The sequence below is a fragment of the Vidua chalybeata genome, chromosome 5 (assembly GCF_026979565.1).
Source record: "Vidua chalybeata isolate OUT-0048 chromosome 5, bVidCha1 merged haplotype, whole genome shotgun sequence".
NCBI lineage: Eukaryota > Metazoa > Chordata > Aves > Passeriformes > Viduidae > Vidua > Vidua chalybeata.
Window position 1 is genome coordinate 65,790,003 of NC_071534.1, and position 458,999 is coordinate 66,249,001.

The 458,999-nt window shown below is 43.3% G+C and overlaps 8 protein-coding genes and 3 long non-coding RNA genes across 25 annotated transcripts; 5 read left to right on the top strand and 6 right to left on the bottom strand.

Annotated features, from left to right (window-relative positions):
• Positions 1 to 1,862: 1,862 nt before the first annotated feature.
• PRPF18 (pre-mRNA processing factor 18) lies at positions 1,863 to 18,212 on the bottom strand. 2 transcript variants are annotated; one of them, XM_053942983.1, is made up of 11 exons: positions 18,117 to 18,212; positions 16,569 to 16,646; positions 16,414 to 16,440; positions 13,574 to 13,678; positions 12,213 to 12,326; positions 10,304 to 10,450; positions 8,540 to 8,608; positions 7,652 to 7,792; positions 7,114 to 7,185; positions 4,792 to 4,947; positions 1,863 to 2,488 (listed from the first exon to the last, which is right to left on the bottom strand). In XM_053942983.1, exons 1-11 carry the CDS (start codon positions 18,180 to 18,182, stop codon positions 2,408 to 2,410), a joined length of 1,056 nt encoding a protein of 351 aa, XP_053798958.1. In that variant the 5' UTR covers positions 18,183 to 18,212; the 3' UTR covers positions 1,863 to 2,407. The 2 variants fall into 2 exon arrangements, with proteins under 2 accessions (XP_053798958.1, XP_053798959.1); XM_053942984.1 differs by lacking the exon at positions 16,414 to 16,440.
• An 11,790-nt stretch (positions 18,213 to 30,002) lies between these two features.
• On the top strand, positions 30,003 to 76,773 carry BEND7 (BEN domain containing 7). Of its 3 annotated transcripts, XM_053943872.1 has the most exons (9): positions 30,003 to 30,301; positions 34,028 to 34,111; positions 43,091 to 43,390; positions 49,087 to 49,209; positions 51,655 to 51,920; positions 56,825 to 57,050; positions 61,882 to 62,001; positions 70,072 to 70,122; positions 74,841 to 76,773. In XM_053943872.1, exons 1-9 carry the CDS (start codon positions 30,241 to 30,243, stop codon positions 74,900 to 74,902), a joined length of 1,293 nt encoding a protein of 430 aa, XP_053799847.1. In that variant the 5' UTR covers positions 30,003 to 30,240; the 3' UTR covers positions 74,903 to 76,773. The 3 variants fall into 3 exon arrangements, with proteins under 3 accessions (XP_053799847.1, XP_053799849.1, XP_053799848.1); XM_053943874.1 differs by lacking the exon at positions 43,091 to 43,390; XM_053943873.1 differs by lacking the exons at positions 61,882 to 62,001; positions 70,072 to 70,122; positions 74,841 to 76,773 and adding an exon at positions 57,310 to 59,381.
• A 20,028-nt stretch (positions 76,774 to 96,801) lies between these two features.
• Positions 96,802 to 122,403, top strand: SEPHS1 (selenophosphate synthetase 1). 4 transcript variants are annotated; one of them, XM_053943869.1, is made up of 9 exons: positions 97,906 to 97,989; positions 101,074 to 101,335; positions 104,443 to 104,546; positions 109,043 to 109,150; positions 110,032 to 110,186; positions 111,000 to 111,090; positions 114,647 to 114,746; positions 116,296 to 116,508; positions 121,067 to 122,403. In XM_053943869.1, exons 2-9 carry the CDS (start codon positions 101,143 to 101,145, stop codon positions 121,279 to 121,281), a joined length of 1,179 nt encoding a protein of 392 aa, XP_053799844.1. In that variant the 5' UTR covers positions 97,906 to 97,989; positions 101,074 to 101,142; the 3' UTR covers positions 121,282 to 122,403. The 4 variants fall into 4 exon arrangements, with proteins under 4 accessions (XP_053799842.1, XP_053799844.1, XP_053799843.1 ...); XM_053943868.1 differs by lacking the exon at positions 97,906 to 97,989 and adding an exon at positions 98,340 to 98,778; XM_053943867.1 differs by lacking the exon at positions 101,074 to 101,335 and having other exon boundaries at positions 96,802 to 97,989.
• On the bottom strand, positions 99,214 to 105,789 carry LOC128788673 (uncharacterized). Of its 2 annotated transcripts, none has more exons than XR_008431160.1 (4): positions 105,676 to 105,789; positions 104,138 to 104,174; positions 101,901 to 102,022; positions 99,214 to 99,367 (listed from the first exon to the last, which is right to left on the bottom strand). It is a non-coding gene; the product is annotated as an uncharacterized LOC128788673 (long non-coding RNA). The 2 variants fall into 2 exon arrangements; XR_008431159.1 differs by lacking the exon at positions 99,214 to 99,367 and adding an exon at positions 101,248 to 101,501.
• A 3,254-nt stretch (positions 122,404 to 125,657) lies between the features above and the next one.
• On the bottom strand, positions 125,658 to 128,049 carry LOC128788674 (uncharacterized). Its single transcript, XR_008431161.1, has 2 exons — positions 127,967 to 128,049; positions 125,658 to 127,669 (listed from the first exon to the last, which is right to left on the bottom strand). It is a non-coding gene; the product is annotated as an uncharacterized LOC128788674 (long non-coding RNA).
• On the top strand, positions 127,774 to 137,019 carry PHYH (phytanoyl-CoA 2-hydroxylase). Its single transcript, XM_053943875.1, has 9 exons — positions 127,774 to 128,152; positions 130,350 to 130,405; positions 130,526 to 130,636; positions 130,728 to 130,893; positions 131,487 to 131,568; positions 132,528 to 132,709; positions 133,469 to 133,618; positions 134,642 to 134,773; positions 136,000 to 137,019. Exons 1-9 carry the CDS (start codon positions 128,054 to 128,056, stop codon positions 136,051 to 136,053), a joined length of 1,032 nt encoding a protein of 343 aa, XP_053799850.1. The 5' UTR covers positions 127,774 to 128,053; the 3' UTR covers positions 136,054 to 137,019.
• A 3,728-nt stretch (positions 137,020 to 140,747) lies between these two features.
• LOC128787966 (uncharacterized) lies at positions 140,748 to 141,200 on the top strand. The gene is made up of 2 exons (XR_008430915.1): positions 140,748 to 140,851; positions 141,108 to 141,200. It is a non-coding gene; the product is annotated as an uncharacterized LOC128787966 (long non-coding RNA).
• MCM10 (minichromosome maintenance 10 replication initiation factor) lies at positions 141,016 to 157,908 on the bottom strand. Of its 2 annotated transcripts, none has more exons than XM_053942581.1 (20): positions 157,641 to 157,908; positions 156,856 to 156,906; positions 155,743 to 156,063; positions 154,846 to 154,950; positions 154,129 to 154,263; positions 153,777 to 153,951; positions 152,891 to 153,056; positions 152,205 to 152,372; positions 150,741 to 150,857; positions 149,526 to 149,725; positions 148,498 to 148,598; positions 147,389 to 147,490; positions 147,173 to 147,290; positions 146,614 to 146,842; positions 145,623 to 145,782; positions 144,838 to 144,956; positions 143,857 to 143,970; positions 142,966 to 143,111; positions 142,712 to 142,754; positions 141,016 to 142,330 (listed from the first exon to the last, which is right to left on the bottom strand). In XM_053942581.1, the coding sequence occupies exons 2-20, from the start codon at positions 156,860 to 156,862 to the stop codon at positions 142,247 to 142,249; spliced, it is 2,610 nt and encodes an 869-aa protein (XP_053798556.1). In that variant the 5' UTR covers positions 156,863 to 156,906; positions 157,641 to 157,908; the 3' UTR covers positions 141,016 to 142,246. The 2 variants fall into 2 exon arrangements, with proteins under 2 accessions (XP_053798556.1, XP_053798557.1); XM_053942582.1 differs by having other exon boundaries at positions 157,637 to 157,908.
• A 1,904-nt stretch (positions 157,909 to 159,812) lies between these two features.
• On the bottom strand, positions 159,813 to 176,376 carry OPTN (optineurin). Of its 3 annotated transcripts, none has more exons than XM_053942585.1 (14): positions 176,223 to 176,376; positions 175,381 to 175,557; positions 173,534 to 173,736; positions 171,223 to 171,378; positions 170,066 to 170,142; positions 167,865 to 167,996; positions 166,686 to 166,767; positions 165,301 to 165,416; positions 164,484 to 164,633; positions 163,405 to 163,498; positions 162,579 to 162,737; positions 161,755 to 161,885; positions 160,955 to 161,034; positions 159,813 to 160,794 (listed from the first exon to the last, which is right to left on the bottom strand). In XM_053942585.1, the coding sequence occupies exons 1-14, from the start codon at positions 176,353 to 176,355 to the stop codon at positions 160,673 to 160,675; spliced, it is 1,812 nt and encodes a 603-aa protein (XP_053798560.1). In that variant the 5' UTR covers positions 176,356 to 176,376; the 3' UTR covers positions 159,813 to 160,672. The 3 variants fall into 3 exon arrangements, with proteins under 3 accessions (XP_053798560.1, XP_053798559.1, XP_053798561.1); XM_053942584.1 differs by having other exon boundaries at positions 167,865 to 167,999; XM_053942586.1 differs by lacking the exon at positions 176,223 to 176,376 and adding an exon at positions 175,994 to 176,091 and having other exon boundaries at positions 167,865 to 167,999.
• Positions 176,377 to 203,968: 27,592 nt separating this feature from the next.
• CCDC3 (coiled-coil domain containing 3) lies at positions 203,969 to 248,277 on the top strand. 3 transcript variants are annotated; one of them, XM_053943949.1, is made up of 4 exons: positions 203,969 to 204,656; positions 205,637 to 205,811; positions 235,994 to 236,276; positions 248,191 to 248,277. In XM_053943949.1, exons 1-3 carry the CDS (start codon positions 204,238 to 204,240, stop codon positions 236,267 to 236,269), a joined length of 870 nt encoding a protein of 289 aa, XP_053799924.1. In that variant the 5' UTR covers positions 203,969 to 204,237; the 3' UTR covers positions 236,270 to 236,276; positions 248,191 to 248,277. The 3 variants fall into 3 exon arrangements, with proteins under 3 accessions (XP_053799924.1, XP_053799923.1, XP_053799922.1); XM_053943948.1 differs by lacking the exon at positions 248,191 to 248,277 and adding an exon at positions 238,878 to 239,094; XM_053943947.1 differs by lacking the exon at positions 248,191 to 248,277 and having other exon boundaries at positions 235,994 to 238,115.
• A 1,675-nt stretch (positions 248,278 to 249,952) lies between these two features.
• CAMK1D (calcium/calmodulin dependent protein kinase ID) lies at positions 249,953 to 457,844 on the bottom strand. 3 transcript variants are annotated; one of them, XM_053942987.1, is made up of 11 exons: positions 457,504 to 457,844; positions 369,743 to 369,874; positions 333,442 to 333,516; positions 293,307 to 293,445; positions 289,039 to 289,165; positions 280,909 to 280,984; positions 272,383 to 272,495; positions 270,604 to 270,682; positions 261,683 to 261,770; positions 261,031 to 261,169; positions 249,953 to 253,877 (listed from the first exon to the last, which is right to left on the bottom strand). In XM_053942987.1, coding segments are annotated over exons 1-11 (1,062 nt in total). In that variant the 5' UTR covers positions 457,596 to 457,844; the 3' UTR covers positions 249,953 to 253,875. The 3 variants fall into 3 exon arrangements, with proteins under 3 accessions (XP_053798962.1, XP_053798961.1, XP_053798960.1); XM_053942986.1 differs by having other exon boundaries at positions 249,953 to 253,903; XM_053942985.1 differs by having other exon boundaries at positions 249,953 to 257,681.
• Positions 457,845 to 458,999: the final 1,155 nt, after the last annotated feature.

Sequence of the window (458,999 nt, forward strand, 5' to 3'; positions counted from 1 at the left end):
AAAGGGTCAGGGACTGCAACAAATGACCAGGGGCACTGAAGTCCCAAAACCACTCCAGACACCGCTATGGCGAACTCATGACTTCATCCTAAGGCTTACAAGTCTTAGGATTCAGCAGAGTTATTTCCGCCTAATGCAAGAATTATCAGAAATAAACATCTGGAAAAGCCTAGAGGGGAAAGTAAATTGCTAAACTGAAACATACCCTCCCCACAAAAAAAAAACCCCAAACTGTCAAGCAGTGTAGCAGTGTGACAGCTGCACCACACCCACTCCTCCCTAAACTAGACTGAGGGTTGGGATTTTTTTGGCTAAGAGGCATTATTAACTATTTGATCACGGTCTGGTAGCTGCAATTTGGGGCCATCCAGCTGCAAAGAGCCTCCAACCGATGATGAAAAGCAGCTGCCGTAACAGTGTCCCCCCCGGCCCCTGTCCCCCAAGGACCAGAGCTGGCTCTCACATGCTGGACAGCTGGAAATTCCTACACTGATACGCCGTGAGAAAGTAGCTCCCAGCTCCTCAGTTCCCCATGCAGCACCATTCCAAGGATTGCAAGGGGATAAATTCTTCCGTCATGGGATTCATTCAAGCAAGGCGGCTGTATTTCAGGGACTGTCAGCAAGGAGGCACATTGCTTAAACTGCATTCCTTAAAACCTGATCAGACTAAGACATTCCAACCTCAAATTCACATCCCTACAGGAGGTGCATCCCCACTCAAACCAGCACTCAGGGTACCATTAAAATTCTCCTCAGTAATTAGCTCTAAGGCAGGAAGGAAAAGTCCATCTAGCACTATTACAGATCCCCTAAGGAATCCACTTCCCGCTAAAGCAGACGATACAATGCTCCTTAAACCATCTCCTGGCTACTCACTTGCTGCAGTTTCCAGGGAAATTACAGCTCTTCTGAACAAGGGACAATATTGTCCCTCAATTATTTACAGAGTTCAAAACCAAGGTCAAGATAAAGATTTAGAAACAGTTCAGGAAACCATCTGGGTGGGGAGAGGGATAAAGTTGCAATGTTACAAATGTTTCCGCTGTAATAACGCCCCCAAAGAGTATCTGTACAGAGCACTTCAAAGAAAATCACCAGAAAGCACTGTTAATGAAACTCTTCCATGCTCTTGACATCTGCCCAGCTGCTCCCCACAAATCCCCATCTCCTCCCCAAAGAGACAGTGAGGTCTCATCAGCCTCATTTTACTACTTCTCAACTCTAAGCTCTTGACATTTTCTCTGGGGTCAAACACTCCAGACTGAAAATCTCCTGGGTCCAAAGAAGCACTGCAGAATCTAAAAGTGTCTCCAGAAGAACCTGAATTTCTCCAAGATACTCCTCCCAGCTCACATGCCTCAGTATCTCTCAGTGTGCCACAGGACACTGTGAACACCCAAGGGAGACAGGTCACTCCTTGAGAAGAAGGCTCCAGTTCCTGCTCCAAGCTGCCAGTCGAGGGGAGCACCCAGACAAACCCATTCAATGGAATAGTGACACATTTCTTCAGGAAGTGATTCTGCTCAAAACTAATGAAGTTTCAACATTTCACTGTTTATGCAGAATTAGGTATCGTTCCCCTGAGTTTCCTCACCATTCCCAGTCAGGATACACAATGGTAAAGATTTGTGGCTGCTAGAAATACTGTTCATGGTCATGGGAGGTCCTAATTTTCTCTGCAATGCCCAGCAGATTGAAAATTTTCTCCAGATGTATAAAGATGGAATTTGAAAGCCTCAAGAGCTGTAAGATTACTTCCCCCCAAGCCCAGAAGGTTTATATTAAAAATGTCGTTACCAAAGAAAAAAAAAAAAAGCCTAATCAGATGCATTCGAGATCAAAAACTCTTTGCACTGAGGCTGAGAAATATAGAAACCTTTTTTTTATTCCTGATAAATACCACATGAAAGATTAACCAATAAAGTCTTTATATTTACAGAAATAACCAAGATTCAGATTCAACTGCTTCCCTCTAATCATCTCCTCACATCAGTCTCCAATGCAAAAGCAGCCAAAAAAGTTCCACATGCTCCTTGCAGGGCTGAGACTCACCTAAAGCTCTAAAATATGGGAAACACTTCAATCTGCACAGTTCCCTGAATAACAAACTGAAATAAAAGCAGTTGTCATGTGAATTATCCCTTGGTCATTGTCTTGGTCTTAAACTCTTCAAAACCCATTCCCTCTGCTGTACACTGGATGTGTTCAGCAAAAAGCACAGATTTCAAAATAAACCTAAATAAATGGGGCTTGGAAAAAGGAAGCTGTAAAAAAACCTCCTTTCTGCTTTTTTTGCAAAGCCCACCCAAAGTTCTTCTTGATGTTCAGGCTCAAAGTCTGCCTCTTCCATCCTCTCTGGGTGTTGGAGACCGAAATGTGAATCCCACCCTGGCCCCCGCAGAACCTCACAGCGCGTTGTACTCCACACATTTGGATGGGTCTGTTGGGAAGTGCTTCTGGCAAATGGTCATGAGTCTCTTCAGCCCCTAGGAATTAACAAAACAAGGACAATTCTGTAATAAGGCTGCAGCTGTTGAACAAGCTTAATACAGTATTCTTAAGCTTAACAAGAAAAATTAAAAAGAAAAGGCTGCTATTCTGAGGTTGGGATTTTTATTTTGGTAGTTATTCTGTTTTAAAGTTTGAGGTTCTCTTCAATATTAGAGGAGTTTGTGGTATAATCAAAAAGGCTACAGCTTCAATCCCACCTGGTAAGATTCACAGTGAAGGATCACAGCAATTCTTTAATCCCTCTTTATCACCAAGGGAGCAAATGATACCATAATTAAAGATATTTTCAAGAAAGCTGAATATTAAAATTCATTCTAAAGAGCAAAAAGCAATTTCAAAACAAGCTGCAGAGCCAAGGCAAGAACCAAACACTTCTCAGGAGAACTGTGGACAGGACATCACAGAGGGAAACTGAAGCAATCAAGGAGAAAGACAGAATGTGGACTTTTCAGTTCTTTCAAGCCATCAATTGCAAAAAAACAACATGACAGGAACCCTGTGATTATTTTCTTTCAAGACATGCAGAAAAGTCTAACAAAGAAGAAAGCCAACTGCAGTGGTGGAAGTGTAATTTAGCAGTGACACTGTACTCCAAGATGGCAGAGTCATGTCCCTGTCATGAGACTCTCCTCATGGAAGGCAGCTCCTCACTCAGGGAAAAATGATTCAACAGGATGATGCTTTGGCCTTCCTAATGCAGGCAAGCACGGAAAGTCTGTCCCAGCACCATGACTCCTTGTTTGGGATGCTCTCCAGAGTGCTGTAATCAGGAACATGTTTGCTTCATGCAGCTGCTGGGAGCACAGGTAATAAATATCCCATGCTCCAGTTTCAGCCAACTTGTCAAACAAGAGCCAAATATCTAAAACCAACATGGAGAACATACATGTTTAAAGCCAACTTTGTCTTGGTGCTGCAGTGAGTTGAGTAAATTAGAAGCAGAGATATGAAATTTCCAGTGGGAAGATGAACTCAAGGATTTCTTTGGCCAACAAATGTAGCCCCAAAAGCAGAAAAGGGACAAACAGGGGAATTCATACACAACTTCCACAAGGTATATCATGCTAAGAGAGACCAAGCAACACTCCAGAGTAGAGATCCTTCTGCTCCAGGAGTGCAAATGGACAGAGAAAGCCAATTACTGAGCAGCCTGGTCTGGAAGGTTCCCCTGCCAGAGGAGTTGATAGTCTTTTAAGGTCTCTTTCAATCCAAACTATTCTGTGATTCTATGAATTATTCACCATTATGACATGTGGATTAACACAGACCACAACAACATTATTTAGTTTAAAACTATTTCATCTATTAAATACTTCCAAGCATAACTAAAGCCTTTCTCTGAAGATGCATAATCCACATGCCAATTTTTTACCTTACAAAATAATTGGTCAAATTTAATTTTTTGTCTCTGTAAGTGTCTGGAGGCCCCTGTGACTTCACAATTATATTTTTTCAGGTTATGCTATTAAAAACTAGAGTTGAAGAGAAACCAAAGGTTATACTCGCAGCCCAAATACAGAGAGACTCAGAGCAGAAGAGGAAGTCGCATTTTGCAAGCAATTTCCTTGCAGACATCTGCAGAAGCTGAAAAGCAACAGGAGTCCTGCTGCTGAAGAAGGAAGACATTTATAAACCTCGCCTGCCAGGAACTCTGAGCTCCATGATGCTGCTCAGAAGACTTCAGAGTTAACCCAGAAGGTTTTTTATCTCAATGAACTGCAACTGGCAAGAGCCAAACACATTTAACAATACCAAGAGAGAAGGCTTTTTTCCTCAGACCTGTCCACCCACTGTGTTGAAAGGACAGAGTAGAAAAACAGCACTGCTACTATTTCCACAACCAGAAGTCCACATGAGTATGAAGATGCCCAGGAGGAACTAAGCCTGGAATTTTGAGCCCAGATTCCTGACTTTATTAATGAATGCATTTATCTAGTTGCAGAAATAGTCAGAAGGACTGAATTTTACAGTATGAAATTCTGTGCATGTTTAAAGCACAAGTTAAGCAGTGAGAGGCCTCAGGAGAATCAGCCTGTCTTCAGAGCTGCTTTGGTGTTCATGCAGGATCACAGCAGTTCAGAAAAACCATTAGACTGTTCCTGGCCCAGCATTGAAAAGCCTTCAGGTCCAGGATGAGCTACTCTTAATTGGATGTTATGCTTGACATAAACTAAACCTGTCCATTTCTGGGGCACTTCTACCACATCACCTGACACCGATATTTCTCAAAGATCCCCCTACACAAGCAGACCTGTTGGCTTTGCAAAGCTGACATTACCTGTATGTACTTCCTCTGAGTTTCATCGTTGAGCACGTGGGCCACGTGCTTGGAGAAAATCTTCTCGCGCCCCGTCCGCGCGTGGATGCCGACCATGGTGACGCCGATGGGCCAGGGAGCGTTCCCAATGGCCATCTGCAGATAGGCATCGTTGGCCTGGAGAGGGAAGGGCATCACTGAGCACCTCGGGAACTGCACCACACAGAGCATTTTTGCACTGCCAGGTGCAGTTAAAGCCCCACTCCAGTGTCTCTGATCTGGTGTCACTGCATGGTATTAACCAACTGCACAACACACCTTCCCACATGGAACTCCAAGAGAAGCAAGGACTATGGACTTTCCCTTATGAAAAAAAAAAGAACTGGATAAGGCAGTCTGGTTACCTTGACCAAAACTAAGGTTTACTGGGATTATTTTCAACTCAACCATCTCTGGTTAAATAAGGCTACATTTGTAACCATGCTTAAGGCCAGAGCAGTAGCAGCAGTAAATCAATCAGGAATTTCCTCATCAAAAGCGCAGATCCTGTTTTAAAGTTGTAACAGACAACATTCCTGGGGAAAAACAGGGATTAAACTCGATGGGAAAATTAATAGAAAGACAGGCAGAAAGGAAGAGAAGTATAGAGCTTAAAAAAGCCCAAGATAACAACTGAGAAGCAGCAAGTGACAGATACAATTACAGAAAAAACCTGAAGGACGTGGAACAGGACATTCCTTCTCTATTAGAGAGCAGCTACAAAACTCACTGATAAAGAGTTCATTTATCACCTCCTATTCAGAAACTGGACAATAAGAAGCAGCAGTCATGACCAGTGGGTGCAGATTCTTTCCAGCTAGCACTGAACAAACTGGGAGGTGAATAATGAACAAGGCAGGGGTAGCAGACAGACCTAAAAGCAAACCTAAAGAGAGGACAGAGCTTAGTCATCACCTGCATGAGGCAGAATCTTAACAGTCTTAGTCAAATACCTACTTGCTGACTTAAATATACTTTTGTGATGAAATAGTATGTGAACATACAATTAAAGACCCTTGCAGAAGTGTCACAACAGCGTTAATTAAGGCTGAGTGGACAACTTGCATTCTGGCATTTGCCTGCTGTCAACACATTGATTTCAAAATTAAAATCTTCCAAGCTTTTCAACTAACAAAGCAGCAAGAATTTGTGGCCGACAGTATTCACTAGGGTGCACAAAGCAAGCAGCAGGCAAAAAGAGACAGAAGAGTAGGTAAAAAGAGGCAAGTCTCTTAGAAAGTAAAATTGAAAAGGGTGCAAGTATCTGTAAAGGCATTAGCCTAATGTAAAAAAACAAAAACAAAACAACAAAACATCCGAATGTGTATTCAAGTAATCCAAAATCTCTGTGAAGCTTACTTAAAGGCAAGCACCTTCAGGAGAGAGAGGCACTGCTGAATAACCCAGAGATACACCACATTCCTGCATGCTCATTAGTTTGAGAAGGTATTAGAAAGGGAATTTCCACATAATGATGACAACCAAGAGAAAAAAATTCTTCAAAATAAAATCCCACTATCCTACATCCCACTGTTCAGTTCTGCTTCCAAATGATTTGGATTAAATTTGCCTTAGGCCATACAAAGTTTTTTTCAGTATCAAAAGCAGGTTTGCTTGCTTACTTGACAAATTATGCCAAATCCTCACAAGAATAGTAAGAAATACTAGAAATTTGAAGGCAAAAGACAACTCAGGTTCCTCTGCATATACAAGCTGCTTCAGCAAATGCTATTGGTATTTCAATTTCACTTCTGAAGGCAGCTACAAATAAAACCTAATACTGCCTTTGATCTTGTGTCCCAAAGTACTTCTGCCTCCTGCAGTGAGCAGACTTCATCCAAAAAAATCTTCTCATTAACTTACCTCAACCTTACCAGGCTACTTAATGTGAGTGTAGACAAAGAAAGGGACAGTGCCTCATATTCAATAACTCAGTTTGCCTCAATTAATTCCTAATTAATTAATCGTCAACACCCTATTACTATTCAATACCTTCATTTAACCTTAGAACATCAGGTTTCCCCTTGAGGAATGCCTCTGCAACTTATAGGCATCTCTAAGAAAAATTTTCATCATGTTTACAAAGCTGTGCAGTTTCATGAACCTCAAAATATCTTCTGTCAGGCTGGGGAACAAACACTACTTAGAGCCTAACATTCACAGCCATTTTTCATTTTGTTGGGATAGATGTTGTATTTCCAGCTATGCATCTTCAAAATGAAAAAAAATATGGGGATGCTGAAGTAATAAACTCAATCTTTTACAACCAGACAGCGTGAACATGACGGAAAAGCACAAACGTACCTTCACGTATTCTCTCTGCAACATAAATTTAATAATATCTGTTATTGATTCTTTGATGTCTGCGGGAAGTGTCTACAGGAGTGAGGGGAAAGAAAAAAAAAAAAAAAGACATTTACTTCAGAACAGCAGCTCAGGAAAATCATCTTACTCAGCATTTATGCAAAGTTTAGCAACTACTCTTGCTTGAGGAGTTTCACAAAGGAAAACATGTTAAATATTCAGATGAAGGATCTGAAGAGCAGAGGTTAAGCGGTTACACCTGGTAGCTGATGGCAAAGTGCAAAATGCAATCCCAATTTTCTGTCATGTTTGCAACCCAGGGAGCAGGTGCTGCTTCAAACAGCTGGAAAAGCAGTGGGTGGGCAGATTTCCCTGACTGAGACGAAGTCAGAACTGGGTGTCAGGAGCTCTAGATACAGAAACTGTCACCAATTCATTTATCCCCTCTCCTTCAGTGAGGCTAACACTGCCCTGGAAAGGGCCCTGATGCTGGTTACTTGGAAAGCAAAGGCTGAAGTGGCACTTAGAGGTGATTTACCCGCTTGCGGAGCTTCCTGAAGAGCGGCCGCAGGTAGGACTCGGTCTGTTTCTGAGTGGCGCTGTTCAGCTTCCCCTGCACGCCCCGCTTCACGTAGTCCTCTCTGGCATTCAACTCCTTGGCCCAAACTCCCAGGAGGAACTGCAGGGAGCAAGCACATCTGTGTCATGGTGCCATCTAGTGACTTCCCGGCACATCAGACAGAACAGAGGGCTAAGCAAGCAAGGAGAAGTGAGTTTTTTGGAGAAATCTGATTTAAGAAGGTAAAACCTTTTTCAGAAGGATAGGCAAGGAGGGACATGAACAACTCTCTTATCTTAAATGTACACACACAAATTAAAGCTTCAACTCTTGCTGTGCCTTTGATTACCACAACAGTTACACAGGCAGTGGCTGACTGGGCTGAGAGGCAACACAGGTTTCTTGCCAGGAAACAAGGAAACAATTTCCTGCCATCCACTTGAACCTGTGCACTTCCTTTAAAACTCTCTCATTTCACTAACAGTATTAGGTGACATTCCAATTCAGCGTGCACTGCTCCAAGGAAACTCCTCCAAAGGTTTTGATGCCACAGTACCACACAGAGGCAACTCAAACAACTGCCTCAAATATCACACAAAAATCAAAACCGTATTTATTTTGTCTGGAAAAGCAGGACCAGATTTTGAAAAATGCTGCTCTCCCAAGAGCTCTTTCCCAGATCTGGCACAAGTCACTGTTGTGACTAACAAAGGCTGTGGAGTGCCAAGCATTTCAAAAAACCCACATCTTGAACATAACATGTGAGATTCTCCTCAGAAGTGGCTAAAACCTACCCTTCTATTCTTGAAATGTATCTACATGGCAGTAATAATATGACAAAAATACAGAATAATTAGAGTTTGTTACCTTCAAGAACTTTGTTATGATGTCCATATCATAGTGATCATCACCCCGTCCCAAGGATTCTCCCAAAGCCTGGTGGGGGGAAAAAAGGGCCATTATTTCTACTTTCTCTAGTCTGCCAGCACCACCACAGCAGAGCATGATTCACTGCACCACAAACTGCAATAAATTCCACAAGAAATCCCAAACACTGGTCAAGAAACAGCTACAAATGCTACTGAAATTCATTAATCTATCACAAACATTTACATCACAACGGCAATATGATTATTTCTGAAAAGTCAGTGCAACAGTAATTCTTCAGTCATTAACTATTAAATTATTGGCATAATTAGCAGCTGTCTGACAGCACTGTATTAAGGGGATCTGTGGGTGCACAGCATTTTTTGAGATCCCTAAAGCCATCAATTTACCTAAATATTTTGTTATGCTATTTCTATTCTCTGATGTACTGGGGCTTTTTATCATTTAATTGCAACTGTGAATTTGAGGGAACAATTTTTTTTTAAAAAAACCCAAAACTAAGCAACAAACCACTCAAAAAGCCCAGCTGTATGCTTCAATACTCCACCATCCTGCCAAAACCTCAAAACTCTAAATACTAACAGCAAGTTTTATAAACATTTTCCAGTAGGTATAGATCGATTTATAATCAATTTCCATTGCCCTCATGTTTCCAAAGTGAATTTTATTTTAAAACATCTCCTAGATTTGGAGTCAAATTCAATGTAAGCCTTTATGCTCAAGGCAATGCAGCTAAAGTAATATAAAATTAAGACATGGTATTTACAAACTTTTTCAAAAAAGATTGCTTGCATGGCTCAAACTAAGCCTGCCCTACTACCACAGAAAGGGGTTATTTTGGGAGCTAACAGATCAATAAAATGCAGCTCCAATACAAGTGCTGCTATCCACTCTGGTACTGCAGTTATTTTAAACCAGAACCCCTGGCAGCATAACAAAAAACCCAGACTATTTCTTAATAATAATGTATTCACTTCAGCTTTCAGTTATAAATCGTATTATTTCTTAAACATGCTTTTGGAAGGATGTTATGAAGATTAACTCCTGCAAAGAGTTTTGAAGATTAAGGGTAAAAGTCTTCAGCTCAAGTTAATGTGCTTTTCAAAATATTATCCTGAAATACCAGGTGCTGGATGCATTTCCTAGCACTGACTCTCCACTCACTCACAGGAACACCACAGGATTCTTTCAGAACAGAGCAGCCATTTGCACTCAAGGTTCTGGGACACATTATCTCTGCACTTATATTTCTTGTGGTCTGCCTACTTCTGATGCTCACTTCCTTTTGTCCTAGAAGTTTTCATATCAAACGTTCTTTCTGTGTGTCTATTTTTCAGAGTCCTTCTTCCTTGTATAGGGAAAATTAATCGGTACTGACCTTATTACCCTCTCAAATATTCATTGGAAAGGCTTTGGCATTTATGACCAGGTAATGTATTGGAATTAAATTCTCTACTTCTGAAATCTTGGAGAATGAATCTTTACTGTATCACTGTCTTTGCAGGCAACACCTGTCCCCTTTGGGATGAAGTGTTGTAAACAAAGACCACTTGAGTTTCCCCTTGTCTCTTGTAGGCACCTACAGTGCAACTCCAGGCTTGGAAACCTAAATTTTCTCCTTAAGAATACTTCAAAATGTCTAAGTCAGCTGTTGAAAAGAAGACAACTTTGTCTAAACAATCCTGAAGCTTTCTCACAGCAACATGCTATATCTAAAATCTTTAACCATGACCTATCCCGTACTTCTAGCTCTTCAATAGTAGTGTTCTCCTCATGGACTTTCAGGTCATTCTGGGAGTCATCATCTCCTGCTTCTTGGCCACCCACAATTTCATTCAGATACTGCTGATCAATCTTATCCAAAGCAGCCTTCAGGTCATTTCTCAGGCCCTAGAAAACAGGGGGAAAAAAGACTGGTTTATAAAAAACCCTCAAGTAAATAAAAGTACTGTCAGTACTGTCACTGTGAGCATCTAACTTCTGTTTAAGGTGCAAATTCTGTAAAAACACACATAAGGGTTTAGTGTTGTTTGAATTTAGCTGAACTCCAACAACAGTTTCTGCTTCAGCACTTAACAAAATGCAGGTGCATGAACTTCTGAAACACTCATACCTATGAAAAATACTTTTTACAGTATCTTCACCAAAAAAAAAGCCTGGAGTAAGGAACCAGCCTCTAGGACCTTCTTCAAGTCATTTTCTCCAAGCAATGAACTGAACCACCGCAAAACAAATGAAAACCAGACCATAATCATCATCAGCTCTACAAGTCTTCACATCTGCCCTGAAAAAAGCTGTAAATAAGTCTCACTCATTCAGTGCCAGACATAAAACAATAACATTGTTTCCTTTTATTACAAATTACTTAAACATAGCAGAATGTTTTATTATAGACTCACTGCTTAAAACCTTCAACTTTAGAAGAGGTGACTAAAAAAACCAAAATCAGTTTAAAACCATATATATAAAGTTATAAGGTTATTTCAAATAGAATACAAAATTTGCCTTAACCACAGCTGAAGGATTTGCCTTCTCATCTTGAGACATAAAATATACAGCTCTATAAAGGATTATGACATTTCTTACCCTCAGATAAATTCAGCCATTCCACAGGGAATGGATATGCAGGGTTACTTCCCCTCTTCCATCATCATACTCAGCTATCTGGAGCATTTCTATTAATCATTTAGTTACTCTAAAATGTCTGAACCACAAGGCTGACTGACTAAGCAACATGCAGAATTGCCCTGGACAGCAACAGGAGTGACTGAAACATGTAACAAAAATCCAGCACAACCCTATTTATGGGCTCTCTATTTCCTAATCCTGCTCCTGTGATCAATGTTGCTGGAGGGGAAGCTTTCATTAGTAGAGCTTCTATTTCTAGATCTTCATGTTTGTTCAAAATGTTTATCTTCATTTTGAAGACTTGGAGAGGAAAAAGCTTCCCTTTTATGGGCAGCCCCAGGAAAGACATTTAAAACAATTCAGTTTGCCACAAATTAGGGAAGAAAAAGCAAATTGTCACTCTGTTAGTGTGGTTGTAAATTTGGTTAACAGTGAATGTAAAACAAACCCCAACTGTATCTCCTCACTTAACTGATCATTCCTTAAGACAAAATGAATAAATTAATTAGATCTTCAGGTCAGCTTTTGAGTTCATGGCTACTTTAAAGGGAAGGGGGAAAAATGATACTTCCATAACAAGTTATAGCTCTGGAAGCCAGGGATTTGAAAAATCATTTTTATCCCAGACAGTATGCAGTTCTGCTCTTAGTTACCTGTACCTTCTCGGGGGTGACATAATCACAATACAGGATTATTGTAACAGTAAATGACTGTTCTCTGCTCATTAAAAAAGCAGAGGCAGGACAAGCTGGGGTATTAATAGGCCCCTTTTGCAAGTGACAAGGGCCTGGTAGGTTTCTAGGGCAGAACTCTGTAAGCTAATTGTAATTGTGCACAAAACTCTGATATTTAACATAGTTTCTCAGCAAAAAAAGAAAAAAAAATTAAACAAAAGCCCATATTCTCTTTGCTATTACTCCCTCCTCCTGAAAATTAACAGTTACTGAAAACTATTTTCAGTAACTTTTCTAGGGTTACTTATTCATTACCCCACTATAAATAAGTAACTAAGAGCCAGGCTTACCTTGTTCACTTCAGGTGCAAGAATTTCTATCTTCCTCAGACGTTGAAATGCATCATAATCTGTCTCTCCAAACAGCCTGATGGGCTCACCCCTCTCTCGTAACCTCCTGATAACCTGAAAAGAATCAAAGCACTCCCTGACGCATAAAGGAAGCAAAATAAAATCCAGAATGACAGATTTATTTACTTTGCTTAGAATAACAAGCTGAGCTGGACTGGAGAGGAAATGGCAATATTTTAAGCAGTAGAAAAATGTTCCAGACACTTTACAATCTAAATATAAAATTCCCACGGTATTTCAGTGAAAGGTCATTCCAAATATTACCAATCCAAATTTTGCATAAAATCCCAGGCTGTTTGATACAGCCAAACGTCTTCCTCCTCTGACTTGTTCAAACAAATACACAAAAATCATCCCTCTGGCAGAGCTTAAAGACCATTTTCAAAATCACAAAGGAACTTGACAATAATCTCACTCACCTATTTGTCTTGGCAATAAAAATATGAACTGGGCTGCAGGTTGTCCCAGCACAGCTACAAGATGATCTGCTGAAAATCCCCACCATTAAGCATTTGGGAAATATGAAGTCCCAAAATCTAATGGGATAGTTACTTTAAAAGTAGATATAACAGACATGAAAAAGCCTCCCTTAACTTGATTCAAACCTCAAACCAAACACAAAACCAACAGCCCCCATTACAAGTCCTGTAAAAACCTGATTATCCTGACAAATTAAGGGGAGGTGTGACATGCTTGGATGACCTCAGCTGTGAATTTCAGTATTTCCAAGATTAGAGTGCATTCTGTACTTCTGAACTTCCTGCTTCTGCTTCAGGGTGTGGATCTGTTTGTGAACTTAAATCCACATAGGCATATTTATCCTTAGAAAAAGCAAAGAACATCCCAGCTGCTCTAGCTTTAGGACTGTTTCCTCTAGAGGCTAACATGACCTTCCAAAACTTGGTTCCTAAATTTGTGCTCAGACCAACAAGTTACAAAGAAAAGAAGCTCAGGGAAAAATAAATCTTGGAAAAAGTCAGCATGCCATCTTCAGTGCTATCCAAGAATAATGCTGATATTCAGGGTATCTCTCTAAAAGAGCTGTAAAATGTTATAAAATATCTGTGTAAATCTCTGTAACAGAGAGGTTTTACACATCTCTACCTCCCTATGCATTCAATTGCACAGCAGAGCCCTGATAAGCAAAGATGATCATTAACTGCTGACTGCAAAAATGGAAGATTATTATTAAATAGAACTGCCATAAAAAGTACAGTTCACTGGATGAAACAGCCCTAACAAGAAATTCCAGGTGTCTTTGCTGTAAACTCAAGGAGTCAGTTTATGGTTTCTGACTTTACCTCCTGTCTGGAAAGAGTCATTGGCAACTTTTCCTCTGCCAGTTCGAGTTCCAGCACTGGATTTGATGTAGCCAGTGGTTTCTCCTCCTCTTCCTGCTGCTGTACCTACATTCAACAGACAAAGTTACTCGTGTGCAATGGAAACAAGCCCACATATTGATGAGAAAGGATGGCAAGATACAGAACTCTGGAACACAGACTTTAATATGACAATATAAACCTTTAGTTTCATAGTTTTATGGTCCATAATTGCATCTCACAAGAAAATAAAAGTTCTTGATAGTATCAGTAATTAACTAACACTTCTGCAGGTTGCAGGAAGCACTCTCTCCAGCAAACATAAAGGAAAATTGCTGAAGTTTGGCTGTCACTTTAGCAGGCAGATGCCAGCACTGGTTTCAAAAATAGCAAATCCACCCTCTGCCTGTTGATTCCTGTCCCTGTTCCACCCGTCCTACTCATGCAAGACCATTTGCATCAATGTGTGATGAACCAGAAAGGGGAAATTATTCAAACAGAAAATACTCTGACAAACACAAATACTGGTACTGTTCCCAGCCTGCTTCACTTCCTCATCCAGCTCCCCAGGACCAGCACATGCACAGAGAGAAGGAAAGGAAGGAAAACCCCAGAGCAGGGTGAGAGTGGAACTGCTTCTTTCAGGGTCAGCTACAGTGTTTATTACCTGCAGCTTCAGCAAGCTGAGCACAGTTAGCAGTGATACACAGTTTCTGTTGGGTTTTGAGAGGTAATGCACCTCTCAAACCTTGTTTTAGGTATTGCACCTCACTTCTCTAACAACCTTGCCAGTTTCTTACAGGGAAAAAAAAAAAAAACAAACAAAAAAAGACACAACTCCTCATAGGAACAGGGTATCTTTAACAACTCGTCTTAGTCTAAAAGAAGGTCCCTGAATCAAAGAGAGCATCCTTTCTTAATTATTCAGTATTTTAATAATGCAAAACAACTCTTTGATCAAAGTAACTTTGAGACAGCAACCATGTAACTACAGCTCCCTGTATAAGCTCAAATTCAACACTTCTGACAGCAAGAGCAGATTGCTGGTGGTAATATTCCTATAAGAAGGAAACCTCTTCAGTGCTCATTCGTATCTTGTTTATTCTTAATTTATTTCCTTTCTGTACTTGCTAAAAGGGAAACATCCAATGAATGCTAGAGCAGCCTGCAGCATTCCCTGTGCATGGGCAGCTTGTATTTGGGTTGATCAATCTGAGGAAGGTACTGGACAAATTTTTTTTTTTTTTTAATTTTTAATAGGCTTTTTATTCTTTCAAGACACAGTGCCAGCCTTGCTCAGGTGTCAGTGTGACTCCATGTGGCTGGCAGGATTCACCCCTGGGGCTTCAGCTACAAGATTCAGCAATTTCAGATGCACAAATCTACATTCAATGCTGTAATAGCAAACACAGAAAAAAATCAATCCTACAAGTACAGATGTTTGGAATGAACAATTAAATCAAGGTTTAACACATAAAGGGAGGGGGAAAATAAAATTTCCATCAATGCAGGGAAGGTGGAATTGACAGGGGACAGAAAATATGGAAGCATGGTGTAAATTTTTTTTTAAATATATTCCCAGAGCAGAAGGATACATACAAATTTTAACTTACAAACATTCTTGAAATCACAAAGAGATAGCAGAACTGGAAGAAAATATTTTATCCATTCTGTCAGCTGGACTCCAAGTTATAAGCAGTATCTTTACCCTTGTTACTTTTGTTTCAGTGCTTTCTTCAAGCAAGTGAAATTATTCCAACTTATTAAGTCTAAGCAAAGCAAAAAAGCACCTGCATTTAAAAGGAAATCAGTCTGTGTTCCATGTCTCATTATCAGAGTAAAGAACCAATGCAGAAATCTGGGAGGCTCTAAAAAGATACTAAATTTAACAAAAGTAACTTATTTTAAAACCATTGTCAGGGTTGCATTTCACACCTGTGCAGCAGCACAGGTAACTCCACTTCAACCACATGAGGTTCTGAAGAATTCAAGCTAATGCTCAAAAGGCATCAGGCAGCCATTTGCACTTGGAAGAGCAGCTGGATTCACAGAGCTTTCCCATGACTTTATGCTGCACGTTCCGAGAATGATTTTGGCACTGATGTTCAAATACGCACAAACAGATCAAGGTTTCAGAATAAGTCACTAACTGGGTAAAGGTCACTTGAAAACAAAGCTCCTATTTGTGCCCTCTAACAGCAAACAAGATTATGAAACTGTCTTCCCCAGGGAATGCATCCCCCCTCCCAGACACCCCATCAGGCAGGCAGGCAGGCACACACACACTTGTAAAAGACAACAACATTCTTTCCATTTCAGTAAACTCTTGCCCTGACATCATTACAGGGCAGATAAAGCCTTCCAGATCACCCATTTGTTGCAAAATGCACCCGAGGTTACCAATTGTTTCTAATATTTTGCCAGCAAGAACATAAATGCTGTTGTTGCACAGCTTCAGTGCTGGGTGTTTAATGGCCAAAACCCAAATACCAATTTAGGAGAGTTGGCAGATCTTTTTAATGCACACCCACACGATACTGATTTCTTTTGGACATTTTGACAATGAAGATCAGATAAAATTATCCAAATGTATCCATTTTTCTCAGTAAGGGGAGGAAGGTGGCTATATCAGATCCAGTGTTCATGCCTAACAGCACAATTTAATAAGAAAGGAAGACAAGCTTTGATCCCGAGCCACTTCATGCTTTCCACAAATAAAAACAAACAAAAAAGAAACAAAAGCCAAACCATAACACAAACTTAAGTAGCTGTATGTCATGCATATCTTTTCCTGCATTGAAAATGGTTTTGGAAAGTCATACCTCTCCAGGTGGCTTCTCATTTACAGGCTAATGTATAACATTAACAGATTGAACAAAGAACAACAATTATCATTAACAACATTGATATTGTTGATAAAAAAAAAATGCAGACTTCAAAATAAACACACCAAGTCCTGGAAGAACAATTTACATACCTTGTAGCCACATCTCTGGAAGTAGGCCTCCTCCTCCTTTTTGGCTAACTCACTGCGTTTGAAATACTTCTTGTTTCCCTAAAAGAGAGGAGAGCTGTTACCAGTTCACAGTTTTGCATGGTTAAGCAAAAATGACTCAAAGTTTCTTACTTGGCTTGGTGAATTCAGCTACATCCTTTCCCAGAGATGCCTAGTTGGAAGCACCTCTGCAATCAGCAATATAGAGTTACTTTGCAGGATATATGTATAAGCAGAATTAAAAGTACAACGTGCTTGCCAGCACTTCAGAAAACCCAAGTCTTTTGTCATGTAAGGCCTTGGTGGTCTCTGGTGTAAAGCTTCACTTCAGACGTGCACAACCAGGCCCAGGCTGTTTAGATAAACCATACTAAACACATTGTTTGACATCAAATCAAGGGGGTGGGACAGATCACCTTTATACACAGTATTTTATAAGCTTGCTTGGAGGAGCTTTGTAAAAAAAGCGCCTGAAAAGACATTCCAGACACACAACAGCTGGAAAATGTGGCCACCCCAAAGCATTTTCCTTGATTAGTACAAACTACAACTTCTTCCTTCATGCTTTGCCTGACGTACAACAGCCTCTGACTGCAGCTCCCTCCTTTCAGACTCTGATGCCAAAACTCAAAAGACACCCCTGAAAGGGGCTCTGCTGTACTGTGGGGTTTTGAGGCACACACACACTGCTCACACCCTGCCCGGGTATGGGGTTTTTAAACACACACACACCGCTCACACCCTGCCCGGGTATGGGGTTTTTAAACACACACACTGCTCACACCCTGCCCGGGTATAGGGTTTTTAAACACACACACTGCTCACACCCTGCCCGGGTATGGGGTTTTGAGGCACAGACACTGCTCACACCCTGCCCGGGTATGGGGTTTTTAAACACACACACACTGCTCACACCCTGCCCGGGTATGGGGTTTTTAAACACACACACACTGCTCACACCCTGCCCGGGTATAGGGTTTTTAAACACACACACACTGCTCACACCCTGCCCGGGTATGGGGTTTTTAAACACACACACCGCTCACACCCTGCCCGGGTATGGGGTTTTTAAACACACACACCGCTCACACCCTGCCCGGGTATGGGGTTTTTAAACACACACACACTGCTCACATCCTGCCCGGGTATGGGGTTTTTAAACACACACACACCGCTCATACCCTGCCCGGGTATGGAGAGAACGCGGCTGTGGCGAGGAAACAAACCACACTCTGCTCACCAAAGTTCGCACTGACTTTTCTCATCTCTCGGTGCTCGAAATAAACTAAACCAGTCCCAAAAGCCCATGGAGCACAGCGAGGCTGAAGCCAGGCTGCATCCGCGCCCCCAGACTCCTCCTGGCTCCAGCCCGATCCCATCCTGGCTCATCCCGGCTTTGGAAAACCCGGCCCTGGGCCGCTCTGCGCCCCCTTCCCCGGCCCAACCCGGGCCGATCCCGCCTCACCCCCGCCGCCCTCCCCCGGGCCCACACCCCGGGCAGCTCCTGGTGTCCATGCCGGCCGCTCTCACCCCCAGCAGCTCCTTCTCCTCCAGCTGCTGGCGCTTCCTGCTGATCTCCCGCTTCAGGATGTCCATGGCGGCCTCGGGAAGTACCGCAGGAAAACAACGCCGTCACTTCCGGGGAGGCCGCGCCGCCGCGCGGCGCCCCCTGGTGGCTGGGAGGAGCGGCGGGGCTGGGGGCGCGTCAGTGCCTTCTCCCGAGTGACAAGTGACAGAGATGGCCCCGAGTTGTGCCGGGAGACGCTTAGATTGGACAGTAGGGAAAATTGCTTCAGTATCTATGTAATCTCATACTGTTGTTGGAAGCAGATTATTTAAAGTGATACACAGACAGTATAATGACAGTAATTATGAGACAGAGCCAAAATATAGCTGCTTTGTATCAAGGAATGTAGCAAAAGAGGTGGAATATGATTTTTACAGGGGTCTTTCCCTGTTTTAGTACAGCTGGTTTTACAAAAGGGTGCTTGACAGGTTCTTTAAAGAGAGTCTGCGTGCAATTTATTCAGCTGTCTTCTCTGTTTAGCTTGAAAAATCTTTGGGGAAAAGTCTCTCTGACTGTGTTTGTACAGTGCTTCATGCGATGGGCCTTGGTTGCAGATGACAGCTAATATCAGATAAATCATGGCCTCAGGAAAAAAATTCTTCTCCAAAAGGGCTATCAAGCACTGGGACAGGCTGTCCAGGGAATTGGTGAAGTCACCATCCCGGGAGATATTGAAAAGATGTGTAGATGTGGGACGTGGAGATGTGATTATTGGTGGACTTAGCAGGGTTAATTATTAGATTTGATGCTTTTAGAGGTCTTTTCCAAGCTAAATGATTTCATGAGCCTGGTTACTGCCCAGCCACACAGGGTGCAAATGCCATGTAGGAAGGTGGGATGCCTGTGATATCTGGTATCTGCTTCCTTCAGGCCTTGAGTTCTGAGGCAGCTGGTAGGGACTGAGCTCCTTAGTGTGCACATCCCAGAGCTAAATGCTTTTGTCATCAGCCACTCAGCATTTGTGACACAGGTACTATCATCAAGAAATCTCTTGTTTTCCTTATTTACCTGATTTTCTCCAGCTATTTCCACCTTGTGGCTTGTAAAGTCCAAAGGGTCCAGAAAATGCTTTGAAGAATGAGTAAGAACTCCTCTCAGATTTTTTTTCACCTTTAGGTCCTCACAGATTTCTTCCTTGTCTTTTCCCATTGTAAGCTCCATTGCTTCAGTAGCTGTTTTGGAGTCGTAACCACAACTGGCTTTTCACCCACTTTAGATAACCTGAGCCATGTGTCAAGACTCTTCCTTGTAGAAAATGGCACAGTGGTTTACAGGGGTTGTTTAACCCCAGGCTGGAGGGTTTTGGATTTAGAACACTGCTTTACCTCAGGCTTGAATGCAATTGCTTTGCAATGAGGAAACAGGAACAGCACTCCTACGCTTCTCATAGCTCTCTAAAAGGAAATTATATCACATCTGATGGTGATAGCATCCAAGAATGTCTCTGTATGAGTCCTGGGGGAATGTGCCCACATTTGGGTAAGGACATAAGTAGGGAGGCTGTAGGAATACTCTGTAGTGGACTTTATGGTAAACAAATCCAGATGCTTGTATCAGAGTGCCAGCTGTCCCCTCAATTTACTCTAGAGAACACACAACCTTAGACCTTGCTTCATTTCCTGCTCCAGTCTGACACTGGCCTGGTTTTGGCAGGGATACAGGTAATTTTCTTCCTAGTACCTAGTGCAGTTCTGTGGTTTGGATCAGGTATGAGAATAACTGATAACACACTGATGCTTTCGGTTTTTGCTAACCAGAGTTTATACTAAGTCAGGGACTTTTCAGCTTCTCATATCCTGCCAGCAATGAGACTGGGGGACACAAGGCAGCCAGGACAGCTGACCCCAGCTGACCAGAAGGATATTCCATACTGTATGGCATCACATTCAGTATATAAACTGGGGGGAAAGTTGGCTGGGGGCTGCTGCTCAGGAACTGGCTGGGCATCACTCAGCAGGTGGTGAGCAATTGCATTGTGCATCACTTGTTTTGAATATTATGTTGTTGTTATCATTGTTGTTATTGTTATTATTGTTTTCTTCCTTTGCTGTCCCATTGAACTTTCTTTCAATCCAGAAGTCTTCTCACTTTCACTCTTCTGATTCTCTCCCACATCCCTCTGTGGCCGGGGAAGAGTGAGAGAGAGCCTCTGCACCATCTGGGATTAAACCATTATAGACATTATATCTCAGTTAGAGACAATACAAAAGGAAGGAGGAAAGCAAACTCACGCACAGTATTTGTGAGAAAGATGCAGTTACTGTCAGGTGACTCTTAGACTAAAGATCCCCCAGTTTTTTGGGGGTTTTTTTTTTTTTTTTTGTTTGTTTTTTTTTTTTTTTAATAAATAAATAAGATGTCAGGGAGGGGTAAAAGGGACAAGGAAGCAGCTGATTAGTTTATGTTGGTGAAACAACTTTGGCAAGGTTGGAAAGTAATGCTGTACCTCGAAAAGTTGCCTAAAAGTTCACTACCAATGACTTAACTTTCCACAATTGCTCTTTTTCCAGTACTTCTGGTTCTGTGCTCTCTTGCCTCCAAATCAAAGCATCCTGTAATGTAAATCCCCTCTGTGAGCAAGACATTGTCTTGTCCTATGGACAAGAAGTGGCAGTCTACAGAGTACTACATCTCCCAAAAGAGTTACTGTATGCATGCAAATATGTAGATATGTTGGTTCTGGTTTTTTGAGGACATTCACCAATATCTCCCCAAAAAAAGGAAGGAGAGAAAAAAAATCTTTGGTGCCATCCATCCATTTGAGATTTCTCTTTTTGAAGGGATTATAAAACCTTCTAATCTATAAGAAGAGGTGATATCTTTTTTCTTTCACTGGCACCTCATGGAGAGATCCACTCTTGCTTCCTGTCTGATCTCCAGGATGCCAAATCTGTTTGACTCCTCTTTGCCTTGAGGTCAGGGCAGCATTTTCTGAGGGATATGGATTGTGGGGATGGCTGGGTCAGGTCCTGACTGGACACAGTTCAAAGCTCCTCTGTTCCTCAGAACATCGTCCTGAGGCAGTATCTGTGCTGGCAATTCCCTATGGTCCCTGCTTGCTTCATCATGGATCTCTCATCCTCTGACTGTCTCCATTCACACGTGCTCCTTGGCTCTAGGATGGGTATCTGGAGCTCCACTTGCTGGACAAACTCATGGTGCTCATGAAAGCTCAGAGTGTGATCTCTCATCCTTGGATCACATAGTGGAAACTGTTCCTCCACACTGCAAAAAGATTTCTCCAAGTCACCACCGTTCTGAGGAGCCCTGAGAGTGTGGAAACTGTTTAACTGTGTTGTAAAAGCAGACAATTCCTTCCCTGTGCCAGTCCCTCATCCGTGCATGTCATCCTTAGATGACATCACTGTATAAGATATTTTGAACACAGTGAAATGTGTGCTTTTCCAGCTGTATTTCAAATTATCAGTTTATTATATATGGCATCACTCTACTCATTAGAGTCAATTAGATCATTGCTATAAATCCAAAGCTTGACTATTTGTTTTCTACTGCTCCTGTTTTGCTTTTCAGGGCAGTCCTGCTGGTTTGGTACCACTGTGGCTGGATATTTCTGTCTCTCATGTGATTAATAAATATTATATTTGCTGTCAGGGCTGTAGTCAGGCCTTTAAGCTCTCCCAAAACCATTTGCAGAGTCTTGAGAGCTCCCAGCAATTGACTTTGGGTCTGGAAGCAATAGTGTTACCCACATTTTCCCTAGATCCAGGTTTCTGCGGACCTCTGGAACAATCCCACAGAGTTAATCACAAAGCTACTTTGGAGTAATTTCCTTCATAACATTAAATATGAAATCAAGACTGGAAAGGGAAATCTAGAAGTTATTCAAAATCTTGGAATATTCGTAAGAGTCTTGTAAGCAATAGAAATAGAAGTTTAAAACATACATGAGGTGTTTCATTCCAATTTTTAGCTGGTTAAGTGATTGCTCAGCTTTATCTGCTGCAAGCCAACTGTCAACCTACAGACAGATTATTGAAGGCAGCTCAAATAACCCAGTTTCACTCAAATAACCCAGATGTCATCTATTTGCCAAAGTGGTAAAATGGATCAGAATAATTTTGACTGCTCTCAGTGGTTGTATTCAGTTTACATTTAGTTGTTTTCAGGTCATATCTTTATGGGCATCTAGTTTCACTTATCTATTTGATATTAGAACAGGGGAAACTCCCAGTTCAGCCAGCATATGCTTTCACTCTTACACAGGAGGCAGAACTGATGCCTGGCAGCTGACCAAGATTGCAGAACTCATTTCAAGTAGCAAAGGCACAGATTATTCTTGGAAACCCTTTTTAGTTTAAGTGCATGGTTCCTTTTATTCATCTTCAAAACACTATACCAAAAAAGACATTGGATAAAATTGTCTTTACACCATGACTAAATATGTCCACTTCTGGCAAAGGGAGCTCTACACTCAGTCTGTCTTTTCTTTTTTTATTAAAGTAATCCTTAACTTTTCGAGAGGGATTAACCCACCCAATTCTCCATTCTCTGTCCCCACATCTACTTTGCTTACAGGTACCTCCAGCTTGTCACATCTACAGGCACCTCCAGGTGTTCTATCAGACACGTTAGTACTGCTGCTAAGGATTGCAAACTGCACTTCCCTACAACCCTGACATTGGGGATGGGCCCACCCCCTCCATTTAGTCAATTTAAGCCATCTGGGCTTTCACTTTCTTATTTACCTTTCCAAACAGCACACAATCTCCAGGAGGTCACAGTCAGAGAAACACTCAGCTAGAGAGAAAGCTGAGGAAGAAATTGGAGGTAATGCTCCACCACAGGTGTCCAAATCCTACTGCAAAGACAAGGAAAGCTCACTGGGGAGGAAATGGCAGAAAAAAGGTTCCCACATTTCTAACAAACATAAGTCTTCCCAAGTGTATAGTATTTGTGTATCATGAAGGCAGCATTTGAGTTTGGTCTGTTTTGCTTTTTAAAGTATCACTTGATTAGTTCTCATGGTAAGTCAACCCCTGCAACTCCTGTCTGTCAGGACACATCTCTGGAATGCACTGTTAAAATAGTTAGGAAAGTAGTGACATCCATATGGATGTTACTGGTTAGTAAGGCTAGTGTGGCTTTTAGAAACCCACTTGAAATAACTGTTTGGCTGCTAATTATTCTCTGATTTTGACAAGGGAATATTTATGAGCATTGTTTAGTTGTTTATAGGATGCATGAGTATCCCAGCAGCTTTATTATCTGTAAAACTGACATGGTGTAAAAAACTCATTGCTGCTTCTAAAAAGCTTTGCATTTAAGAACAGCTAATTATTGCCAAACTGGCTGATATGTGAGATATCTGATGAAAATTCTATTGTTTCAGGAACAGTATTCGTAGCTCAGCTAATGGCATTGTGTCATCAGAGTCCCTAATGAATCGGTCCCAAGATGTCACTAGGGAGACTGCGCTTTTTTGACAGCAGTGGCCATTTATGGCTGTTAAAGAATCCAAAACATCTTGGAGGAAAATGGTCATGCTGCCTTTTTCTGTTGCTTTGGTGTTGGTTTTTTGCTGTTGTTGGTATTTTTGTAGCTGTTCTTTCTTCTAGCACTCCAGCAGTGCAGGGCAAATGATGTGAAGCATTGAACATCCTTACTCCCAGCATCAGTCTTCACTACACATACCCAAACAAAGTCTTTCCAGGAAAGGTGCAGTTCTAGGACTAAGCCCTGCAAATGCAGACTGTGTTGTCAAACTGCATGCACTGCATTTTAGATCCATACAATTGTCTCTTTCTTCAACCTTCCCCAAAGCAGTATCTACACTTAACGTCCCTTGGGGTTGAGACATTTTAGCTGTATTAACAGACACCACCCAAACATCAAATTGGATGGTATAAAAGCACATAAAACCATCTATTTTTCTTCCTCTTTAATGCGTATTAGAAGATAAATGGTTGAGCATAAAGTATTGTACTTCAGAGTTCATTAGCTTCTATTCAACACAGGCAAGAAATCTCTCAAAGTTATTACTAAATGATTATAGTTCTGTATTGTCAGTTTGATCCCTGCAGGATGTGTCCATCTCAGAGAAAATGCCCATGCAGGTGCACTGGCTGCCTCAGCAGAGAGGTCAGGGATTGAATGGGTGATGGAGTCTTCAGTATCTACACATTTCTGAAGGTAAATCCGGGGGGGGTCACATTAATGAAAATGCTGCTGTATGTATCTTACTGCTGAATAAAAGCACCTTTTTCAGATGTTGTCAGTCTCCAGCCTGACAGAGATTTAAAATTCACATAATCTCTCTTTAAAAAGTGCATGTGTGAGTAGATTTTGAACTCCATTGTACCTTGCAATGAAATTTTATTTTTTAGAACTGAAAAGCAGGCAGGTGGTTATGAATGTGTCTGAGGCTATTTCACCAGCCTGAAATACAAGTACTGTTGGAAAACATTTAGGAAAATAGAACATCTTAGTAGGAGATGCAGCAACTTTTCATGAATTTATTTCTGTTTGCATCAGTATTCTGAGCTACAGGAATTATTAGTAGAGAAACTCTCATTGGGAGAGGGGATTGATGGCGTCGAGGCAGCAGCCCTGTGAGTTGACAGGGATGCTAATATAGCCACGGCAGAAGTTTAGAGAGCAGATCAGAGCAGCTGGGTGGGCTGATAGAGAGGATCAGGGCAGCCCAGAGGAGCAGTAAGAGGATCCAAATAAGTGGATTAGTAGCATACCAAAGCACACATTACTTTTAGTTTTCAAACTCCCATTGATTTTACTGCAAGTGCATTTACTAATGTGTGGCAGGAGAAAAAGAAGAGGATCAAGGCAGAATCGAGACATGGAGAGCAAGTCCCTGTGGCAAGCTGGAAATGGGAGAAGCTGGGCTGGGGAGCACAGCACAACATTCCCACCTCAGGCTCAGTCAGGACTTAGAGGCGCATGACTGCTGCCTGGGCTTTACCCCACAGCCTCAAGGAGCTGCCTAATGGTGTTAAATGCTTTTGTTCCTGCAGCTGATGCTGCATTCGTTTTCCATCCGTAGCTCCAGCGATTGCATCACTGCACTCTTACATCTGTCTTCAGCTGCTGTGGCTGAAGCAAACTGAATCAAAAATGGAGGAATGATTAGCAGCATGATCCTCTTGGAACTCTCCCTAGCAGGGGGCTCACTGGGCTGCTGGACCCTGAGCTGAGCTTGCTGCAATTTGTGCCTGCAGCATTCATCAGAACTGGGACTGCTGACTGCTGTGCTTGGGCTGGCATTATTGACATTGACTTTGGGATGACCCAAAGCTCAAACATGCCCTTTCTGAGGACACCAGCCTGGTTTACATTTCATCTCTTAGGCAGAGGTGGTAGTGATGCAAACACACATCCAGACTAAAATTTCTAAGCACTATTTATATAGCAGAAGAGTTCAAATTTCTAGGCAAAATAACAAGCCCTACATTGTCCTCAGCTCCCTTGAAGCACTTGGGTTGTAAGGCCAAAATTAGTTCAGCCCATGGTTTCTCCATGTTCCAGAGAAGCGGAAAATGTCCATGTATATGGACAGATTTCTTTTACTCTTCCACATCCTCTTTCATAAAAAAGAGCATTGTTGAGACCTTTTCTTCTTCATCCTTCAACCAAACTGTTGCTTAGACACCTTGGTCTCCTCTCCATTCCCAGAATTCAAATCCAAACACTAGTTTGTCCTAGGGATAACTTAATATCCAATTATCCCACAAGTATTGGATCAGAGTGGATGACCATCAAGCGTTGACTCTGAGAATGCAGTGCCCTTGCAGTCTTAGTCCAAGCTGTACATAAATTCACAGAGGGGGGGAAAAGTCCAACCTTACAGTCAAAAGGGGGTTTGCATTCTGATATGGAAATATTCAGAAAGTTTGTGACTGCACACACAAAGAACACTTTGTACGTAGATTCAGTCATATTCTTTATTGTTGAAACCGTTCTGGAATGTTTTGGTCTTCCTGAGCTGGCAAACATGAAAACATTGGTCTGTCCTGTAATTTTTTTTCTTAAAAATTTATATGAGAAAGATTAACAAGCAGCAGGATGGACAAGAAGGCATTTCAAAACTGTGTTCCAAAACAAAAAGAGAGTAAGGACAGAGACATGAAATGTCAAGTACTGTGACAAATGGTCAGGAAAAACTTACGGAGGATTGGAAAACACGTTAAACTGCACTCCTGACTTTAGAATTCTTCAGGACATCCAGACACCTTCCTCTCTAATGACCCAGTCCTTGGATATGCCAGCCTGAGAGCCTGCTGAAAGGGAAGGTTTGTAGTGAGACAGCACAGCACAACGTGGCCTATTGTCAGCTTGGGGGCTAAGTACTGCCCACATATGTCATATGACCTTAAAACCACCACTGGAAACACTACTATAGTTTATAAAATCCTCAGTGCCATTCATTACACATAACTAACCAAAATAGCTCATCTATTAACCTGTCACCTGCGCAGCTCCTGGTCTCCAATTTACCTCTTCACCCTTCTCCTGCTTCCTAATACCACACAGAACCTCGTCAGGCTCCGAGATGAGTGGTAATCATGGTGCTATTAATATGACAGTCAGCAGCCTCTTCCCACTTCACATGGCCTCACATGAATTCCTTGACATTAGACTTTAAGCCTCAGATCGAATCACTGAGTTTATGAGACTTTCTCCACTATAATTTTTCCAACTGAAAAGCTGAAGTGGTTCAGCTTAGTACACTTATTTAATTCTCCTCAGCTCTAGGACTCTTTAGTCATCTTCGTCCTATACCATCCTACTTCTGAATAATAAAATATTATCATGAACTGGGCACACCTGGAAACAAAAAGTCTGGGATATCATGTGTGAAGAGCACTGCTGCTGTTAATACTGAAATATTACTAGATTAATTATATTTAATCAGTTAGCTCATGATCTGAAATGAAAAAGAAAAATATTTTTACACACCAAAAAATTGTTGGAAAAATTACTATCAGAATGGGGAGGGGATATTTTGAAAGTAACTTGAAGCATAATAAAATGTTAACTAAGAAATAATCAGGGATCATCATACTGACTCGGGACATGTTGCAAGACAAAGCCCTTATTTAGTTGACTAATTTCATGGCATTTTGAAAAACACGTTACTCACTTAATGGTTTGAGGAAATACTTTGAAACAGTTCATTAATAGATACAAAATGCTCAATTTTTTCATATTTTCACCAGAAAAGACCTATGGGTTCTTAATATGTAATAGCAGCATGATACTGAGACAGAAACGGAAATAAAAGATGAAATTAAAAGCCGTCTGCTCCCCAGAGCCAGCGTGCACTTTATCCTAAGTCACTTGGCTGCCACAGCAATGCAGCCAGTGACTATCTAGGGTGACACAAGGCAGCCATTCTAATGGGATAAAGAGGACTTTCATCTCTACATTTCTCCAGCTGGAATAATGCAATGGTGGCCTGTGACAAATGAGCAGATGATCCCAGTCCAGTATTAGGATGCCCACCCCAAAATGCCCAAGGACAGACTCACAGATCCCTGTACATGGGAGCCTTTGAGTTTGTGTAGTTTTTTCTAAGTCCCAGCTGAGAAGCACCAGCAGTGTAGGACAAAGCTGCTTCCAGCTACTGGATCCTCCTATGTGTTGTATGGATAACTACAAGACTTTGACCTAAAGTCACCTTGTCCTAGTTTCTAATTCACTTTTATGCAGATGAGATGGCAGGACTGGGGCTGCGGTATCCACACTGGCTCATACTTTCAGAAATGAAAGCTGCAAGATTTATTCATCTGAGTGACCACAATTAGGCTAGCTTGCAGGATCAAGTTTATTCTGCATGAAAAGGATGGATCTCTCTAACTCACATAAAGGAAAATGAGAAATATCAGTGGAAAAGGGGATGTGCCAACTCTTGGAAAACATTACTAGAAACTGCATTGCCCAGACTGAAATGTCATTTAAAACCACAAGTGTCCCTTTAAGCAAAATATCTGCACAGGAAAGGAAGAACTAAAACCAGTAAGAGAGCAGCTGATAAAGTAGTGCCATCACATTTTCATAAATTATACCCCAAAATGTTTCACAAAATTGAGTAACAGAGGAAAACAGAAAAGATTTTTGTAGCACATTCCTTTGGCAAATGCAGGATAAAGCTCATCATGTGAGCTGAACTGTAAATGAGGGCCTTATGCTTTATAAAAATTCTCCTATTGTCCCAGGAAGGATGAGAGTCAAACATAACAGTTTCAGCATGTAAGTCCTGTAAATAAAGTTAGTTAGCAGACAGGAATCAGCAGACTGTTTGGGGAGGGAAAAAAAATAAAAAAGGAGAAAATACTCTTTTTGTAGGAAAAATTTAAACACACTGCTGCTGCATTTCAGACCCAACTTCATTGCACTGTACCAGAGATTAATTGGACCCACAAAATCCAGCAAACAGCACATGACATCCATCTACCTTTGCTGCTTCAGCATCCTCCCAAAAATATATAATGTAGGATTTTAAATAGTACGTTAGCCCAGTTTCCTTTCATAAAGTCTTACAGAGAAGTTTAGGAAAATTCCAAAAGTAGCATATTGATTGCCTCTGGGATTTTCCACTTAGCAATTTAATAGAAAATTACACCCCTACCCAATCTGTGAGGTTTCCATAACCTCCCTCGTGAATTTAATTTTCCAGCATATAATAAATTTTACCATTAGGCATATTTTCTGATATTGCTTCACCATTAAGGTTATTTCCCAATTTTTCTTTTCAGAACCAGGTATACCCTCTGTGTGGTGTCTGGATGGTACCTTGCACGGAAGAATTCAGGTCTGACTATGTCCATGCACACAGTTAGGATACAAATCACTACTGTTAGTATTCAATTTGCTTCCCTCCTGCTCATTTCATGTCATTATTCCGAGTGATAGGGTCGGTCAATATTACTGGAGCTAACGGGATTCTCCTGGGTACTCTGAGGAGACCAAGGCAAGATCTGCATTTGCATCTGTTCAAGTGGGCGTATGCAAGTATCACATAGTCTTCTTGTCACAACACAGTCTGACTACATGTAAAACACAGCATGATGATCGGAGCTGTGTTTGCAGTTATCAGTAGTCAAAACTGTAAACGCCTGGGTTCTTTCTCTACAGGCAACAGGCAAAAGCACTCTCGGCTGTAAAAAAAACACTGCACCCCTCAGTGAATTTCGCACAGTGAGCGAACTGGAAGTGTGGCTGAAGGCGTCAAGTGGTGAATAAATCAAAGCACTAATTTCAGCTGTGTTTGGGCCAGCCGTATGGCTGCAGTGACCTCACGGTGACCGTCGGGAGGTTTGCCAGACGCCCTAAATCTCGCTCCTCTGGAGAGCCGAGACTCTCTTCCTCTTGCTAAGGCGATCCCGGTTTGGCAGAGCTCAGCCCAGCTGGCGGCTCGGCGCTCTTCTCCAGGCCTCGGTCCATGACACCAGCGGACACATCGCTGCGATAATCCCTGTAAAACACGGCAACAAACAGGTGTTGCCATCAGTTCCTGAGGTTTACCCACTTCCGCACGCCAACTTCAACCCCCTCCCGCCGGCCCTGGCCCGGTCCTGCTAAACACGAGGAGTTCCCCCCGCTCAGCCCCTGAGGGGAGCCGCGGGCAGCACCGCGGTGCCGAGCGGGCAGCGCCGGTGCCCGTGTGTGAGGCGCGCGGCGGGAGGGGGACACAAAATGGCGCTGCCCCTCAGCCCCTCGCCCTCAACCCGCGGCGGGGCCGAGTGGCGGCGGGCCGGCCCCGGGGTGGCGGCGGCTCCCGGCCGGCGGAACCGCCGCCTTCCTTCCCCCAGCAGGTGGCACCGGGGTCCCGGCGCCGGCGGCGAAGCCATTGCGGGCCGCCCTTCGCCGCCGGGCCGCGGCCGCGCAGCCGGCGGGGGGGAAGGCGGCGGCATCGCCCCCGCGGGGCTCCCCCCGCCGCACCCCGCTTTTCCTCAAAGTTCGGGGCGGGAGCGGGGGGGAGACCGGAGCCAACTTGTCCCGGATCCCTTTATTCGCCGCCGGAGCCGCCGTCTCTCCCAACCCCCGCGTGTATTGCTGATCGGAGGGACGGAGCTCGGTCCTGTGTCCGCCCCGCTCCTTCCTGCCCACACCATGGAGTTCGCCCAGAGGAAGAGGAGCAGGAAATCCCAAAGCTTTAAACTGGTCAACGAAGGTAAGGCGGGGGCGGCCGGGCTTTGTTCGGTGGCCGGGGGCAGCCCCGACTTTTGCCCCGGGGGGAGCGGGGCGTTATGAAACGCCGGCGCCCCCGGGCCGCCGCTCCCTCCCGGCTCTGTTATTGAACTCCGCAATCCTCTGCCTGAACTCCCCGGAACCATTGCACGCCTATTTTTTTTTTTTTTTTTAATTTTATTTCTTTCACCCCCTTCCCGTTTCCTCTTTTTTTTTTTTTTTTTATTATTTTTTTGCATATGTGTTACGTGTTGTTGCAAAACCACCACCACCTCAGGTGGACGTGTTATTTTTTTTGAAGCAGAGAACCTTGCACAAAATAAAGTTGGATCGTGTTTCGTGGTGAATCCTGCTTGGGCGGGGGGGAGAAAAGGTAAAAACGGGAAGCGAGCAAAAAATAATGACACTTGAGCAGCGACAGACCTCCTTAGTATTCAACTCTTGTGGATTTATTGTATTTGGGGTGGTTTTTTCCTCTCCTCGGCTGTGTTCATCCGTGTATTTCAAGAAAAGCTGAATCGAGATCGCTTTATTAAAAATCCACGCAGGTAATTAATTGTACGTGGGCAGGGGAGAGCCGCTGGCGTGTAACTTGTTCACTCGGGGTGTGTTTGCTTTTGGAAAAGAGGATATTTTAAAAGAGATCGTGAGGCGAGAAATATTTGAATTCATGTCGGACAAGAAGCACAGCTCTGTGTTTCAGTCTTCTTGTTGTTGTTTTCTTTAATTAAAGGGGGGGAAAGATACAGCCGCTGGTAGGCATTTTCACAGGTGGACTTTCCAGCCCTAGGGATTTATTTAGGTTGGGTATTTATCCCTTCTCCGGCCGATGAGATGTTTTTGCCTTGATGGATTTGATTCGAGATCGTTTCTCCTTTTGTGTTCCCAAGTATTGGACGGGAATATCTCCATGAAACGCTGTGTGTGTCCTGCATGCCAAGTTCAAGGCAGGTGACTGCTTGGGTGTAATGTCACACTGGTGAAAAGGGGGACACACACACGAGTGTCAAGACTTGCTGTCTGAGGAGCACTCTGCAAAATTATGTTTGAAGCGAAGAAATTCAAAGATGGAAATAAACTCACTTGGTGGGAATAGTAAATAACGACTGCTGTATCGTGGTAGGGGGGTCTGGGGCATCACACATGGTCCCTGTTAAAGCTAGAGGGGCAGGGACTTGCCAGACGTGTCTGAAATGCATTGGAGGTCTGTATCCATTAGCAAACTTACCAAGGGTGTAATTTTACAGAGAACAGGTTTGGTTTGTGAGGTTTTGGTACTGAACATGCTCCCAACTTGGAGGCAGAGTTAGTGCGTGACTGCGCTGGAGCATGGAGGTGGTGAAAGAAAAATGTGGAAAAACAAAACTGAAATTTTGCTTTTTACTTTTCATCCTAATGGGCCTGTAAAATGAGTATTTGCCAGAAATAGGTGACTATTTTGCCAATCTCAGTTGCCACTTCTTACAGGTTTAGATATGCCTCAGTGTATGAGACAATCTATTTAACCTTATTTTAATAGGTAAATCCAGTTATGATGGTACATTATTAATAATATTTTATGTGTGGTCTCTTTTTGGATGTAGAAAGTCAAATACAAAGCTACACTAAAAGCATATGCTAGAGAGAAAATTATGTCTTTTTACTTTGAGAATGGAGGAGATAAAAATCAGGTTTTGTATGTGAGTCTGCACTCTCATATTCTTTTCTATCACAGTTGACTAGAAAGATAATTATGTATAAATAGTTGTCTCTTGTAATTGGCCTTTGCCTCTTGCAGGAGTTATTCTGTAATGTCACAGTTTAGTGTTTACTGTTGTGAAATTGATACAGTTTTCCAGTGCCTGGACTGTGACATCCAAGGCACAAAAAGGAAACCAAAAAGAAAAGGCTGTGCTGTACGAATTGGTTGGTAAGACACCGTCTGCTATTGATGTGTGCCCCTACAATGCTTATTCTGTCCCAAAAATAACTTTGAGCACCTTATCACAATGATCAATAATGATCAAATCAAAAGAAAATCAATTCCTGTGCTAAAACGCAACCACCTCTGGGTGACTCTAAGGCAGCAGCTGCAGACCAGAAGAATATTGTGACCAGCTGGATATACAGGGAAGTGCTGGAGAAGAAACTGTGTGTAATCTGTATATCTAAAGACCATGAGTCCGTACTAGTTTCCACATACTTGTTTCCACAGATCTTGAATGTCCTTGAGAGAACGAAGGTGCAGAGTGTGGCAGGTGGACCCTGACTGGCTGGCCATCAGGTGCCCACCAAGCCATTTCATCACACCCTCTGCTCAACAGGACAGCTAGTGATCATGGAAGGGAGCATAAATCCTGCCATTTAGTCTCATAGAAGAAGCTTTTACTTCCTCAATGTCATATCTCGAACTTCACCTTTACCCATTTCATTGGCTGGGCGTGCTCGGGAATCCTTTGTGTAGCACCTCATCGCTGACCTCTTCAGTTCTGTGGTGTGGTTGTTTTCCCCACATTTTCTTTCCAGGCCCTTCTCATTCTATAGAATTGCTGTGTTAGGCTCGATTTTAGTTTACATACTGGGTTGTTCCTCCTCTTGTGCCTTTCCTGACAGTTGTGCTGTACAAATAAACAGCACGTAACAAAAAAGTGACTTCCAGGAGACTTTTCCAATTCTGTGGCTGTTTGGTCAGAGGTGCAGGTGTGCTGCTTGTGGAAGGAGCTGCTTATGCCACCCTCCACTTGTGTTACACCTTTTAAGTGAATCCCCCTAAAGTCCCTTTCATGAGTTAATCTCTGCCTCGCTTTTTGTGAGGCAAGTAAACATAAAACCAGTTTAAGGAGGGAGTAGCTGAGAGCATTGGGAACTGGGAGGGCACAGAAGGAGTGAGGTGGGGAGGTGGCTCTTTCAAGACACTGAATATATTGTTCAGTCTTGAGTGATTTGCCGAAGGACAGAGTGTGTGCCAGTATCAGAGTCAGAAATAGCATCCAGAAGAGCTGCCTTTAGATACTCTTTTTTTTTTACTTAGACTTACTATTTCTCTCTGTGTAAACAAAGTTCTGGTTTTAGTGAACACCTGCCTGGCATTACAACAGAGACCTTCACAGCAAAATATTCTTTTATTTAAAATAGAAACTCAGTGGTGATTTTTTTTTTAATATCTTGTAACATCTCTGTATATGATATGCCAATGCTAATTCTTCAGGTCATCACAGGCATTAATTTCTATAGGTGAATATCCTAAGGTGTCAATGATCCTCCTTTCTTCAGAATTGGGAGGCCAGTGACATCAGTATGGGTCAAGCCAGCTGAGCAATGCAGCCCTGATGTACATTGCTGATTCCTTACTGAGGTGAAGTTTGAAAGTTTGCCTTGGTCTCTGGGAAGGTAAAGTTTTCATTATAAATCTGCTTTCCTTCTGTAAAGCAAGAAGCCAGATAATTGGCATCTGGTGGGATAATTTGCTGTGAAAATGAACATAGTAATTTAGGGCAGGCATAGCTGTTCCCTAAAATCTGTAAAATATTTGAGCCGAGTCTCTCCAGTGTGAGTAAAGGTTTTTTAGGAGGTGCTGATACAGAGCACATTTTTTGTGGTTAATTTGATGTACATAAAATAAACTGCAGATATATTGATAAATTGTGTAGTAAAACTGTAGCAATGTGTTCAGTGTTCATTTTTTCCAGATCACTTGAATTCTAATTTTTTTTATCGTTTTTCATTCCAGATTACCATCATGAGATATATAAGATCTCTGACTACAGCAATGATGTTAATGGGGAGACCAAAGAAACACAACCAGTTTTTTTAGGTATGTGCTTGTGTTGATTAATTTTCGAGCAACATTGCGTGGCCATTTGCAATTAGGGAGGAAAAAATCTCTGTGCAAGCACAGAAAGCGCCTGCCATTGTTTAATATGACGTTCTTTTCAAGACCCTTTTATTCTATGAATTGCCAATATATCCTTTATTAACACTGCTAAAAGTTGTAATTTCAGACATAAATGTTTATTAGTGTCTACACACAGTGCTAATTATCACTCACTCAGAGAGCCAGATGCTGACTCTGCAGTTTTGCAGCTCTGTGCTCACCCCATTTACATTGCATATTCCCTGGCATGCTTCACTGGCAATAGTTTGTGTAATTGGGGTATTACATCTTTGACATCTGGATAACAGAAATTCAATTTCCAGGAAGCTGCTATTTGTTTGGCTTTGCTTCTGCCTTGGGTGGGATAGAGGATTAATGTACTGTCTTAATGTAATGTCCTTTCACCTCTGGAGCTTGCCTGCTAATCCTGGCATGGCAAAATTAAATTAAATCAACAGTTAAAAATGTGTAAAGAAAATACAGAAGTAATATAGAGTCTGCAGCATGATATGTATTACAGCATATCAGTGACTGGCTATCAGTGAACCTTTACCTCTCTTGTGTGCTTTTTATCCTGTATAACTCCTCAGCTGCAGAGTGCTTCTTCCTTTCCTGCTTCTATCCCCTTCCAGTTGCATCCAGGACCTCACCTGATAAAACCCCTCTTGGCAAAGATTTGGCAGACTAAATTCAAAGAAGGAGGGGCCAGTTTTTTGAGCTGTATAAAGCAAGCTTCTGAACACTCTGTTTGGGCTTTGGAGGAAGCAGATGCATTTGCAGCAAGAAATTTGGGGTTGTCTACTCTCCTTTTCAGCACCAGGAGCCTAACTTTTGTGGGGTGATTTAAGGTTTCTGTAGGCTGTGTGTGTTGCCCCCTGGAGCCAGCAAGTAGCATTGAAATGTGGGAATTGGCACCTGAAGTTACTCTGCATGCAAAATACCTTTGTATCCTAAATTCTTAGTGCCACATCCTCTTCTAGAGGTCAGCAGCAAATGGGAGAGAATAGGAGGATGTGTTAAAATGGAGGTGGGACCTGCCTTAAATTCCCTTCTCAGCTTTTCACCATTTGAGCAAGTCTTTCTTCCCTACACCCATTTCCAGGAAGAAGCAAAGGCCATTGCTGTGCTTTGTGTTTGGATATCATGTTCTGTAAGCACTTTTGGTGAAGTCTGATAAACCTGATGGAGTGAGCTCCACCAGAGGTTTACTTGAAATGCTTTTTTGTCCAACTCTAAGTCATGAAAAGCTTTGGCAAGAATTAGGCAACAGCCAGGGTGCTCTAAGAACATGCAGAAGTCTGTGCTTTGACATTTGTGCTGTGAGTCAGACTAACTGATCTTGATTTTGGCTTGGTTGTGTTGCCCTTAGATTTGTTTGGGTTTTTCTTTTTTAGTAAGTCCAGCTTTTCATTGTGACTGAAAGTGTTCTGGCATTTAAGTGCCTCAAGTTCACCTATTTCAAGAGTCAGTCAGAATTTAACCTTTAAGAATGTGAATCCTATCAAGGATCTTCCTTATCAGGTACAGTCAGGGTGCAATCGCTGCTTCACTTGATTTCACTGCTTTATGCCAAAATTTATCTTTGAAGGATGTTTATTCCAACCTGGTGATTTAGAGTCAAGTTTGTTCTCCAGTTTAAGTGATCCATGAGATCAGCAGTTGTAAACCTCAGTGTGATGCAGCCTTTAGAATGGAATGGATGCTATGATACAGCATTGAAACTATTACCTTTGGGGAAGTTAAAATGTTAGTGACAGTCTATAAATGAGTGAAGCTTTATGACAAATGGGATGTGGAAATGCCTTTGTTGCACAGCTGAGCATGTTTAACCCAAAACTCCTGTTGAGAACAGGGGAGCTGCTAGGGTAAATGACTAAATCAGAAGAATCCACTTTGTTTAACATGCAGATAAATTAAGGATGAGATGTCAAGAAAGACCTGATGAACCTAAATGGTGTTTTTTGCACCGGCATAGATGGGCACAATACAGCTTTGTGTAAATGTAGGCTGAAAATTGGAGAAAGCTTCAGTGCAATTAAAGGAATCTGGTACTGGATATGACCTCTGATGGCTGGAGTGGTGTAGAGTCCAACTGCTATCTGAATAGAGCTTGGGAAGTTTTCTCATGTAGTGCAGTGTTGGGAGTGGGGATGTGGTGGCTTGTCCTCTCCCCCAGTCCTTTGTTCTGATAAGATGATGAACAAGAAGTCACATCTTTCTAGATGAAGGACATGCTAACCACAGTCTTTACAAGATTCCAAGGGAATGTGGAATATCACGGCTATATTTTGTGGATGAGGACTGGCATGTCTTTTGTTTTGAAGGAAAGGGCTTAGTTATCTGGTACCAGGACAGACTGCTCAGTCTGAGGAGAAGGCAGCCCAGAGTGAAATGCTTAAACCTCAAACATGGGTGAAATTTAAAACAGACCTGACTTACGTTTTTCCAGTGAAGTCACAGGGCTGCTACCCCAGACTTGGTATTACAAGCCCTTGAAGGGACTATGTACACCTGTGTCCTGTGGACAGTGATGATTAAACTTACACTGTTTATTAAAAAAAAATCTTCTGCAGACACCATATTGGTTTTTTTCAGTCTTAATATTTTTATTACCAACACAAAAAAGTGGAAAAGCAGTATACTTCCAGACTGAGTGTTTTTACAATGCTTTCAACTTGAAATTCAGGTTCTATGTTTGAAAGGTTAATGCAGAAAACTAATTATATTATCCTGGTAATCAAATGTGTGATGAGACATTTGTCTGTGTAATTAACAGTGAAGAACTTTTATAGTTTCATAAAATTGCATGCTATGCACAGTGTGCTTGGAGCATTTGTTTTGAAGAGATGTCCAAAACAGAGATGTTTATGACTGATATAAAGTGGAACTGAAATGTACTGTAATGCAGGTGTCTGTGCATTTTACAGCATTTCGCATTGTTGAAATGGAAGGCAGCAGATTAATAACTTCGCTGTGTCATGGTAAAAATAAATAATGTGTTCTTGGAGCAGGGGAGCAATGCATAAGTTACTCACTAATTTCAAGAATTTATTCTGTCCCAGAAATTATATCCTTTGCAATTTTTCACAGAGAAAAAGTTGACTTAACAAGTAACTTCACAGACTTGTGCTACTATTAATAAGATTATATCCCAAGTCTGGTTGTTGCAGTAGTGGCTTCTGTAATTAAGACTGCATAAAAGTTTATTTTATGTATCTGTGTTCTCTAATGATCTAACTTTGTAAAGTATTTCCCTTTGGGGCTAAAGCATGGTCTTAGCCTGGGATATTTCCAAGAACTGGTGGAAGTTGTTGCGTATCTATTATTACTTTTTTAATTATATGACCCCATTAGTATATACTTTTATTGAACAGTTGCTCACTTGTCCTTTCCCGAGTGATTTAGCTGGCACAGCGTGGCATGAAAGTGTGTAACTTGGGCTTCTGTGGCTTCTCCTGTTGGGTATTTTGAAACTCTTTCACCAGGCTCTTCCAAAGACTTACTTTGTTTGTGGTGGGAGTGGTCGCTGGGCCACCTGGTATAACCCAGTTTCCAGGGAAATAACCCCAAAAGCCTGAATGGTCTCAGGGTCTGATGCTGGGTTTGATTCTGCAAATTTCTTTGCTTACATTAGTGTTTGTGGGCTTAATAACTTTGTTTGTCTCATGATAGGCAGGGTTATCAAACCGTGTGTTTCTGTGCTTGCTTTGTGAGTAAGAGGTCTGATTTGAGGGTGATCTAGTTTTCCTGCATATCTAATTCTGGTTCTTTGTGTGGTGACATGAACATAGGAAAGTGCTTTGAGGTGATGTTTTAGAGCATTGCTAAGATGCCTCAACTTAGACAGCTTCGGTGTCCCCACATGTTAGTTTAGCAGAGTCAAATTCTCCAGCTCATAACCCGTGTTGCTTGTGTGACCCTCTGACACTGTTCATGACCACTGCCCCCCCCGCTGACTTGGGGTTTTTAATTTGCCGAGGATGTTGTTGCCTGTGTTCTTTCTTCAGTGTAGAATCTTAGATGCTGGCAAAGACCTGGGATCACTTTTTTGGGAAATGTGTGCTTACCTCATCAGTTTATTTGCACAGATGCCCGATTGCAATTATGCACAGAGAAATCACAGTAAGATTCCACGTGATTGAGGAGACCTTTGCTCTGATAAGGAATCATGCACAAGGATCCTCTATTTTCCCCATGCTGACCTCTGCAACTTTCTGTTTCAGGACAACTTGTGGTTCAAGAGTACAAAAAATACCTTGATTTTTTTGAAAATTATTATTTGATGTGGGTATAGTTCTTGCTGAGAAGGGATGCTGAGCTTCCTTTCAGAATAACTGTCTCTGAAGGAAATACCTGAACACTGTGTGGCATTCCAAAAGGTGTTTTGGTGAGTTCAGCCTGGTTGAGCAGTGGAGACATGTGCCCTGTGTGCACATGCTTCCTGATTCCTTGAGCTGCTCTGAATCAGCCCTTTACAGTCTTCAAACGCAGCAGGCGAGTTTTGCTGGCCCCCTTCCAGAGAGGGCAGCATTCAAATGGCATCTAATAAATTGCAGTTTAATATGCTTAATTATATAACCTTTTGCACTTATTTATTATTTTTTGTTGAGCTTTCACACCATATGCTTCAACTTCCACTTTTTCTCACCTCTGAAACATTGTTTCCATACAAACCAGGCTCATGTTGTCAGCTCACATGTGCTTGTCTGGCTCTCTGTCACTGCCATTCCTACGCTTGCAGCAGCTCCACCAATTTCAGCCTAGTTGGACACAAAGGTGAAAATCTGAGATTAAAGTAACTTCAGTAAGCAGCTTGATCCAGGAAAAATCACTATTTGTATGTTCAAGAAAGGAAAAAAATCCATAGGCATTTCATCTGTCCAAAAAACATAAAACCAAACTATAATTAATAGAAAAATTGTATTTTCAAAGTCAACTAATGAATATTTCCCAAAATATATGAGAAACAAAATGTTAAAAATAAAGGAAGTAATTGCAAAATACTGGACAAAGAGAACATGATGGTTATTTTGTGAGTCAAAGGAAGGAAATAATCAGATACAGACATTTATCCAACTTTAAATCTGTTCACCTATTTATACGCTTTAAAGCACATTAATACAGACATGGTTGCCACTTCTGTGATACTGGGATAAAACTAATGCTTGAACATATAAAACATACAATTTTATAATTGTTTGCAGTGCTATGATAGTATTTGATAAACTGTTCAGGAAAAGTATAATGAGGTGTTTTGTAGGCAATGTGATATATGGAGTTTACTAAACCTAGTAGTGAAAAGATGGACAGGCATATAGGAGCGAAGAGTGTAATAAATGAATTATCATTAATATGTTGTTAACTGGAGTTGTTTACAGGCCTGTTGCTTCAGACAGCTGCACACTTAGCACATGGATGCTACTGCATCCTGGAACACTTTTCTGGTTCACATTTGTTCCTTTGTAATTTTAAACATTCTTGCAGCTTTCAAAGCAGGGAGTTTTTATGTCCTATACACTTTTCGTCAGGAAATAGATTGAAATGAATTTTGAGGAAATTACTTTTTTATGTTGTGTAGCATTTATTAAAGGGCTTTGTTTTGCCCTTTTTGTTGTTGTTGTTTTATAAGATTATGGTCAGGTCACGTAGGAAAAATATAGGTTATTTGTAAGGACCATCGTGGAAACAACTATAACAGTAGTTATTAAAAATTGTTACTATGTTTTTGTTATGACAGTTGACATCTCTATATACAAGTTCCTAAATAGGGCTCTAACTTGCCACTAATTTGAGTGGCATTTTGTAAGTGTCTTAGTGTTTTGCAAGCAATTTCAATGGTTTCAGATAAAACTCAGGGATTTGCATGGGGTATCCAAATGGCAAATCCTGTCAGCAGCCTTTGGAGGCATCCCCATCTCCTTGGAAATGGTGAGGAGCTCTGGTATGTGTACAGAGGCTGAAGCATGCACCACTCTTCTCAGGCCTTAGCATCTATCTTAGAAAGCTTTGCACAGATAGATAATGCAGATTTCTATGTAATAAACTATTTTTCCAGTGCTTTATTATTCTATTTAGCATTTAAAAGAAGGCTGGCTCTTCCATAGGACATACTAATTTGAGTTGTTGTGTTTTCTCTGTGCCCCATCTACTTTTTTTAAATTTTTAAATTACATGGTTATTATCTGTGAAAATTATCAGCATTAGAATAACTGATAACAAAACGCTGTCCTTGGGCTCTAGAGCTAATAGCCAAATGAGATAACCAGAGAGCAAGAAGTTAAATCTGTTACTGGTGTTGAACCCATCTGCAGATTTGGATGGTATAACATCATCTGCTCTCCACTCCTGTGGGGAGGATGCTGCTGTTGCTGGTCAGCTGCAAACTAAAAGCTGGAAAAAGGCATGATTGGGAGAGGAGAGTTGTAAACTTACACTAAAGACTAAGTCAGGCTTATAGCTTGTAGGATTTTAATGCACTTTCTTGCACATGGCAAGTCATATTTTAAAAACAAAAGAAAAAACAAACAGAAAAATCGCTGAAAAGAATCTGAAAACCCAAACCCCAACAAACAAGCTTACAAAGGATGAATCTCCCTGTAAGGATCTACCTAATCAAAAAGATAAGTTTATGTAGGGTGCAAGTTCAGGATTTATTGTGACATAAATGTAGTGGTCTTTTCTGTCTGGAGTTAAGTATGCTCATGTCACTGTATAGGAAGACATCTATATAAAGGAACAAGGGAACAGAATCAAGTCTGAATAAGCTCAATTAACATTAATATTTTATGTAATTGGGTAACGGAAATTTAATCTTTCTAACAACATGTCACCTGACCAGACATGTAGCACAGTCCCTGCACCCAGCAGGAGGAGGTGGGTGGGAAGCTGGTTTGATACTCACATACATTTTGCCATTGAATACAGATCCAAATTGCCAACTCAAAAATCCCAGGGTAATGTTAAATGGCACGACAGAAAGGGATTGCTCCAGGCTGTGGTGTGGTGGAACATTTGGAGCTGGGACAGGGGCAGGTACAGCCATGTACAGAAGAAAGGCAGTGTGCAGTGTACGGGTGTGAGTAGCTCAGTAATTGGAGTCCAGTGCTACTCTGCAGCCTTTCAAGGTTGGGAACTGCAAATAGTCAAGCCCTGGTTGGGTTGGGGCCAAAAAGTGTCATTTTAAAGGAATTGGTGCTGTTACTGTTAATGAAATCACACCTGCACACATAATCTGCAGGCAAACCAACAAAATAAATAAATACAGTGCAGAAATTCCTTGCAGAGGGTTTTTCTCACCACGTTAGCTGGAGTGGAAATGGTGCTGGAGTGTTGCTATACAGGGTTGGCAAATATTTTTCTAAGTTTGGACTCAAAGCTTCCTTGCAAGCTGCCCACTCTCCTCACTGGATCAGGGTGGGCTGGAGCCAGCTGGCACCAGCCCAGGGAACCAGTGCACCAGGTCAAGCAGGAGATGCTGGGATCCAGGAGAGGTTGGAGCACGCTGTTCAACTCCTCTCCCCTTCTGTTTATTCTCCTCCTAGAACAAAACCTCCCTCTTTTGGGTGTTCAGTACACCAGGCTTGCAGCAGTCCCGGCCATATTGAGCTAGGCCTGTGTTGGGGAGGGATTTTGCTGCTCTTTTAGCTGTCTGGTTTAGCTTCGACCTAAACATGCACCTAAGTTTAGGTAACTGAATGGTGCTATTGAGTTGATAAAATTGTTCACATGCCTGGAATTTAGCACACTTTCAAGTACCTTGTTGAACCAGAGACGGCACACCTTGCATCTTGGATTTTTGGAGAGTAGTTTTTTTTTTTTCCTCTAAAGTTTCCTTTGTACAGTTGCTTTGCCAAAAATAGGTTTATTTTGGGAAGCAGAAATATAACTTGAGTAGAGGATACCAGGCATTATTGTATTAAGTATTCTGTAAAGGAAGGTTGATTCATCAGTTTCTAGATCTTACTTACAACATTTGCTTAGGATATTTGATTTTTCTATTACCAGTAAGAAAACCAGAAGCTTCTTTCTTCAGAAATGGCAATGAACACTTCCTTATTACTCATTAAATGTAATGTATGCTTTAACAAGCAGAACAACTACTATCTGCCCAAAACACATCTATTCATTGTGCAATCAGCAGTTTCATACGTAAAATTAATACTTAAATGGTGCCAGGAGTATTAAGTATGTAACTTTTATTATTTAAATGCCCTGAATTTATTTGGAACGGTCGCATTTTTCTTGTATATACGTTCATTTTCTTTTTAGAATCTATATTTTTAAGGCATCCAGAAATTCAGCTATCTGCAGTTACACACATATTAGCTACTGTTTAATTTATTCCTGTATAATCCAGTATTACTAAATTCTGTGAAATAAGGAACTGATTCTGTTCATTAAAATCAGTAGATGCAGTGCAGTTCTGTATATGTGTGGTGCTTTCTGTGGGTGTTTTTTTTTGTTTTGTTTTTGTTTTTGTTTTTTTTTGGTAGGATCTGTCCTTCAGCATACAGCAAACTGATACATAAAGGGTCTGATCCTTTGGGTTTTACTCAGGGAAAAAAATCCACTGATGTCAATGCCTGAATAGGATCAGTCTCTTAAAAGGACAGTTTATTTGAAACTGCTGCAGCTATTATTATTTCCTTCTGGCAAAAGATAATCTTACTCATCAAAGCCTTAGAAACAACATCAAGAAAGCCAAGTTCAGCAGGTCTTTCAGGCACGAGAGCTGTCAGCCATGGCTGTATGAAGGCATAGCCCGGTACATCCCAACAACCACTCAACCATCCCTTTTCTTTCTTGTTGTTATTTATTTATTTATTTGCTCCAACCCTTATTGGCATCTAAAACCACTAATTGCTACCCATTACTGTTTTTGCTAATTTACAGTGATAACTGTGGCTCTGTTTTCATTAGGAGATGAAAGCCGGGAAATTAAAAAACAAATTACAGGGATGAGAAGATTACTGAATGACAGCACTGGAAGAATCTATCAACGAGTTGGCAAAGAAGGAGAAAAACTGAAGGAGGAGCCCCAAGATTTAGACTTAGCCTGGGCCCAGCGCCTGAATCCCCCTGCGGAGTCCCAGGCGAGCCTTCATCCGTCACAGAGCGGTGCATGGAATGAGTTATCACCCCAAGCCAGCCATTTTTCAGGGCAATATGGAACTCGATCCAAAACATTCCAAAATCAGGCTCGAACTGTGGCATCCAATGGTATGACCTGTTAGACACTGAGAATGGTGCCTTTTTTCCCCCTCTCCTTGTTCTCTACTAAATATCTACCTTTACTGTGATGATATATTGTAGCACTGCACTGAAAGCAGTTATAGTTCAGAGTCTACAAAATGAGCACATAGTTATCACTTCAAAAAGGTGTGAAAGTGGGCACTATACATTCTGCTACTATCTGTCTTAGCTTTTAAAATGGTGATAGGATAGAATTACTCGATGCCTTTACAAGCATAATTTCTATACAGTACTTACTGAAACAGCTTTTGTCATTGTTATTAAAGTCCTGGCTAATTAAATGTCAACCTCTACCACTCCTCTTTGCTGTGAGTAATGTAGCACTGTTGTGACACCACTTGTGGAGCAGGATTCTGCCTTTCATAAGGGGATGGCATTAGCCTTGTAACAGGCTACTGAACTGCAGGTACAAAATTCCATCACAGCCTTAGGCTTTTATTCCAATGAGACTATTGGAGAAAAGAGATGATGGAGTCTACCTATGAACAGCATGTACTAGAGTGTGGCCAATCCAGTACTGGCAGAGAATTCTGCCCTGAAGTAGATGGCAGTGTGCCTTTAAAATGCCTTTTTCTAATTAAGTCCCAGAGAGAGGAAGTTTTGCTGCCAGATTAAAAAACTTTGCTGTCAAAACCCACCATAACAATCTTCTAAATATGTAAGGACCCAAAATTCATCACACATCTCCTTCTTTGTCCTTAGAGGCCCTGGGCACTGGCAGGGACAGTTCTCTGCATGCACAGAAGTGCCCAAGCCTGCATAGATTAGGTGCCTTGTTCCCAAATCCAGAAAGTAGGTGGAGCAGCACCTCTATCCCTTCAGGGGACTGATTCAGCATGTGAGCTAAAACGTGTTGACAGGATTTGGCCCTGTATGCAAGAAAATGTCAGCTTTGATTTTTTGTATGTGGAGGAAGGATTCAGTGAACTTATGATCACTTACAGGTTTGAAGTGGTCTTTGGGACATGGAAGGGTCAGGTTGTGCAGCCTCCTGGGCTGGACAGGAGAAATGTCCAGGCTCCCAGCACTCGGGGGAGCACCCCAGGAGGCACCTCCCTTTGCAGCTGTCCTGCTGCTGAAAGGAATGCAATCTTTTGGGTTATTACATAAAGGAGGGTGTGGGCCCTCTCCTCTGGCCGCCTTTGAAAAGACAATCTGCATAGCAGTTTGGTTTGAGGTGTCTGCCTCTGATGGGATGTTGTGGTCCTTACTGCTGCTTGGCCTCCAAAGCCTGCTCTCTAGGGAAGAAAAGCTTTTGACACATTTCTGAGCAGCAAGTAAGCCCTGAAACTGCTCCTCACCCAGTACACAGCTATTCTGGGCACTTTAACAGCCTGATTCCCCCCCATCCCCTGCATTGGGAGCCTGAGCATCAAACTCAGTATTTTAGATGTTATTCAGAGGATGGAGAAAGTTCTTGGAAGCTGGGTGTAGAAATGCTGAACAGTACTTCAAGGGAGATATTACTCCTTGGTTCTTACCACGGTGTTTAAGTTACCAGAACAAAACTGCCAGACATAATGTGGGCTGTCAGGCTTAGGTCATCACTGGGGAGATGTTCAGGCATCTGTAGTAGGTGATCTGAGTCCAGAAAGAGTATCTATCCACTGTGGATAGATACTCTATGAAAAATGAAGATTTATGTTGTAGGCTATCTGAATTGCTCAAAGTTGAATCAAGTCCATCTCAGTGGTGCACTTATCTACTCACAGGGTAAGGTGGTTCAAGGAGAGGCTGGAATAAATGTGTAATAGGTGCTGGTATAGAAAACATTAATGAGAAAGCTGTTGACAATGATGACTGGAGAGAGTACCTAGAACAGAAGATAGACAGAGTAAGAGAAATAAAGTAGGTATTTTAAAAGGCCTTCAAAGGATACTCCTTGGGCAGTACAAGAGCTTGGCTGAAGTTACACCCGAGATGGACAACAGGTCACGAGTTTTTCACACTTTTATAAGTTTTGGTCCATTTGCATATTGGGGTTAATTGTCCAATCACAGCTTCAGGTAATGAAGTCACATTCTCCTAGTTTTGCTCCCCCCAGTTTGCTTTTGTTCATATTTTTTGGGGCCTGGAGCTGCGGGGACTGGAAAATGATTGTTTTGTCTTCCTAAACTGTGAAGAGAACTTTCTAGCACTCTATATGTTATATCCTAATGCAGTACAGAATCTGAAAAATGTGACAGCTAAAACTTAAGGCATCAACAAAAATGAAAGAGGAACAGGGCAAGCCTAGACATTGCTGCAAAAGAGGGAAGAGTAGGAATATACTTGAAAACCAAAGGTATTTATTCCAAACCAGACTTAAGGTGGTGGTTCCACAAGTCAGGGTGTTAGGTAGACATCTGTGACCCACTGTTTTTAGTGGAAGCTACCTGGGACTACAAACAGCAAGCACCATGTCTGACCTATTACAGACAGTAAACTCACACTTGAGTTTCATTTCTTGTGTTCTGTACCAAATCCAGCAGTGATGCAGCAGCTGAATTGCATTTGGGTTGTATCAAGATAATTTTCACTGGGTAGTTCTTGCATGCTTTTGCAGTATAAACTGCAATGTTAGATACAGTGAGTGAATTCCCTCTCAGCAGATCCAGCTGGAAGAAAACACTGTCCTAGGCGACGTACTGCTCGCACGGGGGAAGCAGCTCATGTACTTGTGTCATCTCCTTCTCTCAGTCACATAGGCAGGTATCAAATTTGCCTGCTGGCTAGCTTCCAAAAGAGAGGGAGATGGCTCTTTAAAGACTCCTTCATAAGAATAAAAAGTCTGATATCCTTTTAAAATTAAAAATTGATTTATAACAATTGAAAAGGGTTGCTTTTGTCCTCTAAAAATGATAAAGATAGTGCTTAGAACAATGACTGAAAACACTCTACTAGATATTTCTTACAACACAATAACTGATCAGCGGAGGGAGGATAGAAAGAAAATAAAAAACCCTCATGAATATGTAAGGACTCAGTAGAACCCTGCTTTGATTTAAAATATTGGTGGTCTCTTTTCCCATTCCCAGTACCTATAGTAGATTTACATGGGTAATTTCTATCAACGCTAATGGGGATTATAAAGTAAATCCCCTATGCCTCAATGGGAAAATAGACCCTGTGGTTTTCCATCAGGAGCCTGTGTGCCTGTGTGTTTTCATTGGAAACATGTTACATTGCAACAGGAAAGATGCCCAGGTATTTACTGATGCAATTTGTTCAAGTTTTCACGTGCAAGTCACCATGATGTAGAGCCTTTGTTAAGAAGGAAACAAAAGCCACCAACCCTGTTTCCCCCCAGAGTCTTTCAGATATCATTTCCGAAGGAAACGCTTCCAGAAGCCCTCTAGAATAATGAATTCTGATCAAGAGAAAGGACAGGCTTCGTCCCAAGGATCTTTTAGTCTAAAACAACTGAGAAAGGACTGAGGGAAGGATGGTCTTCCTTTGTAGTAGTCTGTTAATAAAACTTTTCTAATTTCTGGGGCTCCCATTTCTGGGGTACCTCCTTGTCTTACTGAAAGGTACAAGTTATGCTGGTGCTATTAAATTATAAGTCATCTTGAAATTCATCTACTTAAAAGTCTACTTAAAACAGGTAGGTGAAGGGTATTGGTGGAGCCAAGTTGAGGGATTCTGATTAATCTGCTGCAAAGCCAAAGATAACATTCTTTTTTTCCCCTCTGTACCTGTAACAATGGGCTAAACACTTTTTGGACCATTGAAAAGGTAAAATCCCATCCATGCCCCAAGGAACTTCCAATGAATAGATTGTGTACAAAGGAAGGGTGAGATCAAACTAGGCAGAGTCCTGCTGAGTCAGAAACCTTTTGGTTTCATTTTGAGATTCTCAGCCTGTTTTCCAAATAACTTTTTATTATAAAAATCGTTTTATTTGCAGCTGAAACCTTTGAGAGATGAAGCCAGTGGTGCTTTTGCATTTGCTAGATTTTCAGGGATTTTTTTAACTATTCAATTTCTCTTAATACAGTTTTAACAGATTTTATCCATGTATGATATTTTAAAATACCAAAATTTGTAATTGCAGTAGTGTGGAGTATCTAAATATCTGAGGAAAAGAGGAGCGTGACACCCAGAAGATGTCAGCTGTCTCTAAGTGATGCATTTGTTTAGCTTTACAAGTAGCTCACCTTTGGAGTGTGACCATGAGTTTGCTCAAGTCTGATAGATGTTGCTTCATGTCTGAAGGGCTGAATGGAAGGAGGCAGACAACAAGTGCCTGGTGGTGGCCAGATTTTCAGGTATTTCAAATGAGGATTAAAGTCAGGGGATCTGTGTGGGTCTGCCATCAGGGATCTCTGATGAAAGAACACAACTCAAACCTAAAAAGGTATTAATAACCTGGCTTGGCTTCAGAGGAAAGCAGAAGTAATAATGAAAAATGTGAAGATTTATAAGTGGAGATTAAATGAATTGCTTATGTTCACTTTAGCTAGGTAATTATTAAAGGGCACCTGGTAAGTGTCAGGCTATGGAAGAAAAAGGGAAATAGACTGGCTGAAGTCCACATGTGACACTAAGTGAGGTTATTTTGTTAGGTGCATTTGTACCTATCTTCATGAAATGGTCATCCCTCCTCCTGCGGTCTTGAGCAGTAAAATAGCCATCAATTTAAATGACTGTGAGGACATTTGGAAAGGAAGGGAGGTGCATCCCATCTAGCCTCAGCTTCAACCAGATACTGTTAGGTGTTTTGTTGGATTTTGAAATTTTTATTTGCAGCATTAAAACTAGGGATACAGCTGTCTTAAGCTAAAGTGCAGGATACGATTATCCTGCAAAGTTTGAAATCCCTCAGTTGTTACAGCCTGTTCTAATTCAGAACAAAAAATGCAAAATTTCTGGAAAGTAAAGCAGTAATAAAAGCACTACTGAGGGCTAGAACTAGAACTGTGTAAGTTCAGTTAAACACTAATAAGAATTACTAGGGAAAAGGAATCTCTTGAACTACTATATTAATTTGCAAAGGGAAACTCTGGAAAGCCCATCTTGTAGGTCACAGTGGTGGGAAAACATCATAGAAAACAATCCTACCCTAGCAAACAGAAGAGGAGATTTGAAAGCTTTCATTGCTGGTGGTTCTCTTCTGTCCTGTTGTTGTTTTGTTTTGTTTTTTTTTTTTCTCCAAGTAGGATATTTTATTTTCATTCTCTCTTCACATGGTAAAGAATCACCTGTAACATTCAAGCAGTTTAAAAATTCCTAGGCCCTCATTTTATGTACAGTACAAACCTTTATTGCACAGACTGTCTTCATTCTTTGTAAAACTGTTCCAGGAGATGGGCTTTTTTGTGTGTGTGTGATAAAATAAGTATATTTGTAATGAGGTTTGGTGCTTTTGTTATTCAAGATGAACCAGCCTGACAATAGAAAGCCCTGCTGTGAGGAGTGCATTATATTCACACTCTGAGCAGTCTTCTTCAGCCCATGTAACTTTGCATCCCAACTGAACATAATTGCTCATATTAGTAATTGAGTAAAATCCAGTGGTCCCTTCCTCTTAAAAAGAATCATGTTGAAAAATACTTCTTTTCATGCTTTTGATCTGATTTTACAATCTGATACATTGATCATAGTTTCAAACACCTGCCAAATGTTGTCTGGGTGATTTTGTGTGGCTTACATCTCACCCATTTAATTCCACTCTCTTTCAGGAGAAATTCCAATGGTGAATTCATCAGTTGGACCAAACTGCTGTACATGCAATTGCCAGTCAACCCTGCAGGCGATTCTTCAAGAGCTCAAGACCATGCGAAAATTGATGCAGCTGCAAGCAGGTACAGTGACCAGTCCCATTTGTGCATACCTGTGGCAAGCATTGAGTTGAGGATGGCCCAGCTTGTTGCAGGGCTGTTGGATGAGATGGTCTTTGGAGACCCTTCCAAACCCAAACAGTTCTATGATTCTGTGATCTTCCTGTTAGGGAATGGTCTAGGAGATTAAAGTCTGTGTGGGCACTCAGGAAATCCTGGATTGTTTCCTGCTCTCCTGACATATTGGTCAAAGTCAAATTCTCACTGGTTTCTTGGAAATGCAGCTTCTACTTTTCAGATCCTTACCTGAGACATGGGATTTTATCTTGTAGCCTTTTAAGGCTAAATTGAAAATAAAATTAATGTGATCATATACGTAATGAGAGCTGAGTGGGCAGGTCAGTATGCCCACTTTGTTTTCACAGTGTATTGATTCAGGGGTGCCAAATGCTACTTCACCTGTGTTTTGCTTAAAAGTTCACTAATCTTAGGAGTTAAGAAAAATAAAATTTGAAGGTAGCTGAAAGTTACCAAATAGTTCTTCATTCAAACCTTTTTTAGCTCTGTGGTAGTCTCAGCTGAGCTAGCTGCTGCATGTCATGGCCTCCACCCTTCCTCTGGCTGTGAAGTACCAGCTTTCAGTGTGTCTACCAGCAATAATTTGTTCACTGGGGAAAATTACTGAGTCTAGTTTTCGCCTAGGTTGGGAGCTGAAACAGAACAGTGCAGAGCCAGAGCAGTAGTTGAGCCAGCAAGATAATGAGAACGTGGTAGGTAGAGTTAAGTCATCATAGGCTGATGTGAAGCTGCAGGCTCTGTGCTACCTAAAAATTAGTGTTAATACTAATGAGGAGATAGAGATGTTGGAGATTTTGTCAGTTGACCTGCCCATCCAGCATGAGTGATGGGGACTGGAGCCATGGAGGCTTCTCTTGTGGAGAGACTGGATAAGACCTCTGTAAGAAAAGGGAGTGTAGAGTAATTAACTGAAATATGGGTGGAGTGAAGGGCTGACTAAACTCCTTGTCTCCACGGTGTATAATGTTTGAGTGAGTGATGGGAACGATCAGACAGGTTTTGTAATATCAGTTGACACACATAAAAATGCTTTTCTAGAAGTCATCAGTTTACAAAGAAGAACACAAAAGCCCAATTTTACAATTTTTGCTGGTATGTGGCATTTTTTTATGCAGTCACATGAATTTCATTGAAATCACAGGCGTGATTGAAAAATGGCTTGTGAGTGAGAGTTAAAAAACTGGGGTCTATGCCAAAAGAGCTCCTCAGTGGCAGAACATTTCTTATTTATTATGTATCTACAGAGTATGTACCTTTGTTAATTCGTGAATCTTGATTCACTTGGAATACTTCATATTTTATGAAATTATGGGTTTGCAGAGAAAAAAAATAATTTGGCATTTTTGTTGCTAAAAGGAAAAAAAAAACTAAAATTGAAACCTGTAAGTGAAAGTGTAATAACTTATTTTAGTATTCAAACACCCTACTGTCTTAATTATAAATTACACATCACAGTCTTGTAAATCCTTGCCAGAAATGAAATATTCCAGAAATATTTTAATAAACAATTGTCTGAGGTTTGTTTTCTTCCTGAAGCTTTGTAGATGAGGACTTTTTGTAGCTTGCTCATATCTTGAATATCTTGAATGAGTTTGATCTGCATGTAGAGCACTTCTGGCTTTTTCTTTGTTTGTTTTGACCTTGATCTTAGTGATTTATCCACACACATAATGGTACCTTGATAGCATTCTTTTGGAGGGCTTGTTCGTATTCGTACAGGTTCAGGATTGGTGCCTTAATTTATAAAAATTATTGCAAATACTGGAAAATGCAAAATATTGATAAATGTAAAATATGGTTTCTTATATTTCTTAGGTAATACATGTCAGCTTTTGTGTATGAGCAAAACAAACTGATGGAACTTTGGTTTACTTTTTTTCCCTCAGAAATTAAACTATTGATAAGTATTCTCACTCATTCTTGACATAATGGTACTTGAAATGTTCTTGCTGAGCTAATTAACTTGGAGACCACAGTCATAAAAATAACTGTAACTGCATTAGCCCTTGTATTATCTTACTTTATCAGGAAGAGATCCTCAAAGAGTGAAATTCTCAGTCATTCAGAGGGCACACAAATTAATCATCACTTAAGTGCTTCGTGTCACCAGCCATCCAGTGGTCACTAGGAAAAAGAACTGTGTATTCCTGATTTCCTTAAAATACTGTTCATCAGTATGGCTTGAAAAGCCTCACCGCAGAGCTCACTGTCATTATCCCTATTGTACAGATTGGAAAATTATGCAAAAGTGATAAAACTTACTTGTTTCCAATGCACCAGCAGCCCTTATCTGGAAAATAAGTTCAGTGAGTCAGTAGTTTAATGGTGCATCTGTGTGGATATTCATGGGCTTTTGTCTGTAAAATTAATGCATTAATTTCTTTAATTCAGTTGGGACTCAAAACAGACAGCAGCCTCCTGTTCCTCTGATTTGTGCACAGAAGTCAACAATATCAAGAAAGAGAAATAAAAAGAGAAAACTGCCCCTCAAAGTTATTGAAGCAGTTTCCACGAATAAGAAACCCAGCTCTCCAGAGAATGAGAAGAGGCTGACAGTAAACTCGGAACAATCGAGTCTGCAAGCAATTGAACCCCCCCTGAAGCCAGAGACCCCTGTTTCAGGGTTTGGAATTATCCTTGAATCAGCTTCATCAGACGTAAGTTAGAATTTTAATGTACAGGATTGCAAGATTTTGAAATACTGACTCGTTCAGGAGAATCAGTACTCAAGTCACATTGATGCATCTTCCCACTTTCTGTTAGAATGAACAAGCAAATCTTGGGTAGGAGTGAATGGAGATGTTAGAGTTAGATGTGTGGAGTGCTCATTATGGGGTTTTGGGTCTTTTTTTTCAACTTTCACAGGCATGAAGTTTTCCCTTGAGTTCAAGGCTCCTGTTTTTTGAGCTTTCAATGGAAACTTGTTCTTCATCTCTCCCAATGCTAAGAGCCATGGTTGAGATAAGGAGCCATGAAAAGTGTAAGGTGTGTAAAGCATTCACAGCCCCATCATTGCTGATGAGCCCATGTAGTTCACATATGGGTCTTTATCCTGCCAAGGAGTATTTATGTGCTTCCCTGCTTTTCTGGTCCCACTGACTTTGGGGGAACTCCTCATCTCTAGAAAAATTCTTTGCTGAATTGGGTCATTTGGCCTTGATTGCTCTGTGTGCTGTAGTAGGGCCTCAGTCAACTCAGTTAGTGTGACTAAAAAGACCAAAATTTGCCACTCTAAGAATATGCACTTTTCCCATAGAAAATTACAGTAAGCATGTTTTCTTGATTCATGTACACACTGATAGAAACTCCATGTATCTGGTGGATGATTGGCTTTGTTTAATGACCAAACTGATGTCATCCGAACCAGTTCGCTGACGAGTAAACTGTTCATTAATTCCTCTAATATATTTTTAATTCTGAGCAGGCTCTTTCCAATTTCCTAAGTACTGTGAGTTAGAAATACATAATTAAATTCCGTATCAATAAGCGTAAATGAAAACAATGCAGCAGATAATATTCTATCCTTCTGGAAGAGGGAGCTAATAATAAAAAAGAGCAGTCAGGATAATTCAGTTACAGAGATGCAAGCCACACCACTAATTAGGTTGCACTCTCATGCCACTGAGTCAGTGTAGTGATACAGAGTAACTAGTTTGATGCTTTTTTCAGGGAGTTTCCTTTTGTAGTATGGAGCTTAATAATGTTTGAGGTAAAGGTTTGGGGAGGACTGGTAATTTATCTCCAGTATGCAGTTTGTGCTTATAATTTTTCTTTGCTTGTGGCACTCTTGTCAGCTTGAAACACAGTTTTGAAAACAGTTTTGTGCTTGCAATGGAATTTAATTTGGCTTTATGAATGTGCTTCATCACTGGACACAATTCTTTGTAGTTGCTAGTTTGATCTAAGGAAAAAAAGAGAAAACGTTTGGCTCATAAATCAGGTCTTCATCTGTCCTTCCATGCTTGAGCCCTTGCTTGCCACAACAGTTGTTTGACTAAATTTATGGAGCCAGAACCCCTTGGCAAAAACCTTGATTTTGTTTTGTCTTTGGAAAGAAAACATTTTAGTTCTGAAAACAGATATATTTAATGAAAAAATAAAATGTGACCTTAAATATTTTGAGAAGGCTTAAGAAAGTCACTTCTTTAAGAAAAAATGGCAGCATTATCTTTTTCTACTTTTTTATAAGCATCTCTGGTGTCGTCACAACCAGCATGTCTGTGTGCCTGAAAAAACCTGAAAGACATTTTACAAAGCACCATAAATGAATGTTCCCTTGAGAATATTCCACAGGTTGTCTGTAGTGTGTGCTGTGTCATACATCACCACTGCTGCCACTGCTATTTTGCCAACATTTGTTGAACTTTAAGAAGAATCCAAGTTTAATGGGTATAAAATCAGGGCTGCCAAAACCAGTGCAATTTGTCCAGACCTGCTGAGATGAAATACTACTACTTACAGAGGTGGAAAATGTCTTGTTGAGACAAACCCTCAATCTGGACCATGGATCAGAGAATCTGCTTTTTATATGCAATGATCTGATTACAACTCTTAGTTGAAATTGTGATTGTTTTACAGTTGTAATATTTCATTTATAACCTAATCATTTTTAATCTACATATTATAACCTACTAAAATATCTAGGATTAAATCTTATTCACTGTCTGTTAATTTTAGCACAGCAAAAGCCTTTAGCATTCAGGTCTTCTTTATTTTGTTGTTCTTCTTTATTTTGTGGTTCACAAACAGTTTACCCTCCAGTTCCTTTTGCCATGATCATTATCTATTAGTAAGTGCTTTTTCTTTGAAAAATCACATTCAGAGTGATCATGAAGTTCAAATGGTTACTGATTGTCTTTGATGGAAAAATAGCTAACTACTAAAGGAAAGCAAGAATAAATCATAGTTTTGCCTCCAGATTATTTAACTGATAAACAAATTGAGCCCTATAGTAAGAATAAAACAACCAAAGCTGAAATAATACTGATTCATCCACACTGGTACAATGGTAAGGTTTGAAATGTATTTTACAGCTGTATTGTAGGGTGGTTGGTGCACCTGCCAAAGCGTAATGCAGGTGTTCTAAGATAAGATCAAGAAAGAGGGAAACCACGAGGAGAGGAGAGAGAGCGGAGAGGCTCACTTGATTTTTCAGTACAAATAGAGAAGGTATCAGCAGGGCCTCAAGATCCTTCTGGCTTTTTGGGTTTTAAGTAGGAGGTGTCAGAAGAGGTACCACAGGAATAACTGGCTTTTGGTGAGGGTACCAGCAATAGTCTGGCCAGCAGGACCAAGGCAATGACTGTTCCTCCGCTCTCAGCACTACTGAGGCCTCACCTCAAATCCTGGTGTCAGTTTTGGGCTCCTCACAACAGAGACGCTGAGGGTCTGGAGCATGACCAGAGAAGGGCAATGGAGCTGGGATATTTATCCTGGAGAAGAGGACACTCAGGGGGGACCTTATCACTCTCTGCAAGTCCCTGAGAGGAGAGTGTAGCCAGCTGGGTGTCCGTCTCTTCTCCCAACTACAAGTGATGTGACAAGAGGAAATGGCCTGAAATTGCACCACAGAAGGTTTATTTTGGATATTGGGAAAAATTTCTTCCCCAAAATGGTTGTCAAGCACTGGAACAGGCTGTCTGGGGAAGTGGTAGCAGTCACCATCCCTGGAGGTATTTAAAAGATATGTAAATGTGGCACTTTGGGACATGGTTTAGTGGTGGGTTAATGGCTGGACTTAATCATCTTTAAGGCTTTATCCAACCTAAACTTTTCTATGGTTCTATAATTTCTCTGCCCTGGGTGTCTGGATCATTGAGGTCATCTTAGATGGCTATCACAAGACCAAAGAAACAGAATAGTGCAGGTATCCTTCATCACCCTGTCAGCTGCATTCTGGTTTTTGATTTACATGAAGTAGAATTTTTCCCAAGTTGTGAACTTGGCCCGCATTTATTTACTCTTGAAAATCTTTTCTGTCACCAGAAGTTTAGAAGTAACATATTAAAAACCCACCTACACTGGAATATTGTCAAATGTCAATAACTGACTGTTTTGCTGGATCCAGCATTTTCAAAGTTCTTGAGGTAAAAAACCAAATTTTCATCCAGAATAAGCTGAGGAACTACATGCTTCTTGCTATAATTTTGCTATAATTGCTACATGCTATAATTTTTTGTTGTTGTTGTTATCTGTATATTTTAAGATTCTTCATCCTGGCTTCCCAAAGCATTGTAATCTTCAGTTTTGTCACACAGTACACATCCATATCCCATGACAGTACATGCTTTGGAAATATTCTACTCGCTGCAACACTCTTCATACTGATGTTTAGAAATCCATGGGAAAAGAGTTACACAGCCAAATTGTTCTGAGACTGGCAGCCATTTCTTCTGTCTAGACTCAAGATGTTCACAGGTGATATGATGGGAGATGGCATTTGCTCTTGCTCTGTAAACTTCTCTGAAAATGCATCACCATTGCTGAATATATTTCATGTAGGGGAAAAAAAGGGCAGGTTCTTAGGAGCAAGGCTTATTCCTCACATTATGATCACTGATTCATTTACCTCCTTGCCAGCTTCTAAACAGTATTTTCAAAATTTTAGTTTATTCCCAATGTGTTTTCTAGATATGTAATTATTCCGTGAAGAAGTCTTACCATAAGCATTGTATGGTACTCACAGAAGAAAATTCTGCGAATGCTGTTCATGTAATTTCTGATATGTACAGACAGGGGCAGCAAAAAGACTCTTGGTAAGGGGACTTCCTCAAAGGCCTTTGTCTATTTTGGTCCTCAGTGTACTTGAGAGAAGACTCTTGTGAAATACATCATGATTTGCTTTTCTCTTCTTCCCCTCCATTTCACCTTGGCAATCACTTAAATCCCTGTGATTCACTGTTGAGGATTTTTGTACTGAAATAAACTGTCTGTCTAACATCATCCTCTTCTAAACATGCATTTTGGGACTATGAAAAGGAGGGACAAATGGATGCTCAGCAAGTGCTGGCTCCAGGGGCAACCTTGAACTCATCATCTGCTTATACTCATGTGGGCCATATATTTGCTGGAAGCCCTCTTGGGAAGCCACATGGATTGGGCCAGTATCCCTGCATTTGTGCTTCTTGGAAGTGCCTGGCTGCCCCACAGCACACTCATTCACAGCATTTGGCAGTGAAACAAGTCCATTATATGGTTAGATAAATGTTCAAAAAGCATCACTTTGGAGCACTGTTCTGCGATGATCCTGTGCTTTGTCATTATTACCCAACATTGAAAGGTATCTCCTGTCTTTTTGTTAGCTGTATGCCTAGAAATTATGTCAGTAGTTGTTAACTTTTACAGACGTTAGACAAGGAGTGTGATTGTTTGATTTGCCTTTTAAGGTGCTTATTCACTGATGGGGTTTGAATTCAATGAATTAGGCTGCTGTGGTCCTGAATAGCTGGGAAAAAATTCATGGTTTGATGAAGTGATTGTAAAGTCTCACCAGATGCATGATTGAAGTAAAATAATGTCTTTGAATGCTCGTTTAATTAAAACATTTGTATTCTTTTGGTAGCCAGAAGTGCAACTTGCAGAAGGCTTTGATGTCTTCATGCCAAAATCACAGCTGGACTCTATACTATCAAACTACACTCGCTCAGGAAGTCTGCTCTTTAGGAAGCTGGTCTGTGCATTTTTTGATGACAAAACTTTGGCTAACTCTTTACCAAATGGCAAAAGAAAAAGAGGTCTCAATGACAACCGGAAAGGACTAGACCAAAATATTGTGGGTGCAATAAAAGGTATGTTTTCTGCTTTCTTTCCTATGTGTAATTAGAACATATTCTCAGCTAAGGAGAGTGTAAGGGGATTAGAATTTCTGACGTGTGTTAGGTCTATTAAAATATGCAGTCTTATTTTTATTCCCTTTCATTCACTTGTTAAAAATAGCTTCTACAGGGACAGCTTGTGTTAATTTTAAGCCAGTGATCCTGGTTTCTGAAGTCAGGCTCTAAGGCTGGAAACTCGATGTTCGTGTAAGATAATTATTTTTTTCCCCAGATATCAGAGATGCAAAGAAATCTTGAAAACATAATGACAGTGTAACTGATACACTTCAATCAAGATTCTGAGTCTTGCACTGTATTTGGCTGTGTCTGCTCTGTAAATTTTTCAGCAGTTGGTGACTGGATTTGGGAGAGATGGAGGAAGATAATACTGGCATAAGATGAGTTTGATGCTCATAAGTACAGTGGTCCTTCTCTTGGGGGAGCAAATTTCTTGGTGTGAGCACCTTTTGCTGGTTGATTTTTCCTAGCAGTCACTGCTATCTAGCTTCCAGAAGAACATACGTACTTTCAAACTCTCTGATGACAACATATAAAGAGCTGGTATTATTAGGCCAGAGTTTCTGAACTGGGTTCTATTTTGAAATCTGATAGTGTAGGGACAATACCCACTTTACCAAAAGACAGGCCAAAAATAAGCTCTAAGAGAGGAGCTTATTTTAGAGATTGTGACTTTTCTCAGGTACAGATTGCTAACTTAGGGGACACAGGGAAATAAGAAGAGGTTCTGTGAGTCCATTGGCAGCAAAAGGAAGCAGGAGAATCTTCTGCAACCACCTCTGTGCCTGCTTTTGGACCCCTCTCCCCATGAAAGAAAGGCATTGACAAACTGGCTTGAGTCCAGTGGAGGGACCACCAAGACTTACGACTTCACCACTTCCCTGCTTCAGTGTCAAATGAGGGGAGGCTGAGAGAACTGGAGAGAAGATGATTCAGGAGAAACCTTACTGCTATTCAGAACTACTAAATGGGCTGGTGTGGAGAAGTGGAGTCAGACTCTTCTCAGAGGCACAAGAGGCACTGAACACGTGGAAAATTGCAATTTGATAAGGAGAAGCATTTTCAACATAAGGGTGGTTAAGCAGTGCAGCAGGGGCTCAGAGAGGGCTGCAGGACCTCCATCCCTGGAAATACTCAAAATGTGACTGGTCACAGGCCAGAGCATTACGATCTAGTTGGCCATGCTTTGAGCAGCAGGCTGGGCATGGAGACTTTCAGAGGACCCTCTCAGCTGTGCAGTTCTGCAGCAAAGTGTATGCTGTGCCTATGTCATAGTCCTAGTATATCTTACAGAGCAGCTGACAGACTTTCTTACAGTTACACTTGTATTTAGGTTTAAATCACAAACACTGTTTTGTACCTTCTTTTCTTGAGCTGAGTAATCTTCAAAAATCTGTCTGAATTCTCTCTATCTGTATCTCATTGTTCCTTAAAAGCTTTAATAAATAAGTTAAATGAAAGAAAGAGGAGTTCAAAATTACTTCAAAAAAACCCACTCTAATTTGAACAGCACTTGATAAAATAAATGTTTTACAGTAAATGCAACAGGACTACTAAATTAGCAGCTGGTATGCACTGCAGAGAGCAATGTTTCTCAGTAGCTAAGATTGTACTAGTGGAGCAAATTCTGAGGCTTGGCTTAACCTCTTCCCTTGAGTTTAAGAGAAAAAAGGAGGGACTTGTAGTTCCAACAGAAAAATTTAATCTGTGATGGTACTACTAGGTACCACTGCCATAACAGTGATCTTTATTGGCATTTACAGTATTGCCCAAATGCTAGTGCCTGATCCCTGATAGGGAAGCCTGTCCCTAGAAGCTGTGATGGAATAAGATGCCAAGGTCTGACGTCCTGTGGATCTTCACTCAGTCTGGCTCCAATAGCACCCTTCTTCCCTCCAAGGAGCTGGGCTATCAGACACTGTGGTTTCATTTATTCCAAGAAATAACTGAGCCAGTATGAAATCTCTGCAAGAACAACATCATGTTGTTTGCATTATTATCATTAGGACATTCTTCTACCACGTGCCCAGATATCCTTTAGTGGCACTTTTAGTGCTTTTCCATGACAGAGATACAAAAGGCTACATTAATGACAAAAATGGGTAGAGAATTTAAAGGAAGGACTGTTTGCTTGAAAATTACTCTTCCTGTCTGAAAACATTTTCACTGCTGTCCTTATAAGTAATTTAATGCTTCTGCAACAGAATTATTAGCCAGGGAGCAATTCTCTCTTTTGACTTTGGATATTCATTCAGTGGCACTTGTTGTATCAGTTGTAGTGTTTCTCCTGGGCAATCAGCTTCTCTTGTGAGTTTTTCATTCAGAACTGGGAATAAATAAATAAATAAATAAAGCTAGTCAGAAGCAGTTATTTTTCCTTTGTGTTGTTGACTAGAAATTCAGCCAGTGAAATCCTTCCCTGCAGAAATCAATGAGCTGTGTTCAGATATAAGTGTGATGTGTCCCTCAGGGATCCATAGTGGGACCAGTGAGATTTAATATTTTCATCAATGACACAGGCACTGGTTTCTAGGGCACCCTCAGCAAGTTTGCAGCTGACACCAGGCTGAGTGGTGTGGTTGATTGACAGGAGGAAAGGGATGCCATCCAGGACCTTGGCAGGCTGAAGGAGTGGGTCCATGTGAACCTCCTGATGTTTAAGAAGACCAATGCAAGGTTTTCCATCTGTGTCAGGGCAATCCCCAGTATCAGTATAGACTGGTGGATGAAGGGATTGAGAGCAACCCTGCAGAGAAAGACTTGGGGGTACTGATACACAAAAAATTCACAAGAACTGTGGGCATGATTCTGTGCCTCTGCTCCACTGTGCTGAGACCCCACCTGCAGTGCTGCATCCAGCTCTGAGGTCCCCAGCGCAGGAAAGACATGGACCTGTGGGAGCAATTCCAGAGGAGACCACTAGGATGGTCAGAGGGCTGGAGCATCTCTGCTATGGAGACAGGCTGAGAGATTTGAGGTGGTTCAGCCTGAAGAAGACAAAGCTCTAGCAGACCTTATTGTGCCCTTTTAATATATAAAAGGGGCTTGTAAGAAAGATGAGGATGGATATTTTACCAGACCCTGTAGTGACAGGAGAAAGGGGCAGTAGCTTTAAACTGAAAGAAGACATTAGGAATTGTTGGACATTAGGAAACCTTTTTTTTTTTGATGATGATGCTGATGAAACTATAGGAACAGTTTGCCTAGAGAAGCTGTGGATGCTCCATCCCTGAAAGTGTTTAAGATCAGCTTGGATAGGGCATTGAGCAATCTGATGAAGATGTCCCTACTTATGGCAGTGGGGTTGGACTAGATGGTCCTTAAAGTCCCCTTTAAATTATATACCAGTCTATATTTCTATGACAGAGGATCTGTTAATACCATACAGCTTGGGTGGACTTGAAAGGGCAGGTCCCAATTCTCCTGCCTCCTTGCTGTTGCATTCCCATTCCTTTTTGTCCACATTGTTATTTCTCTACCCACACATTGAGCAGTTGCCTGTTTTAAGTAAGTAGGAGTCACAAGTCATTGATCAGGTGCCCATTGTATCAGATACCACATGGATTCAGAAGGGAAAGGTTATTTCTACCTTCACAAAGATGATGTTTGTTGCAAATCAAACATTGTGAATGTGTAGGGATGTATTGGCTTCTGTGGGCAGCCCTCAGAGTTAGTCTGATGTCCTTGTAGATCAGACTGCACAGCAGAGTGTTGCTGATGCCTGCCTTGCCATGGTTTTGTGAAGCTGTTTGCATGGAAGGAGTTTGGAGGGGAGGATTACTTTTGGTTCTCTTATACTTAGCAGGTAGTGCTGCTTCAAAAGCGTGTGTATAAAAATACTGAAATTGTCTTTTTTTTGTTGCACGTTTCCCAATCCCATTTGTGTGATACTTATTCTCAAGGATTACAAATCCCTTGAGCTGGGACCAGCTTTCTCTCTTTGTTTGCCAGTCATAGTTGGACACTGGGCTCCGAGACCTCTGACCAAGTTTACAATAGCAATACTAACAGCAAGAATATTTTTTCTATTTCTGCACTTGTTTATTTTTTGCATACCTCTCAGTTGCATGATGAAAATCAATTGCATCAGTTTCACTCAATTTATAATTCTGTATTTTTTGTATAACACTGTTAGATTTGTTGTAAATATGGATTTAAAGATAACGTTGACTCTCTCTGTACCTTTTTTACAAAACACAAAATTGGACCTGTAGGATTTTTTTTCTCTGTAATAGTGCCCTTTTTTTTTTTTTTTTTTTTTTTAGTAGCTTTATAAAAATTCTATTCCATCTGGTTTGGTAGTATAAAAACTGTGGAGATTTCCACAGTGGTAGGACTTTACTCCTTCATGATTTTGCCTGCAGCCTTAGGAACCTGACCAAGGGGCCACCAAATGACCTGATCTTCAGCTCTCTCTCTGTACCATATGGAAGGCAGCATTAACAAGTGCCTGCCACACCTGAGACTCAGTTCTAAGTACACTGTTATTTTTCTGTGATCATTTTGTGTGAAATTCATGAAGACATCAAGTGTAGAACATTTCTCTGGACAGGCTTTTATACATAGTAATGATGCCATTCCTATGACATTTATGCAGCCAAGTCACTTCTGAATGGTGAACTTGTGAAACACTGTGTTGGGCTTTATTCTCACAATCCTACATTTGGCCATTAAAATTCTGTTTGATGATTGGATAATTTCATATATTTTGATTAACACCCTCTCCCATGTCCTTTTCTCCATTTTTGGTGGCACATTTCAAAAAAGTGGTATCTTTTTATTTCAGTCTTTACAGAAAAATACTGCACTGCTAACCATGTGGATAAACTTCCTGGTCCTAGGGACTGGGTGCAGATTCTTCAGGATCAAATTAAACTTGCGAGAAGACGATTAAAAAGAGGCTCAGGTATGTATAAAAATATGAGGAACAACATGTGAGTGTAAGATTAAAAGCTTAGAGCCTTTGTATCCACAGAAGTATTTTTCCTGTTGACTGTAAAGTTGAACTTGTTCATTCTATGAAAATTAGAACTCTAACACTTTAGCAGGTTGCTGTGGGTTTGGAATGGTAGCAGGTTTAGGAGCTGTCTCTACAGACAAGTTAAGTTTGAATGTTACTCAAATGTTGCTCCTTTCCTTTAGCATCCAAACTCTTCTTCCCAGAAAGTAGCTGATCCATCCAGGGTTGCAGGTAGAATTTTTTAAATTCTGTGTTATTTAGTCTGACAAGCCACTGACTGTACCATTAAGACATAACCCAACTGACCTTTCCCTCTAAACTGTATGTGTCTGGAAGAATAGATGAGTCTTCTCACATTCCTTGTGAAAGAATCAGAAAAAAGCCCCAAAACAAAAAAAGAAAACCCGGCCACCCACCCTGGTTGTGCCAGCAAGGCTCTGCAATACGTGGGAAGCAGCTTGCCAGCAGTAACAGGTAATCTAGGCAGGGTTTTGCAGCAAAGCTGCTCAGCTTGCGCTGGGATAACCTGGATGCTTGGGACCAGCCTGCAGCGAGCTCAGTGCTGAGCTTTCACCCTGACAGTGCGTGGCTCCTGAGCCCTCAGCTCCAGCCATGAGCGTGCAGCCTGGAAATCCCCAGCAGGGTTCTTGGGAAAGCAATGCTACTGATTAAGAGACATGTAATTGCCTTATAAACCATAACTAGTCTCCTTCTCATCTTCATCCCTCCAGTCCTACGATGGGCTTTCTCCATACGAGGCTTCACTTCCCTTTCTCAGCCTGCAGTTTGCTCAGGGTTGTATTTCTTGCCTGTCTCTCCCTGGGTATATCTGACACTGTTGTCTGAGGCACTTCACTTGTGCCACCTCCTTAAACACAGTCCTTTACTGTTACTGTATTTAGCTGCCTGCCTTTTCCCCTCTTCCCTTCTGCCCATCACCACAATTAAGTGCCTGTTAGCATCCATGGGATGGGAAACCCAATGGCTCCACAGGGGATGCTCACCCTGTGGTCCCTGGTGGTGAGCGAGACCGCAGGAAATGTCCTCTCCATCTCCCTGTCTCACAGGGCCAACCTTTTCTGTCCAAAGCTGCATCTCTGAAACACACACTTAGGCTGGCATCTGAAATCATTCTCCACAACGTTATTAATGCCAGGAGGGAAATGCATAAGATGGAGGAAAATGAGAAACACCCAGAGACAGAAATAACGCAGGGGAGGACAAAAGTTCAGATTATTCGGTAGCATAAGCTTCCCAGGGTAGAGAAACAAACCAGCACTGGCCTTAAAAAGGGTTTCTTGTGTGTTGGGGGAGGGAGGACAGAGGGATACAAGTTAATCTTGTTAAAGGCAGTGTCAGATTACTGGTTGTACAACAGGATTGCTTTCTGCCCCTTCCTTCTGCTTTTTGGCCTCCCCAGGACAGGAGGGTGGAAGTGGGATGTCAGGCTACAGTAAGGTGAAGGGTGCAGTGCAGGATGTGGGGATCAGAGGGTCCTTGGGTTGTCTGCAGATGATCCCTCAGGAAAGAGGATTGACCTAATTTTGTTTTGATTTTTATTTTCTTTCATCCTTTTTTATTTGCTTTTCTTCTTGCCTCTGCAGGATATTAATTAAAATGACAATGACATTCAGCTTCTGCTTTTCAAATGGGGCCACCTCTATCTCTGGTCCTTGCTCAGGATGGGAGAATCTGAGCTGAGGATATTGTATGTAAGCTAGAAAGACTGTGAAGGAAAATAAGTGAAGCTGAGTAGTGTGCCAGAATCAGATAGGCTCCCCTGTCTGTGCTGCAGAGGGAAGGTAACTTGTTCACCTGTATGTGGATGCATAGTGAGCAGCAGTGTAACTAGCAGCCTCTCAAGTTTATTTGTTGAAAAAAACCCTGCACAATACCTAGATTGATAGAAAAGCTCTTTTTTGTGCTGTTTACTGCCCAGTCCCTGAAGTGCCCCAGTTTCTCTCTTATGTGGCCACAGGCAGACATGCTGTTTTTAGTGTGTCAGGAGTGACTGAACACACCACTGTGTGTTGCAAGGCCACTTGCAACTTTTCAGCCACTGGTGGCTGTAGCTAACCCAACTGACCTTGCATTGAAGCAAAGAAGTTTCTCAGGCCTTTGTGACAGCAAAACAGTAGATGGGAGCAGAGAGGCAGGAGCAGGCAGCTGGTTGCAGTAACATCCTCATGTTGTTGAAATAAGATTTTTTGGTACTTTTATGATAGAATTGTGAGCTTCTGATATGAGGAATTTAGAGCTGACCAGGCAACAGATCCATCTACTCCCATATTCTGTGTCCAGCACTGGCTGTTAGCTGATGCCTGTGGAGCCCTGTAGGACCGAGGGAAGAATGTTATGATGTTTGGTAGGATAGTCTCTCAGCCCTCAGCAGCTTTATCCTAATACAGAACTAGTGATGTTGGAATTATGCACAATTTCTCTATTTATTGTGAAACCATACCAAAAATGTGTGTAATTTACAGAGACCAAAACAGGAGGGGAGGGCAAACATGGAGGGAAAAGCTCTTCCAGGACTTCATGTTGTAAACCTTGGCTTTTAAGTATTTTAAAGCTATGGCACTTGCAGCCACTGAGATGTGGGATTCATCACTCTCCTGGCTGAGCTCTTGAGCTCTTCCAGTCTGCCTGTGGCTAGTGGAGCAGAAGCTGAGCAAGTGTCCTGTGTCCATACTCCCAGGGCATTCTCTTTTGAGTTCTCCACTTGCTCACTGAAACTTGCCAGCTGATCTTGTGGGGATAGGCTAAGGTGCCCAAAGAACAAATCTGAGCCACCATTAATCTAACTTTACCCAGGATTTTCTGAACCAATGTGTCTCCCTGGTGCTTGATCTCATTATTTATCTACATCAGTTCCTGGTTTGTCATAATGCACAGGCTTTATATAGAGATGATCCATTTATTTCAGAGATCACAAGACAACTTTTTAGTCAACACTGTGTTGGGCTAAATTTTAACAGCAGAAGTGTTTAAGAGAGAAGGGACAGGCTTTTCATCCTGCTTGCTTTCCCCCAAGCCATTCAGTACATCCTCTGATGAGTTTTTCATTTCAAACCAGACAGTAAGACGCTGCATTCATGAGCAGCCCTCTCCACTTTATCCTGTGAAACATTATTTCGGTCTGAAAACATAAATCCTGCTCTTTCAATTACAGTAATAATTTCAGAGAATTCTATCAAACGACTGGGGTGGATCTGCTTTTTGTAGCCCCTTCTATAGGGTGTACTCCCATGAGTGTTTCCAAATTAAATGAAATTATGATCACTAGATCATTGATGCTGCCCAGCTTCAACCTTATTTACCATATTTGGCTCATCTCCTGGAATTAGGGACTGAAAAAGCTCCTTATTTCAAAAGCTAATTAAAAAAAACACTTAAAAATTCTGCTTTCTAGAAAATAGTTCCTCCATGTAGATTTTGAAAGGTTGTTATCTTAAGCCAAATGAAAATTCATTTACATTCTGAATCAATGACAATATTTTTCATAGCTGGGAATATTCTATTTTTTAAATTTATTTATCTTGCTTCAGCTTTTTCTTAGTTCTTTTAGTTTATTGCCTGAGATCTGAGACTTGCGTAGGGTTTTTTATTTGTTAGATCTGAGAATAAAGCTGCCGCTGCCATTAAATTTTTATTGGCCCTGTTCAGTCTTTTCAAAATTTCACAAGTTAGCTGTCACAAAGGGGAGAAGAGACTCTGAGGTTAATGTTACAAACAGATGTTATAATTAAAATTAAAGAGTATGATAATATTCTTCAGCCTTGACTACTGGTCCCATGTCATGCCAACAGCAGAGCATAGTGAAGCACAGCTTCATGATGCCAGGTCTGTCTTCTTCCAGAAGAGAAGCTGAACCGTTTTGGTGGACGGGATGGGGTGCAGAGTTGCCCTGGAAGGAAAGAAGTCAAAGGAAGTGCGTGTGCATGAATTTCCTCTCTTAAAGCAGCATGAATTACAATGCAAATTGCCTCATAATTTACAGTGCTGGGCTTGCCCCAGCGTGGTCCCTTCACCCTGCAAAAGAGAACACGAGCAGGTGTCTGGCGGCCTTGCCAGTGGCAGCACAGAGGGAGACAGTCAGCCATTATCACAGAGATCTTAAAACGGGTAAAATCAGAGGGAGCTGACTGGCTGTTCCTGTCACCTCTGTGCAGGCACCGCATTCGAGCCTTTTGATTACTAAACTCTCCATCCATAAAAAAGCAGCAGGTCAGGGTTCACACATCTCCCACAGTAAGTTCTTCCTCCCTTTTTATGTTTTGAAGAGCCCGTGAGCTGTTATTCCATAGCGGCTGTCCATGGGAAAGCTGATGCTGTGGGGGTAATATGTAATAACAATAATATGTAAATTACCACATTGTGGGATTCCTGGGGCTGTCCAGGGGCTGGATGATCCTTGTGGGTCCCTTCCAACTCAGGATATGATGTGATTTTGTTCTAACACTGCCACAGTACGTGGGCTAGGAGCTGTTCATGCCAAGTGATTACCTGGAACCTTTGGATTGCCTGACTCCTTAAAGGAAAATAAAGCAATTTTGGAAAACATGCTGAAAATGTTCAGGCAAGATTCATTTAAATAAATAGTGTGCCATGACGCTTCATCCTTGAATTGGTGTTTAAAATTAATATTACTTTGTTGCAGTGTAAAATAGTGGGGAAGAAGGAAAAAATTTGGTTGGTTTTTTATTTTCCTGGAAATTTGCTTTATTTATTATCTTTTTCCTGGGAATATGCTGTTTCTCCCATGTCCTTGTTCAAACTGCTGCTTCCATTGTTTTGCATGAGGTTTTTTCTTCTTTCCATTTTTCTTCAGCCTTCTGATTCCCTGGTTTCTGTTTTTGACACAAAATCTACATGCTGCAAGAGATTGGGTTGATTTTTGCTTAACAATACATACAGGGCCAGGAAGGATGCAGGATGAAGTCCAGCATGTGGTACAGTGGGTATAAACCCACTGTACCAGTATTTTAGATAAAAAACAGTATTTTAGATAAAAAACAGCAATATTAAAATAGTAACTGCTATATTCAACTTCCCAGCCGTGAGCACGTGTGTACCTCTTTCCAAGAAAGCAGCAAGCGTACACTTAACAGACAGACACATACCTCAGAAGCTACACAATTTGGGGGGAATCTAAGGAAATGACCAGCATTATTTTGCAAGAGCTGCTGCACCCTATGTAAGGAAAGGACAGAGAAGAAGCTCTGAGTTCCCACAGTAGGCTCTCTTCCTGCTTGCCTTGTCTTGAAAGCTGGCTCAAGACAGTGAGGTTTGGCTGGCAGTCTGTGGGTGTGGTTGTCGAAGGCAAACCTTCCTTTCTTCTTGGAATGACATGTAAGAGACTGGTGGTTTATATCCATGTTAGGAGGTCGAGATGTTTGCCATTCCCCTGTGTTGTACTTCACCTGGAGCTGCAGTTACACATCCAGTTTCATAAAACAAATCCTGGCAGCTGCTGAGAAGAGTGAGTAGCTCTCTGAGCATCTGCTGCACTCCCACTCCCTTTCTGGCCCTGGCATAGGCATTCCTGTGGCCATGTTGTCAATTTTTAACTGGATCTGATCTTGGTGACTGTATAAACATTTATGCTGGCATGAGGAATGAGGCTGGAACAATTGGTGGAGAGCTGAACCACATTTATCAGTCTTCTGCCAGATAAAATGGCCAGGTAACTTCTGGTTCTGCACACTCAAGTCCTTACCTTCTGAAAGTTCCTTGTTTCCATTTGTTTCTTTCTGTATTATTGGCTTCCTCTGGTGTAAGCAGAGCAATTAGGCAGAAAGGTCATCACATCTCTGCAGCTACTTCACAAATTGCTGCAGAGATTTCTAAAGAAGCTGTCGCTACAGTGGGCAGCCCATTGGCACCACCCCTGATATTCATAGAGGGAAGGCTCTCCAGTCCATTGCCAGCACTCAGATCCGGCTTCCCCCATTTTCATAGCTTGGCTCCCTTCTACCCAAGGGGCCAGATGCAGCTTTGTCCCTTGTATGCTGAGTTGCTGTGCCACAGAATCACCTGGGGCAGGTAGTTCTTCACAGCATTGCTAGAAGTTGGCCTCAGACTGACATGATTTTTAAAGCCATGTATATACCATTGGCTGAGTTTTGGCTTCTCATTGCACCATGCTATCTTCTCCCTTGCACATCCAGTCCTTCTATCACTGAGCGTCTGGTCTAGATTCAAACCTGCCTAGGTGATCCCTTCCCACTTAGTGAGCCACCTGTCCCTTCCAAAATTCAAGGTTTTCACAGTGAGCTGTACCAGGCACTGAATTTGTTCCTGCTCAGGGTGCCACCATCTCAGAGAAAGCAGAAAAAGGTATCAATTCCAGGCACCGAGTCGCTTGCAAGTCTGTGCCATTAACTTATCAGGGCTCTGCATTTAAACCTTTTGTGGGAGGAAAGCTGCCTGATACTAGGGGTTTAGTTTGTTTATGTTTCCTTTGGTTCAGTTAATTTTGCAGAACTGAGAGCATATAGCTAAAAACTAACCTGACATGCAGGCATGTGGGAGAGACAGCAGTCTCTTTGACCAGGGATGGAGAGACAAAGGTTGATGGATTACATTAGAAAACTAATGTAGATTAGGAGCTGGATTAGACATTATCATCATGAAGGCAATAACTGAACATCCTCGTATGCAGAGCCGTGATAAAAAATGACCAGGGTAGTTGGCTTAGTCTCAAGTGGGAGGTGAACTGAGTTGCTTAGTTTATCTGCAGCCTTGGTTTTAATCCCTGTGGATATAGTGCAGTGAATGGATGTGAGCAGATACATATCCACCACACAGACCTTGTACAACGTAGTTCGTAGGACAAGGGGTGATCATTTTAAATGACAACATGGTTGATTTAGATTAGATAGAAGGAAGAATTTTTTACAATGAGGGTGCTGAAACACTGGCACAAGCTGCTCAGAGAGATGCTGGATGCCACATCCCTGGAATTATTCAAGGTCAGGGCTCTGAGCAACGTGATCTAGTTGAAGCTGTCTCCCTGCTAATTTCAGGAGGGTTGGACTGGGTGACCTTTAAGGTGCCTTCCAACCCAAACTATTCTGTGATTCAGTGATAATGGGCTTGTCCGGTATGACCACACCTCATTTGCAGAAGTGCCCTCAAAGATCTCATTGTGCTTCAAAGGCCTTAAATATCATGCTGCAGTGCCAAAAGACAAAGGTAATAGGACTTTGAATAGGGCTTGTTTAGGTTAGGCGAGGATTTCCTGTTACACACCTTTGATTTACTCAGGGTTCACATGCATGTCCCAGGTACTACAGCCTAACAAGTCCCTGCACATCTGATGAGTGAGGCGAGCTATGTCTGTGCATTCCCTTGGCCTCTGGCAAACACAAAATGAACAAATTAGGCTTTTAGCCTCCCTTCACCGTGGGCCAAATTAAGTCAAATGCCTCTTGCATAAGCTGTGGTTTGAAAGCACGTGTGTATATACACGTTAATTTTTCAAGCGTGGTCACGTGCTTTTTTAATTACACCGGGCACCCACCTGCATCTTTGAAGACACTTTGCCGTAGTAAATCTGTCCCCTGCAAAATGAGCTTGCCTGTGGTCATGGGAAGTTTGGGTGCAGAAATGGGAGTGTTCCTTTCCCTGCAGGCATCGGATGACTGTCGGTGGGTGGAGTTCTAGCCTGAAAGGCTCTTCCTCTGAGGATCGCTGGGGACTTCTCTTGTGACTTTATCAAGTGATCACAACTCCTCTTATCATACAGATATCCTGAAACCTTAAAAATTACAAGTGTTACTCCCTCCCATTGCTGGCACAATTGCTTCTTAACACCCAACTCCCTCTTCCAAGTTTGCATTTTTATTATATGACCTTTTCCTCCAAGCAGTGAGTTTTTAACAGAGTACTTGCAAATTTGCAGCTGAGGAAAGTAGATAGAAAATGCAAAATCACTTCACAGTCTGTAGCTTTTTAATCGCATTCCCATATTCAGTAAAAGTAATGAGATTTCTTGTTTATATTTGTAATCAGCAGAGGCAACTGACTGTGATGAGAAGCCGGACATTTCTCTACTACAAACAGGTAAAATGCATTAAAATTTTTATCAGTCTTCCATGTGTTTTTGTTTATTTACGGCACAGAAGCACTTTTCAATAATCCTGACTTGCCATGTACAGCTGGGTAATTGCATACAGGACTCTGCTATCTAAAGTTTTGAATGGTCTGTGTTAAAAAACAAATGCATCAGAATCTTACAATTTTCCCCTCAATTTCATATTCATAAAACCTCAAGGTCCATGGGAGCAGCTAAGCTAATAAGGCCTGTAAGTTACACTTCTTATGCCAGATAGGGACTTGTGCTCATTCCTGATATTTCTGGGAGTATTTTTTATCTCTTAACAGAGTTATTGGTAGGGACAAACACAATCACTTGTAGTGTCACATCTGTTGAGTTGTTGGAGGTATTAGCCATAATATCTTGGACTCACAGAAGGATTGCAGACATATTTACATGCTAGTTAAGTGTTAGTTTACTTATTCTTGAAGTGCAGCCACCCTGCCTTAAAAGCCTGACAATTGCTATGCAGCAGCTTGGCTGTGCAGCTGTGTAAACTGGGAAATAACATTTTTCCACACTGTTGAATTTGGTGTTGACTGAGACTGAAATTTGAAGCACCCTCACATTAAGAGTTGGTCCATCAGTAGGTGCCAGAACGGTAGGAGCTGAGCTGCCATCCTCTGAAAATCCAGAGGAGCCAGAGTCTAGGGAGATGGTCATTTCCCTGCATTTTAGAGTCTGTAATGTCACTGAGATGCTGCTTCTTATCCCCAAAGGAGAGAGGATCTTGGGCAGACAAATAACGTCATTGATTATAGTGCAGTTTTGTGTTATTTCATTTAACAACAAAGGGTGGTTGGAGATCAGCAGTGCCATTGCTGGAACAGCAGGACAGGGCTGGTACTGGGTTTCTGAGCACATCACACAGTACCTGACAGCTGTGGGGAGGACGGGAAACTACTGACCATCACAGCATCTGTCTCCTGTGCCAGGACTCCCTAATCTCTCTTGCGTAAGGGCTGGAGAAGGAGCTTTCACACCCCGCTGCTGTGTGCTGGAGCAGCAGCTGCCAGCCGTGGAGCGCTGTCGAGCACGTGCAGTTACTAAGGAATAGGACCAGCGGAGCAGTTGGGAGGACAAGCAGCTATAGTCTGGTTCTGGCATGGACCCAGGGGGGGCTGGGAGCACGCGCTGCCTGGGAGCCGCCGTCCTGCTTTCCTGGCCAGCCGCTGAATAATATGTCAGGGTACGGCTGTGATGAAAGGTGCAGGAAGCTCTGCATTGAAAGGTCCCTTCCAAGCAACATCCTGTTGGTTTCTTTTATGAGGGAGGGAAGCGATTCGGCTTCAAGAGGACCCTAATAAAGGTTGTTAACGTGATGTAGCGTTATCTTCTCATTGCTCCGGTAATCACATTAAGGAGCAGAATTAACAGTTTGCTGTACGTTTCTTGGAGCAGTTTCTGTAGTCGCTGCTCGGGTTGTACGTCAGGGATGGAGATGAACATGGTGAGATGGTTGTGGTAGAGAAGGCGACTCCCTTTCCACTCCACTGCAGATCATCCTGGTGGTCTGCTTGCTTGTACACCTTTGAGCATCCATGCATGCAGCTTTTGAGCTGAAATGCTTGTGTGTGATGTGTACTGTTCCACACTACCTGTGGAAGGATGCCTAAATAAGCCATGCTGCAGTTTATATTAGGGGGGAGATGATGCTCACAGGCTGTGAGCCAAGAATTTGACTCACACCCATTATTATATGTGTGCCAGTGCCTCTTTATAGGACAGATCTGTGTAATATCATACTGTTGTTGGAAGCAGATTATTTAAAGTGATACACAGACAGTATAATGACAGTAATTATGAGACAGAGCCAAAATATAGCTGCTTTGTATCAAGGAATGTAGCAAAAGAGGTGGAATATGATTTTTACAGGGGTCTTTCCCTGTTTTAGTACAGCTGGTTTTACAAAAGGGTGCTTGACAGGTTCTTTAAAGAGAGTCTGCGTGTAATTTATTCAGCTGTCTTCTCTGTTTAGCTTGAAAAATCTTTGGGGAAAAGTCTCTCTGACTGTGTTTGTACAGTGCCTCATGCGATGGGCCTTGGTTGCAGATGACAGCTAATATCAGATAAATCATGGCCTCAGGTATTAGGAAAAATTTCTTCCCCAAAAGTGTTGTCAAGCACTGGGACAGGCTGTCCAGGGAATCGGTGGAGTCACGGTCCTGGGAGGTATTTAAAAGATGTGCAGATGTGGCACTTGGGGATATGGTTGTTGGTGGTTAGTAGTGCAGGATCTTAAGTATGTTTTCCAACCTAAATGATCCTGTAACTCTGTGATCAGTGGCTAACCTGGTGCTTTGGTGTAATAAAACCAGAGTGAATTGGGTTGGTTGAGGGATCTTGCAGGACACTGGATAGGGAGAAAAGATGGGGTATAGGAGCTATCCATGAACAGTTGCTCTCTTGATCCTCAATAAGTGAACAAATTGTGAAACAGAAGCACCCAGGGAGAATTATTTGAATCAGTGATAAGTGTTGGTGTCAAAAAACAAGGGAAAACTCAGATCCCTTAAATCTGCCTTTCCAGTTCTGTCCTGCCTGTGACATCAATCACATTTATGAACAAGATCTGGGTATATGTGGACTAGCGATGCCAAAATGCCTCAGTCTGTATGATTTTGGATTATAGCCTCTGGCTGACACTTCATTTGGGACGCCTCAGTCAGAGGTGTGGTTGCTCTCAGCTATCTCCATCATTGGTGGGAAGAGAGCTGCTTCCAGAGGGAAGGCCAGGTCAGCTGCAGTTGTGTTTGGAGGTGTCTCTCTTTTGGAGCCAGCAGGACCAGGCTCCGATTGCAGTTATTTGGTGCCAGTGCCCACAGCCAGGTCTGAACCAGCTCTCTCTGTGCCCACAAACTGGCAAAGTCCTGGGATTTGAGGAGAGCAGGGGATGCTATGTTTTCAGAAACCTCTTTTGGAACTCAAAAGCCTGGTAAAAAATAATGAAGGTGGTATATCCTCATAAAGCTAAGGAAGACATTTTTCCCAATTATATTTTAGCACTCCTGAGTAGAAATGATGCTCCTGTGTTAAAATCACCCTCTATACTAAGAGGGCCTTGGCTTTAAAGGCTGTTGATTGAAGGGTGTTTAAAGTAAATTGGAAGAACTGTGGCAGTTAAACTTGTTGGGAACTTTGGTTCATTGACACATAAATCTCAAGAAAATACTAGAAGAATAGTCCCTAACAAATGTTATCAAAGCCCAGGTCTCAGAGAATTCCAGCTTTTGCACCTAACCAAAGCTGCAGGCTGTGTCCGGACCTGAGCTGAGACAGATCAGACAGCTCTGGGGGTAATTATCGTGGGCTCGGTGGAAAGGCTGATTAGTTTCTTGGTGATACAGGATACCTGGAGGGTGTGAGATAGATCTTTATCAGGATGAGGATGTGGCACTTTTTAGAGTCTTTCTGTGTAAGCTGGTATTGTGAAAAGGCTCATCTTATTTCAGTGTACAATTTACGAAAAGCATTGGGATTTTGTGGTTTCAAAGAAAAACAAAAGGAAGGCATAACCCATAAATTCGGCATGTGAGAACAAATGTAAGCCAGCTGCAACACCCTTTTCTTGAATCTTCATTTTATAAATTGGATTGGAAAGATGTAGGCAGGTTTAGGACCATGAGGTAGCACTCCTTACCCCTGCTTTGGACCACAGCCATGCTGAGAGTTTGTGTAGTTTCTCCACACTGGGGTTAATTTCAAGATGAGAAAGAATTTTGATATCCCTAACGGAAGCTGAAACACTAACATCCCCAGTCCTCAGGTCTAGGGGTGATACAGCTTTGTGAAAAGATGAGAGCAATCTCTTGGTAAAGAAACGGATGATAAGAAAACAGCAACAATCCAATTCTATATAGGTTGTCTCCTTTTCTCTTGAAATACAATATCAAGAAAATGAAACTTGGGAAAAAAAAAAGAAAAAAAAAAGTAAAACCTTTTCCAAAACCTTAAATATAAATCCTTTATTGTAATATAAATCTTTATCCTTTCAATGCATGATTGTATGAGTCTTCCCTTTTCATTGGGATGTATTTGCCTCTCAGGCTGATTGATGTCTGTCTTCTCTTTGCCCTGTGTTCTTAGCGCTCTCATCGTAATTCTTCTGTCCATCTTCCCATTGTTCTGTTTAGAAAAAGCACATTCTTAAAGCACTTTTAAAAAGATGGAATATAATCATACAGTGCACCTTTTATAGGTGTGTGTGTATATATATATTTTTTTTTTCTCCTATATGCATTTAGACTGCTGTGGAGTGGTGGGGTTTTTTACCAAATAAGATCCCAAAGTATGTACTCAAGGTTTAAAATTCATGGGGTGCTTTTTTCACTTCTTCAGAACCTAAACTTCAAAGGGGTGAGCATAGCAGTGCAGTTTGTGCTGAAGACTAATGGAGCGCTTTACATCTGAATTGGGCTGCACTGTATGTTGTGTGAAAAACTTGGCTGGCAAATTTTGTATTCAAAAAAATCTATTTAATTTGCTTTTCTGTAGCCAATTGAGCTCTACTCTAAATGGAATTCAGCCTGTGTGCACACCAGCAGTTCAGCCCCATCACTAATTAAAATTAAAACTCAAATACATTATTTCCATAATTCTAAAATATTTTTTTTGTTTCAAATTACTGATACCTTAAATTCTTACATTTTTTTAACTGATTCCTTCAAACTCTTTCTCCCTTCAGGTAACCTTTTCGACACCACAACAGACCATCTGATAGATGCAAACCCAGATTTTTCAATTTGAATTTCGCATCCTGCATCAGTGTTCTTAGCGGATAAAACATTCTCTCCTTTGAGTAATGTTCCTGCAAGCTCAGCACGAGAACTTCAGTGTACTACAAGACATGGGCATCCATACAGTTTTTCTTACAAGTCTATGTTTTTTCCATGCATTTTCCATGTAACCTCAAGTAATGAAACCACCAGATTGCTTCATTGTTCTTCATCTTAATTAAGATGATTTCCCTCCGCATCCCATGCATTACTGAATTAGTGGGGTATCCACTCTGAGGTCATTCTCTTGCCTATGTTTCTCCTTCATGATTGTATTTTTCCACGTGTTTGTATGCTTGCCAGCAGTGTCTCATCCTAAACCACAAAGTTGTGACTCTTCCTGTCCCCAAGGACCAGGGTGGCCTCTCTCTCCACCGTGAACCCTGGGGGTTTAATGAGCATCTGACTTGGTGAAGCTCTTTGCTTCTGCAGACCCATTTTTCCATTCCTGGCTGCTGTGGTACCAATGACCAGTCGCACACAGCTCTGATTAAAAAGTCCTTATTTGGTTTAGGAGGAAATAAAGTAGGGTTTCTCCCAGCAGTGCCCACGTTCCTAGTTATAGCAAGGAGAGGCTATTCCTCAAACAATTTCCCATACGTGGTCCTAGTGGGATGGCTCTTGAGCATCTTCATAGTGCAGATTGCTGGAGGTGGTCGTTTTCCCCTCACTGTTGCCCCCAGCTTGCTCAATCACCTCAATTTCAAAATGTATTAATTTTGTGTTTTCTAAGAAGAGGGTCTGCTCACTGTGATTTTTCAGCCACTGTCTGTGGCAACAATACTCACCTATTTAAAAGTACAAGTCACCTCTCAACTGGCACTGTATTGATATCTCAGCAGTTAAGACAAGTGAATCGATCAAGAAATTGCACTACCCTCTTAGACACTGAAAGGGTCAGGTCAGGGCTAAGGTAAAACCGTGTGCGGCCCTCCCTGTGAACCTTCATTTCTGCACCTTTCATCAGCACTAAATTCACTTTAAAAATGTCACAAAGAAATCTGGAAGGTCTTACCTGCAACACCTATTGATCACCAGGCAGTTTGAGCACGTTTCCTGCAATTCGAGGGAGAGCTTGCTAGAGCCTTTGACATTGTGTTTCCATTCCCTGTGTGTATCTTATCTTAGGTACTTTTTTTATTTTTTGGAAACTATTTGGCCTTTGAGTGTCTCAACAGAAGTGCTATTACAGAGTGGGATGGTTTTCAAAATGTTCAACCTCTTTTTTTAACAATCCTAATGCCTGTTTCTCAGGTGTCACAGAATACCCACAAATAACACTGAAGCCAACGTGAACACTTTGTTCTCTTGGCACCTGAGAAACCAGGCTCCCAGCTGTTCCCTGCCCACCTTCCATGGACTTTTAAGAATGACCATGTTCTCTCTGAAACTGTGGAATAGATTGAATGTGCACTGCAAACCTTAAATTTTGAGTCTTTCCTTCCTTCTTGGCTTGGAGTTGCCTGCATTGGGCAGGGGGCACAGGTCCATTGTGTTGTAACCCTTCAGCAATGAAATCAGCGTTTTGTAAATTTGGAAGATTGCATTTGTGTTTACTTACTGTGACTACTGTTCAGACTTTCTTCAGAAATCTTTTTATAGGGTTTATTAGAGAGAAGAAAAAAAAATCATTCCATATTTAGGTAAAAATGTCTCAATCTTCTGTATATATGTTTTATTAATATGTAAATATTTAGATATTTTTAAATTACTATGTTCTTAATAAAGCGACAAGGGACTAGTTGTGAAATGGTGTATAACATTGTGTCGTGTTACCAATCTCTGGGAAATCCTCTTTGTCAGTTCAGAAAAGAAAACCTACAATAAATAACTTTAATTGCATGTGTGTTCCTGTGTTCTATGCTGGATTCCCATATTTTAGAAGAATTACTTTGCCACCAGTGGACTACAGATAGGAAAACCCTGGAAGTTACCACCAGGATACTGTTTTTCCAGATGGCTCAGCCAGAAACCACACTGGCCTTGCCAATCACACCAACATCTATATCCAATCGTGTAATAACTCTTGAATATTATGAACTGATATGCTTGAAGTCTAATTTTAATTGAATTAGGTGCCTTTATAATCTGCTCTTAAAAGGTTAAGCTCTGCTTCTATGGAAACAACACACAGGAAGGACAAACCAATACTCATAGGTTGGAGTAGCTGCAAAGATATATGCTTGGTAATTCATTATCACACCCTCATCAAATGTTTAGCCTTAGAAAATACTTCCTGCAAAAACATGTTCCTGGTAATCTTCCATCAATTCCAAGGAGCCAGCGAAGTGAAGTGAAGCAGCAGCTCACCACACCTTTTTGGCTTTATACAAGGAGCACTATGGAGATTCTGCTGGTAGACAGTCCCAGTGAGAGCTTCCTTCACATTTCAGTGGCTGCCCAGATCGGCTGAAGCCTGGTGCACATCCTGCGTCCGTGTGGCGTGGCAGGAGCCAGTGCAGGCCCTCCCCTCTGGGGGGTGCTGAAGGAGCATCTCGGTCACAGATCACAGAATGGTTTAGGTTAGAAGGGACCTTGAGAGCTCCAACCCCTGCCATGGGCAGGAGCATCTTGCACAAGATGAGGCTGGCAAAAGCCCTGTCTTGAACACTTCCAGGGATGGAGCATCCACAGCTTCTCTGGGCAACCTGTTACAGAGCCTCATTGTAAACCAATCTCATTGGAAAATTATTTTTCTTAATAGCTAATGTAAATCTAACCCTCTTTTAGTTTAAAACTGCTGTCTCTTGTCCTGTCCCTACAGGCTCTAGTAGGCAGTCTCCCAGCCCTCTCTTTCTTACAAGCCCCCTTTAAGTACTGAAACACCACTCTAAGGTTTCTTTTTCTCTGGGCTGAGCCCCCCAGCTCTGTTGCCCTTCTCTGGACATGCTCCAGCACCTCAATGCCTTTGTTGTAGTGGGGAACTCAAAAGTGTCCCCAGGATTCAAGGTGTAGCCTTACCAGTGCCAAGTTCAGGGGGGACAATCACTGTCTTGGTCCTGCTGATACAGGCAAGAATGTTAAAGCGTGGCTTTGTTTGGCTTGTGTTTTAAAAAACAGGGATCCAGTTAATACACTGTTCCTTGCAAAATTTCAGTGGAGCACCTTAAATTGAGTTTAAGGTACAATTATGAGCAAGAAATGTTCCTGTGTGCTGCAATCTGCACAGCACTAATCTCATCTGTGCTGCAGAGCCAGCAGCATGTGCTGCTGCCAGGCTGCAGGTTCACCTGTTGGAACAGCTTTGGCATGGAGCAAGTGACTGCCAGCACCCACACCTGAGCTCCAGCCACGCTCCTGCTTCCTTGCTGGCCCAGTTGGCCCAGTGTGTCCCTCTATCCTGTGTACAGGACACTGGAGATTAATACTTTGGGTGAAAAAAATCCTTCTGAAGCTGAAGAGGAAAAAGGATATCCTCCTGGTAACATGAAAGGAAACTGAAGCCTGGGCTTTATAAAAAATGCATTAATTGCGAGACAAGAAGAAAGTCATCTCAAGTGCCTGTGACATGTTGGTTTAGAAACGGCTGGCTGAGCCTTTCGGGGGAAGCACACTCTGTCACATCAGAGTGGTTTGAGGATGGGTGGTCCTGATGCAGCCACCCCTCCTCTAGAGAAACCTTCTCCCCAAAAAGCCTACCCTCTGCTGAGGCCTTGCTGGGAAGTGCATTTCTCCTTCACTGGGCAAGGGAGGGGGCACAGCCCTAGGAAGAAACCCATGGGGCCACATCCTCCTAGAGAAACAGATGTTGCCAGCATTTTGAAAGGCTTTTCAAAAATAACCTCCTTGTGCATGTTCTCCCCCAAACCTAAAGCAGCAAAATGCCTTGTAGGAGGTGCTGAGATATCTCTTCTCCCTCCACTGGCTCTCCCACTGCTTAAGCATCCCCACAGCTGGGCTGGGGTAAGCACCTTCACTTCTTCCTGCCATGCTGTCATCACAGAGAGGCACAACAGGAGTTTGTACAAGTAGGTCAGGCATGATTTCTCATCTGCCGACTGCTAATAAAAGCCACCGATGTGAAACCTATAACATTATGTATATAAATAATTTAGCTCCGGTGTGTAAACATCAATTCTGGGTTTTAAAAATGTCTAAATAATTCCATCAGCTTTTTCTACCCCCTCCATGCATATGTTGTTACACCCAGCTGATAACAAGGGCAGTAACTTCATGTTAAAAGTGTTCACAACACCACTGCTGCCCCTGAAGCTACCTACAAGCATGGGGTGAAGAGCTTCATTCACCTCTGCCCAGCAAGAGCCATCACAGGTGAGAGTACCATGGTGGCCCATGGCTCCTGCTGGAGCCTGGCCACAAGGCCAACTTGGAGTGGCAGCCATCTCCATGGGCAGAGATGTCCCCTGGCTGTGTCCATCACCAGCACTCCCAGGAGAAATGTCATTTTCAGGTGATGCCTGGAGAGGTCGGGGTGGATGGAAAAGGCCAACCCTCATAGTTCTGCCATCCACTGACCCTCAGGTGGCCTGGAGGATCTTTCCTGCCCCAGGATGGTTCGGCAAATCATATGCGCACTCCAGCAAAGGAAATCAGTCCAGGAGACTTTAAAAAACCTCACTGGTAGCGATGCTTCCACACCACAGGAGCCCTGCTCTACTTTTGCCCCATGCCCAGCACTGCCCTGGAGACATCAGGTGAAAGGAGTGTCAGCTAGAGAAGGATGAGGGGAGCATTTGTGTGTCAGGACAGTGTGAGCTCATGCCAGCTCCCCAACGAGTCACCGGGAAGTTAGAGGGGATAGATCTGGACTGGAACCAGCATGTGGCTACTGCCATTACCACAGCTTAGAGAAAGCAAAGATTAATGTAATCATTTAATCCCGAGAGATTTCAGGATTCGCCGACTGTATCTCATGTCTCCATTTATCATGGCACAGGGGATGTCTGTAAACTGCTCTCTCTTAGCTGGACCTCTGCTCCCTCCTGATTTCCCTTTTCTGAGTTCCTGCATAGGCCCTCAGTGCCCAGCTCTCCCCACTGCCACATCCCTGCCTCCTGACACAGCTCTGGTAGGCCCTGCCTCACTTTTTAGCTGGTAAGAATGGTGACATCATCCACCCTTTGTTTTCTTCACTTTTTCCTTGTGATGGCTCCGTCCTCAAAATTGACAGACCTCCACATCTCTGGTCTGATGCTGGCAGCACCAGTGGGGTATCCATTTCTTGCATCTCAATCTGCCCTTCATGTACTGCCCTGATGCTGTAAGGAGAGCCAAGACTGGGCTGGACACTCTGCAGGGAATGGGGTTTGCCTCAGGGTTAGAAGTAACCTTTGCCTGCATAAAATTTGCCCAACCACCATGGTCTGGCTGGACAATAGAACAGCATCAGTGACACCCGATGACTTGCTGTGGATTTGTCCTTTCCGTCCCTCTGGTCCAGGGTACCACGTGTGATCTGACACCACATAGTCCCACCCTGCTTGAGGGTCCTGCTGCCTTCACTCCTTCCCCCAGGGCTAAAACACAAACAGAGGTTCCTGAGCAGCCCATGGCCACCCTGCACACCCAGATGCTGCTGCCAGCCCCCAAGGAATGGCAGTGGATGTGCTGCATCCCACAGAGATGGAGTGCTGCTCCAAGACCTCCACTTCCTAGATCATCTGCTCATCAGGGCATCATGTTCCCAGCTTCATCACCTGGACAGCACAGAGTGCCAAACCCCAGTGCATGAACATAGATTTTACATTTAACATTCATTACAAATGGGCTCCCACATGGCTTCTTTGCTGCCTTTCACTGAGCATGATGCATCATCTCTCACCTCTCATTTAAAGTCCCTTTGGGGAGGCCTTGGAGCCGTGGAGATTCCTGCCTCATGCAGGCCCCCAGCACCCATCCCAGTGGGATGGTGTCCCTGGGGATTGTCCTGACCCAGATGCCAGACCTTGCACTCAGCCTGTTGAACCTCATGAGGTTCACACGGATCCACTCCTCGAGCCTGTGCAAGTCCCTCTGGAAGGCATCCCTCCCCTCCAGCACATCAGCAGCACCACTCAGCCTGGTGTCATCTGCAAACCTGCTGAGCGTGCTCTAGAAACCACTGTCTGTGTTGCTAATGACAATATTAAACAATTTTGGTACAAGCCCTTAAGGAACACCACTCCTGACCAGTTTCCATGTGGACGTGAAATGTTTGACCGAATTCTTTGGACATAATCATCCAGCTTATCCACCTAACAGCCCCTCCATCAAATTTATACCTCTCCATCTGGAGGCCAAAGTGATGGGGAATGACCATATCAAAAGCCTTACAGAATCCTGAACCCCATTGCTGTGGCTTGTAGGTTATTCAGGATCTAACACCATCTGAAGAGTAATCAGGTGCCAGCCTGTCTCACGCAGATTTTGCCCTATGATGGAGTCAGAGACACTCCCATCCACTGAAACACCTCCGTGCTGGATCAGGGGTGCTGTGGGGCTGAGACCTCTTCTCCTGACCTGGCAAATCAGGTGTTGCAGATGCACACAGGATGCTGGCACAGCAACAGCCCCGGGGAGCCTCTGACCCAGCAAAACCCCACCTTGGCACGCAGAGCCAGAGCTTAGAGGCTCCGTGTTGGGGCGTGCAAACCCTCTCTGCTTCATGCTGCAAGTTTTGGTCCTTGAAACCGTGAGGCAGAACACTGCTGGGCCGACCTTGAGCAGCTCTCCCATGTTCTCCACCCTCCTCCGAGGGGGGGAGGTGAACCCACCCACCCCACGCACGAACCACTTTGCTTTGGTCGGCCACAGACCCCTCTGCAAGTGCCAAGGTTAATGCACAGCAGTGCTGCCCTCCCAGAGAGGGTTCGATGCCAAACCCCAGATCTCTTCCTCCAGAAACAAATTGCTCTTCAACTATTGCCATCTTGTGGCGTCTGTGACCCGTTACTTGTTCCTTTTATCTTCTAATGGTGTTAGTGAGAATCAGCAGTGTACACAGGCAATTTTAAAATGAAATGTAAATGAATCAGAAATGCCTACGGAGGAGTCATTAGCATAAATCCAATCAAAGGGCTTTGTTTAACTTGTTAAAAATGACTAAATATTTAGTGAGTGTGGGTGGGTGAGGTGATTCTTGCTCACACTTGGGAAGTTTTAGAAGCAAAACTAATGCTGATATCCTAAATGGCTGAACTTATAAGCAATTTTCTACCCTAAACTGTGCCTCCCTAGTCTACAACTCACTGGAATATTGTCCCCTGTTCAAGGTCACCTCTAAAATATTATCACAGAATATGCTGAGTTGGAAGGGACCCACAAGGATTATCAGGTCCAGCTCCTGGCCTTGCACAGGACACCCCAAGAGTCACACCCTGTGCCTGAGAGCATTGTCCAAACACTTCCTGACAATGAACTCCATCAGGCTCAGTGCTGTGACCACTGCCCTGGGGAGCCTGTTCCAGTGCCCAACCACCACCTGGGTGAAAAACCTTTTTCTATTATCCAGCCTATCCTCCTCTTACACAGCTTCAGGCCATTCCCTCCAGTGCTGTCACTGGGCACCACAGGGAAGAGTTCAATGCCTGCCCCTCCTCTTCCCCTTTGAGGATGTTGAAGAGCACAATGAGGTCTCCCCTCAGTCTCAGTTTTCTCCAGGCTGAACAAACCAAGTGATCTCAGCCCTTACACATACAGCTTCCCCCTCCAGACCCTTCACCATCCTCCTGGCCTTCCCTTGCACACTCTCTAATAGTTTAACATCTTTCTCATATTGTGCGCAAAACTGCACACAGTATTTGCTTCTAGGAGTGGCTGACTCACTCAATGAGATATCTGGACTCTGCAGGCATCTCCTGAGAGTGGGAATTCCTTTGGAGCAAACCCTGCCCATCACTGTCATGCCAATGGTCCCACCCAGGTGGGAAGCTGAGGGAGCAATGCAAGATGGCACCACCAGCAGTGCAGGACCACCATGACCACCTGTGTTGTGCACCACAAAGATCATCTTGGGGATGGTAGACTCGATAGAAGGGAAATATTTTTTACAATTAAAGTGATGAAACATTACAAGAGGCTGCCCAGAGAGGTGGTACATGCCCCATTCCTGGAAACATGCACGGTCAGGTTTGTTGGGGCTCTGAACAACCTGATTTAGGTGAAGATGTCCCTGTTCATGGTAGGGGGTTTGGAACCAGGTGACTTCTAAAGGCACCTTACAACCCAAACCATTCTGTGATTCTATGAATAAGAGACATTCCAGTGCCTATAGATTTTATCCAAACTAGCAGGAATGGAAAGGGTCCATTTCTCTGGCCCCAATGTTACCTGCTGAGTGTCAGAAAGTGCACATGAAGCTGGTGTTTGGTGGCAGTTTCAGTGGCACCAGCAGACCAGCCCCAGCTCCCTGTGTTCCTCTGCTGAAATCCACCCATCCTGCCTCCACTCCTCCTCCTCACGCTCCCACATTCACAGCAGCTTGTGCAGAGCCACCCTGATCAAACTAACCCTAAAGTAAAGTAAAATGGAGAAACTCCAGTTTTTTGAGTACACATCGGTTACATTCTAGCTATATGGATAGTGCTAAGGATACTGGTCATAGCGAGATGTAGCTCTGCAGCTTGGATTAAATCAAGAACTGAGTTAAAAACAGCGCTCAGACTTGGCTCTGCTGTGACTCCTTGGGCTCCACAGGGATCACTCAAACTGGGAGCAGACGGGGCTTGGGGCAATGCTTTGCATTTGGGAAGAGCAGCTATTTCCTGCTGCTTTGCTCTCTGGAATGGACTTGCATCGGGCGGGTGTTAATTGCCTTTCTGGAAATCAAAGCAGCCGGCACTGGGGCTGTCTGCTGGTCTTCGCTTCCCCCGGGCGCTGCCCATCAGCCAGCTTTGCCTTCCCGTCTGCACAGGGAAATACCTCACCCGGAGGGATGTCTCTCCCCAGGGATTCCCAGGCCGCTCCGAGCATTTGCCCCTCTCCACAGCCTTATCCCGCCGTCCAAGCGTGACGTCCTGCAAAGGCAGATGCTGCTGTGGAGTTTACTTAATGCCAATGCTGGGCACAAATCCTGGGAAAACACACTCAAATCTCGCTGCAGGGAGGGGAGGAGGAGCAGTGGGATGCAGGGAATGGGAAAGAAATGGAGAAATGGGAAGGCTTAATGTGTGATTGTTCCCCCCCTATGTGATTTTGTGGGTTTTACTTTTAAATGCTGTGGGAAAGCCGTGTAGGAGAATGAGGAGCACCACATTTCAGCACTTCCCACTAATTCCAGGTGCATCTGCTGAGTGCAGGGCTGCATTTGGGGGTACAGAGATACGGGGAGCCCTGACACCCTCCTCCATACACCCCCACATCCCAGCCAGTCCCACCAGAGGGGTCTCACCTCCTGGCAGCTCCAAAGATCCATCACTCCATTGAAACAGCCTTTGTATGTCTTGGTGCATGTAAATCAGGGACTTTCCAGGAGTTTCTTGGGGGAGCCACTGCCTGTGGGCTCAGCAATCCTCACTGCTCCTGCTAGCTTGGACTGGGAGCAGGAGAGATGTTTCAGTGCTTCCTCTGCTGTGAGACTGTTATGGCAACACACTCACATCCAACCCCTCAAGGAGATCAAACCACCCAGCCCCTGCTTAGGAGCTTGGGTTTGGTTTATTTTTGCTTTTCCAACGGGGAAAACACACCATTGCACTGTGGTTATCCCTGAGGAGATGAGAGGTGGTATTGTGCACACCTGGTCTCTTCCAGGGCACCTCACCTGCAGCTCTGAGAGTGCTTTGCTGATGTTACACCAGTTTCCCATATAAACCACTTTCCCCCATTTGCTCAAGTTTTAAGTGCCTGGCTGGCACAATTCTGGGTGGGATTCAGCTCTGTTTCGACAGACAGCAGTTCAGGTGCTTTTAGGGGATCCTAATTACACACTCATCTAATGGATACTGCTGGGGCAGAAGAAAGAGGAGGGACAGGGGCAGACTTGGAGGGCTGGCTGCATGTCACCCTAGGGAGGTAAAAGGGAAGCTGGGAGCAGCAGCATCCTTCACTCCCACAGCCCTGGTTTCCAGCAGGCAGAGCCAGCAGGTTTGCTGAGGTCATTTTGCTCTTTGCAATAGCCACCTGTTTTCCAGGGGAGCTGCTTGTTTCCCTGCTTGTGCATCCAATCAGCCTTAGTTCAACATCAAGAAGGGCCTGGCATCTCAAAAAGCTGTGGATGCCCCATCCCTGGAAGTGTTCAAGGCCATGTTGGCCTTGAGCAACCCAATATATCAAAAGCTGTTCCTGTCCATGGCAGGGGGTTTGGACTAGATGAACCTTAAAGGTCCCTTCCAACACAAACCAGTCTGTGATTCTAAAATTCTGTGGTTTAAACAGCACATTTGCCCTGTGCTGTGCTTTGGCAGCAGGACATTTCCTCTATGGATCCATCTAAATTCCCACCCATCAGCACTAACTCCTCCAGCTACCGCACAGGGCTGGCAGCAGAGGAAAGCAGGAAAATCCTGGATGGAGAATAAGATAGAAGATTCCTTGCCAGAGAAATTATCTGAAGCAGGTGGTTCCAGCTCAGAAGAGCTCAATTTATATTCCCAAATGACATGCTGGGAGCTGCTCACAGCTCCATCAACAAGCACAGCACAGGCAGGCAGATGTTTTGGCGAGTGCCAGCAGCTGGAATAGGATTGCTGGCTCAGCTCGGCTGCACCCATCGCTCCAGACAGTAATTTGGAAGTCAGTGTTCAAGGCTCTTCCCAAGAGAGCCTGTATCAGGTGGCTGCAGCTCTGGCTGGCAGAATCACACAGCTCGTTCTGAAACAAAGAGAGGTAGCAGAGTGCAGAGCTGAGCAGGAGACACTCCTGGATTATTTATAGGCTCCAGCCTTGGGAAAACCCTGGCACAGAAAAGCACTGGCTGTGCTTGGGACCAAAGGCCATGGTGATGATGATGGGGTTGTGCCCCTGCCATCCACACTGCAGGAGCAGCTCTGCCCAGGGCACATCCCTGCCAAAGGAAGTGGGAAATGTTTGGGGATGCCCAGGCTCAGTGTGGTGGGATGTGGCTTAGGCACACCAAGCCCTGCAAAGGGAGAAGTACACAAGGAGCATTCTAGTGGGCAGTGCAAGGCACGAGGCTTGTCCCCAGTGCAGATGTTGTCAGCACAGGTGAACTTCCAGGTCTGGAGGGGAGAGGAGGTGGTTCCCACACAGGCTGGGCAGTGGCACTGAGAGGAGTGTGGCAGAGGCTGCTGCTTCACCAAGCGTCGTGTGATTGTTTTATTTTCCATGTGGTGGCCAGTAACAAAGAGCAGCTGTGCCATGCCTGCTGCCCCAGACTGGCAGAACAAAGGGGCTCCATGAAATGTTTCCCCCACATGTGACACCATGAGGATGTGACAGGCCAAGAGAGCAAAGGCAGGGTGGGAATACCAAATCCAATGCAGTTTTGTAGAGATGTGTGTAAATCCAAGAGGGGTTCAGCAGAAGCCACCCCTAATGCTGCAAGAGGCCATGGGAGAGCACACAGGCACATCTCAGACACAAAATAACACCTACCCAAACTGCCTACAAGGCTTCCCAGAGCCAGGCATGCTTCCACCTGAGGTACAACTCAGCCTGCCTACCCTGGGGAGAGCCCTCACCACCCCAGCCCAGGGCTGGTGGCTGCTTGTACAAGCCATGCAGGGGCCTGGGCAAAAAACCAAATAACTGGGAAGTGGACTTTCCCTTGCAGCTTTTGGGGTGGCCAAGTGCAGGAGCAAAGTATGAAATGCTGCAAAAGGGATGAGGAAGAGACAGATGTTGTCTGGGAGGGAACCTCTTCATAGAAAGGGTTAGAGCAGCTTTATAGCACAGTGATGTTTAACTGCTGGTGCAAAAGCAGCCAGAAGACCTTCACTGGGCACACAGCAAGGGAAAAAGCACCATGACCCCAGCAGCAGCTGTGTACACACCACCCTCCCCATCCCACATCAGCAACTGATGGAAAATGGAGTCCAGGCAAGTCTAGTCAGACCCCATTGATCACTGATAGGCAACATCACCCTGTGTGACTACTACATGGTGGAGACTGGTATGGGACTGCTGCTGGAGCATCATCCAGGAGCAGAACCCCAGGAGCCCTGCCATGGGTGCTCCCCTCCATGGAGGATGCTCACCTGGGTGCAGGGGATAAATACAGCTTGCAAAAACACAGAGGAAACTGCACTTTCTTGAACTGCTGTAAACCACAATGGGAATTGTGGGATGTGCCCCTGGGGAAGGCAGTGTGGGGATGCCATGGGAAACTGCATTTGTTTAGGGCAAGGCATTTCCCCAGAGTTCTTTGCTTCCCCGTGGAGATGAGCACATGTCTATCACCTGTCAGTTCATGTTTGTCATCTCCCCAAGTTCTGGAAAGTTCCCCGTTCTCGTTATTCCCATTGGTTTTCTCTGTAAACCACTCCTTCCCTTCTCCCTCATTGGCTCAGTTTATGTCACCCCATCCCTGCTCCTCCCCTGCACCCTTTTCCCATTGGGCAATTTGTACCCTAGCCACTCCTCCCCCTCCCCAGTTAAATACCCTGGCCCCTCCTTCCCCAGTTGCTCTTGTAGCTTTCTTCCCCTGTGTGTGGCTGTCTCCCTGCTCCTGCTCCTGCCTCCCTTGTCCTTCGATCTACCCTTAATAAACCCACGTGGATTCCAGCAGAGCAAGAGTCCTCCTGTCTTTTAGTGGAGCTGTATTAATCTATCTGGGCACCTGTTGATCAGCCAGCAGTGGGTCACCCTGCAGGACCTGGTCCAGCCCGCAACTGGCGCCCGAACAGGCTGGACACTGGTTCAACATGATCTAAGATACATAGCCAAAGCCTTGTTTACCCCAACTGAACTATTATTATGGGAAGTTCGCTGGAAAAAACTATTAAAACCACTTTTGGAAAAATATTCTTTGAGCGAGGTGTTCGGGGAGGGCACCGAAGGCCTTGAGGCCCTCGCCGGAGAGGGGGAATTTAGCCAGCCAGAGGATCAAATTTTATTACCGAACAATCTACTAGATGAGATCCGAGACACAGGAAAAGCCGCGCTTTTGAAAATTCCTGATGGAACAGCCCCTCTTCAAAACTTTTCCTCTGTTATACAAGGCATGGAAGAGACATTTATCAAATGTATTGATTGCTTAAGAGAAGCCATCGAGAGGCAAATAGATAATGTGGAAGCTCGTGATGAGCTTCTCTGTACAATGGTGATGACTAACGCAAATACAGAAACTAAGGAAGTCCTAAGAGCACTGCCGCAAGACCCAGAGCCCGCCATCTCCCAGATGGTCGAGGTGTGCTCAAAGGCTTCCTCAATGGAACACACAGTGGCATTGGCTGTCAGCAAAGGGGTGGGGGAAGCCATGGTAAATCTCAGCAATGTTTGTTGTTTCAACTGCGGCCAATTAGGACATATGCAGGCTAACTGCCCCCACTGGCCACTAGAACATCTTTTCCAACCTCATGTTCCACCTCCGAGACCTCCATACAGGGACTTTTGGCAGCAGCAGCAGTACCGTCCGGGAAAGGCTGGCAGAGCACAATGCGGGGCTGCGCTATGACACCAAATGGCCAACCGCAGCGCCCCAGCCTGCCCACCATCCAGGAAAACCACTGCCCAGATGATACATTTCTGTGGACCGCAGCCATGAGGATGGGCTCAGGCTCTTCCGCAGAACTCGCCAATTAAACCAGGACAACCACCGAGTCCTCTGCAGAGCCGTCCACCTCCTGCTGCCAGACAAGGACTTGGTGCGTGTCCCTGCGGGATACCTGCACCCACCCCACCATGATCAGCCCACAACCGTCCTCCTCCTCGGGGACAGTCACCACACACCTGACAAGCCAACCATCATCCCCGAGGTGGTTTGTGTGGACCCAGGTAACAAAATAACTGTGTCAGTCATTTGCCATAACCTCCCATTTACCCTCTGTAAATGGGCCCCTTTTGCCTTGCTATACGTCCTGGAGGGGCAGGACCTCTGCAACAAAGACGAGGACTGACATGTATTCTTCACCCAAAACGTGTGCAAAGAAAGACCGCTGATAACTTCTACTGTTTCTTTTCAGGGAAAGTCAGTCACCATGGACTTGATGGCAGACACCGGAGCCGATGTCACCATCCTCTCTTGAGGAAAGTGGCCACGTGACTGGGAGTAGGTGCTCCCTTGCGGCACAATCTCCGGCATGGGAGGAGCTGTCAATTCCCTCCGCAGTAAACATCTGGTAAGCATGGAGAGACCGGAGGGGCAAATCGCTACAGTCAGGCCTTTCGTCGTTTCATCTAATATTATGCTACTTGGCAGGGATGTTCTGTCCCAGTGGGGAGCCCGTCTGGACATCCCTGACCCTAAGTGGGATTTTTAGTGTGGGCCACTGGAGAGCACACCACCCCACCTCTCAATTGGAAGACAGACACACCAGTGTGGGTGGACCAGTGGCCCCTTCCGGTGGAAAAATTAAGGGCACTCAATGAACTAGTAGAGGAGCAGGTGCGCCTGGGGCATTTAACACTTTCCACCAGCCCCTGGAACACACCTGTTTTTGTCATTAAAAAACCCAGCAGAGACAGGTGGCGCCTGCTCCAGGACCTGTGTAGGGTCAACAAGGTCATTGAAGAGATAAGCCCCCTTCAGTCAGGCCTCCCCTCTCCCTCCATGCTTCCCCAGGATTGGCAGCTCGCAGTTCTAGACATCAAAGACTGCTTCTTTAACATCCCACTATATCCTGGAGATGCTCCCAGGTTCGTCTTTTCGGTACCATCCATCAACAGAGGTGAACCTTATAAAAGGTACCAATGGACCACTTTGCCGCAGGGAATGAAGAACTCTCCGGTGCTCTGCCAGACCTTTGTATCACAAGTCCTTTCATCAGTTAGGAGAATTTTCCCTGAAGTGGTAATCTTGCATTACATGGATGACATTCTCATTTGTGCTGCCATCAAGACTTATTTAGATGCAGCACTTTCAAAAACTATACAAGCCATCGAGTCGGCTGGATTTCAAATAGTGCAGGACAAAATTCAATTATCATCCCCATGGAAATATTTGGGCTTCCTCATCACGGAAAGGACCACTGTGCAGACTCTTACCATCAAAGAAGTCCCACAGATGCTGCAGGACGTTCAACAAATTTTCAGGACCATCACCTGGATCTGACCTCTGCTGGGGCTCACCACGGAGGAGCTGGAGCCCCTCTTCAACCTTCTGCGAGGAGACAGCGACCTGGCTTCTCCACGCGAACTAACATCCGCAGCCCGGGAGCCCTGGAGAGAGTCGCGCAGGCCCTGAAGTCCCGTCAAGCTCACCATGTGGTCCGGTCCCTCCTGTTGAACTTCTGCATTCTGGGTAAGTGCTCAAATTTCCATGGACTTTTATTCCAATGAGACAGTACACTAAAAGACCCACTCCTTATTATTATGAGCCACACAAAACTGTGACAACACCCACAGAATTGATGGCCAGACTCATCATAAAAGCCCGCCACTGCCTCCAAACACTTGCAGAGTGTGACCTGGCGTGCATTTTTTTACCTTTAAATTTGGAACAATTGGACTCAATATTACAAACTAATGAAAAATTACAGATTGCATTAGACAGCTATCCCAGTCAGATTTCAATCCATTACCCAAAACATAAACTTTTTCAAAGACACTTTTTATTTGGCCCCAAAAACATTTAAAAGTAAAACTCCTTTAAAAAATGCTCTCACAGTGTTCACTGATGGGTCAGGCAAGTCCCACAAGTCAGTGGAACGACCTGGACACTCAGAAGTGGGAGTCTGATGTCCAGCTAGTTGAGGGTTCCCCCCAGATCGCAGAGCTTGCTGTGGATGTGAGAGTCTTCAAAAAATTCCAGCAACCTTTCAATCTGGTAACAGATTCGGCGTATGTCGCCGGGATAGCAGAGCGGGCAGAACATGCCCTACTCAAAGAAATTCAAAACAAAAAATTGTATGACTTGCTCTCAGAATTAAGTTGGCTGATCTCCCACAGAGAGCAACCCTATCATATTTTGCATGTCCAGTCTCACACTGACCTGCCAGGTGCCATCACTGAGGGCAACCAGAGAGCGGACCTTTTAGCAATGACAATACAGAGTTCACCAGACAAACCCACTCTACCTGATATTTTCCAGTAGGCATGGCTAAGCCATGCCTTTTATCATCAGAATGCACCAGCACTTTCACGACAATTCAAAATATCTAAGGAACAGGCCAGAGCCATCCTTTCCACTGTCCAAATTGCCAGTCCTTCGCCCTCCCATCCGTAGCAACGGGAGTCAGCCCCCGAGGATTGGGGGCTCTGGAACTTTGGCAAACAGATATAACTCACTATGCCTCTTTTGGGCGACTGAAATATATACATGTATCCATTGACACATTCTCAGGAGCAGTGTTTGCCTCCCTGCACACTGGGGAAAAGGCAAAAGACATCATTAAACACTTTTATATGGTGTTTGCCAATCTCGGCGTGCCAACGTCAATTAAAACTGACAATGGCCCAGGATTCATGTCAAAGCACTTTAAAGATTTCTTACAGCAATGGGGGATTGCCCACACCACCAGCATTCCACATAATCCTACTGGACAATCAGTAGTTGAAAGAACTCATAAGGAAATTAAGAAATTGCTAGAGCAGCAGCATGATTCGGCCCTGTCGATAACCCCCACCGAAAGACTGTGTAAAGCACTTTATGTCTTTAATTTCATTAACTGCTCTGACAGGGAGCCGAATCCCCCCATCCTGTGACATTTCCATAATAACACTAGTGTACTTTTAAAAGAGAGGCCCCTGGTTCTTATTAAGGACCCTGAATCTAAGATCATCAAAGGCCCGTACCCACTGATAACCTGGGGAAGAGGGTATGGGTGTGTTTCCATCGAGCAGGGCCCCAAGTGGATTCCTGGAAAGCATATCAAGCCCTACCTGGATGCCACGCCCAAAGAAGATACTCCACTGGAATGCTCTCCTGAAACATCTCAAACAACTCAGCTGGACAGCGCAGTCACTTGGAGACGACGAAAGAAAAGGGACTCCTCACCTAACATGGTCTCCCGCATCCTAATTACCCGAAGATACTTCCTCATGCCAGATAATACAAACCCCGTTATACTTTCCCCGGCTACCCCACCTCCTTTTCCCTCTTACCTCTTCCCTTGACCCTCTACCCTTTCTCCCTAACAACCTTACCTTTTATTCATTTATTTTGTTTCATTATAGTTAACAAAGGAGGAGAGAGCAGGGAAGGGAACAAAATGAATACTTAAGTTAACAAATGTTTCTTTTGATGTTATGCAGAGTAGCTCAAACGAGCAATGACTACCCTGATTACATCAGCCCAGGCAGCACCACTTAAGGCACCCCAGAGCACCCAGATGGCTGCCACCACAGTCTTCATCCTACTGTGGCTCCAGACAGCCGAAGGATGGCTTGTCCCACAGCCAAAAGAAAATGTTTGGATAACGCTGGCAAAGTCCCTCAAACAAGACAATTTTTGTATGGACATGGGCAGTGTGGAAGTTCCCCTCTCTATATGTCTGGTGGGAGTCCCCTGTCACCAAGGGACTATCTCTACGCAGGTAAGAAGCCCAGCCCTGTGGACTCCTGGGACGAAGTGACGAGGATTTTGCCACATGTGCCACAGGAGCCCCAGGAATTAGATTTACTGGGCTCCTCGAGGGTGAAATATTGTATCAAATTCAGCTACAAGCCCTCCCTCAAAGATTGGCAGCAAGGCTTCACAAGAAAAATTGTAACACCATATAACAAAAATTAAACAATTGATTGCAAATACACCAGTGACCCATTGTGCGAGTCCTCTCCGTACCCCAGAGAGCTCCCCAGTGGAGTGTTTCTTAATTGCGGTGACAGGGTGTGGGCTGGGATCCCCTCTAAGATCGAAGGGGGTCCAGCTTACTACTCTTAACACCAAACAAGACCCAAATTCTCAATTGGAAAAGAGACAGACAATTGACCCACAAGAAGAGATCTTACACACAATTCAACCCTAACTGTGATTCCAAAAATTTATGATTGGAACAAGTCGAAGAGGGTCGCTGCATCCATTTTCTTACCATGGTACGCAGCAGCCAAGGCCCTCGGTGAGCTTTCTCACCTTGGGTGTTGGCTTAGTAAGCAGATCAATGCCACATCCGCTGCCTTGTCAGACCTTTTGGCAGATGAAGAAACCACCAGACATGCCACCTTACAGAACAAAGCTGACATTGATTTTTTGTTGCTTGCCCATGGCCATAGCTGTGAGGATTTCAAGGGACTGTGCTGCTTTAACCTTTCCTCAAAAAGTACCTCCATACAAGCTAACATCAAGCGGATCCAAACACAAGTAGAAGACCTCAAGACCGAAAGCCAGGCTGTGGATGTAATGAACAAGATACTTACGCACTGGGGTGTCCCTGGGTGGGTGGCCTCCATTCTGAAAGGACTGCTATGGATTTTACTCATTATTTTCATAATTTCTATTGCCCTGGCTTTCTTTAAAAAGACTCTTGCAAAGATTGTGGGGATGTTTATTTAATAAATAGAAAAGGGGGAGATGTGGGATGTGGCCCTGGGGAAGGCATTGTGGGGACGCCATGGGAAACTGCGTTTGTTTAGGCCAAGGCATTTCCCCAGAGTTCTCTGCTTCCCCATGGAGATGAGCACATGTCTATCACCTGTCAGTTCATGTTCGTCATCTCCCCAAGTCCTGGAAAGTTCCCCGTTCTCCTTACTCCCACTGGTTCTCTCTATAAACCTCTCCTTCCCTTCTCCCTCCGGGGCAGCCCGCAGGAAATGTTTAAAAGAAGCTGCCAGGCAGGTATGATTTACTTGGCTTTTGATAAAATCTCGCATCAGAGACTATTAAAGCACCACATCAAAGGTTAAAGGGGCAAAGTCCCCATTTGGCAACAGAAGACAAAGACAGAGAACATCTGCTCCTTGAAGCAAAAATGAGCAAACACCGAGGCACAGCAGAGGTCAATACTGGCATCATTACTATTTAATACCACCTGTATATTAATGAGAGGCAGGAAAAAGACAAAAAACAAGGCAAAGAAAGCCAACAATGGTCCAAACTTACTTTACTTTGTCAAAACAGAGGGAGGTAGGGAAAAAGGCATGCTGTGAGATGTGCTTTACATGAGAAATTAAATTATCACACTAAAGTTTGCCAGTGGAAGTCGTTTTAGCACATTAAACACTATATTCAGCCCAAGTGGGGCTGAACCAGCTGGTCCCATTTTACCAGCCACTTCATTGTGAATTCTGAAATGAGGGAAAAAAAAAAAAAAAAAGACAAACACTTTCGCTGTCATTTCTTACCCTGGTTTTAATCAGCCAGTATTTCCTCATGGTCTTGTGATGCCACAGTTTCTTGGTTACAAACATCGCAGGAGACGGATGCATTGTTTTATTTTAAAAAAAAAAGTTTCTGCTGACATTTAAGAAACACAACAGGGAGAGTTCAAACTCCGATCATTTTGTAAACACCAAAGATGCAGGACCAAGTCAGAAGCCTACATGGATCAGAAATATTGCTTAGATTTAACCCGGATGTGTACACAACAAAGCACCTTGGCCAAAGAAATCTGAGCTGCAAATAATCCACACTCCAAGCTATCCATGGAAAAAAGACTGATGAAATGCAGGCCCTGCACCTGTAAAGGCTACAGATATCTGTCACATCCTCAAGTCAGCACAGAAGGCAGCTGGCTTTGATGAGTGATCAGGTGCAGCACAAAGGGCTTTACCATCTTTTCTTTCTCCTTTTTGCCCTTCCTAAAGTGTGTGAAGCAGTCCCTTCTCATGGCATTGGAACAAATTGCTCCAATCTTGGAGTTTCTACTGGAGGTTTTGGACACATGTGACAAAAAAGCCTTTGGGAGGGAGTGAGGAAAGGAAATTTGATTAATTTTCAAGTCTAGAAAACCACAATTGGACTCCAGAAAAATGTTCCTTGAAGCTGGTGGTTCCAGCAGTGTGGGCCCTCCCCAGGACTGCTGGATCCATCACTACTCTTTCAGGGTTTTGTTTATGATCCTGCACGAAAAGGACATTCTCCTGTGTGCTCAGGATTCCCTTCCTGATCCCACACTTCCTACAGCAGCTGTTCCAAGCGTGGAGCCCCTGGAGAAGCACAGGGCATGTGAGTGCTGGGTGCAGCAGCATACCTGAAGTTGCAGTGGAGAGGTGGCTTGCTGCTCCTTTTGGCTTGGCCTTCTTGGCAAAGCCACTTTTCTACCCCTTGCCTGCCCACACAAAGCCTCACCCCAGCACAGGCAGCAGGGCCTGGTGCATATGTCCACTGGGACATGTGCAGGTCCACCCAAGGATGCTCCATCATTGTCTGTGCCAAGAAATTGCTTTTAATTAATCAGGGCTTCAATTATGAGCAGTTCTCATCTCTATACCCTGGTCCTGGTTAGCTTCAGCTCTGCAGAGTCACATCTGTGCCAGTATTAATGAGCATGAATTTCCAAGTATTCATGTTTTCTTTCAGCCATGTTACTACCTGGAAATCTCAATTTATTTTATTTTCCCCTCTGTTAAGGAAATGTCTAGTCCTCACAGATGTGGGGAAAAAAAAAAAAAAAAAAAGATAAAAATATGATCCAATTCCCTCTTCCCTCCAAAAATATCAGAAAGGAAAATCATGTAAGTCAGGGCTCAAAATCAGCAACGTTTTCTCACGGTTTTCCTTATGCTTCATGTTTGGTTTTTTTTTTTTTTTTTTAATGAGGTGCTGGTTGTAGAAGCGATAGCTAAATGCTGGAGAAATGTTAGATCAGAACATCTGACTTTCAGTTCTCAAGATACAAGGGTTTTTTCAGATTGAAATCATCTCTCAAGGAACACACAGATGTGATATGAGGCCAGTGCTCAGTAAAATCAGATCGATGGTAATCAGAAGATTCCGAGATCTTCTGCCTCCTCTCTGTCTGGGAGGAGGGAGAGGCACTAAAAGGTTCAAATTCCAGGTCAGGACTGCAGATGCCACGTCCTCAATTCATCTCTGCTGTCAAAACCATCAGCCAAATGCCCCACAGCTGCTCACAGAGAGACAGCTTCTGTGTATCCAGCTTGAAATGCTTTCAGAGAGCAACATGGAAGAGCCTGAAAATCAATTAATTATACAAATATTAGTGACTTCCTAAATGTGCTCAGTGCTGGGAACTCCCATGCACCTCTGGTCCCCCGCACTGCAGTCCTGGGGCACTACATTCTCTGGGAGATAAAAAGAGTAATTAAAATCAAGCAAGAAAAGCAACATTTCAAAATTTTACCTTTCTGCTTGTTTTTACACAGGACTTTTTCAAAGCCAGTTGCACGAAAAGCAATCTTTGAATTAACAGGCAATTACTTAATTAGGTACTTAGCTGCAAATTACATGAAGCAAAGTGCCTGTTTTATCTATTTGGAAATGTAAACTGGGCCCTGTGCTATCCCTAACACAGAAATTCCCTCCTTTCTAGAGAAAACTTGTCTTGCACATAAAGCAAGAGACTCATCTGAATTCTGACTTCAATTGTTTGGGAAAAAGGTCTTTGGAAACACTTTCAGGGAGAAAAATTAACTGAGAAGACACTGGAAATCAGACATGTTAAAGACATGTTTGATTACAGTAATTTGTATATTAAATGCATAAGAAAAAATGGGATGCTTTGCAAATCAGTGATGGAAAAGGGTTGAGTTGAGCAAGTTGTCTGTGACAATCCTGGCTGTTGGGTACTAAAACACAGCCCAGCTTCCTACAGTTGTGCTGACCCCATCACCACCTGCCGCAAAACAGGATTACATTTTTCCTGAAGCATACTCAAAAACACATTCTGGGGCAAAAAATGTCACCAGCTGACACACCCAGCCACGTTGCAGTGCTCCTGCTGTGGTACCTGCAGCCTTCCATGGGCCACACACTGATCAAAATGACACCTGAGGAAATGACACCTCTATCTCCCTGGGGCCACAGTCTTAGCTCTGCACTCAGAAAAATTTAATGTTGGCCAAATTTTGCCCATTGTCAGGTCCATTTGATCCTCTCACTTTCCTTCTTGCCCAACATTTCAGTGTGACATGGATCAAATGTGACTTTTTGTCCAGTTTCTGGGCAAAATTCAGCATTGGTGGAGGATCTGGCTCTGTAGGTGCCAGGTCTCCTCAGCTCTGGTTAAATTTCCCACCCAAATTGTTCCCAATCTCAAAGTTTTCATATTGAAGGAGAAGGTGTCAGAGCAAGGAATTCTACAGGCAGACTCATGCTTCTCAGGGGAAACATCAGCGTGTGTGGGGAAGAATTTCTTCACAGAAAGGATGGTTAGACATTAGAACAGGTTCCCGAGGTGGTGGAGTCACCATCCCTGGAGGTGTTTAAGGAAAGCCTGGAAGTGGCACTCAGTGCCATGGTCTGGTTGACAAGGTGGTGTTTGGTCACAGGTTGGACTCGATCTCAGAGGTCTTTTCCAATCGATTTCTAATCGATCCTGGGATTAGGGGAAATGGCCTTAAACAGAGACAGGGGAGAGTCAGATTGGATTTCAAAGAAGCATTTTTTTCCCTGTTGGGTTGCCCAGGCAGGTGGTGGAGTCACGGTCCCCGGAGTTCAGTTTAAGAGGCGCTGGGTCGGGCGCTGGTTGATGAGGTTTGGTGTCTAAGGGGTTACAGCGGCAGTGCGGGCTTGGACTTCGTGATCTTGATGGTCTCTTCCAACCTCGATGATTCCGGGACTGCATGAAGGCACCAGACCCCACACGCACACCCGGGCTGCCCACACGTGCCGAGCTGAGGGGCGGGGGCGCGCAGGGGGGGCGGTGTCGCGACATGTCGCGCTGCAACGGCGCGCGCCCCCGCGCGGGAACGCGCGTGGGATGCGGTGTGAGGGGGAGCGGGAGGGGGCGGGAAGCGCCGAGCGGGGAGGCGGGAGGGAAAGGGAGGGAAAAGCAGGGAAAGGGAGGAAAAGGGGGGGGTTTAACCCCCCCGTGCCCGGCGGCGGCGGCGGCATTTTCTATTCAGGCGGCGCTGAGGGAGCCCGTCGCGCCCGGTGCATTGTGGGACCGCGCTGGGAGTCCCGTTCGCGGGAGGAGGCGGAGGGCGAGGAGGCGGCGAGAGCCGGTGAGAGGGAGACCTGAGGAGGGAGGAGGAGGAGGAGGGGGGGTGCAAGGCGGGGAGATTTAAAGGGGAATTCGCCTCCGCCGTTCCCGCCGGGCCGGGCGCGGGGGGTGGCGCGGCGCGGCCGGGGCGCGGGGTGCCCGCCTGGCCCGGGCCCCGCCGCCCTCCCTCGGCCCGGCCCCGGGGGAAGGGCGGAGGAAGGAGCGGGGATGGGGGGGCAGCGCCTCACCGCGATGCGGCCGCTTTAAAAAAATTTGGACGCCGGCAGCGGACGGGTTAAATTTTTCACCCGCCGACATTTTTTTTTTTTTCCCTTTTCCCTCCTTCCCCCCCCCCCCCACCGCCGTGCTTCCCCCCCTCCCCATCACGGAGTGTCGGCGTGGGGGGGGGGCTGCTCCCAACATCCCACCGGCCGTCCCCGCCAGCGAGGGGTGAACCCCGCCCCGGTGTGACACCGTACCTGCACGTGGGGACACGGGGGACACCGGGGTCGGACACCCGCGGGCTCCGTCCCCGCCGCACCTCGGGAAGGGGCCGCTGCCACCGCCGCTCCCCGCGCAGCTTCTTCCTCCTCGTCCTCTTCCCCCGCCGCCTCTCCGGCTGCACAAAGAGCGGCAGCGAAGGCCCCAGGTTTGCCTCTAAAGGCAGCGGCTGGAAATTTAAGGTGTCCCGGAGCCATGTCTGCCCGCAGCGCTCCCCGCCGCATTCCCCGGATCGATGGTGGTTGCAGCGCCTCGCCTCGTGTGTCTCGGGCGGTCGGGCTGGCGGTGGGTGCGCTGGGGTTTGTTTGGGGTATGTAGCCGGCTCCAGTTCTCCCTCCCTCCTCCCCTTTTTGCTCCTGTGCTCTTCTCTCTCTGCTGTTTAGGAAGGCAAGGGTTAAATTTTAGCTTTTAATATTTATTATGCCGCTCTTTTAAAGTAAGAAACGTCTGGGCTAGGAGGTGTTGTCTGCTGCTGGGGAGGGATGCTTGTCGCTCACATCGCTATGCTGCATCGGCTGCCAGAATCGCAGAATGGTCGAGTTGCAAGGGACTCACAAGAGCCGTCAGTCCAGCTGCTGGCTCTGCACAGGACAGCCCCAAGAATCACACCTTGTGCATGAGAGTTGTCCAAACTCTTCGTGAGGCTCTGCTAGGCTCGGTGCTGTGACCACCGAAGTCACCAAAACCTGGTCCTGCGGGAGTCTGCCAATTACACAGTTGCACGCAGCGTTAAGCAGATCTTTATTAGAAAGTTACCGTATTCTTGCACTGGGGATGTTTTCCATTAAATGAAATCATCTTGTTTGTTTCACGAGTTGTTTTCAAGCCGGGGAACTGTGTCCTTACAGTCCTCAAGGCTGCAAAAAGTTCCTGGTAGGCTGTGGCCTCTGCATCCATCCCTGTGTAAATAGGCAGGGGGTGCTAAGATTATTTCACTTATTGGTCATATGAAGGAAGATGTTTCTCGTGTGGGGCAAGCTGCTTTTTACAATTTTCTGGAATTAATTAGAATGAAGTGTTAAAAAAGAATGAAGAAAAAAACGCCCCCCTCTTTGAAAAGCTTTTGTCTCCTATTTCTGTTGACAGGTTGTTTTCCAGACACTTTTTTTTTTTTTTTTTTTTTTTTTTTGCAAGTGCTTAGTGTCTTGCATTGGGAGACAACAGCTAGGAACTGAATTCATTGCTCATCCAAGACACGTTCTTGTAACTAGAGTCTGGATTTCTGCCCGAGCTAGGCTTTGGAAGATTTGTTTTAAATAAGTGCCACACCTCCTGGAGAAGGAGGGAAAACACAGTGAAGGGGAGTTGGGCTCCACATCAAAAGTTCTCAGGGAACTTAAAACTTCAATTCCTACAAATTACTGTCAATAAATTGACTTAAAGGTTTATGGAACAGATGTGCTTGTTAATAAGTGCTGTGTAGGGCAGATACAGTGCAGTCTGTAGGTTTACTTCTTTCCTTCATTTAGCAAAGTTGAACTTGGCAAATACCAGTCACTTGAATTCTTCTTTTCAGATTAGCCTCATTAGGGCATGACCATCAGTATCAGCTTTTGTCAGTGATGACACTCAACTCTGTTCTTGTTGCTGTTACATAGGATCCTCGCTTTCTAAGAAACTACTGCTAGACAGGTTGCTTTTAGTAATTCCTCAAAACTTGTTCTCGGAGAAAGATGAATTGTATTTTATCACAGCCGTTCCTGTTTAGAAGTCAGTGTCTCGGTTAGGCCTCTTATTAGTTTTGGAGTGTGGTGGATGTGAGTCAGAGTGGAAAAACGTTCTAAAATTAGACATGCATTGTTAAGAATTTTATTAAATGAATTGCATCAGTGTCTTTTTACATTACTATTTTAATGGACAATTCTCTGATTTTCCATGTCATTAGTTGACTAAAAAAGAGGCCAGAAACTTAATTTCTCAGCATTTTTTTGTCTGCAAGCATGGTAAAAGGTAAACTGGCATGCTTGTAGGTGAACCACTCTACTTAAATACGGCCTCTTTGTTCTTCTGCTACCTGTACCAACAGGACACCAGGACTGTGTTTTCTCCCAAAGAGAACAGGTGTATTATGAGGCTTCAGCTTCTTACTTTGGGATTGATGTCGAGCTATTATTTGAAAAGTATATTATTTTTGAGATTAATATGTTAATGGCTAAAATTATGACCCCACACTGAGCTGAGTACAAACAGATGTCTCTGCTGAGCATGCTGCAGGATCAGGGCCCAGGTTGCTTTTTGGCCTCTGTGCTCTGGGAACTATTATTTCTTTCATTGCCTCTGTGTTAAATGAGGTCGGTAAGTGTGTTAGATTCTTTTTTTAATGAAAACCTTACGTAGCATATCTGGAAAATAACTTAATTCTCTGATTCACCTGGCATAGTTATAGTTTTAAATGTCAGAAGGTAGCATAAGGAATCAACCCTTTGTAGTCATAGGGAAATGAGTTGCGTGAGATGTGCACACCTGTCTTAACAGGTGAACAACCACAATGAGCACTTTCTTCTTCTTTTAACTTGCACCATGTGGAAAACATGTTGTCTTGCAGGTCATAGGAATTTCCAATGTTCCCTTTTTTTTTTAATTGTTATTTTTATTTTTTAATAAGACTGATCAGCAGAGAAACTGATCCCGTTGCTCTGGGGTGGGAGAGGCCGGCAGTCTGTGGGAGAGAACCATGTCTGTTCGGGAGTCCTTTAACCCAGAAAGTTACGAACTGGACAAGAGCTTCCGTCTGACCCGATTCACTGAACTGAAGGGCACAGGCTGCAAAGTGCCGCAGGATGTCTTACAGAAACTGCTTGAATCTCTACAAGAAAACCATTTTCAGGAAGACGAACAGTTCTTGGGGGCAGTTATGCCCAGGTTGGGTAAGTAGTTGCTGCTCTGGACATTGGTGGTCCTTCTGCTCGGTTTACTTAGTGACACAATCACATTTGTGGTTTGTTTAACTGGTTTGAAAATTGTGTGTTGCATAATGCATGCACAGCATCCAGAAAGCTGAAGAATGAATCTCATGCTGTCATTTGTTGGCATCTGGGATAAAAGAATATTATCTTAATTATTTAGCATCCTGCAGTGCACTCAACTACAAAGGCAAAACACTCAGGAATGGCCATTGTGATGGGCACATACTTAGGTGTTAGTCTGCTCCTCCCTTTCCCCCCAGTAGATGCTGTGCAAACTGAAGTCCTGTCAGTTAATTTCTAGACTTTTATGTTCATGCATTGCATTTGGAATTTGATGCAATGGATGAATCAATTTGGATGACTCCCAGATGAATTTCCCCTCTCCCTCCCTTCCCCTCTGTTCCTGGATCACAGAAAGTGAGCAAGAGAACTTCCTTGCTTCAGCTGACTGGGAGCGAATTATTTCACAATTGTCATTATTCCTTTGAGTCCTTTCGTTGTTCCCCACTCTAACTCTTTTGCTCACCTGTAGAAGCTGCCTGGGAAAGGCTGCCTTTCCAAGACCTCTGTGTTCTTGCCAGCTTCACTTTCTCTTTGATATTTGCACAATGATGCAAGCAATAAGGGAAAACAACCTGCACAAGCCACCTACATGGGGAACAGGGCAAACGTAGGTATTTTGATACCAGCTACTGTACCTAATATTGATATAGATATATTAATGTAGATAATGTGTTTAATGACACTTTTAATTGTTTGTCTATTTACTCAGCCCTACATATTTAATCTCTTTGCAGTGCAGAATGTTTTTTTTCCCCCTCAATTTAGGAATATCAATGGAGCATTTATTCTGAAGTTATTTAATTATCAGTTTAGTGTTCAATAACCTTATTTACCATTATATAAACATTACTAATTGTCTATTAGCAGGCTAACAGGTTGCAACCCATTATTCTGGTAGAGATTGAATATAATCAGAGATTAGTAAGGCACCCATGCTCTTGTTTAAACAGTGGGGATCTTTGTATGAAGTATCTAAGCAGCAATTGTGTGTGAAGCTGGGGTGGCACTATAATTTAATATTCCCTGATGGAGGACACTTCCATCTTTTTTCATCCCCAATTTGCTATTTATATGTATTTTTCTAAATTAAGTGAGCTGTTTACAGAAGCATTTCAGTTTGGCAATTTTCTAATATCAGCAATAGTTCCGTTTAGATTTCTTTTCTCTTACAAACTTTGAGACTCTAAACAATAATGGAATTGCTAGTAGACTTTTCTTCTACAGCTATATGAAAAGGTATAAAAGTAGATTTATGCCATCAGTGTGTAGGTGTGACACTATGTAGCAGAAAATCTGTTAGTAATCAAAGGTGAAGAGTTCAGATCTCTTTTAAAATATGCTTTTGTGATGAGTATCACTTTAGCAAATGTGTCTTTGGATAGTTTGGTGTGAGAATTGCCTTTGATGTCTTGTACTTAAAAGGTATAGATAGGTAACTTTGCCACCTATGCATAGGCATCATGCTTTTGAAATGCAGTCAGAAGGGAATTTGCCAGCAGCAGGCTCAAGCTCTCCCCTTTTTAGTTCTGCAAGGGGTGTTACCCAGAACAAACTTAAATATGACTGTGAGTAAGAAACTGCAAATCTGATGTTTATTCTCAGAGCTGTTGCGAATCTGAAATCGGTTACAGTTCTGAACAGATTCTCTTGTTATTCAGAGCTGTTTTTGGTGGAACATTAACACAGTCTCAGAAGAACCATCATCGTAGCCCTTTGGTCTATCTGTCAAACAGAGCTGGTTTTGCAGCATTATGGCATGAACAAGTGAACTGAGGGCAAAACAGCTCCTGCACCTGGGCCACTTCTCTGTAACTGCTTAAGTGCCCTTCCCTGGAGGCACTGGACATGGGGCATAGTGGCTTGGGAGCTTCTGTGGAGCTTGAGCAACCCTAATGACTGCTCGAGAGCTTGTTAGTATGTGTGCTCTTCCAAGGCAAGATCTCCTTCCTCTCTAGGCAGGGGAGGCAACATGCTCTCCACCTATATACTGACTGCCTGGCAGACCTCTGTCCCCTCAGTAAGACTCTCATGACACCAACTTGCTCCATCCCTATACAGGACACTGCCAGACACTGCTTTGTAGCTCTTGCTAGAGTAGTGTGTTTCATTAATACATGGTGAAAAGTTCCTGTGTGACATCTGCTCCCTAAAAATGGGCTATTTTGAAGACTGTTGCCCTGTCGGGCATGCAGAGTAATTCCAGGTAGCTTGCTGCCAGCCCAGGAAGGAGGTAAGCTTCGTGCCATTGCTGCAAGGCACAAGGCTATCCGCAGGGGAATATGGCTCAGCCAGCATGTTGTGATTTGTCACCTGCCCCTTTGGTGTGGGCTCTTCCGTTGCAGCAAATGCTGGAAGGTTCTAATATCACATGTTTTGTTTGAAATATCCACTGCCAGGGAAAAGGTTGTGGTGTTCAGAGTTGTGGTTTTCTCCAAGGAGTTCTGTATCTATCAGGTGGTCTGCAACCTTCCAGCCTTGCAAGGGGAGGCTAAAGCGGTTGCTAAAGCTCCAAGTGGGTGAACCATCTTTCACCAAGGGCCTGGGCTGTGACTTGTGGAGTTCTTGTTCCTTCTGAAGTGAGGGACTGTCCTTTATGAGATGCTGTGTCCCTTCACAACTGTCACCGTGTTTGACAGGAAAACCTATTTGCTTTTGACAATATCAGTGTACTTAGTTCCTCTTAACTTTAAATGTACTTACATAAAAGCACAGATGTTCTTGATGTGCTGTTATGCTGCTGCAAAAGAATAAAAAACATTGTAGTTTAGTTCTTGCCTTCAGCCATTTGCACTTATGTTCAGTTCCAACCAGGAGTTTTCTTTCTTTGCTTGTTTTTTCCTCTTACTTGTGCTATGTGCTTTTTTTGGCAAAGGAATTTGCCTTGTCTGTTTAGGCAATATTAGGAATTGTATTTCACAGACATGTTTTATAAACTCTTTTGTTAAGAGCAACAGATAATTCAGGGCACAGTTACCCACCTCACTCATGGATTTCTGTCTTTGCAGGAATTGGGATGGACACTTGTGTTATTCCATTAAGACATGGAGGTTTGTCATTAGTCCAGACGACAGATTATATTTATCCTATTGTGGATGACCCTTATATGATGGTAAGTTGGCTAAACTTGGTTCTTGGGTCTGTTTCTGATTTGGGCTTCTCACCAACCTAATGGCAGTTCTGACATTTTCTTCTAGATGTGCAGTGCTAATTGTGCGATTAATTACATTCAGAGTCTTTCCTAAATAGACATGAAGAAGGAAAGGCATAATTTTGTCCTGGAATCCCCCATGTTGGCCAGGAATGCTGCAGTGCTGCTTTCTATGTAGGTGAAAGTTGGGGGAACTGCCACTTTTAATTCAGATTTCCCTTCATCTCTTTTTCTGTGGGATTTGGTTTGAAGAGCCCCAAAGGGGGAAAAAGAGCAGCCTATGAAGTAGCAGAGACTGAACTCCACTTACGTGCAGAACCACATTGTAATTGGCCTTTTTTGAGGTATTGAAATAACCAGGTAGCCCGTTAGAACTGGAAATACCTAATGTCAGTAGTTGGCAATAGCACCTGGAAATTTCAGAGTGCCATGTGAACACCAGCTTTCCTGTGGTGCTGCCTCTACTTGAACACGGATACATTGAAATGAGTGGTTGGAAGGTGTGCGCACTTTGGCCTTGGTTCATTCTGTGCTCCTGTCACATTTAGTCTGTCTCAGCAGAGATTCCTGCATCTGTGGCAGTGATCAGTATTGACTTGAACAGATCCTGGGAAACAAATGAGCTTTAAAAAAACACTTTAATAAAGCTATAAGGAAATGTTAAATGAAAGACGCTAGAATTGATGTTTTCTGTGGTTTGGATGTGACTCATTGCTTTTCTTGTTGGTGTGATTGAATGTTTTATGTGCTGCTGTCAGTTGGTTTGCTCTGTGAGACCTCTCTGGTAGCTTTTGGACACAGTTTGAGATTGAGGCCATCTTTTTTTTTTTTTAGCATGCTTGACCACGTGTTGTGCACATATGTAAGCCTAGCTCCTGGAATTTCTTTTCCAGGAGAGCTCTCTTTTTGCAAACTGAGCAGCCAAAAATCTCCGGCTGACCTCCGGAGTATGGAGTTGTTGAGCTCTCCTGAGAAATTTGATTCAAGTGGGTTGCTTTAATATCATGTGGGAATTTGTCAGGGACCAGAGGAGAAAAAATGTTTTGGAGATCTGTGTTCAAGTTCATCATCTGAGAAATTCTTTTCTCACCTTGTAACAAAAACTTGAGGGACAGTGTTGAAGGCTGTGGTGAAGGGGGAGGGTTGCTTTGTTTGGAGATACAAATGCCACAGGAGTAGATAGATGGGCCTGTGCCCAGATGAGGTTTAGGTCAGTGTGGTAGGAGTGGAATGTAAATTTGGCCTTAGTCCAGCTTCAGTGGTTGCATCATAGTTACAGTCTGTGCTGTGATCCACATGCACCAGCAGCCGTAACCTTGGTGCTGTCTAGCTCTCAAGTCCTTCACTTTTCATTCTTGAGGGCATTTATTTTAATCTGGTGGCTGGCCACTTCCTAATCTGTTTACATATGTGTATTTCTTCCTAAGAGCTAACTGAGGATGGGGATTCTGTCTCAAGCCTTCTTGCTGATACCACTAATGATGATCCAGCAGGATATTGCTCCTCTGCTCAGACCTCTCTCTTGAGGGCAGGAGGACCCCAAGGGACAGGATAGATTACCTCTTACTTGAGTGGACCTACATTGGTTAGAGGACAGTCAAATGGAGTTTGCCATGGGGCTTATGGATGGTTGTTACAAGCAGAAGAATTGTGAGATGGGAATTTTGAGTCGATGTCCAGGCTGTATAAAGGGGTGTGCTCTGGCCTCCTCTGCTTGAGACACACTACTGCTACCCTGCTTCTCCAACGGCTTTTTCCCTGGTTTAAGTCCAGCTGTCCCCTGACCCATGCCTATTACTGTGGTACCAGTATCACTCACCTGCAGTGCACACTCTTCTTGCCCTTCCCCTCAGTCTCCTTACCCAGGCACCTCTAGTCTGGTTTTGAGTGGGTGTTCCCTGATCTAGTCTCTTCCTTTCTCTGTGCACAGGGTTTACCTGCAGCTCCTTATCTGATCTCTCTTCCTAATTGGAGGAGAGGAAGTGAAGAGGGAAAGCCAAAAGTGCTAAAAGGGAACTCTAAGCTGGGTGCTGTGACAGAAGGGATTAGGAAACAGCTGAGGAAGGCAAAACTGCTTGTGGACTCAGCTGAACTTCCTATTTCTGATTCAGAAAACAGCTTTCACTCTGGTACTGCTTATTTTAAAACTAAGTTCTGCAGTTATATGCAAAATCATTCTTCCTTCTTTTCCTCTTTCTCCTTTACTTTCACTTCGTCCTTGAACATTCAGTCCATGTGCAAAATTATCCCTAGGATGTACAGGTGTATCCCTGTAAAATCTGTACCAAGCATAGGATTTATTTAGCTTAAATGGCTTATTAGAAAATTTACAAGCAATCAAAAAAAAGGTTTCATAATAAGTATCAATCCACTGGGACTAGTACTGGATACTGGCCTCTGTTGTAGCACTGCGGAGATACATGTTTGAGTACAGGAGCAGGGAACTGGCCGGTTTGAGAGAGTAGATCTTTCCCCTTCCATCCAGAAACATTTTTGTTGCTGTTTTAAGAACCTTCATGCAAGAATGGAGATGTCTGATTCATCCTTTGCCCTTACAAATAGTTCTTAGTATTACACACAGATCTTTGTGTTTCAGGGCACTGTGCAAGCAGGCAGGTGACCTGCAGGACCTGGCCAGGCTGACCCCCTGTCTGTGACCCTGTTGGGTTTGCTGGTGTTCACAAAAGCCTTGTGTTGTTCTCTCTGCTCCTTCAGACTTGGGAATTGCAATTCCCTGAATTTGTTTCCATAGTGGTTTTGGCAGTTGGCAAAAGCATTATTAGACTGACCTCTGACTATCAGAGTTGTAGTCCTTAAGGTTTTAAAAACTTATCTGTCATTCCTAACAGGGCACAAAACAGCAGTTTGCTTGGTAAATACTGAAGATAACAGAGAATGGCTTGATAGTTCCACAAAAGGGAAATGGCAGGCATATAGAAATTTAATAGCCACTATCCATCAAATAGTGCAGTACACAAGTCTTTTCTCAATAGTTTAAAATTTAAATTATTAAAATATATTCCAGTTCCAAATATCAAGGATTCCCCTGATGCCACTGAAAACTCTTGAATTCATGAAAAACTGTATTATATTTATTTGTGATTTGTAGCTGTTGTTTCATGTCATCAGTTAGTGAAGTAACTGCCTGAAAATATTACCTTTTTTGCAAATTGTATCAAATAAGTATGTTCTTGCTTTTACCATGGTGGTGTGTTGCCTTTGAACATAATGAAAAGCACAGACTTAAAATCATAAAGCCAGGTGGTGGTTACAGTTCTGCAGCTGTAAACCTAAAACAACTTTCATAGAATGCATGGAGTCTTCCAGAGTAACACAACAGAATTTGTGCTATACTTTAAAATATCTTGCTGTCCCTTAGGACACACACTGTATAAGGAAGTTCTGCATCTTCTTCAGGAAACTTGATGTTTTACCTGTGCTGGGTGCACACCTCAGAAACCCTGACTCAGATCCATTAATTTAGTAAAATTAGAGTAACTAACCTCATGCAATGTGAGTGATGGCTTCTCAGTCCTGTCAGCTTCCTGACTTCTTAGAGGAATCTTTAACAGACAGACAGTTTTGTCTCTTGTACAAGTTTTTGTAAGTGGAGATACATGCACACACAACAGTCAGTGAAGTTGTTGGTGCTGTAGCAAAATTTGGCCTGATCTTGTCACCTGGAACGTGACAGATGAACACATCTCTCTCACTATGTGAGTGATGGGGGTACACAGCTTCCCCCAGTGATGGCAAATCCAGTTCCTGGGAGGCCTGAGCTCCTTTATTCCCTGCACATGCTGTCATCCCCAGAGCAGAGGAAGCAGCCCAGTGTGGGTGTGTGCTGGCAGCACAGCTGTATCCTCCGGGAAGAGGAGTTCTATCCTAGAAACTGAGGATTGCAGACATGGCCTCCAGAGTAATGAAGGGAACAAACATCTTTCTCATCAAGGGCCTGTCTCCTGCATATTCTGATGCAGAAGTTCAGCAATATGTGCTTTTTGGATTAACTGCCTAGCAGTTGTGAATTCCATGCCATGGCCATCTCCATCTCCTTCAGGATGTACAGTTTTGTGCTGGAATAAGTTAATAAGAATATACCATGTTAAGAAAACAGCCTGTTATCAAGGGTAGACTGTTGATCTTAACTTCAGCCTCTCAGATTGGGCATCCAGTCTGAACTGTGGGATTCCTATGGAGTCAGTGGGAGAGTGTGCTGGCCAAGACAGCTGGGATGAATTCTCTCCATGCCTGTAAAAGGAAGGATACCTGCACTTCTAGGTGGGCACATAGCACATAATGGATCATACCACATCTCTAGCTGGGTTTCTTAATGCTGTGGAGTAAGAAGCTGTGTCAGAGTGCAGACTCACACTGGAAGCTTTGCTTGTGGAAAGTGTTCAAACATTCACCAAAAGTGCTGCAGATTTTTTTTCTTGTCTCTCTCTGTTTTTCAGGGACGAATAGCGTGTGCCAATGTCCTAAGTGACCTTTATGCCATGGGGGTCACAGAATGCGACAACATGTTGATGCTCCTTGGGATCAGCAATAAAATGACAGATAGGGTAAGACTTTTGACACTTTTTCGTGAAGGAATAATCAAACAGCTAAATGTACTCAGAATGTATTTACCTTTAGAGTATTTTCTCTTCAAAGTTTGAAGCTGTTTAAAGAAGAGATGGTCTTATTGAATGGCTTCGTTCATAGGATCTTGCCTCATAAACATTCTGAGGTCATATGCTAAAAGTTCAGTTTTCTGTGGCATTGTAATCTGCTGCCTTCATCCCACCAAAATGGGGTGTCTCCTTCTATCAAAGGCCAGCATTTGATTGCCAATTCATCTATCAGTCTGGATAGATGATTCTGGGTTGGTTTTGCTTTTTGCTTTTTTTTTTTTTTTTTGGGTTTTTTTTGGGTTTTTTTTTTTTTTTGTTTTTTTTTGTTTGTTTTTTTTGTTTTTGGTTTTTTTTGTTTGTTTTTTTGGTTTTTTTTTGTGGAAGAGATCAGTATGTTTGTTTTGCTGTAGTAAAAAAGGGATGTTTATTCTTAGAGGGATGTAAGTTGAAACTTTGATGGTTAATGGAGCCCAAATGCCATCTTGGTTAAATGTTGCCTTTTAGCGCTGCTCTGCTGTAGCTGTACCAGATTACAGCAGCAGGATAGTTGTTCTGAGTTTCCAGAGCTCTGATTACTCTTATATGACCTTTTGAACAATGTTTCTTCAGTGTAAGAGTGTCTTTGCACCTCTTCTTCACAGAGCTGTAAAACTGTAACTCTACGGGATAACATGGAGTTTTCAGGAGGCTAGACTCTTCCTAAGGGTTGCTTTTCTGTTATGAGCTATTTGCCACGAGGGCTTTTGGTTGGAGTGGTTAAAGCCTTGGACCACTCTTGCAATGACTAGCACTGCTGTGTATGGAACTCTGACTTCTGTTTTGATCTCTAGGAAAGAGACAAAGTGATGCCTCTAATTATCCAGGGTTTCAAAGATGCAGCAGAAGAGGCAGGAACATCTGTTACTGGTGGCCAAACAGTGTTAAATCCCTGGATTGTTTTAGGAGGAGTGGCCACAACAGTCTGTCAGCCTAATGAATTTATAATGTAAGTTAAATCACTAAACAATCAAAGGCACTGGTCTGAGGGATACAGTAAAAATCCTTTAAGCACTGTGTTGTGATCTTGTGGTATGTCTCCTGATGAATAAAGCAGTACCTTCTGCTTGCATTTGTCCTTAGCACTCAACAAGATGCCACATCTCTTTGTACATATTTGCTTTTTTATAAACAGGATGTCCTTTTACTTCTCCCCATCCCCCAGTCCTTTTTGATCCTGTTCTCCTTTTGATAGGAGAATTAAATGTCTAATCTTTAAAGATAGTGGAGACAGTTTTGAACATAAATTTCTGCCACACTTATACATACATTTCTAAACCATGTCCCACTTATCCTGTTAATGGCTGTAGAGAACTACAGAACTGCTGTCTTTAGAGCATTCTGTCCATTTAACAGTAGCTGATTTTGAATGTCCTACTGTGGCATGTTACTCTATAGAAATGAACTTGTGCATGATCCTAATGCTGGATACCTTATGCCCTGGGTAGAAAAGGTAAATTTTTTCCCTTATCCTCTCTGTCTTCTCAAAAATTTTGAAAGATGAGTTGTAATTTGGTGTGTGTCTGACTGCAAGCATTGTTTTTTCCAAGAAATAAGGATTAGCACTTTTTAAACAAGTTTGCAGCATTTTCCTCAATAATATTGCATGGCAATGAATCCCAAAGGGTAATTCTGCAATTAGTCAGTTCTTTAACTGTGCAGTAAGATGTGTGGGTCTGTGAAAATGTAATTATCAGCACTTATTCCTAATAATGTGTTTGAATCTTGCTGTGTAGTTAATATATGAATTCTTTATTTCCAGGCCAGACAATGCAGTGCCAGGAGACGTGCTTGTATTAACTAAACCCTTGGGAACACAAGTGGCTGTAGCTGTCCACCAGTGGCTAGATATTGTAAGTACACTGCAAAAAAAAAGAAATAGGGAAGAGGTGTAAAGATGACCTTCCTCATTCCCTCAACATGACAAAGTTCAGCTCAGATGGGAGTCATCTGTCACCTCTCTTCTCCTTCTTCCTTGATATGCTCCAGCCTTCCCTACTTGTGTGCAATATTCCTTTGGAATCAAGGCAGTTTACAATTTTGTGCTTAGTGAGCCCATCTTAATTGCACCTAATTCTTAGTTATTTCTCAGGCATTGCTGTAATAACCAAAATTGTTTACTAACAGAACAACAGACTATCACCCTGGGCAACATTATGCCCTATTCCACCTGCCAAAGTAATTGGCAACACTTACTGATGGCAATTAGGCCAAGAATGCTCTCTCTGTGTTCTTGGGCTTTCTGCTTGTGTACGTGGAAGTTTATCTGCGTTTCACATGTATTGCCCTGTGCATTCAATAAGAATATTTCTAGCAGCATTATGCATGTAGACATACTTCCATCTGTTACTTCAGGCAAAAATGTAACTACTGAACTGAAAAGTAACTGCAAAATTGGCATCTGCTTATGTTGTCTGGCTCCCAGTACGTGACTTCCGAATTATAACTGCTCAGTTTACACTCTAAAAAGATGCATCTTTTCTACTTCTGGGACTCCTGAGCCAAAAGACTGGCAGAGGAGTGAGCTGGAATCTACTTTGGTTTGGCTGTTGGCCACTGCATTGTCAGATGAATTCTGATTAACACAGCTAGTGTTAGCAAAGTGGGAGAGAACTAGCTTAAGCCTTCATTGGAGTCTGAAGTATGAGCAACAAGGGAAAAATATTTTTCTCCTCCTTCATAGGGTCTGGCTTAGCAACTTTGACCTCTTCAGAATACCGTGTTTTCCACAGATATAAGGATCAGGGCCTCAGACAATCTTGATATGAAAATGAAGTGAAACAAAATCTGTTGTGGACAGGCTTAGAAAGAAACTTTAACAAAAAGGAGGCAGGTTGATTTTAAAAAGTAAGCCTGCTTATTACAAAACGAACAACTGGAAGCAAAAACCTCCGGCTAGTCCGAAGACTGTTTCAACAACTTAGTAATTGTAACCTATGGGTGTTTCCAGGGAAACTGGCTCGAGGAAAGAGCCGGGTGTCAGACACCCCAGGCCTTTCAAAGTCTCTCTCTCTCTCCTGATTGGGGCGCTCAGGATCCGTGCTGTGACAGGTCTGTTTCTCTGTTGCTGATTGCCTTATAAGTTGGTGCAGTCTTGGCCAATCATTTTGGAATTCTCATCTCCCACTGGTTGGTCTCTCTTCCAATCTTGATTTAAGTTGTGGTTGTGTTCTATGATGTAATACTTCTGAAAGTTTCTCTGCCCTTTTACAAAGATTGGCACCCCATCTCCTCCCTGGTTCCACTCACCCTTTATACACGAACAACAGGACTGGATTTTAATGTGTTACTTGTATTAACAACATTTCACTTTATAACAACATTTAACCATTGTTAACTACATTCCCAAAAGTTTAAATTTTATTTTTGTTAATAACAGAACGCAATTCCATAGTATGTTTTCTGGCCATAATCTCACTTCTTAACGTATCTTCTTGTTGTTCTGACAAGCAGACTTGCAAATTAACGCTATTCTGAATTTCCATATATTTCAAATACTACGAATTTCCTCAACTGTCAAACAGAAAAACTTTCTGGTCTGAAAAATGCGAATGGCCAGGAAATCAATACTGCTATTATTATGTGTAAACAGAATACATTTTTGATTGTGGTAGGAAAATTTCTGAGTAGCTATGCTACCTTTTCTTTAGCTTTGTTTTGTGAAGGCGCAGGGAAAGTGAAACTAGAATTAATTACCCATCACAAATCCACCTGTAAATCAAATTTTGATGGGGAATTGGACTAAGTATTAAAAAGTGTGTGGGAGAAGGTATAGTGTAGCAAGTTTATGCATAGGCAAGAAAGGAAAACTGGATTGCAGAGATATGCATACTTAAAGGCATGAAAGGGGATGTGATGTGCCCCTTCAGAGAAGAGAGGGTTTTCTTACTCTTTGCTGTTGTCTACAGACCCTTTCTATTTGGAAATCCAATCTTGCTTTATAACCTGCTTGGAAATTTTTACAAATTTTTCCACCTTAATTCCCTGTTGACTAACCCCAGTATCTTGATTGCTGTAGTGGAGAGGAATTTTCCTCCAATTCATATCTTACCTGTGTCTGTGGCTCTTCTACCCTCAGCCTTGAGTTCTGCTTCCACATTGCCATCATCTGACCCGTTTCTGTCCTGTGATCAGCCTCAGAGCTGTTTTTGAAACCTAAGGCAGAAGGACTGCTCAGATTTTTTTCAGTCATTCCCAGAGTAAGAATAATCACTATTCTGTCATCTCTGTAGCAGCCACATCTTAGTTTTTGACTTGGTCTCTCATTTGTGTAAAAAAAAAAAATGCTTTTCTTTAATTGGTAGATCCAGTTCAACCTAATATCAGAAACTCTGTTACCACTGCCATCGTTCCTTGCTCTTTAAAAATTTATTTATTTAGGCTGACCAGTCTTTCCCCCTTTTGCCATTTCTGGATTCTCTCTTACACCCCTTGAAGTCAGCACTCATTTGTTAAGACAAGATCCTTCCCAGTGTAGCATCACCTACCATTTCTTAGTAGCTCCTGCACCTTTTGTTAAGTAAGATGTTTGTTCTATACATTTACTCTATGGAATAGCAGTGTAGGTATTGTGGCTTCAAAAATCCTACTAGTGTTTTCCGACTTTCAGTTCTCTGTAATTTTATTTTCACTGCAAAAAAAAAAAAAAGTTAAATCAGTTTGTAGTGTGGCTTTTAAAAGTAAAATAGTTGCATTGTTTCATTCTGGATCTGGAATCACTTCAGCTTTGAATGAAACAATTACCCTTTATAAAGGTACTGTTTCCTAAATTGTTGTGAAACCCTTCTGGGATGAAAAGCATTTATGGGAATATGATGAAGAGATGAGACCATACCAGACGCTGGAGAATGGGTGGAAGGTGCTGGTATTAAATTGTAAAGGGGGCTTATGAAACTGCCTTAATCCTAAACGAGAGTGATTATATCCTGCCTTGGCATACTACATTCCTCTGACTAGGACTGGTGGATATCAGTGGTCTTTCCTGATCAAAGTGCCCAGGAATGAAATCAGGAGCAATCTCTTAAAAACCCAAGAAGCCAGAAATTACAATTCTCAACATCCCACAACAAAGTTGTGTTTTTTTTTTTTTTTTTTTAATTTGGCCTTGAAGGAGTTCAATCCAGAGAGTTGCCTTGAAGGAGTTCTTTCCCTAGGGTAGTTTATTCCACTCCACTCAGCTGCTGAAAGTAGGATTTGAGGTACTTAGTGCCTAATAGATCTTTAAATGAACTTTGCTAGAGTACAGCAGACTAAGGCACACACCTCTGACTGGAACACTTTGCCCCTATCATTAACTATTAAGAAAAAGTACATTTTGTATTAAAGGTTTGGGTTTTTTTAAGTGGTCAGGGTGTGCTTTAAAATGTACAGCTGAAAATCTAAAAGAAACATTTTTATTTCATCCATTAGCCTGAAAAATGGAATAAAATCAAACTCGTGGTAACGCAGGAAGATGTAGAACTAGCATATCAGGAGGCAATGATGAATATGGCACGGCTGAACAGGACAGGTAAGAAGAGATGTGTGTGTTGGAGGGGAGGGGTTGTAAATATTTCCAATTCCATATCAGTTTCATTTCACTGCCTTGGGGAATTGTGACACAGCCACTTTGTTCCTTTCATTCTGCCCCATCTCTCTGCTGTTCAGTGTTAGTGAAACTAGCAAATTAAAAGCAAACGCCCTCTTGTAATTATACAGCAAAAACACAAAGCTGCTGGATATGATTATGACTCTTGTGAGTGCTGCGAGTAACATCCCAGTGAGTTAAAGGATGTTTTAAAGTGAAAAATATTGGATTCGTTCCTTATTTTCTTACATAGAGAAGGCCTGGCTGTGATTGTGATAAGATTAAAATAATTTGAAATAGAATACAAAAAGGAAAAGCTCTAAACTTATGTAAGCTTCAATTTAAATTTTGATTTTAAAAAAATTACTTTGTTCAAATTCGGTCTTGTACTATTCTTTACGTTGTGTGAAGTATGTATGTTATCTATTTTGGAAGTATGTATGGAATATCTTTTTTTTCTGTTTGTCTTTTTCCTATTCCTGTACTGTTTGTTTTTTTTTTTTTTCTTTGAATTTTGGTAGAGGAAAGGTTCTGCTGCTTTTACCCTAGAAGTTTTAATCCAGTATTTCCCTTCTTTGCTCAAAGTATCTTTCGGCAGAGTGGACAATTGAGTTGTTTCCTTACTTAGTTCTCAGTTGAAAGAACAGGAATAGTTAAATATCTCTTTTCCCGTTTATTCAGTTTTCATTTCTTATGTCATCCCCCTGGTTTTTCATTCTTTGTCACAGCCTTCCAGGAAAGATAAATGGCCAGCATTGTCTTATGGAAAAGAGCTCGGTCCTGCTCCTGTATTGGGAAGCACCCAAAGAAAGTCAAAGTGTTCTTGGTTTTGTTTTTCTCCTCTCTTGTCAGACACATTTAACAACACTTAAATATTCTTAACTGGTGCTATTGTCCTGCGTGCAGGGGTGCTCTTTCCCCACCCTGGAGCTGCAAATGTGCAGGAATTTCATGAATGTATAGGTGGGGGGGGGGCTGGAGCCCTTCCCCCACAGCCGCAGGCTTTGTTCTTCAGCTCTTAAACTTTGAGTGCCCACATCTCAAGTTCTGATGTCAACATTGCAGGGCGGCAGGGGAAGAGGTGTGAGAAGACTGAGCTGTGTCTGGTCCCTGCCCTTAGTGGAGCAAAGATGGGCTCAGAACCTCCCTGGCCCTCAGCTTTGGGAAGCTTGGATCTGAAGCAAACCCCTGTTTCTTAGACTGCCAATATAAATGAGTAGTGCGTGTCTAATAGACCATGCTCATAAAGGCAACTTCCATTTCGGATTTTCAGCATGTTTTAATATCTTACTTAAAAAAATCAATTTGTAGTTATTACATGCACTATTGGTGAATTCCATTCTCTTCTAGCACGATTTTATTTATTTAACCTAACCTGGTTTGTAGTAAAGGTATGCAACTTCATTCGGACTGTGCACAATATTGTTAAGGCACTTTCCTGATAATTCAATATTTTCTCATTTGGTTTCTTTCCCCCCCCTCTCTCTTGTAGCTGCTGGACTCATGCACACTTTCAATGCACATGCAGCTACAGACATCACAGGATTCGGGATCCTGGGGCACGCACAGAACCTTGCCAAGCAGCAGCGGAACGAGGTGTCCTTTGTTATCCACAACCTGCCCGTCCTGGCTAAGATGGCTGCTGTCAGTAAGGCCTGTGGCAACATGTTCGGCCTCATGCACGGGACTTGTCCAGAGACTTCAGGTAGGTGACAGCTGTGCCACCCTCTTCCTTCCCTACACCTGCACCTCAGAATTCCATTTCAAATGCACAAACAAAATTAGTGCTGTGTGTTCAGAGTCACAGTTGGTTTGGCACCTGGCCAAGCTAATGAGCAGCAGCCACACAGCTGTTCACGACTGACTCCTTCAGCTGGGCTTCCAAACCACCATCCTGTCCTGAATGTCTTTTGCTACCCTTCAACCCTCCAGTTAGAAGTTAGTGATGATTCTAAATTCTTTTGAAACCTGCTTTTCTCTGTTAACTCTGGAACAGTGGATATCTGGAAATTCCACCACATCTGGCACAGTTTTCTCAAAAGCAAAGCCACTGGCAGTAGTTTTGGCTGACAAAGGGTGCTGTTTGGTTTGTTACTATAAAATTTAGTATTGGGTAGGCCAGTGTTGGCAATTGAGGCCTTCTCTGTCCACAGTATACAGACATCCAAGAATACAGCTTACAGATTTTCTCCTTTACTTTTATGAAATCTGACTTTAGGGATTGTGACAAGCAGAAAAAAAAAATATTGCTTTCTGACCCATTTATTACTTGAGTTCAATAAAACTGCCACTTGCAGTGACAGTTACAACAGACTGCACTGAAAACCTGGCTGTGGACAAAAACACTTAGAGTCATCAGGTGATGAGAACTTCTGATGGTTTTTAAGTTGCCTTATTAAGAGTAGGCTCTTCTCTGATGAGCATGATCACTGTCATCTGCTGGATGTCTTTCTGCTTAACTTTCATCTTGAATCTTCTGTTTAATTTTATTTTTTCTAATTTAGTCGGACTCTTCTTTCTCTTTGGGAAATGGAGAGATGTAACAACGAATCTTTTTCTCTTATTTCATTTCCCTGCCATCTTCTGGCTCTCCAGAAGTATTATCCACGTTCTCTGCAGTTCACAACAGAGGGGGCCCCTTGAAGCAAAACAGTCTGAAGATCTGGAAAAAAACATCACAGTGAGAGCAATAAACTTTTCCCCTAGTGAATACATAACTTACCCTGATCTGCTGAGTTGTTCCTTGGCCCTCTGTGCTTGAGCAGACACTCTGTCCTACAGAGACTGTGTGGCTCAGATGATGTGTAACAGGATACGGGATGTGAACCCTTTCTAAATCCGCAGTCAGTCAGAAGGGAGGAGAAATATCTGGTGGCAGCTTGGCAAACTGTGTCAATAAGGTTGGTACTACCAGTCAGATTCTTAAAACCCAGAAGCCCACATAGCTGGAGTGCCAGTAGCATTTATTATTTGGAAAAAACCCAAAAAAACAGAATGATACAGAGCTGGAACTGCAGGGTGCCCTTCCAGGTGAGTAGCTGTAGTAGAGGTTTGGATAGCAGTTGGTGTGGGAATGGTTTAGCTGCAAACCGAGTTCTTACGTCTTCAGAGCTGCCTGTCCTGCACCTTGGGGATACCAATTCTCTGTTCACTGCAGGAATGTAAAACAGTGCAGATGGATGCATTGCTAGGAAGTGGGAAATGCTTGACTTCAGAATCTCTTCTGGGAGTGAGAGCAAGAGGTCTTTTTGAAATGCTGAGCAGCTTACATTGTGCAGAGATGGATGATGATGGGAAAAACAGCGAGACAGATCTGGTTGGTGGTGAACTGCAGGTGCCTCAAAGCACATCTGTCTGGTTTGATCACAGTGCTGTGTTTCTCGCATTAGAGGTGGCCACAGGGATTTGTCACAGGGCAGTGACAAAAGATCTGTCTGCCAGATCCCCAGAAGATCAGTAGCTACATGGATACACTGGCCAGGAAGCTGAATAACCACCCATAGGCTTCAGGCTTGCACTGCAGGGCCTGGTGTGTGTCAGCAGTGTGAGCTGGGCAGTCTATGCTGGCATGGCTCGTTAGCATTCAGACCAGGCTGTTTGCACACCTCCTGTCCTGGGCTTGATTTATGTGAAGGCCAAGGCCTGCCTTGCTGTGCCTGATACCCAGCTGTGGTGTGGGGAGGCCTGCTGGGGCTGCTCAAGGCTCTGCTTACTCAAACACTGACACTTCTTCTCTATTGGCTTCAACTTATAGACACGCTCTGTCTGTAGTTTCTTCATCTGAGAACAGATGTTTTTCAGCAGAGTGCACAGGCAATAAGAAATTTACTGGAAAACTATTTGAATGGATTTTAAGGTTATTGTGTTGGGTTTTTTTTCCCCTACGTACATTTGCTGGGCACCTGTTGACAAAAGCCAGTGTTGAAAAGATGTATTATGTCATCTGTTCCATCCTTCAGGCAGTCTTGCTAATGGTGTAGTCTCCTAAAATTGCACTATTATATGATTCTGCACTCTCTTTTAGGGAGCTCCTTGGTAATGGCTAAAGTTGCAGTCAGGCATTTGGTTTCAAAAGAATGAGTTGTTTGTTAGAGTGGCTACTTGCAGAGATAAGTCACAGAATTACTCTGTTTGGGACATTGATACATGTATGTATTTTTCAGTCCTAATAACTTTTGGATGGTGTCAGATGACTCAGTGTAGTAGAGGTATCTCAGTAACTTGGTATTTGTGGAGATTGGGGGGAAATAGGCAGATGGATGGAAAAGAAGGGCTGTGTCTGACAAGAGGCAAGGCTAATGATGTCATGCTATAAGTCATTGCGGGAGAAAGCCATTAGCAGGAGCAACTTGGTTTTGATTCATTAACTATTTGTATCTCTGCTCTTAATTACAGAGCTTTGCCTGGCTTGCTTTTTAAGTGTTCTGTGTCTACTTCCCTGCTTGAAATACTACTTGTTAAAACCAGCATGTTCAAAGCCTCTTACAAAAAAAGCCCTTTTGTTCTTATAAAGATAAGCCAGGAGAGCCACCAAATATCTTCATCCTTTCAATCCCCTAAAAGCAGAGCAGCTGGGAATGCCAAGAACACAGACTAGCCTAAAAAAGGTAGTGGAGAACCTTAAGGATTTACCCAAAGGGTTAAAGAGCCTTTTTAAGCATTATTGATCAGACTGGGATGTAGCCAGCAGGTGGGAAGTGATTTTTTTTTTTCCACCGGAAACTGGGGTTTTGTTCACATTTTTGGTCTTGCCAGAGAATGATAAGGGACTATATGTACAAGTGATACAAAATTGCAGGAAGAGCATGTGTGTGAAAAAAAATCTTGAGTGAAGATTACTTTTCTGCTCTTTCTTGTTTCCTTTTTTTACCATACTTGCACATCGCCCTTCTGGCTACTTTGCACCTTCTCTGCACTGCCACTTGCAAACATCTCCCCTGACTCACTTGCACCATGACATAAGTTTCTCTTCAATTGGATTTAGAGCTTTCCATGGGAATGTCACATAATTCCTTTGCAATTGATTTGTCTGTTACATCTGGAGTAGTTACAGCCACTGTCATTCAGGCTTATGGGTTTTTTGTTGTTTTGTTTGATGGAAATACCGGGATGTTATTTTGAAATGTCAGAGAGGTAGGCATTTTTTGGCTGGCACACTTTTCTTCATACAGAATCTAAAAAAATCACTTTCACACTTCCACTTATCCTTTTGATTAACTCTTCATGTTCAGTAGCTGCTTCTTCATGGCCCTAAATGAAAAGTGTCTTTAGTCACCACCGAGGGGACTGTGTGCTCAGAAAAGCAAACATCAAGGTGCCCACTGTGCTGAGGAGTTGCCTATGGAGGAGGAGGATGTGGCACCTGAGCCCGGGGTGACCTGCTCAGTAGGTGGCTCTTTGTCCCAGGACTGGCTCAGAGCTGGTGGCAGAACTTGTGAGGATGAGAATATTTTGGGTCAAAGAGTAAGTGAAGCTCAGCACGTGCCCAGGTTCTGGGGTGTGTGAATCTATTCTCTCCCTGTGTTCTCCAAACATTTTCAATTCACTTGCTAACCTATCTTTTTCAGTGCTTTGGGATTCTAAGAATGGAAGTGCTTTTGGGTCTAATTGTGGAATGGTGAGCTTGCTAACTCATTAGTGTGCTACTTCTGAAAGCCTTCATTAGTAAATGAAGTAATTTCAATTGTGTCTGAGAAAAAAAACTTACAGGAAAGCCAAAAAAGGTTAGAAAATTGTCAGACGAAGGGGTCACAAGGGCTGTCACAGGGAGCATTGGATCAAGCCTGTGTTTCATGTTCTGCCTCTTACATTCTCAGCAGGGCAGTGGTCCCTGCTTTGAAGAATGATTTCATTGCAGGCAACGGTATTACTCACAGAATCAGCTGCCACCAATATGTGGTTACAGGTATCTGCATATGACCTTTATCCAAAATGTTTCTGTGTAGAGGCACTCTGCAGTCCTGTGAGGAAGATTACAATGCTGGTGTTGTTTCAGTGTGTCATTTGTTGGCATCAATACCACGTCCTTTTGCCAACATCTTTTATGTGTATTTGGCTTCATTTATACGAAACACTGCGTTCAGGCACAGACATCTTGCTGTAGAGCAAGGGCTCAGACTTCTCCTGTGTCTTTTCTTGGAGTCTTTGGAGTTCAGCAGACTCCACTGAAGTCACCAAGTCCTGGTCCAAGTAGGGCTCTGGCAGACCAAGGCTGACATGCTTTGCAGTCAGATGTTCTGATGCTCTGCTCTCTTTCTTTGCAGGAGGCCTCCTCATCTGCTTACCACGAGAGCAGGCAGCGCGTTTCTGCGCCGAGATCAAGTCCCCGAAATACGGCGAAGGCCACCAGGCGTGGATTATCGGCATTGTAGAGAAGGGCAACCGCACGGCCAGGATTATAGACAAACCCCGGATCATTGAAGTGGCACCACAGGTGGCCACTCAGAACGTGAATCCCACGCCTGGTGCCACCTCTTAATAGAGATGAATTAGCTGTTTGTTTTTAAATAGATCTATTCCCTTATCATCCTACAATTTAAAGAACTGTAAAAAGAAAAGAAAACTTGTTGTGTCTGCACATCTGGTGGCCTTAGGTCAGTTTATGAGTGGATACAAATAATAAAATCCATTGCCTTTTTTTCCTGTTACATTAACTGAAGATGCACCTAATCTTGAGGCAGCTTCTGAGTTGAGAATTATATTGTTATCCAATACTGTTGATTCATTTTGAATCTTTAGACACTTATCTCTTGCCGCATAGGCTCTTTTTAAAGGTGCTTTCACGTAGCACAGACATTACCAGAAGTAGTGTCGAATAGCAGTTTGTGTCCTTTCATTATGTGTATATTTATCATGAATCTAATTTTGATGCCTTGAGTGATATTCCAGAAAGGCAATAAATTGACAAGAGACACAGTGGGTTACCCAGTAGTAAGAGGTTGCATGATTGCATTCAATCTTCAATTTTTAAAAAAAAAATTATTTTATTTTCTAAATTTTTTTGTAAAGTTTAGTCTTACCAAGAGCATCTACGACCCTGGACATTGCTTGGTAGTGCACTCAGTTTAAACAGCAAGTGCTGACTTTTTGCATGGAAAGCGCTTCAGAGTCGAAGGAGTCATTTTGAATTTCATTATTTGTAGACCTGACAATATTTACTGTATTATCAATGATTGTTTTCTTTATTGATAGTAAGGACAAATCTTTTTTTTTTTTTTTTTTTTTTTTTTTGCAACGTGATTGGATGTGCTATAGTGCAACAAAGGTTTTGCAGACCAAAAGGAGGTTACTGTATAATATTCATTTACAATTCACTATATAAATAACTACACAAATAATTTTTAAATATAATCAAACTAAAATAAACCTCTGTTCTGTGGATGGTAGTGTTTAATACATTTTATATTTTGTATAGTGATTACAAGCCTTTTTTGTTTCTTTAAAAATCAGCAGCTGTTTAGTATAATACTTAGTATTATTTTGTTCTTTGCTCAAATACAATTTTCTGCACGCTTTTGTGATCTGTGTTTAAAACCAACATTGCCAACAATGCAGCTTGAACTTAAGCTTGTTATTCAAAATAAATATTTAATTTTTTTTATTGCTCTTGTATAAGTGCATGAACTTTTTTGATTCCTATCAGAATTATTCACTAGAAAGAGGAGAAATCCTAATTTTTTAAAATTTTATTGCATGTGTGATTATACTGATAATTGTGATCACTCCTTGAATCAGTTCTTCAAGCTGTGATGTCCAGTGGTAACCTCAAGTAAAGCTGAGGGCACGTAGGTTATCTCCAAGTATATTACCCACTTGATTTTGTTTATTTTATTACCAGCACCAAGTCTGCAACATTTTGAATTGTTTCCCCTGCAAGTGATCCTGTGCCTGCTGTCAGCAAGAGGAGGGCTCGTGGAATGGATGCTGGAGCCCATTTTCCCAGCTGGCACAGGGAGTTGCCTCTTGCAGCAGCCTCACTGCTGACCCTGCTCTGCCCAGACACTCCCTGCTGTCCTGAACTGCACTGAACCCGCTCATGAAGCTTCTCCCAGGTTCTGGAATTTGCTCCTTGAAATTCAGAACAGCAAGAAGAAAATCTTGGATAATTGTTACTGCAGCAAGAATTACAAAGGCTTCCATCTATAAAAAACGAGTTACTGGGTCAGATCGAATCTTGTGCATCATGCACGGTTTAAAGTTCCAGTCTTCCTCATAATGGCATCTCTGACAAAACTTGGCTCATCTTTTTTCCACTCAGTAGTGTTTTCAACAGACACCTTTTGCAAAGCTAGAATGTTTTTTTTTCATCCCCCCCTTGTGAGTATCTTAAACCACACTGTCCCTCACGCTCCTTTTCCTGGAAAAGAAGTCTGAGAGTTGTGGGTTCACCACAAAACCTCAAAGCAGTAACCAAGTTTTGCTGACTTTGCTTTGAGGAAAAAAAAAAAAAAAACCTGTTAGGTTTTTCACAGCAGTTCTGACAATAAAGTATCAAAAACCAGTTGTGCAAAAAATACTGATTTAATTCCTTTTTTTTCCCTGCTGTTTTGTGACGTTTGTTCTGTTCACTTTCTCTATGGTCATGGGCAAGACTGTATCTATATAGGTTATTTTAATTAAAAAAAAAAAACCTCTTAAGTAGATCAAATGGGTGCAGAACAGTTGAGTTCTTCTGCATGGGAGTGCATGCAGAAAGGTCAGTTGTGGTTGAAACTGGCACTGGATATGTGTGTCAGTTCCCCTCCAGCAGAAGGAGGTCCTTGTCGGTCGATGCTGTAGGGTTTTTTTCACTTGTTGTGATAATCAGCCAGGTGTGAAACCAACACTTGCCCTGCATGGCAGAAGGTCCATCTCCAAGGGAAAGTGTCTGAAGGAGGCTGCTTATATCTGGACTTTCGGAGGAAGATTTCCTGTTGCGGCCGCTGGAAGCAGCTACAAGGAAAACCTCTCGGGTGAGCCGTTTTAAAAACCTCTCTCCAAGTGCTTCCTGATGGCTGGAATTTACATCCCAAAGCGCTTCCTGGTGCGCCGCTGAGTGGGTGATAACTTGGGAAGTTCTCTGTGAGCATCACTTTCGTTGACCAAGTTTCATGATTTGTTTTGCTAAATCAGAGATGGTAGATCCCAGTGAGCTGTAGGAGGATATATTGTAAGGGACTGGCAAGTCCTAAATCCTTCACCATTAAGCAAGACACTTCGAGATTCCTCTTAAATGAAGGGGGTTTTGAGATGCTGGTGTCAAAAAGCTGTGAGACAACAACAGTGAAAAGCTGTTTTTAGTAGCCACGTCCAGTCATTTATACAAACATAATGTACTTCGTTCGCATACACAGGAATCTCTGCATGCACCAGCTCCCATTCCTGCTTGTAAAACTCCATCCAAGTTATGAAAAAAGTGGAGAAGAAAAATCTTTCTTTGAAAAGAAAGCATTTAATAATCGAAATATTCACTAGGCTAATCAACACATTTGATAAGTAACATATATTTTTGGAAAGTTTGTAACAGTTGTTGCTCTTTAACCTGTTGTTTTCCTCAGCGTTTTGCTTTCCCCCTGCATCAGGGAAAAACAACATTCTTTAAATCTGTGGCAATATATAAAGCCAGAATAGTTTGGTTCTTTTTGTTATGTATTTTTTGATTTCATGTTCTGCTTGAAATTCAGGATTAAACCTCTTCTAATAAGGAGATAATGAAAGTTAATATGACTGCTGTGGTGAGAGGGCAGCAAACCTGAGTTGCCATAGGGGAGTTGGGTGGGCACAGTGGCTGATACTCAGTGCTTCACTGATTTTTCACTGGAAGTCAGATGAACAGTTGGGAAGAGCCATCTGAGTTCATGTCTGCATTCTGACCACCAGACGTGATTGCAACCCCTGTGACTGGTGCTTAAAAAGCAGAAAGGTAATAAAATACCCTCTTGTTCAGCCCTTTGGTAGGTGTTTTTTCCCAGCTGGGTGATCATGAGGGAGAATGGGGTCCCTTTGAGGAGCTGTGGACATCAATAGGAGCAACATGTCCATGAGGGAGACTTTTCCTTTCTGGCTCACTGGCTGCTGAGGTTGACTGGCACCACAAGAGCCAACCACAACTGGGGTTCTTACACTCTCTGCTCAGAGCACTGGTGGATCCAGCTGTCTCTGGTATTTCCAAAGGGATGTGTCAATAAGGAATGGGTGGGCACCCCAGCTGAGAAGTTTGGGACAGCTGCAGAGAAGCCTGGCAGTAGCTCCTCCTTAGGGTAAGGGTTGCCCAAAGCTTGGAATTCAGCAGAGGCCAGGAACTGAAGCAAAGCCCAAGGCAGAGAAGTCATCGAGACCCTTGACCCTTTCCATGTCCTTTGTCACTATGCCCCTTATTTTGTTCTCTGGTTAATCCATATCTACCTTTCTCTCCTTCTCCCTTCTACCATCCATAGAAGCCCTTCTTGACTCCTCTGGTGATGAGAAATGAACCTGCGTGTTGGTGGTGGATTTTGTTGTTATTGTCTCATCAACATCTGTTTTCCCTGGCATCTCAGTTAAAAAAGCTAATTTTGCTGAGTTGGAGCAGCTGCCACTTGCCACCACAGTAAATTAAGCTTTCAGAAGACCTCATCTTTGGAATTACAGTTCTGATCATAATGTGGATTTTAATAGTCAATTGAGATGCTTATTAAATTATAAGACTCTGCATTAGGAATGTTCCTGTGCTGCTGGAGGAATCTCAATCGTTTAGTTTTTATTAGTTTTGTGATTTAATGAACAGAAAACATTAAAACAAAAAGCCAAATGCAAACCATCTGTATAAAAATGTTCTATAAAATTCAGGAAACTGACAGACATAGCTGTAAAAGTACTTTGCAAAGACACAGCCTCTCTTAAATGCCATCCATTTTAATACAATGATTAATGCCACCATCAGTTTCCTTAACAAAGAAAATTTCTCCCTTGTTTCTTTTCGTGGGTTCATGAGATTCAGTCTGTATTTCAGTGATGCTTATCAATGCGTTTGAAAAATATTAACTCTGGTCTGTTTAGATGCAAAGGATGGTTTGTTTTTTTTTTTTTTAGGTGTCCACACACTTCTAATTCTAGGGGGTGTGGCTACACCGCAAGCAGCCCCCGTGTCACTGTGTGGTGCCCGCAGCGGCCGAGATCGATCTTTTGTTGTGTTAAAGTTCGATCCATCAGCAGGAGGGTACAAATACAGGGCAATGACCTCAGCCACCCGCTGCTCCTGCCAAGGTGGGCGAGGTGTCCTGAGTTCTTTGGTGTGTGATAGAATACAACAGGGCAGTCCTGTGACACGGGAGTCACTGGTAGAGATTGCCAGAGAGGTTGTATGTAAATGGAATAATGGTATTTAATGCACAGAGATATTAGGGTTTTTGAGGCTCTTCTTGTTTAAAAATACTTATATTAGGAAAGGATTCTACATCCAGAGGATGGTTGGGCACTGGGACAGGCTTCCCAGGGAAGTGGTCACAGCACCAAGGCTGACAGAATTCAAGAAGCCTTTGGAAAACATTCTCAGGCACGGGGTGGGATTCTTGGGCTTGTCTTGTGCTGGGCCAGGAGTTGGACTGATGGCTCTTGTGGGTCCTTTCCAACTCAGGATGTTCTATGATTCCATCTATATTTATGTAAGTGTGTATTATGTATATATAAAAGCATCTTAGTTCTCCTAAGTCAGTACAGCCAAATCCCTACTTTTTGTTCATTTTTTACAGGTATGAAAGACACCTTTGCATAAGATGTTGTCAAACACATACCTGTGGAAGAAGTATCTATATTGCAAACAGGTCCATGCCACAATAGGCATTTGTAGTATTATTCTGCTTCATCTTTTTGATGGGGCTTTTACCTAAACTTTGAAATAGATGAGATTTATTGAGGTTCCTGTTTCAGTTTGGATTGTGAAAGCAATTGCAGCATAGATCTAAATTATATATAGGCCTTTCAATGCAGTTATAATTAGGAGTTCAATAATAAAGCTATTACTCTTGTTGCTTTTTTTTTCTGTTCACCCTCACTAGTTTGATTTGAGGGACTTTTAACTTTCTGTTTTCTTATGACTAAGAGTTTTCCTATGGCTCAGGAGTCAAAGGTCTGATTTTGTTGGCAGTGAAGGGTGCTGTCACTCTGTCACTGCTGCTGCTGTTGCACCTTCACTCTTGCCTCTGTGACTAAACAAAATTGTTTAGAGAGGATTTTTTTCCTGGGTTCCCAACCTTGTTTGTCCCACTTCTGTGAACAGCCTGTTCTGTTATGCCACTGAAGGGAGTGACTCCACCAAACATACCATAAGAGCCATAAACACGAATGCACCACAGACCAGAGCAGTAAACCTGCTGTAGGTTACTTAAATCAGCGGGACTTTGGCCACTGAGTTTTAAAGGGAACCAGCTTCCAGGATACAGGTTATGTACAGGAGCCCTTCCTATCCATGCCTTGGCTTCTGTTCATCTGCATCACTAACAGGAAGCTTAGTGTATGGACAGCTGAGTTTTTGATCCACCAACATATCACCCCAGATTCCAGCAAAACCTGTTGCAGAATGGGAATTAAGCTTCCTAAAGCAGCTGTAAGCAGAATTTTGCTGCACACTCTGTCATCATGGGCCTGCCTGGAGCTACAGGAGACTTGTGATGGTGCCTCTTTGGGAACAGGGCCTGGACTGCTCATGAGCGAGGGTTTTACGGACAACCTGGCAGCTGTGAGATCTGTTTTCACATTGGGGCTGCAAGAATCTCTCCAAACGTTTTCATGGAGGGAAGAGGCGAACTCTGACAGTTTCCTTGGAGACAGGAGATAAGGCATCGATCCATGCCGGCCTCAAGAGTGCACTGTGCCAAGCGCTGCTCTCCACACGGGGCTGATGAAATTCACTGCTGGCAGAGAATGGGAAAAAGAGGGGAAGCGGGAGGAAGAACGTAAAGAAATCCGCACGGAAAATTCCAAGCTCTCCGCATGCCCGGCCTGGCCTCCCTCAGGCCCTTTCCGCCCGGGGGTGCTGCCGGCCCGCGGCTCTGGCGCTCTGAGGGCGCAGGGTCCGTCACGGCCTCCTCCCGCTCCGCACACCCGTGGGACCGCGGCGCCCGGCCGGATCCGGGCTCTGAGGGCTCCGGGCCCGCCCCGGCTTCCCTCAGGCCCTTCCCACCGCCGTCCCGTGTCTCCCGGCTCACCCGGGGCTCTGAGGCCGCTCGGGCTCTGAGCATGCGGCGGCCCCGGCTCCGCCCCGGCCGGGACAGCGCTGAGGCCGCCTGGGCGTCATGGAGCGGCTCGGGGAGCGGCTCGGGGGGCGCGGGGCGGCCCGGCTGGACACCGTCCTGCGGCACCTCTCCCCGCGGCCGGCAGCGGCCCCGGCTCCTGTATCCTTCCTGCTGTGGGATCGGGAAGGGGCGGCAGCAGCACGGAGGCCCCCCGTGGGCCGAGGCTCCGCTTCGCCCAGCCCGGCGCGCTTTGCCCCTCGCCCCCCGCGGCCTTGTGGGCCCGTGGTTTGTCCGACAGGGACACCGGCCTGGGAGGGACACACAGGGCGAGTCCTGCCCTGTGTCCTGGTGCCGAGGACAGCGCTTCCGTGGCAGCCCCGAGTGGAATTCTGGGGTCAGTACCTGTCCCACCCCAAAGCCTCTCCCTGAGCTTCAGCCCCGCAGGCTGTGGGGAGCCGGGATGTCAATCTCGGCAGTGCCCCTGCACAGCCCCCCCAGCACCGAGCCAGAGGCTTCCCTGCAGCGAATTTTCCTCCTAGAGATTCAACTCCGCATGACTTAGAAGTTGCACGGCAAGTCACAGATTCCGTTGAAAGGTACAGACTCGACTGGTAGAGCAGCAGCAGGAAAAACAACAGGGTTTGCTTTGTGAGCGGGAACCGAGGTGGAAATGTTGGAAGCTGCCAACGTAAGGCAAAGGAAACCTGGGTACCAATAAGTTTTTACGTTGATATGTCCGTGGTTCTAAAAGTTAAATGGAGACTGCTTGCTGAGAATATTTTTAAAGCTGCTCTCATAAATGTTGCTTTAAAAAAAAAAGCTTTTTCACAGAGCAGAATGCTGACAAGTTACCTCTGAATTATAATACATACAGGAGGATGTGATCAAACAGGATGTAGAAGTCCTCAAATCGATTAAAAATATGAAGGCAGATGGATAGTTGTTGACTTACACTGACATAACGCAAGTAGGAACACAAAATTAGGAATAAATGACAGGAAAAACACCCTGGTTGTAAGATACAGGAAGTAAGGAGAGGTGCTGCACAACCTGTTTTTAAATCTGGGTGATGATGCAAATAGCTTTGGACAAAAACGTAACTAAGCTGGGCTGGAGCAAGAAAGGTGTGTGCATAACGTAAATGGCAGACTGTGATAGGAATAGATTTATTTGATACATCAAATGGTACATCACTTCACTGGTTTTGTTTTAATTTCTGCACCTCATGGTTTCAGTTGTCCAAGCAACCCAGACTTGTCCTCTGAATGTTGCAAAGTGTCAAGAGCAAAACCAGTGAGAGGAAGAGGCAGTGCAGAGCCTGGGAGGAAGGTGCTGAAATGGAGTCCAGGACTGGGTGGACTTGTCTGCTGTCCCCCAGCTCGGGGAGATGGAGGTGCTGAGGAGGGCCCCATGCTGGGATTTAGCCAGTGCCTGTGTCTCTGTCAGCTATCTGTGGACATTTAGGAGCCTGAATGATCAGGAGTCCCATATTGACTGAAATTAGGCCTGAAATGTGGTGTGTGGAGCACTGGTGCCCTCAGTTGGGGGATTCCTTGCTCTGGGACCTGCTGTGGCAGTTGCCAGCTGGTCTCCCCATGTTCTCGCTGTCTTCCATCCAGTTCCCAGCACCTTTTCCTCCCTCTGGCTCATCATTTTTGCCAAACATTTTTGCATGTGTTGTTCTTCTCCCACTATATGTGACTCTTGACACAATAATGTTTAAGCTTCCTGGCGTGGGGACCACAGATACAACTGGTGTGATGAAACCTATTTCTCATTCCCAAAGCATTCATGGTTTTATGAGCAGTAGAGGAAAGTCAGCGGTTTTCATAAAACCCTGAAGCAAACGTGCATGTGCAGACCAAAAGATCAGCATGAAAATGCTCATTTTTGTTATGGATGACTCTTCAATACCATGCATAAAGCTCTTGTGAGGCTTCTTTAGCAAGTGGGGTTTAATTGCCCTTTTGATGAGAATGTGTCTCTGCATAAGAGAAAAATGCTTTTTTAAAACCTGTTGAAATGACTTGAAGTGGAGGACAAGCCTAAAGCTCTCCTCTCTTCCTGCTGTCCCTGTCATTTGGAAGGGACCTGGTCTTTGCAGTAACTGGAGAGATGGTGAGGGTTTGCAAACTGTAGAACGTGAAACCTCAGGTTTACTTCTATTGCTTTATTGTTTTAGATTCTTTTCATTTATAGAATATTTGGTATTATAATTTATTATTATAGAAGCATTGAGTGTCCAGCACAGCACCTGCCTCTAAGATGAACAGCACTGTAGGATCAAAGACTCGTGCCTGTAGATAATGTTCTAATCTATTTTGCTTGATTGTATATTCCTTAATTCTCACCCCAGATAAGCATTCCTACTTCAGCCCAAGTCAGTGTTGTTCCTCATTCAGGGAGGTTTTGGTAAGCTCCATCTTCCCTGGCAGAGATGAAAGCAAAACAGCCTTCAGAGCTCAGCTCTTTCTTCCCCCAAGCACACGTGTTGGTCACTAGACATGGTTAACGTGTCCCTCTGTGTCCCAGCTACACCCTGGACAACGATCTGCTGACCACAGAGCAGAGGCAGTTCTATGAAGACAATGGGTACCTGCTCATCAAGAACCTCGTTTCTGACGAGGACATTGAGCGCTTCAGGTTCGAGGCACTTGCCTGACGGGCTGGGGGAGCTCTGGGAAGCTGGAGATTGTTGAGTTCTTCCAACATGGATGTTCCCTCTGGTTTGCAGGAAGGAGTTCACGAGGATCTGTAGAAGAGAGGTGAAGCCACCAGGAATTATGATTATGAAAGATGAGTCCCTGAGATCCCAGTTTGGTCAGTCTGAAAATGTGGTTAATAAAGTGCAGGACTTCCAGGAAGATGAAGAGCTGTTCAGATACTGCACTCTGCCAGAGGTAACACAAAGAAAGGGTGGTGGTGGTGGAAGAGCCTGTATGGAGGTATCTAACCCCACAGGTCACTCCCATAAACACACAAGTGGGGAAGGAAGATCAGGTCAGCTTTTAAGAGTGTTCTGCATGAACAGGGGATGGATGGAGGTTGGGGCAGAAGACTTAAAGCAGTGCTGTTCTGCCCCTGGTGTGGAGCCAGTCAGGAATGTGACTTGGCCAAACTGTGCCAGGCTAAAGGGACAGATCAGCCACGTGTTCTGAATGTGTTTTATCCAGGCAAACATCTAGGCAGATCCAGCCTTGCAGCCAATATTCATGTGGCAGATATAGCTCTGTGGGAGTACCCTCCCCATCTTTTCCACCCCTCTCAGCAGCCTGCAGCTCCCTCTTCCCTCTTGGCCTCCTCCCCCCATTCCCCTTTGTGTACCAAGCCAGATCCTGCCTCCTCTCCTGCATCACTCCATGATGACACTCCTGACGTTCTCCTCCTGTACCCTTGTCCTCAGCCAAACATCCAGCTCCCAGTGCTTCCTCAGCAATATTTCCTCTTGTTTTTCATGTTTCTGATTTTTTTCCTAATGTTTTCTTCCTTGTAGGTCCTCAAATATGTTGAGTGCTTCACAGGGCCAAACATCATGGCAATGCACACCATGCTGATAAACAAACTTCCAGATTCTGGTAAGGAAAACTTGGATTAGAGGAAAATGGATGAATTATTGTGTGTATGCCAGAATTGAACTTAGTATTTTAGAAAAGCTGTAAAAAAATTAAACCCAAATAACACTGAAAATTCACAAAGTCATTTTGGCGATAGTTTATTTTCTTTTTACCTCGGTTTAATGGGACAACATGAGAAAACACAGGAGAGTTTTTGAGGCTGCACAAAGTCTAAATAGTATGGCAAATGAGGCAAGTAGAAATGTCCTAAATGTATTTATTTAAGGTGCAAAATCGATGGCAAAATAAGTATATAAATTATATATAACAGGCTCTTCTGGTGTGGATGATGTTTCCATTTCCACAGGGGGAAAAGAATAATAAGCAAAACTTCAAGAATATTTATTTATGTTTAGACTTCATGGAAGAGAGCCTCTAGGGCAGAGACTCTCTGTGGAGGATGCAGCCCATAAATTGAGATATTTTTTTTTCCTTCTTTTAAAGAGAAAGCTAAATAAACATGAGCAGGGTGCAGCACTGGTTGATTCTGCTTGCATCACAGCAGTACATCCAGTGCCTGCAGACAGCACAGCTGTTGGAAGCTCTTTGTGCTGAGGAGGTTTGTGCAACACTGTGCTGGTTAAAGTTCTCAAAACTGGAAAGCAGCCAAAATGAGTGATGAAAATGTGTGGTGGTGGTGGTGGTGAAGGCCAGCAAAAGGAAACTTCTGAGGGGTCACAGAGCTAAGCAGCCTCCTGGCTTTCACTGTGTGACCCAAGAGCCACCACCATGGTCCATTTTGGGCTGGGATGGCAGCTCACCTGCTTGGCTTCCATGGCTGGGCTGGAGCAGGCACTGAGTACACCGAGTGACTCCAGTGGGAAGCAGCAGCTCCTTAGGATGTGCCACAGTGGTTTAACAGGAAGGAAAAGGCTGTGTCACGTTTGATGAGGCTGAAGGTTTCTGAACCTGTGTTGCAGACAAGCAGACCTTTCTGCACCCCATGCATCAGGACCTGCACTATTTCCCGTTCCGGCCGGCGTCCCGCATCGTGTGTGCCTGGACTGCCATGGAGAGGGCTCACCAGGACAACGGCTGCCTGGTTGTGCAGCCAGGAACACACAAGACAGCCCTGAAGCCTCATGGTTATCCAGAGTGGGAGGTAGAGAGTCATGGAGGGCTTGGGAAGGGCATGTAGGAAGGGGATGTATTTTGGCTGGGAAGGACTCACTGTAGGGGGAGGATGTGCAGGTCAAAGCTGAGGTTTTCAGTGATTTCTTTTTTCTGTTTATGCAAATATTGACATTGATTTGGGAGAGAGTTTCTTGGGTGACCTCACTCCATGTAATGTGGGTAGATTTACCTCTGTTCCCACCTTCACCTGGAAAATGTCCAGCATGTTGTGGCATGACAGTATAAACACATGCCAGCGTTTTCCACTGCCCTTGCCAAGTCTGAGGGCTCTGTCTCCTCCTGTTTCTGCCTGGTAGCATGTGTCCCAAAGAGAAGTCTGACAGTAAACAGCTGGATGGAATAAAATACCAAGTGGTATCTTCCTCTTAAGAGTGTGTGTTTCCTGGCCTGGATTGTTGTTGGTGATGGTTATATCAGGAGCAGAAGGCTGGACTCCAGCAGTGGCATCAGTCCACCCTTGTGGGGTTTCCCAGTGCTCTTCTCTGTTCTCTCCAGCTGAGAATGTCTTTGTCCAAATCCAGCTGTAGAAAATACAGAAAGTATCATTTTTCTGTGTGTCAGGCTTGAGGTAGAAGGACTAGTAAGCAAAAGTCAGACTTCTAGCTTGGCATATGGAATACTCTCTGAAGGGGAAAGCAGATTCATAGCTGTCCCTGCAGTGCTCTGAGAATCAGCACTTCCTCTAATTCTAGCTGAGTGATTTCAGTTCAGCCTTTTTCTTTCCTAGGGTAAAACCAACAGACTCTTCCATGGACTGCTTGATGAGGAGGAGAAGATTCCCAAGGTTCACCTTGTCATGGAGAAGGGAGACACAGTGTTTTTCCATCCCCTGCTCATTCATGGCTCTGGGATAAACAGGACATCAGGTTTTCGAAAGGTAGGAAAACATCTCTTGATACAGCTTTTTATATTCTTGATTCTAAAAAAAAAATTATCCAACTATCCCTCTATTTTTATCCCCCACCCCCTTTGAATCCTTTCTCAGTTCATGAATATGTGGATGAATGTTTTAAAGAGTTTTTATCTTCCTAATATACTTCAGCAGTCTCTTGTTTATTTATTATTTTATTTTTAAACATCTGTCTTCTGTAACAAGAGCATGCTGTGCAGCTGCTTGAGAAAAATAGACCAGGAGTAGAAATTAGATATTGAATCTACATTTAAATTAAAGCCTGTCTGGCTGTAATTGCTTTTCTGAAAGTTCCCTTTCAGCTGTCCCAGATATCAGGACTTTACCTGATATCCCTTTTTCCCTATACCTTTTTCCCTGTCTTCTTGGTATCCCATCTCTGGATAACCAATCATTCAGTAAATAATATTTATTTATATCATTGCACAACCCTTTTTTCTATAAAAGATTTGTTGACATGCATGATGATTTAACTGAAACAGGGAAAAGTGCCCTCCTTTGTAGGCCTGGTCCTGTCTCAGAAGGGATTCATCCAGGCACTGCAGCACAGGCTGCTGTTTTTATTTTGGTTTGCCTATTGTGTGGCCTCTTCTTTCAGCCCCTGTGGCAGTTTGTTGGTTGATTCAAAACAAGTGGGTTGTGACCCTAGGGTGCAGGAACTAAGAGCCCTTACAGAACACACAGGTCTGCCCCAGCCCTGACTCTCCCTATTTCCACTCCAGCTGCTGATATTCTGAGATCAAGTAGTACAGCTCATGCTGAGGGAGTGAGGGAGAGAAGGGAAGGAAGAAGAGCAAGAGAAGGAGGTCAGCAGCAGGAGTATTTCTCCAAGGGGACACTCTCCAGAGCACTTGGAAAAGGAGGAAGGAATTTTCTGACACGATCTGTAAGGAAGGAGTGATGCGTCCACAGTCTGGAATGCACAAGGGTTTTTTCCAGCAGTTGTTTGTATTGATGTGACAGTGAGTGACACCCACTTTCCTCACACAGAGCATCAGCTGCCACTTCGCCAGCTCAGAGTGTCACTACATTGATGTCAAGAACACAACTCAGGAGCACCTGGAGAAGGAGCTGCAGGAAATGGTTTGCAAGAAATACAATGTAGCTTCTGTGGAGCTCAAGGTGAGACTTGGCTCAGTGCCCTTTGTTACAAACCAGGTCAGTTTCCCTTCCCAAGTCTCTCATGTGGCACACTGGTGCTCTTTGCTATGCCTAGCTGGCAGATCAGGCTGTACCAGGCAGAGGTGCTTGGCAGGATAAAAAACCTGATGTTCAGAGGATGACTGGCAGGCTTTTTGGGGGCCTTTTTCCTCATAATGCCGTGTTCACTGGCAGCCCCTTCACACCCATTGATCTCCAGAAGTTCCTTCTGAAGGTCTACTTGTAAATAAAAAAATGGGGTCATTTGCCCTCAATTCAAAACTATAAGTTGGAATAATTTCAGTGTTTGCCCAGTTTTTATGTCCACACTTCTTACAATTTCCCCCCTACTGGTAGGTGTTAAAACAAGTAGCCACATCTGATCACAATAACAAATGGATTTTTTTTTTGTTAAATATAATCCCACATCAGTTGTTTATACTCAGGGCTACAGCAGGTTTGTCAGCAGTGATATACATCTGCCTCAAAAAAAAAAAAAAAAGGGACTAATGGACTCTTGCTGAATAATGAGACCATTGAGTAAAATAGAAAGCAAATGTAAATACTTCAGGGATCCAGCCACTGAAAGAAAAATAAACCTTGTTACTGGGGTGAAAGAGTTCTGAATATCTTAATCTGCAGCAGGTCCTAAGCGTGTGGAAAGCCAGTATCAAGGCAGTAAAGTCTAGATGTAAAAGCAGCAATTTTCTTATAAAATGTACATGTTTTACAATATTTGGGGCTTTCTGGAGGGGGGGACTTTCTTTATCACCCTTGGCATTTTTATGTTGTTCTGCACATTTCCCCGCAGTGTGCCTGGGTGTGGTGGGGTGCCCAGCTGTGTTTTGCAAGCTGATCTTTCATGTCTGTAAAGCCACAGCTTGCTTGACTTTCAGTTCCTGGGGTTATTTAGGTGCTTGGTGAAATCCAAAGGGATGTGTAGTGGGGCTCTCTCTTTCTCCTGAGTGGAAATGAGGTTGTTCTTACAAACCCCAGAGAAGTCTCTGTGTTCATATGTAGCTTTAAGGATTTTTTTTTTAGCCAGAGTTGGAGTTTTCTCCCAGAGGAGTGCCCAGGTCTTATTTCACCTTCACAAGATGATAAGAACTAAGTAATTGTCTACAATCTCTGTAAACTGGAATCCTGGTCATTTTTTTCTGTGACCAACCCTCTAGGTGCTTTTCCTTTGTCTCATTTGTGTTTTGAAGGATATGTGGAACTTTAGAGCACGGCTTGTGCAAGGAGAAAGAATCAACCTGTAGAAGACCCTGTGAAGAGCAGGATGGATCACATGGGCCTGAGAATGAGCTTCTCTGAGGGAAGAACACAGACCCTGCCTGGGCAGGCAGAATTCCCTTTATTGACCTCTGTAATGGTAACTTAGCCAAATGCTGCACTGCAAAATCGTTCTATGCTAATTCATAATAATTGCACTGGGCTTGGACAGCTGATGTATGTCAAAGGAAACTTAACCTAGAAAAACAGATTTGCTGCAGGTGTCTTAGACAATCGAAGAATCAAAGTCTTGAAAGAACACCTTGATTTTCTTGGTGTTTTCATTCTTGTTTCTTAAAAGTTTTTAACATGACACACCGTTAGAATGATGCTATACCAACATAAGATTTTATGCAAGAATTTCCAGTATTTCCAACTTCCTTTCCCGTGCCAAAAAAAAAAAGAAAAAAAAAAGTTTCAGACAAGCCCTCAGTGATATGGGGAGTTACTAGTGTAGCTGATGAAGAAGTGGGTGTTAGCACCAGCAGAATCAATGGTGTAAGGAAGTGGCTAAAGAGAAAACAGCAGCCACTCACAGAGAAAAATGGGATTTATGGGCAGGAATATGATTGCTGGTAGAGTTCCTCAAGCATGGCTTGGCATGGCATCATACCTGACCAGGCAGCTCTGGCACAGGTGAAATAGGAGTCTGACAGTGTTGGGAGCTACTGGGCCAACAAAGCAGCCTCCCACTGGCCTTGCACAACTGATCCAAGGCTGTGTGAAGTGAGGGAATCCTTTGAGTCTGGCAGGTCTGGGATAAGGAGCCTTTTGCTGCTGCCAGGTTGAGGAAGTGTTTGGATGCTCCCCGGGGTGCAGTGGTGGCAGGGTGGAGTGATGCACACTGAAATGATCCTCTTGCCTTTGACAGTGTTTTTCCTTGCTTTCTGAAAGATTCTTTTGCTTTCAGAATCTATTCTTTGAAATAAAAAATAAACCAGAGCAAAACTGCACTTGAGGGCTGTGTTGTGTCATTGCTGCTGCTCAGAAACTGGTGCTGGGGATGTCACTGAACACCCCAGTGCAAAGCACCAACACTCAGCTTGTTTCCACTCCCTCCCAGTCCACCCAAAAAAGAACCAAAGGCTGCAGTGATGGGCTCTTGTGGCACCTTCTGCCTCGTTTTGTGATTCTTCATCTTTGTGCAGCATATCTAGGTTTTCTTGTTTGTTTGTTTTTTTAAAGAAGGTGAGGTTGGTGCTGGAGTGAGGTGTCTGCACTGTGGTTCCCACCTGGAGCCAGACATAACCTCTCAGCAGCCTCTGGTTTGACAACACCAAGAAGTCTGATGAGGGGTCGCTTAGGACAGATGCCCAGCCCGGCTCAGTGGGTGATTTTAGGTGTCCTGGTTCCCCATGCCCTCTATAACCTGGCACTGACCAGCTCCTGTGGAGAGCATGAGCCCAGGTGGGTAATTTCCCGTGAGTTGGAGATCCCTCTGGTGACTTTGCTGAGTCTTTTCCATGGGATTTTCGTGAGAACTTGGTGCATTCTGTCTGGTTCACAGCACAGGACTGATGGAGATTTCCCTGTCTGGTGTCACTGGTGGAGCTGGGTTGACTGCAGAGGGAGCTGTGACCACAGAGAAGAGCTACAGGTGTCACATTCCCAGTTTCAAGACTGAGTTTCTCTTACTATAGCTAGGAAAGAGAAGAAAAGGAAGAAGTTTACCTTTGTTTTTAAAAATTTATGCACCTCTGCCTATGGATTTCAGCTTAAAATTGCCTCTTTCGGAAGAACAAACCCATCAATGACCTCAGAGATCATCTAAACTCAGCAGTTGTCCCACCTGATGAGAGACTTGTGTCCTCATTCCTTCCCACTGTGCTCATTCTGCTGGGCAGAGCACAGTTGGATGAAGCTGGATTCTCCCAGAATGGATGTGTGGTGTTGCTGGATACTTCCTCTGTAGCAATAATACCTTTGAGAAATAACTTCCAAATCTGTTACGCAGAGCTTCAGGAGACAGGGAAATGCAGAAGCTGTTGAAATGCTTGGGTTGCTGTGTATTTTAGTGAAGCAACTTACCCTATTAGAAATGTTGCTTGAATTGAATCAAATTAAAAGCAAAATATTTCAAGTTATTTTGGTAATAGTGTGTTTTAGTTTAGCCTGGCTTGGTGGGATGTCTCTTATAATTTGCTGTAGGTGTTCAGGTTCATGTGTTGGAGGTATGTGTGTGCTCCTAAATTGATGTAACAACATGTTTCATCTAACTTCATTTTCAACTAACTTCATGTTCCTGCAGGTTAGGTTAACCATGTTAGCCCTTGGTTAATTTTTTTTTAATAGCAGCATCCAAGATTCAAAAAGAACCATGTAAAAATTAGACATCTGGCTGCTTATTTGGCCATCTGCAGTTGCATGAAGCCCCAGTCTTTCAGAAACTTTTTTTTCTGCCTTGACATTTCACACGTGTTGAAAATAAAAGCTTCGTGGAGCTTGGTAAAAGACAATAAACACAGAGAAGATACTTTGCTTCGAATTTATGTGCTCTTTTCCAGACTAGCAGTTCAGAAATGTCAGATTTAGTCTCACTCCTGACCTTGCTGACAGCGGTTGCACGCTCAGCGCTTTGATGTGAAGACACTGGGTAGGTGCCAAAGGATTTTGAATCCCAGCTTTGGCTTCTAGTGCTGTAGATCAAAGTCTTACTTCATGCAAAAGAAATGGGGAGGAAAAGCAAGTTTAATTAACTACATTATAGTTTTTTCAAAGTAGATTTGACTCTATAAGCCAATCTGGGATGTAGGAGATCCTTTTCCAGCAGTCATTTGTAATCAAAGTGGCAGTGAGTGATGCCCAATGTCCTCACACAGCTGTCACCTCACCAGCTTAGAGTGCTACTACAGGGATGTTAAGAACATGATCCAAGAGCAGCTGGAGAAAGAAGTAATTGAACTTGGACATGCAAAATATAAAACGGTTGCTGCTCCAGACCTTGTGCTAATCTTAAATCACTACCTTATCTTGTAACTCACAAGTGATTTTGGCCTTTCTGCTGATAAGGTTTCTTGTTGCCTGCCTGTGCTGGAGAAGCATCCTTGCTCCACACACATCCCTGAAAATCAGCCCAGGAGCTCTGCAAATCCAGCTCTACTCATCACTATTCCCACCTCTGGGCTGGCAAATTTGATTTCATCCATGTTCTTTGCTATCTTTTCAGTGGAAATCAACCCAGGTAGGACGAGCTTGTGCCAGCAGCCATTTAGATAGGAGAGGCTGTAATTCAATCCTTCTGTAACTGGATTTGCAAGAAGAGGACATAGTTTATGAAACGCCCATCCAAGCACCTTCTCTGCTCACCACATCAATCCAATGAGCCTTTTGGCTTACACCAAGCAGGGTTTTGTGCCTCGGAGCATGTAGCTTTTAATTTAATTTAGTGTTGTCTGTACATTTCTGTTTGAGACTTGGAAGAGGCGGTAAGTTAATGGGTGTTTTTATGGCCAAACAGATCTGCTCATATCAGGAGGAAGCAGGAAATACTGCATTCAAAGATGCTGTTTTCTAGGTTTGTTGTTGCTGGGGTTTTGTTTGTGGGGTTTTTAAATGCAGGTAGTTAGGAAGAAATTAGCAAAGGTAGTGTAAGGAAAAGAATCAATCTTTAAAGTGACCTCTAAAGACCAGGATGGGAAACCTGTGCTGAGCATCAGCTTGAGGAGCCAGATTCATGTGCTTTTTGCCCCCTGTGTAGGGAACTTGCCCCAAATGCTGCATTACAGAAGTATTTAATGCTAGTACAAAATAGATGCAGCAAGGTGGAACAGCTGATGGACTTCAAAGAAAACCTGACCTACAAAATCAGATTGCTGCAGCTAGTTTAGGTAATGAAAGATTATGACGAGTTGTGCATTACTTATTTTTTCTAGTCATTCTCTTGATTTACTTTTGGGCTGACACTGTTAATGTAAGGTTACTAACAATATAGTTGGTAAAATCATATTAATATAAAATTCCATGTGTAATTATGTGTTTAAAGTTTTTAACATCCTTCTGCACAAAATCAACCAGTGAATCAGTTTCATTTTGAGCATACATGGGAAGTCATTGTTATACCTGATGGAGAATGTGGATTTTATTTTGTTTTTGAAATAAAGATTAAATTGTAGCAGCTTTAATGGCTGCCGTGGATTGTTTCTGTGGCTCAGAAATTCTGTTATGGCTTGTGTGGCTGAATAACCAAAGTGAACCCTGGAAAGGCAGGTGCTGGGTATGAGACAAACATTGGGGTGCTGCAGCTGAGAGCCACCCAAAAATCTGGTAACTGCTGGTCCTGCAGGATGTTTGGGCCAAGCCCATTTTGGAGACAGCTTTGGGCAAAGCACCTGCCAGTATCTCCTTGCTGTAACCATCCTGACTGATCCCAGCTTCCCTGTTGTTAGAGCAGAGTATTCAGGAATCAGGGTAGTAGTGCAATTTCTGGCATAAGAAAAGCATCTCAAAATAGTGAGGCATATAAATTCATCCACGCATTCATCCACATCCATCTCCCCCACTCCTTGTTTACTGCTAGAGCTTAAGCAAAGCAACTGGTTTGGTTTCTTCACCCTATTTTTGCATACAAGCATTGCTTTCACTCCCATGGAGATATGTGTCTTACATATCCCAGTCCTGGAGGCATTTATGAAAATAAAGCATTAACCCTCCTTTGACATTTTAATTTCTGCAGAATCTCCTTTCCTTGGGCCCAAGAGACAGGAACTGGAAAAAGTGAGAGCTTTCAACATGCTGGCTGAAGGCTGATACCAACATGGAATTTCATAGTGGTTTTGTGGACTCCAGGTAAGAAACTCCTGTTAAGTCTGACTGAGCAAATTCTGTGAAAGCTGAAGGTAAAGACCACAGACAAGTTCCTTTTGGTGATTCAGCACTGAGCTTGTGAGAAAACAAAGATATTGAGGAAGCAACTCATCCTCTTCCTCAGAGAAATACCATGCAGACCTAGGGAGTGTTTTATTCTGTACTCTATTTATTCTGAATGAGGAATGCACAGGAGGTGTTGCCAAGCAATGTTACAGTTACTGATTTTGTCCCCTAGCAGTGACACCCCACTCAGCAAATGGTACCAACAGGAGACTGAAATGAATGCTACACGCCAAGTTGCACCAATAAAAGCACCAGTAAGAGATGAGGGCTGCAGAATGCTGAGGTGAATCTGTCCAGTTGCTTCAAATGAAGTAATTTATTTCTCTTCCAGCCCCTCTGCAAGCAAACAAGAGGCATTGACAAGACCTCTGGTCCATGTGAGATGTTTAGTGGCACTTTGATCGAATCACTAAGGTTAGAGGGGGTTTTGGTACTTAAAAATATCCTGTGATCCTACTGGACATGAGCTAGGGGCAGGAAAAGGCTCAGGTCCAGGATAAGCTGGTTAAATGCCTCAGGCATCCCTACAGAGTGTGCTGTCAGAAAAATGCCAGTATGGAGACAGCAGTTCTCAGGAGCCACCTCTTGGTCTGAGACAGCTACTGTTCCTATTTAAAATACCAGAAAAAGGGTAAAAACTTTAAAATGTAATCACTCAGCTCTTTAAAACCACTCACAAAGTGGTGCCAGATTCATTAAAATGTTTTTTTAAAGTGGGAGCTACAGGTCTGTAGCTCTGTAGTGTTGATGGTGCTGAGGGACAGGGAGCTCTGAGTTTCCAGCATAAACACTGCTGGCTTGCAGGGCCAAAGCCATGGAAGGGTTTTGTAACAGGTAAGCCAAGGAAAAACTCGGGGCATCTGACATCTATTTCTAAGGGCTCAGAGTAATTTTGAAGCCAATGGAGAATGCTCTGTGCCTACAACACTCTCACACCCCTTTTTGTCCAAGAGCTGAAGACAGGTTGGCATGAACACACCAGAGTATTAATTTCATAAGTGCTTATGGAATCTACAGTCATTCCCATTCATGATGATTTGTCACCTAATAGCGAGGTCACTCTTGTGTTGTTAGTTGGAAAGAGTAGGCATGACTGTGCATTTCATGTGAAGTCTTACTCAGTCAATTAAAAAAAGATCAAAGCTCAATATCCATGCAGCAGCCTGGTGGACACTTGGCAGATGATCTTTTCATCAAAAATTGATTCCCCTACTGAGTCATCACAAAACCTGAATCCTCTTGGCGGTCCAGTATAAATGTGTCTCAGATACAAAAATCCATCCATATGTTATGGAAAAGATCAATTCCAGGTCACTTAAGACTATTGAGAAATTTTGGTTGTTCTTCTCCTCTTGGTAAAAGCGTTTCTCCACCAATCTTCGGACCTTTTTTCTCCTGGAAACATGAACCACGGAGAAAAGAAGTTAAATGTGTGTTAGGTGTCTCCCAAACACTTCTCTGGCAGAAATTGTGGTAGGGCTAAATTACCTGACTAAGCATTGACAGACCCTCTAGGGACCTTGACATTCTGAATTCTTACAACTTTGTTCAAATGCCATTTCCCCACGGTTAAACAAAACAAAGCTTTGAGAACAGAAAGCAAAAAGTAGAAGTCCACTATAACACAGCCTGCAGGCACCTGTGTGTACCTGACAAAATGCAGAGCTGTTGGCTCTGCTGGGAGCTCGTAAGGGCACAGAACCAAAGAGGGGGACAAAAGTACCACAGGAAGCAGCCAGAGTGCTGAGGTGCTCAGAACTGCTGGCTCACACTTACCTTTAGCATCCCATCTCGCTCCCACTTGAAGAGGCCACAGTTACTGAAAGATGAAAATGGCATGTGAGGACCACTGTGCTGTGTTTGCTACACAGTATGAGGGGATCCTAAAGTAGCCCCACACCCAGCCCACGCTCCTTGGCACAAGGGCTAACATTGCCCTCTTAGGACACAGTTTGGTGACTCACAACAAGTTACTTGTGAAGGGACCGTACCCAAGTCCCTGTCACTATTTCATGAGGTTCATTTCTTACCTGCAGGGCTTTTTTGGAAGCCTGTCAAGGGAAATAGCTCTGCTTCCACAAGGACATTTGAAAAATCTCTTGATGGCATCATGCCAGAGGTAGTCGTGGTTATCCTGCACACAAGTCTCCAGAGGCTTGAAATAGGTGTAATTACACTGTCAGGGAGGAGAGAGAGAGCGTATGAGACCTGTTCTGGGGCTGGCAACAGCTGAATGTTCAGAGGAAAGCATCCCTGTCCTCTCCCATCCTGAGGAGCCCAGCAGTTGGATCACCACCCCAGGCTTTGTCACTGCTCCTTCTAATGCCATCCTCCCTTTGCCACCACCCTGTGGTCCTGTTTCCAGCACTTCGTGGGGCACAAGTGTCCCTCTATGCAATCCCAAAACAGGTAGGGAAGGCAGCAAGAGGGAAAGCTCAGCAGGGGCTGAAACTTTGGAAGTGGAAGGTAATGCTTCCCTTCCTCTCAGTACATTTGGAACAGTCATAAAGCTCCACTCCTCTTCCTGATGGCCAAGTCCCTGGAAATGCAGATAGAGGATTCCCACCCAGTGTTAATGTTTTCAAGGATTTTGCTTATTTTTTCATGAAATATGGGGAACTGAGGGTCCTGGTACAAAACACTTCATGGAGGAAACGGAGAAATTCAGGACAGCAATACCCATGGAACCACTGGCATAAGCACTGAGCTGAGATGTTGAGCACAGCACTAAAGCCTTGCCATGTCTCAGTCACTCTGTGCACAAACTGCTCTCAGCAACAGGCATAAGGAACGAAACATCAATCCCTGCCCTGGATCACAGCCAAGAGAGTGACAGATGGGAGTCTGCAGGATAGTCCAGCACCATTTTGTAGAATCCATGTTCCACTCCCCTGCTGGTACCCTGGCTCCCCTTCACTCACCGTTTTACACGTCACAACTCGGCATTTCACTGCTTTAATGTTCCTCATCTTCTCTTCCAGCTCTTCCTTTTTCACCAGTGGCTGAAAGTATTGCTCCTGCAGTTCAGCCTCAGCCTGCAGGGCACACAAAATGGGTTGTGAGGACACAAAGAGGGGAGAGGCCACTCCATAAATGGCCTTAGAACAAATTATTATCAGGCCTGCTTGAAACAGACTGCAGTCTGGGAGCAGAGAAGCACAACATCTCTCTTGTTTTAAACAATCCATTGTTGTACACGTGCTGTACACCAGCACTGACATGAGCCACCTCTGAAATGCATGAGTGGGAATGTTTAAGAACAGCGGGAAGTACTGAAATGAGCACATACCCAGGAGGACAGTGCAGAGAGAAGTCAGGTAGGCAGATGTAATTAATGGAATAGGTTCTTAGGCAAAATATTACTCCCCAGAAGACCTTAAAACAACTACGACTTCACGCCAATAAGTGTCCAAGTGCCACTGGAGGTGCTGCAACCCTGGGAAAGTGCTCAGCAGAGACCCCAAAGTGAGAAACCAAACCTCTCAGCTCTTCAGGGCACCTGATGGCATTTCACAGCTGACATGAGCCCCAGATGAAGGTGGCAGCTGGCTTTATGTGGCCAAGATGTCAAGTAATGAGGGACAAAATAGGTATGTGGCTCATTTGATTTTAAGGCAGAGGGATTTCTTTGATTATCCACCAATAGGAAACTGCACTGATTCTTCCCAACACAACAAAAAAACTGGTGTCAACTGGCAACATGACCTTAGCCTGGCTATGGCAGCAGTGCTGCATAGCACTTGTAGGCAGTGTGCTCTGTGTGCCCAGAGACACCCAGCCCTACTCCTCGGGACAATCTGGAGCCTGTGAGATGTTTGGGTGCCTGCTTCTTGCTGAAATCATGAGGAGTCCAGTCAGGTCCTGGTTCTAAGCTCTCAGGCACAGCTGGATGGAGGTCATACCTCTTTTACGACATCTGTGTGCTTGGACTTGGCCTTCAGGATTTTCTGGAACTCTTCTGACTCCAGATAGGCCAGCTGCTCACGCCGTTTCTTTTGGGCAGGTTCCAGTCCATCCATTTCTAGGGAGACAAAAAGGTTCAGTCCTACAAAACAAGGCTGTGATGGCTAAACTTGCTCACTGCAGGAGATTTTGGAAGTCTCAGGTCTCTTGGGCAGATGTTCATGTCAAACAGCAGCCTTTCATAGTTTGGGAACACGAAAATAAGTTCAAATATGGCTTCAGAAAAAAATAAAAGTATTTCATAAAAATAACATTGCATCTTCTCTCAAAGCACTGTACTAGGAATTTTCACATTACTCCCAGGAGTGCAAGCAGTGTTCCCTCACTGACTGATGAAGAAACTTTAAAGGGAATTAAACAATTCGTCCAAGATCACACAGTAAATCACCAGCAGGCAAACTCAACTTCCCACAAAAAATTCAGATACCTTCCCAGGTGGGAAGGTTCTTGTTTTCCCTTGGTGAAGTCAGCCTTGTACTGCAGATGCTCAAGTGCCGGAAGAAAGGGAACAGAGATTAGCACAGAGAGCTATCAGGGATTACATCTCACACTTTCTCCACAGGGTTAGAGATTTTTTTAGTCTTTCCAACAAACCCTTGAAGTTCCAAACAGACCTAACTTGGCCTCTTTTCAGCCCAGCAATTAAGTCCTTAACTCAGAGCAACTACTTTGTCAGTAGGCCAGAAGCACATTTTTTTCTGTTCTAGAAGCTAACAGTACATACCATTGTCTGCTTCAGCACCTTGTGGCTGAGCAACATTTTTCTCAACTCTTTCAACAATTTCTAGGACATCCTCAACATCAGTTCGTTTCCTCTTGACGCTGTTTGGGTCTGTTTTAGGAATAATCTGGCCTTTTGCTCGTAGTCGTTGTATTGCAGCCAGCTAGAAAACAGGAAAGAGTAGGGGAAGTGTTGGTGACCTGTCTGGCTCCCAGCTCCTACTTCCAGAAGTAGCAAAGGAAGGCTGTCAACTGGAAGAGAGAACATCCACTGGCCTCAGCATGGAGCTGGCTGGAGAAATGCCCAACAAAATTCCCAGCTCTGACATGTACCCAACCTCTTGTGACTTCCCAAACCATAAAATGACCTCTCCACGGGTGCTACTAGGCCTGGTGTCTCTGCAGCTGGGCTTTACCTGCTTCACAAATCACTAAGTTTTTCAGAGAAATCAAATAACTTGAGATTTCCACATAAATTGATAATAATTAGGAACTAATAGAAAATTTATTACAACTATTCCTTCTAATACTCCCAGAATGCTAAGACTTCCTCATTCTAGCTGGAAAAGTTTATTTGACAAACAAATTAACGTATTTTTGCCAAAAAAAAAAGATGCAGTCTGTTTTGGTTAGAAAACAAAATTATCCAGAGTCATGACACAACACAACTAAACCAGTTGCTTACCTACCTGTCAAACAGAAAACACCTGCAGTACACTACACTAGCAGTGCCAGAGTTTAGCACTCCAGGGATTTTCAGCAGAAATCCCTTCCCTTAAGAGATTGGCTGAAGGCAAGATGGCAGCATGGACTTTGGCACTGACAGCTATCAGGAACCACAGGTATCCTGTGTGCTGGAGTATAGGCCAGTGTGATCCCAAAAAAGAGAAAATTCACCAACACCAGAACTGAGCTGAACAAAGACTATTCTTTTACTACAAACCAAACTTCCCTTAACCTCTCTTTAATACTTTAAAGATTGAAAGAGCTGGTACCTTTTTGGCTTCTGCCAAGCTGTCTAGCTTTGGCCTTGGAGGAGGAGACTTGTCAAAGAAGAGGATATCTTCTCCTTCTGAGAAGCCTGTACCTAGCCTGGGCCTTTGAGGAGTTGACATTTTTGCAGCTTTGGGAAACTCTGCCCCAGGCACTGGGGAATGGAGGGAGGTCTGTCTGGAGGAGGATGGGAGAGCAGGAGTGCTGGCTTTACCCGTGTTCTGGAGAAACCTTGTAAGACAAGAATAATTCATTCAATTAGGGATATAAATCACAGATAAAAAGGTTTAAGAAACAAATAGGAGGGGATACAGACTACTATTTGGCCTTTAATTGCCAAAAGAATCACACAGCAATTTTGGCATTCAGGAGAAGAAAAGGCTGGTAAAGGACTCGCTGAAATCAAGAGTGACTTGAAGAAGTCACCAGGAGTGAATGACCAATTGTTTTAAAAGCTAAAATCAAAGAGAAGCATCACACAAAGCTGAGAAGAAGTGAAAACACAGCTGTCCTTAGGGCTACAGTAACAGAACCTTTCCTGTGAAAGCCAGGGTGTCTTACCGCCTCTGAATCTCTTCAGATCGCTTTTTTCTGGCCTCCAGCAATTTCTGTTTCTGTTGCTTGAGCAGTGCTGAAGCAGAGATAGACTGGAAATTTGCCCCTTGCTTCTTTTCAGCATCTGGGAAAAAATAATAAAGCAAAATAAAAAGCCACTTTGTTCAGAAGGAGGTAGAGTGATTTTAGGAGTGGATTGTCCTTCAGGCAAAAGGACAATACCTGTTTTGGTCCAGTGCTTGCAGAGGTTTCGTGCTCCAAAGGTTGGCTGTGCCAGCAGTTCCCTGAATTCTTCAGAACACTGCATGGGTCTCTTTGCTGCACCTGAGTGGAAGAGGCAGAAATACAACAGATTTGACTTGAGGAAGGGAAGCAGGCCTGGCTTTTGAGATGTAAAATTGTCTAGTTTGGAGGAAACCCTTGTAGGTCAGCTGACCACTTCTCAAAGCAAGACCAACCTTTCTATTCTATTTGGTTGCCCAAGGTCTTGTCATTTGTCATAGACATTTCTATCCCTTCAGCAACCCAATCACTCAGTTCCTCATCAGCCTTGGCTGTCTGTGTTACTCCCACCATTCCCATTTTTAGGATACTTGACAGTCCTGAAGGCTCCACACTTTATACCCAGAGAATTTAGAGCAGCTAAAAGCTGCTATGGACATACACTATGTTGTCTGAAATGGAGTCAGCGAAGTGATGGAACTGAAAAATGTAAATAAGACTAAGTGGCACCTAGAACACAGTTTGAATAATCTGTCACCCACTGTCCAAGGAGCATAAAGAGTGTAATATTAAGTGCTTTACAGAAACAAAGCAGAGGCAGGGAAGACTGATGACATCCCAGGGGCTACAAAAGGAACATGCTTTGACACAAAAGACAAGCACTAGAAACAATGTGGGTTCTCAGGAGGTTGCCTGCATTGCCAACCTGACTGATTTATACTTGGTATTCCTTAGAAGCTTTCAAGGTGGCAGAAGTAATTTGTTTTAATCAAATAAAATAAATCCTCTGGTTCAAAGTTCTTAAAACTTCCAATTCCCATTAATCTGGAAAAGATCTTCTGTCACTGTCCAAAGACAGAACAGGAGACTTAATTTGGGGGCACTGATGAAAAAAAGATGTATGAAGCCACACAGTTGCCTATTACATTTGCCTTGAAACTGTGATCTCAAGAGGGAAGAGGAGTTTTGACCAGCTGAGGAAGAAAATCACCCCTTCTGCAGCAAAGGGACTGCCAGGTTCAGTCAGTGACTAGAAGGCCCTGGGACACATCTACACATCGAGCTGGGAACATCTAAAGACTGAAGAGACTACTTAAGTAATTGGGTACCAATTTTCTGCCTGGTTTCCTGGACAATTGCATCAGATCCTTTCACGACCAGGTTGGAGAGAGTGGTTTGAATCTTCCTTTTCGGCACAGCAGCTGCTGCACTAGAAAGAGGAAACAAATCCAGAACATCAGAGTTTTCCCATGCTTAGAGCAAGGACAGAAGCCTGAATACTAGCCCAGTGCTACAACAAAACTCCAGCCACTCTAAAGGGCCAGCTGTCTGTGTTTTGGAAGGATGTGAATCTAAATCCAAATTCCAGCATAATGTTTAGGATCTCCCATTTCTCCCTTTGTTGAGACATGTAGTTCCTATGCATTACAGAACAACTAAACATAGATCAAAGCTTTGCTTCGCTCACAGGTCGTTCCAGGGATGGAAAGGAGGTTGGAATTGCTTCATTATTGTGGAGTCACACCAGGTATCAGAGGGCAGCAGTAAGGGAATAAAAGCTGTGCCCAAGCACAGGGCTGGATCCAGCTGTGACTCATCTTTCCACAGCTGTCTTCATGGGATTTGGATAAAGGACCTGGCCACTATGAGATGCATACTGATCTTGGTCAGTCCTGTTTCCTCACTAACCCAGAGTAACGCTGTATTATTTCAGCCAGGGAAGACATGAGGAAATACAGAAAACACCAACTCTGGCATTAAATGCAGTAAGCCATAAGAAAATACAGTTACAATCTCAGAGACTCAAATGCTTGGGATCTCATGATCTCAAAGTCCATTAATCTACTGAAACACAAAGCTGCCTGACTTCACACCACAGTATTAATGTAGAGGTAAAAACAATCCTTACCACCTTAGTACCAACTTAAAATTTTCCTGTCAAACAGCAGCTTTGCTACCCCATTTGGCCAGTAGGATTATGCCAAGTGTGGGGCTTTATTCCTTTTTGGTGAATGTAGTTAAGGCAAAGGCATTCTCTAAATGAATAAATAGACTCCTTTAGACATAGCTTCAGGCTCCCTTGTATATGTGAGGGAAATTCTGTTCAAAAGCAAGGGAAATAAATGGTTTATCTTACACTGAGGCTGCATATGCTGCTGAAGAGACTCCTCCATAATAAAACCCATCCTGACACAGCCTCTCCTTCAAAGTGGGATTTTTCCGACCAACTTTTTTGGGAATGCGGCCACCAGAAAAGGTGGACTGCAGATCTGCCCGCTTTGAGCTGAGCTTCTTGTACTGGGACTGTATGTGATACTGACAATATTCACAGTCATTCTGCAAAGAAACAGGAGAAGCCTGTTACAGAACACCAGCAATTACAATTTCCTTTGTTCCTCTAGCCCACATGCATCCTTGTATGGCTAAAATGAAGTAACATTTCTACTGTGATACTCCAGCATTTGATCAAGCAAAAATATGTCCACACTCGAGCAATGAAAAACAAATTGCCTCTACTAATCACTAGAAACAACCCTGTGCATCAAGGAATTTTAAGGCCATTCCTTCACCCAGGACCTCTTGCCCAGATTCTGTATTCCCGACTCTACTCAGTTTTATGTACTGTATGCACAGCCTCCTCCTGGAGTGGGTCTGCAAACACAGACTTGACTGGCTACAAGTACCTTCTGTATTTTTCTACTTCCCACTTCCCACACTTCCAGCTCCGCCCCAGTTCTTCATTCCTTCATTTTTTCTCCTCCTTCTGATACCCTACTATCTACAACCCTTCTCACTCAGGCAAGGTTCCTTTCAGGGTTCACAGCATCACCATAGCCATGAAGTAACATAATCCACAAGTCCTTTAAACTAGTACAAGTCAGTAATGTCCTAAAAGAAGGATCCCAAAACTTTTTTTTCTCTCATTTCCAGTGCCCTACATTCAGGTGTAAGTACTCTAATAGCTTGCACGTATGCTGGACAAGGGAGCTTATTGGGTTAAAATCATTAAAAAAAATATAGCCATTCCCCAAAAAATCTTGTGTTGTTTTTCTCTGGATGAGTTTTCTAGTGCAGTGCATGGAAGCTTGCACTGGAGCAAAGGAGAAAGGGTGTGGCATCATGGGTCAATACCATCCCCTTTCACGGCAGCACCAACCTTGCACCGGGAAATCCCCTGCACAGTGACAGCACAGAAACAGCTCCTCGGTTTCATTTCTCACTTTCTCCACCCACTTTAGTTAGTTGCAAGTCAAGATCCAGGAACAAGTAAAAAAGTCAGAGTATCAGTACAAAATCAGCAGCCAGATTTTCACCAACAGCTTAGGAATGCCCTAACTACTGAGATACAGACCAGGTTCACAATCTGTGTACAAGGATCACCATTCTTCTTCCTGGCTTTGCAGGTGCCCATATCCAGAGCTTCTCCCATGAGGAGGATCTTCTGGGGATGGTCAATGGACAAACACACCTAGACAGAAATCAGAACACTTCTGAATAGGCCTCTTTCTAAATGTCACTGGTTTGTCTCTGATCTGGTTCAGTACCTCTGGTACTAATAATGTAGTCTTAAAATGCAGGCCTAGCTTAAGAAAGCCACATGCTCTATTCAGATTGAGAAATGGCTCAGTTAAAAAGAAAAAAGTGAATTTATTTCTCACAAAGAGATGAAAGACATTTGAGTTCTATGCTCAGAGCCTCAGGAAACCAAAAAAAACCCTAAGGCAGTTCTAATTGTGCTGTAAATGGTCCTGTAGAGCTGCTTGGCTCTGATACCATCATGACACCCACATCCAACAAGGGATGGGAGGAAGAGCTGTACCAGGGCTCTCTGTCCTTCTCCAAATGTCTTGGTCCAATCAAAACTGAGTCCTGTGCAAGAGCATCTGCTTCACACCACCAAATACACCAGGGACTGTGTGTGTAGCCAAGGGACAATTTCAGAAGTCAGTTTTAATGTAGTAACAAATGTGAACAATTTAGCTAGGAAGAGCCATTCTTGACAGTTAAATGCAGCCCTCTTATTAAATCTGGTGTGCCTTTCTGCTCACCAACAGGACTATCTACTGCTTATTCATGCTAATTTAAGCAATTATATAGCTTAAAAGACAATTAATGAGAGCCTTAATTTTTCTATTTGGAGAATTTAAAATGCAGAACACCACATGATCAGCTACTAGACTGAAATTTCCCTTGACAGAAGTAACTGGAAACAGGGTCCATTCCAGTACAATTAAAAATATAATAATTTATTAGCAAAATTAAGCCATCTTAAGTGTTCTGAATTTATAAATAATCAATTAAACAAGTGAACTACTATGTATCAGCCAACAAAAATTTACATAATACATTGTTTGTTTAATAAATCAAATATTGCTGCCTCTCTGTTGTGATTTTTGAACCAGAAATATTTTGTAATCGTATCTCATGCTTGAATTAGAAGAGAGAAAATGTGCTTCTCCATCTTTTTCAGCTTTGAGAGACCTCTAGGCTGAAATAGCTGTTACACTGAAGTAGCTGAATAAACTGAAATGAAAATACACTCCCTATATTTGTGGAAGAGCCAACTGCTACCGACAGCAGATTAAAAACTGGAATAAGCTCTGGGTTTAAATGCTTAATAGGACTTATTTGAAGTTTAGTCTCCCAGAAGGCCAGGAGCAGATACACACCATGCAATTACCTGAATGCAATTCAAACTGTCGTGCAGACTGCTGCAATTTCAAACTGAAGATGTGCTATAAAGTGAAATCTCAGCCAAATATGAAAAGGTTCAGCTATAGGTTTTTATCTACAGCTGAATGAAAAATCCTCTCACCTCATCTGAGCCTTCTTTAGGTTTCATAGGGTTGGCATTGAGCAGGCCAACAACGGTGCCTTGGTCGGTCTTCCAGTGCTCCTTGTGGACTTCACCAAACAGGAAGAGTGAGACGCACTCATTGAGGTCCCGCAGGTCGTTCAGCCGCCAGATACTGAAGGTTCTGCCCTGGAACAGACATTCCCTTTCCTTTCAGCTTTGCTGCAGACATGCTGACTACATCCCCTCTGGCTGTTTCTTTTAAAGAGCTACTCTGACTTTCCCCCTCCCAAGGTTTTCATGATTTAGAAAAGCACGGTTTATAACCTCAGTAGAGCTTCGATACAGTATCTCCAGCCATCCATGTTGCCAGTTCTAGGGTTCTTAAAGGCCAAAATAGCAAGTAATTCTGCCACCACCAACCTTTCTGATATCAAAGCTGAGCAGCACACTTGTTCCTTGAATAAAGAGGTTTTTACCCCACTGAACACACAAAACCACTGCATATCCAGATCTGTTTCATCAATGACTTTCTACAGGGCACAAACAATACTTGATGAAACCAGACAAGCCAAGATCTCTAATACAGAAGTTTTCCATTAACTACATGAAGTTGGCTGATTAAGTTGAAGATCTAGGAAAGTTTCTCAGGAAAGACCACCAGCATTTCACTTGAACAGAGCAAGGGATACAAGGAAGTTACTTACATTATTTGCGCTCTGAGGAGTGACCTTCTTCACTATGACTCCAAATGTTACCCAGTCTATTTCCTCCAGATTTTCAGTAGCAAGTTTGTTCTTCAGCTGAGACAGTCGGATGAGCTTCCTGTTAGCCATTTTCCTGTCCATTTCGGCCGAAGACACCCGGGGTTTTCTAGATCCAGTGAAAGCAGGTAAAAGACAACACATCCATTGGCACAAATGGACAATGAAAACCAAACAGCACTTCCCTGGGGAGACTACATCTTGGTGCAATCACCTCTGTGCCTTACTTCACCCTGAGGTCACTTGAAATAAAACCCCCCATAACAGAAAGCTACTGATGACACTCGTTTTTGTCCAAATAGCTGCATTGCAACTCAGCCTGAGTTGCACTGCATTGCAACTCAGCCCTAAGCCTGCATTAATCTGCTCATTTCAGACTGACCAAGAATGGCTGACTGAGCTGGGAATACAGCTCAGGTTCTGGTGAGAACACCATGAGGATCCGGAGTCCTCTTGTGGCCACGCTGAGTATAGGGATGGTGAGTGGCTCCTGAGGCTTCTGTGTGCAGCAAAAACTGGCTCAACTAGAGCTCAGCTGGGCTTTGCACATGGCCACTGCTTCCTGGCTCCACCACTGAGGATATCCCAGGGAAGGCAGTGTTAATGAAATTAGAGCTTTTCTGTTAGAAAAGAGCAGAGGTAAAAACAGAAACATGGTACTAAGCCCAAAGTCAATGATACATGATTACTGATCAAAAAGCCAGTGCTGTGGCTTTGTGTTACATCCCTTGACTAATCTGACACAGTTAAACCACGTATATACATTGTGTTTTCTTTGCCTTTACTGGAGGGGTTGTCCCCAGACGGGGCTCAGAGCTGGGCTGCTGACCTTAATCTCAGTCCTGAGAAGGTTTCCACAGACACTGGCTGCGTGGTTGCACTGGAGCATGCCGGCACGGGAGGAGTTTTCTCTCTGGTCACCTTACTGGGTGTGTTCCCTACGGCAGACTTGAGAGGCTGGAACGCCAGACCGAGGACTTGCCGTGGAGGAAGAATTTTGTTCTCTTTAGCAGAAGAAAAAAAGGCATAGCTCCCATTATAAAGAATACAATAATAACAAGCTCTCTGCCACTGTGACCAGATCACTTCTGGTGCACTGAGTAGCATAACACTGTCCTGGATGTGTCCACACTGCTGGGAACTATAAGTTTTCAACAGAAAAGGTAGACTGAGAATGGTACCTGCTGAGGATGCTTTTGATTTCTGCATTCCTTGCTTGGCTGGTGGTAAAGGATTATCCAGTTGGGCCAAGAAGCATGGTGATTCTTGCAGCTTCCGAACTTTCCTTTCCTTTAAGGGTGGACGGGGAGATTTACCTGGCCAAAGGAACAAAAAACAATGAGACTTCAGGATCCAGACTCAGACTCTAAGCACTGCTCCAAACTGTGTAATTCCTGAATAACAAGTCCAAGTCAGTGCCCCACATGGAAACCTTTCAGCCAATTTGTCAGCTGAAATGCAACAGCTGGAAAAGCACCAAAGACTCTTCCTCATAACGACTTAAGACCTTGGATGTCACTGCAACTTCAAAGCTGTGGAAAGTAGAAACATCCCCTGTTTTGCTATCTTTCCATGAAGTTTCATTACTACATCCAGCACGCTATAGCAACAACACAGCTGCATATACTGGGTGTACCAACATCTGCCAGTAAGAAGGGACACCTCCAGAAGAGTCTGGAGCACTTAGTCATGAAACCTGTCCAATGTAGAATTAATCCATGATTCAGAGACAAAAACAGATTTAATCTGTAGCTGTAAGAAACAACCCGTGTGGGAATACACCAGACCACTATCCCTGCTTGCTACTTAGGGCCCACTTCACAATTATTTTATGTCCTGCCTATAAACTCACATGGGAAAGCCAATAAATCATAAACCCATTTAATCAGTTTCATTACCAGAGGTTTTCTTCTCAGGGCCTGAACTGGATTGCTGCCCAAGAGCAGTCTTCTGCAACTGCTCCTGTAACGTCTTCATCTGTTCTTGCAATTTTCTCAGCTCAGCTAGGAAAGAAAGGAAAGGAAAAAGGATAATAATGAAGACAGCAGGAAGCCATTGCATACAGGGATTTATGAGATCCTTGGAAGTCTGGCAGTTTTACTGCATCATGGAAACTTAAATGAAGACTTGAGTCATAATGCAGATTTACTTGATTCTACATAGCTCATAGTGAAGGCAAACTTTTCCATACAGCCTGGAGATGGGTCCTCTCATAAAAGTATTTTACTTAATTGTGGTGTGTTCCTTCCCATGTTGAATAAAACTTTCCTGCTCACCATAAGACAATTTAAATGGCTGATGATTGCACTCCTTAGCATAAAGAAGTACTTCCTTATAAAATCAAATACACAGCCTGGACACAGGAAAGCTGTGGCCAGCTCTGCTTCCACAATGATTTCCACACTGGTAGGGCAGAATCTCCTGTCAATAAGTCCTGAGGGGGACAGAACTGCTGTGCTGGTGAAAGATGCCAGGATGATATCTGATGCCCTGAAGAGTGAGGAAACATTGCTCTTCATCAGACAAGGCACAGGTACCCAGGCAATCTTCCCTATGCTACTCAGCACAGCTCTGTTAGTCTTCCTGGTTTAAGTCCTCTGTCTTTCTTTTGGGAAAACAGGTTTGGTGAGTTTGGCCACTGGATGCTGAAAACTGAACTCAGAAACTTTCACAAGGCCTTACAGTATTTCCTCTCCAGTCATCACCAAGAACAGGCAGGCCATACCTCCTGCCTGTTAGCTCTCTAGAGACAGAATATATCAAACAAAACACATCAAAGATGCTGTTGCAGAAACCTTGTAGTTCTTCATTGGTTTTCTCCTTTGTCTGACTGGGAGCTGAAGTGGGGACAGCTTTCTCTGCCTCCTCCTCTTCCAGCAGGTCATCTACATCTCCAAACAGCATAGCCAAGTTCTCCTTCTGCTCATCAATCATGCTGTCCTCAGCATCAACCTCCTCAGTGTAGGATGCATCATCTTCTGCATCAAAGAGCTCATCGTACTCATCTGGTTCTCCATCTTCATCCTCAGGAGCATCTTCCTCCTCAGGAGAATTCCTCTCCTCAGTTGCTTCGTTTTCTTCCAGAAGGGAAGCCAACAGATCCAAGTCATCATCAGCTAAGGCAAAAAATAGACTCAGAGTTATTTCTGTCCAGTTAAAGAAAAGCTGCTAAGGAATAAACATCCAAGACACCTTGATTACAAGCTAATGACAACTGAAACTAAATCAGAGCAGCAAGTAGCATTTCTTTTTAATACACTTCAGTTTTAACTAAAGGCATCTAGAGCAACTTCTGGCTGTGAGGCCAGATGGAAATGTAGTTGCAGATGCTCTCAGCTTGTGGCACAAGCTGGCAAGTCAGTAGAAAACTTGCCAGCTACTCAGCACTGGCTTTTCCTCCTATGCAGTTCCTTGAACAGCAGCTGCTGTTGCACAGAAAAGCCTGGAACCTGTAAACATGTAGCCAACAGAGACACTCATGTGGCTTTTGCCAATCGAAGGGGAAGAGGGATATGCAAGGCAGGCAACAAAGCATATCCTCAGATACAGTTTGCTCCTGGAAAAACACGGAGAACAAAGAAATAGGGACAAAAATTGAAAAGAGATAAGTACAGAGAGAAGAATGGGACAGACAGAGCAGAAATGAAAACTGGAGCAAAGCAAGAAACTGATTTAGCCTTTGTTGCTGAGGAAAACACCAAACCAGGGAAGGCAGAGAGCAGCCTCACAGGAAAGCGGCAAGAAGGAAAGCAAGAGGCAACCTCAAAGGACTCAGCAAATAAATTCAGTAGAATGTAAATTCCTTTGCTAAAAGCCTTACCAGGTCTTCTGAACTCTTGAACTTACTAGCTAACAGGCTGATAAGAAGACACATTTCCCACTGAAAGGAAGAGAATTTTCTCCCTTACCGTCCATAGTTTCACCAGGATTTCTCCAAGAGCCCCTCAAGGAAAAATATTCTGTTATGGGGAAAACAAAAGTGATACTGTTAAAGTACATATAACTCATCTAGAAATATATATTATGTTCAGGCTCCTTATTTGGTAATTTGCAATCTACCAGCTTGGTTTTGTTTACAGCTGCAGATGAGGACTCCACTCAGTTTAAAACCCTCTACATCAAAACTCTGACCCATGCTGAACCCACTGCAGTCTAAAGACACTACTTTTATAAAAAAGGCCCATTACACAGAATTTAAATTCCTACCAAGTTCTCATAGTAATAACCATTTCCACCTCACCTGATTACACTGAGTACACCATAATTAGAGCTAGCATTTAACTAGTTATTAAAGTCTAACAGTTGTTATTCTCAAAGTGTACATTCTGCGTTTCTCACAGCTTCTCCATAGGTCTGTGAGAAAAAATCAGCACGGGCGGACATGAATGGACCAGGGAAGCTTGGGATATCCACTGAGGCCAAGTGAGTCAAAAACCCAAACTCCAATTGTGCTTACAGATCTTCCTGCTGCAGAATCTTTTGTTTCGCCCATAAACTCCTCTTTTAATAGTTTTCTCATGCTCCAGAATATTAATTTTCAGCAACACCGCTTAACTCGCACGAGCAGGGAAGGCCAGGGACCACCGCGGACCCCGCGCTTTTCCCCTCACGGTTCCGCTCTCCGCTCGGCCGCCTCCCTCACCCAGTAGAACCCCGAGCTCCTGCGGGGCTCCCTCCCCCGCGGCTCACCGACCCTCGGCCCAAGCTCCGTGTGCTCCGAGGTCGCTCCGTGTGCCCCGGGTCGCTCCGTGTGCTCGGGGATCGCTCCGTGTGCCCCGGGTCGCTCCGTGTGCCCCGGGGATCGCTCCGTGTGCCCCGGGGATCGCTCCGTGTGCCCGGGATCGCTCCGTCTGCCCCGGGATCGCTCCGTCTGCCCCGGGTCGCTCCGTGTGCCCGGGGTCGCTCCGTGTGCCCCGGGATCGCTCCGTGTGCCCGGGATCGCTCCGTGTGCCCGGGATCGCTCCGTGTGCCCGGGATCGCTCCGTGTGCCCCGGGATCGCTCCGTGTGCCCCGCTGCCCCCGCTCCCCTCACGCACCCCGCTCACCGCCGCGCGCGCCACCAGTACCCGCCAGAATTCGGACCGGCCCCGCCCCTTCCCGCGCATGCGCGCACGCGCCATCTTTAGTGCTGGCAGCCGCGGCGCTGCCCGGCGCCATCTTGGCTGTGGGCGGAGGGGAAGGGGCGGGTGCCCGCTGACGAGGGGCGAGAGGGGCCTGGCGATCACAGGATCTGTGGGATTGGAAAAGTCCTATGGAGTCCATCCTGTAACAAATCACCACCTGTCAACTAGATCATGGCACTGACTGCCACGTCCGGACTTTCCTTAAACATCTGCAGGGATGGTCACTCCACCAGTGTCGAATCACCCTTTCTGTGAAGAAATTCTTCCCACTGTCCAACTTAAAGCTTCCCCTCGTGCAGCTTGAGGCCATGTCCTCTCATTCTGTCGCTGGTTGCCTGGAAGATGAGCCCGACCCCCACCTGGCTCCACTCTCCTGTCAGGCAGTTGTAGAGAGTGAAAAGTCCCCCCTGAACCACCTTTTCTCCAGGCTGAGCCGCCCCAGCTCCCTCAGCTGCTCCTCTTCAGACTTGTGCTCCAGCCCCTTCCCCAGCTCCATTGCCCTTCTCTGGACCTCTCCAGCAGCTCAGTGCCCTTCCTGAGCTGAGGGGCCAGAACTGGGCACAGGATTCAAGTTGTGGCCACACCAGTGCTCACAACAGAGGGAAGAATCACACCTCTGGTCCTGCCGGACACATTATTCCTGATATGGGCGCTGGGTAAACCCATTTAGCTGCAGAGTTGCCCGTGTCTGGGCAGAGTGGCCTCAGGGAGGGGTCACAGCAGGTACCATCCCATCTGGATAATTTAAACAATGTCAACACTTGTTTTACACCAACAAATGCAATCCTTGTTATTGTCATATGCAGTGGACAAAATTTTGTAGGTTGGTCAGTTTTTCTTTGGTACAACTATATTCTGTGAAAAATAGTTCTGAGGATGTACAAGGTCATTGCTGGACTGCAATTAGTAAGGACAGCAAAAAATAATCTTCCCTGTAACATGAACACGTTTCAGTGAATTGTGGCTTTATTCTTTGGAGTTCTTTGCCCCTCCTGATTTGTACTATTAGACCTGTTCTTTTATCTTTCTATGAAGACCTATTTCACCTAATGCCCATGTTTTCCTGTTAGCACTCCTGTTCTAACATCCCCTCCCTCTGAAACCTCCTCAGATGATTCATTGTGACTTGACGAATGTGTAAGTTATTCCTTCTTCAGCCTTTCACATTGATTTGCTGTGTTTTCATTAAGGTTAATACTTCTCAGATGAAATCAGCTCTATTATTTAGTTTGCTTCTGGCCTATAGCATTTCCATCAGATTTTAATCACTGCAGAATCTGTAACCGTCACAGCTCCCATAATAAAATTGGATTCAGGGTAAAAAAAGCCTATAAATCCTACTGTCAAAGGGAACCAATTAAAAGCCAGTAAGAGATTACATCTGCTGGGACTATTTGTAATTGAAGAAGGTGGTTGCAATGAGGCTGATGAATACCTCTTCACAACAATCAGCTCTTGTGTTACCTGAAATTATGGATGAATCTATAGATGAGCTATAACAGAAAATAAAAATCCAGAGTCTAAAAGTGATAATTAGAACACCAGTGACAACAAGCAAAGTAAAAAACTTACTCAAATTAATGACAAAATGACAAAAAAGGGATTGTCTCCTTTTAGTTGAGATAAAAACACCTGTGAGGACAAGGGTAGAACTAATCCACTACAAGTTGCTTCTACACAAGCTTTTCAGACATAGGAATTTGAAATCCTGTTCCAGTCTTCCACATACTCGCAGGCAGAGATAAATTTATAATTGTAATAGATTTATTTTGATACATGAAAATCCACTCTACTCTTTTTAAATTAGGTTACATCCATCTCAGTGCTTTCTACCACAATACTGTACAAGTTCAAATGCTTTTATTATAATAAAGAAAAATTAAGACAACATCATAAAAATTAACAGTTCTATAAAACCAAGTGACTTGAGTACAGCAGGAGCTACATATATCAGACCTAGCTGATCTGTTTTAAACCTTACCCACATCTGGCTAAAGCAAGAAGTTACATAAGCCATCAAAAATTTAACATCAGATTAGTATGGTCACAAGGGCAGCAATGAAATGGCCATCTGGAGAAAGAGCAGGGTTCATTTCAAATTCTCGATGAATACAGCACTATTCCATTTTGCTGAAAGCTTCTCAAACAGCTTTTTTTTTGTGTATTACTTTCCTGGTATATAGTATATAAGAGATGAAGTATTTACAGGCTCATATATATATATATATATATATATTTGATCAGCAAATATCTCATCCCTCCTCCAACTTCAGTAATTCAGCCCTGTTCTGCAGAGTAGCCATAGAGCAGAGCACTTCAGGGAATGTTCCTGAAAGGTTTCATAGCAGCAGACACACTGCAAGTTCTGTAGCACACCCATGTTGTTAATCCATGAAAACTCCTTCCCTAAAGCAGATTACAACAACATTAGTGACTAACAGCAGGGGAAGAGTTTTACCCTTTTCCCATTGACTTAATAAGCAAACCCTGGAAAACCTCCTTCATAGGACATAAGAGCTGAGCATAATTTGAGCAAGAAGGAAAAAAACCCCAAGTGTTTGGCAGGTGAAATTCCAGAAGATGAAGAATTGGAGGGCATCACTCAATTAATGCAGTCCATAACGTGAATCTGCAGTGTGTCCAAATCAGGTAGAATTTCTTCACATTTCGGACAGGAATAAATTGAAATATTCCGCTGCTCTGGCCAGTCTTGACTGTTAGTTCCTGCAAGCAGAGAAGATAAATGATTAACTATTATATTACCTGATTTTGCTCTCTGCAGCTACCCAGCTACCAGAATAACCACAGGGAAGCTCTCTGCAGCCAAGCAAAGCTGGTTTAACCTGAACCTGACCCCGAGGGCTGGAGAAGGTGCCTGCAGTACCTCTTTGGACAAGGTGAGGTGAGTGCTCCCGATCCGGCATCCTGGCTCCGTGGCGACTCTGCATCTCTGCCAGAGAGGTTCTGTGGATAATAAACAAGTCAAGGGCTCTGAAAACAGACTCCTGTCAACTGGTCATGCATTTAGTTCACAACTGCTGCTCAGAAACAGGACCTAGAAATGCCACTGCTTTGTGAGATCATGCCAGAGGTCTGCTGAAATCAGGGTTGTGCAACTGACACCAGCAGCAGGATTTGGGCAGCCACACACCTAGGGATCTAAGGCACCCTTCTCTGGAAAGCTCCAAGGACTCTCAGCTGTTCAGGGAAAACTGCAAATTGGCTTTAAGTAGAAAAGCAAGTTATACCATAAAAAGGACTCAGTGTACAGTTAATGTGAAATGTAACTTGATTCAACTACCATAGCACTCAGAACTGTGTACTGACCAAGCAGCAGATATCCCTGGCACACATGCAGCAAAATTAGCTGCAGATTCACAGCTAAAACTGAGGCCAAAACCCAAAGCAACTCACATGGATCAACAGGGAGAATTTACCAAGCATGAATCATATGAAATGAAAGCTTACTAAGGCACCCAACTAACACACTTTACAGAGATTCTACCAGAAAATTCAGAAGTCAGCCAATTCACTTTTTTTTCCTTTTAAATTCAAATTAAGCAAGAAATGTCTGCAAAGTCATTTGCCTTTCTACTGAGACACTCATAAAGACAACGTTGGTCAACACCAGTACACAGAGTAACAGGACAGTGCAAAGGCAGTTCAGCCAAACTCTGTTCTCACCGGCCAAGATCTTCAAAGTTTTGCTGCTCTTTTAGTAGGTATGCCAGCTGGACAGCCAACTGCTCCTTCTCCTCATGGATCTTCTCTCTTGCTGCCCTCTCAGCATGGAAATCAGAACAATAAACCTCCATCTGATCAGAGAAATGAAATCAGAAATGAAAATTTGTAACTTTGACTGAACCGTATTTGTATATTACATGTCAAAATCACAAATCTGTATCATAATATGCATCTACTCAAAATACTGCAAAGCCAAGACCTGCACTTCACCTTCACAAGACCTGCACAAGGTGAAGGAGACCTAACACTTTCTGGACTCTGTAAAAGATACTCTTTTGTGTCTTATCTGGGACAGTATTGCCTCTGCTGTACAGAGGCAGAAATGAGGCACAGACAAGCAGTGAGGAGGTGACTTGACTGTTTACACTGGCAAATCTGTGGTTCAGATAGTGGAACCAGGCCAAGATGCCAATTCTGTGCCTTAAATATGAGGCAAACCCTTTTTAGTCACTTAACACATACTGGTTTGAGTAAAATCATTCCTAAAACATATGCAGTGATTCTTAAGCCAGTGGTTCTAAATACCCATCTACTCCTAGCTTCTGTTCGTTGTGCCAGACTCCAGCATACACAGCTCTTCCTACAGAGCCCTAGAATACAGTGGGTAAAGGCTCTGCAGGTACCTGCAAGGCAAGCCTAGTAAGGGGTGTTATGCTTTGACGTTGAGAAAACGTATTCAGCATTCCAGAATGAGCCACTAAATACCTCCTGGTTTCTGAATATTGGGTGGGGGAAGTAGCCAGTTTGTGAAGAAGAGCTGATACCTGAGCACGAAGCACAGACATAGTTTCAAGGTCCTCCTCTTGCTTAGCAATTATCTGCTTCATTTCATCTATCTGGAGCTGCTTTGCAGCAAGGGCTTGTTCTGCCAACTCCACCTTTGCCGTCAGTTGTTCCACCACAACTTTATCTACTCTGTCCAGCTGCAAAGAAGAACTGTGATTATGAGATGAACTCGAATATGACCCTCCTCTAAGTGACAGTCTGCTTCTTACTCCTGTCATTGGAAAAGGTTCCCATTTTGGTCACCAAAGGAACTTGGACTAAGACAGCAGTGGGGACTGATATTTTACCTTAAAGATTAGTTTTGAGCTTTCAAACTACATTGTATCAAGTTAAAAGACAACCCCCTAGTGGACACTGAAAAAGACGTTTTCCTAGTTTCTGAAATTACACAGAACAATATGACACTTCCATGGTGCTTCAGTTCCTGACAAGACCTCACTGTGGCAGGCATTCTATTTAAGAATACAAAAATGCTTAGAGATTTACCTTCCCACGTTTTTATAAATGATGCTGCAGGAACACTGATGTATCTATCACTTCTGTCTAAGGACTGGACTCTATGCTGCAATCCACTGCAGATTAGACCTTACTCAGAAAACACCATGGAAGTACTGATGTGTGGATAAAGTTTTCTGTAACTGACAGCACAGGAACTATGTTTATCAGAGCAGTGCTGCTATGTTGCATGCAATTATGTAGAAGGGATGACAGTTGTTTCCTGCCCAAATTTGATCCTAAAGATGTTCTTCCATCCCTTCCCTCTCACCCCTAATTAATTATGATTTCTTCTTGTGTTGAGTTTACCTCTTTGCGTTTCATTTCATCAATTTTTTTCATTGCCTCAGTGAGTTCTGGAAGGACTTTGCTATATGAATCCTGGAGGTTATTGTATCTTGCCCTGTTTATGACAAGAAAAGAGATGAAGGTTTGAAACAATTATTTGAAATCTAAATAACATTAGAACTTAAAAAATATCCACTACCAGCTCCTTGCATAAGTGCATTTCTGCAAGTGTGCATTTCTGGTGAGAAGAAGTCATGCTTTGTGTCTCAACATCCCTCTTCCAATGAGTTGTGTGCTGCTCTATCCATGGACTAAGTGCAAACCAATGTCCTTACTGATCACCTGCATTTCATATTGAAGAATCTATCACTCAGTTTTTTTATATGAAGCTCACAAATTCTGTTCAAAATGTAACACCCCTCTTAGGAAGACATCCAAGTCTTGACTCAGATTCCAAGTGAAGGAGAATTTATCAGAATAACCAGAAACAGAGTCCAAAGATAACGAGCAGCTTCTGCAGCAGCTGAAAATGTGTCCTTCAGGAAGTCCAAGCTCTCTGAACAGCTTGGACTGACATTTTCACACTCCTTACATGGATTGCACATGAAAGAGAACAGGGAGCCAAAGCAAACAGCCTCTCTTTACCTCAGCCTGACCACACACTTGACTCTCCTAGTGCAAACATATTGTAGGGATTGCAGACCTCTTCATTAATGCCACTTTCCCAGCACTGTCACCACCTGACTTGTCCCTGCCCTCCAGGATGTGTCTGCATTTACCCCTGCTAGTCAGTGGCACAGCTGTTGTCACCTCTCTGTTTCTTCCACTTGTATGTTACACCCGGCTCTATTCCACCTTGGACTTTATGATTAAAGGAAGATACAAGACAGAGTTGACAGCTCAAGTATTCCTAAGTGAGGGGTTCAGTAGATGAAAGAATACAGACTTCTACTTCACACTCTACAAACATAGCATAGTTTCAAGGGGTACAGGACACAAAAGTAGTACTTCAGACTCAATTCCCCTTTGGCCAGGTTCCCTTGGACTTTGCTTCTTCACTGACAATACCTTCCTGGAATATAAAACTAAGTCATACTCACTTTTCTTCATGTGTCTTGGCTTGTTCCAGCTTGACCTCTGCCTGCATGCTCTCTACCTGAAGTTCCAGCTTCTTGATGGTGTATATTAGCTGCTGCTTCTCCTCCAATTCTGATGCAGCAGCCAAGCTTTTTCTTTCCAGTACCTGGCACCTGATAGAAAAGGAAAAAAAGGTTGATTTCTTCTGTTCATCCTCTCCTGATGGATTTTTCCCATGAGGCATATAGCAGAAGGAGTATTTGTATGGTTCACTTTAAAGGCTTATTTTGATGAAAAACATGGAAAGACAAAAATCAGTCTATACACAACCATTATAAAACAAAGCTATAGAAACCAACATTTATTTTCTTACTATTTAGAATCTCAAAGAACTGGAATTTGACAGGAAACTAAGCAAAAAGTGAGGGTCTTGTAACCATTTTTATAACCTAAACAGTTTTCTTCAAAAGCCCAGACAGCTCATGTGAAAGGTTATAACCAAATCCCTTGGCTTTTTCCCCTAAAGACAGAATAGGGACTGATTATGTGAAGGAGAAAACAGGGAAGATTTTTCTTTACATCATGAAGGGTTAAAACCCAAATCTTATAATTCAAAGCACTCAGGTTCTATTTGTAGAACTAGGCTGGCAGCTCAGATTTTCTGACAATTGCTCTATTTCTGCACTTCACCACTTACAAAGAAGGAGCACTCTTTAACAGAACTTCTATGAAACAGTTATTTAAGTTGATATTTGTAGAGATGGTGAGTTTCCCAAGATGGGAGTTCATACAAGTATGTACTGGGTGTCATGACAGAACTTTTGCTCTTCTGAGCCTTACTTTTCTTGAAGTTTCTTCTGAATCAATTCTGCTTCTTTTAACTTCTCATGGGCTTCCTGAAGCTCTTTAAACAGAGCACAAACTTGCAGATTCAGGGCTTCTACTTCACTGCCAACCTTTTAGAGAAAAAAAAAGAAAATTATGTATGGACAATTCAAGATAGTAAAGTTACAGGCTAAGAAAGAGAAGTAGGAAGTCTCACTCTACAGAAAACAGCCTAAGTTAGTTTGCACAGTTACAGTCTATACTCAGTAAAAAGGCCGCATCTACAAGGCTTCACAATTATTCCACACTGCGCCCCCTCATTGTTCCATTAAAGATTTACATTTTACCACAGAGGCAGGTAACATGAGCTCTGCTGACAAGAGCCTTTGAAGAAACACAACAGTGTACACAGAAACAGCTGCCAGCACAAGCAAGTGCTGACCTCAGTGTCCACTTTAATGAGGAGTATTGGGCCCAGGCTGTAACTCGGGCAAAGTGGAGATAAAAGCACTGAAAAACATTAATTAACCAAGACATCATCTGCTTTCCCTAGGAAGGGCATCTCTTGGCCTGACTGCAGACTGGTCTTGTTTAACCAACCCAGCTCTGCCCTGAAATACTTCTCCTGACCTTCAGAAGGGCACAGGTCTCCAGCAGGTCCCATATCATATTTCCAAGTCCCATGCAGCACTTCAGAAACTCACACACCTCACATACAAGCACTCTTAGTTGCCTGTATTATGTAGTTGCACTGAATGAGCATGGTCCGCCAAGGCTATGGGATTGCACTCTCACATCACACAGAAGCTTACAGCTGCAAGCACAGAAGTTTAAGCATCTGAATGGAGCTGAATCCCAACCCCAGTACTCTTTCAAATATTAATTGAGAACATCAGGACTAAGTTTTTGCCTGGAACTGTGTCTCAATCCAAGATAGTTATGCCCCACCATTGTAATCCCACTAGAAACATGAACAAACCTAAAGTAGGTGCCATATGAACTCCACATTTAAAGTCTGTTTTACAGTATGCTGTCACTGGATTCTGATCCAACAGCTGACCTGGGCAGCAGTGAGGAAATTCACACAGCCTAGATGATTTCCAGAGAAATCATTGTAGAAATTATTGTATTTCTCTCTGTTTAGTGGGTATGGGCCGGGTAATGTGGTATAACTGCAGTTATGCCAAGTTTCCCGAATACTTGGCCCCCAGTCCCATGCCTTTGCAATAGCTGGTGTAATTTGGAACCACCTCTGAGATACATCAAAGTTCACTTCCATTACCTGTGCAGGACAATTGCCCCTTGCTCCCCGAGTGCAAGTGGAAATCTAGACCCTGAGGTTGGTGACCTCAACAAGTCAGCTGTATGTTGTTATATCTTGACTGAGGACAGGAACTTACAGCTTCTGAACTCTCTTCTTCCTGTTCAGTTTGTGTCCCACTGTCCAGGCAGTTTCTGGTCTCCTTCTCCAGCTTTGACAGTCTGGAAAAGAGAAGGAGCCAATAATGATGGATTCAGCTTATGCTTCAGGTGAGATTGTGTCTATACAAGGATTTCATGCAAGTGATGACTCTCTTTGTAACATCACAGCCAAAAAAAAACCCACAAGGCAGAATGGAAAGCACAGACATGCAGGAAGGCCTGCACAATCATGGGGGTTCTTGAAGAACACAGGATGCTGTGTACATTAATTAAAATGGATGTGTAAGTCTGCAGGTGCGATGAAGGTCATGGCATTCAGTCCAAAGTTTGGTACAGTCCAAAACTGCCAACTCTTTGGAAATAGGTCATTCTGTTCACTGAATCCAGTGATTAATATTGTCTCTGTTTTCCTGTGGTATTTTCAGGGGCTGAGGTTTCTAAGAATTGTTTGGTTATGGCTCATTACTTCTTCTAGGAAGACCACATAGAAGCAATTATTGTGACACCAACCTTTCATAGTAGATAATGTCTTACTCTGTTTCTCTGAAGTGAGGATCTGGAACTTCTTGGGGAATTGCCACTCTTGAACAGTCATGCTGATTTACACCCACAGAACTGAGCTGAGACAAACCCTCATACAGATCTCACTGTGGAAACTCTCTCTTAGGAAAGTTTGGAATTAAACTTATTTTAGACATTTCTAAGGAGCTTTTGCAAGCTCACACACTGCTAAATGTAGCCTTGCCAGTATCATGAAGAGAACTATAATCCTGTTTTAGACAGTGATTTGGTTAAGGCCCCACACAGAGATGATTCATACAAAGCCAAATAACTACGGAGGAGTGAATGGAGGTAACAGCCTCAACTAGTCATCATATCTTTCTGCATAATCCAGGGATAGTTCAAACCCAAGAGGAAATGGGTAATTTGCCTTGATCTGTGGCACTTCAGGAAATCAAAATAAAAACCCTTGGAAGAAAACTTATAGGTTTATCCCTATATAGACAACCACAAAAAATGTTATTACAACCAAGTGCTCAGGAAATTCCCCAAATCACACAGATATTTCAGCTTGTTGCTGATCAATCAGAGACTTGGTAACTTCAGCAGCCCTGAAAGAAAACAGCTCCAAATGTTACAGTGCGCCTGCTTCATACCTCTCTTTGTGATCCTGCAGCTCCTTCTCAAGTTTTTCCCTCTTCTGAGTTTCATTTCTAAGGCAGCAGAGCAGCTGGCTCACAGTTAGCTCCTCAGACTCCAAATTCTTAGATTCATCTGCAGATTTGCTCCTGCTTCAAACCAAACCAGAGATAAATAACAACAGCTACCCCTTTAGCAGCCACTCCCTAATCCAGTCTGAGAGGCCACCAATTCACACAGTGCTGGAAACCAGTGCTCTGTGCAAAGGGCTCATTCCCAGTTGCCAAGAGCCAAGATCACTAGCCACAGCCCCTGTGTGTGCAAATGAAGAGCACAGGCAGTCCCCTTCCAGTGGAGGGAGCAATTCAGCACTTAAGCAAGGAAAGCAAAAGCAGTCATGACAATACAAAACCCAATACACTTATTCTGACCTGTTTTGCAGCCCTTTCTGCAAAGTGCTGCTGTCTATTCCTACAAACAACTTTTTTTCACAATAAAGCACAGAACATTTCTTATCTCTGCCTCACTCCTTTATGGAAAAGAAAGCATATACCACTAAAAATGGTCATCAGAAAATCACTTTCTTGTTCAGAAAAAAAATCTCTTTAACGCTTTACCCTCCTCACATTCTATAGCTCTTTTCAAAATCATATTTTGCTACTGTAAATTGAACCAGAACAAATACAAAGCTCCAAAAAATAGGATAAGTGATAAAATACTGTGTTCCATTATATCCATTTTTATGGCCATCTAGACAGAAAGTCAAAATCCCCGAACTGTATGGAAGACAAGCAAGTTAGACTGTATATTTCAGAGTCTCAGCTGTAAAAAGATCTCAGCTCTAAAAAGTCTCAGCATGTGTTAAAAGTTCTACTTTTGTAGTAAAGAAAAGAAAGCAAAGCAGAGTCTTCTGTGTGCTTCTGAGAGCTAGAAACCTCTGGTGAGCAAAATTCAATACCCAAAAGACAGTGTTCAGCCAGGATATTTTAAGTAAATAACTTTTATCAGGGGATTTTTAGTGCAGTTCTACCCTTACAGAAATAAATCCATCCTGAGTGGATCACATTTCATTGAACCTGTTAACAGCACCCATCTAAAGTTTCAGTGCTGGACAAAGACACGTGGTGACACTGGAAATATTTTAAGAGGTACGTATGCCCCCTGTTCTTGTAGATATGGCCCAGATTCTCCTCCAAAGGTAAGCAAGTTCCACAGGGAATGTCTTCTCATAATCAGTGTTCTCACAAGTGACAACTAACAACAAGCTTAATACTTGCAGCTTGGTCTGGGGTCAGCAACTCTTTCAGTTTTGTCCACAACTGTAACACCCTTTTTTTTTTCTCCTTCAACTTCTTATCTGCGTGCTGAGGGACAAGTTTCTCTGACATTACACTGAAGCACTGCTCTCCCTTGCAGTGACATAGGAGTGACAACATGGAGCACAGCTTTCTGGCCTGCTAGGATACATTTTCTGTATCCTTCCCTTTCAAAAGCAAAGGCACAAAGTAAATAAGAGTTCAGCCAAAACCATCTAGCTGCTAAACTGGGCAGTGTCCAAAATGGAAAGCTGAACAGTATCAGATGTCTATGTCCACGAGGAGTAAAGGTTCAGCCAGGGGCAAGAAAGTCCCTTGTATCCTGGAGCTGATGTAAAGATCAAATTTTGAGAAGTAACCTGAACAGAATGCTACTATCTTAAACCCAATAACCTGAAAAGCAAGGACTGTACTGCACTGTGTGTCTACCCTATTGTGGATACACTTCATACCAACCACACTCCAACAGGGTCAGATCTGAAAGACTATAGGACCTCTGACTCTTACCATCATCAGTATAATTGGGTAGAGGACAGATATTCTATTAGATGGTCTCCAATGATTAGGAGGAAGAAGTCCCTGCAGCCTCTATCTTTGTCTTTTCTCTGTGGCCTCCCTTAAAAGCCTGAAGAGTTGGCAAGTCAGAATGTCCATAAATGCCTGGCCAACTGGCCAGAATATGTACTCCCTCTTGTCAGCTAGTAAATATTGGAAGGAAACATGTCAGAGAGCTGAGGGTCTTACTGCATGCTAGGAGGTAGAGCTACTGCAATGGAGGGATGCAAAGCCAAAGAAAAAGAGGATTTTCTAGTGCATTCCTCATTGAAAGAAGTTCCCTTACATAGAAAATGAAACCCGAGGCAGAAGTCTGAATCACACATATCACACAAGAACCTACGTACATGCAGACAGCAACATTATTGGGCATTTCACCACTATTCACTTGATGTTCCTTTGCAGCTGTATTTATTTCCCCTTCCTAGGAGAGAAAAAACCACTATTAGCTCAGTATTTTATCTAAGCAGGACAGGAGGACTTTATTTATTTGAGTTAAGGAATGAAGAAAAACAGGGAGAATTACTATCATGGCAAAATACAGATAAATAAAAAACTCCCCCAGATAATCTTCATGTTTGGAAATTCTTAATTTAAATACTTCACATGCCTTTCCCTGTATCTCTTCCAGCTTGATTAGAGAATAGGAACAACAATGAGATTTGTCCTTCTCCATTCATCAGCAACTTCCACAGCCACTGTCCCCTGTGAAGATGACTGGGCACCACACAGCAAGTCATGGCATTGCAGGTGACTTTCAATATAAGCCTAGAGATCACTCTCCAGCCTCGTACAAGAACCTAAAAAACTCTTCTTTCCCACTACAAACCTCACTCCTTGACAAACTCCCCACTCCTACAAACCCTGCTTTGTAGTCCAAAGGAGAATCCTTCTAGCAAATAAAAAGGAGAATGCACCCCTGAGTTTTCTATGACACCTCAAAAAAATTTTAATTACGTTTTTTTAATTTCTTGTTGCACATCTACTTTCCAGAGAGAGGATATGGGGAATAGAAGGGTAGCAGAGGCCTGCTTTTTCACATTTCAGTTTGTGAAGAACTTCCAGATACAAGAACAGTAAAAAAAGTACATTTTTTTGCCTCTAGGGAATACTCTCTAGAGTTTTGCACTCACGTTTTGTTTGCCTGCTTCTCTATTTATTTGTTAGTAGGAAGAAAGCCCCATTTTCAAAAGAAAATGCCCCATTTTATGCACAGATGTTGCCCCTTAACAAAACATAGTACTGATGTTCCCAGAAATTTCAACTAAGACAAGACTTAACATTTTTAACTAGTGCAACAGAGGCTATCTATGAAATGAATTTGCTTAGAGCTTTAAAGTGGAGGGACAAAAACTAATTCCAAGTCCTTTACCACTACTTTTACACTATCTTGTAAGACACAAGTGCTCTATGGCAGGTAATGCAGGAGACCAAAGACTGACAGAATTTCTTAGCCTGGCACCTGGCTGCAGGTTACTGTGTTCCTGTTGTTCCCTTTACTTACGTTCATCCCAATCTCCACAAAGGAATCCTCTGCTGAGATGTTCAGCTTGACCTGCAGCTCTGAAATGATGGCGAGCAGATCTGCCTTCTCAGCCTGGAGCCGCTGCACCTGGGACTTCAGCTGCCTCACTTCCTTCTCGGGAGCCATGCAGCCCTCCTGGGATAAACACACCCTGCATTAGCCAAGCAAAAGGGAACACCAGCCAAGGAGCACACAGCCTGAATGTAACAGTGTCCTACATCCCTTCCTTTCTGTTCAGGCTTGCCTGAAAACCCACGGTACAGACCCCTAAAGCATGTTCTGGCTCACTCAACAGCAAGAAGTCTAAACTGCGAAACCAAGTAAATTAAACACTCGCATCCCACTGCTGGAAAATATGGGACTGGTTCTCTGAATGCACACATAATTAGGATGTAAATTTTTGCCTGAATTTTTGCCTTTTGCTACCACACAGGGTATCAACTGACCTCTAGAATTACTGCATTTTTTCACCCATATCCCTAGTCCTCTTCTCCCAGATCTAACCAAGATCCAAGGAAGAAAAGACCAATGGGCAGAGAACTTTCCCACACACCCCATTCTTAGCCTTTCCCCAACTTCTTGCTTCTTTGTACCCCATTTCTATGTATAAATCTTCCCAATTCCTTGACCTTCATACAAAGTCCTAGATCCCTTCCATAAAGTCTCTGTTCCTCAGAGATTCTCCCCAAACTTCCCTCTTTCCAATCATGAACATCTCCTTTGCCTTCTGCCTTTTCCCTTTCTCTGGGTTACTCAAGACTCATTTTAACCAGCAAGACTCATTTTTTCCTCTCCTTTAAATGCTGCTCCCCATCATGAAACTTTCCCTGTGAGTTTGTTTCTTCCTCATTTTGTAATCTGAGCATCCACCTCCTGATAATGCCCTTATTACAGCATATACCATCAATGCAAACTCTGAACAATTCCTGGCGTCTGAATTACATTCTAAGATATGATTATGCCAAATCTCCAAATTATCTGTGTTGACAGTGTCTCTCATCCCACAATACCACTCTGCCCCTCTGACCTGCTGCTGCCTCTGATTTTGGGCTTATATTGTAAGAGGATGCATTTAGAGTCAGTTCCAGGGAAGAAGATTTTAGATCTCTCAAGTAGGCTGGAAAACTCTGGCACCAGCATACTTCACAAGAAGTTCTACAATAGATAGATTATAAATCCTCTACTTTCCCTTAAAAAATATTCCAGATTTATGAAATTCTGAACAATTTATGAAACCCTGAATTTTTTTGACAATCCTGAAACACAGCTTTCAGTCTGTAAAGACCGTGTAAGTAATACTTACACAATCACACTATTTAAACATGACTTTCTTCCCTCTTGCATCTTCTGATCTTATTGGCCAATTTGATTTACATGCTGAAACATTTCTTACAGAGTTCCAAAAAACAGTCAGGAGGAAGGGAGAGTCTACTAGTGACTCTGTTGAGAAAAAGGCTAATGCACTCATTTTTCATCAGACAACAGAGAATCCACACAGGTCTTGGAGGTACCAGACACCAGAATGCATCAGTTTGGCTCTGCATGGAACTTCTTAATTAACTTTTCACATGACTGTTTGGGACACAAAGCAGGTTTTGTTTTGGTTGGCTTTGCCCACAGATGCCTCCAGTACCACCTGCAAAATGTTGCCTGGCTACTGTGCAACCACCTGCAACATTAGGAATGATGTATAACAGAGCCAAAGGCAGGACACAGAGAGAAAGCTCAGTCAGACTCAAATGGAGCAGCAGAAGCACAGATCTAATCTGACCTCAGCAAAAGAGCTTTCAGAAAAGCAGACTGATATAATAAAAATAGATGACACATAATTTTTTTTTTTTTGTGCTTGTTTACATGTCAACTTCTCTCTGGAAACATGCTCCCGGAAACACAATACAAAAAGCAATTAAATGATCATGAGAGACAGATAATCTAACAAATAAAGGGAAGGATAAAGTAAAGAGATATCCAAGAAAAAAATGAAAAATTAGCAAGAAATGCTAGTTCTTATTTATTATGTAAAAAAGTTTAATTATTATTGTTTACTAAATGCTAACAAAAAAAGTAAATTATTTCAGGTGTGCCATAATTTTCTGTTGCTACACTCTGAAAGGCCTCACTTTATAAAGTAGGTCAAGTGAAGACCATTTCTTAGAGCTAAGGATAAAAATGGAGATATTAACAAATCTCCAAACCATCCCAGCGTAATGAATCCTAGAATCATAGAAGGGACTGAACGTTCCAGAGTTTCAATTCAAAAGCATGTCAATCTAACCAATTCCTTATTTACCATTTCAGCTCCTTCTTCTCTTTCCTTTAAGCTCTGAAGTTGCTGCTGTAGCTGTTCATTTTCAATGCACTTGGCCTGCAAGCACTGCTTTGCCTCCTTAAACTTTAACTCGTAAAATTCTCGTTCTTCTTTCTGCTTCTCTCTCCAGGTGGAAAGTTCCTCATATCGGTCCTTCATAGCTTGGTTGTGCAACTTCATGGCCTCTAAATGGTAGCCAGAGAGAAGACATTGAATCACATTAATCCTCTGTCCATGAAACAGCAGATTTCCACTACACTCAGCTCAGCATTCTTCAGCATCAAATGGGTTGGCAATAATTGGGTGTGAAATATGAGCCTCTGTCTGGCATACCTTAAATACCAAACTAAACTTATCATAGTCCATTAGCACTATAATAAATGGCTTTAAATCCACTGCTGAGATCCACATGCCCAAACTCACTGACTTCTTGACTTTTTCCTAAACCAAGAAGCCAAAAGGATTGCTCACAAGAGATACTTGGTATCTTCCTCTGTGTGGTATTTACATGATCAGCCCAAATAAAACTGCAGAACTGAGCTTCTGAAACTACTGAGACTTGGCAGGGAAAACATCCTAGACTGGTAAATTACTGCATTGAAACAGATGCTATCAAATCAAATGTCTCAAATATGCCCAACAACGCCCTCCCCCAACATCTGGTTAAGATATGATTGCAAGCATTGAAAAAATATACCAAACAACTTACAGCCAAGTTAGTTCCCTGTGAGTAACAAAGTCAGTATGTAACAATATCAGTCTTACTATTGCAAAATGCTGACAAGATTTTTAGGCAGAGTCAGTGAAATTATTTTAGACGTGCTTTTTTTAAAGCAAACAACTCAAAGCTGGTTACTTAAAAATCCTTTATACTTGTACTTTCCAGTAACTTCCATTACATCCTGATGTCATATGATAAACTGCCCATAAATCCTTCAGGTTATGAAAAAAAAAATAGTCTGGAGAATGATTCTGCATGTTATGGGTTACACCAGCTGTAAATATGTCCCAGAACATTATCTTCTATAAGACCTTTTAGCAAAATACCAGACGTACTTCTACAAACAACTTTCCTGCTAGATTCCCATGAGAAAAGTTGGACCACATTCAAAAATTATTCAGGAAGAATTTAAACACCGGTGTAAAATCACAACACAGGAGATATGTGACTTCATGCTCTGCTGTCAAATAAACAGTGCGATACCTCTGTCTTTTACACAGAAAATTCTCAGATCCCCCAGGTTTTGCTCTAGTCATTTAAACGAAAAAATAACTGACACCTAAATTCCAGATCCAGAAGAATATGTATCTCCCACAAAGGACTCAAATAATTAGGAATTTTCAGGGAAGGCTACTGGTTTCTCCCAGCCATAGCCACCACTCTTTTTTGAAGTATGGAAGGCACAAAATCCATCCCTCCTAATGCAGCTTTGGCAAAATGTTTGTAATGGATCAAACAGTTCTACAATACAAACCAAAAAAAATCCTTTAGAAGTTGGTGAGCAAATAGCACATCATAGGAAGAGATTTTTCATGTCACCCTCTAAAATACACAGTGCTTATATATAAAACTCAAGAGCAAGTAAGTCACCCTTACATTGGGCTGTTCTCCCCCTAATCTACCACACCAATTCAATTTGATGTGTGCTACCAAATATCCTACTGATGTGTATTATCAAACTGGCATTGTCACTTGCAGAGTTGTTTATACAGCAAATGCTACCCAGCAAGGGCAAACAAGCACAGAATTCATACTCATTGAACAAACAAAACCTTCAGAAGAGACTCAGGGGTCTTGCATTTTAAGATCAGCTCACGTGTGCATTCACCTTTTAACTCATTGTTCTCAGTGATTAATTCTTTCATCTGCTGCACCATCTCTTCTGGGGTGTAGGTGTTAAGGGCTGGGGGAGCCATGCTGTCCGCTCCGTTTTCCATTTTACTCTTGGAATGCTCTCCATTTTCAGCAGGGCTGCCCTTCAACTTGCTGGACATCTCCGAAGCAGCTGTTACAAGGTTTGCCAAGAGAAAACTTTTAATTTCTTGCCCAATTATAAAGAAAGCATTATCACACACTCATTTTATTAACACCTGCAAGCCACATGCCTTGTCACAGCACATAGGCACCTTCAATCCCTCTAACCCCGCTACACCCGAGTAACCGTGAGTGTACGTTAATCCCCCATGGGCCTAAAACACATGATGCTCAACACATGATGTTAGTTCGGGCTAACCAACCCTTCCTCAGGAGCCCATTCCTCTGGGAATGAAACGAGACTCCCGCCTTGCCCGCTCCGTTGCCATCCCTGACAGCACTCGGGCCCCGCCGCCCGCCCGGCCCTGTCGGCGCCCCGGCGCCGCCTTTCACGCCGAGAGCCCGTTTCCGCTGATTTTTAACTTTCATTTTCGCTTTCCCGTCCCTCTCCCCGCTCTCCTGCATACCCCGCCGCGGTGCTGGGGAGGCTGCGGCGCCTGCACCCGCCGCTGCCCAGGCACGGCCGCTCCGTCCCTGGGCCAGACCGGCCCCCGGGAGCCGCAAAACGGCGTTTCCCCGCCTTGCCCTTCCTTCCCGCAGGCCCACCCCGGATCCGCCGAGTCACCGGGCGAGCCCGGCCATGGCGACCGCCACCCCCCGTTCCGTGCTGGCCTCAGGGACTTCGTCCCCACTCACCCCTCACGGCGCGCCCATGGGGGCAGCGACCCCGCTCAGCTGACGGACGGACTGCCCGCCCTCCGTCCCCAGCGTCCCCGCCTCCTCCTCCGCCTCCTCCTCCGCGGGGACCTCCCAGCTCCGCGCCTCCCATCTCCCGGGCACGCCGCCTTCGCGTCCTTCTCGCTTTCCCGGCTCCCGCCTTGAGCTCCGCCGGCCCAGCGGGGCGAGAGCCACGTCCCGCATGGAGCTGCAAGGTGGTGTGGGGAGTACTGCCCTTCAGGGGGGAAAATCCTGCGGGTCGATGAGGTTGGAAAAGACCTCTGAGATCTTCGAGTCCAGTTTATGACTGAGCACCGCCTTGTCAACCAGGCTTTCCTTTACAGTCACCTCCAGGGACAGTGACTCCACCACCTCCCTGGGCAGCCCGTTTCAATGTCGATTCAACCTTTACGTAAAGAAATTCCTCCCTATGTCCAGCCTAAACCTTCCCTGGAACAGTTTGAGGCCATATCCTCTCATCCTGTCGCTAATTTCGTGGGGACAGAGCCTGACCCCGCCCAGCTACACCCTCCTGTCAGACAGGGATAAAGTCACCCGTGAGCCTCCTTTTCTCCAGGATAAACACCCCCAGCTCCCTCAGCTGCTCCTCACAGGACTCATGCTCCAAACCCTTCCCCAGCTCCATTGCCCTTCTCTGCACCCCCTCCAGCACCTCAGTGTCCCTCCTGAATTGAGGGACCCAAAACCGAGCGCAGAACTCGAGGTTCTCACCCCTGCCCAGTACAAGGGGACAAATGGCTTCTCCTGGCATGAGGCCAAAAGACAGGATCGAGAGGTGGGTGTGAGGTGAACAAAAGGGAACGCTATTGCACAGGACATTTTAGTGATTTTTGCCACAGGATCAAATCAATTAGGAAGGGGTTTGCCGTGCTGTGGGGATATAGTCCATTAAAGGCTGTCAAACAATGTGGTTGGAAGCCTTTAAATGGCAGATTGCAGGGATGGGGTTAGCTGGGGTCATTCACCCTGCACAGCCCCAGTGCTTTGTTACTGTGTTTAGAAGGATGGGGGCCTGGGAGTACCTCAACTGTCTGTTCTCAAGTAACAAAGCCAACCTGGACATTTTGGTTCCTTCCTTTACAATATGAAAAATTGTAGCCATTGTAGCTAAAATGTCAGTTTCCAATGTGGAAAATACATGGCTCAATTTTGATTTGAAAATGCTGCTTTGCCATGTCCTAGGAGTTGAGAACTGCCTGTTGTTTAATAAAATCATGCCTTTCCATGGGCTGGTCTCCCCAGCTGCCCTACAAGTGCCACAGCCAGGGATTTCCCAGAATGAAGGAGAGAAGTAAGGTGCCTGTTGGATGATGCATGGTGGACACTGGCAGGGAAGAGTCCTTTTACAGGTTCAGCCTTTAAACAGGGTGCAGCTTACAAATCTCCCAAGAAATAAAGCCAGCAAATATTTGGGATGCCCTACATGGTGCAAAGAACAGGTCTGATAGCAGATTTATGCATGCTGAGTCCATAATCCATGTGCTTTTTGCTTACACTGCTCATGAGCAGAATCTGTCTCCTTGATGATAGAATGAGATCTTCTCTGTGGGAGGGAATATGATTTTGGAATTGCTGTCGTCTCCCATCACTGAGAGTGGCTGGATGTTAGACAGGAGTGTATGGGAGTTAAACAGGCAATAAAGAAACCTTCTGAGAGACTGAGGAACAGAATTACTAGCAGCTCATCATGGCTTTTTATTAGAGCTCTGAGCTAAGTTCTTGCAGACAGCAAGACCTTACTGCACATGCAGCAAAGAAAATTGACTTTTACTTGTCAGAGGAGTTTAAATAAACATTTGCTATTTTTTTTGCACTTCTGATGATAGCTGTTTGTTCCCTCAATAATCCCAGGTCTGGTTTTAGTACCCAGAATTAATTTTTGGGAACAGATTTTATTTAAGCCACAAATACCCAAGTTTTGGGGGAGCATTTTATCTTTTCAGTGTGTGCTTCACTGCCAGTGAGATTTATGTATCTCACAATGCTTTGAAGAGATCCAAATGCAAGAATAATCCTTGCTTGCAGTTCTAAAATGGAGGTGGGTTGCCTGGAAGCAGAAGTCATATATCTGATTCTAATTGGAATTATACACTTGCTTTTTAAAAGCCAAAGAAAAATTAGAGTCCTTGTAGATATGTAATGAAGATAAATAACCAAAGAGGCTTTGTGAAAAATAAAAAATGTAAGACAATTTATTTACATGAAAGAAAAAAATGGCTTATGTCTAAGGAAGATTAAAGTGTTTGCACAAAACTCCTGTTGCATATCAGCCTTGTGGGAATACATGAGATGAAGCATTTGTTTGGGCCCACCTATTTTATTCAGATATTTTTTTCACCAGAGTTTCTCATGTGATTAATCCTTTTATCCATTCTGCAGTTTGCAGGTGACACACAGAAACGAAATGTGTGGGCTCTGTGTGGGAAGGAGATCTGTTCTGACTCTCCTCGTGAGTGGTCTGAACTGCTGGGCTGAGTTAGGAATAGCCCATCTCTCTATGCCATATGGCACAGATAAGAAATATTTGGAGGTAAGATGTATAAAAGTGTCCAGCTTTCCCCAAACCACTCCATAACATTTGTTTGCAATAAAAGACATCGATCTGCTCTGGGTCTGAGGGCTCAGATGCAGTCAAGTTACTTAAGAAATTTCCTTGTGGCATCTGAGCCATGGAGACAGTCTTTGTGTACACCCTGACTCCCTAGCAAATGTGGGATAATTCAGTTTAGCTTGGTCTGAAATGATGAAGAATTGTGCAGAATTATCACATCAGTCTGGGCTAACATCTTAGGTATTGTTTTTGCAGTTATCTGGGAGCTGAGTCCTGAGAATCAGCCAAGGCTTGAACTTTGGAAAGCTTTGTTACAAAGAACACCTCTCTGTGAATATCTCTACATATATACACTCAGGGCTTACAGTTTATCCATCTCTCTGTCTGTTGTGGATTATGTGGAACTCATGTGCCTCTGAATCTCTTCTGCTGGCTTTACTCTTCCTGTCTTTCAAGTCTCAGCATTGCCTTCTTGACTGTTGCTGCAGTAGCTGCTGGAAACTCCTGATTTTGGCCAGGATCCCATGGATAATGCACAGACATAGCCCAAAGACTGACTTCTCTCTCAGAACACAAGGAATAGGCACTATCCTGGTCTGGATCGTGTCCCCTGAGCAGCTCAGGTGCCTAAAGAGGCTTTGCTTTATTCTGCCAGAGAACTATCTGCACATCTGTGGAAGAACTACTAACCTTGATTAATACCTGGGCCTCTTGCCAGCATAAATGCTGGAGTGTTTGCTGTGACTTCAGATTTGCTGATTAAGCTCGATTTCCAGCTGACAGGTAATTTGAAAACACCATAAAGATATGTTCTTTGCAGGCTTTGAACAGATTAGGTGGAGGAGAGGGGTTGTTATAAAGCACATCCAACTTCTGCAGTCAGCAGTACTCTGTAATGAATGTCACCATAACCTAGAGAGAAGTAAGATGATGAAATGCTTTCATTTCTTCCAACAATTAGGTGCTACCATGGCCTGGAGAGGGCTCAGAGCCAGCTAGTAAAATTTACATTATGCAAAGTCAGGCCTTAGATTATCATCTACAGTAAAACAGCTACAAAGAGCATGCAAGTCAGATGTATGATCTGAATGTTTGTCTGCCCCTGACAGATGGTATGACATGCTAAATCTGGGATCATCATGGATTTTTGATTATCAGTCCAGTATTGGATCTATTGCTATTGATACTATTCTTACCTTCCAAGGGAATATCATCAAAAAGCAAGTCCAGGAAGCCAAAAGGTAACAGAAATAAAGTAGTAGAAAAAAATGACCCAAGGTCCTGTTTTCAATCTAATAACCGAGCTGTGGGCAGGGTATGTGAAGCAAAGGTGGTGCCAAAGAGTGTGTCTAACTAACTGCTTTTGGCCCGTTGTGAGTTTAATGCAGCGTGTTGTGTACCTCCTTCCCTCCCACATACAGCCAAATGGAAAACTTCTTTTACAACTGCAGTTATATAACACTCCTGTGCAATGACACAGGAGAGTAAAGATGCTCTAGTACAATTTTGGATGATCTAATACAGAGACTGCTGGCAGGTAGGGAAATTGTGATATCACAGTTTTATTTTTCAGATTTTTCCTTCCTCTAGTGAGTTGCAGTTGGATTGTGCCAAGCTGCTGGAATTCCTCACCAGCAGCACTGATTTCTTTCTTGAAACCAACTCACTCTGTCACCAGTCAAAAAATTATCTGTATTTTTTTCCTAATAAATTTAGTGATTTGAGTCAAACTAACAAAAATATCCCACTATGGACAGTCTAGCATGAGCAGCAGAAATGAAAAGTATTCCACACAATTTCTTCTAGGTACCTGGCCCTGCCTTAGGAGCTCTGATGACAAAGTAATTTTCTGCCTGTCAGTAAGCTGCTTCAGAATTTTTGCAGAGGAGAAGAGCAAAATGTTAACCACAGGTCTGGTGGTTTTGTGATTTTGTGTCTGTCATTGCAGAGGAGATGAACTGGCTCCTGGCTGTGGAATAACTACCACAGACAGCGCTGTAAGGCCCTTGTTCAGGCTGTTTTCTCTTTCGTGACTGCTCAGCAGATACTGGTGTCAACTCAGGATGCAGTACATTTCACTCAACAGCTGCCATGCCAAAAATAAGATGGATAAATGTGCAGAAAATCTAAAAACCAAACTGACCACCATCCTTATTTTCTCCTTCCAATAGATGGCAGCAGCTCTCTTTCCATATTATCATCGGTTGAACAGGTCAGGAGCTCCAGAATACCAGCAGAGTTTAAAAATGCAGGCATCTTTGCCCTTTTCTTTTGCTCTTTCTGCGTATGAAATTTGCACCAAGAAAGCAGTGGACTGAGAAAATGTCTGAAGCCCTTGGAATGTGGCACTGCTGCCAAGTACAGCCGTGCCAGGCAAGCACAGGCAGGTCAACGAGCAAACATGGCCCAGGGCTCAGAGACGGGGAGGGAGGTTTTCTTTTGCCTAAGAATGACCAAAAGTAAAAGTGGGACTGTTTTAGGGTTTAATTAAGAAGGAATTGAAGAGCCATGGAAGAAGAGAATGGAACATGAGGATTCCAGGTCAGATGGGGAAGTCTTGGACAGCCAAGGAGCGATGACAGTGCACCTTTTGGAGGAAGAATCACACACAGTGGACTGTCCCCTTGGAAGAAGTGACTTCTTAATTTTTGTATAAATCTTCAAGAGGAAATTAAACAAGAATGGAGCTGAGGAAGCCTCTCTTCAGAAAGTATTGTGGCAAAAGTCTCTCACAGATAAGACTGCTTGCTTTATCCTGAAATGCACCTGTGTTCCTCATTAGAAGACAACAGCTCCATACCACCAGATGGGCCATGGGGAGGGATGAGCCAGGCTCCTGTCATACATTATGACATAAAGAAAGCATTGCTTCCTGGCTGCAAAGCGATGGTCAAAATAAAAATATTTAGGCTTAACATTATTTTAAATGTAAAAAAAGCATTTTATTATTCTAAAAACATTATTTTAAAAAGCATAACTCTCAACTATAGCCTGGAGGCAAATGAGTTCTTAATGAATTTTGCCACTTAAATCCTTTAAAAAAAATCTCTAGTGTTTTCAGTCATACATGCCCCTTATTTTCTTTTTACCTCAAATGTCTTGCTAGGATTTTTGGTTGAAGAGCTCTTTGACTCCACAAGCTGCTTTCCTGCTAAATGTGGAAAATGTCACTCTAGTGGGTTGTGTAATTGCACTTCTCACTATTTCTCTTTTTACATAATCTGGAGGAGAGAAATAGTGCTACCCCAGTGAACTGAACTGCACTGGAATTTTTGATGGGATGCAGCAAAGACAAACCACTAAGAGGACAATTCCAGAACATTATGGATGTTGTTACAGTAGAAAGTTTCCCAGTAAGACACCCCAGATCACACTCCTGATAGGAGCTAACTGGGTTTTTTCCTAGAGCATCTTGTGAGTGTACAAGCCATGAACCCTCAGCAGTACTCCAGGGCACATGGGACCATATCCTCATCTTGCTCTTGAGATACTGTGGTTTCTACTGGGTGGAAATGAAGCTTGCAAGCACATCTCATAAACTGCAGTATACCCCATATAATTTAAGGGATATTCTCATGTTGCAGCCTTGGCTTGTCTCTGTGATGACTGTAGGAATACCCCAGCATACCTGGGAATATAGCTGCTGCAAGGAGGCTTGGAGTGCAGATTGTATGGTGTTTAAGCCTCTTTGAGACAGCACTGCCATTGAAAGAAGTGCAGGTGGAGACATACAGACAAGCAGATCAGAGTGAACTTAGCCAGAGGTTTTTAACCTGGATCAGTTTTTACCTAAAACAGTTTCGCTTGTGCTGACTCAAAACATGCTCACATGGTTTTGGTAGAAGGCTGGGGAGAAGTAGCCTTTGGGCATGTTGGAACAGGTCCAGAAGAAGGTCATAAAAATTAACAAAGTGCTGAAGCACTGTGAACAGGCTAAAGAGTTGGTGGTCCTGTGAACAGGCTAAAAGAGTTGGGGGTGCTCAGCCTGGAGAAGAAAAGGCTTTGAGGAGACCTTATTGAAGCTTTTCAATACTGAAAGAAAGATGGAGAGAGACTTTTTAACAGAACTAGTAGTGACAAGATAAAGGAAAACAGTTTTAAACTAAAAGAGAGTAAGTTTAGAGTGCACATAAGAGTAATTTTTTTTTTTTTTTTTTTTTTTTTTTTTTTTTTTTTTTACAAGGAGTGTGGTGAAAATGGGCCCAAGTTGATCAGAAAAGCTATGGATGGATGCCCCATTCCTGGAAGTACTCAAGGCCACGTTGGATGGGGCTTTGAGAAGCTTGATCTAGTGAAAGGTGTTCCTGTGCCTGGCACTGGGAGAGCAGGGAATACTGAGAATAATTTGGTTTGCAAGAAAAAGTAGAGAAGGAGAATTTTTTCTGAGGCTATTTGAGGCAGTAAACTCAGACTGAAATTTTGTCAGAAAACAAAATGCTTTTCAGACAGCTGAGGGCGCTGAACGCTTCTTAAGTGAAGTTGGCGGTTTGCAGGTTTGGGCTTTAAGTTACAGCACTAAAATGTTCTAATCACACCTAGCACGGCTGGTGAGCAAAGCCTGAGCAACGGCTTAGAGTCCAACATTGCCAATAGCTGAAAAATGAAAGACCCAGAGCTGGTTAAATAGCTGCTTATGTGCTTCAGTACAAGCATAAATTTATTGCCTTAATTTTAATGGCACCTTGAAAGAACTCTTTGATCACTGATTTCCCCTTCTGAAGCAGCAGGGTTTTGTGTTTTTATTGCAATTTCAAGTAGCACCATAAAAGTAGAACTGGAGAAAAATGTTAGGCTTGTATACCTGTATATTTGTATTCTAGTCATCTTCTGTCAGTTTTCTCTCATCATGGTTTTATCCTTATCACTGAGATCTGCTTCTTTGCATGACACAGCTTTGCCAGAATCACCACCTATAGCTGTTCCGAATTTCCCAAGAAATAGCCTCTCTTGTGGTGGAATCTGCATTTTGGGCACGTCTGTTCAGGTCTGGAAAAAAGACACAGAGATTTCATTTCAGCCAGACTATGATGCATGATTCTTTTTAGGGATTTTTAATATAAATCATATTTCTCTGGATTCTCATTTATCTTGCATTGATTTCTCTAGCTTATTCAAGCTTCTTAAAATCGTTCTGTGGTTTTTGTTTATTCAGCACTTTTTATTAGCAAATCCTTTAATTCCTTAGTGCTTCTAAAGCTTCTTAGGACACGAAACAATGCTTTTGATTTGTTAACTCTTATTATTACCTCTAGTGGTATGAATAAAAATTAGTTTACTTTGACGAAATACACTTAATACATACACTTATTTTATTAAAGTCAAGTAATTACTGCAACTAAAATCTTTCTTAGTTGGATACTTCATGTCTCTGGAAGAAAGGTTAATCTACTTATTGTGGCAGTCATTTCTGCAATTTTTTCAGCTCTAAAGGGACATCTTGGCTTAGAAAGTTAAGGAATTTTGAGTCAATTGCCTTGTTTTCATCCACAGAAACTTTGATTTGCATTTTCAAGTACTGGTAATTAAACTGAATAATCTGTGACTTGCAAGGCCATTTGCCATTGGATACGTAACACATCTCTCAGTGTCTTAGGTCGCAAGATGTATCTGAGGGTGTGTATTTATTGCCATCTGTTAGAGGTGGGACAGTTATCTTCTGTTAATTGGGCAGTTTTCTTTATCTCTTCCACAACCAGTCCTCCCTTCACTCTTCTGCTCATGGCCAGTGAGTGTTCCTGCATGGCTGATAAAATTCCATCATCCCACTGGGAGATGCTCTGCCCAGGGGGAGGAGCCAAGCATTCCTACCTGGATACAATCTGACATTTGGAACACTAGAAGCAGCCTTGTCCCACTGGACTCTCAGAGGAGCAGCTTTCTTCTCCACTGCATTCCCAGAGGAAGCCCAGGCCCATCTCCAGCAGCCCTGGAGCTTCAGAGGAAAACTCCAGCCTTGTCCAGGATCCCTGCTCCAGCAGAAGCACAGCTGGCACTGCAGGAGGGCTGAGCCACCATGGAATGGCACTACTGCCACCTCCCTGACCCACAAGGTGCCAGGTCTATTCTGAGTCTGGCAGTGGTTAGTTTTCTTTTTTGTACTATTGCAATTGTATTTTTAATTTTTCTAGTAAAAAACTGTTATTCTTAGTCTCATATCTTTGCCTGAGAGCCCCTTAATTTCAAAATTATAATTATTCAGAGGGAGGAGGTTTACATTTTCTGTTTCAAGGGAAGCTCCTGCCTTTTCAAACCTGTCTTTTTAAACCAAGACACTTAGGTACATGTGTGCATGGTGAATTCTCCATATGGACATAAATGTCCTTATTTAGGGTTTGTATATGACAATGTGGCTGTGACAGTGTCTCCTAACCTGAGCTGTGCAGAGCCTCAAGACATGAGGGGCCACCTCAGTTTCTGTTCAGGTGCCCTGGTACCTAAGGCTCTACATTGTGTCATATAACAAATGTCTTCCTCTTTGTCTTCTGTGAGCCTGCAGCCAGGCTGCAGCTGGCATGGGACCTTCGGGAGGGATTTGCCTTTCATCCCTGAGCACAGGACTTGGCTCCTGAGCTACTGAGCTCCTCAGTTTCCCCACTGAGGGATGAAGCACAGAGAAATGGTTCTGCAGAGAAACGACACTATTCACTGAGAAAACATAATTTCTCAGTACTCATAATGTGGGATTCCCAATCCATCTCAGCATTTCCAATAATATAAAAAATTGCTTTGTCAACACACAAGTTCCTCATGGTAGAGACAAGCAGCACAGGGACCATCTATTTTCTCCACACAAAAAAATACCTGGGTATTAAAGAGAGAGACATGCAGAAATCAAGTCCAGCTGCCTGATGAGATGCAGACTGATCCCCGGATGTCAAATGGTTGCATCCATATTTCTGCCTGTCAGATCTGCTGGGGGTGATTCAAACTGGATTTCTCAAGGGGTAGCCTGTGGGTGTTCCCAGTGGCAAGTGATCTCTCCCGGGTGTCTCCTGCTTAACATTTTGTCTATCTTTGGCCTTTGGGTGCTCTAGGCAGCACCATAGCTATCAGCTATCAAACAGGGGGCTGTTTGAGGGGCATGGGCCTCTGGACAGGTGAGTATCTCACAGGTGTGGCCCATGAACTCTGTGGGATGCAATCACACAAGACAGAGGCATTTTATCCCTCCTGCCAGCCTTTCTGCCTCCCTCTGCAACTTTGTTCTCCTCTCTTCAGCCAGGACCAGATCCAGGTGGGGTTGATGGCTGGAGGCTCTGTATCCAGCTACTCCAGCTACTGGAGTCAGACTGCACCACTTCCTGAATCAGGCAGCCTCAGGCAAGTCAGGGAGGGGATGGATGCCACAGACAGCCACCACTCTAAATCCCTGCTGCTTCCTAAAGTGACATCCAGCCAAGGAACAAAGCAGATGAGGGAGCAGATCTTATGATCAGGTTTACAATTTGATCAATTATTATCATAGCTGCAATAAGCTAGTTACAGAGATGGGAACAAGCTGGTGTCATAGAAAGTCAGCTATAAAAAGTGCTGAGTTCTCGGAAGACAGAGAAATAGCCTATTGAAATATTTTGTTAACACACAGGTTGTAGACTCAAAGCTGCTGCTTGCTTTATATGTGTTTTATTTTTCCTCTCATTTTCACTTACTTGTTTCTTTGCTGTCTTATGTAAAGGGATATTGTTTTATTTGGGTAGATTATTGGATAATATAGTGTACAGGAGGTAAACATTTGTGGTTACTTCCATTTGCTCAGCTCCCTCAAGGTGAACAGGACATGATGCAGACCCAAACAGGAACCCAGGCAGTTTCTTTGCAGTAATTCCTATCACAGAATCATAGAATATCCTGAGTTGGAAGGGACCCACAGGAATCTTCAAGTCAAGCTCCTGGCCCTGCACTGGACAAGCCCAAGAATCCCACCATGTGTCTGAAAGTGTTGTCCAAGCACTTCTTGAACTCAGACAGACTTGGTGTTTTGACCACTTCCCTTGGGAGCCCGTGCCCAGCCACCCTCTTGCTATGGTGTTTACTGTCTCACTCGCAGCCATCTCTTCTTATGTCTGTTTTTCCCTAGCTACCTGATTTTTCTGGTTGGCCATTGGGTTAGAGGGTACAAAGGAGAAAGGATACCTGGCCTCAACTCTGTGCTTAAGAGAAAGAAAAGTCAGTCTTGTGCTTGACTGAATTACATCACTACTTCTGTCTATTCATTTATTCAAGAGACAATGAAAGAGGAAGGAAATTTAAAAAATTTTAGGCACTTGCTCTCACTGAAGGGTTAGGATAATAAATGAAGATAATATTAGTTTGACTATTACATTATTTTTTCCTTATGAATTTATTAGCATTGCAATGTCAGAGTAGGGTTAAATGACAGAGTTCCTGTCCAGGTCCCATTGCTTTGATTTAGCCTATCATTCTCCAGGGAAGGGACCTGTGCCAAAATCTGAATCAAGCCCAGTGTCAAACATCACTAATATCAAATATCACTGCCACTATTCCCAACAAGGTTTCAATTTGAGAGATTGTTTCTACTTGCAGTTTTTCAATAGCACAGTGACTGTAGGGTCTGAGTTCCCCCTGATGCTGTAGTAAAACCCTATAGATCTATACACAAGAGAGTTCTATTTTCTGCAAAGTTTTTTTCTTGGTCTGATAACTTTCCCTTTGAAACCATCCCCTATTTTATAGGCCATGCTCTGGGTGGGAATTTAGTACAAATCTCTTATTTAAAAGCCCCAGTAGTTGCTCCTTGAGACCAAATCTGAGCTGAACACACTGCTGCTGGAGTCACAGCTGGACATGGTGAGTTTTGGCAGCAATACTCTGTCCCAGAGTAGAGAGAAAATATGGGAAGGCGCTTTAGGGTCCTGGAGGATTTTTGTATAGGATATGTGAACTTAGGGCTGGGTCAGGACACCTCAGGGAGGTAAACTTCTCAAGAGGCATTTTCTCTCCTTTATTTTTTGAAAGCAGAGGGCCATCTAAGATTTTGGGCTGCCTGAGACTGCAGCCAGTAAAGTACATTTTGGGATTAAACAGGGGAAGACTATGTTTGACAGTGAGAGCTAGGTTAATACATTACTTTGGTTTTGCCCCTTGTAAGCTCTTCAGTATGTTATCTCTACATAACAAATCTCAAAGAACTTCCTAGATTACAGCCAGCTCCTGTAAAGGCATCATTTGCCCAAGCCATTACCCCAGACACATCTCATCCTTGAACCTGGGAAAGAGGAGTAATGTTGAGTGAATGTAACTAGAGGAATTTGAGAGAGAAAAAAATAATTGCTATGGAAATGATTTTACACAGATTAATGTATTTCATGGACCACTTGGATTTCAGGTGACTGAACTGTTTTGGAATGTGCTGTTTTCTCCTTGTTCCTGTGCTTGCCACTTCCATTTTTCAGCACTTGTTCACCACTAAGCTCAGAGAGGCAAAATCAATAGTGCTCCAACATTAATAATTGAGCAAAGTAGGCAGCCAGCTGAGTAAACCCCATCTCACTTGAAATCAGAGCAGTTACTCCTGGCTTGAGCTAATATATCTGAGAATTAGGTGCAGGCTGAGGTGGAAAATGGGATAAAAATACCAAAATAAAATAAAAAAGCCAAACAGCTGGCTCCCCCCTGTGCTGTGCTGTCATGATTCTCACCAAAGGAGTGGCAGAAGTAAATAAAGATTGCTCTCTTGAATCATCCTGTATCAGGATGCAATCAGGCAGAATGGTTTGAAAGCATCTTTGGTTTGTAGGAATGAACTCTCCAGGGGTCTGTGTGCTATTTCCAGGTTTCATCCTAAAGCATAAATCATGTACTTATTGAGAGCTGATCATATAAAGAACACAAAGAAGAAAAGAGTCTGAGCTTTTAACTTGGGGAGTGAAAAAAAAAAAAAAAAAAAAAAAAGCAATAAACACACTACTGGAAGTGTTTCTGAAGGGCATTTGGATACTCTCACAATGCAGGGTGAGAGCCCCACTCATGTGAGAGAATGTGATGCTCCACAACATCCCCTCACTGAAATGTTGCCATTTCTGGAAAAGAGTGCAATAAATTCCTAACACCCATAGTGAAATTACACAGTGCTTAAGGGACAGGGTCTCTTAATCCCAGTAAACCATTGAGCAATAGGATGTCACATCAGATTGTCATATCACCCTGGTGGCTTCTGCAGTTTATGAAAGTTGTCTACATGATATCTTCTTTAAAAGTACTGGGTTTGGGAATCTCTAGCTCAAGTGTGCTCATAAATATTGAGAAGAGGGGGCTTCTCTGACAGATAGTCTTGTTTTAATGGGGCAGAATATCAGTAAAGGCATAAATCATGAGACAGCAGGATATAGCTGGCAAAGGAATTCAATGAGAATTAATGCCAAGGTGTCAGCAATCCAGGAGATGCATGATAGTATCACTGCAGAGCCAACAGATAAAAAAAATACCATGTAAAATTGTCCTTTCTTTCAGGGAATCTCCTGGGTTCCTTTTGCAGTGTGTCTAGGAAAAGTGCTCTGAGTCCTAAGTAGTGTGAGGAGGCAGACAGCCTGATTTAAAGGTGTTAAAATATTGCCAAGGGATGGGAGCATCCACAAGGACAGCTCTCTGGGGTGGTGCTGAGCACTCACTGCATCAGGGCTGTTTGGTGTGTGTTGAGGATGAGCTGTGTGATGCACCAAGTTATCCCATCAGGAATTGTGTGCCATTTCTGCAGGAAGTAAAAACTGCCTGTCTTCTCTGTAAGGGGGAACAATCAAGAAAACATTATGAGCTGGTGCATGGGGGAATCCTATTACTGTGTATCAAAGCATACTTTAAAGGGACAACACAAACTCCAGATGGGGACCCAGTTTGTTATTTGGATGAAGCCTGTAGGAGTGAGTTTATGAAAAGCTCAGCTAGGGCTGCATTTCAGCAGGGTGGAGTTTGTAGCCTTTCTCCCAAACAGCAGAACAAGATCAAAGTATTTTATTTACATGGCTTGCAATGTGTTTTTTTTATTATTTCTTTTCAATGGCCTGCAACACAACAAGAGTTATGGCACGAAGAGATGATGATATTCAGAAGCAAAAGCTTTTCTAGATAGGACCCATCTGTATCTTCTCTCCAAGCTCTGTCTTTCTCCTTTGACTCTTTGTGCAGCAGTTGGCAGTATGTGTAAATCCAGAAAATCCTTGGAGAGCCAGGGGAAACCCAGGAGGCAATTAATTCATCTTGAAACAGCACAGCCTAAGCAATCACCAGTGACCCGGACTGTCTATACAGAAAGTTTAAGTAATTGTGCTGCCAACTTGCCATCAGGGCTATTTTTTTCTGAACAATTTTTTACAGTGAGCAGCAAATATTGTCTTTAAATATATCAGTGAAGGAGCAATTGCACAGCTCTCAGCTGCAGCAACCACTTCTGGTCTTGTGGGTGCTGCCCATCACTCTTTGAGACCAAGGTGGCTCCCGCAGAGACCATTAGGTTGAACATGGATCTCCAGCCATGAGCTCAAGGGCCGGAGGAAAGGAAAGAAAAGTAGAGGCTTGTTTGTCCCTGATGATCCTCTTGGATGTGTGCAGCCTGGAGGTGTACAGCTGGAATGGAAAATAAGACCATATAGCATTATTCAGCTGATCCCAAACAAAGGTTGGGGCAAGGAATTCCTATGTGAGCAGAGGGAAGCTTTGCAGGGAATTTCCCCTGGCTGCCTTTCAAAGTTCCGGCTGCTGCATATTGACCTGTGAGGCATTTGTTTGGTTTGGCTTTTATCTTCTTTTTCTTCCTTTTTTTTTTTTTTTTTTTTTTTTTTTTTCCCCTTTTCAGTTCTTGTCTGTTTTGTTTCTGAAAGAATGACATCCTGGCCCCTCACATTTCTGGAGGCAACACACACATTCCTTGCAGCTCTGTGTTACCAAGAAGACAGAAAATAGTCTTCATAATTACACATGATTTGATCATTCCAGCTTTTCTACCTCTTCCCAGAAGTTTTATTATCATAATTAATTTCTCTGGCATCTACTTACAGCTCTAGGCATTTTCCCAAACCTTTAAACACACAGTTAGCAGTTCTGAATGTTTCACTGCTGTATTTCTTTTCCTCAATTTGCTAGTGGTCTTTCCTGCAATGTGAGCTTTATTCATGTAGTCCCCACTACTGTAGTATCATCATACTCCAGGATCTCTTCTTCACCACAGCACCGTGATCAAAGAAAATGGTGTTATCCCTAGTTACAAATGAGAATCTGGGGTACAGTGGGACTAAGAGTCATCTTTTGGTGACTTGCCCAAAATGCCACAGAGGCAGGAAAGAGAATTACACTCTGGTGTCCCAACTCCAGCTCCTGCTAGCTTTTGCCGTCTTACAATTATCTTTCACAAAATGTATTTCTCTTTCATAAAATGTTCTACAATTCCCAGTCCATCCAGAACTTATCACTTTCTCAAATGCCTTTAAGGAAAGATGAACCAGGAGGGAAGCGATCTTAAGAATCAAAGAATTCCTTTTGGAAAATTGTCTTATATCTTCCACATGTTGGGCAGAAAAAGATCTTTTGCTTAAGAGAGATCTGAACTCTGATGTAAACTGTGGAGTATTAATCATATGTTCATTATATCTGTATATAATTGCACTTGTCCATAGTAAGTTTCTTAGATTTCAGAGGGATGTAAGAGAGATGATCACAAATAATGGTGGGTTTCAACAGCCAACCCAAATCACATTAAAGACATCAGTTTAGCCTCCTGTTTGTTTCAGTGAGGGTTGGTAGAACACTGAAATGAGAAACTCCAGTCACCATGCAGCTCAGCTCTGGGTGTGATTCAGTGTGATCCCTCAGTCACCACACAATAGGCAGAGCTGTACATAAGCCTGGACTGCACATCCCCAGGAAAAGCCACAATTTTGGAATTCATCCTACCTATGGCACTGCAAATTAATTGTACAGGCTGCCAAAATTCCACAAATTCTCACTTTTCATCTGTTTAAACTCAACCCCATATAATGCTCTTGACACGGCTCACAAGATCCACAGGTATCCTCAGTGTGAGCACAGGCCACCTGTGCCTTGTTTGGTGGAATGGGAGCAACAGCCCGGAAAACAAAGCTGCTGATGGAGATGCCAAAATCGTGCTCTTTGTCAGACAGAAACTGAGTCAAAAATCAGGTTTCAACCTATGCAGAACTTGGCCAAACCTTACTATTAATTTGGCTTCCAGCACAAGCAGCGCAGCACTGTAATACAAAACTCCCTTGGTGGGTGAACCATTTTCCACATACTGTTGGGTTATAGCTGAGAAGGATTAGAGATGACCTGGTGTGGGCAGCTTTCTCCAGTGTTAGAGTGAGAGCTGGGCTCTCTCCTGGCTCAGCACCCTGAGTCCTGGCATGGTTCAGTGTGAAGAAGTGGGGAGCAATCTGGTCTCCAGTCCCATCAGGTTGTGCTCCTGAGACTATCACAGGAGGGAAATGGTTACCAAGTCCATCATGGATGGAGACAGCAGCTTGCCAGACTTAGACATTGTTACTAGTGGTACCCAACAGTGTTCTAAACAATTTCACTGCATTTACTCCAAATGTACTTTTACCAATTAACTGGGCAAAGCCTTAAAACAAACAAGGAAACAACCACAACATAAAAAAAATTCCCCAAAACAAACAAACAAAAACAGGCCAAAAGAAGAATAAAAAGGACTTCAAAGCATTTCACTTACATTAATTAAGCTATTTGTCTGTGCCAGTCCGTGTCAGCCAACAGATATTCGACAATCCTTATCTCTACACCGTTGAGCCTGATAAAGGTCTAATTGCCTGAGAAATGTACAGCCCTCGGGACTGCAGTGGCAAAAGCAATTTCCTTCTGCACAATGGAGCCTTAACGAAAACACCTCCTGTTTAATGAAAGCCGGGAAGATGAAGGGACAAAGGTAGGGCTGTGGAGCTGGGCTGCAGCCAGAGGGGTCTGTGCGGGATGGCTGGGGCAGGAGGAGCCCCATGCAGAGCAGGAGGTGCCTGTGCCATTCCCGCTGGTTTGGGGGGCCCTGCCGCATGCCCCAAATCCAGGTGCCACCGAGGAGGCAGCCCTTGCCTCCAGGTGCTCCCAGTCCTGCTGGGCGCAACCAGGGCACCGGCAGCAAAGTGGAGCTCAGTCCCCACAGCTGCTTCCACTTGCCTGAGCAAAATCTGGCCACTTGTTGCAGAAGAGTTTGGAGGTGAAAGGATGGAGGACAGAAGAAGTGTTTGTAACAACAGTGTTTCTTTGTTGCAAGTTAAAGAGCCGATTTTAATGCAGGATGCAAAGCTGGCCCTGGGGTGAAACATCACTGAGCGTCCTCAGAGGCTGCCCTCCCACGCAGGAGCCAAACTCAGAAAATCTTTGATGCATTAGTGTTTAAAAGCAAGAGAGAGGGGGGGAAAGCCCTACAAATTGTTCTAGAGAGAGAATAAAACAGCAGAAGCAGCAAAAGAGCTTAATGTAGATTTTGCAGCAGATGCTGATAAGGGACAACTTCCCCATTTCCTTTCTGGTTTAGAACTAAGATTTCATGGACACAGAGATAGTTATGGAAGAGCTAATGAAGCATAAAGCTGAGTGAAAGGCACTGTGTTCAGGGGGCTGCTCACGACTCACAAGAAAAAGCTTCCTCCCTTTTTTTCTCCCCACAATTATAAAAAAGAGGAGTTAACACCTGTGCTTGCTTTACTCCACCATTTTTCACATTTGCAGTTGTTCTCAGGGGACTCAAAGTGACAGATTTATGCAAAACTGCAGTTTGGATCTTTTCTTGCCCCGGAGCAAGGCTTTTATCCAAGCTTTTCTTTCTCCCTTCATGAGGGGATGGTGAAGGGGAGGAATGCATCACACTTTAAAACAATAGAAAAAAAAATCTTTCACAGCTGTTTCTAGCAGCTGAGATATATTTAATCCAAACTAGAGATTAAGATGCACCTCTGTGAAAGGGATAGTTCACCTTCCCCTGTGGTTGTTATCACCTGTATAGCAGACAGAGCTCGGAGATGAACTCATGGTGAGAGGATGGAGGGCTGCAATGGGAAAGCTGTGAGCAAGTGACTTTGTACTCTTATTCCCAGAAATTCCTGTTGTTGGTTGACTCTCTAAATAAAGTGGACAACTTCTTTGGGCTGTCTACATTATGAATGTCATTCCTAAGTGCTTCAGGACCTCAGGTTTGCCTGTGCCCAGCTCTAGCTCACCTCTGTACAGCAGGGTTTTTAGCAGGTTATCGGCGAAAAGCAGCTCTGCTCTAACTGTTGCGTTGGAGATGGGATGAGCAGAGAAGGTCTCTCCCTCTGTCTCAGTGCTACGGGCACGTAGATGCAAATGAGTAATGTTAAATCTTCAGTAGCACAAGAACTCCTGCTGTCTCTTCAGGGCGCTGAGCCATGAGCAGCAGTTTGGAATGTACCCTCCTAGTGAGCATTTATGTTTTATCTTCACTGCTCAGTGTGCAGATGTCCTGAAATCCCATCCTTGAATCTGTAAGCGTTTGGGAGGCAGAACCTGGGAGGCAGAACTATTAACACCTGAATGGACTTTGGATGTGAATTCACAATCCTTTTATGAAGTAAGAAGCTGGTACCTATGTGACCTACCAGGCTTGGCATTTTTGTCCCCAGATCTTATCCTTCCAGTCAATCTCCTTCTCCATCCCCATGTTTCAGCCAGATACAAAAGTCTTACCTCTACTCATAGGAAAAAAGTCTCCTACACAAGAGAAAAAAGGCATTACTCTTTAGACTGCTGTGATGAAGAGAGCATTGAAATCTTTTCTACAGAAATCTCACCCAAGATGAGCATGTAAAATGTGATGTTTCAGGCCAAACAATTAATGCAATCCAAGGAGAAGCCAGGCAGCTCTGCTGACAGGCCATGTAATCCAGCAAATCATTTACTTTGGCTGCTGCTGCTGGACCTTGTAACCTTCACTGGCTCCAACAGCACCTGTTTTATACATGTGTCACCAGCCCCTGAAATGGTGGCCAGAGGACAGCTGTCCTGGCCTTGATTTATGACTTTGCACTGGCTACTGCATGTGTGCAAGTGCAACAATCCCTGTACAGAGCACGGCCGTCAGTCCCTGCCACTGGGTCATCAGCAGTTTGTGGGTGAGTTTCAGCTGAGGTAGGTTCTGGAGTTGTTTCCTCCTCCTCTGCCATTCTGATGGTGTGTGTGAGCATCTCATTGCCAAGGAACTTGGGGGCAGAACTAAATTACCAATAGGAACCCATCAGCAGCATTGCCCTCATCACAAGCAATCAAGTGAATTCTTCATGAATGTTGATGGCATTGCTGACCCAGTTCTGGAGAAAAGACATTCCTTTGAGTCAGGAGGACAGTTGTGCTCAGCACCAAGCCAGTTGATTGCCATGAGAAGAGGAGGATTCTCCATGAGGGAGCTGGATCAGAGCTCATTTCACTGCCTTGGCTGTGTGCTTGGGTTAACTCACTGGGTTAAGTGTAGCCTTATCCTTTGCAAAGGGTAATTTCTAAAATCCAAAGAAACCTCCTGCACAGTGGTGGGGGAATGTGCTTTCATGTCAGCTGCTCTGTGGATAGAGCTCTATTCTAGAGCATGGCAGAGATGAACAAGACCTACTTAAGGCAGAAAAATACAAAGCCCCTATGCTAATACAGCAGGGCCTTGACTCATTTTGTGAGTTGTTTCTAGGTGATTTGATGCCCTCTCAGCAGCAGTTAAAGAGAGAAACTTGCTGCCTGGTGGTTGGGGAACAGGTGGTTTGTGGGGAGAGGTCACATCTTATGTGAGTGTTGCTGGAAGTTGGTGGGAAGGTTATGACCCTGCACTGTCAAGGACACAGTTTACAAGGCCACCCCAGACAGGAAAACTCACCTCCTTTCTGTTGGTACTTCATTTAAAATTGCCCAGAAATTGAAGTAGGTGCAGGGATGCCCATGAGAAAAAAGGTGGTTTGGGGGTGATGGTGGGGCTCTGCTGGGACAGGCACAGCAGCTCTCTGGCTCCAGGAGGGTCAGGAGCATGGGGAGCAGCTGAGAGAGGGCATGAGGCAGGGCATGGCACTCAGGCTAAGCCCAGCTTTCTGCAGGACAAGAGGCAATGCAAGCTGGCCAGTGTGAGTGAAAGCTGGTGTTACAGAAGGTCTGACAGCTCCTGTGGGGATGTACAGGTTTCTCTGATGGGGTTTGGACACTGAACACATCCAGTTAGTTAAAAAAAAAGGTTTAGTGTTCTCATTGTTCTTTTTTCCCTTACTTTTTTGTCCTTATTTCTCTAGTTTTACCATATACTCTTCATTTAGTTAACTTAATTCCTTCATTTTCTCCTTCTTTGCTTTAATTTTTCCTTGACAAGCTACTTTCCTTACTGCCCTTTTATTCCTGTCTTGAGTCTCTTTCTCCCACTTCCTCTGCCTTTTCCCCACTGTTTTTAGCTTTCTCCTGGGCTCTGCATCCCTGTGTCTGCCTCACCCCTCATTGTTTCTTATCCCTTCATCTGTGGGGTTTTCTGGGGTGCAGGGGCACTTCTAACCCCATGGTAGTCTACAGTAATCACTCAGTAATCTGTGCTGCCTTGCCCCTCTTTGCCACAAGTGTCCCCATCCAGATGTGCATGCACATCTGTACACGAGGCACACACAGTCCCAGAGCCAGGAGATTGAAGTCAGACCCAGTTCAAGGAAATACCAGCTTCAGTGGGATTCCACACTCCAAATCCAGAGCTCCTTGGGTGTTGAATGAGACATGGGATGAGAAGCAGCTGTTTTCCTTACCCCATCCCATGTAAGATAATCAGGTACTCCATTGATAAGTGCAGTTTGAGAGAAGAGAATTGTGCTGAAAATTAAGCATCTATTAGTTTATAATGGAAAACATTTTAAATAAAAATGCTTTAAATTATATAGAGGTGTTTTGTAATAGAACTGTCGTATGCCATGAGACAACTTCACTGGAAAGAACATCTATAATGAGAAACAAATCACACTGACCTTTGCTACAGGCTTGAAAGCAGGTTTCTTTTGGGTTGTGGGGACTCATTTGCCCTCCAGCAGTGGAAGAATTAAGATGTTATGTTTAACATAAACAAGAGAGGTTTAATCCCAAATCCTTGTGGGAGAGCACTTTGTGTTCTCTTAAAAGTTCAGTAATTCCATAAGCAAGATGGACAGTTGGGTTATTTTAGACTCAATGAAAGCAGGGGAGGGACAGAAGGGACGTCAAAGGGAATTAACTCATCAGAGTAAGAACCCAGTTGTGAAAACTGAGCAGAGAGTGAGTTCAATTGCATTAACCATACATGGTGCCAAGGTCTCTCATTATAAGATGCCCTTTTCCCCTTTTTGCTCTGTCCAGCTGAAGTGCAAGAAGAAATGTTTGTCTATGTGGGATCATCCCAAGCCGGGGATGGGCAGCCTCCTGTACACAAGTGCCTATTACTGTTCAGGCAGTAATAGCTTGAGAGCAATGATTCTCATTTCCTATGGGGCTCTACACAAGAGCCTCTGAGGGCAGGTGCTGGTTTCTGAGTGATGAAGGAAGAAAGGCTGCACAGGGACATTTCTTGTCTCTGATGACCTGTCTCTGCTGGATCTACCTGCACATCTTCTCTGCACTCACAGAGACAGAGTGGGCTTTGTTTGGGAGTGTCTTGGTCCTTTTGAAAGGCAATCCCTTCCCACAGCTCTGATGTGTCCTGCTTCTCTTCTGCTGGGGGCACAGGCAGAAGTCAGGCCCAGCAATCTGTTACTGCTTAGTGCACTAAATTCACTCTTGAAGAAGACTGTGTCAAACATTACCTCCAGCTGTGATTCAAAAACTGAAGAAAATTCAACTCTTGAGAAACATAGGAGGGACAAGATACAAATCCAGAAAACTTGAGCAAAGACAAAACATTTCACATCTCTATCTTTTTATTTCCAGACAAGAAGCCAAAGTCCTACAATATGACTGTTACATTAGGACTTAGATATGTAAGCATCACTTTCTTCATCACTCTACTGTGATCCTGCAGCTGAAGAGAACCAGTGTGAGTGACTGGGTGCTGGAGGGATTATTGCCCTGGCTCAAAACCAGGCCAGAATTGCCTTCACTTGATAAGTGAAGCTTGGATTGAAGGGCAAGTTGTGCTTTGCCAATATAATTTTTCTTCAGGAGCAACCAATGAAAATTGTTCCATAATTGTGTAATGCTGGCTAGCAGAATAAATGTGGTTCTTGGATAAAAGAACAGAAAACAAAATAGATCTGGTGGTGCTGCTCTCTCCCTGGCTCTTTGGAGACCAGGCTTTATGATCCTGAGTTCATCTCTGGTGTCTGCTGAAGAAAACAATGTTAAAAATCTGGGGCAATCAAGCTACAATAATGTCCAGTTATCCTGCCACCAAGCAAAGGAAAGTGTATTCAATTTATTCAAGGGAGTACTTATATTGGATTATAAATGCCAAAGCTGGGTGAGAAAAATAAGAGGGTTTTTTTTTTTTTTTTCCACACAGCAGACAACAGCATGACATGAACCTATGGATGGAATCTGAAGCCAGGCAGATCCAGGAGGAGAAAAAGCACAAGATTTTTGCATTGGAACAACTGACCAAGGGATGACCTATCTTCTCCACCACCTGAGATTTTAAAGTGAGAATTGTGTGTCTTCCACTTTCTTCTTCTAAATTCAGTAATGATCATGACACAGGAGTCCCTGGGTGACATCATCACTGTGGACAGGTTAGATTTCGTAACAGTCCCTCTGCCTTTGAAACCTCTGAGGCTTAAAAAGTGCATTTACCTGAGCCAGGGTTCACCCCAGGGACAGGAGAATTAGATGTCTTTATTCCTTTCTCCCCAGCTGTGGGAATGCTCTGTTTGGATATCTTTCCCATCGCCGGTTGTGTCAGTGGTATGTGTTATGCAGATGTGTGTCTACTGGGAGCAACGTTCAGACAGCACATTTCACACTGATTTATGAACAGACTTATGAGCACAGCAACTTCTGGCCTCTGCTGACTTGGGCTGGAATCAGCTTGCATGTTGTTGCTATTCTCATTCTCAGACCTGCAGTCACAGCTCACGAACCAGATGCTGCAGAAATGTGGAGCTGAGGAAGTCCTTGCCTCAGAGCTCTGCTGTGAATGGGGTGGAGGAGGTAGTTAGCCAAGGGAACCCAGGAAAAAGATGGGAGGTAAACATGCCCAGTCATGGTGAGCTGGAAAAGGACTGGGTGTGGCAATAAGTTGGCTAGGCAGTGGTGGGCCAAGGCTGGGTCTGCCCAGGAAAAGATGCTGCAGGACTCCAGGCATGAGACAAAAAAACATCTTTGTTGTGTGAAATGGCAGGAAAGAGAGAACGTCTGGGATACAGGGCTACAGCAAATGTGTCGACACAACCTTGAGAATAGAGAGGTCTCTATTCTCTAGTCTAAAGTGAGGCTGTCATCCAGGTTGTAAGTCCAAGTGATGGATAAGAGAAAAACAGTTCCCCTTCAGACATGATGGGTCTGAGATGAGGACCAGATGTCCCCAGATGTCAGGGAACCAGGCTAAGATGGGAGTTTCAGTAGGAGAACACAGCTAACAGGGCAGAGGTCCAGATCCAAAGGAAACTGAATTTGAATTGGTGAGAGAATTTGAATTTGAATTCAATTTGAATTGAATTGAATCAGAGATCAGGGCAGAGGAAAAGGAGAGCAGGGCTCAGTGAGCACAGTGAGGGCAGAGTGGAGAAGGGGGATTGGTTTCAAACTGAGAGTAGGTTTATATTAGATATGAGGAAGAAACTCTTTACTGAGAGGTGATGAGGCACTGGAACAGGTTGCCCAGAGAAGTTGTGGATGCCCCATGCCTGGGAGTGTTCAGCATCAGGTTGGATGGGACTTTAAGCAACCTGGTCTAGTGTAAGGTATCCCTGCCCATGACAGGGGGGTTGGAACTTGGGAATCTTTAAGGTCCCTTCCAATCCAACCCATTCTATGATTCTGTGAAGATAGAAAGTGGAAAGTGTAAAGGCCAAAGAGGAAAAGAAAGGGCAGAAAGATACAGTGAAGGTGTTGCCAAATATCTCCATCTATACCAACTACCTGATCCTTCTACTCACTTTTCTATTTGAATTCCAATTGATATTACAGAAAGTCTTTTTACTGCTGTGCATAAAAGAAATCTTTCCAAATGCTTTGAGACAACAATGTATTCCCAGCTGATCCCAAAAGACAGGTCCAGTTTCTTCATGGTCGTGATTACTCTTCAAAAGAAAAAACATGAACAACTATGGCCAGGGAATGTGATTTTTTTTTTAAATAGGAATCAGCCAGCCCACTACTGGTAGAAAAATAGTTAAATACAACAGACCAAATGTCAAACTATGAGAAGAATGACTCAAATTAGAGATGCATAGATAGAAGAAGCTAACAAAAACATCTCTTCCTGTGGGGACACTAGCACAGCCAAATACTCATCTTTGTAGGTCACCCAGTTTAAAGAGCAGTGCATGGGGAGGAAAAAAATTCTGGGTTTGATATTTTGTACCCTGGACTACAAAGGAATCACTGCAGATATATAAATAAAAGCCAGCTGGGCTGAGGTTTCAGATCACCTACACCCATCAGAAAGGCAGCCAGACTAAGCACTGTGCTCTCCTGTTGGATACCTGGACTAATGCTCAACTCAGTCAATTCTTTGGACGCAAAGAGAGAGCAGAGCAATGTTTCATTAAAATATTTCAATCACCTGCATTGCCACTGAAAAAGCAAAGAAAATTACATAGCCCAGGGTGAGAAACCTTTTATTTAAATATCTGTAAAAATATGTGGAAAAAAAAGAAGAGTTCCTGCCTGGGAAAATCATGAGCCTGTCTCAAAGTCTACAAGACTATCTCAGCAGAGGAAGTGAATGAATAACTGTGGCACATGCATGAGTGGCTGAAAGTGCAGCCTGAGCAGTAATTGGCTCTATTGGTGCTCCTCTGATTAGCTGGTTTTGGCTACAGCACTTGTCAGACCCACGCTGAGTTCACAGTACAAAAGCATTCACACTGCACTGAAGAACATCTCAGATCAGCCAGTGGATCCCTGCAGAGAAACAGCAAACACAGATCTGAAGGATGCAGTCTCCAGGGAGGGCTTTAAATCCTTACTTCATGTCACTAATTCCTCGTTATCTAGAGCTGGAAGAGAAAGGACTCCTGGAACGGATTCAGATGCTCCTGTTACTTTTCACTACCTCAGAAATGAAGGAAGAGAGAAGTAAATTGATGGTGCTTCTGTGGACAGAGAGTTAAGAACAAAATCACATTAATCACTGAATGTAGGTAGTTTGAACTCTTTACCAAAATACCCATCTGAGTTGCTAATTAACTGAAACAGCAAAGGGATCAGCTTATTGGTCTGGGAAGGAAAGGTTACACACTGATAAATCTCCAGAGAGACCCCTGACAGGGAGAGGTCTCAGCTGGGGACTTGTCACAGAGGGCATGGGAGAAAATGAGCCACCCCAAGTCCTTACAGTGACAGTGGCCACAGCACCAGCAAACACGAATGGAAGAGGCCAAGGAAACCAGGCACTTCCAAATAAGAGATATTTTTATGTGTAGATTTGCACACCTACTGTCTCTGCTTCAGGGTTATGGCTAAGACCCCCCATCAGCTCATTCAGCTTTAAAATCAACTCCATGGATGCCTGCTGTATCCTCAAAATGCTGACATGACCACTCTGCAGAATGACAGAGAAATCCCACAGAACATGAGTTATTTGCATCCACACTCTGATAATCACCCCCAAAAAGCAATTTGGAGAGCATCAGCCAGCACCAGAGCATGCCAGCAAATGCTGTTGTGTTTTCTGAGCTGGCTAACTGATTCAAACACCCTGATCAAATATAAGCAGTTTAGGCTATTAATAGCAGCATTAAGGAAAGTCTTCCATATTTTGTTTGTGAGATGCCTGTCCTCCCTCCCAGCTAAATTATGTTGTATTTTGTGGTGGCTAAATGAAATGTGAGGAACAGCAGAACAGATGGCAGTTTAGATCAGATATGTCCAAAGTGATTTGAGGACAGTTGACCATTATTTACTTGCAACATGCAGTAAGCAGAGATGAAGGTTAAATGTGAGGCTTTTCTACCCAGAAGATATCAATCTTGTATGTATACACAGAGGAAATAGCAACTGCATTTCACACAAGATGAGAATTTGGTTCCCAGGACAAAACCAACCAACCTGTGGTTACAAACATCTCTTCAGCTTCTTGGGGCTCTGCCTCCAGAGAAGTGGCACTGAAGTAATAAAACACTCACATGTTGCTGCCCACACTGACCCCAAGATTCATGTGGGTGAAGCTGCCAGGTTGTACCACTGGGAAAGACATGGACAGACATGGAGAGACCACCCTGGATGGACTGAACATCTCTCCCACCACTTGCAGCACTTCTTTCTTTATTCTTTGTCAATATCTCGAGATACTATTTCTCATAGAAACCTGAGGTTCATGTCAAAACCTCCATTTACACTGGATTGCACAAAATGCCTCCAAACCTGCCTCAGATTTATCTGAAGTCAACATCAGCCTCAATTCTTTGTTTTACTCTTTATTTTTTAATTTATTTATCTAAAACCTACTGAAAGAGGCTCTGAAACCTTCTCTACCACAGTTTTGTCCCTTCAGGTTCTAAAGCAAAAAAGCAGTTTTTCCTAATGGTTAACATTAAAGAAATACTGAGCTGGTTGGTCTTTTGGGATTTCTTGAGGGTATTTTCTTAAAAAAAAAATCAAAATTGTCTTTAAATTTTTTTTTCCTGAAAGTTTGAAGCAATTTGTTGATCTTTGAGAAACAGGAAAAAATAGAAAAACTCTGTCATTCTGAATTTTTTTAGGGAAAAAAAATCAAAATCTGTTTATCTTTTAGCAAGAACCAGCTTTGCTGTCCATGCATAAAGCTGTGGTGAAATATATTGTAGCATCTTGCCATCATGAAATCTGAATACTACTTTGTTAAACTCTTCAGCACACAGATGAAACTGATGAAACTATTCCAGAGGAAGACTCTTGTCACTGAAGCTGTTTTGTCTCACCGTTATGAAGCTGACTCAGCACTATTCAACTGATGATTCATTATTTTGCACATTATTTCGAACCCCAGTCCTGCACAAGGACCCCCCTATACCAGGTGCAGCATGAACGTGGAACAAAGAGGCACCTTCTGCTTCCAAGAGCTCCAAGTCCTTGTAGAGGACTGGAGAAGCAGATGGAGACAGATGGAGGGTGAGATTAAAGGAACCAGCCAAGACATGCTGTCAGACTTTGAGTAACCTTTACAGCCAGGGAGAGATTTAGCTGTGACTGTGTCTCCATGATATTCATACCAAAAAAAAAAAAAAAAAAAACCCTCCAGAAGATTTTAAGTGTCCCATGCCCATTCCTGACTAGTATTCCAAGTGAGATCAGATGTGGGTAAAGGAGAATACTGAAATAGAAAGAGGCTGTTGGAGGCTGTGAGTGGTGCAAGGCCCCCAGGGATCTTTGGGAGAAGCTCCACAGCAGTTTGTATGTGGGGAGAGGGTCAGTGTTTGAGCTATCTGCCAAAAAGCTACATCAGCTGTTCTAGGATGAAGCAGTGGGAAGTCAAAATATATTGAGACCTGGCTTTCACCTTACTCATGTATTTTGGAAACTGATTGCAGGCTGCTAGGAAGAGCTAGTCCCCTACACTTGCAAGTTTTACTCCAGCCTCATTTGAAGTGGGAGAAGTGGATGGCTAAAGTTACAAGTTTCTACACAAACGCATCTTAAGTTTCCCAGGATTTTCTTTCCTAGGGGAGCTGTGCACTTCCCCCTGCTCCACTGAGACCCTTGCACTTCCAAAACCCTACGAGCCACACCTTCACCTTTCAAAGCCCTGGGTGCCACCAAGTGCTCACCCCGGGTCCAGGGAGTCTGGCAGCAGCTGCACTCAGCCCGGAGTACGTCTGCCTTTCCCATCTCTGCTCTTCTACGTCTTCCCTCTTTGCAGTCTCCGTCCTGTCCACCTCTTCCCTTTGCATTCCTCCTCTTTGCAACCCTGCCTTTGCATCCCTCCCCTTTGTATCCCTCCCTTTTCACCTCCCCCTTTGCACCTCTCTCACTTACAGCCCACCCCTTTGCCTCTCTGCCCCTTCGCATCTCTGCCTTTCCCCATCCCTCCCCTTTGCATCTCTGCTCCTCGCATCTCCAGCCCCTCGACCCTCTGCATCTTCACCCCTTCTCACTCCTGCCTGCCCGGCTCTCAGCCCTCTGTGCATCCGCCCCTGGCACCCTCCACTCCCCTCTCCCGCCCTTTGCACCGCCACCCCTTCGCATCTCCGCTTCGCTGCCTCCCCGCGCTCTCGCCCAGCCCCGGTCCCCCGCAGCCTCCGGGCCGTCTGTCCCCCGCTCCAGCCCCCCTGACCCCCGGCGCTCCCCTGCCCGCCCGGCCCGGAGCCGCCCGCGATGCCGCCGCTGCCGCTGCCGGTGCCGGTGCCGGTGCTGGTGCTGGGGCTGGTGCTGCTGCTGGGGGGCCGGGCGGGCGGCGGCGGGGGCTGCCAGCTGCCGGCGGAGTGGCGGCCGCTCAGCGAGGGCTGCCGGGCCGAGCTGGCCGCGATCATCGTGTACGCGCGGGTGCTGGCCCTGCACCCCGACCCCTACGGCGCCTACAACTACCTGCCCTGGCAGAGGGGCCCCCCCGGCAGTCCCCAGCAGGGAGCGGGGGACCTCTTTTACTCGGCCGAGATCGAGCTGCTGTGCGACCAGGCGTGGGGCAGCATGCTGGAGGTGCCCGCCGGCTCCCGCCTCAACCTCACCGGCCTCGGCTACTTCTCATGCCACTCGCACACCGTCATGCAGGGCTACGCTTATTTCTTCTTCCTTCGGTGAGTCCCGGGGTAGGGGGGTCCGAGGAGGGGTTGGGATGTCGCATCCCAGCTCCGGGGCATCTCCGCGGGCGGGGGATGCGCGCCCGCCCCTGCCCGGAGGGTTCGCTCCGTGCCGCTGCCGCTCTCCGCGCAGCGCCTTCTCCTTTGCGCTTCCACCCACAGTTTCACAGGGAAAGAAAAGCCGGGAACACCAAACTCCCATAGTATTCCAGCACTATCGGTCAGCACATGCACAGGGAGCTGCTGTTGAGTAGCTCGTGTGTGCTGCTGCTTTTGTTTTTACGGCGGGACGGTCACAGAGCTGGAGAGAGGCCAGCGCCTGTTTGCCGAAGTTTTGCATGGGAGTTTAAAACCCATCCCCAAATACTCACCCGATAGCTTTCCATCGACTCTCCCGAGTCCCATCCAGACCCTGACTTTGGGCTCATCGAAAGAATAAGAAAATAAACCACAATGTGGGAACAGAGCCATCTCCGTGACCTTTCAATTCGAGAGCATTTGCGAAATACTATTCAGTGGCTTGTTTTGAAATACTTGGTATATTCTTAGACTGGATGCGCGACAAAAGTCATTTTGATGCTGTCTAGGGCTTAGTCTGCAGCAACATCTTTAAACACATTTTATTGACACAAGTTGTTTATTGACTGCTTGAAGGAGTACTTAAACTCTGGGCTCAAGGGCAAAGTGATGCAAATTCAGTAGAAACTATGGCACCAAAATACAGATTTGCGTCCTTCATGGGGTTTCACAGGTATCTGTAGGGTGGAAGGAGCCTGTTTGGTCCTTACTGCTGCTGCCTGATCCAGTCCTTGTGGTAGAAATTGTCATTTTGGTGCCGGGAGAGCTGAGAGCCACTCGCTGGCTAAAAGTCTGTGTGACTTTTTGTTGAGCCAGGTTGGAGGATGACAGGTGACTTCTGCAGGAGAGAGAGTGCTGTTCATTCTCACAGTGGGCTGCCCCTGCAATCTGTGTTCCAGAATGGATGAGAACTACATCCTCCTGCCACATGGAGTCAACTTCCAGGAGGCGATTTTCCCCGACACCCAGGAGAACAGAAGAATGTTTGCCAGCCTTTTCCAGTTTTCAAACTGCTCACAGGCGCAGCACATGTTGAGCTTCTCCAGTGACTGGGAGATTCAAGAGGACAACCGGGTAAGGGGTTCTTTTGCTTTCCATGCTTGTTTTCAAAGTGGGCACAGGCATTCCCATGTCCTTTGTGAGCATATGTATATGAATACAGAGCAGCAGATTTTACTGTTCTTTGGGTAGTATCACTAGCAAAGTAACACACTGGTGAGGAAATACTAAACTGTTTTCAAAGCTGACCTCTGTGTTAACCTCTTCAGCTTCCCATGGACCTGAGCAAAGCTTGGTAGCACCTTGTTCATGAGCAATAGGTTAAAAATTTTATTACTTGTGATCTTGTCCTCCCCCACCTAGATAATTTCTGGGTTTGCTATCTCTAGATCTCTTTTTTTTTAATTTCAGCTGAAATGCTCAGGAGCAAATCTTTGCTTATGAACTTCTGTGTTCATCTCATGTAGTGAGAGCAGTGCCTGGACCATGACAGACTATAAGGGATTATTCTTGCCTGACTCCACATAACAGCATAAACTTCTACTGAAATAATCACCCTGAGCTGCCTTTGTAGCAGCTGGGGAAAAAAAGACTCTTAAAGGCACATTTCATGTGAGTGATGAGGGCAGGGTTCCTCTGAGTGATGCCAGCTCTTACTTCTGAACAAGACAGATGAAGTGTCTCTTTCTCCTTTCAAGGAAGGCCACAGAAAGCAGTTCACCCTCTAGGCAATCCTCCCTTAAAAACATCCAAAGATGCCCACTGTTGGTGGCTTCTGAGCCCCTTTATGGGATTGTAGTTTGTGTAATAAATGCAGGATTTTAACAAATGCTTATTTGGCAGAGAGGAGCAACATGTTGTCATGTGTGTGCATGTTCTGGATGTGCATACACTTTTGAAAAAGTGGAACTTGGAGAGCTGGTTTAGTGCCAAACCTTGTTTTTTGAGGCTGGTGGTTTCCCCTGGTAGCTGAGAACATTTTAAGCACCTCTCTAGGTCAGGATGGACAGGACAGGTGTCATTGCTTGTGTCTTCTGTGGATTTACCCGAGACATGATGTTTATGTATGACAGCAGATGTTTGAGTGGCTTGCTTGGGAGATGGATGCAGGGAATTCAATAGCTGGCTGAGCCTTTTCCTTTCACAACCTGGCCAAATGCCAGCACACAAAGTTTGAGCTGCTATGTGGCCACCTGGCCAGTGACACAGCTCCTCTCCTTGGGATGCCCCATGAGCAAGTGTTTTCTTGCTGCTGACATTTTGGGGAGGGAGTGTGTTCAAATATATGTGTGGGGACAGCAGCAGAAATTGATATTTAAGAGGAAATTAATTATCCCATAATTAAATTGCAGAGCTGTAACCCTGTCTGGGCAAGAAGGGGGAGGTAGAGAGCCCTAGTCCTAGCCCTGCCTCCTCCCTCCACTCCCCTCCTCCCCATTGCCACAAGCAACATACTTGGCAAGTAAAGGTGCTGCTGCTGCCAAATCCACAGATTTTTGTCCAGGGGATCAAAGTGGCATTGGGAGGTCACCAGATCCAACTGCCAGTGTCTGCTTGTGATGCCTCTGCACTGTTTATTTCGTCATGCTGAGCTAAATGTAGGGGATCTTGATGGATTGGTGCTCATTTATGCCAGCAGTGAATCTCACCAGTCAGCCTTAATGGAAATCACCAGGCAGAAACCCCCAGGGTAAGTTGGGGCAACCCTCAGCATATGTATCAAAAGTGCATTTCAGCTGTTGCACTCTTTGACCCGTGCAGCTGTGAGCAGACTGGGGGGGGATTAGAGCTGCTGGTCCCTCAGACAGGGGCCGGGGGCTTTACATGCTCCAACCCCCACCCGTCCAGTGAACAAATTCAGCACAACTGATGGACACTTTGTCTTGCCTTCATAATGAAATGTAAAAGCTTCCTCTGCACCAGTTAAAAATAGATGGGGCTGACTGTGCTCTCATTCAGCTCCTGCATCTGTGTTTGCCCAGCCGAGCGCCGGCTCCCGGCGCCTGCGTGCCCCAGCCTGGGAAAGGGATGACATTTCTGGCTGCTGCAATATTAGGAATTTGTTCCTCAGCTCTTCCCAGGTACAGGTCTCTTTACGTTTCCCTCCTCTCTGTCTTTTTACATATAGTGGTGGTTTTCCCAATTGTCACTGTGTCTGCTCACATCCTGCCACAGTGTGAACAATTTCCGTTTCCAAATTTGCTCGGCCGAGCTGCCCCATGCTGGCTCCTGAGCTGAAATCTGTGGTGTGTGCCAGCTTCATGGCACAGACAGTGAACATAACTCAGAGCATTATTCCTGAAGTTTTTGAAAAAGAACCTCTTTGCGAGCCTGAGTACATCCAAAGATGGGTTCTGTGACGATGTCAAGCTGGGAAGAGCTTGGACAGAGAGAGAAGGATTGTTTGATGAGGCTCATATTGTAGTGAGGAGTCAGGGGTCTCACTAACTGCTGTGTACTGACATAAGTAGTTACTTAAAATACATCATGGATGTTTTGTGTAGTCAGAGAGAAGAAGTGGAAATGTTGAGACATTCCGAGCAGAAGGCAGCTGGAATGAAAGTCTCATCCCAGGAGTTTATAGGTAAGGTCCTGCCTCCAGGTGTTGGAATAGCTGCATGCAGGGACAACTTGAAAAGCAGCAGGCCAGAAGAGGTTTGGAATAAAGGAATGATGAAATTTTCTGCTTACAGACAAATCCCATACTCTGAAAATCTTTTGGAATCCCGGTCTTGATATATTTCTGGGGTGGACACTTTAAGAGAGACTTTGGTGCTAGAAGCACGTGCAGTTGCAATGGATAATTTGTGTTTGCAGCTTTGGGATGCTCAGTCAGGATGTGAGAAAATGCCATGATGGATGAGTGTCTTTGCCTCATGTTATACTGTTCCAAGAGGTCCCTTCTGCAGGGTGTGCTTGAGCTGGCCATGGAGCAGGTGACCCAAAAGTGACCACTGACACGTTGTCCTCCTGCTTGGCCTCTTCTGTCTGCAGTGCTCCTTGCATGCAGGCAGACTTGTCTGGGCTACCTGAGGGGTGAAACTAGGAAAACACTGACAGCTCCTTCTCCTCCTTCCAGCAAATGTGTCTGATAACGCAAAAGAGAGCAAAGAGATGTGCAGGAACTTTTTGATGCACTGGGATGTGTTACCTGCCTTTTCCATCATGGTAAAATGATTTAATTTAATTTTTGGAAAGGCCCATGGCATGTGATGAAAAGAGGTCAGACCCAAGGCACATGTCATTGAGTAGAATACTTTCCTCATCCTGGGCCTGCTGCTTTTGCTGAAAGCTAATTCCAGCTGCATTTTTAAGCCCCTTGCAGTTTGGGCTAAGAGCCAAATACTGCTGTCCATAGTTTTCCAATAACCCTACAATCTCATAAATTCACTTAGGTGCTTGTTCTGGCCATTTCAGAGTGCAGTGATAGCTCCTGCCATTGTTTCTTTAGGCACTTACATTTTGGCCTCCACATTTGCAGAGGCAAATATTAATGTGGCTACATCCTGACTTTTTGTCTCAGTCCCTTTTTGTCTCAGACCCTTGGTGATGCTGCAGATCTCTTGCTTTACTCCAGCTTGTTGTTGCAGTGATTTCCACAAGGTTGTTTCTAAAACCAAGGGATGATGCAGTACATTGGGACTGAAATCTAGCCCATGTGCAGAGTTTCACCATTTTAGTGCAAATCTACGAGCTGTTATTTCTCCTTCTGGCCTTCTGCAGGGTTGTGTGATCTCATAAAGAGGACTTGTTGCTTTGTCTGCACACAAGGGATTACAGGAGAAGTGACTTGAGGTCTGGTGTGATAAGGACAATAGAAATCTCTAGCAGCACTTGCAGTTATTGTTCAGAGGGGCTTGAACTGGTTTTGTCAACAGGTTGGTAAGAAAATGTGTTCTTTTGGCCTCGCCCTTTATGTGTGCAGGAGAGCTGTAAAATGGCCCCACGTGCATCACAACAAGGGGCTGATGTCAAGGTGTCAGCCCAATTGTGAGCAACACTGAGAGCACTGAGATAAAGTCCATGGAAATTAAGGAGTCCAATAGCTTCAATTAAGCTCAGAGATTGCAGGGGGAGACTATACCTTTTATTAAGCCTCTCTCCCTGTGTTGACTCAAGCAGCAGAGCCACAACCACAATGATACCTCAATTGATTTAGATGAATAGACTTGCCTTCTGAGAGACCTCCAGAGCTTTATCTGGAGGTATTAGCTCTAATAATAGAGCTTTTATGGGAGTAGTCAGTGTCCCAAATAAAAAGCAAGGTAATTAGTGGGTTAGCCTGGCAGTCTACAAATATCTGTTTAGCATCTTTGGGTTTGGATCTTCTTCTCTGGTGGCACCATGACTGCTGTAACAGACTAATGACCTGACTGGGACACCTGGAAGACTTCGGAGCACCTGAAAAGGGAACTAGATAAGAGAAGCAATGTAATTGCATAAATGGCCTTGCCATTACTGTGCAAAGCAAAAATCAAATTAAATTACATTCTTCCTCTATGGAAGTAGAAATAATTTCAGAATTATCTGTATTTTAGCAACTCCTGTGTGCATAGACTGGGAGCCACTGGGTTGGGTGAATCCCTGAGCCCATCTGTGGGCAGCACATCTGCTGGTCCCAGCCTGTCTCTTGCCTGGTGCTCTCAACCAGGTGAATGGTAGAGGGTCTCAATCAGTGACACTTCACAGCACCACGAGGGCACAAGCCACAGAGAAATAGCCACTTGTACTAGAGCTCCTTGCCTACCAGAGAAGGGCTTGTTCACCTGATGTTTGCTATGGGGACTTGTTTTGATCCATCTCCCCAACATGCCCCCAGAGAGGGGGAAGAAAGAAGGGAAGTTGGGGAAGTCCCCGTAATTTTTCAGACCACCCTGATTTTGGAAGTGATTAAATAATATCATGTCCAGAGAGAGCCTGAGCTGTCTTGGATGCATGTGCCAGAGGTCTTCCTGTGGTGGCTGAGAAGGACATTGCTGATGCCAAAAGTGACTCTGCTCTGTGAGTCTTGCAAATCCTGGCCACTAGGAAAAATAAGATGATAACTGTGTTGTCCATGTTATTCACAAAATTAAAATGAAAAGTAATATTTTTTTCTCTTATTAAAGTTAAGAGCTTCTGCTCTTGCAGAGTTTCCTCTCTGCTCTGAGTGCTGAGAGATGAATTTCAAGACTGGAAAATGCTGCTCATGTAGTCCAGAGCCAGCTGTTTTAGGAGAAGAAGCAGTCTGAAACAGAGCAGGTAGCATCTCTTTAATTTCTCTTTAATTCCCATGTACTGAGTTTTGTGTTTGCTTGTGGCATGAGCTGCATTAGACATTCTCCCTTCTCTGGTTCTTAAGGCACTAGGGAAATACAAATTAATCTCAGTTAAAAACAGTTCTACATGGCAAGGGCAGTACAAAAAGACCTCAAAATAGAATTGAAGTGAGGTCCAATATCTAGAGGTTTGAAAATCTTCTTTTACATGTGGTCTCTTGCCCTGCCATTGGTTAGAGGAGCTGTTTCTCTGTGAGCCTAATAGCATGATAGAAAGTGCCATCACTTCTGGGTTGTTTTCATAGTGATTTTCAGAGCCTTTGTTTTCCTCCCAGAAACCCACCCAGGGTGAACCCCCTCCCTATGATCTGTGTTTAATTTGAGTACATGTAAGCAATATCAGATGAAATGGAGAACTGCTGACAAGAGTCTGGGGCAAAGAAAGACCACAAGACAATTGATACATTTGGGTAACATCCCCAGGAGTCTTTTGGCACAGAAATGGCATTGATTCTTTTTAGAATCTTCACACCCAGGCTGTGGTAGAGGACTCTAAGAGCTCTGCCTGGCATATCCCTATCAGTTTTCTAGCTTTCCACATGCACGTAGGCTGATAAAACACAGAGTAAAAGATCACAAAGGAATACACAATAGCCTTATCCACAGGATGTTTCCATTGCATATGGTCTTTATAATATTTATAACACCCAGAAGGTGTTCTGAGCAGTGCTTCCCAGGAGAAAAATGGGCAATATCTCTGGTTTTCAGTTGTTTCTTAGAGGCACATTATTTCTGTTGGGGGTAGATTGGTTGTTTTTCATACACAATGCAAGAGGGACAACCTGATGTAATGTGGGAGCCTTGGATTTGGTATCATTTGTGAGCAGTCAGAATTTGGGATTGAAAATGGAGCTTTTCTGCACCCATCTGAGCTCTTGTCCCCCATGGCAGCCATGGTGGTGGTGAGGTGCTGAGGTGAGAGCCCACTTAGCACCCTCCTGGTACCAACAGGGGAGCCCCAAAGAGTGCCACAGCTCCTGGTGAACGTGTCTGGACCAACTTGCTGCCTATCAGGCATTACAGATTGCTCCAGAGCACGGCTCTCTCTTGCTGTGTCTCAGGCACACCCAAGTACATAATATCCTTAAAAATAGCCAGTTTCCAGCTCGTCGAGCAAGGAAATGCGAAGACATCCAGGGATGTGTATGTGTGTGTGTGTGTGTGTGTGTGTGTGTGTGTGTGTATGTATGTACTGCTGCCTCCTTGAAGGGTGAAGCAGCAATCCTTCCAGGAATTGGCAGGGAAGGCAGACCCACATGGCTCCAGGCCACTTGTAATTATTCAGAGTCACACTTTAATGAAGTTCTGCCAAACGCTCTAATTCATTCCATACTTTGTGGCACAAGGCTATCTGCTGTTGTACTTGAACTTGGTGGAGAACAGGCATCTGACCCCAGCCCCAGGACACCTTTTGGGTTCTCCATCTGGCTGGTGGCCACAGAGGCAGCTGATAGTTGTAGGCTGAGCTCTGCATGTTGAGAGGCACAAAGGTGAGGCTGAAGGGACCCTGTTGTCCCTCCTCTGTTTCAGATCCAAGGCTGTCTGCAGGGATGCCATAGCCTTGGGCTTTCCAGCCCAGACATGGCTGAAAGACTTGCAGTGCTGGATTTGTGCTGCCAGGCACAAATCCTGCTGCAGCGCTTTCTTAACCAGGTAAAGAGTTTTTTGGGAGCCCCTGACCTTTGGAAGCCTCTTAGCCAAGGGCCAAGGCACTGTGAGATGGGATTTTGATTGAGCTGGTTATATTCTCTCTATGATGACACAGAAGTGGCTGAGGGAAGTGATACCTCCCTCAGGATGGGCCAGTGGGAAGGTTGAAGCCCACCCTGAACATCCACATGTGAAGATGGGCTGGGAATTGCAGCATTGTAGTGAGCGGTGGACCTCTCATCCATCCCCTCTGGAGATGACACTGTCATGGGAAAAGTGGCAACTAGAAGACATAAGGAGGCTGATTTCAGTCCACTGTCTCCTTCCCTGTGTGTGAGTGATACCTCTGCTTTCCTGCCCTCCTCCTCATAGCCTCCCCAGAGTGGGAAAGTGAGAAGGGACATCCTACCACTGTGAAAGATGAAGGGAGAGGTGCAGGGAAAGGGTTGGTGTGGATCTGGGCTGTGAAATTGAGTAGGGCAGGGCAATGGATGTTTGAAAGAGCTTGTGTCCACAGCCAAATCCCCTTTCTCGACAGAGATTTGTGTACTCAAGGTGCTCCCCAGATACCTGGGACATGTTCTTCAAGGAGAAGAGTTGAGGCTAGTGTTCTTAAGGTGGATATATCATCTTACTAACCCAAGGCAAAACAGAATGTGCAGTCCAAAGAAGCAGATCACAGTTTTTTTTGGATTCAGTTATGCTTACAAGTCATACTTGTCTCATGACATTTGTGTCTCAGAGGGTGGAGGTACCAACTTTGTCTGGGAGCCACTGAAAGGTGCTCAGATATGAGTCCTGGCATCCTGCTCACAGTAACACACTGGGACTATTCCAGTGCTTTTGATTGGGTTGGGAGCAGGAGGGAGAAGCAAACATCAGAGCTGGCTGCGCGTGGCTCTTCACCTGCTTGGATTTTCCTAGACCTTGTTTTGAGCTAACTCCTGGGGAACACATACAGAATGAGTCTCAGGCAAGTTTTCTGGAACAAGATCTGCCAAAATTGATGAGGGAGGTACCCATATTATGTGTTGTTCAACCCAGTTTTGGGAGCCACCATGCCCTTCTGTAAATCTGTGAGTCTGTCAATGAGTTGGGTGGTTTTTGTGTGCAAATTGATACTTTATGTTGGTCAGCAGATGGAAAGGATGATTGATGTAGATCAGCAGTCCTGGACCAGGATCTCTCCTTGATGAATATGATGCTCCTACAGGCACTGTGGGCACACCTGTCCTTTGGTATAGTTGCTGTTGACCTTGAACCCAGGGAAAGTATTTTCTTTCAATTTCTCTCTCCTGACCCATCTGTGAGATGGATACAGAAAAAGATGGAGCAAAACATTTATTAAAATCAACGGCCACCAAAATCCAGCTGGCAGACAGGACACCTGTGATACTGCCTGTAACCAGATCCACCACTGTGGCTTGAGGGGAGATGAGGTCTTTTAATCTGGGACATATTTTCTCCCAGCCCGTGCATTTTGATGTTTATTTTCACAAATGACAAGCCAAGCTGGCTCTGAGGCAGCAGGAGTTTGAGTCCCTAATGGAAGCTGCAGACGGAGCCTTTTAAAGCCGGTCCTGCCTCTGCCAGCCAAGTACCCTTCCAAATTCCCCTGGAGAAGTGTCCTTGCCCTGTTGTGCTCAGCCAGGAGCAGCCATGTGGTGCCAGGCTTGGCTTGGCCACTGGCCCTGGCACCGCTCAGCCCCTTGCAGCAGCTAATATGAAGTGACAAACCCAAGTGCCTGGTTTCAAGGGACTGGGAACATACGGTTTTGGTGGACCAAATGCAGCTGGCTGCTAAGCAAATCATTGCAGGTGCCTCCAGCAGCTGATGCAGTGACTCCCTCCTCTTGCTGCCCTAGTCTGTCAACGTTTTTTGGAAGGAGGCTGCTGCAACTGTTAGTCAAGTCATCTGTAAAAGGAATGACAGCAGGGAAAAATACACTGAGGGAGAAGCAAGTTTCCATGACACTGTAAAATACAAAAGGAAAATAATATGATTAAAAAGCCAGGTCTGAATTTTTGCCCAAAAACCTTAAGAGCAAGAAAGGAAACAAGTATTTCCTGAGATCTGAAACCACTTAATGGATTTTTTCTGCAGTATTTTTGCATTTCCTAGATCAGTAAGGAACCAGTAGCAACTGCAAGGGGCAATGTTGGTGCAATGTTTTATACTGAGACAAGATGTGGGACTAAAATGCAGGCTGGTATTTACATACTGTTATCCTCAAACTGACCCATCTTCTTCACTATGCAGGGGCAGCAGGAGAACTATTTCCATTCTGCAGAGGTAAAAGAAAGGCAGATGTGTTGGGCTCTGTATCCCAGTCCAGTAGAGACAATTCTTTTTGCTCCCAGAGTCATGCTCTCTGGGATTGGAAACAACTGTCTGATTTTTTTTTTTTTTTGCCTGTAAACTTAAATGTCAAAATCCTGTGCCCTTCCCCTCCCATCACTTCCAGCCTTAATGCAAAGGTAGTGCTGTACTTTGAGTAGGGAGTTTTCTTCAGGTGGGTGACACATGAGCAGCTGGGGTTTAGTTGTTTATTCAACCAGAGCAAGGTTGGTGGTATGAAGTCTGACTTCCTTCTTCAGGTGGATAGTGTCTCATATCATCTTCATTTCTTCAAAATGCAATGAGTTTATTGCCTTCATTTGTCTTTGCTGCACACCCATTTCAGAGCACAATTGCTTGTTTGGCTTTCTTTTTGTATTTCCAGAGCCTTTAAATGGGGTACAAACAGAAATATGTTCTTCTGGATGTTGTTTATTAGATTCTTTTTTATTGTGGAAAATTATTTAAATGCTTAACTGGATGGTGGCTGGGGAGAGAAAAGAGGGAAAGTCAAAGTGGAACAGCTTGTACTGACAATGGCTCAGGATAGGAATAGAAATTCCTATCCTGGGGGCTTATGTCCCCCACCCTATAGCTGAGCAGCTCCAGGAGGTACCAGGTAGCATCTAAAGCCCACCTCCATCAGCTGGATTCAAAAAAACAACCTGGAGGTGAATTTTTCTAAAAATCACTTCCAAGTTCTCTGTGCCATGCTGGACATAAATGCTGGTGTTGTGAAAAGTCTTTGAGGATTGAAAAAAAGAAAAAACTTTTAAGAAGACTCTACAGAAGGGTTGTTATACCATCAATTATTTGGGTTTTGTCCTTTTACACATTTTAGGCTCAGGCATGTTTTGTTTGAGTTGAGTGAACACTTCATGATCTGTCCCTCGAAATCCTAATTGAGCCTGTGTTTTCTTAAGTCTTGGTTTCAAAGGGCAGAGGAACAAATGTGATTCTTGATTCTTTTCCCAAAGGTGTAAAATCATTGACTAAATGTGTCCTGGAAACAATACTTTGTGCTCAAATCTTGCCTGCCATAATAAAAATGGCTTGAAACCACATCCAGTGACAAAATCCTCCTATATTTAACCCATGTCTGAAAGCAGCTGAGCTACTGATGGGAAATGTCCTGGTGCTTCCAAATCAGTTGTACTCTGGAGCTGCTGGAACACATCCTGTCCTTACAGACAGTCATTGCTCAAGAAACACATTACAGATGTCAAGGATATGAAGGAGCAGACCCCTTCCATCAAAGCATCAGGCCAGAGAAGGGCTAAAAACAAAATCCCAGACTGGAGGCATCCCTGAGGCATTTGCCTGCCTGTTCTGTGTCTGGACTTCAGGATCAGCCTCTGGTCCTGCTCATTGTCAGAAACTCTGAAACAGGAGAAGCCTCCTGTGGTCTCTGCTAACGAAGTGGTGTTTATCACACTCTGCTAATTGCATTTGCTATGGTATTTACAGCATTTCCTATGTTTGGAAATGGAGAAATCTCAGGCCTGCCCAGGGCTCGTTGTGCATTTTAATCTGCTCCTAAGCCCACATGTATCTTTAAACATTAACTTACACATTGGCAGTGTCCGGGGCATCCTCAACCCCATAGCTATCGAGCTGGGAATGTGGCTATTGAAGTGTTAATATTTGCTCTCATTATTTATCAGACATAGTGTCCTTTTTCCAAGTCCTGGGAAATTTCTTTTTCTTTTTCTTTTTCTTTTTCTTTTTCTTTTTCTTTTTCTTTTCTTTTTCTTTTTCTTTTCTTTTTCTTTTTCTTTTCTTTTTCTTTTTCTTTTTCTTTTTCTTTTTCTTTTTCCCCTTTTCCTTTTCCTTTTCCTTTTCTTTTTCCTTTTCCTTTTCCTTGCAGTTTTATCTGTAGTCAGTATTCCTGACTCCTCTAGAGCAGCACAGGGATTTGGAAATCCTTGCCCAGCACAATATGGGAGTGGAAAGATCTCCTAATGCTGCACCCACTGCAACATTCGCCCTACAAATAACTGTTTTCAGGTTCTGCTGGCCTTTGGGGCAAAGACAATGTATTAATTACAAGAATGGAGGTCATTTGAGCTCACATCGTAGTCTGGCCTTGGCCACATATGAACTTACTTGTGTCTAAAAGGGACTGATGTGGTCCTGGGCCATTTATGCCACAACACCTTGACCACCACTATGGCTCTGTCTCATTAGCTTCTTTTTCTGGATATAGCAGTTCCAGGTTAGATTCAGTGGATGAGGAAAAGTCCAGAGCTTTAATCAAGCACTGCAGCATGCCTGGAGTCCTCCTTCTGTATCTGTTGCTGTGTGGAGCAGGTGGCTTGAATTTGGCTGGAGCTTATGATGCATTTTGTAGTCTTTAGCTTATAAAGCCTTTTGGATAAAATTTACTGAGTGCATGAAGGATGTAGAGTTTTGTTTTGTGGATTTAAATCCAATCTTCTAAATTGCTTAAAAGCAATTCCTTGTGTTTTGAAATTCTGAAACCTCTGTCCTCCCCTTTTTAAGGCCTGCGGTCATCATGGACTGATTTAGAAAATGGTGCAAAATGTGTAAAAGAAATAAAGAAAACATTTTTTTAAATTATATTAGGAAAAATAAAAAAAAGAGAGGACACATATGTTATCAATACTCTACCGAAAGGGAACATTGTCTCTGACACAGAAAGCCTTTAACTCTAAAGCTTGTAGAACAACTGGAATAATCTTTCTAATGCAGTCAACATTATTGGAGCTGTCATGGGGCTGTTTGAATTACTTCAAAATTGATTTTAGGGCTTTTTCTGTTTGAACTTCAAGTATACTGTAGTATACTTCAAGTATCCTTCAAGTCACTGTAGATGTGACTCTGAACATGTTTTTCTATGCATTTTATGATAAATATTCTGGCTTTGGATTGGCTTCTTGGTTGGATGAATTTAAGTATTAGTTGAGTGGAGTTAAGGAGCTTGTCTACTTCAGTATTGATCTTAAAATGTGAGCAAAGATTGAATTTCATTGCATACAGCATTCTGAAGGGCTTCAGCCAACAGCAGAGTGGGGTACAGGAGTCCTTTTGTTAGGTGCTTTATTGTCAGAAGTACTGAACTGGTGCAAAATGGCAGTTTTCTGAGGAAGCAAAGTAAAAGACTGTCAGCATTCTCCCCTGTCCCCATCCCAAGACCCACAGTATGCTGAGAGATACCTAAGTCATGTATCCATGGAAGAGTACAGGAAGAGAGTTCTAGCTGATGCTCTCCCATTCTCCAGTGTTTTCAGGTGAAGAAGTCTCTGTGGTGAAGTAATTTCCATGTATTTATTTATTTCTTTATATTCAGTGACATCCAGTCAATTTATCTCCTGTAAAGCTGTCCAGCCTTTTCTTGAGAATTTGTTTGCCTTTTTGATTTAATTTCCAACTTTTAGATTGCCTTCAACCTGTCTCCTACTGAGACTCCCAGTTCTTCTGCTGGAAGATGTTGTCAGTCTCTATTTTCTCCCTTCATAGCATTCATGGTTGTGTAGACCTTTATCCTCCATCCTCTCACAGGACAGACTCAAAATTACAGATCAAGCTTAATGTCTGAGCCTCAGAGAAGGTTGTTCCTTCCCTATCCTGGATAGGAACCAGCTACTGCTAACACTCTGCAATTCAAGTCCTTGAGAAAAGAGGGAGTAAAGCCCCTTCCCTGGCTGTCTGGGACCTCCCACTGCTATTGCCACAGGGAAATTTCAAAGTTTTGCCTAGACTGTTGGAAGTGCCAACAGGGAAAGCAAATATTTGTGTGTAAGACTTAACCCCAAGAAGATTAAGTGCAGATGAATGTCAATAGTGCCAGCAACCTGTGAGAGAAAGTGAAAACTGAGAAGGATGTAAAAACAGAACATGGTACGGAAAAAAAAAAAGAAAGAAAAAGAAAGAATAAAATGCAAAACAGATTAGAAGCAAATCAAGGAGAAGGAAAATTTCAATGGGGCTTTTTGCTTTCCAAAAAGGGCAGCATGAAGAGCAGCAAGACAAGCATTGCAACAGGGGCTCATCAGTGTTAGCAAAGTTGGGAGGTTCCAAGGGTGAGCATGAAGTAGGGAGGGGGTAGAAATGAGGGATGCAGCTTGATGGGATGCTGCATGGACAGTAGATGCCTTTGGAAATTGAGAAGAATCCCATAGGTGATGAATATCTTGCACAGTCTTTAGTTCCTACCTCTTCAGTTTTGGAAGTCAATTGCTAGCTGGGGAAATGGTGATCCGTGGGAAGAGGTTTGGTTTTGTGAAGCTTGGCCCATGTTCTGTGGGAGGAGAGCTGTACTGTTTGGAAAGCATCCACCTTGGGAAAATCATAAGTGGTAGGGCTGTCTAGACTAGTCAGGAAGGCGTGAACAAATAACCAGAGTAAAATAGAAGGAGAAGAGAAAAAAGTGTGATTCCTCACCTAGAATTAAATTAAGATGTCAGGAAAAAAAATGACTCAAGGCTTCAAAGGATGCAAACAGAAGATGTTCTTAACTGGCTTTACTCTAAGGTTAACAAGGAGAGGAAATTAGACATGCTCATGGCTGGATTTACATGTCGCTGCTGGAAGCGGGTGGGGAGATGCGTGATAGGAATGTTACAATTAATTATTATAAATCTCTTCGTAACAACTGTGTGGGCAGCGTGCAGGTGTGTGTGAGGACCTTGGCAGCCTGACAAAAATGTAATAATTGCTTATGGAGGTAGCAGCGCTCACTCCTTGGCACTTTGTCAATCAGCAGACTGGTAATTAGCCATTGCTAGAGGCCACTGTGTTTCTCTGAAGAGGAAAGTAGAACCTCCTCAAACACCTGGATGTGGTCTGGGTGAGAGCACGGGGGGGAAGTGTGTCTTACCTGGGAGACTGCAATTATAGCAAGGATTTCCTGACTCAGAAACCAAACCAGAACTATTCTGCCTTAAATATTGTTATTTTTTGACCTTCAGCTTGAAACTGGCAGCAATCTGCGTCCATATAACCCAACCTAAATACAGTGGTTTTTTGAAGTGAAGTAGATCATTAATCTTTAGTTTGCCAGGGGTCATGATAGATTTTCTATCGCTGAAAAAGAGGTTGGAACTCTTTTCTAGGATAGATATGCACCTGCTGAAGTAATTTGATGAGCAAAAGGAATGACTTCCGACAATTTTGTACAGGAAGTCTGATATAATCTGATTTAAAGAGAATTGATTCTTGTTGCCCTCATTGCTTTATAGTGGAAAGCATGTTATTTTCTAGTTTGGCTGACAGAAAATGTGGGGTTTGGGACTATACTACATATAATGGAGAACTCAGTGTCCCTGCGCCAAAGCCCATTCTTAGGGATTTCCTTCCCTGTGGGTCATAAGAAATCATGTACAGCCATGTTTACAAAGAAATCTGAACCACAGGACTAAATAAGAAGCAGCCTTGAGAGGAGGGTCAGAAGCTGTCCAAGGCACCCAATTTCTACTATAGCTGAGGAGTCAGGGTGAGAAAAAGCATTGCTCTATGGAGCCTTTTAAAGTTCCCCATCAAATGCAGTAAAACACACTATAGAGCAGCTTTAAAAACAAGGGGAAAACAAAGGCAAATATATCTGTGACACAGAGTGACAGCCAAGAAGAGCTTGTCAGGCCTGGGTTCCTTCAAAGATGTGCACTGAGCCCTTTCACACTCTTAGTGCTGTTTGCTGAAGTATTGAGGAAGTGGGAAGGCATCCAGAAAAGCAATTCAACTCAGCTGACACGCTGGAGTTTGAAAAGGAGCAGGAAGGAGATGGAGATCTGCAGCACACTGCTGACCTGCTGGGACACAGTAATCCATCACGCTGGTCCTGCTGCTGCAGACTGTGCTCAGAGGTGTCCAGCAGCTGTTGAAAGCTGTTGAAATGATGGAATAGCATCTTCTCACAGCTGCTACAGGGTTGTTTTTTTTGGTCCCAATGAAACAGGGAGACAGATTTTTGGGGTAGCCTTCAGGAAGCTCTTGACCCAGCTGGCTACAAAGAGTGAAAGTTCCTCACAACTCTGTATTGCCCTGGAAGACATGGACAATCTGTAACAGTGAATTGATTGTAATTTGTCAGAGCTGAGGCAGAGCTTCCTCCAAGCTTCTGCAAGCTTTGCAGATGCCGTGTGAGAATTACTTGTGAGCTGTAATGCCTGAAGTGGTAAAACTCCTAACAGACACACAGGGTGAAGATTGAGGAGTGCTCATTTGTGGTTGCTACAGACGTTCTTTGTCATGGCCATTACTGTAACTTTATTGCAATTTAACCACATTTTAAAAGTCAACCCACAATTGTAACCACTGTGTCACCACCCAAGATTCAAAACTCAGCTCAGAATCAATGAGGTTGTAACTGCATATAAACCCTTCCTGCAATTTAACACCAAGGGGAGTTGGCATGAGAAGAGACTTACCTATCTTCTCAGGTAATGCAGAATTTATTATAGCACCCCTCCCTTTTCCCCTTCCCTTTTATGTGGTTTTGTATAGCTCTCACAAACTACAAGTTATACACAGAAAGTAAAGTAATAAATGAGTTTGAAATATGAAGCCACATTCAGAATTTTTTGGATGAAAGTAGCTTTGTTAGTTTAGGTTATTGGTCTACTTTGAGAAGGGGTAGAAGTGGAAAATTGCCTGTGAGATCTTCTTTCACCTGAACTTCAGGGGCTGAGCCCAGTAATTGGATCAACTGATGCTTAAGTTGAATTATGCCTATAATTTTTGTGTTTCTTTATTATTGTTACATATGCATCAGTTCTAATTGACTGAAAAGTTTTTTGAATAATTAAGCTTTGAAATACCTGGGAATTATTCCCTCAGCAATCAAAGGATGTGACGTGCATTTTCAACAGTCTTCATTAAATTTAAATATTTAAGTCATTAACGTAAAACATGAGTTTACACCTTCCCAGCAATGACACCACTGACTCCAAAAGGCACAACTAAGCTGTCATGAGCTGTTGGATAGATGGCAGCTTCTTTAGCTCCTACCACATTACTTTTGTTCTCCTTTCTGTTGCTATATTCAAATTTCTGCCTGGCCATGTAAGCAAGTCTGGTCATGTATGCAAGTCTTGGACTCACAGCCTTGAGTCCATAGCAAAACATCTTCTCTGGTCTGTCACTCTCCAGCCCCAAAAACAAAAGGTCAGCCACATTTCTTGACTTTTTTTAGTGGATCTGAACATCTGTGGAACTCAATCCAGCTCCAGCCTCACAGTTGTTCTGGTTGTGTCTTAGGAGCTCACTTCTGAACTGGAGTGTCTAAACAATTATTACCTGTCTTTGAGGCATGGACAGTGATTAGCAGAGCTGGGAGGCAATGTCCTTGTATCTACTAAGTTCTTTTTGCTGCTAGGCATCTGCCTTCCTTCCCATGTAACTCTGAAACCAATATGCCTGTTTCTCTGTCTATATTTCATGTGTGGTATTGTGGAGAGAGCTCATTACAGACAAGCTCAAGTGTAGCCAGCACTTAGCTGCAAGTGCAAACATATCATGAATGCCTGTGTTGCATTAGGATCTTTCCAGAAGACATTGAAGACAGCCAAGAAGACATTGACAGACAGCCAAGGTGGCTTCACAGGCTCTGTGTTCTCCCAGCACTTGCTGGTTCAACTGTTCTTAAAAAATGTAGGAGTTTGGGAGAGCATGGATGTCAGCACCAGTAAAGATTTGCAGTGCACCAAGTGGCAGGAAATAGGTGAGTTGATTTAGAACTCAGCCAGCCTTGTCCTTGCTTGAGCCTTCTAGAGGAACTTCAGGGAGAGAAACGTAGTGAGCTGTGGTAGGAGATGGCTCTGGGGAGCTACTAGCTGCTGTTTCTGAGTTATAATTGGATTTCACAATCCCAGAGCTGCACGGCACATCCATCCCCACCTCCTGTCCTCAACTGAGTCGTGAGGGGCCTCCATCAGCCCAGTGAAACACCTCCAGAGCCTGGAGCTGGCCCCCCAAGGATGAGAGGCAAACGTGAAACCAGTTGCATGGCAGGCTTTGCAATGGTTGTGAGGTTTCCTGTTTGAAGTTTCCCAAGCCACGGAGCTCAGGCAAAGCACCTGAGGCAACAAGAGCTGTCTTAACTTGCCAGATGTGTCAAATCAGTGCAATCTCCATCATGACAGGGAATGACTCTGGTGAGTAGGAGACATATGATTTTGCTTGACAACTGTTGGTTCAGTTCACAGAAAAGTTTTGCTGCACAATGAGTGGATTCCTCCTGGAGGAAACACAGCCAGACTGCTCCAGATACCTGTATGGTGTGCACAAGCTCTTAATGGGAACATGGGGGATCCACAGCTGGTCCTTCACACACCTTCTGAACCCTTTCCCTGTCTGTTTGCTCACCCCAAACACATCTAGAGCTTCAGTCTACAGACACATTCCTCTCAATCAAATTGATGCAGCCAACAGCACAAGCCTTTTTGGGGTGTTTCACCTGAGATCTTGAGGCACACAAGTCTCACTGTGGGTTTCTGGAACTTTCAGTTACTGGTCTCTTCTTTCATTTAAGCCTGTCCACCTGATCACCTTACTGTTCAGACATGGGTCAACCCATCAGGGTCTGGCACGGCAAATGTGACAGAAAATGTGGAGAAGTACAACCTTATCCATGGCTTACTGAGGCATTTCTGTGTCCTTTTGGTAGAAAACATGACCATCATACCTTCCAGCTGACCAGAATTGAACTGAATAATCTCAGGAGATCAGGAGCATCTTTACAGTATCAGATCAAGGCATTTGCTCTTAAGTTTCCAAAAGTCTGATGTCTCAAGCAAAACTCAGCTTTGTTTTGTCCACAGGCAACCTCTGCTTCACTCTCAGTTTGCATCCAAAGCATAAAAAAGCATGGGTTCATCAACATGTTCATGAGTTTTTAGTAAGCTGGGATTCTGCTTTCTGACAGCTCTATTTAGGCTGACATATGTTCCTGCCCTTCCTTCTGTGCAGGAATGTGTCTCTTCATTTCCATGAAAACCTCCATGGTGAGAAGTTTCCTTTTAATCCTGCACTTATCCTGAATTGCTTCTTAAAAGTCACTGATGATGAGAGCTGGAATTATCTTCAGATTTTATAACTTGGCTAAAAAAGTCTGGCTGCAAGCTAAATCTTGACGCATAAATCTCAGCCAGGAAATAATTTAGTTTCTCTCTTTCCATCAAAACAGCAAACAACTCGGCCCACTCCCAAACAGTTGCAAAGTTCTCAATGGTAAAAGGGTATTTTAGGAAGGGATTAAATAAAGAAATGTTACTAAGTGGCAGAGTCTCTAGGGTGGGGAGAATGTGGAAGGAAAAACATTTGGAATGATGCAATTTATTAGGATTTTTTTTCTGTTTGTTTTTCTTCACTTGAAATGCCTCACAAATATCTGGAGGGAGCAGGATAAATCATCAGTTTGATTAACTTTCAGTAACACCGACTGCCACGAGAAGTGTAGGTGCTGTATGCCAGTACAGGGATGTACTTACTAACAGGATTAAACAGAGTGAGGCAGAACTGAGAGATCACCTGGATGGGCTCAGATTAAACAAATTGGTCATCCAGTTTTATCAGCTGAGTTTGTGTTGCACTTTACATGTACTTACCCTAAACCACATCTGGCTGATGAAAAGAGGCCTCAAATATCTGCAGGAAAGTGTCTTTACCATTCCCTCCAGAGGCTTAGTGCCATGTTCTTGCTGTGCTCTTCCAGATTAGCTCACACTCCCATTGATTTCTGACCTAGGTAATGAGTGAGAATAAAGTTTTCTTCCATTCCAGTAAAAAACCCCTTGTGTATTTTTCTGCTGGCTTTTCTGCTTGTTTACTGACCCCTAGGTTCAGAATAATAAGAGGAATGACCACGTTGTTGCCTAACCACTCACACACATTTTGTTGGTGAATGGTGCCTAAGGAATGGTTTGGTTTGTTTTCCATGGCCCAATAAAGGCAGTTGCTAGAAATTGTCCCTTTGATCATATTTGAAACCTTGGTCTTGGGACCATGGACATTGCTCATGTATCTGAGACGTATCTAAGCCATGTTCACAGAGCCAGGATTTCAATATTGAAAATTCAATCAATCATATGGTCCAGTGATGGGCAATTTGTCCAGGATCCTTGCTGAACAATATGTTTCCAGATTGCAGGAGACAAAGCTGCAGTTATGGGCAATGCCTACCAGCACCTAAGGAAAAACATGGTTTCTGGGCTCAGACTCTGAATTTGCACAGAGAAGCACTGTGGCCATTCTGCATGCAAGTGAAGTATCTGCCCACAAGTCCTGGCTCTGCTATTGCTCCTGTCCCATACACACTATTGAGACCTTTCTGGATTAGGTTATAATGACTCAGAAACTCTATAAATCACAGTTGTTCTGTAATCCCCATTTTTGGAGACAAGGAATGGAAGCACAGGGAAGCTATTTACTGGACTCACTCACCCCTAACTGGTTATTGCCCTCACTGGAGGGGAGACTTCCAGTCCCGTTCCTCTGATTAGGATGAGCATTTTATCTGCCCTCTTTGACGAGGTGTGAAGTGCACGTGTTGCTCAATGAGAACAAGCTGTTCAGATAACACAGCTCAGAATGACAGAGGTTTTGTTCTTCCAACATTATCATTGCCAAAAGAAAGGGCAAGTGTCCTAATTATGGGACTAGACTGGAGCCCAGGTCCTGACTTCCTCAGAGTGGGTTTGCCATTTTTTTGTCTTTTTTTTTTTTTTTTTTTTTTTTTTTTTTTTTCCAGTTCTGTGATGTTTGGCAATTTTTGTGGAGTTGTATGGATGGTGACCGGTGTGGGTACTGTGATTGCTACTGCAGGAGGGGTGTGAGGCAATCCAGATCATCTGCTCTTCAAGGCTGTCCATGCCCTGGCCCTTGCTATTGCTGAAGTTATGCAATACAAATATGGTGAAAGTACAGATAACTTCTGTGTCAGAGAAATATGGGAAAAGCATAACAAATTCCACAGAAGAATTTTGGACTGATTGAGAAAATTAATTTCATAATCATGTTTAAAACCCATGCGTACACAAACAGTAACACAGACTTGCAGAGGGAAGCATTTACTGCACGTCCCTAAGTATTTGGCAAGGAACAATAGCAGATTTTACAGGTAAAAAGATATAACAGCAGGATATTATGAGATTTTTCAGACCTCAGTGCAATTATTCACAGAGGAGCCAAACCCCAAGGTGGTGGGTGATTGAACTGTAGCTCTGAGGTATCACCATGTGCTCGCTGTGCAGTGGTGTGGCACTTGTTATGTAATTATCTCTCTCCAGCACAATTATTAACATAGGATTAAACATTCGAGAGCCACCACTGCAACATTGACCAGCAGTGGGGTGTGTGCTCTATAATTTAGATGCTTGGAGGGAAGAGTTTACCACAGGGCATCCACCAGCCCTGTGAGCATTTTGTCCTGTGTAACTGTGGCTGCAATCCTCCTCCTTCCGAAATCAGGCTGGAAAGAGTGTTCCAGGCTTGTGTGTATGAGGAGCCCTGACTCATGCTTCCCTTATGACCTTATTTTCTGCAGGCATTGTAGCCAGCCCTGTGTGAAAAGCTTTTCTCTGTATAAGGCAGTAAGTTGTGCAGCACTGCTGGGAGTTTCTGGTGCTTTTGTGTCTGTATGAAATGCAGCAAAGCAGCAGGGAGAGATTTTTAGCCACTGAATATGACATTGGATTTCAAATATGACCCTGTATTTCCCTGACCCTGTATTTCTGTTGAGAATTAAAATACTGGCCCAGGAATAGAACCTGATCTGAGGAATTGTACCAGAGTGAAAACAGCTTTTGTCACCCATAGAAGCAGTCATTAATGCCCCAAATGCTTAGGGCCATCTGAGCACATGCAAGCAGGAGGATGTTCCCCTAAATACCACATCTTTCCACATTGAAAAATGCCTATTTGCCAAATCCTGACATCTTCAGAGTAGCCTGTTGCCCATTTATCTCGCCCAGGGTGGTCTGGGGCCCTTTCAGGATTTACAGCCCACGCAGCAGCCGGAGCTGTGGACAGGCTGCTCTGGGCTGCCTGGTGGGACAGGAATATCTGTGAGTAGCAGTGAGCTCTCGTCAGCCAGATGTTAGGGCTTGGAACTTGTTGTTCAGAGCTGCTGATCAGTCTCTCAGGCATTTGGTCCCTTTCTCAGCACTGACAGTCAGAGAGCGCCTGCAGATCACAGATGTTTGCTTTTCCTTCCCTTTGTCTTTGCTTCTTCAACCTCACCAAGGCTTTTCCACTTCATACCATGGCAATTTGTGGCACTTCCGTGCTTGAATGAGGGCTGGACCTGGTCCTCAGCCCTGCTGGCTTGGTCACCTCTCCCGAGGCTGCTGGCGTGGGGCACAGCAAACAGCTCCTTGCTGAGGTCTCCTCTTTGCTCTGGGCTTGCAGAGCAGCTCAGGAGCAGATGCAGATGCCTTTTGTCAAGCCCGTGTGTTTCACCCTGCCTGACTTCAGTGCTGCTGCCGTCATTTCCATGCAGGTTTCACAAATCCCTTACTGCTTGCAGGGAAAGGCTTCATTAGAGCCTCTTGTCCTGCTCCTGCCATGACAGGGGCATTTCCACTGTGTGCGTAAGCTCCGTGCCGGAGTTGTTTCCGTACTATTCAACTCAGTTTTAGTGCCTGATTCCCTGCTCTAAATTAGTTCCTCTGACTCATCCTCCAGAGGAATTTCTGTCTCTGTAAAGACTGTAGAAAAAGATCAGAAAGCCAATATTTCCTACCCAGGACTGAGGTTACATATATTAGCAGGGTGATGCAAAGACCACCACAAGGGACCCACCAAACACAGAAAAATACAAGCCTGAGTGTGGCCTTTTCACTCCCCATGCTTTTCTGGACCCAAACAGACTTGGAAAATGAAGTGAAATGTCTCCAGAAGTTCCTATGGATGCTCAGGAGAGATGTGAATATTCCCCCTCCCCAGTGGCACCATAGGGCAGCAGGTTGCCTGGGGGCACTTGCAATTTCTCTTTGAAATCCAGAAGCTGCGCACAGCAGCAGGGCATGCTCAGGGCTTCCAGCTGAGCCTTCAGCCAAGGAAATCCTATCTGTTTGTAAAGGCAGCTGAGCTGCAGCAGCTTGTGTGCAGTGTGAAGCCAACACATCCAGAGCAGAGGGATTTATAGGGGAACTTGACTTTTATAGATGTTGCATTAACTTTAAACATTTGCCTTTCTCAGCATGGCCTCTCCCCCTGTGCATACAAATGCCCCTGGGTATGATATATTGTCTGGGGAGGAGACATGGCCTCAAATTACAGTAAATGCCCATTTCTTTGCTATCTTGAGAGGCAGCATTTAGTGCATTGCAGTCACGCTGTGGCCATTTGCCAATACCCACCCACAGCCTGCTGGGATTTGCTCGGCTTCTCTCTTTCCCCATTTTGACTTATAGGTGACAGAGAAACAAAGGTTCTCTTCATATTATACATAACATCTATTTTATTATATATTTACTGATCCCATTTCTTCCCTCCTCAGTGACAGAGGATGTGGGTGCTGAGCATTTGCACTCTGAACCTGCAAAGGAGGTACAGAGAGGTGTGGCATGGCCTTACCCCCAGGAGGTTCTGAATTCCTTAAGACCTTAATCAACCTTGTTTCCATGTGTCCCCTGTTCTCCCACAGTCCATGTCTCCCACCTGTTCTTTTGTACCCCCTTACATCCATGTTTAAGTAAACCTGAGCTTACAGACATCCCTGCAGCACTTGCCACACCAAAACATCAGTCACCTCTGTCAGGACTCGCAGGGAACTCTACAAGTTGTAAAACATTAGACTGAAGTAAATCATACTTAATGTAAAGACCCCAAACCAGGTATAATGCTACTTTAAACCTGTGTTGTTCTCTTGTGAATTCATACTGGTAAGGATAAATATTTTTCTTCACCATCCAATTCTGGTTCTCAGCTTCAGCTGCATCTGGGGATGGTATATTTGGATATACTGTACTTTCCTCTCTGCTGCTGTGCTATAGGGTGTATGCCCCGTACTTGACAGGAACACTAAAATAAAGGAGGTTTTTAGAAGCTGTTGTAACACAAGGTAAAGGTCAGTTCATTCAAAAATTTCAATAAATAGGAGCAAATAATAAGATTCTGTGCTGCTCTGATCAGCATTTTCTCCTTTCCCTGAGTTCCCATCAGTGAGAAGGAAGGACACAATACACTTTGATTTTGGGTCTTGCTGGTTTTATCCCTTCCTTGGTATTTAATTAGTTCTCTGTGTGTATGTGTGGGGGGAATGGTGATCTAATCCTATTGAAATACAAGCCAAGTAAAACAAGTTTAGATGGAGACATGGTCACACAGCAACTTTCAGTCAGAGAACAATACACTTGGGGTAAGGTATATTAGCAAAGTAGTTTTTGGCATATCAGACCTAATTGGTTTTATTGTGAGAATAGTAATACTAGGTGGGAAAAAGCTAAGTTGAAAATTAAAGTGGATAGCAAGTTTTGGTAACTTTGGTAGCTGTGGTAATGGAAAGGTTCTGTACACATTGTTGGGGAAAAAAAGCCTCTCACAGAGACTTTTGAAGCCCTGCTAAGACTGCAATCACTCTGAGACAAGAAAAAAAAAAAAAACCACAACACCAAAAACAACAACAAAAAAAATATACAACAACCCAAAAAAACCTAAGAAAAACAAACCCCCAAAAGTGACTCTGTAATTTGGACATTTTCAGCATTCAGGCAGAGCAAAATTCGGAAATCCCTGAAGCAACCTGTCTTGTAAGGTAGACTTAAACACACATTTGCTTGTTAAAACCATGGAGAAAATATTTTGTTTCTCCTTCCTCAAAACATTTGCCTTTAAGCTCAGCTGGGTACTGCATTTTAACATTCAGGATCATTTGCATAACTAAGCAGCTCAATCCAGACCTGCCCTGTGTGCTCCTTACCAGGAATAGCACAGAGCTGTATTGGGAATACCCACCAGCTGCTGTAAGGAACAAAGGCAGACGCTGCATTTGCTTGGGTTGTGTTTCTGATTGCAAAGAGCTGTGCAGAGCCTGTGAGCTCGCTGTCCATGCAATGAGCTCTGTATATGTCCTGTAACAGGGGTGGAGAGCCAGGAGTGGTGCCTCTGCTTTTGTACACGATAGAGGCATCTGCCACCCCACGGTTCCTCACTCCACTGGCCAGCCTGAGAAGTTTTGGCGCACGGAGTCCGAGGAGGGTGATGTGAGCCTCAGCAAAGAGGCTGGCAGAGTAAACCCTGTGAGGGCTCCAAGACCCTCTGCTTCCCCAGCCCCGACCCATCTCGGCTGGTCCACATTGCTGGGAGCGCTGCTGAGGCTGGGAGGCTCCTGGAAACGCAGACGGCACCAGGGATGGGGCAGGTGGGGCTGAGCACCGAGCTCAGCTCGGCTGCTCCTGCTAAACAGCTTAGTCCGAGCCTTCCCTGCAGCTCCCCTCCCAGTTCACCGCCGCATTCCTGCGGCATGCGGGGCGAACCGCTCGGAGGAACGCGCTCAAAGGAAACAAGGCGAGAGCGGCGTCCCTCCGCCGGGGAAAAGCAGCGGGCTGGCCCTTGCGTGCCTCCCGGGCTGCTGCGCGGTCAGTGAGCAGAGGAAAGGAACGTGGAGATGCCCCAGAGTGAGGTCGTACCCTCTTGATTTATTTTTCTCTTCCTGGAAACCTTCTGTCTCCCAGTGCCTGGCCAGGGAATTTAGGGATTTACTGTCAGGACTGACTTATCTGCTCACTTGGCACGAGTGAGGTGACTGTGGTAGGCAGTCTGGCTCATACCCTACACCTTTTTTTCCCCCCTTTCTTGTCTTGATTAGTGTGGTTTCTATACTTGCTAACCCACTGACGTTTTTCCTTCACAAGTATAGGGAATAAGGTGTTGATCCCTTCCTGGGCACAGGCTGTGACTGTGACGACATTCCCATCCCCATTTCCAATCCTGGCAGAGGTGACTTGGTGTGACTGTCACTTGGTATCTTTGTTTCCATCCTCTCTGCAGCTTCTCAGGCTTCAGGGCTCCAAGTGCCAGGCGAAAGCAATGCCTCAGGACAAGCTCTAGGTGTGGTTTTGGGACTTCTCTTCAGGTACCTCCATGGCTGAGGCTCTTTTCACCAATTCTCAATTGCCCCGTAGACTCTGCAGCCTGTAAAACCACCCCCAGCCAGAGCAGGGGTGTAAGGGCTGTGAGTTTGAAGGAGAAGTGTGGGGTTTTGAAATAGATGCCAGCAACACCCACTGCAGATGGGAGCCATCAGCAGTTCAGATGCCTCCACACCAAGCAGTGATTTGATGCAGGTCAGAACAAAGCTCTTTTTAAAGACCCCCAAGAGGCCATGGACATGGATTTGGGTCTGTTTCCAGGGCAAGTTTCTCCAAACTCCAAGAAAATTGTCTATATCCTGCCCTTGCAGCCTGCCCTGGGAAATCAGTGCCATTCAGATGCCATTTGATGAGACTCTTGGTGACATCCATCCCTGTCTGAGATAGTTATCTAGGCAGGAGTCTCCAAAGGTGGCCCACCTAAGGGAACTGTCTAAGGTAGGCAAGATACCTCCTCTAGGATGCGCCCATTTCTCTCTGATGGCTGTTGGGAAAGATGACTTCCCTTGACTAGCTGCATCTAAGGAGCTTGAAGAGAAAATCTGCTTTTATTGAAGAGTGAAATGAGGAAGAAAAACAGTGCTGAGACACCTTGGGGTGGGTGTAGCCTGGAAGAGGCTTCCTGTAGGCAGTGCTTCATACCCCAAAGAAATCCACATCTCTAATATTTTGAATGGAGAGGTTACAAACATTACATTTCCTGTGGCAAATACTGACCCAGCATTCAGCAAGGTAACAACAGCCACAACAATTTCTTTCTCCATCCAGGTCCTGTGCATCTTGCTGATGCATATGAGGTCCTAGGGTGAAATCCCAGCTTATCTCCATTAATGCCAGTGATGTTGGATATGTCCTTGGGACCCCAGTTCTGTTCCTCTGAAAGTGCTGTTCCTGCAGCAAGCAAAGGTTTAACTTTAACTCAGCGCTGCCATGCCCCCACCACTTCACCCAACACGATGCTTTAACAGCGTTGACAGGGACTTTTCCACACTTCAGCACGAGTGTTAGTCTTGGCTGAAAAATCCCAGTAACTGGAGGTAAAGTCACTCCATCCCAAACCCAATACTCCCCTCTGCCAGACCTCTCCCACTATTCTTTGATTGCTCGTCTTTCTTTCCATGCAACACACTTGCTCTCACAGGAAAGACTTTCAGGTAGTGGGACTCCTGTGTTTTTTAGCAGTGTTGCCATAAGGAGCTTGCATGAGGAGACAGCTGGGACTCAACATCCCTCCCTTAGGTAGGTGAAAGGCAAGACTTGGGTGCCACTGCTGGGTTTTGAGTGACCTGAGTTCTGTAACACTAACTTCAACCACTTATGGGCATTTTGTGGTGGATGAACACTACCGTTACACCTTTATCTGTGGCACCTTTATCCATTGTGCCCTCAAGTCAAGCTTCTACAAGGCAGGTCTGTCAATAAGAAAAACTGTGTACATATATCACTTCAGGGTGTTTGGTAAGGGATTTTCATGCTTATAATGTGATGATCCAAAATCAGTTTGTTAGGTTAATGATTGGATTGGATGATCTTGGAGGTCTTTTCCAACCTCAATGATTCTGTGATTCTATTCTATTTATTACAGTGCTGATTTCTTTGGCAGATTTTGTATATCTCCTAGATATGGTAAAACTTCAAACTCACTATATTTGTCTCTCAGACAAATACTCAATTAGATTTAATATGCAGTTCCACAACTGTAGGCTGTCCTGGATAAATCCTCAGGGTCTGTATGGTTCTTGTGCTATCTTTCTCATTACATCTCTGGTACTGCTCTGAACTTGAGTGTACCACTGCTGAGGATGCCTTCCTAACAAAACTGTGGAACAAGCAGACATGAAGACTGATCTTCAGACCAAAAAACTCTTCTGAATTGTGGGTCATTAGGGAACCCAAATTTTGAATGGAATTTGGAAAATGACCTATAAGGTTTGCCTAAGGAGCCATTTCCTAGCCCTTCTCTTAATTTCCCAAGTATCCAAGTAGCAACCTGACCTGGTTAACTTCTCACCAGCTGGGTTGGTTTTCCAGGCTGTGCTGAGCTCACAGCTGTCACAGTTACACAATTCTCAGCACTAGTTTGAGATAACTTGGTTGCAGCCAGGTGAATCACAGCTACAGCAATAACAGCAAGGGCAGGACAGCACTCACACTTAAACATCATCATCATCATCACCACCACCATCATCATCATCCTCCCCACTGCAGAGTCCTGTGAAAAATGCCGTTTGTAACCGGCCAGTGAGAATGAGAACTCCACCTTGTTATTTTTCCCTATGCAGAAGGAACAAAGTTTTCCAGCTGGTAGTCTTGCAGTTGCAGGCAGGCATCCAGTTATCAAGCTGGGCTCTTCCTATCACCTACTCTGTTGGCAAACAAAGCTGTGCATGTCAGATAATACCTCAGTCTTTTAGAACTGTGCTGTTCCCGTGATGTCTCTGGATATCTCCAGATAATTTAAGCACCTAACTGTGTGTTTAAGTCTGGAGAGTGAGGACTGTAGAAAAACAGTATAAGCAAATGAGCTGGTTAGCTTTTTGATAGTGTTTGAGAGGTTTCTGAGTGGCTCTGTAGAGCAGGTCTACCTCTGCTGACAAAGGACCAACCTCAAAATGTTTGGCAGTGTCTCTGGGATGAGGATAATACTATCCCTGATGTCTGCTATTCCCCCATCAGCCAGCCCAGACAGATGAAAGGCAGTTGGGTTCACACAACGTCCCGCTTCAGCTGCATGAAGTGTTTGTTCCTTTGCACTGGACTCTGGCATAGGCCATGCCTATCACTGCATTCACGGAAAATGCAGGAAATCCCTCATGAAGTAGAGTTTCCACCTCATGTCTTCCCAACAATCATATTTCCCTAACTCAGTGTCCTCCTTTACGGGGATTTAAATTCAAGAATTGTTCTGCTTGAGGTTTTGCAAGGGTTTGGCAAACACAAAAGCCAAGATGTGCTGGCTGTTTTCAAAGGCCACTCGGATTGAACAGTGTTCAAAACCAAACTCTCTCCTTTTCAGCACAAGTTCTGGCCCTCTCTCTGTTAGCTCCCCATCTCACTAGCATGCATTTATAAAAGAGCCCTAGAGAGAGAACAGTTGGGGCAAGAATTTGCCATATAGCAAAACCCTGCAGTGCTTTTGCACAAGGAACAAGAGCTTCCAAGGGAGTAGAAGCAGTTGCTGTGTTTGTGTTGACTGGCCATGGTTTCCCACTGCTGGGGGTTTCCAAAGCAAATGAAATGTTATTCATCAAGGCAGGCTCCCTCCCCAGCTTTCAGTTGTTGAAAATACTACAAAGTAAGATGGAAAGAAACATGTAATCCTTCATCATCACAGTCAGGATTTACTTGTTTATTTAGATTCCCTGTCTGTTCCAAATGTTCTGCCAGAGAAAGCCCAGCCAGACTCCAGGAGTGCTTGACACACATAGAAAAATTTCTAGATGTATTTAGAAGATGAATCCAGCAGAATACACTGCCTGTCCTCACAGTGCAGCAGCAAGATGAAAGTCCCACAAATATCTCAGGATGTTTTTTGTAGGGCAAAAAGAAAGCAGGAGGCACCTGAGGAGAAATTGATTTTGATGTGGATCTTCTAAATTGAAACTTTCTGGTGGAGCTGTCCTTGAGCTCCAGGTACTGCCTTCTTTTCTGCCTGGAAAATATGTTCCAGGTAGAAAAAAATGGGACTTGGTGTCTTTGTGGTCAGTAAAAGGAGAGAGTTGTGTTCAGAAGGTGATTCTTCCCTCTGCCCTAGGAGGTGCAAATCAGCCCCTGGCAGGGTGTCTCTCCCTGCAGACACTACAGGAGAAATGCAAAGAGCCAGGAGCCCAGACCTAAGTCTCACTTTCAGCTGCTTAAGAGAAGGCAGCTGAATCCCATCCTGAGTGAGGGTGTGTGTTGGGAACTGACTACTCAGCAGCCTCAGCTAGTGTTTGCCATCCCACTCCCGTTGCTGCACCTACAAACAGGAAACAAGTGAGACCATAAACACACCCATGAGATAAGAGAGACCTTTTGGGTCATTCTAGGATGAGGTAGTAGAAGATGAGCACTTGTCCAACAGATGTTTTGCAGTTGTACCATCACCCAACCTAGTGGATTTGAAAATGCCCTGTGAGCTGTTCTTCTAGTGATGCCCTGAGGGCAGCACCTTTGAAACCACCTCACTTTTTTATTTCCTATCTAAGAGCCACTGGCATGAGTGAATGTCAAGAACTTGACGTCCCTTCTGGGGGCAATATTGCAGTAAGTTGTATAGGGTAGAGTGGGAAGGGCAGTTTTCAAGCAATAACCACCTAAATAACTTAAACATAAGTTATGGGATTGTGGATGCTCCTAGAGACTGCTGAGATCTTACCCTCTAGGGTTTTGTCTTAAACAAGCCAATAGAATGAGGTGTTTAAGACACCTCTGTACTCGGAAAAGCAAAATAACCAGTTCTGTGTTTGGCAGGTGCTCTCCTTATTTCGCATGTTGAGATAAAGAGCAAAGGGCAGGCTCTTATCAGAATCTGGGGTTTCTGAAGGGCTGCTTAGCTGAATCAAAACTAGAGTTTTCCAAAAGTGACACCCCTTGACCCGAACTCCAGTTTAGTACCAGAATTAGGGCAGCCTTTCTCCACAAACTTAATGTAGCCTCAGTGCACTGGACAGGTCTGACAAACCAATTAATAAAAGTAATTTTGAATCACTAGTATTATTAAGACCTACAATTTTGGGTCTTCACTAAATCCATAAGTAAAAGAGAGGATTTTACTTAAAAGGATATAAAAACAAAGTAAAAGTTCCCCCCAAAAAACATTCTGCTTTTGAAAAGCTGTGAGGTGTTTTCTGCAAATCCTGAATTAACCCTTGCTGTGATAACATTTTGTGTGAAGCTCACCTGCTGTTGTCCCCACAGCTCATGTGCTCCTCGGTGCAGAAGGCCCTGTTTGAGGAGGAGGACAGGGTGAAGAAGCTGCAGCAGAAAGTGGCGACGCTGGAGAAGCGCAACAAGCAGCTGCGAGATCGAGTGAAGAAAGTCAAGCGGTCTCTCCGGCAAGCCAGGAAAAACTCCAGGCACATGGAGCTGGTGAACCGAAAGCTCAGTGAGAAACTTTCTTCTGCAGGTGGCCAAATCCCCTATATTAACTCTTTGAAGCAGGAGAACTCCCATGGTACCTACCTGAAAGTATAATGCAAGGGTAAGTGCTCAGGCCAATGGTAGTGGCAAGTTTGGTCTGCATTAGATCAGGGTCTGGCCCTCACACCTTGTCTATGCTGTGCTTCAAACCTTGCATGGAAAATGAATCTGAACTTGCTTTAGACACAGTGCCAGATTAAACAGGAAAGCCAGCTGGATTTGGCACAGCCCAAAGCCATGTCCTTGCTGTTCTCAGTGGACACGGGGCCTGACAGTCGTCTGTGCTTCTCCTCTCTCACCCACCTCCACCATCAGTTTTAGGTTGTCTTTGATGGAAGTGCCAGCCCAGACCTCTGGGCCGTTGCAGGCACTTGACACAGGAGCTCTTCCTGCCAGTTTACCTCCTCCTCATGGGCTGGGCAAGCAAGGCTTGGGATCTAGAGATGAATGTGGTGGGAAGGATGAAGGCATGAATGCCCTTCGCTCCCTTATCACCCCCAGGCTCTCAACCTTGCTTGAGCTTGACTGAAGTCTGTATCCAGTGCCTGGGCATAGGCTATGTCCAAGGCTCAGGCAGTTTATGCCTCTCTTCAGCACAAAATATAGATGTGCTCAAATTGTTTCAAGACTGTCCCTATATATCTTTAAGTATTCTAGATTGAATATATAACAACTTTTATTTTTCCAAGAAGTGCTTCAAGGCTCTCATTAACTTCCTCAGGTGCCTTTATCACTGGTCAGCCAACTGGTTTGGAAACCACATCATTTTGGGACTGTGTCTAAGACCTAATCCTGCAGTTAGGAGTGGACTTAGCCTATGAGTGGGTGTTGGATGAGGCAATTTCAGATCCCATTCTCAAGCAGGTTTAAGTTACAGTGCGGACAAAGCTTCAAGTTTTGTAGTCACTGAGGTATAATGGAGGTTGCTGGGCAGCCTCAGTTAGTTACATTTAAAACCTGTAGAGATCACATCAATATCAACAGGGCATTAAAAATTTAGGTAGTTTATATATGTATATATTTTAAAGTCCTATAGAAAATATTTTTATTACACATTTGATATAGTCTAATTTCTTAAAATATGAAGTAAAACCTGTTTCTCGGTTATCTCGTAAAAAAGAAAAGTCCATCATATCCTTTATTAGGCATTTACAAACCAACTTCTGCTCAAGGAGTGTGGGTTTAGGCATCAGTATCCGTGGCTGATAATGTTAATGCTTGAAACTATCCCTGCACTTGGAAAAGCCCATATCAGCTTTCAAATGTGAGCTTCAGTCCAAGCAGAACACAGAAGCTGACTCTCATTACCTTCCAGTTTTGCTCCTTTTGGAAATACATTTTTTTTCCCTTCTTGAAATAATATTGGCATTTTTTAAGATTCTGACTCCTCCACAAGCTCCACTGGTTTCAAAGGCTCCGCCTCCCACATCACCACAATTTGAATTGTTTTCTGCTGGAGTCAGCAATGCTGTTTCCTGAGAATAACTACAGAACTTAGGCTTCCCTAGAAGCCACCAAGAGATTTTAACTCCAAAATTTAAATCCATAGAAAAGTAACTACTTTTTATTGTTTTATTTTCTGGCTTCTAAACTACTGTTTAAATAAATGAACTGGTTTTCCTGGGATAGGTATTAAAAGCTTGTGTTTTCATTTTTTGTTAAGAAAAATATTCCCTCTGGTATTCATTCATGTTTTATAAGTGTTTGTATAAAGCTGAGAAAGTATAATTAATATAGTTACAACTTTACTATTCTTACAGATTTTCCAAACACAGTGTTGACTATCTTTTTCTTTTGGCTGGTATTTTTGTTGCTTGACAAAAAGATTGGAATTTTCTTCCTGTTTCCCTCTTTGTCGTCCTTAAAAAACAAAAAGTAAAACATTTTGTTCTCCTTGTAAGTTTTGTGAAAATTTTGTTTATTCTGCAAAGAAAACAAAAAGAACCTTTCACATTGCAAAGTCCAAATGCAACCCAAAATGTTCTCACTGGGTACAAAACCCAAAAAGGTTGTTTCCTTGTAAGTTTTTTCTCTTTCATTCCTGCTTGGGTTTGGATCATTTCCAGAGATAAGGACTAGCAGTCAGATCAGGTCACAAGTTAACCCTCTCAACAAGTAACAGGGGATGTCAAACCTAAATAAAAATGCCATTAAAGTGTCAGCATTGATTGCCTGTCCCTGCTGGTGACAGTATCCAGAGAGTGACCAGGAAGGCTGCACATGCAGGAAACACAAGAGGAATGAGGAATTTGGGTTATGTCTACCCAGGCTGGTACACGTCACACAGGGTCTGCCTGACACATGCTATAATTTTTAGACCCACTCCATAGCAATTTCAGGGATCAGCTCATCTGGAGACCTGCAAAAAGGGCAAAATTCCATGCCATTTCCAAGAGTAATGGGAAGGCATGATTGAGTATGTTCCTCTTGAAAAGCTATGAGGGAGGGACTGAGATGCAGAAATGAAGAGGAGGTTGGCATAGCTGGATGGGTTGGCAAGAGATGATGTAGAAACCCAAAAAACATCCTGGTAAAAAACAGAAAGACAAAAAAAAAAAAATCCCTATTTGGTTAGAAACAACACCAAATGTGTCAGCCCCCCTTGAGAAGTTCAAAGAGGCTTTACAAATTAGTAACATCTGCTTTTTCCAAAACATATCAGGAGCTTGAAGGCTGCCAGAACATCTGCAGGACCAGTGCTAGGGGTTTCCAGAGCAGCTGGACACAACTGGAGACAAGGATGGGATTTTTGGCATCTGTGTTCACTGTGGGGATATTTTTGTGGACAAATAAATTTTTACTGAGGGATACAGAGGATGACAAGAAGTGAAAGAGCAAAATTAATAGTAACAGGACAAAGTAACTGTAGGAAGGACAGAGAGAAGAGAAGAGAAGAGAAGAGAAGAGAAGAGAAGAGAAGAGAAGAGAAGAGAAGAGAAGAGAAGAGAAGAGAAGAGAAGAGAAGAGAAGAGAAGAGAAGAGAAGAGAAGAGAAGAGAAGAGAAGAGAAGAGAAGAGAAGAGAAGAGAAGAGAAGAGAAGAGAAGAGAAGAGAAGAGAAGAGAAGAGGTAGAAAGAAACAGCAGAGGGGAAATCGTTCTCTTAGAGATTGTCCCCTTTTAACCATCAACATATCCTCTTGTACTATTTCTGTCACAACTTTTGCAGGACTTGTGTGTCTCAACAGAATGTAAGTGGATAATTCAGATGGTGATCTGCACCCAAAAACACCTTGAGTTTTTAGACTTTACAACTGAATTTTCTGGGGTTTTTTGAAGGTGGATATTTATAAAACAAAGTGTATCAAATAAACTATTCTCATAAATCCCAATATCATCCTGATTTAAAAACCCTACCTGAATAAGTGGGGAAAAACCACAAAGTGATGTAGGATTTATGGGGAGCAGACACTGTTAGTAGCTTTCTGTGCTCCTTAACATCAAAACCATTGGGAAAAAAATTACTTCCTTATGTTTGAATAATAATTTAGGGAAATAGCCATGTTATTCTGTTTGGGTTTTGGCAGAAGGGGCTTTTGGAACCAAAGAGCACATCAGTGTTTCAGAGTTTTATCAGTAAAGCCCATTTCTAATACACAAAACCTCTCGCCAAGATAGGTAATATCCCATTAATGAGGCAAAGGATCCCAAATTAATTTCTGAAAGTAGGAGAAAAAACATAGAGGCAAAACTGTAGAAAGCAGATAAAACTGAAAACATGTGTCATTCTTTCTTAAAACAAATCCAAGTAATTTCAAGGAAATTTCATTTTCCTCCCTATTTAACCCCAATTATTTTCATTTAATCACAGACATGCACCTATTTCCCTCCAAACCAGCCTGCCTTGCCTGTGAAACATCGTTTCCAGCATGTGCTTGGGTTCAGGCATGTTCCTAATCCCCTAAAACAAACACAGCGAGCAGGACAGCACGTCCCAGCACATGTGGCACTGCTGGGAGGGCTCCTGGCTCTGCAGGAAACCAGGCCAAGCCATCCCATCAGGGATGTCTGGGAAGGCAGGCACAACAGGGATTTAGTGGGGCGGGAGCAATGCTGTCTTTGTGAGGAGTCATCTTTTGGGGGATCAGGATTTGGCGCAGATGATGCCACGTTGGGTGAGAGTTGGGAGCGTTGATTGGCTTGAGGGTGTCCCTGCAGTGGGAGCTGGACAGGCTGGTTTGATGGGCTGAGGCCAATTGCATGAGATTAAATAAAGTGAAATCCTGCACTTCAATCACAGCAACTCCACACAGCTGGGGGAAGAGCAGCTGGAAAGTTTCCAGTGGAAAAGGACCTGGGGGCGCTGGTCAACAGTGACTGAACATGAGCCAGAGAGGGCCCAGGTGGGCAAAAAGGACAATGGCACCTGACTTGTACCAGCAATCGTGTGGCCAGCAGGATGAGGGCAGATTTTGCCCCTGTACTGGCCACGGGTGAGGCCATGCTTTGAACCCTGGATTCAGTTTTGGGCCTCTCAATTGCAGAAAGACCTTGAGGTGCTGGAGTGTGTCCAGAGAAAGGAATGGAGCTGGGGAAGGCTCTGGAGCACAAGTTTAATGAGGAGAAGCTGAGGGAGCTGCGGGGGTTCAGCCTGGAGAAAAGGAGGCTCGGGGGACAACTCATGGTTCTTTACAATGTCTAGAAAGGAGGCTGCACAAGGCTCTTCTTGAAGGTAACAAATGGGACTACAGGAGAAAATAGCCTCAAGTTGTGCCAGGGGAGGTTTGGCTTGGGTATAAGGAAAAATTTCTTCATCACAATGGTTGTCATGCCCTGGAAAAGGCTGCCCAGGGAAGTGGTAGAGTCACTGTCACTTAGAGGGTGTTGATAAGATGTGCAGATGTGGTACTTGGGGACACGGTTTAGTGGCGAACAAGGCAGTGCTGGTTTAACTGTTGAACTAAATATTCTTAAGGGTCTTTTCCAACCTAAGCAATTCAATGATTCTATGACTTTGTTGGTTTTCCATTAGCTGGGTTTGTTGGCATCACACCACTCCTGAGGTGCCTGATGGTTTCTCCTGGTGAGAGTGTTCCAGGTTGGTTTGGAATCTGCTTTGGTTAATGCTGATTGCATGCAATGGCATCTCCCCCTCTGGTTATCTGCCTATGGATAGCAGTTTTTCTTGTTACTGAAATTTTCCACAAACACAGAGCTATTTCTCAGAACAAGTTCTAGGTGGTAAATAATTGTTTTGCAGTGTTAAAATATAATCAGTGAAGTGGCATTTTCTTTGGCAATCTCCCACTTTGGAGTCATGACAAAATTTGGCAGAAATCCCTTCTATGTACCCCTTGTCCCAAGAAAAAGCAGCAGGAAGCCTTTGAAATGTTTTGGGTTTGCAATGCACACATGCTCAGCAAAGGCTTTGTAGTACTGCACAGCTAAAACCATAGGAAATGCACGAAGTGAACCTTCCTGAGCCTGTCCTTCCCTGGACAGTCCAGCTGCCATAGGTGGCAGCACCAACAGCCTCGACAGGACTGATAAAAGCAGATTTTTATTGCATCTTAATCTCTTGGATGCCTCTCCAGTGCCCAGGGGTTTGTGTATGTGCTTGGGGTGGTGCCATAAGGATGAGGATGCTCCAATAAGCTCAGAAAGGACATGAGGAGTAGTTACACTGGAGCTGGGAAAACTCACAAGGTCAGAATTGCTCTTACAGAAGTGGCCGCCAGTACCTGGATTGGAGATGTGGAAAAGGTCCTGGAAAAGGGAGAGCCATTTGCCATACACTGTCCATCAAGAGTCTGTGTGAGGGAGCCCAAGGATCCCCACCAGAGAGAGAGACAGCCTCTGTCACTGGTGTTTTGTATCAGCAGATGCCAGGAGCTGCACAGCTCCAGCTTTAGCTCCAGGTAAAGGACCAGGCTGCAGAGCAAGGGATAAGTGATTCCTTCTGTGGTGGGAGTGGCCCAGGCGAGCTGACCTGGAGACATTGCTTTTGGGTGGCAACCTGGCAACATGGTGAAGAGTAGAGGTGGGCTCAAGCCATTGCTGTCAACACCCAAAGTGGCCTGGCTCCTTTTCTTCATTTCTACTTGCTCTTACAGACTCTTGAGATTTTTCTGCAAGAAAGGCAGTCAAAAGGAAACCAAAAACCACATGGATTTGGAGGGTCACCAGCTGCCAACGTGCAGCCTACATATCACAGTCTGGGAACAAATGCAACACAATACTTCATCCTTCCACTGACTACACTGGGTCCTTAAAATGCTCTAAGCAAGACTTTGCATGATTGCTCTCCACTCAAAGTCAAGCAAAGGCAGCAAGAGCATGTAAATCACTCCAACCACACAGCAGTTCTGGGGCAGGTCTGCATTAGAGAATTCAGGGGCTCTTGATTTTGGCACCTGCTCCAGTTTCTAGAACTGTCACCTTCTTGAGTGGGGCAGGGAGGGGAGGTGCCAGCACATCAGAGATGTAGAGCCTTGCAGAGTGTGAATCAGAGCAATCTGCGTTATGTGCCAAAACTTGGATTGCTCATTTAGATAAGGAGGGGACAAAAGGGAGGGGACAAACATCCTCTTGGCTGGAGCAAAGCCCAGAGAGGTCTCTTCTGTTTTCCAGTATCAAGAGCTTTTTTGACAGCCTTTAACTATTGAAAGGTTTTACACAATGCCCATACAGAACGTGAGTCCTTCCCCAGGACTACCATGACCTGGCACTTCTTACACACCCAGACTGCCCAGAGGGAGGCAAACTGGGAAATCCTTCCTGGCAGAAACTACGTGGCCATGCACGGAGGAGGAGGAGCTCTTGGGCAGGTAAACCAGCACTCCAGGCGAAGTCTCAGGACCAGAGGGGCAAAACCACTTCTTTCAACCTCCACAGCCAAATTTCTTCATCCCTTTCTCACCCAGGAGGTGAGAGTGAGACTGATGAGCAGATGCTTCCATGGGGTCACTAGTGGCTTGGGAAGAGGTCAGAGGGATCCTTGTGTTGAGCTGTGCCAGGATCCACCAGGGAAGGGCTGGACCAACCAAGAAGGGAGGAGGAAAGTGCAGACCAGCAGGTTGTCCCAGATGACATTTCTGTTCCACTTGCCCTGCCCAGAGAAAAGCAGACAGCCTCCAAGGTCAAAGGCATTTATTTATCTGCCAGGCTGATATTTATCAACCCCAGGCTGACCACTGAGAGGATGAGCTGCCTGATCTCTGCTCACCATCCAAGGACCAACACATGGCCACATCACAAGGGTGCTCACTTGAACTCTTTCCATGCATTTCCATGGGAACAGGGCAACTGTTTTTTTTCCTCTCCTTAATATTTCTCTTATGGTTATTTCTGAAATACTCTGCTTGCTGGAGACTTGGCCTAAAGTGATAAGGAAGAGAAAATGTCAAAGACTGTTGTCAATGAATTATTTTCCCCATTTCCTGATGCCAGGAAAAGCAGTTCTTACTGTACAAAAGCAGATCATGGGTTATGCTGTCTTCATATTACTTGTTTCAGAGATGTTAGAAAATGCAATATGCACCTATAAGTACAGTGTGTTATTTGGAAGCTGGCAGCAATAAAAACTATTTCTTTAGCAAAAAGAAAATATCTCATAACCTGATATCTCTTTTCTTGTCCATACATAGGTGATTCAAGCTCATTTCAGGATTACAATCTATTCTTTTTTACACATACAAAACATTTTGCTCCCCATAAGAACAAGATGAAGAGCTAACTCCTGTGTTAGGAAATGTACCTTTTAATTGTGTCTGGAAGCAGCACTGCTCACCAGGAAAGCAGGGCATTTGTGACTTTGCAACATTTTCGGTAGCTGCATTGACACTGTTCAGGTTGAAAGTTTCTGTGCTGATGCTGGTCTCTGCCTCAGTGCATGAAAAAAGTACTTTCCAAACTGTTTGCAACTGAAAAACATTTTCTTTTTCTCTAAATATTTTTGCTGATATCTATTCTATTACTTCTGTGGAGAATCCACAGCAATTCAGGCAGGTTACAAGCAATGACTGAAAATTCTTCAGCTGCAGACAGCCAGCCAAATCTCCTTTTAACCACTGTTCACTGGTGGATCCCCAGCATTGTACCATGGCTGTGGATAGTACAGTGCAATGTGATGGTCCCAGTGCTGCCACTTGCTAACAGCCTCTGCCAGAAATCACCATCTGTAGTTACATCCTGATGTCACCTGCAAAGTCCATTCTGTAGCCACATATTTGATACCTCATCCTACAGAGACAAAAACCATCATCAATCTGAAATTGCTCCAAAACAGAGTGCATGGTCAAAAAATAAGGAAGAAATGCTTTCTTGTAGGTTAGTGACACACAGGCACAGGCTGCCCAGAGAAGCTGCGGATGCCCCATCCCTGGAAGTGTTAAAGGCCAGGTTGAGTGGGACTTCGAGCAAGCTGGTCTAGTGGAAGGTGTCATTGCTCAGAGCAGGGGAACTGGAAGTGCAGTCAGAGCTGTGGGCAGCCTGGGGACAGGTATTGGGGTCCCAGATCCAGCCCTGATCAATGGAGAGTGGTTAGTGCTGCACTCGGAGCACCAGTGACATGCACTGCATTCTGTGCACTGACTCAGGGGCTAAATGGGCTGGAGAAATCAAAATGTAATCACACTGTTTAATTAAAAGATAATGGAAGCTTTCCAGCCACATTGTTACAGCCCATGCAGAGACAAAATTCCCTGTTCTCCTAGAGGGATAAAATAAAATGCATTGTCACGCTGGGGATCAAGCTGATCTGAACTTCGTATTCCTCATCTGCTGCATTCTTAATTCTCATTGCTTTTAATTGACTGCAGATTTTCTTTGGTTTTGCAAATTCAGTTTTGAAGCAGATTCTTTGTATTCTTTATGGAACAGGCTTCAGGATATATGAGCAGGGCTGGTGGGGGGCTTTGCACTGCTGGTAAGTAATGATATTTTCTCTGCAGCAGGAGCCAGGGTCAAGTGAGATGCGAAGTACAGTGTTCACTGATGGGCAAGGAGTGGGAGGAAGCAGCATATTTCCAGCCATAAAACAGGGGGACATTAAGAAGTTACAGGCAGCTTTGGCAACACAGAGCTCATTAGCCCAGTGGGTAGAAAATGCATTGCAGATGCAGCAGCCTTGCTGGAAATCCAGAGGGGAAGAGGTGGAAAGGAGCTGTGCAGGCAACAGGAAGCTGCCAGTGGTGATGGAGGGCAGCCATGCCCATGCTTCTCATGAATGTCACAAAACAAAACAGGGAGAAAATTGTCCTTCTCACGGGTAGTGCTGAGTCCTCTGCCTAATGTGTTCATCTGGGCACCAAACTGACAGCAAAGAGAATGGGGCATGAGTCAAACCTTTGGGGACATGATGAAAGACCTCAAAACCCACAGAGATTTGGGCTTTCACAGCAGGAGGGATCTCAGCATGTGCTCTAGCCACTGGGCTGAAGTTCTCTTTTGGGATAGAACTAGGTTTTTAGGTCTTCTCCTAAACGACTTGCTTGCAAAGTTAAAGGAAATCTGTGAAATGGGAACTGGAACCAGGTTTTAGCTTCACATTTTACTGTTTTCTTTCTCATTCTTCTTCTGTAGGGATGTTATCTGAGGTGATTAGTTTTCTCTTTCTGAAAACATGTATTTGGAGGAAGAGCCAAGAACACTGCAGATTGATTTTCTGAGCTTTGCTCAGACTCCATAATACAAGTGGCAATTTAGTAGGATAAGCTCATTCCTTTTTTCACTTTTATGGATTTCATTAAGAAGCATGAACAGGCAAGAATTCCTCTAAGCAATCATATTACCAGCCTAATTTGCTAGACTTTCATTAAAACAATTAAAGATAGAATGATGCAATGACCCAGTTCAGGACCCAATTAAGACTGAATCAATAAATCAGTAGGTTTAAATCACCACCATAAGGCCACAGATAATCAAAACAAGTTATGAGGCTGAAGCTGAACAAAATGACTGTATTACATCGCCATAGGAGAATTTAAAGAATTAAATACTTTGCACTTGAGGTGCTCAGCTCATCTTACTACAACCAGCTTAGTGGCAATGGGCACAACCTGGCACCGGTCCATCAGCTGCTGGAGACCATGGCCTAGGTGCACAGCACAACAGCCCTGCCAGGCCATCCATAGCTGTAGGTATCCCTGGGCATGGTGACTTCCAGGAACAGGTGTCAGGACCCCGTGCACCTGTTCAGCCACATTTGGTGCTAAATTATCTCATCAGTCTGTCACCACCTTCTTTGCACAGGTAAGTGCAGCCCCCAAGGTGTCCTGCTAACAAACCCATCTTAACCACAGCTGTTGGCTCTTTCCTGAAAGTCTCTGTCTTTCTTCCAGAGGAATTGCTGGACGCTCAGTTCTTTCCATAGATTTAATGGGAACCATCAGTAAACTCAAGTATGTGGTGCCCTCTGCATACTGCAAATACTTAGAGAGGGAAGAAGTTCCTCAATTCAGCCTCCAATGTGGAGGACTCAGCAGTGGACTCAGCAGTGAACTTGATGTTTGATGGCAACAAAGCTGCACATTATCTTCAGAATTCAGCCCTAGCTTGACCAAAGATGAATTCCCTCTTTAGATATTGTCACCAAAAAGTAATTGAAATACATGGCAAAATCTTATTATTTGAGTACTGACAAGGCACAGCAGAATAGTACCAAACCTTCAATTAATGCCATGTTTCCCTCTGCTTTAGTCTGATAGAGACACTGTAATAATAGAATATTGTAAAATATAATACAGATAACATAATATAGCATTCTATTGTATTACCATATATTATAACTCCAAGGGTGTGTCCATCATGTACCTGTGTTCTATTTGTTGAGAACAGGAGTTCATCTGTCAACTCCCACTGAAGGTCAGTATGGGCTCACCAAGACTATAATTTTGGTTTTTCTTTGTAGTGGAACAGGGTTCTGATCCACTTAGGTGCTACACTGAGCTGTGTTGGGTCAAAGACTAGGAGGGAAAGCTGCATTTCAGATGCTACTTCGAGCAAATGCAAACTTGAAGATGTGATATGTGATTCTTAATATGGTTGGTTAGCTGGCCTGCAACAAAAAGAAGCATTAGTTTAGATTTATTATGCATTTCTGGTCACTGTTAGACTGCAAGCTGAGGCACAGATGTGAACACAGCTCTTTCTTCTGCCCTAAAGAAAGAAAATGAAAAACATACAAGAGTCTATATGGCGCCAAAGAAAGCACAAAGTTCGTGAGTTTGATGGGAACAGCAAATTGCCTCTTAGTTCTATTATTATTAATGTCCCTAAACAAAACACTTTCATGAAGAAGGTAAATGAATCATTAATTGACTGTAACTTTATCAGAATATTGAAATTATAAAAAGAAAAACCCCAAAGATTAAAAAAGAAAATAAACTCTTGAAATCAGGATAAGCACACAAAGTTTGGAAGTCAGGAATTTATCCCAATGTAATCCAGAAAGCCCAAATGCCAAACAATCTGGAAATACTCAATTTAATACTCACAGTGATAGTCCAGATGGTCCTTCTTCCCCACCCCCATAGATATAAAAAATGGTTAACACCAGAACAATTCAGCATAGTTGAGAGGGCCCACCAAACAGGGACTCAGATGTGCTGGGCAGGGCACACACCCATGGTGATGTAGGAGGATTTTCTCCCTGAGGGATGTCCAGGGAGAAAGCATAAAATGGTGGGAAGAGCTCATCCTTTTATCCCTACGTCCCAGGACCTAGCGTGTCCTGGGATTGCTTTTGCGCAATGCAGGTCCATGTTGTCTCCCCATGGAAAGCTGCCCAAAGGGATCTCACAAGACCAATATGGTTTTGTGGATTCACAGAGCTGGGAAGGTTTGGCCTGAAGGAGGAGGTTCAGTGTAGGCATGATCACAGAGAGTAGGACTGTTTACAGTGCACAAGCATTGATTTGAAAGCTCTGTGCAGAATGTATCTTCCTCAGCATCACCTACTCCTGAACCACAGGGGTCTATCCCTACTCAGGTTGGATGCTCCTCCAAGCTGTGCACCTGTGCTTTCTCTGCTTTAACAGGTATCCCTCGTTCAAAACTCCTCTTGGCTGTGAAAGAAGAGCTGCCACAGCTCGCTGGAGCCTTGCTTCTGGGAAAGGATAGTTCTGGAGAGCAGGAGTGAGAAATGGTGTTGGTGCAGCACAAAGAAAGGCTGATGTGTGGCATAAGACCTCAGTGCATACCAACACTCTGAAAGCCTTCAAAGGATGGACAGTCCCCTTCCCTCCAGTGCAAACATGGCTGTTGATTTTGGCAAGGTTGCAAGCAAAATATTTTCTACAGTTGCATCTTGGTCTTGTCCCTCTGGCTTCTCTGTACTGATGTTTTATCTCCCTTGTTGCAAACAGCCAAGAATTTGTGGCTGAGCACATAGCAGGAAAGAAGATGTACAAAGATGAAGTGAATATTGACATGAGATCATCAGGATGTTCTGCATAAGGATTTCAATGGTCCTGGGGTGACCTTCTGCCCAGTCTCTCTGGGAGCTTGGAAGAGCCTGGTGGACTCTGAGTGACCACTGAATCTATGGAGGAAACCAAAACATGAGGAAGTTTTCCTGGCTGACATTTTAATTTCATGGTGAAATGTGGGATAGACCTTTATCTACTGTAAGTGCCAAATTTGAGCTAAATCCAGCTAACTTATACACAGGTGGGAATGAGGTCCTTAGTGTGAAAGGATTGTCAGAGTTCAGGCTTATGTCACGTGGGAAGACTGCACGGTCTTTCTATAGGATCTGCTGCTCCTCCTGACTCTGCAAATCATGTGCTTGTGCCTCACCGTCACACACCACCTCCAACACCTCCAGGCAGCATTTTTGTACATGTATGTACTTTTCCAAAGGTGTATCTTGCCATGGATGTGCTTTTTCTGGAGCACAAATCGAAGGTTATCTTACCTGTCCTGGTACAACCCACCATCAAAACGTAATTCTGAGAACACATCTGCTCACCACAGCTTTCAAATACTTACCATGTTGGTTCTGGGGGTTGTTCATTCACAAAATAAAAGCTTTATAAGTAATATGCCTTTCTCTTTATATTGCTGTGAGCTGGCCATCATCACTGCTGTTTGTTTCAACTCTGTTACTGAACCAGGTGTCTAAAATTACCTAGCTTTGGCCTCAAGCACAGGCCCACCTCCCTGCTGGGCATGTTCGTTTTGCCACCTATTTTAAGGGGGGAGGAATTCTTGTGTGGCAGTGAGTGAAAACCAGACGATAAGAAACAACAGTGGAGAAAAATAGGAGGAAAAAATGAAAAGCAAGTCATAACACACCCCAGGAACATTGTCTGGAAGAAAATTAAGCCAATGATGGAGCACACTCAACAGTCTTTGGAGAGCACAGCTGACTGCAAAGGGGCTCAGAAATTCTCACTGACGAAAATCCTGTCTCCTTTGATGATTCCCACCACAGGCTGTGTAAGTCGCCAGCACCAACTCAAATGTGCAGCAGCCTCAAACAAGTACATGTCCTTTCCCCAGCCGTACACAGATACTCTTAGAACCCAGGAGACAGCCATGTCTCCCTATGTTGACATTCAACGCTATTTCCATCGACAGCTTTAGGAAAAATACAAAGGACAAATCATCCTTTCTATTCATTTCCCTATGGAGTGAACTGGGGAGAAAGAAAATCTCCTTATTCTCTTTTGGGACGTAAAGGAACATCATTGCATAAAACACAACAGGGCAGTGGAGCAGCCACAGAAATTATTCACTCCCTTTCTTGCACGTGGGTGGAGATTCATGAACTCAAAATCATCAGACTTCACATCAGGCTGATTTAATTGGATTTATTGGAGGAAAACAATTAGTCATCCCTTTAAATTGTCATTATGATAGAAATCTCGATATGTATACATGATTGTCAAGGCAGAGAACCACTTGCGATGTAGCCCCATTAACAATTTGCAGAACTGCAAACTCATTACGCAGATAAAACTTTTGCAATGCCTTAATACATGCATGGAGTAAATACACATTCTCCCTTCTTTTTTGGACATGGATGCTGTTATGAACTTGTTATCAATCACAAGACCTGCAATATTAGGCACACTGACATTCCTTGATTAAGATTAAAGCCTTTGTAGAAAACATGCTTGCATTTTCATTAGAAGTCAACTGAGGGATGTTTTGCAGTTGGGGATATTTGGGGAGTCACTATTCTGGGCAGACTAGGCTCTTTTTTCCCCACTGTTTTCTGGCTCAAATAAAATATCTATCTTAAAAAAGGCCCAAATGGGCCAAAATATTGTTTCTCAACTACAGGTCAATGTACACCACGTCACTGATGTTGTGTTGACCAAAACATGAGTCGCACCAACTGAGCTGCAACCTTGCACACTCTTCACTTTGGGGGTCATGCTTGATCTAATAAGACTCAGCATGTGTGATGCCATGCTGGGCTCAGGGGATGCAAGATGAGAGATGGAAAAGCTCAGAGCTGCTCCGAGCAACCCCCTAGGAGCTCCCACCCATCAGGAACCACAGCACACATCCACCTCCTCGTGGAGCCTCACACCAGGTGCTGCCTCAGCAATCTGAACTCAGGCTGGTTGACAGCTGTAACTGATGGTTTGTTGTGCTGCCATACAGTGATTTGGCAATGGCACAGCCCTGGCTGAGCACCAGCCTTGAAGTGGGGCTCAAGGACTTCTTGGTGTCTCTCACCATGGAGAATAATTTCCAAGGACTATGCCACCAGCATGATGCTTGCTCCCCAGGCCTGCTGCTTGGCATGCCCTTGCCAGGAACACAGAGCAATTCCCAGCTCCTTCAGATGATTCTGCTTTGAATGTTGGGAATTCAAGGGTTTTCCACACAGCAGCCACTGAGGAACTGGGACCAAAGGCCTGGTGATGCCCACAAGAGGTTTGGGCTGGAGCAATCCTGTACCCTGCCTTGGAAAGACCAGCACAGATGAAAATGGGTCAATGACTAAGGGAAGAGAAGGCAAGGGCATGGTTTCCATGTGGAAGAAGGAAAAGTACTACACCAAACTCTTCCATGGATAAATGGTATCACCTGGAGGTTCAGGGATTAAATGGTAGTATTTAGGTGGTGATGCTTTGGAAAGGATGGGATAGTTTAGCTCAGCTCTCTGCCCTATTTTGTGCAGGCAAAGAATCACAGCATCTTGGTCCCCAAAATGCAGTTCATTCTGCAACAGGTGAGAAAGAACTATCTTACAGGAAGAGAAAAATACTAAGAATTGAGTGAACCAATCTGAATTTTCACTAGGAAACCAAAAGAAAAAAAAAAAAAAAAAAGAGACACACCAACATGTTTCTTGGCAGCTCTGAGTCAGTGACCCAGGGAAGGAATTTTTGATTCGGATCAAACTTGTAACTGTTGTATTAAAAAAGGGATTCTCACCTCCCCAGCTCCCTGCTTCTGTATCTCTGTATGTGACTGCTGCCTAATTTTAAGCTGCTCTGGATGGTGACTCTTCCTGTACATGCTGCAGAGCACTCAACAGAAAGACAAAATACATTACCAGGCTTTGCAATATCTTGTTTACAAAACATCAGCTTTTGCATTTACTTAACAATGGATTTTGAGTTACAGATACATTGAGTCATTTAAAAGCAATATATGGAAGTAATTTCCTCAGAGAGAAGGTTGGGTTGAATGTGGATAAAGAAAAGGCTTGGGAAATACAGAACCAGTGAACAGCAGTTTAATACATGCAGTGCAGTATCATGCATTTATTGGACAGTTGATGCCATCATTAGTTCAGCAGTGTTTTTTCACAACGCTTGCGAGCACACATGCCCTGATTCCACTCTGGAGTATGGAAAAACTGTGAGAGCCATTCGACTGACCTTAGCATTTATGAAGAGGAGGGGGGAAAAAAAGCTACCTGGACAGATAAGTGGCACTATTTGTGGTGGGCAAGGGGACTTTGAAATCCAGAGTCCAGGCTATAGAGCCTCTATCCTCTGCTACAAACACTATTTACACAGCTTTGACCCAGCCACGCAAAGTCAGACCAAAAAACCCGGACCAACTCCTGATGACCCACCGGAGGGATCTGTGATCCCTGGGTCCACAACGCGCACGTGCACACACAAAAACACTCGTGTGTCACAGAGAGCAGAGCACCCTGCAGACAGGCTGGGGAGGCAGGACCCTGCTGCAGGAATGTGAGGGAAAACAAAAGGGATTGGGTAAAACTTGCTGCTGGGCATGAAATCTGGGATGACTGATTTACCAGGGGAAATAAGAGTTCATGCAGTGTTTGTGAGCAGGTTGCTGTTCCCTCACTCAGCTATTGCTGACAGTGATTTGCCAACTAATCCTCCACTCTTGGTCTTGATGCTGTTTTCCTTGGATACCGTAGACTCCATGTGTGTTTCTGCTTTTTGCTTGAATGAGTATTGGTGTTTCTGGAGCAAATAAGCACAATAAGAAAGGCAAAACATCCTTCCCATTAATAATTTCTGGAATGCATTTACCCCCTCCCCCCCCGCCATTCAGACAGGTAAATATTCATGGCAGCAAGAGCAGGAATAATTGCATCAAATGAGAATTTCCATATGCTGAATGGAAGCTACTTCTGTACCTTGGGACTAAGCCTAGAAACTTATTTTGCCAGTAGGTGAATCCCCTTATTCTTTGGAAAGAGCAAAAGGAACAGGCTATAGCCTGCATGATCTTGCTGGCAAAGTCAGTCTGGTGTTTTTATCTGGTGCTCATTCAGTGCTGCTCAGGGCTGGAGCTGTTATCACAGGAGGAAGTAATAGCACAGGTTTCCCTAGAGCTGATCTTGTTAATGCCAAGTTCACATCAAAGGGCAATATCCTCTCTGCTTGCCAATGGCTGAAAGCTATCTGGCTTTCTCTGGCAGTTTGCTTCCCTAAAAATAGGAAGGGGACAACCTTGGGGCCAGCTGCAACTGCATTTCATGGGCAGCCTGGAGGCCCATGTTCTGGTTTGCAGAGGGTTTGGGGAGAAAAGCCTTAGATCAGGGGTTATGCTGGCCCTGGGACAGAAAAAACCCTTAGGACAAGACCTGAATTTCATCAGAACCAGGCAGGGACCCAAAATAACTAGTAATAAAAAAAAAAAATACTGTCAATAGCCATGAAGGTATGCAGGACACATGCACAGCAGAAACCCCTATTCATTACCTACAGCAGAACTACATGGAGATGTCTACCAGTGGGATCACACCCCTTTTTGTGGTTTGATTCGTGTCAGGAATGAACCAAATTTCTTGGTTTTATTTCAGCACCACAACCATAACACACACACAAGGCATAGGTAAAATCCTACCTTTTTTTTTTTTTTTTTTTTTTTTTGTACCCACTATTCTAGTGGCACCTGTACAACAGCAACAAGGACAGAGGAGACAGCAGCAGCAGCAGAGTGACACAGTCTCAGGAAAGCAACACTGCCAGGTTTTCCCCACACTCCTACTTCCCCACCAGGCGTGTTGCAGGGCCAATATCCATTTTTGTGCTGCAGAAGGGGTGATCCAGCAGAGAGTTAGGATGCACTGGGAATGAAGTCACATGCAAAATCATCAGCAGAAGCCCTTGCCACTGCAATACTGACTTTCAGCTCGCAGAGTTCACGGGCAGCCTGTCCTCACAACTTCTTCTGCAGGCTAAGGGGCCAGCTGGAGCTTTTCTGGATTTTTTTTTGTTTTGTTTTCCCAGCAAGAGCACTGCTGTTGACATCAGAGATGGCCTCTGTGACTCTGGAGGTAAAAATCAACAATCAAAGCTGCAAGCAAAGAAAAAGAAGGGGAAGGAGCTGAGGAAAACGAGTTACAAAGGAAAAACCCATTGGTACCAGTAAAGCAGAAAAGGGTAACAGAGTCCAGGCTGAAGTCCTCATGCAAGCAGCAAATCACAGATTGTTTAGCAGGACAGTTCATTGGAAAAGAGCCCAGAATGATTTTTCTACCTAGTCCTTCATGGCAAGGCCAGCTGGGGATTTGTTTTGAAGCTTCTACTGTGGGGTTATTCGGCTGTTCCCCCTATGCCCACATTATTTTCTCTACCTTTGCATTCTCCTGTGAGAGTGGCTGAGCAGAAGTGGGCTGGGGCAGGGGAAGGACATGCAAAAGCACTGGAGCATCCCTGGTAAGCAAGGCTGGAGTGTTTGCCCTAACAGGCTGTGCTGCCATGGAGCAAATGTCTCCCCCACAGATCTGGCCTGGGTGCTGCCAAGTCACCCCTGTTAACAGATTTACCCAGATTTAAACTGAGAAGTTTTAACCAAGTGATGCTTCAGGAGAGGTCTCTAAGCATTTGGTGAACCTGGGTCAGGTCTCCAGCTGTGTTTCACTGATACCAAAGAAGAGCTGCCCACCACCAAAACTGTAGCAGAAAGAAACAATTTTGCTCTTAAGTGCTTCTGTTTTTTTATCTTATGATCCCAGCAGTTGATAGCAAGCCACAGAGAATGATGATAAATTACACAACCAAGGCAGAATATTACTTGCAGAAACAAAACCAAATCACACTAATTCCAACAATGGAAGGAAAGAATACACCTCCCATCAAAAAAAAAAAAAAAAAAAAAAACCACACAGAAAGCACCCAGCAAGGAGGGGCAGCCAGTGCATGGGCACCCCCCATCTGCAGGACAGCATGTCTGCCTTTGCTCCTGTCACTGCTCTTTGTTTTGGAGATGGAAATCCATTTGCTTTTCTTTTTTCTGCAAGATTCATTTGGACGCTGTATTTTGATCAGTGGCCACAGCAACTGCTGAGGTCAAGTTCAAACCAGACCTCAGGTTTCAGAAGAGGAGGCACAGAGGGAACATTTGAGCCCTAACCTTTAAAAATGCTCTACAGAGACAAAACTATTCCCTAACTAAATCCTACTTTTGGTTGCACATGTGTAAATGTGGGGAACTCCACTGATGCCAAACTGGGAGACTGTCTATTTACAACCTGCAACTGGAGCAGAATAGGGCCAGCTGTGCTTATGAATCATGGGGGTGCAAAATACCTTGAATTTCTTAGGGTTGGAGTCTCCCAAAACTAAAACTTCCTTACTCAGGCTGGTAAAATAAAGTGGCCTTAGACTGAATTTAAATTGTGTTCTACTTGTGTTTTGATGCTTTTGCAGCAAGACATAAAGAGCTCAGATGTAAATGATAATAAAAAGTGTATGGTGGCAATGGCCAGGGTGTGGGGACAGGAGTGTGACTTGCAGCAAGGAGGTCCCATGACCTTCAGTCTGCCCAAATCTTGGTCAGAAGTTTTCACTGTGGAAATTATGAGGAGTATTGCTGTAAGCCCCCAACAGTTTAGTATCTGCTATCTTTCCTAAAATGAGAAATTGAGGTTAAAGCCTTTCCTGTGTGAGCATCCATGCCAGCTGCAGCACGGTGGGGTGCACAGGGTGCACATGGGGCTCACTCAGATGTGCCACAAACCTCTGAAAACAGGGAGAAACTTAACACAGAGGAAGCTAGAGAAACTTGGTGCAACAGCTCCAAGTGCCACCGAAGGAGAGGCTATTTCAAACAGAGTCAGTGCTCACTGCCACCTGCCTTTCCAGCTTTTCTCTTTGCCCCAAGGTTTTGTTTTTTTTTTTTTTTTTTTGGTTTTTTTTTTTTTTTTTTTTTTTTTTGTTTTTTTTTTTTTTTTTGGTATGATGGATGAAATCCCTCTGCCATGTGAAGCCAACCAACCAAAGCTGGAGCAGGATATAGAAGTCTTGATGAAAAATACGTATCTTATGGCTTTTACCAGCACAAGCACTGTTGCTTGATACATTCAGCTCTGTCTGTGACTGGCTTTCACAATTTCTTGTGCAGGATAAGTGAGGCAAGTGTGGTGACAGAGCACACTGCAGGGAATTGTGCCTCTGGCAGGGATGGACCTGTCTGGGATGTGAGGGGCTCAGAGTGCCCAATGAAGGGCGTCTGCCTTTGCCACCTGCCTCCCCTCTCACTTTCTCAAAGCAAAATCAGATGAGAATTTCATTGAGGTAACCTGGAGGGAGCCCTTCAGCAAATTGAGCAAATTTGCTCCCCTCTCTGTTTCAAGCTGCTTTAATGCACAGCAGCACAGCAGTTTTGGTGGCTGTTCCTGAAAGATGCACCAGCACAAAGAGCCTGGGGAATGCATGCATTCAGTAATTAAAAAATGGGTAAATTTGGCTTGCTTTGGTATATGAGCTCCTGGGGAAGAGGGAGAGCCACTGCCACCACTGTGCCTGTGCCTTTCAGCGAGGTGCTGCTTTCCCAGCTGAGCACTCCTTGTCAACCCTCAGCCAGACCATCGTGGAGCTACACTACACCAGATCCTGCATTTTGCACCCAAGAACCTGCCAGTGCTTTACAGAGGGCTTCAAGCACCCCTCCTCTCCTCTCCCTACTTTTGGCTATTCTGGGAGGTGCTGAGCATCAGCGATGCCAGGCAAAGCCCCAAGGAGCTGTGCTTGCTGGGAATCTCTCTCATGAAGCCCTTGGGCTGGATGCACACCATGCCAGAGGCCACACTGGGGGGAGGCTGGTGAATTAAATGTCTTGCTTGAGGACAGCACAGCAAATCAGTGGCAGAGGATGATGATTCCCACCCCTGTATCTTCCTTTTTTTTCCCTCTGCTCACAACACACAGCGCCTCGAAGGAGATGGGGGCTGCAGGATGAGACCGTGCTCTGTCGTTTCCCTTGCACAGCTCTGGTCAGCTCCTGCCTGACTCCGTGTACCTGCCTCTCTTCTGATTCCCAGCATGACAGGAATGAGGCCAAGGATGAGCTGACTCCCAGCTGGAGGCAATTTAATTCTCCCCATGGCTTTCAAGGAGGAGGATGGGGGGAAAGCAGCAGCTTCTTAATTTGAGCAGTAACAGCTCTGCTAAAGCCAGACAGATTTGCAGTCCTATTTGAGGAGCAAGAAATGGCATGCCATTGAAATCCTCCCAAGCTGCAAAGTTAATGCCAATTCCTACCTACAGAAATAGCTATCCCCCAGCAAACTGGAAGAGGGACATTACTTGAAGTAATTTTTAAAAGAAAAAAATATTCTTAGGAAAGTATTTCTATTTAAATAATCCAGTTGAGATGTTTGTAGTTAATGGAAAAAAATACAACATATACTGTTACCTACACTGAGAAAAGAGTAAATCACTGGGGAAAAGAATGAGTGTTCATTAGTTAGAACATTGCTAGACTCACATACATATATATATTTATATATATATATATGTATATATATATGTACAGCACCAGAGACTGTTAGATTCCGTTCCTCCTGGAGTCATTGCAGTTTGTGATAAATGAAACATTTCAGAATTGCAGTATAAAATATGGCCATAAAAAAAAATCTTCTTTCTTCTAGTCCTTGGCCGAGCAGGGCGGGACGGCCGAGGCCGCCTGCCAGCCCCGCCCCGCCGCCTGCCCGCTCCTCGCCCCGGCGCTCACTTGCTCCCTGTGTGCACTGTGGTCACTGTGGTGGCTCTGGGTCTCCGGTCCCCTCCTACCGCAGAAACGCCTGAAGAAGCAGATGAAACAAAACTACAGAGAGTGGATGGAGACATACCTAAAAGGAAAGCCAGAAACAAAGTTAGAAATGTTATTTTTGGAGGTGGGAACTTGGGCAAAGCGGAGTTTGTTTCGTAGCGCGCTATGGAGCGGAGAGGATTGCGGCTGGAGAAGGGGCTGTTGCTCTTCCTGCAGTGTTGGGTTGGCTGGGTACCTCCACAGGGCATCTTCTGCCCATGGTCATTCACCTACTGCCACCAGCAGCAGTGCACACACATCTCACAGGGACTCAGGCCCAGTCTCAGTATAGGTTCAGCCACATCAATGTCACAGTTCCAGGGCTGAAGACAAAGAGTTGTGGGGTTCAAAAATCCCTTCAGCATTGTACTTGCTCAGAATAATTTCCTCTTGGGCATGTTAAAGATGATTAAATGTCTCACCACGGCCACCTAGCTAAACGAACAGACTGTGCACCTGGGCTGAACACAGTTCCCTGGGCATCCTGGGAAGCTGCTGATAAAGTACAGTGGGTCAAATTCACTGCTGAGTTCCAGTAAATCTAGAGGGAATGTAAATTTGTGTGACTTGGACATCACTCTAGTGACAGCTCACTTTGCTCCAGGCTTTGCTGGGATGTCTCCAGGACTTCCAGCTGAGACGTAGGTTGAGGTGAGGTTGAGTATCTCTTGAGTACCAGTATTCTGGTGCAACAAAAGCTGCTAGGTGGGGACCTGGCATGGTCACCTTGCTCTGACAAGATGCAGGCTCAGAGTGGTTAGAAATACAGTTTATTTTTCCAGACTGGTGAATAAAGGATGGATGAAGCCTATATTAATATATTCTCAGACTGAAGTTTGACATGACCTTTTGACTCTTCAAGATCTTTTTGATACTTGTTGGGACTTTTAACTACTTTTCCATGCTTCAAGGAGGCATTTCAATCTCAAGGATGACTATGCTGTACCTATACTTGGCCAGATTCCATTTCCCATTGACATTTGACAGCTTGGCATCACACTGCAATTTATCTAGTACATTAAAAATATAGAGTTCTAGGATCTATAAATAATCTAAGCAGTCCAATCATGACTAAATTGAATAAACCAGCCATGGACTGAGAATCAGGCCAATACACTTGAGAAATCCTGACTGATTCCCTTAGGGATCCCTTCCTGTTTCCTGACAGCTAGCGTACTCCAGCCTAATGCCTGATCTCTGCTCTGCCCTACTACAGAGGTTTTGGATGCAGCCTGACATAATCTACTGTCAGGCAAAGGCTGTACTTAATTATCTTCAATGATGTGAAATTGCTGCATTTGAAAGTATTTGGAGAGTTCAAAAAGTGTCTATTAATAGCATCAGGCAGCATTCTATTGTGCAATGGTGGCACAGCTGGATCATGTAACGTGCTCCATGGGATCTTTCTCATGCAAGGAGTCCGTACCCAGAGAAAACTGATGAGAAATAAAGAGGTAGGAGAGAGACCTCAGAGATTTCCTTTTTCCTATCAGGAGGTATTGGGTGGAATGTATTTGTTATGTCAGATCCTTCTTAACTCCTTGCATTTACTGCTGGCTCTCCTCATTGGTTCTCTGGGGCTCCAGCATCTCCTAACTCTTTAAATTATTTCTTTGAAGAAGGAAAGCTCTTCTGCATTGTCTGCCAAGCTGGACTTAACCTGGGATGCTTGGAAATCTTCTAATATTTTTCTGCCTTGTATTTCTGGCATGTAAAAACTCATCCTGTCTTAACACATCTGGTTTAATCCTTCATGTCCTGGTTGACTTCACCACTGCAAAATATGGTTGGATTCTGCACAGGGTTCTGTAGTCATTAAACAGATTTTTTTGCCTTCTCACCCTTTCTGTTCACACATGTTTTAACACTTTTCAGACTACTGATTGCCATTAATTAACACCATTTGAGATTAATCAAATGGATTGGTGGAGATTAATCACCCACCAGTTTAACTGCATTAATCACCCACCAGTTTAGCAGCAAAGCATTCAACAGATGCTCTAGACTTGACTGAGGTCCAGCCTTGCCATACTGCAACAGGAACCAAAACCAAGGGATGTTTCTCCCACACTGGGGGTTTTCTACATTGCTGCATGGCCAGTGCATGGTTGGAAGTGTTGGAGGATGGTCAGCATCACTCCTTTGCAGGTGCCAGGAGCACGGTGATGCTTTTTTGGCAGCAGCTGTAGGCTTTGACACTGAGCATCACAAACTGGACACTGGGTATGAATCCCCACCAGGCCCAGTATCCAGAGGGAAGGGAGCTCTCCCCTGGCTCAGCCACAGCACAGGCTGAAAAAGCATCTCACAGAGTACCCAGAAGGCAGAACCCCCCTGAGCTGTGGGGGAAACCGTGCCCATGGCAGCAAGAGGAAACAGCTTCCACACAGAGCCACCGGGACTGTGGCTGGAGGCATGTCCTCAGCAAGGAGCAGGGGGTGCCAAGCAGGGGTGGCAGAAGCAGAGAGCAGCATTATCCAAAATCCATCCTGACCAATAGGTTCTTTCAGCTCCAGGACAGTGCAAGGTACAATCTAGAAATAACTACTTCAGTCCACAGCAAAGCATTCCTTTTCAGCATTGCACTTTAAAGTAACCCCCCAACTGTAAAGTCCACATCCCTCCATTTCATTATATAAAATATCTACAGATGGACAGGAGAGAAAGAAAGAAATGCTCAGAAGCGAGAGAATAAACAGGCTTCATTGCAAAGGATGCATTTCTGTCTTCCAAATAATCTCTTTGCTGTCATGTCCCCTTCCCTGGCATTCAGAAAAAATATACATCCCAGACATCTGAGTCCAGTGGGCAGCTTGCAAATATCAATTATAGCACAAAACAAACATGGCAGAGTGCAAAGTCACACAGTGGTGCACAGAGTCTGAACCCTGCTCAAACAAATGAACCTCTTTGTGCAGGAGCTTAACTTGGCCTAGGAAGAGAGAAGCTGGGTCTGACTGGCAGGATCAGTCTTCTCCACGGAAATGGAAAATAAGGCAGTTTTTACAGAAAAATGCTATATCATAATACTCTAAACTCAAACATAACCAGTTTGAGTAAACTTTTTCAAATTTCAACCAAATACAAAACTTTGTTGCTATGGGGATCTGGGTCTTTTTCCCAAGCAAAAGCCCTTTTTCTCCACAAGAAACTGTGATTTTCTCTCAAAAATCACCAAGCCAAAACCTTATTTTTTTTTAGTGCATCGACTTTTCCAATTGCAACACAATTTTTCTGGCCAGCCAAAAACGGCCCGTTTCAAATCCTTATTTTAAACACCTGCTTGCACAAAGCCAAACCTATGGGCAGCGAGGACTGCAGCCTGGGGGTCAGGGGAAAATGGGGATGCCGTGGATTTGCTCGGATTTCCCTGGATGCTGGCTACTCACAGTCTTTCCGTGTGGCTGCATCGGGGAGCGGCGTGGCGAGGCTGAGGGTGCTGGACACGCTGGCGCTGGCGCTGTCCAGGCTGCTGCCGAGGTGTAGCCGCCTCATGTGCCGCACGACTGCCGTGGCATTGAACGCTTGCTGCAGGAAAAGAGCAGGAAAGAAATCGAGAAGAGAAGAAGTTGGAGGCGGAAGGGTTACTTGTGTTCCTCTTCTGGCTGCTCAGAGTGCCAGAAGGGAATAAGCCTGTTATCTTTCAAGTTTTCCCCAAATTCAAAACTAGAAAGTGCGTTATCAAACCTTTGTTGTCCTAGTGCTCAGCTGGGATGCAGCAGCCTACAAGAAAGTCGTATTTGACAAATCCATCCTTGCCCCAACAAGCATTTCTTCATGTCCCTGCATGGTGCTGACCCCACTCCACCAAAAACCACAGGTGCTTTAGCTACGAGCAGCCCCAGCCCCATTTCTCACGCTCTTTATGTTTGGTACTTGTCAAACACCATCCTGTATAAGAGGCCCTGCAGGGTCATGTAACCTAAGCCTGGACCAACCATTTTGACCACAATTTTGGGCTACAAAAGCACTGCCCTGCCGCAGGGGTGGCCGTATGGCAGAGCTGTGAGTCAGTGTCACCCCTCAGGACAGGTCACTTACTCTCCATTTGCTTTTTGCAAAGTTCTTCCGGATCTGAGCGCTGACCGACTCGTGGATGTTTTTGTTGAGTGCTGTATCTCCAGCGATCCTGAAATGGACAGAGCAGGCACATTTTAAGAGATCTTTTCCTCCCCTTGAATACTCTTACTTTTCCCCCTCAGCGGAGAGGCTGCTCCCAGGTGTGACTGCACCTGCAGTGACAATGATTTCATTCACAGACAGGCTCAAACTTCCCATGGCTGTCTCTGCTGGCAGCTGTGGTGGAAAATCTGGGGCAATAAAAGCCAGTGTAGATAAGGTTTGTAAGTCTGGCAGCTACAAAGAGGTATGGGCTGATTTTGTTGGTGCTTGGCTGTTTTCTATCACCATTACAGCCCCAGATGAAAACATTCTACTTTTTTTTTCTTTACATCCAAAGACTTAACATCAACAGGCTGAGACTACTTTTAGCTCAGCTATGCAGAAGCTTCCAGAGGCACTCCAACCTGTCTGATTTCTGTTTGCACTGGAGATTTTCCTGCCACCCTGCAACGTACATAGTCATTCATCATGATTAATGTAGATTTACAGTAAAGCAGAGACATGGACACTCATTGAAGCAGCACAGGCTGCACAAAGAGCTTAAGCTGAGCAATACTTAACCTAAAATAATTGATTGATCTTGCATAGTTTATTTAACAGATAAAGACACGTTCAAATCTTCACTAAACTCTGTTATTTCAAGGGGATTTTATTGATTCATTCACCTCCTCAAGGCATGAGATCTGTTGGAAGAGCAGGCACTGCAGTGAACTGATGTTGGGCCATGTGCTGGGGTAATTAGTGCCATCTAATGTAGGTGATGCAAGGAGGCAAATATTGCCTTGTATGTGATCCTTTCAGAATTAATTTTTTAGCCACAGTGTTGAAAAACAATGTGCATTAGCAATAAAAAATTATAAGAAATTTAATAATCCACCAGGACCAGTGTCTCCCAGTCTGAGGAGATTCAGCAGGATAATCAGAAGGTCTGGGGGACTCAGGAGTCATCTAGTCCTTCTGCCCACCCCAGCTCTGTTAAAATAATTTTGACAAATATTTGACAAACCACTCTCTAAAGATCTTGGAAAGATGGAGACTCTCAGGCAACCTATTCCAGTGCCTCACTATCTCCTAGAAGACATGGAAAATAGTTTATTCCCTTTGTCTTTGAAGCATCCTTTCACATATTTGAAGACTGTTATCATGACTTCTCTCAGTCTTCTCTTCTCTAGACTAAACAAACTGGTTCTTTCACTGTTTCTTCATAACTCATGTTTTCTAATCCTCTGATCTAGTGAGCTCCTCTGGACTTTCTCCAACTAGTCCACATTTTCTTTTGAGGGTGGCACCCAAACTTTCTCTGTTTTCCAACTAAGGCAGCAGAATGGCAGCATTGCTTTGTGCTTTTAAAAGAAAAAAACCCTCTGCTTACATACCCCAGCCTGCTGCTTCCATTTATGTGTCCTGTGCATTGGAGACACCCCTTTCGCTTTACCCAGATCATTCCAAACTTCTTCTAAGGACATGCTGCTTTTTCTGCCTTCATGTCCTTGGCACATCTAAGTGCTGAGACCAGCCTTCTCCAAATTGCTGCCTGCCTTCCAGCTGCCAACAATCTCCCAGGATCTTCATCAGTGAGATGAGAGGAATGTCTTCCCCTTGGGAGGAAGGACTAAATCCTCATGTTCCAAGAGTGGAGATACCCCAATCTCATCCTGCTGCACCTGAGCTCATCTCTGTTGGGTTATTCAAGAGTCCTGGAGCCAGCAGAATTGTGGGCAGGAAGGAGCAGGGCTCACCCAGCTGGGAAGGGCCCTCTCTCACTGCCATGGAGCCTCTGCCTCAAGCAGACAGAAGAACTGGGCAAAGCACAGCTCCCAAATGGCACCTGACTTCTTCTCTTGGCTCCCTGTGCTGTTGATAGAGAAAGGGAGGTGTTTGGCTGAAAACTGGATGATCTTCAGATCTTTGTTTGAAGATGATTCCTTCTGATCACCTTTCCCACCGACAGCAAGGCAAGTTGGATTTCCTGGATTTCCCACTGGGGCCAGGTGACAAAATCTTTGTGAGACACTATCTGGTTTATCATATTCACTGTTCCATCCTCTGTCCTGCACAGTGAATATTGCCAGGCTCAGCACAGACCCTGATGGATCCCAAGCAGTCCACACTCCCAGGTGGGTCCTAGCAGAGTTTCCTGGTGGGAGTGTAAACTTCATGACTAGTCAGAGTCACTCCAAAATGTCTTGAGCACTCTGCTCTGTCCAAGAGCACCTCCTTGGTGAAGAGAGATGCCCTCAGCACACACCAGCTGGGAGCATTGGCTGTCACACTACAGATCTCAGAAGAAACTACAAGCCAAATCAACCCTTCAGTAACTGATCAAAGAGACTAGGACAGAAAATTCACTTGCACTTGCAAAGGACATTTTTCCACCAAAGCTAATGATGCATTTTGCTTTACAAACAAGTTGGTTAACAAACTCTATAAGAAGTGATCCTGTTGCCCACCTGTCAAATCTTATTTTGGAAACATAGATAGAACAAGTTCTTGAGGCATGATGCCCTTGCAAGCTCTTCCAGAAGATTGTTCTTGCCAGTTTCCACAAGGATTTGAAAATACATTTTTGTAATATGAAGCTTTTGATTGGGCGTGTAGCTCCAGTAGAGGCTATTTTTTTATTATTATTATTTTTAGTTTAGGGATCATTTTCTGCAATGCTGGTGGTTTCAATAAGAAACTGCTGGTTCCAATAGTTCACAAACTGCCTTCTACCACCCCTAACTCTATGTTCACTATGCAATTCTTGTAATTCCAGGAAAAAAGTCTTGCTATTTGGGTTTTTTCCAGATAGGCAGAAGATTATTTGTTTACTTCACAAGGGGATGGACAGGCATCCTATGAAGCCCTCAGATGCTACAGCAGTGGAACCATCTTACATCTTAGGTCTTTTCAGCAACATTAGCACCTTGCAGATGATAGTTTCTAATCAGAGCAAAATAACAGCACTGCTGGGGCTAATTTAGTGCAGCAGGAGCTGTTCAAACACGTGCTGGTATGCTGAATGGTGTGGCTCAGAATGCAGCCTCAGCTGCCAAAGCTGGGAGTGGGATTGTTCTCCAAGACGCCTTTGAAGAACTACCCTGTTAATCCTGGGATGCTGTAACATGAGCACTGTGCTTTCAGACTGTATTTTGCACTTGGAGGGTTTTGTAACTTTTATGAAATACTCGTGGAATTATAGTGTTTATAGTATAGTTTTACTTCTAGGAAAACAAGAGCAATGTTATCATCCCTTTGCTGTTGGTGCTTTGCTGGAGATGTGGGGGTTTCAGGACACGAAGAGGTGGAGGTGAGCAGGGAGAAGTCACATGTTTTGTATCTCAGCTGGTAGATATGAACAATGAGATATGCTTTGGGCACACAGATCTACTCTGTGGTGGCTATCATGAGCATCCTCACATCTATATCATAAACATATATATCTATATCTATAAACATATTTAATCATGAACTTTAGTTTCCTTATTGAGAAGAAAAAGAATGAAATTAATAGATACTGGTTTTAGTGCATTTAAAATTTCCCTTCCACATTTCCTTAGCTCTCCAAGTCCACAGGCTATAAACCATTTCATTTTTCCTTTTAGGACAAAAATATCTTAGTATTTTTCTTTTTTTCTTTTTTTCTCCCTCCCTCTCTAGCACAACATATACTTTGCCTCTAGAAATCAGCTCAATTTTCACTGAGAAACTGCTATCAACTTAAGCTAATCAGACTGATAGTTATCTAGTCTTGAACAATAGTTTCTGGCTTTGCAGTTAACTTTGAAATTAACTATGTCAGCTCTGAAGTTTTTTTTTTTTTCACCAACTGTTCTACTTGGCCCAATATAAGACATTGCTTCTACCTACCACACACATACACAAAAATAAAATTAAACAAATCAGAACAGTGCATCATCTGTTATCCTGCTGAGCATCACCCAGAACCAAGCAAGGACTGATTAGTCTAAGTGAGACCTGGATTTTCTATCAGCATTCCCATTTTTGCAGCAGCTGAAAGCAGCTGCATCCTAACAATGCTTTGGGGAACTTCATGTTGAAGCTGGTTTTACATCCAGTTGTAAATATATAACTGTCTCAATGCACAGAATTGGATACCAAGAGACCAAGACTGATGGCTCCCCATCCCAAACACATCCACTGAATCTAAGAAGGGTATTTCTCATGAATAACCATAGCAAAAATCTAATCCTGCACATGAGAGGAATCTAATCTAATGATCAAATATTATTTCATAGTATTTAATTTATTTTAGCTCTCTAGCTGACTTCAAACTTATCACACCAATTTATCTGGCCATACCACTTCTAAGCTTTGAGAGGAACCTCCAACAAAGACAAAACCAGCAAATTTCCTTTTGGACAGTTCTTCATTAGCATGCTACAAGCAAATGTCTCTCTCATCCTCCCTGCCCACAACTGCAGGCAGAGCCTTTCATCTACCACTATTTTCTGAACCTTCCTTCTTAAGGCAGCCAACTCAAATGCTGTGCTGGCCAAAAAGTGCTTGGAAATACTTCTGAGTATGATGACAGGAAACATGGAGTTAGCTGTAATGGATAACGCTGAGGGATCATAACTCTTCTCTATGTACGCACAAAAACACACATCCATGCATGTATATAAATACACACACACACTGTATCAGTGATGTTCCAAAATAAATAGAGTGTGGGGATGAACTCGATAAGAGTTTGATTTAATGTTGTAAACATCAGCAATTCCCTTCAGGAAGGCCTTTTCACACTTCAAACAATATTGTCTGAGAACTGAGCTCTTTGTAAACCATGTCCTTTCCCTGGGTGGAAATTATTATCTGGCTTGTGCTCTCTGGCACATAATAAACACTTGGGGTCATGGACACAATTTGCAGAGGCTCAGTCCTTGCCAGAGCTTTGTGATTCCTTGGTGTAGGCGTGGCTGGATGTTGGCATATCCCAAGGATCCTCTCTCCCTTTGCACAAGCAGTGGGGAAAGGCCAGGACCACACTCTGACCTGCAGACACTGGGGTCTAACTGGTGCCACAAGCTCCTTCTCCCTTCTACAGTCTATGTATTTACAATCTCTATATGGAGATAATTAATCCATCATCCTTTAATTTAGATGCCCCAAATTGCCTTTGATGCCATAAGTGTGTTCAGCGCACAGCTTTAAATCCCATTTTAAGTTAACTTCGTTAATGCATGACAGAGTAAATAAATTCATGGCAGCCCTTCTAACTTCTGTATTAGCTTCCTAACTGCTGGTCCTCACCCTCTGAGTATTGTTTTCTTTCCCTCCCTGGAGGCTGAATTTGGCTCTGCAGGTCTTAGTTTGACCTGATGGGGAGCACACTTCGATAATCCTTGTAGGTCCCTTCCACCTCAGGATATTCTGTGTTTCTGTGAGTCTACAGCAGGAATAAACAGGTCCTCAGGTTTCTGCAGCTCCCCCCTAACCACTGCAGACTGAGCCACTGCCCTAAACAGGATGTGGGTTCTGACATGGCAATATATTTAATAAACTTAATTGCTGTCTTTAATATGAGCCAGGGAAACATTAAAATGTATCAAGCTGCAGCAAAATCACCCCATTCTTTTGTTACCTTCATTTTCCATGTCCTTTTTGAAAAGTCACAGTGGGAAAAGCTAAGCAGAACATTGCACCTTTGCAACACCCCATAAACAGTGCAAACCTCACTGAAAGATACATTATAAAACAAATAACTTTTCCAGTGGAAAACATAAGTCACCTGTATTTTAAACTGGAGAAATCTGTATAAATGGACACGCAGGGGTGGAGTCATTATACCAACAAGTCTCACATTTTGTACTGTTTCTGCTATCATACTTCACTGCAACTATTAGCCTTCTTTTCTGCCAGCTCTGAGTTTAACATACCATCCCCCTGCCAAGGCCATTTGATTATAAATAGCAAGACATCACGTAAATGCAGGCATGTGGCGAGCAGATACACTGCAGAAAAGTGGGCCATTGGGAAGAAGTATTGACTTTTTTTAGGGTCTGATCCTGTGCAAACATTTAGTCACGCGGATAGCTGTCTGTTCTGGAGTAGTTTCCCAAAATTCAAAGATATTATTAACCTTAAAGGCACAAATGTAATATCTTGCAAGATCCGGTTCCTGCAAGCCCTGTTTGGAAGGTTTTAATGAAAACACAGTGATTAAAATAAAAAGTGTGTTTTAGAATCAGTTTGTTCTTCACAAATACTACATATTGAAACAACAAAATCTCATGGCCAGGTAGCCATGTCATGCCCAGTCAACTACTTTTAGCACAATCAGATTATAAAAAATGTGCTAATTATTCATGATTCGATAGATTTCTTCCTAATTTGTGAGGATCTCAATGATCTGATACTGTGTAGGAAGACTTCACAGGAGGAAGACAAAGGTAAAGCTGGAAAATGTTACTACATAGAGCCACCTCACCATATATATGTTCATTATCTACCATTTGCACAGCAATAGTGACCCAGGGAGGCCTGTGTTCTGCTGGTCAAACAAGGAGACAAACCCCAACTCCCACTGAAGTCTGGCAAAACTCCCATTAGCCTCAGTGGAATTAGGATTTCACTTCTTGAGAGCTCTAGGGTTCAAAGATGCTTCTCCAGTTATGTTGCTTGTGCAGACAAGAAAAAATACCTTTTATGAGATGCCATCAAGGGCTGCTTGCAGGGCAAGCACTCTGCAAAAGCATGTAATTTATGGGACCACTTCAGCCTGCTCTGATCATCTCTTCCCACTAAGCCAACAGCTTTAGGTACCTCTGTCCTTCTGATAACACACAAAGATGCTCTCTTGGCACCATGGGAGGTGATGTAGCCAGGGGGAATGTGTGCTGAGAAATCCATGCTCGTCTGAAAAGGGGGTGTGGGATGATACAAAAGCTGTGGTAGCCTCTCTCTGCTGGCTGCAGATGTGTACCCCTGTCTCCAGCTGCTGCAACACTGAATGCAACCATGAGACAGAGGAACTCAGGCCTGCAGCTGCTGGAAACTTAAATACACCCGGGTTGAGAGAAGGACACAGCTGACCACTGACACAAAGCACAGAACTCTCTTCTTCCTCCACTGAAAAAGCTTTCCCTCCCTTCGAGGAGAAGGAAAGGATGTCACTGCCACAGATGTAATGGCAAGAATGAGAAAAGAAACAGTAAAACCCTCACTATTTCCTGACATAAGGAATCTGGGTGGAAAATGCTCCTTGAGCAATGCTTTGGCAAAAGGAGATCCTATCACTAACTCCAAAATAACATCTGGGTGAGCAGCCATGATTACCCAAAAAGTCATTTATCACTACAGGATCCAAACCCTCCAAAACAAATCACTGCACAGCTCTGCAGAGAGGTCCATAACTGCGGTGCCCGTGTTACAGGAAGCTCTTCAGAGCAAGGGGGAATGAGACATGGAGCATTGTTCATGAGCACACTGGGGAGGACAGGGGCAGGTCTGAAGCCATAGCTTTGGAAACCTCCATGCTTTTGCTTTTTGTCCTGTAATCCCCTGGCATGTGTTGTTGCTGTGTCAAAGGGAGGTGGATTCAGGGCGTGGAGTGCCAACATGGTGAATATTTTCGGCCTCCCTTCTGCTGTGCCATTTGCATGTCTGACATTTCAAAGGCTGACCCTGAGATGTGCTGGGAGCTGTGTCAGAACCTGAAGTCTTGAAAATGAACCACTGGATGGCAAAGTCAGCCTGGCAGAAAAGACCCCCTGCCACAGAAACAGGGAAAAACCTTTTTTTGGGGGGGTTGTTTTTAAGTGGAAAATTAGATTCTGTGGAAAATAGTACGAATTATGTAGCAGTCTGTGAGTTTCCATTGGCCCTTGGCCATGACATGCAAAAGAAAAAAACAAAACCGCACAAAAAAAGGAATGAAAACACTTTTTATCATTTTGTTCCTTTCAGAGGGCCCAGAAGCTGTGTGTATTACAAGTGCCACGTTTCTTTGTTGCACTCCAGCCACCAACACAGATGTAGCAGGGCCAGAAGCTGGATGCTTACATTTTGTGTATCTTGGATGTAAGGCTTTGGAAAATCTGTCTCTGAGTTGTACAAATGGTCACCTCACTCCCTGCTGGGAGTTGCATTCTCATTGTTTATTCTTTATTCCTAATACTGACTTGTTTAATTTCCTGAGGCTCAGGTCAGTATAATTTAGAACCAGTTTTGGATTTTTTTTTCATCTCTCAAAAGTGGGATTTCATGTCTCAAATTTCCTTTTTTGTCACACAGACAATGGAAAAAGGAAGTGGCATTTGGGGCAATTGTGATAGTATAAAAACAAAGTGTAATGCACACCTGGGGTGAAAATGTCATGCCATTAACTCTTTTCTGTTGCAGCTATTATAACATCAAAAATAATGCTTCACCTTGCTTATATAATGTCCCCTACCCTAAAAGAGTTAGATCCAGAGCCCATGTGTGGGTGCAGCTGGTAGTGTGGGCTGATGCTCTCAGTCACTCAGGGCTGGTCAAAAGTACATGAGTCACCCTTGTCCCAGCTACACAAACCTTGGGTAACGCTGATGAAGTCACTCATATGCAAAGGCATCGTTCAAACTCAAAGCACTTTAATCATTTTGGCACATCCCACTGCTGCACTACAGTCAACATACATAACTCAGCATTTTACTAATCCTTACACAGGTCGGTGCATGAGATTAAAGTCCATTGCAGTTTTCCAGGAAAATCTGGAGGACAAAGGCAGGGATTAAAAGCACAGAGTTACGTAGTAGAGGTCGGTACAATATGTGACAGAAAAATAATTTCCATGCAGGAATGTAAAAAGGTGCTCTGTGTCCTGAGGGTTTCTCAGAGCACTGAGTGCTGCTTACCAAGGGTGCCGTGCTGCTTGCTCACAGGTGTATCTTTTATTAGGGTCCTTCTCCATCAAATTCCGAATGAAGTCTTTAGCTGCAAAAAAAAAGGAGAAAATTATTGAAAGCAATAGAGTTGATGCCATATTCAACAGCCCTTGATCAGGCTACCAATTGCCATCTGGCCACACCACAAGAAAACAGCCCTGGGTCATTTATTAGTATAGATAGAACCAAAGTGACTTAGGACCAAATCCAACCTATTTAGTGTACCAGATAAAAGCTGAAGGCATCTACTCCTGCAGGTATATTTAGGAGTGGGATGGATAATTCAGAGTCAGCAGAGTACAACTCTGCCAGCTCTAGGGTCTCTGGTCAGCTGCATCATCTTAGTGGTCTGAATGTGGCCACATGCACAGGATGTGCTGGTCAGCTGAGTGGAGAGGGAGGAGGTGAGATGCCACAGTAAGAGGAGCTTCACATTGCTCATTCCAAGCAGTCACACACGTGAACAGCTGTGAGGACATGTTGCCTGTTCAAGAGGAATTCAGCAAGGAAAATGGACTCCCTGGAGCAGGATGCAGTGTATTTTTAATCGACATTATAATGGAAGGAACGGAGATTGCAGCGTGGCGTGCATCCAGGAGTTTCAGGACAGTGTAGCTGAAGGAGCCACAGCAAAGCCAAATATGGCAGGAAAATCTGTGTGCTGATTTAGGTGATGGACTTTCCCCCACAAGGCAGAAGGGTCTGCCAGCAGACCTTCATATTTTCCTCTGAAAATCCTTATTAGTTTAAAAAAACTTCTCATCACATATATTTTTGAGCAATCCATCATAATGATATCTGGACTGAAGATGTAAGCAGCATAAAATGTTGCTCTGTGTGGAGATAAGAGAATATATAATCATCTTGGTAATAAAAACACTCAATTTTTATCTCCCCAGCCTCAATCAGTAGCACTAATAAATCAGAAAACTGTATTTATAGAGATATTTTTATGTGATGGAATATTCCTAGAATTCATTTCTTCTTCTGCATGAATTTGCAGATATTTCCCTGGGTTGGACAGAGCAAGGACACTGGGCTTGGGTGACCTCTTGGAGACTAAACAGTGTGTCAGGGACACATGTAGGTGCAGGGCTGAATGTCCCCTGCTGTCACCCCTAGACATGGACCCACGCTGGAGCCAGAAGCCCTTAGGAACATCTGCCTGTAACACATTTGGGGTATCTGCCCCTCTGCCAGGCAGACTGGAGCAGGGACAGGCGGGTACTGTGGGCTGAATGTCTCCTGCACTGGGTGGGGAACATCCACCCACGTGGACAGTCCTTCCAGTTTCTGGATCTGCTTACCCGCCTCATTTGAAAGCCATTAATTTCTTGCTTTTTTGCTGGACTGACTGAGGATTTGCTTTGGAGCTGCAGTGAAGTGTCAGCAACAGAGCCAAATTAGTTTGCCACCTTATTATTAATAACACATTAACAATATGCTTTTCATTGGGACACAATGAAGAAATTAAGCTGCTTTTTCTTCTTGGGAGTCTTCTGCCATTTTTATCTGCTGTTTGAGCTATGTTTTAGTGCTTTTTGTGTGACTGACAGACCTAATTTGTCTCCTGCAGAAACAAACTCTCATGACTATTTGAGCCAAAAGAAATGCACATTCCCACTGGTGTTCAGTTAAAAGAACCTCTGCACGTGATGGAGGGTGCATTTTCATGCCCAGAGGGGGATGCATGCAATAGGCACAGATGCATGCATGGCTGTTGCAATTTAAAGAGCAGTAGCTACTTACCAGACTCAGAGATGTCATCCCAGTATGGAGAGTCAAACTCATACTCTGCCTTAAGGATTTGCTCAAAGAGTTTGGAGTCGTTTTCATCATAGAAAGGGGGATATCCACAGAGCCTGATGGAGAACAAGAAAAGAGAGAGGTGACCACTGGACCCATCTCTGTCCAGAAGGTAAGAAGGAGGGAGAGAGAAGGAGGAGAAACTCTCACTTAAGTCTTGCCCCAGTAAGATTTCAAGCAGGCAAGTGCTACCATGAGAGAAGTTTCTTCGGGGACATGTAAAGCCACTTCTGTTTGGCACTGCCCTGGACAAAGTGGAATTCTGCCTGGAAGCGTGGTGCTGTTGACCCCATGCTGACTCATGCAGATATCCTGGCCTCTCTCTGCATGCTTTTGAGTGTTTAACCAGAGGAATAGTTTTATTACACAGACATGACCCCTGCCATCCTCTCCTGTACAAGTGCTAAGAGGAGATTTCATGAGCTAAACCCTACATCCACAGAGCATCAGTCCCTCCAATCCCTCAGCACATCCAGAAGACCTGGTGCAAAGCAGGACAAGGAGCCCTGCAGAGCTTTCAGGCAGAGAGCATAATGCATCTGCAGGATGTGCTGGGCTCTGTGTCCCCAGGCACAGTGAGGAGGATGCCCAGGAGCCCATGCACCTCTGCAGCAGAGCTTGCACAGGCTGCACATGGATCTGCTGCTGCTGCTGCAGACGCAGGGAGAGCCTCTCCCTTTCTCACTCCTGCAAGTGATTTTGCTGACCACATCCAATTGCCTGCCTTGCCTGAGGCTAACAACAGTCCTGTCCTGGTTTTCAGTGTTTATAATCAGACTTCTCAGAAAACCCAGCCCCAGGACAAGCAGGGCATTGAACATTATTTGCCTAGTTTGAGCTAATACATTCAGGGTGCACCCTCCCAGTGCTGCAGAGCAGGACATCCACGATACTGAGGCAGGGCTGGATGTGGGAAAGCACATCTAGCACTGCATTAAGCAAGTGCAGTGATAAAACTCGTGTGTCAGAGATCCCTCACACCCAGCTGGTGCTGCAGGCAGTATTCTGTCCCATTCTGCACAGACATGCCAGCAGAGACAACCCTTCTTCAAGTTTTAACACCAGTGTTGCTAAGTGCCACATTTACCTCTGAGGCTGGCCCAAGGTTTTAGCAAACCCATCCTGCTCACAGCTAAACAGCCCTTCCTGCCTCTGTGTAGAGATGATACATTTTTTTTCCTCTTATCACTGATCTGTGTTCTAAATCATTCTTTCACATACTATGCTAGTAGAAAAATGATGTTTTTCCTACAGTTTTTTTTAAACTCTGAATCAATCAACCTCAATACAGCATTTAATTGGAGAGAGCCAGCCATTACAAACAGACTGTAGATCTAGCTCAGAAACAGCAGCAGAGCAAGGGGGGGAAACTGCAAGAAATGAAATACTTGAGTTATTTATAACCCAAAGCCAGCCAGCTGCCCTGGAGGTTATTTGAACCAACTCAACACTTGAGGGTGAAAGGAGCAATGTTTTTGCTAGCTCTGAAGAGCCAGTGTGCTTGATAAATAATTTAAATATTGAGATGTTGATCTGCATCACAACCACACTGACCCAGGAGAACTCTACTGAAATTTGCAGCATGATAATGAACCAGCTGTGGTTCAGCTGGACCAGAAATCTCTCTCTTTATCTCAGAGAGCAGATGAGCCAGTCCTCATTTGTGTCCCACTGGCTGACTGCTGTTATCAAACCAGTAAGATAACCTCATGCCAGACAAGCCTGTATGTCCAGAGCAGGACTGTGCACCTACTTGATGGGCACGTGCTTGTGCGTGGGGCTGGGTGCTCCTGTTGGAAATCCTGTGTGCACGTGGTGTATCAGAAGGGTCCCTAAAAATGCTGAATTTAAGCATATGCCAAAAAAACCACTATGTACACGGACAACAGAGGAAAACATCTGGTAGCTTAATGAAGAGACTGGATCCACAATCAGTGTCCAGCTGTACTGGTATCTGTGAAGAGCTTATAAATTACTTCTTTTAGTGTAATAATTGTCAGTGCTCACATCCCACAGTCTTGGGGTGGGATGCACATGAACTGATTTTCTCCTTCCTCCTCTTTTGTCACAACCCACAAGACTTTGGGTGCTTTACTGAGGGGAAATGATGGAGCTGACAACACTGGCACTGCAACTGGTGGGATGAGCACTGGGGTATAGATGCCCAGGTTGGAGAAAAAGAAAACAGAAAAAAAAGGAGAAAGAAAAAACAAGAAAAAAAAAAGAAAAAAGAAGAAAAGAAAAAGAAAAAGAAAAAAGAAAAAAGAAAAAAGAAAAAAGAAAAAAGAAGAAAAAAAAAAAAAAAAAAGGAGAAAAAAAGAAAAAAGAAAAAAGAAAAAAAGAAAAAAAAAAAAAAGAAAAAAGAAAAAAGAAAAAAGAAGAAAAAAGAAGAAAAAAAAGAAGAAAAAAGAAGAAAAAAGGGAAAAGGAAAAAAAGAAAAGAACCCCCCCCCCAGAAAAAACCAAACACTTGAAGCCATTGCTTTGTCCCCTCCTCCCTGTGAGACTCAGGGGGCTGCATTTAAGAAGCCTGACAGCCCTTCATTAATTTCTTGCCTTCCTCAGCACTTTCCTTAGACAAACCCAAAGTGCTCCAATAAAGCATTTTAAGGCGAGCAGACAGTGCTGTGCATGCTGAGGCACTGGCAGGCTGCTCTGGAGAGAGAAATAACTCTCTTCAAATGTGCACTGTACTAATTACCTTGGCAAAGGTACAAGAGCACAAGTTGGGACTGCTGTGGTTTATACACCCTTGTGGCAGCAAAAGGTAGGAGCAAAGTGCTAAGCAGCACAGAGCTGGAGGGCAACAACCCTGCAAGGGGGGAGCACAGAGACATGGGTCTCAGCAAGAACCCCAGCCTCTCCAGAGGCTTTCAGTCCAGCTCCTCTGCATGGCTGGAGTATCTGCACGTCTGGGGGATCAGCCTCTGCGTCCAGGAGGTCACTGCAGCCCCTGTTGATGCACGAGGAGAGACAGGGTGATGCAGGGGGGTACCAGAACTGCCAGGAGCTGGGCACAGGGCAGAAAACAGCCTCTTTTGGCACAGCTTTTCCCTTGCTAGGAAGAGGTTGAGAAGTGCTAGTTGCTACTACAGGTCATGGGTGGGGAGATCCCCCCCAGATCAGCCCTTGCCTGAGAGCTGAGTGAGCCCAGGGCAAGGACTGATCCTGGCTTGGCCAAGGATGGGATAAACATCCTACAAAGGGGGATGCAAGGATGTTCCTCTGGGAGGCAAATCAATGAGGACCTACACCAGAAAGCAGGTGAGAAGGGAGCAAGCTCTGTAGGTCAGAAGAAGTGGCATGTGGGAGGGGAACACTGGGGCACCCTGGCACAGGGATGAGAGCCAAAATATAGGTATTTTATGTACAGCTTTGCAGTCCTCTCCCTTAAAAACAGAGCTTAGGAAGACATGGAAGTTTTAATGTTACTTAAGGTTTAACATTATTGGCTTTGCAGAGGGGATGGGAAAGCCCCAGCAAATCAGCCTATCTTGCAATTTATGGCTGGAGGAAATCTTGCTGGACTTCCAGCAACTGGGCCACTTTCCAAAGTCCATAATGAGATTTTTGGTTAATTCTTACAAAATCAACATCCCACCAACTTAATTTCCATCTGCTAGGACATTTCTGTGTGAATAAAATGACCTCACTATCAGAGGTTCTGCTGCTTTTCTTCAGATATGCAGAAATACAAAAATAACCCCTCTGTCTTCGATGTGAAAAAATCCTGCACTGTCCTGGGGGAGTTTCAGGCAACTATTAGTTGTCATCATTTCCTTGCAGTTTCACCAAATAAAAGGTTTTCAGAATTATTTAGCAACCTTATCACATAAGCAACAGATTTTCCCCTAAACTCCTATTCCCAGTCTTGCCTTAAAAATAATGGGATGCAGATAAGAAAAACACAGGTGGATGTACAAGAGAAAGATATTGCCAGAAGCCATTTCTAAAAGTGATCCTGAGAGCACAAGAGGAATAGCAGGAACATTTTGCCTTCACCAGGCAGAGAAAGCAAACCCCTGCAAGATCCCATTACATATTGGGGGGATACTAAAGGCTAAATAACTCATTCACATGGTCAGTGTCCAGTCTGTAACACAAGAGGCCCCAGGGTTAGTTTTACAATTTTACAGTTAGATCAAAACAAAGAATTTAGTAGCTGCTCAAAGACCTGAGATGTATGGTGTGGGAAGTCATCCAAGTGCTATTTATAGGGATAAAGACATGTATTTCTTCTGTATATTTTGGGAACAGTCCCTCATATTGGCTGACACTGGTGTCCCCACAAAGCTGTGGACAAGGACATATCAGCATAGGGAATCATAGACAAATTAAGAAGCAAGCAACAAGGAATGATCATTTGGGGCTGTTTTCCCAAGTTAGCTGAGTTTTCCTGAGCAACCCAAAATGCCTTATCCTCTGCCACCACTGTTTCTCCTTCCAGTGCTGAACAAGTAAGTTATTCCTCACTTTTTTGCTTAGGCTTGTGTGTGATGCAAAGCAGGAAAGATGACTGACCACTTTTTCCCAATGGATGACTCCTAGGGTGATGGTGGAAACTTCTTTTGGCATAATATACTTTGCACTGTCCCTGGTTAATCCTTCCATACAAACATCACTGATGATTCATGCACATCTACTTGAAAATCAAAAGCAGCTCAGCAGCAAAGTGTGAAAGTATGATCCAAGATTTATCTCCAGATAGGCAATTGTTTATAAACAATAACAAACCAGTAACTCACTGTCCAAACAGTGAATGGAAACAGAAGAAAATTCAAGGCAAAATGTGTTTGACCTATTGCAGAAGACTATGAATAACCATGGGCTGAGGATGAGCATTCTGTGCCCCCAGGTTATTTTCCAGCTTCAAAACATGATTTTCTATTTTTTGCATAAATTAACTTAATCTTCTCTAGATAAGGTATGCATGTGATCAGTATTTTAGTTCCCCAAGCTTTTATAATCCCTTATCTGACCCAGAAAGGCCCCAGATCCAGCTTCTGGGAATCCAGTGAAGTCTCTTGCTCTTCTTATGCTCTATATTTTAAAGCTGGACACATTATCAAAACTACCTTGTGATAAGTGGAAGGCTGAGCTCAACAGTGAGGCTGTTTCAAATTGAGAAATACTGCAACTGGAATAACAGGAAATTTCAGGCTCTAAAATTAGTTTTTGTGAATAATGACTTCTCATGCAAAACAGGTTTTGATAAAAACTCCACTGGTGGGGCCTCTGCAATCTGGCTGTCATTAAGGAGAAGCATTACAGACTGGCACTGAAACAGAAGTGTTCTTTCCCAAGACATCCTTGCATATCACGGAAACAAATATTCTCTACAGCATTGGTGCCACAGAAACAGTTTGTTCTTCCAGTGTCATAAACTGAGGGCTCTCAAGTGAGACTGAGCTTGGGTCTGGAGGCACTCAAACCACTTGCAGTAATATTAGTTCAAAGCATCTTTAATTTATGCCTGACTTCTGTGCTGGTTTCCTTTGAGTTTCCATCTTCTTAAATGACAACAGTCTGTCCGGAGTGGCAGTGAGGATCTGTGGGAGAGGTGAGGAGATGAAGCAGGATGTTGTGCTTGGATTGCCATATGCAAAAATGCATCTCCAGCTGGTTTAGGCATGTGCAAGTAGCTCCAGCTGTGCTGATTGTGGAGCTGGAAATGGCATATCCGAATGGGTGCAGCGACATATTGGAGCTAGTATCTCCTGCTCAGGGCAGGTTTAACTCCCAGCATTCCACCAGGTCATTGTGCTGCTGGTCCTTGTGGCATCTCAGTGCCATGTCACACTGGGAGCCCCTGCTGGCACTGCTGCCTCTGGTGGTATAGCACTGCTGAGGCCACAAACCTACGTGCTAAACCCATGCCCATCACCAGCAGTATCAGACATCCCACCAGGGATAATTTCCTGCAGCTTAGGGGAGGACCCTCCTCCTCCTCCCTCTCTTTTTACTGTATTCCAGACATTCACTTTCTTAAGACATCTGCAACTTCTGGCTATTCCTGGAAGCAAGGATGACATCCAGACCAAGACTAGGACACGTGAGATGTGGGCTGGGTTTCTAAGATCACATTGCACTCAGCAGAGATGGAGTCGAGGGAGGCTGGAGAGTGATGTAAATGTACCACAAAGCAGATGAATCCACGCTGTGGAAGCAGGGTTCTGAGCAGGGAGCAGGGTGTGACCCAGTCACCTCAGCACGAGCATCTGGTGCTGTTTGACATGGTCCACAGTCTTGGGCTTGGATCCAGCTGCCTCTCCAGATGGAAGGTCTCTGCAATGTGTGACATTTTCCAAATCCATGTGGCTGCCCTGGACCCCCCAGCATGGCACTAAATGTACAAGTTTAGGCAACTGAACAGCCCACCCTGGTGAAATGGCTGCTTGCATCCACTCAGGCTGGGTTGAGGTGCCCAGTGATCTGAAGTGCACAGGGCCCCTGATGCCATGGGCTGTGGGGGCTAACCAAAGGGAGCCCAGGAGTGCTGCTGACTGCTACAGGAGCTGAAGGATGTGGCTTACACATTGAAAGAGCTGGTTTGGTCTCAGACCCAATCCCACCCAAGCTGTAACAATCTGGCAAAGACATTAAGAGGCTCCTTTTACAGCAATGCATTATTGCCACTTATTTGGGCTGTACAAAATAGAAATCAAGACCTTATTACCTGAAGCACAGAAACCCTAAAAAGGTTTCCTTGTCCTGCAAACAGGAATTCATAGAGACTCATTCTTACTGAGATGATTTAAGCCTTCTGGGCTGGGAATTCCCTGTATAGTGAATGGGGAATTTAAATTTGAGGAGTGTGCATGCCTTGCTCGACAAGCTGAGCACATGCTGATTTGGAAAACAGAGCAGGAAACAGAGCTGAACCTTGCAGAAAGAGCAGCCTTGCTTAGGAAAGGGGAAAGATTATGGAGTCTTCCACCTGTTGAAGAAGTGTTCATAAAATGGGTGTGGAGGACACATTGCTTAGCACTGTCTCATCCCTATTCCCCAACAAGACCCATGAAAGCAACAAGTGAAATAAGACCACAGGTCTGCCAGCACAAAAGACCTTTGATGCATGAGCCATTGACACATGGGACTGACAACCCGGAGGAAAGCAGAGCCAGGTTTATCTCCATGCAGCCACATGCAACAGTTCACAGCCCTCCCATGGGCTGACAGATGGACACATATTTTCATGGTGGATATTTGGCAATAAACTGAACCCATGCAGCAGCTGAGCCTGGATGTGAGGCAGAGTAGTGCTATCTCCCACCTGCATCCTCCTTTTCCCACTCTCTGGAACTGGTACTCTGCTGAGTCCTAAAAGAGCATCAGAAAAGACTCCAGCTGTGTCCTGCCATGGCTGGCAAGGACTAACAATGTCAAAAATCCCAACCCTTAGGACTTCCATGAGCAAATTTGCTTGTGAAAAAAGGTAACTGAGTCAGCACACACCATCCTCATCTAAATGAGCACTAAGGAATGGTTTGCAAAGCAGCCTTCAAGGTATTTTGGCATGTCTGTGCTCTTCCTCACTGCTGTAGTAGGTCCCAGTGGGCTTTGAACCAAAGTCAGAATCAGCACTGTTGATTTTTGCTTTGTTTAGCAAAAGCTTTTTGCATCCAGCTATTGATGGCTGCTCCAAGAGAAATCCATTCCCATGTAAGTTTTGTACTCAACAAGTTTTCAAAATAGACAGTCATAAAACTAATGTTTTCAGGAGGATTTTGGTTTAAATAAATAAACAAACACACATGCAATAAACAAAGCTGCCTTCCTATACTATTTAATATAAAACCTTCCTGTTTCGGGTAGCATATAAATTATGCAAATGTAATGCAAATGTAAAGAATGAACATTGCACAGACTGGATAGTACAGCAATGAGGTATGTCCTGGCAAAAATAGTTCTACAGCACCATCAAAAAGTTATTCATGTTGACAAGCCATGAAATGTCTGCATAAGGAAAAAGGGAACAAAGTAGGAATGCTTTAATGCTGTGCCTCATTGGAGCTGCTTTTTCCTTCAGTCTTGCATAACAGTTGTGACAGTTGTGTAAAAGGGAAAAGTAAAAAAAATAAAGCAGTGGTAATGCTGTCAGGAAAAGACATTTGTTTCTGTGGCAGCTCAGTGGACACAGCCAGATTTGTTTCTTCTCAAAGCCAATCTGAGCAGGGGACAACAATAACTTCAATAATGTCACAACCTGGACAAGCCCCCGTTACTGCACACACTATAGTTCTGGTGGGACCAAGGATTTTGACAATTGAAGGGTACTAGTCCATTTCCTACCACTTTTGCTCAAATTTCAGCCTTTATGCAACTGGGAGGTATCCAGGGTACATGCTGCCCTGTGTCACAAGTGTCAGGGATTTGTTATTTTGTGCCAGGCTAAGCAGGTAACTCCATGGTGGGACAGCAAGCTGCAGGTCCCAAAGGTGCCAGCACTGGAAACTCAGGAGGTACTCACAGGATGTAGGCAATGACCCCGATGGACCAGCAGTCCACAGCTTTGCTGTAGGGCTTCTGAGCCAGCACTTCAGGAGCTGAAAATAAAATAAAATAAAAAAAAAAAACAAAAAAAAAAAACAAAAAAACAAGCACATGTTATAAGACCAGACATTTGAATATGGTCAAAAGGTAGGACTCTGAAACTTGAAGACCCCCAATACCTTGTTTTGCTAAGTACAGCCCTTGTGCTTGCAAATGTGTCCTGAGGTTTTTGAAGGTCATATTCTCACGAGAAAGGATGACTCCAAAAGTAGAGCAAATTCACAAATTTTTTTTTGTCTCCAGGCACAGAAAACAAAACAAAGCACAGAAAAATTCGTGAGAGGCAGAGGGCCATCACCTCCCTGTTTAGGAGGAAAATGAGGCCAGGCTTTGCACGGGTGCAGAGATGCAGATTCTCCCTGACAGCATCGCAGCTCCGCGCTGCCAGAGAAGGGAGTTCCAGAGGCAGCTCAGAAAGGGCAGCGAGTCAGGGAGGAGATAAGCTACATCTGCAGGAGAGGAAGGAGAGCAGCCACCACTTCTTCCAGCAGCTGCCTTCTAAAGCCTACTGGATGTCAGAGTCAGAGGGAGTCATTTGTCCTTCTGCCTCTGGGAACACAGACACATCAGAGGGAAAAATGAAAAGCTGCAGGAACTGGACATGTGCACAAAGGAACTGAGGCTCCTGCCTCTATACAGCCACCATAGTCTAAATTTTGCTAGAAGCAAGAGCCTGGGAATTTACTTAAACTATTTGTGGATCTGCTTTACTATCTTATACTATTGAGACTTTAAAAGGTGTATTTTTTGTTTGAAATCCTTAAGTATTATGTTTTCCCAGTTGGAACCTTGCAGTGCAAATGTTTAAACCTAAATTTTGAAACCCTGTGACCATAATCTTTTTAATGTAAAGAAGCTTTTGCCTTTTTCAAAGCAAAACATCCACAGTAATGCAAGAAATCACTAACCAAGGCATTCCTAAAGCAGGCTTGCCATACTGGGTTTTAAAAAGCCCAGTATTTCCTTTGAGTAATTTGGAGTTCAAATGCTGGAAAAAAGTAATGAAGTGACAAATCCCAACAAAAATATTTCTTGGGAGTCACACCTTCCTCTGCTAGGAGTCTCACCAGCACCAAAGCACTTAGTTACTTGACAAAGAGCAAAAAACAAATTGTGAAACACAGAGATGTATTAAAACTCCAGCCCCACATTTAGTAGCTACCTATCCACTGTGGTACTGGTAGGACTCTTCAAAGTTTTATCTTCTTAATCCAGACAAGCCAACAAAATAAAAACAAAACAAAACAAAAAAAACCCCTAACACCCAAAAAACCCAAAAAAACAACAAAAAAAACAAAAAACAAAACAAAACAAAACAACAAAAAAAAAAAAAAAACAAACAAACAAACAAACAAAACCCCAAAAAACAAACAAAAAAAAGGCAAAAAAAAGTTCCTCAAAAAAAGAAAAAAAAGAAAAAAAAAAGCCAAGGTCAATACTGCCAGCAAGGTATGGAACAAGAAGAGATAATGCGAATAAAAAAGACTTTCTGGTGCTTTGGCAGGAGGGCTCATAGAGGGGACTGAAGGAAGAGAGTGCACAAGGCAGGTGAGGGCATCTGCATTTGCAAAAGCAGAACAATGATGGAAAGGGTCAAATTTCACCAGGGACATGTTGCAGAACTGAAGAATATTCAGGGGAATGTGGATAAAATTATAGCTGGCAACCACATTATGAAGACTCTTGAAGATTGGGGTATGTCCCAGTCTGCAGCACAGGTTAAATACTACCCCAAATTTCAAGTCATTCAGCAAATTGGGACCACTGTATGTGAATTGGAAATTGGGATCACTGCACAAGAAATGAGACAGTTTCCTGTTTTGTTCCATCCCTTTTAATCGAATTTTCTGACAAAATATGAGGAAGAAGAGAGCTAATGTTCTCCTGTCTTTATGTGCTTAAATGTCTTCCAACTCTCCAGTCCTTCCAAATTCCCAGTATTTTATTCACATTCTCTTCTACCTTTGACGGTCTGTGCCTGTTTACATAACTTTCAAGACTGGTAAACATTACACATCTCATAGTTCCTAAAGAAAATATTATGCAAATGGCTGCTGAGCACCAGTGAGCCCCTGACATTACACAGATATGCCACATTAACATAACAGAAAACAATTCCTGAGATGAGGGGATGTGAAAGATTTTCCCTCTTAACACATCAAAGCTGTGCTGGGGCATTTCTCTCTGTTTTAAAGGAGTGAAGAGCACTGATAGCTGCTGCTGTGGATGGCAGCTCTGAAACAGGTAAGAACAGGTAATACAGGGTAAGCATTAATGAAGAAAGGTAGGAGGTTTAAATACATCCTTAAAGTCCAAATGGCTGCTTTTGATGTTTGTTCCAATAAGCAGACATGCAGCAGGAACAGGAGGAAGTAGCTCAGCATCATCTGTCTCTGATATATGGAAATATTTAATGAGCTGAAAAACAATTCAGAGAAGCTCTCAGGAATGACAGCAGATCAGTGCCAAGAGGCAAAAGCAGGAGACACAACGAAAAAATTCCAGGAGCTGACAGCATTAAAGGGTCAACACAGATGGCTGGAGAGACAAAACAGCAGAAAGGAGAAGGGGAAAGCCAAATCTCCCATTTCTGGAGCTGGGGAGATGCCAGCTGAGCAAAGGCTTCCACTGTCACATGTCCCCAGGGAATCATTCTGGGCTCAAACCATGAACAGTGGTCACCCAGACATAGAAACCAATGGAGCAAACCTGGACCCTTCCTTCACATCCAGGTAGCTGTTTCAGGCCAAATCAGCATTGCCACAGTGCCAGGTACAAGGTGGAGGCTCATTCCACCTTCAGGTACATGAAGATGTGCTTCTCCAGATGATCCTGCTGTCTTACAGTTAGCTCTTTTTTGGTTATGTTTTGCTTTTAATAAGAGAACAAATTCAAGGGCTTGTTTCAAATGGAGGTTTTAAGAAAAGGTACAGACCAGAACGTTTGGAACTCTATGCCATTACTCTCAGAGAGCACAGCTATTCTGATAACCCCCCTAAAAATGCAGCTGCTGGATGCCAAAAACTGCAATCCATGTTCCTGCAAAGAGCTCAGGTGATGGGGATTGCTCTGATACTTTAAGCCTGTTGATCACACTGTACAAGTCATGAGGGTGCCTGTTCTTCATAACAGCCTGTACTGCACATGAAGGGCCAACCCAGCCCCTTTCCTGAAGTCAAAACCTACAAAGTACCTTCCTCACAGTGCAAACAGGCTGAGATGCACATGAAGCAGCTTCACCACAAGACCAGAGTCCTTCTTCCACTGACTCTTGGAGTGAAAATAACTTCTTTCCATTTTTTCACACATTCCTTCAGTGTTCATCTTGTTCTGGTCAGCCAAGCCTCTGAAGTTTGAGGCTTTTTCTGAAGCAGAGCAGGGTTTCAGTGCAGTAGTGCTGACTTTCTATGCTCCTGTCATTCTTATTTCATGTTGCTGACTCAGATTTAGATAGCTGCCATGGGTAATAATGCAGTTTATGTTTAGCAGAGGGTAACACAAGTCTTTGTCAGGATTCGGCAGCAGAGCTGAGAAATTGCCCTGTCTCGTGCTTCTTCCTGAGCAAACCCTGTTCAGAGTGATTCCCAGGCTTTATTTTTACTTGATTACTCATGATACTGCCTAAAGGCTCCTGAGGTAGCTTATTGCTAATAAGGATATTCTGAAAGCTTATTGAATATTTTCCAACCTTTGACTCACAGGATACCAACCAAATAAGTCAAAATTCAACGTGGACATCTGTTGCTTACTTAAATGCTGTGGTCTTGCACAGGGCTCAGAGGAACAGGTGGCTTTGGTGAGATCTGAAACTACTGGATTTCTGGCAGAGCAGAGATGAAAGTTGTGAAATGACCTTTCATAAAAGCACTACAGAAAATGAAAACAGTGAGTGAAGTGGGGTGTACAGGGACCAACCACATATCCAGGATCCAGCCCAATTTGTATGACAGGGAAGTACAAGAAAATTTTACTTGAAGAGGGATTGGGACTCAGAGCAAGAATTTTAAATCTCAGTAGGATTAAGATATTAGTCAGCCACAAACACAGCTCATAATTCAGTGTTCCTGCAAAATGAGAGCAGATTGTCTTGATACCTCAGGTTTTAGCTTTTATATTTTTCAGATTCTGTGCGGCTTTAGTGTGTACTTCTGAGCTTCATATTATGGGATGGTGAGTTCTCTTCACAGAGAGCTAGGAGACAAAACAATTCCTGCTCCAGCTGGGGACCAAGGACAAATGATCCAAATCTCAGGCCCAAGAGCAGACACAACGTGGACTGAAGAGAGAAGAACAAGAAGGATGGGACTTCATGGGCTAAAGCTGGAATTGAGCAATGAACTCCAATATGCAAATGGAGCAGAACTTATAAAAATGTGAGACACTGTGACCAGTCATCCATTTTTGTGACCATTTTGGTTCATCTTGGGTGTAGCCCTGGCTGGGCTCTTGTGCTGCCCAAGGTGGATCCATTGAGGCTTTTTAATAAATCCTTACTTTATTCTTTAGGTCTGTCTAGCCTAGTTCTAGGTCAGCCTTCACACGGTATCAGCCTCAGACAGACTTTCTAACATTTTTTTCTAATTTTTCAAGCATCTTGAAAGTTTAAGTTCCAGCTGTAGAAATAACAAAAGCTTTTGAGGGATGACCTCTCATGGAAAGTCACTTAGTGAGACCCAATTTCCAAACATCCAAAAATCTCTTCAGAAGCATTTTCTGAGTGACTGGAGTCACCTCCTGGTGGGTGCCCAGCTTGACACACCTCAGGGATGGCTCATTTTCAGGCAGGTTTGAACAGCTCCTACACCAAAACTGAGTTATTATATAAGGCCAAGAGCTGACCAGCCCAAATCCATGATGTTTAAAATAAAAAATCACTAATGGCTTCTTGGGATCTTGCCCATCATCACACATATCACTCAGGGTTTTGAGAACATCACTTCTTCTCCATATTGGACAATGGGTTCAGACCCTGCAGGTCAGTCCTCACACATAATTTGCAGTGAAATGAGCCACACAAGCTGCCTCACCTTTCCCAGTTCAGGTGCTATCTAAAAGTTGGGTGTCTAGTCCCAGCTCATCACCCAGACTCTTTCCATAAGAAATGAGGGTAAGAATGGTAAGCAGATAAGAGAATGCAAGACCTTCTCAGAAGAGGTTGTATTGTCAGATCTCCTTTTCAGTAAGCAAACATTTAGATTGGCCTCTTAACAAAAGTGGCTCAGATAATTGGGTTAAATTATCTTAACCATCAGCTTTTCATCACAGGGACAAAATCTCTGTCAAAACTCCTGAAAAAATAGGAACACAGAAGTCTTGACCGTAATTTAATCTGCAAGGCAGAGCTTTAAAAGCTGAAGTGCTAATGCACTACTGGTCAGGCACATTTTAGATATAGTCTAAGTTGAAAAGTAATATTTTGATTTTCAGGAAAAAACCCCAATATTTGCTAAGGAATTTAATTATAATTACACCCTTCCTTATTCAATAAATTTCCAGACCACATAAACAGGTATTTAGTGTCATGGATAATACTGTTCTTTGCAGATGAAAATAAGAAAAGTTGAAATAAAAAAATGAAGCACAAGGAGTTGAAAGTATATCCTAATCAGGAAAATTAGACAGAAATGACAGGGGGGTTGCATACTTGCAAATACTTTTGCAGCAGAGATGAGTTAAGATCAGGGCTGCTTCTGAGTCAGAAGCTTGTCAAGCACTTTGCAAAGTAGGATCTGACTGCACCCATTTCTGGAGATGAGGTATAAATTGTAGCAGATGCCAATGACTTCTTAACAAGCCCTGTGTGCCTTTGACATGTAATATGTGCCTAAACATCTTCCAGCAATTTAAAAGCAAAGTGGTTAAACTGATAAAAATAATCAATTCTAGTAAGATCTTAGAAAATAGGGTGTTCTACCTATCTCTGGAGAAAAGCACCAGGAAATTAGTTTTAAGTGATGGATCTCTGAATGTTACTTAACCTGAGGTAAAATAAGTGGGAAAGAAAAAGCAAAACACAAAAAGAGGTGGCAGACAGGGCACTTGATGGGTTGGGGCTGTGGCATTTGTCTACCCCAGCCAGGCTGAGGACTTTTATCCATGCTGTGCCATTAGGAGGAATAATTCTTCCTTTGATTTGAGGGTACTTGGCAGGTGCTACAAGTTGGAGTGACACTGGAAGACATGAAAGCTTTTGGATGTGGGAAAGTTGCAGACCACCTATGCAGAAGCCACAACATCAGATGTAACACTCAAGGAGGACCATTTGTGGGCATCACCACAGTGACCAGCAACAAAAACCTTCTGAGCTTGGAGAATGTTGTGTGATTGTGTGAGCAACCTATTATGTTTAAAAAAAAAAAAAGTACAGCACTAAAGAGGAGCTGCGTCCTGTGCAGGGGAAAAAAAACCCACACAAGAAAAAAAAGAAATACAACAAATATTTAAACGTGTTTTCTTTGTGAAGGAGGGGGAAAAGTCCTGTCAGCACTTCAGAAATAAGTGGCCATGACCTCTTGAACCAGGATGAGTAAATCCTGTGCTCAGCAAGGTAACAGCAAGCCTGGAGGCACTTGTGCAGCCATCACAGGCCAGACCTGGGTAATGAGAGCTCTTAAACATCTCTCAAAGCACCACAGCTCCTGTCACAGCCTCCAAGAGCTTCCTCTCCAAACCAGCAAGTTTTCTCATGTAAATAGCAATGATGAGAAGCTGCATGAGATCACTCAGAGACCAAGCAGGGTCACTCCTCATTTTCACCAGCACTTCAGCAAACATCATCTAAGCTTTCCTGTGTCTTGAGACTCATTCTAGTCAGTATCCATTCCAGAGCAAAATAAAACATGTTTGATAGGGACAGAATTGCTGACAGCAAACGTTATGAAAATTGCTGTCTCAGCTCAATTCCTGCTACTGCTTTGGAAGAAGATTTCCAGTCTGGTGTGATTACACAAGACTGCTACTCAGAGTGCATCCTGACCCATCTCTTAAAATAAAACATTGATGGGAAAAGCACAGAAATCTGTTCTTTTTCCTGATTTTAGTGGGATGGAGTGTGTCTGCACAGTGTGAAGATAATGCCCATAAAAAGTACCTGTGACAAATCTGTATCACTGTGTCACAATCACCTAATCTGAGTTGTACAGTGATATCATCAGAACTATGAAAAGAGGTGAGGTGGCAGCTGCAAAGTAAAAAGAGCTTCTGACAGGTGGAAAACATCCAGTCTTTCCTGCTGGAAAGATCTGAGAGAAACCCATCCACTGTCAGTTTAATGGATTTCATGGATATCCTAGAGTTTAATTTTCCCACTTCAGCTGATGATCCTGGTGTGGCAGGAGGCATAGGAGGCTTGCTGGATGTCTTGTACACAAAGGGAGCCATTTAAATGTGTTTGCTCAAACAGACCTCATCACCACCTGCCATCTAATGCTCACTTTCAGCTACTTTAAGTGTTTTCAAAGGCTGCTGGTAAACATGCTAATAGGCAGCCTTGTACAATCACTACCAAATGGACAGAAGAGCAAAGAAAGAATGACAGAAGACAATTTGACACTGTCCAGAAAGGCCCAAGGATCTAAAGAGGTTTTGCATTTTGACATCTGAGTCAGTAACTTAACGTGATTGTAACAGAGGATTACTGAACATATCTGAACAAATTCAGCTATTTGATTTTACTGTCTTCTATCAGGAATCTGGCAAATGCTATTCTTTATGATTAAAATAATACATTTCATTATGTAAAGCTTCTTGGTTTTCTAGGTGCTTGCAGGAGCAATACATTTGAGGCTTTTCTTCCCATGCTCCTGGTGTAGCTAAAGCAAGGTCTTTGAGAACACTCATTCCACAAAGGACTGAAAACGTGAAAGTGAATCCCACAGACCCAGAGCTGCATTGCAGAACTGTACCCCAAAGGCAAAGAGCACACAAGACAGAGCACAGGCAAACATTAAATTCTACCAAATATCTGTAAAATCTCACGTGCACCATGTACCAGCACCAGAAAACTAGTACTATTTCATTTTCACTAAAATATAAGCAAACCTCTTACCAACATAGCCAGGAGTTCCGCAGGCTGTGGACATCACATCTCCTTTACCCTCCATCTTCGACAATCCAAAGTCACTGATCATGATTTTTGACTCCTCATCCTGGCTGTAGTACAGCAAGTTCTCAGGCTAGAAAGGAGAATAAGCACAAGGAGTTTTGAATATGCGAGTTCAGTAACAACACCTGGTGACCCGTGCATTGCATTTAACACAATCCCTAGTCACACCATACACAAACATAATTTGGTTGTCCTAAACCTAAAGAGCTGTTCTTAAAACTTACATGGAGATCCTCTCCAGACTCCTGTATGGCAACAATGGAAGACCCTGACACCCTGAGCTTTGAGCAACTTTTCTGGGACAACAAACTTCTCTTCTGGCACCCCATATAAGACCTAAAGCTAATCCCTTCCTTGTAAGATATGTCTGACATATTATCACTTCAGAGTGGAGAAAAAGTAGGATTCATTTGAAAGCAAGTAAATATGGCATATCCAGGTAGTGTACTAAAAAATTATATACAGTATTTGAAAAAAGAAAAAGGAAAACAGGAGGTATTAGAGAATTTTTGTATCTTCTCCACTAGAAACAAACTGTTTTGAGAGAGGAAATGCCTTTACAGTTAACAGTCTTGAAGTGAGGATATTTCAGCTAGAGCTGATTAGGAAAAAATGCTGAAGGAAAAATGTGCTATAGCACTGAGCACAGCAACTTGTTTATGGCAAGAGAAAACAAGGATCACTCCACAAAGCCCTGTGACTTTTTATACCAGAGTCAGGCAGCTTGGAGAGCCCAACCAGCCTCCATCTGCTCCAGACAGTCCTGCATCCATGTGTTTTGAGTGTGCTGCTGCTACACAGGAGAGCTCTTGCTGGGTGCTGCGAGAGCCCACCTCTTCTCCTGCTTAACATCTGGGCTCATGAAGGGGTCCACACCTGCAGCACTCAGCCTGGTGGCCATGTGTCTTGGACCTTTGGGTCTTGACCTATAAAAGTGATGGGTAGCCAATGTTTCCAAGTAGCCTTGTTGGAGTCTTTTGCCCAAAGCTGGCACAAATGCTGACACGCAGCCTGCTGTGTGCTCCAGGAAATGGTGAGGAGCAGCTGCAGCCATACAACATCCTCAGACTCCCTGGGACACATCCAAGCTTGGATTTGTAAGGAGGAGAAACTGCAGTTCAGCATCTTCCCTTCTCCATCTGCTCTGGGGAAGGGGGAGATGAAGGAGTGCTGGAGGGCAATGTCCCATTCAGGAGGTTAAAGCATTTCCTGGCTCCCCAGCTCCAGCATCAAGTGATGGCTTCATCCACAGGACATGTGGAAACATGGGACACAGTGGCCATGAGAGGATCTGCAAGCCACAGCCACAGCTGTGGGCCAGCAGGGCTGAGGTAAAAAGGGAAATGATTTGGTTCCTAAAAATAAATATGCAGTTGCACCATTTATGTTTCTTTCTCAGGATAACTTGCAAGACCAGTGCTTTAATTGGACTTTATAGTGTTAAGACTCTTTTAGAGACTACAGTTTCATGCCATGCTTTCCCTAGGTTGGAGTCACTCCTAATTTTTACTAGTGCTCTTGTGATCTCCTGAGGGGTCAGTAGACTTGGAATGAAGGGAAAAAGCAGTTATTTCCTAACAACTTCTGATAACACACCTCAGGTTCCCACATACATTTAGTAAGGCCAAGAATTCCACACATTTAAAAGTCAAACTTGTTTAAAAGAATTCTGTTTCCTCAAGCTGGTTAATTCAAAAAGTATTAACAATGTGGCTCTGTACCAAGTGGAGCTGCTTGAGCCTTTCAGTCCTTTTGTGCATCCTGGAGTTCCCCTGGACATCACCTGCTGCCAACGCTTCTAATCTGCTCTTGCATTACTTAGATTAGAGACTTGGAGCCCAGACCTGCTTTTACCAACTACAGCAAGTACTATTTTGGTATCTGAATAATCACATAATTACAATAAATAATTGTTATGGATGTTTCATGGGTTATATTTTTGTAGAGTGGATTCTTTCCCAGAGTTTAATTTTGAAGCTTACACTTATTTTGATATTTTGAAATCATAAAAAGTCTTATTATATCCCTGTTTTTCTCATCATGGTATGTTTTTGCTAACAGTAATTCACAGCAGGTGTTCCTTATATACTGTATTTGATGAGTCATTTTGACAATTGATATGGTACTGACAAAAATCTGCAAACAAAAGAGAGAAAGAGAAAAAGAGCTACTCTTTGCTACAAAATACCACTGGAGAAGGTTGGTTTGATCTAAATTCAGCTTGACCTTACATAAACTCTGAAAGTAATTTGTACATGAATTTAATTCCCAAATCACCAGACCCCATATTTTATCACAGGAACTTTAAAATAAGATTATTTTTTAAAATGAGAGGTATAACCTGCTTTAGGTTATAAATACAAGAATACCAAGATGTTGTACAATGGAATATCTGAATTAAGAGCTCTTGGACCTCACTCCAAAAATGCTGGTGGCAGAAAGAAGCCTGAAGTTGTTTCCTAAAAGTTGAATTTGGGAGCAAGATGGTCATGTTAAAATACAGCACTTCCATACTGGAATTCTGTGGAGCTCTTATAAATATAAGAATTTATGTTTCTATGTACTTCAGCATAAGGGCAGGAAATGAACAGGAGCTGAGGGCAAGATGTGGAGACTGTAGGGGATGGAAGCCTAACCAGTGCCTCCTTACAGGAAACCCATTATTTGGGACTGTCTGGACTGGACTGCAGTGCCTCTTGACTCTATTAGTGTTCATTAAACCTTTTAATAAGGCTTATATAAGGCTCATAACATGTAGCCAAATTCCACTCTCTTTACAGGGGGAAAATACAAGCTCTGCCTCAACATCCAAGGAAACTCCTGTTTGGAGCATCCCTCCAAAATAGAAGCAGAGGTGTTTTTTCCATCACTGAAGTCTTCATTTCTGGCAGTAAACTTTGGCAGAATTAACTAGCTCAGGAGCTGAACCCACAGTTTTCTTTTGAATTTTGTATTTTTTTCTACTACCTTCTGCTAATTTGTTACTTAAAACACTAAAGTGCTATCAAATCCAAACCTTTCTACATGTCTTAATGACACTTAAGATACTGGAAGAAAACAATAAAACAACAAATTTTAGGGAGGGTTTTTTTACCTGAAAAGCTGAGAGGTTTAGATGTGACAATATGGTGCAGCTGAAAGGAAAATCATCTAAATATCACATTGGCACACAATGGTGCTTAGAAGAACCCTTGCTGTTAACAAAAACACTGCTCCAAATGATAGGAAATCACTCAACTTTCCCCCACATTTGTTACCAGTTATTATTAAGTAAAAGTAAATCTAGCACAGCAAACCTGCAAAATACTTTATAGCAGTGAACACACCTCAGCTGAGATGGGGTTTCTGCCTTAATGTAACATTTTGGGTCTTAATGACTTTTCTTCACATCATACATGTCAAGCTCCCACTGTAACTGCCCTGACTGCAGAGTCCTCATTAAAACCAATTCCATGGGTGTTGGAACCCAGGGAATATTTCTCTGCCTGTCCTGGTAAGTCCTGACACCCAGGAGAACACTGCTTTTAACCTTTGTCCATGGAGAAAGCTTCCAAGACTTTGGGATGAATTGGAATCTAAAAGTGTGTGAAATAGATAGTCATATAGTTTATCACAGGGTGAAAAACTTAGAGTTTTGGGTTTTTAGAATGGAGGTAGATAGATGACAAGATGGAGGATTTTGGGTGTTGTCTGATCTCCTTCTTGTTCTTCATCTACTCCATTTTCTGCAGTGTTGGTGGCACAGAGTGATTGGTGAGAAAGAACCGTAATTCAGATGTTGTGTGAATAGACAAACAATTAGTTATGGGTAGAAAGGAAGAAATAAAATAGGTTCTAAGAGCTAATTGACAAAATAGCTTTAAAAGACCTTGAACCTGTGTGTCTTGTGACTTTAGTGCCTTTTCTTTGTACGCTAAGTCTGATATGTAGACGGTGTGCTGAACTTTTGATAAGAGAAAAATAAACAGCAACCTGAAGGCTGAAAAAACCAAAAGTCCCATTTGTCTCTCAATACTGGCGCAGAACTTTCTGGGGGTCTTCCCAGCAGGGGCATCCTCAGTGGAGGGTTTCCAGGCGGTTTTGGAGCATCTCTCCTATGGTACAACCTTACTGGAACAGCCAGTCCCGGGGCACACGTGTTTGTTTGGCTCACACAATTACACAACCTTCATTAACGCTGCCCAGGGGACAGAGTGGTGCTGTGGCTGTACCTTGAGGTCCCTGTGCACGATGCCCATGCGGTGCAGGTAGTACACAGCGTCCAGGACCTGCCGGATCAGGGTGCTGGCGTCCTTCTCCGTGTAGAACCCCTTCTCCACAATGCGGTCGAAGAGCTCTCCCCCAGACACTCTGGAAAACACAACAGGAAGCAGAAGTGTGAGGATGTGCTTTGTAATGCCCTTTCTGCATCATTAAAGGATGGTCAAAGCCATGCACTAGACACAGGCAGCCAGAGCAGATCTGCCTGCAGCACTGGGGCTCACCCACTGTCCCAAGGAGGGCCACGAGGATAGTGAAGGGTCTGGAAGGGAAAGCCTTATGTGTAGGGGCTGAGGTCACTTGGTCTGGTCAGCCTGGAGGGGAGACCTCATTGTGCTCTTCAACATCCTCATGAGAGGCAGTGGAGGGACAGGCACTGGTCACTTCTGTGGTGCCCAGCGACAGGACCCGAGAGAATGGCCTGAAGCTGAGTCAGGGGAGGTTTAAGCTGCATATCAGAAAAAGGTTCTTCATCCAGAGGGTGGTTGGGCACTGGAACAGGCTCCCCAGGGAGGAGGTCACAGCACTGAGCCTGACAGAGTTCAAAAGCATTTGGACAATGTTCTCAGGCACAGGGTGTGACTGGGGTGTCTTGTGCAGGGCCAGTTAGACTCAATTACCCTGGTGGACCCTTCCAACACAGCATATTCTGTGGTTCTCTGAATTGAGTTTGATTTTCTCCAAAGACTGGTCAGGCTATAATGGAAAATCTGTCACACATCAGGGAGTGGTCAAAGACCCACGAGCACTTGCAGAGGGATTCACAATCATACCCCAGCAAGAGCCAGGGCAGCAGACCCTGCTTTCCGTGTGTCCCACCCTAGAGAACTTTGCATAGGCAGTTCCATCTGCTGATGCTGGCCCACTCAGGCTGTAAAGCTCCCACCTTTTATGATCCCTTGGGGTTCACTTTTCACTCCACTGACCAAGGCTTGGGGTTTGTCCTGGAGGAATGGTCCCATTCTTTCCCCGCTAGCGAGTGAAATGCATTCAGGAGTTGCTGCCACTACCTATAGAGCATTAGTTTATTAAAGTAGCCTGCACCTCTGACAATTTTAAATGCTCTCAGAGGTTCCCTCCTTTACTCACAAATGCATGCTCATTTTTCTGCAGTCACAAGCTCTTTAGGCAGAGCACAGCCTCTGCCTGGCACTGGTAGGAGACGGATATTGATGAGGAACACAGATTATCAGTGCAATTCATCACCAGATGACACAAATGAGGAAAGTATTCCACAACTCAAAGAGGAAAGAAAATAAAACCTTGACATCCCACTATTTAATGTCTGCTGCACTGCACTTTTTCCCTGCCTTGCTAGAAATAACACGTTCTGAACCCAATTTTAAATAAAGAATGGCACATTAAAACTCCCTGGAGGAGTATGTGAGGAAACAAAAGAGGAAAGAAATGTCTGAGTAATTGAAATAATAAAACTGTCAGCAAAAAAATGCCCTACTAGGGTAAATAAAAGATTTCCATTTTAGCAAGCCCAACCTATTAAAAAATAAAATGTATGTGATGTTTCTTCAGCAAGTTACACCACTTAGCATATCATAAATAGCACAGTAAAACTTTCTTTAAAAACAAACTTAATAAAGGGAAAATAACAAATGATAACAGTCATAAAATGCATATGGACTGAGAGCTTGCCATTACACGAACACTAGGTAATTCAGCCACTCCAGGCAATAATCTGCTTGAATAATAACATGAAGTCACTTCCTAGGGAAGTTTGGAGCCTGAATGGGAGAGAATGCTACCACTAAAAATGAACACATTCAGCTTAGAAAATGAAAAGCAACCTTGGTTGAAAGAAACCAGATAATCCTTCTATTAAGTGTTAGGCAAACAAAACAAACAGCTTACTAACATACTGGCTCTATATTGAAACTGCAGGAAAGGTGAAGTCCACCCAGGGTCTGAAGTCCACCAGCAGCCTGAATTAAATCCCCTTCTTTCCTAGTTTCTCAAAACAGGAGTTGAATTTCTCACATACACATATTTATACATACATATGTGCAAATACACAGCGTGTTGCTCCACACCCCTCTTGGCCCTACACCCGCTGCCCAGCCCAAGCTGTGCCCTGCCAAGGGAGAGCAGACACACCTCACCCTCACTGTTCACTGAAGGCAGATACAATTTTATTGAATATGGCTCCTATTAGCTGACTGTCTTTTTGTATTTCCCTTGCAGTCTCTTTGTTTCCTGTGGATTGATTGCACTGAAAATTGAGCACACACAGTAATTAATATCACTGAATACAACACATTTCCCCATGAAAATGCAGTGTGTGCTGTTTTGCAGTTTCATACAGTTACTTTTGTTACACTCAAGCAATGGACTGCTTTAGTAGATACCAATTTACATCACGTGCTTTCCTGCACAAGGAAACTGTCCTTTGATCTTTGCATAGAGTATATTTCCACAAAATATTTTTCACTAAAGTGACAGAATTTCCCTCCATGGCAGCTCACTCCCCGCCCCTCTTAAGCCTCATTCTTTAATTGAAGGCTTTTCTTAGTCAGATTTAGTCCAGTGGATCTACTGTACCCGGGCTCAGTCTGTTTATAATTTTATTTCAACACATGGAAAATATTTGCAACCTCTTAAATGATGCACTGCAAACCAGAACTTAACCCAAGCACTCAGGAGCAGCTCTTACATTTGCAGGCGCTTGTTTATTGAGAATGTTGCAGCATCCCAGGTACATGCAGAGAGCCAAGGGCCTCATGCCCCTCTTTATTAGTGTGGTGGCTCTGTGTTATGGTGCATTACACATTTGCACTCACCTCTAGAGTCTCCCTGATGTGGGCAAGATTCCTGGCTGAGCTCCACCTCCCCAGGATGCTCTTCAACTCAGCACCCAAGGCCATGGCTACTTTCCATATGGAGCTTATGTCCTTATAGCTTTTCTACTCCAAGATAGGGTTAACTTAAACACAATGTCATTGGGAATGCTGCTCCCTGCACAGCACCCAGGGACTGACATAAGTCAGTGCTGTCACAGGAGCAAACCAGCAAAGGCAGCTGTGGGAGTGCATCTGAGCTCTAAACTCATAGTGGAGATGTGGCCTGTTGGCTGGTCTTGATCCCAACCCCCTCTGCCCTGCTGAGATGGGACTTGGCATCTGTTCTGAGCAGACCTGGGTGCTCATAAAGCGCTGCTGCAGTTTGTTCCAGTCTTTAGTACTCTGGAATAATTATTTTCTTTTTAATGGCACCATCCAGCTTTGCCCTCTCTATGGCAATTTTGAGACAGAATTGAAACTGCAGGCAGTAAGAGCAGAATTAGGTCTTTGTTTTAAAGGAATTTAAGACAGAATTTTCTGTCCAGAAAGAGAGGGTAGGAGGGATTTCTCATTAGTGGAAATTAGAGGACTGCTTCTGTCTTGCAGCTGGCACTGGCTCACGGAGCTGGACACACAAACAACAGCAAAAGGAACCTTTTTCCCTTGATGATTTCAATCTTGGTTCCCAGCAAAGAAAAAGTCAAAGGACAACTAGCCAAGTTCAGGTACTTGAAAAGCATTTAACTCTGGAGCAGCTCAAGTGTCACACTGTGATCCAGGGTAGCTTCAGCCCTGCCCAGGGACTCAGAATTGGGCAAAACTCAGCAAAGCAGCCACAACTGCCTCTTCTGCATGGATGTGCCTGCTGGGACTGCCTGGATGGAATATGTGTGCCTCCAACCCTTGGTCCTTGCTCAGCCAGTGAACAGTGGCTTTTCTCTGGTTCTCCAAGCAGCTTGGGAAAAGCCCAGCACTTGGAGAAGGAGCTGACCCAAGTGTCCTCATGGCGCATGGACACCCCAGAATATGCCTTGCCTGCCTCCAGCAACAGGAAACAATTTCAAAACAATGACAGGAGAATAATTTAGTTTAGAATGAAAAAAACACAACCAAACCCAGCCATAAATGCAAATACTTTAACTCCTACTACATCTTTTACCCGAGACTACATGCCTTTAGTACATATTACTGACTAGGCACATGAAAAAGGCCAGAACAAACATTTGAGGTGAAAGGAAATAGGATTTGAGGGGAGGAGTGCAGTCACTGCCCTGGTCCTGCTGGCCACACTGTTGCTGGTACAGGCAAGGATGTAATTCCATTAACACCCAGTTTGAGGAGGGACAGTAGAACCCAACTTGACCATATGATAAAAGAGACATTATCTGCAATTCCACTGGGGAAACACAGATTGCACTCTGTTTCCAGGGTTTCCTGAGATAAAAGCTTCCAGATCTAGTGTTTCATTAAGGAGACTTCATATATTGATCATGCAGATGATACAAATCTTTCAGAGGACCTAGGATGGTGATGGAGTTTGCAATAAATTCCTACATTTATAATTCCTATATTTATAATCTTTTATTTTCCTGACTGGATTTGGGGGTTTTGCTTCTTGTTTGATGTTTAAATGCAGATCTAAACCCCCAGCACAAGCTGCCACACGGAGCGGCTAAGTTTAGGACAGGTTTCAAAAAACTTTGAAAATACCAATGGTTTTGTACATGGATGAGCTACCTTGTTAATTGGGCTCTCAGTGTGTATACTGTTGGCTGAACACCCAGCACAGACAGTAAAAAAGGACCCTGAAAGACCTTGCAATGCTCATTAGAGGCAAAAGAGAGGTCACTCTAACAGTGTCCTAGTAATTACTCAGGCTCTGTTCAAGGATTGGTGTCAGTCCTTGACACTACAGTTTCCATATTTGTGCATTTTCTAATTTACAGATGTAACTTGTGAGAGATGAGGAAACATTTCAGCATTACAGAATTCACAGAATGACTGGGTTGGAAGAGACCTTCAAGATCATCAAGTCCAACCTATGCCCCAACACCTCAACTAAACCATGGCACTGACTACCACATCCAGTCTTTTTTTTAAACACATAGACACATTACTACTTAAACACATTACTATTACATTTAAACACATTACTATTACCCCTTCCCTTTACATTAATCTATTTCACCATCAATTCATCAGGAAAGAACCAAACTGGCACACTAAAAGAAAACAGCCCATGTTGCAGGAAAAGAGAAAGGGCATTATCAAATTTTTTCCAAAGCATCCGATTCCTCTACAGCACCATCAGAAAAGCAGAAAGTGCAATATTTCAAAGAAGTACTTTGATGAAAAATGAGAACCAAACAAAAACTCCCTTGTAATTTAAGGCCCCTAAACTCATAAACAGAAAACAAGAGCCCATCTCTCTGAATTTCTGGTGTTTTTGCCAGCAGAGTGAAACCTGCACCCGCACACTGCAGGTCACCGTACCAGGTACCTGCCAGACTGTCACCTCAGTGGAGCTGCCTGGTGGGGGACATCCCCACATATGTTAGCCTTCAGGTGAATAAATACATGAATAAAAGATCAAATAAACACTGGAATTAAAAATAAGTTAGTCATATTAATGTATTCATGTTACCTTTTCTTTCTCTTGGTGGGACTGTCTGTGTGTACAGATAAATCCTCTTGTTTCTTCACCCCTGCATGCCCCACGGTTACCAAGTGCAGGACCCTTTCTCCTTGTTTTAGGAGCTCAAAAAATAACACCCTTTGAATTATCACATTGACTTCTTTGCCATTTGGCAAAACACTGATGCTTTTCTTCCTCTTTTGTACTACAGGCTAGAATTGCTCTGGATCATTTACTGCTTGACAGTTTAATTGCTTTTTATCAGGAGTCTTATTGATGAACTCATCAGTGGTGGATTTACATGAAGAATCCAAGCAAAGCTATTCAGAGCTTGTTGGCTTTTCCCTCCTGAAGGGTGTTAAGTTCACCTGATGCTTCCATGCAGTTCAAATCATAATGCATTCTCCATTGGACAAGTCACCAAAGCACCATACATCATGCTGGGTTAGAAGAACCACCACCTAGGGATTCACTAATATTGTTTAAACTTGAATATTAGGGATGCTAAACAAAAAAGAGGACTGATTTCAGAAACTGGAGCAGGAGGCCTCCCAGGACAGTATGAAAAGTAAGTTAAATATGAGCATTGCCCTATAATTGTGAGCAGTTTACCTATCAGAAGTTACATATTCACAGTTTCCTACAATATAAATCAGAAACAGCACAGAACTCAGCATAAAGCTGAAGAGTGAGGGGAGATAAGAAAGATTGAAGGGACTGTTCCTCAGAAGTTCTGCCTTTGAGTGTTACATTTCTCTAATGAAGGAATTCTTATTAAGACAAATAATTCAGTTTTTTAATTTTTTTTTTAATGGAGGGATTTTCTGTTTGGCTTTAAACTTCCTCTGCATTGTGAAAAATGCATGAGAACCAGAAAACAAACCTGGCCAATGTGGTATTTGAAAGGAAAGAGAAATTGGCCACCCTCACCTCATTGTTCAAATGAAGCAACACATAAAAGGAAAATGAGTAAACAGATTAATAGATTTTAGACCCAGAAAGGAACATTATGATTATTTAGTCTGACCTCTTGCAAATAGAAGTACGTGATGAAAATTCTCCTTGTACCAATAATCTAGAGTGTTAATCAGGCAGGGACAGATACTGCTACAGAATTACTGCATGGCCTACAGAGATTTGCTTTATTCAGTAAATATGTCAGAATGCCCTGGCTTTCTCATTTGCAACACATCATAAAATATACAGCTGGAAAAAGGTGAGGACTTTCCTCGTTATTGTATCTTTAAATCACCCAGCTTAAAATCTGCTGGCAACATAAATATATACTCCAAGGCCACCAAAGAAAGGACACAGGATTAGTTTTGGCTTATTTTTCTAGAATGCAGGTGCGTGCATGTGACAGGGAGGGATGGATAATTGTTAGCACCGTCTCCTTTGATAGTGCTGTTCAATTGCTCAGGCTGGAAAAGACCTTCAAGAACATCAAGCACAACCTTTGACCGAACACCACCATGCCCACTGAAATATATGTTGAAGTGCTACAGCAACTCCCTTTCTGAACATTTTCTGGGATGGCAACTCCACCACTTCACTGGACAGCCTGTTCCAATGCTTGCCAATCTTTGAGCGAAGAAAATTTTCCTCATATCCAACCCAAACCTTCCCTGGTGCAACATGAAGCCGTTTTGTCTTGTCCTATCAAGAGTTTCCTGGAAGAAGAGATCTCACCTTATTACAACCTCTTTCCAGGTTGTGTAGAGAAAATGCAGTGCAACATTGCCACGGTATTCTGGTTTTTCAGCCCTTTCACCACTGTGATGATGGCTGCTCCAAAGGGCTGCTCTCCACCCTGAGGGGTTGTTTGGGAAACAATTGGGCAAAAATTCTCTGGCCATTTTTCTGAACCAAACTGAGCAAACTGACTAATTTTCCTCCTGCATTAAAAATTTCATGTGACATTTGCTGAGCAGCTGTAGTGAGGTTGTGTTTTGGAGAACAGACCTCTGTTTCCACTGGGGCAAGACTGTTAAGTCTCTGGAAAGCTCTGCTCAAGGATGTAACTCAGTTTGGCAGTTAAAATCTTTGAAGCCAGCATTTTCCTTCACAGAATCCCTACTGCAGAGATCTTTTGAGGTCCATGATTCCTCAAGGTCAATGCTGTCTTGTTTTATTCAAAATTTTATTCCATATTCAAAGATTCAACATTATATTCAAAATTTCCCCATGTCCTATCAGCTGTAAAAGGTGTGACTGAATCAAAGGCAACCAAATGACAAAGGACATCAGGTTTTGAAGTCTTTGTGATTACACTATCCTGAGTGACAGCTTATGACAGCCCTGTAAATGCCAGCAGCCCACTTGCCCCTGTCTGTGCTCATCCCCCCAGGCAGAGGTACGTGGATATATGGGACCTTCCAGTGGCAGCAGAACTCCCTCAGTGCTGCCATCATGACGAGGAACAAGAGAGAAACCAGTGCTTCCACTGAAAACACCACCACGCAGTCAAATCCTAAGATATAATCATAGCAAATTTGCACCTTTCCAGCATTCTGCTGAGGTCTGCAAACATCATGATGTGCAGAAGATGGGCACATCCTTTCTTCCAGTCTTCTGAGCTCCTATAGTTTGATTGGCACCTCCACAGGAATCAAGGAATCATCCTGGGATTAGCAAGTGGATCACACTCAAGTGGGCTCCTTGTTATTTGAAAAAGGACCTGTGGAGGGTGGTGAAACACTGGCACAGGTTCCCAGACTGGTGGTGGATGTCCTATCCCTGGAAACATCAAAGGTCACATTGGACAGGGCTCTGAGCAACCTGATGTAGTTGAAGCTGTCACTGCTCAGTGCAGGAGGGTTGGACTGGGTGACCTTTGAGGTCCCTTCCAACCCAAACTATTGCAAGATTCTATGACAGAGGTTGGCACTTCAGCCTGTTTATCTTCATGGTTCTACATAAAATGGAAAGGCAAAGCTGCAGCCCAACAGTGGTGAGTTTTACCTGTTGTCAGTCAACAGTTTGATATCACCACATTCCTGCAAACAATAGATTCACCAGTGAAAAAAACAGCCTTTTTAAAAATGTCATTAAAAATACACAGTATGTATTAAATATCTCAAAAGCATCATTTTAAAAGAAGGAATTGATCACTGGCTTATTCACTTGCATCTGTGGGATATCAGTAAATCAGTCCACTCTTGCTGGTTGTGCGTGTGTACATATATATATATATATATATATGTGATCTTGTTGCCTCAATCTTTTTCACTTTGCTTCTAGAAACAGAAAAGTACAGCTCTGCAGACAAATCACTGCTCGAAACACATTTTCTAGTATCTGAGGGCTGGAACAGTGCATTTCCTAACTGGTGTCTTATTCCTCTATCTCTCCATAAAATAAGTGGACAGTTAAACTCTAGAGGAGATTCCTTACCTGACAACAATTTAAAACTAGGTCATATTTCAGCACTAATAGGTTTGGTTTATTTTCCTTTTCACTTGTTTTCCAATGGAAACCAACCTGGATATCCTGCCAACATTCACTAAGAAGAACAGACCTAAAAATAATTAAAACTGATCAATGAAAATGGATACTGTAAATTACACAATATATAGTAAAAAATTTTTAAATATAAGGTGAACTCACCACTGAGAATTGTACTAAATAACAAAAAGGAGCACAGGAAAGTGCAATAAAATCACTCTTAGGTGGAGCTTAAACAGCCCAGATTTTCTCTGAAATACATTTAATAGAAATTTGGGGTGGTGTGTATATTCCTTTTTCTGAGATTGACTTGTTTTCCACTTGCTTTCTCACAAGTAAGTTTGCAGGCAGATGTCATCAGAGAAATAGCCAGTGTAAAGATAGTATTGACTAGTACATGTCTCAGTGCTGAAAGAGCTTTGAAGATCCTTATATCCCCTGTATCTCACATAAATTCTACTATTTTTCAACTTATCTCTAGGATGTACAACATTGAACCATCCCTTTGTCCTAGAGAAATACAACCCTGGAAAAATTATTTTGAACCAAAAAAAAAAAAAAAAAAAAAAGGAGAAATGCTGTCAACTGGTCAAGATATATTGTTGCAAATATCAACTTGCCAAGCAGTTTGTAGAAACAATAAATTGCGAGGTAAATATTAAAACCAAACAGACCAACTTAACTCTAATTTATATAGGTATCTTTTATGTTTTATCAAACTGTTGCAACAACTATATATACATTTAAAATGTCATTATTATGCTCTCCAACTTTTGAGTGCCAAGAAAGTTGCAGAGAATTGATAAAGAAACTTTACAATGCGAATTGCTTATAATGAAATATTTCTTAAGAAATGTACAAGTAACTCAAGTACAAGGAAAATCCCATTTTATTCTGTATGCACTATTTTAGAATGCATAATTTTAATAAATATCAGGAAATACACATTGGAGTTGAAATATATGTCAGAGTTATCAAGGACAATTCCCTGAAATACTCTGTGGCCATGAAAAATCAAGCAGAAGGTTTAGGAGAAAAATGAGTGCAAACCAGAAAATAATTTGTCCTCCTAAACATTCATGGAACACTCCCACTTTCAATACTTTTGACAAAGTTCATCTCACCAAATCTTGCAAGTCTAGACAATAAGCACCTGTATGGGTGCTACCACACTCCTCTCCTCCAGCCAGCACAAGGAAGGGAGCGTGTCTAGGGTGTGAGGAGAAGAAATGTCCATTTTTGTGTTCATTTGGACAAATCCCACCTTGATGATCTCTATGGAAAGAGTCCTCAAGATGCTTTAGCCAAAACTATAATCAAACCTGGGGAAGTACAGAGAGGAAAAGCAAGCAGGACCAGAAAGCCCCTCTGAACAGAGAGAATGTGCTTTAGAAGGAAAAGAGATGGCAGAGGAGAACACACTACAGAATCATAGATCCACAGAAACATGGAATTACTTAGGCTGGAAAAGACCTCTAAGATATCAAATCTGACTGTTAACCCAGCACTGCCAAGTCCACCACTAAACCAGTCATGAGAAGGATGGAGCATGGACAAGGGAAATATAAAGAATTATTTCACACCACAGATAAGAAATGGGGGACCTAACGGAATTAGCAGGTGATGGATTTAAGACAAAAGCCTTTGTCATCTGAAGAGCCATCCTGGAACAGATGAATCTTTGGTATGACCCAATAAAACTGCACTCACGTTCTTATGTTTGTGCTCATCAAATTAATTATTGAATTATTCACTCAGCTCTGGTCTGAGTGTGCATACCTACATTAAGGGAGTCTTTTGATTCGTTCACTTAAAATCAAATATGACAGATTCAGAGATTTTAAAGCCTTTATGATAATCTAATCTGACCCCAGACAAAACAAAGACAGTACAATTTTTGCCTCTGATCCATTGCTCCTGGCTGGACAAAAGACTATCATTTAGCAGTGTAGACAGGCTTGACTTAGAAGATACCACTAATCCCTTGTCTGCTTTGTCCAGCAGTTAATTACACACACTGAATAATTACACTGAGGGTTTTTTCCCAATGATAATTTCGGATGTTCTGTCACTGGAATCCTTTCAACACTGCCTGCAGACTCTTTAGCTGTATTAGAGAAACTTTACTCTATTTAGGTCTTGGTAATCTCATTCTTTTTGCTTCTATCTGAAGTTTCTCTCCGAAAAAGTTCTATTCAACAGCCGCCTGAGAAGGTATCCATTGAGAAGAGCTAACTAGAAGCTGAGTGATGCTCATTTCCAGTTCTCCATTTGGAATGTTAAATTACCATGTTAAGAATCTTCACTTACATATGCATCAATAATGAACTGGCTGTTCCTGGACAGGATATTGACCAGTACTAGGTACCTGTATTTCAAAATTGAATCAAATATAACCTAAACAGAATATACAGTTTCCAGTTGCTCACTTCTCAACATCATTTAATCACTCTGCTTCATCTTGTGAGTTTATCTCACTGCTATTCAATCAAGATATTCTTGTTTTCCACAGTGAAGTGTGAATGGCTGCAATTTTGAGTGGTGTAGAGACACATCAATCTAATTTCTTACAGCTTGAACGCAATCTCAGCTAAATAAAACTTACATGATGGTTAAGAGCAATACTATATACTTAGCCAGTAAATTCATTTTCAAGAGGGCACTTTGTAATGTCACTGAAAGAACAGGAGAAGCAGGTAGTGAATTTGGAAACCTAAGGGTTGTACATAAATTGATTAATCTCCTGCCCAGTCCCCTCTAAAGGGGCACAGCAGGCACAGGCCATGGTCAGTGAAGATGAGCCACACAAAGAGCCAGATCAAACCTGTCAAAAGCAGTTTATGGCAAAAACACTGGTCTAAATCCCATTGCTCCAACCCCACTGTAACACACAATTGCTGAGCTCTGCTTGATGTGTCCCACCTGAGGCTTTCACCTACGTATGAACCCTAATTTTTCACATTACCCACTCCTTCCCAGCTCCCTCCGTGCACGAAGCCTTTGAGTGGGTTCATGATGCTGCTTGTGCATTGCTGAGGGGCCAGGAACAGCACAGGCTACTAAAGCTCCATGTTTATTTGCAGATGGCCAGCTGCCCTCTCCCATTAACAACAGCTAATTTCCAAGCTGAGCCCTTTGCACAGATAAGGCACAGCAGGGACCAGCAGGACCTGCTGATTTATTGTGGTTTGGCTGGAGGGTGGGCAGCACAGATATTCTCTCACGGCCTTGAGGGAAGATTTATGATGTATAAAAGAGGCAGTTTAAAAAAAAAAAAAAAAAGGCATCTGGTCCTAATTCTTGATACTCTCAAAAAACCCCTCAGAATTCAGGCATGTGAAACAGGATGGCTCATGTGACTTCTGCTCTTCAACTGCCATGGGATGAGCTCCTCAAGGAAATGCTGTCCATGGCATCCCCAGGAGAGATGGGAGGAATGAGGCACCACCAGCAGCAAATGAAACACAGGCAAACCTGGCCAGCAGAGAGAACAGCCTTCAAAAATGCTGGGAAATCATGAGGGAAACCATCTGGGGATGGAGAGGGCAGAAAGGAAGATCCTGCCAACAACCTGTGTTTGCTCAGTCTGTGTTGGCTGCCTGGCACTAAAACCAGGTACCACAGACACAGATTTACTGCTTTTATTCTGTGCAATAGCTGAATTTACTGCCTTTAGAAGGAAATAAACTCCAACCTTCTGGAAAGGCAATTATTTGGTGAAAGATCTAGTAGGAACAGAGCTCACAGAAAAGAAGGTTTCCAGAACGTCCTGCATAACACAAATGTGCCCCAGGGTTTCTTTTAATAATTCTTCAATTATTGTCTTGCTGGTGTCTGTTTTAGTCCAGGACATGGAGATGTTTCTAATGGAAATCATCAATTCATCACAGAGACAATTTCCAAGAATATAATCACAGAGATGAAAACAGACACATGCTCATGCTAATAATGAGGGCTACAGAAAAAGAGGGAAGATTTTATGATCCTGTTATTTTTAATGGCAGCTATTTGCTCCTGTGTCTTAACAAACTAGGCTGGACAACTGCCAGGCATTCTGGTTTTTACTGGGACTGTCCCCTGGCCTGGGGAGAGATTTTAAATATCCATTTATACATTATTGCTCCAAGGCTGCCATCTATTCTAACACTTTACATTTTCCTTGACACAGAAAATGCAAGGCTCCAGCTATTTCTTCGTTAATCAACACAAGTAGCTCCACAGTAATTTTATTTTCAAGACAGAAGAGTGAATCGATGCCAAGAAGCCAACCCTCACAGGTCACGCTCAATATTTTAGGAGTTTGTGTTACAATTGCCTTGTCTATTTCTGTAATAATTTTTAATGGATGGATTAGTGACAAGCTGTAAAAGCTTATGTTTGTAAAAAGTAAACCCACGATTGATACAACAAAGAATCAAAGTTAGCTGGGAAAATGGAGAAAAGCTTAACCATACTGTCTCAGAAATCTGTGGGAGCTACATCCAGCAACAGAAGTTCAACACAGTGCTGTTCAAAGAGTCTTCTCTCTCTCACAGCAAACACCTTGGTCATCTGCTGGGGCAGGGCACAGTGATACTCCTGCCCATCCCACATGACAGCATCCTAAAAATCCCTCTGCAGGAGTGGCACCCCAAAGGCAGCTCCTGGTAAGCCCAACCACCAGGCAGAGTGGGCAAAAATAATGAAGACCTGGACCTCATTCCTCTCAAGTTCCCCAGCCTCCAAAGCATCCAACAGGATTATCCCAAAGCCTCAAAGATACCTTGTTGATGCCTCCTGTTAGCCATGCTCTGTGCAAAGTTCTCCTTGAGCCCTACCCCCTGGGGATTGTAAAGGATATAATTTACCCATGTTTCACATTTCATACTTAAAGTGCCCTGTAAAAAACCATTCATGAGCAAGCCCCAAGCAACTGCAGAAATACAAGCTGTAAAAGTGCATCAGCTTCAGGCTACAGCCATGGAGCTGCTACTCCCAGCCCAGCCTCACTGCTCCTGGGAGGCCCAGGGTAGGACATGGCTCCAGGAGGGAGCTTTCTGCCAGGAACACTGGCCACAGATCAGATCTGCCAGCACAAGTCCTTTGGGGACTTATCCCACCTCTGGAGGATCCAAAGGGTCACGCTGAACTGCCACCCCAACAGCTCAGTACATCCCATAGGGAATCCTTGGCACTAACGTTTAATTGCTGTCTACTTAATTTGGTCAGTATAGGATCTGCTAAGATCCTGGGTATTCCTGCTGAAAAAACTACATGACTTCATAATTTCATGGATTCAGCAGTGACTTAAAAAAAAAAAGTTTCTAATCTTCCTTTTCCATTTGGTAGGGATACTCCTAGGCCCTGGAGTATCCCAATATCTCCAGTCCTGGCTCCTAGGCATCTGCTGTGTATGTTAAAAATACAGAAATGTGAAAATTAAAATCAAAACCTCCTCCTCCATCCCAAACTGATCAAACCTAAGAAATAATCTAGCAAATATAACCCTGGGATGTGTGATTTATACACTAAGAACATTAGGGAGTTAATAAAATGGATGTATACAGGGTTTGTTTGTTTGTTTGTTTGTTTGTTTTGGTTTTTTTTTTTTTTTTTTTTTTTTTTTTTTTTTTTTTTTTTGGTTTGGTTTGGTTTTTTTTTCTAATGTGGTAGTCAAAGCACATTGCAAAAACTCATGGACAAAAAAGAAATGCAGTCTTTGGCTACAGCTCATCAGCCCTGCACAGCAATCCTGAGTGTCTAGATTTTGGCAATAGCATCTGAAAAATGATGCCCAATGCACTTAGCTGAAGAATAATACTATTTAAACCTTTTAAAAAAGAATCTATGCCTTGTATGTGCATGTAACCCACAAGAGAACTTTTTTATGGTCCTTACTTTTGTCAAGCTGTTGCCTCCCACCACCTCGGAGCCTGCACACTGATGCACAAGTATTAGAATAAAATTATCAGTGCAACTGCTTTTCTGCATGAGAGGGATCCAGAGATTGAAAACAGAAAAAGGTTTTAAAGGTCAGTGCTCTGAGTCCAGTCACTGCCAAGCAGGCACTGTGTCTCCCTAAGCCAATGCATTCAAGTCAGTGACCTGCTACTCTGCTGGTCCAAAGGAAGAGACCAAAACCAAGTGCTAAGAGAGTAATTATCCACAGCTACATGCTGTGACTTTTCTGCTGTCAGGCAATCTTTGGTTGCCCGCGTGTTTCACTAACACCAGATATGGCAAAGAAATTACTATTACTGCAGTATTTACCTCTGATACTCTCAGTATGAAAGCTACCATGCAACCCCACAATTTCCCTCAGAATTCTGGTACCAGTGGATGGGAGGTGTGAGATATTGAGGATCACTGCACTCCTGTACAAACACAAAGGCGTGGCCAAGGCAAGAGCTTCACCTTGGGGATCTGCATTTAACCTTTGCTCTGCCACATATTTCCTCTGCAACTTTGGACAAGCCAGTGAAGGATGACTCTAAAAAGGGACTTAGGTCCTTGGAAAGGGAATTAGAGTTTGGATAACCCAGGTGCTGCTGCTGCCAGCAGGTCAAGGTGCGCCAACTGTGAGCAGCAAAGCTCCCAGGACTTGGGGCACAAGCTAAGCTCTGACCCCTGTTCCAGATGTAAGAGAGGAGGGGGAATCAAGTCAATAGATCTAGCACTTGGAAAGTGCCCTAAACCACAGGATGTTTTCCATACTTCCATCTGAAAATATTCCACTTCTCAGAAAATAACTCGAGACTCCCTCCGCACCATAACACTTCCTCAGCACAGTGACTGCTGTATTGATGCCAGTGTCATGGAACAGTAACAGGGCCCATTAAAGTGATTGTCACTTGTTCCCTTAACCTTTGTAGGGAGACAGATTCATCCCTTCAAGAAATATGTTCATCCTGTCATGTTTTTATGAGATGGTAATCTCAGTCCATGTCTTCCATGACTAAAGGAAAAGTCACCATGCTGACTTTGGCCTTGCAGCCGGAGTGTCTGTCCCTCCAGCAGGAAAACCAGGTGTATTTATGCAATGGAAGGAGCCATTCACTCTCATCGTGTGTTACAGACCAGTATGGAAAACAGATTTCACACTGATGATTTATAAAGTGCTTTAGGCAGCCCTTAAATAATGAGTTATAGCCAGGTATGAACATCCAAAGACACTGATGAAAAGGCTCTCCTGCTCTTGTTATTTCTGCTGCTCTGGTTGCACGAGCTCAGCTCCCTGGTCCAGGTCCTCAGCCCAGTGCCAGAATTGACCCATCTCAGTGCCACAGATGTCTGTTTTCTATTTGGCCTGTGGTATTCCCTGTGCAATATTAAAATGTCATCAATTCAGTTTAATAGGCCAAGTAAAGGCCTTAGTCAACCATTTAATAGCTAAGTAAAACATAGGGCAAATGCATATCAGTCCAGGGACTGCATTAAAAGTTTAAGGGTTCAATTAAGAGGCATCTCACTGGTGTGTTCTCAGGAGGTTAGGAAAACAGAAATGCCAAATGTTTCTCCTGTTGCAGCTGTTAAGCACCAGGCTGGAAAACCCTTGTTAAAGTGCTTTTTGTTACAGTGCTATTCCAGTATATTAAAAGAACCTCTGTATAATACTCCATTAAAATAAGCTATTTACTGCAAAAATGGAGCTGATATTTATATGATTTGGGTTTTTTTATAATTGTTTTTATTGTTGTGCTGCAAGGTCCTGTCTCAAGGGCCACCTGAATGCAGAGGTGCCCAACCCTCCCACAAGGCAATGCCTGATAGCCCAGTGCTCCCAAGGCTGAATGTTCTGACACAAAACCAGCTGAACTGGAGTTTCAGAGCTGCCCAAAGCCCTGTGTGAAGATGCAGAACCAAGCTGCATTATTACAATTTTTTCTATGGTTCAGCATCCTTAAGGACATGGTCACCCAGGAGAAAGAACATGTTAACTAATAAGTGTTTTCAGATTCAAGCAGACACTGACAATATAATGGACTAATAATATTGTTGTAGAATAACAGCCACATCCCAAAACACCTCAGCTTGCAAGAACAGACATCCCTTGGGTCGAGTACAAGAGATCCAGGTTCTGGGCCTCAAATAGATGTGTTCATCACACAGCCATGGTGTGCATGTCCCACACAGACACCACCACAATGGCATTGCTGCTGCAATAAGGTTGTCCTTGCCGTGTTAGACCCAACCTGGGATCCACAGATTTCTGCACCGGACCTCTTGGCCACCCTGAAATCAAGTGCCCACAAAAGATCAGGCTGAAATGCCATGCAGAGACTGGGAAAAAAAAGCAGCAGCTCCTCAGTGGAGCAGTGAGATCACAAGACTGGGCTTGCTCCAGAGACAGACGGCACAACAATAGTCACGATTTCTGCTGCCGTCGTTATTTATAGGCACAAAAATGTAGATAATTTAGCAACTCAGAGTGAGCTGCCAAACAGAGAGAGACAGCAGCTGAACCCACTGCTGAACAGTCAGCCGTGGTTCAGGATATTCCCTCCTGCAGCAGCAGATGCAAATGCTGCAGGGCAGCAGCTCTGGGACAGGATGGCGCAGTTCTGCTGGCATCTGGTCCATGCTGGCACATGAGCCACCAACCAAGGCAAGATGATAAATTGCAATATCCATACTGAAAAGAGCAGTGAGATGCTGAGCTTTGAATCCCTGCAGTCAACTGGCATTTTATTCCCTGACTAAAAAGAAGCTTTGATTTTGGCCCTAAGGTCCTCAGACAACAGATGGGACACAGCATAAAGATGTGATCCCACAAACACTCTGTGAAGAACCCCAGCTGCAGGGAAAGACAAATGTAACCACCTAGAAAAAACAGAAATGAGTGGTTTCAGCAGGTCTCAGTACAGTGAGTGGGGTATTACAGACTTGCCAGGTCTCCTCTCTGCCACGCTGCTCTGCTCTGTCACTTGATGAAGGTTTCCTCTCCTGGTTTAGGCTACTGATGATGGTCAGAGCTTATGTACTGTGCTCCACCTCTCCTCATAGCTCACTGATTTGGGGAGGTCACCTTGTCCCCCTGCCCCCATCACCTCACTTGGGAAATACCCATCCGACAGTGTTGGGGGGTTCAGACCACAAGCTGCCACCACCCTCATAATGAACACAACACTGAAACTGAAAATTGGGAAGAATTAACTTATTTTTTGTTTATTTTCTATAATTTGGTACAACTAAACCCAAACATTAAATGTATTTTCAAACAACAGTCATACTGGGAATAGGTCACAGGGCACAGTGTGAAAGCAACCAGTAAGTCAAACATTAATGCTTTTTATTAAACAAATAAAACACTTTGACAAATGCCTCAGAGTCTACAAATTATTCTCACAACTATGCAGAACTACTTTATGTTTCAGGTTTGGGGCATTATTTAAAATTGACTGTAGCGCTGTTTTTAAGAAAAGTCAATTTATTTCACCAAGTGTAGATTTAAGACATCAGAGAGCCATCTGGTGGTTTGATTGCCTTCTAATTAAAATTCGTCTCTTGGGTTCTTGACTTCCTCAGATGCAGAGCTAAGTTGTCTGCCCCAGAGCATAAAAGCAGAAAAATTAGGAACAGTAAGATGTGTGAAAGTAAAATTTAAGTATACAGAATTTCAGAAAATATTTTTGCCCTTGATTTGTAAAGGTGAGCAGTCCATAAAGTACTGGTGATGTGTTTTCTCTCTGATTTATCTTTTTCAGAAGATTAGAAGTGGAATAAAGTTTCACAAAAATCATCCTATGATGTAAAAAGTATTAAGTAAGCTTATGCTGCATTTCTATGGAATTGGTGTTTTGCTTTCTAGAAAGCTTCACTATTTCCCCCTATGACTTCAGAAATCTTAAAAGAGAACTGTATCTGTGGCTTTGGGAAAACAGAAAACAAGAAGGAAAAAAAGAAAGAGAAAAACCTCAGATACTACAATTAACCATTAAGCTGGTTCAGGCATTCCCCTGGCATTTTTTTTTCCAGAAGGGAATCAAAGGCCATCACCAGGGTCTGGATGGGTCCCCACTGTCGAAGCTGCTGGGGGAAGGGTGGGGGTCCCAGCCTGGCACTGTCCCCAGGCACAGAGATCTGGAACCAGCAGAAGCTGCAGCTCCCCTTCCTGTTGGACCTGATCAGGTCTGTGTTAGGAGTGCAGGAGTCTGGCTGCCAAACCCACCTTGCCGAGGGCTCAGCACAGGAAGAACTGGATAATTTGGCTAATTAAGTTAGTGCTGAGCTCATTACTGGTCAGAGACTGGAGTAAAAAACAACGGGCTATTTAGGAAGCTTTTCCCACCCTCAGGGATGGCAACAGCTGAGTGTCTTCATTATGACAGGTTTGATTGTCTACCCCTATACTCCAGCTAAAAGTAATTTGGGATGCCCAAGTCCCTCCTGGCATTTGGCCCTTATCTCTCTATTCCTGCACAGCCCAGATCTAGTCCTAGTTCTAGTCCTTACCTCTCCGTTGTTGTACAGACTGGCCTCTGCAAGTTTTGTTCCCAGATGTGAACCTTCTAAACAGTTCAGGCAGGGCCAGAGTGGATGTGCAATACCACTCCTGTGACAAATCTACCCTCATGATACATCCCAATCTGGATCAGGGTCACCACTGTCACTACTGGGGTTATGACAAACTAATCCACATGCTCTGGTGGATATCAAGAAAACCTAAATTTGCAAAGCTTCATTGCATAGATCCGTCTAGTAATTGTGCAAACTTCTCCCTGGACTATGGAGAAATGTTAACCAAGTGTTAACCAAGGGAAAACCAAGTGTTAACCAAATGTTAACCAAGGGAAAACCCAGGCAGTATGTCCTCTCTGGGAGAACACAGCAGAGATTTCATTTCCAGAAAGGGTGGCTGGACTCTGGGCCGCAGCAAAGAAACTCTGTGCTGCTTTCTGGAAGGCAGCAAAGCCTGAGCTCTGGGATGCCACAGCTTTCCTGGAGCTCACACAACATCATTCACCTGCCTGCATTTGCCTGTAAAAAGACCCAAAGCAATAGGACCCTGATTTCATTCTGAATTGGTGCTGCTGCTTCCAGCAAAAAGCACAAAGGAGGGTTACTTAGAAACAAACCAGCAACTTCTGAGGTTTGTAGCAAGAGGAGAGGACAGCTACTGGGTTTGTTTTATACATTTGGCAGGGATATTGAGTGATTCATTCATCCTTCAGTGTTTAGTTCATGTTTCTCTTCCTTCCTCAGCCACTTTTTCTCTTTATTTCTAGTACTTTCATCCTTTGTATTTCTCCCTGATCCCCACAGGAGGAGCCTCAGTACCACGTTAGCAGGCAGAATTTGAGATTGCCAAAGAGCTCCTGCAGTTTCACCCCATACACACGGCTGTCCTTCCAGTTATTAGCCAGGAAAGATTTATTTTAAAATAAAATAAAAAGAGCACACTGATCAGTCTGGAAATATTTTCTAGGGATATTTTCCATGGACTGAGATCCTTTTAGTCTGAGGCACTTGGCACATCGGGAGCTATAATATGAGAATGTGATTCTCAGTTCCATGTGTAGGGGGATATTTATGGGGACAAAGTTACATCAGAAAGCATTTGCAGGATCACAAGATGAAATATACCTTTAACACCTTCTCTTCCAGCAAATCACAGGAGATTTCTGAAGTGCTGGAGAGTAGCTGGCTGTACAGCTTCAGCCTGGAAATGGGTAAAGCTGGGTTTTGAAAATTGTGTCTTTCTGTTTTGACACCACCACAGGCTCCTTCTGTGCCCTACAGCATATTTTCCCCTTCCAAATGTTTCACATCACCTTCTGCTGTTTTTCTGATCTGTGAGCTCCAGGACTTGTGAGATATCCAGGGTTAGAGCAGTGTATCCATGCCTTACTAACCTCTCAGCATCACAGCATCCCCAGAGTCAGGCTGGGAGCATGGATGGATCCTTCCCTGTCCATCCTCTCAGGTTTTCCAACCAAAAGAGGATGGGATGCATCACCCCACAAACTAGGATCCACCTAGAGCACATACATGGGCCCTATGGTGCTGGAGATGCACCCAGGGTGCCACCTCAGATTTGGCTCTTGTGCTAAAAAAAAAAAAAAATCTCAGCTGGCCTCTGGTTTCTGTTCTGGAACAGAAAAACAATTAAGCACTATTTCTCCAACTAAAAATTGCTGGTAGTAGAAACAGTTGCTGGAGCAACTGCTTCTCAGTGCTCCAAGGCTGGTTAATTAGAAATCTATTGATTGACGTTATATGAGAAATAACAGATCTTTTATTTTTCAGATGATTAATTATTAATAAATTAATGAGATGGAAACTGAAGTGCATGGAAAAATGGTTCTTAGTCTGAAGGAAGTTAATATAAAATCTAAAACACATTCTCTTCCACCTTATTGACTCTGAGATTGATGTAATATCCTCAAGAGGTTTAGTTGGTCTCTTCTCTTAAGTTTATATTCAGATTTGCACAAAAGTAGTTTCTATACTCAGACTAGATCTTGAAAGAATTTTCTTTTACAGAGTGAATTTTTGTATTTGGAAAAAGGAAAACAGAACAAAGCCATTTATAAAATGGTAAAATCTGAAGACAAATGTTACTCAGAAAATTGTTACTCCAGAGGAGAATCAGCCTGAGACAAGTTTTCCATCACTAAAACACAAAATGTACTATGCAAAATTTTAGGAGGAAATTCATTATATGGCCCATTACAAATCTCGGGGAAGCAGACCCAATGTATCGGCAATCTCAGCCAGTTTCTGCTCTCATTTTCTTGGCATTAGATGCAATTTCAAACAGAAGTAGGGAGAAAAACTCCTGCATCATTCTATCCATCAAATTTTTAATTCTTGTCTCTGAGTTGCAGAATTGCTCTCCACTTCTCTGTACTGCTCAGCTTTGAGTGACAGATCTGCTCACATTTCATTCAGAGAACTTCAACTACTAGGAAAGTGTCCAAATACTCATAATAAAATTTTCCTTTCTTTCATGCTTTTCTTCCATTCACACCATTCCTACCCTCTCTGAGGTGGATGTCTCAAACCCAGTACCACCACAGAAACCTCAGCTTTTGATGTCCTTTCAGAGTGTGGCTGTTCCCAAAGGTCTTGTACCCAATGGGATGCTTCTCAAATTCTCATGCTCTTCCTCTGTGAGCTACCACTGGAATCACCACTGCTGCTATATCACAAACCCTGTCAGGATCTCCTTCTCCTTCTGAGGGCATCTGGAAACCCCATCACTAACACCCAAACCACAAACACTTCTTCTCTGCCACTGGGAAACTCTGATCTGTTTATGGAGCACACGTTACTGTCTTCTAAAATTCAAAAGAATATGTTAAAATTACCATAACTTAATGTCACAGGAGAGATGAGCTCCAAAGTTTTCTTTGGAATTTCTTGCTGAACAGAATTTTCTGCAGCCAGTATTTACTTTTCCCTGAAAAAAATGGATACTTCCTTCTCACCTCAGTAAGAGCCTGAATCACAGCTCACTGAGCATATGGAAAAACTCACTGTGACTTCAGTGGTTTTGAGCAACGTCCCACATGCACACGTAAGCTTTTAACCCGAATGCCCTCCCAGAGCATGGTGTCACAGAATCACAGAATCACTGGGTTGGAAGAGACCTTCAAGATCATAGAGTCCAACCCATCCCCTAACACCTGAATTAAACCATGGCACTGAGTGCCACATCCAATCTTTTTTAAACACATCCAGGGATGGTGACTCCACCACCTCCCCAGGCAGACAATTCTGGTACTTTATCACTCTTTCCGTAAAAAACTTTTTCCGAATATCCAACCTTTATTTTTCTTGGTGCATCTTAAGTCCTAGACTGGGGGTTTGCTGATGTTTCTTCTTGAGAAACAGAGAGATCTGCAGAGCCATACTTGCTGCTGCTGCAGGTTAACAGCACCACAGGAATTTTCTCCTGGCTTTTTTAACACCTGCAGTCAGAGTCTGGAATCAGAAAAGTCTGTCACCGTTTTTCAACAGCAGCCAGTTTCTCTCCCCTAGCAGCCTGCATCCACCACATACTGTGCATAACAGACCCTGTATTCATCACTGCTTGGTCAAAGTAACCTTTTGAGCTCTTTTAAACTCTTCTCTGGCATTTCTGCCAGCCTCTTAAAACATTTCTGTACTTCTTGTCTCGGATAGTCTCAATATCCTAATGCTTTTTCAAACATCGTGGGTGATGCATGAAACTCTACATTCCCCTGTCAAGCCCTCAAAATAACCACTCTATACTTGGAAAGGAAACACCCCTCTGTTTCAGTCACCAGGAAACACTGAGCTGTTTATGGGGCACATGCTACCACTTTCAAACCTTACAGGAATATGTATATATGTATTTCCTTCTGTTGAAGGCACTGTTGTAGGATCTGTCTTTAGCAGGGAGATACCGACACAAAACACACATGAATCCACTTATATCCAAGATATAACTCTACTCCTCCATCAGATACATCTCTGATGTAGCCAATGGTTCAAAAATTGTTAGGAGATACGTGGGGAAGGAACAGAAAGGCCCATGTTTCTCTCTGGGAAATCAGCTTGAAATGGATGCTGTAAGTAACACATGCAAATATCCTTTTGTGTGTTTGACAATTTAGTTTAGACCTTAATTGCTGAACTGAATCACTTTAAAACTGCACAGTAAAATGAATGACTGCAAAAGCATAAATGTATGAGTATAAATACCTTTTAAATATCTTGAAATTTCAGACAGTGAATCAAAGAGAAACAGAGGGATGCAGTCTTATATTTAATCACTTTCCTACTACTCAAATTATAAGAAACAATGAAATACATCATAAAAGACATCCTGGAATATTTTGGCATGCTGCTGAACTGAAATTCAATGGCTTGACACGCTATCTTGGATAATTTAACTTTGAAGCCTTTGTTAATTCTTCTCTGGATTACTGCCGACATAAACTTGATTTCAGAGCTCACCCTGTTTGGCTTTGCACATCTGAACTGAGAATAAAAGACATAAAATACATTAAGTAGCTCCCAGAGAACTCTTTAAAAGTGTTACTGATCAGAACAGTGCTTGAGTGCTGGGTTGGCCATGTGAGTGCCAGGGAACCCACGACATGAGGGCTGAAGGGCAGCAAGAAAAGGAAACTCACTGGATGCTGTCCTGGAGATTGCACATCTTGCTGCTCTCAGCAGCTCAAATGTGGTGGCTTGGTCCATGCTGAAGGCTGAGCCTCCTAACAGCCAACCATGATGTTCAAATCATGATTTTCAGGGGTGTGAGACAGCACACAGCTCCTGCACACCACAGCCTTCCAGCATAGTCTTCCTCATCCTCGTCCGCTCTGCAACACCAGGCACAGGCTGTGAGGCTTGAGGCCCTCTGACTGGGGGTCCTGTTGGTTCTCCCTTCCTCACTGTCTTTGAGTGTGGACTTTTCCCAGAGACCCCCCGAGTGTCTCGCCTTTCCCGCCAGCTCTGACTCAGCCAGCGTAGGACAGCAAGCAGCAGTGAGAGGCAGATCCGTGACAGCTTCCTCCCAGCTTACTCCCTCATCGCCTCCCTCACGGCCGAGCAGCTCTTCACACCGCCGGGGAAGCACAAGATGCTGCCTCAGCACTGACTCCTACCCACCAGCTGCTATGCTCAGCTCGGGATCAGCAGCGTCCTCTCTGCCCTGGAACAGGAGCAACCAGCCCGGCCTCCACGACCAGAGACACCAAGTCCTGCCCTAAGCCCCCTCCTCTCCAGTCCTCAAATTGACTGGGATGGGACACATGAAGGTCCTCTCAAGAAGGTCGTGGATTTGCTTGAGGATCTGACCATGCTGATCCACTGTCAGGACTTTGGGGTCTCCCTCTCCTTGGAGGAAGATGTAGGACACATCTACAAAAGCCAACCAAAGAATGGCCAGGAAATGAACCTAAGCACTCACTTTGACATGGAATGAGTGACCTCCTCGGTCACACCCTGGCTCTGGTTTGGATCAGTACAATGAAATCTCTCTCCAACACATTCCAGCTTCCCACACTGGTCACACACTCTGTGCCATGCTGTGAAAGTGGACTGCAACATGGTCCTTCTCATGCTGTGATACCCTCTGACCTGGAAAATGCCCAGCAGCATATTGATCATATTTGAGGGACATCATGGCACCATCTGAGGCCTCAAGGAGACAAGGGCCACTGCTCTGTGCTGTGGATGTACAGGGGGTGCAGAGCAGCCTGGCCACAAGCAGGGTAGGTGAAGTTTGCCCTAGGCTTGCCGAGGAGTCATAAATGAGCCCTTTGCCTTCTCTGTTTAGTAAGCCTGAAACAGACAGGCCTGGGTAGAATTCTTCATCTAAGCAGCAGGTTTGGTCTGCTCCTACCCTTTTATCTGCAAATTTTGTCCACCAAAGTATTTACTTCCCTAGCTTATCACAACCACTCTACCATCCCATGCAATGCTGGTTTGTTTGGTTTTTTTTTTTTTTTTTCAATTACTACAGCTCTTTCTGGAGGCAAAACCTAAACTTTCACCTACAGGACTGATTCCATTAAAGTTAGCAGAAAATTCCTAGTTGAACTCAGCCAGAGATTGTGCCCCTAGATGTGAGCATGGACACACAGTCTCTGCATTCTGCAGGGTTGAGAAAGCCCCAGGCAGTGTCAGAGCCGATACCAACTCCTTGGCTGGGTAAAGCAGATCAGTGCTGCTCGCCACCATCCTCATCCCACTAGTCCTGTTTGCTCTCTGTCTTCCTCCCAGTCTCTCCACAGAGTCCTCAAAGGTCCCTTTGAGGTGTTTGGTTTGTACCAAGTAAAGGTAAAAGGAAGAGAATATTCCTTGCTGAATGTGAAATGAGATTATCCAATGGTCTCAGGGGGGTTGATGGTTGTTAATTTTCATCAGCCTATTGCTTAATGCAGTTTTGACAGGAGAGGGAAGTCTTTGGTCAACACAGTTGAGCCCAGGGGCCAGATTATGGCAGAAATCAGTGTTGTTTCAAGACACAACTGTAACCCCTCCACAAAACTGGTAGTAAGCACCACATCACTGTAGCCAAAGAACAGCCATTCCTTTGTTTTTGAAGACAAAATTTACCCTAATGCAGACTTCTGGTGTTTCCTCTGCACCACACAACATCTGTGGTCATTTGTCCTGGCCATTTGAGAGATAATCTTCCTAAGTGTATTACAACACTTACACCTTTAAGCACAGGGGACTGAAGTTACCTACCCAGGGCTTTCAACAATTTATCTGTCCACACATAAGTTACTTGTAAATCAACTGAGGAGTGTATTTCAGAGGAAATAAAGAAAGTGCAGCTCAAGACCGTACTAGGAATAGGCAAAGATGAAATTCAGTCATCCAGATCAATTTGGTACATAATTGTTATATCTGGTGGGTCTGTGGTCTCGGTCCTGTATGTACCCTACAACTCCACCAATGTGCAGTACCACTTCTCAACCTCATCTTGATTTGTTTTTGTTCCATAACATGACTGTTGACAACTTCCCTGCAAAAATCATATCCAGGGGATTACTAATCTTGGTAATCTATGATTTATAAGATTGTGGGAGTGGGTCTTTGTTTCCTGGCCCGTTATATTTTAACATATTGCTTGGACTTATTAATGCCCATGATAGAAATAAATCTATTCACTATGCCTCAAATTTATAAAGGGCTCATTGAAATGATAAGGGAAATGTTTAGAAAACTGCTGGAAAAATACAAAACCATCAGTTAATTAACATTAGCTAAGGAACTGCAGGAATAACTGAATTAGCCTATTTCCTTGCTGTAGGTAAAGATTAAAATGTATTCAATTCATGGCAGTTTTCAAGTTGCTAAGGATTATGAGAACAATGCACACTATTTTCAGCTTGCCAAGGAGAGTGAATCAAATTCAAGAGCCCAATCCTTCAAAAACTGCCCTTCAGATGATTCATCTGCAGAAGCCTGGCTGGAACACCCTGCGTGGCCTGACACCATCACATTGTCTCTCTGTGGGAGCCAAGGCAAAGTCCTCACCACACATTCAGACATGTAATTAAGAGACTGAAAGTGTTCAAGGTCAGGCTGGATGGAGGTTTGAGCAACTTCATCTAATGAAACATGTCCCTGCTCAATGGCAGAGGTGGTTGGACTAGATAATTTTTAAAAAGTCCCTTCTGATTCAAACCCTTCAGTGACTCTACGCTTACCAGAAAATAAAATTTTAGAATCTTCAAAAGAAATTCTGAACATATTGCCAGAAGTAAAACCTCACAAGAAACTGTATTTGCTTTTCACCTCTCTGTACCAATGAGTTCTACAGGGCAAAGGCTTCACAGCTTAATTGTGCAAGACTAAGCTACCCTGGAATCTGATGCTATCTGCTGAGTAAGAATTCAAGATGAAGGGAAGTAGGATACCTTTTGGTTTAGGAATTTCTCTGAAAACCATAAGGAATGTCCAACTCTTTAAAAGAAGATAGGCTTTGGGGGAAAAAATGTTTTTTTGCTGAAAGAAATGCTTATTCACATTAATATTCACATTCTAAAGGGCACTTGTGTCTTCAGACTAAAGAAAATGGACTATTTTATGCATTCAAAGTCCAAACAGAATAAAACCAGTAAGTATTTCCTTTGCCTTGCAAATAACTATTCCACAGGAACAGGAACTGGAGGCAATGAATATAATTTACTACCAAGAGGCTGTAGATTAAGTAAACAGCAAGGAAGTAAATTTTGCATTCACAGCCACATGGCGTGGCGTATGCATGACTGAGGGTACACCACACAGCATCTCAAACCTAGAGGCAATTCTCCTGCCACAGAGCCAATTCTCTTGCTGCTAGCTGGGGTTCCCTCTCCCATTTCTTCTCCTCCTTGACCTGCCCTTGGGAAAGACTGAATCACTGAGTAGAGGCACCTGTGGCTAAATAAAGTTTGGCATCCACAGGTGGGAATTAGGTGGCAGAATGTGACTCTGCAAACTTCTGTGACCCTTGTGTTCTTGCCAGTGGTGAGACTGTGGACAGGCTGAAGTTTGAATTGTGTCAGAAAGCTCTGAAAAGAGCGTGCCAGAAGGAGCTCCTGGTGCAGTGATTTGTGCCACAGGGTGATGGAGAGTGGTGCCAGACCAACACTTAATGGATAAATAGAGTTGTTCCCACTCTGAAATCTAAAAATTTAAACTAGGAGAAAGCTTTTAGATGCTTTGCTTTTCTCTTTTAATGGCTTTTTGGTGACAGTGTCCATATTTTTTTTCAGAGGGAGCAGGATTCAGACGATTTATTTTGAGAAATCCTTTGAAATGGAACTAAACCAGCCTTTAAGCAATATCACAGTGCCAGAAGTTGTACTTTAATCCACTTGGTGTTTGCACAATATATTCGTCCGAGGCACTTACATGCCTAAACTGATATTATTATCTCAAAACTTTGTAGGGTTTAACATGTTTATACTCACAGCATCCACATATGACAAAAAAGGCTATTATTTTCACTTCCCAAAGGAGAAGCAGGGGCCTGGAAGCTGTGCCTGGTCTGTCCCTGAACAGAAACAGCACACCCCCACAATTGCCCACACTGACAGGGCTGATGGCATGTTCCCCTGAGCTAGTTCACCCTGGGCCAGCCATCCTCCTGGCCAGTGCCTGCACACAGCTCAGTGGACAGCACCAATACACACCTTTTGTATTTATTGGTAGAGATAGGATTCAAAAAGATCATTTATATCCACCCCCAGAGTGGGAATATGATGCCCAAGCACACTCAGACAATTTTCACAGCAGGGTTGGTGGGTCTGATTACACTTATGTATTAAGTATAATCTTATGGCCCCAAGCACCCTTCTCCAAAGGCCCTTTCCAGTGTTTATTATTTAGGACAGTGAGTATTCCAAACATAGAGCTGCTAACTAGTTATCTTACTTGTTATTGTAATGCATTCTGGGACACCCATCACTTTGAGCTTACTCCTTTGCATGCACAAAGAGCGAGATGGGGACGAGACACAAGTATGACTTTCCTTCTGAGTTGAAGGGCACCCAGTCACACTGGGAATTCCCAAATCAGCCACCACCCCTTGCCTCCACACAGATCCAGTCACACTGCACAGGAGAAGCATGAGCAGAGGTGCTGGACCCCCCTGTACTATGTGCTTTGGCACATTGCTCCTACATCCCCATATCTGCAATAACCACTTCCACCTCCCTGCAGCACAAAGAAATGAGCATTAAAATTCAGGATACTGCTGTTCAGTTTCTATCCAGCCTGAGTTTAAGCTGCTGCTTTATGGCTTTTCCTTACCAAGTTTTAACTGATGACTCTTTTTGTTTCCCTCCATTGATGGTATGATGCATTTGGCTGCCCCCACATCTATGCACAGTAGGTGAAATCCTGGCTTTATGTAAGTGGATTTTTAACTCTGGCTGTCATACATCTGCTGCTTGAGATTTCCACATACCTACATCATAAGGATATATAAATCTATGCAATGATGATGGCCATCACCAGTCATGCTGTTACACTGAGTCACCAGACAGCCTGGGCTCTGTTTGCTGCAGGTTTCTGCACAGACATGGATGGGATGGAGGGGTAAAGCCACTGCACAGCTACTGCAGAGTGTGGGATTAAGGCATGCCTGAATATGTTTTTCACAACAGTCAATAGGTCCTAGCAAACAAGTCCATTCACTTTTACAAAGATGGATCAGAGTGCTCCTCAGTGAACACCAGAGGCCAGACTTCAGTACTCTTATTTCTTTTAACAACTTACTCCAGAAGAGCAGCACTGACTCAAGAGAAAAAAACCCAACAAACAAAAACCCAATCTTACCCAGAATTAATTAGGAAGGTATTCTCTTTTTGCGAGCAGGGAAATTAAAAGACAAAGGGATCTGAGGCCACAATGTAAATCAATGACAGAGTAAGACAAGAACTCCAGATTTTCAGATCTGTGTGCTCTAACCACAAAAACATCCTCAAAGACTTCAAGAACAGCAGCCACTGGTTCCTGTTACACATTGTTGGTAAACAGGCTAGAATATTTTTCCATAGGTAAAAAGCCCTGTCCTTTACCCACTCTGCTACATTTTTCAGCTTAGAGAAGAATATTAGAATTTCTTTAGCAGGATAAACTCAGCCTTCCCAGCACATCAGAGACAGCCTAATGAGCACCTACCACTGAGATGCTGTATCTGCTTCTCCTTTCTCTTCCATATGGCTCAGCTTCTGCTTTTCCCTCCTCCTCTTTTGAGCCATGAGCTGCCTCCTCTGCCACTGTCCCTGGGGTTGCATTGGGAGCCCCTGTTCCAGGGCTGTGCCAGGAGCCACACACCAGAATTAAGAGCCAAACAACCCTTCCTGATTCATTAAGGGCCCACCGAGGTTTTCAGTGGTCCTTTACGATGGCAGAGGCACACCTTTATGCCATTTGCCTTGCCAGAGGCCATCACACACCAGGCAAAGTGACCAAGCAATAAAATATTGCTGTGCCTGCCTCCCACTGGCACCCAAGGGCTTGTACAAACAGACTGGCTTTAGGTGACCTAGAGCAGAACATGAGACAAGTAACAAGAAAAGCTTCCAGTGTCTCTGGCACACTGTGCTGCTGCCATTTTGGGGAACAGTATGTCCACCAGTGTGACCAGGGAAACCTGCAGTGAAACACCTTGTGCAGGAAGAACCCCTTGGATGAAGACACATGCCAAGTGGAGTCAGCTGAACACAGGCATGTGCTCAGGGAAGCTCAGCCAGAGGTGGAAATCTATTATATGACTATCACCTGGCCACATTTCGCAGCAAGTTGCAAGGAAATTCAGGCCAGGGAGAAGCTCTAGACCTTCAGCCAAGAACAGAGAGCAGCTCATCATTTATTTTGTCATTTTTCCTTTCCTTTCCACTTTTTTTTATGTGTGGTGTTGTGCAAACTGTTGCCTTTTTGCTCTAAACTTTCAAACATACACAGCCATGAATGTAGGAGCACATTTCTTTAGTTAATTTAGATGGGACCAGGATTAAAGGAGAGACTGCTCAAAAGCACCTCTCTCCATCTTGGTGTGAATCGCTTCCAGCAGCAACCCTGCCTGCTCCTGTCTGTAGGCATGAGCACTCCTCACTCCCATTCCATTATAAAATAAGTGCCCCCACACATCAGAGGAATGCTCTTTCCCCAAAATGCTCCCACTTGCTGTTTCTAGGAGCTGCCATGGCTCTCCTGACAGTGGCCACACGTCAATAGCAAGGAGAGGGATTCCAGCTGCAACCATGTTAGGCTGCAGAGGAAGGGAGTACAAAATAAAATGCCTTTCTCTAGGAAATTTGCCTTTTAAAATACATTTCCTCTGGTGATACAATCATCAGTGACAGAGAGCTAACCTACATTTCCCTCGCCACCCTTCAGACAAGGCAGGACAGCATCAATGGGAAGCAAAATCTCTCTACAGCAAATCCATCTTCAAAAGCATCTGAAAAGAGCAGATTTAAAAGTCTCTGGCAGGGAGTTTTCAGCCCCAAGAAGCAAAATGTCAGAAGCACTTTCTGCAAGTGGTCCTGCCCCACACTTACAGGAAAACAAGCCTTAATCAACAGGAAAGACCCTGGGCTGCAGTGAGATAAATATTCCTGCAGATAAACCTGGTGAGCAATCAGAGCAAGGTAATTTCTCTCTTTGCTCAGCATTGCTTAATTATGGTTACACCTCTCCTGTCCCATGGCACTGGGTAATGTTTTGCAGCAGGGTGACCATGCACTTCAGGACTGAGTATATCTGACATCACCATCACAACAAGGAGCATCATAGTAATGGCAGAATGGGTGCCTAGCTCTGTGTTCTCCTAAAGGAATATGTCCTTTTCTGTAGCTGCAAGAGACTCACAGCAAAATTTTCATGTCAAAAACCCTACAGCAGAGAAAAATAATTGCATGAATTTTAATTTTCTACCTTATTTTTCATATTACGGATGCCAAGCCCAGTTTTTAGTAATGCTGCCTCTGTTTATGCTAATGCAGGTCTTAAAATCTCAGCTCCCTTTCAGTGGATTTCAAACTGTGTTTCTGACTCTTTCTTTACAATGCATTTTGGAGAATTGTATCTTCTTTCCTCAGGGACATCTGGACATTTAAAGGCTCCACTATGTCTCACTCAAGGATATCAGTGCTCCTTAGAGTATCATCAATGAGGGATGAAGAAAATACAGTTACAGAGTGGTTAAATGCTCCTTGCCAACAGAATAATCAGACAGAATAAACACTAAACTCCTCCAAACCATCTTCAGAACTAGTAGAGAAAGCCCTTTTCAGCTAAGCCAGGATCACACAGCCCCAAATGGGAATTTTGTCTTGGAGAAGGGAAAAGATGACATAAATATTTGGGTCTCTGAACACAATTTTCCTCCAATGTAAGAGAAAAATGGCCTTTACAGGCTAAGATATCACCATGTGGCATGAATCAGAATGAAATGAGCACATGTTCTATAAAAGCATCAAAGAAAGGCTTCACCAGCAACAGTATTTTCTTGTTCTATAAAATGCTTAAAAAAGTAAAAGTTTGGCTACAGCAGACCTAACCAGTATTTCAGGAAAAAAAAAAAAAAAAAAAAAAAAAAAAAAGAAAAAGAAAACCACAAAATCCTCCACATTCATTTTCCACAGAATAATTTTCCAGGGAGAATGTTTAAAGCAGAAACCTATGGCAAGTATTTCTGCAGACCTATGAAAATAGTTCCTGTAAGAGGAGGCAACTACAGTACTGCAAAAAGAAGTCAAAACAGGGTTTCAAACAGCAACCTGTACTTCCACAAAAAAATCTAGGTTTTACATTCTCCTGTTTAAGGCCCTGACACCCAGTCCAGCCACAGAAATCCAAATGAATCAACACGGCTTTAAAAATACACCCTATGCAGAGATTTTGGGGCAATGCAGACAAAATGTGTAGTGAGAGATCTTTTCTTTCAGAGTGAATACAAATGGGACGATAATGCTCCATCATCACCTGCTATAATGCAATGCAAGTGTATGTGCAAGTTAGCCCCAGCACTGACTCTGGAGTCACTTACAGACTCTTGACCAGAGTCGCTTACCCGACTGTACCGCCTAGAACTTAGGCTGGAGCTGAGACTTGAGCATGCTTGGGAAATTGAGCCTATTTTTCTGCCACAAAATAATGGAATGTCTTCTGGAACACGCTGACACGTAACACTCACCAGCCTCCTACTGTCCCCTTAACCACAGCCTGCACAACCTTCCTGCAGAAGAAAACTTTTAATAATGTTTTCCATGTAAAAGAATGGACTTGGGAACGCCCACGTTCACTTTGCATCTTGATTCAACGCTGTGTTATTTCACTTCAAAGCTTTGCAGATTGTTATGAAAAGCCTTTTCTGTTTAAATAAGTGTAACCATTTAATCAGAATGACTCCACATCATGCCTGAGAGAGATCCCACTGTATCATAATGAATTCTCACACTGTGGCATATATGGATTTAACATTTATTATACGCCTTGCTGCAAAGCCCTTCCACCTGAATTAAACACCAGCTATTTAATTGACTTTGGTGCACCACAGTGTAAATTACCAAGAGCTGAGAGAAGCAGAACTAAATCTAAAAGACTCATTCAGTGACTACGTGAACATCAAGTAACCAGCAGTGAAACTTCTGGGCAAAGCATGAAAGGAACGAGATGCTTATCCAAAGCCAACAAAATGGAAAGAAAATTGCTAGGGCTCTAAATAGCCACCTTCCTGCTGTTTGGAGAGAAAAGCCTCACTCCTGCTCTCAGGGAAGCAGTGATATTATACAGGATTACTGGCAGATCTGTATTGCTGCCCCATCAATTGCCTGTTCCAGACCAAGCTATACAGCAGGCACATACACCCCCATGCCCAGCTGCAAGAGAGCCCTAAATGGGGACTTAGTGAGGCAGCTGCTGCAGGGCTGAAGGAAGGAACTCACGCTGATGCTGCCAAAACCTATTGCTATTAAAAAAATAAACAATCAAGGCACATACTGTCACCCTAAGGATTTGGTACCAGCCCTTGCTGGTGAGTGGGCATTACAACAAATAACTCTCTGTTTATTGTAATCACCAACATAGGAAAACAAACAAATTTATGACACCTTCAAATCTTTTTGTAACTTTAATATATTAGAACAAGTTTTATTTTGAATTTTGGCCAAACACTTTGTTTTCTCTATTGACAATAGCAGCTTTGCAACAATAGATATCTTAAAAGAAAAAAATCCATTTTCACCTGAACTCTTCACATTTCTGTAAAAGCAAACAATGTTATAATGCTGTCTGTTCAATGAAAATGAGAAATTTTTTCTCCATTACTTCTTTATTCTCAAGGCTACAGGAAGAAAAGATAACCACTCTCCATCAGGAGTAGCATGTCACTTCAATTGAAAAAAATAACCCCAAACCATAGTGTTGCCTTGCTAATGAGTCCTTACTGGGATGTTTTGACTAAGGAAAAATAACAAGTGCAAGCTTTGGAACAAGGATGCTGACAATTGTCTACAACTCTTGAAGGTGACAGTATCTTCTAAGTGGTTTTGGAAGGCATCATGAAAAAGTTTTTTGTAGTCTCCAAGGTGAAGAAGACTCTCACCATTCCTCTGTTGCTGTCAGAAGCCTGGATTGCTGCCCAGGGACTCTAAAATGCCTGGTCCTAGCCACAGCTGAAGCACAAGGAAGCAACAGGAGTGCTGCTCAGGAAAAAGTGCTGTGTTTGGAGAAGACATGGGGACTAGGAGTTACCAAAAGTTCTGCCACAGCCAGAAAAAACAAGAAGAAAAATGAAAAGTGCTGAGGGCAAATAGGACTAGCCAATGAGCACACTCACATTTTCAGGATCACACAGACTCCACACAGTAACAGGTGTCTAAAAGGCATTCTGGTGATCAATCTGTGGTCTATTAATCTATTACCAATAAATTTGCCCATGCCCTAGTCTCTACAATGACATTAATCTTTTCTAGTCTGCTTATAACCTCTCTGCCATTGGAAAAGGGGAGATCCTCCTTCGTATTTAGCACTGATCAGTGTAACCCAAATGATGGAATAATCTTTTTTTCCATAAAGGAAAAGATGTTAAATTGATACTGGATTAATGACTGCTAGCTTTCTGCTCCTGAAGAGCCCAGTATGCTTTTATTATCCATTGGTAAGGCCCTGGAAGAGGCTGATCAGAGAAGTTATGGATGTCTCATCCCTGGAAGTGTTTAAGGCCAGGTTGGATGAGGCTTTGAGCAACCTGGTCTAGTGTAAGGTGTCCCTGCCCAGGGTAGGGGGTTGGAACTGGATGATCTTTGAAGTCCCTTCCAACTAAAATCACTCCTTGGTTCTATGATATAAATTCCATTGTGAATGCGCAGAGATTTCCTTCTGTCTTTTGCATAAAGCTTACACAAAACCCCCCAAGCAGGGGAATAAGCCTCACCTAAGGAATGTGGCATGGCAGAGCTGTGTTTTGCTTTAATTAGCATCCTGATGCGATACCGGCTTGGCATGCAGATCTCTGTTTTGTAACACACCGAGCCCTCGCTAGACTCCGTAAGGAACCTGGCAAACACAACACTTCCTTCCATTGTCTGTTGTTTTTCTTGGAGGCTGAATATTTTCATTGAAATGTCACTTACATACACAGCTCATGCTCGGCTGCTCTCGGAGTGCACTCAGGCATTGGGCTTTCAAAAAACAAAGTGAATTCAGCACTTAACCACAGCTTAGCACTCTGCTTACTTATTAGCAAAACATACACTTGAAAGGCAAAATCACAAGCAGAGTGGTTCCTGTAATAACGAAATCTTGTGCAGATTTTACCACTGGTGAGTACCTGCCTGTTTGAGCTGCTTCCCAAGGCATTGCAGGCTTATGAGGTGCTTGTGGTCTGGCAGGGTAGAGCTGATAAACAGCAGGAACGGGACCCTGGCATTCTGAGCCTGCAAACTTGTGGGCAGAGCTTTCCTCAGTGCGTGACTTGCACCTGGCAGGAAGGAGCCCCCGTCATCTCAGCTTTTCTGTGAAAGAAGTCATCTGAATAATTCATCAGAGTTAAGAGACCAAGCTGGGAAAACTTCAGGGTTGGGTGTTTTAGCTCAGCTTTGGCTGGGTTTTTTTGCAAAGGTAAGGAGATGTACTTCAGGGTTGGGTCAAACAGGATGTTCACCCTAAAAACTTGTCCTCGGCAGAGATGCCAAAGCCTCAAAAGACATCACACAGCAAAAATACTCTGGTTTCTTTGGAGAACCAGAAACAGCAGCTGACAGGATCTAGGTAAAGCAGTCCTGCCACGGGGATCAGATCACAGGTGCCCCAAAGAGGTGGAACACTATACCAGACAGGCATTAGGGTTTTCACTTTCTTTAACTAGATCCTAGTATTGATAGGAATTCCTCTGGATTTGTCAATATTCTTGACTCTGCAAAAAATTGCAGTGAAACACAGAGGTGGGTCTTCAGCTTTGACCATTACTTACCTAGCTGCACACGACTCTGGGCTGCTCCATATGTTTTGGAGGTGCCTTTTAGACCCATTTTTAGCCTGTTTTCCAAAGGCAGTGATGCAGTGACTCTCCATCCCAACTTGCCAGACTTTAGTAATTTCTGACTTATTGGGTGAACTTCAACCAACTTTAACAGAAGAGCAGAGATAGCAAAAATATTAAGTTCTTACCTATTTAAAGCAAATATGGATGAATAAAGGAGAAAAAGGAAATTACTGTCTTAATAGATTTTTAATATTGTTCCATATTCTTCTGGAGAAGCAACAGCCCCAGATCCTGTGGCTTTGACTAGTACAGGTTACACAAAAATCTCAGGGAAACCAGACTCTGCTGCTTCACACTTCAGTGCAGGTGAACAATAGAGATGAAATCAGTCAAGCCTTGGAAATTTGCTCTGATCTACACAGGCAGCACAGTCAGAAACAGCATTTGCAAATGGACCCACAAAACTCAGGTGGAAAAGACATTTAGATTGGATTATTAGGAAAAAATTCTTCACTGAAAGGCTTGTCAAACACAGGAACAGACTGCACAGGGAAGTGGTGGAGTCACCATCTCTGGAGGTACTTAGAAGATGTGTAGATGTGGCACCTGGAGATAGGGTGGGATTGGCAGAGACAGGTTAATGGTTTGACTCAATGATCTTTGAGGCCTTTTCCAACCTAAATGATTCTAAGATTTCATGTGTTTACGTAAATCCATTTTTATGCATGATTTTCCAGCATCCAGAAAATGAATCATCCCAAAGAGGATGGTTATGCTAATGAAACATTAGCATCTGACATCACCAACCACAACAGATTATCAAGATGTTTTCCTATACTGACAGGTGAAATAAGGCAGATCACTTGTAAGATACAGTAAGGTAATTCCTACCAAATGGCACCAACAACAACCAAAAATCCTATAACTGCTCATTAACAGAGCTCACTATTACACCAAAATTGTTCAATAAAACTATTTCTGAAAGCAATTTATTTCCCCCTGTCTTCTACAGTATCCTCTGGGGAAATCTCAAGCAGCATCCAGAAGGAATGAAACTTTGAGAGTTTCATTTTAGTTTTTGTCTTTGTTGCCTGTGTAGGTCTTAATAGTGCTATAGGAAATCCAAGCCTGGGAAGGAGGAGATTTTTTCTTGGTTGGAAAGCACATCATCCTCATGGAAATATGACAAATGTTCTACAGTATTTTTCTATAGTGCCTGCAAAAGTTTGGCAGAGTCAAACTTTGTGATGACAGGAGAGGCAGCGATTATCTACATTTATATTTGGCTTTGCAGCTGCACCAGTGACCACCTCACACCAAAGCTCAGCTACACTGCTGGGAGTGAAAGACAGCAAAACTTAGAAACACTGGGTTGAAATATCTTGCATTTTGGGAAAATAAATAAAGAAAAAATAGCCCAGCCCTTTATAAGGAGCAGTATAACCCCTGCAGAGAGCACATGAAATTCTGAGCTGTTGAATCCAGCAATCTTCAACCTGGACTTCAGGTCTACCTTGCACTAAGAGGATTGTGTCAGTTTGAACAGTTCTGTGATGGGTTGTATACAATATATGTGAAAACAAGGTGGTGAAACCAAAGCCAGAGATCTTATTTCCCCATGGATATACTGGGAAACACACAGGGCAGATTCACCAACAACTATGTAATCCTGGGAAGTGTTCCCGGGGGGACTGGCAGGAACAAATTAAGTGTCAAGTAGACATGGACAGCTGCCTCTTAACCTACCTTCTTTCCAACTCCAGCACAGACACTGAGACCTTTACTTGCCCATATCTTTGACAGAATAAATGAGGTGTGATATTTATCCTTCAAGCTGGTCTGCTAACAAGCATGGCTTTCATGTAAAAGGAGATGCACTCAAGGACAAACATAAACAGGGAGGCTTGGTCTGCCTTCAAAAACCTTCTCCCACAGAGGTGCTACTAGATGCTCAGGGGTATAATGTGAATTTTCCACAACATAGCAAGGAGTGCTCTAAAGTTTGGTAATGAAAATGCTGTCCACACCACAAAATAATCCTTGGGAAGTATTAGCTAGAGACCACTTAGCAAGCAATGACCCAGGGAAAAGCACATATGGATTTGAGATTTGTTGTGCTCATGATACTGATCTCTGAGTGGCCCTAATTTTACCCCTTCTTTTTTTTGCAGTCTAAATGTGGCTTTCTCGAAGCTGCTTGATCCTTTCTGCAGAACCCCTTCTGCTTCACAGAACCCAAGTTTTAAAGGCATGCAAAATTAGGAGAAATTGTTTAGGAGAAATACACAAAAATGAGAAGCTGAAAAACCCACAGGGAATCTAATAATAAATCAGGGCAGAAATATAAACAAAAAGATAAGATACTTCATGCTGTGCAATGGTTCACAGCCATTGTATCAAAAAGTTGGTGTTACCTTGGAAACAAGAGATTATCCATACATGCCTCCTCCCAGACAGGAATCCATGAAAGGAGGAAAGCAAAATGGATTTTGAGCCTCCTGGACTTTGCAGTGTTGCCACCCAATTCTTGATACCAATTGATCCCAAGCCTAACTATTGATGGAAACTCAGAAGCAGTGCAGAGGTTCCACCATCCTTCATGTAACATCCAAAGAGATGAGGGTGAGTACCTGGCTTGGAGTAACCTGAGTACCCTGAGTACTCAGGCTGAGTATCTGAGTAACCTGGAGGGTTCTTGTCCTCTCCACCTTGAAATAATGCAGCACTTTCCCAAAAAAAAATGCAGAAAGATGATTCCCTACGTTCAGTTTAGTGCTCTTGGTCTATCTTGTAACACAGGACACAGCTCTTTGTTGGGACAGGGGAGCTGCTACCCCAAACGCTGCTGAAGGGCTCTGGCTGCTGGCTTCAGCTGGGCATCTCACCCCACTGGGCAGCAGTGAACCTGTGTCCCCCTGGAACAGCTAAATGCTTGGCCTTTGGAAAATTAACTGGTTGGGTTTACAAGTACAGCTATAACAGAAAAGAGAATTCCCTAGTAAGTGTTGAATAGTGAGCAAGTAAAAATTTATACCAAGATATAATCAGTGTCATCTCTCATTACAGAACTACATTTCAGATAACCCAAATAAATATCTGGATGCAAGGATTTTATAAAAGTCATGGTTACACTATATTAAACAAGCTAAGTAGGAATAATATCTATTTATTTTTCTAAAGAGATTAAACAAAACTAAGGATTTGTAAATCAACTTATCACAAAATTGGTACTTCCCACAATCCAGCTGGCTTGTTGGAATTTGTACAACACCAATGCTCCTGTGCAAGTCCTTTTGCAGCACTCTGAACTGAAATGTAGGGCTACAAAAACACTAAGAAATTACAGGATGTTATTCTCCCCACAATGCCAGCACAAATTCTGAGGACATCAGCATTCCTGGACCTTACCAACAGACAAGGGACCAGCATTTTCCTCAAGGGCTTCCCCTGAGGTATTTAACCCCAGAGCTGCCTCTGTCAGATGCTCCAGGCTTCCCTATGGCACATCTGGCTCTTCTCAGCTGTAATTCACTCCCCTGCCCTGTCTGTTCTGCTCTTTTTTTTTTTGATGCAATCTCACAAAACCACTCTGGTTTGATTTGGGTGAGACTAGTCACAAAATAATTTAATTCCCAATTTTACAACAACACAGCACATCACAACTAGAGATCTGGTTTTGACCACCCTCCAGGGATTTTGCAGTCTGTAGCACACGAGACAAATACCTCTTACATATCCCATTTTTTTGGGTTAAAGAACAAAACCAGAGTGAGAAGAGTTGGCAACTTTGATATAAAGACTTCATTAGGTTCAGTACTTACAACTGCATGACCAAATACAAATGGTTCGGACTCTCATAGATGTCTTCCAGAGCAACTATATTTTCATGCTTGATCCTGAAAAAATACAAGAAAGGATAGGATGAAATAGTGATTTTCATTTGTTTTCACACGTCTGCAAAACATAGAGCTATTTTTATTTCCATAATACTTGTCAGTGTTTTATTCAACATCATAAACTCTTTGCAAGGATGTATAGTGATAGAACAAGGGATAATGGCTTTAACTGAAAGAGGGTAGATTTGGATTAGATGCTAGGAAAAAGTTCTTTACTGTGAGGGTGGTGAGGCAGTGGCACAAATTGCCCAAGGAAGTTGCAGATGCCTCATCCCTGGAAGTGTTCAAAGCCAGGTTGGACAGGGCTTTGAGCAACCTAGTCCAGTGGCAGTTGTCCCTACCCAAGGCAGAGAGAGAGGAACCAGATGATCCTTGTAGTTTTAGGACCCTTTCAACAAAAATAAGCAGTCCAAAGTGCTTCACAGCCCAGAATACAATTATTATTCAGAAAAAATTCTTTCAATCATCTCTGTAGCCAAAATGTGTAACAGTTAAGTATCTGAGGCATTAGAGGTATGCAGTTCCTGTGTCACACGAATGAAGATGGTTGGTTGGAGGCTGAAGTCTCAGGAGAGCTTTGCTGCAGGGTGCAAGGGAGTGAGAGAGACAGGGTGCAGGCTGGCAGGGAGAAAGCAGGGATCTGACCCTGTGGAGAAGCTGGCACAAGGAATCAGCAGCCATATGACAGCCCCACACTCCTTCCCACCAATTTTGTGCTGCTCTGATGTTAAGCCTGGTCTTGATGCCCGAATTTCCCTGCAGCATCATTAAGCACTGTGTGCACCAGCTCCAAGAGTCTTCATGGCTTTTTCACATCCTCACCATTCCCACCAAGCTGCTTGCCAAAACACTAGCTCTAAAGAGAAAAATCATCTCTACAAGCACACATCTAATTAGCTACTTCAGCAATGCCTCTATGGGTTTGTTCCTTAAATGTTTACAAATAATTTGCAAAGGGTATATTTAACTTGTGCAGATCCTGAAGAGACTACCCCAGTGCAAGTCCAGGGCAGAACATTAATTACACCAGTTCCAAACAATATTTTAAGAGCAAGAGAAAGATGGAAAATTCTAAGAGGCCACTCATTAAGTAACAGATGGGTATGCTCAGAAAGAAAGTAAACATGCATTGTCAGCAAATGCAAAACTCTCCACATGTTTCTAGGTTCAAGTAGCTTAATTAAGATGTTTAATCATGTGTCAGGACCTTATCCTCTATGGTCACAAGTGTCCTAACACCTGTGTGATGACGTGGAGAGCAGAAGGTCCATTGTGCCCAGTAGGATATTTCCCACAAACATGCAGACTAATTCAATTTCCTCTGAATTCACTGGAAATATTATGACTGACCTGAACTTATGCCCATAATCAGTCATCAAAAGCCGTGTTCATGCAAGGACTTTCACACACAGGAAATTTAATGTCAACAATAAGCAAACTCAAACGTAATACACTGCAGGATGTTAGAGCAACAAACACGACTTGGCTCTTCACTCTACCTAAATGGCTGGAAAATCCCCCACTTTAGCAAAATTTTCAGGTAGATTGCATCTACCTGAAAAGAATTAAATTCTTGATATTTGCAACAGGAAACCAATATACCACACACTTGGCTTTACACAGCAAATGTTTGGAAGCATTCATTTTGTTGTGCAGGTCTAGTGCCTGGTCCCTTTAAGGGTGAGTTAGGACAAGGGCAGGATTACCTTGTTTAGTTTAGTTGAAGGTATGTTAGAAATGACATTTCAAGCTATTAGTGATTTTTAATGAAAACTATTATATTTATTTATCCATTTTCCTTTATGCACCACACACCCTGACGTGATCCCTTGTGCTCCTCCTGCCATCACGATGATGGCAGTTTAACACAATCAATCTGCCGTAAGGCTTAAAGCCTCCAGTTCAGTCTGCGGTATGGTTTTCACCATGCATACACTACTGCTTTGCATCTCTAATTTTGGAAAACCTCAGAGGTTCCCCAAAGCAGCCTCACCATCACACACATGGTCACCCCCAGCGAGCAGCCTGGGAGGCAGAGGCCGGGGAAGAGCTCATCAGAGATGCAACGCTGAGCACCGGGGCTGCCGCAGGACCGGTCCCCTCCCTGATTTGCAAACCAAATGGGCTCCGTGCCCTGTGCTCTGGAGGGAGGGCTGACAAACCTGCTCAGTGCTACAGAGAAGAGAGAGAAAAGGTTTAGTCCCAGCCCCAAGGGGTCCTCTCTATTGAGCCCATCTGTCCCCCTCTGAAATCAGAGGCAGGAGGTGAGCATGTGGGAAGACAGCAGATATGAAGTGTAATCTGGGAGAAGACAGATGAAGAAGCTGAATCACCCCCAAAGGACACAAAGAGCATCCCTCATAGGGATGATGGCATTTGGAGCACGATGTCCCTTTGGGAGATGGTGTCTGTACATACCACCCCAACTGCTGGTGGCTGCTGCACTCCAGGGGTATGATGAGAGGGGAGGAGGCATTTTTCTCCCCTTTGACTCAGCCTCCCCAAGACCAGCAAGGCCTCAGTCGTGGTGTTATGCAGTGTTTAATATCCCTGGGGAAGTGTACATCACACACCTGCAAATGAAGCAGCTTGTCCTGCACAGCTTTTCTCTACTCAGAGGAGCTCTCACATGACAAGCTACTAAAAGGAAAATGGAATTCAAAGTTAAAAAATCAACAACATGGAGATTACTTGGGGTGAAGCCCACAGTTTAGACAAATTTGGGGGTTGTGTTGCTGGAGCTGGACCAGAGCAGCCATGGGGTTCCCAGGATGAGATCACTGCTGCCAGCAGCAGCTCCTCTGCCACTCACTCCAGAAATTCACACAGAAATCCATGTGCTCCTTTTTTCCTTTTAAAGCGCGAGCATGCAATCACTTACAACCCTGATACACAATAATTAATCCTTCAAGGATGAACAATATTCATTTCAATAACACCCTGGGATTTGGGCAAGCAGGTGTGGCATCATCACAATGTTTCATTGGTACCACAAAGCCCAAAGGAGATGGAGCAAATTTGTCCCACTCCTCTGCAAGCAGATCAGCAGTGCCAGACGTGAGTAACAGCAGACACTCACTCTGGTTTGCAGGGATGCTTGGGTACATCGAGAGCCAAGGAAAGCACTGTGAGGTGGCAGCTACTTGCTGCTCACAGATCAGGAGGGATTTGGGGATGGGTTAATTAACTCCACTTTTATCCCCTTCTAGGAGCACCAAGCGAGTCTCAAAGGTTCGGAGGATTCATTCTGCTAAGCCTCCAAATGCCTACACGCAGCCCTGCAGAAATACTCACTGGACTGTCTGATCTACTCAAGACCTGACAGGATTTATTATTTTTAAAGGTGCTGCTCTCACTTTACAGAAGGGGAAGCATTGTGCAGAAAAACTACAAGTATTTCTGTAGTCACAAGAGAGAATGGAGCAGAGAGGGCCAAGATTCCGCAATCCCAGAGTAATATCTTAATCAAGGGGCCATATTATTTTAATTCCTTCTCCTTTCTACCTCAGTGAGAGAATCTTAACCCTACTTCTCTGCAGACCTTTTCCTCCTTCTGTCTTCCCTCTCCAGACTCCTCCCTTCCCAACATGTGGCTCCCACCCTGCAATAGATAAATCTGCCTGATTAACTCTGCACAAAGCACCTCGTTGGTGCTTTTAGGGCACATGATAGTGCAATATTAGGGCTGTAGCACAGGGGACATGGACATGGGCTAGGATGACAGCAGTTCCCATTACTTGTTTCCAAAGGAAAAAAAGCCCTGAAAGTGAACATCAAAGCATGGGCTTGCCTAAAGCAAATTAGATCCCATTATGCAAATTGATATGAACTAAGGAAAATTGCCCTTGCCACCTTTTCAACCTCCCGTTCATCACATTTGCTATTTTTCCTGATGATCCCCCTCCATCCTGGCAAACCCCATGTGCTGCTTGCATCTCCCACATCCTGATGTGTCCCCAGAATTCCTCCATCTGTGGCACAAAGGGCAGGTGCCACCTCCAGCCACCACTGCTTTGTTCAATTTCAGGAATATTCTGAGGCCATCATACAGAAAGAAGTTGTCTAGAATTAAAAATACAAATAAAGAGAGGCTAATTATTTTTTTAGATTCAGGACTTTTCACCCTACAATTCTCATGTGATGCTGCAATCCATGGGAAAAAGAAGAGGAAGATAAATCTAGGAGTGAGAATCAAGGGAATTTAAGTATACAAAAAAAAAAAAACCAAAAAACAACAACAACCACAAAAAAACCAAAAAAAAAAAAAAAAAAAAAAAAAAAAAAAAAAAAAAAACACAAAGAGGGATTAAACCTGGTAAGAAACTTTGAAAAGTTTAGTATAAAAAAGAAACTGTGAAACTATGGATAGAAAGGGTGGATTCCCCCTGTTCAGAGCAGCTCTGGGTTGGATGCTGTGCCTCAGGCAGACACAAACCTTGGGGCTCGATGCAACCATGCAAAATGATCAAGCTTCCCCTCCAGACTTTCAGCCTATGATTCTGCCATGTGCTCTTACAAAGGCGTCAATGATACAAATGAATGAAGGCAATGTTGTGATTGAACAATATTTTAACACACAGCCAGCCAAGATTTAAAGGCGCAAACTGAACTGGGCAACCAAGGACTTCAAGTGAGTTTTCTGTGCATGGCAGCTGTGCAAACAAGGGCTGACAAAAGAGTGCTTGATCTGCAGCAGAGCCCAAACACACACTGGCCTCCTTTGCTTCCTGTGGAGACATTGCACGAGAGCATTGATGGGGGAATTGTCATTTTTCTCCAACTGCTACTGCTAAAACACAGAAACTTCCACCTCCAAAGGGGCTGAAACACATCCTCGAGAAAAGACCTGACATGACCAGGAGTGACATTTAGCTCTGCTCACCAGTAACCAAATGGGCTGTGCTGCAGCACTGGAGTGGTGATGAGTACATGGCATGGGACCCCAGTGATGCTAAAATCCTCCCTGGCCACTGGCTGGCACAGAGACACCATGTCCTACTCACTTTCACCAGAAGTGCACAAGCCCCCAGAGATCCAGATCTAGCTCTAATGGACAGTACTCACTTCAATGTTTAACAAAAAATTATCTAAAAATCAATATATTCCATGGGCTTTGGCAGGAGATTGCTTTTAAGAAGCAAGGGATTAAAATTTGAAAGTTGATGTACAATAAGGGAAACCAACTCCTTTAATGGTTGAGCTTTCTGTACATCTCTGCTGGCTTGCTCCTGACCATCCCAGAGGCCAAAGAGCTGGCATTAAACCTGCTACGTGCTGCCATGGATCATTAATTAGAAGGGCTGCACTCTGCATAGATAAAAGCAGAGAACCCAGATTTGGCTGTTGCTTTGGCTGCTGATCTGCCAGGAGAGCATGTGAAACACCCCAGCTACAAACCACAATAGAATCACTTACATTAATATCCATCATATTTAACACCCAAAACCAGGATCAGTTAGAAGAATACTGTACAAAAACCTTGGGCAAACACGAGAGCTGCTTAAGTAGGGCAGGTCCCCCCCACAACAACTCTTTCCAAGTCAGTGTTACATTTGCAAGACGTGACATTTAATGCTGCACCTCCACGAGAAGCACGTGTCACGGGTAAAATGCCACAAGAAAGCAGGAATAATTTTGCAAAAGCCAGAACTAACAAAGCGTGAGTCTGTAAGGATTCGTGGCTTTGAGTAACCAAATGTCTTTGAGAATCAATGTTCTGTTATTCCCACATGTACCCTGGAGAGAGTTTTGCCAGCAGCATGAGGGTTGATGAGTTCTCCAGTTGGCCAAGGGAAGTGTTTAAATCACAGTTTCTGCAGTGGGGGGCATTGCAAACGTACCTCTGCTCAGCTGTCTCATTTGTTTGAAATGAGTCAATAATTTCAACAGAGAGTAGGATAGTCTCACACGTGTTCACAGGGAGTGATCAGATCAGATTGCTTTCCACTTGAAAGAAAACTACCAAAAAATCTTCATGATGGCTCAGAAGATGTGAGGATGCATGGGAGCAAGCCAGCCTGATCTCAAGGAGAAACTGGCAATTCTGCCAAGAGGGGAACGAGGCAGAGTGAGATGGCAGGGGCTGGTATGGGGAAGGAAACTGGTGGCTGTCCTGGAAATGGCTGGCTGGCTGCAGCAGAGCTCTGCCCACCATTCCTGCTCCCAAAAAACATTCCAATACTGATGCTGTGTGTGGGACTTGCACTGCCTTACCTCAGTGCCATTCCTAAATGAGGGCCCCAAAACTGACACCAGGATTGGAGGTGCAGCCTCACCAGTGCAGAGTACAGAGGGACAGCCACTGCTCCTGCTGGCCACACTATTGCTGATGTGTGGGGTATGAAAGGGAGGGAGGACACTGTGGTGCCTCGCTCATACGTGTCTGGTTGATTTTGAAGGGTTCAAACTGTGAGAGGCTACCAGATTGATGTCACCAAGTCAACCACCTTCCCCTAAAATGTGCACTCCTGGAGACAGCTTTAGAAGAAAGATGGGATGTTTAATGACCCTGACATTAATTTCTCCTACTTCATATCCCCCACAATGTCCTCCCTCCACAGCCAACAAGAACGTGGTCCAGCAGTGGTGACAACTTCTGTGGCTTTGGTCCCCACCATCTCAGGGCAGCAGTCTCCTCCTCTCTCACTCACAAACACACATGCAAATAATGCAAAACTTAGAGAAGCTTCAGCTCAAACACAGAGCAGAGATGTGAACAAAACCAGGCAGATGTCAGTTGCTCAGCAAAGGTGGCTCTACAGAGTCTGCAAATCCAAAACATCTGTTTTTTCTCTCCTACTACACTTATATTGCAGGTGTTTTTTGAAGTTATAGCCCTAATTTGCCTATTGGAAAGAGCTGGAGGAGGATTACTGAATTCAATGCTGAATATTCCCTTGCATTAAAAATAAAACAGAGTTTATTTTTATGAGCTGTAACTTAGAAATTGTGCTATGTCCCCATGCCAGACGGTGTTTTTTGACCTACTCTGATCTCCTACCATTGTGATACCTTTTGTTCCCACCCACATTACACATCTTGCCTTGCTTGATCTAACAATTGGGCAAGGGACAGCTAATTCCAGCTCAAAGCCAGATGGTTCAGTGTCCATATGCTGACTGCCTGGCCAAATTAGTTAAATCTCTGTGGCTGGAAGGACAAGGAATTGAACTTTGGGGTCACGTAGGGGCTTCAAAACACAGACTGCTCACAATACAGGAAGGAAATTAATGTCTTCACTAATATTTTTGAGATCTCTATACTTCTGTCAGGTTAATCTGGTATGCTTTGGGAAACCAGATTAAAGAGAAAGACCCTGGATGCCCTAGAAGATGGTGCACAAAGGTAAACATGGAGGGATGAGTCACTTCATAACCTTTCCTCAGCTATGACTGAAGAGGAGACTGTGAGAAAAAGCTCCAGTGTTGGTAGCAAGCAGCAAGTGGCTCAGAGCAGGTGTCTAAAGGAAGTAGGGACAGTCAAAATTCAGAAGAGACATGTCCACCAAAAGACCTACTTCTATTAGCTTTAGAATATAGTGATGATTTTAAAATTAGCATGGTTTCCAATTTAGTTTTTTCACACTTAACACTTCAATTAGGCATGTAATATTCTGTATGCAAAGCAATGGGCCAGGATGGGATTTGTACTGATCCAGTGTCTAGCAGGATTGTCTCATGATTATACAACTTGACCTCTTTCCATTTAATTTTCCAGATCCTACCCATCACCTCTGTAACCTCCTGTTACTCAGGAGTGATGATCCAGAAATATTTCCATCCATTCCCATGTTTTTTCTTCCCTAGCACTGCATGTCTTCTATAACAAATCCCAGCCTGATGTATCACATGCATAAAATATTCTCAGGAGATTTTGCAGTGATAAAGTCAAACTGGAGACATTCCACAGGTGGAAACCTGAGCTATGTAGTTATTCAGCTGTAGCACTAACTGGCTGTGACAAAACCTACCCACAACACCCTGAAATTTCTGATCCCTGCCCTATCTCAAGTTATACTTCCTAGTGAGGTCAGAACAGAGCTCAGACAAAAGCTGAACATTTTCAGCACAGATTCATAGGTTTGCACCAGGCACTGGCGGAACTTTATAACCCCCCACAAACATAACAAATTAATTTAGGTACTTTGAGGATAACCATGAATGATTCATGGATCACACACACCTGGAGTTAGGTGCTGACCTTGTGCTCACTTGTCTCAAGAATTTTCAGGTGAATGCTGCTCAGCAGCCATTCAAGGGAAATAAATTCAAGCCCTGGGTCTTCTATTACTAAAACTTGCAACTCTAGTATGAAGACTAGGTCCAAAAATCCTTCTGGAATGCTTGTATTCCTGCAGATCTGGCAGCCCATTCAAGGCAACAGCAATATCCCTGTGTCAGTGCCATTTCAGGAAAATCCCTGACTTCCACAAGAAGCAGACCAAAGCATGAGAATGACAGCTTCCAATTGGTGGATCCCAACTGGCAGCAATCAAAAAGGCTTGCAAAGCTTGAGCAGAAGCCTCCAGGCTGTTTAATGTGAAACACATCAAAACAAATATTAATGATTACTTAATCATTAAAGGTGAAAAAGATAAAAGCAGTGTCTGCAAGGATTTATCTCAGACAAAAACACTGTACCATGCTTGGCAGCAGCCCTGTTTTTGCAGTGTGGAGGACTGTGGATTTACATGTGCAGCCAGTAATTAGGGATGATTCCCACTCCCTTGCCTGGGAGACTGAAGAGCCACGTGCATTTAAAGGTGGTGAGCACTCCTGGGCTGAGGTGGGCTGCTCTGGAGGTGTTTCACAAACATAAAAGTAGTTTCTGCTTGCAAAACACGTGAAAAACAGGAAGACTGACACTCCTGGGAGGGTGATCTGGCTGCAGTCAGAGCAACTATCCTTGTACATTGCCTCACAAAATGAGAAGATCTTATTAGTTTCCAGTGAATGAAGAGCTGAATAACTGGTGTGACACTGTGTGGCCTCCTGGCTCTCAGATGAGTGCAGTGTGTACACATCCACTCAGTTCTATCCGAAACCTGGCAGCAGACACTCCACCTCTGAAAAGAAAGCCCTGCTGTCCGTGAAATACCCATTTGACACAGACACAGGGTGCTGTTGTCTACTGTTATCTCCTCCACTGGTTTGAATACATACTAATGAAGGGTGAATGCTGTAACACCCACTCACCTGCATAGGTAAGTTACACAGGAGAATGGAAAAATGCCTATTCAGACAAGCACAGAGTTGAAAGATATAACAAAGCCAGGTATTTCATTCCACCATATGGGGACCAAATGTAGCTGTCACCCAGATGTGACAGAGCTGGGACTCCCAGCTGTGACTTTTACAGCATCTTTATCTGTTGGCTTACCCTAGAAGCTAATACATATGGGTGAGGTGGAGCTGAACTGCTGATCATAAGGACAAGTAACAGCACAAAGGCAGAGATGGTTTATGTACTCAGAAAACACTGATGTCACCAAAAAGGCACTTTGTCTCACAGCAGGAAGCAGGGCTATGCTCTACAGTCACATCCAAAGAGGTTTATGCCTCAAAACCACATTTTCTCCACAAGAGAAGCTGAAAAGAAAATGGGCAACCAAGCAGAAATTACATCCTGAACATAAATTTCTTGTCCCCCAACGAAGCTGAGTTGTCCTCTGCATGCTCATCTCTGCTGATTGTTGCTGGGCAGCCTAGAAAATCACAAGCTTTGATTGAGTCTCATCAGACTGGGTGTGCCTGTGACAATTAAAGCAGATTACAGCTCCTCAGTGCCATGCCAGTGGCCAGCAGTGACACACTTGCCCAGCTGCAGGTGTCTCCTGCAGTGAGGAGCAGCAAATGCCCTCCAAAATGGGTCAGAGACCCTCTGTGTGTAGGGGGTACAGTAATAACCACTTTGCCTCTCCTAGCAGGTGTGAGATTGGGTTTTGATCAGGTCTCGGTGTCACTGGGGCCACTGTGCACCAGCGGCGCTTGCCCACCTGGCTGGCCCAGGGCCACCTGCCCAGGGAGCAGGGAAGCCTGGCAGACTGGGATGCTGGAGAACAGCTCTCCTGGGGCTCCTGGGCAATCCAGCTGGCATCCAGGCAGTGGCTCTGACTCAAGTACTCAGTCTGCTGGGACAAACCACATGACAAACTCAGCAGCAGCAACCTGTCAGAAAACCCCCTCCTTCCCACCAGGCTACTGGGAAGCCAATTTATTTTATTTATTGAGACAGAAGGATAAGTAAGAGGCTAGGCAGGTTTCCACATTTCATCATCACTGTATTAGGACACTCCTACACAGAAGACTGCTCCCCCAGTTGCCTGTGGGAAGTGCCAATAGCCCTTGGGTGAGTCACAGACACCCTGCACCATTAAAGAGTAAGTGGGGGAGCTGTGCAGAGCGGGGGATTGATCTCAGAGGACAGACCTTGCCACTCCATGTTCATTATGAGTTACTGTCCTCAATCACAGAGCGTGGAAAGCCAAACTGAAAGGCAGATCCACTTCTCCTGACACTTGTGTGAAAGCTGTGGGACTCCTGGAAGTCCCAGCACTGCTCCACTGCACAGCTGGTAAATGACAGAGGGAACACAGCTCCAGCCCTCCATAACTGAACCTGCCATTTCAAAGCCAGAGTGAAGGCTACTGATCTTCAAGCCTGGTTTATTTCCAATCTTCCCAGATCCTAGGGTCAAAACCAAAAAGTCTTCCACTTCCACTGCAATTGGGTTTGTTTTGCATGTGGTCTTCAGGAAAGAAGCAGTGGAGAGAATAGGAAAAAACCCTTCCAGCAACGGGCAGAATTAATAATGGAACAATTCAGCTGGGCCAAATCTTGGAATCTTTAATCAGGCAAGACTGCTGGAGGTCTCACTTGGCTGGATTCACGTCTTGGCAGCATCACTATAGAGTCCAAAGTAGACTTGAACTCAATACATCAAGTGGCAGGAAAGTCATTTAACCAGAACAATATAATTAGCAGAAATCCGTGTTAATAAGGACGCATTTTGCTTGTGTATAACAGCTAATTGGTTTTTAACCAGGTGAGAATAAGTTTGAGAAGCTTAATCTCCCCGGTTTTACAAAGGATATCATAAAGGGGTTCTAATTAAAAATTAAATAGTAAAGTTCATTTATTCCTGTTACATGTATCAGTGTGGAGCACAGGGACCCTATGTATAGATTTCTATTTTTAGGAGAGAGAAACCTGGATTCACAAACGTCCCCAGAGTGCCTTTGGAGAGGCAACAGAGGAGTTTAAACCAGAAACCAGCTCTATACGTGCAGCCACTTGCCCAGAAAAGCAGACTATAAGTTGCAGTTCCCTCTTTTCTTATGGCATGTAAGTATAATTTTAAAAAACACTCACTCAGTAGCCAAGGACCAGACTTCTAAAGATTATTTGGTACCATATGATGCAAGTAACTTCCTACAGCAACTAAGCATCAAAGTGCTTTCAAACTTCCTCCTGGGTATCTTCAGACAGCTAAATATATTAAAAATATACATCTAAAAGGTTTTTAAGGGTGATATAGGCACTGAAGGGCTGGAAGATTGGAATCTTTCCAGAGTTTTGAATCCCTAATAACCACTGCAGAAAGAATTTATGTTTTTTTAAATTTGTCATTGTGGCAGTGTCCTGCAACAGAGCTTGGAGGTTAACAGCACCAATATTTCAGACAGCAACAAGCGCAATATTAATGTCATAAGCAGCAATTAGTATTAAAAGACAGCAAATCCTTCATGTAAAATAAATGCATGTCTGGCTGTGGGAACAGTAGGGCTAAAGAGCAATATTGCAACGACATGTGGTTATTTTTCCATTATTCTAGCTAGGTTTTACCACTGCCCACTGACTTTTTGCAAGTCATGATGAAGCAGAAATGGGAATAAAAATACTTTGAAAGCAGGAGTTAATAAATGTACCTCAAAGGACATTGATTGCAATATTTTTATTTGCCAATTCCTTGTTTTCATTCATACCATTAAGAAGAAATCAGTATGAAAAAGTGGGTTGTTTCATGGTATTCAAGAAAATGTTTTCTAACCAACTGGCTTATAAACTACAGTTCTATAGATTTCTAATATTTTATGCAGCCAAGTCACACATACAAGTCACACGTGGTGACTCATTTTTTCCTAAGCAATACATCCAATTAATTCAAGGTATTTAGAATGAAAGGTAGCTATTAGATGAAGGCTAAAATAAATGGTACTAAATGCAGCCTTACTGTTGATGGACACGGGGCATTCTGGTAACATCCCCCTCTCTGCTGTGCTAAAAGCTGTGTTGCTCCCCATGAATAAAGCTGAATTAATAAATGAAAACTGTATCCTGCTTAAAGAGCATTTGCCAGAAGAGCTTGTCAGGATGATGCTGGAGGACCCCTAGGACACCAAGTACATTTGATCAGGGTGGAGCATGTGTGTGGGGAGAAGGTATTCTCCAGCTCAGCCTTTGAGGTGATTAAATGCCTGGCTTCTCCCAGAAAAAAAAAAAAAAAAAAAAAAAAAAAGGAGTTACAAAGCAATGGGTGTGATTTTATAGCATTCACTGCTGCCTATTGTCTGCTTAATTGGAGTGATGCAGTCATTTATGATACATCATGAAACAGTCATCAGCCCTTTCTTTTTTATCACTACCTCAGCTTTATGTGGCATCAATAAATCCAATGCCTTGTCACAAATTGCAAGTGTATCAGTGCTTCATATATGCTGAGCACAACAAATAGAAAATGCTGGGAAAGTAGCTGGTGATGTGATTAGCATGACAAACTGATGAGGTTAGAAGTTCATTTCTAGATGAATGTACACATTCTCACGGCTCTTATCATCTGTGATCTGGTGATTTCTCAAGAGCTGGATTTGGAATAAAATTTACAGAATATCTCAATTCCGAATGCAACACAAATGCAGGCACAGATGTCCCTATACAATTCCTAATTTGTGCTTTAGCTTAAAGCCTAGAATTGCCCAGGTCCTTATCAATTATGTGTCTTATGGGTCACACTCTCCTGCACATTGCCCCTTGAAGTTCAAATCCAAACTGCATCAGAGTACCAACCTGACCAGCATCCTGTCCTAGTCTTTTGGCCCTGTTTTATTGCTCTATCCAGCTAGTTATACTTCAACTTGTGAATTACTGCATTATCAGGTTACTCTGTGTTCTGGTGGGATTTTAAAATAACAACAAATTTGATGCAAATAATTATTTCCTCCAGCCAGGAGGGCATTTGTGTGCTCTCAATAGGACAGTAAGAGGGAGGAAGCTACCTACTGAGTTAATGCTGTGGCTCTGAGTTTCCATTAACCTTCTAACTTCGGCCATTTTTCATTATGAAATCATGAACTTCAAACCAAGCACACAGAAAAATGTACATTTCTCCCCACTCACATAGCTCTGAAGTATGACTGGAAATGCTGTTTTCACACTTTAAAAAAATCCACCTTTGACCTAGGAATGAAAGCTGCAGTTTGCAAAGCCAATGGAATTTGTTTAAGAAGTTCTGAGGATTTCCCAGGGGGCTGGAATTAGCTTGGAAACATGCTCAGGCTGGCACCAGCTACCAGCAAACACTGGTAAAAATGCTTTGGAAATGTTTAGGGGAAAACAAACATGAATCCATACGCCCAAAATACATTTGGGCTTCCATGTGTGGCTTCATGGCGACTAATGGGCACATTGAGAGGTGCAAACTTACTGCCAAGAAACCAGCCAGAACTCTTCAGAGACACCAAGGAATGTCCCTCTGACACCTTATGTCTTTCTGAAAGCTATAACCAAGTGGAAGCAGTCATTTGGAATGGGCAGGAAAGTGTCAGTTCTTACTCCAAAGACACACACCTGCAGATATTTGGAGGATAAAATAATCAAACCTCGTGTCTTTATTCACACCTGAGCTGGTCCTCACAATGCTGGTGTCAGAGCTCTGAGCTGGTTCTGGTGACACCATAATGAACAAGTCAAGCAGACTCCCCAAGGGGCAGAGAGGTTCCAATGACCTCAAACTAGGCCTGTGATACCAGCCAAGTCACACTGGTTGAAATCCAATGTACAAAATCTGAGCAGTTAATGCTGCATCAGTCACGCATGTGCTCAGTTCAGACACAATTCACTGTTAACATTTGGATTAACAGACTGTTGAGCTATGCTTTGCAAACTCCATACCAGATACAGGTGGGGCAGGTGAGCCTCTGTTTCCAAAACGCCATTTTGCTTTTGACAGACATAAACACACTTTTGAGTAGATAACCAGAGCTGTCAAATCTCACAGTACTTAATCACACAGTGTGAACAGTTAGAACACTTAATCTCACATTAGCCTAATTGTTACTCAGTGTCTCCTGCTTTGTCTGCATTTCTGGTTTTGTTTCTATGTCTTATTTTCTCCTCTGCTTTGAGCTGCTCCCTCCCCCCCCCCCAATCCATTTACTCTTTGTCAAAAGCCCACCTGAAGGTGGAAAGCTCTTTTCCCCCCTGTGCCAGCTGTCTCACATACACAAGTCATCTCTGTGGCTGCTGCTTGCACCAGCCATGCTGTGTGGTGACAGCAGGTCACAGTTTACAAAGACCTGTGTCTCCATTTGTGCTGTCTCTGAGACCCTGCTCAGGGGAGCAATCAGGAATAAAATAAAGAGAAGGGAAGAGTCACAAACATGCAGTTTCAGTTACTGCAATCTCTTCCTCTCTGGCCTTTTTCATTCCCTCACACATTTCCTAGTCTGTGTTTTTGACTGGGCACATCTATGCACTATTCATTGCCTATTCTCTGGACATGATACTTTCATTAGGGGTTTTAAGGACCTTCTCAGCCTATTCTCATCTTATCTATTGCTCCTCCTGACCCTTGAATCCTGCACTCCTGGTGCCGCTGTCACTAGGAAGGGGTGAAAACACCTCAGACCAGGAGGCTCTGTAGCCTGGTGGCAGGCAGCAAAGCCAGCAAGTTAATGGGACCTGTGAGCTGCCAGGAGTCTCAAGAGGAAGGGAGTGCACAACCACAAGCAGGAAGCCCCTCTCAGCTGGATAGCAACCTCCAGCAGGGCTCCTGGGTGAGCAGAGGCTGCTGATGTAGTGCCCAGAGGTACTGTACTGCCTCAGCTCCAGAGAGGGACAGGAGCTCCAGCACTGCCTTTTGCCTATTTCTGTGCATATCTCCATCCAACATCCTGACTTTCTGGAGAGCTGCTCTCAGGCTCCCAGCTCCCTCTGCAGATCATTTCCTCAGGCCTTGGAACACATGAAGGCAATCCTAACCTGGCTCTCAAGGTTTCCTTTTCCTTCGAAATAACAATTCTACAATTCGAAGGAGGGACTTGGCCAAAGAGCCCTGCAGATAAACAACTTCCATCTCTATTTTTTGCCAAAATAACTCTCCTCTTGGGAGGAAGAACACAGATGCCTAATGGCCCAAAGGAACTCAACTTTCAGAGATTCAAGTAAAAGTGGCCCTTAAAAAAAGTAGCCCAGAGAGAGGACTCCAGCCTGAGAAGGGACTGAGACCTCTCTCAGCACCCACTGAGAGGGATTTGCCAGCTGGGAACAGGGCCTAAGCAGAGCAACCTGAGGATGTGCTGACCCAGCAGACCAAGAACACAGCTCCTTTTGAAAACCTCCCCATCCTTGCAAAAACCCTGGGGAAGGAATCTGCCTTCTGAAATAACTGTCAGCTGCCTCCTAGGATGAATTCACCCTCTGTGCAAGATCATCCCTAGTTCTAGATTTCACCTGGGTGCATGTCTACTGAGGATGTCAGCTATGAAAAGCATTTCTAAAGATGGTCAGAAAAAAGCTAGAACACAACTCCCCATCAAATAATGCTAACCTCTTCCAGGACTAAAACATCTCCTTGTTTGCCCAGGTTGCCCACAAAAATACTAAAAAGAACAGAGAAATATGAATTTCAAGCAAAGAAATCTAAAATTAGCTATGAAACTTCAAGCAGGTACGTGTGTGACCTATGTTTTATAACCCCAAAAGCAAAGTGATTAACACCTCTGTTGAATTTGCCAGAAACTGGCAATCCCTCATCCAGTTGGTGCATTATTCAGACATTGTGGAGATGGTTTGCAGTGTGAAACAAGACAGATGTGTGCACACCCTCTCTGCTCACGGCAATCCCTTGACTACATTAATCCTCCATTCCAAACAGGATTTACTTTTCATCATTTCATAAACAGGCTGAGTGGTGTTGAAGATGAAATGTCCATCCACAGCAGGGAGTGAGGCCAGCAGCTGAAATCAAGAGGCCATTTTACTCACTGAGCTTCAAATCATGGTCCAGAGCTGATGAAGAAAGGTCTATTTCCCTGTCCCTCAGCAGGACCATCTGCTCCCATCTCAAGAAATCTCACAGCCTGACTATTTTGGTCAAATACTCATGGATTTCTATCACAGAAATCTATGATGTCCAGGTGGATGCCCTTGAAATGGAGACTGTTACACATTTTACAATATCAATGCATTTTTTAATACTAAAGCATATTTTAAATAATTTCTAAGGATTCAGTATGATTAAGTACACTGTTAGATAAAGAAGGTCCCTCCCATGTGTAGTGCCAATGGTGATACCATCTTTAATCCAATGAAAAACCAATCAATATCCTTCTCTGTAGGGATCCATGGTTCACATAAACCTGATAAGATGGTACAACAACTATTTTAAGACATTTTAACAGAAAACATGCCTTTATTTCTCATAATCATAAGCTTCCAGATCCTCTGGCTGATCCACATAAAAAAAAAAACTTTAAGAATCCCACTGGCACTGTTCACAAGCTCCTCAATCTAATTGCTGATTACATTGATTACATCCAGTAGATTTTATTTCAGAAACAAACTTGGTGAAGTAAAAAAAAAAAAAAAAATTAAAAATTTAAAACTACTGCAACTAGGAAGATTTTTAGAGCCCAATTCTTGAAACAAAGTATTCTACGATCATTTAAAAGGAAGGTGATACAGTACTTCCTTGTGGTAGCATTTATTATTTGTTTAACTAAAGGTCAGCAAAAATAATAAAAAATCTGTTGTCTCAGTGACTACAAAGGCAGATTGCAGGTCTGGGAATCTGCTCCACTTTAGAAGAAATAAATTCATGTCAACAACCAGCACATTTTGCCAAATAGTTCTTTCCCTCTCCCACCTCTCTCTGGGTTGAAGGCTGTTGGCCAAACCCTCTTGCCCCATAGCTCCAGCATGCAGATTCCTTGTTTTCCTGACACCTTCACACACAAATGGTCTTCCACGTCTGGCACCTCTCAGCCTTTTTTTTTTTTTTTTTTCCCTGTAGGCACTGAGTGTGGGAAGTGCTTATTTCTTAACATCTCTATGACAAACAAGAGTACAGGCTGAAACCTGGAGCCCACCCACCTTGAAAACCTTCCTCCCAGCACCTGCTTCTGATGGGGCTTCCTTGACAGCACCATTCCCCAACTATCCTGTTCTCACCCCAAAGCCAGGGTTATCAGATCTGTAGCAGCCCCTTTGGTACTGCTTTTAATTTTGAGAAATCTTAGCTTTGCCAAGCTACTGAGAGCTGAGGAAATGTGTATTTCTCCACTAAGAGCCCCCTCTACTCCTTGTTTATTCGAGGACATTTTCTCCCATAATGCCTTATCTTTGCCATTGTTTCATGGTCTAATTACTTCCCTTCTGAGAACTTAATTTAATTTATCTCCTTGGAGTCAGGCAGGATCATATCAAATATGTAAACTCAGCTGGGCATGACATTCATACAAACAACGGCTCCGCCTGCACACAATTCCTGCCCTATCACAAGCAATCCCACTTAGAAAAGGGAAAGAGCATTTGTGAAAGTCACCATTTATTGCCATTATTGCAGCAATCTTGTACTGTGCAAACTCAAGCTACTGCTCGCCAAAGCATGCTGCAGTTTCCTCTGAGGAAACAAAAATATTTTCAGATGAAGAATAAATTTCAAGCTGATTGCTTGGAAAGCCCTGAACAAAGAAGCCTCTGACTGAATTCTAATGGAAGGAAATGGTTTAAACAAGTGTTTGTTTTCTGAAATGTTAACAGGTTTCTGGTGGCTATCTGTACTGATCCATACAGTGCAATATAGCTGAAAATGGCTTTTTTTTTTCACAACTTCTCTGCTCTTTACATTCTTGTGCTCTTTGCAGGGTGTCTGTCTAGGTTGGTACCTCAAGAGTTGCTACATCTGGCCCATTCCTGGATGTGTGGCCAGGATGTTGTGGCTGCAGTCAGTGGTAACATTCCACATGTTTTGTTAAAACATGGAAGAACAAATCAGATGACGTGGATTTCAAATGAAATCTTTATTCTCTCTCTGTTACTAGCATGGACCATGGAGATCTTGCATGTTGGGATGCTGTCTAATGGTTGCTTTCTCCAGGCAGCTTCTTTTCCTCTTGGAATGTGAGGAGGAGGGGTTTATGTACACAAAATGCATAACAGAAGTGACTGAAAAGGTCCATACAAATAGAAGGAAAACAGCCTTAATCTAGATAACTAGAAGGAAATTTCATTTAATTATATAGCCAACTTTTGACTAAATTGTTTCAGATTTTTTTAAAAAATGAAAGCATAAAGGGCATTTGGGAAATTCTTAAGAGACAATAAATAATTCAGAATAATTATAATCATAATCTTAAACATGCTGAATGGGAGATCTTCTAACTCAACTAGTCAACACATGGAGTAAAAAAGTGAGCTCAAATTGAAGCTGCTGTTGTTATTATCCCCCACAGAGAAGAGTACAGAATGCTGTTGCCCAGGGCCTGTAACCCATAACTCACTCAGCATCACTGCTGGTGGCATGGTAAAGGTAGGGGAGGGCAGCTTCAGAAGAACACACACAAGTGTTTAGCAAGTGCCAACTTGTCTAGTGGTCTGCCACTGAAAGCAGACTGGCTTCACTTCCATCTCACACTGCAGAAATCAAAACATCCTATTTGAAAATAAATATGTCATCTTTGAGGCCAATTAAATTTTGGATGCTGTGACCAGTGGAAGGATAGAGGATTAGAAGTTTGGCTTCATAATTAAAGCTGACTGCAATCTAAATTACAAAGAGATTTTGGCTTGTCTTGATTGCACATCCCTCAAGATAAAACTCTAATGACTGCCTGATCCGGATCTTCCTCTGTACCTCGTGTGTGGTATCAGGGGCGTGTTACAATCCCTCCTACAGATATGGGTTGTTCCAATTTAGGCTGTAGTGTCTCCTGTCTTTACCTGGACAGGAGAGCCCTGTTCAATCCCCAGCTGACATTACAAGTGCTCACCTGCTAAAATATGCATGGGAAAAAGGAAATAATAAAAGCAAAACCCATAAAGCAGAGGCCAACTGATGAGCAAAACACCATTTTTGCAAATTGGGCAGACACTGATCCCTGAGATAAATATCTTTCCTAGGAAATATCACACCCAAGGTCTTACTAAATTCAAGGCAAGCAAAGCAGCATGCCAAGTATAAAGACAAGTTGTTACAATTTCAGGACATTTTTTTCATGCCAATGCCAGTTTAACATGTGTCCCACCCTATAAAATTATTTTCTATTGCTTCTTCCTGTGTGATGCCACCTTTAAAACAGTAATTAGAGGACGTGTTTGTTTAGAGGAACGCAAATTACTGCCTTGCTTCAGGGCCTGCTTAGCATGTCAAGTTATCCTGGAACCAGAATAAAATCATCAGTGAAAAATAAATATTCTGTGTACAGCTTCATACAGAATGTAACACCTCCCTCCAAGGTGCTCATGCATCATTTAGTGTTTAACTCAATCCCAAGAAACAGGAAATAACTCGGACAAGCATCAGCACTTAACCACTTGAGGGTAGGCGTCCTACTGCAGTGATGTCTTCAGCAAGGTGGGACCATTTCCAGTTTCCAGAAAGGAAACAAAAAGACTTGGTGTCCCCACCTTGACTCCAGGTGAGCATAATTTGCCTTGCCCATCTGAGCAAAGAGCTCACAAGAAACTGGGCTCAGTGCCTGGTTTCATTCTCACTGTGGGTCGATCAAACATCCGTGTGCTGCACCTCACCACAGCATTTCAGCCTGTGCTGCTCCCTGCTCTCTAGGGGAACAAGTTTTAGTACTAATCAAAGGTATTCATACACTAAGTTAAGCTTATCCTATCCCAGGGAGCATCTGCCTTTCTACCAGACAGTTATTTCAGCAACTGCAGCCAGACACAAAAGGTTTGGCAGGAACAAGGAGAAGAGACAAAGGTTATCTCAATGGCTGACCCAGCACTCTGGAAGAGCTTTCTGCAGGTGAGCAGGAGGACACACAGTATGTGTTTGGGCAAAGTAATGGGGTTTTTTCTATAGGAATTACTATTAAAGGATATTAATCCAGGGTGGGCCCTCAATCACCACCACAATCCAAAGGATTTCTAGCAATACCCATGTTGTTGCCACCATCAGATTTGCTAAAAGACCTGTTTCTTCATCGATGCTTTTCTCATAGATGTTAGTAAAACACTTCCACCTCTTCACTGGCAGAGAAGGATTTTTTTGTACTTCATTGTTTGCAGTGTTGCAAACACAGTGCCAGGATACCATGGTGAGAAATAGCTATGAACTATGATGCTTAAAGATATTCCTTTGAGGCTAAGAAATGCACACACTAATGGGTTTAGAATATGGTCCATACCACAGTGCCCATCATTTCACAGAATCATAGAATCATTATGGGAAAGACCTCCAGGATCACCAAATCCAACTATCAGCCACATTCACCACTAAACCACGTCCTCAAGTGCCATATTTCTATGGTTTTTGAACTTTCCAGGGATGGTGATCAACGACAGCTTGCATATGGCTTTTCTGTTTATAGTAGACAAATCAGTTGTGTGAGGAACACCATTAAATCCAACAAAGGCATGCAAAAATACTGGAGTTCTTTGTGGGACAACACACCCAATCCTACTGAAATAATCTGGGTTAGAGAAGAATTGCCAGCCAGAGACTGGGAAAGAAGGTGTTAAGGTATCTGATGGGCAGAGACAGCTACAAAATGGCTTAGCCTTTCCTAAGTCAGAAATACCACACGCAGATTACAGAAATCACAGTGTTGTCTCCTAGGTGGAGGATGTCTCCTCAGGGCTTTCTTTTCAAGCAGACCGAACCACGGTAAAGGTCATCACCATTTACAGACAAATCTATTTTCTAATACATGGAGCACACCATGCCTCACACACAAACCCCGCTGCCTCGGATCGACACAAATCCTCATGGGCATCTCCCTGCAGAGCAGGAGGACAGGAGGAGCTCAGTCAAGCAGCAGATTTGCCATCCCTGCTTCATGCACACGTGGCAAAACAGACCTGGGTTAGCTGGTGGTACAATCACCTGAGCCCCCGCTGTTCTGCAGCCTGAGGGCTCACTGAGACCTGTTTGAATTTGTTTTGACTCAGGCAATAAACACTGGGGAGGTTCAAACTCTTGTGCAAATCTTTCTTCAGCCATGACCAAAGCCTTACTTCTGGCCATGAGTCTCAAACTCATATGGATGCACCTCTGACAACATTTAGAAATGGCTTCCTTGAGTGCAAGGATGATCTGGCACACACCTTTCACTTGGCTGTTTATAGCTTTTAGAGCTTACCTGCAAAACTCCTCTGTCTATGAAATACTAAAGGCAAATTTGAACAAGCTTTAAGTTTGCAAGGGAGTTCACAGTTCCTGTTCAAATCCATGGCATTTGTGATCACTTTCAGATTTTTTTTCTATTTTAAGTGAGAAGTGCAAAAATATGCAGCAGGAGTTAACTGTTTGGGAACCTCTTCAGCATCCAAGCTGGAGAAAGTGTTTTCTTGAATCTTCTCATCTTGCTCCATTCCTTCTCCATTTCTACTTTCTCCTGGATTACTCAATCTCAAAAGCATCCATGTAGCCCAGTGCTTAAATATATTTTCTGCTGGGGAATTACCACAACTGTAATGATCCCAAGCAAGGAGCATTTTGTGTCTGTTACGGGTCAATATCTCCTATTAGCAGAGCTATGGAAAAGCTTCTGGTCCCACCTCAGCAGAGTTGATGCAGCTTCTTTGATCAGCAGTACAATTTTTCACCATTATCAAAAGTAAAGAGGAGAAATTGTGAGGAAAATTGTTTACAAAACAGCAAGACCAACTGCTCACGATGTTCCACTTTATTTTTAATACATGGAGAAGCACAGCACTGCAAAGTAGTTTTTAATTCACTGCTTTCTCCCAGCAATACTTTTGGCTTTGTACAACAGTGCCAAGTGCTGATATTTATATAACTCAGTAATGGTTATTATTTTTCTTCAAAAATGTTATTTCAGTGTGGCTATGCCATCACCCAACCAACCCTGAAGCATGTGTGGCTTCAGGAGGAGTCTCAGAGAAGAGATGGTGTTTCAGGACCCTCAAATGAAAAGTTTAGTCTGTAATAGGCTCAGAAAAGAAATATTTGCTGAGCTCCTTCCTCCACTTTGGAGAAGGGAAACCATGGCCAGGACCAAGCACAAAACCACAGACATCAACACTCTCAGTGGCACCAAATCCATTAACACCATCTTCTGCCTTGTAGAGTGGCCACAGCCCAGGAATGGGCAAGGACTGGCTGAGACTCCTGTGAAGCCAGTTAGAAGTGATGTGAGCTTAAGTACTTACTTGAAAAGAAAAGTTAATATATAGGGATTTCCTGAAAAAACATACCCAACATGAACTCCTTCACAATGGTATTGCTATGGAGGTGCTTTAACATGCCACAGTTGGCTTTTGCTTTCTCCTGTTATTTTATTTGGAGGGGTTTGTTTTTTTTTTTTTTTTTCATTCCTCCACACTTCAACATGGTGGTTTCCACCCAGGGTCATGCAGACCCTAGGGAATCTGTGGGATTCACAGGGTCTGTTTAGAGGATAACTAAAAAAGTAAATCCATCATTCAGGAGTTTCAAATTAAATTGCTGTGGAGGAGCTGGCTCTGGAAAAAAATTAAGTACCTGCCTATTCAAATGGCTGAAAACCGTTATTATAAAGCCATTTCCAGAATATGCTCTTGGGCTTTTGCTCTTTCATTTTCCTAAAAACAAGACACAAATCACCCACAGCAATCAGAGCACTGATTCCCCCACCAAAACCCCTCCTTTTGCCCCATTTCCATATATTTCATGTCCTTGGCTATGTGCTCCTGCTGTGTCTCACCCACACAACATCAGTGTGTTCCTAAAATCTACTCCTCAGTTAACCGAAACTTAAAAGTGGAATAAATGGATTTAATAAATGAAGACAAATTCTGGATTATCACCAGGAATTATTGCCAAATCAAGCCCTCTTTTCAGGATTATCCCACTCTAAAAATGCTTTTTTTCTCCTGCCATGCTCCCTGTAAATCACTGCATGCCATAGGAACACTTCCAGTTACAGAGTATGCATGAGGAATGTCCAAAATATTCTCCATGTACCCAAGGGTGTCTATAAAGAAGAACCCTGCACTCAATTCTGCATAATAAAAACAGAGATTCCACAAGACAAGGACCTATATAGGCAGAATATTAAAGAAACATGAGATATATTGATATATATATCAATACATATAATATATTAATATACTATTGAGAATTATATTGAGATATACATCCACAAGCAAATAGAAGTTAAACCCTGACAAGTTCCCAGGCAAATGAGAATAATAGAATATTTTTTTTGGAAGGAGTATATGGGATGCTTTTGCAGTTCTAGTGTATAAGCAGGAGACGAAGCCTGGCTACCTTTCTAACCATGAGTCAAATCCAGTTACCAAGATCTACATAGCATAAACAGATGAAATGAGACAGCCCACTTGCTGCACTGGGTCAGATCAGGTGAGTGACTTTCTCCTTCCAGAATCAAACACAGAGTTTAAAGGTGCTGAAACACAAAGTGTAGTTCAAAATGAGCCTGAACTTTCGGGCAGTTTGGGTACTGTTTTTTCTTGGAAAAGGCCTGTTACTTTTTCACAAGAAAGTCTTAAAGAGGTTTCCAAGATGGTTCAAGGCCCAGATCAGCACTGAGCTGAGTGCTCCCTCTCAGGACTGACATTTCTTGGTTTGTTGCTCAGGACTGGGAGGACTGTGACTGATTACCTATGTATGACCAGAGAATAGTCATCTCCCACATGGATGGTGTAGGCATAATCATGACACAGGAAATTATATAGCTGACTAATAAAATCCACGAGGTCTTCTAATGTCCTCTAGATAGGGGATTTCAGTGGATCCAAATCACTGTCCTGTGCAGATACCTTTAAAAATGCCACTCAAGTGTGCTTGAGATACAGATGTGACAGCGTCAACACAGGATCACATCTCTAAAACTTGTAAAATTTCCCTGTGTGTAAACTGATGCAGAGCAAAACCCTCTAAACTCACTGGCATCCTCTTTCTGTTATTTACTAAATTCTCCCCAAACCATCCCACTGATAAGTTTACCTGTATCAGCTATTTTAGGAGTATATACAGCACTAAAATAAAACAAATCTAATTATGTTAAAATAAAACGGTGTAGGTGTTCCAGCTTGAATAGTCATTTAATGCTCAACTATGGGGAAAGAAATACAGTGAAAGACTGCCAGAAATACTGACATCAATCTTCCATTTCAAGAGCAATTCAGAGTGATTCCAAATATAGTTGGTCCTATTAAGAAAACAGCTCTTGGATAAGAGTGCAAACTACGTCATCATAAGAAAGAAAATCAGAAACATATGGTAGGAGGAATTCTAATGGTAGGAGGAATTTTAAACAAAGTCAGCAATTCAGCATCCTAATAGTAAAATCAGAGAAAAGAGGGGAGAAAATCTCTACGTGCCAACCCAATCCTTTCAGGGTGAAGTTTGGTGATGAACTCTTCTCTGGTCTTTCAGTTTCTAGAAGGAAAAACAACTTAAAGACACCAGCAGGAGCAAGCCCCACTAGGTAAGACACAGACCATGTTCCCCACCCTCTCACAGGAGCAACCCTTTGGATTTCCTTGTTCCAGTTCTGTGGCTACATGGAAGGAGGAGAGAGGACATGACCAGTCCCTGGCAGATTCTCTCTCTGCAGGCTGAAGTTTGGCCTCAGCCACAGCAGCTGAAATCAGCAGCAACACCACAGAACACCCACTGTTCCCAGTCCTAATCCAGACATGGCACAGAGCTCTCAGTGGGAAAGCCAGGATCCTGTGTGGGCTCAGCCAGGCCTGAGTAAGGAGGACATGAAAAGGAGCCACCACCTTTGGAACAGTAAATCCCCACATGGCTGTGCCCCTTTTCTTAGATGTATCAGTCTGCGAGGACTGAGGAAGAGGGAAGGAGGCTGTGCAGCACGTCTGCTGTGTGTAAAGCCCTGAGTCCACACTGCACAACCATACAAGACAAAGCCCTGCAATCCACATGGGTGACCTCAGCTCCAGCTTTCTTTCCCCTTTTGCTTTGGGCCGAGATTCTCAAGGGAGCCTCGAGGAGTCATGTAACCAAGTTCAACGACTTTGAATTTTCCTATTGACCAGAATAGCATTAGATCATATTACCCATGTCTATTTGTTAATGACGAGTGCTCGTTTGCCCGTGCTGGTGCTACATGGCTGGGACTTGTGTGTTGGACACCATAAATGGCAAGGATGATTCCTTCAAGGCATAAACACTGTGGGACATGCAGGAGTTTCATTCAACAGCAATTTTCTCGGGAACACACAAAAAACACAGAAGGAAAAGTTTCAAAGTTCACGAAAATTTTCAGCTTCCCTCCCACCAACCCTCTTGTAGTAAATACAAACCAGACAGCCATTACTATTACTGTAACATAGAAAGGGAAGAACTGGCATTTCTATATAAATGCCAATAAAAAGCTGCATCTTTTTGGATGTCATATCCATATATTGGTTGTGGTTTGCATAAGAGAGCATATATAAAACAATGAAAAAGTCCTTTCCTCTTTGTTTTCAGTTAGAAATCCCCCATTATCCTCTTTAAGAGCAAAGCTGTGAAGAGCCACTGTTTTCTTTTCTAATTATCAAGTTCACAGCAGACATGGGAGTGACCAGATTGCTTTGGTCTGGAGAGAGGCTTCTTGACAAAATGTACTATGCCAAATGCTGCTGCTGGAAGGGAATTCCTCTGCTTTTGGTGGAGGAGAAAAAAAAAATTAAACAGCTGAGAGACAACCCCACACTGATGTGGACTTTTCAAACCACTATTTCAGCACTAGTTAACTATTTCACTCAGAGCCCAGTCCACAAAGGCTTGAATCCATTCCAGAAGCCTGCAGGGAATGGCTGCTTAGCTGTAAAGATATGTATGTGTAAGACCAAAAAGGTCGCAGTTTAATCCCTGGTGCATCTGCCAAGACAGGAGATATCACAAAGGTATGAAGATATTTGAAGCAGTTTGTTGTTTTATTTGGTGGGCACCAAACAGATTATATATAGAAATTTGGACTAATCTCAGAAGGTGACACTGGTGGTGTGCAGAAAAGTATTTGGCACAGTTCACTGCTACTTATTTGTCAGTTGGTTGTTTTGGTACCATATAGACCTGTAGTACATATTGGATTATTTGCAAAAGCTTCCTAACAATATCCCTTCTCAAAGTTATTGAACAAACTTTCAAAAAAGAAAGAAATAAATTCTGCTATTTATATGTTTAAGTGATTTCAAAGGAGAACCTATTAACCCTAAGAAAGCTTGAATTCACCTGTGTCTACTGTCCTGGACAAAAAGATAAAGGGTAAGTCAAGGAGGCAAAAGGATTCCTGTTTAATGTAATGCTCCACAGTTTTCATTTGATGAAATAGCTGGCAGAGTAAAAGCTGGCTGCCACCTATCCTTAGGGAAATGATTTCATAGTCCACTTACTGATATAAATTGTCAGTACTAAAATTAATCCAAAGGTTTCTGCACTTAGAGAGATTTAAGACCTGGGCAATATAGCCAGGTGCCTCTGATAGCCAGAGATGCAAGCAAGGAAAATGTTAGGCTTTATTTTGAAAACTGATTTGACTAATAGGCTTAATGTCCTATAGTTGCAGAAGCACAACTCCTTACTGGGGACACTCTTAATTCAGGATAAAAAAAAAAAACTATTCTGATTAAGCTTTATGAACATAAAACACAGTTTAAAAAAATATAAGTTCTGATTTTAAAAATATAACTGATGTTTAATTTGGAATAAAATTATCATCAGCATTTCCTTGGTCAAACTCATCACCAGGGCAGCCCCCAGACTAGATGAGTGTTTTATGTTTCTGCCTTTGTTAAAAGATAAATTCTGTACATATCGATTTTTTTTTTTTTTACTTTTTTTCCCTTTAAAAACTCTTACTGAACACAAACAAAGTGTTGTATGAGTAAGCATTGCAAGAAAAAAATCAAAATGTATCACAGTTGACAGCTGCAGACTTAGTCAAATAGCAATTAATTTATGCAGCTGTCAGTTCAGGATATTTTGGATATATTCCAAACACAGAGGTTGCTGTCAGGTTTAACCTGATGCAGCAGAACGTGGGACAGAGTACAAATATTTCCTCATTTTATTATAGTCAGAACCAGCCCCCTTCTGCCAAACTCTGGTTTAAGACACCTAGCACTGTTACCTTAATGAGACACAAAATTTAATCATGATTAATCTTCAATAAATGAAAACAGGAGGTGTAAGTTGCCAACAGAGTTGTTTTAAATTCACACTGGAGTCTCAGAAAAACCTGCCCACTGATTACATTTCTGTCTAATTTCATATAACGGAGGCCAAAAATACAGCAATTTTTGTTTACAAAGCATTTTGATATGCAACTAAGAGAAAAAACTGCTTTAGACAAGGAATACTCAAGAAAACTGTCATTTCTGATAAGATTTCTGTTTCTACCTTCTGGAACTGACACTTTTGGAATACTTGTTTATCCTCCCTGTACATTCTGATCCACTTAGAAATGCATATTTGATGATTTCCATAGCAAGTGAGGTTTGAGCTTAGATGCAGTTGTGTACCTGGAGGGTGCTTCCAGCTGGCCAGATGATTCTTACCTTGCATTTACTTGTTCTCTTCATGCAGTGCTTCACAAATTATAACTCTACTTCACCACTCCAATAGTACAGTGTTTTATGAGTTACTGATGTGGATTTTAATAGAATGAAAGTAAGATAAAGGATTATCCACCGTTGTTTGGACTATGCATCTAAAAACTTACCCATCACCAAAATATGGTCACCCTGAGTTAGAAACTAACTGGTTCCCACCAGCACATCACAACTGCTTATTACAAAACACTGAATTCTTCCAGTTCATGTTGCAAGAAAAACATAGAGAATAGAGGCAAAATGCATTAGGTTGATAATATTTAAGCAAGGACATCTTCACTTCCCTAATGTCATGAGACATTTAAACAACTTTTGTACTTCTTCCAAATGAAGAAATTACTTCCATGGAAAAAAAAAAAAAACAAACCCCTTATTTTTGGACAAAACGTTCCAGATTACCTATAAAGAATCTCGGGAGAAAAAACAGAAGAGGAAGTATTTTGCCTAATGAAACCACCTAGGAGTACACTGAGTGCATCCTTAGTTGCTTTTATGCACTGAGACACCCTGGAAGTTTTGAACTGCAAGCACTGGAGAAAATGCTGTCCCTACTACCAAAGCCATGTGCTTGCAAATGAGGTAACTCTAAGGTTTAAATATGCGGGTGTAACAGACCTTATGAATCCAGATTTAAAGCTGAGCCATTTATCAAACTTTTAGATCTTATTCAAAAGGCTTTATGCATCTTAGCAAGTGTTTTGAGCAACAGACAAGGCAATATAATCAGATACTTGTACCACTGAAACACAATCATAACCATCTTCCTGAGAATTAGATACTGGAAAATAGGTCACATATTCTCATGCTTCGGCTAGGAGCACTCAGAGGACCCTGGCTTTGTTATTCCACCTGTGCAAGGGAAGTGGTCACAGCACCAATCCTGCCAAAGTTCAGGAAGCATTTAGACAATGTTCTCAAGCACATGGTGTGACTCTTGGGGTGTCCTGCACAGAGCCAGGAGTTGGACTCAATGACCCTCGTGGTTCCCTTCCAAGTCAGCATATTCTGTGATTCTGTGTGGCACAGAAGCAGATTCCACTTAAGGCTGACATTCTAAACCAAAACGCATTCTGCTCATTTGGACCCTTCTTAGAACTCTTTCAGAAATCAGCTGTTACTTCCTTAAATTATCTTAGGAATAATTCAGTTATAATAACTCGGAGCACTGAGTGACAATGTGCTTCCATGTCCTCCTTCTAACATGGATATGCCATTTTTTGAGATGAGTCAAGGTATGGGGTGACCTTGGATGACAATAGTTATGCCAGGGAGATCTGGTAAACCACCACCACCACCCAGGAGAGAGGACGGCTGCGTCAGCATCCAGCAATTACAGTGAAATGACTTATCATGCTGTAATCTCCTTGGGGGAACACAGCTGTCTGGGTGTGCAGGGTGTGAAGTCAGGCTGAGACACAGAAATGCCACACACCATCCCTGAAACCTGACCCAGCACACTGCACATGAATGGAACTGTGCAAAACCAGAGGAGATACAAAGAATTCTGTGATTACCCCTTCAGAGGGGATTTTTCTCTTTCACTTAATGTATTTTAAGGATTTTTTAAAGATGCCTCGATCTGTTTCTCAATATCTGCTTACATCTAATCTAGCATGAAATGCAATCCAGGCAGTCCTGGCTGCAAGTCTTCCCCTGCAAAGTTTCCAGCATCTTAGTGATGAAGAATGATGTCAGCTTTGTTTCAGGTTTCACTTTTTTTTTTTCATTGGGATGAATTCTTTGCAGCAAAACTATTTGCTTAACGCTGAGCCAACTGTGAGTGCCAAGGCAGAGCTGCCCTGTGCCATACCCACATTTAGAGGGTCAGATTCCCTTTCACCTGAAACCCGAGAAGGGCAATTCATCCAGTCTGCATCCCCTTGATCCAGGAGATGATCTCATGGTTTAGGCTGATGTCAGCCTCCAGGCATGCCCAACTGTCCCCCTACCCTGAGTTTTGTAGATCCTGGCTCCTTTCCATGCCTGCCTGCCTGCCTAGCAGGGATTTCTGCAGAAGTGCACAGCTGTAAGGGAGGCTCCACGGGCACCGGGGGTCCCTCCAGGCATCCAGATCAGCCCAAAAGATCTGTGGGGGGAATGATGAAGCAAATCCATGCATGATGCCAACAAATATATTCTTGGAAGGGCCCTACCCTGACACCACTGACATCAGCACCACTAATGGTACCAGTGGGTATCCCACCCTAGCTGGTGGCTGTGTGTCTGAACATCCTGAACTATCCTTGTGGACGCAGGGCCCCACTGAGCAGCAGGTTTTTGGGATGTCCTGGATTTGCAGTTGGCAGGGCTTGGAGCATGGCAGCACAGGGAGAGCAGAGTCAGCCTTCTGTCACCCCAGAGCAACTGCAGTGGCATGAGCAAGCCAGGTTTTAACAAGTAAATCTACATAAAAGCTTTCTCAGAGAGTGATTACTTAATATAACAACCAGCTGTCTCTTCAATTCTTGCTGAGACAGCCGATCTCCTCAGCATTATTCACAGAGGAGAAAAAACAGGGGAAAAAATAAAAAAGCAGCAAGCCTGTTTTGTCTATAGAATAAGCAAAGCACCAGAGAAATTATGATACCTGACAGACAGAGATGTCAAGTGCATTTTTTTTTTGATTTTTCATTTCCTAACCATCTATCCATTTCTTGATAGAAAAAAAAAAAAAAAAGAGCTCTTACTGCTGGGGTGCAAAGAGGTAATTAGTCATTAACCCCTTAAAGATCAATCCTACAGCTTTTTTTACATCAGCTACACAATCTAATTACCATCACTTATCCACACAGGATCTGAATCTCTCCTCTTTAGTTCAGCTGGCCCTGTACTCTGCAGTGCAGCCTTGGACAGAAAAACAATTACCACAGGAGAACATCAGTGGGCACCAGGAGAGCCTCCAGACTGGGAAAGTGGAGTATGGGACCATGCAGGCCTGCAAGGGCTGTACTTTTTGACCTGAACACAAATTGTGGCTTGAATAGATGGGTTTGTCCCCCAGACTCAATCAGGAACATTCATCTGAATTAATTAAATGCCTGAATTTATGTTAGGGCACATTAAACTTCTGCATGGCCAATTTTATTCAGAATTAATGTAGCCTTTGATCCTGAGTTAAATTGCACAGAAGAGTTTAATAAGAGGTAACTAATGGGTTTCAAAACTAAATTTGGATTTGTCTTCCTGGAGACCATCAAGTCAGCCCTGGTGGGCTGGGGCATAACAGAGATAAGAATCTGGGACAGAGAGGTTTTACAAGGAGTTTGTCATTGGGCTGCTGAAAAAGAGCAAAGAGGTACAATTTTTTAATTACCCCTGCAGCCTTCATGTAAATCTTGAGAAGGGATGATTCTTCCACACATGTTGTCTTCAACATGAGAAACAGCACTGCCTCCTGGCATGGAGCAGGGGCTCCTCTGACCATCATCTGATTTATGGGAGAGCAGGAGCTCCCACAATTCCACCACATTAGGAAAACATTTCATTGCTGTTCTTTGTTTAGTTTTACTTTGGGTAGAGCCCTGACCTCCCAGGCTTTGCAGGAGGACATCTTCTCTCCTCTCCCCCTGCTCTTTGTCCCAGCAGCAGCTCCTGTTTGTAGATGCGGGCATACAAGGAGTGAGGCAGTGCCTGGGCATGAATGACTGCCTGAAGATCCTGTCTCCTGAGGAAACAGGGATGGAAAGCACTGGCAGAAATTTAGCTGACCTGCTGGGAGCAGTTCACTCTGTCTAACAGGAAAAAAAGCCTCAGACCTTGGTAAGGCATGGATTTGATTTGTAATAAGGAATTTAATGATGCCTCTTCCACAGGATCTAGGATAGTAAAGAGGTAGGGGAGAAGGTAAGACATACCTAAATAGCTTAGAAATTATTTTTTAAATCTCTGTTCAGCAGAAACTAGCTAAAGCAGAGTATGATTTGCTAGCTAGACAGTATTGCTTAACAAGACACATGTGCACATTACTGCCATTAAGCAATCAATAAGCCTGGGTGCAGGGCTACACACAGTTTATTGTTCCTCCCCTTGCCTTGCTCTGACTCAGCACTGAGTTTGTACAATTGGGCAGGTAATACCCAGGCAGCAGAGAATTTCTTGTGATAAATAGTGGTGTAGCCAAAGGGGAAAATAAAACCAAAACCAACCCCACAAGCAAATCAGGCATGTTTTATCTACCTGACCTATAAGCTTTTTTTTTTTCCCTCTTTAACTAGAACCTCAGACGGCTGCTTCTCTGCAGTCCAACTCTTCGCACTCTGCACTGCCTTCAAGAACCCTTCTAGCAGAGGATTCCTCTTTCAGCGTGTTCACACCTGCACAATTACCATAAGTGGAGGAAATTTCCTCTATTCTACAGCAAACAATGGAAAGGATTGCATTTCTCTTTCTGCTCAAAACCAGAACACAGTTGCTTTCAGAGCAGGTTATGAAACTCCCCACACGTCAGTTCAGAGAAAGGCTGTGTCACACAGAGGTGACTGAGTGCTGTTCCCCACAGCCAGTTAATGCAGCTGTGACAGTCCAGTTCTAGAGAGCCCATTTTCTTCCTCAAACACAATCTAAGCCATTCTAAGCATGTTTTCCACATGTCTTAATGTCCTAATTGAACATAAAAAGAAAACTCCCCTCTTGATGTGGTACCAAACACAGTGGGATTCTCACCCTTCTCTGAAACATCCAAGCAAGGGGAGCTCAGCCTCCTCACCAATTTCACTGGACTAATTACTGTCTGAAATTAAGCACATGCTTAAATGCTTTGTCAGGCCCAGGCTTCTGGATTAACTGCGGACTCAGTCTCTCCCAGCACATCACTCGGCAGCGAGCTCCTTCCCACTCCGTCCCCACCCATCCGAGTCTTCGGGGAATGTTGCCATGGATTTCCACAGGACACAAGAGTCCATATTGGAAGAACCCTGTTAAGGTTGCTAGGCGTAAATATTGACTTAACGGCTCTTCCGCCTTTTTTCTTTTTTAAGAACAGATTTGTTGGCCATGGCTGGAAAAATAGAATTATGGAGTATGCATGATTCACTCTGGCACTCACACAAACATGCAGATCAGTTGGCTGGCAGCTCGGCTCCCCTGTTCGCAGAACATCGCTCCTAAAATGTGTCATTTTGTTTTGGCAGCCAGAGCGTCCAAGCCCACAGACAGAGATAAAATCTCCTACCTTCCATGTACTTCACATGGGAGTCACTGACCTTACGCTGCACAGAATATTGGATTAATACTCCCAACAGCTTTTTAGTCCAGACACACAGGAGGACTGACAGAAGTTTTGGTTCCACACTAAGAGCCCGGCCCAGAAACCTCCCCTCTCATACCCTCTCTGCTGACACAAAAGAGGGCAGGAAAGCAACTGCAGGTAAAACTGTTTATTCAAAAGTCTTTTCAATAAGGGCTGTTTCACAACCAATACTCCTTGTGACAGAAGGAAAGTAGCAGAGGCGAGAGGGGATCCAAAGCTTTTGGTCACTGGATTCATGTTTTCATCACCAGTACTCCATGCTCAGACTTTTAATCCTGACTGCAAAAAATGCTCCTCTAAACATTACTTCGACACACAGCATCATTCAAACCCTCTCCCATATTGATTCTGCCAGATCTGAATGATTTGGCAGGACTGGCAGAGGAATGAACCTTCACCAGAGATGCCTGAAAATACGAAATATATGGGACACTGTGGGCATTGATCCTGGACATGCCAGCACAATCTCTGACTGTCCATAAACACCACATACAAGGGCATGAGCAGCTCACCTGAGAGCAGCCAGACACTGCAGGGAGTATATTCGGGATTTCCTACCAGACTTCAATTTGTTATACAACTGGGGGAAATCAAGAAGAATTGTTACATTTCACAACATTTGGCAGAAGTCTGCCAGAAAGCACAGAGCTTGTCAGGAGGAAAATAAAAATCTAATGATTGAAGATAGGAGGAGAAAGTCCAGTGTAGGACAAGAGATGCTTCTCTGAAGGATCTCAATGAGTTTGCCTGCATTTTAGCCAGGCAGGGTGTCTTTGGGACTTTTATCCCATCAGAGTTGAAGCACCCTCAGATGACACAATGCAAAACCAGACAGGGAGACTAGGATCAACACCTGTGCATATTTATATTTGCTTTGCATCCACATGTGCATATTTCTTTTTGCTTTGCATCCATCCTCTGTGTCTCTACACCTTCCCCTCAGGGAACAGAGACCAGCTGGTCCTGCCAGGCATCCTCTGTGCACATCCTCCAGATGAGGCAGTTCAGTGCATGGTACATTTAAGGCTGTGGCACCTCACAGCTCTGCAGGGAAGCCAAGGGCTCTGGGGTCCCACCCATTCATTAGACAACACAAGAACTAACCATTCCCACTCAGTGTTAAGCTACAAGAAACAAAAGCGAGGACACTTAGATGGAGCTTAGCAACAGCTGCTCAGGATCCATTCAACCGCGCTCAAATCTATTTTTACTGACAGCTTTTGAAGCAGAGAATTCATTAAACAGAAGAACAGGTTGATATCCATTCTCCTCAACTGTAGGCAGAATTTAGTTTGTTATTTTCTAATTGTTTCCTTGGTGGCACATACAAATTCAATACTGCATCTGCAAGCAAGGATGTCTATTTTCAGAATAAAGACAATGACAGGCAAAGTTTGTATTAGCAACAGCTAAGTAGAAGACACCAGGAGACAAAAAAGGGACATTCTCTTTTAAGGTCCTAACATGCATAGGACAAGAGATTGAGTAGATCTAATTGCATGAAATTAAGGAATTTTCTGCCCACTCAATCTCCTGCCCTTGCAGCTGGAATAGCACAGCCTGGGTGCTGCCTCCTGGTTTCTCAGGAAGTTGTTTGCAGGGAGCAGAAACGTTTCATAATGCAGAAGCAAGAAATAACCTAAGTGATTTCTCTGCTCTACCAGCTAAGAATCAAGGCTGATGCAAGTCAGTTCTTGCTGCATGTGGATATTGCCCCTCTTACATCCCACATGAGTACCAGGGGACAAACTCATCAACACAAAGGCTTTCAAGCTGTGATTATTGGCCATTATTGCCTGGTTACAGACATGGCAATGATTGAGTTTTATGACAGGTTCTCAATAACACCACACAGCAAGACAACATGCTGCATATGTCACTGGGTTTACATTGCTCTGACCCAAGGTGGGCTCGGCAATAGGAAGGCACTGCTACAAACAGGTGTAGCTGTTTGGAGCCCCATTTATGTCTCTCCACTGAAAAGGATCCCTTCTGCCTGCTGAGAGTCTGAATTTGCCCTTCAGCCAGCTCCTTTGACTTAGGCTGGCTGAGCTCTTCATCCAGTTAGTTTTTAGGATCTGTTTTGTCACGTGGTGCCCAGATGATCAGCCATCACCTCTGACATAACCAAGCAATGGGGCAAGAAGCTCCACTTGGGACAGAAGTGCAGCAGAAATAAGAGTGTCCCAGTCCAGTGCAGAGTAGTTCTGTATAACTGTGGTACCTTTAACTCAATGAGAAGATACTTTTAGAAGTTTAAAACATACTACAGGAACCAATCCTAAAGTAACCAATCTCTTTCTATTTCCCAGAAAGAAAGTCAAGGGTGATAAATTCAGATCCAAATGTCTTAAGTCAGATGAGATGAATGCCACTTTCAGGGCATAAGATGAGGAAGAAGAAAGGATCAAGCCTCTAATAACTACAATGAATTCATACCAATTCCTTTTTCTTACCTATGTATTCCAGTCAAAGTAAGGAAAAAAAAAAACACATCTCCCTTCCAGAAGTACAGAAGTACCACTCATCTTTATGACACAGATTAACACCATCTCCTATGACAATCCATGGCATGCCATCATTTTAGAGCAATTAGTAAACAGACTGTTTCAAGCATTTAAAAAATTATAACCCTCCTCCTGCTCTCCTCAAATCCTGTGACACAACTGCTGACATTCTTAGTGGATAAAGTCTCTTTATGGCATTGTAGATTTACTCTAGCCTCACTCCTTTCCCATTTTGCAGTTATCTTGCTGCATTAATATGAAAGAGCATTTCTCAAAACACCATTTAAATGCACCATTTAAATTTGTATGATCTTGTCTGCCTGTGATGGGCTGAACAACTTTTCAGTCACATTTGTCAATCACTGTCCCTCAAATGCAAGAGTCTAACTGAAGCAAAGGGGCAGAAATGAAGGTCTGGTACTCACTTTCTCAGCACTGCGATTTCATTCTCTATGCTGCTTTCCTTTCCCTTCAGTGCCTTCTTGGGAATGCATTTGACTGCGAAGAGTTTCCCACTCGCTCTCTCTTCAGCCAAAACAACTTCAGAGAATGCACCGCTGAAAGAAGAGAAGAAAAGCCCTGGTTTAAAGTGGTATTTTTTCTTTGAAACCTCTTAACTGAAACACAACCATTGAACATGGCTCCTCTGGTGTCCTTTGGAAGCTGCTCTTGTTAAACACAGAAATGACATCACAAACATCTTTCTTTGCCTTTACAAACATATGGAGACATTCACACTCATGCAGTACATTAAAGGCTTACCAAACACAACCATTTTAATAAAGAACCATAATCCAGCAGAGATATGAGCAAAGCTTGAAAATGAGAAAGTACCATTTCAGTACACAGGGTCATGGACCATAGTCTGGCTACTGACTTGGTGGATTATGTACTTTTCCCCTTTCTGAGATTTTTGGAGGTTTAATTCACAAAGCAGCCCAATGTCCCCAGGACAAAGTGACATACCAGTGTCACGAGTCCTCCTGGTTCCTCAGTCACCACAAGAGGTCAGGGCCCCCACTCTGGTCCTCCCTGGGCTGCCCAGAGCTTCTCCTCACCATTGGATTAACCCTAACTCAGACTGCATCAGAATTTCTCTATGCATACAGAGCTACTCCACAGCACAAACTGATGTGTGTAACCACTAAAGCCAAAGAATTGGATTAAATCACAAGTCTAAACATTTGCCTTAGTAGCAGCCTCCCTATGGTTACCCCAAGAGGGTTACACAAATAAAGAAACATCGTCACAGCAGCTGGTCACTAATTGCCAAGAACAGGCAGTGCCTCTCCTTCATTGGGTTATTTCAGAACAGTGGATTATTTCTTGCACTGTCATTGCTTCCTCCCAAGCCTCTGGACCTAACCAAGAAGAGGCCAGGAAAACATCACAGTCAGTGCTATAGACACATTTTTTCAATTCCCAAATTTTTTGGGCATTTGAGCATCATTCAGACTTTGCTACTCTCAACAGACTTTGCAGTGGTACATTAGGACCATCCTTATATTCTGGAACTTGTTACTGGTTTAGCAGCAAGGTACTGGGCCAGAGAGAGCATTGACCTGATGAGGAACAGCAAAACATTTTTCCTATTCACCAAAACCTCCTCCTGAAGCATCCACTTTGTCCAAGAGAGATCAGATCCAAGGACTTGTCTAACCCAACAACAGCTGAAGAATCAGAGTGAGCAACCTGGTCTAGTAGGAGTCCCCTGCCCATGGCGGGGGGTTGGAACTATATGATCCTGAAAGTTCCTGCCAACCCAAACCATTTTTTGATTCTATGAAGGTTTGTGTTTTATTTATAAGAAATAAAAATAGTCTTTCCTTTATTATTTCCCCTCTTCAGCAGATTATTTTGCTCTCCTACACAGGTCACTCTGATAAATGCTCAGGAAGGTGCTGAGCAAACCCAACCATCCAGCCTGCTCTTAAAAGGTTAATGTTCGGTCACAGCCTCATCTGGCTACCACCAACTTTCTCTGGCTTTCATTCCTGACAACTGCTGCTTATCTAGATGTTTTGTGGATAAACAAAATAATTTCCTTTCCTGGACAGGCTCCTCCTTTATAAGTCATGCACTTGGATGACACAACCAGCCTGCTGTGACCTCATCAACAGCTCCCGAGCTGCAAAACAGCCACATGAATCATGAAGTGGATAAGCAAAAGGAAGAGGCTGCTGCTCTGGAAACAAAGTACCTGTTTACCCAGAAATGCTTTTGTAGCCAGCAGATAGGGAAGTAGTGATAGGAAATTGATGAAAAAAGGCTTTTGCATGCTGCTACACAGCAGATGTTTGACAGCTTGTCCACATGGAGCAGTGATCCTCTGAACCAAGAAATGTTTTGTCTCATTTTTACTAAAAAGGACAGACTATGGCTACATTTATGCCACTTGGAGTAGCAGAATGATTCCCCCTTTTCTGTTTTGTGTATAATCCACCACAGCATGTCAGAGCATCACAGGCTCCAATTTAGGGTCCACACAACTGATCCAAATGGTTTGCACAAATAAGCCACCCAGAGTGTTTTTAATTATGTTCTTTCCTTTCCTGTTATCGACAGCCCTAGCCATTCAATTTACCAAATAAGGTTTTCATCCTCACCCTCATGCTTGGGACAGCCAGACCAGAATTGCAATAAAACCCTTCTGCTGGAAAGCCCTGAGACCTCTGGGTGCTTACCAGCTTTAGTTGCAGACCAGAGCACTCAGAAACTCACAGGGCTGCTCCCAGCTGTATTCCATGAACCCCTTAAGTCCCATCTGCTTAAGCTTCCAGCACTTTGCTCCAGCTGTGTCTTGAACAGGCTCCTTGCCTTCAGTTAAATGGTGTTAGAAGCTGCAATATTCCCACCAGTCATTTACTGATCACACAGCTCTCCCAGTGTTTATGATATTATAAAAATACAGGGAGCTCCCATCCCAATCTGCATATCATTGCTCATCTCAGAAAACAAAATAGAGGAAATCCCTTTATTTCCCCTCTACACTGTATAGTTAACTTTGTGAAGCACCTCTTTTTCAGCTGGCTCCATCATTTTGCTGGATTTCTTCCTGCACTTATCAGACACGGTTTCCCTGGTTGGAAAGAGCCTCAGTGAATTTAAATGAAACTTTTTTTTGTGGAGCTCTGCAATACTCATGAAACCCAATTCCCTATCTCCTTAACAACCTTTCTCATTATAGCATGAAATAACCTGAAGCTCAGCTAAAGTGTTTGGTCCCACGTCAACCCCAGGCACGGACAGGGCGCTTTTTTTACATTGATTTTTATATGAGGCCATGGCATGAAATTGCAAATGCTGGGAAGAGTTCCTGGGCAATGGGAAGGGGAGAGCTGGGATGGATCTGCTGGGAAGGCAGGAGGCAGATGTAAGGAGGCAGAAGTGAGGCAGTCTGCATTATTCTGTGCACTTCATATGCTCCTGTGCTCACAGAGCAAGGGAGGTGGGCAAAGCAACGAGTCAGTGCACAAAAGAAAGAGAAGTGAAGTGCTGGAAGGAAAGAGAAGGAAAAGAACAGGTGCAGAGAGGGATCAGAGTGTTAAACAGAGACTCAGCAATATAGGGCAAGAGGAAAGAAAGGGTGGGAGGGAGCACCAGCAAGGGAGAGGCAGCAAAGATACTTCTGGAGTCTGCTGGAGTCAGAGAACAGTCAAAATACTGAATAGATGGGTAAGCAATTATCATAGTTTCAAACATGCAGCTGAATTCATCCACCCTTAATGACACAGTCCAGCCTCCACTAAACCCCTCTTGACACAGGCATGAATAGGTAAATATCAGAGAGAAAGTCAGAAAGACAAGGCTGCTCATTTTCTTGCTAACAGCAATATATCCCGCAGCAAATCCCCACCTCCTCAAAAAAGTTCCCTAGAACTACCAGCTCAGCAAGCTTGATAAAGATTTTTTCTCCCCAAAAGGAATTATACTGCCCTTAAAATCATTATATTAATGGAAAAAGCAATTCATTTCTAAGAATTAATTACAATTATTTATTGATATTTAAAATGTAATTTTGTACAAAGTTTTAGAAAGAAGTTTGGGCTAGGAAAATATTATATTTTACACCATCAACATGACAGGACTTTTATGAAAAGGCCATGGCTTCCATTAAACATCATCAAGCAGTGTTGTATGATAAAAATGAAAAAACCAAATATCACACTGTGATATAGATTTTTATTTTTTTTTAATTGGGACAAGAAGTTAACTAGTTAAAAATTATGATTGTAAATGTGTCTGCAATGGTTGGGATGCACCATTCCCTTCAGTTGGGAAGGAGGTAAATGCAACCTTTCCAACATGCCTGGGGACAAAGTCTTTGCCTCTCTGAAGAGGAGCTTCCAAATCCTTCAAGAATTTTCCCTGTCCTGCCTGCAGATGATAGCAAACAAGCAAAAAAGTATCATGGCTCTGAGGAAGTAGGACAGTGGTGGAAATGGGTAAGCAAGAAACTTCTGCAAAATGAAACTACTTTTAGCTGCCAAAATCAGTGTGCAGCAACAACCTATTTTTGAAAGTTTTGACCATATTATCATTTACCCTGGAGGAACTGCTCTTTTCAAACTTCTAATTAAGGCATGGAATGATTTTATGATTTAGATCACTTCCATATGAATTAGGAACAATGTAAGGAAAAAAAAAGATGTTGAAGAACTTGATGAGTGACATTGAGATAATGGCAAATTCTAGAGGGTGCTTGAGATGTTTTGAGTCCTCACCCCTTTGCAAGCACCTGGACTATGCAGTATCCTATGAGATGCCAATTTTCTAGAGTTTTGATTAATTTACATTATTTCTTGTGCATTATTTTTCTTTTATATGGATTTAAAGATTAAAATTTCAAGGTCAACATTGAAATATGAACATTATTGATATCCAAACAGACTGGATTTTCTATGAGAAAGCATCGGCTGCAAGGCTAGGCTATCCTGCAGATCAAAGCAAAATAAAGAACAAGTAAGTTTTTCCTTCTTCTGTTGGAAGTAGAACTTATTATGAACATTTAATATCTGAAATACAATGAACAGCATATACTATGAGAGCAAATCTTTTCTCATTCAACAAAAAAAATTGCTGTGACAAAAATGCTGACAAAATGAAGACAAAGCTGATGGAGGGATGAAACTTCATTTTTTCCATTCAACCTCAATGCTGAGCAGTTTTCCACTGCATTAGCAGGTGCTCTGTCACACTAAGTCAACAGACATAGCCAGGAAACAGATTTCACATCTTCAGGCTGCATATAGCTAATGTTCTTAATTATAATACAATTGGCTTCCCATGTGTACTTTGCCCTGGCCAAATCAGGGGGAAAAAAAGTGAACACTTAACATCTGAAAAATATACCATGCCATCCACCCTGAGACAGAAAGGCTGACTGAATCAAAGGGAGAAAAATCAAACTAAAGGTCATTTTCATAGTGTGGCTTTGGCAACCACGCTCAAAATCTGCTCCTTGACTCTCCAAAGAAAGGTGACTTTGTACTGCACCACAAACAGAGGGGAAAAAAATGTTTTTGTTAGCATGTTCACAGCTCCTTCCATGGGCCTCAAGGAGTTAACTGCAGGATGAGCTCAAGCTCTGTGGAACACACCAGGGGGGATCTGGTCCTGCAGACCACTTTTCTACTAAGCCATTTTTCTACACAACTCATGTTCTTTCTTTTGGCTTTTTTTTTTTAATTTTCTACTCAGTTGTTTTTGTAAACACCTCCTCACTCTCCTCACACATCATCCAGGTGCATCCCAACACAAACCCGACTAAAGCTGGAAATAGATTTTCATTCCAAAGTCATGTCCATCGGTGTTCTAACAGCTGCATGAAAATGAATTTACAATTTAACTTCCAATGGTTTGGTGATGTCTGAATGCAAAGTTAACAATACAGAAGTGTGGAGAGAGTTTTTAGCCAGCCAAGAGGACAGGAGAAGGATTCTGGGACTGTGCTACACATGGTACAGAAACCAAATTCTCTACATATTCCGAAGAACTGAATATAAATTCATGCAAAAAGCTGACTAATCTGGTGGCAGCCATTTATGCTTTAGAGCACAAATACTTTTTTTAGCTATTTTCATTCATCAAGTTCACAGTTCCAATCCTGCAGCCCCTTCTATGGCAATGCTTCCTCTGCCTGGGCAAGAGCACAACAACTGGGATCACTGCATTAACACCGGTATTTTTAGCCTCCCTACTCATTTAATTTCCACTAAGCCTCCCAACCACAACTGAAAATGCTGTTTCCTACCTTGGGGCCCCATGAATGCCTGCTCTAACACCAGACATGGCCCTGCCCTGGGCGGTGTCTGACCCCAGTTCCCCTCTCCAGGACTGATCCCGATCCCTGCCCGCAGTGATGATCCCATGGAGGTGCCTGATGCCGCAGGCTGGGGCTGCTGTTAACCCACCACAGGTGATGAACAGCACTTCCCATGTGCCAAAATGCTGTTGCTATGTCCTGATGGACACTCCAACAGTGGCAAGAGGCACAGATACTCTTTGCTGTGCGTTTCTGCAGCAAGAAGCTCCTTTCTGGAGCATTGGCACCTTTCTCTGTGCCCTGAGCCATTGCCCCATGCCCATTCCCTTTCTGGAGCACTGGCACCTTTCTCTGTGCCCTGAGCCATTGCCCCATGCCCATTCCCTCAGCATTTTGTCTTGTCCAAGGTATCCTAAAACCACTGTGGGCTTGCAATGAGCAGCCACAGAGTGAAAGGACCCTGGAGTCACCATGCCCAGGGTTGGGCAGCACATCCCCAGCTCCAGAGTTTTCTTTCCAGCCATTCTGCTGCTTCCCCTTTAACAAAATGTTTGGGAGGAAGTCCCATCAACACCCAGATCTCTGCTGGGGTTTATAGCCATGACCATAGCAGAGCCACCCAGCAATATCACACTCCAGGTAGAGCTTCTTTGTTCACCTCCTTATAAACCAGTTGGGTTTCCATTTGGCATTTCAGTCTGCAACAGAATGAGCAGCACAAAGCTTTGATATTGTGTAGCCAACAAGAGTTTTCCTATTTGTTTGGATTTAACTTCTGGTTTTTGTGGGTACTATTATCTACAGTTACAACAGCTTAGTGTTTTGACAGGTTTTGTCACCAGAGTCAGCTGCAAGAATTTTAATGCCCATTTGAGGCTTATAATTTCTTCTAGTTTAGCTGCTCAATATTTAATAATCTCAGGGAAAGAAAAAAAAAAAAGAGCCCACCCACTAAAAGACCTGGGATTAAGATTGGAAATCCATGTCAGCTACTTAAAGGAAAGCTACTTAGAGGAAAGAGACTTCTATGAAGCCAGAAAACAGATTTAAAGTTGCACATCATAAAGTTGCACATCATGAATTTATGACAGTATAGTCAAAGTGGTTTCTCTCACAACCCTGGACCCCCTTCACCAGAAGGCAACAACCCCCTTAGAGGGCAACAGTGATTTTCACTCAAGGAAAACATCCCTGGAAACATGTGAACCATTCTGTAGCTGGGATTAATTCTTTATTCCAGGATGAATTCCAAGGTCACAGCAGGGCATGGCACACACCACCAGCACCTCTTGTCACTCCAGCTCACACACCAGCAGGGTGAAGGCACCAAAATACACAATCAAGGAGACTTCCAGTAAAGAAAAGCCATCAGGCGCAGAGCAGAACGAGGCATGCAGGCTTCAGTGCCATAAAATCTGGGTTCAAAGATGAATGAAACACACAAGGCACAGAAATTTAGCCAAAAAGGAAAGTTTCTGAAGAACCTCCTCCCTTTCTAAGATGAACTAATTTGTTTGAGCTGCCTGGTGTATGCTAATTTAATTGGATGCTATGCAGTCTGTTCTGAGACAGTGATGCATGGATGCTAAAAAGGGAAACTGGCCCAGCTCAGATCCCCAGTCATGTTTGTTATTACAGTCATTTTCTTTCCTGAACTGTTTGCTCCTTTCTGATTAATCCTGACCCCTATTAGAAAGGGAAGTATTGTCTTTAAAGGCCTATTACATTTACATTACATCCTCTGTGGCAGTCACAGTAAAGCCATCAAGGAAAACATTCAATCCTCTGTACTGAGATCTTCCTTCCATTATACTCTTCACAAAAGAGCTGTTAAGCAGGGTTTTCTTCCCCACTGATGATCACTTTCTTCTCAAAGTGAACATTTAAGTACCTTTTTTTCCACTTTCATCTTATGAGTTAAAAGGAGCTCACGTCTCCCAGGATTTATCTGATGGCAACGTTCTCACAAGAAAATAAACTTTTTTCTTCTAGGAATGACCTCAAACCTTTCTAGAGGCATAAGTGATCTCCATAATTTTTTTTTTTCAAAGCATTTCCCTATTCTAACACTGACATATGCAGGGTCTATTATTTCTGGAGATCTTATCTGGCCAAATTAAGTAGATTACACCAATTTGAAAAAGCCTGGTTCTTCTTCTTCTTTCTCCACATGGAAACTCAAGAAAAGATCTGTCCCACTGTGGCAATCTCTGAGAAGCTGAATCAATTACAGAACAAGTAGATGAGATTGTAGCAAAGCAAAGCAAGGCAGACGCTGCAGTTTTGCTTCCAACAATTCCTACATTCCTTCTACAGAGGTCTGTGAAGGTGGAACTATCCACTGCCTAAAGATCAAATAATCTGAAGCTGTGACTAATCCATGGGAAGCTCCCATTTAGCCAAGAGTTTCACCTAAAGGCATCTGGAACTTCACAAATCTGAGATACAAAACTCTGCACAGCACCTCATTCATTCAAGTGGCATTTCTTTCTCTACAAAATAAAACCACAGTGTCAGTTCTGGTAGCCTTCCCCAGGGGTCAGAGGCAAAGGACTGTATCACCTGAGCTGTGATTTTCAAACACCAACCCTGCCTTTCATGGACTGCGCTGCCCATTCCACAGGTGAGGGCCTTGAGGAACAGGAACTCCATGGACTGATGTGGCACCTGGGGACATGGTTTGCTGTTGAAGATGGCAGTGTTAACACCTGGACTCAGTGGTCTTGGAGGTCTTTTTCAACTTTAACAACTCTGTGATTGCTATTTAATTTAATTACTTAAAAACTGGGAGCTTTGCATCATCGAAAAGTGCATATTCCAGTTGTACTTTGAAAAGCATCTCCAGCAGATGCTTATGTCCTACCCAAAATTAATGACAGCACACTGTGGATCTGTAGGATCCTTAAACCCTGTCAGCCAAAACCCCCTGTTCCATTTGCTGCACGACTTTGGTCACAGAGATCACCTGAGGTGCCCAGACTTTAGTGCAGATGATCAGAGCGTGGTTCCTGCCCGTTCTAAGGGCAAATTTAGATTAGATAACTGCACCATGAAACCAGTGCACATCTGCCTTTTCCACTTCAATCCTCCAGATCCAATGTAGAGCCCCAGTCAGGAGGCACCTCCATGAATGTGATGAGCAGCCACTGAAAGAGGAGGCCACAGGGTTCAGAGCTGTCACAAGCACAGCTGAACAACTCCATTGTCTAAGAGCCCTTCTGTGCCTCTGTGAAACTCTAATTGGCTTGTTCTCATCCTGCTGCCTCAGCCAGTCCTGCATATCCATTTTAAATATCTGGACTAAAAATGATGCGCATTTTACATTTTGCTCACTCCAAGTTGCAGATTAGAATTAAAAAAAAAAAAAAAAAAAAAAAAAAAAAAAAAAAAAAAGAGAGAGAGAGAGAGAAAGACAATTCAATGGTGGAATACAAATAAATTGTTTTACAGCTCAGAGCTTAGCTCTGGTAGGAAAAGGCTCTACAGGATATTCAGAGCTCCATCTGCACCTTGAGTCCCAATGGCCACCTCTCAAAACACCAGGAAGAGTGTTTGCTTTTCTACTCCCCAGCCTCTTCTCTCATGTATCCACATGCAGCTTCATGTCTGAGCTGAGGTACATTAAGAAACTCAGCAAACTGGTTTGCCTAGCAACTGGCAAGCTTGAAAATAAACACTCTGGCAAAGATTATTTCAGTCTAACTGTATACAAAGTTACCAGGGCCTTTGCAACTCACAGATACTTCTGCAAAAAGAACTGCCACGCACTTTCCACATGTGCCACCCTCGGTCATTCTCATGAAAACTCAGCGCAGAAGGAGGATTTCTTTCAGCTTCTGCTGATGAGGAATTTCTCCATGGCTCCATTTTCATGGTGCTGTGTTGAGACTACTGAGGTGACTTGCCAAATAGATTCAGCAGCAGCACACCTTTCCTCCCCTCGTCATTGTCACGATCCTCCACACTGCTCTGAAGGCACATCTTTTGATGTCATGGAGTTATACAGGGATTGGCAGAAATGAAACTCCCCAGGGAGATGTGAGGAACCAGAAGCTGTACCAGTTTCCATCCAAATCTTTCCCAGCCTAACCATGGATCCAGATGAAGCAGGGAGCCAACGAGTGATCCTCTGAGCTCATCCCATGCTTTTAACAGCAGAGAAGAGCAGTGACCTCTGCAGCAATCCCATCCCCTGAGCCTTGCCAGACCTGCCTTCTGCTGCCTTGCCCATGTGATGTTAGAAGACAGGGAAAGAGGGAGTGAGGCTTTTCAGCATGGCAGAGCTGCATGAAAGCAGCTGAGCATGTCAGAGAATCACAACAGAGAAAAGGTGCTTGTGTTTCCTGTATTTCATTTGAAAGGAGGACAGACGTCCCCACCCAAAGAGGCCAATCTGGTCTAGTTTGGTCCATGGAAGCAACATGTTGTTGAGATGGTCCATGAAGACATCAGCAGTGAGATAGACACTGATATCTGCCACATTGTTCATAAAGTCGTCAGATTCCTGCTTTAATAGCAACTGGTTTAGACTTAATAGAGCACAATCCTAATGTATTTGCTAAATTACTGCTAAGGAGAACGAGACTGAAGTCCTCCAGATTTCCCAGGGCAAGCTGCTGCTCCTGAGCTTCACCTGACTCACCAGAGCCATGACAGCCTGGGACAACCCACAGCTCCAGCACACAGTAAACACATGCAGAGCTGGGCCATTCATCCCTCAGCCTTGCCCTGCCATCCTCCAGTGAGCAACAGCACAGAGGGAACCATCTCAGTGCCTCAACCAGCTCACAAACACCAGCCAAAGCCAACTGCTGCATAGGGATGTCCTTCTGTGTTGGAAAACTTCAGCAGAAACAATCTGACAGCAACGCTGATTCCCTTTATCTGGAATGTAATCACAGCACATTATAGTCTTGTAATACAATGACGAGTTTCCTAGGAGATGCCTGCCACGCGCCCTGACTATTGTTAAAAATGAAGTTTCTCAGAACTAATTTCCATCTCGGGTTGACATGCTACACACACACATTGACAATGCCACCTCTGTGCTTCCCATCCTCCATGTGGGTCCAGATAATCTAGCCCAGACCTTGGACAGCAGGGACCAGAGGCACTGTAAAGTGGCCCAAGAGCTGATGAGAGTGGGAAGAAGAGAACACAACTCTTCAAACCTGACAATAATTTCTGTGTTTCTTCGGAAGCTGTTGCATAACTTCATGGACAGAAAGGAAGCAGCATCTTTTCCTTCCAGATGACATGCACTCCAGAAGTTTAAAGAGCCCCAAAAGGATTGCAGGAGAACACTGACAGAGTGAGAAGGAGCAAGCAGGATTGCAGAAATATCTCTCCTAATGCACTGTAAAGATTACCTGAAAGCCAGTTCCCAAAAATACTGCAAACAACAGGCCACTGGCAGCAGGCTGAGGAGCCAAGCTCTGTGTGGTCCAGCTGGCAAAAGCTGCCACAGGTTGTGTGGGGTACAAAGGTGCTCTGGCTGATACACCAGCCCACTGAAGAGATGGGCTGCAGAATATTCAAAACAGGTTAAAAGTTGATTAAAGAACAAAATCAGAAAATATTCCAGAAATTTAGCCTCCCAGGGAGCTTCTGTTTATTGTCATTGAAAGGGCTTGAAGGGGAGGATGAGTTGGACACTGGATGCTGACAGCAAGGGCACAAGTTGATCCCTGGAATTTAGGAATAAATCAAAATGAGACAGCATCTCTGCCCACCATGATCATAAGGGGAGGTTCACCATGAAAAAATAACATTTGAGCCCATTAAAACATGACCAGTCAAAAGGATGTGTGTGAAATTGTTGGAATAGCAAGAAAAAACATGTTACTTACTTGGGGATGAGTTTTGCCTTCTTCTTCCAGGGGTAGGAATTTAATTTTAACAAAGAGCTTAAAAAATGGGGCTCATGTAGCACAAGACTTCCTCCCATTCTGTTTATCCCCCAGCCTCCAGCAGTCAGAGATCCAGGAAAGGGATCTCTGTTCAGGTGACAATTGCACTGACCCATCATGTCTCAGCTACCTGTCCTGTACTAATCTCTGTAATTCATTTTCTCCAACCCATTTACGCTTTAAATTTCACTCTCTTGCACAATGAAGTACAAATTATATGAGAAAGCATTCTTCTTTGTTCATTCTAAATTTGATGCTTGATAATTTCATTCCATAACTCTCCAGTGAAACACATTTTAAATACGTTAAGTAACTGCTTTCCCATGTCACATAATGGATTTTAATCACAAATACACTGAATGGTTTTTAAACTACGACTAGAGGTTGGTGCTAGAAACAATCAGGAAAAGAAGTGTGCAAGAACTGGATTCCCCCTCACTCTCCATGACAAGAAACTCTCAATCTATAGTAGGAGACATGAGACATACCCAGAATTCTTAAGAAAGAAAGCATTACCTTTTACACTGTGTTAAATCTTCAGTGTTGTGTGTAATTTTAAAGGAATACCTGTAAAAATGAGTAAAGTTGTCAAAACAAGAAGTGAGAAGGTCCTGGGAGACAGAACCAGGAGAGCTAAAACTTGCAGGAAACATAAGCAGTGTTTGAAAATATTGATGCTGGAAACACAGACCAAATATAAGCCCCAGATAAAGAAATTCTTGAAACAGAGAAGTCTGGCAGGCTAAGCAGCTGGGCAAGAGAAAATGTGAGAAGTAAGACAACATCCTCAAACCCAGAAATTGTGTGTCCAAATGAGGAAGCAAAAATGGATTTCAAGTTCCGGTGGCTAAAATATAAGAACTTCAAAGGGTGGGGAAAAGCACCTAAAGAACAGTTGCACCAAGCAGGGAACTCAGCAAAGACTTATTTTGCACATATGAGAAGCCAGATATGTGCCAGATAACTGATGGACCAGGAAGAAACCAGCTACAGATGCAGCACAAATAAACTCACATGACTATCACCAAAAAATTAGGGTTTTTGTCATGTGATCATTGTCATTTGTCATGTGGTCATTTTGTCATTTGATCATTGCAGGGAGGTTTGGGAAGGTTTTTACACTGGAAGTCTTCCTTACAAGGTTGGTAGAAGGGTCATAGAGTGGACTGACCCAACCATTCTAGGGGAATGTGGGCATGAAATTAAACACGGGCTGGAGTCTCCCTCTTAAAGTTTATGTGTTCCCAAAATTTAGAAGGCAGCTAACATAATGTAACTTTAGAAAAGAGATGCAAAGAAATAATTCAGGAGTTACAGAGCAACTCCAGATAAGCAAAACTGACATCGGCAGGTCAGTAAGAACTGTACTGAAGCATATCTCTCTCACCAAAGGTACAATTACTGAACACTTTGAACAATCTGATAGATTGAGGATTTAGAGAAGGAAATCCAGGCTTCATAAATGCACTGGAATACTCTGGACAACAACTATGCAGATGGGAAAATGTTGTTGATGTGTTTTTTTCAGATTTCAATGGGGTGCCTCAAGGATCTCTGAGCAGATGAGCTGTCAGAGGATAGGAGAAACTTCTTGCAAGAAAAAAAGAAGTGGCTAAAAGACAAAAACCAGCACAGAATAAATGGTAAATCCATTTAATATCCAGTGTTAGGCGTCACCAAGAAAGTACTCAGCCACAGCCTGAAGGCTTTGTGTTGTTGAGCTCCTTCTCCTCGCCTCAGGATATGACACCAGGGAGGATGAAAGTGATGATCAAAATTATGGAACAGTAACATTATGAGGGATTACTGAATCAACTGACACTTTGCAGCCCAGAAAGGAAAACTGAGGGACACAGAATAAAGCTGGGAGTGGAGCAGGGAAGGTGGTCACTTGCCCTGCTAAGGCAAGCATGAGGTGACAGCATGTCACCTTAGGTGATGTAGCAAGGATAGCAAAGATACACTTCAAAACACTTCATCCAGCTTCTTTCCATAGGACACAGTGGCCATTAAGAAGGATTCGGGAAACAACTAGATAAATAGTGGTTATAAAATTCATCCCACTAAATTCATACCACTAAAGGCACCATTTGAGTGTCAGAAAATGCCTGCACACGTCTCATAGAATGCTAGGGGAGTACCCACGGTACCATAATTGCATTATTACTAAATGCTGACCTGTACCTTCCTCCCCAGACGTGGTCTGCAGGGAGAGGGCACTGCATGAGCTGCATTTTTGGTCTGACCCAGTACAACTGTTCTTAGGGTCAATCAATGCAGCAGAGCAGCAGCAAACAGCAGCTCATAGGCTTAAATGCAAAATGCATGGACCATGAAGCAATCACTGAGGCAGACAGGAAAAAAACGAAGGAAAAGTGCATGAAAAATACTGCCTAATTCAAAAAACTGCATTTTCAACTAAGCAACCCAGTCATCTAGCAGTACATCAGACATGTAGTAATAAAGACAACCTCTGACTTCAGAGGATTAGCAGAGAATTACTACAAGATGTCCAGGGAAAACACAGTTTTGAAAGTTGCAACAAAAATACATGGAGGAAACAGTCTCTGTGATCTTCTTGGACTGATCTCTCTGGAATAAACAAAGCCCCTGTCTTCCTTTATCTTAGCTCTAAGTGATGGGCCTTTTATTACCCCTGCACGTAACAGTCATCTCTTCCTTGTGGGATCAGAACAGCTAGTTAAAATAAAGTTCACATCCCAAGGTTTAAATGCCATACATCAATCTGCCCTTGCATCCCTGCAGCTAGAATAGCCCAGACCCTCACAATTTCTCATGCATTTCTCCTTACAGCTCCCTCATGGGATTAGGCAGTGCTGTCACACATCTGAAATGCATGGGAATTAGGGCAGGGAAGGTCATAAAGGAGATTAAACCCAGGTCTCCCCAGGCCATCACCCATTACTGAACTGGGAGACTGTCTTCACATGCTGCCAGATCACACACAGCCTCTACTCCCTACACCTTTTGCTTTAGCCCTCCTTCTGTATCACAGGCTGCTGTCCCCACACTTTTATCATCTGTGATAGGACTAAAGCTCAGTTTTCCCCAGAAAAGGGATTCACTAAAAGGCTGGCATCATTTCCCCCCATCTTGCCATGAAAATTTAAAATTGTGGAAGTGTTTTTGCTTTCTACATCGCACACTGCTAAAGCTGCAGTAAACAAGCAGTGAGCAGTAAACTTGTTTATTGAACACCCATGTTTGGTATTGAACTTATTTTCTTAACTTTAGCAGGGTAAATACCCTTTGGTTGAGTCGCCATCAGAGAATTTATAAAGTAGCAAACATTTTCTCTTTGTTGACAGAGCCTCAGAGTGGCACACGTGAATGTTAACAGGTGTTCATATTTAACTTGTCTTTGTGGGTTTTTTAAGCCTGAGATGCATATAGTGATTGAGAATTACTGTTTATTCATTTCTGTGTAATAGGAGAAGCAGCATTTCATCTGTCTCATCCATATTTAATAGCTCCAGGCACAACAACCATGAAAGGTCTATTTTTCTCCCACTAGGGAAAATATTATTATTATTACTACAACCATGACTACATCTATATTCTGAAATTATTCATCCCTGGCTTTCTATATGACTTCCATGTTATCCGTGGGCCAGGTCCTTTCCTGGTACTTATCTGAGTTACTGTGCTGATGAAAGTATACTGATTTATGCTATGCTGAGTCACTTCAGCAAAGGACAGAGTCAATTCAAAGCTTTTCAAAGCTTCTCGGCAATATAAACCAGACTGAATTTTGCTGCCCTAAGGATGGGAAGGAACCCTTAGAAAGTGGCCCATTTGCTGCTCCTGCTTTTACCAGGAATGCTCTTTAGGGGGGTCCACTCCTCTCCCCCAGCTTGAGCTCTACCATGTCCATTTTCACACTTACCCATCTTGGCACACACACAGGGTGAAAGATGAGGCCAGGGATGGTCTCTGCAGCTTTTCCATATGTCACCCATGCCTAGAGAACACCTCTGCTCCCAAAAATGGTCATTAAATATGAAGGATGGCACCTAATTTCCCCCCAGCAGTGGAGGGGAGCTCAGGGTCTATTCTGACAGCTCCAGCACAGTCCAGGCTGTGCATTGCCCTGGTTAATCCCAACTCCAAGACAGGATGCAACTCCAATAAACTAGAGGAATTCCCCCAAGCATCATCCAATAAATCACAACAGCCTGGACTAATAAATGGTTCAGAGAGCCATTTATCCAGTTAGGCAGAAACAGAGGAGGTATAATCATGCAAGCAGTTCTTTCCCTTCTCAGTGATAGAAGAGGACCTCAACGAGCTCCAAGGAAACCTCTTCTTCCTCACCTGACCCTAGACAGCCTTCAGCACACCTAGCAACCATGCAGTGCCAATTCCAACCACAGAATCAGTTAACACATGGGTTTTTCTGGGTATTTGTTTCTGGGAAAAATGTTCCCTGATAGCATGCCATTAAAATGTTAATCATAAAGCTGCCGAGGGGCCCTTCTCCAGGAGGTCACTTGTCCAAACACAGACAGTGTCAGCAGTCCCTGGCACGTTACCACAAGCTGCTTACCCAATGAGAAACAAATTTCATAGATTCAACCCAGTCACATGCTGAAACTCACAAGCAGGAACTGAGACAGGTCCCTCATGAACAGCAGCTCTGCCAGGGAGTTACAAATCCATGGGCAGGGTTTCACACAGGGGGGGTTTGCCCTTCCTGGGGCAGGACTGATGAGTGCTGGTAGCACAAGAGTGACGCTGGAGCAGGCACCAGCAGGATGCTTGATGCATCCAGAATCACCTGCTTCGTCTTAACTCCAATTCAGGAAAGGAAAAAACTCACCAAATACCCCCCACAATTTTTTTCAGCCTTATTTGCCTAAAGAAGCTAAAAAAATCCCATGTTAAACACATTCAGAGGCTGAAAGTTATGATGAAAGCAACAGCACTGCAGATTATATACATACATATATATATGCATATATATATATATATATACACACACACATAAAAAGAGACACATCTTTTTTCCTATTACTTGTAATTTGGAGATAGGGCAAGGTTGGGGGTGGAACACTCACTATCCCCTTTCCTCTGCATGTGTAGTTCTCATTAGGGCCAATTAGGATGATAATGACATCTGAAAGGAGGCTACAAGCCAACCCACGTGATCAAGGCAGAAGTAAACACAACTCTAGAGAGCTTAGGAAACATATGGTTTCCTCTCCCAAGTTCTCCAGCTCGTATCTGGCTTGGTTCTACCTGAAATCTCAGTCCTGTGCAATGTTATTTGGGAGAGCATCCCACCTGGGAGGAGATGAGGTGGCACCATGGGTCTTTAGGGACCCACAAACCTCTAACATGTCTCAGCATGTAGGAAGAGAGAAATTAATTGCTCTTTCCAGTGTTTTTTCCATACCTAGCACAAGGCATTACAATTTCTACATTACGAATCAATATGTTGCTTGGGGTGAAGTTAAAGAGAAAATCCATCTGAGTTCAGTGAAAGCAGACCCTGCACTGGGCTCTCAAATGCCTTTTCTACCTTCCCTCCCCAGGGTAAAGTGGTGAGCACAATTTTAATGGGAAAGTCTGGGTGAGTTTTCTGCACATTTGTGCTGCCTCTGTCACCCCCATCTCTAATATCTGTAATGCCTTCCCCATCCCAGCTGCCTCCCAGGTGACTCCATGCAATTACATTCCTAATTGTGCCACAGTGGTGCTCTCTGGGATGTTACACTGCTGTTTAATTTATAAATGTCAATTTGGAAGCACAATACAATGAGAAATTACTCGCATCAGACACAGAGCAGTTCCCACTTATGAATAGGTAAGAAGGCAACAAAAATAATTAAGTACTCAACAAAGAGAGAAGATGAGGGAATGCAGGCTTCCCTTTAGTGCAACCCTTCCAAATTTTACACGTGCTCAATTTTGAGCTGTTTAAATGGAAGGGCAGAGGTAGCCAAGTGCCAGGTTTAATATTGGACATGACATTGCACAGTCTGTGCCTGTTTGGGAACCTATTTCATATTTAAATCTCAATTAAACAGTAGGACTGCCTTGACATTTAAAAATCCAAACAAAACACTTCAAGCACAGCTCTGCATAAAGCATCTGTAAAAACATCTTCTTATTCTATCATTCTTTGCCTCCTGAATAACATCTTCAGGATGAGAAAAATAAAAGAAAATAAATAAATTGGAATGTGTTGATTTTTACCACCATTTTCTTTGAATAGTCAGTCCAACTAAGCAGGAGTGCATTTGGTCCCTCTTGTGTATAATCAGCACAGCACCTGCAGAGATATCTGAGCTAGTTTTGAATTACGAAAAAAAGTGTTGTGCAGGGGGAGAAACCACCTCATACCAAACCACCCACAATGGTGCTTTCAGACTATCTTGTCCTTTAAACAGTTGATCCCAAGTGACATAAAACATGAGAAGAGGGCAGATGCCAAAAGCAGGAGCTAGGGAAATGGGAAAGGAGGAGCTGCATGGATCATCCTTGGTTCAGGCCATGGACACAAATAAACAAGATTTGCCCATCAGCCATCCTAGTCTGCCACAGGCAAAGTCACAACACCGGCTGCAGCCAGGGCTGGGTCAAGGAGCCACCTTTTCCTGGGCTGACACTGCTCCTCCTGCATCAACCCTGAGACAACACAGGGAAGAATGTGAAGAGTACCAGGGAAAAGCACCAGGCATGAGGCAGATTGCTTTAGGTGCCAACATTTTCTCTGACTCCAAGATCATGGATATTACTGTAGCATGGACAATCTTCCACTCCCCCTGGGTTGGGCTGGCACACCCCAGGCTGCCTGCACGGACCCACCGTGTTCCAGCAGGGGCTCCAAGGGAGCAGTAACAAAAACCCCACATTTCAACTTTCCTACTGTCTGCTTCTCAGTGGCATCACATCAAATATTCTGGTGGCTGCCAGCCCAGCTCTGGGGTGCCCATCTCGAGGCTCCCGTCGCCATGGCCAGGCTTGGAAACAGCCCCTTGAGATGCTGTTGCTTGTCAGCCCCAAAAATCTCAGCCTGGGTTTCTCATCATTTAACTGCACAAGTACAACCATAAAGAAGCTCATACTCTGCAGGTTTCCAGCCCTTCTTTTTTCATGTTTATCTCTAAATGCTACGTGCAATGAGCAGCTCTGCAAAGGGTTTGTCCTCTTGCCTGAATGGAGATCACCTCAACGTGCACTCGCCCTGCAAGGGGAGCATTGTGATGCTTACACATACAGAGGCACGAAAGTTAAACTGAGAAAGAGAGATAAGGTGGGTTCAGTGCTCTCTCTTTTTGTCTGCCTACTGTGGAAATTACAGACCCCCCCAACCACCTGTCTGTGTTGAGGAAGAGAACACCCACCACACTGGGTCAGACCAAAGGGCAGTTCTGGCAAAATGCTTCCCAGCTTGTAACAAGTGCCTGTATGAAAAGCATTTAAAAAAAGGAGAAAATATGGAGATATTCCTGATTCTCTTGTTCTCTCGGGATCAGCGATTTGGAGGCTTCCTGGGTGCAAGGGTGCACTGGGATCATTGTGTGCCCACCCAAGCGATGGCCACTTGAACACAGATGAGACATTTTCTCATACACACAACTTGGCAGGGGTTTCCATGTCCTGCCAGCTCTCAGGCAAGCAACACACTGCAGCTCTGCAGGGAAAAGCCAAAGAAGTGCCTCAGCTGGTGCCAGCTGCATGCCATTGACGCTAATGGACTTGTTCTGCTTTATACCAGCTGATGATCTCCCTATTTTCCCTTTCTGCCTTCTCAACAGATTTTCTGGTGCTCAATATATAAAATATCCATCAAAAAGGTGAATCTAGTCCAGCAAGTGCTGCGACACTGATTTATGTCTGTTACAGGAAGGTATAAGAGCACCGCCATAGGGCTGTAACAGAGCACACTAGCTCTGGGAAAGCTTTGTGCTAACCCTCATTACTTAAATATTGGCTTATTCCTTCAAGATGGGGCTTTCTATCCTTTGAAATCCCTTGGGTTGTTCTCATCCCTGCCAACATAATGCCTGATATTATGCCAGGGGAAAAAGTGTGGGACACTCTACAGCCTTTCATTCCCCCTGACCACACTGTCAGTCTCACTAGGGACACTGCTTCTCCATCCTGCTTTAAAGAAAGCACCTGCAATTATTCCCAGAAAAAGCCAAGTTCATTATAAATCACTGATAATGTCAGCAAGTTCTATTCCAGCCACGCTTTCTAACAAATCAGTGACCTCAGTGAAAGATGAAGGGAATCTCTGAACTCATTTGGAGACATGACTCCAAATTTCTGCTTCCATCAGTTCATTACTCAGGATGACATTAGCCCCCATGTGCCTCCTGCCTGCATTTCCAAGTCCTGGAGTCATCAGTGGATGCAAACCATGTGAGGGTCTTCCCCAAACCAAAGTGCTGATGACATCCCTAACTGGCAGGAGCATTTCAGCAGCACCATCACCCCCACAGTGAGTCATCTCCTTGGCTGAGCCCATTTCAAGTCCTTCCAGGTTCTGTTTGTGTGCAAGATGTGCTAATGTGCTCAGTGGAGAGCATGTCCTGCACTGCAGAGTGAGCCACAGAAACACTGCCTGTCAGAGAAAAGCAGTTTTCTCATTTCCTTATGACCAGAGAAGCCACCTCCAGTCCCCAGCTCTGATGCAAAATGTCAGCAGGAGAGCTATTAAGTATTTAGGGTGGGAAGCTCCAGCATCAACCAAAAATACTTCCAAGTTGGCAGGACTCAAGGGATCAGCCAGTATCTGACAGCCCTATAAACCTTCCCCAGAAAAACCAAAGGGTTTCAAAGATTCAGAGCAAAGTTCCTACTTCTGTCAGCTGGTGGGTTCAAGTTCCCACACTGATCTATGCTTGGCAAGAGGAGACAAAAGGCTTCTTATTTTTTCCACCTTCTTTCAGTGTGTGATTACAGATGGTTTTTACCAGATTTGCTTTGATCAGTTTAGTGAATTCTGAGATTCTGCAGTTAAAACCTCTAAGTCCACTACAGCTCTAAGTCCACTACATAATCCTAAAATATAAGGTTTGCATGAAGATGTGAGCTTTTTCTGGTGCCTGGAAGGGAAAAAGAGGGAGTTTCTTGTTTTATTACCAATGCTTATCCTGTCATATTTCATACCAACAACTGAGGTCATGTGCTGTTTGCCCTTCCCTTATTTTATGAAGAAAGTAGAAAGGACGCATTTAGAACAGAAAAGAATCCCAAGTAGAACATGGGTCAAATGAAGTTTGGTGCCTATTTTTCCCACAGGAAAATTTGCCAAAGAAAAATTAAAGTAAATCCAAGAGGCAAGTACAAGGCTCTACATTATGAATTTTTTTTCCAGTTACTTCCAAGGTATAATTTCATCATGTTAAATGAGAAAGAGAGATAATATGTCTCTCTTTGCTGCATAAGTCTGTACTAAAGAAATATTCAGCTGGTTTATTCATTTTCAGGCTCTCTGCCCTGATCCCTTTTATTACCTGTGTTGAGGCTGTAGTGCCACTCACTCACTGCCAAGCTGCAAAGTTGACTCACTACAGCTCCTTTTTTATTTCTCACTGATCTCATTGAATTATTGAAAAGGGTACTGTCAAGTTGCAAAGGATATATCGTCAAAAATAAAATACATTTTCTTTCCTGAGCTCCAAATGGCACCTTAAACCATATATTTAAGGACAAAAAAAAAAAAAAAAAAAAGTAAGACTTTGTAGGGGACTCATTTTCTTAACATTAATAATGCCTTTGGTTTTCTTTTTGCACATTTCAGTCCAGACAACCTAAGCTTACCATCAATTTTTAGACAACTTCACTGTCTGCTTCTCCTATACTTGCAATAATGATATTGCCAAGTGTCTTAAGTTTGTTTTCAGCCTTTGGGTTCTTGTGGGCTTTTTTTGTAAAGTCTGAGTTTGTAAAGACATGAGTAATGCTATGTCTCAGCTCTCATTTTTATTTTGTTTTATTTTGGCATCTGTTAGCCTTCAGGCTTACAGAGAACAGTTTGGCTCTGTGGCTCTCGTACACCCCAAAGGCTTGAAACCAAGAACCCAACTGAATTTTTTATATAATCTCATTATTTTTAGAGAGACTTTTATGATTCCAGGAAGACTGGATGATTTCTTGGGTTTTAACTCTGAGACTTGGCTTCTCTACAGTTTTAGATTTGGTGTCCGAATTTCTTTTACACTGCAGGTCCTTATAACCAACATGTACAAAATGTCCAGAGTTCAAGACCTGTTTCTTTTTCCATCCTTTTACATTTGGGGGCCCAACATCTCCCTGGCTGATGGGAAACCAGAGCACTGCAGATGATGCTGTTGAAATCTCTCTACTCTTCTATCCCTACTGGCCACAACCTTAGTCTAAGTGTGCCCATTACCAGAGCCAGGCACCTTGTAGAAACATTATATTAGAGAAAAAAAAAATAGGCAAAATCCACATGGTTTGTGGCACCATAATTTCTCAGTAATTAGTTTGGTATAAAATGAGCAAAACCACAGTGCTGGTACTCAGTCCTTAGTCAATATTTGAAGAGTGTGCTGAAATTCTGGCTCTACAGAATAAAGGTATGAGTTTGTCACAAACATTGAACACACTGGTGAGAACAGGTATAAAGATGCTGGGCATTAGCAAAAAAAGACATTCATAAAAGCTAACATGAATTGGTCAGGAATCTTTATAAAAGCCTCTTACAAGAAACTGTGCAGTTAAAATACAGAAACTAAGATGAATTGAAACTAAAAAAAACACCAAAACCCTCCCCGCCCCAAGTCCACACTTCTTTCTTTGCTAGAAGTTCTTTTGGAACCTTGTTATAAAATCCAGCAGTGCATCATCTCTCCAACAAAGACTTTTCTCAGAAGACTCCAGGAATAAAAAAAAAAATACAGTTCAATCAACCTACCTCTGAGGCATATTTACACAAAGGTTTTTATTGCCTTTCAACTTGATACATTGTTTTCAATACCAAACTGAAAGGTAAAGGTATTAAAATATACATTGCAGGGCAGTTTATTCCAGAAGAGCTCCACGGTGCATCCTGAGCAATGCCCATGAAGACATCCAATTACTGCTTGTGCCAAACCTGACCCCAGCTGTGTAACCAGGGCTAAAACTTCAGACATGCAGGACAGAAATTAATTTCTTTATTTTTACTGCAAACCTGATGCAGGAGAGAACACTTCAAAAATTGTTTTGTTTACTCTGATTTGAGAAACTTTGGGCCACACTCATTAAATCATTTTCATGGCTGTGTGATATGTATGAAGGTGATTGCAGAAAGAAAAGAAATAAACTGCACTGTTTTTAACAGGTGGGAGTTGAGGGTTGTGTTTCCCTGGGCCAGGCTACATGTCACATCTTTTGAGAATTATTCTGAGACAGAAAAAGCCTTGCAGGATCTTGTTCTACCTACTAATAGTAGGGGCTTTAAAGGGACAAAGATTTTAACTTCAAATTTTGATAAAAATCAAGTGAGAACTGACTGAACGAATCAGTGGGAACCTGAGGCCAGCTTTACCATGTTCACCTCCACAAGTGGAGACGTAGCTCCATCAAGGCTGTCCCACAAAACTCAACACAGGTTCTGCCATGACACCTTCAGTGAGCATTGGTCATACTTGGAGGGCTCACCCAAAACCAGAGCTGAAGCACCTTAGGCCTCCTACAAACACATAATTTCTCCAGGAGATGCTTAAAATCTCAACAGTACAACCAAAAGGATGAAGATACACAGTGAGGTTTCTCCCAGGAGGTGGTTCACAGAGCAAACTCCAGATGTGACTGTTACTGAATTAAGACAATTAATCCCTGGAATAAACGTGATGACATTGCTGGGTGTTAGAGATATCTGCTTCTCTGAATAAGGCGGTAGCAGCCTTCCAGAAAGGCCACAGAAAATGCATTTTCCTCTTGGAGACACAGACTAGACTGGCATGGACAGAATCATCATCCCCTCAAGAACTGTAAAGGCTGCCCGGTCAAACCATCAATTGAATTTGATTTTTCACCCAGCTGTTATATCTTGTTAATATAGATGTTCATATGCACTTGGTCCACTTGATGCCATCAGTGATTGCAATTAGATGTTCCTAATCCAGACTTCAGCATAACACATATTGTACTGTCTGTTAAAAAATGCCCTCTCAAGAATGAATGAACATCTCTTCTTGTGCTTCTCCCTCCATAACCCTCCACAGCCTGTTGCCAGTTCTCATTATGTCTGGTCCTCTCATTTTAATTGCACCCACTGTACAATAAGGACCTTCCAAATTGGTTTTTCTGTCGAGCAGAACACGTAGTTACTCACAAATGACACAGAAAAACATGCAAACATTAAACATTTTTACAATGGGTAGGCATCCAAAATAAAATTATTCTTTAGAGAATGACTGGCTACCAACTGGATAAATCCTGTCACTGTTCAAGTTAATAAAACAAATTTCTTGACAGGTGTTAGGCAATTTTTAGCAAAGTTACAAGGGTGTCACTATAGCTAATGTTATTAAAAGCTTTGATTAGTTATAAGAACAGACCCATAGGTCTAAATCAAAGCTGCTCACTGAAGCTGGGGAGATAATTGATGTTCACAATCAGGAAAACAGACTTTAACTCCAAGAAAACTCTACATAAGCAAGAGGATACATACACTGGAAAGTAAGGTAATATGCATGACTTTTTACATGTTTCTGGTCCATCTTAAGCTGTGACCCCATCTGAGCAGAGACCTTTGGTGTGTGCTCAGGCTGCAAAGAGATGTCAGGATTGCTGCTCACCCAGGTGACAGCAGCTGGTGTGAGCATGCAGCCCTGCCTCATTGCACTTGGGGCATAAATCACATCTGCATTTAATGCATTTACTCTGGACGAGGAGCTGCATTTTCTGGGTGCTGTGGCAGCAGAAATAACACAGAACATAATGACAGAAAACAATAACAATAAAGAAATACATATGAAATAGGCACCTCCTGAACCGCTGGCAGCGCAGAGGACACTGCGCAGCATTTAGATGAGGCTGATTCTCGCTGCTGTCTCAAAGACTGAACATTATTTCTTCCTTTGCAGACATTTGCATTTCACCCCTTGGAGAACCTCCTTGAAACACAGAAACACAGCCTTGTTCCCCACCCTTCCTAGGAGCAGGGCCTGCTGTGAATGTGCACAGTGGCTAAAAACTCAAACCAGCTACAGGGCATGCCCTGGCCCAAGGCTGGTGCTCAAGGGGATTATCCTTGTTCAGCTGCTGCCCCATCCTTTCCTGCCACACAGCCTGCACTTTGCAGCAAAGAATGCAAACCCATAAGGAAGAAGGAGTTACACTGGCTTGTATTCTCAGAAATGTGAGCTCCTGTGGAGCTGACAATCCCTCAAAGACGCATTTCCCAGAGCGCAGCCACTGTGACCCTCCTAAGGGGAGAGCTGCAAGACAGGAATCCATTGGAGCCCAGGAAAGGGCAACAGAGCTGGGCAAGAATCTGGAGCACAAGTCCTGTGAGGAGCAGCTGAGGAAGCTGGGTTGCTTATCCTGGAGAAAAGGAGCCCAGGGGAGACTTTATCATTCCCTTCAACTCCCTGACATAAGGTTGTAGCCAGCTGGGGGTCAGGCTCTGCTCCCAGGCATCCAGCCACAGGGTGAGAGGACATGGCCTCAAGCTGTGCCAGGGAAGGTTTAGGCTGGATATGAGGAAGAATTTGTTCACAGAAATTACAGACCTTGGAACAGGCTACCCAGGGAGGTGGTGGAGTGACCATCACTGGAGGTGTTTAAGAAAAGCCTGGATGTGGTACTCAGTCTGGTTGACAAGGTGGTGATCAGACTTGATGGTCTCAGCGGTCTTTTCCAACCTAATTGATTCTGTCATTCTGTGATCTAAAGCTCACTGGAAGTTACAACCCATGTGCTGGGTCAATGAACTATACAGCCCTACAACAGCTGAGGGATGAATTTGGCCTGAGTTAATTTTTTAAGCCATTTTTAGAGTAAATAAGTTTCATTAAATCTCATGCAAAAAGCATTCAAACAAAGGCAAATTCAAAATCAGTGTATTTGCTTATCCTCAATTACATTATTCCCTTCTTTCTGTAAAGATGCATTGCTCTCAAATACAGAGGGATAAACACGACAATGTTACAAATATTAGTATGTAGTGAGTGACATAATTAGTTACTTCTCAGTAAATGTGAAAAGATCAAGAAAATCACATTGTTCAGTTGGCAGGTGGAAACTACTGCTTCCTTTTACATCTCTGAAAAATTACAGCAGGTAGCACAGCTTCCTAAACCCATTTGCCTTGATTCAAATAGACAGATTAAATAATTAACCAGAATTAGAAATAACATCTAATATGAGCAGAGTAAAGAGCTACAGGTGCTCACTGCAGGCTATGTCTGCTCTGATTTTAACATGCCCATGATATCCAAAACCTAAATTCACATGTGAGAATGCATATAGTGTATCTTGGGGAAATTTTCTAGGACACATATCTGATAGACCAAAGAATCCTCTGTTATTCCTTGCACATTTCTGAAAAATGCTCAGCAAGCCCTCCAGGTCTAATCTTTGTTTAGATGAACAAAGAGCTCAATTAACTTCTAAAGCAAATTTTATTTATTTATGAATTCTTTTTTGGAATCATTCTTAGTAGACTCAGGTATGTCTTGTATGCCAGATCCTCCAAACAGGGCATAAGGTACAGGTAATATCATCCTCCTGCTCCTATTCTTACTTTTTCCTGCCTTAATTTCAGCAAGGTCTCAGGGCCAGACCAGGTGCTCAGACAAGGTTTAAAAGCCCCTCACAACAGTGATGAGAGGCAGCAACACCTTTCTGCTGTGAGTCTCAGACCTCTTTTGGCACACGTAAAAATCAGTTTTCTCTGCTGTCTTAATCCTTTGTCCCTTTGTAAAGGTCTCCAACAGAGATGGCGACACATCCTCCTGGAGATGGTAGCTTTGCCCTGTGGACATTCCCATCCTGAAATTAATTCAGTGAACAACTGTGATATGGTGATGACTTCTCTAGTCACACAATGCTAAATGTAAATTGGTATCTTCCAACAGACTGCCGAAGAAAGCAGTAATTTAGAAGAATTCAAAACCATATACCAAAGGCAAAAGGAAAACAATGTATTTAAGTATTTAGTTAAGCTGAAATCCAGTTTATGTACCGTCTTCATCTCCAGTATTACACAACCTTAAAAATGGGGGAAAAAAAGCTCCTAGAAGCAGCCACATTTGGAATAAAATGGATTCTGTTGTTCTGCCATCCAGTGTACGGAATCAGTGCAATCAAGCAATCAACTTTAAGTCCAGAAAAAATTTAAAGCCATCAGTATAATAAGATGATTTCAGCAGATAACTCAAATAACAGCTCATGAAATCAGCAAAACAGAGAAATATTTGTGCAGGACATTTACCCTCAAAATCCCTTCCAAGCCTCCCCCCCACCTTTTTTTTTTTTTTTTTTAAGGCTAGTAAGAGCAATACTCCCAGTAAAAAAGACTTCTTGTGTCACATTTCCTGGAAGTCTAATTTAAGAAGCCACTTTTCTCTTAACGTAACCTGAAGTGCCTGAAATTGAGGCTGTTCCTTAGCCACAAGAGCAGAAAGGCATTTTTTAAATTCATTATTTATAATGTCTGTGTGTATGTGTGATATGATATGAATGAGTCTATAGCAGCCGGGCTAGTGCTTGCCAAATGCGGTCATATTCATATCTCTTCTACTTGATTACAATGAAAAATGTATTGCATAAATTAGGAGCAGTTGTAACTGCTAAAATTTGTCAAAACTACGTATACTTTAATAAGTGAAACTCAATCACATCCAAATCACAAATGGATAAATGTAAAAGATAAACGTAAACAATATCAAACAGAATCACTCTTTGCCCATTTGACAATATGTTCAATGCCAATAGGTGGTGAGGGATGGTAGCGTGGTTCGTATTTTGGCACCTCCTCTCTTCCAAACCCTAGAAGAGCCCAAGTGATGCTCACCCTATGCAGACACCAGCACTGAGGCAGAGGAAAACCAACTTTTGTCACCCCTGCTTCAGTTCTTCCATCTGAAACACAGGACAACAAAGATTGTCTTGTCTGGAGTCCAATAGAAACGGAAACTTGTACTGGTTTTAGTTGGGGCAGAATTAATTTTTTTCAGAGTATTGTACATGGGGCTGTGTTTTGGATTTGTGTTAGAAACAGCATTGATGACACATTATTGCTGGGCAGGGCTTACACAAGGTCAAGGCCTTTTCTGCCCCTCACCCCACCCCACCAAGGAGAAGTCAGGGGCTGCACAAGGAGTTGGGAGGGAACACAGCCAGGACAGTTGACCCCAGCTGACCCGGTGGATATGGCAGACCATACAGAGTAATGTTCAGTTTATAAATCTGGGGGAAGAAGGAAGAATGGGGGTCATTTGGAGTGATGGTGCTTGTCTTCCTAAGTCACTGTTCCATGTGATGGAATCGTGCTCTCTTGGGGATGGCTGAACACCTGTCTGTGGGAAGCAGTGAATGAATTCCTTGTTTTGTTTTGCTTGTGCGTGCAGCTTTTGCTTTTCCCATTGAACTATCTTTACCTCAACTTGAGAGTTTTCTCACTATTTCTCTTCTATTTCCCCCCCTCCCTCCATTCCACTGGGGCAAGATGAGCTGCATGGAGCTGGGTTGTCAGCAGAGTTAAACCATGACAGTCCCTTCTCATGCCCAACAGGGGCTCAGAGTTCAAGACAACAACAGATTTGATTGAAACACGCAAGATCGAATTTATAGCTGTTACTGCTGATTAGCTATTAATTGGCAGACTCCTGTGCTTGCCATGGGGCTTGCTTCCCCACTGGATATTTGAGTCTTGAGCTCGTTAGTGAATGCTTTTTGCTTCGACTGTGTGCTGTCCCACCGTGTGGCTTATTATCTTATTCTGCTGTGCCTGGGAGCATTCTGATAACAGCAACAGTGATGCAACTGGGCTGGCAGATGGCCAGGGCATCGCTGCTGCTTCTCTGCTGTTCTACTGGACAGGCTGGGACCTCAGCGTGAACTCCAGTCAACGTGACCTGTGGGAGAGCACACATGGGAGCAGGAGATCCCAAAGTGTTCGTAGCCATCAATGTGTCCACAGCAGAGCATGTCCAGCTCAGTTATGTCAGTGCCATGGTTGTGGGGAGCAGGTGCACCTCAAGGTGTCTGTGGCTGTGGGTAAGTATGCACCACAACAGGTTGTCTTAGGTTACAAGATGTGACTGAGGGTGTGTGTTCTCACCCCTGTTAGAGGTGGGGCAGTTATCTTCTGTTAATTGGGCCACCTGTTAAAACCAGGCAGATTTCTTTATCTCTTCCACAACCAATCCTCCCTCCAGGAGATATCTGCTGTTAATGGGCCCTTGAGTGTCACTGCATGACTGATAAAATTACATCATCCCCTTGGGAGATGCTCCACCCAGGGGGAGGAGCCAAGCATTCCTACTTGGATATAATCCGAGATTGGAACGCCAGAAACAGCCTTTTCCCACTGCATTCACAGAGGAAGACCAGGCCCATCTACACCATCACTGAACCTTCAAAGGAAAACTACACCTTCTATGGGATCACTGCTCCAACAGAACCACAGCTGACACTCCATGAGGACTGCAGCCACTATTTAATGGGACTGCTGCTACCACCCTGACCAACAGGGTGTAAGGTCATATTCTGACCCTGTCAGTGTTTTTTTTTCTTTGTATTATTGCATTTGTGTTTTAAGTTTCCTAGTAAAGAACTGTCGTTCCTATTCCCATATCTTTGCCTGAGAGCCCCTTAATTTCAAAATTATAATTCCAAGGGAGGGGGTTTACATTTTCCATTTCAAGAGAAGCTCCTGCCTTCCTTAGCAGACACCTGTCTTTTCAAACCAAGACAAGGTACAACCCTGGGAGAGGCCATGGCTCATAGATTAGGTTCCAAGAAGAGTAAATACACCCTCAGGGACATTAATGTGTTGATAAGGGCAAGCCAGAGCAGGAGCAAAGGGAAGAGTTCATTACAGTGTCAAACCCTGGCCCAAAGGCACCAGGGTTGGAGGTTGTAATGGAAATAACTTTAAATTGTTGTAAGCCATGATCTGAGCTGTTAAGTGGATTACTGTAGCCTTGGAGAAGACTTACAAGAAGCAACCTGACCTGAGCTGGCTTTGGTACCCAAAACATTCACACAACACATCATCTCTCCTGTCCCAAGTAAACACCATACCAGATGGAGCCCAAAGTCACGAACCAAATGAACTCAACAGACATTTGATGGACATTTTGTACACATTTCATGGGAATTCTATGGACATTCTACAGGGGTGGTTCATAGACTAGAAAAATGACACTTGTATTTTATGGTTAAAGAGATTGAATTGGATAGGGTGGTACCTGAGCATGATGTAAATGGTATGGAATAAGGGATGGGGAATCTCCTGTTCCTCCCCTGGAAAGTGGTGAATGAATTAATTAATTCCTTCTTTGGCTTTGCTCACATGCTCCACTGTCTTTAGCTCAATCCACAAATTTTCCCACTTTTACTCTTTCAAAATGCCTCCCTCATCCTGTTGCAGGGCATGAGAGAATGGCATGAGAGAATGGCTGGGGATCAGTTGCCAGCAGGATTAAACCACAACAAAACTATTATTACTCTTCACTCACGTCAAGTACTTTCTCCTTCTCATCGTTCATCTTCATCATTTACCCAGTTATGGACTGAGTGCTTTTGTTAAAGGCTTGATTATAGGATAATTTGAAACAAGTACATTAATCTCACATTATGCCTAATTGCATTAGCTTCAGATGTGTCCTCTAAGTATGATTTACATTTTGAAAGATGTCTAAGACTCTTTTCTATCATCTCCTTTAATGAGATCCAATCTCTGAGGCCTTTTTCTCTTTCTGACTTCTTCATTCTCTGTGAATTTTCTTTCTCTTGTAGATAGTGAATTTCTATGAAATCTCCCTGAGAATCTTTGACACTGACAGTAAGATGGCACTAAATCAATAAAACACTAGATAAAATAACCATAATTAATAGTACTTTCATTTCCTATATTTTTTCCTTAAATCTCAAAGTATTTTGCAAAAGAAGGCGAATATTATTACATTTAACTGATGAAAAAAACAGAGGTAGAGATGGACCAAACATCCCATATTAAATTCCAGATATTGTAGGGACAGTGAGTCTCATTAGGAGAGAAGACAGGTTCCTGCCTGAGATGATGGGGCTGCTCAATAAAAATAGTAATAGACACCAACTTAATCTTTTTAGCCTTTAACTTTCTCAGCACATTATTTCTTTAAGTCATCCAATAACAGTTAATAGGTGACAGACTCATCAAACTGTTGAAATTATGTAACTTCCAAACCTGTGAAATTAAAGTATTGTTCTTCCCACAACCCCATTATGATCAATAACTACTTCCAAACCAGCTGCCTACATGGGAGCAATCGAGGAGTCACTTCAGTCAAACAACTCTTCCAACACACTCCTTCAGAAGTATTAAAGCCAGCAAGGCCTATAGGGTGACCATTTTCTGATTTGTGAGATCCTGGCTGGATTTACCACAGTGTTCAGAGAAATTCACAGATAGTATTCAGAACATGTCAGGTCTCAAACTTTTTCCAGCAAAAGGCCAAAAGGAGAAAACATTCACATTATGGCACAGAAATCCCAAATCTCAACGTCACTGAGTACACTGAGATTCCTCCACACCCTGTGTAGATGGCATGAGTGACAAAGTGGGATTTATAACTGGGAATGCCACCAGCATCCACAAAAGGCAACATGACACCGAAGAAGCACAAGGGAGACGCTGACAGTTCCAAAAGGAACAGCTCTATTTCACAACCCTTATCTCACTGTAATTAATTGTGAAGCAAGCTATCTTTCCCTGTAACACTTCCGCACAACTCCCAGCTCAGAGAATGCGACCCCGAGAGCCTACCAAAGAAAGATGTAAAATAAACTCTCCCAGGTCAAATTCCTCATGACACGTGGTTTGATTACATAGGAAAGATGCCCTGGTCTGCCTGCCTCAAGTTGTTTTAGCTGCTCAACAATTTTTCTTTCTGGGTAGATGCTGCCAAATCAACATCAACCAAAATGTGATCATTTTACTCAAAATTTGTAAACGAATTAATAGCAAAGCAAACCGTACTCACAGAGAGTCCTCCAACCCTGCCATAACACCAATTTCCACGTAAGTTTTGGCATCAGTCTGCCTTTGAAATTAGTTTGAGTTAACTTGTATGATGTTGAAAAATTTGGAAGGAAAATCCAAAGTCCCTCTGCAAGTCTTAGACCATGTTCACCATGTTACTAACCATATTTTTCCCAATTTCCAACAACTTTCTGTTGAGCTGAATGGGTATGTCAGACTTTCCAGGGCCATGACTCCCATGAGTCACCTGTTGAGCATGAAAATGAGCATTTGCCTATTATTTATGTATGCAAAATTACATTTCCTGCCTGTCTCCATGAGGCATGGTGTGACCCCTGGCAGCAATCAGAGTTTTTCAGGAGCTCCAAAATGTCTTAAGGGCAATAAAGGTCGCATTTTATTTATATTTTTTCTCCTTCTTTAGATTATGTAAGAACAACTATTTCAAAGCATGCAATACTGAAAGTCAGTGGAGGGAAGATAAAAACAGGAAGGGAGATAACAGCACAACTGGGAACCCTCACATGCAGCATGAGATATGCACAAAGCCCTGTGCCACCACAGCCCATCCTCCAAAGCAAGGCCCCATTAAAGATCTGGGAGCCCCAAACTGGACCCACCCCATGCTACCAATTTCCTCAGAAAATTCGAGTGGTCAGTCTAATCCTGGTCTTCCTTTCACACTCATGGACAGACAGAAGCACAGATCAGGAGAATCAATCAATGAATAATCATGGCTTGATGAACACCAACATATATCTGTTAAAAATGACAAAAACATGATGAAAACATTAAGAATGTCTGCAGAAACTGAGACAGAGGTGTCTCCTTTTCTTTCCTTTCTTAACAAGCAGTAGCTTGTCTGGGACTAAACAGGTTTACAGGCAGAAAAGCACCAATCTAGATACTGGAAAAAAAGTCAAGATCAGCTTCAAGAGCAGCATTTGCAAATACACAGTCTGTGTATTGCCATGGAGAAGCAAGAAAATCCAGTGTCAACCGGGCAGCTGATGACCCTTTTTATTTTCTTCTATCCTACAGAACACAGAAGTGCAAGAATGAACATTTAGCTTCCTCAACTCGTTATCTGAAACAGGCTGTGCTGTGTCAGAATTAGCAGAGCACTCAGGGCTCGTGCAGCCAAGCCCCCAGAAATACCAGACAAATCAGATACAAGGGACATAAGGGGCAATGCATTATTTTCTGCAGATTAATGAGTACAGAGGGAAAACCAGGATACTTTACACCCTCTTTCTCCTATTCCCTTTGAAGAACTATGGACCAAAGAAGATAATTCATATTTACATCCAGTAAATAAATGAGAAGCCAATGTGTTCTCAGGCAATCTGCAGTACAAAATAGCTTTCCTGGAGAACTTTCAGGCCTTATCAGTTTGGCAGAACTGTTTGATACACTTGGGACATGTGTTCCAGCTGAAGTGTGCCATGGGACACTGATAATTCACTCTGTCCCAATGTGTAAAACATTCTTCCTACCTCTGACACTCCACCAACGACATCCCCTCAATGACAGATATTTGTCCAGTTGCCCTGGTTTAAAAAAAGTCCCATCTTTCAACACATCTATTTGGTAAATACACTGGGAAAACTAAATTATCAACATCAACACTGTTCACTTAGGAAAAAAAATCTCACCAATAATAACCATGTAAATCTCTGTAAGATAGCAATAATTTCAGAAAAAGTCATCGTAAGGGATTGGCCAGGAGATTTAAGATCACAACCTAGTTCTGATTCACTCTTTTTTTGCTGAGTGATTCTGGACCTTCTGGGTGTTTCCCCATCTGAAGACTATAAATAAATAAAGGTACTTTCATGGATCCCTTGGAGATCATAGTATGAAAAGAACTGGATAAGAGCTGTGCTATTGCTTTTTTGCATTGAACTTTCCTGTTTTGCTTGATCTGAATTATCTTTCATTCACAAGTCATTCTGTGGTGTGACCTGGTGGAGGGCACTGAGACTATCTGCAGGATACTGCCCAAAAGCATGATATCAGAGATCAGCCTGTAAAAAATAAAGTAGATTCTAAGGGGATAGAAGTACAACAGATCTGTACTTCATTAACCAAAAAAACACTGACTTGTAGCTGAGAAAATCTGCTGGAAATGATCACAAGTATTAGCAGGAAAGTTATATTCAGTGTGAACTGTTTTCCCCCCAGTTTTCAAAAATGAATGCACAACTTTAATTTGAGCTAAATTTGCAGGCAGTACACACAAATGTATGTGAGCCCTAACACTCTTAAAGAAAATTTCAAACTCCTGTGTTTCCATCATGTACATCAAAATGCCAAGCACAAATTTCTCTATTTCCGACATCCTTGGAAAGATGAAGAGAGTAATAGTAAGATATTGAATAATATGATTCATATTCCTGTTATTAAAAATAATTAAATATAGGACTCTCCAAGAAGGGAAATGAGTGTAATATGAAATTAATCAGTGAAGCTTCTGAAGTAAATGGATGGGTTATCACAGAACAGCACTGAAGCAGGCTTAAGAGTTTTTTCCACAAACCTTTATATGAAAAAATTGATAGTTCTTGACAAAATTGCATCTTCTCTAAGTTTTTGCAAAATATAAAGAATATAAAGAAGAGAAAAAAATCTAGACTTTTATAAACATTTCTGAGAAAAATGCATATTAATTTTCATTTTCAATTAAAACCTACCTAAAAAATGAGGCCCACAAAATATTCCCATAGCCCCACTCCCAGAGCCCAGGCACCCCCCATTGCAAGGGAAGTGGAATAAAACTTGTATGGCAAGAAAGGGAAAGAAAGTGCTGTGACAGTACATTCCAACAGCTATCATTGCCTTATGTTTTCCAGTATCAGTTTATATAATTACAGACTGTGTAAGTATACAGATTTATAGCCTTGTATAATACATGCTGTATTTCAGAATACTCATTATCATACATATTCTATAAAATACATAACAAGCAGAAATTCTCAATTACTCAATTGAATGTGGAAGAAGCTTGAAATCCTAAGCCTTAGAAGCTCAAAAGTCTACCAATGAACAGAGAGAATCCAAAGAGCATTTATCTGCCCAAACTTTCGGTTTAAAATTTTCTGATGAGTTCTCTGTGAACTAAAATTCATTATTTCTATTTTTTTTTAACTTCCTATACAGAGAATCCTTAAAGGAAAAAGGGAGAGCTCCAAAGTTTACACTCATTGACACTGTGCAGTGAAGCTGCACTCACAGAATATGCATGAGATGAGACATTTAGAGGTGATTTTTCCCCAGCATTCAAATATCTTTTTAAAAGAACACAGGAAGACTCTTTCCTGGGACACTTTACCTGGAAAAGATTCAATTTTTCTGGCATCAGCATGAAAAAAATGCAAACTCTCAAAGCAATCCATGCTGCAGCTCTCTGTAGGGCTGACATGTACAATTCTGCAATTTTGAAATTCTGCATTTCAAAATCGCTGTTCACCCCAAAAGACTCCCTGCACTATAGGACTTTCTGCTTTAAGTGCAACACAGAACAGTGATGACTAAGTAGCAGAGATCCAAAAAACTTGGTCTAACCTCTTTTACACCTGAAGTGTCATTTTAATCTACATTTCATGGAAAAAAAACTTAGACACCTTTTTCAGCCACTGGCATGCCTAGAGGAGCCAAGACCAAAGCCAAATCCCCTGACCTGTGCAATGAAACATGAGATTCACACAGGAGGTGGCCTTGGATAAGTCTTACGAGGGGATGCAGAAGATTGGAAATAGATTAAGCACAAGTTCAGATGGAAGAGGCTGCCCAGTGCCCACAAAGGCAGTGCTACATGGTAGCATAACTCTTCATCCCTCTTCCCAAAACTCCATTTGGAAATGAAGCCCAACTAACAACTTGGGAGGAGGAATTGGTGCTGGTCACAGCCTCTGATCTGCAGATCACCTATTTTTTGTTTGATTTTTGAACCCTGTGAGTGTCTCATGCAAAATGCGTAACTGTCAGAGTCCAGGACATCCCTTTAGCTGCCCTGGATGTCTTGAGACCCTGGCAGGGGGCTCGGGGACCTTGGCAAGAAGTCAAAAACACCTGTGGCTTCGATTTTAGCGCATGGGAGAGGCTGCCAACTCTATGTGAGGAATTACAAGCCAAAAGGGATTGAGTAATGTAGTAGGTGAATTGACACAGGGTGGAAAAGTAGAATTTTGGGGTTTTTAGAACGTGATTCAGGGGTACAACATGGAGGAATTTGGGCGTGTCCTAGCCTTCTTCTCCTTCGTCTTGTCCTCCATGTCTTGGTGTGATGGTGACACTTTTTTATTGGTTTAAGGTAGAGATTCACTGTCTAACATAGGTGGTGGGTATTGGCACAAATCTGTAAACATACAACACGTAAATCTGAGTATATAATGTGGGAGCCGCCCGAGGCTCACAGCAGACTGCTATGGCTTCTGTACCAGGCGGACCTCGGCAGGTCAGAGGGAGAATGTTATAGATAAGGAAAAATAAACAACCTTGAAAACTCGACTTCACACATTCCAGACCTCTTCTTCGGCTGCCAGGCTAGGGGAACAAGGACTTTTACAATTTTGGAGTCATTCTAAGCAAAGCAGACCCCGTCACATAACCACATTTGGTCTTGCTGCATTATACTTGGCTCATTATTTATGGGTGGACTTTGTCTTTCCTCACATCAGTAACCACTCCCATCATGAGTAGCTATTGATTAAATCAATGCCACCCACACCAGCAGCTCCACTGAAGGTGGATTCAGCTGACAGTCAGCCAAGCAGTGCTGGGAGCCTGTCTCTGTTCAGGTGCTTCATGAGGTACCACAAGCACTACAGAACGAAATCGATAATTACAAAATGTGGCAGCTCCTGGGTTATGGGGTGGTGAAAAGGAGGCTGGAACTCTCACATTTTCATTTGCTTTTCCTATTCAATTACTTTGTGACTTAGCATTTGTTTTTCCACATCCTGTCTATTTAGATGACAAACTCTGGAGGGTGGGACTGTCTCTTACTATGAAGCTGAAGAAAGAAAGAAAAGTAAATAAAGTAGGATTCCAGGATGAAAAATAAAAACAAAGCAGATGACACCCTCGTTAAAGCTCTGCTCAGATGCTGAGACTGACAGCATCACAAGATGAGTTGGCAAGTTAAGAATCTGGTTTTTACTCTTTAAAGTCCCACATTTCTGTGTCAACAGTGTTTTCTGAACAACTGACACTACTGATTCCCCACAGAAACATAACAACTGCAAGATGAAAATAATCTGCCCATGCATATGCTATGGATCTTTTATTCTTCTTTTCCTCCTTCTCTGTTCAAAGATTTGTTCATCAGACTTCAGTGCCAAAACCTGGAAGCATGACATTCTGCCCTTCTAATATTTTATAAAATACTGCATTTATTTGTAATTATATTCACCCAATAAAAAAATATGCTGCTTCAAAAAATCTTCCTCTAGTGAAATTTTATGTATTCTGGCTAGTTGTTTACTGCAGAATTTTTGTAATAAATTATTCTCACTTGCAGCCCGACCTTTGCAATTTTCATAATACAATAAAAAAAAAAAAACATACTCCTTCTGCAGATGTACATTCACAATCTGCTCATCTTCTCTTTCCTCTGTGTTTTGCAGCAAACAGATGTCAGTGAGGACAGCTGCTGTAAAAGCTCCTCAACACACTGATCTGGCACCTCAAATGATGACACCTGAGCCTTGGATCCCAGGGAAATCTTTCATACTTCTTTACAGACAATACATTTTTCTTTTTGGACTGAACACCAACAAGATATCTACAGTGTAAGCTTCGATCTAAAGATGTCTCCTGGTCTACCATTAGCTCCCTATTAAAGATTCAGGCTCACTAAAAAGTGTAAATCACAGAATATTAAAAATGCTTTTTATAGCCTACCAGTCACTGAGGCTCTGTGTACCACTCCATGGTACATCCAAACTGGGAAATACAAAGCAGTCTTATCATTTCCAGATAGAAATGGGAAGAGAAGTGGAGAAGAGGGAAGGACAGAGAGCTGGGAGCTACAGCAGTAGCAAGATACTTGAATTTCACATTTTGCAAAGTGGTGACTGCAACATTTCCATATTGTCTCTAATTTCCTTACTTCCAAGTTCCCCTCATTTCTGTCTCAAATTTAAATACTAACTAACTTTTGAAAGTATACATTTCTAGCAGTACTTAGTTTTTTCAGCACCCAATTCTTCTTCTTGGACCTTCCTACATGGGAGCTGTGTCTGCTTCTAGAAAAATGCATTTCTAATTGACTCTCTTTGTCCCTAAAAGTTTGCCTTGGCATTAAGAAAATCCAGATCTAATCTATGAAAACCAAACAGGATAAAATATAGTGTTCAGCTATAAGGACTCTGTAGGGGATGTGTTTCCAGCCCAAGAAGAGACAAAAGGGTTAATCATGGCTCAAGTTACGCTACTGACATAAACGTTCTCATCTGGGCTCTCCTAGAGCATTTTCCTATGGATCTGAAAGCATTTTGTAACAAAAAGACGAGTTTTAGATTTTCAGAAAACTCAAATCACTCAATTGAGGACATTTACAATCAACTCTGAGAAGAGAATTCAAGATTTACTAATGTTTCCTTAGGTCACACTGTCTTCCAAAAAGCACAGTGACCCCTCAAATCCAAATTAATAAGCTTCATCATTACTTTGTTCCATGTTCGTTATTTCCGGTAAAGGAAAGGGCATTTTTCAGGGAAATCTTGGGGTTAATTTGTTACATGCATCTTCTATGTCATGGTTTTTTTGGCAAACGATCAGTGAGCTCATTAATTTCTATATCTAACTTAGTTTCCGTTTCAAAGTACTATAAAACAGAAACAACCAGACACTCATGCCAAAAAGTAAACATTAAAGAGACTACAAATGGTCCCTTTTAAAATTGATTCAGATACAACATAAAGCAAAAGGCCATCTTAAAACTAAATGCTCTTAAAATAAACAATGAAGATCTCCTTACCCCCTGCTTCGAGTAAGTATTTAAGCTAATGAGAGCTAGGAAATCAATGAGTAGATATTGAATTGCTATCCAGCCAGGCTTCAGACAGATTCTGGTAAACAAACACAAATCTAAAAATAAAAGTGATGGGGAAATCTTTTTTTCAAGGAATTGCACGTTTATAAGCAGAGAGGTGGGGGAGTGGGTGGAAACAGATACTGTAAGAGACAAGTGATGAGGAAGAGCTCACACTTGAGATTTTTTCATCTATTGGAAAAGATGCTTAGATCAGTATCCAGTTTAATAACTGAGACACATCACTGTCCATGCTGGATCTGTGGGCTAACATGCCTTTGGCTCACATCTGCACACTCATCTACAGCTAGTATTCAGGACTCCAGAGAGGGGACCACCATTCTCGAGAAGAACCAATGTGGATGCAACTTCCTGAGAGAGAAAAGTTCTAAATATCACAAATGCTTCTTGCTCTGAGACCTGATTCAAATTTCCTTTTGCTTTTTTTTGTATAACTGACAGTTCCACTGAGAGGCTTTGTTGTTTTAGAAAGCAGCCTAATATGCATATATGGTATTACAGGAGAAAATCTAGATTTTGTAGCAACACCTACTATCACTGCTCTCAGTGCTGCAAAATTTTTCACTAAACTGAGCGTTTAGACACCCCACAGTCGTGCCACACATTCATAAATTCACTTTTGCCAAAATAAAGTGCTGATCTCCTGGGCGTGTGGCCATATTTCTCCAACAGAGCAAAACGGTTACGGCTGGAGTTTCCATATACTGTTTTATGCAATACTCATCTGTGTGCTTTTGGTACTTTCAAAGACACAGGACAGATGATCCCACTGGAAAGTTGCAGTCACCTTCTTCCCCTCCAAACTGCAGGGTGTGCAGGAGGTTTACTGCTCCCAGCTTTGCTTCTTTGCCCAGCTTCATACAGACCTCAGTGGCAACACAATGATATCGAAAAGAGCCCAGCCAAAGCATGAAGTTTCAATTTAGTTTGGAAAGAGACAAGATCTGATAAACTGCAGCAATGATTCCCATGATTTTCATTCACATCCTGGGAAAATCTTATATGCAATGGTTCATCTCCAGAAAAGACTTTTTGCAGTAGGCCCAGGGCATGAACTGGATGATGCGCTTGATGTGGAGTCAGGGCAGAGGGCAGGAGCAGAAGTAAAATATTCACAGGCTCACATTGCTAAGTAGGAAACCTGCTGGCCAATATTGCTAGTGCACACAGTAGGTCCCTTTTCAGTGAAAAACATGAAAAGAAGTGTCCTGAATCTGCTAAATTACTTTCCATTGTGAATTTTGACTGATGCTCCAAACTGCAAACATGATTTACAGCAGAATATCAAGTTTTACCACCTCTGACACTTCTGAATGCACATGACTTAGCTCACCACAGACACAACCATGGATGAATATGGTTCATCCTGGCACTGCTGCCAGAGAACAGGAAAGAACCACTGGAGCATTTTTTTTTTTTCTGCAACCAAAGTAGAGCTGCAGTTAAAGTCTCAATTTCTACACCAGCACTTCAGAGGGCACCAGCTGGGCTAGCACAACCTCTTCTGTGCCCTTCATATTCTCCTCTGAACAGGAAAAATTTCTTGTCTATGTCTTATTTGATGGCAGAGATCCACTTCTGTCTGCAAACCCATTGACTGCTGCCAGCCATGCAGCAGTCTTTAACAAACTACTATTCTGCAGGCAATTTCAAAGAATCAGAGAACAAAGAGGGTACCAAACCAACCATAAAAATTCAGATGGAGAAAACATTATAATGAAAAATATTAGAATGGCTCTAAATTCAGAATTGGTGTCTCCTCACCCTATAAAAAGTCCATTACTCTGTGCTTTTTTCTGAGATGTGAGGCGTGCAGTGTAACCCTTTCCATGATGAGATAAACAAAATAGTTTTCAGAAAATATCTGCTTCAAAACTGGGCATTTCTACATAGAATACTTTCTTGAAAATTGTAAAAGAGTGTTCTTATGTTTTTAAGACAGCTATATTCTGTTGCTGACAAGTTACACAGACCTTAAAACAGTAGCAGTGTTTTTTGGGTTTTTTTTTTCAAATAAAAAGGGTGTTCCTGTGTAAGCAGACATTTATTTTGCTCATGTGTGAGAAGAACAGATGATTACACAATGCCTAACTGCAGAGTAACGTATTTTAGAAAAAGGAATCAGGTGGTTTTACAAGGAGATAACGTTGACTGATTTAGAAGTTCCTCAACAGTCCACTTAGTGCTCTTGCAGACAGCAATAAGCTGATGCTGATATTGCAAAGTTTTACTTCCAGCTTTGCTTTTTCACAGAACTTTATGTAATTTAATTGTAGGAGCTCAGATACACCCCTCATTGCACTGTTTCCCAAAAAAGTATCAGAGAAATTGTGAGAGAACCAGGAAAGCCACCAAGGACCACAAAACTAATTTAAACCTTGGCTGACAGTCCAAAGGAGGTCCAATCCCCCAGCCATCCCTACAGCTGGACAATTCACCTGTCACAGTGCTCACGTGGGCACTGCCAGAAATCTTGACCTGCTACAGAAGCAGCTTCAGCCTCCCAAAGAGCAAGCAGGAAATACTGGCCAGGCACAGTATTCCTTTAAAAAAAAGGTGTCAAGGAAACTAAATAGAAGGGATTATAAAGAAAAGAAAAAGATAACAGGATGGATTGTTTTCAGGGCAGGAGCCCAGTTTGGTTGCCTGATTTTTGTTTTGGCAGCTGCACATCCCGGGGATGCCTATTTAGGGACAGATTTTACTTAAAGCTTCCGCAATGTTGTGTATAGAAGAAGCAGGAACAAAAATGTGTCTCATGGACACGTACATTTTTAGAAACCCAGAGGAAGTGAGCCACTTGGGCAGCTCCCAGGCTGAAGTTGTTTGGCTTTGATTCTTAGTTATGAACACGAGTGGCTTTTCACACTGAGTGGAAGTGGATTTGGGAAGAAAACAGCTTCTCCAAGCACAACTCATGCAGACCAGGGATGCAGAGTTTCCACTCCCAGCAACTGTTTTGGAGATCAAAGCAGCAGCCAGTCAGAGGGAGCCCAAGCATTGTTTGCTTCATGGACTCTTACGTACAATTATGTAACGTCATTAAGAGGTGTAATTATGGAGCCCAACCATGCATTTTTATTGTTGAAGCCAAAGTATGCTTAATGGTGTAATTACTTTTAAAAAAGAGCTCCCACGACTAATTACATCCACAGGGAGACAAGCAGCAAAAAGCTTCATAGTGTAATACTAGGAATGAATTATGTGTCTGGTAGTTTTACTCCTCATTCCAAACACAGCACTGTAAACTACTGGCAGACCCCTCAGCTCCCTATGCTTCCACAGCACCAAGATTATCATTAATAACAAGACCATGAGCAGCAAAATCCTCTGAATAACAACCAAGGCCAAGTGACCTTCATGCTGCACAGGAATGATCCCATTTCACCCTGAATGAGAAGGGATATGGCACTGTTGGGGTGTGCAGGCTGTGATCAACCATCACCATGCCACACAAAGAAGTTTTTGGGTGACTGACAGGGTCCTCAGCCATTCCCCTTGTGCCTCCTGCCTTCCTTCAACCTTCCTGTTTGCCAGGTAGCTGTCTGAGGTTGATTGAAATCATAGGGTGAATCCAAGGGAAAGACCTTGGCAAATGCTTGTCCAGGACCAAGCACCACCTGCAGTGTCAGTGTCGTACTGGCCACCAACCCCTCCAGGTGACAGTCACAGGATGCTCTTGGCTGGTCAAGGAGAGCCACATCACAGACCATGTCACCTGAATCCAGCTCCTGCCAAGCACCCACACTACGCTCCCATCACTTCAAAAGCAACAGGAGGAACTGGCTCCAATCCACCTCTCTCTGCCAACCTTTCCATCCCACGTCATTAACTCAGGGCAGATGGGGATTTGGCCTTACCCCACCCAGGAGCCATCCCCTCCAGCCCCGTCAGTGAAACACTGGAAAATACAGATCTACCCAAAGCATTGGTCTGGAGCCAAGGAAGTATTACAGTATTCCTCAGATCCCTTTGTCTTACTGCCTGAGATGCAGTTCATTACTAGGGTGCTGTGGCACTGTGAAATTCATGGGCAACAGACTCACTCCATCCATTCCAAAGAGACAGGGAACAATTAACACCTCCCTGTTCCTGATGCTTCTCCCTTCTGCTTTTGCCTTGTTTGATTCCACTTCCCTTCTTTATCCTCCTATTATAGAAATAGCAGGGTACAACCAGAATTTATCTTCTTTTCCCAGACAGCCTTTAAGAAAGCAGAAAGCCTCCTCAGGATGGACACTTGCTGTCCCCAGCTCCAACCCCAGGCTCCAATATTCAGTTCCACAAGCAGAGATCTGCTGCAGCCATTAAAATGAAATCTGCTGGGTTAAGCCTGGAAATGCATTTCACTTTGCTAGCATGACTCCAGCAAAGTTTATAAAATTGGGAATGTGTAATGCCTAGCAGAATTGAGTGGTTTCCTAACAGAGCTTTGCTAGCCAACACCATGTCTCACCCAAATTATTTCTGCAAGTTCCACTTAACACCTACAGCCTCTGCTCCCTTCAGTGCTTCACAGCTCAAATAACCTCCTGCCCTTCAGTTTTGGGAAGAATATTGAAATTCTTATGATCACACAAAAAAAGGCTCTCTCGTTTTGGGGAAACCCAGGACAATTTCAGCTGAGATGTCTGAGGAACAAATGGATCCATGTAAATTGAGGGAAGAATCTTTTAAAAATGAAGGTTATGTGAAAACCCAGAACCCTCTCAATTGGTGACTTCAGATTAGTTTTGCTGAGTATCAATTCTACTAGTGAGTAAGCTGAATATTGACCTTTTTTTTTTTTTCCCCTCAGGCAAAGAGCACAAGATTATGGTCTTCAGGGCTAGAGTGAATTAGGTGGGAAATGTGGAAAAAAAAAAAAACTGGGATAGGAAGAAATCAGTTCAAAGGCAGGACAGTGCTCCTTGCTGTGCTGGAGCTTCATTGGGCTGATGCAGGTTGTGGCAGCTGCCACAAGTACAGCACAGTCCACATGGGAGGACTGGACACACAGACTTGGAGGGAGCAGGGCAAGACTGAGTTTGGGATCCAAAAGGGAAAAGCAAAAAATAGAGCTGCAGTGGAAAAATGAAGAAAAGTGTCAAAATTTATTTTCCCCACAATCCTCCCTGCTGATGTTGATCATAAATAAAGGCACAAGTTCAATCTAGTGGTACATCTCTTTCTGATACAAAAAAAGTTCTTTTTAGGTTGAACTGATGGGTGTCACAGTACTTTGAATTTTTTATACAAAGCAAGTTTCAAAACTCCAGAAAGAAAACATCATGATAAATACTTTCACTTTTTGCAAACACGAGCTGCAAAGCTCCTCACAGCAGTCTTGGAGCAGCAAAGGGAGATAATAAAAGCAGACATAAAGCTGGTAGACAAGAAAATACATGCCAAATATTTTGGAGCACTTGGCTGAGGACAGGCGGATTGTTAAGTACCCAAATGAGCTGACTGCATTTTCAAAATGTGAAAATTCAGCTTGTGGATATTGATTTCCAGGCAAGCCTGGTTCACTTCACTCCCTAGGGCTTAACTGCCTTTGAAAGTCTTTAAGAGCCTGTCCAGAAAACATCTGCTTACTTCAGTGCCGTTTTAACCATGGGTTATTTCTTCACTCTGAGAGCAAATCAGCAATACACTGACTCCAAAGAGATGCTCCAGCCTTCATGGAAAGCCTTTCCCATTTTGCCTGCAATATTGCTTTCCCGGGCACATTTTAACAACCACACAGCAGGACACAGAAGCGGCATCCCCGATCAGCAAGGAGAAAGCTTCCACTTTTGGTATAGAAAGCTCTGAACTTATTGAAAAAATAAGATTGATTTAGCACCACGCCAGGCTCTGAGGTCTCTCTTTGCACTCTCTTGCATCCAAAAGAGGCAAGAGCCTGGGAGCAGCTGAAACAGGCGGGAGAGTTGGGGAAGCAGCTGAAAGGTCCTGGCAGGCCCAGAGATGGGTCTGGAACACCCACGTGGCTCTGCTGATTGGGTGTCAATAAAACTGTGACACTGAGCAGCTGTTTGGTGTGCAGGATGGCACTGGAGGCCAGCTCTAGGGCTAGAGCTCAAGGAGCAGTGCTCAAAATAAGCCAGAAAATGCAACATCCTTCAGCTACCTGAAGTTATTGGGGAAGCAAAAACCACCAGAACTGGACCTGATAAACAGCTGGTAAAATCCCATCACCTGTGCCCTCACTGGAATCAATGTCTGCTTCAGGTCACAGCAGGACTCTTTCCAGCCCATTCAGCCTCCAACCCCAAGGTCCTGCCCCACAGAAGGCATGCTGCCATGTTGTGAGTTGCTCATTCCTCACCCCATCTGTGATTTCCATCTGCCTCTGAGACATCCACATCTACCCTAATTCAGACAGTACTGGTCATACCATGAGCCCAGACCATCAACACAAGGTGGGGGAACCACCCAGAGAAAAAATGCTATTTGCCTCCAGGGTTTTGAATCTTCAGTGGGATTTGTTACTAGTTTTGTAATTTGGTAACCCTGGAGGTCTCTAGTCTACCCCACCATGTAAAACACATTCAACTAGATCCTGTGTTCAGGGCCATGTCCAGCCAAATTTTGAACATTGCCAAGGAAGAGATGCCCCAGATGCTCTGGACAGCCTCCACCCTCTGATGACATCCATGGTAAAAAAGCTTTTCCTACATCTAACTGGAATTTCCCATCTTGCAACTTGTGCCTGTTGCACCTAGTCCTGTCACCACAAACCTCTGAGGAGAGTTTGCACAGATGCACAGCCAGGATGAAGGACTTACTGCCCAGGCAGGTACAGCTGAGCTGCAGTAACCAGCTGTGTGCTCACTTCTCCCCTCACAGTGGGAAGTGAAACCAGACAAATAAATCCTGAAGCCAAGAAACAGCAAACAATGGAGAGTCACTAAACTATGGTAACACAGACACATGTGGTCACAAGCCAGAAACTGCAACATTTTTTTTTTCCTAAACCAAACACAGCACTAGATCTCTTCAACAAGGCCCAATCTGGACAAATTGTCTCCCAAAAGCCTTTTTTTCTTTTCTGAAACCTTTGAACTTTTAGCTATTGAAGTAAATTATTTTTCTGTCTCTACCCTAGGGTCTATGTTTGGGTGGTGAATGTTGAATTTCACACCAAGAGAAGGGGCCTATGTGCCAGGTAACTGTAAACATACAATCAGATAAAAGAATTCCTCTGCTCAGAAAGGAAGGCTTTGGAGGTAGTAACCTGTGGCTACAGAGACTTAACTTCACTCACTAAAATTCAGAGCAGCTGCAGCATCTCTTTCAAGCTGGTTCAAGCTTTCAGTGAAAGTTCACACAGCACATTGGGGGTGCCAGGACACGCTGTATTGGGTGGACACAATGAAAGTTGATGGTGGTGCTCTCCAGAAACCAGTGCATCTTCATTTGCAGCACAAACGATACAGGGACATCATTTATTTCGCAATAAATATTTTTAAGAGCATTATTAGCACCAAGTGATTATTTGGAGATATCAATTGCTTAAATACAGCAAGTGTGGCAGAGTGGTTGTTCATATAAGGAGAAAGAAGGGTGAGACAACTGTGCTATGCATCGTGTAATTACAGCAGCAGGGCTGGGCTTTTTGTGGTGATGAAAAGCTCCACAGTAACTCCAAAATGTGCTCAGCTGGTTTTTATCTATTACTGGCATCAGCACAATCTTTCTTAAGGATTAGGAAAAAAAAACAAAAGTGAGAGTATTTCATAAAATTCACTTACTCTTTTATGTGTGACCACTAATGTGTCTGAACACTGACTTCTTCTCTTTCTTCTTTTCATTATTATATGTATAAGCATCTCTGAAAATGCTGTATAGAGGCATTGAGAACACTAGGGGAGCCTCTGGTTTGAAAGTTATACCAAGGCAACAGAAGCCTTAATCTTATTCTCGAAAATGTTTCAAAAACAAAAGATAATATTCATCCTAAGAATAAATTTCACTTGATCTTGCCACGCTCAGACATATGACTCAGATCCTTGATTCTGAGAGCATATAAAAGGATCAGTTCAGGGCTGAACTTAGAACTTCTTACACATACAAAGCAGGAGAAATAGGTGCTTTATTTTTCATTTCACTGTTCTTTTCTTTTCTGTTTGCACAGGCCTCACTGGAATGGTTATTAACATTCAGTTTCTTTGCTATGGGCATTCTACCCAGCCCTGATCTCCTCCAAAGCTACTATAAATGGATTTAATTCAGACTCTGATATCGAGCTCTCTGCAATGAGCCAAAGATTTTAGTGGACGGAAGTTTTACAAAGTTCTGAGAGTGGCACACTGGCTCCCAGGGCAAGGCTGGCTTAAACAAATGGAGCTATTCTCAGGCTGTGCTTCCATCCCCTTGCTCCCTATTGCACACTGGTCCAGTGATGCTGTAAGCTGCTGTTGCTCTCTGCTCTTCATCAGGAGGTAATGCTTGCAGTGTGAGCACTGCCTTATGTCAGCCAGGAAAGTTTGGGTTTTGTCTGAGCACCCTGTGTAATCTACATAACTGTTCTTTTTTTTTTTTTTTTTTTTTTTGCCTGGGATCCCTTCGGTCCATTTCTTGTTTTGGTTTTCTTGGTTTCCTAAGAAAAAAATAACTAGATAATACTGTTTATTTCCCTCCTGTAATTTTCAATCTGTTGGAAATGACTGGTACAGGCCTAATCAATTGCTGATTTTCTATTTAAAAACCACCAATGTTCAACATGGATGTTCATGGATATTCAGTTTGTACAACCCTCTAAGCAGGAGTAAATTTTACTCTTCTAACCCCATGCTGAGTTGCAAAAGACCCATCTCCATCTTGCCTAATGTAAAGCCATCAAGTTTCACTATATGCTGCTTTCTTTTTTATGAGATATGTCATCACCAAGTCACATATAATTAACAAGCCATGACTCTCAGCTAATAAGGAGTGACAGTACACAGATTTATAGGTGGCTGGGTGTCTGCTCCACTGGCTCTGGTTTTGGCAGTGTTTCCTTGTCCAAACTGCAATCCCTGTGACACCGTCACAGCTCATAAATACCCGAGGTGAGGCTCCTTGTTGACCCACTCTGCGACATCACCAGCGCTCTGTGCCATTGCTTCTCCCCATTAAAGTCTATTTCTCATTATTTCATAAGCAACACAAAAATTAAACTGCATCTGAGGCAGCAGGGAAATCAATCTTCTCCAGAGAATCACTCCAGTTAAAAAATTCAATATATCTTTTAACCATTTAGGCACTATATATATTTTTTTTAAATTGTAGCAAGAATACACTTAAAGAGAAGGCAGAAAAAAATATGTCCTAAGTACCCAGCATCTACATTGCAATAATATTCTTCTTTATACACTCAGACAAGTGTTTTTAGGAAGACAGATGATGTCTAAATGTTCTTTCTTGATAATTTCTTGTGTGCTTTCAATTTGCTGCAGATAATTAATCATTGTAATACGAGCATTTAGACTTTTAAACACACATTTTTCCACAAAAAAAAAAAAAAATCAGTCAGGCTAGTAATGTGATAACTGTTCTCCAATTAATTAGATTTTCAGCGTGAGGTATTCTATAAAAGTACATCTAGTCAGAGATGTGGTATAACACCAAGCAGTCTTGCAACTAATATTGGGTCTCTGCAGATTTAAATGAGGCTGCTACATTTTGTCTGTGGTTCTTGAGCTAAAATATTCAACTTTCTACAGAAAAACCCACATTCAGCCCTACATTCCCACACAAACGCAGGTTATTGACGTGACTTGCTCCAGGAACACAAGTTTTACAATTTCAATCCATTTTAAAGAGTCAGGAGTGAAACAAAGGCAGTGTCTAACCTGATCAATGAGAGGCACAATATCAGACCCTATTCTCCTGCTTAATTCAAAAGTTGATTCAGGAATCCCTGAGGATTCTGCTGGAGCGAGAGCTTTCAGCAAATCACGAGCTGGCAACAGACCTGGGTGTAATTCATTTATATCCATCAAGAGAAGCAGGAGTTTTAAGGACAACTCCCACGTGCCTTCACAATAATGAATCCTGAGCTGTAGCATTCTCTTTCACAGCTTCACACCCCTCAGAGCTGGAATCAAGAGTTATTTGTATGAGTAGGTCACATTTTTGCTGTGGTTCCCTACTCTTCCCAAGTGGGATGCAATGGATTTGGAGCAGAAGACCAATATCCAGAAACACACTTGTTGCCTTAGATCCCTGAATACCCATGGTCAGAGGTGTGTATAAGTTTTCATCCACCAGCCCAGCACCAAAGGATATGGGGATGTGTTTTACTGCCATTCCTCAGAGGGAACCGAGGCTGGCAGTGTCTGTGTCACTAAGACTGAGCAGTACTGGGAGCATGAAGCAGCAATGCCACAGGCTGGAGACCATTCCCAAAACACAGTGTATGACCATTTTCCCAGCTTTTGCAGCACTTATGGTTTCTTTCATGAAACTACAGCTACAGAGGGACCCTTATCTTTCCTGGCAAAGCCAGAACATTTTTAAGAGCCTGCCTAGTGCAATATGTGGGTATTTTCTCTCTTTTCACCTTGACAGCTGCACACTGTTGCCCTCACTCCTGTTCCATTTATCCCACTGGGACCTCTTAGATTAAGTAACTCTTAGATAAGAGTGGGAAATCAGTCATCATAAACACGTGGGCCCAGTGAAGAACTCCAACTTTCAAACAGCAAAAGAGCTTTCACTGCAGTGCTAACACTGTCCTGAACTCCGCAACTCCTGATGAGGTTGCTATTTTTTTGTAGGGTAAAAAGCTTTCAATCAGCAAGTAAGAGGTTCTCCCAGAAAGAGTTCCTGTTGATAAAGGCTAAGGAATTATTTTTGTCTTTCAAGATGTCTAGGACAAAGAATAATTTCCAGAACCTAGATCTACCATGATTTCTGAGCAGCACTGCATTATTATGCTCATAGTCTGATTGGTTTCAACAAGAGCATGGAAGAGTCAGATCCTGATTGACCACTCAGCAGCAAGGGCATGAATTCACAGATTTTCTGATGATGCATCAAGGCCCGCAGAATTTGGAATTTAAATTGGCTTCACACCTTTCTAACCTCGGCATTCACCATGCAAAACTGTTCTCTAGCTGGAACTGTCAGCTCTTACAGAAAGACTTTGCACCTACCATCCGAGCACCTCAGAGATATTAATTCATTCAAGCTCGTAATCCTGCTGTGACTAAGAGATGTTGTGGTCCCCGTTTTACTGGTATGGAAATGGAGATCTTGAACAGTCATATTTTTTGGAATGTGAGGAATCACTGCAAGAAACAGAAGGTAAAATTTCCTAGCACTTAGTCTGTGTCTTCAACCTTAATAGAACACATCTGCTTTAAGCAATGAGGTTTTGGATGGATTGTTCAAAGAAAGATTTAGGCTTTAAAGAAAGAAGTTGAGGTTTGTTCTGATAACCCTCTTGCCTCTTTCACACCCTGGAGCAGCAGAGCTACAACTTGATTTTGTACCCACACAATATACTCCCAGCTACTCAGTTCTTGGCACTTATGTGCTGAAGCTGAAGAGTTCCTGCCAACCAGAACTGCTGTGTTATTGTTATTAATCATCTGTACAGGCCACTGGTGTGCAAGAACATCATGCTGGAAATGCTCCTTTTTCTCCATGGCTGACTATCTCTTCTGCATTGTTATAGAGAACTTCCAAAAGCAGAGCAAATTCTGAGCTGAGTCTACTGTGCTGCCAATAAGAGCCACGTGTCTGTGAGGCCACCATATCACATTCTCCTGTTTACTGTAAATGGGTAATTGAAGAAGTGGAGAGCGGCTTCAGAGATGAGGCTGCACTGAGGCTTCCACTTAAAGCAAGGGTTCAGCCTCTTGTTTGTTTAGTAATTTTATAATAAAACTCAAGAGATTTCATAGTTCCACTCTTAGTTGGAAATTGATGCAATGTAGGAAATGAGAAGGGCTTTGCTCCGGCACTTGATTTCTCCACATTTTCCATGAGTAGAACAGTAGTAATTGGTCCAGAATTTATGATGCCATGGCAAAAGTCTGTCTGCACTGTTCTGCAGGCAGTGGGCCTGTCAGCAGGGCACAGGAGAGAGAACCAGACCCGTTATCCCCCAGAGGCAAGGCCCCGTGCTGCCCTGCTGCGCAGCTGACAGCAGCAGAGTGTCTTCCATATGTCCCTCCAGTGATTTCCTGCAGCACGGACACCCGGCTGCTCCGAGCAGAGTCATGACCTCCAAATCACTGCACAAAGGCCACCGGCTTGGGATGGCTTGGCTGCTGTCCCCTGCCAGCCCAGGGCACGCCACAACGATTCCAGAGACAAAAGGTTCGATATCCCAACCCCAGGCTCGCTTCCACTCAGCCCTTTGTCCCGTGGATGTGTCGATAAAACGAATGATCCACGCCCCAGTGGATCGGCACAAACGCACCACGCAACGAAGCAGCTTGAAGCTCAAAGAGCAAAATTTGCAGCTAAGGACACTAATGACTCAGTCTGGTTACTCTGAAAGCAGCTCTTGTGGGTGGTAAGAAGTGGATGCGTGCACCATAGAGCCTGGCAATGATGACAAATAACTCAGAATGCTTCAAGTGTTTGTGCTTGATATGAAAAACAGAATTTTTGCATATTTTCTGGTTATTACAGAGTCAAATTCTGATGAGACCTGATGTTTATATTACTTTGTTACAGAAGTTAACTTTGATTTTAAAAGTTGGCTCAAGTCATATGGAGAGCAACCTGTAAAAGCAGCCTATATGATTGGAGCTGCCATTTGTTGTGGACTTAAATTACACCCTGAAATTCTACTGGACAACCACTATACACTTTATAGAGACAGCTCCTGGCCTGAGGGATTTGCAGAGCAAATAAATGCAAACAGAGAAAAATAAATGAGACATCAGATGGTCAGATGGATATGGAAAGATTAATGGAAGTGAGATGGGGGAATATGTAGGAGGCAGCTATATGGGAGGAAGGTAGAGCTACACCATGGGGATTGAAGCCAGGTTAAGCAGATTTCAGTACAAATACTAGAATTTTAGGAGGAGCAAAAGGTTGTTTTTTGACAGATACTTTTCACTCTTCAGCTCTGTCCCCTAGCACATGCTCAAAATGAATCAAAGTTCTCCTTGGGGACCTTTTCCTCTCTCCTTCCACTTGTACACCTGTATCCTGTAATGTTTGAGAGGGACTGCACCAGCCCTGGCAAAGCTCTGGGATCTCGGTTTTCCTAGGATCTCTATCAGGCAAGATATCCCCAGGTCATGGCACTGAACAGCCTGTGCTGTCACATCCCTTGTGTGCAGCCTGGAGCCATCCCAGGCATCTTGGATGGGTCCTCCAGGGCAACCATTTATGCTGCAGCACCTCAGAGGTGGCAGCTGTGTTCTCTACATAAAGCTTGCTCAGGAGAGATCACAGAGTGAGGCATCATCTTGTGATCCTTGGCTGTAAATTTACACTTTCCAAAGATGTTCATATCCTACTGAAAACATAAAGGAAAGACAGCTGAAAATTGCTGTCTGATGACTGACTGCAGTTTGAAGACTCCTCCGAGTATAAAAGAAAGGAAATATTGTTCTTTTCAAGCTTATGGATCTCACCAATCCAGGGATGAGCTTCAGGGTCAGGCAATTTCATGTTTCACAGATGAGTGCTTAGAAACCCAAGAAGAAAATTACCCCAGTGCAAAAAAAAAAAAAAAACCCAAAAACCAAAAACCAACCCACAAATACCTATTCAGCTACTGCCAGGAGGGCTGTGCAGGCTCACAGCACTCATGAATTTAACTGCTGCAGTGGAGCAAGAAAGCAAGAACTGGCTCCTGCTAAGTACTGGCAAAAACATTCCCCTGGTATCCACTTGTACTGCCAGAACTCAGAGCAGAGGTTTCCATTTCCACTCCCAGGGGATGTGAGGGTGACATGGGACACAAAGCTGGGCCGAAGCAGGGAGCTGGCACACACAGTCCCTGCCCTGCAGACAGAGATTATTTTCTTTTCCAATTTATCTGTAAAATCTGTTATGTGGGGACCTCTTTTTTTGCAACTGCATTTTATATTAAAAATAGATGTCTCGGTGATGTTACAGCACTTGTTAGCAGTGGTTGTTAGCAGCCTGCAACAGCTCAGAAATAAGGTTTGATGGAAGAGGTGGCATCCCCAGCAGCCCAAACACATGGCCATATTGACATGGTCTTATCCAGTTCTTGTCCATCAGGTAGCCACCACCCACTTTGCAGCAGCACTCTCCCATTCAGTGGGAATTTTGCCTATTCCTTTAAAAATAAATACAGCTGGGCTATCAGTCTGGGTGTGTACATCCCATGAAGCAGCAAAGGAGATATTTCAACAAAATAAAAAAATGCCCTGTGGGGAGTTTGTACCTCAGAGGGATGGAGGAAATACAACCCTGGGATATGAGGCTTTCCATCCTACACCACCCTTGTGACAGGGGCACAGCTGGAGAGGCCCTGGGGAATTATTTGAGGGTTGATTGCAAACTCACCCCATTACAGGTGGCTGAGCAGCCTGTGTTCACCTCCTTGTACTGTGCTGGGTATGAACAACAGGAAGAGCAGGACCAGTCTTGGGGACTTGAACTTGGGAGAGCTGTTTAAACGAGGTAAAATTAACTTTGGACTGTAGCCTGGGGATGAATGAGTCCTCCCTGGTATCCTGGAAGATGTAAGAGTTCTCCTGGAGAAGTGTTGGGATCCCTCTCACTTGAGCAAATTTTGACTGCTTTGGACAAAATGATGGAGAATATTTTGCAGGGAACAACCCTGTGGGTGGAAGGGATGATCTCATAGGTCTTTTCCATCAGTGATTTCCAGGTTTTTTGTGCCTCTGACATAAAACCCTGAAATAGCAACATTAGTCTAGTCAAGATAACACTAAAAGCATGTTTAATTTTACATCTGGAGAGGACGAGATGTGCCACACAGCAGCTGTATGAGTCATTCCCAGACACTGTATACCACCCCCCAGATTGAGCCTTGGGATGAGGGCTTCTCTTGAGCTGATGGAAAACCAGAGCACACAACACAATGACCACAGGTATAAATACCAGCACAGATTCTGCACAACAGCCAGGGAAACTCCTTGACAAAACGAGGGCTTAGCAAAGCCTTCAGGCTGCCCTGTTCTCCCTCCATAACTGCTCCTATTTCTGACAGCTTTGGGAAGGCTTGGGCATGTGGTGGGGCCTGACCCCAACCTCATGGACCTGAGCAGATGACCAGGCCAGTTCCCACATCCAACATCAGAAGCTTAGAAATGTTACAAACAAGGTCACTAAGTCGTGGGAAATGTGTGCACACATAACCTCACCTGTGTCAGCTTAATGACCTCTCCTCTCAGGCTAAGCCCATTTCCCAGCAGCTGCCCAGGTTAAGAGGTCACCCACAGCCCCTCCAAGAGCATGGCTGAGGAAAGGGTCTTGTTGAACCACAGCACCCTGACTATACAACAAATTACTTACTCTGCAGCAGCTCACATTATTTACCCACCAAACAGGCAACAGTTCAGGTCTCTCATCTTGAAATGAGGGCAATAACACTTGTTTCTACCACACACCAAAACTTAATCAAGACAAAAGCACTCCAGAAAGTGTGGCTGTCACAGAGACTATCTGTGACCCTGTGGATTGAGCATCACAGGTCATTAACTAATGCCCTCCAAATGCACAAGTAACTCTTATTATGGTGGAAGGAGCCACAGACACATCAAGGGAAAACCAGACCCCTCAAGGATCAGCAACCACTGTCTTACTGCAGTCTTGTGGCTCTTACAAATGGCAAATAAGAGAGGAGGTTGTGGCAGATCAGACAAAGCCAGTTGTTGAGTGCAGCACTGAGAAAGCCAGAGAAAGCTCACTGAATTTTCTTAGATGTTGCACAAATGCTGCCCTGAACATACACAAAGGAGAAAAATGTTTATTGGAATCATTAATCCACATAAAACATGATAAAAATGCACTTTTACCATCTGGCTTCAGTTGGTGTGTTTATTAGCAGGGGATTTGAGGCAGTGCTAGCACTGCCCACTCCTGTGATTCCTGGTCCTTTTCCAAACGCCCTGGCTCCCAGAGCGAGCCTTCCAGCAAAGCTTTCTAAGCAGGGTGGGGGAAAGTGGGATGGCATGCAACTTTCTTTTTTCAAACTCCTGATCCCCTCTGAAAAAAAAAAAAAAAAATTCAAGCACAAAAATCTAAGTTCCATAACCTAGAAAGTTAATTTGAATAATAAAAAGTTGTAATTTTTAAACTTTTTTTTAGATCTTATAGTTTTGGAGGCATGAGTTCTGAATATTGATGATTGCCATAAAAGAACAGGAGTCCCAGGTAAAACATTCTCTTCTGATTTTCTTTCATTTTTCTCTTCTTGATAGAAAAGAGTCTTACCAGCACAATCTTTCTCAGTGGTACAAAGAATTCTTTTCCCTTATGAGATTCTGATGGAGTTGGTTTCCCATTTTAGAACACCAGTGCATACTAATTTAGAGTATGAACAGACTAAGGAGTAAAATGTACTGAGACTTGACTTTGCAAAAAGAAAAAAAAAAAAAAAAAAAAAGAGGCCGTTTTGCACACGTTTCTATGGATAGGATGCAATTGATACAGCTGTTTTTAGGATTAAATCAATAGGCATCTCCTTGTCGAGCCCAAGGCACTCCAAGCTTTTGGGCTGGTTCCTAGGCTTAAGGGGGCTCACAGCTGAGTTCAAATTCCAGTCCCTCCTTTATCATTGCATCTAAACATGATCCCACCTCCCACAGACAGCAGTGGACTCACCACTGTGGAGAGACAGGCTCATTTTCCTACCAGCTCTTTTGGATTTCAGCAGCCCACATACGCAACATTGGATTTCCACCTAATGCTGACTCACTTTTTGACTTGCTTGCCACCCCAGAGGCTCAGTACTAAAGCTCCCTGTTCCCTAAAGAGGGAGAAGCTGGCACCCCCAGCACCCATGGCAGATGAGGGGGCACCCAAGGAGACCCAGCAGGATCCATCAGCTTTGCCCTGGGCTGTCAATCCCCGATATGCAGCTCCTGCCTCTGAGTCATCCCTGTGCTGAGCACACAGCAGTATGGGCTGATGCCAATTTATATAACTGCAAACCCATCAGGTTTAGTCACCCTCTCCTCGTGGCATAACCCCCACACAACACAAACCCTGCTGTGTGCTCCAGAAAATCAGCATGGCTTGGCAAGTCAGCACCATGCCAGGCACGAGGGCAGTGAGCAGAATTATTTTCCCTGAGGATGAAAGGGTTAAGTTGAGAAACTGACTCCAAACACATTCCCTGGATTGTTTTGAGGATTGAGAGGAAAACAAGTATTACTTAGAATTCTCTCACTGTTTTCTAAATGACCTCTGCTAGAGATCTTAATCTGCCTTTTAAGATGTTCAGCAAAGAAATCTCATCTCAGGGGGCCAAGGCCAAGTTGGAGCTGGAGTTAAAACCTACCTCAGGTGAACTGGCAGAGGGGTCTCTGGAGATTCTCCCCTCTTTGGAAATACTGCTGCCTTTTCACTAATGAAATACATCCATCCCCAGAGACCTGAGCTTATGAACCACCATTCAGGTGAAGGTCTGCCAGATGTGTCATTGTGATTCATCAAAGGCAAGAGTCAGCAGCACCAAACACAGAGTGATGGAGACTCCAGGACTATTCTGTGTGTCCATTTCCCACCACAAACTCCAGGGCTGGGGAATTGATCTGAAAGCTCAGGCTTGGCAAGACAAAACTTGTGTTGCACCGAACAGCATTGCTGAATTTCTGTTTCTAAAAAGGGCAGAAAATAATTTTCTTCCAAGATTACTAACACTTTCTCTAGTGAAAGCACATTTCAAGCTTCTGGTTTAGTGCGAATGTGCTCAGCTCCACAGGGCATGGGAGTGCCACACTGGCTGGCACAAGTCTCTTTTGTCTTGGGGAAACCAAGTTTAGGTCATTAAAATTTGGCTAACTAAACTGTCCTTGGCTTCCCATAAAAAAGTTTTACATCTCTTGCCACAACCTAGAGATAAGCAGGATAACACCTGTGACAGAAAAAGCAAGTCTTGTACATAGTCTGGGATGAGTGTAGTCATCAGATACAATTCTAGATACTATGATCACATTTCCAATTCTGTCTCTCTGCCTGCAGTTCCTGTATAGTCTTAAGAGAATACCACTTACTTAAATAGTTCCCTACTCACTGCACCTGGACCAAAGGCACCATTTTATTTTACAGTCTGAGCACCTAGGCATAAAGAATCATAGATTTGCTGTATCTCCCACAGGACTTCAGAGTGTAAATCCTATGGATTTATGTTGTTGCCTCCAGCTCAGGTGAAATCTTCAGTTCCATGAGACCTTTTCTTACTGTGTCCAAATGAATTCATGGTGGGGCCATTACCAGCTTACAAAGTTAAGCAAAAAATTGGTCTGAAATATAATGGCAGGACTGTGCCCAAAAGTGAAGTTAGATGAGTAAGAAGCTTCCACAATAGAAGACTCTACATATAAATAGATCCTGTGACACACTGCTTTCTGGAGGGTGACAATCCTTCCCCAAGGTTAGGACGTGGTTAGGAGATGAGGGGTTACGCTGTTCCATGCCTGTGTTTGAGGCAGTCTAGAGCTCTCCACAAAGGGTGGGATGGTCTCTGCAAATAGGGTGGGGGCTTTGCATGGGAACATCTCCAGGGATGAGCAGAGGACATCATCCCCACGCTGAAAAGCAAACCAGCCTCCATCTCCCTGCCAGAGCCAAACACACGTCCTCGATTCGATGCACACTGCAATCTTCAAACTCTCCTTCGTACAACCGTTTCCCAAAATAGAGAGCCCATGACGCATCCTGGAGAGCAGGACCCTGGTGTGATTTCCATCGTGGGATGAGAGGCACCCACCACAGGGTTCATCCACTCCCAGCTCACAGACTGACTCACAGGGGCTACATGGGGCAGGGCACAATGGAGCATCACTGTTCTGGGTGCGTAGAGGTCCACACAGGAGCCAGCAGCAGCAGACAGGGATACCCTCTGCACCCAGAGGAGCTGTATTTTGTCTGCATTTCTCAGGGCAGCTCAGAGGAGCCAAAAAAACCTGAAGGTTCCCATGAGAGAAGAGATGCCAGAGCAAACCTCATCTGGGAAAGTTGTGGAGTTTGCTTATGTAACTACCTGATCCTAAGGTAAGGCAGAAAGAAATTCCATGCTTGCATGACTCATTTATTATGAGCAAGCTGACTCTTACAGGAAGGCTTCCACTGAAAACCAGACAGCTGACAAAGGGCTACAGGCAGCCAAATACCACAGACCTGAAGTCCAAGGTCAGCCACACCACACAGGTTACAGGGAGTTAGGAGGCTCCCACCCCCTCAGTGGAGATGTGAACATCCAATTTGGGTTTCTACGGATTCTAAGGTTATCCCCAACCTCAGTATTTCAGCCACCACAGGGAGTGAGGTTTGCCAATAAAAATTACTGCAAACTGAGAGAAAGAAAGTAGAAACAACAGGGGAAGCCAAGGGAAAACACTGAGTTTCCTGGAGACTTTCCATCCCTGCCTGCTTGGCCTGGTTGACTCCAAGTCCTCTGATCAAACACAGGGACAGACAAGTGGGAAATTAAATGCCTCTTGCCTGAAAACACATTTCAGAGCACTGTAACACTGATCACAATGCAGGCACACCCACACTTCTTCTTTCTCTCTTGCAGTGGCTGGCCTAGGAACTCCAAGATTACCCCAGCACCACACCAGCAATGGCCAGGAGTGCTACACTTCTGCTTTATGTGAAAAGCAACCCCTGAGGCATCCACCAGCTGAACAGCCACCAACCAAAGGGGTGTCTTTTATCCTTTGGTCTTGGTCATCCTAAAATTCCACCCCTGCCCCAGCCATTGCACAACCCTTCATAACACAGCCTCCTTTTGCTTCCCAGCATGGGTGCTTAGCTGCACCAGGGCCCACAACCCTCTCCTGGCTGTTTGCTATCAACACACTCTATTAAGAGCTTTCTCATCAGGAAATTGCTTTCCTATCTGTATTAAAATTAGTTTTGGGGGTGGGCAGATTTCTTATGGCTTCAGCATTAGGCAGGATTCATATGTTTGCTTTCCGGATTTGACTAAGCATCAAAATAGTTTGTTTTAGGAGCCTCTTGAACACCCAGTACCAGCCAAGTACCAAAATCCTCATTTATTAAGGAATCAGCTAATGCCCTTTTACTACACAACCAGATACATGATATGTATGCTACCACAGCCTAGTGTGGAAGTGAATGGTCCTAAATTCCTACCATAATGGCTTCTCTTCTCTCCATAATACACCCTCTTGCTTTTCCCCAGTCAGCTCCACACCAGGACTCTGAGATTCCCTCCCCATGAACCTCTTTCTCACTCTAGCCATTCCACACACCATCTCAACATAACCTGGAGCATTTACCTCCACACTATCCTAGACACCCTGCCCTTCTTATATTGATAAATAGGGCTCTTTGCACAGCCCTACTCCAACCAGCTCCATCCTCATTTCCCTTCTGTCCCTTAGGGAAATACAAACAGCAATGTTTTAATTTGCATGGGATCAATGTGTAAAGTAAAAGTGATGAGAAGGCAAATTATGCTGCAAGGCATCAACAGCTGCCATCATCTCATAGCTATCGGATTCCTGACAAATTTGGTGGCCTTTTACAATGGGGTTGCAGCATGGTTGGAAAAGGGAAGAGCTATAGATATCATCTACTTGGATTTACACAATGCATTTGACATTGTCCTGCACAACCTCAGCAGGTTTGCTGATGACACCAAGCTCTGTGGTGTGTTCAACACACCAGAGGAAAGGGAAGTTCCAGAGGGACAGGCTTGAGAGTTGGGCCTGTGTGGACCTCATAAAGTTGAACAAGCCCAGGTGTGAGATCCTGCAGTTGGGTCAGGGCAATCCCAAGCCCAAGCATAGGCTGGTTGGAAAATGGATTGAGAGCAGCTCTGTGGAGAAGGACTTGGGGGTGTTGGTGAATGAGCAGCTCGATCACTGGCCCATCACTGTGCTCTCACAGCTCAGAAAGCCAAACATGTCCTGAGCTGCACCAAAAGCAGTGTGAGCAGCAGGTCAAGGGAGGTCATTCTGCCCCTCTGCTCTCATGAGACCCCACCTGAGTACTCACAGTCAGCACTGGGGTCCTCTGTCACACCATATGTCACAATTAAGACAGCCACAACACACAGAGTCTCACCATACAATACGAGAAAACTTCAGCCCCCACAGAGTAACACCACACCTCTTCAGAAAGCTACAAGCACCTGCCCTTCTTGTTCTTTAGCCCAACATTTTATACCCCTCATGTTCATGCATTGCACCTGTATGCCCTCTGTTCCCTTTGGTGGTTGCTCAGTGCACCTGGGCACTCCATGGCTCATTGCTGTCAGTGCTGCTCACCTGCTTCTCACAGCTGTACCCACTGGAGATGAGGTTCAGCTGCAGCCCCACTCCCAAATACCACAAATTGTGTGCCTACAGTCCCCAGAATAGGAAGGACATAGTCTATCTGCCAAGTACAAAAGAATACTTTCTTCCAGCTGGATACTTTTAGTTGGATTTAAATCACTATGTATTAACCCAACCACCTGCTAGTTTCAACATACCCCTCACCTGCCTTCTCCTTTCGCTTTGTGGATGAAAATCCGGCTGATGAAGTATTTTCACATAAGGAGCTGCTCCATCCTTTCAGTCATTTTAGCTGCTTTTCTCTGGATCTTCTCTACTTCTGTCCTGAACTGCATGTGCATTGCCCTGGCACAGGTACACCCACAGCAGCAACACACCACCACACACCCGGTTCTCAGCACCCTCCCCGACGACACAGAGGGGGTTTGCTTTGAATGCCACCACACACTGAACACATGATCCCAAATAGCTGCCAACCATGACTCCAAGATCTCTCCCCCAAAGTACAACTCCCAGTTCTGGAGTTTAGCATCATGAAGGCATGGTTTAATTTTCCCTTGATGGATTACTGTACATTTATCTACACTGGAGCTTGTATGCCCCGTTTTTGACACTCAGTCATTTTTATGAGGTCTGTCTGGAGTTCCTCACCATCCCTGTGGCATCTGACTACCCAAAGCAGCTTGGCTTCATCAGAAAACCCAATTTTCTCTTTACACTTGACCTGACAGATTTTACAGCCTTCCCCATTCTCTTCATTTGAACAAGAGTTACATTTCTCAGATGCCAGTCATCTCCTGTGCTATGCTGTTTAATCTTCCTACTGATTCTGCTGGCGATTTAGGGGACAACTGTTTTTTTTTTTTTAGCTTCTAAGACACTGTTATTAACAGCATCCAGACTCCATGCAGTTTTCTTCCATTTTTGAACTGCACCCTCATATTTATCCCTCTCTTGAAACTAAATATCCACATACATGCCTTGATTTTTCCTGCTGTGATGTTAAAACTAATTGTATTGTACTTGCTATCAGTGAGCTCTGACACTAAATCCTCCTGGTCCTGGCACCACTTCAGGATAAATCCAAAATAGCATCTTTTCTTGCAGGACTTAAGATTAATTGATCTAGGAAGCAACTATGTACTTACTCCATTGAAAACTTTCTCACTACATCTCATCCTGATGAGGCACTGACCCATTCTATGTATGGACAGTTGAAATCTCCTTCTATTAATACCTGTCCTAAATTTTCAGCTTCTTTAATCTCACTTAATATTTCCTGGGGGGGAAGGAGGGGATGTTCCTGTAGTACAATCCTACTACTACATTTATTATTAGAGTTGGAATTTCCACCCACAAGGATACCACAGCACTTCTCTTTTCCCATGACACTTCTACACTGCTGCATTTTGTATTATCCTTCACTTGCACTGTCACTCCTCCTCCCATACATCCTACCCCAGTGCTCCTATAACTCTGGTACCTTGGCAACACTGCATCCCTTTAATTGCCTGTTCTCCCCCAGGTCCCCAGGGTACCTGTGCTGGGTTTGGCTGGGGTAGAGTTAATTTTCTTCACTGTGGCTGGTACGAGGTTGTGTTTTGGATTTGTGCTGAGCACAGTGTTGATAATATAGAGGGTTTTTTTGTTTTTTTTTTATTGCTGATCAGGGCTTACACAGAGCCAAGGCCTTTTCTGCTTTTTACACTGCTCCACTGGCAAGAAAGTTGTGGGTACATGGGAAGTTGGGAGGAGACACAGCCAGGACTGGGATATCCCAGACCATATGGCATCATGTTAAGTACATAAAGCTGGGGGAAAGAAGCAGGAAAAAGAGGGGATATTTGGAGTGATGGTGCTTGTCTTCCCAAATAACCATCACTTGTCATGAGACCCTGCTCTCCTGGAGATGGCTGAATGCCTGTCTTCCCACGGGAAGCAGTGAATCAATTCCTTGTTTTGGTTTGCTTGCTTGGGCAATTTTTGCTTTCCCTATTAATTTTTCTTTATCTCAGTCCATGACTTATCCAGCTTTTACCCTTCCAGTTCTCTCCCTGATCCCACTGGCATGGGAGTGAGCCAGGGCCTGTGTGGTCCTTGGTTGCTGGCAGGAGTTAACCCATGACACTGCCACACCATGGTTGTCAGTTGTCACCAAGCCCTTTGCTTCCTCTGTTTTTTCAGGCTGGGTGAGAGCACATGTGTGTTCTGTCTTCACTCCAGCAGCTGAGAGTGTGCACATCACTCAACTGCTCTTGCAGATGTTACTTCACCTCTGTAGCAACCCCTGTGGTTAGATATAGACCCAAAGTCCTAAGGCTTAGATCTGGATTCACATTTAGACACAACAAAAGAGCTCCACTGCCTAATTCAAAGCCAGTCTGGATTCATATTCAAGCTCCCCTAAAGGTCAGGCAAATTTGAAACCATTACTGCTACCAAATCCACTTATCCATAAAAAAAGGTGATTTAGAGCAGGTGTATTATTCTGCATTTTCTAGACTTTTACAGCTATCAAATGCAGTATAAGACATCTGTAAGCTCTGTACTCAATTTTTATAAATTCTGCATCACTTCTGTGTTTTTTTTCTGTCTTTCAAGGATGAAAGATAAAAATGGGTCTGATATGATAAAAATTAGCTACACGACTTGTGGTAAGATACATCCAGCTAAAACTTGAAGAGACTACATAGAACAGCTGAACTCCAAGTGGATCCACTTCATCTGGGTCTCAGAGCCAGAGAGAAGAGCCTTGGTTTTGCTGTAAGTTTATAGAGTTGTAAAACACAGCATAGTTATGTATAGTTATATGCCTGCTTGCTGAGTGGGACTGTAGGGGAAACTTATCAACTGTCTCCCCATTTCAGCTTTCAGCAGTCTCCCATAAGCACAGCTTAAAGACTCTCCTTGAAGGTCTGGTCTTTGCAATCAAATTAAGCAGTGTTAAGTGGGCAGCAGGGTTGGAAGTTACTGTGGCAACATAGACCAAAACCAGAGACTGTAGGAAGTAGTTTGCTCACCCATGACAATTTTCTCCAGCACCTTCCTGGTGTCCAAGATCCTCCTCACAGGAACAAAACCTCTCTGACAGGCACCCCTGATTTCTTCATTAGAAAAAATAAACAAATAAACAGACAAAAATCCAAACAAAACCAAAATCAGCATTATCCATTCAAAAAATCCAGTAGGCTTAAGGGTGAATGAGTTAAGAGCATCCCAGTTTTTCCCAAGATGCTCTCCCAAAAGGCACATGGTGATGGCTAATGTAAAAGGAAAACCTGACTGAAGGGAAATCATCCAAAAGTCTGAGCTTTGTTGACAGACCCTTTAAGAGAACTGCAGTAACACAGGAGCTACAAGACTCATATCATCCAAACTGTCAGCACCTCTCCTCCTCACAATATTTTTGTCACCCACCGCATAATCCATTTGGACTTAAACCCTCATGATACAAGACTTGCTTGGTTCTCTCCTAACAGAGTCCTTGGATATCAGAAGAGCAAGTTCTTCTAACTCGGCTCCAACAAGTAACTCTACAAAGCATGTGTGAGGAGGCAAAAACGCACCCTATCAAACTATGAAGAAATCTCTGTTTCCTGAAGTGCGCCTGCAACTAAAATGTCCATTGTAATCCCAATGAGACAAGGAGAGAGGCTCAGATAAAGAATCTTGGAGTGCTCCAGGGAGAAAAACAACAACCTGACTATGTAAGTCGCCAGCAAGTGACAGACCTCAACAGACAAGTCATTAACGTCCCCAGTGACTGTCTCTGCCTATTAGTATAAGCTGCATTAAGGGGAGCAGAGCTGTAGGGAAGTCACAGAGATTAACTAAAAATAGTCAAAGAGCCAGAGAGGCATACTCCTGCTCTAAACTCTTTATGAAACTTAAAATAAAGCCTCCCCCAACGACTGGGCGACCCATGTGTGAAGCAATTCAGCAGCTCCCTATTACTAGAGAGGATGAGCTCTGGTAAACAACCATAACTTTCACATGCCACTGGGGTTCAGCCACGGGCTGGAGGGGGCCAGCCGGGGGAAAGACTCTTGTCTCATCCAGCCCAACATATACAAAGGAAAACCTGTTTATTTAGAGAATCATTCATTGGTTTCAGTGGGGAGGGAGGTTAAAGCATTATTTGTGATTCTCTAAAACCACTTGCTTTTAATTCACTGCCTAATCCTCAGGAGGCATGTAAACCAGACATTTTTTTTACATTGAAATAAAAGAAGCCATTCAATTATATTCAGGCTGTGTTGAAAACAAATTGGAACAGTACAAATGAGCAAAGACTGCCAAATAAAGGAAATCTCTTCCAAGTGCAAGGCTACCAGTTAAACACAGCCCAGAGAGCAGCTAAGGCCCACTCTTACAGGTGCCTCCCCTTGTTCTCCACGCACCCGAAAAGCACATGTGTGTTGTACATGCAGGCGTGGATTACAATGTGTTCAATGAGTACAAACACATTGTATTTGCAGTAAGACAGGGAGATCACATCCAAGCCCAACACAGTGATCAGCTAACAGCATTTGCTGCATTAAAATTCATCAGACCAAATATAAAGCAAGAGATAATTAAATATATGTACAAAATGATAGTACTCTATGATATTACTGGGCATTTATACAAATAACAAGACTAAGCAGAGTTACAGATAATGATTAAACATCTTTTGAATGCATTTTAAAGGTCACATTCAGGGCTTATGCCAGGCTTTGAAGCGTAAGAAATCAAAAAGGGCCAGCAATAAGGTGTGATGAGGAGGGATCATACCCTGCCCAACTGCTTCTGGTGAAGGACACTACCAGCAACAAGGGAAGAGGAGAGACAATGCAGTGGTAATGGAATTAATATATCAATAGCAACAAAAATCATTAGGAAATTACATGCATGGTCAGATCCTCACCTTTCCCCCATCTCACTTGCTTATGCATCCACACATAACTTTCTTCCTACTGCAGCTACAAGCAAAACTTCATACTTTATCACCTCTTTAAAGCACTTTAATCTGTGTTTAAAGGGGGAAATTCGGGAGAATGGCACCAGGGAGAAAACTTTTCTTGCCACAGACCACAACTACTGCTCCTCTGAAAACCCCAACTGTGGCCTCCACTGCTACAGTCAGAACATGTCACCACGAGCCAAGGGCCACATGTTGGCCTCCTGCACAGGAATGACAGCTTTGCCCAGGCCTTCTGTTTGGTCTTTATCACCCTGGATAGGATAAGCATGGGTCTCTTCAAGAAGTGCTTGACAACACAGGGTATCTTATCAACAGGCAGAGCTCAGCATGGAGAAAGGGCTGGTAGGAAAACAAGAACAGGAATTAGGAATAAGCCCCCAGACTCTTCATTTCTCCTTGTGGACGCTGGCCCTGCACGCTGGCCCTGCACGCTGGGGAGGGATGGCTCTCTTCTAGTCACCTGGAAAACAAGAAACCTGGACTCACAAACAAGGGTTTGGGTAGCACAAAACTTGAACCTTCCCTGCAGTGGGTTTGATTCTGCACATTTGCACTCACTCCATCTGCCATCATAGCACTATCGTGGCTTCCAGCCAAACTCTGCTTTCCCTTACACCATTGTAAAATTTAAAAGAATAAACTCCATTAAAGTCAATAAGCCGCAGTGAGATCAGATGCCTGTGTTTCAGAAATGAGCCAGTTACACCTGTGTGACCCAGAGTAGAATTGTCTGTCCTGCAGCAGTGAGTCTGGTGGTGCACAGCTCCCAGTGCTCCTCAGTGTTTCCCAGCCAACTCTAAATTCAACATCCCCATTATTATCTCCTTGGTCATTTCAGCCCAATCAGAAAAGCAGCCACACTTCAGCACAGGGAACTCCAATGTGTGCCCCAAAAACTTAGCAGAGACTTTTATGATCATTAAATCCCTTCCAATCAAATGGGAGATTAAAATTCCTTGGGACCCATGCAGGCCTGGAACTTTAAAAGGGTAAGGGCAAACCCTCTTAGCTGGTATTTCTGCACTGCTGACAAAAAGGACTTTCCACCAGGATTTACAGATAGTTATATTAATTTGAATTATTCCTTCAACATAAAACTCCTCTTCTGGCATTTTTGTCTGCATGCCACAAAAATAGGAAAAGATTACATAGACAAACTGTATTCTTAATATGTGGTTTCCAAAACACACTAAATCCCTAAAACTGAGCTCAAATTACATAGGCAAGGATGAGGTTTTCAGATAAACATAGCCACACGCTCTAAGCAACACCAGGAAAGAAAATACAATGATGTCATGGTCCCAGCTCTGGTTCCTGCATTCCCTCTTGCCTCCTCCTCCATCCCTGCCCTGAATTAGCCCACCCTCCAGTTATCCTGGTAGGAAACTATGGGCAGCAGACAGCCCTTAGTCATGCGAGAAGTCCTTTTTCCACTGTGAACTTTTGCACTTTTATCTTTAGCTCTCACAAGCCTCAGGTTGACCCTCGGGCATGTTCTCTTCCCCAGGGAGGTTTTGGGGTAGCCCTGGGAGGTCACAAGTGCTGTTGATCTCTGGCAGGGAAGAGATTTGCCATTACACAGGGAAGGGGAGGCTTAACCGTCATACTGTGCAAGTTTGGGAGATGGTTGTGCAAAGCCTGGGTGTGCCGAGTGAAGGAAACATCACTGAATGGGGAGTAAAAGCTCTCAAGCTCTCACAGTGTCCCAAAGCCCTTCATGCTTCTTTGTAGGCTGGATTGGGCTTGGAACAACCCAGTCTAGTGGGAAGTGTCCCTGCCCATAGCAGGGTGTTAGGCTGGATGATCTTTAAGGTCATTTCCAACCCAAACCATTCTGTGACTCTGTGTTAGCTGAGGGTGGCACAAATGACGGAGGACAGAGACCCACCACACTGTGTTCACACATGCAACAGGAGATGGAGCAGCCATGCAGGAAAAGCTGGTCTTTCCCAACTCCTCAGGACAGGAGATCATCCCTGTAACACATCTGTATTCCCATTGCTGCAGGTAACTTCTGCAGTCATCCCATGGCATGAGAGGACAGCCAGCACTTGGATGAATGTGCTTTTCAGACTCAATCCCACCTATAAACCATAAGGGAGAGGGTATGACATGAAAAAGCAGATCTTTGAACACCCAGGCTGAAAGAGCAGGACAGTGCATTAGCTGAAGACATGGGCAAAGGCTATGGTTTTTGCAGTTAAATGGTCAAGAGGAACCCTAACAAAATTCATTGATCACTGCTTCAGTTTTAGGTTATTTCCTTCTCAAGGTTCCCCACAGAGATCTTCCTTTCTGTCTGGAAATTTTGTCTCAGTGCAAGAAGAGAGACCTGGAAATTTGTGCAAGAATTTTGGGACATACAAAACCTCAGAAGTCCTGGTCAGAATGAACTCCATGCATATGGCTCACATTCGTCCACTAAAAAGGAAAAAAAAAAACCGAACCCACAACATTTTACAATTTCATCCAGCACATGAAACCCCAGCTTCAGACAAGTGTAGTAAATCCATCATATCCCAGGTGCAGTGGACATTCCTGACACAGGAGATGACATGTGCACACACGTCCCAAACTGAAATAGCAGTGCTTTAACTTGTTGTATTTGGTGGGTTCCAGGGAGAGGACAGAGGGGTTCTGAGCTGTAGTCATCTCTCTTCATTTACTAGGTTGTAAAATGAATTTTTATTTCTATCATTGTTTCCCCTTTTGCAGAATATGTCATTCTAGGATCATTAAAAATATGGGGACAGTCTATGTCACAGCTTCTTAATTCATACCCAATAGACTGGATTTTTGTTAAATAAAGACTTTATAGTGAAAACCATGTCAATCCACCTACTTTCTCTTCTTTCCCAGCCTGCTACTGAAACAACCAAAAAAAAGCAAAGACAATTTACCTATTTTTTATTCTCCAAAGTAATCAATTTAATTTACTTTAAAGAAAATATTAATTAAACTGAGCCTAGAGCCAGATCCAGATGAAGCAGATCCGACTCCTCGGCACAGGCACCGGAGCAAAGCTGTCCCGGGGTCAGGAGCTAGAGCTGCGCCCAGCACTGTGGCCAGTGCACAAAGCCTTCACTCCAAGATAATTCAGATAATTCAATCCCCACTGCTGCCAGCCAGGTTGGAAATCAAAGCCTTGGAAAGGCAGCACATTTGTGGCTGCCTGCAGCCGAGCGAGTTCATGGCCCCTGCAGGGGCTGCGTGCTGCTCCAGGGGATCCACACGGCAAAGCAGGGCCGAGTGCTGGCCCCTGCCCCACGGCAGCTCAGCACGGCTATGAGGGGAAGAAATACAAAGTATGGCAAGAGACAAGCACTGAGGGATAGTAAAAAATCCCTCAGTTAGTGTTTTTATAAAAATTGACACACATGAGATACCCCTTGATCCCATTCTCCTCCCATGTCGCCCATGGCAACTTCAGGAGACTCAGGAGCAGGCTGGATTCTGCAGCCTCCAATCCCATCATCTCTGCAAGAACAGTTTGTGTCTTCAAGTCTGTCTCATTAAACGTTGCAGCAGCTTCAGCAGATTGACTACACCAACTGTGTCTTCTTTGAACTTTGTTGTTGCAAATTCCCCAGGATACCCACTCTGACACTCGCGTAGTGCAAGTTCCCCAGAGTCAAAACAAATTTTCCTGCTCAGATGGGGGAGCAGAAGGTATGGAAAGTGCTCACCAGTTACTGCTGAATCTGGAAAACAACTTCATTTTTTTTTTTTCAGCTGCTACTGCTTAAAGACAGACACATCTGAGCTGTCCCTACACCCCAGCCCCACTTTGCAGGAATTAAACCTCCCCTCTGGGTGTGCCAACTTTGGGCTATGGAGAGAAGGAGCCTTGGATCCACAACCACAACCTCTGCTGCAGAGTTCAAACGCTGTGCAATGGCAAAACTTCTGCTCTTTCATAATTATTACTTTCTTTTGTTCAAAGAGCAGGTTGAGCAGTAAAGTGATGAGTTTTCACTCGGCTGGGGCACGGTGCATCTTCGCGGCGTTTCGCAGACAGATGGAAGATCTCCTGCCTGTGCCCCACGCCAGCTGGACACCAGCCAGCCCAGAACTGGAAACCCTCTACTGACACACTCAGACCTTGCACAGCCCTGGAAATGAGGATGCTGATAGGTGCTTCTCACTTCTCTGTGATCCAAGAATGGTCAAGCTTCTTTCTATTCATTTTTTAAATTTATTTTGCTCTTCTTCCTCTTTTCCCTTTTTCCCTCTTTCTGCCTCCCTTTTTTTTTTTTTTTAATTATTATTATTATTATATTGTCATCACCTTTTTTTCAGGTCACAAAACCATTTTATGCATTGATTTTCCTTTAAAACCACCTACAAAGCATTTAAAACTCAACCCATCCAGCTATGACTCATACTTGCCCTGCTCTCCTACCCCCCTCCAATTTTATTTGGCTAGAATTGGGGGATTTGAGGTTTGGTTTTCCAATTCTTGTGTGTTCTCACCCTCTGGCCCCCAACCCCACACAGCATAACACTGGTGCAGCGAAGCTTTAGGCAGAAAAGGACAACAGCAACACAACTTCAAAGCAAACAGGGCACACCAGGTGACCAAATCCAGCCATTGCTCCTGTGCTTGACCATTGCTTCTCTCACTGCACAGGCAGGAAGATTTTGCCAGCTGGAGGAGGGTTCAGAAAAAACAGGGCTGAGGCATGCCCAGCCATGGAGCTGGAGTTTCCATTTCCCACCCACCTACACTGCCACCAGCAACCCACATTTCTCTAAAGAACCACCCATCCAAAGTCGTGCAGGGCCAGCTGAGTGTCTGATCTTGCTGATTTTACCATCTGAAGGCAGAAAACAGGCTGTTCCATCACCCACTTACACAGAAGCATTAAAAAAAAATTTTTTTAATGACCCAGAAGTAATTCCAAGCAGAGCGGCCTCACTGACGTGAAATTGCAGGATTCAAACCACCTTTCAGTGTAAATACCAGCTGAGATAAAGAGTGGGCAAGTGCTTTAAAAGCTTAGTATCCATACAAAAAAAGGAAAAATCTCACAAGTGCAAAGAGTAATGATGACAGCTCTTTTCAAGCAAAGGTAGTCAATGTTTAATTACTCTGCTTTTGCAGAACCAGTGGATCACACGTCTTCCAGGTTACAAACCCAATATGAAATTCTCACAACACAGCCCATGGTACAAGTGGGGATACATTTTACTACCTCTGTGCAAGAGCTCCTTTTTAAACTACCAATTTCAAAAGAATGTCTTATTTGTGCCAAAACCAGGGAAAGAAAACAGTGCCACTGCTACCTCAGAAGGCTGACAAAAGTTGTCTTAAGTTTCCCAAGATAATTTAAAATCTGGCAAACAAAGCCACAAGTGGAGAGAATAAAATTAAACCCAAGCAAAATAATTTTGACTTTTGATGACATTATTTAACAGAAGATCTTGCATGCAGTAAAGGGACTGGACCCAACCAAGAAAAAAGAAGCTGCTCTACCCAACCCATCCCTGGGACCCCATTGTGCATAAGCTAGACTGCCAGAACAAATGACTGTGAATTCCTAAATTTAGGCAAATGCACCCAACCCTTGTAGGGGCAATGAATCCCACCCAGCCTCCTCATTGCCTCTGAAGGAGCCAGTAATTCCTGGGAAACAGCAATACTTCTCACAAATTCTGCAGACCCTGCAGTGCACAAGGTGAAGGGATAATGAGTCCTTTCTTTTGTTCCCTCAAGACTTTGAAAGACCGCCAGGTTTTATACTGCCCACATAAAGTACAGCCTCAGAGGAGAACAAACCCAAATTACATGCAAGAAATTGGTTTTGTTCAAGGCCCAGATTATGGTCTTGGGTTATTCTTTCTGCTACAGTCCTCTTCTCAGAAGAAATAAAGCTATCCAAAATAAAAAACAACGCAATTCCTTTGCCTGTGATGGAGAAAGTTACTTTTCTGAGCACTCAGAGCTTATTTTAAAGGTTTGCTTGAATAAATAGGAACCTATTAATATAGAGTTTTCTTACTGCATTTTAAAGGGCATTTCATGAAGGCTGGTGTTCCCTTATTGCAGTTTTCATGGAATGGAGAAAAATATTTATGGTGCACCAACAGTGTGCTGAGCTAAATAGCTTTTTCCCTCTCACCCTGCCAAGATTTTCCTGTGAGGAAGTTTTACAAAGTGGCTTAGCAGGGCTCTAACTGGTGCTGGTTGTGGTGGTGCTGGGTGGGTGCAGGACACCAAGGCCAGGACCTCACCAGCTGCTTCTGCCCAGATTGGGCTGCCCCATCCAGGTGGTGACTCCCATCGGCATCGGTGAGGTCTGACCCACAGCTCCCACCCCACTCAGCTGCTGTGCATAGAGAGGTCTCCCTCCCAAAACCAAGGTTTTTTTGGCTGCTGTGATGAGCTCTGGGTGGGATTAGCAAACCTGGTCCTTTGCATTATGTAGAAATGTACAGAAATACAGAGGACAGCCACCCAGGGGAACCCCTCTTGGTCACCTTTCAGCTGTCCATACCTAGTAAAAAAGACATTAAGGGCTTAATATTTCTGCTCCTTCTGAAATCCCTTTGACTTCACACCTCTAATAACACTTTAGAGCGAACACATGGCACTATGAATGAGCAAAGTAATCACACACTAAACAGGGTGAAGCTTTAATAAATGTTATAGTGAACTATGAATTTCCCTAAGTCACTAAGGAAAATTCACTTCAGGAAAATCTCTACACATGCGAAGCTTTGTTAGTAGAAGTGTCTTGCAAGAAGTATAAAGCTGTGCTAATAAAATCTGAATGGAAACATCCAGATATTGGGATCCTAATTCATGAAGATGCCAATGGCTTTTTAACACATTTTTTGAGACCCCCACATGGTTTCTTGAGTACAGCTGCTCTCTTACCCACAGCCCAATTAAGCATCCTTTTCCCTTAGGGCTTAGAGCAGCCACAGGTGAACAGTGAGACCTAGAGCTATTCACCTTCCCTGCAAATTTATGAGACATTTGATGGGACATCCATCATCTAGCCCAGTTCATCAAAGTGGAAAAAGACAGAGTGTTTTACCTTCCAACTATATAACTTTGCATAATAAAACTGTTTAGACTTGGAGATTTTTCTGATGAATGTCAAATGATCTACAGCAGCAGTCTTCACCAGCAGATCTAAATCACACAGCTTAAATGAAAGCCTGCTTGCCAATTTATGCATGAACTTTACTTTTTTCCAAAATCAGAGAAAAAACCTGAATGCACTGTGCCTACAAAAAGGCTTTTAAAAACAGTACTGCTGCAGTGACTGGAAACACAATTTTATTCCTTTTGCCTCTCACAGGTACAATTTTTTTCCCCCAAGAAGACATGGAAATGAAGACATTCCTACAATTGCTTTCATTGGTTTTTTGAATGTGTTTCAAAAAGCTTTATCACTTCAGTAGCCACTCACTGTGCTGGCTTTAGTTACTGAACTGATTTTCAAGAAGCACAAACACTGTGAGACATTAAAAAATATAATTAACAGATAACACATGGGTAATGCTGCAGATGTGTCTTCAAGACAAGACCACATTGTCTTACCATTGGAGGGCTCTTCAGGGCAGCACAAATCCTTATCCTGCTCTGCAAATCCCACTCTGTTGTAAGTGTGATGCTAAAAGGGCTTCTATTTTCTGACTCCTACTTATAACATAGACTGCACAGGAGGGGGAAACCGCCTCACAGCTTTACAGTTTCTTACAGGTGTCTCCCTAATGTCCATCCACCGATGAACCTATACTACAAAACCCATCCGTGGCTGGTGCTGAGTGCTCAGAGACATTTCTGGAACGTCCTTCTGCCTTGCTGGGGTTCCCTGCACACTGAAAGACAGGAACAGTTTCAGAAAACAAAATGCATTTCAGTTGGGTTTACTTTCTTGTCCCATTTCTAGTGTTTTTGAGGTGGAGCTGTCCACCTCTTTTTAAAGTGGTATTTTTAGGAAAGGGATCAGATTCTGGCTTTGTGTTCTCTACAAAGCATCATCTGCCAAACACAAGCATTGCAGCTGAGTTCCCAACATACTTGGATACAAGAGGGGAGATTCTTACCACATTACCATGACAAAAACAACACCTTGCACAGTACATTGTGAACATCTCACATAGCAGGCTTTAATGAGTTAGATCTCAAAGTGAGTTACAAAGTAGGTCAGGAACTGTTTGACAGATGGGGAAACCAGGACAGTGAGGTGCTGCAACTTCTCCAAGGTCACAAAAAAAGGCCAGTGCCACAGACAGAAACAAAACCCAAGTCTCCCAAATTGTTATCTAGTGCTCTTCAAACCAATACATGATTCCACCATTAGTCCACATCATCCCTCAAGACTTTACAAGGTCTGACTCCTGAGTGGGTACCAGCATGGGAGCACCAGTCCTGCAGATATCAGAAGTGGAAGACCAGCAGCAGCAGGGACACTGGGTCAAAGAAAGTGACTGGCAAGTCAAAGGAGAACCTGTACTTTTGCCATTTCTTTCATGTGATCTCTAACACACATGCACAGCCATGAAGGCTCTCTGTAATTAAGTTTTCATCCAGATCCTGCCCATGTGAAGCAAAGGCTATTCCAGCTCAAGGACAATCCAGCCCTGCTGGGACACAAATATTTCAGACTGGTGACCCACTTCTACTGAAACACTGAGCACAACCCCTCTCCCTGCCTTCAGTAGTATTTGGAGGACTCTCATTTCCCTGCATGACCCTGCTTCTCCCTGTCACCACTGCATATGTGAGGTGTGGAGACGTAAAGGGGTCATAAGCATCTAAAAATTGGATTAATGCTGTCTCATTGACATCAAAGGCCACCTCTCACTACTTTTATTGGGAACAGAGTTAGGCCACTACAGATAAATCCTGACCTATATAATTTTTGATGCTTGCCTGCACTTGTCGTGAGCACAGACAGGGAATGCCAGGAATGGAATTTCTATTGCATTTCACAGTTCAGACACAGACATGGCAACTGCAATAAAATCCACCATAAATACTGATCCTACCTACTAGGAAGGACAGAGTGGAATATGGACAGCTAAATCCAACAGGACAGTGGGCTACTCAAAAATAAGAATTTTGTTCTGGATTTTAAGGAGACAGCACATATTTTCCTATTTGCACCCTCAGCAGAATTCTCATCTGGTGCATATCCAGTACTGCTTCTGCCACCAAAATCTTCACATCAGAACATATCTAGTTATGTTGAAGGCTTACAAGACACAGTAAGTGATGCATTAACATCACTTATTTTGACTATTTGTTAGACAGCTTTATGTAAAGGCTTCAGGAAGATCTAGAAGTGTATTCCACATCCCTCCATGATCAATGGGGAGACAAATATAAAGCCAAAGACTCTTTTTCTCCCAATCTGCAGACACACCAACAACACACTAAGAGAGCCCAACATGGATAGAGGGCCCAATTTTTGCCTGAAATATGCTTTCTGTAATAAACTCTATTAATCTAGATATGAAATTATGTAGGTAATAGGTTGTCCAATGTTCAAACTCTCCTCTCATTTATTTCAGAAAAAAAGTGGACATAATACCTTGCTGACACTCTGTAATTTGTCCCTATAGATCATGATGCACACAAGTATCCAACAAGAGCCACAGCAGAAACAGATGCCAGCAGATGGTATTATCCTGAACAAAATCAATTAAGGACATTTACAATATGTCAAAAGTGCAGCTACAAAAACAAAGTGTAGACCTGTACATCTGTTTCTTAATGAAGCCATGAGTATTTGACAGTTAGCCAAAAAACCACAATCTAAACACTACAGCAACACCAATAATAGATAAGGAAATACCAGACATATTCAGATTCTTCAACAGTCACCACAAAATACAAGATGTTGAGCAGAAACTGAATAACCAGATACTGGAAGTCCATATGTCATGCATTAATGTAACTAAAATATCAGCATATGAGTTTTCAGTATCACAGATTTTGTAAGGACATGATTTGCTCAAAATTTATAGAAACAGGAGTTACATAGTAACAATAAGTTAAGAAATACTGTTCTTTTCCATAACACAATCCTCTGGTGTATTTAAAAGGTTTCTTGGAACCCTGTCACCTTGACTGAAATAAAAAGAAAAGCACTCACAATTCCCTAAAAGTTGTTATGACATCTCTGTTGAGAGTGTGGTGACAATACAAGAGGCATGATGAGATACACAGCCAGATATGTCAATGGCATCTCATAGATTATATAAAACACAAATGGACTGAGGGAATTCAGGAGTTATTTGTGCAGGGGAAAAAATAATCTATGAGTTCCCCATGAAGAAGACAAGAGATGAAAACATTTTAGAGGGGGGAAAAGTTATCTCTTCTGTTCCCCAGCTTCATTCAAAGTATTGAGGACTCATTTATGGAAAAGGGTAAGACCAGTGAACACCTGCTGCTGAACACGGTACCATGTCCACTGTGACAGCTGTTATCAGTGTTTGCTGCAGATTTCCACCACTACAAACAGGGATGGGACTGTCCCATTCACAGTCTGTTGCAGCAAGATGAAAGCTCTGGTATTAAAAGAGGTGATGGCATCAACTCCAGGTACAGTGGTTGTTATTTAGCTCCTAGGGAACTCATACCAAGTTTCTCCTACGTTAGCTGCCAAATGAATAAAATATTCAGAAATATTTACCTTAAGTGTTAATAAGGGCTGAGGGATGGGTTTCTTTAAGGACCCTGGGAAAATACAGGCTTAGCAGTGACAAACATACTTACACTGAACATCAGAGAAATGCATCATTCACTTTTACTGAGGCCCAGACGACAGTCTCATTAGGCCAGAGATGGATTAAAGACAAATGATCTGGTGAATAATGTCACTATGGGCCATGTAACACTTCATCCAAGCAGTACCACTGAGAACAGATAACTGGGTAGGGATTGTAAGGATAAAAAACATAAGGTTTTAGAATGGCATTCCTGGCGGGGGGGGGGGGGGGGGGGAAAGGTGCTGCATATTTTTATTTAATCTGCTTCATAGACTGATTTTTGTCATGTTACCTGTCAAACCACTGAACAAACTGAATAATTGCTTAAGCAGCACTGATAGAGACATGACAGGTTATTCAAGCATTGTGATTCTTTGTTCTCATATATCTCATTAAGAAATGATGATTGGTTCCATTTACAGCTCTTAAACTGAATTCAGTAACCACTGACACACAAACTCAACCTGGCATCTACTGATTTTTTATTGTTCTCAAGCTGAAATTGTTCCTGCCAAAGTCGCTCTTGCAAACCATTTCAGTGTAGTGGCTGATGATTTTTTAATGATGCAACACAGAAGGGAAAAAAAAAACCTCCAAATGATTCCTGCACTGATTTATAGCATCTATGGAATGAAAAGAAATAAAACTTCTTGTATTCTGTACTTCTCCCCTTCGCCCACCTCCTTTTTAGAGAACTATTTTTAACCTGTATTATTTCATTAAATAAGTTCACAACACATCCCTGCAAACAGCTGAGCTAGCAAAAGATGGGAACTGTCCTGTGGGATGTGTTCAACCCCTTCCTCTTCTGTTGTGGAGTTGCAACCCATTCTTTCACAGCCTTATAACTTTATAATGTTTGAAAGCTGAGAGTAAGGAGTGTACAATGCTTCTATTCCAGCCTGCTGCTGAGTAGCAGGGGCTTCTCTTGACTCACACAGGAAAACCTCCAATCTGTGGAAATCAAAGGCAGAATTTTAGAGCATCGTTGAGATGCTACAAATTATTTAAGAGAAAATAAGAGAGAACCAATTGTGCTTTTGTGTGCTACATTCTGACTTCAGGAAGATCTACTGCGACCACAAAGCCAACACACAAGGAGACATCTAAGTACACATTTTACAGGCACCCTCCAAAGCCAAAACTGCAGGTTTTAGACAAGAGATGGAAAGCAGGTATTTGCTGTAGCAGAGGTAACATGGAGGTGGAGGAAAGGAGGACAGGGAAGGACCATTGTGCTTTTCACTTTTCATTTGTCTGGGTTCATCCCCGTTAGCTAATTGAGCACAGGGGCACCACACAGCTTCTGCCTTCCCCTAAATGTAACCCAAATATGAAGAGAAATTCAAACTACAGAATAAATTAACAACATTCACAATGCTCTAAACAGCTTTTGCCAAATGGCATAAGACATTGTCTATGTATTCATTAATGAAGCCAAACAACGTGCTGTTTGGCAAAAAAAAAAAGTGCTATTTATGGTTCTATATCTCTATATATCACTATATAAATAGTATTTTTACTATGTGGATATACATTCATTTATATACATTTTATATGGATATTATACACACACACACACACACACACACATAGACACTGGATCTACTTATATGTATATAAAGGGCTCCTCCACCTTCCTCACAAGCACGTGGCAGAGCAAGACAAAGATGTCACAACACCACACAATCTCCAGGGCAAACAATTATGGACGTGTACTGGTGCAGTACAAGCTGTCCTGTCCAAAAGACCCATGTCTATTATTTTTTCCAGCTCATGAACAAGGAGGGGGACTTAAAAGTCTCTAGAGTCAATTAAGCTGCAGCTGAATCCCATTGCTCTGCTTTGCCCCTTTGCTCTCCTTTCATCTTTCCCCTCACCTGCAGCACCAGCCTGTTCTCAGCTTTAGTGCCTGTTATATTCCCTTCCAACAGTAGCAAAAGGGAACACGTTTGCTTTCTGGGCACAAGTCATCTCAGCTGTTACTCAGGAATCCTTTAATCGCTTTCATTGCTTTCCATTGAAAATACAAAGATTCATCAGAGACACTTGTTCAATGGACTTGCCTACAAAGCTCTCCAAGATTTTTTTCTTTCAGGGTCTCTCTCTTAAGAGCATAAAATTTATCTCTGTGACATAAATTACATGGCTATGGACAGGAAAATTAGCCAGTAAAATTACTCCAGATATACCTTAACATGTCCAAGCCCAGAAGTCTCTCTGCAGCCTGCAGTACCTCTATACCCTGTGTCTATGTGCTTTTGAGAACCATTTTTTTCAGCTCATTTCTTGGTACATTCTCCCCTGACACCTAAATATATAGCCTTCTCCTTCCTAAAAGGCATAACTCAAACCTGTGACAGGGGACATTTCCCTTCCTTCTAAATTATTCCTCCTATTCTCCAGTGCCTGGGTCATTAGGCCAAAAGGAGCCACTCTGTTTTTCTGCTCCATTAATGTTTTTACCTAAGCATCTTCTCATAGTGCTTCAAGCAAATTGGCTAACAAGCTGTGTGTTGTTTGCCCCCCTCTTCTCTCCCTAGAAGAGATGAGAGGGGTTTGTGCTGTTTCGTGGTGCTTTTTTTACATTTGAGAGCATTTTATTTTGGGAGGGAGAGCTTGTTTGCTTTGCAATATTCAGGTTGCTATGTAATTATGCTAGAGAAGGTGTCTCAAAACACTATGGCTTACACCCAGAGAAGGAGGTGGTGTTTTTGTGATGCTCATCATCAGCCCATGGAAAAGCTTAACAGTATCAGATTTTCCCCTCAAAAAAAAAGTTGAACAAATTAATTACACCCCTAGGGCAAGAAATCCCATTAAAGCAGAGGTGTAAGGCTGATGCTGATCCCAGAGCTTTAGATAATCCTTAAGATAGCGCAGGCTGTATCTACAAAATGTCCTAAAGTGAAAGACAAAGCCTTTGAATTTGTACAGGTGTTATTCAAGAAAACAGCGTAGAGAGCACAAATCAAGTATAATGAGCTCACAGTGTCCTGTGCCACTGGCAGCACACACCAAGCACTTTGTGATGCCTAAAATTTCCAAAACACCACAGGCTTCATGGCTGGGCACATCGTGCTGAGTTACTTACACTGAGAGGCAGGAGAAGACAAGAGTGAGCAGTGGGAGGAAATCTCCAAGCCAACTCAAAATAACAGTGAAGGATTATCCAGGGGTGCTCCAGCAATCTCTCTCAACTATGGCTGAATTTGATTAGCGACCTGTGCCTTCCCCAGAGGAGTTTTCCATGTGGCTGCAAAGCCTCTAAGTGCTCTCATCTCTCTTCAGCTCTCTTTTGTGTTGTTTGGATTTTCTATGTAATTCGGGGTTTTTTCACAGTTTTTCATCCAATAGATTCCATCATTTCTGCCCTTTCCCATCACAGTGGGGCAGTAGGGTCACGGTGAGTTTGTATGGAAAACATGCCTGGTTGAAGCTTGGTCCTTTGAATTATTTAAGCTGGGCTGGGAGGCTGGGATCCTGCTGGGAGCAATCCCACGTCACCCCAAGAAGCGCCTGGACTGTTCCAGCTCTTTATAGCTCTGGGCAGCTCTGGATTCCTCTGAGCAGCTGAAACAACACAGCAATAAAGCACCCACGCTATTACCAACAGCCCAGAGACAGTGCTTTGCATCTTCAAACCTTAACTAGTACAAATAATTTATATGTGATGACCCTAGGTGAATCACATACAAATAAATATATTTTGAGGACATTGATGCTGACACAGTGTCTGCTGCTAAAAGAAGCAGGAGAGTCCCCTGCATAAGGCTGGAGTTAAGATTCAGATGTAATTCCCAATTTTCAGATTTTCAGGCTTGAAAGAACATATCTTCAAATCCTCAACCTAAATTAGTGGGAGCATAAAGAGCAAGAAAATGAGAAAAATCCTGCAGAAAAAAGTGCAAAGGAAAGGATGTAGCAGGGAGATGCCACATTTCTTTACCCTGTTGCTGCTCCTGTTCATTTACATCATTACAAGTACCTACTTTTTGTTCCTCCTGGAGACTCTAAGACTGAAACTGTTTGGTTTCTCTCCAATTTGAGATATAAGAAAACCAAAACAAAAATAAAAATAGAAATAAGTCCTCAATACAACTAAGCCAGCATGTTTTCTGTCATTTGCTTCTTCTCATTTCACTCTTGAAAAAGGTATCTTAAGAACTAATCTAATGCAGTCCAGTTGTCCTAAACTGTTGATATTTTAACTGTGACCTGTGATATTGCTCAGGAAAAGATCAAGCAAAAGCAGTGAGCTATTGTTACAGAGGATCCCCAGCACTGTGCTCAGCTGTTCTACACATAGATCAGATCCAAAACAGAGCTTCCCAGTAGCTTTTTCTTAGCACATCCACTGTTAAAAAAAAAAAAAAAGAAAAAGAAAAAAGGCCTTTTAATTCAGCCAAAAAATTCTGCTTAAGAGTATTATTTTGATTTAACCTTATACAATCTGTTTGGTGAGTAATTCTGGCATAAAACTCAATATGCAGCTTTCAACATGGAAACATCAATGAAAGGGCCTTCAAAAGTTTATTAACAATCTGTTATTTATAGCTTTCTTTTTCAAAAATGATTGGCACAACATTCGTAGGAAAATTATAGGAACCGCCAAGTCAGATAATAAAAAAACATATTGGTGTTAAGATTTGATGGAAAGATTTTAAGGAACACTATGATTGCTAGAAACGAGACATATTCTGATTGCTAAGCCAGCTATTTGTCATTCAACAACAGCCCAATCACACACATATGTTTGCAAATTATTGTTATTGTTGTTAATTATTATTTACAGAGAAGCACTGAAATGCAAGGTGGTTTGAATTCCAGTGAAAATGACAGATCGCTGCCCCGAGGAATTTTTTCTCCCTCCTTTCACTCATTACCTGTTTACTAACAGGACCCGCTTAGTTCCAACTTGTTTTCCTGCTATCTAAAATGAGTAGAAAATTAGGTCCTATTAAGTAATCATGAATATAAACTGTGAGTCACCAGTTAAGTGAATACCATTACTGGCAATAAATTCAGAATCCTATTATAAATGTCTGTTATTGTCAAGCAGACCAAAACAATACTACTTTATTCAATATTAATTGTATCCTTGGATGCTTGAAAGGATTAAGTAACCCCAACTCATATTCTGCACGTAGTCAGGAGAACTGCGTGTGAAGGACAACAAAAATAATTGAGGTCAGTAACCAAGGTGGAGAGAAAAAGAGGCAAAAAGGAAGGAAGACATACATAGAGAGATATTTCAGCTCCTGTGTGAAAGCAGATGGAGGGTGAAGGAAGCAGACAGGCTGCTCCAGATGGCGGGAGCGGCGGCAAAGAAGGCTCTCACACCCACTGTGTTGTGGCTGTGATGGGAACAAGAGACTTTTGGTTAAAGAATTGCTGTAGGGCTCCAAAGAGTTGAGTTCAGCTCTGTCCACCACCTCTCCACCCTCTGGGTTTTGCTTGTTGGGAGTTTTTGGGGTGTCAGCTACTGCTGTGGCTGCCAAAAAACACCAACGTTTTTGTGCATGCTTTGCCCTGCACAAAGAGAAGTTGTGGAGTAGATATTTGTTATATTGAAGTCCTGAGGACTGAGATTAAGTGTTGGCCGAGGCAAGGATCACATTTTCCTAAGCAAAAAATAGCAGGAGAAAACCCAAACTGTCTATTCCAACCCCAATATCTTGCTGTCACCTTGCTGGTCAAGCACCCTCCTTGGCTGCACAGGCATGCAGGTGAGCAGGTATCCTCTGGCAGCAGGGAGCTCAGACAGGACCAAGGAGTACTTGAAAGAGAATGTCCACAGAAAAAGAGACAAGGCAGGGAAAAAAAATGAGGCAAGGCATCAAAACTAGCAGACAAACAGGCTAACAAGGGAAGCATGAGCACATATGGGAGCTGAAAATACAGCAACTATGTGTTTCCAGAGTTATGTATTCACCTGAAAGCTTTTGATTATTGAGTATTTTGAAATCTTAATTTCACATGATGAAAGAAAATTGGCCTTTAGGCTACACTGCTTCCCCAAACAAGCCCTTTCCAAAATGTACCTGTGAACCAGAGTTGGAGAGCTGTCAAAAATCCCTTCCCACCAATGGCTGCCAATTTTTTTCCCCAATTGTCACCCTCAGCCTTTAAATCCATTGGCCATCTTACTTTTCTTTCTTTCCCATTTCAATTCCAGCTGAACCCTCAGACCTATTATTTTCTGTAACTGTTCAAGGAAGAGCAACAATTTATATCAAAAGATAGCAACTCATTATTTTTAAGCTTTCAAGAGCAAACTGGATAGAAACCTATGCCAGGAGATAGCAAACAGGATTACTTGGTTTAAAACGAAACGCATCACCTTAAAGGAGTCCTAACAGTGTTTTTCTGCTTTTGCTAAATAGAATACACAAACTAAAACATCTGAGTTGTTTCACACCACTAAGTTAAACATTAATATTTGGACCTCGGCTTTCACTCCTCCCACAGATTTGAGAGAGCTGCTATTAGCACCTCTTAGAACCAATTATCCCTGACCCCACATGGGTTTGACAGTGAGATTCCCAGAGTTATGGATTTTAAGGTCAGAAACTACCATGAGCTATCTTCCTCTGTAAACATGGACAAGAGGCACTTTCCTGCTGCTTGTAGCCTGAGAGCTTTCAGAACTCCCAGAAAATCATCCCAGAGGAGATGAGATCCACTTGCCTTCATGGTTTGCTCCAGTGGTTCATCAGCTTTGCTCCTGAAAACCTGCACCTCAACTTCAGCCCTTTGGGATACTGCATTTTCTCCCATGAAGATTTTTTTTTTTTTTTAGGTGAAATGTTTCTTTAATTAAAAAAAAAAGGAAAATACTGAACTGAGGAAAATATGAAACAATCTGACAGAGCTGCTGCTGCCTCACTGAGGTGTCATAAAAGAGAGACAGCAATTGCTGGTAATGTCAGCAGAAACTCGAAAATCAGACAAACCCCTCAATCATCACAGGGGGCATCGAGCCAAGGAAAACACAAATATCAACGTCTTTCTTTACATCTCGAGAACTTCCAAAATCAGAAGGGAAGAACTGAGTGACTTGCATGGTGCCTCAAGTTAAATGGCTGAACAGGGATGATCGGTGTGTGAATCCTACATGAGTGCTTTTGGCGCCCGGCTGATGAAAAGGCAGGATCTTTGACCAGAGGCAACCCAATCTTGAGCCCTCTGGTACTTCCAGAACCTTCCCTCTAGAGAGGGGCCCCTGCCAGGACCTGTCCTTCCCACCAGCACCTTCTCAGCGCTGGCAGCCAAGGCTGGCCCAAGGCACAGCCCCCATGAGGGTCTGACCACCCAAACCCAGACAGGGGCAGGAGGGGGATCGGCTCACGGAGTGCCAGGGTGAGGCCGCGCGGAGGGAAAGGCACCGTGAAGGACGTGAGAGGACAGAGACACGGCAGACAGCACGTACGGGTTTGCAACGGTGTGTGTGCTTGTGGGCACGTGGGTGTGTGAGAGAGAAAAGAGATGGGAGAGGAGGACGAGGAGTGACTTCATCTCACAGCATGAACGAGCACGTACTGGTGTGTGGAAGAGCCACAGAGAGTGCCAGGAGCCCATCAAATGGCGTAAGAGTGTGGAAGTGACACAGATGAACCAAAAATTACCACAGAGCCCCTGAGAAAAACAGAACCACCCATATGTTTTTCTCTATACTGTATTTTAGGAAAGTGCTGGAAACTTATTTGAAGCGTATTTGTCTTCCCACCCAGCTCTTACTATGTTATGCCTATATCCATGCAACTCCCTCTGCTATCCTTACTAAGCTTTGAGGAATCTACCACATCATTTTTAAGGACAGCACCAGTATTTTCACAGTTACCAAGCTTGAGCCTTTCTAAATATTAGAACTCTGATTTCAATTAGGCCTAATTACAGATATCTTAGAAATGTGGGGTCGATCTAATTAGGCAGATCAAGTGATGGAACCTTCCTCTTTGACTACTGGATGGCATGGTGCTTCTTATTATTTCTTGGATGTCGAAATCTAAGGGTTAATACGCCTGATACATAATATATTTTAAATGTGGAGGGGAAAAGTGATATTTCTGTGATCATTCATCAGATTTGTGCTACTGTGAAACTTCATGTCTCCTAAGGGCTGGGGCAGAAATCCTTCTCTCCATAAAGGCCCTCAATTCCCCTCTCAATTTGTCTTCCAGGAGAACTGAGTAGATCTACAATAGGTGAATTTGTGGATATTTAAAGAGACAAGAGTCAGATCCTCTTCTTTCCTCAAGCACACCTGTCTTGACTTGTAAGGGATTCTAAATTACATTAGTTGAGGATCTGGCCCATTGCTATGAGTTTATTTTATCTTTGACATTTTTGCTTATTTTTTCCTAGCTACTTTTTCAGGATTTGTAATTTCACTGTCAATGGCTCAGCAGCAAACAGGTCCAGTTCCAAAAGGGGCACTCAATGAACCTGTGCATATGGAGTGTGGTGCACTGTCCCACATGGACTGGCACAGCCCAAGAATGGATTGGGACCATCATACATATTGTAATATAATAACATATAAACTATACCAATAATCATGCATTATAAAATACACTAATATTGACTACTATTATCAAAATCTTTTGTTGGCACTCTTCTTTTGTTGTACCTGAGAGATGGCAGACCCAAAAGGAGATTGCACATGCCTTAATATTTGCATAAATACAGAACGGAGTAAATACAGGTTTGGATACATCTGAGGCAACCACTGCATTGCTGGTATTTCTTTAGAAAAACATTATTGTCCAACAGCACAGAGCAGAGCAAACAACACGGACCTCAGCCACCAAAGAAAACAGCTCTTTGGGTGGAAAAAGGCTGCTTTCTTACATCTGGGCATGACATCCAATTCAATTTCAGCATCAATGTGGCTGGACAAGATTTACAAGGATGTGTAAATAATTTATTCCAGCTCTGGAAAGGAGAGCTGGGTACTCATTAGAGTTTCCTTGAAGCCCAAATGATGTCATGATTAACTGACTTAGGATCTTTTTAATAATTCCAGCAAATTTCAACTCTCCCACGTTAAAGATCTGCTGAAGAGCTTTTATTTGGATGAAAGGCTCTTTTCTGAGAACAATTAATAAGGTGTACACATAGATTTAATATTCACAAATCAATAAACTTTAAATAAAATATGCTTTTAAAGTTTCTTTTCCACTTTCTTCCCTGATTTGGGGATTTAGTGCTTTTCTTTCTCTAGCCAATTTTACCACAGGCAGTTAAGACAGCTGCATGAAAAAGGGCTGTTTTTCTGTTAAAAGTGCTTTTAGCACTTTGGCATCCTGAAACGGAATGGCAGAGAAATGCAAAATACAGTTACTACAATCCAGTACATTTCATGTGACATGCCAAGTTTTTCACTCCATGCTAGAGAAAAATCTATTAGCCAGTGAGATCAAGTGCTGGCTGTCCAACACAGCTCAGCTTTACAGTGCAGGAGGGATCAAAGCAGATTTTAACCCTGCTCCTAAATAATGCCAGAGGAAAATGTTTTGGTGGAAATACTTTAAATCTATTTATACTTACATAGCTTAATTCCTATTTAAATACTTTCTTATCAATAATTGAGAGTGTTTCCCATCATTTAGGCACCTGGACCCTGTGTATCTGCTGCTCAAGTCAGTGAACCTCCCTTCACTACCTTCAGTGGAAATGGAACAGGCACTTTAATGATTTGCACAGCAATGGCCTAAATTTTTTAGAAGCTTCACATCTTGGTAAGTCACACCAGATATGGAAGGAACTGCAGGTGCTGCACTGGTGAGTGGCCAAGGACAGGACCAAAACTCAGATTCAAATCTTCTGATTATCAGCCTGCCCTTGCAAGTTAAGGAATGCACAACCAGAAGGTAATCCACGTGTAGGCTGCTAAGCACACATACATTCCTAATTAAATACAGCTATGGCTGAAAAAGAAAACAGCTCTATTTTCTCTATGTGGGCCCAGGTTCATAATCCAATTATTTTAATTTTCTAAAACTTTCTAGATTGAGTGTTAAGTCAAGTTTGAAAACTTCACAGCTTCCACTCCCATTAGAAAGGACTTACTCACCAAACTGTGAGGCTCAGTTAATAGTCTGAGACACTAATTGGCCATATTTAATGAATTTAATTTGCAACAGCCATGCTAATATGCATAACTATTAACTCTGCCCACCTTTGCCTTCCTTGGGACCTACACCAGCTCCCATTAACTACAGTGGGATCTGGATCAAGGCCACAGCAATAATTCCTCCTGAACCTCTTCAGCAGCACAAATTAACCCTCTCAGGTGGCTTCAACACCGCAACCACGGAGATCTCAGAAAGCTGTACAGTGGGAACCCCACTGAATTGTCCTGCTGCTCCAACAAATCTCAGAGCATTAAAACTTTCCTCCCCAGCACCCCTTTGCTCAGGAAGGGCACTGCACACCTAAGGTGACAAAACAGGGCACGTCTCTCCCAGCATGAAATTCTCCCAGCAAAAAGTCAATGAGAGTGACAAGAATACATCACAACACTTGGCTCTTATGCTGCATTTTGCTTCTTCAGAGACCTGGACAGACATTAATTTGATTTGCTAAGTCGGTGTTTTCCTGAGGGCTGTGCTATCAAGCCTATCACGGCAGAGCTGCTGACCCACCTCCATGTTAAACCTCCAGCCTGGCTCCTACTCTCAGCCTGTTTATAGGAAACCAGCGAGCCCGCGAATCAGAAATACTCTGGTTATCGGGAGCCTTCCCTTGGAAACAGAAAGAAACTCAAATATTACAGTCAAAACTTCTTCAGCTGTGTTTTGGAAGTGGCAAGGAGCGTAGGAAAAGCACTACTTGGGATTAACAACGCTTCGTTTTGAGACACGCTTGAAGTTTCAATTGGAGCGGTGGGAACACAGCTACGAGGAGCGCTCGCAATACAACCCAACTCCAATTACAATGTACACACACACACAGCCCGTGCGCCGGCTCCTCCAGCACTCCCGGCTCCCTACCTTTATAATATCCCGAGTGAGAAAATCAGTTTAAACAAAAATTAAACTCTTTGCTCAGCCAAAAAGGCACCAGTCTGTACCCCGCTTCCTTGCACCATCTGTGCGTGTTTTTTCTCAGCATTCATAAAAAAAAAAAAAAAAATAAACCAACTCTAACGTTTTGCTAATCTTTATGCCCCGCCACTATAAATAAAACAAATAAAGCCGAACAACAGTTAAGCACCGTAGCTAAAACACATCCAATCCACTCCGATTATTTCTGCTCGTCTGTCCACGAATAGCTGCAGCCATCGGCTTTAGGGGAAGCGTGCAAGTCAGACCGCATTTATTTACAGTTGCACTATCAAGAAACAACCTTCCCCGGTCTCCTCTTTCTATGAATATTTTGAGACACTCAGGGTTTTTCCTTTTTATCGCTTTTTTTGGGGGGCATGGGGGGAGGGTGAGGGGTGATGCTAGCCCAGCTCCTGCCCCACAATTCTATTTTTCTCCGTGTTCCCAGGTCGCTCCGACTTCTTGCTCGGATGGATGCGCGGAGCAGCAGCACCCGCGGGTGCGCAAATCCCCGCGCAGAGACCCGCACCCACCCGCGGGTCGACCGCGCATCTCCGGGGGAAGGGACAGCGCCCGCGCCCGCCACCGGCCCCGCAGCCAAACCCCGCCACCTACGTCCCCAGCGTCTCCTTGAACTCGAAGATCTTCTTGATGTCCTCCGCCTGCTTCTTCCAGGAGCCGCCGCCGTCCCCGTTCTCCCGGGCCATGGCCGCGCCGCGCAGCCCCGCGGATGCCGCGCCGCCGGCTCCGAGCCCTCGGGCGGCTTTTGCTTTCTTTTCTGCCGCGGCGGCAGCGGCTGCTGCTGTTTCTTCTTTTTTTTCCTCCTCCTCCGCCTCCTTCTTCTCCCCTTCCTCCTCCTCCTCCTCACACTTCCTGCCCGCCGCCGCTTTTATTTCCTCCGCGCTCCGGCGGGCTCCGCGAGTGTCACTTTTCCTGGGCTATTTCCTCCCAACTTTCTCTTCCCCCCCCTTCCCTCCCCTTCTCTCCCCTCCTCCGCACCCCCCCGCGCGGAGCCGCTGGCGGGGCTGCCCCGTCTCTCCGTCCTCCTGCGCCCCGCGCAGCAGCTACGCGCACCCGCGTCCTGGGGTCACTTTGCTCCCTGACTGACCCGCCCCGCCGAAAAGTCCTTATTTTTTTTTTGTTTGTTTGTTTGTTTGTTTTTCTTTTCTTTCTTTCTTTCTTTCTTTTTTTTTTTTTTTTCTTTTGGAGGGAGGTCACTGTTTCTCTTCCCCCACCCCCGTGCGGGGCCCCATGGGATGCTCAGCCTGCCGGGTGCGGTGCGGTGCGGAGCGGCCCCGCGGGCTCAGCGGCTGTGCGTGGTTGTTATGGCAATGGGAGGAGGAGGAGGAGGAGGAGGAGGAAGAGGAGAAAGCGGAGGAGGAGGAGGAAGAAGGAGGAGGCAGCCCCGCTGCTGCTCTGCTGCCTGGCGCTGCCCCTCCTGACTGAATGAAGATAATTCGCATTGCACCAAAACCACGCACGTCAAACGGGAGGGGAGGGAAAGCAGCGAGGGGAAAAAAAAAATAAAAAAGGAAAGCCAGGAAGAAAAAAAAAAAAAAAAAAGGAAAATTAAAAAGGCACACCACAAGCGGCCGTGCTGCCTGGACGGGCTCTGCGCGGGGCTGCGCCGGGATGCGCGGAGGCGGTGGTGCCCACCTGCCTCGCACACGCACACACAGTCCTGGGGTGTAAAAACATCCCCCAGCAAGGACCACCCTCACCCAGCACAGCCCTCGAAGCAAGGGGCACCCTAAGAGGGGTCAGGCAGCCCGGGGCCGGTGATGGGCGCCGCGCAGCCCCGCCGGGTCCAGCCCTGGCACCGCTCCCACCCCGCCGGCACCGCCGTCCGAGCCCGGCACGGCATCGGCGTCTCGCACTGTCACACACACGCGTGGCTGGGATTATTGCTAAAAGCAGCTTTTTCTCAGCGACACTGAGACCTCTAGCGTCGTCACATCGGGCATGGGCTGAGCTCTGATGCGGGGTGACAGGCGGGATTCGTCAGACATCAGAGAAAATTATAGTCTACACTAACTGAGAGATGTTTATGGTTAAGGTTTTGGCTTCAGTTTTACAATACGTAAGGCACTAAAAAGTGCAATTCTTTTGGG

Excerpts from the sequence above, each read along its gene's own strand:
- PRPF18 (XM_053942983.1), bottom strand. The coding sequence starts at position 18,182 with ATGGACATCCTGAAGCGGGAGATCAGCAGGAAGCGCCAGCAGCTGGAG. Across the intron at positions 13,679-16,413 it reads ATGAGAAGCCACCTGGAGAG|GTACAGCAGCAGGAAGAGGA; the intron begins GTATGACTTTCC and ends TGTTGAATGTAG. Across the intron at positions 2,489-4,791 it reads CTCAGAGGAAGTACATACAG|GGGCTGAAGAGACTCATGAC; the intron begins GTAATGTCAGCT and ends GTTAATTCCTAG.
- BEND7 (XM_053943872.1), top strand. The coding sequence starts at position 30,241 with ATGGAGTTCGCCCAGAGGAAGAGGAGCAGGAAATCCCAAAGCTTTAAA. Across the intron at positions 30,302-34,027 it reads CTTTAAACTGGTCAACGAAG|ATTACCATCATGAGATATAT; the intron begins GTAAGGCGGGGG and ends TTTTCATTCCAG. Across the intron at positions 62,002-70,071 it reads ACGATTAAAAAGAGGCTCAG|CAGAGGCAACTGACTGTGAT; the intron begins GTATGTATAAAA and ends ATTTGTAATCAG.
- SEPHS1 (XM_053943867.1), top strand. The coding sequence starts at position 97,593 with ATGATTCCGGGACTGCATGAAGGCACCAGACCCCACACGCACACCCGG. Across the intron at positions 111,091-114,646 it reads TCCACCAGTGGCTAGATATT|CCTGAAAAATGGAATAAAAT; the intron begins GTAAGTACACTG and ends TTCATCCATTAG. Across the intron at positions 116,509-121,066 it reads GACTTGTCCAGAGACTTCAG|GAGGCCTCCTCATCTGCTTA; the intron begins GTAGGTGACAGC and ends CTTTCTTTGCAG.
- PHYH (XM_053943875.1), top strand. The coding sequence starts at position 128,054 with ATGGAGCGGCTCGGGGAGCGGCTCGGGGGGCGCGGGGCGGCCCGGCTG. Across the intron at positions 128,153-130,349 it reads CGGCAGCGGCCCCGGCTCCT|ATAAGCATTCCTACTTCAGC; the intron begins GTATCCTTCCTG and ends TTCTCACCCCAG. Across the intron at positions 134,774-135,999 it reads TAGCTTCTGTGGAGCTCAAG|GATATGTGGAACTTTAGAGC; the intron begins GTGAGACTTGGC and ends TGTGTTTTGAAG.
- MCM10 (XM_053942581.1), bottom strand. Across the intron at positions 144,957-145,622 it reads AGGTGCTGAAGCAGACAATG|AAATGGATGGACTGGAACCT; the intron begins GTATGTACTGTT and ends TTGTCTCCCTAG. Across the intron at positions 143,112-143,856 it reads GAGTTGTGACGTGTAAAACG|TGTAATTACACCTATTTCAA; the intron begins GTGAGTGAAGGG and ends CCTCCCTGACAG.
- OPTN (XM_053942584.1), bottom strand. The coding sequence starts at position 176,355 with ATGGGAGGCGCGGAGCTGGGAGGTCCCCGCGGAGGAGGAGGCGGAGGA. Across the intron at positions 163,499-164,483 it reads GCCAAGACACATGAAGAAAA|GGCAAGATACAATAACCTCC; the intron begins GTGAGTATGACT and ends TGTCATAAACAG. Across the intron at positions 161,035-161,754 it reads AACTTTGAAGATCTTGGCCG|AACCTCTCTGGCAGAGATGC; the intron begins GTGAGAACAGAG and ends TATTATCCACAG.
- CCDC3 (XM_053943949.1), top strand. The coding sequence starts at position 204,238 with ATGCCGCCGCTGCCGCTGCCGGTGCCGGTGCCGGTGCTGGTGCTGGGG. Across the intron at positions 204,657-205,636 it reads GCTTATTTCTTCTTCCTTCG|AATGGATGAGAACTACATCC; the intron begins GTGAGTCCCGGG and ends TCTGTGTTCCAG. Across the intron at positions 205,812-235,993 it reads AGATTCAAGAGGACAACCGG|CTCATGTGCTCCTCGGTGCA; the intron begins GTAAGGGGTTCT and ends TTGTCCCCACAG.
- CAMK1D (XM_053942985.1), bottom strand. The coding sequence starts at position 457,595 with ATGGCCCGGGAGAACGGGGACGGCGGCGGCTCCTGGAAGAAGCAGGCG. Across the intron at positions 289,166-293,306 it reads TCGTGCACAGGGACCTCAAG|CCTGAGAACTTGCTGTACTA; the intron begins GTACAGCCACAG and ends TCTCCTTTCTAG. Across the intron at positions 270,683-272,382 it reads GGATGACATCTCTGAGTCTG|CTAAAGACTTCATTCGGAAT; the intron begins GTAAGTAGCTAC and ends TTTTTTTTGCAG.